At 39.8% G+C, this 530267-nt stretch overlaps 5 protein-coding genes across 7 annotated transcripts; 3 read left to right on the top strand and 2 right to left on the bottom strand.

The window, feature by feature from the left end:
* Window positions 1–18694: 18694 nt before the first annotated feature.
* On the bottom strand, window positions 18695–19687 carry LOC107326077 (olfactory receptor 6M1-like). The gene has a single exon (XM_015887688.2). The coding sequence runs from the start codon at window positions 19685–19687 to the stop codon at window positions 18695–18697; it is 993 nt and encodes a 330-aa protein (XP_015743174.2).
* Window positions 19688–56356: 36669 nt separating this feature from the next.
* On the top strand, window positions 56357–91004 carry KEL (Kell metallo-endopeptidase (Kell blood group)). Of its 3 annotated transcripts, none has more exons than XM_025175488.2 (18): window positions 56357–56669; window positions 61883–62015; window positions 63665–63868; window positions 67253–67377; window positions 72145–72291; window positions 73072–73137; window positions 75609–75797; window positions 77715–77860; window positions 80040–80169; window positions 81220–81330; window positions 81761–81859; window positions 82449–82526; window positions 83518–83621; window positions 84460–84570; window positions 85215–85282; window positions 86991–87157; window positions 89093–89125; window positions 89955–91004. In XM_025175488.2, exons 1-18 carry the CDS (start codon window positions 56652–56654, stop codon window positions 90129–90131), a joined length of 2106 nt encoding a protein of 701 aa, XP_025031256.1. In that variant the 5' UTR covers window positions 56357–56651; the 3' UTR covers window positions 90132–91004. The 3 variants fall into 3 exon arrangements, with proteins under 3 accessions (XP_025031256.1, XP_087994687.1, XP_007441989.1); XM_088138561.1 differs by having other exon boundaries at window positions 56359–56669; window positions 75723–75797; window positions 89093–89188; XM_007441927.4 differs by having other exon boundaries at window positions 56360–56669; window positions 89093–89188.
* Window positions 91005–161811: 70807 nt separating this feature from the next.
* LOC103049736 (transient receptor potential cation channel subfamily V member 6-like) lies at window positions 161812–198005 on the top strand. The gene is made up of 15 exons (XM_088138613.1): window positions 161812–161948; window positions 178079–178176; window positions 179641–179763; window positions 180704–180844; window positions 181915–182013; window positions 182584–182759; window positions 183665–183811; window positions 189164–189376; window positions 190057–190143; window positions 191100–191176; window positions 191776–191941; window positions 192120–192186; window positions 193301–193569; window positions 196823–196929; window positions 197738–198005. Exons 1-15 carry the CDS (start codon window positions 161812–161814, stop codon window positions 198003–198005), a joined length of 2175 nt encoding a protein of 724 aa, XP_087994739.1.
* A 57729-nt stretch (window positions 198006–255734) lies between these two features.
* Window positions 255735–337383, top strand: LOC103049250 (transient receptor potential cation channel subfamily V member 6-like). Its single transcript, XM_007432870.4, has 15 exons — window positions 255735–256346; window positions 308280–308377; window positions 308805–308927; window positions 311164–311304; window positions 313780–313878; window positions 314805–314980; window positions 316792–316938; window positions 317885–318097; window positions 320222–320308; window positions 320836–320912; window positions 321002–321167; window positions 323006–323072; window positions 325414–325682; window positions 327238–327344; window positions 336859–337383. Exons 1-15 carry the CDS (start codon window positions 256219–256221, stop codon window positions 337142–337144), a joined length of 2184 nt encoding a protein of 727 aa, XP_007432932.1. The 5' UTR covers window positions 255735–256218; the 3' UTR covers window positions 337145–337383.
* Window positions 337384–342474: 5091 nt separating this feature from the next.
* Window positions 342475–515203, bottom strand: LOC103049495 (ephrin type-B receptor 5). The gene is made up of 17 exons (XM_088138560.1): window positions 514385–515203; window positions 487667–487896; window positions 475093–475157; window positions 471090–471786; window positions 411478–411633; window positions 409762–410100; window positions 375557–375681; window positions 374502–374664; window positions 373472–373586; window positions 369626–369681; window positions 369420–369539; window positions 365975–366222; window positions 353994–354209; window positions 353435–353584; window positions 352791–352984; window positions 348194–348349; window positions 342475–345501 (listed from the first exon to the last, which is right to left on the bottom strand). Exons 2-17 carry the CDS (start codon window positions 487761–487763, stop codon window positions 345393–345395), a joined length of 3006 nt encoding a protein of 1001 aa, XP_087994686.1. The 5' UTR covers window positions 487764–487896; window positions 514385–515203; the 3' UTR covers window positions 342475–345392.
* Window positions 515204–530267: the final 15064 nt, after the last annotated feature.

Here is a 530267-nt window from a genome sequence, read left to right as displayed (position 1 = left end):
CCCTCAATTTGTTGCAAGTTGAGCAGAAAGGTAGGTTAGCATGGACAGCAGCATTTAATGCCCACACTCAACAACATAACAATGGAGGGCTTTCCCCCAAATTTTCTCTTTGTCAGGCAACTATAAAACCAGAAAACCCTGTTCCATTTTACTTTTTAAATCTGAAGGTATTAGAATAATATGCTCCCCAACTCTACCAGATAGCAAATGCTTAGTCGCCACCAATAATTCGGAATAGTGCCAAGCATAAAAATGCTATTGCATCTTTTACTACCTACCTGTCTCTTCTTGAGGGAAGAGAATTCGCTTTCCCATTGATGGGGTATGTTCTTGCACTGGGTGATCATGGGTGTGTGTGTTTGTGTATGTGAATGTACTGTCACTGAACAATCATCTCTGCAGCCAGTTGCAACCTCCCTGGCTCTATACGCTTCAGTCATTAAATCCCAGGAGACGGTATTCCTCTCATTCATCTGTGAAACATAAAACAATCTCACCCCCATGGCACCTTTGTTCACTACCTCCAGCAACAGAATGAACTTAAACACTACCAAGAGAAATCCAGAAGAAATTCTCAATCTCCCTGAGACCAAATTAGAAAAATGGAAAACTCTTTTGTAGTGGAATTCAACTATTGAGAAATTTCAAGGCTGATTTTGGCATAGCATTAATTTAAAAAAAAGTCAGAAAATAAACATGTTCACCATTTTGGTCTCTTATTTTGGGAATCTTATATTCAGTTTGACCTGTTCTGTACTAGGTTGAGAATTTTAAAAATGTATTTAAAAAGCCTTTTCATTTCATTTGTAACTATACAGATGTTTGCATGCTTTTTTGGGGGGGGGGCAATTATACATTTTTTCAAGCAATTCACACTAATATACTTTGGTTTGTTTTTCACTAATTTTGTGGGCCTTTCTCCTTACATGCAATGCTTGTATGCATTTGTACAATAGAAAGGAATTGCAAAATTTAGAGATATGAAGGATAGATGATTTTTTGTTTACCTATTCAACATACAAAATTAGATAAATTCACATGATAATGAGAATCCAAGAAAGTTGTTCAAGTATCTCAAAACATGGCATACAAGTTTACCCATTCCCTGCCCCCCCCCCTTGCAGGGGCAAGAGTTAAAAGGAGCCAGTATTTACTCAGTAAAGTAAAAGGTCTGAGAGTAGAGTAGAGTAGAGTAGAGTAGAGTAGAGTATCAGAGCTAAAAATTCCTGACTAAAAAGGGCTAAAAAAATCCTTTCTTTGCAGATGTTTGAAATCAGAGCAGTGTTAGTTGCATGGTAGAAGAAGCTCAAATGAGTTGAACTTCCTGTCTGTATAAACAATATTAAAAAGAAAAAGTCCCCAGATGGAGATGGTCCTTCCATATTTTGGTATAGATATCTCTTCTGTTCAGATTTATGTTCTGAATGTTACATCTGCCATGCAAAAACCAGAAATGCAACTTCATTCATATGCATCATTTTCAGCAACCAACCATCTTCACTTATCTGCTGTCCAGGTTACACACAAAACTGTTCAAAACCCATTGGGGGTTTGGTACATTCATAAAGTGAGAGTCTGGGGAAGAGTCAGTGCATGGTTTCTTCTAGCCATGGATCATGGTAGGATTCAAAAGGTGCTGGAGGAATAAGAGCAACTCTGTTTAGAATCCAGGAGGTGACATGTGTCAAAATCCTGTTTTTTCTTCATTCTGAAGCTACTGCTGATCCTTTTCATTGGATGACCTTGAGCTCCAATACCATGAAGGAAAGTAAAATCAAATAACTGTGTACTTTTCCACACCACACACATTTTTATTACCTTCTCATCTGACCCAACATGAGACTCAACATGAACCAGCACTCTTTTGGAGCCTTCAGAAAGCACCTGAAGGTCCAGGCAAAGCTTCTGCCCCCCTCATCTCCTTTATCATCACTCACAATTCTAAGGTTCCAAAGTTTATCTTTTGTGACGAGGAAGGAGGGAAAGAAAAGTTGCTCACAGGACCTGAGTAATGGCTTTCTTCCTGGAGATGAGAGTGAGACAACCACTCCCAGAACCTATGATGAGAAAATGATGTTGGTTGGATTATTTCTATCTTGGAAGGTCTTTTTATGAGCTGTAATGATCTCATGAGTGTAGTTTTTCTTCTGGAAATTCTGGACCTGGTAATCTCAATTTTGATCTAGAAATATGATTTACTGGAGCCCTGGGAAAAGTCTCCCTCCCAAGTCTCAAGTTAAGGGCTTGGAAAAAGGAGGGAGGGAACAGTATATATAGAACCGAGGCAAGTAGAATCTTGTTGAACTTGAATTTTGCTTGGGAGCACTCTTGTTTGCTGTGTCTAAACTTAAAAAAAAAAAAAATTCTCAGCAATTAAGTGATTATATTTGTTAGGCAGCTACTTAACAAACATCCATTGGCTGAAAAGGAAATCATCCAAACTTGGAAGTCATGAGTTGTGGTAGATAGGACTGACTATTTCCAATTTGCTTCAGTATAGTTTTGCATGTTTATAAGTCCATTCTGTCCAGCTTCTGCATTAAATGTGCAAGAAACCAAAAGTACAAATTTTAATCTAAACAAAATATTCCTATTTTTTGGTATACAGTACTATAATTTTGTGGGAATTTCATCATAAAATAAGCATTTTTATTAACTGCAATATAGAAGAAGTATTATTATTTTCAGCTTGATTTTTTGGGGGGAGGCATGAATGTTTCCCAACATTTGAAGATGATGAACAGATGTCCACATAGTTTTGTGAAGTGTGAATCAGGTTTGTCTGGTTAAATATAGGGACTGACAAAAGCCCTATTCATAAAATCATGTAAATAATATTCTACAACTAACTCACATGATTTCAGTTCTGTTTCCCATCTCAAAGGATGATTGTTGGTCATCTGTCAACATTTCATGTAGCCAGTTAATCAGCTTTTTGGCTAAACTTAATCTGTACTTAATAAATCATTGTGTAAATTCCTTCATAGACATTCATCTTCTGATTCTTTTTCACAGTAATTATATTATTGGTTACAACTGTTGTAAATTTGGGAATGAAAGATATTAAGATTTTAAAGTATTCTTTATGCCTTTGTGAAGACTTGAAAAGTAGCTGTTGTTTTTGAGACCATAATAATAAAATAACTTATTTTTATTGTGTAGGGATACCGTATATCAACTGCTTGGCTATATAGTGTTTAGGATCCTCTTCATGCCACTGAGGCAAGGAAATGGAAGGCCAGTTCAGGAAATCGGATAGGATGAGGTCTGATCCCATCACAGCTAGAGATGTGAGTTCATTTTCTTGATAATAGGATGCAACCCTGTGCCACCTTCTATCCTGAAAAAAAGGCTAAGGGCTGGTTCAGTTAAAATCTCCTCTGATTTGCTGGTGCTGCTGTTCAATTGCCTCAGTGGGCATCTCTTTGCTAATATATAAGACTCTAGGAAGGTTGTCGCTTCCTTGCTAGGAATTTAGGACAATAAAATATTTAATATTTAATATCCTGACAATTGTCCTGCTGCCTAATTCTCCTTCTACTTAACGTTCTGATGCCCACTGGCCAGCAGAATTACAGCTGCCAATTAAATATGTTACTTATAAAAGATAAAACCAACCCCAATGGGGGTTTTGTTTGTTCTTGTATGTTTGCTTGTTTTGTTCCTTGATCCGTTCCTTTCTGTTTTTGCTTCTTTGGGGGACTTCTACCTTATTCAGTATCTATGGGGTTTGGGTAGTTCATGTCTCAAACAAAAGAGCTTTAAACCTATGTTTAGGCACCAAGGCTGCTGTGTGAAGCAGAAGGGAGTGACTGATAATTGATTTCTGTCCTTGACTAGTGCTGGAAGGGAATGGCAGTGCTGACAGCAAGTGCTGACAGCAAGTGACCAAGGAATCTAGTTTTCACCTTATGGCTGGCAACTCCCAGATGTAGCTAGTAGATGGTCTCTGACACACAATTGTGACTGGCCTGCATGTACTTTAGGAGTCATCACTATGGCACCTAGTGCTACCAAATCTAGAATGGAGTAGGCAAAATGGCACTGACCACTACTAAGGGCAACATAAGTAACTGTGGTGCATTTGCAGAAACAGCCACAGGAACTGTAGCTGTATGATACTTGTTACATGAGCGTCGACTAGGACCAAGGAAATTGTGAGAGTTAGTTTTCACACAGTGAAAAAAAAATGTGATAGCAAATCTAAAAATTGAGTTGGGCAGTCTTTTTTGTTGGGAACAAAAAAGAGGTGCCAAAAGGTGAATGTTGTTTCTCTATATAGGCTTGAAGACAATGTCTTAAATGTCTATATAGGCTTGTTGTTTCTCTATATAGGCTTGTTCCTGAAACATAAAGTCATTAGAACGTTTTGATTATGTCATTCTAAACTTTCCTTCATAAGGAATTAGTTTTCAAGATTTCTTGGATTTGTGAACTTACCTAACTGGTTACAGTTCTGCCTATTAGGTGAAGCCCAATAGCCATGAACCTGCAAGCCCTCATAAGTAATAGAAGTCAAACCTATAAAATATGGCCAGAGGAAGCCTCTTTTTGCAGAAGCTGTGGAAAATCTATAATGCACCTTCTGTACAGCACAGGACCAGCATCATTTCAAGAGAGTGTTAAACTTCTATATTAAAATAATAGGTCTGCTAGTCTTTCAAATGAACACTAGATCCATGTTTAGAAGGAGTCTGCATGAGATCTAACAAATGCTATCAAAAATATCGGTCAGAGACTAGGCAAGCAGATGCCTCAGAAGAAAGCAGGTGTTTGGTCTTTCCTGCAGTCTAGGCTAAACTGATTCTGGAGGGCTGTGTCCATAGTTGCTGGGCAGATCCCAATTCCTGACTGTACCAGCAACCAAATGATGCGTGAAGCATGCCATGGAAGCAGTGGTGTTGGGAGAACAAGGAACTGGAATAGGTAAGGATGACTTCAAGCTCCTTCAGCTGTTGGCTGGGGATGAGATGAAGAAAGTGTCATGAGTAGCTATTGGGCCATTTTTAATGGTGGTTAGGGTCCAGTGAGTCGGTGTCCTAGGGCTACCAATCCATGTCTGTTTGCTGCCATTAGCGTTATCTGGATTTCTGCAAACCAGATCTGGTAACTAGTGAATCAGTCACATTCAATGCATTTGCTATCTTAATGTACCTTCAACAAGGAAATTCTCAAAAAAAGAAGTTTTTAATATCTTCTTGCTGCAGATACTATGCAGTGTTTGAAAACATTGTTCATAATTTTACTGATAAACTCTAATCTCCCTTTATGTTTACCCTTTTCTTTAGAATCTCTTTAGCATTCCAAGTTGGTTAGACATCTTACAAAACTTCAGGGAAGACACTGGATCCTTTGCCTCTTGTAAAGCCACACTACTCAAAATGATAGGAGTTTGCCTAGAAAAGAGATACAGCTACAGTTATTTTTAACTTTCTTTTCCCCTTAATTCTGAAGTCAGAGTTGTTGGACTACCAGCACTTTCTTCCATCTATAGTTTATTCTTATGATCTCTGTCAACTTGATTGATTAGCACTAGAGTGAAAGGAAAAATGTCTTAAATATCTCAAACTGTTGGATAATATATAATTATTTGAACACAAATGTTAGCTCATCAATAGTGAACCAAACTAATTGAGCGTTGATATTTACTTAGTCAAAATAGTATGCACCACACTGTACTCACATAAATGCTTGTTGGGTGTGCTTTGACGTTTGTGGAAACATCCCTCCAACCTGTAGGAAAACACTTAAGTACCCAAGGATGGGTACTCAAATACTCCATGAGGATAGAGTATGATCAATAGCTCCTGAATTCTAGATGAATGTTGATGGGGTATAAATACAGGGAGAGGGCAAATGGAATAGGCAGTGTTGGAAGAAGGGATGCAACTCTTAGTAGGAGGACCACCCACTGCAATATTTTTGTTACTATTGATTGTGTTGAGTTGTTCAATCAGTTCCAACTCATTATGACCCAATGGACATCATTTCACTAGGACAGTCTATCTCTAACTGCATCTATGAGTTCTTGTAACTGCATGCTTGTGTCATCTGTGATCTACCCAACTTGTCAGCATTTTTTAATATTACATTACATTGAGAATAGTTATATATTACTGTAACTAACAGTCATTACATAGATCTACAGGTAAAGGGGAAAAAAAAATATAAGCAACAGTTTCAATGTTCCGTGATAGAATCAACAGAGAAATATTTTGTACAAGACATTAACTCTAATGTTAACTGCAAAACATACGTGTTTAATCTAATGCTGGTTCTTTAACACAATGCACCTTTACTAGTCATACTAGTGAACTACTGGCTGGTTGATAATCAATCATGGGCATTCTAATCGATGTTTTCATATTTTGACAGTTAAATAGCCTGCTTCCTGTCCATGCCAGCTTATGTTTGAACTTGTATGGAGGTTCTAGCAGAGGAACAGAGCTGCTGTATAATTGCAGCTGGAGAACTGTGCATGCCTTCTACCAGGGATGGCTGTTTTCTTCCACCAAGCATGCAGATTCAGGATAGATACACATGGAGTAATGAGGGAAGGACTGGGGCATCTGATTGGCCAGCTAGATGAGCTGCTTCACTGTGAGCTGATGCTCACTGGAGTGACAAATGTTGCAGCCAGATTGCCCTAACATCCAATTTAAATGAATCCAGATTATTTTATACTCAACTGTGATATAGCTACCTTATGACATTAAACTGAAAATAGATGGTATGGTAACAACCTGCAACATTTTACTACCTAAGGAAAGCAACTGACGGCAGTTTCCAAGTTAGGAGGCAAAGTGTCCAAACGAAGACTAGATATTTTGACATCTGAAACAGAAATCCTACAGATATTTTCCCTGGCGGCAACAGTACAATAATGTGCTGTTAAACTTGGTAACAATCTGCTCCCTTTCACGACATCCCAAAGCATACCTTTTACAAAGGGGGACCTGTCACAGAATCAATTCTGTTGTGATCTTTGCATTCCAGAAGTCCAAAAATGAAGCTATAATCAATAACCAACCAATTTATTAACTAATGCTTGAAAGTAATGATATAAAGGTAAGTAATAACAATTGACAATTGGAAGGGACTATAACACAAATAATACTTAAAGCTAATATACAAATAAATCAAATAAGAAGCAGTAGTAACCCATGAGAATTTAGCACATCTTTCAGTTCAGTGAGAGAAAGGCAAGTTGTTCAGAGAATTCAATTCAATTCAACACTGAATACAAAAAGAGATAGAGGCGTGGAGTTCCAAGAATATCAGGGGAAATGAGAGAAGTTTAAAGAAATGCTTAACTTTATACAGTGCTCAGCTATAAGAGTAGGTAAAAAGAGAAACACCAAGACGCTTGCTGCAACAAAAGCCGAAATTTTGAAAGCTTGTTATTATAGTAAAGAAGGAGAAATTTACAAGATATGACATTCACACATATATGCTAAGGGGAGGCACCTTTTGCACAGGTACCATTTCACTTGGGAATAGAGAAATAGAGAAAATGTTTCAGGATTGAAGTGGGGCAGAGGAGGGGATGAGGAATTTCCTCTCCTTTGCAACCTGTGGCAGAGTTCTGATCTCCGAAGTTCATGGTTCAATCCTATAATAGTTGGAAGGGAAGGAAGATAAAGAGTCCCTTTCAATAACTGCTTTGCCAATGCTCTTTAGTTGCCTTGTTCAGTGTAGTTTTGAAACCATGAAACTGGGGACCCCAGCCAGTTAAAAAAGTGGGTTTTGATATACTCCTCCTTTATCTGATTCTGGATCCAACTGAGCAAGTGAAGCTGTCTCACTCTTCCAGGCTCTGAAACCAAGCTAGCCCAGCTGCTTCAGGGACACCAGAAGATAGTACTTCTAAAGTCTAGAGAAAGCAATGTATTGGAGGTTTGGTCCAGCTCCTGTAAGGCCCAGCATCCTTCTTGGGACTGCACTGCAAGTCCAACTCAGTGGAGGACTCTGATCTCTTGAAGGTCATGCTGGCTGTGTTCAAGTCCAGTTTGGGGTGGTGAAAGTGTCAGCTTCAGAAGGGTCAAAAAGGGTTCTACCTGGCATGAACCAAAAGCCTGGCAAGTGGAAGGGAGGGGAATGCTCAGGGCAGGCTGTCCCTTTCTGCATTTCTTCTGAGTGACTTCAGCCATGAGTAGAGATGAAAACGAGAGCAGAGCAAGAGCAAGCTCAAGCTCAAACAAGCCCAAGGTAGCCCCAAAGGGTGGAGTTTTCCTTCTCATTCTATAAGAGGTTTCTGCCCTGAAGCAAAAGTATTACTAGTCCAGATAATCCCATCTTGGAAAAACTGGGGGACAAACAATCAAGCCAGAAAGTGATCAAAACTACTTCCAGTACCTTTTAGTTAAGAAAAAGGTTTCAAGGAACATCAGATGAGTCATCGAGTCACTAATGCCCATTCCTCTGATTAACAGAGTACATGATCCTGATGCTACCAGAGACGGATACCAACTTGCTACATCTGCCATCGTTTTACCAAACAACTATGCAAATGGAAAGAATTGAGGGGGATGTCTGGGTAATCTTAGCTTGGAAAGATCATCCTTGAGTCATTTTACTTATAATGTTTATTCCCTGTATTGTAGCATTGTTGTACCCCGGGAATAATTGAAGGGAGTATTGAAGGCACCCTGCTTTTCTTCAAACTGGGGTTCTTTTTGCAACAAGACTCCTTGTAATGCATAAGGGTATCAGTTTTGGCTGAAAAAGGCAACTGTTCCCCGTAAACAGTATTTGTGACCTCTTGATTTGACCACAGTGTCAAATTTGCACACACCTTAAGCCAAATCATGTAACATATCACTCTGTCTAATAGTAGGACCAACCTAATTAAAGGCTAGATTTGTGACATCTAAATTATGCATCAGAATGATGACAACAGTCTCTACCGGCCAATATTTCAAAAGTTAATCCTTTCAGTTGTGTCTTTTAAAAGTTATTTTAAACGGGCCATCAGAGATCAATTAAGAAAATATCATAAAATCCTTTGGGGCCTAATTAAAAAGTTTTTCTATTAAAGTAAAACTGTAATTGCAAATTAAGTGCTTGATCTGGCCAAGTGTTGAGCCTTGTAGTCCTCCCTGAATTTCCAGCAACTGAACTAAACTTCTTCCAGAATGAGGCCCAGAAAACTCTAGGGTCTTGTTTAAAGTAATTGATGTTGAACTATACAAGAGTTATATTTAACCTATATTTCCATCTGTGCTCTCCAATGAATTATAGCAATGAAGCTTTCAGGCTAAACCTTGCTTCTAGGAACTGATTGTGAATATTGCTTTGAAAACTCCGTATCAGTATAGGCAATATGTAAGAGTGTACAGATACGATTATGCTATAGGCTAAGGCAGTACTATTCTGCTGCTTGTAAGGAATGCCCCATTCGTCAAGAGAAACTCCCGTGACACGTATGTTTCACAAAGAGGTTTACTCAAGCATAACGCAACAGTTACAAACAAAGCCAGAACTGGCTTGGCACATTTCGAGGTACAATTTATAGCTCTCCCCTCCCCGCGTCTTGCCCTGTAGTCAAGTTACATGTTGCGGCTTGTCGGTACCCCAATAATCCCCCTTAATGGTCCAAATGGGAGGTTCAACCAATTTCCCATTGTCCCTGATTGCTCTGCCCCTCTGGCGTGGTCTTGTTTCCTCGGGGTCCTTTCAGCTGCGCGCAAAGCTGGGGTTTTCTCGATTGTGCGGTGATTGTCCTTCCATGGCTCGCGGCTTTGCCCTTTGTCTCGGCGCGCGCCGCTCATCAGAGTGGATACAAAACATCCACTCTGCGGTTTCTTGTTAAGGGGGCGAAGGTGGCCCATTAATCAGCCGCGGCTCTCACTTCCTCTTTTTCCCCGGCTTGCAGGCGAGCGGTACAATTGGCTCAGCGTGGCTGGCCGGGTTTCCTAGCAGTGCCGCACCGGCTGAACCTGACACTGCTATTTAATAGTAAATAGTACAAGTTCAAGAGCCCGTGTCCAGAATCCAAATCCTGGAGAAGGTCCAGATTCAAAGCCAAATGAGACATTATGGAAAAGATATATTTAATATGGCCTTGGTATAATGTGGGTATATTTGAGTGAAACAAAACAAGGGAGGCTATTAGACTGAATGGAAGAATGAAAAGGGACAATAAAGAAGACCATTAGTCTTATCCCTCTGGCTGATTTTCCACTTAAGGCTCTCCTGCTCTCCAATATAATTCATATGAATAGAATTGATGGGTAACAATTCTCTTGTTTGTCTGTATTTGATTCATACTTGCACGTGTGCACACAGATCCCTTAGTTCAGTTAGGTGGACTGAAACTATCCTTGGAAAGTGACATGGTAAAGATTAATCACTACAAAATTTTTGTCTGCATTTGGATATCGAACATTCATCATCAAAACACCAATTGCAAGACGGGAATATGTATGTTCACTTCATTTGGAATCATTCCAGTTGCTAAAAAACAGCAAATTCATAAAGCTCAGAAACAGATGACTAGCTTTTCCATATGGTTCTCTTTCATCTACTAAGGTGAAAAAAATTCAGGCTATATATTTTCCCAGGAGACTGACTGGCAAAATACCATACAACAGATTATTCCTCAAAATGAAGATGAAGGAATTGAGAATGATTGTAGACATCAGCAGGGCATTTTGTTTATGTCTATGGAGCACGTTTTTGCCAAGCCTCAAGTAGATGAAGATGGTGGCGGCATAGTCAATGTCCAACGAGGTGAAGGTGAACTTTTCACAACAGTAGCAGTTGGGATCCTGAGAAAATCCTCAGAGAGGAAGGCAACATACTATTATCACAATAGAAGAGTTTAAGACAAACATAATCCCAAGAAAGAGATCCCAGAGTTTAATTATGTGGATGACTGAGCAAAGATGCATTATGACAGAAAAAGAGGTTAATCTTAGAGCTGCAGAACAAAAGAAGAGCCCTGAGAAATTTTGGTGGAAACAAGGGGAAAAACGAAGTTGAATATAGTCTCAGGATGGTGGAATAGTGCAGGGAGTGACAGATGGCCATAGCAATTAATAGGAAAAAAAAAACATTCTGCTGTCCAGGGAAACGTAGAAGTAAAATTGAACCAGGCAACCTGCAAAGAGAATTGTTTCTATTTTAGCCATAAGGTCTGCACTAACATTCTGGGAATTGCAGTTAACTGAGTAATAATTCTGCTACAGGGAAATTAAACAGGATGGATGGGTGGGTGGATGGATGAATGGAGATAGAGAAAGAGAGAGAGAGAGAGGGAGGGAGGGAGGGAGAGATCTGGGTGTGAAACCAGGGATACAGAGAACATGGCTTGTCAGCTGACATTAAGAATCTACACACTCTCAGGGGGCATTTGTGCTCAAAGCAGCTCATTGTTATGCCTCTTGATCAGAGGTTCTGGGGATTATATTTTTTTTAATTAAAAAGTTCTGTGATCTGAAAAAGTTTGAAAACCCCTAAATTATACAAAACAGAAATTACTAGAAATTAGACTAGAAGTCATGAGGAAAAGGTCTCTAGAAAGCATGGAGCTAATTAAAAAAGTAAATCAATATGTAGCGGTTAAGGTATTGGACTAAGAGTGGGGAGATTCAGTCTCAAATCCATCCTCAACCACTGAAGCTCATTGGGTGATTTTTGACTACCCCAAAGCCTCAGGTACTACTAGGCAACTGTAAGCCAAGAGTTGCAGGCATGGAGGTCTGCAAGGCAGGTCAAGGAGGATGAGACAAAATCCCCAGGATCCAAACTTGAAGACTCATCATCATCATCATCATCATCATCATCATCATCATCATCATGATGGTAATAGTAATAAGGAGAAGGAGAAAGAAAAGGAAGAGGGGTGGGGGAAACTATTCTCTAGTGTTTCCATGAGTGAAAAATCAAAATGAGTATCCAGCGCTTGAACCTTGCAGTGTTCTAGCCAATGAATGAAGAGGCCTTACAATGATATATGGACTGTTTGGAGAAGGTTTTAAAAAAAACTTGCCTGGTAATCGTTACTTCCTGAGAAACAACCCCCTGCCTGCCTGCCTGCCTTTCCTTCCTTCCTTCCTTCCTTCCTTCCTTCCTTCCTTCCTTCCTTCCTTCCTTCCTTCCTTCCTTCCTTCCTTCCTTCCTTCCCTCCCTCCCTCCCTCCCTCCCTCCCTCCCTCCCTCGCTCCCTCCCTCCCTTCCTTCCTTCCTTCCTTCCTTCCTTCCTTCCTTCCTTCCTTCCTTCCTTCCTTCCTTCCTTCCATCTGAAATCAAGGCTTTGGTGCAGCTGTGATTGGGTTGCAATATGGCAGCTCAGAAACCAAAGATAGGAGCAAAGACCCAAATTTGTCAGATTTCTGATCGACATCTTTTTTTATCTTTAAGGGTGATCATTGTTATATACATCTTGCAAAAAGCAAGACAGGGATTGAGGCAGTGGGTTATGCCAGCCCTGCAAGGAAACCCAGTACTGCTATGCCAATTTGCAGTGGACAGAAGTGGGTGCAAAATACTCTGGTGTTTCTTGTTTCTTTCCTGGAATGAATACAATTGGTGTGGGAGGCCAAAAAGTATTTGTTTGTTTATTACATAAATATCTGCCTTTCCTCCAGAACCTAAGATGGCTCACTTAGGGATCATTTTTACCCCCTACAATAGCAACCCTGTGGGAAAGATTGAACTGAGAGGGAGTTTCCATGAATGGGAGCAGGGGCAATATAATTTATTAATCACTGGAGGGGTTTCTGATGCATTTATGCTCAGAATCAAGCTAGGATGCCTATGTTCCTCTCTATTCCTTCCCACCTTTCTCCTTCCAAAGGAGTTCGGCATGTGGCTACTCAGAAATTAATGTCTCCTTGCATATTAGAAAAAAAAGTTTCTAGCATTCTACCTAAGAATAGTGTCTAGGACAGAGTTTGCAAGCTAGAACAAATATATGTACAGTATCTATGTATGTGGCTTTAGCATATCTTTCCAACTGAAAATAACATTGAAGAAATTAGACTCATGGAGGAAAAGATGATCAATGGCTACTAATCTTGATGGCTGATTCTTATCTCCAAAATCACAGGCAACATTATTTGAACGTTAGCTGCCATGGAGCAATAGTAAAAGGGGGCTATCTTCTCTTATCTATGTTTTTTGTAAATAATGTAATTAAAAGTTTTAAAAAAGAACATTAAAAACTAATACAAACTCACATTAAGTAAAAAAGAAAAAAGAAAAAGAAAAAAATCAAAGAGAAAGCTAAAAGTGCAAGAAAGGAAAAAAAGTAAAAGAAAAACAGAAAATTAAAAAAAAAGATACAAAGAAGTGACCTCTAATCTTCTTTATAGCAGTTATTAGTACAATTATAAATTTACCTTTTACTCTAAAGTTACAACATGGCTCTCTTCTTTCTATAATCTATCCTGTCTAAACATCAAAACCATAAATCACAAATTGGCTTTTTTCTGTTTTATATGAAAAGTTCATAATGGGTTTCCAGTCAGCAATAAATGTAGATAGTGTCTTTTCTCTGATCAAAGAAGTAAATTTGGCCATCTCAGCAAGTTCCATGATCTTCACCAACCATTCCTCCATTGTAGGTATTGCCAAATCTTTCCATCTCTGTGCATCATGCTGCAATTATCATATACAAAAAAAAAGTTCTGTAACTTTTTTCCAACTGTTTGTCCATCAATCCCAAAAGAAAGACTTCTGGTCTCAGTTGTATACTAATTTTTAAAATCCTCTGAATCAGTGTATGTATTTGAATCCAAAATTTTTACATGTCCACTAAGCACAATAAAATGTGCCTTCTTGTTGTTCATGTTTCCAACATGAATTTGCAGTGCCTTTATCCATTGTAGACAATTTATCTGGTGTCACATACCAACAGTACATCATTTGAAAAAAATTATCTTTAAGTTTATAACATAGTGTAAATTTCAATATTTTCAACCACGTATTTTCTCATTGTTCCATCTGTATATTATAATCAAAATTTTAGCTACTTTATCATACATTCTTTCACTTGTTCTTCTTCAATTTCAAATTTCAACAAAAGTTTATACATTTTAGCAATTACATGTTCATCATTTGTACACAATTCTATTTCAAACTTAGTCTTCCGCTGTTCAAAACCATAAACTCTTTTAAATCTTTCTAATAACTTCTTTCTGTAGATACGAAAACCAGTGGCAACTATGTCCCTCTGCCACCGGTTGTTCTCTTGATTTTATTTTGTATTCCCCTTGACAAAATTCCAGTATCTCATGATAAGTTAGCCATTTGTGTTTGCCTATTAGTTCTCGTCTATAAAATGCTGAGAGCCACAGAAGGCACAACCTGGGTTTGTATCTATTCCATACTCTCAGTATGGCACGTCTAACATAATGATTTTTAAAATCCACGTTAACCTTGAGTTTATCGTACCACAATTATCCATGCCACCCAAATCTCAGGTCCCGTCCTTCTAACTCCAAAAGCCTTCTATTTCTCAGAAACACCCTCTTTCATCCAAAACAAACAGCAAGCCACAAAAGGCAATTTCAAATCAGGCAAACCCCATCCTCCTCTTTCCTTTCCATCTTGTAACACCTTATATTTAACTCATGGTTTTTTTACCCTGCCACACAAATTTAGATATATCCTTCTAGGACATTCATTTTTATCACAGAAATTCTCCCCAGCAATGACAGTTGTAGCTAACATATCTTTTTAAACTTCATTTCATGTCTTAACATAGTTATTTTGAAATAACATATAATTCATATTTGTCATAGTGATGCCCAGGTGCTTTACTCTCTTCTCAACCTTAAAGCCTGTTTTATTCATCAATTCTATTTGATCTTATATTTTCATATTTTTTGTTAACATCTTTGCCTTCTTTTATTGATCTTAAAACCTGCTAATGCACCAAATTCTTTCAGTTTTCCCATTAATGTTTCAATTCCCTTTAAAGGACCTTCCAAAACCAACACCAAGTCACCTGCAAAAGCCCTTAACTTATATGTTTCTTTTTTAACCTTTACTCTCACAATCCTCTCATCTTGTCTTATATCTCTATTCAGTATTTCGAGAACCAAAATAAACAAGAGAGGAGATAGTGGGCATCCCTGTCTTGTTCCTTTTTGTATCTCACAAGGCTTTGTTAGATCTCCATTAACAATTATTTGTGCTTTCTGTGAAGTATAAATTGATGTTACCCATTTTATAAAGTTCTCTCCAAAGTTCATATCTTCCAAAACTTGGAACAAGAAAGCCCAGTTCAAATTGTCAAAGACCTCTGCATCTAAGATCTTATTTATGTTTGTGAACTTTCTACATTCATAAAATGCTGGAGCAGATGTTCAGTTTGATTCTTATGCTAGTCTATGACTGTAATAAAAATTTGATTTGATTCAGTTTGATTCTTTGTATATTCTTACATTCATTTTTTTAAAAAGCTGTCTGTTTTGTTGTTTAATCTATAATAAGCCTAATGTTTCCCCCCTTCCCCCATCCACTTCATGACTATTATCAAATACTGTGTTTGGGCTTGAACAGCTTGGCTCAATTTCAGCAGATTTTAGCCCCAGATAGCAATAAATTGTCTGAATTCCAGCTTTATCAGTTGAAAAAAGGAGTAAACTCAGAATACCAGTATCTCAAGGTCAGGACTATCTGGCTAGATTTTTCTGCCTGGGCTGAGTTGCATCACCAGAATTATTCAAAATTGTAGTCCTGTTCTCTGATGGAATCCAACCAAGATGATGATGATGATGTTGATGATGATGATGAGAATGATAATGAAATATGCACCTACACACAAAATTTTGCAGCCCCATAAAAGATACTTGGAGATCCAAGAGCATTGGTGCAGTATAATATTATGTAATGCATTGTACGGTGTTAGCTGATAGAAAGAAATGCCTGATGAATAATGTTAAAGTAAAGCAAGAACCAAACTTACTTTCTCCTCTTCTTAACATGGAGAATATCCCATACAGTATATAATTCCTGGCTTCTCCAGTTAGGGCCGGGAAAGACTCCAGTTTGTAACTCAAGAGCAGCTGCCAGCCAGTATAAAAAGGCTGAGTTTGATAAGCCTGTGGTCTGGCTCAATATAACCCAGCTTCCCATGTTCCTATTCAAGAACATGGGACCTTTTCCTGACAAATCATGTCAAATTGTCAAATTTAAGGAAAAAGTTAGTGTTATAAAAAAATATCCAATTGTACCCATACTGGAAAAATAAGCAGGTACAATGTTACAGTGTGTGTTGTTTGTGTGTGTGTGTTGCATCCACATCCTCCATTGCAGTTCTTCTCGCACCTTCCAGAAAAATTCCCATAGATGCCCATAGTTGCCAGTTGCCCATCTCTGCTCCAAAAAATATTTTTCTTGAGCTGTAGGAGACTGTGGTACTTTCATAAATAGAAGCTCATCCCAAAAGCGCATTGGATGTTAGTATGTTCAGCATGATTGTCTTACAGTTGTACATACAAAGCCTCCACTGTGCAGGTAGCCATGCAGGCATCTTTCTTTGTACACCATGAGAACTTGAAGGAATGGGATGATGACCACTGTTGAGTGAGAAGTGGAACCCTTTTCTGTAAAGCCTCAGTGGGGCTTTGGTGATGAAAGGGCTGGAGAAAGAATTCTGGTGGGCATACCGTGGAAGGGAAGATGGCTTTTAGAAGTGAACAACTTTTTCCTACTGCTGACTAGTCCACCAACATTGTTGGTATTTGTGGAGAAAAAATATGACCCATGAGGACCTTCTCTATCAGTGGTTATTACATGGTTTGACCCAATTACCCCTTTCCCCAATTTTGAATAATGTCATTACATCCTCCTCCCCTGAAAAATCCCAGACTCTGTTCTTTTACACAAGCATCTTGGCAGAGGATCCAAACTGGATCCTTGACTCACAAACAAGTAATCATAAATTGCTTCATTACCCTCTGGATATGCCGAAATTACCTCCTTGGGGATACTCACAGTTTAAGAACAGTTTAAGAACTGTTCTTCTATGCAATGATTCTGAATTTTCTGAGCATCACATCTTCTTTCTTTCCTTTCCATCAGCCTTCCTATTCCCCAATTTCCTCAAGGTGTACGTGTAAACCTTCACAATGCCTTCTCTCCTCTTTCCCACCAGTCCATCCACCTGGTAATCTTCCTGCTACATACTTGCCAGTTTTCACAGTGCCTACTCTCCACCTTCAATCTTCCTATCACACAGACCCAATCTTGATTGTGCTTTATTCCCTCCCACTGGCCTGGCCACCTTTACTGTTCTTCACCTCTTAAATCTTTGCCAGTAATTTTTTAAAAGATTTTTTAAATCCCACCTTTATTATTTTTATAAATAACTCAAGGTGGCGACCCTAATACTACTTCCTCCTCCTCTTTTCTGCACAACAACAACCCTGTGAGGTGAGTTGGGCTGAGAGAGAGGGACTGGCCCAAAGTCCCCCACCTGGCTTTCATGCCTAAAGTGGGACTAGAACTCACCATCTCCTGGTTTCTAGCCTGGTGCCTTCACCACTTCACCAAACCGGCTCTTTTTACTGCTTTTTTCCCCTGACATTTTTTCTTACAGCCCAACATCTTCATGCCCCCTGGGATTTCTTTATGCCCCTCCAGAAAAGCACACTCCTGATGCAGGGATTTGTGGCTCTTCCACCATTTGAATGTGACATATGTGCCTTAATGACTGTCCAACCTCATATGACTCATAGCAGGGCTGCTGATAATGGATGTAGGACCCATTTATGTTCAGAAATGTAGACACATCAAAATTCAGAGAGATATAATTTTTGAATGGCAAGCTTTTCAGAGAAAATGATGGTCCTTTTGTCCAATCTACAATCCATCCATCTCGCCAGGTAGAATGACAGACAGAACCCAAGCAGTGAACAAATGTAGGACCATATCTATCCCATGTAGATTCTACCTTTCTCTGAGGAAGTTAAGAAAGCTTCCTTGGGGCCCTTCTCTGACTTCACTAGAGCCATGACAGGGTGAGAGACAATACTTGCACTAGTGTTGACAATGAAAAAGGAGCCAGGGTTCTGAATTACCCTGAAGAGAATTTGTTCTGAACCCAATTTAATTGATCTGTCAGTGTCTGAAACTGTGCAGCTTTATTGTATACTACGCAGAATGACAAGTGTTCTTTCAGAAGCTTTGCTCCAGAGGAATGAGTCAGATGCTGTTCAAATGTGTGAGTCCCTTTTAAAAACAATTTAAATGTTATTTAAAAAGGTATTAACAATGCAAACGTAAAAAGCAAATCTATAAGAAAGAAAACGACACACAAAGAATGTCTTCCACAAAAGAGCCTATAACAGAAGGGGAAAAAACCCTCCTAAGTTCTCTTTTTCTTTATTTTCTTTTAAATTCTCCATTCCTTTTTTAAATCAAAAGATCACCTTGTTTTCCATCAACTGAGCTCATTTTATTCTTTAATACAGGTTTCTTGTTATGATTCAACAAGAGCAGTTCTCTTGGACTATCAGCATAGGCTTCAAGTATTACAGTAATCTGGCTTTGAAGTTCATTGGCTTCATCAGCATATCATCAGAAAAAAGGAGATTAAAACAATGCCCGAGCATTAGCACAGTCTCTGGTTCATTATGGAGGTCATGTCTCTTCCACACGGGGCAGCTAATTCAGGTAACCCATGACAGAACTCTTTATCGATCAGGGCGGATTTGCAAAGTGTTTGCAAGGAAGACAGGGAATTATATCAAAGATTCTATTCTTCTCTGGGAAGCATGTTTTCTCTTTACCATTTCTTTCAGGGCTTCCCGCACCTTTTCATTTCTCAGGCTGTAAATAAGGGGATTCAGAAGTGGTGTCACTACAGCTGTCAGAACGGCCACCACTTTGTTGAACTCTAGAGAGGAGCTCTGGGCTGGCTGGGCATACATAAAAATGGAGCTGCCATAATAGATTGTCACCACAGTGATGTGTGAAGCACAGGTAGAAAAGGCCTTCTGCCTCCCAGTGGCTGATGGGATCCTAAGCACAGTGGAGATAATGTAAATGTAAGAAATTGTGATGAGCAGCAGAGTGCCCACGAGCATAAAGGAAGCGAGAAGCACATCAACCAGTTCAATGAGCTGTGTATCAGAGCAAGAAAGCTTCAAGAGTGGGGTGCTGTCACAAAAGAAGTGATTGATTACATTTGGGCCACAGAAAGGGAGCTGAGATATCACTACTGTTGGCCACAGGATGTGCAAAAAGCCACCCACCCAACAGCCAAGCACCAGAGAGATGCAAACACGACTGTTCATTATGATGGGATAGCGCAATGGGTTACAGATAGCAACATAGCGATCAATGGACATCACACTCAGAAGGAGCAACTCAGTGGAGCCCAGGAAAAAGTAGAAATGGCACTGAGCAATGCAAGCTGAAAATGAGATCGTCTTCTTCCTAGACAGCAAGTTAGTCAACATCTTGGGCACGATGGCTGAGGTGAAGAATATTTCCAGAAGGGAAAGATTCCCCAGAAAAAAGTACATGGGTGTGTGAAGATGAGCATCAATTACTACCACACTGATGATAGTCAGATTCCCTAAGAGGGTGAGAGTGAAAATAACAGAGATGACTGCAAAAAGGAAGACTTCTAACACCTGGACCCGAGGAAATCCTAACAGAATGAATTCTGTCACAACTTGTCCAAGGCTCTGATTATCATTGATTGTCATTGGATCCAGCCTGGGGTTCATCTGGGGAAATGAAAGACAGTGAATGTGCAGGAGGAAGGGAATTCAATCACAATCACAATCAACTAGAAGAAAAGAACATTGCTCTCACTACCGTTTTGCAGAAGTTACATGCTAAAAAGAAACAGTTGGAGTAAACCACATTTTCTCAAGTGAAAAGGCTGGGAGATGGAATATAGTATAGAACATCGAACATGGAACGTATTGATAGAACATAGATGGAACAAAGTCAGCCAAAGACTTCTGTAGCTACAATATCCCACATTTATTGTATGTTAGACATGTCAAAGAGTTAAGTGAATTTTCATATCTTCTGGAGGTTTAGTAAGGCAAAAATAAGGACGAGCTGTTTCTTTGAATATCAGGTATATGGTTTGCTATGCTGTGCTGTTACTTTATTGGGGTGCGTACCACCTTTTCTTCAAACTGTAATAGATAACTTGGAATAAGTTTGTTGATAAGAAGATGTCTGTGTGTGACTTAGAGAAATCTTTGAAGAAAAAGGACTTAAAGTTATGGAAATGTAGAACTTAGAATTTAATTTGCATCATAAATAAATAAATAGATTTCAAATGGGCTTGGCAAGAGAAGAGAAATTATGCCATAAAATTGTCCCCCCTCACCTCCTATATCTCCATTACTGCAATTACCTTTAAATATGGAATAAAATGCTACAAGAAGTTATTGCATTTGTTTACAGTCGATGAGGCTATGGAGTTTATTGTTTCCTCCCCTCTGCTAATATGATGAATTTATGTTCTCCTATCTATTTGACTTTGTTTTTAGAAACATTAGTTTATTTTAATAATACAGTTAATTATATTATTATTAATAATATGAGAATTAATAGTATTAAAATTACGATGTTTTAATAATGTTAATGAAGTTATTGTTGCATAAGCTATCATGGGCAAAATTGTTTAATAAAAGAAATGAATACCATACCATATCATATCATTTATTACAACAGGCTTACATAGAAGGATCCCCTCTAGCTATCTATTTGTTTATTTTACAATATTTATATCCTACCCCAATTCATAGCATCTAAGCAGTGCACAACAGAAAGTAGAATAACTTCTTGTGTGATTGGTGTGGATTAAACCTAATGGGATCTATTAGGCAGGCTGGTGTTGGTCTTTGTGGTCACTTGCCTCTGATCTCAAGCACAAGATCTTTGGCAAATTCTTTTTTGTCCCAAGCATTCTACAGAATCATTGTGATGATAGAATGACCTAAGGATTGTAAAAGCATTTTGTAAAATGAAACGTCATCAATGGGGGAGCTGTTTGCAGCTTTCTCCAAGCTGGCATATTCCCTATGTGTTAGATTAGAACTCCTATAAACCGTTTGTAGTAATGCAATACATTGAGAGGATGGGGAATGCTGAGATTATACAAGGTGATTTTGCTATGTTCACATCCTAATATCAAATGCAGTTTGTGGGAATTTGGCTTCTGTACATGTCTTACTCTTCTGGATCCAATCCAGCCTAAGTGAGAAAAGGTTGTACTGTAAGTTTCTCTCTCTCTCTCTCTCTCTCTGAGACAATCAACATTCTCCACTCAGAAGTACAAAAACATTGTTCTGACCAGGTTGGGCTGCAAAGTCCCTCACCGAAATGGACAAGGGATGTCTTTACTGTTAATCACTTATAAAGAAATTCTACTCCATTCACCTTTGTTCCTGTCCTTCTGTCCCAGATGAATCTGCTGTGAAAAACTATTGTAGGGAACTATGTGAGCACAGTCCATTGTTGCAAATCTGGGCCTTAGTCACTTCCTCACTCACAAATGCCACGGTTACAGGATCAAGGTCCCTGAACTCTTCCTATGCAAGGAAGATCTTCTAACACCATCTATTTCACCTGAAGGATTATGCACACCAGATTTGTATGTTTTCCTCTTCTCTACCCACACTTGTTTCCTTTTGTCTTTTAGACTAAAATTGGAGAAAGTTGCATAATTTTTTTAACCATAATAAATATTAGGTATTTTATGAATTCCTCCTCTTCTGCCTCCAGATCATCTTTTTTTAATTCAAATGTTCAGTATAAATGATCTGATTAGAGCTGATCTAGAAAATCAGGGGATACCTTTTAAGTTCTAAACAATTAGCAACATTTGCTTTTGGCCATAACCACTGAACAATCTTATAAAACACACGATTGCCAGATATAATGAGCATACACATTATATCTTCTTACACTCACCATATCCCATCATCATCATAATTCAGAATACTGGTTTTTAGGAACTCAATGAACATATTGCTCTTTTTCCTCCCACAAATTCTTCATTCTGCATCATGATCTTTCAGGCAAGCAGGATGAGTTATGCAGCTTCTGATGTATCAGCACTGACTCAGAAGAAGAATTCATGTAATTCAAAGGACTTACATGTAAAATGCTTAAAATCAGAGAACCAATAAGTTTAATTGTTCCCTGAATAATAATGCTGAAGGAGTACAAACAGAGTAGTTTAACCTAAGATACTTTACTTTTATTAAGCTCTGCACTCTTAATGAACAACAGATCCATGATAAGCTGAGCAATGGAATTTTCCCCCAAAACAAAGCAAACAATCTCTTGGAAAGTTTTTTTTCCCCACATAATGGAATCCAGAGAGATCTTAATAAACTTATGAAATGTAGTAATTTTACCTCCCAAAATGTACTAATTTGTAGTGCAATCCTGGGCACGTTCAGATTAAATTCATTGAGATGGAATCCCTGCATCAGAGCCTTACAAATATTACTCCTATGCATAATTCTCATCTTCATTTCCTTTAATAGGATTTGATTAATGAACCCTATTAAAATAAACTTCTATCACCTGTAATAACATTTCAGCTGCTTCTTTCTTCTTTAGAATGGAGCTTCTAAGCTCAGAAATTACACTGTGCATTTAATACAAACACTGACCTCTGGAGGAAACATATCCCTGTGGATCGTTCCCTCTATATAATAATTAGTCATTGTATCCAATAATATAGAAAATACTGAAATAATAATGTGGTCTCTGAATAAAGATCAGAGGTCAGTATTCTCATTTTATGTCTTTACTTGTGGTCCTTTTTCTCAAACTTGGATCCATAGTATTGTAGAACCACAGAGTTAGAAGGGGCCATTTAAATGATGGAGCCCAACTGCTGTTTTGAACAGAAATCCAAATTAAACATCCTAACAGATGTCTGCCTAGCCACTCCTTGAACCCATCCAGTGAAGGGGAATCGACCAGTTCTCAGAATAATTGGTTCCACTGTTGAACTACTCTTATTGTTTGGAAGTTTTTCCTAATGTTAAGTTGGAATCTGCCTTCCTGTAATTTAAATCCTTTTCTGCAATCAAGAACAGATCTTGACCTTTTTCTGTGTGATATTCTTTCAGGTATTTGGAAAGTACAATCATATCTCCCCTTAGGCTTCATATGTCAAGAATGAATTTACCCAGCTCTGTCTTAGTTTCTAGGATCATCCATATGGCTCTTCCTTGAACTCTCCAGTTTTTCTGATTTTTTTCTTAAAGTGTGGGACACCATTTCTGAGGAGGAGGAGATCTGATCAAAGCAGAATAAAATAGAATGATTACTTCATGGGATTTGGAAACTCTACTTCTGTTGATGCTGTCAAAACTGTGTGTTTCCTTTTTTGCAGCCACATCACGCTGCTGAGTCATATTCAGTTTGGAATCTTTTTATGATCTGCTCTAGACTTTTCTCAGGTAGTGATGTCCAACTGGCTGATTTGTAGCTAGTTTTTGAGATCCTCCTCCCCCCCCCCACTTTTTTCCCCTCTTTCAGCAATTCCTGAATTGCTCTCTGTCATTTAAAAATAAAGTCTGAAAAACATGTTGGCTTACATTGCAATTTTCATGTATTTCTGCTTCAGTATAGTCAGAAACTGCATCATTAATGATCACCAATTGGAAACAATTTTGGAGATCCAAACTCTTTTGGGTGATAAAGAGAACACTGAACTTTGGGTGTCTCCAATAGCATCAGCTATTATACATGAGTAATTTCATTTGTTGCACCAAGCCTCAAATTTTCAAGCCTGAGAAACATTGGCATAGGTAGTTTAACACAGTGGGATAAATGTATACAGCAAGACACAATAAAGTTAGAAGAATAATGTTTGTAATAAGAATCCTGGAGGTTGGGGCTTGCATGAAAGAAAACAAAACTAATCTCTATTGAGGAAGTAACAATGTGATAGGAAAGTCTACTTACCTGTTCTGTTACCTATCTTAATGTTGGCATGGTCCAGCCTCAGTTATCAAGAAGAACCAGAAATGAAGTAGAAGTGATGACAGTCCTGAGAATATCAGATTAATCAGTAGGAGGTACAGTACATTATGAAGACACTTAGAGGTAGAAAGGCAGAGTCCTGCTATCTATCTCTGTATCTGTTGCCCTAGTGGACAATAGGTTTATAGATTCAGAAAAGCAGTCCATGCAATTTAATTCCAACAGACAGAACTTTACGTCAACTTTGATTAGCTGCCTTCCAGTCTCAAGGCTGTGAAGAGAAGTGTTGAATATCTGTAGACTCGGAGTGGCAGGAAAAAAATGCCTAGACTATAAACACTGGAGCACAGATCTATACAGAGGATCTGAATGTTGTATGCTTCAGTAAGCAGGTCTTCTGGGTGCCTATGCCTTCATTCTTGCTTGAACTCAAGAAATTAATCTAGTTGTGGTATGTCTGTTAAATGTCTGCTGAAAAACCAGTTCCTGAATATAGGATTAGGTGTCTGGAGAGTCAAGATCTAATGCTGTGTCTAGCATGAAGCCTGACAGCTACATTCTTTCAAGTAGTTCAAGAGTGCTATCATACACTCCTTCAATAACCATTTCTTTGATTTAAACATATCCAATTCCTTTAATTTCCTTTTACAGGACTTAGTTTCTAGTCCCTTAATTATCTTATTTCCTTTTCCCTTGAACCAATTCCAGTATCTGTGAACCCTTCTTAAAATGTGGTACTCAGAACTAGACACAATGTTCAAGATGGGGTCTGACCAAAGCAGAATAATGTGGAGCAATTACTTCCAATGATCTGGAAAGTATACTTTTGTTGAACCAGCCTATCAGGATTGTTTTGAATTTTATTTCTGTCTTTGAGAACATTAGCTATCCCACCCAACTTTATGTCATCTGTAAATTCAATAAGCATTCAATATTTTGATTAAAGACTTAGATGAAAAGGTAGAGGAAATTGAATTTGTTCATGCAAAGATTAAACAATCATATGCCTGGGATGCTATTATTTAGATCCCTGCATAGAGCAGGAATTGGACCTATTGGCTTAAATTGTCTCTTCCAATTCTATGATTCAATTTTGAATGTAGTGATAATTAAGATTGCCTAGAAACTGAAAACTATGCCTGTACCATTGACCTGCAAATAATTGATGAAATCCTTTATACTCATACACTGATTCATATATTGCCTTTTGTTCTTTCAAGTTATCTTCTAACACTTTTTCATATAGGACATGTATTTTATTTTACTGCAATATTTCTTCTTTCATTCTAATTTCTTTCATTTCTATCCCTTTCCCCCCACATCCCATTTCCCCTCAAGATCCAAATGTCTGTCTCAGATTCATAACTGTTCATTACCCTTATACCTTCTCTCAATCTTTCATGATAAACAAATTAATCAATCATGCTTTTTGATTCATTTCTTTGTCGTGTGTATGCATGAATGCATTTCTGCTTAAACCACGTGTTCAAACAGTCCTTTTTCTAAGTAGATACTTACCAAACAATCATCATTTTTGTTCATTCTTGGATCTCCAAATAAGCTGATCACTTATGTCATTCCTACCCATCTACTCTTCTCATTTAGCAGAAAAAAACTTTCCCTGGTGATATTCATTCATAATGTTGTATGATTTCCCCTAAAACTCATCCTTGTTTCTTCCATTATCGCCATTCACTGGAGGATACAATACCATTATCTCCAACCTACATATGAATTCTCAGTTTCATACACATGCACAACAATCTAGATGATACCAACCCACACTTTCTGACACACTTTCTTTCACTCATCATTAAACCTACATCTTCACTTCCCTATAAGTGTTCACTAACTCTACACCATAATATCAAACCACCTTTATTCAGAACTATTGACATCCTTTCTCTTTTTCTTAGTTTCACAGACACACAACACATTTATTTTTCCTTCTTTCACTTCATTTGTTAATTCATAATCTTTACCATTTGTTCCTCATATATTCCAAGTTTCAGACTCCCACATGTTGTGGTCATCACCAGATGGGCCCATACTGACTTCTGATACTAATCATGGTTTTGGTCAATGAAGGCTTTCTTATTAAAGATAGAGAAGAAGTAAACTAAGTTACCAGCCATAGTTGTTCCATGCCACAAGTAGTATTCCATGCTAACAGTAGGGAAAATATTCATCAGTTTGTACATTTTGGCCAGTATGCCACAAATACAACCATTGTCTAGTTTTCCAGAAACATTTCATGTTCCTCTGTGCAGGTCAGGATTTCTAATGTACATATTATTTCATTGCACCAGGTAGGAGGTACATACACCCCCAAAACTAACAAAAGACAAGGGAGAAAACTGTCAAAACAGCAGTAGAACATAAATATGTTGCCTGTAAGTTACAAAAGTATGGTCCAGACTAGCAAGTATGACTTGCTATGAAGAAAAATAATCTTTAGACAGAAGATTACACCCATCATAAACCTTGTTAACTGCTTCTCAAAGAGGAGTCCTAGTTCCTGGGCATACCCACCCCCTTTCCTCCTGGCTCTTTTCTTGATCAGGAATTTATCTCCTGGCATCATCTCCAACTTGCCTGAATTGAGTATTAATCTTTTCTCCCCTGCTTACTTTATCACAGTGTTCAAATCTTGACTCAGGCGAGAAATAAATATTTCTAAAGAATTATCTGAAGATATATAGGACTGCGGTATTGTTTCCATACTGAGGCATTCCAGCCTTTAAGCAATAGGTGTCAGTATCTTAATTAAAAGTCACTAGGGCTATAATACTCATGTGTAGAGTGACATAAAGTCCATGAAACAAGCTATCATAATCCTCCCAGTGATGACCTTTAGAGTGGTATTGGATCAAAGAGGTAGTTGCCAGTTGTTCAAAGCGGCCCAAAAGAGTAAAATAAAGACAGACATGGCTGAATTGATCCATTGTGTGTATGTGTGGGAGGGAGCCGTTTAAGATTTATTTTGGGTGATCCTAATAAAAGTACTGCCCTACTGTAAGTTTTTCTCATGAGCCTTCATGGCTGTCTTGGCATTTTCAGTGCTTCATGAATAGACATGCAAGCAGAATTTACAGTCAGAGAAAAATGTATTTTATCACCCAACACCATCTGCTACACAATTTATCTTGATAGTTCTGCAGAGCACACCTAAAATTAATCTCCAGCATCTCAATTATTTGTACTTCTGTTTTCTGCTTGCCCAGGAATCCATGTGTTGTGTTCAAGGCTGGAGATAGGTAATGCCTGGTGTTGTGCAAAGTATTTCAGATTTGACAAAAACTTCATTTCAAGTTTTTGAACTGTACCAGTTTTACCAAAAGTATTCTAATGCTTTCTATTCTGCCAACGATTAGAGCTTGAAACAGGCCTAACTCATGTTCAAACCGCTTATTTTGAACTGAAAACAAAATCAAAACATTTTGAATTTAATCATTGTGCATACCTCTAGTAATGACTATATTTCATGCTTTCTAAAAACTAGTCATTGTTTCTTTGTTTCATAACTCTACGTGTAATACAATGCACCTGTATGAGACTAATTCTTTCATTTTACAGTAAGTTTGAGACTGAGTTTAAAATGCAAATTTTGTTGTCAAAATGTTTGGTCAAGTATTTGTTTGTTCTACTTTCCTCAGCCTTCCCTTCCAGACCATGTTTCCATTATCTAGTTCAGTGTTTCTCAACCTTAGCAACTTTAAAAAGCATGGACTTCAACCCCCAGAATTCCCTAGCCAGCATGCTGGCTGGGGAATTCTGGGAGTTGAAGTCCATACATCTTAAAGTTGCTGAAGTTAAGAAACACTGATCTAGTCTAATGAAAACTTCTGGATAATCCCAAAGCGTGTGCCTCAGATCAAATCTGGACCTAGCTTATGTATTGATGGCAGTTTCAAAATGGATGAATTACGATAGAATAATATCTAGATTTTTTTCTTTTCTGACTAGGGCCTAAGACATGCTATGGCATGTCTATGGCACCTTGGAGATCTAATATAAGCAATACTTAGATTCAGTCTGGGAACAGAACTGGATCCAAGAACCCAATTTTTCCCACTAAAAATCCAATGGCCAACTTAAAGAAAAGACCAAAGTGGTGAACTATTCTGTGATAATTTGATTGCTTCTTCCACAAACCAAGATTGGGAGCAAATGGTTAGAAATTCAGGGAGGCAGAGTTTACTCAATATCTGGATGGACACCAGTTTCTAAGCCCATAGGGGAAGAAATAAAGATGTTACAGGAAAAATCCACTGGGTGACAGCAGAGACTAAACAAAAAAAGAATATGTTTTCCCCTCAGATTTTTCTACTCAGACTTATGAAATTCCACCTTTGCAAAAAGGCTTTCCTTCACACTTAGGCAATTTGTTAGAACATTTTTTTCCAATATAAAAATATTATTGATTAGTATAGCACCCACGACAAAACAATAACTAAATATTCTAGTATTCAGAGAGATACTACGCTCTTGTAATAAAAACAGTATTGTGGCATTTTAAAGAAAATACATTATCACATCAGCTTTTGTGGATCAGAGTCCTCTTCATCAGATGCATAAAGGGTAGTCCTGAGGAAGGAAATTACAGCTGTTATTGGGAGAAGGAGATGAAAGGGAATAGCATAAAGAGAAATGACACATAGAATTATCTATAATTAGCAATAATTATCAATAATAATCAGCAGTTAGATGTGACTCAGGTATTCCATCAGCAATCAGGTTATTAATCCAGTATAGTAACTTTGATAAGCAACTTTGATCTTTGCATAATTTGTGAGAAGTGTTAAATTTCCATTTCAAGATGAAATTGGACTTTGTAATTCCTTTTCTTAAGGATGCCTACCTTGAAGTCAGTGACTGGATTTTTTTCAATATTGCCCATTCTGATGTCACCTTTGATGTCATTTGTACTGGCCAGTTTGTCCAATGTAAAATTGGACATTACTGACATACTGTCAGATGATGGCATACTCTGTATTCAGTTGTTTATATATTTTACTTTTACCTGGGAACATTAAATAACATGCTGATATACTGATTCCTAGGAATAATCTAGGACAGAGCCAGAGGAGAAAACAGACAAAAAACCATTCCTGCATATAGTATATGTCCATGTATGATTTGAAAAATCACTCAGTGTAGAAAGAAAATCATACAAAAACAAACTGACATATCGATGATCAAACTGAAGCAACCAGAACTACTACATAAGCAGAATCCATTTCCAGATTTAGAACAAAAAAATGAAAATCATCCATAACAACTGGATGTAATGGAAGTAAATAACACCTACAAGAAGATGAACTTTGCCAAATAGAAATATTTTGAAAAAGGCAATAAACCAGATAAGATGTTGGCTTCAGTACAAAAGGAACAAGAGAAAAGAATTGTTATTTCTACTTAGGTTGGCAACAGACATGTTTCAACAATGGAAGAGACAACAAATCAATTTGCTAAATATTATTCCAGATAACATAGCAGACAGATAGTAAATTCAGAACAGCTTGAAGAGTATCTAGATACAATATAGAATAAGAAAAGGAAGCTCTTAACAGACCAGTTACTGAAGGGGAAACAAAAGAATAATGCAATAATTGAAAGTAAGTGCATCTCTAGGTCCTGACAGATTTTCTGCAATATTCTGTAAGACCTTCCAGGAGATCCTGAGTAATCCATTAACTCAAGTAATGAATGAGATTCAGCAATGTCAAGTATTTTCTTTTTCCTAGAAAGAAGCTTCCATTTTTCTGATCAATAAAGAGAGGACTTGATCCAAATTGTCCAGAATCATGTAGACCTATTTCATTACTTAATATAAGACTGTTATGGCAATACTTGCAAAAAGACCAAATGACCTTCCAACATAATTGATACAACCTGATCAGACTGGATTGTTTCAAAGAGATATATGAGGGATAATTTTACATAAATCTTGAATGCTATTGATAATATAAAAAAGAAAAGCTAGAAAGAGGCCATGATTTTTCTTGATGCAGAGAAAGCTTTTGATAATTTGGAATGGCCCTTCATAGTTATGAGTCTGAAAAAGATGTAGTATGAATATTCTTACACAGCTACAGCATATTTACAAAGAACAAACAATCAAGATAATTGTAATAGTAATTAACATTGTAACTGGACTCCTATCTCTCCTTCTTTGTATCTACTGGCAGTAAAATGATTGACTAAGAAGATAGGACTCTTTAGAACTAAGAATAGGATATATATAGTAGTATAGTTCATTGTCAGGATGTCAGATGATATGAAACTTATCTGAAGAAAAAAAGTAGTATTTACAGCAAACAACGGGCTTCAACATTATTGCTAAAAAGTTTAGGTATTGGGGAATTTATTCCACCCTCCCAAAAGAGATTAATTTAAGAACAATTATTCCTAGACTTAGAAAAGTATAATGGCAGACATTTCAAGGTGGAGAAAGTTGAAACTGTCCTGGTTAGGAAGAATTTCAGTAATAAAAATGAGTCAAGTCTCAATTATTTGTTGCAAATGAGTCCTATAAGAATTGAAGATAAGACAGTACATGATGGGCAGAAACAACTACTTTTATATGGCCTAGTAGAAGACCCATGGTAAAACTTAAGAACTTACAAGTCTCGAATGAAGTGGACTGGCAGTACCAAATTTTAAATTATACTACCAAGCTAGCTGCTTAACTTGGATAACAGACTTTATGATTGGATTTCTTTTATGAAAGAAGCAGGTCTTCTGGATGGTTTGTACAAAATTCTTTGGTCTGATACAAATGGAAAAATATAATCTAAAAGAACTTGTTCTAAAACTATGGGATGAATACAAGAAAAGAATTAGTCAAGATTTATAGTCTCTTGCTTGGACATGACATGTTTCTTTTTATGAAGGAGAATGTACAAAGAAATTTGGGGTGATAATACTTTGTACAGTTTGCAAGATTTAAATATTAATACAGTAAGACAAAGATGAATTCCATTGTGATTCTCTCTCCAGATTGGCCCGAATTTTATTTTATATTTATTTTATTTTTTCATAATATCTACAAATAGGCAGTATAGTTCTAAAGGAATTACAAAAGCAAGGTGGAACCCTTAGAGATTTAATTGAACTTGAAAAATGTATATACAAAATTCAGATAATCTATTGCATCTTAATATCTACTTAATATATTTAATACTTAAATATATATAATATATAATATATATATATATATATATATATATATATATATATATATATATATATAAAATATATATAAAAATATAAATTAATACTTAATATTTGCTTCTGCTTCATTGACTATGCAAAAGCCTTTGATTGTGTGGATCACAACGAACTGTGGCAAATTCTTAAGGAGATGGGAGTACCAGACCACCTTACCTGTCTCCTGAGAAATCTGTATGCGGGCCAAGAAGCAACAGTTAGAACCGGTCATGGAACAACCGATTGGTTCAAAATAGGGAAAGGTGTATGACAAGGCTGTATACCAGGGGGGTCAAACTCAATTGCACAGGGGGCCAAAATCAAAACACACTTTAGGTCACGGGCCGAACAGGATAAACATTTATTGAACACACTAAAACTAAACTTTTAAAACTTTACAACTTTTAAAACTTAACTTTTTTGAACATAAATATGAATAAAAACAGACAGGAATATTATTCCGGAATAAATCAACTCAAACCTTAAATAACTTATGATATTTTGCTCTCCAAAATATATCCTGTCTAAATTATACAAGTTAGAAATAAAGTAAATGTTAAAAGAACAAACATTCAAATTTCTTTACTCTTATGTCATTTTATATAAAAAATAAATTTTAAATATCCCAAAAGATTTTGCTCTCCATAAAAATATATCCTGTTAAAATTATACAAATTCAAAATATGAACATGCTGCATAACAAAACCTGGAAATATAAATAAAATTTGTGCTTTTCAGCAATAACAAATCAAATCATTCAGTTGTCTTTGCTCTTATGTCATTTTATCAGAGCTGGACGCCTGGCATCTTTTTTTGGCAACAAGTTCATTTATATTTGGTGTGAGGTTCTGTGTCGTGGAGATTCTCAGGATGGACTGCAGGTGCTCATCAGTGAGACGACTCCTGTGTGCTGTTTTGTTAGTCTTCATCACTGAGAAGAGCTTCTCACACAGATATGTGCTACCAAACATGCACAAGGTTCGAGCCGCATGTAGACGGAGCTGGGGCATTTCTGCGGGAATGGAGTGAATAAACTGTGCGGGCCATGCAGTGTCGTACTTTGCCTTCAGTGTACCATTACACTGCAGCTCAGTCAGCTCCATCTGAATCTGCACAGGTGCGGTTTCCACATCGACGGCAAATGGGTTGCGAAGCAACTCAAAATTCTTTTTTTTTTCTTCAAAGTCACCAAAGCGCCGTGCGAACTCAGTGCACAGTGCGCTCAGTTTATCAGCAAAGTGCGTATTTGGGAACACCGTTGTGCCGACTTGGTTCAACATTACTTGGCAACAGGGAAAGTGGGGCAAGTTGCACTGGTGCATTTGTGTCTCCCATAAAAGCAGCTTCACTTGAAATGCTTTCACTGCGTCATGCATGTCAGTGATCATGCGGTCATGTCCCTGGAGCTGGAGGTTTAAGGCGTTGAGATGAGCTGTTATGTCAACCAGAAATGCCAACTCGCATTTCCACTTTTCATCCCTAAAATTAGTGGAGTCTTTTCCTTTACTGTCCATGAACTGACAGATTTCGTTGCTGAGCTCAAAAACTCTGTTGAGAACTTTTCCCCGACTTAGCCAACGCACCTCTGTATGATAAGGAATGTCAGCAAACTCTGAATCTATCTCCCGCATAAAGGACTGAAATTGCCGGTGATTTAAACCTTTAGCTCGGATAAAGTTTACGGGTTGTGTTACAGTGCTCATTACATTGTCCATCTTCAGGACTTTGCCACATAGTGCTTCCTGGTGTATGATGCAGTGATATGCCGTTAACTCACCAGTACAGTTCTCCTCCTGCATCTTTACTCGCATCCTTCCCACTAGTCCACTTTTTTCACCACACATAGATGGTGCTCCATCAGTTGTAAGTGCAATAAGTTTGTCCCAGGGCAGTTTCATGTCGGTTATACTTTGACATATATTTTCAAAAATGTCTTTTCCAGTCGTTGTCCCGTGCATTGATTTAATGTCCATTATTTCCTCTGTAACGCGCAAATTGGAGTCCACTCCATGGATGAAGATGGCCAGCTGTGCAGTATCAGTCATGTCAGTACTTTCATCCACAGCAAGAGAGTATGCAATAAAGTCTTTGCTTCTTTCACTCAACTGTGTTCTTAAATCAGTGGCCATCTCACAAACTCGATCAGCAATCGTATTTCTACTCAGGCTTACATTTCCCAGCATCTGCTTTTTGTCTGGACATAAGACGTCAAACACCTTGATCATGCAGCTCTTCAGAAATTCTCCCTCAGTAAATAGCCTGGCTGATTTGGCGATCTCCTCTGCCACGATAAAACTTGCTTTCACAGCAGCTTCACTTTGTGATTTTGCACGGGTAAAAAACGTCTGCTGAAGTGTCAGATTCTTCTTTAACTCTTCTGCTTTCTGTATCTTCTGCTCTGCATTCAGGTCTTTCAGGTTATCCTGATGTTTTGTCTCATAGTGCCGTCTTAGATTAAATTCTTTAATTACAGCCACATTAGCTCCGCAAATGAGACACACGGGTTTACCGGCAATGTCAGTAAACATATACTCAGCCTCCCATCGGTTTTTAAAGGCTCTGTTTTCAGAATCAACTTTTCTCTTCGGCATCGTGAGGGCTAGCTTCGCAATAACTTGCAGCATCATAAGTTAGACTTGATTAACGCGGGAAGCATTCAGCAAGGCAGCTGAAGTGCTGCATTATGGGATCTGTAGTTTATTGTGTTATCAGCGCTTCATATCGCCGGGCCATTAATAACAATAATATATAAAATGATCTCATGGGCCAGATATAATTACACGCTGGGCCGGATGTGGCCCGCGGGCCTTGAGTTTGACACATATGCTGTATACTGTCACCCTGCTTATTTAGCCTATATGCAGAGTACATCATGAGAAATGCCAGGCTGGAAGAATCACAAGCCGGAATTAAGATTGCAGGGAGAATCATCAACAACCTCAGATATGCGGACAATACCACCCTAATGGCAGAAAGTGAAGAAGAACTAAAGAGCCTCTTGATGAGGGTGAAAGAGGAGAGTGCAAAAGCTGGCTTGAAACTCAACATTAAAAAAACTAAGATCATGGCATCTGGACCCATCAATTCCTGGCAAATAGAAGGGGTAGAAATGGAAGCAGTAACAGACTTCATTTATTTGGGCTCCAAGATCACCGCAGACGGAGACTGCAGCCATGAAATTAAAAGACGCTTGCTCCTTGGGAGGAAAGCTATGGCAAGCCTAGATAGCATATTAAAAAGCAGAGATGTCACCTTGCCAACAAAGATCCGCATAGTCAAAGCTATGGTTTTTCCAGTAGTAATGTATGGCTGTGAGAGCTGGACCATAAAGAAGGCTGAGCGCCGAAGAATTGATGCCTTTGAACTGTGGTGCTGGAGAAGACTCTTGAGAGTCCCCTGGACTGCTAGGAGGTCAAACCAGTCAATCTTAAAGGAAATCAACCCTGATTGCTCATTGGAAGGATCGATAATGAAGCTCAAGCTCAGATACTTTGGTCACCTAATGCGAAGAGATATCTCTTTGGAGAAGACCCTGATGCTGGGAAAGATTGAAGGCAAAAGGAGAAGAGGACAGCAGAGGATGAGATGGTTAGATAGCATCACTGAAGCAATGAGCATGAAACTGAGCAAACTCAGGGAGGCAGTGAAGGACAGGAAGGCCTGGTGCAATGTGGTTCATGGGGTCACGAAGAGTCGGACACGACAATGACTAAACAACAACAACAATCAACTTTCTCTAAGAAAAGATGTTCTATTGATAGTATATAACTCCAGTACTGATTGCCAAACTAGGTAATTCATAATTGTTTGAAATGCAATAATCAGGTGGGATATTATTTTTCATATTTAGCAGCAATATTGTGAAGTCCAACAATTCTGGAAAATGACCAATAATAGAATGAAACAAATGGAATGAAATAAAATAATTTGAGTCACACTAACTGACATTTGAGTCACATTTTATGGTTTATAACATAATTTGAGTCACACTGGTTATAGTTGTTAAGTATGCAATTAGAACCCAATTTTAATATTGTTTAATTTTAATAATTACTTAAAACTTTAAATTGATGTGATATAGTCTAATATGCAGTATTTATATCAGTGGCATTCTGAAAATGTTTAAAGTTAATTTTACAATGCTTTTACATTTCCTTTCTATCTCCTTTTTGCTCTTTTTGTTTTCTTTTGTGCTTGCCTTAATTGAATATGTAAATCTAATAGCAGCAAAATTCCCTCCCCCCCCAAAAAAGAAAAAAAAAAACCCCACTCATTGTGTTAGGCCTTTCTTCTGACTCAAGGCCTTTCCCAAAGCGCCACTCTATTTATATCTGACTACCAGAAATAGACCCGACCTACACAATACTTACATAGAAAGCTACCATACGAATTTCTAATATCTCCAGTGGAAATACACAGTGGACCAATTTGGACCAGAAGAAGCCGCTCACTGAAAGGATGTCTTAACCTTCCTCCTGAACCCTATTGCTTATAAAAATTACGTCTTACCCCTCTTGTATGGATATGGAGGACAGGGGTGCAATTTTTAATGAGCCACAGCTAAAAGGATTGAAGGTGCCACAGTGCACATATATAAGAGAATAAAAAACTGGAAGGGCAACTGCATGACATGCATTTCCTGCATTGTGTAGTTTAGTTCTAAGAGGAAAGCAGCACCCAAGAATGGTACATGTGTGAACTATACCACTGACAAATCTATAGCATGTGAAATGGCAGGCTGTCCTCTATACAGACATGGCCAATTTTGATGGTATAGATATATACAGTATATATATCCTTTGAGTCACTGTTGACTCCTTGTGACTGCCTGGACAAGTCCCTGCAGTTTTCTTGCAAGTTTTTTGGGAAGTGGTTTGCCCTTGGCTGCTTCCTAGGGCTGAGAGGGAGGGACTGGTCCAAGGTCACCCAGCTGGATTTGTGCCTAAGGTGGGTCTAGGACTCACAGTCTCCTGGTTTCTAGCCTGGTGCCTTAACCACTACACCAAACTGGGTCTCAGATGGTATATTTAGGTGGTATATTTTTAAAAGGTTGTGGTTTGCCCTGCCTTTTTTGGGCCCTATCTGGGTTGGGTTGCTTTTTCAACTTTGCAGGGCCATATGACTGTTCCATGAAATGCTTGGAAAGTGCCCAGCATTCCTTTAGTTTTTCTTTTTTAAGGAATAATAGAAGAGGCATCTTTGCCAGGTCATAAAATTTATGAAATACAATCTCCATCCACACTCTGCTTTGATTTGATAAATTTTCCTACAGACTTTAAATTCTGCTATGAACCAGCCCAGTTACTTAGATCAGCAGGAGAGGCCCACTGCCAGAAGCTCATCTTTCTGACACATGTGAGAAGGTCTTCTTCTGCATGGCCTCTCAACAATGGAATCCACTTCCTAAAGAGGTAAGTTTGGCTCTCACTTTCCCAGTCATCAGGAAAATGACAAAACAAAAACAAGAATAAAAGAAAACAACCCTCTTCCTTTTAATTGTTAATTCACTTGTTTTAATTAATATTAATTTTACTTCTGATTTTAATTATATTATTTTTATTTTGAAGTTTTGTAATCTATATTTTAAATGTTGTAAGCCACCTTGAGTGTGTATGGATAGGAAGGCAGGATATAAATTTACTAGAGAAATAGATTAAAAATAAGAACCAGCATATAAGAGCTCTCACCCAGAGGCCAACAGTCAAATAGAAGAAGCCTAGCTTGACCAACTAAGCCCAATCTTCTCCTTGTCCATCGGAAACCTGAAAAGAAGATGTTACTCTAATCTGCTTGACAGGAGACCTTGGGGGGACTCAGATAGAGGTCTTCCTCTTAGACTCTAAAGCTATGTAAAATGAAACCCAAACCAACCATTTATCTACCTGAGCAAGTTTACTTACTAGCTTACCAGTTTATTTGCTATCCTGAATCTAATTTTCCTGATAACAATTCCTGTAATATTACACTCCTTCTTTCTCCTGTCTCTGTCTCTGTACCCATCTTTGTACCTTGAGTAAGTCATGTTTGGAAATCTGATTCTTGGTTTGTAACTGGGTGTATGAGAACTCACACATTTAAGAAGTGGGCATATGTATATCAAATTGCATTCAATGTTTTGAGCCACCCCAGAAGTAAATCTATGCTGTGTTTTCCTTGGGTAGGTTTCAGAAGTTAATGTCTAGTGATCAAAAGCTAAGCTTTGCATTCTTTACTAATGTTTGGTACAACTGCTTATTTTTATTGAATTTTTAATCTTTGTTATACTGTACATTTGGAAAGTTATTGGAAAATGTGAGCTAAGTTATATCCTGCGCACTGTATACATAATATATTTGTTTAGAGACTTCATAGTTGCATGTGTTTTATTACCCTTGAAGTGATTCAATTTTCATATTTTATTCTTGTATTGAATTATTTTGGAATAATTATTTTAGAATACATATTCCACCCTTATGCAAATGCTTCAGTGCATTTTTTGAAAATATATCTCTGTATTAGATTAAAAAAATAAAAACAACATTTAAAAATAAAGCTATAGAGCTAACATAATAAAGGAATGTAAAATACAAACAACGGGAATAGCAAAGGCATTCACTCCCTTTGTTTGTATTTTACATTCCTTTATTGTGACTTTAAAGAAATCAGTGAGACAAAAACGTCAGTTTCCTCTAATTGTAAAACCAGCTAGTGAATGCCAATAGGATAGGAGTCAAAATTAGGCCACTGAGGAAGAAAAGGAAGTTATCAACATGCTCTGGGGAGCTATGAAGGTTTCTCCCCCCCCCCCCCCAACAAAGATTCAGGTTAACCTGGGGTCAGAAGTGAGGAGAAGAAGGCCAAATGACCCAACTGAACATACTTGGATAATACAGACTGTAGATGATAGCTGGAAAAGAAACTGAAGGGTGGGAAGGAAATTAAACATGGAGGGAATGGTGGGTTGATATCCAGAACAAGGGTACCCTGTAAAGTAGAGATTGAAGATAGTCAGAAACATTTTTTGAAGATCCTAGTTGTTCCTTCTAAAATCTGTTGTCTGGCTGAAAGTGTGATGGCTCCAAGAATAAATTAAGTTTGAAAGTGAAGTGGCCTAAGAAAAATTACACTACTGGTATCTACATACCTGATGCCTACAACTTTGAGAACTAAGGGAGAAGACTGTATAAAAACAGGACAAAGAAACACTTTCTGATTTGCTAAAATGATTTGTTTGGCATTTGGGGAGTGTGTGGTAAATATAAGAAGATGTATTCTTCTCTCAAATCAGGGCTTCCTTTATTGTATGGGTAATATGTGAAAGAAGGATAGAAGATGTAGTGATTACAACCAGCAGAGCCTAAATTTTGCTCAGAACCTTTCCATGGAGAGTTAGGTCTCCTCTTGCATATCCTTTCCCCCAACATATGGACGAGTTTTGTGTGATTTTTCCTTTTCCTTCTCCTGACCTCCATTTGCCTCCATGTCGGCTGTCAGAAGGGAGGTTAGGCTGCAATCCAGTCAGCCAACTAGAAGAGAAGGAAGCGTGCTTCCTCCACTGTATCAAATTCCTACTACTGAAGATGCTGCAGAAAGAAGTGTGGATGTGAGAGAAGTAGAAAGTATTGGCCAGTAAATTTCTCTAGCAGGAATGCAGGAAACTAAGTCCCTCTCTGGTCATCAAGTGCAAAAGGCCATCTTTCCAGATTTATCTCTAAGTGAATGGAATCTGCTTTCACCACTGTTCTTCTTAGTGTAGAAAATAAAATTTGGTCAGCAAACAGCAATCAATCAAACAAAAATATCCATCTGAGGTGTTTCTCTCTCATACTTTCTCTCAGATGTCTATAATATGTCAGCATTTGAGAATAATTTTCAGAACAAAGGATCTATTGTTCACTAGATTAATTCCATTTGTGTATAGCTAATCCAAGTCTAGATGCCACTGTCATAAAAAACAATTACAGCCTTAAAGAATAAGTCTTCATTAAATCCAACAAATAGATTAACCAACAGGTGCTTAAATCCCACATTCATAATTTGGCCACTACTGTTGAAATCCTACAGTGGGATTTGTTCCAAAAAAGAAATAGCTTAGTTGAGGAAAGCTTATGCAAGCAACAATTGTAAAAGTCTTGGTATTTTAATTATGAGATTTCTCAACTGATAATTGAAGAAAAAAATATCAGTTAAAAAAGATCACTTTTTAAAACTTACTCCTGCATTAGGAGATCAACATTTATCATTAAAGAGTTATAAAAATGGATTCCACAGGATAATTACACAATTGTTTTCCACATTTGTATGTAATATCAGTGGGTCATATAATAAATGGAAGGGATTAAATTAAACTCTGCGTCTTTTTCTAGATCATATCATTCCACTCAAATATTTTGCAAAGTCACAAGTATGAATTTAAGTTAGTGATCATTTGATTCTTTTAATTGTTTCTAGTACTAATACCTCTTTCTTTCTTCCACATGCTGACCTCAGTGTACTTACATGCTGAGTACTTGTATCTAGTGGAATGCACGCAGCAGTATGTTGGCTTGAAAGGTGGTTTCTAGTTTAAAAATCCTAGCCTGGATAGAATTTGCCTGGGGTAAAACTAGGCTTTTATAGTTCTGGTGGCATACTGGCCAAAATATATCAAAACAGACTGGTACTATCCTTATCCTTCATAGGGGATTCTGCATATGGCATGGATACAACTAATCCCTTAATCTAGTCTTCATTTTCTCTATTTTTCTAAAAACAATTTTGTGAAAGCCTCAACTGAACAAAATAGGTGTTGGATGTCAGTATCTGTGGGCCCATCTGGTGATGACCATGACATGTGGAATATTGAAACTTGGAATGCAAGAGGATTAAATTTGCAAATAAAATGAATGTAAGAGAAACAAATATGTTGTGAGTCCGTGAAACTAACTGGAAGGGAAAGGATGTAACAAATACGAATAAAGGTGGTCTGATCTTATGTATAGGAGTATTGGAATATATGCAGAGAAGTAGGTTTAATCATGAATGCAAAAGCTAAAATATATGTCAGAAAATGTAAATTGGTCTCATCTAGATTGCTGTGGGTACATACAAAAGTAAAAATCTATTGGTTGGTTATAGTCATGTATCATCCTTCAGTGAATGATAATAATGGGAGAACCTGAATCAGTTTTGGGGAAAGCTGCATCCACAACTATTCATAAATAAATGTGATCTGGGGAAAAACATTATTTTGTTACATAACAGGAGTGGATGGGTGGAAATGAGATATGAATGTACAGAAAAGCAATTAGGCCTTTTGGAGATCCAAGAATAAATGAGAATGGAGACTTTTTTAAAGAGTATCTGCTTCTAAAAAGTTATGTTTGTTTTGAATACATGGGTTAAACTTGAATCCATTCATATATGGCAAAGGAATGAACATAAATCTAAAATCACTGTTGATTTTATTGTTTACAATTAAAAGATTAGAGAATTAGTGAAGGATAAAAAAGGGATAAGAGGTTTTGTGGGATAGAACATTATTTAATAGTATCAAGAGTAGATTTTGAGAAAAATGGACATGGAAAAGAAAGGAAAAAGAATAAGAGAAACTAGAGTGAAAATGGAACAACTATTGGAAGAGAAAGTATAAATCCTCTAGGGAAAAGTTTTAGAAGATAAATAATTGCTCAAAGAATGAATGAAAAGTGGAGGAAAGGGAGGAAAAGGATGTCTTGGAAAACTGTACTAAGAGATGGGGTCAACGATGAATGGGTGCTGAAGAAACATGGACTGCATACAGAAGAAGGAACCAGTACCAAAAAGTACATTGAGTTGGTTCAGTCATAAATGAGGCTCAAATTGCAAAACAAATATATGAATGAAGAATTAATAGGTTGACAGGAAAGGGAAGTGAGAAAAAGTCATGGTTAGATGAAGTTGATGAGATACTCAGAAAGGGAGAGGTGAGAAGTTTAAAGAACAGTTGAATTGGTGTATGGTTGTGGGGGAAGCAAGGATGGTTTGGATAGAAAGGAATGAAGTGTTATAGCGATTGGCATTAGTGTAAGCTAGATTTAGCTCTATTTCCTTTTCTTTTTCTTAGTTCATGTCTTTAATTTCCTCAGCCTACTATTTCTTACTCCTTTTTGGTGCTTCACATACTGTAATCATGCTTTTTAAAACTGTTTTTAACCGTCATAAGCCACCCAGTTTCACTGGTGAGTGGGCAGCCTTAGAGGTCGATTAAATAAATAAATAAGCAGTGTTTCCCCTGTTTAAGTGGAATTACACAATTATATGTGCATATGAGAAGTTATTTGTGCCTAGACTATCTTCTGATATTTCATTTCTTGGCCTTTCATTCCTTGATATTTCAAATGAAAGCATATCACATAGATGCCATAACCATTTCAAACCATGCTCCATGAAACTTGAAAATTGTTTAATCCACTGAACGTATCTTTCAACTGGTGTCCTAGTGTATACTAGTTGAAGAATCAAGAATTGTTTAAGCAGATAATGGATCAAGAGAATGCTTTTGTTCAACAGATACAGTGCAATATTGTCAGCATACATTGGATTACTATGATGTTGTGGGGAGAGTTGAGTGGTGAAATTGGTTGTTTTTTTCTAAAAATCTCTTATTCATCCTCTCTTGTTTGCATGTGAGGTGAAGTTCTTGCTAAAATCACAGGAGCAAAATAAAAACTCCATAAGTGTAAGAAGGAATAATGCTAATGTCCTCAACCCAATATAAGTGCACTGTCCATATTTATATCTACAGATGTTTTTCCTGCTCTGTAAAAGGGTCCAGGTTAAGCTCACTAATGTGAAGGATGGTTTGAGTCTTATAGTTCAAGTTATGGTACAGTGTATTGGGGTTATGTCTAGAATCAAAATAAAGTTTAACACCTGATTAAATAATCCCTTTGAGGTGTGGGCAGAACTGGAAAAAAAATGTTGCCTAAAGGTGATCTTATTTCTTCTGTGTCAGAAACTGCCTCTGGGACAGTAATTTTTCCTATCATTGCCCTGGCATGAAAAGATTCAGCAGGATGGCACATGATTAAACTGGAAACAAATGCCAAGCATTTGAAACTGTTGCCTGCAGGATAATAGTTCAATTAACTTTCCATTTTGTAGAAAGTTAGCAACTGCATGCGATACATAGGATGCACATTTTAATTAGTTGAAATGGTTACTTGCCCTTTGGATATTTCTCAGAAAGTTTTCCTTGACAAATTCTGGATTGCACTATCATTGTTCAGGGGTAGTTTTACAAGTTACACAGAAAAAAATGGATGTTGATGTTCATTCAAAAGCAAGTGCATTGCACTTCATGGACTACAGTATTCCAATCTATGTGCACATACTGTAGATAGCAACCTTAAGCTTCCAGCCGAGCACGTTGGGAAGTAAGTCCCACTGAATTCGATGAGACTTATTTCTGAGGAAAAAAAAAACACCGAATTGGGTTATGCTAAACATATTTTGTTTTTATATATTAAAGAATATATTTTGTTATTTATATATTACATTAAGGTGTTTAATATGGAAACAATTCTGAAGTAAATATGTTGCAGGCAGCGTAAGATGCAGATTTAAATTAAGCAATGGGCTGAACAAAAAATGATCCAACATTCACTTGAGAAAATATTCAAAAATGAAATTGACAAAAAAGAAAGGAGGAAACATGCCATAGCTTCAGAGACAGAAAAAGACCACAATCATGCACTTTTCAAATTTCACAAAACCAGAGCTAAGGGTTCACAGATGCTAAACTTGCTGGTCTAGCCATTGGTCAAAACTCACCTCATACCTATCCAAAATTAACAGGAATGACTGGCGTATCTTCTCCCCCCACCAGCTGGTCACATTTGGTGGGGGAGGAAACAAAGGCATGGAGAATCCACCTATTGCTTCCCTTAATCTGTGCAGTATTAAACACCACTCACAAGCCTGATTCCTAGACAGATTAGAGCTGGGCTGACTCAAGGACTGGAGAAATGTGTGTTAACCTGGCTGTGAGGAAGAGCCCATTACTGTTATTCTGGCACACTTATGTTGGGTGATTCTAGAAGGCACTATCAATTGCTCATGGGGAAATGACTTGGGTAGTGACATGGTATGAACTGATCTGATCTCTGGAGTTTCCAAGGGAGCAAAGAACAAGGATGGCATACACTGACAGAAAAGTGTCACTGCAGAGTACTAAACCACCTAGAGCTCAGAGGTGAGATCTGGGGATGATCTGTCACAGCTCTGAAAACCTATGAAGTCATAGTATCACAGAATCAAGGGATTTTGAAGGTCTTCTAGTCCAACCCCCGCTGACCGCAGGAATCCTCAGACCATCCCAAACAAACAGCGGTCCAACCTTTCTTTGAAAAGGGCCAGGGATGGAGCACCCATGACTCTAGATATTTTGTACTTTGCTTCAGAAAAATCTAGGACATGAGAAGAAAACTTGTAAAAGTTTTGTTGGGCTATTGATGAAGAAAACTTCCATCCTTGACTCCTATTACATATAAACAGCTCTAATGCTTCAATAATTAAAGAAAAACATCTCCACAGTCATGCAAGTTCCTTTGCTTAACCGATTCCTCTCACAGATCACAGGAGCAGAGGAGAGACTGGGAAGACACTCGGTCTTCTTTCCTCTTTGTTGCAGACATTCAGTTATTTTAAAACTATACTTTACATTTTGGTAATTTTATTTATAACTCCCTCCTCCAATTTTTCTCCACAATAATAACCCTGTGAAGTAGAAAGATGTCCAGCCCAGAGTTACCTAATGATCTTCCAGGGCTAAAGGTGAATTTGATCTTGGGTTTTCCACATTCCTAGTCAATGTCTTAATTGCTATGCCAGATAAAAAACACCATTATTATAAAAGATAGGATATCAAAAATGGTTCGTGTATCTTGCCTGTTCAACACTGGCTTCCCTTCTGCCTTTGAAGAAACACTTCAGGAAATAGTTAATTTGAAAAAAATGCCTTGGAAATTAAAGCAAGAGGGGGATAGGCAGGGGATAAAACTGTCCTCATGGTAATGCCAAATCTACTGTATTGTACTTATCAAAACTAGATGCAGCCATAATGAGAGACACCTGCCCAAATGCAGTTCACCATCTCCATAAGGATGGAGAATCAAGTGCAATTCCCTCTACAGCTGGAGACCAATGATTGGTTAGTGTTGGGAGTTGCAGGGACAAAATGGTGGTCCCTATTCAGGCCAATCCTTTCACAGGTTCTCCTGCACCCCTGTACTACCCAGAGTGACTTGCTTCGTCTTGTGGGATGAAGTCCAGTCTTGGCTCTTCTGGGATCCTGAAAAACTGTCAGCCTCCTCAGTATACAGCTGTCATCTGCAGTTGAGTGATAAGGTGGAAGTCAGCTGATAGCTCTTGTGCCTTCCTTATCACTACCCTAACTCGAACCTACTCAGTGACTAATAACAATTCCCAGGGAAAAAGAAGCTTCTATCAATTATTTATTTGGAGTTGCAGGCTGGGCTTATCCCATCAGCCATTGTTATCACACATAAAACTGGAGAATCTCACTCATCAGCACTACATAATGATTTAGGTATGCAAGAACGTAGTAGTTCAACATCCTGTTTTGGTAAAGGCAACAGAAATGCTTACTGTCTCTCTTCCTGTTTAAAAGATATGGCTGTTACAAGAAATAACAAGTTTGGGTGATTCGCACAGTTCCTTATCAGGCAGCACGTTAAAGAAACCAGAAGCAGGGGGAGTAGAAACCCTAGGAGCGGTGTCATTTCTTGTGCAGGCACCATAATCTGGAAATGGAAAATAAATGCTGGGTTCTAGGACGTAAGCACTGTGGGATTTGATTGCATGGATGACACGTTCCTCCAACATGCTGTGAATTAGAACTTTGAGCAATTGCTCTGTTGAATGACCTCAGTGTTGAAGCTTAGCGTGACTCCTTTTGAATGGCCTTTGGGAAACATGTGAATGGTTTTCTGAAAGGCTTTGGGCTACTATCCACTAATGAAGGAAAGCTTCCCCTTTGGTGTCTTGCTGGCTTCCACTATTGTTTAAGGTTTTAACTAATAAAGTGTTAATATCTCAAGTCAGAGAATTGTGCTTCCTCAGCAAGAAAATTGTAGGAAAACAAAATAACTAGATGTTTGGCAGAAGACTGATTTCAAATGTAAAATCCAGAATTCTGACATTTTTTTGGATTACAACAGCTTTGCAGGGGTATTCTCCTTCTGCTACTCTTTTAAAAAATGTCTCCTCCTCACTTCCTTTTTGGCCATAATCAGCTCCTTTGTTTCCAGGAATTTTGAGGAACATTATAGGGACCAAATCCAGATTCACAAAGAAGTAACTTTCTTATTACAATATATCCAAGCTGCTGCTAGATGCAGTTTTTATTGTGAAATCCTGCTGCTTCAGTTCAGATGAAGTTGTTTTCATTTGTAATTCTCTTATATTTCTATATTTTTTTCTATTTTTCCTTACCATGAAATATCAGTACTAGATATCACTGCACAATGTCTTTGGTAGCACTTGAGGTCTTTCCATGTAAGTTACCCTGAGAAATGGAGCAGTCCTTGCTGAGCTGACTAACATTTGGTGTACATCTTGTGAAATAAACTAGTGTGATCCATCCATCCATCCTTCCTTCCTTCCTTCCTTCCTTCCTTCCTTCCTTCCTTCCTTCCTTCCTTCCTTCCTTCCTTCCTTCCTTCCTTCCTTCCTCCTTCCTTCCTTCCTTCCTTCCTTCCTTCCTTCCTTCCTTCCTTCCTTCCTTCCTTCCTTCCTTCCTTCCTTCCTTCCTTCCTTCCTCCTTCCTTTCTTCCTTCCTTCTTCCTTCCTTCCTTCCTTCCTTCCTTCCTTCCTTCCTTCCTTCCTTCCTCCTTCCTTCCTTCCTTCCTCCTTCCTCCCTCCCTCCCTTCCTTCCTTCCTTCCTCCCTTCCTCCTTCCTTCCTCCTTCCTTCCTTCCTTCCTTCCTCCTTCCTTCCTTCCGTCCTCCTTCCTTCCTCCTTCCTTCCTTCCTCCTTCCTTCCTCCTTCCTTCCTTCCTTCCTTCCTTCCTCCTTCCTTCCTCCTTCCTCCCTCCCTTCCTCCCTCCCTCCCTCCCTTCCTCCCTTCCTCCCTTCCTCCCTTCCTCCCTCCCTCCCTCCTTTCCTTCCTTCCTTCCTTCCGTCCTTCCTTCCTTCCTTCCTTCCTTCCTTCCTTCCTCCCTCTCTCCCTCCCTCCCTCCCTCCCTCCCTTCCTCCCTTCCTCCCTCCCTCCCTTCCTCCCTCCCTTCCTTCCTTCCTTCCTCCCTCCCTCCCTCCCTCCCTCCCTCCCTCCCTTCCTTCCTTCCTTCCTTCCTTCCTTCCTTCCTTCCTTCCTTCCTTCCTTCCTCCCTCCCTCCCTCCCTCCCTCCCTCCCTCCCTCCTTTCCTTCCTTCCTTCCTTCCTTCCTTCCTTCCTTCCTTCCTTCCTTCCTTCCTTCCTTCCTTCCTTCCTTCCTTCCTTCCTTCCTTCCTCCCTCCCTCCCTCCCTCCCTCCCTCCCTGCTTCCTTCCTTCCTTCCTTCCTTCCTTCCTTCCTTCCTTCCTTCCTTCCTTCCTTCCTTCCTTCCTTCCTTCCTTCCTTCCTTTTTTATAGCTGCCCACTGCAGTAGACTCTGGGCAGCTTACCTAATCCAAGGGTGATCAAAAACAGTTAAAAATTTACAGCAACACAAGCAGCCTGGGCTAAAACAATTGTAACAATAACAAACAACCACAACAGGTGCTCCACAAACACATTAGCCCCAGCCTGAGACCAAAGCCAAGTCTTAAAAGCTTTCTGGAACCCCTTTTCAGAATTTATTTATTTATTTACTTACTCCCTCACTTATTTTCTTACTTACTTTCTTATTATTGTTTGACATATATCAATTTACATAGCCACCCACCTTGCAACTGCAACTCTGGGTGGTGAACATAGGAAGGAGTGGGCTTGTGTGGGATATTTTGTGTTAGCTCCAATTAAAGTACAAGGAAAGTGATACAAGGAAAGGGGGCTTAGTGAAATGTCTGAGTGAGTTCCCTGCTTGAGGACGATAGGGATTAGCAACAGAATTGGGAAATACACTCTTATAAAACCATCTAGACAGAAAGAAAGCCCAAATCTTTGGGTGAAGAAGAGAAAGGGCTCTCAGTGTGTATGAACAATACACATTATACACCAAATTCTCTCCCCAAAACAGAAGGCTGCTATGTGAAATAACAGAAACTGCCTATTTGTATAATGAAGACATAGTAGTAAAATGTTTGGTTGCATTGAACACAGCTGGTACAAACAGGCCTTACACCTTTAGTTAGTTTGGCAAGACTACAAAAGGAGATAACATTCATAAGAACATGAAAATTCCCACTAAGGGGATGTGGGCTCATGCCAAAAAGTTATATATGGCTGTTTTTCTCTTTTGATGTATATTACCCAGGAGCTGTCATAGCCATCCTAAAACAAAAAACAGAGTAAAGTCTATACATTCAGCTAACATTAGTCATAATTAATGGAATGGAAGAAGCAATGGAACTTTTTAGTTGCAGAATGTTTCCATTGATTTTAATGGGGCCAGTTCAGGACTAAGAGACCCAGTTTGGTGTAGTGGTGAAGGCACCAGGTTAGAAACCAGGAGACCATGAGTCCTAGTCCCACCTTAGGCACAAAGCCAGCTGGGTGACCTTGGGCAGTCCCTCTGTCAGAAGCCTTGCAATCAATTAAATAGTTAATCAGCTTGCTTGCTTCATTTCTGCCATTATGGAAAAGGGGAAGAGGGAGAGGACCGTTAAGCGCAGGTGGACTGTTATCGGGTTTCCAGAGACAACCAAGGTTGTACCAGCCTGAGACCCAGGAAGAGCTGAGATCACCAACAAGAAAGGGATGGACTGGGAAAAGGGGGGGCAGAAGGAAGGGGAAAGAAAAGAGGTTTTGGTACACGTGGGCTTTTAGTCTTGGCAATACAGTAACTTAGAACTGTAGACTGCTGCTTAATAAAGAATTCTTCTGTTTTGAAACCAGCCCACGGTTCAATGAGGATTTCTTTTATTTGGGTTCTGAGTCTGGCAGATTCTTACACCCTCTCTCTCAGCCCTGGGAAGGAGGCAAGGGCAAACCACTTCTGAAAAATCTTGTCAAGGAAACTCCAGGGACTAGTCCAGGCAGTCGCCAGGACTCAAAAACTGACTTGAAGGTGCACACACACCAAAGAAAGAAAAAGTTCAGGACTAGCTATAGTTGCATCGCATATTTGGAAGCAATATATTCACAACTGAAAGTGTGAGAGGTGCGAATTTCTGAAAAAATGCTGTGAGTTGTTTTCTTCTGCAGTGGCTTGCATGTTGATAACACCTCTGTTTTCCCCAGATAATTAGATAAGAAAACAAATCTGCTGTACTGGGTGCTTTGACAACTGGCCGCGGCAATCAGGAGCCCCTTGTCACCTTGTTTCCCTAATAGCCTTCAATATTGTGATGGCCTCCATATATTTAAGGATGTATAAGAAAAGCATCTGTCTGAAAACTCCATATGTAATAGGGCTGATCTATATCGAACTAACCGTAATGCTTGGTGGACATTTCAGCATGGGACTTCAGAACTCTAACTTTCAAAAAAGTGCTATAAATAGGGGGAAAGAGCAGTAGCTGGAAGAGTTTTGTCCTTCTGCCCTTCCAACTGTTTTTTCCCCAGATACTTCTATTGCAAATCTCTATGGGGAAAAGTGGTTTTAGTGGAGAAGGGTACAGCGAGAAAAGATAGATGGAAGGTTATCTTCATCTGTCACTTTTCTCTTCCTAACACTTATCCAAGATAAAGTCCTGTTGAATTTGGGGACTGAGGAAATGGCGATGTTAGCTTTGCCAGTTGTGCCCTGTCTCCAAAGTGCTATGGGTGCACTTTGCTGCTGGCTGGCGAATTCTGGAAGCTGAAGTCCACACATCTTAAAGTTGTCAAGGTTGAGAAACACTGCTCTAGTGAATCCCACACCGAGCAAGTGATTTAGGTGATTTTTAGGTTCCTTTCCAACTCTATGATTCTTCCAAGAACAGCAGAGGAGTGGAATTTGAACTTTGATGTCAACTGTAAGGTTTCCCAGCATATTATTGTCAAGGATTATGGGGAGGCAGAGGTGATGTGCCGCTACAACTTTCCTCCCACCATCATAATAATCCTAAAGTCCTAATCATAGCTCCAAGAGCTGCTACCCTGAGATGCAAATATTAAAGAATGAGCTGGCTGCAATGATGGGCATTTTAATCTTTGCTTTATTTTATCTGCAGATCATGGGTGGCTTTGAGTGAATGGGCTTCCTGCACTGAGTTAGAGCCATAAGCATCATCTTTCCTTTTGTGTACCCACAGGATGGGGTTATAAAGAGCTGCAAGGAGTTTTTTCCCTTTCCTCATGCAAGGGACTATTGACCAGCTCAACCACTTTGGAAACATAAAAGTGGGCTGAAGTGGGAAAAAAGCATGACCCTTTTGATTTTAGTTTGTCCTTTCTTTTTAAGGCTATGGATGGTGTTGCCTTTGTGCCCAGGAATACCACCATTCCTCTCTTGCGCATGAAATCCTCCAATAGTCATCTGGATCAGAGGAAGCTAAACTACCACTGAAGTTGTAGTTACTGTAGGAATATGATGGAGTAGACTTTCAGGCAGCTAAAGATCAATAGCTGCAGAAGAAAATGTTGCTCCAGAGAGAAGCTCAAGTGGTGTTTTCAACAATGTTTGGGGAAAGAGAAGGCACGTTTTAATTTGATTTTAATCTCATGGTTGCATCTCCCAAACAGTCTTCAGCTGATGACTGGAATAGCCTTTTTCTGGGAGGGATACATCTACTGAAGGTGTGGAGGAGCCTCACAGTAGAATGGAAAATGTTCTTTGATGATAGGCCAAGACATGAGCTGGAAAGGGACAGCTGCAGCACCTGGAGCAGGAGGTTGGCACTTCCCCTGTCCACAAACAGCCCTCTCCAGGCCCCTGCTCTTCGGCTACTTCGACAGGCCATTAACACTGTGTTTGATTTGCTCTCATTACCTCCAAGAGCAGAGAACAAGACAGAACAGCACAGAGATGGCCCCTTCACCTGTACAGCTCAAAACCTTGGCTACAGAGCTGGAGGCTCTGCACACAGCTATAGACCACAAAAGGGGATGGAAATGAATATACAATAATCACTGAATATTCAGCCTGAATATGTGTGGCTTATGCCTAGTTTCCTTCTCCCTCTTGTGATCAGCCTAGTAGACAGACTTACTGTAAAGGCCTAACACAGGGATGAATGGCATCTTCACACAGCCCGCTGGATTTGTGGTTCATTTTATACATTCCATACATTTACACGCTGGAGTTAATCTAGTTGCTAGAGTGGACTTTAGATAGATCAATTATATAGTCCTGAAAAAATGAAGGTGCTTCCTCCCCTTTCCTGTTTTCAGCTGCAACAAAAACAACTACTCAGAAGCACAAGATATTCCTTTCAAACCCATGTTTTGTGCCATTGCTAGAACAGTGACAGCAGGACTGACAGCTGCCTTGCCATGTTACCCTGCAGGAATGAAGGGCATCATTGGATGGACCATGCTCAAAATGTGCCATATTGCAAGTTTGGGGCTTCTGCCTGTGCTGCATTTTTCCCAATGGTAAGATCCAGCTCCAAACTGTAACAGACTACATTCCTTGGCCTTTGCTAGCAGAAGCTGACTCAAAGTGATATCCCCCTTCTGCCCTCTCCCACCTTTGCCTCCTTTGGGGGAAATTATAATTCCTTCAGAGCAATTTGGAAACATTCACAAAAACTTTTCCTCTGGTTTTAAGGGTGACGACTCAGAATCAGAAATAAACAGTCTCTATCCCTTAATCCATCTGTTGAGATTTGAAGTTAATTCTGAGTTAGTGGAGGTTCAGCCATGGATGTATCCTGTACATAAGGGTACATGTGCTACTACAGTAACACAAAATCCCATTTTTCCTGGACCGTATCTCTACTGATGTCAAATGGAAGTCTGTATAATTGAAAGATATGAAGAAACTTCACAGAAAAATACCATGCTGAGGCAAAAATAAAAACCTAACTTTTTCCTCCACACATTCAGGGGACTTTTTCTCTTCTTTTTTTACTATGTACTCAGAACTGGCTTAGCTAAGGAGTATTAGCCTTTTTTCTGAAGGCTATACTCAGTCCACTGGAAAACCAGCTGTACTTCATAGTAATCCTTATCTCACCATCGTAAGAACACAGCTCTCAATGTGCAGTTCAGGATAAAACATCAGGAGGTGTGTCCTAGTCTGGGGTACCATTTGGTAGAGCAAAAAGGAATGCTGTGCTCATTTCTTCCACAGACTGTGCAATAAGAGATGGTACATTCATCTGACCAGCCAAGTTCAGTAGAAGGAGTGAATGCAACTGGATTTCTAGATATCTTCATTCTACTGCAAGAGTCATCATCATCATATTTATTTCAGTCATTGACCAATAAAAATACATACAATAAAACAGACAACAATATTACCCCTTTCATCAATAACTATTAGCAACCATTTGCGGGCGAAGCTTACACATTATGTAGCAAACTTTTGCAACTTTTAAAGAAATGGATTTATCTTGATTATTTAACAAATAATACAAATAAAAATTATCGGAATGCCCGGGGAATTTAAATAAAAGAGGGGTAATCAGGTGAAAGTGAATGTCCCTATAAAACTGACAATACAAGAGAACATGGGCTGTGGTTTCAATGGCACCCGTGCCACAGGGGCAGTATCGAATATCATAAGGGATTTTCCTGTATCTTCCTCCTAGAACAGCTGTAGGGAGAGCGTTAAATCGGGCTAAGGATAAAGCTCTCCTGAATTTTGGAACTGTAATGTGATACAAGTATGAGACTGGTTTGTTCACTAGAATTTGGTTGTTTGCAATTATATTATGGGTAAAAACAACAGTTTCTGCTTGGCCTTCTATATCTAAGATCCTTTGTCTTAATAGTGACCTGGCTTGATCAAACTCTAAAGTCAAAATGGCATCGCTGGAAAAACCATAAAGATTCAGTTTCTTTTGGATAGCTGTTTTCCAGGTCGTCTCAAAGTTATCTGCCAGTATTAGATGGGTCAGTCCACTGGGGTTATGGTGTAATTTTAGCCAGCAGGTAAAGATGTTAACCCAAAGATTGGTTTCAAGTGTACTGACTCCTGCTTCCCGTCGGAGTACTGCGTTTGGAACACAGCTGGGTACCTGGAAGATATTTCTTAGAAATTTTGTTTGAACTCTTTCCAAGGTAATCATGTTATTGTATGGTCCTAATTGGGCCCCATATAACAGTTGTGCTCGGGCTTTAGCTGCAAACAACTTAATTGCAGTGGGAATAAACTGCGCTCCTCTGGAAAAGTAATAGGTTTGAATGGCTGAGGCAGACCTCTGTGCGTTACGGGTTACTGCAAGAGTCACCTATTGGTTAATAGGGCCTGGCTTTACTTTATTCTTTCCCTTGCTCCTGTCAGATATAATTCATTTCTGCCCCCCCCCCCCCAGCCTGCTTTTAAAGCATCTTCAGAGAAGGAAAAAGATAAAAACAGGATCCTTGAATGCTGGACTAAGTCATCCTTACCTGTTCTAGTTTTGGTGTTTTTCCTCTTATCTCAACATATTGTTTTGTTGTGGATAGAGTATGGCCATCTTCACCAACCATTCTGTGTTGATGTAGTCAGGTAACTCCTAGGGGTTGGGATCAACCCAACTATTATTGGCCAGATCAGTTGCAGGCACTTCTTCTCCCTTGGGTCCCTGGGCACTGTCTGGACAGCAGAGAGTCTGATTCTGTCAGACTGGATTCTCCCTCTGTATCTGATCCCTGGCTCAGAAACCTGGATAGTGGCTGATCACCAGTGGAGGTGGGAGATATGGGAAGGAGAGAGCCACTTCATAGTGTAGCACTCAACCTGTGTACAAAAGGTACCCATCTATCATCTGATTACAGCTTCTTTTGAACACAGATTTACACTGTTCTGGAATGTCCAAAGGTGCTTGAGTATCAGCTGATGTTAGCTGATGGTCAGTCAGCTTCTGTAAACAGGTTTAGTGATTTTCTGAAAGTCGGGGTCCCTTTGAATGTACTTGCTGTAGTACAAATCCATGTACTTGCTGTGTATACAAACACTTGTGCCAAACCATAACAATTTTGACAGATGGCTAAGCCAGCTAGTCTAGCCATTTGTAAAATCCCACCTCTGTCTCCATCCCCATCCCATGTTACAGAAAGTGACCAGTGAGATGATTTTCCACTGGCTGGTGGGAGGGAGGGAAACAAAGATGGGGGAATTTACACATTGCAGTCCTTAATGTGCTGTAAATTAGGAGAGCAGTGCTTGCTAGCATCCTGCCTGGGGCAGGGCAGGGGTCTCCATGGGGGCAGCAAATTTTAGGCCAATATAGTTTTCTGCTGGGTCAGGGACTGGTGCTGATGCAGTTTAACCCAACAGTGAGGAAGAGCCCTCATTCACCCAGTTCTCACTGTGTGCTTTATCCTCTACTTACCAGATCCCAAGCTTAGTAGTGAGTGAATCCATCCCTTTCCCCAACTGCCCTGTGAAATGACAGAGGGGTAAGGAGAGAGGCTGGTGTGTTTTCATCTAACATTCGTTGTTTCCCTCGATGGATGAAAAAAACATCGTCATGGCAGTTCCGGTCTTTAAAAAGGATGGCAGAGTCTGTAGGTAGGTTCTACACAAATCACTGGGCCTTGGTGTTTTCCTAATGTGGCTGTACATCTGCTAGCTATGCTGTGCAGCACTTCAGACTTAAAAAGCAAAAAGGTGCTTTGGAGCACACTGAGGTACCCACAGAGCTCCTGTCCGTAACTCCTCATGCAGCTGAATCTTTTCTCAGGGTTGCATGGCTGCTGTCTGGAGGTGTAGCACCATCTCTGAGAAAGACTTGTCTGGGTTAAGAGTTGCAGGCAAGTGCTACGTCTGAGCCCCCATGCGCTCCAGGGCACTTTCTTGCCTCTGCATCTGGAGTGCTGCATAGCCCTAATATATCATGTCTGTGGTAGGTTAAGGGTGGAAATAAGTGTATTCTGCCTTACAGAGTTTCAGTATACCCATATCCACTCTTATACGTGTGTTACAAACCACATGACCAAAATCTGGTCACTCATTTTTTGCAGCCTGGAGGCATTTCACAGGCATTCTTGTGTCTCTAGAGTGCAGATTGCCCATCCCTACCTTATAGTTATAAGATATGTAACAAGCCCCTAAAGCAAACAGGGAAGTGAACTCAGCAACCTCTGGATGAAGACCATGGTTCAGATACATCAATATGGCTTCAGAAGCCTGATTGCTCACTTCCAAGCTACATAAAACTAACCACTTTCTCCTCTATCATGCAATAGGTAGGCTTTGTGCTGAGTGAGTGATTGGAGTTCCAGTTAGGGATTGGTTACATTTTGCTATGTATTTTTAGCAGCAAAGATGTTGGCTATGTCATTTATAGCACAATGTCTCAGATTAATAAATAAATTATCAAGCTATAAATAAATGCCCTCTAGCATTTCCCAGGTAAACCCAGAAGCTTTTGGGGTGTAAGCTAAACATTGGTCCTTTGTAATCCATTGATTACATTTTCACGCCATGTGAATTACACTGCATTTATTTTCTCTACTCTGGTTTAAAACTCAAGATAGCATTTCTCCTTTTGGCTAGGGAATTACAACACAAACTATCCCATTTTGTAACATTAATAGTTGGAAAGATATCCCATTGGCTGTAGCGTGTAAAATAGTAGATGGTGTATTACATAAAGCCTCTGTGTTCATGAGAATGCATATCTAAAGGCATATTAGCTATAAAATTCACACTATGATTTGATTCCTTGAAGTCTGGAGAGAGAATTCAAATCTGGAGAACCAGCAGTACTAACTCAAAGAATGCCATCTTTGAGACCCAGAAAGCATGCCCTCTCTGTTGTGGCAGCTGTCCTCTGGAATGATATTCACTCTATGATCCATTTTTCTCCCACCTTGATGATGTCCTACAAGTCTTAAAAAATTTATGTGTTCTCCCAGGCTCAGGGTGCTTGTGGAGCCCCTCTCAGTTGTGTTTGAGGTTATAAGGAGCATGTAGGAAGTGTTGTTTGCCCAGACTCATAGAATTTTCTTTTATAAAAAGTTGCCCAGAGTTGTTCTGGAATCAGGTGGCCTCTAAATCTCACAAACAAACAAAACTTTTTTTTTTTTTAAAGGAAACCACTAACATTTCCTCCTAGCCAAATTAAATGCAGGATTATTGGGTACAGTTATTGGGATATCCAGAGCAGAAAATTTGGCCAAACCAGACTGAAGTTGCAAGTTACATTAAAGCCATATGTAAAAGTAGTCTGATGATATGTTCTCCATTGCCAAGTCCTCCAGAGAGAGACATTTAGGAGCAGAGAATAATATCTTCCCCTCTAAAATTTTTTTGTGTATGTAATCATGGATCAAGAAATGAGAGGACAACAATTAAAGAATAGAGCTTTGGAGTCCTTGGTGCTCTCTGAGCCTGGTTGTTTGCTTGCAGATGTTTCATTACCCAACTAGGTATCATCATCAGTGCTCCATCAGAATGGAGCTTGCAGGAGAGAAAACTGGCAGAAGAAAAATTAAGCATCTACTTTCTCTAGCACAAAACCTCTACCCCAAGGGTGCTTTCCAGCTGAGAAGGAGCTTGCCAGACTAACACTACAATGAAGCATAAGGTTCGGTTGACTGTAGATTTGAAAAGAAGTTTGTGAACTTTCTGTCCACATAAAGAAAATATTGTGCTAATGTCAGTCACTGAAATACATTTCTCACTTTTTTTAGGAACTGGGGAGAAAAAGGAGGGGGATCAGTGAAAGCCAAAATTTGCATTATTTGTATCTTAATCTTAACAGATGCCCGAGGGCCCAGCACAGCAGGCTGAAACAGGCGGTGTGCAGAAAAGGTCTCAGATCAAAGCAGACAAGCAAAGTTGTGGCAAGATGGGTAGAAGGCAGCAGCAGGACAATTGTGAAGGAAGGGAGGGTAAGCTATGGATTGAATGTTAAGTGTGGATGAGCAATCGGACATCCTAGCATTGGGTGGGTCTCCATGTGCATGTGGGGAAGAGATAATATCCCTGGGGGTGGGGGGAAGAAAGAATCAGAGGGACAGGCAGAGGCTGCAGTCTCAAAACCTTCACTGTAGGCAATGAAGTTACTCTGCAGTCACTGGGTGAAAAAGATACGTGTTCCATCCCAAGGAGTAGAAAGTGTGTTTGAACTGCACGTTCCAGGAGGAAACCATGACACAAAGAAGGAGTGGGCGGGAACGTTATCAGCTTCTATTTCCTTCAGAGATGTTATTTTGACCAGCTTCCCTGCCACTCCTCCTCCATCTCCTCCTCTGTCATGCCTCCAGCCAGAATAGGAAGAGAAAGCTTGGTCTCTGCTCTGAAATGATATTCCTTGCTAACCCCTGAGGAGAAGGTGGATTGAAGGCCACGGACAAGGAGAGAAGTTTCAGAAAGAATTCAAAAGTGAAATCATGAGGACATCTCCGCAGGTAAGATGGAGCCCAGTTTTCTCTCTCTTTGCTCTTCTCATTTTAGGCACTTATCTTCTCAGGCATTAGATGTTTGTTTCCTCCAAAAGAATGTGTAGTTTGTGGACTAAAAAGTACATTGCTAGCTAGCTCCTGATATTCAGAATGAAAAGATATGCACACACGCACACACACACACACACACAAACTTTTGTCTGTATGCGTGTTTTCAATGCCAGACTTAACTCTAGGATAGAGGAATTATCAGTTTAGAAGACAGCACTTTTTTGGCTTGGACCCTGGATCATTTACAGCCAGACTCAGAATTACGGAGACAAAGTTACACATCAAAGGCTTTTAGTTTATAGCAGCAACATACCTATTTTTAGAAATTTAGCATTGGATATTCATACAAAGGCTTCCTCTCTGCCACAATAATTGTACATATATTCATGAAAACAAATGCAGGATACTATGTCCGTTTCCCTACACTCCACTGAGCAATAATAATGTCTTTTTTAGGGAATTAAATGTTAATATTCCTTAGTTAGTCCACTGCAGATTGTGTAGTCATTTCCTAAATATTGAACAAGAACATTTCAACAAGTTTAAAATGTGCTATCTCCACATTTTTGTTTTTGAAATGTAATGATAACCCAGTCATTTTTGAGGCTTGGCTGCACTGATCTTGGGCCTGTCAGATATTTTCATTTAAAGTATTTGACCCCCTCCCCCTTGAATATGTTGTGCTGGATTCGTTTATGTCAAACATACTTTAAAGTAAGATTAATTCCAAGTGATAGATATTACCCTTAAGAAATATAAGAACAAATACCGAGTTATTATAGAAGCTGATGAGGTTTCCCTGTTTTGGTTACTTAGATAGCTCTCACATGATGTTAATTGCTCATTTTACTTTAATGGCATACTGTGTTTTGCAATGAGAACTTTTTTGATGATAGAATACATATCATGTGCTTCTCACCTACTTTACAGCAAGATCCTTGGCTCTGTGTCAGTCCAGGAGGCAGCCCATACTACCTGGTTCCTAGTTCTGAAAATGAACTGGGAAAAATAGCTGTCTTCCTACTGTGGGAAAAACATAAACAACTTTTAAATATTCAAAATCAGAACAGATTGACATTGGCAGGAATGAGAGCATAAGAAAATACTAAATGACATAGAAATTGCTGTAGGGACTTATCACTGACACGCTTTAGAATCTGTTTTCTTTTTAACTAGAACAGAAGAAAAATTGAATTTAGGCCAGATCACCATTAAGAAGCATGTTTGCCAAATTTCACACAGGGTGGTGCCACTGAGCCAGGCTTAGTTCCTGATGACTATATGGACAAGTGCTTACCAACTTGACTTGTCTTTATATGTTTTCTAAAGATATCCCTGGAGGTTCTTTATATGCCTCAGTATTGTTTTAAGTGAGATGGTAGTAAAATTTGGAATGAAACTGGATCACATGATGAGAAATATCTATGGCAAATCTCAGATCAACGTTGATGGGTTTTTGGGCAAAGAAAAGGAGACATGACAAGGGATTAGAACTAATGGTTGGGAGTAAGAAACAGTGAAGAGTACAAGAGATTAACTTATTCATCTTTTCCTTAGACAAAATTCATTTCTAAGACTACCATATAAAAAGTTTGGCACAAAATATATTCTTCCCATCCCCCAACTTCTAATGATGGGAGATGGAAGATAGTGAGGTAAGCAAATGGGTAAAATAAGATTTCTCTTTCAAACTCTTTCCTAACATCATTTCTAAGATGCTATCCTTGATATAACCAATGGTAGTCTGATTATAAAGGACATTCCAGTTGGAGAGTGGATCTGCCATCATCGAATCCAGCATCCCCCCTACTCTGTTCCTGCCAAGTTGATTTATATAAGCAAGCACAATTTTTGGCATGGGGCGGATCCTAACCTTCAGATCAAAAGTGGACTTTTATGGGGAATTTTGAATCAGGGACAAATTAACCCTGTCATTTTATTGAGTGCCAAAAACAACATGAAATTGCCTGCTGCTTGCAAAGTTCAGATTTCACTTAATGATACAGACTTCACATAATGAGAGAAACTAGCTGATATATACATGTATGACATTCTTTTCTTTAACATTAAAGGTTGGTAACATTGTACATTATTCAATAAAGTTGAATATTTCTGTACTGCAGATTTGCTTTGATGAACTGGTAACACCTAAGGCTACATATATAATAAAGTTATTTTGACTTGGAAATTAGATTTGATCATTATTATAGATTGTTTAGACCTACAAGATTAATATAAAATATGTTAATTCTGCCATGGGTTTTTTAATGAGGTTAACCAAGTTTTTTTTTTTTTTGGCCCAGCCAAAAAAGATAAGAAAATGTAAGACTGCTCCTTTCTCCCTTTGTCAGTGTTTTAGAACTGAGTATGATAAAACAGTTTTTTCTTAGAATAATGTTCCCTAAACTTCTCAGTCCATGAATCCCAACAGTTGGGAATACTAGATGTTTCAGCTTCAACTCTTATGGAGATCACTAGATTGGAGAAGACTATCATACGTATATGAGCTAAGAACTACTGTATGCTGCCTTCATCTGCTGATTTAACCTAGGTTACACAAAGAACACTAGAAAGAAAGCTCTTCTTCCAAACCCTTGCCCCAAATATTTTATTTCAGGGGTCTGGCAACCCTTGCTTTATAGGCCTGGATGCAGGAATGGCAAGAGTCAAGAATGGCATGATAGTGGTTGTGTGGCTGAAGGTGCTAGGTGGGCCTTGGGCCTCCTTTCTGCATAATCATTATCACCCTTCCTCAGCTGTCACTCTCTCTACAATTCTCTCACACAGACTGACATTTGCGGAAACAATATGTAGCACCATGTAATATTCTGGATTCAGATTCCAGTGCTAGAAAATTGTAGGTTTATATAAAAATAATTGTGATGGCTGGTTCACAAGCTGACAAATGTTCAGGAGATGGTTTGGTAAACAGACAATTATCTATGAAAAGGTTCAGCTCCTTGCCACTTCATAGGAAAATTGTCAGGAAGAAAGAGAGTAAGACTTTGCAATCTCTGCCCTAAGATATTATTAATATCTGAATTATATTGGCAGTGATACACAGAGATGACTGTGAAATATCTTTGCTGTTGGCAAATTTGGGCAAGCACAGCCTTTGTTACACTTTCATCATTCTGTTCATGTTGCTTTTCCTTTCCCTATGTCAGTGTTTCTCAACCTCAGCAACTTCAAGATGTATGGACTTCCACTCCCAGAATGCATGCTGACTGGGGAATTCTGGGAGTGGAAGTCCATATATCTTGAAGTTGCTGAGGTTGAGAAACACTGCCCTATGTGGTTGTAATAGCTTTAGAAAACTTGGGGTCATTTGCAAATGCATGTCTGTTGTTTAATTTCTTTTCATGGTTAATCAAGACATGGACAAATAAAATCTCCCTCAAATTAAGTTCAGCTCCCAGTGACTTAATGGACACATCCATATTGTTTTCTTGGTAGAACTATGGAAGTAATGTGTGCATATGTGTGTATAGAAATATATAGTTGTAAAGCGATTAGATACATCAAAGATAATACTGCCTTCAAGGAGAACCTGATATTTGCTGACTTCATGGACCTGTCTATGTGATATTTGTTTGGGTTGACACTGCCTTCTTCCATGATGATGATGATGATGATGATGATTTGGGAGTTCCCAGCCTTGGTATTCCCTGGAGGTCAGCTACTTAAAAACCAACCAAGTCTGACTCTGCTTAAGTTCTGAGCCTGGACATGGTGGTCCAGGTGTTAATACTTGCTGTGTGTTGCATCTTAGAGATCAACTAATTATGACATACATTTTTGTAATTTCCACTTTGATAGATGTAGGTTGTCTCTTTTGTGGCAACAGATCTGACAGGGCTGTTTCTCTAGAAATGATCAATGAATGAAGTCTCTCAGTTGAATGTGCACATTGATTTAAGGTGATCTTATGACAGTTTAATTATGAAAGTTGTTATGCAAGTTCTATCTAGAGTATTTGACATGCCAGACATGAATACCCTATCTGAAGCTGCTGACTATATCACGTGCACAAGTAAGAGCTTGCAGGATACACTGTCATCCAGCGTTTTAGAGAGCAGGGGGGTATGTGAAAGTGTTAGAAAAGAATGGAGAAGGAATTTAAAAATCCTCAGATGCATCTCCCATTATCTATATCCATGTTCTGACACTTTAGTCCTAATGACTTAATATTTTAAATCCTACCTGGACTGTTTCATTCTGTGATTTGTTCACTTCCATCTCCATTCCCACCCATGCTCTTATTTATGACAAAACATTTCATTTCGCGGTAAATATCCCCAGCTTTGAATACCTTGGAATAAATCCCTTTTGTTCATAAATGTTCTAAGTTTATTAGGAACTGTGCAGAGTCTATTACATATTCTCCATTTGCTTTAAAACCTGACTGTATCATCACACCTCTAATTCAATTTTCCAGGGTAAAACAAGAAAAGAGGAATTTTGTGAACTAAATGGACTCACAGAGACCTCTCTCCTCTTTAAAAGGAATATGAATGTGACAGTTTAGTCAAACTGTCCTGAAAGTAAATTAGTCCTGCTTCACTTAGAAGCTCCCCTCTCTATGGATACTGCTCTGGTTATTATTTTAATGGTATCGCTACAAGCAGTGACTTCCCAAGCACTGAAAAAATGATGAAAAGAAAGGCCTCATTTGCTTAAAAAGCGACATTCTAAGTTCTGAGTATTGTTCATCATTTAAGATTCGCACAAATAAAAAAGAAGGGACTCTGCTTAGAAAATGTGAAGCATTCAAAGAGAATACTAGCTGTATCCTTCAGTGAAATATGAGTCATCTTTGTTTAGCATTGTATTACAAATTAGTCATATTCAAATGTCAACAGCAACATGTATGGCTTTAAACAGTTCATTGATTTTTTTAGAATAGAAAATAGTATTCAGTGAGGAATTGTTGTGTAACTGCACTTCCTATATTTTAGATCAAGTGTCGAGAATTCATGACCATCAAAATATTGTTGAACTACCACTCTTAGCATCCTCCATTAATTCACTAGTTCACCATCTGTATTTTGAGACTTGTTACCTGATTTTCACCTGATTTTCAAACTTCTTCTGATTTTGCTTCCTGGATAAGGACTAGTCCTGTCTACACAAGGAATTAACTTATTGCTGTTTTTCTCTGATTCCAGACTGATGAAGGCCCAGGAGGGACTGTGCAAAGATGTCATCAGGGAAAATCCCTCTTCCTTTGTGCTCTGCTCTTCACTGCTGTCATTGGTCTTGTGCTAGCCATTGTCTTCTCCATCATTACATGCAATCTAGGTATTAGAGCTTTCCTTTTTTCTGACTTCCTACCTGTTTGCTGATTGGATTGGTCTGCCCTTAGCACTGGTTCTGCCCACATTAAGCATAGAAAATGAGTGAAAGAGACACTTTCTCAGACTGAGGGAACCCCAAAAATGTCTAATTAAATCTGAAGTGCTTCAGAAAGCTTTAGGGTAGTTATGATGACTGAAGATTATGGAAGTTGCAGTCCTATGCAGGATTTGGTCATAGGCTTGTTGGGATTCTAGGAGTGATCTGCTTTTGATAGGGGATCAGTTGCTCCTAGTAGTGTGTGTATCTGACAGAGCGTATTTGGCTGAGATGCTAGCAAAAAACTGAAAGAAGCTCTCCTTCAGGTTAGTATTCAGAGCAGCCGGACAGTATGAGAAGGAAAAGGAGGGAATCAAAGTTTTAGACATGCTATAATGGAGTTTTAATATTTACTTACCAGAATGAAAGAATAGTGCTTTGTATGGATAAAGATCTTTACCAACTAAACTGTGGATCATCACAGAATTGTGAGAGAAGTTGCACCTATTTTTGCAAATGTTGCATAGTATGAATATTGTGATACGGAGATCACATCCATTTCTTCCCCTCTCTCTTTAGAAAACTGCTAGAAGACTCTTGCATCTTAATTTTTAAACTGCATCTTGAGAATCCCAAGATTCCCTCATTTATCATAGTGAAGTAAAGATAGCAGAAATATCCAAACACGTTCCTAGAAAGCACTTAGTCCACTATTAATAACTTTTCCATGTAATACTGTAAGCATCTGCAAGAGAGCATTGGTGATGTATCCTTAATTCACACAGATTGACGGTGAGGTTCAGTAGGTTTAGTCACAAGAACTTCACCCTGCAAGGGCCCACTTCCTACTCCCAGATTCCCTGCAATGGGCATGAAAAGATGTTAAGGTTTAAAAATATAGCTGGCTATTGTACAATGCATTGTCATACTAAAACATGGTATCATCATACCTTAAAATATTCATGAAATCTTTCCCTATATTTTCAGTGTAAATATTCCTCCTTGTTGTAATTCTAGACATTCAATTATCACTTTTTAGAAGTTACCATTTCTCTGATATGCCCCAAAAAATGGAAGAAAGAACTTGAGGAGGGAGTGGATGGATGATAATAAATTACTTCTATTGTAGATTGTGCTTAGTCATGTATATTACCATTAATGATACTGTGTATCTATTATGTATGGGATCTAGCCCAATTTATGTCACGTCACTTGCAAGGAATTATGGGAAGTGCATTCCAAGGAAATCTGTTACATAGGTTTTTCTGAGCAATGTGAAACTTACTTTAAAAGAACAAAAAAATTCAAAGGAAGAACTATATAGAAAACACCCATTAACCAAGTGCCCCCTCTCTCATCCCCCCCCCGACACTTATCTATGATTCTAGACCCAAAGGAATCTCCTCTGTTCTGCCTTCAAGGCATAAATTCTAAACATGGTTCATTATACACTCTTGTTTGCTCTAAGGAATCTTATTATTCCTGATGTAGAAAGTTGTAGAAACAGCTGCGTATATGCCATGGGCTTTCCTGTGCTTATATTATAAGACAACCTATGCTTTTCAATAAAGGCAAGATAATACAATTCCTCCTCCCCTGTTCCTATGTTTTTCCAGAAAGCTGCAATACTTCGTCGTGCCTTGTGCTCCTGGCCAGATTGCAGAAGGCCCAGAATGGCACCATTGATCCTTGTGAAGACTTCTTCAGTTACGTGTGTGGCAACTGGGAACCTAATAGCACATGGGGCATGGACAGACCCTCAGTAAATGTGTTTGATGTGGTTTTGGAAGAAAACCTTCTCATCATGAAGAAGCTTTTAGGTAGAGGGAAGTGACAGATGGTTACTTCTATGGCCAGAATCCTCTGCAAATCATTATGATATCTTTAGGGGGCAGGGAGCAGGAACATATTCTAAATAAGACTGCTAGTAATCATACCATTAATGAAGATATAACCTGTAATAGACATGGATCCAGTAGCCCTAAGATTATTCACACCAACTCCCCATTATCAGAAAATCTACATATATCCAGAATCACAAGTATAACAACCTGCAACAGAACAATTTTAAAACCAATTCAGATAGTAGCTTTTTTATTTGGCAAGAGTATCACTAGATAACATTTTCCTATTCTTTTGATATAGAGAACACTTTTTCTAAATGTATCGAATTGGAGGGGTGAGGACTTTTAGCTATCTTTTTCTATATACATTCCTTTTAAATCTATTTATTCTTTTAAATCTATTCGTTATTCTTTAAATCTTGGTTTATTCTTACTCATATCCTATTGTAAAGCCATAATTCTTCTTTTCAATTATGTTATTTCATCAAGTGTTGTTCACTTTGATGCACAAAGTATGATGCATTTATTCATCCTACTTATAATACAGTTACTAAAACCTCTGATGTTTGCAGTGTTATATTCTTTCTACGGTACCAGAGTTTTTCAAACCGATTGGGGTTTTTCAAATTGAGGGGGTTCTGTTAGAGATTCTTGGCAAAAAACAAACAATCAGAAAAGTTCACTCAAATGCAGCCAATTTTTTATCACTAGAGTTTTGCCTCTTGAACAGGGATTCTGGGATGATGATGATGATGATGATGATGATGATGATGATGACGACGACAGTGATTTTAATGAACGGGTTCTGTGGTCTGAAAAAGTTTGAAACCCCTTGCACTATACTATGCCCATCATCCTCAGCTTTAGTAATTTGTGGTGACCCTAGTGACCCATAGATTCTATGTATCATTTTCGCCAGTTATCTACTTTCTTCCTGGCTCTTCCCTTCCTAGTTCCACGTACCTTCCATCTCTGCTGCTTCTGCTCCTCTTGCTCCTTTCTGTTAAAGAAAAATGATACCCCAGTTGCCCAACATAAAAAAAACAACAACATTTAAATGCAATTAAAAACAGAATTTTCAAATGGGAAAAAACCTCTAATAAAATATAAAGAATTCCAAAGGCCAAATTGAAAACAGTTCATTTGATGTGCTTTTTGAACGCAGAGAGAACAGAGACATTCACAGCTCAAAACCAAGTGAGTGTGTTCCACTGTGCTTTACCTTCTGTATTTTTTTAAATTGTTATATAGTAAGCTACTTTGAGTGTTTGTGTAAACAGAAAGGTTAAGTATAAATTCAATAATAAATAAAATAAAATAAAATGACCCAAGGAAAGATTATTTCTCAAGTGCCAGGCAAGTAGTTCTCCTCAATAAGAGTATACAAAGAAAGGTCTCTCCTATGGATCCCAATGTTGAGAATAAAGAAAGAGGTCTCTGCACACAACAAGATCACACCCATTAAGTGTTTGAAATTGAAGACACTACTTTCAATTGAATCCTGGAGGCTATTTTCAGTATTGGTGTTGGATGCTCTCAATGTAGCAATGCATCAAAGCACATTAATAGGAGTATTTTACACCCAAAAAGTTTCCAGATATTCTTCAGGCATATTGCATTAGTCTAGTTGTGATGTTAGCAAGGTAAAGAATATCCAGTGCAATATCCAATCGATTCAGGAATGATCATCTCTGGTGCCCAAAACATAAATCTATGTTTACCTCATCGCTTTTGGCATGTTAGCTCAGAGTGTTCATTAATGTGCCTGCTTTTCAAAATCTCGCTGACTTTTTCCATCTTTCTTTACCTTTCTCTTATTGATAAGCCTCCTAACCACTCTTTGGTTTCCTTCTATCAATCAATATCCTTCCTTTAGAATTCTCTCACCATTCATTGTCTTTTTGCCTCAGTTCCTTTTCCCCTGAAGACTTCTTCTCCGGCCCAATTCACTGCCTTCCTTTGGTTCTTTTGCTCAGAATGATGCTTCTTTCACCACCATCCGCTTTGTTCCTTGTCCTGCATCCTGGGAACTGTTTCCCAGTTCCTAGCGATCCCTCATGTGAGTTTTTAAATCCAGCCAAATAACTCCTCTCCCAGAAGTAGGCCACTGGTAATTCCCTGAGGAACTGCATTTCTCTAGGCCATCATATCAGCTTACCCAATTAATATAAAAGCTTTATCTCTAGAAGCATAATATAATTGAATAACATGTTTGTTTGTTCATTTGTTTTTTGCGGAGCTCTCCAATATGACTTATATTGGAGGTGTCAGGCCTAGCCCAAGGAACTCCAAGAGACCATGTAAATTCAGTCCAGCTATGTTTATTAGCTACAACCTCTAGCAAGAATCTTCCCAGACTGAAACCCCAGTTCCCAAGTAACACCAGCCCCAACATTTTGAATTCCTCAGGGAGGTGCCAGTCTCATCCTCTGGTATCTCCCACGCTCTTCAGGAGATGTAAGAAAATGTTTTTTGCCCTGAGCCTGGCTGTCATAATTCCATTCCATCACAGGAGGTCTGTCATCTTTAGCCATATTCAAAATAAAGGCTCATTATGTAAATGCAGTGGGAAGGTGAAAAAAATTAATGCGATGATCAGACTTTGGTTTCTGCCGCCATAATGCCTTCCTGCTGTTCCCTCACACATGCACTCTTCCTTCTTGCTGCATCCTTCTTTGGCATGATTTTTTTCTAAATGCATTTATTTATTTATTCATTCATTCCATTGATGTTAGTAGCTCCAGGAACAGGAAACCTGAAATACCTCATGGCCTTAAGTTTTAATTGACTCATTTTGCTGCCTTGAATATCAAGCCATCTGATATTTCTGAATATGGAAATATACTACAGATGGAACTTCTTCCATGGGTGGCCGAATGGCCATCACCTCCAATCCTTGCCCATAAAAGGCAATGGGAATCTAACATAACTGGAGGAAGCTGGTTGGGTAAAGGTATTGTACATGATATCCTAATGCAGCAAAGGGGACATATGAATGCCAATGCATAGGGAGATGCTCATCCGTACCATATTGAACTACATGGATATAACCTTAATATGGTTTGATTGAGCCTTAATTAAGGGCTATTTGTATTAGTCAGTCAAAGTGATATATTCTATCTGTTCTGATTTTTCTTTTCAAATGGCTACTCTTAAAGTAGATTACAAATAATATAATACGTTGTGGAAGCACAGATATAGAAATACCAAGCAGCATTATCATGAATGAAGGAACTCTAGCCTTGCTGCTTCACTGTACATTTTATAGTTTGTCATCTTGATGTGAATTTGGGCTGTGGCACATTGCTTTACAAATAATCTCCCAACTATTTTGTAATTTACCTGCCTTCTCTTCTTCAGAGGAATCACCACTTGGGGATAATGGCTCAGCTCAGGAGAAAGCCATGCGGTTTTATGCCTCCTGCATGAATACGGATCAGATTGAAGCTCAAGGTGCTGAGCCTTTGAAGGAGCTCATAAATAAGGTGATTACTGTACACTAATGTGGATGTCTGCTTTCGCCTAGGCATAGATGTGTCCTACTATATGTTCCATCTTCTTCATATTAGCATTCAATATAACAAGTGTGATCATTTACTTTCTGGCCCTGAAACTCAAATAATTGATGGTGGGTTGTGATATCCTTATTTCTTGTTGACACGGTTCTTTAAAATATAAAGATTCTATATTCCCTATCCTGTATTTCTGCCCTTATTTCCAGTCACACCTAAAATTCTGTATCTGCTTAGATCCCATCTCTCACTGTCATTATTTTTCCCTTATTCGCTATTCTTGTGTTGATAGTTTCCTCTCTATTGAAATGTCAACTCTCAGAACTTTAGTGGCTGAAATCAGCCATTTTTTAAAATGTATTTAATCTGAAAGATTTAAATTTAAAGATGTAATGGTTATATGGGAATGACCCGGGGAGAAGAACCGCTGCCAGGGAAAGAGTTGGATAAGAGGCAGCTTAGCCTGCAGCAGGAATGTGGGTATGGCAAACATCTCAGAAGGGACCATCCTTAGTTTCTTGGACTGTAAAGGTGACGGGGGAGAAATGTACTTTCAGACTGGCAAGATTCTGTTAATCTTACAATAAAGTTGAATTAGTTCATCTGGGCATGCTTTTTGTCGAACTACCTCACAAAGAGGACAGGTGGTCAGCCTGTACCTCAGCTCCCCTATCCCTGGGCTCAGAACACCAGACACATGTTGAAGCTTAAAGAAAGTTGTTGTAGGAAGAAGAGCTGAATGAAAGCAGCTGAACACCGCTTTCTATCTTGCCACTTTTCTGCTCAGAGTGGCTTCTTTGTGCAGCTAAAAGAGAATAAAAAGGCAGAACTGAAGCTCTGTTGCTCATGTTTACATATCTTACGCAGTGGGCTTCAAGTGATGGGCCTACTTTAACTCCTTCACGCATGAAAATTGAGTATTAATAAAAACTAATACCCTTGGATGTGCAAAAAATATCCCTCCTGAGCACAGTAATTCAGTGGTACCCTTTTCTTGTGTGATGTGGGGTTTTCTGCTCATTATGTGGCCTTTATTATTTGTTCTCTTTTGTGGCTGGTTGTTGCACAGATTATTGTGATGGTGAAGCCTTGGATGTTAAGTTCTTTTTGGATTTCTTTTTCTTTTTTAAAGGCTGGTTTATAAGACTTGTCTTTAGCAGGCCAATCATAGATCTAATATTATAGAGTTTTCCTAGTTCCTTAAAATGCAATATTTTTTTCCAGAAACATCATCTTAACTTCCATATTCAGCTTCCATTCTTCAAACCTGGCAATCTCATGTAGAGAAAAAAAATGTACACATGAATCATCCCATAGGAACAAGGTTTTCATATTACTTTCTAGGGGCCAAAACAGCTACAGTCATTGAGCAAGTGAACAGGGAGAACCAAGAAGAGTTTCCAGTGGAATTCATACAGATTAATGATTAATCTGACAGCCTGAGAAGGTAACAAATAGAAGTAAATTATTTTTCTATTAGTGGTGCTTTAGGAAACAGAAGCGAAGGTGAATGGACCTGACTTTGCTGCTGCGACTTGTAACAATTGTGAGATATGTTTGCAACTAGTGCAAGCATATGGAACTGGCGGAAGAAATATTGCAGTTAGAAGACTGGATCAGCAAGTGACTACAACTGTTCGAAAGAGAAGACAAAATCATTAGACTAAATAAAGGTACACTACAACAGGAGCCAGAACTAGAAACAACTCTCCATATGGAAGAGAATCAAACAAAGAAGCAAATTGAAAGGGAGTGATAACTGGGAAAAAGAAAGGCAGGAGGAATAGTGCAGTACAGGCATCCAGAAATGTTTTTCTGATAACAACAAAAAAAATGGGCTCAACCTCTCTAGGGAAGAGAAAACAGGTTGAACTAAGCAGGAGATGAGTGGCTAGAGCTCTAAAGAGACTACATGCAAGAGAACTTAGAGGAGAAAATATAGTTCGACTGTATGGTTTTGAAAACAGAAATGAAGCAGGAGAATTACTTACCAGTTTCTTCCAATCTATTGATTTCTTCATTGCTAACACATTATTCAAACAACATGTACATGACACCTGTGCACATTGACAATACCTGACGGAGTACACAGAAATCAAATCAATGATATTATCGGTACAAGTAGATAAAAAAATCCCTCAGCTATAACAGGAAAAACATGGCCAGGGGCTGATTGTGGAACAAATTGCAAACTGTTGATGTGCAAGTTCCAAGTCAAGTTAAAGCAGAAGAACAAAGCCAACCAGTTTCCACTATATGACTTTGAGCATATACCCTCCATTTTCAAGGAGAACATCAAGAATCACTTTGAAGTCCTCAACTTCATTGATAGAGAACCAGAGAAACCACGTAATGAAATCAAATAAGTTGTTAAATACAGCTGTGAAAAGAACTGCCAAAGACCAAGAAACAAGAAAGCAAACTGGATATCAGAACCGCAATGGAACTTGCCAAGAAAAGAAGAGAAGCCAAAGCCAAGAAAAACAAATATCTCAGGAAGGAACATAACAAAGAATTTTAGAGAGCTGCTAGAAGAGACAGGAAGCAGTATTACAGCAACATCTGTAAGCACACTGGAGATGGAAACAGACACAGAAGAACAGGAACAGTTTTCCAAAAGATCTCTGAACTCAGAAGGAGTTTCCAAGTTTGAAATAGTACGCTAGAGGATGCCAATGGACAGAGAGTAACTGATTCAAAGAAGATCAAATAGAGATACAGGGAGCATACTGAAATTATCTGGATATCACCATTCAAGATACCTTAGAAGATATTTCTTGCTTACAAGTATCCCTAGTACTAGAAGATGAAGTTAGATCAGCACTCCTGTGATCACCAAGTTGGAAGACAAGAACTGATGGAATAACTACAGAAATATATCACAGAACAGAAGAAGAATCAGTAGAAGTTCTTTCTTTAATAAAACTTTATTTTAAAAATTTATAAGTTTTTATAATAATAAAATTATAATAAAAGTTTTATTATAATATAATAAAAACTTTATTCTAAAGTTTTAAAATAAATAGTATTTTATAGTATTTTAAATAGTATTTTAAAATTTTAAAAACAGAAAGATAAAAACTAACAGGAACTAACAATCAAGAAAAAGAATAGAAGAAAATAAAGAATAAAGAGAAAGAAGGAAAGCAGAAGCAGAAGTGTAGAAAAAGAAAGAAAAAGAAATACAAGAAAGAATGACTTCTGACTTTTTTTACAGCAGATATAAGTAAAACATACATTAAACTCTTATTCTAAGATTACAACTTGACATCCATTTTTTTCTATAACCTATTAATTTTACTATTTCTGGAACACTTGATAAATCTTTCATAAGACAACTGGTATTTGATGGGAGACTAGAATGGTGTGGTCTCTCCATAGTTAGACAGTACATCTAAGAAGAAAATTAAAAATACTCAAGGTAAATTACCAAAGTCTTTTTTTTTTTTTTGATTTGATGGATAACTTAACTTCAGTGGACATATGGAGACAAAAAATGGCAATATACTTCTCAGAAAGGCATAGATGGTTTTCAAGAATAAACAAGATACAGATTTCAAAAACCTGGCTATTAAGACATCCAAAGTTGAGATTTTACTAAAAAAAAATTCTGATCATAATTGGTGAGTTTCACTTTTAAAAGGAAATCTACTACCTTTAGATGGAGATTATATAAAAATGTTATTACAAAAATAATGTATAGTGAAAGATTGTAAAAAGAAATTAACGGAATTTTTTGAGAATAATTTAAACGAAGGGACAGATTTAAGAAGAGTTTGGGATACAAGCAAAGCTTTTATTAGAGGCTATTGTATTCAACATAATATTAAACTGAAAAAAAGAAAGCACAAGAGAAAATACAGGCTATTTTGCAGGAGATTAAGAGAAAAGAGAAAGAATTATAGAAATTGCCGGCAAAGACATGTATTTCATATCAAATTAAACTTCCACAGCAACAGCTATCTATGTTGACAGTAAGAGAAATGGAAACTAAAATGAACTATGCTAAACAAAAGAACTTTGAATTTGCAAAGTAAAAGTTCTCATGAAATTATGTCAGCAAATCTGGAGAACAGTATATTGTGCAACAGATTTGAAGAAGTCAGTCTACATACCAGTACCCAAAAAAGGAAACTTAACAGAGCATGCAAAATACTGCATGATATCCTTAATTTCACATGCTAGCAAAATAATGTTAGGATCAGTCAACACAGTTTAGAGCCTTATATGGAAAGGGAGATACCAGAAGTTCAAACCAATTTTTAAAAAGGCCTAGGAACAAGAAACATTATTGCTGGGACATGATGGATAGATCAGAAAGCCAAAGAGTCACCCCCCACCCCAAAAGTCAGTATGTGCTTCATTGACTATAGAAAAGCTTTCTCTTTGCCAGCTACGTCAAGCTATGGAATGTCCTTAAGAAAGTGGGACTCCCAGAAAATAGTTTCAATGAGGTTTTTTTTTTTTTTTTTGCAGCTAAGGACAGCCTGGGAGGATATTTATGAGGATTGTGAATGGAAAAAGAAAGAATGAAACCTTTCCTTATGCGTGGGGGTTGTTGCTGTTATTATTATGGTTTCCTCCTCATTTATTTCAACTGGAGTTTTGCCTTGAGTGAGTTCATTTCTGAAGTGAGATTTGAACTACGCATATTCCAACTCAGAATGTATACTTAGCTGTTTCATAACCCTTGTTCTCAGTGAAAATGATCCAATTATCTGCCTTTTTTTCCCTCTTCAGATTGGTGGTTGGAATATCACTGGCTCCTGGAAAGAAACAGATTTTAACCAAACTCTTCAGATACTCATGGAAAAATACAACACATTTCCATTCTTCAGAGCATATGTGGGACCCAGTTCATCTGATCCAAGCACCAATATTATCCAGGTAGGACTACTATGAGGCACAGTTTAGGCAACACAGTCAAAAAGTTTGTTTTTAATATACACATTTTTCTATATGAGGTCACCTTATACAGAGTCAGAACAAGGGAATGCCCTGTCAAAGAACTTCTCAGCACACGGAGTGTGATCCTGTACAGCTGTGAATATGCTGTGCTGAAAGTACAAGTTATAATAAAATTGTCCTCTCTTTCCATGTTAGATCAGGATTCAGGTCTGATGTTTTTTCTCATATTGCTTTAAAAGAAAATCCACAGAAATTTGAACAATTTTAGTTTTCGTTCATATTTTTCAATGTATTATTACATGGATATGTGAATAACTCCATGCATCTTTAGTGCAATGGGGAGGGGGGGGCAGGGGGAGAGGGAAAGACAAAGACAGAGACAGAGAGAGATGGAAGCTCTTCTGAAGAATGTATCTACCCCTGTTGACAACTTTCAGTATAATTTCATGCTGAAGTTTAGAGTGGGGAGGGTTGCAGATTTTTTTTTATTAAGGAAAGATGCTAACTGAATTTCATCCGATATTTGCATTTGTAGCATTGCTCAATCTAGTGGAATGAGAAATGCATATTTGCTCCAAACTGAATCCATGGTGGAATCATATTTTTTGAAATGTGAAAAAAGATGATTTATTATCAACAACGACAACTCAGAATGTGTTTTTTCCCTCTTTGAAAATTGCTTATATCTGCTTATATCTGATTCTTAACCTAGTTATAATGTTGCTGGTATTACTATATATCCATGTTTTCCTTTTTCAGATTGACCATCCACAATTTGAGTTGCCACTAAAATATGATCTTGAAAGAAATGTGAATTATCCCTGGGTAAGCTGTGTTACATTATTAATTTACTATTTCTGAATTAGTCATTTCTCAAGCCAGTCTCTACACCTTGTGTGAGACTGAGAAACCAATGGTCATATATTGTGAGATGGTTCACAAGATCTCATTCATCTATGATCTGTGTTACTGAGAGATTTCAATGGATGATATTGCTCATCTGTATTTTTAAAGTGGCATCAAATCATGGTGGGGATTGGAAGTCACCAAAGTCACCACCTTAATCACCAGACAACTTCTCCAAATTGGAATATGCTACAGTGGTTTTTATGTGGCATTGCGTCAATGGGACAGCTTGAAGAAACTTGGTTTATCTCTTCCGACAGCCTGCCTGAATGAACTAGCTAAAGTGATCTCAAATGTGCTATTAAAGAATTCTGGGATAATGGTCCTATAAGAGTTCAACATTCATGCCGAAGCTGAAAGTTTGTCTTCCATGTCAACTGTGAATCATTCTATAACTATCATTGGACAAGATAGGACATTAAATTGTCATTATATAAGGTAGGGCATGCCCTCAAATTAATTTTTGGCCTGGGATATGGGTAGGGTGAATTTGATACTGTAACAAAAGATAATAGTTATTCCAAAATCATGCTCAGAGCATCACTGCCCTTCAGAAGAAGTAAAGGAGGGGAATCCACCCTGGCAATTTGCCAGGTACCCCTGGCAACTAAGGGGATTCACCCCTGGCAACTGATGGAATCTGATGGATTCTTGAGTGCTCTGGGGGAATTCGCAGAAGCCAGAGTCAATAATCCTGTTTTGATCTACTGTATAATGATAAAGGTGTATTGATCTATCCTGTTCTGCGTCTTTTTTGACCTATAGAATGGGAAAACAAAACAGGATATTGAGACAATTGCCCTAAATTGTTTTATTCAGCACTGTGGAGGAAGGGCTTCTCTCTAGGTCTACTGAAATCTCTGACCGTGGAACAAGCCAGGAGAAAGCTAAAGCACAAGTGATATGATATTTGCAATGGAATCCACAGGACATGTGCTAGTGTGCATAGTTCTGCGTGCTGAATGGCACAGAAGGTTGCAAAGAAGGCTTCTTTGCATCTTCAAATAGCTGTCTGCCTAATTCTTTAAGGTGGGTAAGAGTTTATTGTCATTGCCTCAGATAACTTGAATTTGCAGCGCTCAAATACTTAACAGATGTAGAAGGCACATTTGATCGAAACCGCTCATCTTCATGCTGATGTGAACATAGTTTTTGATATCAAGTGTACTGAACTGTCCAGTGTATCTCTTGATGCCTGTAGATATGACAAGACATCTTGCTCTCTTGGCCATATTAGCATATTCAGTGATAGCCTCAGAAAATAGCATGGTACATAATCTGGCAGCCAAGTTGTCAAGAGAGGCACTTGCATACCCACAGATTACATCTCTGGCAAAGCAATTGCACTGGCTGCCAGTTAGCCACCAAGCCAGGTTCAGATTTTCGTTTTTGACTTGTAAGGTACTAAACAACCTGGGACCAGAATACCTGAAAAAATGCCTTCATCATTACAGATCTTGTCAGTTGCTAAGATCTGGGGAGGTCCTGCTGCATGATACAGGATTAACAGAGTATCATCTTGTCGTTATTCCCAGATGGACCTTCTCTGTGGTGGCATCACCTCTCTCTTTGCAATTCATGAGGTGCCTACTATTATAACTTTTAGGGTCTATGGAAGACCTGTATCTTCATCCAGGCCTTCATAAATGAATGCTGGACAAATAGTTCTGTTCTGTTTTTGTTTTCCAACCCCCCCCCTTTTTAAATATCATTTTATATTATTTTACTTATTTGTTTTTATTGTTGTATTTTATAATGGTGTTGTAAACTGCTTTGAGATGGCAAAGATTTGGCAAGACAGAAAGAATAAGATGCAGAGATCCCAAAGAGATTTCATAATGCAGGCATGCAATACATATATTACCTCTGTATTTCTGCATGGATTCAAATTTACAGACCAATCTTTGCTGCTGCAGACGTATTTATAAGTAGCAGAAGGCTGAGGTATTAGATAATTTTTTATTTTAGATACAGGTAGTCCTCAACTTACGACTACAATTGGGACCGGAACTTCCGTTGCTAAGCGAAGTGGTCATTAAGTGAGTCACACCTGATTTTATGAACTCTTTTGCTGTGGTCATTAAGCAAATCACATGGTTGTTAAGCAAATCCGGCTTCCCCAATCACTTTGCTTGTCAGAAGCTGGCTGGGAAAGTCGCAAATGGAGATCACGTGACCCCAGAACATTTCAACCATTGTAATTACATGCCAGTTGCCAAGTGCGCAAAATTTGATCATGTGACTGTAGGGATGCTGTGATAGTCATAAGTGTGAGGACTGGTCATATGTCACTTTTTTCAGCACCATACTACCTGTAGTTCATAACTGAACAGATGGCTCAGAACAAGTTCAGTCAGTGACTCTGCTTGATAGAAAGGTTTGTTTTGCAGGTCGTACATTCATATTACTTGTATCTAAAGAAGCTAGGAGAGCTGATGGGAGGCCACACAAATGCTACTTCTACCTACTTTTCCTTGGTATTGTCCTTTCTCTCAAACCTCCAGAAGGTTGTTACTCCCCTGAAGAAGCGACAGGAGAAAAGGATGCTATTTTACCACACCACCATCAGGAAGCTGCAGGTCTGTATACAGTTTTCCAGAAATGTGTTTTTTGCATATTACATTTATATGCTGCTGAGTCAACAAAGAACTCCCAGTGGCTAATAGTAATGCTACAACATTACTGTAAAATTAAAATATCTATCCATACATCAAAATGTCCATGGTACATATACAAAATAGTCACAAATCCTGTAATAGTAATAATAAGGGCAATAAAGCAAAGGATTCTTCAAGTTCTGCTAAAACCAGAAAGCATGACCACTATCTACCAAACATTTTCTAGAAGATCTTAGTCTTAACTAACTTCCAGAAGCTTAAAACAATGGACAAACTGAGCAAACTCAGGGAGGCAGTGAAGGACAGGAAGGCCTGGCGCAATATGGTTCATGGGGTCACGAAGAGTTGGACACGACTTAACGACTAAACAACAAAACAACTTCCAAATGCAGTTTTGGGAAATTAAAAAATAATCAGTATAGTCTGGAGATACAATGAAAATGAAATGGCCTTTTAGTGCCAAGGTGACTTGACATTCTTCTTGATTGAAAGAGATCCATTATATGTTTTAAAGGTGATCTAAAATTAATGCATGAAGGGAATTTGAAACATCAGACAATGATTGACTGAGCTTTCCTATTGTCATAGAGGCAAGTTAAGCAGGAGAGTCTTCTGAATCTAAAGCCATGCATAAACTGAATTTCTAGGCTCTGAAAGAGAAGGAGAAGCAAGGAAATCAGGACCTAGGAAAGGAGGATTTGGGGTTCCAAAGAAGCCAACAGACTAAGAAAAGTAGAGGAATGTAAAAGAAGGAAACTGGAAGATGAAACAGCAGTTCCAAGAAGAAATGGAACAGGAGACCAGAAAACTAGAAGACAGAACAGGCAAGCAGTCTAAATCCAGTGAAATCTGCAGTAATGATCAAATCTTGAGTTGCAAGGCTCTCATTACAATTCAAAGAATACTTTAGATTTTTTTTTTAGAAAGCAGAAGCAGGTTGATTGCAAGGATGGTTACCTTTTTATTGGTCCTACTATAAAGTTCAATACTGAATATTTTTTATATATATTTGACACATATTATAACAGATATTAAAGATGGGGAACTCCATAGCAATGGCCCTTCAGCTGAGAAACCCTGAGCTATTGTAATTGGTTCCTCCCTTGACAAAAGTCTTAACCACAGATCTTAAATATGAGGCTGGTACATATCTGTAAAGAAGTTTTCAACATATCTTCAATATTGTCTTCGGCCTCATAAATCGATAAAAAGAATGTGAAATGGGGTTGAAAGTAAACAAACCGCTGGAGCAGATCTTAGAAAATTGGAGTAACATAAGTCCAGGTTTGCACATTGCTTAGTAATTGAGTAGCGGCGTTCTGCACCCATTGAAGCCCCCAAGATCATCTTTAACATCAGCCCCCTGCAGAGTACACTGCAAATGAAGTAGTTGAAAGAATGGAAGGGCTGATTTGTGGCAAATATAAGGAGCACAAAATAAGCAGCTGATCCAGTGCAGCCACCTGGACTGATAGAGAGGAAGCTGAAATTTGAAGTCCACCCAGAATAGGCCATCTTCTCATTTACTTACCAACAGTGTATCTATCTTGTCAGAATCTTGCTCTACTTTGTTCAGGGCACAGTGCTATATGCACCGATATGGGAACAGTGAGATTTATTATCATGCAAGTGCATGCATAAAATCAGGCTGTTAATGATGTTTCCTATTCCCGCTTGTAGTATATTCTTGCTTCCTCCACTAAATCATAGCATTGTCCCTTTACTGATTTCTAAGCATCATTTCTTGTGATTCTTGCTTTCCTCCTTCCTGCTCTGCCTTCACACTAATGGCAGCATCTTCAGATTCCAAACAAGCATTTTGTCCTGTCTCTTCTCGGTGAAATTTCATCATTTCATTCTGTCGGATTCTATCTTTAGGAAAAGGCTCCTGCTATCGACTGGCTGTCATGCCTTCAGGCAGCTTTCCATCCCATGCAGCTAAACATGTCTCAAACAATTGCTGTGCATGACATGGATTATTTGAAAGGAATGTCACAACTTATTGGAAAGTGGCAAAACCGGAGGTAAGATGTTGCTAGATTGTGCGGGGCTGTAACTTGACTTCTAAATCCTAGGAAGGCAGATGTCAGGTTTAGCCCAAAGAACTCCAAGAGACAATGCAAAATCAGTTCAGCTATGTTTATTAGCTACAACCTCTAGCAAGAATCTTCCCAGACTGAAACCCCAGCTCCCAAGCCAGCCAGCCACAACACCGTGAATTCCTCAGGGAGGTGCCAGCCTCATCCTCTTGTAGTTCCCACACTCTTGCGGTGAGCTAAGAAAATGCTTATCTCCCTGAGCCTGGCCTTCATAATTCCATTCCATCACAGCAGGACCTGGAGAAACTGTTTTGCACAGACTGCATATATGGAAAAGGAGGAAGGAGGACACACAGGTTACTTCATGTTCACAGTGATATTCTGCATCAGATACATAGAGGAAATTTTCCTAGTTGGTACTCATAAAACTTTAGTTAATTCATATGTGGGCCTTCTTGCATGTGTACTCCAAAGTCTGAAAGACTTTATTGTGGTCATTAACCAGCACATACTTAAAAATCACCTCACTTTCCCCCCCAACATTTTCTTGTCTTATGTTTTCTTTTTCCATGAAGAATTAGCAATAATATAACCAGACATATATGCCTTAAATGTGCCCCAAACATTTTCTGTCACATTTTCTATTAAGGTATAGAATGTCTGTTTAGGTTTATTTTAAAAATCTTCAAATTCTTGTGCATCTGTTTTATACAAAAATAGAATAACTCCTGATTATAATAATTGATAGTGTTACTCTGGCAAAATCAGATGTAGTGATACATCCCACATTACATTAATTGCTCCATTCAACTAAGGGGACAGATACTAAATAATAATCTAAACAAGAACAAGTTGGATGTACAGTTGAAAAAAATCATTCTTGTTCTGAGGGATTTAAAAGTTTGTTTGTTTGTTTATTTATTTATTTATTTATTTATTTATTATGTTTGTATGCTGCTTCGATCATATGTCTCTAAGCAGCTTACAACATAAAATAGTATAATACATTTATATAACAACAATCATAACCACAATGACGACATTAACACCATCATCAGAAAACCATGACATAACACCAAGCAGCCAGATTCATTTCAACTCAGGTAGATCTCCCATCTTTTACAGATGCACATTTAAAGAGCCATTTTTAAAAGCTTCCTGTATATTATTTAATAGTATGATCTGATCATAGAACAAGTCGACTCAGAGTTCTCACTCAAGGCACAAATGACCAGGCTCAAAATATTATATTTTGGGTACATTATGAGAAGACCTAGCTTTCTTTATAAGTCCATGATACTGAGAAAGGTGGAAGGAAAGAGAAGAAGGAGACAACCAACACCAAGGTTGATGGACTGGATTACAGTGGTGATGGATACATCACTGGAAAATCTGATGTTGCGGGCAGATCATGCTAGAGAGATCTATGTGGTTGCATAGAGTTAAAACCAACTTGATGACCCCCCCCCCCATCATCACCATCACCATCACCATCCTCCTCCTCCTCTTGAATACTGGAAGTGAGGGTGTGGTTCTTATATTTGGTGGGATAGGAGCGCCTGCAAATAATGCTCACTTGTGAGTCCATTCTGGTTGCACTTCACCCATGGCAGCGGTTCTCAGGAAGCATTATCCACCGAATTAAGCTCCAGCATATAAGCCTGCAGTACTTTCCTTGTTGAAGAATTAAAGTTAGGGTGGGGAAATACAGCAATCTAATAAGGGATCTAAAACTGGATTAAAATTCCCAGCATAATTATCTGAATCACAGCCAAAGTAACAAGATATTTAAAACATTTGTGTAATGAATGTGAATTTCCCCTAGCAGATGCTTTGAAAATGATTAGAAAGGAATGCTTCAGACTTTGCATCAGGGCACCATCTTTCTGTTCTTCATTCAAAAAGCTGGAGTTATTTTCCAGGCTTCCGAGTGACCCTGAAAATAAGCTGCTGCTGCTGCTGCTTTAAGAGTCACATTAACTTGAATTAGTAGATTCCTTAAAGGTCAAAGCACTGCTTCTGGATCATTTGCAAGGCATGCGTGGCCTTATTATATACCATGAATGCTGGAACATGGCTATGCATGAAAGGGTGGTGTCACTGCCGTTATCTGTATAAAAATGTGCATAATCTACCTTTTGTCCCTCTCTTTTTCTTTTTCTAGAGATGTATTACAGATCTACATGATACTTTGCCTAATTGGAAATCTCTCCCCAACCCTGGACAGCCAATTCCAGAAAGCTCATCAAGAATTTGTACATGTGCTTGATAGTAGGATGAGGAATACAGACACGGTGAGCGTACTTTTCTTATATCCTCATTTTCTATTGTGTTAACAATTGGCACTGAGCTCAGTTTTTCACTGTAATTTTGGGAGTGCTAGAGTGCATGAAAGAAAGGAAATGTATAACTCATAAGTGAGCCCCCCGGGATTCTTCCCCTCCAAATATTAAATAGGGGACAGAGGATAGTGACAATATCTTTTCTCTTTTTAAAAATAATACGGTCTGGATGGTGGACTTTCCAACCAAGTGGAACAAATACTAGTAACAACAACTACATTCTGGGCACTTTCCACAATTAGCCAGAAGTCTTTTGTTGATGGCCCAAGGAGCCACTATGTTCCTTGATAATATTTCAGATATGCAAATGCTTTTTCCTGAGATAGCCTCATGACTGACCAGTAGTGGTCATTGCTACAGATGCAATATTATTGCTTATTCAGCAATACTGCCTCAATCCACAGAAGCTGTGGAAGGGGACATGCTCTTCTTCTGAGCTGCTATGAGTGGGCTTTTGCCTGTTGTTGCTGCTACCAACAGCCACATTTTATTTTTACAAAGAGGAGGAAAACACTACTCCCACCGCTTGTCCTAGTAAGGCTTCTACTCCCTGTCTCCAAACTGAAGTGCTGCTCCACATTCATGCACTGCAGAAGGATGTGGGATGTTTTTATGTCATGTTGGAAGGGGCAGAAGAAGCACGTTCTTGGGTGTAGCTCTTGTATATTTTTGATTGAAAGACATACCCTCTCTTGGGGCAAGCAGGACTCCTGGGGACTACATGGATATGCCTATGTAGTTTTCTTAATGGCAGTACAAAAGTAGTTTGCATGGGCTTCTTCCAGGATTTTTTTTTCAACCCTAACCCTAACCCTAACCCTAACCCTAACCCTAACCTAAACTCTGGAATTTTCTGGGTGGACTTTTTTTTTTAATCCTGCCTTTATTATTGTGGACTTTCATCCACAACCAGATTCAGCTACCTGCTCCCACTTGCTATAGACTCATTTTTTATACTTGTTCAAAATTTCCAATTTTTTATTTCATTTTAATTATTTTCAGATGACCACTGAGCGATGGAGGAAATGCCTGAGTGACACTAGCACATTCTTTGGACCTGTTCTTGGGAAGATGGTTGTGCAGGAGATTTTTCCCCAGAAGGCCAAGGATCTCGTAGGTATTCAATAATACCAGATACTGACTTATTATTCCATATTCTCTTCTGCTTTTCCACCAATATGCTTATGTGGTATGTTCTATGCCTATCCATAGCTAATCTTAGCTAACAGATTTCATTAGAAATGGCAGGAGATACTCTTGCACTATAAGGGGGTTCTGTCAGTAAGGAAACAAAGTGGTATCAGATAAAAGATGCTCTTCAGCATCCTGTCACCCTATTTGATATTATCCACCACTCCACACAAAAGAACAGGTGGCTAGACTTAGTTTCTCCTTAACCATTCCTTTCAAGGATGTTTCCATATCTGTAAGTTCTTATTTTTAAAGGTTAGTAAGTTCAGTCCAGTTTAGTCTTAGGGTTTATGTGCAAATACAGGCAATATGCTTCCCTACTTCTGGGGATCTCTTTCCTCTCTCTGGCCAGGCAGAAGAGATTTTTTCTGAGATCCGAGATGCCCTTCACAGCCATCTAGATCAAGTTAATTGGATGGACTCCCAATCCCGCCAAGAAGCCAAGGAGAAAGTATGTCAGTCTATTGTGATGCTTGTTTGGGCAAGGTTGTTGGAATGGATGACTGTAATAGAATTTCAATCTAGGGAATGTATTCTCCAGCTCAGAGGCTTCAGAATTAGTGTCCATGGCTGGAATGGAGTCCAAGTGTAGGAGCCAGAAGCTGTACATTTCTGAGAAGTCAGAAACCAGTCAGTATTTATTCCAGCACTTACCAATTCAGAAATTTTATACTGTGTTCCTGTAACATAGGATAAAACCATGGCAATGATGTCAGTGCACCCTTTACCTTTAGAGGACTCCAAGATTAAGGTTCTATAGGCATGTAATTCATCAGTCTAATTCCAGCCATGGACCAGAAACTTTCCCATTCAATCTTTAATGGCCTTTGAGTGTGGTCTGCATTGTAGAAAGCCTGGATTACTCACTGCAGCGAATGAATGCAAGGGTTGCAAGCAGGGGCAGATCATAATCTCGAGTAATAGCAAGTCGCTTATGAAGAATGCCCTTGCTTACATACCTAAGCCAATAGTCCTTTTTTCCCCCCATCTAATTTCATAGGTTCAGGGTAAATAACTAATCTCTATTTTCATATTTTCAGATTTATAGACTCCAAGTGGAGATTGGCTATCCAGAAAGCATCCACCAAACAAACAAAGCTGACGATGAGTATCAAGAGGTAGAGGTTAAGCACCACTTGCGATTTGGCTTCCGATATCTTTGTTTCAATATCCACTGAAGGATGGGTCTTAAGGCACAGAGAAATATAATTGCTGCTCTCCTACAGTTTCAGCTACTAGAAATTGAATCAAAGACATAGCTACTATGTCATGGGCTCTCCCTAGGCCAGGGGAGTCTGCCAAGAGGGTCAATAACATCAAAATGGCAAGGACAAGCAGGTGATTGAAGCCCCACCCCCTTTTAACATGTGTTAAACACATTGTAATCTAAAAAAGGGTGGGGTTTTGATGATCCTGCTCTATGCCTGTCATTTTGACAGTTGATCTCTGCCCATTAACACTCCTACCTCAGGTAGTCTCTTGGGTTTATAAAACAGAACTGCCCAGTTTTCAGTCTTACAAACAAAGTGAGTGTATTATTAGAAACTTTTAAAGTATCAGCCTTATATAGGATGGCAGTGGCTAAAGAGCCACTGTCAGTTCTGTGTCTAACTGCATGTTAAATGTGTTACCTATAGGTTTTCATTTGTTTGTTTGTTTTGAATTAATGGTAACCATGGTCACTCTTGCTCTGTTGGACGTCCTGCATATGGGAAAGGGGGACGTAGTAAAAAAAATTGCTCAGCTTGCAGCTGGAGAGGAAAGGATTAAACCAACTTATTTCTTGCAGCAATTCCATGAAAGGTGATGGGGGAGGGATATTCTTAAAAAGGCAGATAATATATAGTGAAACTCGCACCTGCCAAATGATTGTGCCTTTGTAGAGCTACAGATTTATAACCTGTTGATAGAAGCCTAGAGGAGAGATGGAAGAATTAGATGCCAAAGATGATTTGTGCATAGTTATTTGACAGAGTCAAAACCTAAAGTCATTGCAGGGAGAACCAAGAGATGAAGAAGAATAAAAATAACATTTATTGCCTTTGCTGAACATTAACTAATAGTCATTGACCCCCCATTTCTAACGTTATTGTTTGCTACTTTGTTCAGCTGAAGATTGAGGAGAATAACTTTTTCCACAATGTGGTTGCCTGCCTGAAGTCTCTGCAGAAAAGGCTCTTGCTCAGACTTGTCAGTCCCCATCTGCACGATAAGTATGTTTTTCTTACCAGATGAATAAACTAATATCTTGGTTTTCCACATCCTCCTCTGCTATTGTTCTATGGTTTGTTCCCCCTGGCTTCCAGTGTAATCTATAGGATTAGACATTTTAGAAAAGTTCAGAACTAATTGTCTGCTATTACTTTAACTCAACATATATTTTTCTTTATAGACTATTGATGCACCCTTGTACACATGTACAATTGAGTGAAGACTTTTTTTTTGCAATTTGCACTGATGTGTGTATGTATTCTCTCTCTCTCTCTCTCTTTCTCTCTCGTGCTGGACTAGGAATGGGGAGACCCAGGTTCTAGTCTTTCCTTGGGTACAGAAGCCAGCTGGGTGACTTTGGGCCAGTCACTCTATCTCAGTCAATCTTCCTTATATTGGGAATTTGAAAATATAGATTTGCCAATTTGCACTGGACTATTGTGGTAGATTATAGTCCATAACTTCAGTGAACAGACCTTCACTCTACAGTGGATTGATTTAGCTAGATGATGATGATATGTACTACACACACAACATAATATACATGAGTAATCTAATAAGGTGAAAAATAGATGGAGATTAAAAACTTAAAGTGATTCTGTCTGAACACAAGCCAAATTCAAACAACAAAATCAAATTCAAAACTTCAGATTGCTAATGCATTGGTGCCTGCTGAAAAGATCAAGGAATTTGGAAACCTAAAAGCTGTGAAGAACTTGGCATGTGAAAAACTCACATAGTGACATGTAAGAACCCGCTATGTCAGTGAAAAGGAGAGAGAGCTCCAATGAAAACAATTACTTCCTCCCTTTACTGTGATTTCTTTTTTTTTCATTTCAGTTGGGAAGTGGCTCCTTGGTCTGTCCATTCCTACTATTCACTGAGGCGCCATGCTGTAGTTTTTCCTGCTGGGATGTTTCGCAATCCTTTCTTCCATACTGAATTTCCCAGGTAAGAAAAATGGCAAAACTGCTATAAAAATCAATGGTCCAAGCTGGCTGGAGAATACAATCCTGAAATATTTGGGTGCCAAGACATGAAGGGAATTATAGGTCAAAACCAGCATCTTAATTTGGATCAGAAACCAACCGGCAACCAACACAGGCTCCATAAAACCAGTGTTATATGTTCCCAATGTCAGGAACCCCAAATCATGTGGGCTGCTGCATTTTAAACCAACTGCAGTTTCTGAATGTTCTTTAAGGGCAGCCACAAGGAGATCACATTACAATAGACTATATGGGTGGTGATAGGGGAATGAATGACTGTTGCCAATCCTTCTGACCCAGGTTGGTACATCAGTTGGACTTGGGTGTAAGCCCCTCTTGCTATGGCTTCCAACTGTTAATGCAGCATGAGCTGTGAGTCCAGTAGGGCTCCCAAGTCTCAATCCTGCTCCCTGATGGGTAGTGCTGGCCCATCAAGGAGTAGTTCTTGGAGCTACAGAGGACCCTGCTTGCCAGGGTTCAACTTAAGTCTGTTCTCCCCCATCCAGACCCTGACAGCCTCCAGACTATTTGGTACATTTTACACCTAGACAGCTAATAAAACACAGTCTACGGAAACTTCTAAGATCTACCATATCTGTTTTCCAGTGCTGTCAACTTTGGAGTCATGGGTTTTTTCATGGCACATGAACTACTGCACTCCTTATATGATTATGGTATGTATTGTGAGAAATTGTGGATAACATATTGACCATTCCATTATTTGCATTTGGAGGACCTTTTTTGGTAAGGCCAGAACTGAAAAATCAGGTGCTATAACTCATTTACAAAGCACCACTGAATGGGTGAGAGATGTGATTTTCAGTGGTAAATGTTATGTAGGCAACTAATGCTTAACTCTGTCCCCTTTTCATCTGATACTCTCCCATCCCATCCCTTTTTTCCCAACAGAATTACAGACCCGCCTTCTTTTTTAAAATCACAAATGTATGGTTTTGGGACCTGGGGGGTGGGGTGGGAAGAGGGGCTTCCTTGTGTATACCACCTGGCCCTTGCAAGTTAGCACTTTCAAAGCTGTCTTGCCAAGAAGAAACAGTGCCTGAATACATCAGACAGGTATGACGTAAGTAATTTCAGAATAAAAGAGTAACATACCAATTGTTAAGCATACAGCATGGTTAGAACAATATTGAAATCCCCACTGAAAAGGAATAGCTCCTTTTGGGCTCCTGTGTTTTTCTTTAACAATATGGTAGATCCATTCTTCAAGGAGAAAAACATCTTAGGCTCAGTTTGTGTTTCATCCTTTCCCCATATGTATTCTCCATTCAGGCAGAAAGTACCTTTATTCATAACATTCAGAACTATTTTAATGAAATGGAGAAAACTGCCCCAAACTTTTATTAGATTTAGCTATTACTCTAGAGATATTCTGCTACAATTTTAATTCTGCTACAATTTTGTTATAAATGCTTTGGGCATTTTGCTCTCTCTCTCTCTTTCTCTCTCTCTCTCTCTATTTCAGTTGAATTCTAACATGTAATGAAGTCCTATAGAGTTCTGCTTTTCTCCATTCAAAAATCTACTAAAGCCCCCTCTTTTAAAAAATCATTAAAATGGCCTGAAAATAAATTACATTTTTAAAAAGTACTTACATCATGGAAAGATTGTGTGAAGCCTGTATCATAAAATGTATTGGAGCTAAAGATATTTTTTCCTTATGTTAAGAGAAGATTTGTGGGCAATTTATATTAACACTGATAGAATTTAGGGGGAAATGTGTCAGGGCTCAGCATATGGCATGGCGCTGAGAGTAAATGGCTATGAAATATTCTACAATTGTTTCGGTCTGTTGAAAAACAACAACGGTAGATTAGAAGATCATCTTATTAACCCCATAGCCTTGAGAGAAATTCTAGAAATCTGCACAGATTTTCACAACAATCAAACCACCTGCTGAAGTAATATCTAGTCATTATAGATTCAAGGACATAGGAAGGACTTTGAGGAGGGAAAGAAAAGTTTTTTTTTTAAATCTGTTTGTTTAATGGGACTACATAAACATACACAGTTATAGTGGCTGGAGAGACCCATGATCACAAATGACTTTCTTTCTGGATTTTTTTTTTAATTAGATTTTTTTTTTAGATTTTTTAAAAATCCCATCTTTATTTCTATAAATAACTCAAGGTGATGAACATACCTGATACTCCTTCTTCCTCCTATTTTCCTTACAACCACCACCCTGTGAGGTGAGTTGGGCTGAGAGAGAGAGAATGACTGGCCCAAGGTCCCCCAGCCGGCTTTCATGCCTAAGGCGGGACTAGAACTCACCGTCTCCTGCTTTCTAGCCTGGTGCCTTCACCACTAGACCAAACTGGCTCTCCTTTTTCCTAGAAAACAAAATGTTCCTTTTGTTTACAGTGTTGCCCAAGAACTGTTCTACTTGTGGCATGGATATACCAGCAGAAGGTAAAGATTGTCTGGTGAAACAATATGAGAACTACTCCCTGAAGGGCCATGGTGTCAATGGCTCCTTCACACTCCTGGAGAATTTAGCTGATACTGGAGGACTTGCCATTGCTTACCAGGTATCCGAATCAGACCACGTGGGAGAAATTGGCTGGGGTTTCACTTTAAAACAAAGTGACTTCATTTGCACTTGATAGATTAGAATAGCCCATAGTATAGTGATGTGAACTGTATACTGTTCAGAACTTCACAGAGTGGTTTTCGGCTCCTACGAAAGTCTCGCAAGACTGTGTTTGAAAATATCCATAGGAACTCAGTACAAAATCCATGTGAAAGCATGTGAAGGTATAATGCCAGGATTTTCCTTTCTTTTTTCTTTTTTAATTAAAAAAGAGGCAATAGCTAGGGAGACTAATTGTGGAAAGGCAAACCACAAAAACTATACGAAAGTACATTGAGCAAAGCAATATGTAGTAATTATATTTTAAAACGTCAATATGACCCGCAGGTTGATAGGTTTATATACATTTAAATAAGCAATAGAAGCGATTTCACACATAATGCACAGAAAACCCATATGATTTTGCTATAGATGTTCATTTGACAAAGATCTGCAGCTGACCCTGTAACCTTGATGGCTGCATATTTTTGCAAAGACCCCAGCAAAGTTTTCCTTTCTTGCTCAGAGATGTTGCTTCCCTTAAGACACAGTGAGAAACAAAGTGTCAAGACAAGAAAGACGTCTTGAAGCCTCTGGGCTAAAGTGAGAACTACTTGATGCCCCAGACATTACTTCTGTACAAGCGATTCTCTCCACCAGATCGGGAGGAGCCATGGTGCTAATTTTGAAATGCCATAAAAGGCTTTGCTCACTCAGCCAGTGGATTATTTAAGAAGGATGAGAAATCAGAATGGAGATTTTGTAATATGCAAAGATCTCTGGAGTGATTATTCATTTCTTATCAAAGGGCCAGCTAAGAGCTAGACCATGACACAAAGTAATGTGCGTGGGTCGTATCAGCAGAAGCACCAAGGAAAGAATAAACATTGTTTATTCTCTAGGTACCTAATTAACCTAACCATTGGGGATGCAGTATAATAGTAATGTTTCATTAAAGCCCCCAGATTTTATTTCGTAGCCCTAGATGTCAGCCAAGATCGTGCTGCTGAAACTCGATAATAAAACATTAAATAACAGGAGCATTTCTGCCATTCGGGGCAAGAAATCCAAAAGAATAGAAGCATTAAGACACCAGGATTATCATGCATTTATTAAAGTGTTTTGTATTTGTTTGTTTCTCAGGCTTATATGCCACTTTAGTCATAAACCACCTCTGAGCAGCATACACCCCAATCCAGTAACAAAATGTGGTTATGAAATATAACAATATAATACATAATATATGAATCAATCACATCACACCAAGGAAAAATCATGCCAAAATGAAATCATCCTTACTGTGGAGTAAGAACCCAACTCTCAGTACTGGGGTATCATCCTATCTAGAACCAAGGAAGGGATGTTCCCAGACTCAGTTGGTTTCCGAACTCAAAGGAAGCCATTTCAACTTGCTAGGTTTAAGCCTGAGTTTTTTCCTTCCCATCTAGATCCTTAGAGCCTCCAAAACTGAAATAACATCTTCACCACATCTCCTGTTTATTCCAGGCTCAAGATATACACCTCAGTACCATCAGGATATTGGCAATACTTGATAGCATGTGGGATGAATGACCTTCCCCAGCAGTTTTGTATAGATAGTAAATAGGAGGGGAGAGAGGATTGAGCCTTGGGACACCCCGCAACAGGGACTCTGACATCTGATTGAAAAAGGTTCTGGAAGAAGGAGGAGAACCACTGCAAAATAGTGTCCCCCACTTCCAACTTCTGGAGATGGTCCAGAGGGATTCTTCCCCTCCCGTCCAGCCATGGTTCTGCTTTTTTAAGCGGGGTCCCACCCTCCAAAAGCTGCCATGCCTGCATGATTGCTTACTCATTTAACATCATACCCAGAAGTATAACATGCATTTATTTATTTTCTTTCTTTTCCTCACAGGCTTATGAAAACTGGTTGGCAAAGCACAAAGGGGTAACAAATTTACCTAGGTTTGGGCTGTCACACCATCAACTCTTCTTTGTCAGCTTTGCCCATGTAATTCATCCTCCTTTTTTCCCTGGTGCCTTTAGTTTGCTTTGTTTTTTGTTAGTTTTTAGCAGACTCAATCCTTTAAATATTCACAACCTTACCTACTGCTTTTACATTTCTTGGAATATTGTGTAGCTATTTTCCCTTAAGTCATATTGGGAGCATCTAAAGCTCAATAACTGTACAAACATCCCACAAAAATATGTTGCTTGTGGCAGGAGGAGAATACCAGTGTGCTTCCTTTCCACTTTCAAAGGGGCCTCCTCTCTCTGAACAACACAAGTCCACAAGTTGCAAATTTGGCTTAAGAAAGACCTAACAGTGTGTCATATGATGTACACAACTTGGGCCAAATTGTGGGCTCCCTGTTACTGAATCAAATAGGAGTTGAGTACCTATACACAAAAAACTGCATTACTGAGCTCCTGTTTGATGATGATGATGATGATGATGATGATGATGATGATGATGATGATGATGATAAATAATATCATCCACTTTGTGGGCATACATATGATAAGAGAGTATACTGTATGTAATCTTTTCTCTGCACACCTTTCCTTTGCTCTCAGTAGTTCTCCAGCATGAGTGGCTTTTTCTCTCAATATTTGCACTAGGAAATGGGTGTGGTTATTTTGTTTGGTGTTTCTCTGTGCTGCCTTTCTCCTCCAACCTGGAGCTGAATGTTTGGAAACAGGGGTGTAAGAGACTATATGGAAAAATGACTCTTTGATATTGCTGTTCAATATTTATAATCATATGTTTTCCACAGGCAATGTGTGGGTACCAGAGCCTTGAGAGTCTGCAAGCCTTCTTACACAGGGATCCCCACAGCCCCTCTCCCCTCCGTGTGATTGGGTCTTTAAGCAACAGCCAGGATTTCTCTAGACATTTCCAATGTCCAAGTGAGTCACCGATGAATCCAACTCTTAAGTGCCACATCTGGTGAGATGATCTCAAGAGCAGATGGGACAGTTAATGCAGAAGACAGAGATTGGGGCTATAAAGTCATGATTCAGTATGTCAATCATGCTTGTTGCAAGGGTCTATTCCATTCCTTCATGGTGCAGTGCTGCTTCCCCCACTCCTGTTCTCCAACTGTCTATGTGAAAGAAGGTTCCATCCATTTATGAAAATGGAAAAGAAGAGAACATACTGCACTGTGGACATTCTCTACTACTTTTAAAAAGCATTTTGTAAAAATCATTTTGTAATCAGACAAAAGAAAAGACTCCATCTGAGAACCAAAGAAGTGAAACTCGAAACATTGAGATGAGAGACACTAAGATTCAGTGTGTGCCAAAGCATGTTAAAATTCAATCCATGGTTGACGTTGGAAATTTGTGTTTGGGTTGAATCAATTCAGAAAGAAGATAATGGCTGACTCAACATGCAAAACTGTTTCACATGAATAAGGACAAGAAAAATTTGCTCTTACCTCCTATTTTACATGTTAATTTCCTTTAAATTCAAGACCCTTTTGTACAGAGAAAATGGCCATCACAGTGACAGCTTGATCTTCTAAATAGTCCCCAGATAACCCTAATTAAAAATCATAACCTGTTTTCTATCTTCATGATGTAGCCCCTGGAGACAAAGCAATGAGTACAGCTATGTTTTTGTTCAGAAATCATATCAAAACATAGTTTGCACTTCCTAGTTTGCAAAAATCACTTCCAATTATGATTTTAGATTACAATTTCTAATTCTGATTCCCAATTAGAAAACCATAGTTTATCAATCAGTTGAGGCATCATACCATGTTGTAAGTTATGCTTTTATGTAATACTTGAATTAATCTTAAATAAATCTATATATTGTTTACTGGCTATTTTATTTTACTATTCATATTACACCCTGCAACCACAGACAGAGGAATCAAGATTGTTTTCCTCATCATTCCTTCACTTGGAGGCCAAACACTGAGGTGACCAAGTAATGGCTTGACCATTTAGGCTAAACTCTGATGCAAATATACTTGGTCCATTGAAAGTCTACTAACTTTTCATCAAAGATGCACTGTCACTTAAAACATAAAACATCATATATATTTCATACAAATGCTGTTGCATTGCTGCCTCGGGCTCTTTCTGAAAAAAAGAATATGGCAACTGTTAATGTATTTCTAATGGCCATCTTTCCATTCTTATGACCATATTTCAAGAATATTTTGCCCATTCTTCCAGTTCAAAAAGTCCAATTCAAGAAGTTAAGTACACTCATAGACATGTACTTAACCACTGTGAAGACCATCCTTTTGGGCTAGAGATGACATATTCAATGTAGATGGCATAAGGGAATAGCCAAGGACAGTGGAAAGTAGTAGAGGGATCTGTTATGTCTGCTGCAACAAAGCTAGAGCCTGAAATTGGAATAAATAGCCAAAAATGAACTAGCTTGTGTCTTTGATTTGGCTTTTCACACTAAGACAGTACTAAGATGGGGCTACACTTGAAGAGTATCTGGAAGCTACAGCTGGTTCAAAATGCCGCCACGCAGGAAATCTTAGGTGCCCCAAGGATGGCACATGTAACACCTTTGCTGCGGGAGCTGCATTGTTTTCCAGTTTGTTTCTGGGTCCAATTCAAGGTGTTGGTTATCACCTTTAAAGCCCTACATGGCATGGGGCCAGGTTACCTGAGGGACTGTCTCATCCCCTTGCATCGAGCCGTCCCACCCAGTCTGGCAGAGGAGGCATGTTGTGGATCCTGTCGGTGAAAGAATGTCGACTGGTGGGGCCTAGTAGGAGAGCCTTCTCTGCCATTGCCCCACCTTATGGAATACTCTCCCCGCAGAGGGGAGGCGGGCCTCTATCCTCCCAATTTTTTGGAGGGAATTGAAGACTTGGCTCTGCCAACTTCCGTGGGGTGAGGAGAGAGACGAACGATCCTGGGGGTGGCTGGCGCCTTGACGACGCTCCCTGAGTTTATTAATACTTAATTCACCTAATTAACATCAGCCTCTTGGAAATATCATATAGGAAGTTTGCTTTTAGCACAATTAATTAATTAATTAATTAACATTTATCTATTTCAATTAATGTTTATTCTGTTTTTTACTGTAAACCGCCCAGAGTCACTCTGTAGTGAGATGGGCGGTGACAAATTTGAAATATAAATAAATAAAATAAATAAAATTTCCCAGAACAGGCTGTATAAATTGGCCACCAATGTGCCATTCCTCAGATGAGTGTAGCCCCTAAAAGCACCAATATTTGACCATCTCTGACCTAAATGGATATCCAGTAGAACATGTGGAATAGGTTGCTTTATTATAACAGAATGAATTAGGACACATCCTTTGTTCTAGCCTAACTCCTTAAATGTTGCAGCGGATCCTGTTGTTACCTGATGCCTTTTTCTGATCTCCTATCAACAACACTTGTTGACAGTTTGACACAAGAAATCAGAAATCATATTTTTAACACAGACGTTCTTAACAATAAAACTTGTGCCCCGATTCAATCTATATAGTCAGGAGGTGCTGATCAAGAGAACAAAGACTCAATCCTTTTCTGAATGGAAACCAAATCAGATGATCTTCACCTTCTGCTGTGATGTAGGGGTTGTGCTAGGGATGAGAGGTGGGCATTTACAGTTTATTATTTGTGTCTTCTCATTGGCAACGGTCGCTACATTCAGCTGCCTTTCCTTCAAAAAGAATGCGTCAGCGATGAGCACTCTTTTGAAAAAAATACTCTCAACCTCATAATCTGGTTCGGCCTCCTTCTCACATTCTCAGCTCCGCGCAATTCTACCCATACAATGAGGAGAAACTAACAAGATGAATCTAGTAATACTTTTTATTAGACCAAAGGTTTTTAGCTGGGAAACACAAAAGCATTTTTTTAAAAATCAAATTTATATCAGGATGGTTCTTGAAACCTAATTAATTAGCCAGAAGTGTAATGCACTTCTCTTTACAACTCAGGGGCATTACTGTCCAGAGAGAAGCATAATCTATATTGATTCATGAGAGAGAAAGCCCATTATGATGCACATGACTTCCATCATACAGTTATTAAAATTCTAGGGGATTGGAGCACTCTCCACACAATCACAGACAATGAAAATGTTTCTCCTAGGTATCGAAGGCACATTACAATCCACTGGGAAGTTTTATATATATATAAATATATATATATATTTATTGGATTTCTCCCCCGCCCATCTCCCCTACAATAGGGGACTCTGGGCGGGTTACAAAGAGATTAAAACTATAAATATATATAAAATACATCCCATATATACAATTAAAACAATACTAGAAACAAAATATCCAAGAAGATGGAAAATCAGGGCGGGGACAGCTGGCCACTATGGGGCTAGCCATCTCCCTGCTTGAGATGTTCCCCCCCCACCCCAGGCCAAGTGGCAGAACCAGGTCTTCAAGGTCCTTTGGAAGGCCAGGAGTGAGGGGGCCAATCGCATCTCCGGGGGCAGGATGTTCCAAAGAGCGGGGGCTACCGCAGAGAAGGCCCGCCTTCTGGACCCCGCCAGTCAAAGTACTTTCACTGAGAGAGTCCGAAGCATGCCCTCTCTGTGTGATCGGGTGGGACGGGTTGAAGTCATAGGGGAGAGGCGGTCCCTTAGATAACCTGGTCCCATGCCACGGAGGGCTTTAAAGGTGATAACCAACACCTTGAATTGGACCCGGAAGCAAACTGGCACCCAATGCAGCTCGTGGAGCAGAGGCGTTATATGGGCCCTCCTTGGGGCACCAACAATAGCCCCCGCGGCTGCATTCTGGACCAGCTGTAGCTTCCAGGTACTCTTCAGGGGTAGCCCCACGTAGAGCGCATTGCAGTAGTCTATCTGGGAGATAACAAGGGCATGAGTGACTGTTCGAAGGGCATCCCGATCCAGGAAAGGGCGTAACTGATGCACAACCCAAAGGTGTGCAAAGGCCCTCCTTGCCACGACTGCCACCTGCTCTTCAAGCAGGAGCCGTGAGTCTAGGAGGACCCCCAGATTACGCACTGGGTCTGTCTGGGGCAGTGCCACCCCATCCAGCACCAAAGATGACAAAATCCCAGATACAGGGGAGCCATTAGCCACTCCGTCTTACCAGGGTTCAGTCGAAGCCTGTTGCTCCCCATCCAGACCCTTACAGCCTCCGGGCACCGCAAAAGGGTGGCCACAGCATCACTTAACTTCACCAGGGATGGAGATGTATAGCTGCGTATCATCAGCATACTGATGACACCTCACCCCATGACGACGGATGATCTCGCCCAGCGGTTTCATGTAGATGTTGAAAAGGAGCGGAGAGAGAACCGAACCCTGTGGCACCCCACAAAGGAGGGGCCGAGGATGGGAACTCTCGCTCCCTATCACCATCGATTGGGATCGGCCCCGGAGAAAGGAGGCGAACCAGCACAAGACCATGCCGGCCACCCCCGATTCCCTGAGCTGCCCCAACAGGATACCGTGGTCGGCGGTATCGAAAGCCGCTGAGAGATCAAGAAGAACAAGGATGGCCGCACTTCCACCATCCCGCTCCCGCCAGAGGTCATCCATAAGTGCGACCAATGCCGTTTCCGTTCCATATCCGGGCCTGAAGCCTGACTGGAAGGGATCCAGATAATCTGTTTCCTCTAGAACCCTTTGGAGCTGTGATGCCACCACTTTCTCAACAACCTTCCCCAAAAAGGGGAGGTGGGAGACTGGACGAAAATTGTCCAGCACAGTAGGATCCAGGGATGGTTTCTTGAGGAGGGGGTGCACCAATGCCTCCTTAAAAGCAGCTGGAAACACTCCCTCCTGCAAGGATGTAGTAACCATCGCCTGGATCCAACCATGTGTCACCTCCCGAGCTGCTTTCACCAGCCAGAGGGCCATGGGTCAAGATGGCAAGTGGTGGCCTTCACAGTCCCCAGGATCCTGTCCACTTCCTCAGGAGCAACAGGGTCAAACCGTTCCCAGATAACTGGGTAAGAAGAGTCCCTCGGTGTCTCCCCAGACCCTGCCCAATGCTCAGAGTCTAACTTGGAACAAATCCGAGCGACTTTGTCCTACAGATGCTCTGAAAATTCCTCTGCATGGCCCTGCAAATGAACCCCCCCATCCCCCTTATCAAGGAGGGACCTAGTGATCCTAAACAGGGCCGCCGGGCGGCATTCTGCAGACGCGATGAGGGCGGAGAAGTAGAGGTATTTTGCCGCTCTTATTGCCACAAGGTAGGCCTTGATAGCGGCTCTAACCCGAGTGTACTTTTGTAAGTATGAAATGGGAATGTTGAATAATATCTTAAGTAAGAAATCCATCTTGTAATAATCAGTCTAAATACGGAGCATCAACACTTCATGTATGCTAAATGTTCCAGTGCCTAGAGGCTGTGAAGATCTAGATGGTGAGAAAGAGACTTAAACTCAACCCTGACAAAACAGAGTGCCAGTGAATTTTTGGCTCTCCTGGTATCAGGATACTGCCTGAGGTACACTACCTAACGATGAGCTTCGGGATGTAATTCAAAGTGCTGGTGTTCAGCCACTAAGCCCTTTATGCCACAGGGCCCAGTTACTTGAGGGACTGTCTTTCTCCCATTCTGTCTGCCCACCCTGTAAGATCTGGCAGAGTTGAAATGCTTTGGATCCCATCCTTGAAACAATGTAATCTAACAGGTCCCAGGAAGCATGGCTTCTCTGTTGTGGCATCTGCCCTCTGGGCTGGTATCCCACCACCACCACCACCCCCCCGGAAATTTGCATTGCCCCAACCTGTCATTCTTGGGGACCTGTCTCTTCCCCCAGGCCTTGGGATGAGGTGTTGTATGGTTGAATCTTGTCTTTTTGGTTCAGGTTATTTTTATTCTGGTCTGGCCATCTTATTGGGTTTTCTTTATTCGTTGTTTTTATTGTAAGCTGCCTAGAATGGTCAACGGGTGGCTCTATACATTGGATTAAAAAACAAACAAGCACTTACACAAAAACCATTTTCTACCTCTCCAGTAACAATAAAATGGTGTCCTATCATTTCTGGGATTAGTCTGAGGACTTCAAGTGAATCAGACTGTTTGGTCAACTATAGCACTTTTTGCCCTTGTTTTTGCCTCACTTTTATCTAAAGAGATGTGCATCTCCTTCATCATTTTAAGGGATGTTGTAAGAAATATCCTGGGCATCTGATTGATGAAATCACTTGGATGTGCTCTAAGTTATCTGAGTTTTTACCATTTGTTTTTAAATCTGTTTTGTATGTCATCTTGACTTGCTCACAGTCAGGTGGCTCAATAAATTGAATAAAATAAAATAAAATAAAAATATCTATATTTAAATCAAATAACCTGGAAGGCAGAAGGCTTTTGAGCAGCCTTCTTAGGATTATCCAATTAGAAGGGGATATTACATTTTTGTTTCCTTTCTCCTTTTTATTATACTTTTTTTCTCTAGACTGCTTTTGTCTCTTTTGTAGGTCTGGCCGTGCTTTTTCCCCATGGACAGTCAGTCAGTCAGTCAGTCAGTCAGTCAGTCAGTCAGTCAGTCAGTCAGTCAGTCTCTCCTTCCTTCCTTCCTTCCTTCCTTCCTTCCTTCCTTCCTTCCTTCCTTCCTTCCTTCCTTCCTTCCTTCCTTCCTTCCTTGTTCTCTAACAGACATTGATGGGTTGTTCAAATGACAATTACATTAGTAATTGATACTGTTTCAAACTGGTTTTCTCATTCATCCTTTTTAGATGTGTATATATGAATACTGTATTTTTAATATTTCCTATGGAAATATATAAATCTTTGAATCTGTATGACTTAAAGTTGTGAAATAATAAGTGAGGTTTCTAGGTACTTCTAACAGGAGAAAACATATTCTTACTGAATTTAAGACGATTGAGGCCGACACTGCATTTTTACAAGGAATACAATGATTTGGAAGAGGATAGAATAAGAATTAGGGTTAGAATAAGAATTAACTAATAGTTAAGAAGGTTTAAGTTGGTGATTTTACAAAAAGGAAGACGGGGATTGCCATGCTAATATATCATGGTACTTTATCTTCTCTTCTCTAAGTGATAACAGAATGTTGTCCAAATATAGTGATTCTATCATTTGAAAAAATAAATTGCTTTAATACTGATATCGCGTCATAAATTCCTGGCGTATTTAAGCCATTTCGCAACAGTGACCAAAGGCTACTGAGCATCAAAAATGTTGTTCAGTCAAGACGAAAGAAAATTGTTGCGATATTTGCCACTACAGTTCTTTTGCCTAGAGGAGGGAAGCTGCTTGCCATTGTCCACAGACCAGAATCCCGCCCTCTATTAGAATGTCCTAGTAGTCTCCCATTGAAATACTAGCCAGGACTGGCTCTCCTTGACTTCCAAGCCCAACCAAGCTGAACATACGCAGAAGAAGCAGTATTTCTTCCTCGTGGAGAGCAAGACTATTTGAATTTATTAGTAAATCTTGTAGTTTTAAATAACACTAAAGTGTACCCTCCTGCAATTATTTCATTTGATATTGAAAAGGTTTTTGATAAACCCTCCTGGCAATACCGTTTTCTAGTCTCTGAAAATGTTCTTTTCCTCAGAAACTTCGAAAATGGATCATCGTTTTTAATCCTTTCCAAAAGTGGAAGTGAGGAACAGTGGAATGTTATTTGAAGCCTTTTCTCATGGAGAACTATGTAAGACTGTCGTGCTATATTCGCTCATAAATATTGTTTCCTTGCTTGGATTTGTGCTTGAAATCAAACACAACACGTCTCCTTACAGTATTGAGATCCACGGTCTGCCACGTGCAGGTAAACGGTAAAAAAGTCAGGTTGACAGAGGATAATGACATTCACTGATAAACATGGGTCTTCCCAATGTGAATAAAACGAATTGATGGTTCTTCAGTATTCTTTGGGCCCAACCGTGAACTAAGACAACATTTAGGAAGGTGCAAGATTTTAAAACAGATTCAGTTCAAGCATGCCTAATAGCTAACGTTCAGTTACAAAAAGTCTCATCACGCAACTGATTAACTCTTACTGCCTACAGTCAAGACTTAAGGCTGGGTTTAAAACTGAGCCGCGTACAATACATGCAGTACCTTCTGGCCTCTCTTGCAATGTAGAAGCCGGTCCTGAGTTCAAGAGTTCATTCCCCAAATGAGCTCCTAAGCAGGATGCTTTTCAGCCTTTACCGGGATAATTCGTTTCAAACGTATACTGTAAACCTCCCATCTCAAACGGGGAAACCTCCGGGTCTTTTATTTTTATTTCTTGTTATGCTTCTTTTGAAAGGAGAGGCAGACAGGCCAGAGCAGGCAAAGGACCAGATGCCGCAGGCTTCGAGTCACGGAGAAGAGAAGACGAGAGCTTTTGTCATGGCAGCCCCACTCCTGCCGTTGCTCTGCATCTCTGCTGAGCGACTGGTGGCCCTCTTGGGCTTCCTGCACGACCACCAACATCCAGGCTGGCCGGCAGAGGGGAGGTGGCTTTCCATGACGGCGGAGAGGCCGCCCCACCCAAACTCTGTTGCCGCTCTTGTACCCCGGGCAAAAAGAAGGGAGAATCTCCGCTGAGCAGACAGGACTTGGACCCGCTCAAAGGTGGGCAGGAGATCCCAGGCTGTGCTGGCCTGAAGGGGAAAGGAAGATCAAACGGCCCAAGAGGCCCAGGAGAGAAGCAAGGCGGCCCCTCTGGCCCCTCTCTGTGTTCTGTGCCACGTGTGATTGTGCTTTTGCGTTCCTCACAAACAGACAGCTTCCCACATCAAAGGCAGCGGCCAAAGGCCACCAAGCATTGGCCACTCCTGGCCTTGTGAGAGGCACCATCCTTGTGTGGGTTCAAAAAGTGGCTGTTGGGGATGTTTCTCCAGTTGCCAAGGGAACGTCCTGAGCCTGCCTGTACAGCTGCCACCGAGGGGTAGGTTCAAAAAACGGCCATTGTGAACGTTTCCCCAGTTGCTAAGGGACCACGATTGTCTGCCCACCTATACAGGCAGTGTGCCCAGGCTGCTCACTGTCTTTCTGGACTTGCCAGGACTTGCCTGCTGGCTGGCAGACGCTACTCTGGGTGTCTCCTGCTGGTGGGCTGTCTTTGCGCCGTCTGGCATTTTCTGCGGGGCAATCCAGCCTCTGCCAGGATGCTACCAACCATGTTCAGAGTAAGTGTGGCCCTCTCGGCCACCAAGGAACCGGTGAGGGAGGAGGAGAAAGTCGGCGACCCCGATTCCCTCTCCCTGACTCTGGTCTCTTTTTCTGCTCCCCTCTCCCGGCAGAACATCTTGAAAAGGTGCCCATGTTCCTGCCTTGTGGGCACCACGGTGGAAGACCTTCCAGTGACACCTGCCAGGTACCAGGCATGGCGGAACACCCCCCCCCCCGCTTCCTGTACAGAAGGGGCTTGCAAGGGAAAAAAGGCCGCCAGGCGGAGTGGCTGACAGGCTCTTATAGCATCTGTGTGGCCACGCTTGAAAGAGGGCCCGTGGCTAATCTTGATCTTTGGGCCCTTCAATCTCTCCCCAGTGATGAGGAACCGGAGCTGACGAGCCAGGGGCTCTTCATATTACAGGAGATCTCCTTTGCACCGGTAAGGCATGACCAGCTGTTCGCCCTTGCGATGGCAGAAGCCCCATCTCTGTGGGTTTGAAGATACGCAGCAGGAGGAGGGCGCGGTGGTGGAGGCTGGAGTGACATTTACGGACACGCTCTGGAAAGGACAGGCTATCTGTCGGAGGTGCGCTCCTGCTCTGTCTCTTTCTCCTTCATCCTCCCTCCGCTGCTTTCCATCGCCCAGTGCTGCCAGATGCCCAGTGGTTTCAGCTAGCTGAGATAGACGGGGGCCTCTGCAAGTCTGGCATTTAGCTCCCGGGTGGATTTGGGAAAGGGGTCAGCAAAGAAAGAGCAAAGTGTCCTCGCAGCTTCTTTTCCCACTGAAAGCTCCACGTGGGTTAACCGAGGATGGTTGCATCTGCAGTGGGTGCAATCCTCTTTGCAATCCGGTTACCAGATGCCACTGACCTTGTTTGGGTTGTACTTTTAGGATTCCTCAGAAGTAACGCTGGTGTCAGACAAGGCCAGATATCTGAGGGGCCTTGAGTGGGAAATGAGTCCCGATCCGTCAAGGTAGGAGGCACCTCGGAGAGTGAAGATGTTGTGGCAGCTGCCCAAGAGGAAGGGTTCAAAGGCTTTGGGGCCTGCACAGGCAGATGAATCGGGAATGAAGGGTGACTCACCAAGTGGCTTTTTTTCCTCCTGCGTGTCCAAAGATCTCTCTTTAAAATTACCATATCCAAATGTGCTGTGAAAGAGGTTTTGGTCAAACCCAGTGTCCTTAAAGGCTCTGCTCCATTGCTTGGTCTCTCCTTCTCCAGAGAGGCCCCTCTGGCCCAGACTCGGTGCCAGGCAACCAGTCTGCCCTGTAGCCCCATCTCTGCTCCCTCGGAGATGCCCCAGTTTGCCCCAGTCCTCACATGGAGGCCAGAGGGGAGATGGCTTTGAAAGACACTGGAGAGGCTGCCCCACCGCTCTCGTACGTCCCCCCCCCGTGTTGTCACTTTTGGACCCATGGCCCCCAGGCTGGCAGAAAGAAGGGACATTCTCCTCTGAGGGGACAGGACTTGGGCCTGCTAATTGGTGGGCAGGAGATACCAGGTGGAGGTGGCCCGAAGGGGAAAGGAGGGTCAAAGTGCCCAAGAGGCCCAGCAGAGAAGCAAGTCGGCCCCTCTGGCCCCGCTCTGTGCTTTATGCTCTTGTGTTGCTTTGTGCTCTTGCGTTGCTCACAATCAGACAGTTTCCCACATGAAAGACAGAGGCCAAAGGCTACCAAGGGTTGGCCACTGCTGGCCCTGGGAGAGCCACCATCCTCGTTTAGGTTCCGGAGGAGGTCCTTTGGGCCCTTTGCCCGGTTGCTGAGGGAAAGAGGTCGCAAGTCCGCCTACGGAGCGCCTCCCTCTGTCAGCCCCAGGCTGGGAGATCTTCCTGTGCCGCCTGCCAGGCACCAAGGCCTCTCCCAAACCCTGGGCATGGCGGGGCACCATTGACAGGCTGCAAGGGTCTGCAGGAGCCTCTGCCCCCCCGACCGCTTCCTGTCCACAAGGGGCTTGCAGGGGAAAAAAGGCTGACAGGAAGACTGGCTGCTCTTGGAAAGGGGAGGCTGAGCTAGCTGGATGTTCTTCCACATCTCACCTTCTTCCTCCGATCAGGGCCGAGGCGGCACAGGGACGACCTGAGGAGCAGGGCAGTTCTTACGATGCGGACGTCTCTTCTACCTCATGGGTAAGGAAGGTCTGGCAATGTGGCCAGTGGGAGTTCACGCTTCAGGTCCAGGGTGGAAGGGAGGAATTCTCCCCTGGGAGGCCCGGCCAGGCTGGCAAACTCTAGAACAGGAGCCCCTGGGATTCCTGGAAAGGCCTTTACGGCTTGGAGGGCAAGAAACAACAGTTCATAGCAATCCTCCAGCTTCACTTGTGTAATTCTCCCTGGCACATTTAAGAGGCAGCTACTCTGAACCTCCTCCTGACACTTCCGCCTCTCCTGGATTGAGGAGCCTCTTCCTCAATGGTCCTGCTTCTTCCTCCTCCATTTTCCCTGGCTCCTTCAGATATCCCATCCCTGTGGCCCGCCCTCTGGAAAGGGCATCCGAGGGCAGGGACTGGCAGTGGACTCGTCTCCTTCTCCCCTGGCCTCCATGCCTGGCTTCTCCCCTGTCCCCAGTGCAAGATTCCAGATAGACGGCTTGTTAACTAGCTGCCAGATGTCAGGTCACGGCTGGTGGAGGGACATCCAGTGACGAAAGGGTGATTGAGGAAGGGCTGAGTGCCTCACCATCCCTCTTTTCCTGTCCCCCTCTGAGGGAAAAGGAGAGAGGGATCCGTCTTCCAAATGGTGGAAGAGTCATTGCGAAAAGATTGCCAAGCACCTGACTTTGAGCATAGTTTGTTTCGAGAACAGCCGCTCCTTATTCTGGAAGCAATATCCTCTTAACGTTACAGCTTCTGAAGGGGCTCTTCCTAGGGGGCTGAAGCTTGTGCCCTAGGCTTTAGCCATCCTACTGGGGTGCAGAGAGCTTTGCATTTATCTCTTAATACGAATGAATGTCATTTGCAGGACTCGATGCAAGCCCGGCGCACTTCCAGGACCCACAGCCTGGAAGATGTGGAGACGGTTCCCGGTCGGGCAAGGTACTGCTCTCAGCTGAGGGATTCTCACGTCCCCAAGAAGACGGCTGTAGTACTGCCTTGAATAAAAAAGGCTACGAGTAATGTCTGCAGAGGGGAGGGATAGATTTCTATGGGATGCACGCATGAAGGTCGAGGCCCGGGACCCGAGTCTCATTTCGGAGAGGTGCCCTATTTTTGGCTGTAGAATCATTGAGGAACTGCTTCCCTTCCCCTAGAGCTCACCGCGGAAAGACATTGGGGCTTTTCCACTCATTTCTTTAAAACAGCGTTTGGTGGAAGCCTTGCGAGGTGGTGGCTATTGTGGATAGAAACGCTTCTCTTGTCTCTTCTCACAGTAGAGTGAAGGACCTCCAGGGAAGCTGGTGTGCTGTGGGTGTGAGACAAAATGTCACCTGACCAGTTGATGGCAAAGAGACCTGTCCAGGGAACAGAGGGGCCCTTGGCTGGATCCTGCACTGTTCTATCTGAGCTTTGCTTCTCTCTCCTCCTCCAGAACGTTAGAGATCACTCCCTTTCCACAAACTGACCCTTTATCTAGGTCTAATCATCCTGTATCTCTCTGCTCAACAGCAGGTCCCCAGAAAAAAGGTCTCCTAAAACCTGGGACCGGACCTGGGAGTGGACCGAGACAGCCTCCTTGCAGATATGTTGGGTAAGGTGTGACACCCAGGGTTAAACTGAAGGCTTCCCCAGAGACGGACCTATTCCTGGAACCTCCACTTCAGCCGTCACGTGGAGGAATTGGCCTCTCACCATCCCCTTCCACTTCCTCTTTCTTTCTCCCTTGCACATGCAGGAAGAGCTGAATAAAATCGTCCACCTGGCCTCTACCCCCTCCCTTGGAGAGAGCCAGGTACTGCCCTCCCTAGATGCCGTGGCTGAGAAGAACCTGCAACTGGCCACGTACCGCCTCTTAGAGCTCCCGTGGAGGTAGGCAGGGGTGTAGGTTCTTCCTCCCTTGAGTTCCAGGCCGACCCTTCCAATCCTTCCGTATTTCTCCCTGTGGACCTGGGATGGACAGAAGGGTCCAACGTGGTCTCCTCCTGATTTTCTTTCCAGCACCTGCAGCGAGCTTCTATGGGCCGTAGTCACCTCGCTGTACTGCAGCGGAGATGTGGTCCTGTCCCTGCTCCTGGCCAAGGTGAAGGAGATCCCTTGGCCACATCAAGGAGGAGAGGAACAGTCCAGCCATCCTCTTCCTGCAGCTACGGTAGGGGCTACAGCTCGGAAGGAGGTGGTCCTCTTGTACCTCTTGTGCAGACTTCAACCTCTCCCTCATGGTGTCAGCTGTGTCTGTGGGCTCCCCGCAGGCCAATGTGAAGGCACTTCTTGAATCCAGTTGAGAAGGAGCTTGGGAAGGAAAGTTTGGGTGGTGAGGTTGGCAGAGAGAGCGATTCTACCGAGAGGCAGGGTTGGCTCCATTAGCCAACTTGCCTTAGGAGCTCTGTTGGTGAGTCAGACTCTCCTTCTCTCCTCAGGCCAGAGCAATAAGCCTCATAGGGAGGATCATCCGGTCCGGGGAGCGTCCTGTGGGGCTGGAGGCTTGGTTCCCCGACGTTCTGCTCTGCCTGGTGGATGTCATCATCAAAAGCGCCAGGCAGCAGAATACATCGGCCCATGAGGGGGACCTTTGGCCTCTAGAGTAAGCAATGGGACTGGGAAGGAGAAACCTCCTTCTCCTTCTTGGGCTTCTGAGTTCCTCCTCCCTTTTCCTTCGCACGCCCAAGCAGCATTTCTGGTGCGGGAGTGACTCTGTGGCCCCGCAAGACCTCCCCTCAGATAGGCCATGGTATTGCATAGCCCCCCACTCCAGGAATCAAAGCTCTCACGCATAACAGTGCTCCTAGCTTAGGCGCCTGGCTTTTCTCATGAGGTCTGTCCCTAAGCTTTAAGGAAACGGAAGAAAATTCCACATGCTGCTGGGGTGGGGTGGAGGGAGTGGTGGACGGCTGCAAGGAAGAAGAAAGGTTCCCCTAGAGCTACCTCCCCTATCTGCTGTTTTTGTGGCCTTCCAGGGAAAGGAGGGAGAGAACCTGGGGAGGGAAGCTTCCCCGTGGGCATAGCACAAAGCATTTCTTTTGCCCTTAGACTGTGGGATCGTGCCTTGGTGACTCTGGCCTTCTCTCCTCTCCAGGGAGACGGTTGACATCATCCAGGTGCTGCTGGCCAAGGTGGCACACCTGTTCCTGGATGAGACCAGCAGGGAGATGTTGTGCCACCCCAGCCGCTGCCTCCATGGCGTGGCCATCTTGATGACGTAAGTCAGAGGGCAAAGGGCCGCTTTTCTCCCCAAAGAGAACCTTCCTTCTGCTCTTCGAGCCCAGCCTGGCCTGTCCATCTGATGGTTTTTTCTCAGAAGAGCCTTGGTGTGTTGCAGGACCCTCATCGAGACCTCCTCGTCTGCCACGTGCAGCCTCCAGACACATCTGGCTTCTGTCTTGGAGAAGGAAGAGGCAAAGGAGCATTCAGCTGCAGCGGTGGCCTTCTTTGTTGAGGTAGGAAAAGGACTTTTAGGTCCCACTTAGAAGGATGAAGCCCCAAAAGCGGTCTCTCTTGCTTTCCTTGCAGCTAAAGGAGAGCCTAGAGGCATGTTCCTGCTTCTCCAAAGAGCAAGGGGGAAACATTTTTCCTGGCGTACTTTTGGGCACCTTCTCCCCAGTGAAGCTGACTCCTTCTCTTTCCTCGTCCAGCCACTGACAGGCCTTCTACTTCTCTGCTCTCTTTCAGCTGCTGACTAACAACAAGAGCCAAGCCCCCGTGGAGAAGACCTGGAAGCTCCTGATGTCTTGGCTGGAACATCCCAGCCTGACCGTTCGCAAGGTGAGCAGGAAGGGTCTTCTCCATCTGTGTGAGAACTACAAGGTGGTAAGTGGCCCGTGCCCACAGGGCATAGACAAATGCAGAGATCTAACCCCTCTAGTCTAGGCAAGATCCAGTCCGAGACTTTTTTTCCTCCGTGTCATGCACTTCTCAGGGAAATGAGTTGGTGAGATAGATGGAAAGACAGATCATAAGGAAAATAGCCCTCAGTTCTGACATTTCTGGGACAGGGTGGGGACCGCCACGAGCAACTGTTGTGCTCCTCCTTCTTACACCACTCTCAGTTTGAGGAGGAGACACGTCCCCTGAGGTCCTGGTGCTGAAAGTGTCATCTTTCCCCCAATCTTCTTCAGTTCATTGGATGCTGCCCGAGCAGGTGGGGAGGTGGCATATCTTCCTTTATGCAGTCTTGGGATGATGATGGCTTGCTGCTGTCACATTCCATCTTCACTTTGGTCTTGCTCGGTTAAGAGGAGATTGCTAGCTGAGATAGCCAGTGGTGATCAGAAAATGGCAGGTTGGTCATCTCTCTTTCAGTGGAGGAAAGTTTTTGAGATCTCCCACTTTCTCTGCAGATTATGAGCCCCGAGGAGCTGTGCCAGGCAGTCCTCAGTGGGCTCGGCAGTTCCAGCCCTGTCATCACCTTGGAGTTCCTGGGCTTGGCGGAGCAGCTCGGCCTCCAGACAGTGGAGGGTGTCTGGACACCCCTGAATGCCTCCTTGGCTGCCCAGTACCACTCGCTCTTCCACCACGTGAGTCCTCAGCTTCTCCTTCCTTGGGAGGGGAGGAGAAAGTCAATGGAAACCTTAACTGCCAGGTTACAGGAGACCCTTTTCCTTTGTAGGAGGCGGCAATTATCCAATGGGCAGCCCTGAAACAGATCTGGCCTCTTCAGCAGCACTGGAAAGATCTCGAGGGGACAACCACCATCCACACCCTCGTGGCAGTGCTGATGCACGTGGAAGATGTTGAGGAGAAGGTGGCGGAGGTGAGGGCCCGGCTCGCTTGGGCAAAGAGGGTTACAGCTTGGCTACCTGACTGACTCAAGGAAAACAGGAGAAGAACAGAATCAGCTTTTTTCTCTTCTCTTCTTTTGAAGGCAGCAAAGGAGACCCTGGGGCACCTGGCCGAAGCTCTCCGGTGGCACCTCGGGGGCACCCTCCTGGCGAGGGGGACGTACAGCCTGCAGGAGCTGCTCCATCAGATCGCCAAGCGCCTGGTAGGAGCCCTTCTCTGGCTTCCATTCCCCTCTAGGGGTGAGAGGCAGGGGTGGCGTATGGAGCACTTGGTGATCTCCCACCTCTGTCTTTCTGCCTCTTCTCCTAGATCCGGTTCCCTATGTCAGAGGGGCAGCTGGAGCTGGAAGTGTTCACCTGCCTTTCGTACTTGAAGAGCAAGCAGGCTTCAGTGAGGAGAACGGCTGCTATGTTCATTGGTAACGGAGCTTCTTGTTTCCCTTGGGATCAAAGGGGGAGGGAATGCTGGGGTTACGGCTGCGTTCAGTTGGGAAGTCGGCTTGGAAAGGGTCAGTGGTGTGTTTTTCTCCCTCCTTTCCTCTACAGGTCACCTGCTTCATCAGCACGGCAGCCTCCTCACTGGAGGGACGGTTCCCATCTACCTTGCTCGTAAGCAATGCCTGCACAAAGGGAAAAGAGGAACAGCTTTGGGTTAGCAGTGTAGAGAAGGAAGGAAGGAAGGAAGGAAGGAAGGAAGGAAGGAAGGAAGGAAGGAAGGAAGGAAGGAAGGAAGGAAGGAAGGAAGGAAGGAAGGAAGGAAGGAAGGAAGGGGTTATGCAGGATGCGTTTTGAAGCTCTGGTCTAATGTTTATCTTTGCAGATATGGACAGGTTGCTTGGGGACCAGGACCCTGCAGTCAGGTGAGTCGCCTGTGTTACGAAAGGTTTGGTGGACAAAGCCTTCTCCCTCCATGCTCCAGATGGGCTGGTGGCTGCCCTCCGGCGCTTGGTGGCAGGCTGTAGGCGGCCATGGTACCCCCCTGAGTATGAAGGCCTTTCCGCCTGATGGACCGGTGAGGGAAGCTGGGCAACAAGTGCCTCAAGTGTAGGATGGAGGCTAATGGAGGGGAAGCAGGGGAAGAGGGCCAGGAGTTTCCTCTGATGGGAGGGCACTCGCCATGGCCTGAGTCACTTTGTTCAGGTGGGGGCCAAAAGCAGAGGACCGTCCCAGGAAGGGAGGAATGTCCACTTGTGGGCTTTCTACCAGTTAAGGTCAAAGCCAGGCTTGTGAGCAGAGAAACCGATTGCGTGATCTCTCTTTTTCAGGAATTCCAGCTCTTCCTCCCGCGGCAAAGAACATCTTGCAGCACCGCAGAGAAAGACCGCTAGGGTGCCATACCATCCCCTTGCTACGGACAAAAGTCAAAGTCAGTCGCCGGTTGACGGGGCTGGGAAAGAATTTTACCCACAATGTGCCATTACGCTCAGCCCGTGGGGTTTTGCCTTCCCTGTAGCAACGTTCACCCGAAGTTGGCTGTTGATGTGTTAAAGTTGTTCAATAAACAGTGAAATGCTACTTTTGACCATGTTGCTTAGGTTATTTCATGGGTTCACTCCATTCTGTTTCTTCATCGGTCTGCCCTGATCAAAGGGTAAAAATGTTGGAAAAATCAGCAAGAATATTGGGGTTGAACTACTAGTAAGAGTGGAGTGTTACAGGCGCTCCCTCCAGGTTCGGCTTATGGTCACTCTGTAACCCATCGCAGCCTGTTGAGGCGTGCGGATCTTGTAAGCCGCCCCTTGCTTTCTACCTGGGTTTTCCAGATAAGAGCAGCCAGAGTAGATAAGACGCACAGCCCTGGTCAACAGCCAGGAAATAATTAGAGACACGTACAAATCACTTCATTTGCTCATTCTCACACATGCGCAGACACTCACCGACACTTACCCACATCCTTCTCAACCAGGCTGCGAGGCAGTAGCTAGAGGGAAGGAAGCCGCCAAGTCTGAATCCAAAGATGACTTAAAAAGTGGGCGGGATTCAGGACCCCTTTTATCCCCCAAAGTCCTTGCTGTGTGGATTCACAAGACTGGCAGCTACTTTTGCCTTGTAAATTTACAAGTGTGGTAGCTGTTGGTGGGATGGGGGGGGGGGAGCGGTTCCATGCCCTCAGGCCCAACTTCCTTTGTCTGGTTCCAGTGACATTTTTCCCTTTGTTTCCTTAACGACCTGTTTCCTTATCTCCCTCCCCAAAAGGATCTTTTAGACAAGATTCCTGGCTTTTTGTCCTCTCTGCTCAGGTCCCTGTTTCATCTTTAGCTATGGCAGCTTCAGCCAAGTCTCTCAGGAGAAGGAAGAGAGGTCAGGGCTGCTCTCTCTGCCAGTCCCTTGGGAGGCAGGTCTGGGGCTGGCACTTGGTCCTTGGCAGTTGGTTGCTGTGATAATTTACCTCACTCTTTGGCGGTTCGTGGGCCACCTGTGCTTATACAAGGTGACCTCCAGGATCCAGCCCAAAAGTACCAATGCCTGGAGGGCAACTTTTCTGCTTTCAACATCTTCATGTTTGTAAGGTTATAACCCAACGTTTAGCTAAGTATGGACAACTGAGAAAAAAGACCAAATTTCAAACATGGATTTCAATTCCTATGTTTAAAACTATACCCAGTAAAGTTTGTGCCTCATTAATGGATTAAAGTCAAATAGAAGAAACTTAGCTTTTCTGGAAGAATAAGAATTAAATGTACAAAAACCTAAACAAGATTAGTTGTGAATCTTTAACAATCATTTAAGTGTAAGGATTTTAAAAAATACTTTAATACAGCTAGTAAGCTGTTTTAAAGTTGTTTTTAATCCTTAACTTAAATGATTGTTAACACCATATAGATTATTGTGATCAAAATTATTATTAGAGATATTAAGCATGTGAAGCAGACTCCTTCATATTGTCTAGACTTATGTCTAAATTAAATAATTCTGGAATCACGTGTTACGGAATGTTATGAATTGTTTCCATGTGAAACTTAAAGAAACTGTGGAAGCTTCAGTTTTTCAATGCTGTTATGTATATTAACAACAGCTACAATTTGTGCTGCACGCTCTTTGAAAGCAATCGAAACCCAGCCATTTATAGAATAGAATAGGAAAAACGTGGGGATTAGTATTGCTAGTTGGGACTGAAAAGAGCGTCGTCCTATCATTTCTTCGTTATATTTGGTAACAGCAACTACTGTGGCAGTAATAACAACAGGACAGCAGAGCAGTATTTAGACCACCAAAAATCTCTGCTTACAAGTAGCCTAATGTTTAGAACCTGGGAAAGTTGAGCTTCTTGAATTCTCCTTGTCCTTTGGTGGCAGAGCTCACAGAGAAAGGTCGGATGGGGACCTCCTGACCAGCACTGCAGAGCCTGTCTGGCCCGCCACCCCCCTCCGCCCCTGTAGGAAAGAGTACTGTGCTCTGACTGATCTGCGGTGCCTTCCACTTGGTCTCTTTCCCTGCTCCCCTCCTAGGTCCTTCCTCTTCCTGTTTGGTGCAGTGTCTCCTGGGACATACAAGCACCACAGATCACTCTGAGTTAGTCAGAAGTAAAGTTTATTGGAAGCGTTTGCAAAGGCCGGTGGGCTTCATTGCAAATAAGAAGCCACGCCCACATACCCACTCCGGCCTAAGTATATACATTCCCTTTCCCCCATTGGCTAATGTACTCAGGATGTACAGTCTTTCCGGCCGCTCTATGATTTCTTCCCGGTCCCTCCCACCTCATCCATTGCAAGTCTATGGTAATTTGCTCAAGGTTTCAGCTAATTGCATTATACTGATAAAGACTGCCCCAGGTTAAATTAGTTTTTATTTACATTGTCCCACACAAGGAGACAACTTCCTCTCCATCTGCCACTATTTGATAACCATAACACTTAACACTACTTCCTTATCTCTCACACAGCTGCACTTTTAGCATGCTCAAGCTACTATTTCTTTGTCAATAATAACATATTTTATCCATCTCTCACAACATGTAGCACTACGCTACATGTCTGGCTGGGCAAATGTCCGTATGCTTACCGGAGAGAACGGAAGGGGGCTTTATGACCACCAAAAACCCGGCGCTCCTAAAAGAGGAGGACTGGGTCCCTGCCATCTGTCTCAAACCTCTAGAAAAAATTGCTCCAGAAGATTGTTCTCAGCTGCTTGGGAAAGCAGGTAGCAGCCAGGAATGCATGCCATGAAGACACCCTACTTCTTCTATACTCTCAGCAGTCTCCGGGTACAGAAGCAGCCTTCCGACTGGTGTTTCGATATTTTGGTTCCCCATCAAAAGAGCAGTACTCAAGAAGAGTTGTCTGTGAGACCGGATCGGATCAGTGCTGCAGACGGTGCCTGCTGGGTTCTTCACGTTTCTCTTTAGTACAATTGAGAAATGCAGATCAGATCCTTCTGCTAGTCTTCTCTACAGAAGCAACTGGCAGATGGGTTTACAATACAGAGGTGCCTCATCATACAAGGTGTGCTTTCAATGAAGCTGAGGGTGAAGGTCATCCTCCCCAAAGTCGGTGCTCCAACTATAGTTCCCACGAGAGCAGAGACAACCGGAGCAGTTTCAGAACCTGCTGCCTTGAAGTCCTTTCCAGGCTACGTGTGCAAAGAAGTTGAGGTGTCTTGTGGGTACGTTCCCAAGGTATGGGGGGGGCTGCTTCCTTGCGGGGACCAAGGTCTTCAAATTCAGCAAGGAGCTATGGTTGTAGGCTTCATTTCTTTGATTTAGAGTACCTAGCTTTCTGAGTACCATTTGATTTCTGAAGAGAAGTCATCCTTCCGAGGAGAAGGAGAACTTTTAGGTATGGCTTATTTAATATGATTATATTCCAAGGCTCAGAGCCATCTTAGAAAGAAACAGCCATACTAGCTATGTTTATGGACGCTCCAATAAATGAGAGCAGCCATTCAAAATTTTATGATCAATATGGAATAACTCACATTGCTGAAAAAAGGAGATACTTTCGGTGAGGCAGAAATGTTTGTAAAAAACCAGATCCCACATAGATACCTTTGTGGATAACAATTAATAGGTATAATGTAAAGCTTCTCAATATTTCTGCCTAATGTCCCCTCTAAAATGTCAAATTATGCTAAGTGCTGAATTTGAGGGAAAAACATCTGTGGCTGTTTCTTAAATGAAATCTTCAGTATCCAAATTGATGGTGTCCTTTTCACTATCTTAATCTTTATTCTGAAATCACCTTGTGTAATACAAAAATGTACATGGTGTTCTTCTGTTGCTATCTTCCAGTTGTCGTTTTCCCACTGCATCTTTACCTGCCCTTACCCCAAAATCCATGGGGAGGGAAGAATGGAATAATTGCACAATGCATTTGTCAGGAAATATTGCTATTTTTGTATACTTGCATCCAGACATCTGACCCCGGTATGCCATTGTGCCTTATTTGCCCACTCTCCCCTCCCCTCCCCTCCCCTCCCCTCCCCTCCCTCCCCTCCCCTCCCTGGTGTCCAGAGACTCTGGTTGCTATAATCAAAATGATGAAAGCGGCATCATGCCACAAGCTCTGTCCCTTTGGGCTGTGGGGCTGGGTCACAATGCAAGTACAAAAGATATTGACTCAAATTACAACAGCACAACACTGCTTTGATCATCCTACTCCCCCTTCCCCCTCTCCCTTTGCAGATGCCACTGCTCCCCTGCCCCACCTAATCTTAAGGAAAGTGACGGATGAAGGTTTTCTCGCTCGCAGGTTAAAGGGAAAAGAAGCAAACTAGGGGAATCCATCCATCCTTTTCCAGAACAGCCCCTATTCGCTATGATTAAAGGCATCACCGCTGGGTGGAATCATGCCTGTAGTAGGAGAGGGATCAGCAAGGGGGGGAGAGCAAATTTTGCTCCAGTATAGATTTTTGCCAGCTGAAGTATGGCAAAGTAGCGCTTTGAAGAGGCTTTGAGGAAACACAGATCGCTAAAGGCTTTCCTTTCCTCCAAAGCTAGCTAGCTAGCTAGCTAACTAGCTAGCTATTTATTTATTTATTTATTAAATTTTTCAGCCGCCCATCTCCCCCCAATGGGGGAACTCTGGGCGATTCACAATAAACATTAGAACATAAAATATATAAACACATAAAACCTGAAATTAAAACATAACTAAAAAGAAGAAGGAGAGACCAAGGGGATGAAAACCTGAGGCTGAAGGACGAGGCCTCTACGGGGCTAGCCATCCCCATGCTTGAGGAATTCTCACCCCACCCCAGGCCAGGTGGCAGAACCAGGTCTTCAAAGCCTTCCGGAAGGCCAGGAGTGTGGGGGCTAATTGCACCTCCGGGGGCAGGATGTTCCAGAGAGCGGGGGCTACCGCAGAGAAGGCCTGCCTTCTGGACCCCGCCAGTCGAAGTACTTTCACTGAGGGGGTCCGAAGCATGCCCTCTCTGTGCGATCGGGTGGGACGGGTTGAAGTCATAGGGGAGAGGCGGTCCCTTAGGTAATCTTGCACAATTGCCATGCAAAGAAACAGGAGCTGTCCACAAGAACTGGGTTTTTTTAACACGATTCCTGCTTGTTTCAATAGATGAACGCAGAACTTCACAATCAAGTGCTTCTTGCTCCAGTTTAATCAAACTGACCAATGTGTTATTTTTAAAGGCACAAAACTGAGTCACAATTGAATTATTGACAGATTCTGTACATTGTTTGGAATTGCAGAATATCTCTTTCTCTTTATTGGGGTCCAAGAGCAGTACAGTGCAATATCAAAAATAGTGTTTCCAATCTGTACAACAGGCACTACATCTTTCACTGAAACAGAGGAATAGCTATAGCAGCAGAACAGCAAACAATAATGTTGACAAAGATGGGGGAACATTTGCATTTAAAGCTAAGGAAGGTCAGCATCTTACGTGCATTCACCAGATAACAAGGGAGAATAACAGCTCTTGTTCCCGTCCCCTAGTGGTACAATGAAGCCTAGCAGGACAGATGATAAGAGCCCTATGCAGAGGAGATCCCAGTTCCTCTAAGGCAGTGTTGTCCAAACTTGGCCACTTGAAGATGAGTGGACTTCAACTCCCAGAATTCCCCAGCCAGCCATGGGCTGGGGAATTCTGGGAGTTGAAGTCCATTCATCTTAAAGTGGCCAAGTTTGGACAACACTGCTCTAATGTTCTTTTGGTGCTCTTGTAGATTAAGATGAGAGCAAGCATAGGAGGCAGCAACAAACCTTCGGAAAATGTTGCTTCTGTGATATGTTAAGAATGCATACATGATATGACATTAAATATGCAATTGCAGTTAATATGTCTCTCCCTCCTGACACACACTTGGCACCTAGAGGTCTGACTGCAGTGCAGGCAGAGACAATTAATTTTTCCTCCACATTAGAGAGCCAATGAAAACTATCTGTCTAATGCTGCTCATCTTCTCCATACAGCCTGACCTTAAATGGTCAGAATTCAGACAGGGCTCTGCTGGCTGTTTGCTTTGAAACCTTACAGAGAGAGGAGTCATGTTAGTGCTGATAGGCATTTATCTATCAGCTAGGAGGTGAAGCCTAAGAGAAGATTAAGCATCCTGTGACCTCTCTGTGTCATTTAAAGGCAAACTTCTCCAGTTTTCCTCAATGATTAGGAAGAAATCCCCAGAATTCTAAAAACAAAACTAGGAATGATTGAGATACTCTCATGAAAAGGAAATTACACATAGAAAATTAAGATATTGAGGAAATGTCCAAACTGATCTTTTTACTCTCTGATACAGAGTTTTCTATTTACAGGTAAGTTGATTAGAAGATCCCTTACTTGGAGACCAGAAAAAAAAATTATAGAGGGATGATCTGTTTACCTAAATGCTTCTAAAGCCTAAGAACATCTAAACACAGCTTCTGAGAATGGGCAAAACAACAAGGATCAGAATACGTTTCTGGCTTAGAACACATTCTACAAGCTTTGGTTAGAAGGTTTATTGCTCCTCTTAGGGGCCATGGTGTGGAGACATGTCTAGTTGGTGTTGAAGTCCCTGGGTCTGAGTGATGAAGTCACAGCTACCTTTTAGTAGGCAATCATGAAGCTGCCTCTTAGTAGGCAATCATGAAGCACAAGTAGATGTTCAGGTTATCTTCATCCATTACCATTGCTAAGACTTCTGGCTCTATGTCACGCATAAAAAAAAGAGCATGACACTGGCGGTGTTCAGGGAGATGGCTAAGTCCAGCAAGATGTCCTTCACTGCTGCATTCCCCAGCTGTTGGGAGTCATCACTCTCAGCCATGTTGATCACCTCCATGCCTTCCCCTGTTGATGAAGCCACAAATGTTTCTTCCATCTTTCCCTTACCTTAAATACAAATCAGGAATCAACAATCTCTTTTCTGTGACTTTCATTCTTTCACTCACTCACGCACTCTATTTGCCCATTTTACCCTGTTGTTTCTCCTGAGTCACTTAAACATTCTGTTTTAGTTTAGCCTGACTGCCTTCTCAAAGAGCTATATTGAATTTTCATGAGCTGCTTGAATAAGTGGAAACGTTTGAAGAAAATCAAAAGTATAGGACTTATTGATTTCAGGAGAACTTTTATTGTAGCTGATTATCTTGCTAATCTTACTATAGTAAACCAGAAAATAGGATTTATGCCAGCATGTTTCACTGTTTTCCTACCAGCCTTTGGGAAGAAAGATTCTGATGTGAGCCTTTCCCCAATATTGAATTAATTTGCTATCCAAACCTTCCTTGAGCTGGCATAAAACAATGCCAGAGTAAGATCTGGTGTTCCCATTGCCAATCTTTACCTTGCCTTTGTTGCGTCTGTTTAAAGTCACTGCCAATTGATGTTATCCTAACTGGCAGGTATCCTACTTGCTCTAAGTAAGCAATTGGCTTTCTCCTCTGGCTTTATTGCCATTTCCCTTCAGCACATCACCAGCCAACATGGAAAGCTTCCACTAATCAGGGCAGTGCCACAGGAATAGGGTGGGTCTTCAGAACTTTGCCTGTCTTTGTCCGTTCCTCCTCATTTGGGCAGTTAAAGTAAGGTGAAATAATGAAGCAGGTGGGAAGTCCCAGCCCTGGAGAAGATAAAGTCAGATTCTGCCATGATTGTATACCCAGCTAGAGCAACAACTCTCCCATTTTACTGCATTGTGGGGAGGACAGGTGACTGATAGAAACTGATCACATTTACCAAAACTGGCAAATAATCCACAAAAGCCTGATTTTGTGCAATGCAGTGAGGAAAAGCATCTAAAGATCCCCAGTGATGCCATTTCAGAGTATGATGGAAACAATTGTGCAAATAACCCCCTCTCCTTCCTCATATAAAATAACAGAGATCTGCTAATAGTGCTAATTTGTAGCAAAAATGTCCCCTCTTCTTTTAGGTGAGGACAATGTTGTACAATCAAGGAAGATGATTAGGGTTGTTGAGGCATGACGGTGATACAAAAAACTGCAAGCTGTTTGCTGCGCAGACTTTCCACACAATCTACTTGTAGTCATGCACAGTTATGTGTATCTAACTGGGGCAAGATTAGCTGTATATGAGAATATGCAATTGAATGGATATCCAATTAATAGCAAAGCAGTGTATACAAGTGACCCCCTAGATGGAGAGGCATAGTAAGAATATGCTTCTTTTCTTCCTATCTAATTTCCTTGCAAATAATTTGAATTAGGGGGGGGGAGATGGAGGGCTTATTTTTCCTCCTTAGCTGTATAGAAATGGATTGCAGACTTTCTATTATCACGGAACTCTTCCCTCGCTGTAGCTTCTGAAGAGTCCAAAGAAGTCTCCCAGAGACTCTCTGTGATGAGAAGAAATACCAGCCTGCCTTCTAGTACTCCAACTTCAAAAAGAAAATGTGCCTGAGCTCTGATAGGCCTCCTAGTTGTCCTGGGTGAAATGAGGATATAATGTAGAATCCACCCAACACTTTCCTGCCCTTATTGTACATTGTTGAGAATATGATGGGTTTGTTTTACTGTACTTCGTTTTTAGATGATTTTTGATGAAATAGAGGGTAAAAGTGCCTATACATAGGTAAACAAGAAGCAGTACTACTGCCCCAAGAATGCTCCACCTAAGCATGAAGAAAGCAACTCCATCTGAAGCAGGAGAATCTGCTTCTCCCCCTTGCATTGTGTTGCCAAATATGCATGCTTCCCAGGCAGTCTCATCCTGTCCACTCCTCTTCTAGCAGCCCAGTTGGCCAGCTACCCTTTAGACGTCATTCTTTAGACTTCCCATGACACATTGTAAGATAGCCACAGCTATTGAGCTATTGAGCCACAGGCAGAGATCATGACCAATTCACAACACATCCCTTAGAAGACCTATCTGGGTGATGTATATAAGGTGCATATAAGATGCCTATAAGGTGGGAAATCAGCTATGCTCTTTAGCTGCAAGAGGGCACCCCCGGCAATGGGTTGGAAAGGTAGCAAATGCAGGCTTGATCTCAATTTGCATCCATTCTGATCCATTGCCTGAAGTGGCTGTTTGTTAACAGCAGCAGGGACAACCATGGGATATGCTATCATTTGGCAGTCAGCAGGCAACTCATCATTCATGAGAATATATCACCAACTGAATTTCATTCATCTTTCAACTAAGGGGAAGGAGGGGTATTTTTGCTGAATTCAGGAAAGATAATACATCCATATATATTAGAAGTGTATTGCAACCATCTTCTGGATTAAGAAATAATGTTGATCCGTTTGGAAATCCTGATTATTAGATCTAGTTGTTTTTAAGTCTTTCATATTCTTATTGTCAGTGTATTCTCTGAAGCCAGTTTCTGTGCCTGAATCTCTCCCTAGCCATCATGGTGAGCTTGTCTGCTTGGGGCACTTCTTTCCTCCTACAATTCTTCAGCCACATCATTTGTTGCAACTGATAACATGTATCAAGGCTAGCACACTGTGGCTTTCCTCCTCAGCAGTTTCCATTGATATACTGTAAGTTGCATCTACAGTTGCAAACTCAGCCTCAGATGGTCAGTTGTATTAAATAATACGATGAGAATATGTAAGTAATAGGAAATTTACAGCAGGGTTGTCTATTCCAGTATGAATGAAGGGGGGCGGGGAGGTTCTTGCCTTGCCTATAAATCATCCTTAATCACCTTCCACTACTTTCTGATACTTTCTGTCCCTGGAAGTTCTCCAGCTTTATTTTATCTCTAGGCTTGGAGATGAAATGTCTCACTTGCAATTCATGTGGGCATGTCTTTAAAGAAAAAAAAAAACTATAATTAAGCATTATCCAGGCTGGCCCAACGCATTTGGCTTCTGCAGGGGAAGCATTGGATTCTCTCCCCCCTGTGCTCCTGATACCATTCCATGTTCAGAAACTAACTAGCATGGCAGCTGAATCTTACTGGTGAAGAGATAGAGTCTGTAATGCTATGTGGGAATGACCTTGGGAGACAGGAAGAAGAGCCACAGACTAGGCAACAGTCAGATAAGAGGCAGCTGAACCCACAGAAGGAATGGGGGCATGGCAAACATCTCAGAAGGGACCCTCCCTAGGTTCTTGGACTGTAAAGGAAAGGGGAGAGAGATGTATTTTCAGACTTGCAAGATTCTGTTAAGGTAACCTTACAATAAAGATAGAGCTAGTACTCTTTAGTGTGCTTCTTATCTGGGCTACCTCACAAGGCTGACAGAGTCCTTGGCCAAAACTAAGTGTAGCAGCCTAGTTTAAGGGGGAAAATCCTGTGGGAAACAGCAGAAAACAGCTGAGCAACTTGAGAGGAACTATGATGGAATGTGTCTATGAAGGGGGAGGTGATGGGATGGACTACAGGAACACAGCAGGTTCTCAGAAGGAGGGAGCACATTCCAGGAAGGGGCGGGGGGTGAGACAAGAGACAACACAGTCCAGAGCTGGATCATGGGAAGAGGAAGAGATTAGCCTAGCCACTCCCTAGAATCTCCCAGGGTATATCCACTAGGTTAGAGTAATACAGATTTAGTCTGGCAAGTTTCTGTCTATGTGGTATAAAAAATAAAAGAACTGAACTTGGCTGGACTGTTTCTCTGTCATTCTTGGGCTAGGCCTGACAGGAACAGCTGAAGAAGAGGTGCTCTCCATATACTAATAGGAAGAAGAGTTTTTCATCCAATAATTACCCATGAGTTGAAGCTCATCACACATTCCTTGATTACCATAGAAAACAATATTGAAAACAAAGGAATGGGCAGGAGGTACTATAGTTCTCCCTGGTCAATGGCCTGGATGCCTTTGAAGATTATTAACTGTTGCTTGGGAGGGCACTATTGCTGTTTGCCCGGTGAATTTAACCCTTTCTGTAATACCAAGCTCTGCTGGAATTATACTTTCATGTCTTCCTATGCTAGATTGATTTGGTGTGAGACAGAAATGGTTGGTATATAGATGGGGTTATCTCATTTTATAGGCAATTGATTTTAATCAGTGGATGGTTGTTAGTTTGTTTACTTTCTTGGCTCTACCTTTTTAGATTCTGGCAGATATACACATATTGTATATGATCACATATTCTGGTAGGTAGGCACGTATATGGCAGGTGAAAGTGAAACATTTAGTGAAAGAAAAACATTTTGGATCCATTTCAGCTGGAGTGGTAAATCCTGGATTGGTGAGGTGTGGAAGATGGGACTGCACAGTTTATTTGTTTATAATTTGTTCCTGTCTAATCTTTCTTTTGGGGAAGAGTCACCCTGAATTCAAGGTTGAGTCTCTTCTGAGTAAAAATTAGGACAGCATGTGCTTTAAAAATTATTCCAAAGATGAACTTCAGCCCTTGTCTGAGCACTGCACCCCACTGCTGTTTCTTAAAGTTAGCTCAATCTTTTTTTCAGACTGTTTTGCAATCTTGAAAAAAAAAGTGCTACTGCTGTAACTGTTTATGTTTACTACATAAAGAAACTTTATGCAGATTTCTTAAAGCAGGGGCACCTTTTTTTCAGGGTCATGCAGAAGTTGCACTATTTCTGAATACTTTTTGAAGCACTCATATCACTAGTAAATAGAAAACTTAGCATCTGCCACCAGAAATAGCTGTCTCTGCTTAACAATAGGGACAACCTGCTTAATCATCCTTTGGATGTCTAATGCTTTCCTTCTTTCTGCATGCTACACCCAAATCTCTTACCACATCACTTACCTCCTTGCTGCCATTTGTTGGTAGTTGCCTGAAGGACAGCTTTGAAGCCATCAGAGAAAACAAGGACATGTGTTGTGAAGAGCACAGCCAACAGGCAGATGGCACACCCCAGGGACACCATTGGGATCAGATCACCCCTTCTCCACCTTGATCATTTGATAGGAGGCTCTGCTCCTCATGACCCCCTTGAGTGAATGAAGGACTGGATCAGCTCTCTCACTTCTGCAATGGGTCCATGACATCACCAGGCCTTTGTGACCTGATATTGGTTCATACTCTGTTCTGCATCTCATCAGTGAGTAGGATCCTGAGGAAAAAGAGGGAAGAATAAGAATAAGGAAATTGTCTTTGAATGGAAAAATTGAGATGGACTAGAGCATGAGTCAAAAAGACATCTGGATGGTTTTACACTGTAAGTGAATTAGGGCTGTGAAAGCCTTCTACCACAAATTCATCTGGAAGATGATTTCAGGGAGGGAGAGACCTACAGCCGCCAAAGAGATCTACAGCAGGATATATGCTAGCCGAAAGCAAAATTCAGCTAATTGGCTAGGCGAAATTTTGTATCAGTAAGGTGGCCAAGTGATTTTTGAGATGTGTGGTTTTTAAAATCTTTAATATTAGAAAATCAGATGATCTTACAAAAGTGCTGTTTGTTCTGTTTTCTTCTTGTTTTGCAGAGAGGCTATTTTCCTTCATCACCACTTCTTGGGTTGACTCTGTAAAATTGTATGATCGTACGGTTAGTAAGTTCACAGAAGATCTGGAAATGTAACTAAATAACAGTACAGATTCTCTTAACTTAGAATGTGCTCCTTCCAATCATAAAGAATTTGAGCACAATCACTCTGTTTTTCATGTTAGCTGAACTACCATTGCTTTACATATCCCCATCATTCCAGTTTATCCTTGTAGAACTGCCAGCTTGAAAAATCTGCAATGTGGACTAGGTAGCAGTAAATATCTGTTTCATTTCACCAGGGCTTGTAAAGGGAATTTCTCAGTGCTCAGTGGGTCTTTTAAAATGAGCATTTATTCTCCCACATTGCCACCAGATGGTTATATGGCACAGTAATCACAGCTTTGTAAGTACACTGGATCTGGAGAATGAGCAAAGGCCAATAGATTTTAAATTATAAATTATCATTCTGCTCTATATGCCTGTTGTAGAGATTTTAGAGGGGTACCCTTGACAAAAAATTCCATCTTCCAATAGTTCTAAGTTTAAAGGTGCAAAGCCTGATCAGAATTCACAACAATGGTTCTATGCAGATGTATAACATTTATATTCTTGTAACATGCATTTTAATATTCAGAATCATAAAGTGTTTGTGTTGGGAGAATCAATAGCCCCATACAACATATTCAGAACTTACTGAAAGATATTAGGAAAGTACTGGGAGAGTACTTCTGAATACCAATTGCTGGTGGATCATATTGAAGAAAGGAAGGCTCTCTTGAGAAAAATGATTCTGAAGTTTCACGCAGGGCTCCCATATTTCAGCTGCAAAAAAGATTTTGGTAATGTTATGCTGCCATCTAGTGTTCACCTGGAGTTTTACAACCCAAATCTGGTAATCCTACTTCACTGACAAATAGCAGCTTCAAGAAACAATTTTTGGTAGGAAAATAATGCAGGGAGGAAGGGATCAATATATCATTGTGCATCCTGGCCGTCAGTCAAACTAGATGCAATGTTGATGCTGTTAATACCCCCAAAGTGCACAGGTTTTGTTATATAAATAGCAACTTCTTGAGAGGCCTATACAATCTTGGAACCATGAGGATTAAGTTGAAGAAGTTTTCTCTCTTTGCCATTATCCTCACAAAAATTATCTCCCCAGAATGATTACTTGCATTTCAAGGAAGCCTTCATTGGTTCTTGTGGGGAAAGGAAGAGGCATATATTCTGTCCCCAGATTCTTGGAGGAAAATGTATGAGAGAAACTGTATACAATGTTTAGAACAGGAAGTATCAGCACAAGCTGGTAAGTTTCTTGACAGGATTAAGCAAGATACAATAAATATAGTAAACTGAAAGCATTTCACATTTTTTATTTGTTGAAAATGGCCATCACTACCCTGAACTGATTATTTCCTTAGCAGTGAAAAGGCAGCTGGTGGGGAAGAAGGGGCGGGGGCAGTGGTTGGAAGGGAAAGTTTGACTGGAGATGGGTGGGAAAGGATGATATCAGTTTCTCCTCTTTCTGCAGGTTTCTGAAAATGCTTTTGGGTTTAAAAAAGGCTGTGAGAGACAATTTTATGTCTTAAAAAATCTGATAGACACTTTTAAAAGAGAGGAGAGTTTGGTAGCACCTTTTCTGATGAACCAATTCTATTCAAAGGCATGAGCTTTCATCAGATGCATCTGAAGATGAGCCGCAGTTCATGAAAGCTTATGCCTTTGAATAAAATTGGTTCATCAGAAAAGGTGCCACCAGACTCCTTCTGATTTTTTTGCCACTGTAGACTAACACTCCTCTCTCCTCTTACGATGTCTACACTTTCAAATGGTCTCAACATTTATTGCAGATGCTCCTGCGTCTGTGCTAATGTTATGATTGCTGTTTTATCCACTTGATTTTAATTCTCAGCTGCTTTGGAAATCTTTTTAGGAAGGAGCACAGTATAATTACTAGTAAAGCACTAAAATCGTGTCTGATTGTGACTTGGGTAATACTAAAAACCACAGATAATCTAAGAGATTTTGTTACATGTTTCTGAAACTGCAGAGAGTACCCTTCTGTGATGGATAAATAGTCTGCTTTTATTTCAGTCATAGATCAGCATTATCCCCCTGGCCCCAAGTCCTGCAGTGCTGCCTCACCATGGTTGTGTGTGTGTGTTCCTCAGAGGGATGAGTGAAGAATGTTGGGGGTGTATGTATTCCCAGCAGGGTCACCCAAGGCATGATGGCCATCCCAGCTGCCCAGCTAAAGCAAGCAGGCTGTTAGATTCAGCCGGTGCGGCACAGCTAGAGACTGGCTTAGCCGCGCTTAGTCAATTTCACCTACATTGATATAAACTATAAATAATATAAACATAAATATAAATTATATTTATAAATAATTTATAAATTTATATAAATTTATTATACTTAAATATATAAATTTAATTTATAAATATAAATTATATTTATAAATATAAACTATATTGGGTGATATAGAAAGATGCTGGAGGTAGATGATCATTTTAGTGACAATGGCAAAAACGTCAATTAATATAGCCCAGGAGAAGGCAATGATAAACCACTCCTGTATTTTTAGCAAAAAAACCCCACATGGATAGAAAATATGAAACGATTGACGATAGAGTGCCAGATGATGGGCCCCTCAGGTCAGATGGCACTCAACGTGCTACTGAGGAAGAGCTGAGGATCTTTAAGAGTACTAAGGGTGTTTATGACGTAGCTAGATTAAAGCCTTTGGGACGTCTGGTTGCTGATGTTGCCATACTGGAAAAGAAAATCAGAAGCTGCAAAGACAGAATTACCGTGGGAACATGGAACATAAGAAGTGTGAACATGGGAAAAAAGCTCAACACCGTGAAAGATGAAATGAAACTACAGATTGACACTTTAGGCATCAGCGAATTGAGATGGACTGAGATTGCACACTTTCTGTCAGAAGATCACATTGTTTATTACTTAGAATATGAAAAACAAAGATGGAATGTCTTTGCTTTTATAGTTAGGAAGGGTATAGCAAGAACAGTACTTGGCTAAAATGCAATCAATGACCAGATAAAATCAATTATACTTTGTGGAAAACCCTTTAATATGACAATCATCCAAGAGGAGCATAATCAGATTTGCAAGATTATGTTACTATAGCCAATCTAGATAAAAATAGTCTTTCATCTTCTGTGGAGTTGTTTCCTAGTCTGGTCTGCCTTGTAGGGCTGACAACATAAGCATCACCAAACTGACTATATTACTGCTAAAAGTAGTTGACTGTGGGACACATCACAAACTGCTCATGTACAAATTCCAAGTTAAGCTAAAGCAAAAGAAGAAAACCAATCAGCTTCTACAATATCTTGAGCATTTTCAAGGACAACATCAGGAATCACTTTGAAGTCCTGAACTTCATTGACAGAGAACCAGAGGAGCTATGGAATGAACTTGATAAAGTGCATGTGAAAAGACACTGCCAAAGATGAAGAAACTAAGAAAGACTCTGACAAAAAAAAATCTCTGAACTCAAAAGGAGATTCCAACCTCGAATTGGTATGCTAAAAGACATCAATGGACATAGAGTAATTGACTCAGATTCAAGAAAGATGGAAATGGTACACTGAAATACTGTACAGTGGAGAGAACACAGTAGAACCTCTAGTACTGTAAGATGAAGTTAGATCAGAACTCTGGTCCTTACTAAGTCAGAAGGCTACAGGAACAGATGGAATGCCCACAGAAATATGGCAATCAGCTGCAGAAGAATCAGTAAAGGTTCTAACCAAGATGTGCCAGCAAGTCTGGAGAATGACACAATAACCAACAATATCCTTAATTTCACATGCTAGCAAAATAATATCTAGGATCATCTAACACAGATTAGAGCCCTACATGGAAAAAGAGATGCCGGATACTCAAGCTGGCTTTCAAAAAGATGGGGCGCGTGAGACGTTATTGCTGTTGCATGCTGTATAATTGAGAAAGCCAAAGAATATCTAAAAGAAGTGAGTACAGAATGTGCTTCATTGATTACAGAAAGGCCTTTGATTGTGTTGATCCTGTCAAGCTGTGGAACGTGCTTAGAAAAATGGGAATCCCAGAACATCTCATTGTCCTCATGAGAAACTTATATACAGGTCAGGAGGCCACAGTACAGACAGAACATGGTGAAACTGGCTGGCTTCAGGTTGGCAAAGGGGTGAGACAAGGCTATATACTCTTTCCTTATTTATTATATGTTTATTTCCTATATGCTGAATATATATTAAGGGAAGTTAGGTTGGAAAAAGATGGCTGTGGCTTTAAAATTTGAAGAAACATAACCTGCACTATGCTGATGATACTACTCTAATAGCTGAAAATGCAAAGGATTTTGGAATTTGTCTGGAATATGCCTTGAAAAGTCAAAAAAGCCAGACACCTTGGATTAAAGATTAGTTTGAGCTAAGACATAACATAGGCTATCTGAGCATGAGTTTTAATTTGAAAATATTTCAGTCCATCCTGAAGGGCTGAGTTAGAGATGTGCCAAAGAACCAAAGATAAGTTCTTTAAGAAGTTTGATTGAACAGTTTCTAATGGCTCTAAATTCTTATGTGCACATATTTGGAAGCTGTAAGACAGCTTCACTATTACTTTGGCCTCAAACACTTTTAGTCCATTGGGCATGTCAGTGTTGTCCAAACATGGCCACTTTAAGATGAGTGGACTTCAACTCCCAGAATTCCCCAGGCAGCCATGCTGGCTGGGGAATTCTGGGAGTTGAAGTCCACTCATCTTAAAGTGGTCAAATTTGGACAACACTGGGGTATGTAATCACCTATTATGCAAAAAAAAACAAAAAAAAAAAAAACAAAAAAACCCAACCAGCAACAACCAGCCAGCCACCACCTTAGGATGGCAGTGACACTTCTGCTCTTTTAGAAATTGAATTTGGGGCCTCCAGAAGCCAGTGGCACAGAAAACAATTCCCAGGTATTTGAAGACCTGAACTTGTTTGATATTATTCCCATTTATTTGCCACCTATAGTTGCATCTAAAGACCCTCTTTGAAAAGACCATGATTTTTATCTTTTTTATAATAAATAACTAAATCATTATCAATGCAGTGGAGGCAATTGATTTTAGGGTAGGGCCAAGTAGTTTCTGCCAAGAAGTCTGGAATTTGTCTTAAAGAGTCACAAAAGCCAGACGGCTTGGGTTAAAGATTAGTTTGAACCAGTAGCTAACTTGACTATTTGGGCATGAGTTCTAACTGGAACCATAATAGGTCTACCTGCCAGGACTGGAGGATGATGTTCTAATTTTATAAGTCTTGCCTCCCTATGGAAAGAGAGACAGAGAGAGATGCGCAGAAAGCTCTCTGGAAAAAAATGATTCAGGCCTTCAAATTCAACAATAGTGCCACATTTTGTTATATCATCTCTGATCATATGAGAAAACTTAGCCCTAAATTAGCGGTTCCAGTCTTGGCTTTCATGTGGGAAGTTTGTTACTGATCTCTTTATGCTGCTGAAAGTTGTATCTCTATAAGCACCTACCAGACTGGCCTCCTGTCACCCCAAATGAAATTTCTAAATTAATTGCACAATTGAAAATGGTAATGCCCCAGGGGGAGATATCATCCCTCCAGGGCTGATTCAATCAAGCAGTGATTTGTGGGCATACGTTTTAGCACTTCTGTTTAAGATCATAAAATGCACATTAAAATTGTCCTCTGAATAGAACACCTCTATTATTGTCCCTATATTTTGAAAAGAGGGTAGGTCACTATCACCCAATCAGCCTATTAAACATTATTTGTAAGCTCTGTTCCAGGCATTTATGCTGGAAATTATATTCTTGCTGAAGAGCAGCTTGGGTTCAGGATGGGAGATCAACTACATATGGACCAGTACTTGGTCTTACAATATCTAATTTATATATACATATGTATGTGTGTGTGTGTGTATGTATGTATATGTGTATATATATATATACACACACACACACACACACACACATATACACACACACACTACCAAGTGAGGGGGGCTTGTATGTGGCACTGATTAATTTTTAAAAAGCCTTTGACTCAGTCTCCAAAGAAAAACTATGGTCCAAGCTGAAATATCACCATCACTCTGCAAAATCAACCATCCAAACTGGTGCCTACCTAAAAGGGGGTAAAGTGAGGTTGTATTCTAGCCTCTTTGTTATTTAACTTTTACATCAGTGATATGGTGGTATTTACTTATATCTATCCATCATCTATCTATCATCTACTGTATATCATCTACTGTATATAATCAAATCGATGGGACCTCCATCTCCCAGCAGCTTCTGCTCATCCAATAAGAATGAGTAGGACAGCCTTCTCTTAGGTACTGTCATGTACTGGACTCAAGGAATAATTGAGCCTTCTCAGTTGCAGCCCCTCATTTTCGGAATAGGGAACCTCCCAAGATCAGACTAGCCTCCAACCTGTTGAGTTCTAGGAGAACCTTCAAACCTGGCTTTTAAACAGTGCTCTGTGAGTGAGGGGATCTGGTAAAAGTTGTTGTGTTTGGATATTTATTGTTTCTCTGGGGCTAAAATAGTCTTTGATTGTGGTTTGTGGTTTTTTTTTAATTTTTACTATTGTTAGTTTGTTCTTTTAGTATATTATTTTACTATTTTAATCTTTTACTGAAAGAACGGAATGCATATAAGTCCTAGCAAGTCAGTAAGTAAATAAATAAATAAAATTGTTTTTATTGTTTTCTCAACATCTTTTGCTTGGGCCTTTGAAGAAATTGCTGGGTAATATGGTAAAAAGTTCTGGCAGTGTGTTCAGAACTGGCTGACCTCTGACTTCCCAAATCATTTTCACCTTTTTTGTTCTGTCATCTTTGGAATGAAGGAGCAGCAAAACAATTTTTTTTGTTTCCTGGAGCAAGATTTTCAGGAAAGTGAACTCCACAGAGGACCTTATTGAGACACTATTGTGAGGTATTCGTATTACATTTCTCAGAAGGTTCAGTCAGGCTAGTTAGAGGGCAATGGTTGCAAAGGGGACAATGGTCAGCGGGCTGACTACACAATAGACTTTGCCCCTTGTGTAACTAATATATACTGCACCTCATAAATAGAGCAATACGACTTCTATTCCGATCTAAGCCTTTTACAGGAAGCAGTTTATTTTAAAGAAATATTACGTTGGAAGCAATTAGCATTTCTTTTGATATTTTGGGCTGCTTTAGTCAACAGAAGAGAATGGAATCAACTATGGTTATGGTTGGACTCATGTGTTGGCAGTTCCCCCCTGAAGTCAAGTGGGTTCTGTGCCTGCTAAATGAGGGCCCCAACATCCAGTCCTATAATGTATAAGTATTTGGCTTGTGGGGGCCCTGAGAAAGAAAGGTTCTACCCTGAAAGGCCTTCTGAGATGCTGGAGTGGCTGTGTTTCACACCTTTCCATAAGCAGGCCATACTGGGGTCACAGGAAAGTTTTCTGATATAATGGTCATCTGGATTTTTGCTGCCTGAATATAGCATGCCTACTTACCCAGAATGAATGAGAGCACAGTACTATCACATTTATGCAAATACAGATATAGAAACTCATCAATGCTTTACCCAGTGGAAGGGGTACTACTTCCCCTTCATGCCCTGGCATGGTTTTCTTGCCTATCACAAGGGGTGCCATAGAAACATTGCCTCAGTAGTCCTTCTCACAGCATAAAAGAGACAACTATGTTAGCATTATCAGAGATGTGGAAATTGAGAGAGCAACCTGATTAAAATATAGAGAAGCTCATGGTAGAAGTAAGATTCTTCTGTAAGAGTCTGATTTCTGGGAGATGCTGCTTGCTTTGACACTTTCATTCTTCATAATCACTAAATCACCCTAGACCCCAACATTTTTAAGTACATATTTCTTTTATCTTTCCTAACTTTTAACTCATTTCTTAAAAATTGAAAGTTAAAGAAATGAACTCCCAACTTTTATCTTATTAAGTGGTGTGTGTCCAGCTTTGTTTAGTTTTCTTTTATCTGAGTACTTTTTCTTAATCTTATTGGGGAGGAAGAAGAAGAGGACTTGCTCAAGCTCTGGGCATATAAACCCAAGAAAATCCTTGAAGCAGCTAAGAATTGACGATCTGGTCCCTGAACCCAACTGCATGCCAGTAAGTGTCACTGATTTATTTACTGTAAGTAATCAGTTCAACTCTTTGACCCATGAGCAGAGACAATTCTAGAGGCAGAGGCAGATGGTGTGAGGAACTGAGACATGTCAGCATTCTACTTACTACAGGAATCTCCCTTGTCAGAACAGCAAACAAAATATAACAATTCAACATCTCCTGTGCCAACTGGGTCCTCTCAGACTGTTTTAATGTCAAATCAATGTTTAATTATTGCAGATACTGTTTCTCTGATATGTGCAAAGTTAACAACATCAATGAAAAATGGGACTCCCTACTATGTATATTAAGATATTATTAAGAATTATGATATTCCTCAAAAGGTTCTCTACCAGACCAAAGAACTTGTCTTGACGCTCATATTGAAACAACCTCAAAAACTTCACAATATATTATACAATCAACTCAAATTATGCTTGCTGTTTGCAATAACATCATGAATACCCATAAAGGGGATTCTTTTAAGAAAATAGCACTTTCTTTGAGTTTTCTGCTACATATCCCAATTTCCCAGGTGGACATGGAATCAGTGGAACACCTTCCAAGTGATAGGGATGCCAGTAGGATCTTGTGTATATTTAATACTTGCCTAATTCTATCAGTACTGATTAAGATAAGGAACTATTTGGCCACCTTTCAGATCTCTCTTAACCAAGTTTTCAAAGATATGACAATTAAGCCTCTGCTGCTGCCTTCTGAATATGGGCCCTGTGCCAAGCATACTTTGGTGGTAAAGATACCGATAAGAAGCTGGCTTCTGTCCCAGAGAGGCTGACCTTGGGAAAGCCAAACCACGCTTCAAGCTTGGATGAGTTAACTTCTCCATGCTCTCCTACCCAGGGAGTAGAAAGAGAAGTTGGAAACTCTTTTGCCCTGCTGATGGGACTTGACTTCCGGTGAGCCTAGCGAAATGACACCCTGTGCTCCATGGGAGATATTGCAACCGAAAGGCAGCTGGATGTGGATTCAGACTGCTGATAATTCTCTCTGGATAAAAGAGAGATCTTGTGATTACCCTCATGCATTCCAGACAGCTGATTTTTTATTTTTATTTTTTTGGTAAATCAGCAGCAGAAACCATTGTTTTTGCAGCTGCTTGCGATCATCTGGGAGTTGTGGGTTTCACCATGCTTTGAGCTGTTAATGTAGGCTTATAACGACTCAAAGGTTGTCTAAACCTCATCTTTTTAATCACTTTGGAGGTTAATTTTTTTCTTATTGCTTCTTTAAGATTGAAAAACCTTTGGAACCGTAAGTTGGGTATTCACTGGATGAGTGACTCTTCAGTCCATTTAAAAAGAAAGAAAATTATATGTTTCCAGCTTTCTAAGATCTTTATTTTTTGCAATATAAACACAAAAGGGACTATAGTGTTGTTTTTTAGAAATGTTTTGAATGCTAAGTATTTGGAAGAAATTGATTTAAAGAAAGACTTTGAATTTAATTAAAAAGATCCTCTCATGTGGGGAAAAAATTCATGTTTATATATTTCGCCCTGATAACAAAGCTTTCAAGGTTAATCACTAGAGCGCACCAGATGGCTACTTTAAAGGAAACGTTTTATAAGCTGGCTCAAGAAATGTTTGGACTATTTAACCCTATATTGGAACCAAATGTTGCTACTGAAGAAAACCAAGTTCCTTGGAAGATAACTGGATTTTAAGGTGGACTTAAAAGTATAACCTGTAAGAAAGAGATGGAAATATTGGATTTACAAATGGAATTGGATGATCATTTGAAAATTTAAAAAGGTATACAAATAATCTTTCAAAAGAGAGATGTGGATTACCTGTTTAAATTGGATTTACAGGCGTGGCTACACTGAAATTACATATGGATTTTGATAAAGATGACAATAATTTTGAGAGAAGAGATAAGGATAATAGAAGAAAACAGATGTCAGAATTTTATCTATGGGATTCAAGGACTGATGAGAGGAAGAAGAAAAAATATAAAACTGGTTTATCTGATTATGACTAAGTAATGGGTTGTTACTTTTGGTGATTTTTTAATGGTTACTTTGACTGGATAACTCTTTTTTGGAAATGTCCAATTGGGTGTAATGGATTGGTTTGTAATGCCTATGTTACTATTTTTGGTATACAAATAAGGGATTATTAATTTTGGTAATGTATTTATTTATTAATAGTTTTTATTTTTCTGTAATGTATAATAGTTAATTGGGATTAATAATGGGTTGCTATCTCTGGTGATGATTGATGGGTTTTTAAAAAATCTTTTTGTAACGTTTAATTGTTTAGTTGCAGGTTTGATGCTATATGGTATTCAGTTGTGTATTTATACGGAGTCTCCTAGTTTAGAAGCCATTCAATCAAAATTCTTGAAAATCTTACTACAAGTTGCCAATTCAACTTCCAATGCCCTAACACGACTAGAATTAGGCTGCATTTCCCTCGGGGCCCGATTTAGACTTTGTCATCTTAGATTCTGGTTGAAGCAAGTCTACTGGGGAACTTCCTTAGTTCATCTCACCTTGCTGGATAGGTTCTCTTCTAACCTAAGAAGGCAAATTAACAACAATTTGTCATATTGCAGTCTTACCTGGTCAGCCTTACCTGCTTTGGGACTTGATAAAACCCTGGCTGAATTAAAGCAGAGGATTTGGGATCTAGATATCCAAAATGACAGGGTCAAAGTCTCCCATCCTTTTTATAGCACAATCACTCCTCCTCCCTGGTGTGTCCCTAGATATTTCTATAACATCTTATATGCTGTATGTTGGAGACTATTTACTTTGGCTTGAATTGGGGCATTACCTATTAGGGCAATAATTGCTAGATATATAAGCGTCCCATATGAAAGCCAAAATTGTTTCTGTTCAGACTCAGAGGTAGAATCTATCTCACATGTGCCATGAAAATGTCCATTGTACATCCAATGGAGATCAGGTTTTAATACCTCCAATTGTTAATTAATTGCCATTGTGACTGGGAGGCTGTTACTCTTCTCCTGTGTGACCACTTTTCAGAAACCTCTAAGAAGGCTGCAAAAGACTTATCAAGGGCTACAGCTATTAGGAGCCATCTGGTTCCTCCCTTATGCTAGTAATTGTTAGCTGCTAATTGCTTTAGGATTTTCTTGCCATTTTAACATTTCTTTTGATAGTTATTGTATGTTGGTCTTTTAAATAAGTTTTGATTTGATGATAACTCTATTTTGTGATTCACAGGAGCAAATTCAAAAGCATATCAGCCCCTTACACTGTACTGTATCTAACTTCTTTTTTCTCCCATGCAGTTAAAACTTTGCTTTTTTTTTTTTTTTTGCTGTTGATCAGCCAAGTACTTATTATTGCCTGAAAGCTATTCCATTAGTGCTGCTTATGCTTTATCAAACAAATCATTGAATGCTACACTCAGATCTGGAACAGGCCCAACTAAAATGAAAACAAGTGTCAACAGAGTTCACAATTTTGCAAAGACTGTATCTGAGTAGGAAAAAGCTGCCTGCATGGAAGAAATAAAGCACAGCTAGATTTTTAACTCTGCAAAGTGTTGGCTTGAGATCTGGAATAAAAGGAGATCTGGCACTAATGGATCCAAATCCTTTGGGGAGATGACAGTTTGTGGATGGTACCAAAGGCTCTTTTTCTCCACCTCAATATTTGATATGATAATACACCATACTTTCCCAATAAGAAAATGAGTTTTTCTGCTAAATAATCCCCTGTGAAATGTGGGGTGTGGGTGGGTGAATTCTTTTACATTTGCAATTGAAAACAAAGGAAAGATTTGGAAGTGCAGATGACTTTAGTCACTGCTGCAGAAAAGCATAGATAATCTTTGAAGATTAGCCTTTCCTTGGGAGGAGCTGCTTGTCTACAGAATGTACAGTTACTGCTTACTCTGATTCATCTATATGCAGTGTTGTCTAGTGGCACCACTAATATGCCATGATGACACCACCATGATGACATGTATCTCATGACATCATCATGCAAGTGGTGCATTTAGGTAATGACATCATGTAAGAACTAAGTTACATCACTTGCATGATGTCATCACATACATGCCATTATCTGCCTCTTCTTCCATCTCTGAGGACAGCCATGGTGTTGTTCTCCCCCTTTCTCTTTCCCTCCCTTCCCAGTGCAGCTACAACTTCTACTTACTCCATCTCCGTCCTGGTTTTTTTTCCCCTTCCTTTTTGCCGAAAAGAAGAGAGTGTACTTATATGGTTCTATGAGAAAGAGTGACTGCTTATGAGACAGAGGAAGTTAATATATGCAGATGGGCGATCAGTGTTATAAATGGGGTACTTTACTTTACAGTAGCAACTAATTTTAATTAGTAGCTATTCATTCTTTTTGTTATGGATGGGGCGAAAGAGCGGTTGTCAGGATACCATTTCCAGAGCAAAGAAACTAAGAGGTAGAAGAGGAAATCCACACCACTACTGCTTTAAAGCATATAGTGATGCTTCCTTTGGGTCAGGCTTAACTTGCTTAGATATTTCATAAATTCACAGTTGAGGCAACATTGAAAACCTTTCTGGCTCAGAGTGATTTTCTTTCTTCTTTTGGGGGGTGGGGGGCTTCAAGTCAGTGTCAACTCCTGGTGACTGCCTGGAAAAGTTCCTGCAGTTTTCTTGGCAAGATTCATTCACTCACTCACTCACTCACTCACTCACTCACTCACTCACTCACTCACTCATCAAATTTGTATAGCCGCCCATCTCACATACATGATTCTGGGCAGCATACAATTAAAAACAAAAGATTTTAGAAGTGGTTTGCCATTGCTTGCTTCATAGGACTGAAAGAGAGTGACTGGCCCAAGGTCACACAGCTGGCTTTATGCCCAAGGCAGGACTAGAACTCACCGTCTTCTGGTTTTCAGCCTTGTGCCTGAAATACTACACCAAACTATAGACCAAACAAAGTGATACACAGATACAAAAAGAGGGCTTGGCATGATCCAAGACTCAGGAAAGAAGTATTATTTAAGTGAAATAGGGCAGGCCAAGCTTCTGTCGGTGTCTATAGACCACAGATATGAAAATCTTCAAGAAGAGGAAGCAGCTGGAGGTGGCCCAGATGTGGCAGGGGGTGAGAGATGTGTTAAAGCTTGTATTGACATTGACAGATCTCTGTTAATTAGCCACTTGAATCATGAAGGTATGACAATGTTTGATATAGAATAAATAATAGTATAGTTGCCAAAATCATGCAGATGCAATTCAACCTAAACAAGTTCAGGTTCAACCCAGACCAGAAATTCTTTGTTGTAAAAATATTTATATTGGAACCTTATTATCAGACATGTAGCTTAATTTCTATTAATTATTCTTTAAATGCCCTCCAAGAGAGACATTTCTTGCTTCTAATTCTTCTCACTCATACATAATCATCCATCTTTTATCCAAGGTAAATAAAGTTTTTGAACTTCTTATACTAGCCAGTGGACCTAGAGTTCTCACAAAATGAAGTTAGAACCATTAACCTTCAGATTTGGTCCTGCAGATCTAATGCTTTTCATCAAGGTATTGTAAATATATTAATTCATACATCTGAAAGAATTATAAAATTTCATTCATAAGAAAAACAGAAATGTAATCTCAAGATTCTAAGAAATAGAAATATCCCATCTTTTAAAATAACTGTTAATTGGATTTTATATGTAATCTTATGTCTGCAAGTGCTATATTTTAAATCTAGATAGTTCCAACTTATGGAATTCAACCATTCCTATCCCTCAAACTATTATCTGGATGAGTGGTCACTAAGGACGTGGAGACTGGCCATCCTCAACATAAAATAAATGAAGCATGGGTACCAAACAGCTACTCAACCTTCTTTAAGGAATCCATTAATGCTGAAATGGCCTGGAGAAAGCCAAGTTCTCTCTTCAAGACAAGGAGAAGGCAACATGTTTGGTGAGGCATAGAAGGCTCAAGGCGGGCATTAAAAATAGTACACTGTATGTAACTCTTCAATAATATGCAACACAGAGAAATGTGAGGGACTGCCTGCCTCAGGACGAATGGCCGCAGAGACCTCACTGTGCACCTGATGACATGGGAACAGCTGTATTGCTTCAGGGCTGCTGCATCCATCAGAGTTTGTAACTATTTTTGCTATTCTTCCTCTATACTTTGGTGGTATGTCTGGTGGCAATTGCAAATAATGTCCTAGTAAGCTGTGCCCCTTTTCACCTTCCAGACACATCCCACCTCTGACAAGGACATTTTTTGAATAGATGCCACAGGTGAAGAGTCAGAATAGGCCTTGAAGACCTTGGTTCAAATCCCTCATTAATCATGAAGCTCACTGAGTGAGTCAGCCACTTTAGCCTACCTTCTTGAGTTACTGTAAGAAAAGATGAGGAAGCACAGAACTACATGTACAGCCCCAAGTTCCTTTTCAGCTCCATTATACCTATCTCCATAATTTCCATTTGCAGGCTTTAAAACATATATGCCATTGCAGGCTGAATGGATAGGGACTGTTACTGAAGATACACATTTTTTTCATGGCTGAATCATTATTGCAAATCTCTTACATCAAAAATAAGAAGACATGGTACAGAAGTATGCCTTCTTCCAATAAGCTGTTCTATGGCAATAAGCTGATTTAATTCAGTAGGGCACCAAGAGGAGAGAATTCGAAGATAACATTAGGGTGCAAACAGATACATATGCAAGAAGAAACTCCTTGGAAGTGGGTTTGTAAATAGAGTGGATGTTACTGTAGATGATGCCACGTAGACATTAAGAGACATTGGGCTAGCCCCAATAATTAACTTGGCAGTTATAATTTAGAATAATAAGATTCCGTACCTTTGTCAGAGTTAGCCCCAGGAACAAAATAATATAGTGCTCAAACTGGGGATTACTGGAGAATGTGTAAATGATGGCTTATCTCTGTCTAGATAAGGTTGTTGAATTGAGATGAGGAGGGTAATTCTACTTCCAATGACTACAAGGAACAGTACTAAACAACATGCACTAAAAGGCTCTGTAGAGTTCTGGATTCAAAGAGAAAGATTATTTGAAATAAGCGAGGGTTCAGACATGAAGCCCACTCCCACTTTCAGATCATTTAGCTGCTTTTTCAGCTAAGAAAACTAAGAAAACCAAACCCAGAAAACATGCTGCGTCATGTCCTAGGTTAATGACTTCATTGATTAATGACTGATAATTCCCCAATTATCACTGCATCCATGGAATCTTGACCCCATACTTGGTTGGATGGCCATAGCATGAGATTCCCCAGGACTAACATTCTGAGAGTCTTCAGTTCCAGATGTGAGACTATGCAACAGCTTCAGTTAGGAAAATGGCCAAGAAACAGGATAAAACATATGGGACCAGAATCCTTAACTAGTCTTGGACATCTAATACTCAATACAAATATTTAACTTTGACACACTGACAGTCTAGAGTGGGAGATGAAATTCCTAGAGAGCAAAGCAGTGCCCCATTATCACCAGTAATGGCCAAGAGTATGCTTATGGAAAGCTGAGTACTTCAGGAATCATAGCTGTTCACCCTCCCAAGCCTCAGTATGTGTACCTGATCAGCTATATTTTCCATAATTAAGTTATACAGGTGTGAGCTTCAATTTGGGCCAATCTCATACATAACAGCAATAGAAAAGGCCTGGATAACAAATTGATAATCAGAGATTGTCCAATGTGGAGAAAAATTGAAGAAGGAGCAAACATAAGATGTCTTATGGACCTTCTCCACAAATGGTATATGATACCTCCACAATAATAGCAATTTTACACCAGTGCTTTTCATACATTCCACGAGAGCTGCAACTGACCCATTGTAGTAATAGTATAGAACAGGTAGAGAAGTATATGGGTTCTGCATGATACAAGCATCTGATTAGAAGAGCTCTACTTCAAGTTGCCCTTCTCATTCAAACAGCAAAGGAAGATCATGCAAATGGTGCTTGAGTGTGACTCATTTGTAGCAGTGTTGCCCTTCCTTTGCCCTTCTTCTCTGGACACTGGAAAAGACCCTTTCTTGGCCCAACTCCCACCTGCTCAATGAGGAGCCCATTCTGAGCACTGCAACCTAGCTGATTATGATCTTTCATTCCAATTCCCTTCTTTCCTCCACTTGTTCCTTCTTGCCTAAGGGCCTGCAGGCCCCATCTAGGGAATGAGCTTCTACCTGCCCGTCTCCTTGCACTTTCTGCTAATGAGCTTGATACGGGCAATGATCTGATGAACAAGGTGATAACATTTCACTCCTTGATGGCTCTGTGCTTCAGTGCACCAGACAGCTATATTAAGGGATATGCTCAGGCATTTGCTCATTCACCTGGAAGGAAAGCATTAACTTGTCTCCTTTATCCAGCCCTGATTTGATCAAAGTATTAACACACACACACACACCGCCAAATAAAAGGTCCTGAAATCTGGAGTGGAAGTTCTGAAAGTAAGCTCTCACTGTGGTTCCATGGGGCAAGATGTTACCATGGGCTTCAAAAAGGACTCAGGTATAAAGCAAGAAAAACCCACTAAAGACGCTAATAAGTACATTAGCACTTCCTGAAAATCAAACTTTTCTTTTTAAATATATAATGAACCTATCAGTGAAGCAGTTCCAAACCCAGCCTCCTCCCACCCACCCACCTCAGGTCTACAGTACATAAAATCGTCTATCAAATGTTGGCAGGCAAACAGCACATTCTTTCTCCAAAGTGCTGGGTCATTGCCCCCTAAGCTTTCTACATATAAGAAAAATAGGGGAAACATTCCAAATACTGCTACCCGATGAACATTGGATGCTGGCAAAGCACAGATATAAATGTACAACAGTTGTGGTCTACCTGATGGCCACAGTAATCAAACACCAGCAGAAGGAGTAAAATATAACAAGGAAGGCATAAACGACCTGAGCACAAGCCTATCCCCTACCAGAATACATTGTGACCATGCTTAGAGGCACAATCACATATCACAACTGCACCTGTTCCATCTTTTCTCTTTTTGGGATGTGAGCATTGTTTTACACTCATGTTTTACAAGTGTTACATGTTCACACTCAAATACTTCATAAAAATACAATCGTTAGCCTACCTCTGAATTAGGATTACATCTGTTTTTTCCTGGACACGTTCTACTTTTCATTCTGTAGCTGGATTTTTTAAAATAGAAGGCTGTGATGGGGGGCAGTATCTTTTCCTGTGACATAGAGGATGAGACTCTCTGCACAGTCAAAAAGATGGGACCTAAACTGTCTTGTTAGCAGGGGACATGCAACAGAAAGGAGGGGAATTCTGCTTCTCTGTTACATGACTTAGAACTTGCAGGTTTTCCAAGTTGCTGTACTTCCAGATTACAGAGCTACACTGAGAGATCAGTGCGACAAAAAGAAGGGCTTGAGAGGCAGTGATTTCCATGATGATGGGAAAGGTGAGTGAGAAGAATTAGCTGATAGCAGCCATGGAAGTCTTGGAAGGCTCAAGCTTGGCAGAAAAGGGAGCAAAAGTATTTACAGTGAGTTGCTAAAACTAGTCTTTTGGCCTCCAAACTTCCCTACATGAACAATTTATGCACTCTTCCACAAGGCCAAACATTGTTTAGGTGCCACTTTAGTTCACCCTCACTATTTTGCTTTTGTTTTGGTTTAGGGTTAAAAAGGCTGCTTCCAGAGTGGTGAACGCTATTTCAGCCTCTGTTCCAGGAAGCCAGCAATTCTTTGTTCTTTTGGGGTTTGAGAGACAAAATGTGTGCTGTGTAAGATGGAAAAAGGAGCCCACTATTCTAAGAAACAACTACCTTTCCTGAATGTCTTCCTTTCAGAAAGTTCAAGTAGAGCAACACTGTCCGAGTTTCAAAAAATAGTTGAGTGAAAAAAATAAGGGTATGCCTGATACTATTGTTAGATAATAGTTTCAAATTTGAATGTAAGTTCCCTAGTGAAATTACTACAATGCCAAAGACTTTCACACAGACTCTACCCTTGATAACAACTGCATTTCAATTTGATATATTAACAGCCAAGTTCCTCTTTTCAGGGCCAAACAAGTATGAACAACTTTGACAGAACTATAGGGTTTGCATCTGCAGAAAAGTCTTTTAAAAGGAGGGGGAGGACCCCAAAATTGGCATGGAATGCTGATCCCTGTTACTCACTGGTGGCAAAAGTCTGGGGAAAGGCAGTGGGATGGAGAAGTGACATAGGGATATTCCACCCTGCAACCTATTGAGATGTCACTATGAATTCTTTATCTTCCCTCTAGCCCCATAAATTTGAAAACTTGCTTCACTGTTGTTCACCTAATGATAACATGGGTAGATATAGGGTATTAATGTTTCATTAACATTTTAGAAATTATCATCCTTCAAAGTGAGCCTTTTACAGACTGCTTTAATGTTTTTTTACCATGATGATTCAGTTCAGAACAGCAGCATACAATTGTCTGTCAGTGTTTCTCAATCTTGGGAACCTGAAGATGTGTGGACTTCAACTCCCAGAATTCCCCAGCCAGCTAGTTGAGAAAAACTGGTCTAAGTAGTCCAGCTGTCCTAGAACCTGTCAGCTAATTAGCTACATTGGGCTTCTTCTTAGTCCTCAGCTTTCAAAGTCTTTTTTTCAGTGCTGAAGAAAATGCAGTGGGAGGTGGCTAAATTCTCCCTGGATGGACAGTAAATACTCTTATGGGCAGTAACTCCCGAAGCTTTGATCCATGCCAGACCCATGCCAGCTGGGCCTTACAGAAATTATAGTTCAAATGAAATGGACATTAGTTGCCTACCTTAGTGTGCAACTGCTGCTAGCTATTGGTCATGTCTAGAATCAGGTTCTGCTGTTTGGCTGGTTGCTCATGAGATGCCATCATATTAGCACAGATGTGTAAAGCCATGCTGATAAATGTTGCTGATCTTATTCAAATGGACTTCCTTTGGGAAAAAAAAGTTGCCTCAAATATTGCTTCATGGGGATAACTTTCAATGGCATGTTAAAGATATGCTAAGTCTCTCTGGGAAATGCTGCTGGACTTGTTTTTTTCTTGCTTGCTTGAAACATCTCACATGTTTTGCTCTCTGCATAGGAACCCATTAAATTTGAGGCAACTGATTGGAAGTAATATGAAATTTCAAGAAGGAATGGGGTCCCTTCATTCTTACTCATGTCTCCGCATATGTGAAGATCTGTGTGGCTTGGACAATTCCTTGTCAGAAGAAACTTACTGAGTCCCAATGATGGTATCTGCACCATGAATGTCCCATCATTCCATCCAAAATGGGTGTTCAGAAGAAACTGATTTCCTATGATGTCTTAAGTTATGTTCTCATGTGAAGAGGTTCTGTTCTAATTCTTCTGTTGGTCAATTGCTCTAGTTCATCCATTCTGCATGTGTATGTATGTGAGAGAGACAGAGACAGAGACAGAGAGAGAGAGAGAAGCAGAGACAGAGAGATGGCAAAGTTCTACAAATTTGAGGAATACTGCTTTTAGCAAAATTGGGTGGTAACAGGGTAAGTTTGTAATTGGTCATATGGGAGGTGGAGCAAGTGGACTGAGTGAAGTAGCTAGTGGGGTGCCTCCAGATAAACCAGTGACATTAAAGGGTTTAGCATGGAAAATGCCTTTGGGTCAACCAAGGATGCTCAGGTGGAAAAAAAAAAAACTATTATTACTGAGGTAAACACTGTTCCAGGCATAGACTGTGTTTTGGCCTGACCTTATCTACCTTTTTGTTTATAATGCTATTGGGAGAATATTGTTTTCTGATTTAGACACTATGGAACATAGCCAAAAGTATGCAAAGTGAGGTGATCTGCTGATATGGTACATATTGCTGGTTCCTATTCTGAACTAGCTGAACTTTAAAAAAAACAAACCCCAAACTATCCATCCATCCACTTTAAAATAACAAGCATTTTGAAGATTTTTCCCACTATTAGCCACATGGTAGAAAACTAAACCATAGCTGTGGTACTAGTTTAATACATGTAGCTTAATTAGATATCGCAAACTGTTAATGTCCACCTTTTTCCGGCTATATCTGTGCTTGTAGCAGACACCTGATACATAGAAATTTGGCAGGTAAAGCTTTTTTTTCCCACCTCTTACTGCCAAGGAAAAACATAGATCCAGTGCCAGAAAAAGAAAATGATAAACAGGAATGATGGAGAGACAAGGTCTCTCTTCCCTTCCCACTTTTGGTACCTAGTCTACAGCTATTCAGGATACTGAATGCAAGTGGATATAGATAATGTAGATTTAATAAAACCTCTTGATATTTGCAGCAACACTTAGGAAAATGACATATCCCAGATGTTCTTTCTCCACCAAACTACTCAAGGCCAGCTAATTATTTGGAAGATGATTAAAAACAAAACAAAACAAAAACAAAACAAAAAGCAAAACTCCTTTGTTGATTCCACTTTGGCAAACAAGAACAAAAAGCCCAGCTTATGTATTTGATCCAGGAGAAATGCAGACATAAATCAAATCTTCTTGCGGGCTCATTCTTTAACAATCATCCCCCCCATCCCCTTAAAGGCTTCATATATTCTCCCCAGTCCTTGACGCTTCTTTCAGTGAAAAAAAGCACATAACGGTATGATGAATATTACATACACTAGAGGGCAGTAGAACTTAGCGAGATGCGTGGAATTAGATGGCCAGGCACACAGCACTAGAACAGTGGCTCATTACGTGACATTACTGTATTTTCCACAGCTCTCCCTAGGGCTGTGATCTGTTCCCATAACTAAGCAGGGTCAAGTAGGGACACTTCTCTTAGAGGCAACCAGCAAAACTTTACAGGCGGGGAGAAAACTGTAACCACAAAACAGCCATAAAATACCAGCATCCCCTAGACAGTCTTGATGACCTCAAAAAGCTAAACAGAATCAGAATTAGTTAATAGTTGGAGAGGAAATCAGCAAAATATTCCAGGACTATAGATTAGGCAGGAAAGCTGAAAAAGTAGCTCACAAGAAAGGCTGTCCATATTGCCAAGAAAGCAACTCGACATGTCCCTGTATTTAGTAGCGGAATCAAACTTGATACCAGCAGCCTGTAGAGAAGATGGAGAGGAACGTCTACAATGTTTCCCAGACTTTTGATACATGGAGCTGATAGCTGATATCTAGATTAAAACTAGAGGCACTAATTAGGATTAGCAGATATGGTAGGTAGGTAGGTAGGTAGGTAGGTAGGTAGGTAGATAGATAGATAGATAGATAGATAGATAGATAGATAGATAGATAGATAGATAGATAAAAAACAGAAATGGAAAAACAAAGGTTTCCAAAAAAATCTGTGAAGAAGATGCAAATCTTGAATTGATATGCTATTTAATCAGCACTCTGATTAAGAGCTAGTGAAACAATGGGATTAAGAGCAAGTGGAAGAGCAAGAGCAAGTGGAACAATTAAATATAAAGAAGACCAAACTAATGACAGAAGATCCAGCAACCAGCCTTAGAATTGACAATGAAGTAGTGGATAACCTTTGCCTTTAGTATCAATACTAAAGGAACCAGCAGTTAAGAAATATACTGCAGATTAGCATATGGTAGGGTAGTAATAAAAACCTTGGAAAAGATATTCAGATGCCATGATATGTCTATACCTACAAAAATCAGAATTATACAGGTAATTATTTCCACTCTATGGAAGCAAAAGCTGGACTTTGAAGAAGCAGGATAGGATGAGTATTGATGCCTTTGAACTATAGTGTTGGAGAAGATTCTTGCATATACTGTAGCTAACTATGAAAACAAATAAATGGATCATAAAACAAATTAATCCAGAATTCTTACTTGAGGCATACATGACTGGGCCCAAAGTATCATAATCTGGACACATATTGTGTGAAGACCCAGCTCTCTTGAGGTCCATAATGCCAGGAAAGTTGGAAGGAAAGAGAAGAAGAGAACCCACAGTAAGATGGATGGACTCGATTACAGTGGGCACTAAAAACCTAAAGCACCAGGTTGATGTCAGATCATCTTAGAGAAGGTCTATCTATGCGATCACTTGGAATCAACATGGACTTGATGGCACAACATCCATCCATCCATCCATCCATCCATCCATCCATCCATCCATCCATCCATCCATCCTACTGCTGTATAATCAAGGCATAACTCAACATTCCCCAATCAGTTCCTCTGCACATGTTTCAACTACTGTTTCCTTCATCCCCTACCAGCATGGAATGATTATGCCAGTGTTGGTTGAAGGTAATTAAACTTGTAGTGTGTAGGAGGTTATTGTATAATGCATACATTGAAACTGGGGGCACTCTGATTGTATAGATATTTCAATATTATTTCAATTTTATTTCAATAAAATAATCATTTTTATCGTGATACAGTAAAAAAAATCTTTGATCCTATGAAAAATAATCATGATTAATAAACCCAGAGAATACATTAAGACTTTGAATTTTAGTGGAAAAATTATACAATGGTAGTTGTAGGGGTTTTTTAAAAGCATGAAGAAGTTCATTTATAAACCAGCCTCCCTTAAGCTGGTGTCCTTCAAATATAGGGTGTTGCCCTCCAGATGTCCCAATTTACTAGCCATCTGGTGAGGAACATAGTTCTAACATTTTTGGAAGGCAGAAAAAAGCCGCTTCCATTGCAATCTCATTTTAAATTTACAACAGCTGACCCAATGTGCTTCTTTCTCTTTCTCCTCTTTCAGAGGTAGTTGAGTTTTTGCTGGTGGACAAATAACCCTGTTGCACCCATCTAGTGCACCAATTGGTCTTCTCAAGATAACACATTTTTGAAGGGAAGGCAGATAATAGCACGTTGTATGACATTCCTGGGATCTCAGTTCAGTGTATTTAGATGCCCCAGGCTCTTGCTTCAATTTTGCTGTGCTTCATTTGGACTTCTAATATGGTCTTTGCAGGAAATGACTTCTTTGGTGCTTTATAACCTAAACCTCAGGCTGCTGTCTCTGCACTTTGAAACTGAAAAATTACTGATTTCAAATTATTTACTGCTGGAATCATTTTGTCAAGTCTGTAGGAATATTGGGAAAATGTAAGATGGGTTTGATACATTGCTAAAAAATAAATAGTTCACCAAAAAGGGGACAAAAGAGGATATGGATTGACATAAAATGGACATCATTAAATGTGTACAAATATAATTAGCAGAAACATGAACTGGAAATAGAGTATCTCAACTTTGTGACTATGTCAGACTGTCTTTTAGAAGTGATTCTAAAGCATGCCTGACATTTGCTCAAATAAATTTTTGGACCATGGAAAATGGAGAAGGTTATTTCTTTGCCTGGAAATATCTGGGAATAGTTTTCATTTGCTATCAAGAACCAGACCATGAGCTACTTGAGAAAGTGATTATGCCATAAGAATGCTCATATATTTCACTAATCTCTCTTATATCTATGCTAATTCCATACTAGAACAAGAAATTTATGCATCCATGTATCCATTCCATTCCTTAGAATTCGAGGTAATAACATAAAAACCTTGGGCTTTACATTTCTCATTAACATTTCACTTTGCTCTTTGGAAAGTAATTTTGCATTCTCTCTGGATGCATTTCTTTCTGTATAAGCTCAATTAAATTATTAGACTTGGGAGAACAAAGGACTGGAAAGAGTGAATGCTAAGCTTTGGTGTCACATCTGAGCATGATATCGACACAGTTAAAAGGAAAGGAGCCCCTTTGGCTGGCCTACACTTAGCATTCCTGATTTTCTCAGTATAAGTTGTCGGATTCTACTCATGTTTCCTTAATAGATGAGGAATCCTGTATACTACCAGGCACACTGATGAACTGAATTCAATAACACGTTGTTCTCAAGCTGTATGTAGCATGCCTTGTCAACATACAATCTTGCTGTGCTGTCTTAATGGATGGTTCTTTGTGTCAACGTTATCCAAGACTTTCTTTGATAGCCATTTAACTGGAGATTTCTTAATAAATGCATAATGGGTGGCAGGGTCTACTCGCCTTGGCAAAAAGGTCATAACTGAGTGTTAGAGGGCAAGTTTTGCCTCTAGGAAGCCCCGTGTTTAACGTCTAGCATCTCTAATAGCACTAAATGCTCTGCCTGAATTGTAGGAGATCTGCTGCCAGTGACCATATACTGAGTTCAGTGGCCTGACTTGGCATACTATTGCTAGATGGACAGATCCAAGTATTTTCTAGCTGGGGGAAGAACTGAATATAAAGCTTGTTTAAAGCACAAACCCAAGAGACATGTGCTATATTAGCTTATGTGTTTTTTTTTTAATGAGCATTCATAAATTGGCTATTTTTATTGGAAAGGAAAACAGGGTGCAAGACCTGGTATCCAACATATTACCAATCTAGACTGATGCTCTAGTATTGTTTTAATGCTTAAAATCAACTTGTAGTTGTGATCTGCCTTCAAAGTTATACTACACAAATGCCACCTTTAGAATGCATAGCATCTGTCAGAGATTTTTGATGGGAAAATGTAGTGACCCGGCGTTCATAATGGGAGCAAATTTCAGAATCAGAGGCAGCTGCTTTTGCTTTGGAATAATACTGAGATTATTTAACACATGTTCATATAACTTAAACCTCAGGTCTTGAGGGTCATTTTTCTCCACTATTTTTCATTAATGAGCTGTTTATAAATAGTGTAAAAAATAACAGATAGATGCAGTCACTTCAATTTCAAGGTTAGACATTTAAATCATTTTTTAAAAGCATATTTTTGGTGCAAGCACATCATCGAAGGAGACAGAGGAAAGAGACAGAAAATGTACCACTGTCCCTTGACAGCCTTTTCAATAGAGGACTGTCCTTTGTATGTATGTATGTATCTGGCCACTCTAAAACAACATAAAAATTAATCTTGTCTGTCTTCATTCTTCTGCAGTGATGGAGTAGTCGTATATTTTTAAAGAGGCACACTCTTAGTTATAGAATATGTCTTTTACTGTTTAAAATTTTAAATCCTAACCCTGAAAAGTGCTGGAAAAGATGGAAGGAAGGAGAGGAGGATGACCCACAGCAAAGTGGATAGACTCAATTATAGCAGTGATGGGTGCGCCATTGCATGGACCATTGAAGGACCAGGTTGGGGTCAGATCCTCCTGGAGAAAATATATCTATGTGGTCACTAAGAATGAACACCATCTTGATGGCACATACTCAATCAACCCTGAAAAGAGGTTTTCACCTAAAATCAAACACAGGTCACCTCTTCCATGAAGGATAAAAATATTCAGCTGCACTGATTCTCCTCTGTAGTTTCTTGCCATGAAATGCTTACGAAATGTTTCTCTTCATTTTAAAGAAATATGAAATTGTCCCTAAGGCAAATCTCAGACAAAAAGTGTGATCTAATAACTCTTTCCTTCCTGTCTGCCCTTCTCAAACAAATGACTTAATAGAATTGCAGATTACTAAAGATCAGATAAACAGGAGAAATGTCAGAACAAATAGTAACTATAAAGAATACGGCAGATGGATTTCCGACTTCTACCAATTGCACACTGAAACTGCTAATGCAGTTTCTCATACTATTTCCCCAGAATCAAACAAAACCAAAAAATATTTCTGACATATAGCAAGAAACATAGCAAAAACATCATTAAATTATATTCTTCATATGCTGCAGAGGGCAGATGATCCATAAAACCATCCAAAGAAGGAAATATGAATGCCTTTTGTGAAACATGTACCTATGGCTCTTAGTATCCATAAGAGGAATTCATGAGGTCTAAGGATAAAATTTGAAATGACAAAAGAGTATTAAAATCTACCTTAGTGCTGACAAGCACAAGGTTCAATCCACACAACCCAGGGTCAGGCTGAGCAGTGGGTACAGTATTATACCTTCTGTTTTGTTTTTCTCTTGCAGCATAATTGGCAGTTTGTAGTGAATGATCATATTGGAAAAGTGGTGGGCAGTGAAGTATTTGGATGTGTCTTTGGGCAGAGCTTAAGGGAAGACTGATCTCAAGAGCCAGACACTGCTTCTGGCCCCATTACAAATGTCTTGTTTCATTGCAACTATCCATTTATGGCTTGACAGAATGTGTGCTATGGATGAGGACAGGAAGGGACAACATAAGCAAAGTTTACCAGCAGCCTCATAATAATGCAGACAAGGTGGCATGATGTGTGGCACGCTGGCAATGCTACAATTGCACATAACATATCACGAATATGTGTTAATAGCTGCACATTAGAAGGACTACACCATCTCTGCTGTACTGTTATAGCAAGGAAGTGTGACAGAGCAGGGCTTACCCACAATCTATGCATCCTCCGGCAAAGAATTTTCAGCATAATATTGCACTTTAAATGTACATGACATATCATTATACAGGAATTTCCCTTCAGTCTCCCAGAAATGGAACACGTGCAGATTAAGCATACACCTATTGTTCAATTTTTGCAGAGTGGGTTTTTGCTATCATGTTATTTTATAATTATTCAATAATTAGATCCTTCAATATTATTACTCAACTATTTTTATTGTGCCTTTGTGATGATGATTATGTAGCATCAAGGCGCTGTTGACTCTTAGTGACCACAGAGACAGATTTTCTCCATTACAATCTGCCCCTAACTGGTCCTTCAGCTCTTTCAACAGTGTACTCATTGCCACCATCACTGAGTCCATCCACCTTACTGCTGGTCGTCCTCTCCTTCTCTTTCCTTCCACCTTTCCCAGCATTAGAGCCTTTTCCAGAGAGCTGGGTCTTCACATAATGTGCCCAAAGTAGGATAATTTGAGCCCAGTCATTTGTACCTTGAGTGAGAACCCTGGGTTGATTTTACTCCTTTCAGTGTATGCATTATTATTGCAGACTTAAATTCTCCTATAAAAATACACAAGCACATTAATGCCACAACATCTCTGTTGATGACAATAGATTCTCTTTTTCCCTTTTTTAAAAAATTCTCCAGCACAAGAAGTATGGAAAATTATCATGTTTGATGAAGCCTGATTCTAACCGGCTAATCATTCCCTTACAATTTAGAACAATGAAAAGAAGTTAAGTAAAGCATCTTACATTCTGTCTTATGTATCTCAAAAGAAGTACAATCCTAAATTTAAGCAATCAATAATAATAATAATAATAATAATAATAATAATAATAATAATAATTTTTATAAACACAGACAAAAATCCTATGCAAGGTCCAGGTTCTGTATTTGTCAACCCAGAATTTCCAGTTTTAGGTGAAACCAATCCTTTTTTTAAAAAAATCTGCGCTCAGTTGTTACCGACTCTGCAGTGACTGCTTGGACGAGTCCTTGCAGTTTTCAAGGCAAGATGTTTTGGAAGTGGTTTGCCAGAGCCTCCTTCCTAGGGCAGAGCCCAGCTGGCGAGCGCAGGAGGCGGGGTTTCCGTTGCTTCGCGCCCTTTTCGGGCGCGCGCGGTTTTTCGCGCTTACCGGCAACTGCTCCCGACTCCTGAAACCAATCCTAACTGGCTGTAAAATAAGGTTTCCATTTCAATAATTACTTGATCCTCCATCTGCATATACCAACCATTCTTACTCTTATGCAGAAGTATAGTAGTACACACTCATACATTTTTGTCCTTTCTTCCAACAGAAACAGCAGAAAAGAAGAGGCACAGGATGAAGATGTGGTGAGGGCAAAGGGAGTGTTGCACTGGGAAAGAAAAAGAGGGGGGGACTAGATAGAAATGAGGCAAGAGAAAGACATAAGTAGACAGGGAAAAAAAAGACATGAGAGAGAAATTTTATTTACACCCTAATTCATCAGGCCATCTGACCTTCATTAGCAGCAACTTATCTTCTCTCTAATCTTCAAAGGCACCCAAACTTTGCAGCAGCAATATCTAGAGCTACAGTATTTCTACTTCTTGCTGATTCTTTAGTTGTCAACAGCATCTTCTGTTGTTATCAGGGAATATACAATGATCCTCTTAACTCATAGGCAATTATTTCAGGAAAAACAAAACCTATTCTCCATACCCAGGTAAATACAATAAATATCGCTCAAGTTGCTTAACTGGGTCCATGAGGGGAGGGCCTTAAAGTACTGTGTGTACATCAAACAGGGACAATTGATCCAGTGAACTAATCTCCAGAGGGTTCAGTAGAATCCCAAAGTGTTCCAGTCATGCACTCGGTTAAACTAACTCCACCAATGGCAAGAATATTGCATGCAAAATGTTGGAAAAGCCATGAAATATCTACAGTGGAAGACTGGATTATAAAATTAGCTGAACTTGCAGAAATGGCGAAGCTGACCAGGCTGATCGGAGAAAAAAAGGACAGACTTTTTTTTGGAAGACTGGAAAAATATGCACTTTTTTCTGAAAGAAGAAATGATCAAACTGAGGATTTGAGGATTCAAAAGGGCCAAAGAGGATGGGGAAAATAATAAGATGATAATTATTCAATAGAAAGAAGGGTGGAAGGCATAGCTGTATTTTTCCTTTCCTTTTCATTCCTTTTCTCTTTCTCTTTTTCTTACTTTCTATCTCTTATTTTGTTTTGTTTTGTATGCTTTGCATGCTTGTACTGAAAAATTGAACATTGAAATTGAAAACTTGAATTGAAAAATTGAAAAATTCTAATAAAAAAACCCTCACGCCACTGAGTTGGTTATATAGTGGGAAGAGCTGAATTCAGTCAACTGGCCCATTTTGCATATATATATATATATATATATATATATATATATATATATATATATATATATATATATATGTGATGTAATGAAAAGCTTGCTTTTCAGCTACTCCTTCTCTCCAGTTCTTTTTCTTTATATATATATATATATATATATATATATATATATATATATAAAGAAAAAGAACTGTATATATATATATATATATATAAAGAAAAAGAACTGTATATATATATATATATATAAAGAAAAAGAACTGGAGAGAAGGAGTAGCTGAAAAAGCAAGCTTTTCATTACATCACATACTGCCAAGGTTCTGGCAGCACAGAACACGTATCCTAAACTCCAAAACACATTTCTTACTGCCTAACTGATTAATGGGGAAGGGGCTAGCAATGTCAAGAATCTTTGTCAGTGGCCTCCTGGTATAAGACGTTATGAGATATTAGGCATTTCCTAGAGAAAGTGGATGGGAACTCTGTGTTCATCAGGTGCTGACTTGGGTTCAAACTGAAGCAACCAGCTTCCATTTCAAACAAATAAGACTGTTTTCCAAAATGCCTGGATCTTCTAGTTAGTACACAACCTTAGTGGAAATTCCCTTTCTACATGGGATCTTTCTTCCATATTCCTGAACATATCTTGACCAGCATTCATTGTTTTAAATCAATTAATGGTCAACAAAGGTCTATCACCCCATAGTCTCACTATTTAAACTGCAGGTGTAGCATTTGCACATTGGATAACTTGTGATTGTTCAGATCAGAGATCTGACAATGACCCCCAAAGACACCAAGAATATAAGGCTTACGCTCTTGGAGCCAGAAAGCCCAACAGGGAGGGCGAGGACTGCAGACTTACAGTGCAGGAATTTATCTATTCACCTATCTGCCTCAGGTATTTATAAGGCAGATTTAACAATGAATGTTTCACAAGCTTATCTAGCTTTAAACCAGTGTTGTCTTAAGGCTCTTCCTCTCCTCTATGATAAAAAGGTGCAGGGCATTTTTTTTCAACATCAGCACCCACATCCTTCTCTGCTGGCCCTGCAACAATCAATGATGTTTAATGTTGTGCTCGGAATTAGAAAGTTAAAAGGACCACTTAGACTTATGCAATTCACTTTCATTTTATCACTTTGTCAGAGTGTTCAACTGGATAATGTTGATATCCAAAGTGATAACTTTAACTGATATTTATATTTCATTCGGTATTTGGCTATGGTGTTTCTGTTGGGCCCAAGATCTTTTCATAGTCTATCTCTCCATCTTGTAGGAGGGCCACCACCATGTCACTCTTTGTGTCCACTTATGGTCAGATAAACATATAATGTGCCCTGCCAATTTATATTTCTGTTTTAATGCTATTTTTATGACATTTTTGAAGTTAGACTGTTGTTGAATTTCCTCATTTCTGATTAGATATCTGTGAGATCTTTAGCATTCACTTTTCCATTGCATGGTGTGTGATTCAAAGTTTTTCTGCATCTGATTTCTGTATGTTCCGTACTTCACATCCATAGACCATTGCTGGAATGACCATGGCATTGCCTGCAGGAATTCAAATTAAAACATCCCTATACATAATTGTCCAATGTTTGCTTCTACACATCCAGTAAATAGAATCTTACTAGGTCTTGTGGTAATCACACTTTCTCTTACTCTGAGGATGTTTGCTTATAATATTCAGTCAGAATTTGCCTTCCTAGACTTTAGTCTATTATTTTGTGTTCTGCCATGTGAGAAGAGAGAGAACAGGTCTTCTCTGTCTGTGTGACTTGCTTTTAAGTATGTCACATCCAGTCTTCTCATCTCAGGACTAAATATATCCAGATGCTTCAACAGACTTAGTCTTCATGAAGTCCCCTTCATTGCTCTCTCAGAACCTACTGTACATTTTATGGTATGATAAAGCTAAAGTTAATGTTGAGTTTAAAAATCTTTTTGTTAGATGGGCCATATCGAGAACATGGAATAGATATAAATCCAGATTGTTTCTGAGAATACCTTTGTGGGTCTTACCACAAGAAGTACATTATAGAAGAGAAATAACTAAGCATACAGTAAATGGTTAACTTATGGTGACACATTAGAATTTTCCAAGGGAGAATTCAAAATGAAATCAAGAGATGATTTAACATCAGAAAAATACACATGTCAATGGTTTCCCTATGTACAATTATTAGAAAGATTTAAAGTAGATAAAAGGACTTTTGATTTTGAATATTGTAAGTCTGAATTTGAACAGAATTATGCACAAATGATTAACATGTTATTGCTAAAATATATAAACTTTTATTGAGATTTGAAACAAAAGAAGAACAAGTGAAAGAATGTATGATAAAATGGGGTAAAAATTTGGTTATAACATACAAATGGAACAACGGGAGAATATGTGGATGAAAGGACTGAAATTTACATTATATTATAATCATAAAGAAAATTTTTATAAAATGATGTATCACTGATATTTGTCACTGTAAAAATTGTCTAAAATGTATAAAGGTACTTCGAATCTATGTTGGGAATGTGAACAACGAGAGGGGACTTTTTATCATTCTTGGTGGACATGTAAAAAAGCTAAAAAATTGTGGATCCAAATACATACACTAATTCAGAAGATTTTAAAGATTAATATATGACTGAAGCCAGAGATGTTTATTTTGGGAATGATTGACAAAGAGCTGGAAAAAACTCATGGAACTTTGTTTTTATATATGATAACAGCAGCGAGACTTTTATATGCACAAAAGTGGAAAGATTTGACATTATCTACAATGGAAGAGTGGATTGTGAAGTTGATGGAGTTTGCTGAGATGGCTAAATTGACAACTCTGATTAGAGAAAAGATGCTGATTAAGTCCAGTGCCAATTGGAAACCCCTTTAGGACTTTTTGCATGAAACAGAAAAAAACGAAATTATGATATGTGTTTGATGATTAGAAAAAATATTATATGATAGAAAAAATTAAAGTTATGTTATAACCCTAGAGTAAGAATTCAATTTAAATTTATACCTATAACTGTTGTAAAAGAAAACTGGAAGTAATTTCTTTATATTTCTTTTTTCTTTCTTTTCTTTCTGTACTTTTGGCTTTATTACTTTTTTTCTCTCTCTCCCTCTTTCTTTCTTTTCTTTCTTTTTTTTATCTTAAATATTAGTTCTTGTTAGCTTCTATATTTCTTGTTTAAAAATTTAATAAAGTCATTACAAAAAAAAGAACCTATTATATATTGGCTGAATACAACTTAAATGGGGTGCCTAAAACTGGAGGTGATATTTGGTGAAAAATGTGTTGATGCAGCCTAAAATTGAATTTGCCTTTTTTTGTAATCATCTCACACAGAAGATTTACATTTAGTTTACAATAAACTACAATTCCAAGGTTGTTTTCACAAGTACTGTTGTTAAGCCAGATATTCCCCAGTTTACAGCAGCATATTGGCATTTCATTTCCTATGTGAAGAATTCAGCCTTTTTATGCATTCATTGTTTTATTTTCAGCCCTGTCCATGGTATCAAAATCTATTTCCAACCTGCCCCTTTGATGGATTCAAATGAATCAATTTGGGGATGACTAAAGATACCTTTCAAAGCAATCTTTCCCAGAGTGATATCCTACAATTCCTAGTATTGCCAGCTTTTCACTAAAATGATTAGATGAAGGGAATGGTAGCCTAACTTTCTGGAGGATACCAGGCAAGTGAAGGGTCCTTTAAGTTTGGCTTTAGAACTATTTTTCCATATGTCCATAGGCTTATCTTACAGCACACGAATAATGTTCAAAAGTTATCACTTGTGTAGGCAGTGTAGGTAAGAATGAATGAATGAGGAAATCAATCAATCAATCAATCAATCAATCAATCAATCAATCCCCGCTCCTGTGATCTGGGATATTTTGTGTTCTGCCAGCAGCTTAATCCCAGCACCTTATAGTAGCCTACTTCTGAATAGGCATATATCAAAACTGAGCTGTAAGATAATGAATGTGTTTAGACAGCATCACCTGCTGATTTACAAAAGAAGACAGGATAGGTCCCAACCGTGAGGATATTTCACTCTAAATTTCAGTGGCCAAACTGAGTTATTGGAGGAAAGCAGTCAAGACCTGGCTCTGCCAACTGGTATGGGGCGAGAAAAGGGGCAACCAACCCTGGGGGTGGCTAGCATCTTGAAGATGCTCCCATATGTTAACATCTTATTGATCACCACCATCTTGGAAGATATTATTATTTGTGTATGTGTTTGGTTTTACTGTATTTTTATACTGTTTTTATTGTTTTTTAATTAATATTTATTTGTTGTTTTATTGTGAACCGCCCAGAGTCACTTCCTCATGAGATGGGCAATATCTAAATTCGAAATATAAATCAAAGGAATAAATAAAGACAGATTTTTTTTTCTAACCCAGGAAAAATCTGTGCTGCAAAAGCTGTTCTGGAGTGGATGAGATGAGAGAAATCAGGCCAATTCATAGCATATCTTAGGCATATTTGTTCAGAAGCAAGTCCCATGTAGTCAATGGGCCCAGTGCCCTTCTAGTGTTTAGTGTTCCAGCCATGGCTGAAGTATCCATACAATAAACCTGCCTGCTATATTGTTCTATCAGGCTGGAAGGAGATGACAGGTGTTAGAAGTCATAGACTAGACTAGACTAGACTAGACTAGACTAGACTAGACTAGACTAGACTAGACTATATAACTTCAAACTGCAGTTAGGAAATAGTATCTTGAATGCTCTTCCACATGTTAAATAAAACAAAAACAAACTATCTCTATAAGCAAAAACCCTAACAAATCAGGGAAATAATCTTGCAGCCTAGTCCACTAATTTCTGTGTTGCTTTTCTGTTTATAAGAGATTTTCGATATAGAGAATTCTCTCTATATAGTGCTGTATGATACCAAAAGTATCATACCTCTCTGACCAATGATACCTCTCTGACCAATTGTATCTCTACCAGGGACTCCAACATACAACTTAGCGAAAGAACTGACAAAAAAGCTTGGACATCTCACAGAGAAGAGTGAATATTCTATCAACTCCTCACTACAGTGCCTCCAGAAAATCAAAGATGTGCACATAGATGAAGATGAAATTATGGTCTCATTTGATGTCACAGCACTCTTTACATCCATAAACCCAGAACTAGCGAAAGAATCCATATCAGCAGTACTGATACAGCAGTACAACACACCCGACCTAACCAAATACATCCAAATCAAAATACCCAGAATCATGGACCTCTTCAACCTCTGCCTCACTACCTATTTTCAGTTTGATGGACAAATATACCAACAAATCAGAGGCACACCCATGGGATCCCCACTCTCAGGACTCATAGCAGAGATTGTAATGCAACGCCTAGAAACTATGGCACTTCCACGCATACAACCAAAGTATGGATCCGGTATGCAGATGACACCTTTGTTATAATAAAAAAGGAACAGCTAGAGAAGACTCATGAAACCATCAACATCTTCAAAGGAGTAAAATTCACCAGAGAGGAAGAAAACAACAGCATGCTACCCTTCCTGGATATCCTCTTCAGCAGAGGAAACAACAGCAAATTAGAAACCCTAGTATATTGGAAGACAACCCACACTAGTCAAGTACTCCATTACCAAAGTAACAACCCAACCTCCCACAAGAGGAGCTGTGTAAGAACATTATTCAAATGAGCACACATGCACTGCAGCAACCCAGAACAGCAGAAAAAGGAAACAGACCACCTATACAACATCTTCCAACAAAATGGATACCCACACAACTTTATCAAAAAGTGCCTAACCGCTCAACCTACTACAACACAACCAACACAAGCTATGAATAGGATCACACTGCCATACATCAGAAACGTCTCAGAAACCACCAACAGCCTATTACAACCACAAGGCATCTCCATAGTACACAAACCATCTCCAAACTTCCAAAAGATCTCAAGTAAACCAAAAGACCCAGTAGCACAAGAAGAAAAATCAGGAGTCATCTACAACATACAGTGTAAGGACTGTAACAACCACTATGTAGGACAGACAGGCAGAAGGCTAGCAGAGTGCATCCATGAACACCAACTAGCAGTCAGAAGACATGATGAAAACTCCTTAAATCTCACAACAAATGGACAGACTCAACCATAGTTTCAATTGGGAAACTCAGCATCTTACATCAAGCAAAATCCAAAAATGTGAGGGAATTCTTGGAAGCTTGGTATTCAGACAAGGCAGCCATCAACAGGCACATAGAGATAAACAACATCTACACACTATTCAGAAGAGACAATAGAAAGGAAAACAAAGACTAGAACATCTCCTCACCAGCAATCATCACCCAGATAAGCAGAGATTAACACCAAGATTAACACCAGACATACAATCAAGCAGTAAACAATACCCCAATCAAGGAACAAAAAAAAAAAAAAAAAAAAGAAGGAAAAAATATAACAAAACAAAACCCACACCCCCACCAACACTGGCAGGACATGCCACTGTATATAAACAGAGAGCAAACTCCATTCCATTCTAGCACTGAAGATGTTACCAAGCTGGGTAATGAAACGTTTGCAAGAAAACCACCAAGCTCAGAGAATCCCAAGGACTCCACAGTTCAACCCTGAGCTACACATATTCGCTTCTATTGATACCAAAATCTCTGTGCCAAGAATTTTTGTAGGCAAAGATTCACTTCACCAGAAAAAAAATTAGATTTCCTAATATTCAGGTGTTCCTTAATATGATTTTAGACTGAAGGAGAAGAATAAAATACACCAAAGGAAATGATTCAGCCTTGGAGCAAAGTAAAATAGTAATAAAAATTTATGCCAAACACATGTGTGTGTGTATCCAGCATGCTATTCCCCTTTTGGGGTATGCAACATTATGCAAAACAGAGGAAAGGAATAAGAAAGAGTGAACTATAGGCATGCATGCGTGTGTGTGCGTTTGTGTATAGTGTATGAATGAATAGGAAATACAGTTAAATCTAGTTTATACCAATCTCATTCACCACATTTCTCATACCATTCCATCCTTGCAAAACGTCCTTGTTTTCACTGTATACATGCACCATTTCATACATTGCTTTTTGTTCTTTAAATTTTTCGCCTCTCTCTTTTGAGGAACTCATCATGTCCACCCAATCACAACTTTCTTGCTCTACCCCTTCTGCAAATATGATCCTCAGTCATTCTCTCTATATGATCTTAATATAACTCTTTCATAACCCTAACCCTAGCCCTAGCCCAAATCCATACCTATTCTCTGTGTTACCTATTTCTTCTTGTTTTATTGCAATAACTTTTTAAGTAGTCCATTCCCATTGCATTCAACTTAATTCTTTATTTCTCCTGAGATACCCAACTCTCATTTCCATGTAACAAAGTAGGCAGAAGCACATTCTTATACAAACCCATTTTATTTTTGTTTTGTTTTTTACAAATGTATTCCATTCAGCAGATCACATACTACCCAGGACCTTTCTATCGGCATTTGCACATCTTGAAATGTCTCCATTTCCCCATCTTTAGTTAACATTCTACCAAGGTACATAAATTTATTTGGTTGTTCTAGGTTCTTATCATTTATGTACAACTTGGAATTATTCTGTCCTTTTTCCTTATGAGACACAACCATCTTACTCTTTGATAATTCAATTTTCAAATCCATGCATCTGAAATAGACCATTTTTGAGCAAATATTCACCAATCAGCCACCACTCTCATTCATTCAGGCTGTGACAATTTTGCAAAATATTTCAGTGGTCAAAATTATCATATTCATTCAGATCTGGACTCCACATTGACAGAATCACAGAGTTCTGTAGGCAACCTGTGATACTTTTAAGTTTGTAGCATCTGATGAAGTAGACAGCTTCCACTGCACCATGAGCTTGGTCATCTGTGGGCTGCGTCTTGCCCCATGTGATCCTTTGGTTAGCCAGATGTGGGCTGAGCTGCTGGGTTAGGAAGGTGACTAATGCCTTTTGGAGAGAAGAAATGGTTCTTGCCCCTTTGAAAAGAGTGGTGTGTACCCCCACGTGAAATAGCCATCTCTTGATCCAGCCATGCTAACCAACTACTGTACTGCCAAATTCCAATCTTCCCTTTGGGGTGAAAGTCATGAAGAAGATGGTTGGGCTACAGTTGCATAAGCCCCTGGAAAAAATAGACATCTGGACCATTTATAGTCATGGTTCAGACTTGGATTTGAAATGGAAATGGCATTGATTACTTTTGTGAATTAACTCCAACAGGATATGGTTGGGGAGAGTACACTGTTCTTGGTCCTTTCACACTTTTCAACCATGGTAACCTTCTGGACTCCTACAAAGTTTAAGAGTTTAGGGCACTATTTTATAATAGTTCCAGTCAAGTGTATAATTCTTATCAATAATAGGAGAGGAGTGCTTGAGCCCATGGTCATTCTGGTATGACATACCACAGGGCTTGGTGCTATCTCTGCTGTTATCTAGCATCTATAGGAAAACACTGTCATCTTTTGGTTTGGGGTGAGGCATCATCAAATGTGGATGATACCAAGCTCTACATCACCCCGACTCAAGCAGGAGTTGCTGTGGAAACTCTGAGGTTGAAATTGAATTCCAGCAAGACTGGCTGTTTGTCCAGGTGCCTATGGGCTCTCTGGTGGCTTCTACTCTATCTCTGGATGGGATTGTACTCCCGCATATGAAGCAAGCCCATGACTCAGGATTCCTCTTGGACTCCTGACTTCTGCTAGGAAGCAGGTGGAGCCCATGGCCAGTCAGCCTTTGTCCAGCCTTTAGTTAGTGCACCAATTGCAGAGGTGGGTGGCCTTAGCAACAGTCACACACGTCCTTGTTACTTCAGAACTGAACTATTCAATGCACTGTATTTGGAGCTGTTCTTGAAGACTATTCAGGAAGTTCAGATGGTATAAAATGTAGTGGCTCATATGTTTGCAGGTGAGAGTCATTTTATCAGTGTTACAATAATACTGCAGGTACTGTGTGGGCTATCAGTTTGTTTTCAAGTAAAATTCAAGGTGCTGGTTATTATCTATTGAGCTTTACATGGCTTAGATCCTTAGTTCTAAGGAGGGAACTGCCAATTCCAGAAAGACTCTACCTGCTTCATTCAATCATCCTGTGAAAAGGCGCTCTAAGCTTCCCCTTCTTGGCAGATAAAGGGGGGATGGAGACCAAGTCTTTTCTACAGCTGCCCCCTCCCTATGGAATATGCTGCCCCCCAAATTCATAAGGCACAAAAGCTCCACCAAGAGCAAATAAAAGCTGGCTCATTAAGATGGTATTTGGAGATTAAAAGTGAGGCATGGGAACAGTTTTTAAATATACTATTTTTGAGTTTTATCTTTATTGTTTTCTTCATCATATTTATTGTTACTTATTAATGCATATCCTGTCCAAAATAGGCTGGTCTTCATGTTGGTGGGGCATAAGGTGAATCAGAGGGGTCCCTTGCAATTCACCCCCATTTTCTTCCCCCACTCCCTTTACCTGTTAGCTGGGCTATTTTTGGACACAGATATAGCACTGTTCTAAAAGAGTGCAAGACCTGTATCCAGAAATAACCCGAGTCACACAGGTTAAAACAGGAAACAGTCAAAACTCTTACCAGTTTCAATCCCCACATCCATATATCTCTGCAAGGGAAAGACAATGCTGGAGGCAACTGGCCCCAGCCAGCAATACTTGGAAGTAGCCCATGGAATACCCTAAATTCCACTGGAGTAGGCAAAATTGCAGCACTCTGTGTCCCTCTTCCCCAACTAATAAAACTAGTAAAAATGCAACCATGCAAAACCCCTTGTCAGCAGATGCAGTGGAAAATTTGTACTTACTGGTGACAGAACTAGCGACAACCAGCTGACAGAACCTGGCTCTCTAATGTGAACTGGTGCACCTAGACCGTTTTTCTCTTTTTCTTTCTTTCTTTTTCTTTCTTTTTCTTTCTTTCTTTCTTTCTTTCTTTCTTTCTTTCTTTCTTTCTTTCTTTCTTTTCTTTTCTTTTCTTTTCTTTTCTTTTCTTTCTTTTTAGCATCCTTTCAAAAGACAGCTGCACTTGTGTTTACAATTAGGTTTAGGTGCTTCAATTAAAGGATTACGCCCATGCACCTATGAAGCCTGCATAATGCCTGAACAGCATTTTGCAAAATATCAGTCAAGCATTAAGTAGACAGATCCCTTTGGATAAACCAGATGTCTGGTTTTTCCTGGAGTCCAAGTCAAAATAGTCATGGAGGCCAGAGCCCAATGACCACAGGGGAGGGAGCATGCCCACTGCAATCTTAAGTGGCCAATAGGAACCATGCAGATCCTGGTCATTGACAGGATCATTCCCAACATTACCAATGAGATGTTGTAGGTAGGGCAAAGCTTGTACTGGGAGAAGCAGCAAAACACTTCTTTAATGCTAGAACAGCTGAAGATGAATTTAGGCTGCTGGTGGACTGGGAAGGGAGAAAGGTGATGCCATGAGGACAAGTCCTCTAAAAACAGTTGGTGAAACATCTTTATGCCGTGATTAGTAGAATATGAGGATTAACCATTTATGGGATCATAGAAAGCAACTATTACCAACCTATAAAAGCCTACTGGAATGCACAACATTCTAAAAGACAGCAGTTCATACTTTCTTACATGCACCTTAGTCCTTTAATTCATAATTACATTTATACCTTTACTTCCATTCATATAGGTGAAGTGGCTTGTAATCCCCCATTACAAGCCAGGAGGAGATTTTCTCTGTAATGGCCCTTCCATGATGGAATATCTCCCCTGGGAAATTAGATTTACCCCAACCTTGTTAGCATTCCCAAATTAAGTTAAAATCTGGAGGGCTTAACAAGTTGAAAAATGCCATTGCTGTTTTATATATGGCTTTGTTTTACTTTATTTTTTTGTTGAATTGTTTTATTAAATATATTGATTACTGATTGTTCTTTTATTATACTACCAACAGTCACATAATTGTAATGGTATAAAAATCTAATTAAAAATCTCCAGTCTATGCATTCAGACCACCTTCCTTCAGTTCTATTACATTCTTTCCTTTTCTCTTCCATTCACAAATGTTCAACGTATCTATTTTTCCTTCTTTCCTTCAATTTAATTTAATTTGTTCTTGTTACCATTTATTCTTCTTCTTTTATTTCTTCAATATCATCATCAGATAGGTCATCATCAGATAGGGCCACATACCAACTTTTGCTACTCATCATGGCTTTGGCCAGTCAAAGCTTTCACCTGTTTTCTAATGTGACAGGGAAAGTATAGACTATATTACCACCCTTGGTTGTAACCACGCAGTCACTTTTGTCAGATGTCAACCAGTATGCCACAAACTCAGTTAAAGTTCAGGTTTATCTCACACAGTATTCCACGCAAGCTAAGATTTCTAATCTATAGACCACCTTTTAAGCCAATGTAAATTGCACCCATCCCACCAACTAAGAGGTTCACACAGTGTACAGGCATACCCTCAGGACATAAGCATGTGCAATGTGCTTACTTCCCTAGCAAGTTTCTAAACTTCTAACCACAGACCCATTATTAGAAATTAAAGTTTCCAAGGCAGCCCAGAGCCAGGCTCAAGAAGTAACTGCAAGAAAGCAAACATTTTATTACCATTCATAGATTACAGAGATCGTAAACTATTATGACAGTGGCTCATAGCTGCCTGTGTCTGTTCCCTTTGCTACTTCAGCCATCTGGAGAAAATAAGATTGTACAGTGCAAACTTGAAAAGGAGGAATAGAAATGAAGAAACAATAACTAGGCAAAAACAGGAAGATTGCAAGGAGCAGCCAGTGCTGCCTCTGACCCCTTCACCGGTCCTCTCTTTGAGAAGTGGACTGAAGGGTGTTATGTCATTTGGGAAGGCAGAAAGAGTATTAACTATGTTTGTAATTGCTGCAAAGATTGGAAGTTGCTTCTCTAAATATTTCTTTTTTCCTTTCTTTTTTCTTGATCTTCACTTTTTCTTCTATCTCTTTTCTATCTCTTTTCTGTCTTTTTTCACTTTTCTATACTCTTTTTCTAATTTTTCTATAGCTTTTAATTTTGTAAAAAAAATCCTTCAATAAAAATTAGAAGCGGACAGAAGGGGTCAACCATCCAGCCCTTACATCCTTACAGGGAGAAGGCAGGAGAATAACTAAAAAGAGGAAACAGAAGTTGTCCCTAACTGGTCAACTGGTTTACCATCATTGTAATATTCTTTGGAGGATTATATTTGCTCTGCCTAATAGTTTGGGGAAGGGAAAAGGTGTAGGCATCTTACTGGGCAGAAGTAGCGGTTGCTCTTGGAAGGAGCCACCAATTTTGCTGTTGCATATGGAATTTGGCTCCCATTTTTCAAGGTGGGTTCTTCCTGCAAGAAGTTGTCTTTCCCTCTTCCTTTGCTAGCCCCATCCCTTTTTGGGTGGGGTCTTCCAGAAAGATTGATGAGGAGGATTGAGCCCCCAGAGGAGCGAGGTGCCAGAGCTGAAGGTCACCTAAGTCGGGACCTATAGGTAGTCCTGTATCTGGGCTACTAAAATTCCTAGCCCCAAAAGATGCAGGGACCTATAGTAGTCCTTGGGATTTTTGCAGCTCATTCCAGCCTAGCCCTCCACTCTGGAACCAGTTGGATGAAGGTCTCAGGCCAATTCTGCAATTTGTCCCCATCTTCTGATCGAGCAGTTGAGAAAGTTCTTCATGGCCGTGGGTACAGGTTCTCCTCCAGGGGCTGGGAGGAGGCAGCCAGGCAACCTCTCCGACACTCGCGGGCCCCAGCAGGCACAGCCGACCGACCGGAGGAACTCTCCGACCCAGGGCCACTCTGGGGAAGGAGGGGGGAAACTGCACGTCACGCTTTGCCCCGCCTTCTCCAGCGCCTGTCCCTATATTTGCCTCGGCCGGGATCCCGGCGACAAGCGTGACTCTGGCGGACAATCTTGACGCCCAGAGGGGACAGGCGCGAAGGGCTGGCGAGGGGAGCGGGCGCGCGGGATAAGCCCGCTCTTTTGCGCACACGCCGCTCTTTCCTCCTTTTCCCGGGAAAGTCGGCGTCGCGGCTCAGGGCAGCGCCATTAGCCTGAGCGAGTGGGCAACGCAAGACACTCTGGCGCCAGGTTGCTGTGCGGGGGGCGGCTGCTGCTGCTGCTGCTTCAGTCGCGCTGCCAACCAGGAGGGCGGAAGAAGCGAGAGAAAGGAGCGCCATGGGGGTGCCCCTGCCTGATGCGAAGGGCCGCTTGGGCGCTCTGTGGAAGAGGCTGAGTTGCAGCCTACGAACCCTTATCCAGACCAAGGGCGGGCAGCAGAGCTGGGACGAGATACACCTGCTGCAGCTGAAAAGGTAAAAGCGGGCTGGGGGTGGGCGGCTGCTGCTGCGTCCTCGCCGGCAAATGAACAGCTGGACAGGATAGCGTGCTCCAGGTTGCAGGACCCTCTGTCTGCACGCGCCTGTTCTGCCACTGCTGAAGATTCCGCCAAGGTATCTTCCTGCAGCTAGAAAGCTAGCTAGCAGTGGAGGGAAATGATAGGGGCGTTCAACTCTCTCTCTCTCTCTCTCTTTGACGATTTACAGGTAAAAAAGAACAACTTTTTTCCTTGTAGGCTACAGAAAAAAGGCTTTTTTCCCTTTGTTGTTACCTGGGGGAGTGCTCAGAAACGGCATCCCCTCTCTTTGCAACCTGCTCAGGTCAGGATTCTGATTCTGCTCTTCCTCCTTGGATCCGGAAGAGTCCTTCTCAGGTCCCAGCTGCTGTAGCACAAGGGCCATAGTTGCATCCCTGAAGCCAGGTCATTCTTGCAGGGGGGAAAGTGAAGAAGAGTCTTGTAACACTGACAGAATGAAACTTTTACAACAGCAAAGATTTCTACCAATCTGGATGCTGGGGCTGCATCAAAAATCTTTGCATGCAGGCAAATACTTCAGGAGCAATCTGATACACATCTGTCTGGGAATAAGCCCCACTGACCTTAATAATGCTTACTTCCAGATTGATCGCTTTAGATTACAGTCACAGTATCAAAGGATCTGAACTGACTAACTGCATAATGCTGCCCCAAATCAATTGCCTTAGATGACTCTCTTACTCTTGCTTATAAAAGAATGAGCTCTGGACTGGTTTATCAACATTTTTATAAAACAAGTTTGTAATCGCCAGAGTGACCCTTGCTTCGTGGTCAAAGCTTTACAGTGATGCCAGGGTTGTCCATACAGAATTGGTAGACAGTTTCATCCTGGGTTTCAAAGTATTAATTGCATGTAATGTTTTTAAGGGAATCTCAGGCATTTCATGATCATTATTTGGATTTGGAAAAGCAGCCATAACCCTGGTACAGATCTCTTATAGGGCTGTGTCTTTGCATAGTTCCCAAATCCCAGAAAATTGGTTTTTGCAGAACACTCTGAGTGATCATGCCTTTTCTCTTCCTTCTCAACTGATTGGTGTGAATGTAATGCAAGACCAGAGGATGGAGGAAAACTTATTTTGAACTGAATATAAACTAAATTTTTGGACCTGATGGAATCACCTCAGATAGTGGATGAAACACATTTAAATTTCTTGTGAAAGCACCTTTAGAGTCATGTTAGAAACTTTGGTATGAATAAAACCAATTAAAAATCTACATCAGCCTTCCCAAACTTGGTGGGCCTTCATGGTCAATATTAGTTGAGAATTAGAAAAAAAATCTATCTTACATAATTGGAAAACACCAGTTTGGGTTGCTGCTTCAGGCTCTTACAAAGGCAAACATATGACACCATATATCTGTTATCTAAAGTGGCCTCTGCACCTGAGTGGCCATCTCTGAGTATATAGGGCAGTATTGTCCAAACTTGGCCACTTTAAGATGAGTGGACTTCAACTCCCAGAATTCCCCAGCCAGCCATTTTGGCTGAGGAATTCTGGGAGTTGAAGTCCACTCATCTTAAAGTGGCCAAGTTTGGACAACACTGACATAGGCAGTAATTGCTGGGGTCTTTCAGACTTGGAGCATTATTGAAGGGTTAGTGTTTTCCAGAAAGCATCCAAAGCATTTATTTCATTGAAAGCTTCCACTCATCCAGTAGCTGGGATAGAATAATGTTGATCAGATTTTAAATATTTCTATGTTGAAAAATTGCCATAAATACAATATACAGGCAAGGGAATAACTGGCAGAAAAGCCAGGGAAGCTTACAACTAATATTAGAGTTAGGCCATTCAGTCTGATGTTTTTTGGTACAATTTGGCTTTTGAAATAATTCCCATTATTTTGAAGTGGCCCATTTTGTAATTGACTGCAAGTTAAATTTGCATTTCTGCTCAGGTGTAAAAATGTCTAGGCTTAATAATCAGTTAAATGATGAATAAGGAATCCATTACTTAATAGGAAACACAAAGCTTATATTCCTGACTTCAGTGCATTTAGGATTACTGGCTGCCTGAGGCAGATCCTGAATTTAGTTACTAAATTACGGAAGAGCTAGCAAGGAGATTCCCAGTCACCTGATTCATGAGTTGCAGTATTAAAGGCTATGAATCCATTGATGAAAGTCCTCTTTGCTTACAGGCTAATGATCTCTTCTGAAGTTCTGTACCATACGTACCAAGACATATATATTATTTGTGAGTCTGTGTGTTTCAGCCTAATCCTGTTCATATTATTTCAAAATTAAATCCCACTGAGTTGAATTAACCTTATTCCTGGTCATTATTTTTGGCTGCTATTCTTCACAGCTATACTTCAAAGCAATTTCATATTTAGAGTCCAGATGCCATTGTATAATAGAATTCCTGAGTTCTTTAAAACTGGTCTACTACACACAAAGTAGAATGCATTTGCAAAATGCTAGACTTTAGACAACTATTAATTTGGCACCTTCACACCCTCATTCCAAATTGTATTTCTCCATCTATAGGATGAACGAATGCGCTTCACCATTGCTAAAGGTATGCAACCTGAATCAGTGTTGAATATATACAGTACAGCACTATAGTGTGCTGTGTGAATTGTATTGTTGTGAGTTTGGGATTAGCTGCCTAATACAAAGCCAAATCCAAGAGTTATGCAGTTAACTCCACACTTGGGGCAATAAAATCATTACTTTCCTACAGACGTAGACTCTGTTGCATACCTGGCCATACCATGTATTTGAATTAGTTTACAAGGATTTTGATACGGGTGTGCCCTCTCCTTTAGATTTGACTATGCCTTTTGTTTCCATTTGAATTGTTTACAAGGTTATTAAAATGAAGAGCCCAGGGCTAGTTGCAAGCACAGAGTCAACTGCTTTACTCTTTAGAGCTAGATCAGCCTGGAATTTGCCTAGAGAAAGGGAGATGCTTTTATCTGCAATTTCAGTAAATTCAGTTTGCCCTCTAGTGATAATTATTACAAGTGGATAAAAACTGATGGCTCCTGGGGGAATGAGATTTAAACTTGTGAGCCTTAGTATATATTTACATTGTGCTTATCTCTACGTGGTAAAGCTGTTGAAAGTAATGATATTGCCCAATGGAAAACATTGTGGACTTGGAAATGATAGTGGTCCCATGTCTCTTTGAATATCTAATTCCGCTCTCAGCTTTCCTTCTGAAAGATGTGAGATCTGTAGAAAATATATGACTGCTAAAGTTGCTACTTATGTTGTTGTAATTATTATCGTGAACATTTAACCTAGTTGATGAGATATGAAGGCACAGGTTGGGGTATTCCAGACAGGTGTCAGATGTAAATGGAAGATTATGAGATAGCGGTACTCTTGGGGCATCCCAGTTCAAGAATATAATTTGTGGAGTCCTTGGTGCTCTCTGAGCTTAGTTGTTTGCTTGCAGATGTTTCATTCCCCATCTTGGTAACATCATCAGTGCTGGCGTCGCATCAACATCAATGATGATGTTACCTAGTCAGGTAATGAAACATCTGCGAGCAAACAACCAAGCTCAGAGAGCATCAAGAACTCCACACAGTTCAACCCTGAGCTACAGATACTCTCTTCTAATATAATATGGGTTTGTCCTAAGTAAGATTTTGCAAACCTTCCAAACAAGGATACCTGGTGGGGTTTTTAACCTAGGTTTTCTCAATCCATCACACATTAGCTCCTTTATTAGGGATAATTTCAGTCATAAATATTAAGCACATTCTTTTTATTTGTGGTGAGATTTTAAAATTAGATAAACTAGAAATCTTGTTTAAAGTACAAATTCAAGACCAGCTAATACCAATTAGCCATGCCCTGATAATTAAGTGATCTGAATACACCCTATGCCTTGCAGGATCAGATCAAGGTCCATTTAAGCTAGGGTTACTTGCAAGCAATATATCAAAATAGCAAAAGCTATATGGCCCATACACTCCATTGAGGTACTGTGCTTCTACTGTTCTGAACCAGGTCACATATTTATCCTCCCTCTATTTACTTCTCATTCTGTGTATGCCTTTTTATGGTTTTGTGTCTTTTGATTTGAAGAGTGCAAACAATCATACTACAGGTAGACCTCACTTAGCGATTGCCTCATTTAGTGACCGCTTGCAATCCTTGCATTTATGACCTACTCAGGTCTGTGGAGCAAAGGAAAGCTGAAGAAAGATCATAAGCACAGTTGCAGTTTCACTTAGTGACCACTTCACTTAACTACCAAGTTGCCGATCCCAATTGTGGTGGCTAAATGAGGACTACCTGTACAGAACAACCCTCTCAAATGTGGTACTTCCAAATGTGTAGGGATGATAAAAGTTGGGAAATGCAGTCCCAACTCATGGAGGGTGCCAGGTCAGAGAATCTAGATATATAGTTCTGAAAAGGGTTTCTAAAAATTCTTCTCATGAATGGGACCTGAATATTACTGTGTCTCCAGAATGGGAGCAACTGAAATACCTGTAAGTAACTCAACTTCATATGCTGACATCCAAATTCAGTTGTTTATTTCCTTTTCCCATCAACTACGGTTGTAAAAATGGACATGTATGATATAATGATGTCATGTTACTTGGGAGGTGCTGCTACTGCAAAATTCATAAAAGTAACACTCAGTGTTCTGTATAGGCATTTGAGTACAATTCCATATCACCACAAATGCATAGTTGCAAATACTTGCATTGTATGAGATGAAGTTGGGTTCCAGTTATCCCATTTTTTAAAACACATTTGTTACTTTAGTATACAAAAATGGGAAAAAAGAAAATGATATAAAAAAGAAAAAAGGAAAAAAAAACAAGCAGAAAACTAAACAAATTCATGTTATAATACATATAAAACAGCTCAAATTGTAAACATAGCCATAAATCTTAACCACATGGAATAATGTTGACCAGTCTTTCCATTATGTCAATAGAGAGACAGTTTATAATTAAAGAGCAAACACATATCAGTCCAAGACAATAAATCTGGAACTGCGCTACCTTTCCATCATAGCAAACTAAACTCCCATTTTTCAGTATATAATTTAATAACACACTGATCTCTTTTCAAAATAACAAGCAGGGATATTAGACCAAAATGAGACAACAATAACAAAAGTCTGTGTCGTATGTGTAATTGTCTCTTCTATAATTTTATACTTCCAGCATAAAGAAGTTGATAGCTGGCCTTTCTAAGCATTCTCATTTTTTAAATAATAATTTTATTAAAGATTACAATTTACAACAATAAAAACTAATGCAAACTAAAAACTAAAGAGAGAGAGATAAAAAGAAAAAATTGGTGCCGAAAAGAAAAGAAAGAAAAAATCGAAAGAAAAATAGAAAAGAAAAAGTAAGAATAGTAAAGAAAAAGAAAGGAATATATAAAGAAGTGACTTCCCCCTTCACTGCAACAAGTATAAACAATTTTAGTAACTTATCACCTTCTCTTAAAATACAAGAAATGATTTCTTCTTCTCATATCCCATCTCTTGTCTATAAACAAATCCATAAAGTGCATTGTCATTTCAGTCCTGATGTCAGCAAAGGTCCATTAAGGGTTACCAGAGATAACAACATATCTATTTTAATCTTGATCAAATAAACCAACTTTATATTCCTTCCTTTTATTTCTAATGATCTTGATCTTTAGTCCCTTCAAATACTGTCCTCGAACTTGATGTTTTTTTTAAAATGTTTTCTTTGTCCCTTCTCACAAAATTCTTCAAAGCTTTAAGAAGCCTCTTTTGTAAATCCAGTATAGGAAAATTATCCAGGTCAAGTTTTAATCACTCTTGCTGTTTATTCCAGATTTTTTTTTTAATCCTTAGCTTGTATTTAAAACTTCTTTCGCTAAGGATTGAAGGAAACTCTCCCAGTATTTTGGGACTTGTCAATCCAAAGGTTCCTAATAGCTGAAAACAGTTAACAAGCAATTTCTGAAAGTTTCTGATTAGAAAAGGAAGTACGTGACCCCAGTGTCCTTAAAGGTGTTGACTGCAGTTTGAGCAAAATGGCTGTTTCCTCATCTCCCAGAGCTCTAAACCCACCGGAGACCACTGTCTTGTGGTCTTCTCGTGAGAAGCAGCTGTCTGGAGCACTTGTGGGTGATCTCAAGTCCTCTCCTTGTCCAGAGAGGAATTACGAAGAGACAGTCTACTCACCAGCTCTTTATTCCACCACAGTTGTTGGTTCTGCTTCTTGTGGAGCCGTCTTCAGATCACCATTTCTTCCTTGGAAGTCCACCTTTTTAAGTATTCTCTGTGGTATTCTGTAAACATGAGGGGAGGGGGGGAGGGGTGGGATCTTCAGCTGAATTAATTCTATTTTAAGAGCTTAAGAAACATGCTTAATATTCTTTAGACTCTTAGCCTTTTGATTTTAGTATGCAATATTCCAATTCTTTATTCAAAAGATCTTGCAAATGACCAATCTTATTTTTTTATAGACAAGATAATTAAAGCAGTAGATGAGCTTCAGATACAATCATTCTTCTTAAGTCTGGTTACGGATTGCCACTGGGGAAGGGAAGAAGAATTCCAGCATCAAACAGGAACTGTCCATAGTTTCTGTAATTAGTGACTCATCAGTACAATTACTTTTATTTATTTGAGGTTTTATGGCTATTCTAACTAGTAACCTATTCATTTTCACAGAAGCTCTTGAAATACCTACAAGATAAGAATCTGTGGGGCCACCTTAGATATTGAGGGTTATTTCTAAATGGCAAATCATGGCTAATTAGGATCTTGGTAGAGTTTACTTTTAGAGCACAGAAGTCCTGTGGCCTACCGAATTACTAGCAGGGAGTGGACAATGTGATACAGGGAGCTAGATGTAGTTCATTCCTGGCTTACAAATTACACTGATTGATGAGTCCTCTGCAAAGACAAAATTGTTGATGAGTCTCTTAATTTTAGAACTATATAGCATAGTTTGGGTTAGTATAAAACTTTAAAATATTATATATTACAACCTGGTCCTCTTTGTATATGCTGGAAAGACAATTCTCAGAACTCCCAGCTAGCATAATGACCATACCAACTAGGGAATTTTGGTTGTTGTAGCCACAGCATGTCTAGAAGGTACCTGGTTGGTGATGAAATATTCAAATATTTTCTTAAATCGCATAGTCTAGGAATAGCTGGTCCAAGAATATAATTTTCCCAATTGTGTACTTCTGCTCTTAATAAATTCTTGGGGGAAGACTTGTGCTGTGCTGTGATTTGAGATACTCTTCTTTAAGAACATGGCCTTCTATAACTAAACTGATGCCTATGTGCCAGTATTATGGACTAAGGTTGAGCAATAGGGGAGCCCTAGAAAATAGTTGCTTGCTCTCACTTTGAATCATTTCTATTGGGAGTTTTTGTTTGTTCGTTTGTTTACACATTCATCTATTCCTTCATGTCTTTCCTATTTCCTTCACTCTCATCTTTTCCTACCTTTCAAAATATTTTTCTCTGGAGTCTCAGTTCCTATTTTCATATTTTAACTTGCTTTCTGAAGAGAAACGTGTTGAATGCATAATGTGCAACTGCCTTATGATTTTTTTAATGCTAAAATAAGTGTATTGCGACCTCATTCAGAGAGAGACCATTCCATGCAGTGGAGGACATGAATCTTCTCCCCCATACCAATCATGAATTTTATAAAATTCACAAGAGGATTTATAACAAGAAGTAAAACCTCTATCAAGGCCAAGTAAATTGTCTTTTTCTTTTTTTGAACTGAGTATGTGGGGCCAACATTATTCAAAAAAAGTGTAAGTAAATACATTTTATTATTGTAACCATAGGTCATCACAATGTAGCATAGTATAAAATACAATAAAACAAAATAACAATAAAATTAAAGTAATAAAAAGAGTGTTAGATACAAAGAGGTCAAAACAAAATAAAGGTAATACTATGATGAAGACCTTTAAAATGTATTTCTGTGTCTAAATGACTGCAAAGCAAAAGTAGGAACCTGACAAATAACTGTTGGAAACACGTCTGCAAGAAGATAATTCAACCATCTGAGGTCCTTTGAATTCATCTACCATCAGTAATTTGGCCCTGTTCTCATTGTAAATGGGACAGTGGGGGCCATAGTAAATAATGTCCTCCACTTGACCAGCATCACTGGGACAGAGATGCTGTTCAACAGGGCACTTACAAAATCTCCCTTCAAGTTACTGCTGAAGGCATGGTCTGCAAGTGAAGGAATGTAGAAACCATTCTCAGTGGGGTGCTGGTAATATTAACCAGATACTGGAAGAGACTTTTATTATTTTTTTATAATGATGAAACCAAAATGCACATTTGGACGGCTGTGCTTCAGTAGCATCTTTATTGGCATCCCTTTCAAAAAGCTTGTCTCTAATATGTTCTCTGTTCCAAGAGCTAAGTTCCCTCAAAGGGGTAGGAGTTATATTTGTAGGACAGGCAACAAAAGTTTGGTCCATTGATTGGTCCATCTCTAAGTATTAGAACAGAATAGAGACTCTCCTTACTTCTATCTTCTGATATAGAATTTTAACTCCTTCTTTAGGACTTAAAGAGATTTAAAATATTAGACCCTGATAATCCTTGGTGGCAGATGTGGCTACCATCAAAGATCAACTACCTTTCCCCAACATATTCTCCATCTCTCATTTTTGGGAGACTTTACAGAGGAAGAAGTTGGTGGAGCCATGTGTACAGTATTCCTCTGAATTCATCCTTAGCAGACCGAAGGCTGTCAGTTTTCTGAGTACATTTGATGTTTGGTTTGGTTTCCTGAACTTGTTCACCTGATTCCTGACATCTGGAAATGTGACTTTAATTGCTCCAGGAAGAATGTTACATTATATACTAAAATCCTGGTTTATGGATATTTATATTTATATGTGATGCCATAGAGTTTATCTGGCCATATGCCAGAAAGTTAAACAGGAGAAGGCTCATACTTGTGATAGGAAGAACAAGGTGATTTTTTTTTTTATATGTAAGAACATATGAAAACTAAGATAGAACATTCCAGCAATTGATGCCAAGTGTATTGTACACACTCTTTACTCTTCTTTTAATTTGCCCAGCTCTAGATAGCAATCCTAGCTCATTGTGGGTGATCTCAAAAAGCTAAACAAGGTTGGATTTTGACAGATGGGAGAACAACAGGAAATGCCCCTTCTGTAGGCTAGTTTGTGCTGGTTGGCTAGTGTTTAAGGTGCTGGACTAGAACAATCCAGATTCAGTTCTATCCTGAAAAGTCACTAAAGTTGGGATCAGTCGCTCTTTTGCATTCTAACCTACCTCAAAAATTGCAGCTATAGGAATAACATGAAAGGAGATCCCTTTGTAAAAGGCGGGATATAAATCTAGCAAATAAATACATAAATAGACTGGTAGTGGGGGAAAAAAATCATTCCAGAAGACAGTGGCAAACCACTTCTGCACTGTTACTGAATAAACAGCCTGGCTGTATTCAGGAAGTCACCAGGAGACAAGATCAGTTTGAAGGAGAAGTTACATATTGTCTTGATTCAGAGCCTCAATTTTAAAAACGCTACCTTTCCCAAGCAGTCCTTTATGCTTTCAGACGCAGGTATAAATTGCTTTTCAAATAAAAGAATCCATTATTTTAAAAAATTTCCTCCCCCTACCATTAAAATATGGTAGCAAAAATGTTTCCTTATGCCTCTGCAGTGTTCATTCCTTTCAGAGTCTTAGCACAATGTCCGGGATGCAAATGATCCTTGGCCACTGCCAAGGTCATGTAGGAGGTTTGTTTGTTTGTTGGTTTGTTTACTATCCTTCTTTGCCAGCCATTCCTGGAGGCTGGAGGCAGCTAACCACAAACAATTTAAAACAAATAAGCCATGAATGATGGATATTATAAAGCACCCTTCTCCTGCGCCAGCTGAAAGAGAAAAGTTTTTACAAGTTTCTGGAAGCACAGGAGGGATGAAATGGGCCAAAGTCCAGCAATGGAGAAAGCTTGCCTCCAGGGCCCCATCAGATGATAGTCCTGCAGGGATGGGACCTGCATATACTGTACTTGACTATGTGAGATCTAGTTGGATGGGTAGATGAACCTCAGAGGAAGCAATTTCTCAAATAACTAGGACTAGGGCCATGACAACCAGCACCTGGAATCGCAGTGGGAAGCCCACTGGCAAGCAGTGGAGCCCTCAAAGCATCAGAATCACCTAAGTATATTGGGGCATACCCATCACTGCCTGGGCCGCCACATTCTCTACCAGCTGCAGCTTCTGGATGACATACAGGAGAGAAGAAATAATTGAAGAAGCATGCAAGAAGGAAAAGAAGGAGACTGCTGAGCAAGCAATGAGAGGGAGAAGAGAGACGGTCTACATGAATTGGGTGTCAAGGCTGTGGGAGGTCAGATAACAGGTCCAGCCAAAGCCCTGGCCAGAGAACACTAGATGCAAAGCCTGGAGAAGGTTGAGATCATTTACTATTGCCTCCTCTAGTTACTCATGGCTAACTTTTAGGAGTTAGCTGTAGGGATATATTTGAATGAAATAGTAACATTGTTCTGCCCTAGTGCCATTTCCCTTATGAGATCAGTGCCTCCTCACTGATTTTCTTAGCAGTTTTTTCCCCATTTAACCTGGTTCTAAATAAAACATTTCCTATCATGTGTTTTACTTACTTAATACACAGGCATCACCCATAACCTTTTGCACAGAGGAAGGGACTTCAGGAATGGGAAGCAGAGGGATTCCCCAGAGAGGGGAACCATTACTGATAACGACTGCCAGTAGTGAAGTTGGCCTCTATAAACATCACCAAGCTGGTTTCAAGGAGAGAATTGCATTTTGTCTTATTCTTACCCAATTCGCAGGAAAAGTGTGAATGTTTTTACTAGGCTTGGGTGAAGCAGCTTAAGTTCATCTTGACAAAGAACCTCATGCTGTGAATGTCACACAACACTCTTCATCGAGGTGAAGAGTTGTAAGGCCTCACTTTGATTTTCCCCAAAGCTATTCCTGAGGTGGTGTCTGCTCATTTAAGAAGCCCTGACAGATGTGTTTGGTATCAGTATTTCATTTCATTTTTTTTTTTTTTGTATCCAAAAAGCAAAGTTCACTATGAACTCTTAGGGTTTCTCATATCCTTTGGAAATCACATCCAAGGAGTGGAAATCTATTTTATCTGTCAGTTTTTTAATTTCCAGTCATACCTGTGTAAAAACTGAATGCATAAATCAATATATTTTTTCTTTATTTTACTTCAAGGAAGCTATATCTTGTTCTCTTGTAAAGAAAAGTAACTCGGATTTATCTCTTTAAAAGCCAAGTGGCCTTCTGCTCCCCTCCTCTCCACAGCTTTTCCAGATGTTAAAAGTCCAAGTGTACAGTATGTTGATTCTCAGCAATCCCTTTCTGCTAGATTCCCAAAGTTAATTAGACCAGTAATTTGTTATCCTTGCTCTCCACACTGGTATAACTTGGGGCTTCAGAGGCAGATTTCTCTAAGTTCCATGGTCTTATATTGCCTTTTTTTGGTCATTTCATGATAATTCAGAATTTTAAAAGCTGCTGTCTGACATTTCTGAAACTAACAAGTTTCACAAAGCTGGTCAGCATAATAATCCTTGAGGACTTGCCATTGTTGGCACTGGCTTTGTTAAATTGGTAATTATTTGTATTGTAATTGTGTTCATGGATTGATCTGTACAAATAAAATAAACTATCAGAGGAAGCATGTAAAAAGCAGGACAGTTTAATTTCAAATTAATATTTGAGCAGCTGTTGTTGTTGTTGTTTAGTCATTAAGTCGTGTCCGACTCTTCATGACCCCATGAACCATATTGCGCCAGGCCTTCCTGTCCTTCACTGCCTCCCTGAGTTTGCTCAGTTTCATGCTCATTGCTTCAGTGATGCTATCTAACCATCTCATCCTCTGCCGTCCTCTTCTCCTTTTGCCTTCAATCTTTCCCAGCATCAGGGTCTTCTCCAAAGAGATCTCTCTTCGCATTAGGTGACCAAAATATCTGAGCTTGAGCTTCATTATCGATCCTTCCAATGAGCAATCAGGGTTGATTTCCTTTAAGATTGACTGGTTTGACCTCCTAGCAGTCCAGGGGACTCTCAAGAGTCTTCTCCAGCACCACAGTTCAAAGGCATCAATTCTTCGGCGCTCGGCCTTTTTTATGGTCCAGCTCTCACAGCCATACATTACTACTGGAAAAACCATAGCTTTGACTATGCGGATCTTTGTCGGCAAGGTGACGTCTCTGCTTTTTAATATGCTATCTAGGCTTGCCACAGCTTTCCTCCCAAGGAGCAAGCGTCTTTTAATTTCATGGCTGCAGTCTCCGTCTGCGGTGATCTTGGAGCCCAAATAAATGAAGTCTGTTACTGCTTCCATTTCTACCCCTTCTATTTGCCAGGAATTGATGGGTCCAGATGCCATGATCTTAGTTTTTTTAATGTTGAGTTTCAAGCCAGCTTTTGCACTCTCCTCTTTCACCCTCATCAAGAGGCTCTTTAGTTCTTCTTCACTTTCTGCCATTAGGGTGGTATCGTCCGCATATCTGAGGTTGTTGATGATTCTCCCTGCAATCTTAATTCCGGCTTGTAATTCTTCCAGCCTGGCATTTCTCATGATGTACTCTGCATATAGGTTAAATAAGCAGGGTGACAGTATACAGCCTTGTCGTACACCTTTCCCTATTTTGAACCAATCGGTTGTTCCATGACCGGTTCTAACTGTTGCTTCTTGGCCCGCATACAGATTTCTCAGGAGACAGGTAAGGTGGTCTGGAATTCCCATCTCTTTAAGAATTTGCCACAGTTTGTTGTGATCCACACAATCAAAGGCTTTTGCATAGTCAATGAAGCAGAAGTAGATATTTTTCTGGAACTCTCGTGCTTTCTCCATGATCCAGCGAATGTTGGCGATTTGATCTCTAGTTCCTCTGCCTCTTCGAAACCCAGCTTGTACATCCGGTAGTTCTCGGTTCATGTATTGCTGAAGCCTAGCTTGTAGGATTTTGAGCATAACCTTGCTAGCATGTGAAATGAGTGCAATTGTGCGATAGTTTGAGCATTCTTTGGCGTTACCCTTCTTTGGAATTGGAACGTAAACTGACCTTTTCCAATCCCGTGGCCACTGTTGCGTTTTCCAAACTTGCTGGCATATTGAGTGCAGCACTTTAACACCATCATCTTTTAGTATTTTAAATAACTCAGCTGGAATACTGTCATCTCCACTAGCTTTGTTGTTAGCAATGCTTCCTAAGGCCCACTTGACTTCACTCTCTAGGATGTCTGGCTCAAGGTCAGTGATCACACCAGCGTGGACATCAGGGACATTAAGATCTTTCTTGTATAGTTCTTCTGTGTATTCTTGCCACCTCTTCTTAATCTCTTCTGCTTCTGTTAGGTCCCTGCCTTTTTTGTCCTTTATCATGCCCATCTTTGCACTAAACGTTCCTTTCATATCTCCAATTTTCTTGAAGAGATCTCTAGTCTTCCCCATTCTATTGTTTTCCTCAATTTCTTTGCATTGTTCATTTAAGAAGGCCTTCTTATCTCTCCTTGCTATTCTCTGGAAATCTGCATTCAGTTGCTTATATCTTTCCCTTTCACCCTTGCTTTTTGCATTCCTTCTTTCCACAGCTATTTGTAAAGCCTCATCAGACAGCCATTTTGCTTTCTTGCATTTCTTTTTCTTTGGGATGGTTTTAGTTGCTGCCTCCTGTACAATGTTACGGACCTCCGTCCATAGTTCTTCAGGCACTCTGTCTACCAAATCTAATCCTCTAAATCTATTCATCACCTTCACTGTGTACTCACAAGGAATATGATCTAAGTCATACCTGAGTGGTCTAGTGGTTTTCCCTACATTCTTCAATTTAAGCCTAAATTTTGCAGTAAGAAGCTCATGATCTGAGCCACAGTCAGCTCCTGGTCTTGTTTTTGCTGTCTGTATAGAGCTTCTCCATCTTTGGCTGCAAAGTATATAATCAATCTGGTTTCGGTATTGACCATCTGGTGATGTCCATGTGTAGAGTCGTCTCTTGTGTTGTTGGAAAAGAGTGTTTGCTATGACTAGCTTGTTCTCTTGACAGAACTCTATTAGCCTTTGCCCTGCTTCATTTTGTACTCCAAGGCCAAATTTGCCTGTTATTCCGATTACTCCTTGACTTCCTACTTTAGCATTCCAATCCCCTATGATGAAAAGGACATCTTTTTGGTGCTAGTTCTAGAAGGTGTTGTAGGTCTTCATAGAAGCGGTCAACTTCAGCTTCTTCAGCATCAGTGGTTGGGGCATAGACTTGGATGACTGTGATATTGAATGGTTTGCCTTGGATACGCACTGAGATCATTCTGTCGTTTTTGAGGTTGTACCCCATTACTGCCTTTCCCACTCTCTTATTCACTATGAGTGCAACTCCATTTCTTCTAAGGGTTTCTTGCCCACAGTAGTAGATATAATGGTCACCCAAATTAAATTCACCCATTCCCGTCCATTTCAGTTCACTGATTCCCAAGATGTCGACGTTCAATCTTGTCATCTCATGTTTGACCACATCCAGCTTGCCTTGGTTCATAGATCTTACATTCCAGGTACCTATACAATATTGTTCTTTACAGCATCGGACCTTCTTTTCGCTTCCAGATACATCCACAGCTGAACGTCCTTTCGGCTTTGGCCCAGCCGCTTCACTCTTTCTGGAGCTACTTGGAATTGCCCTCCGCTCTTCCCCAGTAGCATATTGGACACCTTCTGACCTGAGGGGCTCATCTTCCGGCGTCATATCTTTTAGCCTTTTAACATTGTCCATGGGGTTTTCTTGGCAAGGATACTGGAGTGGGTTGCCATTTCCTTCTCCAGTGGACCACATTTTGTCAGAACTCTCTGTCATGACCTGTCCGTCTTGGGTGGCCCTGCACGGTATAGCTCATGGCTTCACTGAGTTACGCAAGCCCCTTCGCCACGACAAGGCAGTGATCCATGAAGAGATCCATTTGAGCAGCTACTAAAGTATAATACTGTAGAGGATAGAGAGGATGGCCTTGACAGAAAGAGGGAAGATCTGTTACCAAGGGAACAAACAGATAAATGTGGCTTAAGTCCATACAAAGATAGAGTTTATGAAAATACCTAAATCAGGTACCCCCCCCCCAATTCACATGAAGATAAAAGAGGGAACAAGGAAATCACATTCAGACATGCAAGATTCTGGTACTGTAACCATTCTAATAAAAGTAGTTTTACTCCACATTTTCATAGTTAGTCATAATTCTATGTTTTCTTTTTTTTACCTTTTCCTTCTTTTTCCTTCTTTTTCCTTCTTCTTTTTCTTCTTTTTCTGTAAGTTCTTCTCATTTCTGATGAATTTCTTCTGACAAATTTCTTTGACTGTTATGATAACTGACTTAGAAAGCCACTTGGATTTTTTTCTCCTTGAAATTTTGAGAATATTTTTTTCCATTTCAGTTTTCACTTATGTTTCTTGCCACTTCCCATTACTTCTCAGGTTCTCTTTCATGTAGGTTTGTGTGTGTGTGTGTGTGTACCTTTGAGCCAGTTTCCAACTCCTGGCAACTGCTTGGACAAGTCCCTGCAATTTTCTTGGCAAGATTTCAGAAGTGGTTTGCAATTGCCTCCTTCCTAGGGCTGAGAGAGAGTGACTGGCCCAGGGTCACCCAGCTGGCTTTGTGCCCAAGGCAGGACTAGAACTCACAATCTCCCAGTTTCTAGCTTGATGCCTTAACCACTACACCAAACTGGCTCTCTTTTTATAGCTAACTCTTTTAAATTATAGCTATTATAAGTATATTATATATGATATTAGAATTATAGCGAACTCTTTTAAATTAACATCTTTCTTATCTGCCCCTGTGCTGCCCCCTTGTGATTCTGGGTAAGCACTGTGAAATCTGATAAAATCTTGATAGTCTCAATTTGATTACTGTTTTTGCTTCTTTTTTTTCTTCTTTTGCTAGATTCCTCAAATAGCCTACAAGCATAGTTCCTGGTCATGCCTTTCCTATCTTTTCATTAAGATTGTGTTTGCTGTTGTCACTAATACTTTCTGATCGTCAAGAGTAATTTTCTTACTGGTGGATTTTTTTTCTTCCTGCAGGATCTGGGAATCTCCTCTTCTCTTGGCTGCCAAGGAGAACAACATCCAGGCTCTCAGAAAATTAATCCAAGATGGTTCTTGTGACATTTATCAAAGAGGTAGTTAAACCTATTCTGAAGAGAGAATTTTCTTGGACTAGCAAGTGCTGCAACAGCCATTGATCTATCCATTTTTGAATCCTCTGTAGTGCACCTGTGCAGATGCATGCAGGTGTCGTTCTTCTTTCACATTATGTTGTTGATATATAGTTCATTCTGTTAAGAATTTTACTGCGAATTCACCATATTCTGTCTATGTCACTTGGTGTGTTATGCAAATATACACATTTCTCTGTCTGTCCTTAGCCTGACACCACTCTTCCAACCATACCAGCTATTGTCAGCAAGAATGTCCCTATTTTGCATATCTGCATATGCATCTTAAATACCAGATAGCATTCTAGAGTTTCAAAGTAATCCATGCACGATTCAGCATTACTTACTTTCCACCATGATATCGTTATTTCTCTGTATTCCAACAATTAGTGCATTATTTTGCAATAGAACTTCTAATAAGAGGATTTATTAGACAATGACATTAGATTAATAGATAAAAGAGTTATTTGCTAGAATGTTAGTGCTCACTTTCCCCCTTTCTGGAGTCAGTATTACCACAAAGAGGTATAGAAATGCATTTTATAAAGCAAGTTTCTTTATAAATAGATCACCTACCTGTTTTCATATTTAATGTTCCCTCTATGAGAATATGAAATATGAAAATACCCTAAGATGCAAATTATAAAATGCTTCTGTTCTGAAATTCTGGAACCCTGGTATAAAAAGTGTGCACGTGGTGACTGGGGAACTCTGGGAGTTGGTCCACACATCTTAAAGTTGCTGAGGTTGAGAAACACTGCATTACAGATGTACAAAATAGTCCCTCAAGAAACATTCTGGTACAAAATTAATAGTTTGAAACAGGACATTTCTAGATTACTCGGAACAGTAATTCCAGGGTTGGAACATGCTGTGACTGAACATTTTGCAATCCTTTAGTACACACCCAGGTCAGGTAAACACCCATGGGCATACTTATTGCATTTGGATGAGAAGAGAAGGTGGCAAGCAGGATGAATGGTGTTACTGTTCATAGTTGAACTACAGTACTCTGACTTACGGCGGCATAGCAAGATGGAATACCCTTACCTTCACAGAGCTCTACTTCAGTTTTGGGCCTTTTTGCCAAACTCTAAATTTTATATTAAAAGATATTCATGAGTGAGACAAGCCAAACTTTCCTTCCCTTTCATTTTAGACAGGCAGACAGATAGATAGATGTTTTTCAACTTCTCTATCTGCCCAGCTGCACTGGGTCAACATGGTAGATTACAATCGATAACCCTCAATAAAGAGATGTTCATCCTGCAGTTGATTGATTCAGGCTGCTGTTGCTGATAACAGCAGCAACAACATGCTTGTGTATAGGTATCATGTGTATGGAGCAGATGTCTGAATCAACAAGCATGGCTTGTTTGCTAACCGCTCATTCTTAGGTGGCCTTTGTGTTTTTATTATTCTGCACAGGAGCAACTGGGGAGACAGCGCTCCATGTAGCTACTCTCTATGATTGCACAGAAGCTGCTGACTTTCTTCTGGAAGTGGCTCCAGAACTCATCAATGAGAAGATAACATCAGCACTTTATGAAGGTGATCACTATTAAATTAAGGAGCTGAGCTAGGGTTTTTTTTAAAATATTATTTATAATATATAAATTTTAATGTGTATATTGAAGACAAATGCTTATGGTATTGAGAACTCACACTGAAGTGTCCATACCTAACCATGATGCCAAAATGACATGTGATGCAATGTCATGATGCAAGCTCTGCCCTTTTATCCTTGTGTCACATCACCCAAAAATATATTAGGGATGGAGCTTATGATGCAACATTGTAACATGATTTTTTAAACTCCTTCCCTTGCTCTTACTGCAGATACTCATGATCTCAAATCATAATACAGGATAAATGATAATGGGAGCAACATGTTTGAACAGTAATATGCAGTATTATAATGTGTATATTAGGAATTTGGGGACCTAACCTCATAATTCAAGATAGATCACAGAAAAAAACCTGTGTGTATAGTAAGAATAGGAATGTTTTTATCCTTTTTCCTGAATTATTTGCTGCCTGAAAATCTGTATCAAAGCTAAAATTTGCCCCTAAATCTTACATTTTGTAGGAAAGAGCAACTGAATTAGGAAGTGGATTTTCAGTGGGGAGATGATAAAGAAGGAAATGCTTAAAAAACCCTTAGTTCTATTTGAATATCTTTGCCCTTTAGCTATGAATTTAAAAGAGGGGAATCCCAATCATAGGATTCACAGATATGGTTAATGACTTATCTAGTTTAACCAGAGCTTTGACTTTCATTTCAAACTTGAGTGCTCATTTGAACTCTTGTATTTGTTCTTGTCAATTAGGAAAGTTTTGCAGAATATGAAATATGTTCTTTCTAAACTCCCTGTTGAAAAACAGATAAAAAATTGTTGGTGGGTTTGTTAGCATTCCCTAACTGAAAACAAGCCAACAATGGGTACAAAGAATGTCCTAATTTGGATTTTTTTTTTAATATGAATTGCAGGAGAAACAGCACTCCACATTGCAGCAGTGAATCAAAATGTACATTTAGTGAAATGCCTGCTGAAGAAGGGGGCTCACATCTCTATTCCTCGAGCTACAGGACACTTCTTCAGGCATAACTCCTCAAATCCCTTCTATTTTGGTATGATTCCTGACTCCAGAGGGCAGAGATTCTTTGATTAGCAGAAGAAAGTCAGTGCTCCTTAACAGTTCTTTCCCATCTCTCCTGTTGCTGATGGATCTGTCACTGTGGTAAAGAAACCTTAGTAGACCTGTATTATCTGCATATGAGTAAACACAATGGGATGATTCCATACTTAATCATGAATCATGAATCCTGAAGGACCATCTCATCCCTGTCACATCAACCCGTCCCACCCGGTCATGCAGAGAGGTCATGCTACGGACCCCATCTGCAAGAGAATTTCATCTGACGGGTCCAGGAGGCGAGCCTTCTCTGCAGCAGCCCCTGCCCTTTGGAACACCCTTCCCTCAGAAGTGAGGTTGGCCCCCTCCCTCTCAGACTTCAGAAAGAAACTGAAGACCTGGTTTTGTCATCACGCATGGGGTGGGGATGGGAATGGTCAGTTTTGGGGTTGGCTCGTTCCCTAGTCTTCCCTTTGACCGATATGATCTGGTCACAGGCTGAAATCATATCACCATCTCTTGGATTTGATTGTATTTAATAATTGTATTTTATATTTGTATTATTTATGTTTTTACTGATTTTAAATTGTTGTGTTGTGAACCACCCAGAGTCCTTCCTTGTGGGGGAGTTGGGCGGTGATATAAATTTGATATATAAATATGAATAAATAAATAGTTAAAGAAGAGTCCTTGAGATAATGTCTTAAACCCCACTATAGTAAACCCTGAAGTTAACCTGGATCCAACCCATTATTTTATTTTATTTTATTTTATTTTATTTTATTTTATTTTATTTTATTTTATTTTATTTTATTTATGTTGGTTTTAGATTATGTGTGCAGAGGAATGGCTTTCCTAAGAAGGCAGCTGCTGTCATAATAATAGTACAAGACAAGAGAAAACTATTTAATGAAAACTGATTAATCAAGGGCAACTTGTTCATAGATCCCCAAACATAAATGGAATCAGCTAAATAGTGAACCCTAATTATGAGTTTGAGGGGGTTTTTTCCCCACTGCTTGAGCCTTGTTTTAATTTTGTTTTCTCTCTCAAATTCTTCCATAGGGGAGCATGTTTTATCTTTTGCAGCCTGTATGGGCAATGAGGAAATTGTTCGTCTGTTAATTGAAAATGGAGCTGATATCAGGGCACAAGATTCTTTAGGTAAGATGTGCACAGTCAACTTATTCCAGGACACCTTCCTGTGAAAACATGGATTGTTTTTGGTAGAAACAATAAGGAACTATACCTGGTTTGAATTTGGTGGTGGAAGAGGTCTAATTAAAGATTACATTTCTACAAATCTAATCATCATCAAGACTAATTACATTCTTTGTCTTATAATACATATTTTTGGGTGACATTTTTAAAATCATAAGTTCATTGGTTAATCAAGCACTTGCACTTATATACAATTATAAAATAGCATTTATTACAATTTTTTAATAATTACCTTTAATTCTTAGGAAATGTTTAGTATTTTATTTTTCATTCTCTGTAACACACCTCAGTCAAAATACTATATAACAAAGTATGTCTCAGTTCTCAGCCTCACCAAATAAATTTATCCCACTGATTTAAAATGGATATATAAAAATGAAACTTGTGTTCATGAAAAGCTAATAACTAAATCTGAATAATGCTTGTGAGACACTACTAAGCTGGATTAGTTCAGTAAGTATTAACCAATTCTGCAGTTGACTGAGTGTAGTTCTTATGTTGTTTCATCCCCAGGAAACACGGTTCTTCACATTCTAGTTCTTCAACCGAACAGAACATTTGCGTGCCAAATGTACAATCTCATTCTCTCCTACGACAAGCAAGAAGGAAACTTGGAACCTCTGGATTTGATTCCCAACAATGAAGGCCTCACTCCATTCAAATTGGCTGGAGTTGAGGGTAACATTGTGGTGAGCACACAGCCCAATTGATCTCTATGGGGAGACTTTGGGGAAAAAAAGGTTCAGGGATATAATTTATTTTATTACCTTGTTTTGTCCTCAGAAAGGTCCTAGTCATTTATATTGGGCTCCCTGGCAGTTTCCCATCTAAATACTAATTAGATCAAAAGCCAGATTCAGAAGTTAGGTCCGGTCATGGTTCATTTGTGCTGTAGCGGGCTTAGGTCTTAGATTCACAGTTCCCCTTTTCCTTCATATATGAAGCAACAAAATTTAGAGTTTCCATTCATATACTTCATGTTTCATCCAGGAATGGAAGGAGAATATACAAACCCAAGTCTCATATATATAAAAAGTTATAATTGATACTTGTTTAGTTGGAATAGTGTAAGCAAATCTTTCAGATCATTTTCTGGTGTAATTGTAATTCAAATTTGTTTTCAATATGAATACCTCTTTCTCTTAATTGGAAGTGAGATTTTTTGTTTTCTTTTGGGTATTTTGTTTCAAGTAAGTCTTGACTTCTGGCAGCAACATGAACTAGTCCCTGCAGTTTTCTTGGCAAGGTTTTTTGGAAGTGGTTTGCTATTGCCTCCTTCCTAGGGCTGTGAGAGAGGGACTGGCCCAAGGTCACACAGCTGGCTTTGTACCTAAGGCAGGACTGGAACTCACAGTCTCCCAATTTCTATTTCAGTGCCTTTAACCACTGTTCCTGGTGGCAAAATCAGTGTGTTCTGGATCCTAAAAGCCTTTGAACTCTTCTGGCTGTATTTTTAAATCTCTGCATTTTCATCCCAATTCCAACATCCAGACTTGAATTTTTTTTGAAACTCCGTGCCCTTTTAAATAAATTCTAGTACTGAATTTTATCACCAATCTGATGCAGGCAATCATGCGTTGTTTTTCTTCTTCAGATGTTCCAGCATCTCCTGCAAAAGCGTAAGCAAATAATGTGGTCTTTGGGGCCTATTACCACCATTCTCTATGACCTTACAGAAATTGACTCCTGGGGTGAAGACCAATCTTTTCTAGAACTTGTTGTATCAACAAAGAAAAAAGAGGTACTGTGGAGCTCAGATACTTTTATCTGGGTAGAATGATGATTGCTGCTATTATTGAACAAGGAATTTGAATGTTCTTCCTAGATGTTCATATAAATTGCATTGTCTAGGAACTTCTTGTCCAGCTGATGAAGAAGCAAACATTTGCTGAGATTCACATCACACACCCAGTTCCCTAGCTGAAGGTGGACTTGAACTTGGGTCTCCCCCAACACTAGGTTCCAGAGTTCCATGGAACATTTATGGCTAGTATTCAGTTAGATTGATTTATCTAAACAATTAACAGTATTAGTGATATGATAAAGGATTAATGCAGACATCTGGCACTCATTGCACTATTTGGCCTTATTGATTTTTTTCCAGTTTATTCCCCTCATGTGTTTAGCTTCTCACTGCAAAGTTGCAATTCACTTTTTGACCTCTAAACATCCTGTGTCCCCCCACCCCCACCCCGGTCATTCTCTAAATTTGCATTGTACTTAGGGAAGGAAAAGAAGAAATTGCACAGTAAAGAGTGGCTTTCAGGATGTCTCTTCCAATCTGATCTGACAGTCCTTCAGTAAGTAACAATTGATAGCAGAAACCCATAGCAGGTCAGAGGAAATGCTTTATATATCTGGCCTCTTTCTAAATTTGAAAACAGAATGCTGTAGTTAATGCTTCTCAAGGCTTGAGATACGTAAAACTCCCAGCTGAAAACAAATGCATTTTGAGAAAGCTGTTTTCAAGGTCTCTGAAATGTACATCCCAAAAATAGAATGGTCTTCACAAGTTTTATGGAGACCAAATTATGAATATGATTTAGGACAGGTATAGAAAACCACTCTCTAGGATGAACTACAGCTCCCAGCCACCTTCACCATTAGCTGTGGTGGCTGGAACTGCTTGGAACTGTAGATGGTGATAATGCAGTGTTTATGCCCTGCGTTTATTGTATAGTTCAGTTTAGCAACAGCTAAAGCATTGTAGGCCACCTGCTTCTTTTTTATGGCAAGGGCTGTAGCTCAGAGATAGATCATTTACTTTGAGTTCAAAAGTTCCCAGCTTTAATCCCTGGCATGATAGAAGTATTGATGAGAATCACTTCTCTCTCAAATCCTAGTAAGCCATTGTTAGTCAGCTTTGCCACCTTGTCATTTCTCGTTCCACCTTTGGTTGTAACTGACAAAACAGGTCCATTGTCCTGGAAAGACAAATTGTTTGCCTACAAAGACCTTGTTAACCTTACTGGATTTTGCATATGCTATCTGGCAGTCATCATATTAAATTTAATAACCTGTGTGTTATATGGGAAGTTTTTTTTACACAAAATAGGGTCATTCATTGACTTTATAACAATTATAAAGACTTTATAACAAAGCTGGGAAGCAATTCCCAGCTTCACCTTTGTGATGATTACAGATGACATTTGACATTGCTTGACTTCTTTGAACCATAAACATAATCAGAAAAAAAATGGCTGCATTTGGTTAAAATCTCATTCACAGATGGCAGCACTCTTTGAATAATGAGACAATGCACTCCAAATTTCCTTCCTTCTTATATACTTTTTTATGCACTTGGAATCATTCCAGATCTTAAAAGAAACTTTAATCTTTCCACCATTCTATGTGATTTCAAGTTTAGGACAGATCACTGAGTGTCATTACAGGCCCCAGATGCTATCCATAGATGATTATAGCTCTGTACTGGTTGGACTCATAGATTGCTGTAAGCCTTGGTTTGTTTTAGCTATGACTTACTAAAAAAAAAGCAAACCACATTATCCCGTAGCATATGTGGGAACTTGGCAACATATATTTCTTTTATATTTTAATAGGAAGCAAGCAAATTTGTTTGAAATTTGTTTGTTTGAAATAGAATCAATTCACCCCCTCTTCTCCTATCAGGCAAATTATGTACATTTAAAAGTATGACTTAGTTCAGTGAATAATATTTATTTTATTGATCCATAGTTTAGAATGCAGTAAGTTAATCCTAAAATTATAATTATATATATATATATATATATATATATGTAAATGTTTTTATTAAATAAGTTTTTCCACAGAGTAAAAACAATACAAATTTTAAGTTAGATAAGAGAAATAGAGAAAAGTAATGGAAAAGTGAAAAAAATAAAAAGAGATAGAAAAGAAGGGAAAAAAAAGAATAATAAAGAACTGGCTTCCGATCTTCTTAATAGCAGTTATAAGTACATTTATATTTTACTTTCTCTCTAAGGTTACATCAGAGTTAATCCTAAAATTCTAATGCAGAATAAAAGTGAACGATCCAATTAGTTTAATAGTAGCATCATACCAAATCATGGTCTACAGGGTTGATTCATATATAATTCACAGTATGGCTTTCATCATCCATCCACTTAACATTCTGGTTATAATGGTGCTTGGACTTCCAACAGCAGAGCAACAATCACACCTATAATTTGCCATTTCAAACTGTGATTAAAAAGTATGCCTCCAATTAGGCTTTCTGATTCTGTTTATTGGTCAGTGGCAAAACATGGCTTTGCAATTCAGATTTCATTTCAGACTTTAATTAAGTTTCATAGCCATGGCTTGGCATGATTCTTAAAGTAAGCAATTCCATATAAACCCATGATTTACCAGTTTTTCTTCCCTTAATTCAGGAACCTAGGATGATAAAATAATGGATCACGCTAACTAATCAGTGATTTCAATATACAAATGACAGACTGTAGGCCCTACGATATCTTGAGTGTTATATGTATTGAAATATAATACAAATAAATAGACATTTGAATGCAATAAAATAATAAGAACAAATTCTGATTGGGAGGCATTGACAGAGTGGGACTCAGGAAATAAATAATCTCCAATCTCTTAAAGTAAATGTTAGAGCTTGAAGGCACTAGCCATCTGGCCCAGGACTGCCAAGATCACAATGTGGCTCACAGAAATCAATTACTAGTTTAAAATTTCAGCAACCTAAAAATGATTTTATGTTTTTCTTCATTTTTTAAAAAAGCATTTTTAAAGATGCATGGAAAGAAAAGGATATTTTACATAATTTATGAAATGGAAATCAAACTATCAAAATACAGTTTTCTCACTGGTATCATAAATTTCATGATTTCAAAAGAAACAACTACAGTGGTACCTCGGGATACGAACTTAATCCATTCCGTGACTCTGGACGTATCCCGAGTTGGTCGTAACCCGAAGCAAATTTTCCCATAGGGTTCAATGTAAATCGGGTTAATCCGTTCCGCCCTCCGAATTTGGTCGCAACCCGAGGCGAATTTCCCCATAGGGTTCAATGTAAATCTGGTTAATCCGTTCCGCCCTCCACCCGAATTTGGTCGCAACCCGAGGCAATTTTCTCTTCAGAGCCTTACTCCCGCCAAGCCTGCTCTGCATTTTCTTTGAAGCCATGCTAACACGCACACCAAAAACCTTAGCAAAACACCGCAAAACACACCACAAGCCTCACTGAACGTCTCCTTGCTACCGCGACCTCGCCCACAGGAAGCTGCGACTGCATGGCAGCAGGGAAAATGGCTGCGGATCTGGTTCGTAAGTCGAGGCGAGTTCATAACCCAAGGTAATTTTTTCCTGCCGAAGCTGGTCGTAACCCGAAATGTTCGTTAGTAGAGGCGTTTGTATCCCGAGGTACCACTGTAATCATTACTACAAAATTCCTAAGGACACAGAAAGAGATCGTAGAATAATTTGAAAATCTAGGTTGCTCAATCTAATATTACCAAAGACCAAATTTCCCTTATCTATCATTGGCTAATCAATGCAACATATAGACAAGCAGTTGATTTAAAGATACATGGGGGAGAAACCTTAATACATATTAACTTGCTACAATAAATAAAATATTGAGAGAAATAGATGAATGAGGAACTTATTACAAACTGAGCCACAGTGGGGACATCCCTGTTGACTAAGTGTGGTATCTTTACAAATCAAGCCAACTATGCTAAAATGCTTCAAAGGTTACACCAATCTGCTAGATGGGATATGTGACAAAGGGCTATTTAATTCAGAAATAGATGAATTATCTAATAGTTGCTGAATTCTTACCATAAGATGTGCAATTGAAATGGTAGATCAATACAATACAATGTTATTGATGGGTACAAACCGTAAAGTAGCTGTACACTATGAAGATTGTCAGTATGCAAATATTTGGATAAACTATAGGAGAGTTTGCTTTTAGAAAGACTCAAGCAGAAAACTGGCTAAAAGGACTGAACAATTTGACCCTTTAATCAATTTCATATTCATTTACAGAATGGTATTATAAGAATATGGGCTAGAGGTTACTCAGTTTAAATTCTGGAGACATGATTAACATGATTTTTCATGTTATGGATCAGTTTCTAGCATATACTGACATTGGGTACATTGACTGCATATACATTGCTACTGATGTACTGGTTTTTGCAAAAGATATTATTGAATATAGCTCTTTTTGTTGATATGGACTGAATATGTGTGTGTGTAAAGTGCTTACAATCTAGATGTTAGGCAGAAATGTACCAAAATCAGAGTAACAAAAGGGATGTATATAAGCAAACATAAGTGTGTGTACTTGGGTTACATTCAGATAGGATTAAAGTGATTATATTAACTATTGAGAAGCATTATGTAAGGAAAAGGATAGTCACCACCAGTAAGTGTGGTGGCAAAAAATCCGTGGTTGAAGGACAGCAGACAGAAAGTCTGAGTACTGTAGAACCTCCCCACTCCACAACCCCATTAATCAATATAAGCTGTCCCATTTCAATCAATAGTTTAATGTAACTCTTGTGTTCACTCTTTTGGAAGCTATCAGCCAATTATTTACAAATAACTTATTTTCCTTAAAGACTTTAGTTCAGCATGAAAGTAAGTTTCATCAGAATGCTAATTTGTGCATTTGTCCAATGATTACATCCTTCTGATTTTAAAAGACATCCATTGATTGCCAGGGGTTTGGGGACTTAATTCAAAATATCTTTAAAGCTTCTTGTCTTGCTATGAACCTGTTGAGCTCTTAAGATCTTCAGGAGAGGCCTTTTGAAAGAAGATGCAGAGTTTTCTCTGGAGTACATGAAGAGCTATTTTCCCCAACTGCTCTCCAATTATGGAATATGCTTTCTTTTGAACTAAAGTTCAGACATGTTTCTCCTGTTTTTAATGTTTCCCCCTATTTTTTCTTGAAATACCGCCTTGGATTTCTTTGTGAAAGGTGGTATATAAATGCCTCCAATACATAAAATTAAGATAATTTTGTAAGAATGTATTTCTTAGGACATCACTTTACCAGTGGCAGATTTTTGAAACATGGGAGTTTAAGAGTTAAGTCCCAGTTTTTCTTTCTGCCTCTTCTTTGCAGGCTCGTCGTATTCTAGACATTACTCCTGTGAAGGAACTTGTGAACCTGAAGTGGAACACATATGGGCGTCCTTATTTCTATTTCCTGGCTCTGTTTTATGTCCTCTATATGATCTGCTTCACGATGTGCTGTGTTTATAGACCACTGAAAAGTCGTCCAGACAATCAGACGGGCGAGCGGGATAACACCATCCTTGTGCAGAAAACACTGCAGGTACATTGGTATATAAATACAGGTTTCTCCGTGAATCTAGGGAAATTGTAAAACAACTCTCTTCAAAATGCAGTACAGAAGAATCGACAAAGTTAAATAAAATTTTTAACTTTGCAAAAACTCTTTTTGAAAATGCTCCAAGAGGCCATGAATAAAAAGGCCGCCACACTCCTAAGAACCCCTTCAAGATGAGAAGACTTTCACTCAATTTACCAGTGAGGCTCTGGCTTTGACTAGTCTTTCTGGAATGAATGATCCCCAACTGCAGTGTCATTGTCTGATCTTGGCAATAAAGACAATGGTCTAATTTCTTGAAAGATGAAAACATGAAAGAAGGTCTTTCCTTGTGATCTGATGGGCAAGAGAAGTTATTGGACTGCACTTTTTCAGTCTGTAAATGGAAATTAGCTTTTTTTTTTTTACAACACTCCCTGCTAAAAGCAAGGTAGCAAAGGAAAGATTCTGCTCTAGTTCTCTCACTGGTATACAGTATTTAGTGTATATTCAGGAAGGATTTTAGGAGGGACACATGTTACTTGCGGTTCGCCTTTCCAGTAACAGTTTTACTATCAAGTCAAAGTTTAATGCTGCCAAAAGGTAAATAATTAAATAAAATTAAACCAGTTTCAGGTTTTTTGGGACTTTCTCATCTCTTTAACCAGGGTTTTTCCTATTTTTAGGAATCATATCTGACATATGAGGATCAACTCAGGCTGGTGGGGGAGTTAATTACAGTGATAGGAGCCATGGCAATTTTACTCCTAGAGGTAAGGACGAAAGAATAAAGCTCTATTAAGCTGATCTTAAGTATACCAATACCAGTTTGGCAGTTCCATTTACCATTTGAGAGACACTGTGTTTTGAGAAGGTATACCAAAGCAATCGTATGTTATCTGAAATCAGTATAATTGTCTTGAAAAACATGATGCTACAGATACTATCAGTATTTCTGGCTTCCCTGTTGGGAAATATCCAGAGCTAAAGTTAGTTTTGGAAATGGTTAAAATAAATAATTACAGTTGAGCTGATTGTAGCGGAATATAGCCAGTAACTGTTGCAGGATCTGCACACAATAAAATAATTGATCAATATTATGGTTTGTCTTAAAATTTCTTAAAATTACTGCCCTGCTAAATTTTACTGGCTTAGGCCATTTTAGATTTTAAAATTATACCCTTTATGGAGCATATTCCCTCCAATACCTTTTCATCTCATGCCCCAGTTCTTCCTAGCCTTCCTTGAACCCTTCAACTTAAATTATATTTTGCTTCCTTCCCAACACATGGTCTTTCTACTACACCTCTCCAGTTTTAGCATCTTTTTGCCTTTTGCTTGTTTAATCACCAGTATTTGAATACCTCTCTTTTGAATGCCCTCATTCTGCAACATCATTGATCTAACCCAAATGAAAAACTTAGCAAGTAGTTTAGATCACTGACTTATCAGGGTGTTGCTGACTAGTGAAAAGCAGGCAACATTTTTGCTTGCTACTAGTTGTAATGTATAGGTTTCCTTTTATAGATCATATCAGGTATTAAAGGCATTGTCCTTGTAACGGCTTGTTTTTCTCTATTTTTTCTTTGACTTGGGCACAAAATATGTTCTGAACTCCCTGTAGTGTTGAATCAATTTCTAGGAGTGGACTGAGCATGTTGGTCATTTCAGCCTTCAGTTGAAGTGGTTGATGGTTATAAGTTTTTGATATGTAATTCATTTTTTATAGATTCCTGATATTCTAAGAGTTGGAGCCACAAAGTATTTTGGACAAACTGTCCTGGGAGGACCTTTCCACATAATAATGTGAGACTCTACATTTCCAAAACTTACAAATATTCTTTTTTCTTATACATACTCGGCCATTGTTACTTTCCTCTCACCGTTTTTCTCTTCCATTTCTATCTACTTCAACTCTGGATTTCTTTCCTAACATCTGTTTAAATTCTCTCTGCAGGATTTGTCTTCTGCTACCCTTCATTTTTCATTAGCTCCTTAAGGTTTTTTAAAGTCTTTTGGTTTACTTTGACATTCCTCAAATACTTGGAGGAATCCACACATCCAAATTTTATTTCAGGCAAAATCAAATGCCCAACCCAAGAAGCTATGCTAATCTCCTGAGAAATTTGGAATTCCTCAGATGTTTCAACCTGGGAAATAAATATTGAATGCATTAAAATTGGCAGCAAGCAATTTCTCAGAAGAAATGGCTTGCTCCATCTCAAGTGAAAGTACACTCTTCATCCTATGAATACACATCAGCATATATTTATGTGCATCATTGGCTCATATATGTTTTCATATATATGGCTCATTCTGCTTTAATTAATTTTAGGTTGTATTAATTAATTAATTACTGACTATCATTCATTCTTCATTCACTTAATTATACTTTTCATTTACAGCATTACATATGCCTGTGTGATCTTGATAACCATGGTAATGCGACTGACAAGCACAGAAGGAGAAGTGGTCCCTATGTCCTTTGCCCTGGTGCTGGGCTGGTGCAACATCATGTATTTTGCACGAGGCTTCCAGATGCTTGGGCCCTTCACCATCATGATACAGAAGGTAAGGAAAATATAACTAAATTCTGAAGGCAAATGGAGAGAGAATTCTATTTCTCTCAGAAGTACATCTTTTCCAGTAATTGGAACTGGGGGTTTAAAGGTCAGACAATAGTGGGTGGGAAAAAGAAGAGCTGGGGAAAAGTTCGATATTATAACATATTGTTCTACCTTTTCTACAGATGATATTTGGTGACCTTATACGTTTCTGTGGGCTAATGGCTGTTGTGATATTTGGCTTTGCCTCAGGTAAGACTTAAAGAAAGGTGTGAACTTCCAAGATCATTCCAGTATTCTTTGAACGTGCAGTCTGAGAATCTGTTTATAATGTCCTTATTATGCTATTATTGAAGAGATTTTTCTTCTCCAGTGAAAAATCTTATTTTCTCTATATTTCCAGGGTTCTTTGTTTTTAATTGTACCCACATTTTTGTAATAGCAATGGCTTTCATGAGAACCCTGGAACTTTATGGAAGCTTAAAGGAGTACCACAGCGAGAAATCAATATTAGAAGAAAATGATATCTAAAAAATATTTGCTATTCATTGCTGAGTTTTCTCTGCCATGCACATGGAAGTGCTGGGCATATGTTCAGTGAATTTGGACAATACGCCAGCTTAACAATATTGACTGGTGTCTTCTTTGAACACGAAATTCATCCCAAAATGCATTATAATTTTGGGGCAGTACACTCTTAAATATTAGTGGAAGAAATGGAGGGATAAACAGTAGAAGAAATTGTTGTCAGTCTCTTGGTGGCCATTGTTAAAACTGGGAGAGACAGATCCTTTGCTCTAATCCAGCATGGTTCTTATTTTTGCAGATTCTATAAGCCATGTATTGAGGTTTCTTGTATAACCTTTTATAAACGGAGTGTCCTGAAGATGCAAAATTTAAAAGCCACTGCTTTAGATGATGCTTTACTCTGAGCCTTCCTGTTGTTCTGGCTGCTCCATAACTTTTTAGAAAATACATTATTACATACTATTGCCTACTGAACACACTTCATGGTAGACTTAGCTCCTTTTCATCCATATCTCTATTTATATATCACATGCTTAAATTTCCACAGCATTGACTATGGTGTCATGATGTGCTTACACAAATATTCAAGCTATGGAAGAGAAGAAAATAATTTATATGTCTGTCTTAGAATTTTCATGAGAATTAAATAAGAGAATTATTAACTTTCAGGATAAGTAACTTACAGAGAAGACATCAGTAGAAAGAGAGTTAAAGAATTAAGATTCTAGAGTGGTTGAAAGAACAGGAATAAAGTAAGATGGGGATGACATTATCTGGTTTCATGTATGTGAGTGTGTATGTGTATGTAGCTGACTGCTCATTTTTGTTTCATCACCAGCTTTCTACATCATCTTCCAGACAGAAAATCCGAGCAATTTGGGACAATTCTACAATTATCCCATGTCTCTCTTCAGTACCTTTGAGCTCTTCCTTACCATCATAGATGGACCTGCCAACTATGATGTAGATCTGCCATTCATGTTCAGTGTGGTGTATGCTGCCTTTGCCATCATTGCTGCTTTGCTCATGCTCAATCTGCTCATTGCCATGATGGGTGACACTCACTGGCGAGTAGCTAATGAACGGGATGAGCTTTGGCGAGCACAGGTGAGATTATAGTCATGCGGCACAGCAGTGTCTATTGAGAAGTCACCTATTCTTGCTTTGGACATGTCTGCACTGGAAATTTAGACCACTTTGCAGTGGGTTTAGTTGCCATGGCTCCTCAAGCATTTCTGAGGTTTGTGACTCTAAAAGGGACTTGGGTGTTGTAATCCAGAATTCTTAGCCCTTCATAATTCTCCAATATGTGTAATATATTCTTCCAATATATGGAAGAGATCGTAATCATTAAATAAACTAGTCTAGGTTAAGATAGAATTGTAATACTGATGTACCCTTATACTGTAAAGATTTGTTATGGACACCACTCCTATTAGCTGAGAGCTAATTTAATGCTATCTCTTCTTAAAGTAATTATGTTCTGCATTATTGACAATAGGTTATACCATCATCTCTCTCTCGGCTAGAGGCAGACATTAAATTGGTCTGTTATTCTAACTCATTCCAACTCATTTAATGAATGCCTACATATTTTTGAACGTACAGCCTTGCAGATGTAAATGAAAAATTTCAGGATCCAGATCTGCTAGTAAATGTATGGTTACTCAAGAGGGAAGAAGTGACACTATGCTCATGTTTAAAGAACTGAATCCAGGGACAATCTAAAGACCTCACAAATTGGTTCTGGAATCCATGTGGAACATGGAGTAAGCTCACAACAAACATGGTGAAACTCACTTCCACGTAAACGTATTATATCACATTCAAATCCATTTCCTTTTTGCTTATTAGGCATTGTGCAGTTTTAATAGCCAAAAAAGCTTTTCAGCTTGATCATAACAGCACAAAATAATGTTATTTGTTGAATAATTATAGCTAAAACCAAGGTACAGCAATTTGAAGCCACTTAAAATAACTGTAATATGGAAACAGATAGCCAGGACTACTCGCCCACCTCCTTTTTCTCATTCTGACTGAATGATTGCAGATGCCAGGTCACGTGGTAACATGCTCTGTCATTCAAATTCTTTTCTGTTACAGATTAATTAACTATCCAGAAAATAAGGTCTAATCTACTCATTCCCCCCAAACATTAGTTTTTTTAAGTACAGACAATTATTTTATAAGTTAGAAAATCATTTGATTTCTTGGTCTGTGCATGAAAGGGGAAAAATTGTTCATAGCTTGAGAAAATGAAACATTTTTAATAAGAATCTTCTATCAGAACATTTGAGAGGACTGTGTTCAGAAACCAGTAAAACATGAATCAGTTTGAGTGTTCTGCCACAGGGAACAAAGAAATTCAAAACAAGCCCTTCAATCCCTTCTTTTTCATCTTAGGAGCACACATTTAGATAGAGTAGTAATTCATGCTGAGTACCTATCAGGCCTACAGAAAAATCAGTCACTTGATGTTTTGAAAGGCTCCCATCGCACATAACAGAAGCATCTACTAAGCATGTTTTTGCAGGCTGACCTCCTGCACAGCCGCAGAACTAAATCAAGAAAGGAAGCCACAGCAATAGATTCATCTCAGCACAGCCCATGGACAACATTAACAAAAACAAAGACATACACCACTGGGTAAAATATATATATCTACCTAATGCACATGAGCAGTGTATACTTTTTGCCCTTGGCAACCCACTGCAAATCTCAAGAAACAATCAAGGGAACCCAATGTTTGCATTTGGCAACCTGAAAGCTCAATAGGATAGCAGCACAGTAGTTGCCTGATGTCTATCTAAGACACCCCAGGGCAACAATATTCTATTAACACCCATCAACTCTGATTGCCTTACAGGATAACATGCACTGTAACTTAATCTCAGCACCTATGCTTAACTAATTCTCCCTCACCCCTTCTCCCTTTCCATCCTCAGCCAACTCTAGCTAAAGGCAGCGGGGACAGAGTTTTGTCTGCTGTATTAGCTAACCAGACCTCTTGGTTTGGAGAAATTTTAAAAAGAAACTAACCAATCGTAGAACACTTTTTCACTCAGAACAACACTTCAGAATATGGAGTATCTTCTTGTGAGTTTGGAACACACAAAAGGATTGTTTTGAGTTCGGGACGTTCTTGCCTAGGGCTGTTGAGGTGACATTTTCAGTTTGAAATAACGGGCCTACAATTTGATAATCTCAATGAGAATTCTTATACGCGAAACTTTATTTTGTTTCACTTGCTAGTTTGCGGTTTTAACAGAACTCAATATTTATTCAGTGCATTCAAAATCAAACAAACCTGAAGAACTGTTTAACTTCATTTATATGAAATATATAAAGATAGAGCTACTACACAGAGATAATTCAGTTCAATTCAAACATAACTGCATTTGCCACTGAAAATGATTTTGAAGTGGAAGGAGCCCCATTAGCCAAGTGCACCTGAATCTAGCTGCTGAGAGGGTTTGGCAAATTGTGTTGTGAGGCAGTGTGCAGATTTTATTATGGGTGTTTCCTCCATAATTCAGCTTTCTTTTAGAAAAGCTGAATCAGGGCTATATCCACATGAAGCCTTCACCACTGATTTATTTAACAATTTTAGTACCTACCCAAATCAAAAGACTCTGGACATCAGTAACATTTAACTATTGTACAGCTGAAGGGTTAGTAAAATGGACCATCTCCAGTGATCTTCAAAACCCCATAAGGGAGAGAGCTTTACAAACTTCTGGGGATACAGAGCTGCCATCTTGTCCATGTCTCCTAACTTCAGCTTGAGGGGGGACTCTTAACAGGCCTCCCTGAGATATTCTCACCAGATGGGTGGACACAGTTCTGGCAAGCGGTGCCTGATACAACTCAGAGCTACATAGATAAGGCTCTGTAGATCATCATCAGCATTTTTAATTGGGCCCAGAGGCAACTTCAGGAGAGATGTTACTGTGCAAGGATGGGGCTGACTCACCAATAATCTTGTTGCCACATTCTGGACTATTTGTTGCTTCAGGTTGATCCAGAGGCTGGCCCTACATGTAGAGCATGGTAAAATCACCTAGCCAAGTGATGATCAAGACTCCTAAATAATGCTTGAACCATCTTGAGTACTTGTCTGTTTCTAACTGTAGCTCACAGAAAATTGCACTGTAGCATAGAACGTGGCTTTTGATTTTGTGGCTGGTCCCATTTGTATGATTTTCTTTATTTTGCCTTCAGTTATCTACATCTAATAAATTAAACTTAATGATGAATTTGAACTGTTTTTCTATTTTATTTTTGAATACAAATTTGTCAAGTTTATCAGTGCTGGTTTTATTTTGTGGCAGGATTGAACTAATCCATTGCTTTCATGCAGGTTGTTGCTACTACAGTCATGCTGGAACGGAAACTCCCGCGATGTCTTTGGCCTCGGTCTGGTATTTGTGGGCAAGAGTATGGGCTAGGAGACAAGTGGTTTCTCAGGTGAACTCCTTTTACCTAGTTGTATCACTGCCTGTAGGAATAAACTCCAGTGTAGTTAATAAAGTTAGTTAAAACATGTCTGGGCACCTGGGTGATAGGAACATAGGAAGCTGTTTATACCGATCAGATTCAGATCACCAGCCTACTTAATTCAGGCTAAACTGATAGCCAGCTTTTCAAGCACAGGCTTTTTGTGATTCTATTTGGAAATATCAGTGACTGAATCTCAATCCGGAAATTCTGTTTTCCAGCTAAGGGCAGAAACTGAGGCTAGAATGTGAAGTGCAGAAGATAGTAATACAAGCCAGGTCGAGTAATTCTATTACTAGGTTAGTTGCCTAACTATCACAAAGTCCAGCTTTACAAGCCTTTCAGGCAGGTGCATACACATTCCCAACTTGTTTTGTAAAAACTGGATCTCAGCTTCAAACCATCACTTTTGTGACTGAAGATTTGGAGATCTGGATGATAAGAGAGCTTTGTTGATGGCAGCAGAACCTGGAATCTGGTTCCAGAGTTCTAATGCTTGTTGGAGAGAGAAGTTGATCAACTTATTCCAGTTCTGGCCCTTGAACCTGTTTTCTTCATAATGAAGGAACTTGCCTAAAACTGGCATGTCAGTTTTGTGATTTTGGGGGGGGGGGGGGAGTGTGGTGTTTCTCCTTTCAGGATTTTTTTCATGATTTTCCTTTCTGTTTTTATGGTCGTTTATTTTAGAACGTAAGCCACCCAGAGTCATCTGGAGTTGGGCACCCTCTAAAATAAACAAATAAGAAAAGTCATTACCTTTATTCTCTCATTTTCACAGGGTGGAAGAGCGTCTGGATGCCAGCAAACAGAAGATGTTACGCTATGCAGAAGCATTTAAAAACCAGGACAAGGAGGATTTTGATAGGTTTTCTGGGAAACTACACCTTGAACCGTTCCAATTCAAGACAGAAGCATCTCCATCAGTCTCACGAAGCACTACTCTGAGTAGTTGCCACCGTGGTTGGCAAATCCTGCGGCACAACACCTTCAGCCACCTTCGCGGGGAAGTGAATCATGCTTTGGAAGAAGAGGTCTACCATGTCTGATGTACCTCTTGAGTGACTGGTCGCATTACTGGTGCTTTGTGCTGCTTCACAAATTCTTCCAGTAGCTGGCAGGATTTGAGGGCAGCGATATCAGGGTTCAGGATGACTTCAGTCTTTCTAAGTTCATCTCTTCCCTTGTTCTCTGAAGGACCAACTCTGGGGAGAATTTAGATTAAAACAAGAAAAAAGGTAAAATCCACAAACCAGCTAAAACCTAGCATTCCAAAATCCAAAATCCAAAAACCAAGCTTCTTTAAGAGCTTGAGTGTCAGTTTATCACTTTTCCCATACTGTTCCACTGAAAGGGGTAGAATAGGTTATTGTTTTTTGATATAGGATTTCAATGCACTTTAAACTAAATAGGTGACATGGGATTTTATCCCAAATAGAATTTTTGTAGCCAATATGATAGGATTTTTTTTTTTTTTTGGCTGAATTGAATTCCGTTAATGTTTCCCTTGGGGAGTGGAGTGGGGAAAAGGTTTACAAACATTTATGTTAATATACAGCTGTCTGTTTATTCTTGCTGGCTTGGTATCAAGCCTGTTAGTGCTCTTTGTCTTGTCTAACAACTACTGTACAGTCCCAGAATTTTGCTTAAAGAAATCTGAAAAAAAAAACCCTAATTGAATAAAACCCTAACTTTAAGTCTAACTTAGCAGGTGAAAGCCTTACAAAATTCTTCCAAGGAATACTGTGTATCCCTAAGAAAGCATCAAGATTTGCTTAAAGTAGAATCCAAAGTGATATTAAAAGTTTCTGCTCAGCCAAAAATAACTGCAATTAAATTGAGTGAAAAGTTTCAGAGGGCTTTTCACAGTCTCTGCTTCCAAGGTTCAGATATGGCCTTCCAACTTGAAAAGAAGATCTTTCCAAATATAAAGTGAAGCAAAGCAGGTGCTTCTTTAATTTGTCTCCAGCTTTCTTATCACTTCAAACTTAACTCCAGAAGGGGGAAAAAAACCCAATATTTCATCACTTAAAGAAAAGCAATGACTTACTGCCTTTCCAGCAGCTGAGTGAAAAGTTACTCCCATTCCTCTGCCGCAGGAGCAATGAGAGGAGGTCTCAGCTGATCAGAGGATACATATTTGCATTTCCATTGCCAACATACATTGACCTGAGCTATGCAGCATCAAAGAATGATACAGACGATTATCAGGCCTTGACAATGTGATTCCTGCTTGATATACTATTGCACGAATTTAGCTCTGGCCTTCAAGGATGATTTGGCTTGATTCTCATTCCGTAATAAAAATGCATTTTCTATGGACAGATGTCTTCCAACTTTCCAGTTGTATGTGAGGGTCCATTGCAGTGGTCAAATGTTCCCGAAGGACCCTCTGCCTGCTACTAGTGATCTTGCTTTTTGTTGAACTTTGACAAAAGAAAGCTATGAGTGCATTTTCAGACGTACCTTCACTTCCAGGAGGGCAATTCAGAGACTAGTTAGGGTGGGAAGGGTGCCACTTGAACTGATTGCACACCCTGAAGATGGCTCTCTGCCCCTCTGAACTCCAGTGACTGACAGGGTAAGGGGAGGATTTCTAGAGAAAAAATGGGGAGGACCTTTTTATCTGAGGATGAAGTTTGGAAGTTACCTCTTCAGGCTGAAGTTGAATGGAGATTTGTTAAATCACTGTGATGAACTGAAGTAGTCTTTGTTATTCATGGTTACATGTATTTCCTTTATAGACGTGTGGCTTTTGCACTATATGCCTCTGAAAATACAATTTGCACATGTATAAAACTGTGATCTGTGATGCTTTAAGGAAGTTGGAAGGTAATTTTATTTCATGTCTTAATATTCTGACTTCATATTTTCCCCAAATAAAGTCTTATTATAGGAATTCCTTAGGGGCTAGTAAAAGTATAGTCATTTCTCCAGCTGGCATAGGTCTTATTAGTTTCCCCAAATGATCGGACAAGGACCTGCACCATCTATGATGTAATTAATGGGGTACCAGATTATTTGAGGCAGGAGGATTTTTTTCCCCCCTGGACTCTGCTAGGAAATGGTGTTTTAGAATATCCATTGATTAAAATATAACCTTGCTTGCTGCATAACAGGAATATGAGTTTCAGCTCAGTTTTCTCTCTAACATGCAGTCTTTGGAGGTACAGGAGTTTATCGGTGGTGTTTTTTTTTAGTAAGGCAGCAGTCAGGTATTTGACATCTGAACTGCAGTCTAAAGTAACATAATCCAGAAAAAGCTGTACATTAAGTTGAGATCCTAAACCAATGCAGAATCCTGTTGGTCCATTGTAATGCAAATTTGGGGGAGCTTTGAGCTAAATCTCAGACTTCCATTTTTAATATGGAAATATGATTTATTGATAAAGTATGCAGAAAGATATAGATATACATCACATTGTGAATCTATTTGGAAACTTACCATGATTTGCCTTAGAGGTGAAGTGCTGAGAATTGTTTTAACTATCCCTAGCCTTCCAGGGAGATTAATCGTTAAAACTCTGTAACATAGATCACATTGTTAACCTCTTTTGCTCACAACTGTTTAACCATACATCTAGAGTGAATTAAGCTAACATAAGTAAAAAACTATTGTTTTAATCTGTAGATTGATTTTTGTTATTCATTTTGCTTAAAGTTGCACTTCCTTATTTTTTTGCATCATGTTAACGTAGTTTTTTTTACACTTTGCTAATAGCATTTAATAAGATTCTGAGATTCAATAAAAATAAATTTCCAGTTTTATACTACAAGAAAACATGTTACTGTCTAAATTAGAAAGTTAGAACAATCATGTTAAGACTTCACACACGATGTAGACTCAAGGATATGACTCCTAATGACTTAGCAATTTTTCAAAGTCTTTGCTACATTGTCAAAAACCATTTCAAAACCTTCAGTTAATTGAGCTTTACAACTAAGCCAGGGCATGCTCTGAATGCCACTAATAACAAATGGAAAATCCCAGTTGATTTGAGCTGTCTAGAAACAACCTATAGCAGCTATCTATTTATATGTATGTTACATGATAATTTTGGCCAATATGTGTATTTTTTAATACAAACTACATTAAAATTAAGCTCATCCAATGTTTTCTTTATGGTGTAATTGTTTTTCTGGAGACTATATAAACTTTAAGGGTATGACTTGAAGAACAAGCTTTCTCACAGTCTCACACCTCATTTGGAGAATATTAACACCCATTTCCTTTTTTCTTTAATAATCATTATTCCACAAACAAGACTGTCCTGATTTGCTGGAAACTGATGAGCAGTCAGTCCATTACACAAAAGTTATTCTATCCATCGCCTGATGTGTAAGAGAAATTATCAGTATGCTTTTATATATCATATTTATTTCGGTCATTGACCAATAAAAATACATACAATAAAACAACAACAATATTACCCCTTTCATCAATAACTATTAGCAACCATTTGCGGGCGAAGCTTACACATTATGTACCAAAATTTTGCAACTTTTAAAGAAATAGATTTGTCTTGATTATTTAACAAATAATGCAAGTAAAAATTATCAGTATGCTTTGTTTAGGAAAATCGGCACCTATGTGTAACCTGCATAGAGGACACACATTGTTTTAAAAAGTTTTAAAAACACACACATTTGGTCCAATATAATTTGATTCAGTAGTACTCAGGAGTCTTAACCAAAAAGTTTTTGTACATTATTTCAAACCGATCTCAGCAGGGTAACTCTAATTTATGTGCATAAACAAAATCCAGGAATCAACAATCTGGATTTTGTTCACTCTTCTGTATGAATAATTCTTGCCTTATTAATTAGTGACTCCATGTTTAAAGCACTTTCCAAGAATTTGGAAAATTCCAAGTTATCTCTGATGTTTGTTGTCCATGTTGCACAAAATTCAAAATATTTTGAAAATATTTTATTCAGAATAAATCTATTGATCCTTCTTGAACATATCTACCTGTTTTCTCTACTATTATATTTGCTGTCTTTGCTAAATGCATGCTATTCTTTAAAAAAAAAAACTTTTAAGAAAAAAGGGTGTACTTCAGATAGATAAAACAGAAACAGGCTCTTAGAATGATGCAATCTATTTTGACAGTGAGAAAGGAGGAGAGAGTATTTATGCAATTCAGTTAATCCAAAGTGAGACAAACTGTTGAACCTAATGTTCTATAGGTATAGTGACCATATTTTCATGGAAAAAAATAAAGGACAAACCTGAAAAAGGGGCAAATCTGAAAGAGGTTCATAAGGATAAAAAATGGTAATTGTTTATAACTTTGCTTTACAAAGGAAAATTCAAGAGCAAAACCAAGAAAAACTTTTTAAAATGTGTATTATAATAAAAATATCTAAAATCAAATAAATTTATTTTAAAAAGACAATTCAATTTCCATATTTTTCACATGGATATGAAAGACTGCATTAAGTGGTACTATTTGTATAGTAAAAGTTAAATGACCAAAATAAAGGACAAAAGTGAGTTATTGAAAAATAAAATATAAAGGATAGCTTTCTGAAATAAAGGACTGACCTTTATAATAAAGGATGTATAGTCCCTGTATTTACAAGGATCATACCAGAAGAAATGAAGGGAGGGAGGAGCGTCTTATCCAGAATCACACACTTATTGAAAACTAGACAACCTAGACAAAACTAGACAATCATTTCAGAGTTATTTCCTTACCTAAACAGAGAAACAGAATGACCAAGGGCAAAAAAGCAGTGGGAGTGTGAGCGACTTACGACTTGCTGCTGGCTCCTCCATTGACTTTGCTAGTGGGAAGCTGGCAGGGAGCATCAGAAAGCTTGCTTCCTTCCTTCCTTCCTTCCTTCCTTCCTTCCTTCCTTCCTTCCTTCCTTCCTTCCTTCCTTCCTTCCTTCCTTCCTTCCTTCCTTCCTTCCTTGCCACATATAATATGGTCATGCACCATTTGCCCTATCTTCACAACCCTCAAGGGAGCCCCAGAGAACCTCCTCCACCTTCTTGGCTGACCCACAGAACTGCCTGCCACTTTGCTGGGGGGAAGTGGAACAAAGAGAGCTGCAGACCATGAGAAAAACTGCACCCCTGCTCCTCATTCTGGCATATCCACAAAGGACCCCTTCCTCAAGGGAGGAAGAGGGCTCGCCTCTGACTCCCAGGCCCCCAGCACCCCCAGCCACTCACCAGCAGGCATCCGACTTACTCCCTTGTCCTTCCCTCACTGCCAACTGCCATTAAGAGATTTCAAATTTTGGCCTTGGTTCCAAAGCAGCCAATCGCCTGTTGGCCTTGCTTCTAGCCAGTTGGGCCCAGGGGACAGAGGGAAGCAGGGAAAAGGTCGGGGATATGCCCATGATGACCTGGGCTGGCTGTGGAAGTGCAGCAGCACAGCAGTGCTGAAGCAGCTACAACTTTCACAAATTTCAATCCAAGGGGAATCATGGGACCCAGATTTTGGACGCGTTCTGTAAGTTAGCCCATTTGAGGTACCTTCGTTCAAAAATTGTTGCCCTATGACACACTGTTTCACCCAGTTGAAGGTTACAGACACAAGAGTTTTAGTAGTAATAGATGTGGGTGGGGCTACGAGAAATCCAACCAATCTGGGTCCTGGTCCCCAAGGCCATAGAACTTCAGCAAAATGCTTTCTCTTCACTGTGCTGTATTTGCTGCTTTGCATGAACATTAAGGAAGGCTTTAACTGTGACAGTTTCCAGAGTGGTAGCCAAAGCAATTCTTTTATTTGGCCCAAGCACTCCAATCCCACAGCATTCTAACCATCCTTACATCACTAAATGTTTTCCTTTTGGCTGAAAAAAATACTTTCCTCTCATTGCATACAGTGGGAGACAAATAATTTTAGATAAGCTCTAAATAGGCCACATTGCATTGGAACTGGAGGTGTGGTGGTCAGTCCCGGAGGTATAGGCTCCAGCACTCCCTCAGTCCTACCCAGCTTGCTTGCAGTCACATGCTGCTATGTGTTTCTGTGTGTTTTTCAGAGACTGGTGAAAAGATGGGAATGAAAATCCAGTGATGTATTTCGCCTTCCAATATTGGCCTCTTGAACACAGAGGGGAGAAGATTTGTTAGGGCATAAGCCTTGTGTAAGGTTTACCCCATTCGTCTCAGAGAATCTCTTGTGACATGTGTGTTCAGCAAAGAAGTTTACTCAAGCGTAACGTAAGTAAGTACAGACAAAGCCAGGACTGGCTTGGCACATTTTACAGTACAATTTATAGTTCCCCATTCCCGCGCTTAGCCCCTGTTGCTTGGTCACAGATTACCCGCAGTAATCCCCCCTTCACTCAAATGGCAGATTCAGTCCAGTTCTTTTGTGTTCTTGATTGCTTTCTATCGATGGCGTTGTTGCTGTATTCATTGGGTCTTTCTGTTGCGCGCAAAGCCGGGAGTTCCCAATCATGCGCTGATTGCTTTACCTCTAATCCGCTGCTCTCCCCTTTGCAGCACCCAAGGCAAATTGGCGTTGACACAAAGTATCTGCTTGTGGTTTAGTTAAGCGGCGCCAGCTGACCCATTAATCAGTTCGCGGTTTCCCACTTCCCCTTTTCCTTTGCTGGCGCTCGGGCGGTGAAACTGACTAAGCACGGCTGGGCAAGTCCCTAGCCATGCCGCACCAGCTGCATCTGACACCTTGCACAGCTCATGAAGCCATAATAAATTGATTGTTTGTTAAGATGCCAGAAGATTCTCTCATTCTGTCTTGTAATACAGTTTCTCAACATTTGCATGAGGTGAAGAAGAAAATGATATGAGAGGACTTCCTGGGGAAGATGGCAGATTGAAGACAGCTCTGTGTAAAGTGGAGCCAATGTCTGCGGACTTTAATAAGGAGCTGATTAACATATCAGTTCCAACGATCCTCTCTGGATAAAAGAAAGATGGCAAGATTGCCAAGCCTTTTCTCCTTACAATTGTTCCTTTTCCTCATGGAGAGACCAGAAGACAGTGGTCCTAGGTGTGTGTGTTGGGGACGGGGGGGGGGGGGAATTGGGAGACAGGGGAATTCTCCATAATTGCTCAAGCCGCAAATGGAGCCTTTTTTTAAAGGACACTAACTTTGCACACTTCCCTTGCTAACCACATTCGGAAATTGACTATTAACTACTTCAAAGAAGTTAGACACCTGCAAAGTGACAAGGGTGGAAATAGCCAGTGAGTGCCTTCAATCCTTTATATAAGAGTATGAAGATTTATATTTATATATTTTAAGAACTTGAAACAAACAGCAAAAAGCAAGTCAAGGTTTTTGCTATAGAGAGCTTTTAAATGGATTAAGGGCTCAGAACGAGTTGGAAATTGGACTTTGAATACTGAGACTCTGAAATTATTCTTAAAGAATAATGCATATTTGTGGGAAAGAGAAATTGTTTTTGATACTGAAGACATAATAAGACAAGTTATTTAAAATGGTGTTTGGAGATATCTTTAAGGAACTGCCTCAGGATATTGAATCAATTATGTCAGCTATGTTGTGTTTTTCAGTTCTCAGTAGATATCACAGAAGCAGATATGCAGCAAAACCTACCCAAGGAAAATATGGATGAGAATCTGAATAAGAACTTTTTACCAGATATAAAGGAAAAAACGGGATGAGAATTTGAAAATTAAGAAATAAATAAAAATGACAACCCTAGAGGGCAATTGGAATAATCTCTTTTTGTTGGAGTCACAAGACAGATTTTTAAAGTACTGAAGAAAGGTCCAACAAAGGTCAACTACCATCTGAATGGATTACAGAGAAAGATTGTTCTGTATAGAAGAAAAAAAGGAATATAAAATCAGTTTATTCGACCAGGGATAAAATGGGACATGTAGTTATTCTGGCTGGTTCTTTTTAGATTTGCAGATATCTTAATTGAAAAAAAAAGTGTGGTACACTGGATTTGTTTATATTTAATAAGGTGCTCAAGTTCTTTCCTTTATTATTTTATGTGTCTTAATTTCATAGTACTCAAAGTGGTTTTGTATTTAATTGCCTTTTTACTTAAAGTAAGGAAGTTTGATCTTCTTTTCTTTAAAGGAGAAATTATTTCTCTCTGTTGTGCTAAATTTCAGTCTTTTGTGGATTTGCTTATAGTGTAGAGTTGAGATATGGAATGTTTATAAGAATGGGGTAAGTAGTTATTTAAAGTAAAAATGTTGTTTATTGGAGCTTGTCTTTTGTAAAGAAGAAATGATCTCTTTTTGTTATGTTAAACCTTTCTTTTACTTTGTTTATATTTGGATACTGGGACCATTTTATGCCTTTTAAATGGGATTTTGTTTTAGCTAAGTGTGGAGATATAGAATTATGAATTTTATATATGTTAACTAATATTAATATTTTAGAGTTCCGTTTGGACTTTTTGCTGAGAATTGGATGGGAGAAGAGGTTATTTATTTGATTTGCCTATTGTTAAGAGATGGGTTATGGGATGAAGAGTTATATATTGGCTAAATAAGTGGCTAAATAAGAAGAGGTGAAGAGATTATGGAATTGTTTATACTTGTCATGATGAAGGTGGGAAGTTGCTTTTTTGGGGGGAGTTTTGTTGTTGTTTTGTTTTCTTACAACTTTTTTTCTTCTTTTTGCTTACATTCTTTTATTGTTCTGTCTAAAACTCTTTAATAAAATTATGAGAAAAAGAAAGAAAAAGGAAATCATATGAGAGAGGAGAAGGAAGTCATTCCACTAGAAAGCCTGGGCTTGCATGTTTATTGCTGCAGCAAAACCACAGCAGAATCGTGTTAAATCACACCTAACTGAGGCTGCAGCAACCGAACCTTCATCTAGGATTCCCTCAGCTGACATCTTTTTTGATCCTCCACCTTCCTTGTATGAGACGGATTGGTTGTTTACTTTTTATGTTAAAACACATTATCATCTCGTGAATGAAAGCAATTACCGAGTTAGCTGACTTTTGTGGGTAATCTAGAGCAATTTATTTTGTACGTAATTTAGCACCACCAACGTCATCAACTTTTTTCTTCTGCTACTGACATACCATTAGCTATATGGCTAGGTTGATTCTACATGTAATCAAGATTTAGACTTGATGACTTTGGGACTTATTTCAGCTTTATAGAACCAGTTAGAATAATGCTCAGATTCTAATGGGTCAAGTCAAAAGACATGTGCATTCTGCAAATTCTTACCTCTCTATCGATTGGGACCTGTTCACAGATTAATGTTCATTATTTGATTACTGCATGGACTGTTACTCACATATTTGATTATGAATTGAATGATGAGAATTTTATTTACAGTAGTTAGTTACATTTTTCCCTGCCCTTCCTCATAAGAGCTCAGTGCAGCATAATGCCTTCCCCTGTTGTATCTTTACTATATCCCCTCAAGGTAGATTAGTGTGCAAAATACTAGCTTGTCCAAGGTAAACTTCATGGCTGAGAAAGAATTTGAATCTTGGTCTTCCAGGAGTGGCAACAGGACCCAGGTAACAAAAGGAAGTTATTCTCTGTAGATTTATTTATGTAAAGTAGTTGTATAACTCCTTGGAAACCGGGGGGGGGGGGGGGGAATGGAATCAAAACAGCTTGCAAAACAGTGATACAGTTCTGTATAGTAATAAATACTATAGTGAATGTCATGGATAAGTATGAATCAAATATGAAGTCTGTTGCCCCACCACAAGCCTAAGGACAGAGTTTCTAGCTCTCCTTCACCTCCCCTCTCCCATTGCTGCTGTGCCCCTGTTTGCCACCAGTTTTGACAATACAGCCCGGCTTCTGGCATTCTCCTTCAGTCAGCTGAGATGGTATCCATCACCATATTATTGCTGATTATTTTTTATTGCTGCCTCTCCCTAAAGCCACTATAAGTTTGTTGAGCCATAACACTAACTGGTGTGGCTTCCCCCCCTCCCCCTTTCTAATCTCTCCCAAGCCAGTCTGAAAGTAATAGAGGCTTATTTCTGTCCATCTTGCTGTGGAAGTTCAGTTTTAATTAAATTCTTCCTTTATCAGTTTGTATCTTCACCAGGGTCACACCATCCTACCCCTGCCACAATGTGTCACAGGTTCTGTTAGGGATGTGTAATGGGCTGTGAGAATAACCTTGGGAGACAGGAGGAAGAGCTGCAGCCTAGACAATGGTCTGATAAGAGAAATCTGAGTCCAAAGGAGGAGTGGGGGTGGAGAATGTATCTCAGAAGGGACCCTCCCTAGTTCTCTGGAAAGTAAAGGCAGGGGAAGGGGGAAATGCTTTCAGACTTGCAAGATTCTGTTACTTGTTACTATTTCCTCCCTTCCCTCAAGAGTCCCTGCTCTGGCTGTTTCTTCTTCTACATCTCTTGCATGCTGGATCAGTTAATAATGTACTCATTGCCATATATACTTTGCTCACTTCCCTCATCTTCTCTTTCTCCTGGACATCTCGTGAGCATTTGGAACATTGGAAACAACTTTGGGAGGATGTTTTTATTCCTCTCCTCTCCTCTCCTCTCCTCTCCTCTCCTCTCCTCTCCTCTCCTCTCCTCTCCTCTCCTCTCCTCTCCTCTCCTCTCCTCTCCTCTCCTCTCCAAAAAACCCCTAGAAGTCCAATGTCCCTATTTGAAACTCACTGACTTCACTTCTTAACTTCTAGAAAAGTAGATGTACATGTGACAGATATGCTGGACATGATATTATGACAGAGATGGTCACAGGTGCGCTAAACAACCTTAACCATCCTTTCACACCAACATTCTCATTTCTGTACTCAGTTTCAAACACTGCCCAAGAGTTAAATCAGGAATCTCTTTGCTTGGAGCTGAAATGCAGATAACGCAGCATATGTCTGAAGTGTAAGCTCAAACTTCAGAAGAAAATAAGGATGTGAAGCCTTAAATCTTGGAGTATAAAGCCCTGAGTTCTACTAAGCCCTGCATAAATATTGGGAGGGTATCACTGCTTGGTTAACAGAGCAACCTCTCCTCTGTGCTGCATTTCAGTCTCCCTAACCCTCAATTTTCCTTCAACAACAACAACAACAAAAAGCAGCAGCAGCAATGTTAGCACTTCTTTTTATCCAGCTGAGACTCAAAGGAAGGCCACCATCAGTAAAAAGGAAAAAGAGATGCCCTGTGCTCCGTTCAGAGTCTACAGCTGGAAATTCCCCACAGAGGTATGTGGGTCACTCAGAGGTCCCTGGAACAGTCTCCTGTTTTCTGGGGAAATCATTGTTTCCCAATAGCGGAAGGAGTGCCATTTTGTTGTGACAGTGTTTATTCTATGACTCTCCCCATGGTATATGGGGAAACCAGTCTTGTTCTTATTGTTTATATTAAGGTCTAAAATGTCTAAAATACAGTAAGGATTAAACAGCTTTTTAACGAAGGGAGTTCCTTGTTTAGTGGCTTATAATTTACAAAGGAAACAGTGCAAAGAGAGAACAGAAAGGCAAGGTAATTTGGGCACTAAGACTCAAACTTTTGTAGTTGCTCTTATGATCTACCAATATTTAGGGTTCTTTGCATGATGGAGGAAGAGACCTAGTGTGGGGTAAACAATAGAAGAGCCGGATTAGGACTGAGAAGATCCAAGTTCCCATTTAGCCATGAAACTAACTGGATGACTTTGAGCCAGTCCCTTTCTCTCAGGCTAACCTTCCCCAAAGGGTTAGCATGATGATACAATTGGAGGGGACTATTTATGTGTGCTGTCTTGAGCATATGAGGATAAAAATGCAACCAGTCATCCAAAACCTTAAGTTCATTTGAGCTCAGGCACTATCAAGTGTTGAATCCTTTGCTCTGGGAGAGACACTCTATCTTATGTCTCGTTTGGATCACATCACTAGCAGATTTGGAAGATTCCCCCCCCCCCAAAATTACCCATTATAAAATAGCTGTAGATACCATATTATACTTTGTATACAATCCACCCTGTCCTGAGGACCTGCTAAACAGAGTGCAGAAAATACAGACTATGTGCAGAATTGGTACACCTAAATGATAAGACTGACCTGACTATAGTATAATGGATGGAAGATTAAAGCCAGATTGCATTTTAAGGCAACAGAATGATTTATGATCTTTACCAAAGAACTGAGAACCAAACTGCATTTTTCTCCTCTTCTTTCCTAACCTAAATGGTCTCGTTTTCCTCGACTTCTGAATCCATTACAAGAGACTTGGCAAACATTGTAAATGCAATAAATTAAAAAAAAAAACAAAACACCCCAGCCAGCTGAGTCTGTCATTAAAGACTCCTTTCTGTCTAAGGTAATGGAGTGCAAACCTACCTTCTTAGCATCCTGGATCCTTAAGGGCAATAGGGGTAAGGTGTAACTCACTCGCCCTCTCCCCTACTGCAGGGGATCCACCCCCAATAAACCCTGGAAAGTTCCCATCTCTGCACCCAATGCCCTCTGGGCTTTCGATGCAGTTCTGGCCTCAGGCACTGGGAAGAACAGGTGTCCCAAGACTCATGTTTTTAAGACTGGAACAGTTTCCACGTGTAACGGTTCACTAAAATATTAACGCAGTCTGAAAGGAAAATTATCATTTTATGTTACTGTATCCAACAAGAAGCTGCGAAATTGCAGCCCCATATTCACCACCCAGGCACTCCTGATTGCCAGTTAGCCAATATTCTGTTGATCTGAGCAGTAAACATTGTTTTGCCAGCGGTTATTGGTTTTGAAATCACTAATTATTAACCAAATTCTTGGTTCTGAAATAACCATTTATTAACCAAATAACCAATAAAACAAGTTCCATGTTATGCTAGGCTTCTCCTATAATCTACTAGGCCTATCTGGCTCTGCTCCCAGGCTCAACCTAGCAAACTAGTATTTCTGAATTTCCACCTGGGTAGGAATTATTGCAATGGTCAAACTACAGGTATGCTGGAGCAAAATTGCTATAGAAGGAGAGAAATTGCTATCCCATTAAAGTAGACAACTTCTTGAGATCTGTTCTTGCCAGTACCCTTTTAAAGCTGAACCAGTAGATCTTGGAATATAACAATTAAAGGTATAGTTTACTGAATAATCTCCAAAGAAAGTTAACTGATTGACCTCAATCATGCCTGTCTTCATAACAGATGAACTCTTACCATTTCAAACAACTTGTTTGTCATTAATCACTCTAGGACTCTAAGAAGAACTATGTATGTAGTATTGTTTTAAAATCATGGAATAAGAAAATGGAAACCAAGTGTCAACCATGTAAAAGGTGATCTATCTAGTTAGCTAGCTAGCTATCTGCCTATCTGTCACATAGAAATGGCTATGAAAACCTAGACCTTCAAAAATAATACTGAAAATGGTATTGGAGATTGGGAAGAACTAAGATAATTAATATTGTTCCAAGTGATATTCTTGGAACATTTCTGATTGAGTTTGAGATTAGAATCCAAGAATATTCCAATATGCCTTGGGCAAAGAAATCAGGTATGAAACTCCCCTTCCAGCAGCTTTTGGGATGGTGGGGGTGGTGGATGGTGGGAGAGAGACAGAGGATTTAATCCAAGCATACATTTTCTGCCAAAACCTGATGTGAAGAGCTCATAGAAAACATCTAGACCCTCCCCCCCTTTTTTATAATATTCTTCTTTTCCATGGAAGATTTCTAAGTTCCATAATTTTCTGTGAAATAGATTGATGATGAACATGAGCTGTCATGACAATTCTGTTAATCACTTTGGATGAACTTGTCCCAACTCAGGCCAAATCTATACAAAGCAAGAAGGAGATACATTATACATCAATGGGCTGAACTCTTCTTCAGTTTATGGCACCCATTGCTGTTCTAGTTGGAGTTACTTCTGGTCATGAAGCCAGAGAGGAACATGTTTTCAAAAGTAGTAATTTGGGGATGGGGGAAGAACTGTCAGGAAAAGGCTTAAACATGCCAAATCATGACAATGACAATGATGATGATGATGGAGATTTAAAGCACAAAATTTGGGGTGTAGCATGGGGGATTCAGTACCAAATCAATCCACTCAGCAACTATTGTTTTTTCATGAAGTTTAGTTCCTTGGTAAACAAACTATACTGAAGAGGAAGAAGCAACTGGTTTGTCTGTGACATTAATTAAAAGAACTTAAGTGCCATAATGTCATCTTGCATTTGTTTGCTTTTCAACTACTTGTTGCAGGCTGCAAAGAGTTTATTGTAATCCCTGCAATGACAGCCAGTTTGTTCAGTGTGCACCATGACCCAGCCTTCATAACTAGTACAGTATTTACAGTCAATTATTTCTGCCTCAGTGTGGCATGAATCCAAATCTGGTCATTGTAGTTAGCTTGGATGGGAAAAGACTAGGAACCATTCTTCTGAAAGCATGCTCACGATGGTCAGATCTGATAGCAGTAGATATTGAGCTCCTTTTTAAAATTTTTTTTATCTGCACCCAGTCGTTACCGACTCTGCAGTGACTGCTTGGACGAGTCCTTGCAGTTTTCAAGGCAAGGTGTTTCGGAAGTGGTTTGCCAGAGCCTCCTTCCTAGAGCAGAGCCCAGCTGGCGAGTGCAGGAGGTGGAGTTTCCGTTGCTTTGCGCCCTTTTTTGGCCGAGCGTGGTTTCGCGCTTACTGGTAACTGCTCCTGACTCCTTTTGCAAGGGGCCGCCAGCATTTTTCCTCCCACCGCAGTGAGAGTCCGCATTTATCTACTCACATGAGTTTTCGAACTGTTGGGTTGACAGGAACTGGGGAGGAAACAGGAGCTCACCCTGTTAACGCGAAGGCTGGACTCGAACCGCTGAAGCGTCGACCATTTCTGGCCGGCAACTTTCAGCGTCATTAAGCCGCTGCGCCATTGCGTCCCTTATTGAGCTCCTAGATATGTGCAAATATACCTGCTCATACTAATAGCTAAAATAGCCAGTGATGTACATGTGAATGACTGGATAAAAGTGTATAATCTGATTCCATGGGGCTTACTTATACATGCTGTTGCCCAGTCAAGCTGGGTAAAGTCCCAGGGGGTTGTGATGCTCTTGGACATTTACATAATATTAGAGTTGAGCCTTTGAGCTACTAAAAATCCAGATAAATCAAGGGAGGCTTCAAGGATGCAGCTTTTGCCTCCAATTAAAATCTGGAATGGTGCTTACATCTCAAGTAAAGTGTGTATCTGTAAAAAGTGTTCGTGGCACATTCCTTTGGTAAGTTTGTATGTGACACAGAATGCCCTTGGAATGGTCTGATAATGCCTAGGCACACCTTGATGAAGGTTGTTATGTTATAAAGTGGTTGTTTCAGGCCTATGTGGACAGAGTTTCCAGATACCAACTTGAATGCCTGTCCTCAGCTGAGCGAGCATTCTTGAACTGTCCCTGTTTCCTTCACAGTGTACCTAGAAGGAATCACATTTCTAGTGAGAAACAAGACCATTCTGTCAATCTCCATGGATATGTCAAGACTGGGAAAGAGAGCAGCAGATTCAAAAACACATTCCAAAAAAGATAAATGAGGTTGCCATTGAAATGATCAGTACAGGATACTGTAACTAGAATTTTAACAGGAATGGTCTGTTCCAATCCTACCAACACAAATCAATCTACGAAAATGTCAGTCAGTGCCTTTTTGTTGCTGGACTCAATTCAAGGTCCTCTTTTGATTTTTAGATCTCTAATTCTGGGACACATATCATTCAAAAGCCTCTTCTTCTGCCATATTATCTTAGATTGTCTAACTTCTTGGTCTCAAGTAAAACTCCTCTGAGCCCATTTCTTAAAATGTATTTTCATGTGTACCTTAAGGCATTTTTAATTGCTGACTTACTGACTTGCTGCTTGTTTGCATTTTCTTACACATGGTGTTTGTTTTGGGGTCTGTTTTGCCTCTGCATGAGGATACGGGTAGAAAGAAATTGTGCAGCTTACAATGTTTAAAATAAAAATTAAAACTGGAGTAGTGCTTCAGTATCAAGGGTGAATTGAATGCTGTTGCCAGCAGGCAAACATTTCTTCTCTCACAAAGAATTACTTCATTCATTCATTTGATTTACATAGCCACCAATTTCATGTGACTCTAGGCGGGTAGAGTACTTGCTGGTGGCAAAATGGTTAGTTATGGAGCATGGACCTTAAGAGATAAGCTCCTCGTAGAACTCTTTTGAGTGCTCTGATGCAGAGAATCACAGATGACATTCCCTTTCTAAAAAGTTTGGGTGAAAATGTGAGCACATGTGAAAAAGCCACAATGATCTCTTTTGGATTTGGATTAATTTCTCAGTTGAAAGTGACCAAGTCCCTGATAAAGGTTGGATTTTGCCAGAAATAGTGAAAATAAATCCTGATTGGTGGGCCTCAATGTTAACCTCCCTGTTTACTGCCATTAATAACCCGCTATCACTCTCAAACAGCTGCTTAATTCTACCACTTTTACAATATACAAAAAAGTGATAGGCAAAATCCAGCTATCACCCGATTAGTTGATTGTCAATAATTAGCAAACTTTATGCCCAATTTTTATACCATCAACATTTAGATGTTTTCAGAGAATATCTTGCCTCCTGAACAAGCAGGTTTTAGATCAAGATATTCCACCATGGATCAATATATAATTTTCCACCATTTAGCTGAAGAATGTTCTAGGCATACCGAAGGGACTCTTTATGTTGCTTTTATTGATTTAAGGGCAGCCTTCAATGCAATTCTTTGGGAGAAGCTATGGAGGAAATTAGCCACAATATCCATTGATCATCACTTTCCACTCCCATCTCTATCCTTAGAGGAGTTAAACAGTTAAACATTCTTGCCCCCTTGTTGCTACTTCTGTATAAATGACATCATTATGGCCATTTTAAAACAAGAATTCTACTCCCAATACTTGCCCACCATCCTATTTCAATCCTCTTCTGCACAGACAAAGTGGCCATGTTATCTGTAACCCAAGTGGGCCTTGGTAGATGCCTAGCTGCTTTAGTATCCTACTGTTATAGGGAATTTCTTGAAATTAATTACTCAAAAACTAAAGTTCTAATTTTCTCTAGAATGCACTTTAAGTCCCCCATTAAATGGGAAATTAACAAAAGACCAGTTGATCAGCTTAAGAACTTCAAGTACCTAGATATCCACTTCCAACCTGCCACCAGCTGGAATAACCAACTGAGTGAGCTTCTATTACAGCTCAAAAAATTTGTAATGCAATTTTAAAATATGCTACTTAAGGCAATAATTATGCTCCTGCAGAAATAACATTTTATAAAACAAAGGTTTTGGGCTTGTTGTTGTACAGAGTGCAACTTTGGGTTTATAAGGATGCCCCTACTTTGGAAGCTATTGAATCTAAGTTTCCGAAAGCCATATTTCACATCCTGCTGTCGACTTCAGATCCCCTTGTTTGGCTAGAGTTTGGTTGTGTTTCTCTTGGGGCCCACCTGAGACTCTGCTGTCTCAAATCTTCACTGAAACAAATCCACTGGGGTGAGTCTTTGGTTCATCTGACCCTCCTGGTAGGTTTTCCTCATCCTGGAGGAGGCAGGTTGATTCTGATCTGGCATATTGTGGTCTCCTACTCATGTCAATATCATCACTTGGCCTAGATTAAACCTTAATTGAAATTAAACAAAGGATTTGGAATTTAGAGCTACAAAATGACAGGGCTAAAATCATCCATCCCTGTTGTGGCGCAATTGCCAGCTCTACATGGATGGTCCTAGCTACCTCTATAACATCCTAATTCACATAGGAGATTTTTTATCTTGGCTCAAATCAGAGCACTACCTGTTATAGAGACTACTGACTGATCACGTGCCATCAAGTTGGTGTCGACTCTTAGCAACTACATAGATAGATTTTCTCCATAATGATCTGTCCCTAACCTGGTCCTTCAGGTCTTCCGATGGTGCACTCATCACCACTGTAAATGATTCCATCCACCATGCTGCTAGCCAACCTCTTCTTTTTTTTCCCTTCCACTTTTCCCAGCATCACAGCCTTCTCTAGAGAGCTAGGTCTTTACCTAATCTGTCCAAAGTATGATAATTTAAGCCTGATCATTTGTGCCTTGAGTGAGAACTCTGGATTGATTTGTTCAATGATCCATTTGTTTGTTTTCTTGACTGTCCACAGTATTCTCAGGAGTGTTCTCCAACACCTAAAGTCAAAACCATCAATAGTCTTCTTAGCCTGCTTCTTCAAAGTCCAACTTTTGCTTCTATAGGAAAAGATACAAGCCTCCCTTATGGCAATTGTATGTGTGTCTGCTCAGATGCAGAGATTAAGTCAATAATCCATCTATTGTTACACTGCCCAGTGTACCACCCATGGCGTCTGATGCTCATAAACCTGATTATCAAAAATTTTAGTTGTCCCTCTGATGAAGAAATTACAATCTTCCTTCTGCAAGACCTAACCTGGACAACTACTATAAAGATTGTCAAATTTCTAGCAACAGCTGTGACATACAGAAGCTGGTTGATGACCTTCTTCTCATCATTAATTGATTGGGGGGAGGGCATCCCATATTTTAAATTCTGTACTTGTGTTTTATTGTTTGGGACCATAAATAAACAATTAGATACAGTTGTACCTATTTTGGAAGAAGCCAATATTTACTCCAACATTTGTTTGAATGGGTTAAAGGTATCTAGTGGGCAGGGTAGTCCCTTGCTGTCCTGCCCTGGATGCACCAGAGTACATCAACTCCTCTTCACATATTCACACCTTCAGGCTTTGAAACAAGGTCAGCCCAATGCACTTTGATCTCCTTTTCACACTTTTGCAACACCTATGAAAAAATCTGGAGAAAAGCCTAGGTCTCCCTGGCAATATTGGCTTATATTCAGTTTTAGTCCCAAGTCTAAAGAGGAGAAGAGGAGCAGAAATTTCAAGATTAGCAGCATCTTCTTGCCAGAAGACCTGCCAATGTACTTTATAGGAATGCTTCTTTGCCTCCACTTGACTTTGCTTGCATCTTTGTAAATAGCCAAATGTTACAAGGAAACAAAGAAGAAGATGGTGGTGATGATGATGATGATGATGACGACTGGCAAAGGTGATGATCCTACATATTGCAAATGTGTACTAATGAAGACAAAGCATTGCATCTTGGATCCTGAGGTCAGGTGGGATAAGAATCTTGGGCTTGATATTAAAAGCTGGAGGCAGGTTAAAGAGAGCAATGCTCAATTGTATGTTTCACCCATAAAATCTCTTTAATGGTGTTATTCTCTAGAATGAACCTGGAAAGAGTTGCTGGCCATTTAACAAGGTGATTCATTTTATAATTTGATTCCATGAACATTAAAGATTAAAGAGAGAAGTTAAATCTTCAGAAGTATTCTATTTGTGCTAGAGATCAAAGCTACATTTTGCCTAACAACATTCTTCCCTTTATTCTATGGGAAGAAAGAGCTTTTTCAAAAGTGAAGAAAGTGAACAAGAATTCAGTACAAAAATATATTGAAGCGTAATCATATGTGATTATCTTTAAAAAATAGAATGGAGCAAGTAGCAAAAGTAGTGATACATTTATAATTTAGGTTATAAAAATATAATACAGGATTGATATTTCATATATTATTTCAGAGCAAAAATAAATGCACACAAATTAAAAAAAAACAACTATTTGCTTTAAAGAGGAAAAAGTTTATTCCTGCCAGAGTTTTCCCAGCTCATTTTCAGGGAGTTTACTATCTTTTAATTCTGCATCTGTGGGTGCCACAACCTTGCACTGATTTCATGGTAGTTTGAGAAAGAGCTTCTGCAAAACCGGAAGGCAGTCTTGCCAGGGATATAACTATGACCTACATATTAGAAACAAAGGCCACTGTTCAAGGAACATGAAAATATATGCTTGCTCTGTGTATCATTAATCTCTTTTGTAGGTCCCTGAAAATGGGGAGAAAGAACACGCTGGAGAGGTGGAGTTGATTGTTTCAAAAACGTTTTCTCATGATTTGAAGACAAATTCTTAGCCAGTTCTAAGCACACTTAATGGGCACTTCCAGGCAACCAGCTTTCCTGTTCATAAATCCTTCTGATTTTAATTTAAAATCTACACAGAACTGTTCCCTTCTGTTCTGCCTATTTCAGATTCTTTCAGATACTGAGGTGCCCCGAGGCTTGAGCATATGCTGGGATCCATCACAAATCAGTGCTTGTCCTTTGTGGTGAATAGCCAAGCACATACAATTCTGATTTGTTTTGATCCACCTAATCTCTTCCTCTGCCTGTAAAACTTTAAAAAGGGAACCTGTCTCCTGCTTCTAGACTCACCATGGTGGCAGACCTCCATTCCATACTTTGAGGAGGTCCCTCAGATAACTCGGCCCCATGCCAGGAAGGGCTTTAAAGGTCATAACCAGCACCTTGAATTGGACCCGGAAGCAAACTGGCAACCAATGCAGCTTGCAGAGCAGAGGTGTAACTTGTGCTGCTCTAGGGGCATGTATAACTGCCTGCACCACTGCATTCTGCACCAGCTAAAGCTTCCAAATACTCTTCAAGGGCATTCAAAGTCCGCCCAGGAGGTGACCAGGGCATGAGTGACCACGAGCAGAGCCTCCTGATCCAGGAATGGTGCAATTGGCACACAACACGGACCTGTGCAAAGGCCCTCCTAGCCATGATGGCCCCCTGCTCTTTGAGCAGGAGTCGTGAGTCTAGAAGGACCCCTGTTGCGCACGGGGTCTGTTTGGGGCAGTGCCACCCCACCCAGCATCAAAGATGGCATAGTCCCAGAACCAGTAGGCCCCCAAACCCAGAGCCACTCAGTCTTGCCAGGGTTCAGTTGAAGCTTATTGTTCCCCATCCAACTCCCCCCCACCATTATAGTTATAGCTATAATTATTTCACACTTGAAGATAAATATGCCTTTTCACAGGAGCAGCCTTTCAAAAATGTAGACCTCCATCTGCAACATTCAGTTTTTCTTTTTGCATCACAAGGATAATATAAGACATCAAATCATACCACACACCTCATTGGGTGAGAATCTTCCCGTTTGGCTTGGAGATTCTCTAACTATATGTGGGGCTTTTTAGCTTAAAAAAAGGATGAGCAAGGAAAGATATTCCAAAGGTGTATAAAACTCTATTCTAAAATTGGGTCTGTTTGGGGTAGTGCCACCCACCCAGCATCAAAGATGGCATAGTCCCAGAACCATCTTACGACAACGGTTTAAAATTTCCTGGCTTCCAGTTGTATTATTGGCCATATATTTTTATTTCAATTTCTCTATGAAATGCAAATGATCAAAGAAAAAAAACCAGTACAGGCACAATTATAAAGTCATTACATGATCTCTTTAATATCCTGGCAAGGGCTTGGCTCCATTGTTAGCCATATTTATTTCTGTACTATATTTCCTGCATTAAAGTCTGCAAGGCTTATTTGAAAGATGTTGGGATGAAAGTATAATTTTGACCCGCATTCACATAAGAAAATTATGCTCTAAAACTGCAAACTAGCTGTATATTCAATTAAAGCTTCTCTTGATTTCACAGTGTGATCTAGATGCATTAGCAGTCTCTAAAATTTCCAAATTACTATCAGTATTGGTACATATTGAATAATTTACAATCAACACTATTTTTATAAAAAGTGTCATTAAAGTGAATATTAGTTGTCAATAACTCTGAAATAAAGAGTTGGAATATCCCATATGAATGAATCAATGCTAAGGGTCTTATATAATATTTCTTATGATCTTAAGACAAGATTAATCCAAACAAAGATTGTTTTTCACATTCATTGGACACCCAGATAACATTTTAAAAGGGTTGGCTATCAACTTCCTCATGCTGAATATCTAAAATAAGATGATAAAGTATTAATTTGGTTAAATGTACTTTTGCATGTACTTTTGAATTATATATCAAAAACTTGAAACTTATCAATATATGAAGATTTATAGATTTATTGAGTCAGGGTGGGCAGAAAGAAAAAACACTCTTTAAGGTTGGAAATAGTGAAACCCCAGTTTTACAATCTTGGATTATCAAGATGTACTTGCTTTATGTTTATAAACTGGCTTTCTATCAATGCAACAGATCAGGTGAATAATATATTTATAAAGTAAGTTAAATGATTTCTTATATGTAACATAGTACGTTTTTGTTCTTTCCCCTTTCCTTTTTTCTTGTTTTTTTTGGGGGGGGGGGGGGGCTTCTTTTCCTTCTCTTTTTTACCTCCCTTTCTCCTCTTTTTTGTTTATCAGTGCAATACAATTTTTTAAAAATAAATCCATACATGGTATAAAGGAATAGGGCCGTATGCATAACTTTTAATGATGTTACCATATTCAGTCAGCTTCTGAATACTGCATGCTGGGAAATTTAAGCAAGAATATACTACAACCCAGGTTTTCTGCTTGTGGCCTCCAAGGGAAGACCAGCCTTCTGATGCAACAAGATTTTTCTTATGTAACACTTTGGTCTCATCCAGCAGAATTTTTTAATGGTATATTTGACATGTGACAACCTAATTGTGGTGGCACCCAAAAAAACACCAATATAGTTGGGGTGGAGTGGGGGGTGGGGGAAGGGTCTTAGAACTGAGAAGAGATAGCCCATACAATATATCACATCAAAACTCATTTTACTGTGCTCCTTTTTTTTCCAGAGATGGCATAAACTCAATTACCTGTGCCATAAAGCTAGTAAAAAGAAAACACTTGGATATATAGATATCCAAAGGGGGGTGTGTGTGTGTGTGTGTATACCTTTTATAGTCTAATCCTAAATACACTGGCATTCAGAACTTATGCGTCAATTTACGTAATCAGTAGAACTGAACGATAAACTTTTTTTTTTGGTAGAAGTCACTTGAGGCCATGTGGGGTGGTTGCAACTGACATGTTGCCATAAATTCACTCTAAATTGAAGATTACCGTATTCTGAAGAAAGTTTCTTTCCCAGTGCTCTATGGACAAGAGGCCTTGTGTGATGCAGCCATGCCTACTTGCAGCTGGAAATCTAGTCTTTCCCACTTGATTTGTCTGAGCATTTGAACTGGCTTTCAATGTATTGAAGCATTCTAAAGTTTCAAACGTTTTATGACTGGTGTAATATAGATTATTGATATAGCAATATTTCTACTACCCTCTTACACGATGCCTTTCCTGAAATGATTGAGTTCAGCTGGAGAGTTTATTATGCAATGGTTCTTGCATAATAAATCATTCTTTCTCCCTTCCTTGTATCACAGTTTTCCTCAAAGTGCATGATGTTTGATTTCTTATACAGTATATGAGCAGCCATCAACTGCTAGAAGGGAAATCTTAATTTGTCATGCACCTTTATATAGATGTATATGAGTTCATTCTTCCCCAAACCTTGGCCATACTGACTGGGAATACTGGGAATGGAGGCCTACTCATTTAAAGGGTAGCAGATTGGAGAAAGCTGTCCTAGATCATTTGAGTAGTAATTCACTAACCTTCTAGATATGACCAGATTTCCCTTAATACTTAGATGTCACCTATTTACCATATTCCTGAGTCCTTGGTCTGGATTAATAGCTTAGCAATACCCCACTGGTTGTCATGGAAGTCTAACTTCCTGCTTCAGGTTCTTGTCCTGGAGTAGATGTTGGTATGCCCAGTTGGTATGTCTATACCCTGACAACCCCCCTGCCAGCCAATTATGCTGTCTTATTATGGTACAGGGGTATTCTTGGGAGGAGTGGGCGAAGCACACCAGGAGGATAACCATAAAGGCCATCCTCACTGCCCAGTTAAAAGAAGCAGGCACATATATCAGGCAACAGTGATATAGGAAGATGCTGGATGTGAATGATTACTTTACGACAACAGCAAAGGTATCATTTCATACCATGTGGGAGAAGGCAATGGTAAACTACTCCAGTATTTTTACCAAGAAAACCACATGGATTGGCAAGATAATGTGATTGTTGCTATGGCATCAGATGATGGGCCCTTCAAGTTGGATGGCACTCAACATGCTGCTGAGGAAGAACTGAGGGCTTTTCAGAATACTAATAATGTTTATGACATGGCTAGATCCACCAAGGAGTGAGACACATATACTGTATATTCTCCCCTTATTTATTCAACCTAGATGAAGAATTGTATATAGAGAAAATCTGGACTGGAAGAAGAAAAGTGTGACTTTAAAACTGGAGGAAGAAACATCAATATCTGCACTGTGCTTATCATGTTACTCTGATAGCTGAAAATGCAAATGACCTGCAACCTCTAGAAAGTGAAAGGACACAGTAAAAAACTGTCAATCACACTTTGCCCTGACTGGGAAGCGAAGTGCTGATTCTGCCACATGCAATATTATTATTATTCCTGTTCTTTTCCATCCTGCTTGCCGATAACCATGCAGTATGAGAGAAAAAGAATATGAGACCGAGGAGAACAACTTTTTCTGCCAAACTCTTTCACCTGAATGTGAGAGGAGGAACAATGCAATGATCCAGTTCCCTCTCTGTGTAGAGGAAAGAAACTTTGAGGGAAGTCCAAATGGACCTTTGGCTGAGTTTATCTCCATGCAGTAAAAAGACAGTAGTATAAACAGTAGTAAAAATAAAATACAGTAACTCACCTATAATTATTAAACCAGCAGAGGGAGTTTGAACACAGAGACAGGGGGGGAAAAAATAGAGCACAGGAAAAAAAGCCATCTGCCTGTCATTTCATTTCTTTTACTAGAGAACATGATGTGAAGTGCTAGAACAATTGGATGAGGTTCTAAGGACAAGAGAGGCATGGAGAGAATTAATCAAAGAGTCAGATGAGTCTCTCTCTCACCTATTAAAAGCTCCGGCATGCCATATTTTTGAGTATTAGAAGAGTCCTGTGTTTAGATGCTACCGTAGACAACTGCACAGGCTGGAGAGGCTTTCTGATCTTGCCCCGCTTATGTTGAATTATTGATTTTCATTTTTTTACAAAAATCAGTTTTTACTTTGTGATGGAGTCTTATTTACAGTCATAGAGTTTTCCATAAGATTTCTGTGCTTAGCGCTCTAAATATGGATTGGTCTTAGCAGGATACATATGGATAGGAGCTAAGATGAAGGGATGAACAGAAGCATCTGGATCCACTCCCTCTCTCCCAGAGAAGGGAAAATGGAAGCTGTCTGTGGGCACTGCCCTCATTTTCACTTTTCAGAGACAGAGCCAGTCTCGTAATGGCCCATGATTTTCCTGATGAGAGGTGCTTCAAGAAGTTCAGATAAGCCGAGCACAGCTAACCAGCATCTGCTCCAGCTGCCCAATAAGGGTCTGCCAAAATCTTCCCCCAGTCCCAGGGGCTGTGGTGGCTTAGCACTGTGGGGATAGCAGGGGGCCAAGGACTCTGAGTGTGGGATTGGCAGAAGTTCCCACAGTGGGAAACAGGCCCACCACCAAGCCTAGCAAACCTCCAGAATCATGGTTGGAGCTGTGCACAGGGGAGCCAGAAGAAAATTACAACAGCTGTCCAGTAGTGGAGAGGTCATAGGATGGCATGGGTGCAGTGCAATATGTGAACAGAGCCAAAGGCTCTCTGCAGAAGTGCTCTTGGAGGTGGTTTGAAGTTGATCTTTGATTGTCTTTATTCTGCAAACTTAAAATGCTAAGAACAAGGAGCAAAGCCCATGCCTGCACCCAAATCCCCTCACCCCGCCTCAGGAGAAAAGAAGGGAAGGGAAGGGAAGGGAAGGGAAGGGAAGGGAAGGGAAGGGAAGGGAAGGGAAGGGAAGGGAAGGGAAGGGAAGGGAAGTCAGCAGCCTGAAGGGAGTAACTGGCAAAATCCTTCAATTTTATGCCATTCTTTCCTCTGGTCTAATGAAGAGGAGTTACAAATCCATCACGTTAATGGTTCTTTTACACTGCAAGAGGAGAGCCATGTTAGCCTATGGTAGGCAAAAAGCAGGAGTCTGGTAGCACCTCTTCCAACTAAATATTTTATTAAAAGGTACATGCTTTCTTTCAAAATTATGCATCTGCAGCTCACTTTATGCCTTTTAATAAAATTTTGTACACAGAAAAGGTGCTTCCAGACTCCTTCTGATATTTCTCGTATAGTATTTGCAGTTTAGGAACCAGAAGGAAGGATGAGACCAGAGTTCCCTCCAAGGAGAGCAGAAGAAAGAATCTAAAACAAAAAGACCCCAAACCTAATTCTATCAGGTTTTAACTACATGATGGCTGAGCTAGAAATAAATCAAGCAACTCCACTCTCCAACACTGATGGTACAGTGGGAACACAGAGGCCCAGAGCTGCTTTCAGATAGCCACAGAATCCTTATGTGGAAGTGCTTCATGTGTGAAAAGAACCACAGACTGGGAAGTTTGAAATAGTCTCAAAAAGTCTCTGAGCCAGCATTTCCCAAACTGAAGTCCTCCAGCTGGACTTCAGTTCCCATAATTCCCACCCAGTCATCAATGGCCATACTAGTTGGCATTACATGGGTTGAAGTCCAATATATCTGAAGGTTGCCATGTTGAAGAAAGCAGGAGGTATCTGTCTTTTGGAAGTAATGGTTGGGGACAGTGGACTTCAGCTACTAGCTGCTGTTGTTAAGCCTGGTACTTCTAGATAGTGTTACTTCACTACGGAGGAAAGAAATTTAAAATGATCTTCAATGTTGCAGTTCTTAGGTCAATCTTTGATTAATTTGCCCTTGTTTTTTGAGAGGACTAAAGCCAAAGCAATCCACCAGATGTTAGATATAGACCACCAGAAAGACTTGAATATAACCTTTTTATGGGAAGGGACTAGCAGGAGAATACTTATACTTGCTAACTATTAATTTACAGTGGCCCATGTACCACATCAGGGAGCTTTCTTCTTAGCTTGGCAAATGTCTTTTGAAGGAAGCACAGCATCTTAACTATATCAGAACTGATTTGTCCATGTGAAGTCCAGGAAAAGGCAGTTGTGCCATGTATGATGGGGAATGATCACAGATCAGTCCTCAATTATTATCATGCAGGTTGCTAAATTCTCTTCGATTACCATCTCTCTCTGTGTTCTTAAATTGTAACTATGTTTTAGTAATTACAAGTAGTCCTCAGCTTTTGTCCATTCATTCAGCAACCGTTCAAAGTTAAGGTGGTGCTGAAAAAAAATGGACTTATGACCAGTCCTCAAAGTTCTGGCCATTGCAGTGTCCCCAGAGTCACATGATCGTGATTGGGGCACTTGGGTGCCCAGCTCGCAATTACAACATCGCAGTGAGCTATGTCACATGATCAGCATTTACAACCTTCCCTGCTCGCTTCCCACAAACAAAGTCAATAAGGAAGCCAGCAGGGAAGGTCATAAGTTGCCCCAGTAAGTCATTCCCACTGCTTTTTGTCCTGAGGAGCCTGCTAAGGAGTATGAGATCCCAGGGATCTCGTACTCTGTAGCATCCTCCACCTGCCTGCACTCCATATGAACCTGCCCACAGCACCCCCTCTGTCCCGCAGGCCCTCCCACAGCCTCAGCCGGCCCTCCCGCAGCCCCTGATGAATTGCCTGCACTCCCTACCATCTGCCCGTGTCACCCCCCCATCCCCCACAGCAACCCCCTGCACTTCTTACTTGGGACTCCCGCCTCTTCCCTCTTAATGACCCACACATCAGGGTTACAACAGTAAACAGGACTGCCGTGATTGCTATTGCTAACAGATGCAGTCACATGACGTTGCACTTTATGACTGCATTACTTAGCAATCCTGGTCCCAATTGCTGTCATAACCTGAGGACTACCTTATGATTTGGATTCCTTGTTAATGTTAGGATAGTAATGGCTAATGTTCTTTTAATTTTTTTAATAATAATTTTATTAAAAGTTTTAGTTACGACAGTAAAAGATAACACAAACTAAAAAAGAAAAAAGAAAAAAAGATGCAAACAAGCAAAAAACAAAAACAAAGAAACTTCCCACCCTCAATCATGACAAGTATAAACAATTTCATAATCTCTTCACCTTCTCTCAATTAACAGATATAAAACTCTTCATCCCATAATTCATCTCTAACTATAGGCAAATCCAATAAGTAATGTCTTCTCTAATCCAGATGTAAGCAAAAAGTCCAAACAGAGCTCTAAAATAATTAATTAATTATTTTAACTAATTTAATTAATTAAATCAACTAATTAAATTAATTAACACATATAAAATTCAACATTCCACATCTCAACTCTTAACTGTAAGGAAAACCACATTTAAAAGGCATAAAGTGGTCCCAGTATAAACAAAAAACTAAAGTTTTACATGAATATAAACATTCCACATTTCAGCTCTTAACTATAAACAAATCCAGATTTAGCAAATATCAAGAAATCCCAGTATCCTAATATAAACAAAATACTAACATTTAACCCAACAAAGAGGGATAATTTCTTCTTTAAAAAGAACAAGTTCACAAAACTTCCTCAGTCTGAGTAAAAAGACAGTTAATACAGAACCAGTTTAAATGCTGTCAAATTAGGATACATAAGGTTTCTTCTCCCTCCTCCTCCTCCTCCTCCTCCTCCTGGTTCAGGGTCTGCTTTTCAGATCAACAAACACCATTTCACATGATCAAATGTAGCAACCAGGTCCAGCTAGATGATTTTCATGTCCACATTAATTGTGTTCTGCCATCTTTGCTTTGGTCTTCCATGTGGGCATTGGTCATCAGTATTAAAGTGGTAGGCAGTGCAGGAGATGATGTGGAGTGCTGTTCGTAGAATGTGGCCATACCATTGTAGGTGTTTTTCCCTCATTTCTTCTGTTATTGGTCAAATGCCCATCTGCTGCCAGATGGTATCATTGCTGATGTAGTCAAGAAGGGAGATGCCTAGTGACCAATGGAGCATGCACATCTCCATGGCATGTAAAGGGTGCTCAGCACTTTTGGTGGTTGGCCAGCACTCAGCACCATACAATGCTACTGGGTGGACCTTTTGATTTTAGGTGAATTGGCATGTGCCTATTGCAGAGCACTCCAATGATCTCCTTCCACCACAATCATATTGCATTCACCTTCGTGCGCACTTCCTCATTAATACCACCATCACTTTGCAGATGGGATCCTAAATAATAGAAGGAGTTTGTCTTCACTAGGTCTTTGCTGCTGATCTCGATGGTGGAGGTGCTCAGGCTAGTATCTAGATACTAAATCTTCTTGATATTGAGGTGCAAACTGAATTGGCTAAGACAGTTGTTCCATGTCTGAACACAGCGCTGCAGTTCTTCCCTGGTGGTAGCTGTGAGCAGGACATTGTCAGTGTAGAGCAAGGCCCAGAGGGCACCGTGATCCAGGTCTCACATGATGGTATCCATGATGAGAATGAACAGCAATGACAATAATGCCAAGCCTTGGTGCATGCCAACTTTCATGGGAAACCTGTTGGAAAGGCCGGCAGTGCATCTCACTCGGCTACTGGTATTAATGTAAAGTATCTGGACCCTGCTGCCAGGATATATAAGGTAACTATAGGGGAAACTTTTTCCCCTACAGGACATATAAGGGGAAAAAGCTTAAATGCCGTGTTAAATGTAAGCAAATCCAATACACATCATTTTTCCAGTCCAGATATCACAAATCCAAAAAGAACCACTCAAAACATGTCCCATTTTAGCTCTGGTCAAATAAACCGACTTTGTGTTCCTTCTTTTTAGACAGCACAATTTTGCTCTTTAATCCATTCAGATGCTTGTTGATCCTTGTTTTGAATTTCTTTATACAGCCTTTTTTGTAAGTCCAGCAAAAAGAAATTGTTCCAATTGCGCTCTGGTATTGTCATTTTTATTTCCTTCTTAATTTTTAAAGCCTCATCCATTTTTTTCTTTATATCTAATGACAAATTCTTATTTAAATGCTCATTCATGTTGTTCTCAGATAGATTTTGTTGCATTTCTTTTTCTGTTACATCTTCTTCTAGGAACAGACTGTTCCCAGAAAACACAAAATATCTGACATAATTGATTCTAAGTCCCTGCACAGTTCCTGGTGCAGTTCCTCAAAGATACCTCTGAGTGCCATTATGAGTTACTTGTCTTGTTATGTCTCCAATATCAAAAAGGGTGGAGGGAGGGAAGATGGTGGACTGAAGATGGCTCCACAAAATGTGGGAGCCAATGTTTGCGGCCACAAACAGGGAGCCAACAAGTAGATTGGCTCGTTCAACCCTCTCTGGACAAAGAGAGGATGTGAGATCACCCAAGCTGTTCTCATTACAGTTGCTCCTCACGAGGAGATCAGAAGGCAGCAGTCTCGGAAGAGTGGGAGAATCGGGAGATGAGAGAATTCAGCATAATGGCTCCAGCCACAAATGAAGCCTTTTTAAAGGACACTAAGTTCATGCTTCCTTTACTAACCAAATTTGGAAATTGTAATGGAAGGCATGTGCGAGGAGGATACTGGAATGGAGGATCAAGGTTATTAGGAGGGAGGGGGAACATTCCTGAGCAAATGCTTCCTCAGCCCGCAGCAGGACCATGAGAAGGTGAAGAAGCTTAGACTGGCCCCTCCCTAGAGTCTCACAGGGTATAGCCACTAATTGCTTTAGCATAGATTTAGTCTGGCGAGATTCTGTCTATTAGGTGCAAGCTAATAAAGGAATTATACTGGACTGGACTGCCTCGTTGTCATTCTTGGGCTGGGCCTGACAGAAACTGACTATTAATTGCTTGAAAGAAGATGGACACCTTCAGAGTGACAAGGCTGCAAACACTGGGTAAGTGCCTTCAATCCTTAATATAAGAAAATGAAGATACATATTTATAACCTGTAAGAAGTTAAAATAAATAGCAAAAAGCAGGACAAAGTTTTGGCTTTAGAAAGTTTTAAATGGATTAAGGGCTCAGAAAATGTTAGACTATTGGATTTTGAATATTACGACTTGGAAATTAATCTTAAAGAATAAATGCATTTTGTGGGAAAGAAAAGCTGTTTTTCTTTTATTCCGTCCTACACTGAGCCTCAGGTTTATTTACACATGGACACACATTATATAACATGTATAAGTTTTGAGCCATTTTCTTTCAAAAGATACTAGATAAAATTACCACATAAAGTATAAATTCATGTTTGCAACATCAATCCAATTGCTCAGTAGAAGCCAGTTCTCTTCTACACCTTGCAGTACTCTGACCACAAGAGCTTTGAGATGATTAAAATATTGCTTGAAACTATGAGTAACACTGAAATGAAATGACATTTATATAGACCTACTTGACAACTTTCATGTAGGTTTTGGCTGTTTCTCATGAGCCACCATGCCATGTACCCCTAGAGTGTCTTTCTACTGCCACTATAAAATGTCTGACTCATCCCTCTGTTTTCTGTGTACACCTATCAAACAGACCAGGATTAACCCTGCCTCAGGCGAATGATGAGATTCTGTTCCTTTTCCCTAGGTTACTCTGGCATTTTGTGACAGAATGAATTCCTTCTTATGATGCCTCCATTATTATACCACTTCTATTCCTCCTTTCAAATTTCTGCTCAAAACCCAGATTTCTAGTCCCTTTGTGCTATTAACTAAAAAAATTGCACAGTCTGCCATTGTTTTCCTCTCTTGGGTCTACTTTCTGATCTATAAATCCCCTGAGACAGGGATTCGTATTATTCTTTTATTGATCACCAAGAATTTAAACCCAGTGGGACAGAAAGATTAAAATTTAGTTTAATAGCAGTATGGCCAATTGTCAGTCAATACACAATAAATGCAATATATCTAATATGTAAATATATATTAGAATTAAAAGGCAACTGATCAAGAGAGAAAGAAAGACACAGGGAGAGTGAGCGTTCTTTCAATTTAACCAGCTGTTGGTATGCAAAGGTAGCAACTGTATTGATAAAATATTGAAAAATACATAAAACCCATCCAGCCTGCCTGGTATTTTTATTAAAATAGGTGTAATGTAAGTGAGATATAATATGGTGAAAGTACAGGAGTATGTGACCTACCATCCCTTCTTCATTTATTTTGTGAAGACAGAAGTGCTCTTAGAGAACCAAAGGTAAGGCATTCCAGTTCTCCTCTGTAAAGGTCTTCACTTGTTCATAGATATGACATTGAAAAAATAATGAGCAGGGGTGAGGCTTGTCTGGTCATCCTTAAATCTAAGCTCCGTGCTCCAGTCTTGGTGCCAATCAAGACCAATCTCTCTCTTTCAAAATCCCAGATTACTAAGAGAAGGGCGGAGGGCACATCCATAAATCATCACGTTTCTTCCAGACTTCCTCTCCAAAGGGACTGGAAACAGCCAGGTAGTATTGAAGGTGCCATATTCTCAGGGAAGAATATTAACTTACACTTCAAATGAAGTAGTTAGAGCTACACTCCTGCTCCAACTGAAAGCAACGCTGTCTTGAAATCCAAGAACTGCATTCAGTACAGAGCAAGTGACCGCAAAAGGGACCATGAGAAAACTGACTGAACCATTTCTAAAGGATCATTTAATCCAGGGTTCCTCAACCTTGGTGACTTGAAGATGTGTGGACTTCAATTCCCAGAATTCCCCATGGCTGGCTGGGGAATTCTGGGAGTTGAAGTCCACACATCTTCAAGTCACCAAGGTTGAGGAACCCTGATTTAATGGATCATCACTACACAGGCTTAGGCTCCATACATGAACTGCACCACTGCTCCAGCTTCATACCCGTTCATTATGGATATTCTATGATGCCCTCCAGTAAAATTGGCAGCCATGCTTCTCTGGGCACTTTCAGTAGCACATGTTGTGTAGACCATCTGGGATTCAGATGAATGGAAAAGAATCCTCAAATATTTCAAGTATGGTCAGCTCTGTGTTGGAGCCATTTTTGTGCCATCTATGTTTTCTTTCTCTCTTTGTGAAAACAGTAACTTTTATCTTCTGTAGTTAATGCACTTCCTCTTGGCAAGGGCTTGAAGCATCTCCTCAAACAAATCTGGATCATAGGGAGTATTATTGTGATAATGTACATATCAATGCACTGTCAGTTAATATGTATGCATGTGTGTTGGTTAAGCCGTTTACCGCAAAGTGGATATGCATACTTGCCTATGTCTTATCTGTGTTGGGTTAGAAACAGATTATGAGCTATGATGATTACATCTAATTCACAATGAAGTATTACGGAACAACTACTTGAGACTATTTATTTGTTTTACAGTGTTTGTTGAGAAAGAATGGGGAACCTGTAGTCTTCCCAAAGTTGTTCAGCTACAACTTCCAGCAGTCCCAGCCAGTACAGACAAGGTTGAAAGATGATGGTAGCTGTAGATGAGCAATACCCAACACTCCTCGCCTCTGCTGAAATATAATTATCCTTTTTGTAATAACATAGCTAGACATTTTTTTCAACAATAATACTTTTATTTCGACAGAATGCTATTTTATTATAGAGCTCATCATTTGACCTGGCAGAGAAATGAAATAAGAGGAGGGTAATCCCCTTCTGACTTACCATAGGAAGAGTAAATCTGAAGCCAGCGTTAAATGAGGAAGCATCTGGAAATTGGCTATCTTTGTTGGGACACCCAGAACAAGGGAGGAATTTCTCAACCAGTGAGGTAATTTTCTTCCGGCATCATGAGAATGCAAATATGCAAAGGTGGAAGCAAAGATGTGGAATGGCAGGTAGGAAGATAATGATTAAAGAAAGTGTACAGTAAGGGGTGTTATACCATCTTGACTGTACAGATTTCATACCACAGTCCTGTCATTCTGGGAAGCATCCTAACCTTATTACTTAAGTATGCAAACAAGATAGGCTAATTTAATTTCACCATCCAGGAGATTAGAGGCAGGTGCCTGATCTTTGCTGCATAAACAAAAGAGGAGGAAGGCAAATATATTGGAAGCCTGCCAGGTTACCTTGTTTGCTCCCATTTTCCCCCCTCTATTTGATCCATTTGCATCCTGGCCTTCAATGAGGAACAAGCAACCTCCACAATCTGTGAGGGTCAGAATGGTTATCGGATCAAAAGAAGGGGAATGCTTGACTGATTGATTACGTGCCATCAAGACAGTGTCGACTCTTAGCGACCACAAAGATAGTTTTCCCCAGGAGGATCTGTCCCCAACGTGGTCCTTCAGGTCTTCCAGTGGTGCACCCACTGCCACTGTAATTGAGTCCATCCACTTTGCTGCTGGTCATCCTCTTCTTCTCTTTCCTTCCACTTTTCTCAGCATTGTAGACTCCAGAGAGCTGTCTTTGCACAATGTTTCTGAAGTAGAATCATTTGAGTTCTCTTGAGTGAGAACTTTGGGTTGATCCATTTGCTTGTTTTCTTGGCTCTCCATGGTATGGTATGATGCCAACCAAACAGCAACTTAAGGATAGTGCATGCTAGGGCTAAGATTTGTGCAAGCCTGCCAGATAATCTTCCATACGGTGGTTATTATGTATCTTTGGTAACCTGGGTAGAGCAAAGTAACCTGGGTAGGGAAGGTGTCCCTACATCCTAATGTTCATTCTATGTCTATAAGTTTTTGTTATGTTAAAAATCATAAAAAGTCACAATAAGATCTATTTGATAAACTTGGACTGAACCCACTTTTGCCTTACTGAGGTGGAAAAAATACAATCAAGGGCATCTGCGAGCATGTGAAGTCAGAGGTAGCTTTCTCTATGTTCAGCTGGATTATCATCTAGGTGAATGATTACAGGATTGGAGTCTAAGCCCCTCACTTATGGAAAAATATTAAAGAGGTTCTCCCATAAGTTGAAGTGGGGGGCTTACTGCTGTTCCTTGTGCTTAGGGCAGGGAACGTACAAAAGAACTCACTATCCCAAACACTTTGGACTGTACCCAAAAGCACCATGAAAACTAGGGCAGCTGTTTTGACAACAGAATCATGTGATTCCTGTACTTACCTATCTACCTATTAATGTATTCTGATTAACAGAGTAAAAGGCAAGATTCACGTTGTTCAGAGAGAGTTGGCCTAAGGGTGATAGGAGTTGTTTTTCCATTCATCTTTTCAGTACTGTACATCTGGATTGGGGAATACTTTTTCATAGACATAAAATACTTATATGAAGGATGTCTATGTGTGTGTATTCTGTGAATATATATAGAAATAATAGTAAGGTATGAGTTCCCTTGGTTTTTCCACTAATTAATAGTAAGGTCAATGTAAAATAAAAGTATGATAAGATACGATGGCTGATGTGGGTCTTCCGGGCTGTGTGGCCGTGTTCTGGAAGTTTTGGTTCCTGTCCGTGCTCCTGTCCTCTGAAGATGCTGGTCACAGATGCTGGCGAAACGTTAGGAACCAAAACTTCCAGAACACGGCCACACAGCCTGGAAGACCCACATCAGCCATCGTATTCCGGCTGTGAAAGCCTTCAACAATACATGATAAGGTATATTTGAGTTAAGCTTGCCTCCTTGTGAATATCCATACAGTTTTCTTAGCAGTGTTAGAGAACCAGGTTGCCATTGCCTCCTTCTGTGCATGTGTGTCTCTGTGTGTTAATTCTCCAGTCTAGCCCCCAGCTCTGGAATTCCCTGGTGTTCCCCTACCTGGTTCTGAGTTCAGGCAGGTCAGCTAGCTGCCATTACCTGTCAAGGCATGAAATTAGTTAAAGAAGAGTCTCTCTAGTTGTGATCTTTCACTGCACATAATCCTTCTCTCCCTTCAGTACAGGATGATAGTTTCCTGGGGTTTGGGGGGGGGTAGGGAGCAGTGCTATTTCTCATGGTGTATAAAGGATAGTACCGGTCATCCAGGGAGGCCTTAATGGAGGCTCCAGTCCTCCCGGTGGATCACTGTGTTGCTTATTCCTTGTTTTCACAGGTAATACTTCATTTCTCTGTTTTCGATACAGAGAGAGCTGCCAGATCATCTATGGATTCTGTTCCAGGTTTGTGCAAAAGGAATCCTGGATGCTTTGTTGGTGGCACACTGTGATTTGGCGCTGCAATCTCTCTTCAGGCTGTAATTAGGGAGGGGTGGGACAAGGGCTGCTGTGGCGCTTCTCTTGGTGGTAGAAGAATGGCATGCAGCCTCCATTACCTGTGGAACCACATTCACGTACCATACAGTCCCAGTTGTGTTACAACATCCCTTCCAATAATATGTTCCAGTTAGTAATTCTGCAAGCTCACACGAGTACTTTCTGCTGCCTCTCTGGAACGTCAGGAATAAGGACTTATTTATTCATTTGTTTATTTTTGCTACCTAAAACTGAATTTGAAGTCGGAGGAGCAGCATAAACCATGACTCTTTGCCCTCTTGCTTCTTCAGCTTCAGACTATGGGAAACTCTGTACTTTGGATTTAAATTCAGAGATATGGCAGTCTGTAATGGGCTGTGAGAATAATCTTGGAAGATAGGAAGAAGTGCCACAGCCAGGGCAACAGTCAGACAAGAGATATCTCAGCCCACAGAAGGAACGAGGGTGGGGAAAGCATCGCAGAAGGGACCCTCCCTAGTTTTCTGGAAAGTAAAGGCAGAAGGAATAACCTTGAAGAACAGGAGGAAGTGCCGAAACCAAGACAACAGTCAGATAAAAGAAATCTGAATCTGGGGCAGAAATGTAATTTGAGAAAGCATCTCAGACACAGCCCTCCCTAGTTCTCAGGAAGATAAAGGGAAGGAAGGGGGAAGTACAATTCATAAGTGCAAGATTCTGTTGTTACAACCTTATAATAAGAGTAATATTAGCTTACATGTGTTTGGTTTCCAAGTTTGGTCTACTCTGAAGGGCTGTCAGGTCTTGAGCAGCTCCCCCAAGATTCTGGCATCAGAAAACTGTTAGTTACTACTCATTACATGGTTTCTGTTTAATAACCTTAAGACAGGGTTTCGTAGACCCAAGAGAGAACGTTCTTGACCCCAAAGCCAAGCTTTCTGCATCAACATTTGTCCTTTTAGACTACTCACCTCGGCTGCTCTGTGTTGTTCTCTCTCTTTTTTTTTCATTTTGTTATCTATGGCCTCTACTATTATGTTTGCAGTTGTTTAATCAATAGCTTTAAATATATGGGGTTTATAAATATTTTATTGAATTTTGTTGATGTCGTCATCATCATCATTACTTTTTAAGTTGATTTGACTTGCTGTAACTTGTTTTTTTAAGGGAAGCCCACTCTGAGATTGTTTTTAATAAAGAAAATGCAGGTTAGAAATTGTACAAATAAATAGAAAGGTAGCAAAACAGTTCTATGGCATAGGTGTTGTTCGTTCTCAGCCAGAACCCTGAGAAAGTATGACTGTCTAAACAGTCTGATCATAACTGAGAATGGACAGCTGTATTCACTTATGCTTTGGACTTACATTTGCAGCAGGCTAATATCTGTTACTCTTAGGTGAGTTCATTCACACAAAGTTTCTGGGCTTTCAGTACTCTGTGTTGGACCATTCAGATTTCCATATAAATTTCATGCAATTTTAAAATTCCCTCAGCTAATTAGGGATCAGTGAGGGTCCTGTTAATCAAGGAATAATTCCACAATTTACAGAGCAATTTGGTTGGTCTAGCTCTATTTTCCAAGCACAGTTGACATAATATAAGAAAAGAAAGTGATATCTGTAACAAATGGGTGTGGACAGTGAAACATCATTTGTTGCCTAATCATAGATGCAGCCTTGGGAGTTGGCTGCAGAATTTGTCACAAATTAAGTCAGGACATAGTTTATTTTGTTCACAATAAAAGAAAATGTCCATCTCCAGCATTTGCTTTCATCACCATTTTTCAAAATGTTAAACATGTTTTAAGACTGAAGAAGCTAGGATGGTCAATATGTTTGTACTTATTTTGCTTCAGAAAATGCATGGCTATATGTTGTACAACTGGAAGATGCTTTGAGGTTGAGGAGGAGATGAGATCTCTCTCCTTCAAAGACCCAGTCCCTTTACTGGGCAACTCCTTTCAAAGCCCACTACAATTTTAGCATTGTGGGTGAGGGATGGAGAGGTTGGTAGGGAAGCTCCTGCAGGAGAGTCCAGGAGCAAAGGATGAGAGCTGGGATTTAAATGCGGGGAGGTGAGAAGCTGTTGTGTTGAGTGCATGTTGGGAAAAATTGTTTTAGAGTTGGCCAGCAAGGGTTGCCAAGAGATTTGATTGTCAACTGCCTTAAATTATTCTCATCTCAGTGGAAACGTTGGCTCTCAGTTTCTTGCTTGGTTGAAAGTTTGTGAATGATAAATTCTGCAGAGAATGGCGAGAACTGATCTTTCTAGGGTTCTCTGTTAAATGTATTGGAAACTACTGATACTCTGTGAAGATGTTACCTAGCCGGGCAATGAAACATTTGCAAGAAAAGAACCAAGCTCAGAGAACCCCAAGGACTTCACAATGTACTTTTAGCCCAAAACACTATCTAGCAAGTTATCTAAAGAAAAGTTGTCACTATAATAATCTTGCCTTGAATTCCAACAATGCCAAAACCATAATTGTTTTTTCCCATATGGTACACACATAAAACATCCTTTCAAAAATAAATAATTTTGGGTGCTTTTACGGAATCAGATATGCTACTGGGATTAGGAATTATCTGGTAAAAAAGAAAAAAGAAATCATTTAGCTATTATAATGAGCTAGTTTGGTACAATAATTACGGACCAGGGAGACCCCGGTTCATCAATCACAACCAACAAACACATGATTGTTCTGGAGGAGAGAATTCTATGTACAGTGCCCTGAGATCCTGGAGGAAAGATGAAATAAATAACGTACGTGTGTGTTTACATACATGGGCCAATCAATCCTTCTTCACTAAAGAGAGAGACAGAGAAAGATCTGAGCTTCTTTTCCAAGTGTGTTAGATTGGTTTCATAAAAGGTCTGCTTATATCTGTAGAAGTCACTAGAAGTGTTTTATATGATACTATCAATCATCACCAAACAAAAGTCCCTAAGTGTATCTGAATTAAGCTATGACAATTAAAGTAGTATGAAACCAATAAAAATCCATCCAACCAAAATCAAGCATTGTTTAAAAAGGTGTATTGTTGGTTGACAGCCAGTTTAGTGTAGTGGTTATGGTGCTGGATTAGAAACTGGGAAACCGTGAATTCCAGTCTTCCCTTAGGGAAGGGAAGAAAGGGGGTTGAGCGGCTTTGGGCCAGTCCTTCTCTCTCAGCCCAACCCACCTCATGGGGCTGTTGTTGTGGGAGATAGAAGGCAGAAGCATTAAGTATACCTCGAGTTGTACAAATAAAGCAGGATATCTCTATCTATATATTTGTATATATATTTGTATTATTTATGTTTTTATTGATTTTAAATTGTTTTGTTGTGAACTGCTCAGAGTCCCTCCTTGTGGGGGAGTTGGGTGGTGATATAATTTTGATAAATAAATAAATCAATAAAATAAATATCAGTTTAAAAATAAACATTATATCCTGCTCTGCATCCAGCAAGGTTAATGGCTGTTGTTGGACTTCGAGGCTCTTGCTTCAGCATATTTCCCATCTGAATATGTATTTGACTGAATTTTTTAAAAGGAACTTGCTTTGAAGGAAGTATGTGGAATTAAATCTAGGGATTTTTCCCCCCTGTGTTAAACAATAGGTCTCCAGCATTCCTTAAGTTTAAAGATTAATAAGAATCAATTCTGTGGGTCACACAAATTTGCCCTTTCAGCCACTAGAGTTATAATAGAAACCTGTACTTTTTTGGCCATTGCTAATCAAAGGCATCTTTCTTGTCGTGCTTTGTACACAGCCATGTTTTTCACCTCAATTGTTCTTGTAGTTGTATTAGCTTAGAAAGACCCCTCGGCTTCCTGGACAGAGAATTATGGATTGGTGACACTGTGTTATCATCATTCCAGGAAGTACTGAAACAGCCTCCATGTTGCACCTGTGGCATTTTTGTTATGAAAAGAAAAAGCCCAGAGCCCTGACTGCTTCATGGACTTTCATTTACAAAATCTGACTAAAAGATCAGGTGAATGACAGCTGAGAAAGAATTAGAAAGAGGAACATGGAGGGATGTCCAACACTGGGACCCTTCCTTTGCCCGTAATCCTCTGCCTCACTTTCTTGCATATATAGATGGAGGTAGAAGAGAGTCTAAGGAAAGGTGCTTGAAATTTTGTAAGTCTCTGTTGTATAGTCACACCTTAGGTGATTATTTTATATTCAGAAAGTCAGCATTGGGAATGGAATAAGGCAATGTTTTGTAAACTCAGCAACTTTAAGATGTATGGACTTCAATTCCCAGAATTCTGGAAGTTGAAGTCCACACATCTTAAAGTTGCCAAGTTTGAAAAACACTGGAATAAGGCATCAGTCTTCTTCGAAAAGAACCCAGAAGAGTTCCTACATACCAGCAGAAATTTCAGAAGGTGAAACTTCACAGACGGGAATGAGAAAACCTCTTTTCTGGCTGAAATGTATTTATTCCTTTTTATTACTGCATTTATATCTGGCTTTTTATAACGCAAGTACACGGCGGTTCCCTTCATTTGTTCTCAACAGTGACCCTGCGACATGGGTTAAGCTGCGTGAGAGTGACTGGCCATATGTCCCCCTATGAGCTCCATGGTTAAGAGTGGTCTCCTTGGGTCCAAGAACTTAGCTACTATTTTCACTGGCTCTCTAATTCTCTTTTACACACAAATTGTGGCATATACACAGCTAGACTGTGCACACCTGATGAACACTGGTATTATGCCCCAACCAAATACAAATCCAATTTGGGTGATTCAGCATAGAAAAGTTACTTCACAGTTGTCTAGCAAAGTGGATATCAGCAAGTACTCAAAAATATTCAAATGAACTGCCTAAATTATCTTTGACTGTGTCAAAACAGAGAATAAATTCAAACATATTACTTGAAAAAGCTTCCTAAGAATCTTTATACCTGTAAAAAACAAAGGGATTAAAGTACAGCCAGCACAGTGTAACATCCATCCCTAAACCTGTCAAAATTATTATTGGGACCCAGTGACAGTTTCAATTTACTTCAGTTTATTGAAAAATGAGACAGGGTATCAGATGCACGTACAGTGGTACCTCGGGATATGAACTTAATCCGTTCCGTGACTCTAGGCGTATCCCGAGTTGGTCGTAACCCGACACAAATTTCCCCATAGGGTTCAATGTAAATCCGGTTAATCCATTCCGCCCTCCGAATTTGGTCGCACCCCGAAGCAAATTTTCCCATAAGGTTCAATGTAATTACTGTTAATCCGTTCTGGCGTCCGTGGACCACGCGTCAGGGGTGGGAAAATGGCCAGGCGCCACGCAGCGTGGCGGGAAAATGGCCGGGCGCCACGCGGCATGGTGGGAAAACGGCCGGGCGCCACGCAGCGGGGCGGGAAAACGGCCACGGATCATGTGTCAGGGTGGAAAAATGACCGTACCCCGAGGTGGAGTTCGCACATCGAGGTAAATTTTTGCAGCCGGAGCTGGTCGTAACCCGAAAAGTTCGTTAGTAGAGGCGTTTGTATCCCAAGGTACCACTGTATTAGTAAAATGAGATTAGGAATAGGCATCTCTTGCTTTTATATAACTTATCTGTATATAGTAGAAACTTAAATTCTGCTTCTCCTCCTGCTCTTTCCTATATGAATATATATGAAATATATATTCATTAGGAATATTAGGAACATTAGGAATATCATCATTCCTAATGGTTCAACTAAGAGGTTCTAAAGGAAATCAGACAAAAGATAAAATGCATAATTAGTAATTGCTTGTATTTAAGGATTGTATAAAATACCTCAATCCAAAATATGCAACAATTTGGAAATCCAAAGTGAGTCAAGACCCACCTTCAGAAAACATGTTAACTGTCTTCTCTACATCCAAGGAAATAATATCTGCTAAATTCTGTCTCTTTTGGGTTAAGTCAATTATATCAGGTAACAATTTAATATTAAAACAAATATTAAAACACCAATTATAAACCCACTTAGGTGCACAACAGTTGAAAGAACAAATGATAATCCTTTAAACAAAATAGTTGTTAAACTGGTAGCATCCATGTTAATCAAATGGCAAGGTCTATAACTGGAACACAAAGTATCTTGGCTGGGTTGGGAGGAGCTACAATATTGGGTGCATTGAAACTAGATTGAAGGACTCTCTTTGAAACAGTTTAAGAGCTCACATTTATCAAGGAGACAGGTTTATAATTAAAAAAAAGTAGTAGGATCCTTACCCTGGTTGCAAAGGACATAAGCATAATTTGAAAAAGGGTATAAATATCTGGTAGAAAAAACTTAATCATATACTTCTAATAAAATAGGAGACAAGAAACTAATATACTTTTTCTACCAATCAACTGGAAAACTTTCAGAGTCAAAGCCACCCATAATTTCATAAATTTAATTTCTTGAAGAGAAAGAGATGTGGGGTTAGGTAACTGGTCCTGTATTAATTATGGTAGATTCCTATTCTTTTAAAAAATCAAATTTGTTAGTTGTTGACAAGAAAATTGGTACAACAGACTTTGAAATATAATTTTAAAAATGCCTTTGTCCAACTCCAGATTACCACTGAGAATATCCACCAGGGGTAATGGTGAATAAGTTTGTACACTGCACCTGAATAAGTTTGTACATTGTCCCCTTTGCCTATAAATCATGAGTACAATAAAAATAATTTGATTTGGTCATATCTCCTTTTATAATTTCATTTCAAATATTTGTGTTTACATTTAATTTTGCTTGTGAAGATTTATATTTAGGAGCAGAATCAATCAGAAATGCTGGCACTTTATTTATGACCAATTAGTCTTGATACTGAAGCATTATAACATATGGGACAGGCCATCTGTTAGTGGACTTATATGTGCAACCACTGCTAAATCGGGTCACTATTTATATGATGTGTTTATTAGAAACAACAACATTGTTAAATAAGATGTTCAAAATGTTGCATAAATATGCCATCTCTAACGTATAAATGACAAACATATCTGCCTAAGGCATTGTACTCATTGAAGGTCCCATTTCATATTCTTAAATTTGAATTTTGTTTTTATGTTTTTCATAATGTTCTCTATTTCAAAGTGTAATTACTTATATACTCAAAGCAGTATCACATCACAAGACAGAGGTATCCGATAGAACGCTGATAGATAGAACCCCAACTTTTGTAGAAGTATAAAAACCTTTAGGAAGAAAAGTTGACCCAAAGAAAATAACCATCCCAATGGCACGTGTTAAGATAACTTTTTTGAGTGTGGAGAAGCTCTTGAATTTTACATTGTGGAACCAGGGGTAGAAAGTCAGAGCAACTCCAAGTATTGCTGAACTGCTACTCCCAGCATCCACAGGAAGTATAGTCAACGGTGAAGAATGCTGGGAGTTGTAGTTTAGCAATAGTCCCAATAGAAGAGACTATATACAGCTCAAGGACTGCTGGGTTCTTGGTGCTCTCTAAGCTTGGTTGTTTTCTTGTCGCTGTTTCATCACCCAGCAGGCTAGATGATGCTACCGAGCCTGCTAATGAAACATCTGCAAGTACTGAGAACCCAGCAATATCTGGAGTGCCTCTGTCAGCCTACCAACAAAGTGCAACTGATCATGTCAGAGCAGACTAGGCTAAGTCTGAAAACCACATACCAGTGTTTCTGAATGTGATGTCAACTATGCATGCTAGGAGTTGTAATCCAAATTATTTAGAAGACCCAGCTTGGGAAGAGCTGGTGTAGACTATATGTTTTGTATTATAACTTAGTCATGCCTTTTTCTCATTTCTGTTCATTGCATCACCTTGGGAGTGCCTGATGAATACCTGCCAACATGTCAGGATCAAAAATAGAGCTTTGGTTGTGCAATGCAAGCACATAATGCAGCATGGAAAGGGCTTTTAAACTCCTCCATCTAACATATATTTTATTTCTCAAACTCTAAGCCAATAAATGCAGGGCTGAAGCAATGTCTGGCACCATGTGGGCAATCTTCCCAGACCCAAAGTAAGAAATATGTCTAAATAATGAATGGAATTGTCTCATATTTTGCCACTGGATGTGCTGTATATTAAGCATAGCCAAGACCATAAATTTTCCTACCGCTTGTGTAGCAGCTTCAGAGTTGTTTGAACTTCATTGTTCTTTCTACTCATAAATACAATCCCCGAGACAAAAGCCATATGATTTTTCAGACTGAGAGATGAATCAGAGAAAGGGGTTTGTTTTGCAATGGATTTTGGATGTTTTTCATTATTTCACTATCTAAAAATGTTTATTTTTACTGAAACCATCACTCATAGCAAATTCCAAATTGTAATTTCATAATCTGTAATTTAATGTACAATTAAAATATTTAATATATAATTTGTAATTTAATTATAAAGTGATCTGCACCATCTTCTTTGTTCCTGAGTTGTGAACTGTTTCTTAGTTTTTAGAGCCACCTCTGATTTTTTTTATATATATATCTAGGGATAAATTCTTGTTCACGTTCTCCATAATCATGTCAGATGAATTTTTTTCCAAATCTTTTTCTGTAACATCTTCTGATGTAGCAGCTTCTTTTGGGAATAGGGTGTTTATAAAAACACACAACATAGCTGACATTGTTGATTCAAAGTCCCCTTGCCATTCCTCAACAATATCTCTGAACACCAGTATAAATTGCTTATCTTGTTATGTCTCCAATATCAAAAATATTTTTTCTTTCCCATGAAAATGCATTTATTCTTTAAAATTAATTTCAGTCTTAATATTCAAAATCAAATATTTCAACTTTTTCTGAGCCCTTAATCCATTTAAAACTTTCTATAGCTAAAACCTTGTCTTGCTTTTTGCTGTTTATTTTGAATTCATAAAGCTTATAAAGATACAGTTCATTTTCTTATATTAAGGATTGAAGGCACTCACCCGGTGTTTCCAGCCTTGTCATTTTGAAAGTGTCTACCTTCTTCAAAGTAGTGAATAGACAATTTCCAAAGATGGTTACCAAAGGAAGTGCGAACTTTGAAGTGTGTCCTTTGAAAGCTCCAACTGCGGCTGGAACAAGAATGGCAAATTCCCTCATCTCCTGGTTCTCCCACCTTCCGGAGACTGCTGTCTTGCAGTCTCCTCATGAGGAGCAACCATGTGGAGTGCAACTTAGGCAATCTCACATCCTCTCTTTCTCCACAGAGGGTCGAAGGAGCTGATCTACTGTCGGCTCCCTGTTCTCTGCCGCAATTATTGGCTCTGCAAAATGCAGAGCTGTCTTCAGTCTGTCATTTCTTCCCTGGAAGTCATTCCTGGGTTGTGAACTGGACCAAGAGCTCATCAGCCATTGGGAGGATTTTAAACTCTTTTGACTTTCCACATTTCTCTGAAGGTTGTCAATATCTGCATACCTCTTTATGTTATTAATCCAACCATGGTATACTCTGAATTCAAGGGCAAACGTTTCATTAAAAGGTTATTTTGTTTTCCAGACAACTGTATAAATTGCTTCCCCTCTGTAGTATATGAGGAACCAAATCTCATTTCACAATGTTTTGCTTGAATTTCTCTTTTCACTGATTATTGATTATGTGCTATCATAATCAGGAGCCAGTCTGGTGTGGTGGTTAAGGCACCAGGTTAGAAACTGGGAGACAGGGAGTTCTAGTCCTTCCTTAGCCACGAATCCAGCTGGGTGACCTTGGGCCAGTCCCTCTCTCTCAGCCCTAGGAAGGAAGCAAGGGCAAACCACTTCTGAAATCTTGCCAAGAAAATTGCTTACACTTGTCCAGGCAGTCACCAGGAGTCAACACTGACTTGAAGGCACACACAAATGTGCCATCACAATGTTACAGTATTGACTCTTACCAACCACATAGATTTTCTCCATGTCAATCTGTTCCTAACCTGGTCTTTCAGGTCTTCCAATGGCACACCCAGTAAGAGTTTGAAAATAATATTCCTTGCTTCCCAGAACCATCTGACTGGATGATGACTGCATAGATCTTTTTAGGTTTTTATGATACTTATCTTCAAAATTAGATTCAATTAAATGCTGTGTAAAATATTTCTGCACTTGCTTTAATTGCAGACCATTATCATATTTCAAAAGCACTGCGAGCAATATAATCGAGATCTCAAAAGCTATCTGCGGTATATGCAAAATCACCTTAATTGTGGAAGAGCCTGGCATTTAGTTAAAGTTAGTTATAGTTTTCCTCCAAGTAGATGGATGAGTGAAATTGTAAATCTACTTTAATATTGAGATCATAAGTCTATTCAGGACATTCATCTGGAAGAGCAAAAGTTTGGATATGTGTGGCTTCTTTAATGCTGGCCACCGATGTCAAATAAGATCCCAAGGGAATCGCAATGACTTGGGGGTTTTCTTGGCCTGGTTAGTACTTGAATGAAAGACCAACAGGAAATGCTGAAGGCTGTAGATGAATCTGGATGTCAGACAAGACAAAACCAAGCCAAGCCATAATGGAAGAAAGTAATGGCAAACTGTTTTTATTTTTTGCCAGAAATTCCCAGCATGAGCATTTCTTTATTGCCATCAGGGACTGAGCTTGAATCTAGGCAGTCTTTATCTTTTTTTTTAATTGCTTACTTGAAAAACTGAACCTATAAACATTTAATACATAGCAACGCACATGTGCCTTCAGCTATTTGTTATGCACTGTAAGTTCAGAGAGTTGGCCTGTAAATCATTGGAATAAACGGAGGTTGCGTAGGTTTATTTGACATGCAATTTTAAAAAAAATACTGGGTGTACTGCATATCAGTTGAAGTTATTCTATTTATTTCCTACCAGCAAAATGGATCTGGTGCACAGCAGGACTCTTCCTGACCTAAGGTTAGGTTAGGAGGCTGAGGGGAGCCCCCAAATTTGTTCTTTGCTCACTGGATGACTGTCAGCAAGAAATGGGCAGGGAAACAAATCAATGTCTCTTAGACATGACCTTCAAAATGTCAGACCATTTTCAGAAATTTGGAGACTTCTGCTCACCTACCATCACAACTTAATGGTAGACCACCTCCTCTGAGGACAGAAAGTCCCACAATCAATCTTTGGCATGTCCAAGAGTACAGGGAAACCTGCCTAGAAAATCTGAGTTCCCGAGTAAACAATACTGGAATGGATGAATGGCCTGTAAGGCAGTGTAGGGCAGCTTCTGTGTTCCTGTGTTTAAATCAAAGATGGGCAAACTTGTGACTGCCACACTCTGGGGGAAAAATTTTGCAGATAGTTTGGTAGCAACAGGTGAGTAGTTAGAACGCCATATGTCAGACAATTGGACAAGACTACATTTTCTGATGATGATGATGATGTTAATGCTAGTGGCTAATGTATGCACATCTTTCCAATTGTTTAGATTTTTTTCTTATTTTCCTGCCTTTAATTGTTTGGGAATCTGATGCTAAAACAATGGTGGCATAATTTAGTAAGATGTTTGGGAAAAAAAGTTTATGTGACTCTGATTGCCATGAATACAAGTGAACCTCAAAACTCTACCTCCAGAGCTGGGAAGATATGTCCTGGAACATTGGGGGAACATCTGGAATCCATAGTTCCATCCCTACCTTCATCTTCATAGGAGAATGTAGGAGAAAATCTGACATTAATTTTGCAGTTGATAGATATATACTGTTTGCTAAAGCTTCATTTCCTTTGGCCCTACCCTAGGATTTAAAGCTGCTTCTAAATCACTTTAGAAACTGGTTTTTGTATTTGTTAAAGAACAGCATCAGAACTTTCCACATATGATATATCTGTGCCTAAGGTGTCATTAATCTCTGAAATAATAAAAATAACATTCTTTTGATTCTGGTTAAGCACAGTTAAATGTTGTCAACTATGAATTGTACTGGAAACATGGGTGTTCTTATTCTAACATACTTGACTGAAATGGGAAGTGAATTGATGATTTGGACATGGTGGTGTTATGCAGAAGCTACTGAAATATTGTTAGGCTATTTGGGATCACTTTCAATTGAATACACTCTTTCTAACCCTCAAAAGTTGATGGATTTGGCATTGCAAGGTTGTGAGAGGACCTTTCAGATTGCTGGCAGAGAGATGGTGATAGCACCAACTTTCTGTAACTTTTGAGTCTTCTAGAATATGCTGGTAATCTCTTGAGAACTTAAAAGGAACAGCACTGATAAAAAACTTCCTAGTCCAGCATTCAGCATCCCAATGGTTGCTATCATGCCTCTGGGAAATTCACACATGAAAAAGCAGGCTGAAGATAGCAATCTCCTGTTGCTCATCAGAATACCAAATAAGTAGAGATACAGTGCTTCCAACAACGGAAGTTCTTAATTAATAAAGCCATTTCTCATAATTTATCAAATTGTATGTTAGATGCATCGCCTATTTTGGTTGTTAATTTAATATGTAAATTCTGAAAGGAGGGGATCCAATCTAAGCCTCCTGACAAACAATTTCAGCTATAGTACACTGCAGTTTACCCTCACAAAATGTTTCTCCTGAAAGGGTTTGAGCTTCATACCACAATCCTATTTATGGTTATTCTGAAGACATTTTCTTCTGATTTCAGCCTTCAGCATATTGTGAAAAAACCTGAGCTGGGATTATGAGATTTACTGGGATTTTAAAAAAATCTTTTTATTTGAATTATGTAAAGACAGAAATGTTGAGAGGGAGGCAATGAGAGGGAGAGAGAGGATTGTAATTTGCTTGAAAGACCTCTGACAATCAAGGCATGGTATTATATTTCAATCAGGCTACATTTCAAGGCCAAGAAAGATTTCCTTTATATTCCAAAATATGAAATATGATACAATTTTATTCTAAAGTGCTTCTTCACTAGTTTTTAACCTTGATGCAACTATGCCAGATGTATTTTTGAGATGCCCCATGGTGATACGCAGAGGTTGGATATACTGAGCAAAGTGAAACCTTTGATTTAAATTGAATTGACGTTCTCTGACTGGAGAGAGATCACAACGGTTTGATCGTTTTTCTGCCAAGACTGAAGATTGTTTGGAAGAGCCTGTCTCCAACTTTGGCATCTTTGTTCCCTGAACTCAAAGATCTCAAAATAATATTTGATAGGTAAGTTTAGGATATAATTCTGGGTTCTGTAGTTAACCAATAACTTAATCTGCAAACCCATTGCTAAGAGGGCAGAGACCACAAATCCATTCTCATAAATTTTAAAGAGATACTGAAAGGGTGGGTCATTCAGGTCAAATTTCTATGTTTCATTTTGTATGTCAGTTTCTCTCTTTCTCTCTCTCTGTTCCAGAGAGCAGGATCCACACACACACTATCTACCTAGAATATTATCCAATCATGTTGCGTTTACCAGTGAGATGAAACATGGTTACCTTGATCCATTAATGTCATTTGGTTTTACGTTCGATTAAAATTTCACCCTGAGTTATCAAAATGAAAATTAGTTCCTTTGAAGTATCCGCTCAAGCCCTGAATCTTTTTTAGAAAGTGGAGATGAAGGATAGAGTAAAAAAAAAAAAAAAGATCTGAGTTAGCAGCATTTAGCTGAACTTAAGTTACAGCTGAGTTCTCCCACTGGTTTTAATGGGACCTAAATTCAGCCACCTAGACTTACTTTGTGATTAAGGTGGCATATAAACTGACAGATAAACAAACCAATTTATTCTGGATTCAATGTCTTGGAAATATCTGTTGAAATGTGATCTCTAAGGGAGGAATGTCCCCATCCAATGTAGAGACTGACTACAGGTAGTCCTCGTTTAGCGATCACAATTGGGATCAGCAACTTGTTAAGCAAAGCAATCACTATGTGAAACTGTGACTGTGCTTATGATCTTACTTCATCTTTCCTTTGCTTTACAAACCTGAGAAGGTCATAAATGCAAAGATTGGTCACAAAGTTACTTTTTTATACTGTCATAACTGTGAATGTTCATTAAATGAGACAGTCACTAAACAAGGACCTGTACTTACTTTTGTGATCTTTTTTAATGATGAAGGGGTTCATGAATGGAAACACTGTTTTATACATCCATTGAGAAAAGGTTTCAATCAAGAAAATCCTTAGTTTGGCAACCACAGCTTTATCTTCCCCTTTGTAAGCTATCTCCTTTCTCTGATGGAAAAAAAATTAGACCCTGGGCTAAATCTCATATATCAGTGTGGGTGCCTCCCTATTCAACCTGCACTCATTCACCCTATCATATCCAGAGATATAGGTGGCATTAATATCCTCCATATACGTAAAGGGAGGTTGTGTTCCAATCATAACCCAACTTACATGTTTGCGTAAGTCAATTCTTAGGCTTTATTGTTCTGGGAGGAGAAAGAATGAAAAAAAACAAAAAACACCCACACCCACAATTGTCCCCTTTAGATCTCGTGCCTGTTTTGGTTAACAACCAGATCCCAAACTTCTTCTACGTAAAGAAGGCAAGAGGTTGCTTCTGTCTATTAAATTATATCATTTATTATGTTTGTAAATTGTCCACAACAGTTCACAGGGTTTACTGTGAGGACTGAAGAGCTGGGGAGTGGCCAGGGTGGTGATGAGAATGTCTTTGCCTATGGCTTTCTATGGCACTTCTGCTGCAGCCCAGCACTGAGCAGATGACCCAGTGCAGAGAGAAGCAAACATTTGCCATAAGTTGCTCCCTCACTACAGGGACTCAGTGACCTTTATATTTTAGGCTTTATTGGGTCAGATGTTTTTCTGGTCATTTCTAAATTCCTTCCACACAAAAGGCATGAAGAACACAAGGGTGGACGCCCTTTCCCTGACCCAGCAAAACAACCTGTTGGGGAGGCAGAGTGAGCGATGGAAACAGAGGAATTAACTTCCCAAATTAATTTGTTCCTTTTGCATCAGCTGAACAAAAGGCAAAGGGGTAGGTTGGAGGTGTATTTCGTTGACCTTTTTTATTCCTTTATTTCTTCCTCCAAATGATTCCTAGATAGCCACTTTGGTGTTGTGGTTAAAGCACTAGGCTAGAAACTGGGAGACCATGAGTTCTAGTTCTGCTTTGGACAGAAAGCCAGGTTGGGTGACTTTGGCCCAGTCATTCTCTCTCAGCTCTAGGAAGGAGGCCATCGCAAACCACTTCTGAAATCTTGCCAAGACGACTGCCTGGACTAGTCCAGGCACTCGCCAGGAGTCAACACTGACTTGAAGGCACCAAAATAAAAAATAAAAAATTCCTAGGGTTGGTGTGTTTTCCTCAAATTCTAGGGGGATATGAGAGACAATGGAGACCTTGGAAAACCATAGATTCAAGATTCCCCCAGCATGTCAACAGGGCACCTATTTTCTATGTGCTTCAGTATCAGTAAAGCACTGGTGACAGTGAACCCTTCTGCAATCTTATGGAAAAGACTTAAAGGTCCTGTTCTACTTTACAATCCTAGATGACAGTACCTAACCCATTGTGGTCCCACCTGGTTAGCACCTGGTTGGGAAACCACCAGGAAGTACCAAGGCTACAGGCTAGATTGAGAAGTTGAAAATAACAACACTTGAAAAGTAGACACTGGCAAATCACTTTCATACAGTTGCCAAGAACACTACATGGACATATCCATCAGGCCCCAGGAACTGAACTCTACCATTTATCACACTTACAAAGGCAAGTCCTTTGCTCAATCTGAAAATTCTATGGCCCCAATATAGACAGTTACAGCTGTAGCTTTTTATGGGGAGGGGATTTTTGTCTTCAGCAATGTGAGCCTCTACCTGCATGTTGAAGAAGGGTAATCCTCACAGTATGGATCCTAGGGTATTGGCAGTATATATTATGTGGCACATTTGTTTGCCAGAAACAAAACTTCAGGTTGGAGCATTCTATCAGTAGCCGTATGAAATTGATGAAAGCTTTAAAAGAAATTGAAATGATGTTTATGGTGGTTTCTCAACATCTCTTTCATTACCAGTGAATGGCTTGAGGAAGATTTAGACAGTCCTGTTGACTTGATATTCAGGAATAAGAAATAATAAATTATGTCAGTTCTTTGGCATACTTCTAGGGTGATCTTGAAGGGTGCTAGGGTCTGAAAGTTTTCAAAAATGTTGACAGGCGCCTGGAAGGGTGTTTTGTAAGATCCAACATTTTTATCAAATGCCTTGCCTAGCAAAATTCCTTCATTTCACAGCCATCAGTTCCTGCTTCATCCTCCGTTCATGTTAGTATGATATGATAGCATGGGCCAGATAATTATGAATGCTGCTCTATTTCTGGACCTATATCTTAAAAATGTAACACTGAGGCAAGAAGGAATGTCAACAATCTTTCAAACACTGACAACCATGAAAATGGTGAAGATTACTATGGAGAGCTGGAAGAACTTTTGGAAATCCTTAAAAAAAATTAACTCCACCATCCTCTCAGCCTGGGCTTTTACTAAAATGTATGAGGTTGAAGAGGTGCTTTGCAAATCAAATCGGTATAAACAAAGCACACCCCCCCTCCAAAGAAGCAGTGAGGCAACTGCATTGTCTGGGAAACTCATGGAAAATGCTTTGAATGCTCTCCCATATTGTCTTCCTATGTCTGTCAGTCTCAGCAGAGGTTTTGTTAGTACAGGCATATGCCGAGAATGACCTGGAAAAGCGTTGAGGAAGGGCCCTTCATTTTGACAGTATGCTCGGAGCAGAATCCCTTTAAATGCTTTGTACTGTCCTAAGATAATGCTCATCTATCAATTGGGGAGCCCATACGTTTTGGGTTACAGCAACCTTTGCCATTCCTCAAATTTTTATCCATTTTAAGGACTCCATGATGCTGAGGGCTTTCTCTCAGCTCCTTGTAGCAATGAATTATGCATTGGAAAAATGCATGGTTCTTTTCTTCTGTCTGAACCAACTGTCGATCACTTTTGTCAGGTTTTGAAGAAAGCAATAAAAATAGCCTAAGCAATCTAAATTGCCCCTTGGAGAAACCAGGGGCATGAACTTAACTAGAATAACTTAACCTTATTGCTTTGAGTTTCCCGGGCAATAAAGAAATTACAGCGTTGTCTTCAGATATGGAGAGTAACGTAAGAATTATAGATCCTTGCTATAAAAAGATTCTGCATTGAAGTTTCTTATTCAGTGAAGATGGCAAGAGGATCCTAAGCACCTAAGAACAAATCAGAATACAGATACTCAGGATTAGGAATCTTGTTGCCCTCCTGAGTTAGGATTTAAAACTCTTTTTGCCATGGTGATTAATTGCAAGCTATGATTTTGATGATCAGACTGGTGATGTTCTAAATGGTGAAGTCTATCAGAGATGGCTGATATAATGCTACTCATTATTATATTTCTAAATACTCAATAGTTCCACTATCTTTAGATGTCTGATCACCAATGTTTATTTGAACTAATTCAGAGAGATTTACAATTCAAGAAATAGTACTAATGCAACTCACAAACCTAGTCTTTTTCTCTTTTTATCTAACCCATAGCTAACATTTTTTTAAAAACTTGAACCTTAAAAAAACTTGAAATTCTGGCATGTTGGCCAACAGACTATAGAAAGTCAAAGATGTTATGTCTAAACATGACCCACCGATCTAACAAAAGATGTACTTTAACTTCCCATGTTTTGCAATGTTTTTCTTTTGGTTCAGAACCCAACTCATCCTCTTAAAGTTTTTAAGGATTTTCAAGAGAACATATTGTGCTAAATATAAAATATTGTTGGAAGTCCTGACTGCCAATTACATAACATTGGTATGTGTCATAAAATTATTTTTGATTTTATATTTGACGACAGACTATTTGAAATACATCTGACAGCATTTGGTATAGCACTGTGCATTTTGACAACTGTATTTGATGCCTGCTAAAATCACAGTCATGAACATGTGTCAAAATAAGCATTTGAGTTTGGGAACAATTTTAACATTTTGCAATACAAATTTAATTTCACTGGCATCAGTTTATCATCAACATTCAAACCATGGCATTAAGATTTGGGGTGAATAATCAATATTTTCAAGGCTAGAATTTAAAGAGTTGATTTGTTGCTGCTGCTGTTGTTGTCATCCTCAAAAAGTACCTGCCACTTTGATGTTGTTTTGCCTGTTCAGGAAGTATTCTCTTCAATCTGGATTGCACTTATTTGGTCACATGATGTCAATTGTACCCAAATCCAGTTCCAGGAAGCATTGCCCCCATTAACACATGACTTTATTTATCTGTTTCTTTGCTTAGAATTTATATCCTGCCTTTCCACCAAAAATGGTGTCATTTAAACTCACCTCTGTTATGTTGCTATTTGATATCTTGTTCCTTATGTGATCTCTGGCTGCCTGAGATCAACCATTTGGCTGATCCACATGAAAGAAGGAAACAAGCACAGGAATTAGAAGCAAAACAAGCACTGACACAGTTCCTAGGGGAGACAACAGAAATTAATGGAATATATTAAAGGGATTTTTGAGAAAGATATATTTTAATGTTCCATCCCAGTACTGTTTTTACCTTGAAATCTGAAACAAACAAACTGGGTGCATAATTAATTCATTAATTACAGATCAACTGATTTCTAATCAAAACTCAAGGTACATATTCCCAAATGTACTCACACATCACCACAGTCTGCAGCTGCAGTCTTCTGTATAGAGTCTAGCATTAGTTTCCATTGAGCTGAATGGAACTTCTATCTCAGTTAAGCAACCATAGGAATATATTCTCAATAAATCTCAGCTCATGGTGTCAACTGCTTTTTTTTTTTTAGATTAATGGAGCAATGATTTAAACAGGAGGTTACCTGGATAGGGTGAGGCTTGGCCACCTGCTGGGGTAAGAACCATGCATTTTGCATACTTTTCAGGATGAAACATTTTTAAAATATTTGGTTTCATAGGAAGCCGACTCATTTTGAGTGAGACATTTGGTCCACCTAGCTTAGCAGAGTGATCCTCTCTCCGGAGTTTCTACAGGAGGATTTTTCCTGAGCCCTTCTGCAAAGACTAAGGATGGAGTACTTTTTGCCTGCAAAATATTCCCTCTACCATTGAGCGATGCTCTTAACTTCCTTCCTTCCCAAGCATTATATGTGAAGATTCAAGATTTTTGTAGGTTTTATTGCTTCTCTACAACACTGGAAAAAGTCCCCCCCCCCGAAACAGCCTTGCCCAGTATCAAGCATATTTTATTATCTTTTTTAATTCAGTTGTGAGGTCTGTATTAGATCATTAATTTAAAGCCTAGCATAGTTAAATGCATACCTTTTAATTTAAAGATGTATTGCATTGTGAAGGCCATAATCCTAACATCTTTAATGTTGTTCATCTTCCATTCATTCTTGCATAACTGCTTTTCTTCTCTTCCACTACCATTTTTCTTTGTTTTTCTTTTTTTCTTTAAAATATATTACCTGGTAAGACTGCAGCAGAAACTGTATTTTTTTTGATTATGCAAAAGTTATTCATTTAGAGATGGAATGTATGATTAAGGCTATTAAGTATTTACAACGCATACTGTATTTCTATACTGCCCAGCTCCTACAGAAAATTCCAGGGTGCCCAACTGCTTCAGATTAATAAAAGAGAGAAAAAGAGACAGAGAGTAAAAAAATGGTAGCCCAACTTCATCATAAAAACCCAGTGGGACAAAATATAAAACCAAAAAGGACAAAATAATCCAATCAAGCCACTTTCCAAAAGTTTATTCCAACAAAATCATATTGAAAACCTTTCAGAAAGCCAAGAGAGAAGTTGCAATGTATACCTCCAGAGGCAGTGTAATCCACAAAGTTGGAGCTGTCACTACTAAGTATTACTTTTGTACATGTATTCAAGACACCATGGAAGTGAATTAAACAGATAGTACCCTCTGAATTGTGAACTCTAAAGAAAGGCTGGTAAGGGATGGGGTTTGCTCCCTTGGAGAGTAGAAAAAGCAGTCTGAGAGATCCTTCAGTCTCCCTGCTGTAAAATAGTGGAAGGAAAGAAATATGTATGAATATATTCTATGAGCAGCAAAGCGTTTTTCAAACAAATACTGATTGTCTTCAGCCTCCCCAGACTCCTAGTTCAGGGTCATATATGTATTATCCAGAAATCAAAGGATGCATGCATGTTACACATTACAAGTGAATCATAGCCATGTTCCCCTTTTAAGTGGGAAATCTTGCTTCTGGTGGGATCATTTCAAGGGTGGATTTTTTTTTTAGAAGCAGGGTGTTTGCACATGAGACAGCCAGTGTGGTGTAGTGGTTAAAGCGCTGGACTAGAAACCAGGATGTCATGAGTTCTAATCCTCCCTTAAGCATGAAAGCCAGCTGGATGACTTTGGGCCAGTCTATCTCTCTCAGCTCAACCCACCTCACAGCAACACCTTGAGTTGTAGAAAATAAAGGTGGGGTATAAATATAATAATAAATAAGTACAATAAATGTGCACATTGAACTCTCAAGAATTATTGATTGATTGACTTTATATAGGCACCACCTAACTCGAGACTGACTCAGGGTGGCTCACAATGTAACAAACAGGCTTACAAAAAATACAAAATAGATAAAAAAACCAAGATGATGAATCCAGCCAACAACAGAAAGAGATATACAAACACATCCAACAAGAAACTCCAGCTACCCTAGTGCAAGGCCTGGGAGAACAGCCAGGTGTTTAAGATCAACAAAAATACATATTTGTAAGGCTTAACACAGACTTACAATGGAGGGGAAGGGTAACTGTATCCTTGCTGAAGTACTTTTTTCTATTTCACAAGGGTTTTGAGGGTCAAGCAGTAGCCATTCTCGTATGTAATGTACCATTTGGCTTTGGGCAGGAAGTAGATTGCCTAGTTTTGTTAGGGCTGAGGACAGCAGAAAGTGGTTCAAGAAGACTTACATCATGAAGGGTCACAACAAAAAAGCTTCTTGGGTTGTATTTCAACTTATCATGGAACAACCAAATGCTCACGAGTCTGTGAGGAAAGAAGTGGCCATGCCATGGAGGGTAGTTATACTCACAGGTACAAATATTTCAAGGAGAAGGCAACATCTCTTTCCTTTATGCCCTGTGTGAGGCGTATGAATTGCCACCATCGAAAATCACATTGCCTAAAAATATGCCCCACAGAAATCATGGCTCTCTCAAGAAAACAAGCTGTTTTGTTTTTTTCCTGCCAAGCAAACACAACTGTGTGCCAGCTAGAAATTCAGCAGGTTTAGTGTTTCTCATAAATGCTTTGAGCTAAGCAGGTGACCTGTGAACCAGAATGTCCTTGCTGTTCTTCGTTCCTAGCCTTTTCTCTACAGTGCAAATATTGTTATGAGTTCTACAACAGTTTTCACACACATCTTGGTATGACTATAAACCAAAACTTAGGATGGGCCTTCACTGATCAAAGCAGTTCTGAAAGTCCCATCAACCGAGGTCAACTGGTGCGAAGAGCAGATAAAGTCCCACCTTAGTTTATGTTGGCTTTTCCTATAAAAGTATGTGCCATTCACTCCTGCAGTATCAAAAGTAGAAGGATTCAGTTTCTAAGGGCAACAGTTACTTGGCTGGCCTTGGTCTCTCAATCCAAATTGGGAAGGGAGGCATAACTCCTCTTTCTGCAGTGGCAGGAACTAGTAGAATTTCTCTGGGCTTGACAATACGAAGGGTTGGACAGAGCTTGGATGAGACCACCAGGGCTGTAAATCAGATGTATCATACTGTCACCAAGAATAGAGTTTGAGGCTTGAAAGAGACTGCACTTTGACCCCAACTCTTAACAATCCTTTTTTTGGGGGGGGGGTGCCTCCGAGTCATTGTTGACTCCTGGAGACTGCCTGGACTAGTCCCTGCAGTTTTCTTGGCAAGATTTTTCAGAAGTGGTTTGCCCTTGGCTGCTTCCTAGGGCTGAGGGAGAATGACTGGCCCAAGGTCACCCAGCTGGTTTTGTGCCCAAGGCAGGACTAGAACTCAGTCTCCCAGATTCTAGCCTGGTGCCTTAATCACTGCACCAAACTGGCTCTCTTAACAATCCTTACAATATACAAAACATAGTTTCATGGAGATACCTCACTCGTTTGCATACAAATAATTTAAAAAGTGATATTCTGGCCTACCTGGGAAGGCTACTCAGTAAATAATGAAAAATAATTCTGCTGGTCACATGGTTTCTGACAGGACCGGACACCTTCTAGAGCACTAAGGGATGGGCTTATTCACTTGAATGGGTCTACTTGTGATATAAGAGTCCATTTAACAGAACACAATTTAAAGGAAAAACCCAGGAGGCCTGGAGAAAAGCCACTCAAAAAACACTTTTGTCCCAAACCTCTTTCCTGGTCTCTTTAAACGCCCAAAAAACACGTCTGTCACGCCGGGGCGGGTCTGCCTGTCTTTCTCCTCCTCCTCTCGGTTCCTCCCCGGCAGGTTGTCCCTCCGATCCTGTTCCTGGGACTCCGCCAGGTACCGGCCTCGCTCAGCGGCCAGATGTTGCAACCGGCACCCCCCGCTTCGGACTGTCGGCGGACTCATCCGTCTCCAGCCCAGACTGGACCTGGCCTCCAGCAGCCGGGTCGGGGGGCGGAGGACGAGGACGAGGACGAAGTAGAGAGAAAGGAGGAGGAGAACCGTCCCTTCAGGGATGCGCTGCTGAGACTGAGCCAGACCAGCGATGGGGATGCTGCCGCCCGGGGACCGCGGCTTTTTCCCGGGGCTCTGGGCTACGCTCCTTCGCAGATTGCGCGGCGAGAAATCCTGGGCCAGAAAACTTGACGAAACCAACCTGTTGCAGCAGAAGAGGTAGGTCCAAGCTAGGACATTTCGGATCCCGAAGGTAGCCGGGGAGGGAGACGGGCCGCGAGTTACTGAGTTTAATGCGAAAGAGAGTTCCTCTGAGCGCATGCAGAGAAAGCGTTCGCGAAGCGCGTCGTACTGGCTGCGGTTGGAGTCGAGGTCCAGCAAGAGTGCGCGCGCGCGCGCGCGCGCATAGTTTTTACTAGCTTCCTCCTCCTCAGTTCAGGAGAACGGACGGGCCCTTAGGAGAAGAAAAGTTTAAAACCCTTTTTTCATTGGTAGCAGGATAAATACCTGGGCACAGGAGAAGCTGTAACCAGATCCCAGCAAGTCCATCGAGTGCACCTGCTGCCTGAAAGGCAAACAAGTCTGTAGTCTGTGCCACCTGCAGCCAACCACACACTTGGACCCCTTTTCTGTAGTCTGGGGTGGGACAGGGAGAGAAAAGGGCATTCAGAGGCTAAGACCCTGGGGCCTGGTGGCTTTTTTTACTTCCCTGATCTTTAAATGCAAGCTAGAAATCCCAACTGGTTAGAAAAAAAAATGTCTTTCCTTCTAGATTTTGTGTGCTGTAGGAGGTCTCAGCTTGTCATGAAAGAACATGTTGGTGACCTAGTTTGATCGCAGCTTTGCAAGGGTTTAATCCTCAGGACTGACACACGTGAATTAACTATGACAATGTCTCTAAGCCTGTGTGGAGTACATTTTTCATGCTTCTAAGCTCCAGGAAGAGCAGCATTTATACATCTGACATTTGGGCATGGCTTAAGCAGGGCTGAAGACAGGCCCTTTGGAGAAATTGAGTAGTGCTGATTCTCTAATAACAGGACCATCTTTTCTGGTTATTTTGGTGGCCCCTGTGGGAGGAGCAGGTGGCAACCGTGGCTGGGAGGGCTTTTGCCACCTTCGTCTTGTACGTCAATTGTGCCCTTTCCTGGCCTGGGAGGTACTGCTTGTGTGCACTCATGCCTTAGTCAGCTCCCAAGTGGATTACTTCAATGTGCTCTACATGGGGCTGCTCTTGAAGAACATCCAGAAGGTCCAGAACATGGTGGCGGGGGAACGTTCAGGTGCATCTTGGGACACCTGTCTTATTCCACTGCTCCACAAGCTGGTCTGGCTCCCAGTGTGGTTCTGGGTGGAATTCAAGGTGCTGGTTGTCACCTATAAAGTCCTTCATAGCATGGGGCTGGGTTATTTGTGGGACAGCCTCTGCCCAACAGTTTCTACCCATCCCTCCAGGTCTAGCAGGACAAGCATGCTTCAGGTCTGGTTGATTAAAGAATATCATCTAGCAGGACCCCCAAAGCAGGCTTTTTCTATTACAGCATTTGCCCTTTGGAACACCGTTCCCCCCCCCCCCGCCCCGAGGTTCGACTGGCTGTTTGGGAAAGCTATAAGACTTGCATGGGTTCTTGGGCATGGGGGTCAGGTGGTCAGCTGTAGCCTGTGAGATCCTGTTATTTTATTGATTTGCCCCAGCGGCCATTATAGGCTTTTCATATCGTTGTTCAGTTTTGTACTGCTGGAGACAAATGAGGACTGAACCATTTTAAGTCTAAACATCTGCACATTCAAAGACAGGAATGTCTGCAGGATGACCCATTTGAAAATATACATCCACCAATAAACTGAGTTCAGCAGGTAGCAGCCCCTGGATGACCTTGTTAAGCAGGGTTGAACCTGGTGAATACTTGGATTGGAATCCACTAGGGCAGGGTTCCTCAACCTTGGCAACTTTAAGGCGGGTGGACTTCAACTCCCAGAATTCCCCAGCCAGCAAGCAAGCAAGCAAGCAAGGGAATTCCATGGCTGTAGGTCAGACTGGGAAATAAGGATGTCCCAGAAGAGGACAATGGTAAACCACCTCCATAGAGTTGGCATGAAAGCTGCATGAGTGGGCTTGTCTCTGTCTTTACCTTTCCTTAAAAAGTACCCTCAAGGGGATGCCTGACAAGGAAGTGGACTGAACATCTTTGTTGCTTGGCTTGATAGTGGCTGATGAAGGTGCAGAATGTGACTTTGGGATGGGATATCACAGTACACTGCTGCACTTTATTTGGGATATGGTAGCAAATGAGGAAGAAGAGTGGATTTAGGGGCAATTTTGTGCAGAACCTGTTGGCGTAAATCATAAGACAGCGTGTGGGCTTTTTAAAAGGATTGCCGCTTAGATATGTCTGGCTTTGAAGAGCAGTACCAGAATCTGCAACTGGCCTAAAATAGAACCAGATTGTTTATCCTATCTGCACTACTACTTAATTGGTCCAGACTAGGGACTGGCAAAGTGATGTAGGTTGATGAGATCAGCTACTTGGGTCAACATGCAAGGCTTTAGGCCTCTCAGAATGAATTCAGACTCAAGTGAGTTCTTGGAAGTTTCATAGGCAATGATTGCTGAACATTTACTTTGGTTGCCTTGTCAAAGAATGGGACAGTTACATTTATAAATAATTCATAATCTATTTTGGGGCAGCACTTCTTCTTGTACAATGCTTGGAATCTGTCCTCTTAAATGCAAGGAATCTTGAGAATTGACAGTAGGCTATTTTTGATCACTTGGCACTGGGAGCTTCATCCTTTTTTTATTATTTTTAGTGGCATCACATTATGGTGTAAGCTTGCCACTCTTTAACCTCCTTCCATCCCTCTGCTGCTCACAGTGGATGACAGAATCCTTATTTTTATTTATTTATTTATTTATTTATTTATTTATTTATTTATTTATTTTTGAATTTGTATGCCGCCCATCTCCCCCCAATGGGTGACTCTTAATACTGCCGTGGATTGTGTACAACAGGGAAAGATGGGGAAAGCAGCTTGGTTACCTTATTGCAATTTACGATTTTGCACTTTGTACCATGATCAATAAGATCAAAACAAGAGCATTCTGTTGCTTATTTTTTGCATAAGCCACCGGAAGAAAGGTGGAGTATTGGTGCTTTACCCGTGAAACCAAGTTAGCCGTTTCTAATCGACTCTTTCCATGTCTTGTCTTGTAGTCTGTCAAGGAACTGCATATTCCCTGCCACGCAACCAAACTACTGAATGAAATCTTTCCTTCCCCACTAAGCTACATGCTCTTGCCTCTGGTAACAAAACACCTTTCATTAAATAATCATGGGGATATCCCTCAATAATTTATCATTGATCTATGATAGGCTGTGGTGCACCCATTCATTCTGAACATGGTTTCAGGTATGCTGAGAAGCGGTTGCACATTCAGTGAGATGCAGCAGGGTGGAAAGATGGGGCAGAAGAAAGAATGAAGCAGAATCTCTGTATGGAGAGTTGTGCTTCTGATATCTTGTGGGGCATTGCAAGAGATCTGAAGGAGGGAATAATGGGATGCACAGGGCAGTGACTTAGCATGATTGCAGCAACTGTTTCGATCTGCCAGATGATCCATCAAGTGAGGGGTGGGTGTAGTGCTCACTCTTGGGGTACTTTTCCTCCACTTAAGAACATGAAGTACCCTAAGGTCTCCTTCAACTTTTCGTATTCAGTCTGCACTTTCTACTCATGACTTTTGTGCTCCTTCCTTCCTGAGATGAAGTTAGGTTTGCTTGGGGATTCTTCCATTCATTGGCTCATAGAACTGTTTAAGCTGAAAAGACACAGATGCTCCAAGGTCACTCTATGAATTTTACTTTGGGAATTTGAACCCAGCTGATTCTTGTCCTGTTCCCACTGCCATGTAGGCTGGCATGTAGACACAGGAAGCATATCATCATCATCATCATCATCATCATCATCATCATCATCATCATCATCATCATCATCATCATCATATTTGATTGAGAGCCCTATTGTGCTCTGCTCTGATGGTACTTTATACTTCAGCAAGATTTTAAGGTCAAGATTTGGATACAGTTGCTCTGCTTCATTCCCAAATTCCTCTAGGACAACCTGATGCCTTCAAACTGTGTGGGATTTAGCTCCAATAATTCCAATCCAGTTTGGCTGGATTATCATTTTTACTAGTCATGCTGGCTGGAAACTATGGAAGTTATGGTGCTGTGCTTCTGAAGATTTGGGCAAAGATACAGATATACATTTACAATGGAAGGTGTTACCTTTTATTTTTGGTCATTAATTGCCTCATAAATGAGAAGGTGGCTTGGAGAGAGAATATCTTTGATGTACTGTATTGCAACATTACAATAATAATACTCCTACTCAAGGTTATGGAAGAGTTTAGTTTCACTAACACCCAGGAATGTTAAGTATCTGTTATTATCAACCCATGATGGATTAAATTATCTGAAAGAAAATATGGTAAGGCAAGATCAAGTCTTGCTAAATAAATTTCAATTGTTGCCAATAAATATGATTCCTCATTGGTAATTTTTGTCTCTACAGGGAATATAAATAAAAAATTGGCCAAGTAACCAATAGGTGACATGTGCTTTAGCCTGAATGCATAGTATATAAGCTTCTACAAGTTGTCCTCGTTTAGTGACTGCCTCATACTGCGACCATTCACAGTTACAATAGTGATGAAAAAATAACTTTGCAGCCAAGGCGTGCATTTACAACCTTTGCAGGTCTGTAAAGCAAAGGAAAGCTGAAGTAAGATTGTAAGCACAGTTGCGGTTTCACTTAGTGACTGTTTCGCTTAACAACTGAGTTTTCAGTTCCAATTTTGGTTGCTAAACAAGGACTACCTGTAGTTCCAAGTCTTATGTGGCAATTGTTTATTATTGCTGTTATTATAATTGTTATAATATTTATAGTCTGACCCTGTCTTTGTGACTCTAGATAGGATACAAGAAAGTCAGACTCGAAATATAAATAACACAATAAAACCATTAAATTTATGGCATCAGTAGGATGTGATTTATAGTTCCAGCATAAGCCAGTTTTCTTTAACCTGTTTTTGTAATAGTTGTGAGGGGTGTTGATGACAATAAAGTGGAGCATCAGTAAACAATATATAACCATTATCAGAAGCACCCATAAATAAAGTCAAGTAAGAGCCAAATGCTTGCTGGCATGAAAGTGCTTTTGCCTGTTTGAAAAATGCTGGCAGGAGCCATGCATATCTTTGGGGGGAGGATATTCCATCAAGGGGGAACCACTATAGAGAAGGTCCACATCTTGTATATTTTACAGGGATGTGGGACCAGCAACAAGTCCTCTCTCATTGACTAGATTGGATGGGCCAAGTCAGCTCTGGCAAGGGATTGTCTGATGTAACCCAGTCCTGTATCACAAAAAGTTGGTGATAGCCAACCCTTTGAATTGGCCCTGGAAGCCCTCTGCCACCAAAGCAGTGACTTATATTGGTATTATTCTTGCCTATGGCCTACCCCATCAGGCATCTTGCCATTGCATTTTGTACCAGCTGTAGCTTCTGGGTTGTTACAAAAGGTAGCTCAGCTCAGAGCACATTATGGCAGTCCAACTAAATTATGCTAGCATCTGTTATCAGGCTTTCTGTTTCCAGTTTCAAATGTGAAATCCAAGCTCATCAGTCGAAGAATGGGTGTGTGTCACATGCAGCAACTGCTTTGTTAATGACCTCTTTGCTTAATTTCACTGCCTACACTCCTACATTTCATTCCCTTGGATCTCTCCTTTTACTATTCCCTCCACCCCATCAACAGTAGCTACACAGATAAAACTCAAAAATTTCTCAGGGTGGTATTGAAGAGTGAAGTAGACTGGAGTCCACATGGCTTGTCCAGTCATTTTGTTTGAGGTGCCACCAGATTAGTTTATTGTTTTTGCTGATGGCTTCCTTGTCAGCAAGTTTGTTTTTAGCACTCATTGTTCCTTGGAGGGTGGCCTTTAAGCATTTGTAAACCTTTAGAGGTATTCCAGTAGTGGTTCCTTGTATGGAGGACTTGGTGTGCAATGCAGGATTCTGCTTAAGTGTGAGTAGAACTTTCCATGCAATCAGGAACCCTTTTGGGCATAAGGTAGTGTGCACGTCACTTTACCTTTCCAGCACTCTTATATCCAGGAGAGTTTGGGAATCAGGTTTTTGAGGCACTTGCTTTGAAAGAGAAATGTCCCATTTTCCTAACAGGTGATCCTTTCCTACATAGAACAACAGTACAAATGGGACAAATTTTAAGTGGCTCCACTTTTGAAGCCCCACAAAATTCTGAGAAAAAGGCAGGCAGATTACCTAATCAAAACTTCCCAGACTCAAAATGATGACAAGGGAATGTTACATAAGTGGATCTCTGGTTTGTACCTATGTGCATCCGTCTAGAGAGCCAAAGCTTGCAATCAGTTATGAACTTTCACTGTGGTTCCCCCCCCCCCCCCAAAAGGAGACATTGTGTGAAACCTACTGTCATGGGCTTTACCAGATTGTGCCTTTGGCTCTATTCAGGAAGTGAATCAAGCCTGTTTTCTGCATTATGCCAGGTTTTGGCTTCTTCCTGCTGTGATGGTTTTCTGCAAAGTGAAATATTGCTACATGTCAAACCCCTATCATTTGTTCAGGCATCACAGCCAAACCAGTGTTTCCCTCCTCTTGCTTTCTTTCAGATGCTAGTTTGCTGTGATAGGTAAGTTAGTTATTCCAAACTGTTATTTGCTTTCTTGCCAAATTGGAAACCGTTGGTCATCTGAATCAGGTCCTTAACAGGGACTCATTCTGCAAATGGGCTTATAACCACATAAATGAGACAAAAGGCAGGCATGAGGAGGCTTGGAGAGACCCCAAAGTTTGCAGAAGTATTATTTAAAAGCATTACAGACATCCCTCTCTTCCTTCAAGCAACCAAGTGAGAACTACCATCTGCAATGGGCAGAGAATACTGGGCTGGCTGTTGGGAGGAGTGTAACTCTAAGGGCAGGGTGGAACTTAATGGCGTCTCCTAGAAAAGGATATAGCTGAATCCTGACAGGAAAACTCTACTCCTGCAACATTTTGTTGAGTTATCTTATAACTATTAGGTGGAAAGTTGTGCTATGGTTACTTAAAAACCTCTCAGTGGATCTATAAAGCTCACAAGGAGTGCTTCCCCGTACTCTTTGATTTAAGAGGAGGCCCTGTTAATGGTCTCCTCATTTTGTGGAAGAAATAATGAGAGCCGTCAAATGTCGAGACTTTTCTCTTTGAAGCTTTCTGCTTATACCTTGACTGCCTTGTAAATGAATCATTCGGAAAACAGAATCCTGCTGGCTGCTTTTTTATGTCTGTGCACTTGCATTTAGAATGGTTTAACTCTTTGAAATTATTCTTTCGATGCTCAGTTATTTAATTGGGGAGATGCTGCACACCACTTTTGGGGCTGATCACAGTAGTCTAGCTCTATTAAAATTAAATAAAAGTGCTTGCTGCACAGCTGGTGAGTCCATCTGATTCTCCACCCTTAGGAATTGTAATACAAGGCCTATAAGGGTCTGTATTAGGTCACTGTATGGACAGTGGTCAGATTTTCATATTATACAGCATTCAAAATGGAAGTACAGGTAGTCCTTGGGTTAAGAATGCCCAGTTTAAGGATGACTCATAGTTAAGAGCGGAGCCTATTGTAGCAAAATTCAAGTTAAATACACAATGGTTCGAGTTAATTACATAATACTACTTATATAGTATTATACAATCATACTGTCCTGGCTTCTATACAAATTCGACAGAACTCGTTCTTAAGCGGGGGACTACCTGTAGTGAGTTATCTGCATTGCCTATAACATCAAATCCTCTTTGCTAATTGGTTAATAGTACACACGGATGGATTTGTTTAAAATTGTAGAATGTTTTTTTAATCTTGTTTATTTTATGGTTTGTTTGTTTTTTTATTGTACGCCACCCAGAGCCACGTTTTGTGAGATGGGCAGCTGTATAAATATGGTGACTAAATAAATATATAAGATTGCAAGGTGAGGTAATGTAGACTTGAACAGTTAATACTTCCCTAATAGAATTAGCTTAATTGTACATCGTGTTCTCAATTCAAAAATCAGATCTTAGCATTATAATTCTGATAGGTAGTACTGGGGTGCGTCACATGTGAAATTGATCTAAGTAATAACAGTTTTTGTTGTTGCTTTCCTTTAGTGTTATTTTCAACATATTTCTGGCTTGGTTCTTAAATACTTTCCCAACTCTTACACCAGTCTCCTTAATCATATAGTAACACTTAAGCTAACGTTGGAAATCAGTCGTGATATTAACTAGGATTCCAGTTTCTCTTCCTTCACTCTAGACACTTGGACCATCAAACTGGTCCATCTGACTGGTGGGTAGTAGCAAAGATGGGCTAATGATAAAGCAGCACGTTTACTTGATTTGTTCCTTTCTTTTATTATATATTACATCTTTTGTAGTGCATGTGGGATTGTGTGGAACAGTGCCAAAATAGATGGGCTAATGTGAAATGTGCAGAGGCTGTTAAGACTCTATATTGAGGCAAGGTAGACAGCCTGTAGCTGTAGGATGATGGGTGGCCCTTGCCTTAATTTCAAAGATTATCTGCAAACCTTAGGCAAAAGTTATTTGTACCTTCCCTGTCAGCCTACTGTACGGGGAGCAGAGGAGAAGCTCTTATAAAGAGAAAATGGGTGGGGGTGGGGGTGTATTGGAAAGAGAATCGGTGGTCCCACCACTTTACCATCATTAATTTTAATTGTGGCCACCACTGTCATGAGGGACCCAACACATTACCCTTAAGAGAAAAAAAGATTGTCCTTTTCTGACCTCATGTTTTGTATTTTACATCTGACTCTAAGCCAGAATTGTAAACAATTCTGATTAATTTATGGTCAACAGCTCCTGCCACATTCTTGCTTAACACTGCTAACAACAGAAATGACTGAATCGTCTTCTCCATCTTGCACCCTCCAGGACATCTACAGATCCACAGAGTGAAAAAAAGCTAGGCTAAATGAACCAGAAATGAACCAGAAAACAAAAGCTGTGTACCGAAAGTGAGATTCCAGATTTGTCATTCCCAAACAAGCCAGGAGTGGAAGGCAATAACGAAACCTGGCCTCAGACTTCAAATCTTTAACGGAATGGGAAGTTAGGAGAACCACTGGCAGGAGGAAATATATGTCTGCACCTGACCTGAGAAAATATAGCATGCCCTTTTTTTGGGGGGGGGGGCAAGTGGTTCAACTAGAACATGTACGCTGAGATCCTTCCAAGTAATGTGGAGTGAAGCACTTTGATTCAAATCTGCACAACATTTCCTATGTTCAGAATAATTCTACACTCAAGAACATTCCACACAAGGTCTGCCATGTTCAAGAGTTCCTAAGTATGTATTTTAGATTTGTAAGCTGAACACACCCTGAAAGTTACCCAATAAACCCCACTCCACTGTTCTATGTTCTTCTAAAACTACCAAGAAAAATGTTTGGGCATTGCTGCCTGTAAAATTATCAGATATTTATAACAGAGCAATAAAAGAAGCTGAATTTTGACAATGGCCTTAATTCTAATTCTTCGCAGGAGCCAAAATCCCAAAGTTTGCATACGTGACTTGGTTTAATTTTAACTGAATCACATACATGTGTGTTGTTTTTATGAGATCTAACTTTTCTTTCTGAAATTTTCATTTGACAAATGTAGACATGGAATTTAATTCATTATTTGCATATGTCAGGATGATAGATTTTAACTTATTTTATTTTACTGTATTTGGTTTCTGGAGAAAATACTTAAAAGCAGAGACCTATCAGTTGATAAAAGCTGTACAGGAGTGGCCTAAAAAGAAATTTTAAATGTAAAAAGAAAAATTACAAAAATCTGTTTGTTTAACTTTTGCTGTATGATGCAAAGATTCTTTGGCATCTTCCATTTGAACTAGTGAAACCAACTGGAAAGAAGGATTTGCAAAATGTAACAACTGGTGTTGAGAACTTTTCACCTGTTGAACATCTCAGATATTCCTGGGTGAAATGCTCAACTTTCCAGCTCTACTTCATCATTTGTTCCTGGGCATTGTAAAATTCTCTTCCTTACAGTATTTCTTCAGTACACAGTTTGCGCATTTCTGATGTAAAACAAAGCAAAACAAACAGCAACAATAAATACAACTGCAACAATGAATGTAGTTTATCTTAGAACATTAAGGCAGGAATCCGTCTTACAGGTTCTTTCAAACCAGAATAATTTGATTATGATTTCTCTATCTTACCTTTTTTGCATTTAGGATTGGATTGCTTCCTTGCGTGTTATCTGTATCTCAACAGGTGGTAGCATCTGGCTGACATCTGGGCTTGGAAGCAAAGCTGGGTTAGTTTATACTTTGATGGGAGACCTCCAGGGACTGTGGGCCAGGCTGGCAGTCAGAAAACATCACAGAAGAAGGAAGTAGCAAACCACTTCTGTAGTGGTGCCCAGAGAACCATATGGATACATCCATGAAGTCATCAGGAGACAAGCTCAGCTTGGAGACTTGACTTCTTTTTATTATTCATCCAAGTAGAATTCTGTACAGTTTGTGACAATTATGAAAATCAGTTGGCTACACTTATCCCTGTATGATAAGATCTCAGTTGGATTGTTGCAGGGAATTGCAGAGGAAACCTCTTTGGAAGGATGTTTAGAAACTGCAGAATACACTACCCAGATAACTAATTGGGACCACCTATAGATAGAAATGGATAAATATGGCACTTTTTCCCATGTACATTCCTTACTACAGTACTATATTTGCATCACTCTGCATTCTTGTCAACCTCTTCAGTAGCCTGTATAAAAATAAAGTGTGCTAAATAAATTGGAAATCAAACTCAGAAAGATTATAAAAGAATGGAGCTGGAATTTCAGAGGGAAGAAAAAGGGAAAGATTAAAAAGAAGAAAGGAGAATTTTCTAATGAGATTGAAGAATAAAATGTCCACTCTACTTCAACACCACCCCAGCACTCTCAGCAGTTCCTGTAGAATGGTGGTGGTTTCCAAAATACAGTGAGGGGGAGGATCCTGACAACTTCTTGGACATCAGTTTTGACAGGACATCAGCTGTTAGAAAGAACAAATCCCTAGAGCAGAAAGGGTCTGATTGTTAGACCTCTGCCCACCTTTACCCACAAAGTGAAAAGAGCATATGAACTTAGTGAAAAAGTGTGGGACCAACACAATCAAGGAAGTCAAAGAACTGGTACAACTGGAAAGGTTTACGGGCCAATTAACACAAGATCAACAGCTTATGGCCTAATGTGCATTCAGATTATCCCAATGGGATCCAAGATTGAGGGCTAGAGGCAGCAGGAGAAATTACCCAGAAATGGTGAGTTCCAGACCTCTGGGGGCCATGGAAAGGTGCCTAAGACATCTGTCCAACACTGTCAAATATCAGCCAAAGCATATCAAGCACCACCCAACCTAGGGCACACTTTGTAGTAGACCAGCCTCCAAATACTTAAAATGCATAGAAGTGAAGCATCTCAAGGACTAGCCCAAAATGAATGCCCAAGTTGACAGGTTAAGTCTAAAACTCATGGGCCAGAAAAACCTCCCAATAAACACTTCTCTAAATTCAGGGTGGATGCTATTCCACCCATGAGGCAAGCAGATGTGATAGTGGGCGGTCACCCAGTAGTGGCCTGGAGGGCTTCTGGAGGAACAACCTCCACCATGCGCGCTTCACTTGTCAAGGACAAATGCTCGGTCCAGGCACCATTGCCGAAAGTGTTTGCTGGAGGCCAAGCAGAACCTGCCTTTCTTTTCAGTCAATAGGCTGAAAAAAGGAGTGGAAATTTGTATATACACTGCTATTCTGGGAAGATTTATAGAAAAGCGGGGGGGGGGGTTGGAGGCATCTTGTAACAAATTTTGTTTTGGAGGAGGCATCAAACAGGAAAAATAATATTCCAGCATAAAGTTTTGGGGAGGGAATTAAATCAACCCTAATTTCTTAGTGCTGTACAGTTCCTGAGCACCACTTAAAACAAGTGGCATTTATTATTCCCATGGCAGACATAGGAGACTGCAGTTTATCTAAAACTCTCCAGCATGTTCATGACAGGACGGTAATTTGAACTGTGGTCATGGCCATTATGCTGCAAGAGAATGCTGCAAGTCAAACTCTCGGTCCATCTAGTTTAGTGTTGTCCAAACTTGGCCACTTTAAGATGAGTGGACTTCAACTCCCAGAATTCCCCAGCCAGCCATTCTGGCTGGGGAATTCTGGGAGTTGAAGGCCACTCATCTTAAAGTGGCCAAGTTTGGACAACACTGATCTAGTCAGTAATCGTCTACATGAAATGGCACTGGCAGGAAGACAATGAAAATCAAACCTAGAGCTTTCTTATGGAAAACAGTGACTTCTGGTGCTTTACCATAAAGGGCTGGTTGGGGAGGTGATGTAAAGCAAGCACATCAAGATCTCCAAATGCCTTAGGGTAGAGCAGTGTTTCTCAACCTTGGCAACTTTAAGATGTGTGGACTGCTTAAAGCTTGCTGGCTGGGGAATTCTAGGAGTTGAAGTCTACACATCTTAAAGTTGCCAAGGTTGAGAAATACCGGGGCAGAGAGTTATGTGTTTGATCCTGAGTTATGTATGGCTTTTAATGGCTGTTGTAAGCCTGATGGGCCATTCAAGTTACTGAGCCTCAATCTTTTAGGTGGGATTTTAAACCCAAATTGTACCACTGGGTACGCTTGCCAAATCCATACTGCCCCCCCCCCTTTGATTGCTCTTGCTAGCTTTGGTTTGTGTACCTAAACTTCAGGCCTCCCTAAATGTGAATTCTACAAACTTGAAAAGCAGTGAAGCCAATCGTGTTTTTAAAACTGAATTTCATGCACAACTAGCTGATACATTTGCTTCCCCCTGCCTCCCCCCCACCAAAAAGAAAGCAAGACAGAAGGGCTGGCTGAGGAATGTGGTGCTCTCCATGTCATTTCTCAATAGCGTTTACAGAGTGTTGACACAACAGTCATCCAACTATGAATTGTTCAGAAGGAGTTGATGTTTTTATCTACTGCTGTCATCTTTCAGCTTTGATAAAAATCTGAGGTTTAATTATAGAGCTCAAGCAGTCCACAGCCAAAGTATTTTACAGATCAAACATTGCCGCTGGGGAAAGTGCTCAAACTTAAATGACCTGACACAGTTTGAGTATCAAATGCAGAATTGGAATAAAGGTGTGTGGGGGGGGGGGGGGGAGGAAGCCATGTTTACATATCCCACTATGGGTAACATTGCTGTTCGTGGGGTGGGTGGGTGACAGTGCAATCCGGTTCCTGGATCAGATCTTGGTCTCTTGCAAATGTTTTCTGTGTTCAAGATTACCTCTACCCCAGACATGTGGATATTCATGCTTGTATAAAACAGACTGGACCTTTGCAGGTCTGCTCCTGGAAATGTAACTGGTGCTTACTGAGATGTAAAGAAATGAGTAAGATTAATCTCTTGCACCTTCAAGACTAACAAACGTATTATCACCTAAGCGTTTCAGAATCAAGGTGTAGGTGGTGAGGTGAACCATAATGAAGCATCAACAGGCATCTTAACATCTGCAGCACCCCTAGGTGGCGCCTGTTTATCTTCCAAAATATAAAAAGGGGGGGGGGAGCCCACATCTTACAAGATTGCTCAATATCTCTGAGCTCGCTGGAGCGTTCATGAAGTTTGCCCATTTTAAATATTTTACATCTATGTAAGTGCACAGTGCATATTTCTGAAAACTTTTAAACCATAGAAGCAAAATGTTGCTTTAATTTTTCGTTGGAGCGGAAGGTTCTGGAAAGGATTAGAAAATGGAAAGATCTGCAGGGCTTACTCTTTTATCATATTAAGCTGAATAAAATTTTACTAAATGTCACGTACACCTTGGCAGAGCTTTTTCAAAATTGCGGGCTATCTGAATACCGATCACCTGTGACCTGCCCTGAGTCTAACAGAGCACAATGCTTAGAGGGAAGAGGAAATGACCTTGAAGGACAGGAGGATGAGCTGCTACCAAGGCAATGGTCAGATAAGAGGGGCTTGAGGCTGGGCCAAGAAAATAGCTTGGGAAATCTCAGACAAACCCCTCCCTAGTTCACACAAAGATAAAGCGAGGGAGGGGGAAGCACGTTCAGACTGGCAAGATCCCGTTACAGCTGTTACAATAAAAGTAGTCCTGGTTTATATGGCATTGATTTCTTAGCTTGGGCTACCTTATAGGGCTGACACAGTACTAGTAACTATCAATAGGATGGGCATCTCCAAGAGGAGCAAGGGAGGGACAAATGACATCACCATGATGCTGTTGTGCAAATAATGTGAATTATGTAATTTGCATCAGTTGCGTAGTGTGACTGGCACAAATGACATAATTCACATCATCTGTATGATGATATTGGGACTTGTGATATCATTGTGGCTTGTAATGGATGCCTGAGATCAGTAGATCACTCTCAGTAATGGGCTTTGATATGCACTGGGGCCAACAGCTGCTCAGCTATATACCTCACCCACCTGAACCGTCATATACCGTTGTAGAATCTTACCATCTTTACATTAAACACCTATTGTATCTTCTACTTAGAAGGTTTAGTAGAGCAATATGGGGAACAAACTATATGTGATATGGAATCACCCCATGGCTTTTTCTTTTGCCACAAGCAGCCAGAACAGACCTGATGTAAATTAGTACCTCAACTTGAGGGAGATACCATGTTTATTCCATGCACCAAGTTCAGATGTCTATTCCATTGGTGCACTAACTTCTAAATATCTAAGGAATGAGATCTGGAAAAACATTCATTCCAATGCAAAATATTACTAAGGCATGCAAAGGAAGTTGGTACCAAGCAAGTACCAAACACAATTCCTGCTGAATTAATTCTATACAGTAGAAGAAAGTCAGAATACAGGAACGTTTATAATACTATATTTTTTGAAGGACAGAAGGATGCTTTGATGAGTATTCCATAGTTTTCAAACTGCTGTTCATACTTTTTATGCACCCTTTATGACTGGAATGGATAAACTAGGATAAGAAAAGTTGTATATTTATGGGAACATTGCCTCAGCCTCACATTTATGACTGAAGTTATTTTTATTCTTTTTTCCTTTATAACTTCCCTTGGAATTACTATCAGATCAGAAAAGTAATTAAAGAAGTGGCAGAACATCCCAGAGAAGAAAATTATTTCTTTGGAGGTACAACTGTTACAAATCAAACCAGAGAGGAGGAAGAACAGAGTAGGTCCAGATCAAAACTCATTTTTTAAGTGCCTGAAAAATGGTCAACTTCATCACCTTTAGTTGTGTAACCATCAGGGTGGTTTATGTATGGCAGCTACCGTACATCAAACAGTTGCATTGTGCAACAAATGAAAAAATGGTCCCCATAAAGAAAATCAATTCCCCCATAGAAGGTAGATAATGAATTAAAGTGGTTTTCTGCAGAAGCCCCATTTAAATTCCTTGTAGAGTATGCCCATGGCTTAGGGGGTGCTCAAAGAAAGAAATCAGAACAATGCCCCCCTAAAACCCGCTACATGAAATAGCTGCCCCACCTTGCATTACAGGAAAGAAAACTTGAAGTTCAGAAGTTGTGAATTTTCTCCTTTCAGTGGCATCCAACCCTTCCAGAACCCAAAGGATGCCACTTATTTATGTGAAGGAACCACGCAGAAACTTGGACGTCCATTCTTCTCTGAACAGAAGTATGACCATGCTCCATTCGTCTTTGGGTATAATGACAGGGGTCAGCCCCTGGATTAAATTCACTTTCCCTATGAGAAACTACTTATTCCCTTAACAAAGAAGGGAGCAAGATAATAAGCAAAGAAGGTAATAAGCAAGATAAGAAGGAAACAAATGGCACCAAGCTGTGTTTTGTATGATTACTTACTACATTATGGTTGTTTCAGAGGTATAAAGAAGGCTGTTTTTTCGTCTTGTAAGATCTGGCATTTCTAAAGCAGTTTTAAATGATCAAATCATAGCACAGTGTTAATTTCAGTATTACAACTAGCTGGTAAAGTAGGCCATTTGGGTTGTTGCCGCAGTGGAAAGAAGGTAAAGAAAGCTGAAGCTGATGGCTACTGCCTGGCCTTAGGACTGTCTATTTAGTTCAAAGCTGAGGTGAGAGTTGTTGAATCCAGAATCTTCTCTTAGGTCATTTAACTTGCTCTAAGTATATTGCATTCTTCAGAGATGTTAATGAAATCATTTGGATACATATGGGAATTTTGACCATTCCGGCTGAGAATTCTGTAATCCCAAGATATCTGGGGGCACCAGGTTGGGACATGTTGCAGTACTAAAATCATTGCCCTGTACATGAAGGATTTTAAACATTCAGGTGTTTTAGTTGGGCTGCAGCTCACGTGGATGCTCAAAGGTGTTATATTGTGCTCTCACTCACTTCCAGTTAATATCATGTGCATTGTGATGCTGGTTTGCTTCTTGATGAACATTATTTCAAGCCATTCTTGCATAATCTTGATCGCAGCGCATAATGTAATAGGAAGAGAAGTGTACATTCAAAACACATTGTGGGAATGCAGAGAGAGAGCAGGAAGGCAACAGGGGAATTAGGTGCAAGGTAATGTCATGATACATTGATCTTGGATTATTGCTTGGTGTTGAATGATAAAACCTAAACATGGATGCTGACATTTTTCAAGACTGTTCTCTTCCTCCTCAGTAATCTTTTGAATGTCTTGCCTCAGAACCTAGATTTTGAGAAGCGACTTCACAAGCCTTAAACACCAGCACAACAAACAAACAAACAGCTCCAAGGATTATTTTTATTTTATTTATTTATTAAATTTTTCAGCCGCCCATCTCCCCCCAATGGGGGAACTCTGGGCGATTCACAATAAACATTAGAACATAAAATATATAAACACATAAAACCTGAAATTAAAACATAACTAAAAAGAAGAAGGAGAGACCAAGGGGATGAAAACCTGAGGCTGAAGGGCGCGGCCTCTATGGGGCTAGCCATCCCCATGTTTGAGGAATTCTCACCCCACCCCAGGCCAGGTGCAGAACCAGGTCTTCAAAGCCTTCCGGAAGGCCAGGAGTGTGGGGGCTAATCGCACTTCCGGGGGCAGGATGTTCCAAAGAGCGGGGGCTACCTCAGAGAAGGCCCGCCTTCTGGACCCCGCCAGTCGAAGTACTTTCACTGAGGGGGTCCGAAGCATGCCCTCTCTGTGTGATCGGGTGGGACGGGTTGAAGTCATAGGGGAGAGGCGGTCCCTTAGATAACTTGGTCCCATGCCATGTAGGGCTTTAAAGGTGATAACGAACACCTTGAATTGGACCCGGAAGCAAACTGGCACCCAATGCATTATAATGGGAGGGAAGCACTGAAGTCTCCAGATTCCTCTACCACACAGTTAATCTTCAGTCTGTGCTTAGGAACAGGCTGACTGACATTAAGTCCTTCATTTTTGTTAGAGAACAATATTGATAAGGGGCCAAATGATCAAACTGTCACGATAATAGGCATTAAGTTTAGCTCCTATAATATAGGGTTTCAAATAAATCTTTAAAGCATATGTCTTTGAGGCATTTCCCCAGCTGGCCTTATGTGGCTCTGCTTTATTTATCATTTATTAGAATACTTAATTATCTAGATATTTATCGGAAAACATAATTACTGGTTTTACTACTAAATTGTTGTCTCTTAGCAAAATATACCAGTAGGTGGCAGCATAAAACTGACCCCCCCCCCCGGCTTGATCTCGTAAAAGCTAAGTAGAGTCAGGTCTGGTTAATACTTGTATGGGAGACCTGTAGTGGGTATCAGGGCTGGCGGCTAGACTGAAAATTCAAAAAACAGCCTGGAAGAACTCAGTGGGAAACTGCTTCTGTACTGCTGACACCCCCCCCCCCACACACACACACCCAGCGTGTGTCCATGAAGACACCAGGAGTCAAGTTCGATATGAAAAGGATGTTATCGTAAGAGCTTTACAAGAGAATGGTCTGAAGTAACTAAATAATTAATGTAACAATATAAAAAAGTCTATGGGGAGGGGGTTGCACAGTTTAATAAAGGGCTAGTTTTGTTGTTTAATTGTGGTGCTTTTGCAGATGATGATATAGCTGCAATCCGTGCGCTGCCATGTCCTCCTGTACCTCCTCTGTTTAAATGGTGCTGTCGGTGGGAGGCAACTGACAGCCCCAACTTTCCTGTCTGCAAATCTTCCCTGCCTGAGGTTAAAAGAGAAGGTGGGGAAAATGTTGAAAAACAAGTTCTTCAGCTTTAAAACCAACACCACTGGGGAAGAGCTATAATATCTCTAAACTGGCATAAACAAAACTCAGGGCACAGAAACTAAAGTCAGATAGGTGCACATGTACACACACACACACATGCACGTGCGCACACAAACCCCATCAGAAACATGTTAAGAGAGGAAATGGAGGAAGGATTAGAATCATGTAAATAAGCTGCATGTCCTAATGGGGTAAAATGCTAGAACTCTCAATAGAATGTTAAATAACTGAAACGGGTGTAACACAATGACAGCAACATCTTACATTCTGTGTCACGGTTTTGTTTGCTAGTAATAATAAGAGCCCCTTAAGAAAACAAAGAAGTTGCACTTTTAGAAGGCTGCTGTGATTTGAGATTCTGCATATTTTAAGTTGATCATCTGTTCAGTCCTAGCTTGCCCTTTCCATCTTTTAGTTTGCTTTTTACTGTTTTCTAAAATCACCTTTAATTAAATTTGTCAAAAAAAAAAAAAAAAGGTTCTGTCAATAAGAGAAACTTGTACCTTTTTTGTCATAATGCCATGTATCAATAGCTTTGAAGAGATTCATAGCCAGATGAGTAACAGGAATAGCATCTACATGAATAATGTGTTAATTAAAGTACAGAAGGTTCAGGAAACGGAGCCCTCCGTCTGGCCAAATGCCTTGGCAGAGTAATTTTCTAATATCAGCACAACTTAGCCATATAGAGGTATGTGTATACAATTTGCTCTTGCTCATGCACAGACATCCTGTTGCATCTAAAGCATTTAGAAGAGTAAGATCCTAGTATGCTTCCTACGCTACACAATCCTCTGGCATTATAGCAATGGCAAAGTTGAAATCCGGCTGCCTTGATTAAAAACAAATATTTTCTTTCCCACTTTTTTTTTTAAATATGTTTAACTCAGCTGGTATAGTTGCGTTTTTTTTTCTTTTTTGATGATTTCATGTATTGCTATCGTTTCATATTTTGTATAGAATAATCCCATGCATACATTGCAGAGAAACAAATGAACGTTCTCTGAGGGCAGCAGATAACATTGAAGTCATTGAGGTCAAAAATACTGCGCATTGCATCACCTTGTTTGCAAGAGACATAGTTCTGATTTAAAGACCATTAGGACAAACAGTGCTTTTATACCTCTGGACAGGCAAAAACAGCAACAAAAACGATGCTGCAACTATCTTAGATTTTTGGCTTTACAGCCATGATTGATATCTGCAGCTCCTGCCAACTTTTGACAATTCAGTAGACTGTCTTGCGGTAGTTCACGCATCCACCCTTGAAACTTATATCCTTCTTATATTTGTTCTACTGTTGTTTTTTATATATATATTTACTTGTATACTTGTATTGGTTTTATACTTTTGATATGGTCAGATGACTAAATCAATAAAGTTTCTGTTCCATATCCCGTGGCTTATATCCTTGTTTACTCATGATTCAAGTAAAAGCACTCCATACAAATGCCCTTAACACTGATGTAAATAAGAGAGGCTTGAAAGTAGCAATGGTAAAAATGACTGGCGGAGCTACCTTCACATCGTAGAAGTTTAGAGCAGACCAAAAATCTTAGGCAAAACGATGCAGGTAGGAGCGCTGGTTGAGAATAAGAGGGACTGAGGAAAAAACCTGGAGACACAGAGCAGATAAGGTTTCTAAGAGGAATTCAGAGAAGAAGTGTTGACAAGAAATAAATAAATAAACATTGAAGAAGGGATGCATAGGGTAATATTAAAAAAAAAAAAAATGAAGTTCACAAATCAGTTTGATAAAACTAGCCAAAACTTTTGGTTAGCTTCAGGCACCTTACATCATTGAATAGATCCAAATGAATAGAAGTGGAAGGAAATTTGGAATTATGACATCTAACATCTTTGCTGGAAGCAGGACTTGTACTCTGAGCTATATCTGTGGAAAGAATATGTCACCTGATCAATTTGCACCAATGGGCATTTTTAGATATAGGTAGTCTCCACCTAACGACCACAGTTGGGACTGGAATCTCAGTCGTTAAGCGAAGCAGTCATTAAGCGAGACACTCATGCGACTGCTTCAATCAACAACCACAATCTGGGCGCTCCCAGTTGTGGTTGTTAAGCGATCTCTGGTTTGTTAAGCAGACGGAGCAAAAGAGCTCCCAGCAGGCCGGTCTTTGAGAGTGAAAGGGCTGCCTGCCAGGTGGTTTCAGCTCTGTGTTGAGCTGAAATCCTGCTGGCAGGCAGCCCTTTCGCTCTCAAATGTTTCTAAAGCCTGCTGAAGGGTTTGCCCTCCCCTCCGTCGATGGAGGGGAAATCCTTTGTGGGGCTGGAGGAATGGAGCTCCAATCTTCCATTCCTACTCACTGCTGATTGGGGAGGGGAAAACCCTCAGCGGTGGGAAGGAATGGAGCTCCAATCCTGAAGATTTGATCTTCAGGATTTCAAATCTTCAGGATTTGAGCTCCATTCCAATGGGGAAGCTGGCAGAGAAAATTGCAAATGGAAATCACATGATCGTGGGGTGCTTGGTAACCAGTCGTAAATGCGAGCTGATTGCCAACTGCTTGAAATGCGGCCATGTGACTGCAGGTGGGGGGCGGGCAGCACAACATTTTATGACAGCCAGAAGTGCTTTACAGGCCATAAAGCACCCTTTCTGAGGCTGTCATAACTTTGAGTGGTCATTAAACGAAAGGTCATTAAGCGAGGACTACCTGTATTCAAATAGAAGTGAGCATAAGAGATCAGTCAGTGATCTTGCCTACAGTCTGATTAAATAGATTTCTAATCAACTCTTAAGTGTTGGGGATTTGATTACCAATTAAATCTGTATTGTTCTATATCTAGAAATTGCTTCCAGTGTCCAGGCTATATAATTCCAATGGTCAGTTTTGGAGTTGTAAATAGGTACTGTAAATTGTGAGGTCCCTTTAGAAAAGTTTTGCAACAAATACCTAAAAGTAGAGGTAAATGGCAACAATAGTGAAGTGGAAGGCAGAGACCAGGAAGACAAGGAGATTTTACCCCTTGTTATTTTCTTTATAAAATTTCCTCCAAAGCTCATATACCATGGCGTGGGGAGGGTGGGGGGATAAGAAAACATCAGTATGTGTTTTCCTCCATCAGGCAACCAGCATGTTCAAATACAGCAATGTTCCTGGGAACACCCCCTTCCTCCTCCAGTGGTTTAGGACCACAGGGGACCAGAGACTGGCCTTCATTGTCACAGATCGTCACTTAGGAATTGCTTGCTCTCCAAGGTCAGGATGGCCCCTTTTCCATTAGGGTTTAGGAAAGCAGTCAAAACTGGGCTCTGAAATATGACAAATTAGTTCTCTTTTGTTGAAATGAGAATTTGGAATATGTAGCATCTGAAATCACTCAGAGTGACTGGAAGGCTACAAATGGGATTACCAGGGAGAAAAGTCACTTCTATCCAAGCATTCTCTTTCTACAATTTACACAAAATTCACTATTTCCATTTGGGGTACTTGGGAAAGGTATGAAAAAGAATAAATAATTCAGGTACAAAGTAGGATCAGTCAGTGAGTGCCTGTTGAGGGAGGATACAGCTATACTGAGAAGGCTGAATCTGGCAATTGGTCTATGGTCAAACATTTACCAAGTCCTGCTTTACATGCTAACATAACCAGTTGTCTAGGTTGTTTTAGGTGGGACAAATGTCAACCCCAACCATGAAAGGTAGAAGGACACAAGTCAGCCAATCTTACAAAAAGCTCTCCCAGACACTCTAAATACTCCAGGGACTCCAGAGTATGTACAACCAAAGGTGTCTCTTCAACTTTCTTTGTACGCTTTCTCAATGAATTTACAATGATGTCATTTATTTATTTATTTATGTATTTATGTATTTATTTATTTATTTATTTATTTATATTTCAAATTTGTCACCACTCATCTCACCACAGAGTGACTCTGGGCAGTTTACAGTTAAAAATAAATATTAATTAAAATAGAATAAATAGTAATTAAAAAGATATTTATATCCCAAAACTCTCTGGAACTACTTCCTGTACGTAATTTGCTTCTGATGGGAACATTTGTATTGTTCGGCAGATGCTGGCTTTGGCAAGGTTCATGTAGCGCTATAGGATTACCCTGGAGCATGGCTGTCAAGGACGTCCACAAGATGGCGGACACAGCCATATGATTAAAGCCCTGACTCTTTTACATAAAAGGGGCAGAACTTTAATCACATGGTTGCAACCACCATCTTGACCTTTTTGACTTGCTGCTACAGGCACCCCTGGTGGCTCAGTTGTTTGAGACATGATTGAAATATTACTGAATTGCTTCCTGTATTTCAAAGAGTCAGAAGGTCCTCAAAGGAAGAAACTAAATGTCTGTAACTTGAAGTTTTCAAGAAGTATTAGATAGATGGTGGATAGATTAATATTGCTGGGATTTGCTTTTCTTTGTAAGAGAAGGATTGATGTAAAGTTAGGCATAGGTGCTCTTGCCTTCTTCATTATGCTACAAGCTACTACTGTTTTTGGAAACAAGCTAACCTGAATTTGCTTCTCAGAAGTTTTGCTTTGCAAATATTGATGCCAAATACTTAATGGAACAGAACGTAAGTCTATTTTAAATGTTTGTCCAGAGCACTTAATGTTCATTGATGATACTTGTTACATGCCTTTGTAACTTGATTGCAGCATTTGATAGTTGGTGTGCAATGATACTGAGTATTGGGTATTTGAAAGAAGACACGGGATAACATTTAGTGTTTGACAACTGACAGTTTAAGGATTTTTATATTTAGTGCCTGCCAGAGCAAAAATGGCAACCGATCTAGTATTCAATATTTATAGTTTTCAGAGAAAACTTGGCAAGTGTTGGAAGTGTGAATATTCAGAAATGTATGTTCAATTCAGCCCACCTGTTTTCTTCAATATAAACTTCCTCGTTTGGGTGTTCTGAAATAATTATACTTCCCTGAGCTGTTTTGAAAAGAAAGGTGGTGAAATACACCAAAGTAAAAGAAAAGAAAATGAAGGAAACTGATATAGGTTCCACAGAGAAAGATCACTAAATCCTTCATTTTTCCCCAAACAGGCTTTCATATTTCTTTCAATATTTTAGAAATTTATTGTCGGGTTCTTTCCCATTATGATAATTTAAAGAAGCTTAACAGCACAGAGACATATATTAAGGGCAATATTAGATTTCTGGAGGCTCAGGCCGTAGATGGGAGACTGGAGGAGCACAGTTCATGGGGGTTGTTTTTTTTCCCAAAAAGAAGCAGACACCTGATTTCTTTGCTGTGGCAATGTGTTTGTTGAGCCAAACCTCTACGGTCAGAAATAAGTAATAAGCAAGATAGTTGGAACTTACTCTTGAAGAACTGTGACTTAAGTTTGCAGTCTAAGCTGAATTTGAGGATTTAGTAGTAGTTGGTTTGTTCTGGATGTCATGTTTTATAAGGGAATTTTAAACAGAGTGTTAGTTCCACTGAGTACAAGAAACAGGACAGGATACAACTGCAGGCATAACTTGAGGGGTTAGTTATGAATTATTTGGGGGGGGGGATTGACTACGGGGATGTTGTGATGTACCCCTGAACTTCAACATTGATCATTTCACCACTGAAAGCACCAGTCAGAGCTGATTACTGGTTCAGTTTTTAGTCTTTTTAAAAAGTCATCAGAACCCCCGCAAGAAGATATCTCACGTGGGCATTTCCAACCTTGGTTGATTTTCGATGGCTATCTTTAATATTATTATTGAGAATAGAGTGTGGTGGTGAGATCCCAAAATGAACTTTCAGGCTATGACTGTTGGAGCTGCATGTCTATGTTGTAATATATTTATTGGTTTCATGATGATTGCGATCTATCAACTTTATATGCTGTTGGATGGCTCCACTTATTTTAAAAAATGCAGCAAAGAACTAATAAATAAAGTGTGGGATGCTTAGAATCAGGACACAGAGGTGTTTCTACAGATGAACAGGGCCCGAGCTAGTAGGAGAGGTTGGTATGAAAGAAAGAAAAAAGCTGCTGCAAGAATTGAGTCATACTTGCAGGGTAATTATTTGACTATTCATCACTTAATGACACTTGGGGAGAATGCATGAACACACTGGGAAGGAACAGTTGGGCTCAGAGCTGTCATGAAACTGCTCTGCAGTGTTTGAGAACTGACCCAGAGACTTGTTTATTATTTAGAGCACTTAACAACCCACTTTCAAATATTTATACCCTGCTTCTCGGCCTGAAAGGATCTTTGAACACTTACAGGCTTGTGAACTTCAAGCTAACAAGAGAACAGAAAAGGAATAGGGAATGGAGAGAGAGAAAGAAGGCAGAGAAATGTAGGCATCTGGACACGCCATTGTCAACCTGCATCATGGTGGATAGTGGCTTTTCGAAGGGTGCAACAGAGAATTCCAGCCCATTGGTGACATTGCACTGGACGGAGGTTCTTCTAAAGCAGTCTAAACTAATTCTTTCCCAGTCCTCCTCCAAAAACACCATTTAATCACCTTTTGTACACAAGCACTTATTTGAAATCTCTGTCCCCTCTCCAGAGTTATTTTTCTCTCTTTCTCTCTCTCAGCCATCAACGACTAATAAAAGTCTACATTGCTACGATGCAAGCCCATTGTATTATTTTCAGTGCCAGGTTAAAATGTTGTTTTCTTTAGATTTCCAACTTGGCTGGTTATATTTTTTGTTCTTAACTGCGGGCTCATTTTATTTTTTTTCTTTTGCATTTTTTTCAGCTCTATGTGACCTGTCTCTTGCCACTGGGTGAAGAATAGTATATGATGTTTTAAATAGCTAAGTAAACTTCACAAACGTTATTTGACAGGTATACATAATTTTAAAGGTCTGGGTAATAAAATGCCAAGTTCTTCAACCTGAACAATTAGGGGGAAAATTGATTATTTTATTTATATATTTATTGCTTGCTTGCTTGCTTGACGTAATAGTAATAGGAGTAAACCTAGCCAAAGCAGGGGAAAGAACGGAGCTCTGTACTATTAAAGAAAGACTAGAAAGGGCCTAGAAAATGTCTTCTTTTATGAATTAATACCAGCTTGTTGTCAGTTGAATTATATGTTAGGAAGAAGATGATTAATTATCTCAATATTCTTTACTGGTCTGATTGAATTTAAATTTGCATGTTCCCCAAAATATCTACATCCCCTATGTAGATAGGGCAACATGTAATTCAGAGATGAAACCACATTATACTCAGCATTATTTGTAAATTAAGCCACCTTGGAGTTTATTGTTCTAGCGAAGAGTAAGAAAATTGGAGCTCCACTCTAATGCACATTGACTTTTGAGAAGTATCACTGAACTCATTGGATTGTACTTCTAGATAGAGCTGGACTGTGGTTAAAATTAGTTCTAATACTCTCCTAGATTTTAAGAAAGCTTTTCAAGTGATGTTTGTGAGGTCACTGATTTCTCTCTCTCTCTCTCATTTGCTTCCTATTGCATACTTTTCAAATTATGAGTGGCATTTCTAGGGATATCTGGAATGTCCTTGACAAAGATAAAAAGCTCCACATTTGGTGTAGGCTCTTTGTATGAGAGTTTTATCAAAAGGGACAATGTGTTCACGTAAAGTGCTGCGTACGCCTCAAAGCACTTGACAAGTTCTTATAAGTGGCCTTATTCCTGCCTGCCTGTGAGAAATCAAGCAGAAGAACTTTCTCCATTATTTAATCTTCAGGCATAAATTCTAATCTTGAAGTGCATGTTGAATGTACAGGAACCTTCTCAGAAACAAAAGGGGTGATGCTAGTTGCAGCTGATCCCCAGCAACGTGAAACATCCTAGGACTTGTATTACACAACAAAGGAGTGACTTGGTGGACACTGCAGCCCAAAGATGGCCTTTCTTTGTTATTTTTGGCCAGTGTAGGTGATGCTAGGCTGATGTGATGCTGTGGAGGGAAATAATAAAAACCAGGTGATACAGTGCGGTCATCTTTGAGTGACCATGGTTGATTATGCTGGATTCTGATCACCACGAAGAAACTATTGCCACGTCTGGTGATTTAAAATGCTAGGACACATTTTCAAAGCATGCAGCTTCACTGGTGTACCCCAACCCGTCTTCATCTGATTGCTTCTGAATGTTGCTTAGAAAGTCTGGGAGCTACAGTCCTGATATATCTGGGGGAGTCCAGATTGAGAAAAACCGTTTCCCTGTTCTGAGACCAAATCAAAGAAATGCTTTGGGTTTTTTAAAGGCTAAACCAGTGTTCTCCAACCTCTCCTTTGTTTATGGCTTATTACAATGTGCAGACATTTCTCCACTTCACCCTCCACCTTCTGTTATGGCTAGCTCTGTGAATACTGTAAACTACCTAAAATACAAATAGAAAGAAAATAAAAACAAAAAAGAATTAGAAAAAACAAGAACATATAGAAAGGATGAAAAAGAACAGATTAAAAACATTATAAAAATAACACGCAAGTAACCAACAGAACTAAAAATAAAAAGTATTACTCACATACACACGTGCACAGACACATACGAAAGATAAAGGAAATTATTTGAATTTCATTATTATGATTCAATTTTTAGACAATGAATTAAACCTAGACCATACGGAATTTTCTTTTCTTTTTGCATAGTATATTGTGTAAACTTTGCCAGTTGAGACTTAATCAAGAAACCATAGTTAACACTCACGCTTAGCAAGTTGTCTAAACCCAATCATAGTGTAGTAAATGTGAGATGTTAAGATTCTCATCCAGTTGGATCAGAACCTATTTGGAAGTAGTGAATCTTGCTATATTTCATCAGTTTACAAAGTGCATTTCACATACTGTATGTTGGCATCTTCTGTAGAACTGAGCAGATGATACAATATGAGGGCTTACTTGGTAGTGAACATAAATAGCATTTCACTGTGATCTGGTTCATTGTGAAGTTCCAGGTTAAGTGATTTCCTTGAGACCAGTTTGATGACTTAAGTATTTGAATGTTTGTTGAAGGATTGTCTACGAAATGCAAGAACGTCTTTAGGGAACCTGTAGTAGAGAGTGGCAAGGGACATGGAAAAGCTATTCTCCCTGAGGCTGCTTCCCTGTATATACAGTAGGTAAGACATGAGAAAATCCTGGTCTCCCAGCTGGACCCACCTATCTACTCTTGAGCTGGCACTTGTCCTGAAACAAGCAGCTGGCACATGTCGATGGCAGAGTGCCACCTGAGCTTAAAAGCCAGTCAATAACAACACAACAACAAGAACTGGTGGCATCCCACAACAACTGAGGAAGGAAAAGGACTTCTCTTGAAATCTGAAGTCTTATATATGTACGCATGGTCAACAACTAAGCCTGATGAAAGTAGTTATGGTCCCTATGGATTTTATTTCTTTGCTATGTAATTCCTGGCATGTGGATGACTTTGAAGGCTCGGTCACGTTTTTGGGAAAAATAAGTCCTCTGAACATAAGCTTTCCTGCTTTGGGACTGTCCCAAATAGCAGAGCAGACAGCTAAGTCCTCCAAAGGATGGCTTACAACACGAGGAAGTCACATTCTGAAAATCTTAATCATTTTATCTTGGTGAACCTGATGCTGCTTATGCTTCCTTACATTGAATCCTATGTTTCAGGAAGCAGTTTAAATGGTCTTCTGCATTTCCTAGCCTTGTATTCATCCAACACATGTTGACTATGTAGTGCTTGACCCCTCCTAAATGACCAACATTTTCTTTTAAGCTCTTGCCATAAGTGGATTTCATTTGGCATGGCTGAGGGACAAAAGTTGTTCAGATCCAACCAGTGCCTTGAGGAATGTGATTTTCTTTCTCCAACAGGGTTGAGCTTTTGGAATGTGAACACCAAGGAAACGTCAGAATTTATGTCAGTATAATGATGTAGAAGCATCTTGCAAAAGCAGTCAGTGAGGCTTACTAGTCACTGTCAATATGTAAAGAGTAAGTTTAACATGGGCCATTGGATACTCAAGCTTGGAAACTGCAGGCTTGTGCAGTGGATGTGTTTGGAACCAAGTGGGAGGTGCAGCTTCTGTTGCCTTCTGTTGATCTGCCAAATTAATTCCAGTCAAATATTCTAGGGAACCGGTACAGAGGGGTAAAGCAGATGATCCCTACCGGCTAGCCTGGCTAGAGGAATACCTGATTATTCAGGTGGAATTCAGCCAGGCTAGTCAGCTGTGGAAAGTGGAGCGTGTGTGGGAACTGTCTGAATTACCAGATACCATTATTTTTGAAGGAGACATTGAAAAGAAAGCTCCATAACTTCATTTGGAGGAGGGGTCCCCAAAGTCTTCAGCTCATCGACCCCTTCAGGTTGCTAATCGACCCCCAAACATTTATTCTATGAAAATAATTTAATAACTACTACTTTAATAGTACTACAAATAATAATAATAATAATATAATTATTATTTCTAATAATAGGGATTAATCATGATCTCTAATAATAGAGAGCCAGTTTGGTCTAGTAGTTAAGGCAGCAGGCTAGAAAGCAGGAGATGATGAGTTTTAGTCCTGCCTTAGGCATGAAAGCCAGCTGGGGGACTTTGGGCCAGTCGCTGTCTCTCAGCCCAACTCACCTCACAGGGTTATTGTTGTGGGGAAAATAGGAGGAGGAAGGATATTAGGTATGTTTGCCACCTTGAGTTATTTATAAAAATAATAAAGGTGGGATAAAAAAAATCTAATAACAACAACAACAACTCAAGGCTGCTCTCGCTGGTGGCTGATCATCCAACCCTGAGTAACAGGGTCTCACTGCTAGCCACTTCACCTTCATGACTATGGACTGGCATGAAGCTCTACAGAGACCCCCAAAGATTAATTGACCCCAATCAACCTTCCATCATTTATTGACTATCTATTGCCCCCCCCAGACATTTACTTACCCCCCTTTAACTCCCAGCCATTTATCAACCCCTTGGATAGGCCCATCGACCCTTGGGGGTCAATACTGTCCACTTTGGGGAACCCTGATTTAGTAGCTGCTGAGTCAGCAGTACTCAGCCTAATTTCCAATACCATTTATTCCTTTAGTCAACATAACTACGAGAATATGGATATAATGATCCCTTGCTAAGGGGAACCTCTGCAAAATGAACCAAAAGAAAGCTGGAGAAGTCCCCTTCCCTAGTAATTGTGCTCAGTAGGTCTGTGCATGATGTGAAAATTATTCAGAAGTAGCCACATCTTTAATGCAACTCATTGAAACAGCTATATCCATTTTTAGGTCTACATGGAAGCCTGAAAGAAGTATGGCTGATTAAAGTATGGCTGTTTTTGCTTCCACACATTTTGAAGCACCTCTTACAAATCATTTCTAAAGCATGTTCAGTTTTCAAATTGTGCTCTAAGAAGTATAGACACAGGGCAAACTTCCCTGAGACACAGGTTGCCCAGAGTATTGGAGAAATTTGTGTTGAAATACATTGTTAAGACATTTCCTTGCTGTGAATACAGTACAGAAGGATCTTCTTGTCCAGCAAATGGCTGTTGAAGCAGAGTTCTAGTTTGGTCATTTGAGTGGCACATTGCGGTCTGAGAAATATATGAAATGTTTGCTGCCTTCCATTGTAAGATGTGTATACTATGATTGAAAGCATATTCCAGCGGTATTCCAGTTCTCAAGAGGCTTTTGCCAGCATACAGTGATGTCACTGGAAGAAGAAAAACATTAGCCTGAAAATGAATATTTGAGTGCCCAATGCAGCCAGCATGCCAGTCTTGCTCTAAGTAGCAAAAACATGGACATTGCTTACTGAGGACTTATAGAAATTGGAGATATTTCAGATGAAATGAGATCCTAGGTATGTCCTTGCATGATTGATGGTGGAACATGCAATCAACAGCCCGCTGTTGAGAAGAAGTTACAGCAATCACTCCTTTGCTGGTTTGGGCATGTCTGAAGAATGGATGTAGCACACCTGCCTAAGCATCTGCTGGAAAGACAATGTCTATCTGGCTGGAAATAACAAAAAATGCCTTCTAAAGACCCAAATCATTCAAATAGAGGCTGATGCTTGGGGATTATGCTCTAATATCACAAACTGCAGCATCTGCTGAGAACCAAGAACACTGGAACGCTATCTGCAGGGACTTATTAACCATGGCCACCACAACTCAGCAGTGATATCCTACAATCTCTGGAGCCATCCTGCTGGTGCTAGAGTATATGAATGAATGAATGAATGAATGAATGAATGAATGAATGAATGAATGAATGAATGAACAAACAAAGCTTGCTTTAGGAAACAGAAATGAAAATTAACTATTTGAAATGTTCTGAATAAAGCAATAGGATTCTGAATAGTTTTCACAGGTCTGCAAAAACATAAAAATGTTAATTTGTTGGACAATTGAGCTAATTACAGAGAAAGGGAAGGACGTGCATTCATCAGTCCTTCTAAGCAGCAGCTCTTAGCCAGTGGAATAGCAGCTGGGCAGCATTTTGAATGAATCCTGTGTGGTAGGATGCAAACTAACCATTATAAAAAATTAACATGTGTAAGAATATGTACATAATTGTCTCCAATGTGCAAACTCTTATTCTGGTCAACTAAAATCTCTGTGGAAATATGAGTACAGTTTGCCAAATCTCTCCCTGAAAGATTTGACAAAAACTTTTTAATGTAGAATGCAGCTAAGGGAACTCCAGATTTTGTTTTAAAGGACAGTTTGTGGAATTCTGAATCTTAGCACATGTCAGAAAGAAATGCAAGGCCAAAACTGAAAGAGGCATTTTCTCTCACAAGAGTGCTGATGGGAGTGCTCCCAGTAAGTTGTAGTTATTTGTGTGGAAGCATGGGCTGGCCTCTTCAGCTTCTGCACATTGACAAAGGGATCTTTTATTATCATATGTTTGCACAATGGTAGGATTTAGAGTCAATTGACAAGCAATAGTGAGAAATAGATTATGGTCATTTAAAAGTAAATAACCATTGATTCTGATGAAACATTTTATACCATGTGGCATGGTTCCAGTGGTATACAATGTGCCACTCAAATGACCAAACTAAATGTTTAAAAAGCAGCCCTGCTGACACCATTGCTATGCCTTGCTGCTAGTTGCACAACAGCTGATTGGCACACTAGGCATTGAGGGTCATTTTCGCGGTCAGCAGGCTTGCACAATTCTAGAAAATCTAACAATCAGCTCTTGTGAGCCAGTACAAGCTGACTCCAGCACACTAGTGTATGATTCTCCTATTGGAAGTGTGTTGGCAGGAAAAAAGTAGTGGGGCACAAGAGGTGACATGTCAGGTGTGTTGGGCTCCCCACATCCATCCCTTTAATAGAAAAAGTTAATTCACCCTTCACCCCTGCCATACATCAGCCTGACAAATGCTTATGTTCTTTCTTATCTAGCCCTTAGATATTAGGATTGCCATGTTCAGACACTGTTTTTAAACTAATCATCCCAATCTTCAGAGGTTGGAGGTACATTGTATATGTTTAAGACCCAGCCAGAAACAGTTCTTAAACTGAATGGAGGGTCACTGTTGTAGTGAATAAAAAGTTCCATGGAACTGGATGTCCAGTTTCAGTTATGGACAATAAATATAGCTCAGGATTGAATTGTTGACTTCTTGGTGCTCTCTAAGCTTGATTTTCATCCTGAAGATGTTTCATTATCTTCCTTGGTAACATCATCAGTATCAGTGTGCCGATGATGTTACTGAGGAGGGTAATGAAGTATAGGTAGTCCCCGGGTTAAGAACGCCCAGTTTATGGATGACCCATAGTTAAGAACTTATTGTAGCAAAATCTGAGTTAAATGCACAATGATTTGAGTTAAATGCACAATGGTTCATGTTAATGACATAATATTATTTATACAGTATTATATAACAATGTTCCGGCTTACATACAAATTCAACTTAAGGACAGACCTTGGGAACGGAACTTGTTCTTAAACTGGGGACTACCTGTATCTACAAGGTGAAAACCAAGCTCAGAGACCACCAGAACCCCAGCTATCCAGTTCCAGTTTAGCATTACTGTGCCAGGCTTAGGTACTTTGGGAGAGAAAGATTTGTGTTCAGCATTTGCATTTCATATGATTCCTGTGAGAAAAATGGACCACATCCCCACAATCGTTGCATTAAGTGCACAGATCCTTTCACTCTGGAGAATACTTTGGTGATTTGTGCAGATCTCTGCTGCCACCCTTTGGCCTTAAAATGTGACTGTGTCAAAAAGGGAATTCATGTGGTTGCCATCAAAGTTACTCTGATCAGCCTGCTTATGTGCTCATTTCTGTTTCTGTAAGTGGAATTCAAACAGAACAGCTTTTAAAAAGAGTGTACGAGCTCAGCTCTGTTAGGTACATTAGCTAAATATCGACGTATGGTGAGAATTGCCCATTAATGAAACAAAAACTTAAAATAAAAATCACATTTAAATCTCAGAGAAGATTTTAAAATGTGGAGCTCATTTCACTGTATTTGTGGCCAGTCATACTAACCTTAGTAAGCCTCGATTTTAGATACTGAAACCTTAATTCAATACTAAAACAGTAATATTAGAATGTACACAGTGCATGTAACTGGTGGATGTGCCATTTGTAATTCACCAGGACAAAAGCCGTCTACTTTATATGCCTCTCTGCTTATTATATTATACAATTCTGAAAAAGCTTTGTGATCCATAGTAAGTTGGAGTCTGAAGCTTAAAACCCTTCGAACGTAACTTCCTTTTCTGAGAGTTTTTCAGGCATATGCCTCAATAAGGAAAAGTCAGTTTTATTTGATTTGAGGATATGTTCCTAAAATGTGCAGATTCCGTGCTTCACAGAGAATTTTGTACACACAAGGTCTACTTGAGGGTTTTGACTTAAGTCTTACATAACTTAAGTCTGAAATGCTTTGAAATCAGATTTGCCCGTATGTATATTCATTCTTTCAGGACATGATAGCAAGATTATTTCTACTTTCCTCCTCTATAACAAAAATAGAAATAAAGGACAAGCTTTAAAAAAATATTTTTTTTTTCATGTTTAAAATATTGTGTATGGGGCATCAAAGAGCACGTCAGGCAGTTCTGCTCTAGATTCCAGACTATTCAGTTTGTTCTTTAAAGAACATATTTATTAAAGTAATTCACAATGCAGAAATGTTAAAAGGCGAGGGAAGATTTCTGTTTCCACTATCAGCTGCTCTGACAGGAGAAAAAGACAAAAGATTATACTTGCCATGTTGGGGACAGCACCCTTTTTTTGGTATGAGAGCAGCAAGAAGGCAATAGCCAAAATAGTAATAGTTTCTAATAGTTATTTTATGTCATTTTTATTTCATATATGTGAACAGAATTTAAGCAAGGAGGATCCATTGCCTCTTAAAGAAGCTTCTTAACGAGAGAGAGAGAGAAAGAGAGAGAGAGAGAGAGAGACCCCCTTTTTTGGGGGGTCAACTCAAGGCAGCTAACATACCTAATACTCCTGCCTCCTCCTATTTTTCCCACAACAACAACCCTATGAGTTGGGCTCGGCTGAGAAAGCAACAGGCCCAAAGTCCCCCAGCTGGCTTTCATGCCTAAGGGAGGCCTAGAACTTACCGTCTCCTGGTTTCTAGGCCAGCACCTTCACCACTACACCCAATTGGTCTCTATTGTTATGTTATATTATGTTATGTTATGTTATGTTATGTTATGTTATGTTATGTTATGTTATGTTATATTATATTATATCATAGCATAGCATATCATTTTCATCATCATCATCATCATCATCATCATCATCATCATTATCATTATCATTATCATTATCATTATCATTATCATTATTGATCATCTGTTTAGGAAATGCATATTCTCTCCACTGCTGGAATAGCTTTGGGTGGCCTACAATGCACAATAAAACATCCATTAAAAAAAGAAGAAGAAGAAACAAAAGCTAAAATAAAAAAGCCTGGGAAAATGCATTTGCTTTGAGCTGGTTTTAAAAGGTATTAAGGAAGGGGATTGCTTCAACAAACAGCTTCCAGGAGAAAGCTGAACTGATGAGTGGTGCTACCAGTGGTGGGCACTATAAAAAGCAGCCTATTCAACAATGGACTGCGTGGGAATAGCGCCAGAGCTGTGTAAACCTTAACGCAGGGGTTTGAGCACTGGCTGCTGATGGGGCTATTTCAGTGTAGTTCTCACATGGGACCACAAGGAGGCCTGAATCGCCACTCGTGTGCTTCCATACTGTAGAGCAACGGCAACTTAGGGCTTCCTCATGAAGTCTTTCTTCTAGATAGGGGCTACATTTCTTGTATGGCCAAAGCTCATAAAAGATCCTCCTTGCTATCAATGTGAGGTGGCTATCCAGCATCAGTGCTGGATTGAGAAGGATTCCCCAGACCGCAATGCAACTTAATTGGAACAGGTATACCTCCTGAGTCTAAGCCCCCAAATCAGTAACAAATCCATCTTATTTAAATTCAGTTTCACTTTCTCTCAGACCATTACAGTCCGAGACATACCAAAGCTCTGGAAACGCTCAACCCTGAGTGTGCAGGAAAGGCGAAGTGTTGTTGGGTATCATTAGCATATAAATATCAACTACTACCATCCTTTCTAATAGCTTTATATAGGTATTAAATAACACAAAACCTTGCAAGACCCCCAGGACAGTTCTGAAGAGATCAAACTCAGTCTCCCAATACTACTCTCTGGAAGTGCCCAGAGAGGAATTGAAATACCACAAAGTGGTGCCCGACACCCAGCTACCCCAAGCATTCCAGTAAGATAGCATAGTCAGTGATATTGAAAACCCCTGAAAGATCCAGAAGTACCAAAGATACCCACACCCCCTTTGTTGCTTACCTGGCCAAGATTGACCAAATCCAAGTCTAAATCCAAGTTGGGAGGATTCAACATAATCCATTTAATCTGTGAACTTGGGAACTGTAACAGCACTATGTTTTTTATCAGCTTGAGTAAATGCAGAATATTAGATTGTTGGATCCAATAATAGTTTCTTGAGCAAAGATCTCACTACTGCCTCCTTTAAGGTGGGAAGAAATTCTACCTGCCAGTGAAATGTATTAATGGTCTGAGTGACTTTTGGCAGAATGGACTCTAACGGAGAAGTTTTAATGGGCCAGTAACGGCACGATCAGATCCAAGTATCTTATCCACTTCTCCAGGGAAGAAGCAACAGAAAGGGATTCCGACAGATGGTATGATAGACACTCTAGGTAAAATATTATCCAAACTGAAAGCAAGCCTGCCACAAATTTGGCAGTCTTATCCCTAAAGAATGACCCAAACTACGGCCAGTGGAGCTCAGATGATATCACGGCAATGGCTGGAACTACTGGAAAATTGTGTTATGTACACAGCAGACCTGAAATCTTCAAACTTTCCTAAGAGTGACACCAATGGAAACTCCCTCTGGGTCACTCCTACAGGAACTGACAACACCAAGAGCCCGCTCTGTTTTATTTCTGAATCTGGTGGAAGTAATTGTTTTACAGAATTGCTTGAAACACCAAGCTGAGAGTGTGGGGAAGCTGATGGGATTGCTTCAATCCATTTTCCAAGTGTGAATTGGTGGGACGAAGAAGACAGCTGAGGCGAGAGAGAGCCACAGCTATAGACAGTGAATTTGTCTGAGAATGTGTGGGTGACAGATAATCCTTTGGAATAACTTGAGAAATTTGGTTTTAGTCTCTTAATGCTTTGCATTAAGAGAGCCTGAACAGAGCCCTTTTTCTCACCCTTCTTTTGTTTGGTTATAGTTTTACATATTCTTTTTATCATTTTGGTATTTTTTTTAGTGTGTTTTATTAAACATTATGATACTCTTTTTATGGGGTATAGGCATTTTCCATCTGAATATGTGTCTGACACCTTCCTTCAGTGTCACTGATGCTCCTGTTCAAGAACTGTGGAGAAGAGGGAGATATGTTGAAAGGAGAAATGACAGATGACAGATTTATTGCCTCCATTTCTTCTAAAAATCAAGGGCATCATAAAATTACCTCTGTTGAAGTCCAAGTTGGTGACTCTCACATTTTGTGTTGTTATAATGGGTCAAGTGCTGATTTGGTTTGCATTATGGAAACCTAGAAGGATGTGGTGGGCGTCCCATCTGAACCATCATCATCCAAAGACCTATGCTGTGACATTTCAGGGAGGTGTCACCCTTTGGATGGTTTGTTGCCAACAGGGTTCCATCTCTCTGGCAGGCTCCTTATATTGTCACCCAACCCTGGAAACAACCATAGGTAAAATTAGGGCTACCCTGCAGGAGATCCAAAGATACAGTGCTCAGAAAAAGAAAAGACAAACAAAGTATGTAGGATCCCATCTTTTGACAAACCCTGAACTAATTATTGCTGTATTCAGTTGAGATCCTAATCCTGAGGCAGCTGTGATGCCAGTGAGATTCCTTTTCTGCCTTTTTACATACAAAATTAAACACATGAAGCTGGCATGCAGCAAAGCAAGGTGCTTGTCTCCCATATAATCATCTATATTTGCAATAATTCTTCTAAGCCTCAAATGGGTTCTTTAAGTTTCCTAAGAAAATAAATGATGGATGGGCGGGTAATGCTCAATGGGTTGCTTTTGGAGTGTGCCACATGACCAGAAAAAAGACCTAGATAAGTCAGGGTAGCAGGGAGTATTTAGTAGATTGATGATTATTCTGTCCTGTATGGCAGACATGTTATAAATCATTAATCACCACCTCCACCCCTTCAGACATTTTGGCAAGCACGTCTCACATTTCCAAACGTCCCCAACATACCCCAAAGGCTGGGAAACAATGTTTTCTTCATTTAAAGCATAAATTCAAGGAGATATAGCAATTTCCATCAGCAAATGGTAGATTTGGATTATGTGACTATCATAGATTCTCTAGAGCCATTTGATGAAATACAGTAAACAAACAAACAAACAAAACCCTGAACCCTGACTGTTTTCTTTTGATAAAACAAAAGGAATTTCTAAATAAAATCCAAAGCAGCATGGCCTTGTCTGTTCTAAGCCTTCAAGGATATATAGTAATAGTTTGGCCACATGGTTTTGCTACAAAATCTGGAGATGTGCTCTCAGGACATACTTCTTGCAATGACTGGGTGCTGTGATGCATTTCAGATTGTACTCGCCATCATCCATAAAACTAGAAGAGGCTGTGGAATTGCCTCCCCCTTTCTCCCCCTCCTGCGAAGCTCTGCTTATCTTATCTCTCCTTGAGCAGCAAATTGTTCTCCCTGTGAAGGGGAGTGAGAATAATCAGCCTCTGAAGGAGTGATACCTGGAGCGTTGAAAAGAGAAAGGGGAAAGGCAGCCAGCATAACGTGAGGAAGATCCTGTGGCCAATTACAGGAAGTGGCTGAATGAAAGCCGGAGCTGAGTCACCAATTTTCATTTGTTCTTTGGTTTATCTTCTTGGAAGACTGAGATATTGGGAAACAGTTTTGGCACACGTGCTCTGGACAGGAATCTACATTTCAAGGTGGAACTTCATTCGACCTTAACGTCCATCTTCAAGATGTTGAAAAAAATGTGGAGCACTGTGTAATGAGTTTTCATCCTTGAGCAATGAGAAGGTAGTGATGATAAATCTTACTTTGTATGTTTATGACAAAATTGTCTGCTTCACATACGAAAATTAGCTTGACCTCTGCACCCATTTATAAGCTGCCAAGAATATTGTGATATGTGAAGTGGCACAATTTCAAATTTGATAAAATTCTTATTAAATACAATTGAAAGTCTGATATGAAAATTAGTACTTTTTCCTTCATGGTTCAATGTACTACTATATTTTACCATCACAGAAGGTTGGCCATAGAAAATATGCTATTCTAAGGAACTGCTGTTAACAGTATGGCAGCATATGAAGTCCTGAGACCTGTAAACCTATTTTATGATATCTGTTGGACCAACCTAACTCTCCTTAATTGACTCAGCTCTGCTAACTAGTTCAACCTTTTACTCTTCTTTTGCTCACTCATCTGCCAATGGGAAGAACCCATCTTGGAGCTGAGTAGGAAGAATTGGTATGTCAGTGATGCACCCAAGTATCAAAGAGAAACAAACATGGCCTACAGGGCAGGGCCAAAGATATGCATCACTAGGTCTACATCATGCTGGATATGCATAAAGAAGATGGGGGATAGCTGGACTAAGAGGGCTGTGTTAAATCTTGTTCCGGGGACAGACTGGACAAAGAAGGTTTCCTTTCTAGGATGCTTCTGTTGAGACAGAGACTTATTGCTTTCCTATTTGTCTAATATACTGAATACCTAATGTATATGGTGACTCGATTACAAACAATGATTTGGCACACTTTCTGGGAGAATCTGTCCTGTACAACCTCTGAGTACACACTTATCTTGAGATGCTCCCTGTGGAGAAAGTACTTTTGCTTTCTGGGAAGCAAAGTATTCCTCTTTCGCTAAACTAGGTGTTCTGGCCCTATTGCTGCAAAGTTGATTCTGAAAGACTATTGAGAAAGGAAAGAGTTTGCAAACAGAGTTTATCATTCTGAAGTTAAATCAGTCTATTTTTTGTACAACTGGCATTCATCATAAACTGTCTGCCAGAAACCATCTTCAAACGTATATACAGAGATACTTTATAGATACATCTAGATCTGGAATGTAGGTTTTTTAAAAAAAAAAAATTTCACATATGCTAATTATTTCTTGAAAGGCAGTTTGGCATAGTGGTTCAGGCATCAGGCTAGAAACCAGGAGACCATGAATTCTAGTCCTGCCTTGGGCACAAAGCCAGCTGGGTGACCTTGGGCCAGTCCCTCTCTCTCAGCCCTAGGAAGGAGGCAATTGCAAACCACTTCTGAAATCTTGCCAAGAAAACTGCAGCAACTAGTCCAGGCAGCCACCAGGAGTCAACAGTGACTCGAAGGGACTGTGTGTGTGTGTGTGTGTGTGTGTGCGTGTAGTGTAATGCATACCTTTTGTAATACATAAATGGATACATACAAGTATTTATCTTCTGTATAAACATATCTTTAATCATTGTGAAAAGCTGCTTAACTTTCACTTTCCTCATTTGTGGAGTTTGAGCCAATATAAGATAGCCTAAACTAGTTTTAAATCAGCAGATATTTTGAACATTGGATATCGCTTTGTGGCATGAAGCCATTATAGTTGTTATGGTTTATAAGATAGAAAAGTAGAGTTGAACAAAAGGGAGATTCTATTCTCAGAAAAAGCACTTTGGTTGACTGTTTCAAAATGGCTGCTGCAGAGTATTCATCGTTGCCATCTTGGTGATCCCATCTTCTCTCCAGTGTACTCCAGTATATTTGAATTTAGTGCAAGATAGAATTTATCTCCAAATCTGCATGTATGGCAGCATTTTAGCTTCAGAATGAGGCTGAACATGTGTGAAAGCAGTTGCCTCAGGAGGTTTTAATGGAGGAAGAAAGTCTTAATAGCTTAGGAAGCAAAGCTCCTAATGTCAGCAAACTAGTGGTTCTGCCAAAAGAACTGTCAGAAATACATGATCCAAAAATTAGGGTGAGAAAAGTAAATGTGTCAGTTTTCAGTATATTTATACTTGCTGTACTGACACATTTATATCAGTTTGGTTTGAAAGTTGGAAGAAATGATAGAATTCATCAAGTAGATAATGGAAAACAAGTTTCAATTTATTAGCTCAGGATCTGCTCTTTTTTCTTACGTACAATGAAATTTTAAGAACTATTAATGTCAAAGCCTTTGGTGGAGGCAACTTTATCACTAGCAGGCCATTATAAATGATAGATAACTAGGTAAGGAAAGCAGTCAAGAAGCCGATCTCATTAATAAAGCAACTAGTAATAAAGGTCTGTGTTAGCAGGGGAGCTGGGAAAAACAGCAAGTTAGGTAGTTCTGTGGCCTTGCAAAGGATTTCAGCTGCACAACTCTTGTCTTTCTCTCCGTGCAAATGTCAAGACCTAGCCAAACTTGGCTAACTGCCAAAAGCTAAGCATTTGGGGGCTTGGTTAGTATTTGGATGAGGCTGGGAAGTTGAAAAAAGCGTTCCAGAAGAAAGCAATGACGACCCGCTATTGATTTGCTGCCAAGAAAATTACATAGAAGGATCCATGTAGTCATCCCAGGTTGAGCTTGTTCAAGCAAGTCTTTACCTTTCTTAATCTTGGCTTTGGTTGGACAGAATCAATTCCCAGAACACAGTTGGAGACATGAAATTCTGCCAAAAGCTTTGACAATCTTTTCTTTGGTGCTTTTTGCTACTCAGGACAGCAATAAAGGTTGGCATTTTCACATTTATTTTAATCTTTCCTAATCTGATTTTGCAAGAAGGCAATGGCAAACTATTTCAGTATTGTTACCTACAAAACTACATAGATATGCCCATGAAGTCACCCGGAGTCCAGCTCAGTGAAGAAAACTTTTAAAAATCTTTTTAAATTTGATACGCGGCATTTCTATATAACAGAATCCATTAATTAGGAAGAAAGGAAAAATCAGACATTACCAGCTAAAACTAATCGAAGGACAAAATATTAAATCCAATCTAATATGAAAGACAAATTATTGATAGTATAGTAAGACAGACTATATCACTCTGTGCTTCTGATGAAGTGAGCTGGAGCTCATGAAAGTTGATGCCTTTTAATAAAAATTGCTAATCCAGAAAGGTACCACTGGACTCCTGATTTTAAGTTATGTAGGAGTAAACCTACTGAACATCATGAGACTTGCTTTCAAGTAAACTTGCATGACTGAATATCCAACTGCAAATCTATACAGACTTCCTTTGGACTGATTAAATAAGGATAGATTTGAGCTACAGAGGAACACACTTGTTTTTGATTGGCATTCTACATATATGTTTATAAGTAAAACATTATAATAAAAATGCATCATTGTACATTTTCCAACCTGGCATTATCTGTCCAAAAATTGAGGGGGGGGGAGAATCTCTAGCAGAAGGTAAAAGAATACTATTCAATATAGCAACAATTATTATTATTACTCTTATAGTTTACATCACCACATCATCTCTGAGCATTGTTAAGTTATTCATTTTTATGATATCTGAAACAAAATATTGTCATTCCTATGGCAAGTTCTCCAATAAAACCCCACAATTAAAAGCAGACAGGGAACATTTCCTCTTCTTTACATTAAATGTTAATTAAAATGGTATGATATATAGTTTAAATGAACTTGCTTTATTGCTGTTGTTGTCTTTTTAAATCCTCAGACATTCAGCAGATTCTCAAAGATCAGGTGGGTGATAATTTCTTTCAAAAACAAAACGGCTTGTGGGAAATGCTTCCAGAGTTCCTCAGTGGAGCCAGAGATAACATTAAAGAGTTAGAAGTAAAGTCTGGTAGAGTCACTCGTTGGGGGGAGATGGGCGGCATACAAATTTAATAATAAATAAATAAATAAATAAATAAATAAATAAATAAATAAGAGGTCAGGAAGAGGATAAAGTCTATAAGGAATTTTGGATGGATCGGAGATTGAACTAAGGTGGATTGTGATGGAGGATGAACTTGATAGAATGGAGTTTATTCTTATACTGGTAATTTAGTTAAAAAAAGTTCTAGACCTACAAGATCTGAAGCTGCTCTTTTTTTTTTTTTGATCTGCACTCGGTCGTGACCGATTCTGCGGTGACTGCCTGGACGAGTCCCTGCAGTTTTCATGGCAAGGTGTTTCGGAAGTGGTTTGCCATGGCCTCCTTCCTAGAGCGGAGCCCAGGATCTAATCTAGCCTAAGCTTGAAGCTCGTATACATCATTCTGTCCTGTTCCTTTAAATGGGGATGCAGAGCCTTGAACTGAAGGGAACCGCTGGGCTGAAAAGAGGAATCCTGCGTGCACCTCCCTTCCCTACACACATTCTGCCCTGTTCCGTGTGAGGTGGAGTTGGTTATGGTGCCAGATCAGTCGTATTGCTCCCCTCTCTCAACCCAATCTCAAACGGACCTATATTCTGGTCCTTTGCCATTTGCATATAGGAAAATGGTAGCTCTAAAAACACCCCAAAGAGGAAGGATCCTTGTATGTACGCTAGCAAGTGTTTCTCAACCTCAGCAGTGTTAAGATGTGTGGACCCCAACCCCCAGAATTTTGGGAGTTGGAGTCTACACATCTTAAAGTTGCTCGGGTTGAGAAACACTGTGCTGTGCTGTGTGTTTATAACAGCATTTGGTCCACTCCAGCTCAGGAAGCTTGAGAAGCTGTGGTTCTTGGGTAGTGAGTTTTTAACATTTGTTCATATAGACTGGTTGTGTCTGGGCCTCTGTAATCTACTTCCATTCTTTCATCCACAACGCAGCAGTGCCTTTGACATAGTTACTACTACATTGTTATAGTATCTGAGGGACTAACTACAGTAGCTCCTATTGTTTCTGCCCATCTTGTAAGATCAGACAGAATGGGTGTGCCCCAGGTCCTGTCGATCACACAGTGTTACCTGATGGGACCCAGGAAGCATACCTTCTTTGTCACTGCTTGGCCCTCTGGAATAGTGTCCCACCCCAGACTGGTATGGCCCTCACCCTGACTGTCTTTCAGAGATCTCTGTAAACTTCGTTTTTCCCCCAGGCCTTAGGTTAGGCTGGTTGGCCCCCTTTTAGGATTTTATGAGTTTATATGTTGCTGAATGGTTTCTTCTCAGATGCTGATTGTTCTTGTATCTTTTTTTTTTCTTATTGCTTTTAATGTTGTACGCCACCCAGAGTCGCCAGGAGCTGGGCAGCCTTCTAAATTTAATCATTATATTTTTATATGTCATTATAATATATGATGATAGATACAAATACATTCTCTTTTTTTATCTGCCCAATAATGGCATTCAATACGCAGTGGTGCCTGAGAAAAGGAGGTGGGCGTGTAATACAAAGAACTACTCTTTGGGAAAAAAAAAGATTTAAGCTAAGTTGCTTTTGTCCATTTATCAGGCTCCCATGAAAACTGACACTGCCGTGCAAACTTAGTAATGAGACTGAATGATTTTTAGGCGTTAGTGACCATGGGAAACCCTGACCATAAAAAGCACCAGACCCCAGCCCGACCCTCTAATTCTGAGGGTCCAGTATATGAGGAAGGGCAGCTCCGTGCTACTGCTAAATTGCAGTGCAGTGGAGAGATAAACGCAAGGGAAAAGATGCCCCTTGAAATTCATCCTCTGCTTTTATAACATAAACTGGAATCTCTAGCTGTGGGGGGACCAGAGAAAAAGATTACGAAAAAAAGGCTTGTTAGGAGAGAGTCGGGCACAGCCTTGCTTGCTGCCTGTTTTGCAAAACAGCTACCGTTCTTTTGCACTGAGACACGGGGGTTTGAAATCCCATGGTTGGTACTTAGTGTTTGGATATACTTCCAGGCTATTTTCCCTGTTATTGTTAGGATGTTCTTGGAATGCTGATTCATTTGCCCAGAACACACACACACACACACACACACACACACAGACATACACATTTTTCCATATTTTTTTCCTCCTTCTGTTTCTTTGCTGCTTTCTAACAATCTAGGAAGGGCAGATAAAGGGAGATTCTAAGTTTGGGGAGGGGGACAAGGAAGAGAAAAGGGTGGGTGTGTCCATGCCTGAAACCATTTATAATGTAGCTTCTATTTATAGAGGCCAACCTGAAAAAAATGGGGTTTTTTTTACATGTAAAGTGGTGGTGGTGGGGTTAGTATGCAGGAAGGGATCTTATTTCCCACTTCCCAGCTGGGTTTTACCCCTCTCCCTGCTTTAAAGGGATTTGATAGTTAACTAAATCCTGCTGACAGCCACAGCCAAGTTTATGTTAAAATGAAGAACTTAAAAAAAAAAAAATCAGTCAAGCAAAACCAGGATTCCCATTATCCCTGCTTCCCTTCTTTGCCTTCCTTTCAGGGGATTCACGAGGCTAGCCCTCATGAGGCTCTATCAGTAAAGGAAATCTAATGCCAGCCTTTCTCACAGATACAAGGAGGGTTAAAGAAACCTCATTAGCCTGCTCTGATCTAAAACAGGAGGGAGAAGGATGCCAGAAATTGGTGCCAGGCTGCCTTCAGTTCAGCCCAAGCTCATGCCTGGAGTCTGTGCCAACTGCATTTCCTCATTTCAGGGCATTTGCTGGCACAGAGCCCAGGGAGCTCAATGAATCAGGGCTGAGGTGTGGCACTTGGGCAGATCCACTGCCTTTCTGACAGGTTCTGTTTTCCTTAACTGAAGTCATCCTTGGCCTTGCATGTGCGGACGAGCTGCTCCCTCCTGGCGTTTGGACTTGACATTCTTCAGCTATTCCCGCACACCAAGAGATTGTAGGCTGGCATTCTGTCACTAGACAATTCAGATGGGAAACAGCCAAGAGCAGGGCTGTTTTGTGCGTTAGACAAGAATGAAATTAAGTAAGCTCCCCTGTATAATTCTTTCTGAAAGGATATTTGCCTGATGGCCCTTGGTGTGCAGGCTGCTTTCTAGCGTGCCCTTACGCCTAAGCCCCACAGATCCATAAACCACAGGGAATCTTTCAGTTGTAGGGCTTTAGCAGAAAATATGTAGAACTAAATACGCTTCCCATGTATTCACTTAATTATCTATTTAGACCAGTGTTTTTTCAAACTTGGCAACTTTAAGATGTGTGGACTACAACTCCCAGAATTCCTCAGCCAGCACTGATTTAGACTGAGATGCTGGCCAGAGGCTGGAGAAAATTATTCTGTATTCTTTCCTTTGAATAAAATACAACATTTACATTTTTCATAGATTTTGAATCAACTAGAGTGAATGATACTGTGGGTGACCAAGTTACGGAACTCAGCTTATTTCTGCATCTTGCTTTTATTTATGGCAGTTGGGGGATAATTTTTTGGTCATTCAGCGCTTCAGAGCCTAACTTCTCAATTACCATTGGCTCAATGTCTTATTATGCACAGGTTATTATCTGCAGTTGAACACTGGAACATAATGTCTCCCCCCCCCCCCCCCCCGCAAATAGATCCTCTGACAGTTTTGTAAGGAAACTGGGCAAGTCACCAAGCACATCCAAAATAAATCAACATCTCTAATACTCTGTATCTTACTGCATTAAGAAGTCTGGGTATATTGTATTTTCCTGAATCTTGGAAAAATTATACTCAACAATCTTGGAATGGATTTAAGCTGGTTCTTGCCTTCTCACAAATATTCAAAGTCCAAAAACATTGAGCAAACTCTTTCCTAGTTATTTAACCTTAAGGGGGTAGTTGTACTGGTTCAGGAATATTGTGACCTAGTCCTTCTAGGCTGTCATAGAGGTGGAAGGAAATAGCTCACAAATAAATAGGTCTACACATTCTGATTCAATTGGGTCTTTGGAGCTTGCCTTGACAGAGGGGCCCGTTATGCCAAGAATGGTCTGAGAGTGAACTTACATGATGATCTCACCTCCTACTTTTCCGTGGAGTTGATAATGATCGGTGATAGGAAGACGAAAATGGTAGTGATGCCTATTGTCATTTCCAAGAGGCTGGCTACATAAATTGGCTAAATAAGTAATATAGAAATAATAGTGTCTTAGCTGGTATGGTACCTCCATATCTGTTTTCTGAGTGGGGTTCCTCATTTTACTAATGGCAATGCTGATTCTACAGACTTTAATTTTAAGAAAGTGAAAATTGTTCTGGGGGATACTAACAAAGTCCTGTAAAGAGAGCTTGAAGGAGCTGGACTTCTCCTCTTGAGAAGATGTGGGGGGATGTGATCGCACTCTTCAAATACCTGAAAGGATGTCATGTGGAAACTCAAGATCTGTTCTTTCTCATTCCAAGGTGCAGGACATGGAATAATCCTTTTAAGCTACAAGAAAGTAGATTCTAATTGAATATTAAAATAAAACAAAACAAAAAAACCCTTCTTAATTGTAAGAGGAATTTACAGCAGAACCAATTACCAGAGAGATGTGTTCACGTTTAGGCTAGGCAACCATCTCCCATGAATGCTGTACTTTGGATTTCCTCACTGAGCAGGGGTTGGAATCAATGGCCTAAGCAGCCCATTATAGTCTTTGGTTTATAATTTTCTCTTCATTTAAAATTGATCCCCCCCCCCCCGGGCTAACTGCTAGTGCTGGAATATCGTTTTAAAGATAGGTGGGAGAGGGCCCTGTTATGAGTTTTCTTCAGAATTTATGGGCTCTTTACAACTAAAGAATGTTATCAGCACAATTAAAGAATGAATTTGGATCTTAATCTGAATGCTGCCCCAAAAATATTCCCCATTATTAGGTGCTAAGAGTAGTTTCTGACCAGCTGCCTATTTGTTCTGTATCATCATGTTGAAATAGTGAAAAGTTTCAGCTCTGACCAGATTTAATGTTATGCTATCAGCAATTTTAGTTGGTAGATACTTGAAAATTGCATATAAGCAGCACCTTTGCTCTTGTAAAAGGAGGAGCACTGACTCAGTGGAATATGTATTGCTTCTTTTATAGAAAAATATGATCTATTTATGCTGCATCTGTTATTAGGAATATGCTAAATTGATCTCCTGGTGGTCAGCTAGCTGAAACTTTTATAGATTCCATAAGTCAACTCCTTGGAGGTACATTCCTCTGCTAAGAAATATGTTTAACTTTTAGCAGTGTAAGATCTGTTATAGTTGGTAGGGACAGAATTAACACAAGCTTAGTAGGACAGAGAGATTTCAGGTTTTAAATATTTACTGCTGGTTTAGAATGGAGGACTTAAGCGCACTTCTGCTTGCAATATGTTCTATATTTATGATATGCTATTTCTATAGTTGTTAACCTCAAATTTCCTAAAGTAAAAAGTGAATAACAGCAGTAATATAAATAATATTTCTGTAAGATAAGACTGGCAAAATTTCTCATGGAATTCAACACTTAGATTTCACTAGATTTTACCTCAAATTAAGCTTAAGAAGTGGAGAGGGGTTTTTTCATCCCACACAGACAGAAATTAGCAGTTAGAGAATGCCTCGGCCACCTACACTTATTATTATTTTCTTAGTGGCTTAAATAGGCCCCATGTAATTTTTTTTTTAAAAGTTTAAATTTAAAATGTGCATAAAAATATATATTCAGGAATGAATTCTCTAAGGTTTGTACTGAATCTGAACTTTAGTACTTAATGCAATATTCACTTTCTTTAATTCAGTACCTACTGGAGATATGAACCAAAATGTAGAAGCTGGCATCTCTTTTTCCTAGGACATGCATCTTACTAAAGTAACTATTGTATATTTAATATTTTCTCTATGACTGAGCCATACAAAATCTACTGACGTGCAACCCTGTATCATTACTTTAACTGGGGACTAACTAATCCCAAGACTTTTGAGTAAACTCTCAGACAAAACAAAAGAAAGCAAAACATAATTGTGGCTGTGGCATAAAGTGAAGCATCAGAGAAGATCTAGAGAATTCATCTAGTGGTATGGGTTTGGGATGTATATGTTGTATTTATTTATTTGTATTGCCCCAACATTCATTAAGTCTGCATTGACTTACATTGACATTTTGCATTTGCTATTTTGCTGCTGATTTGTTGCTTTTGAAAGAATCCCTGTGGAGCTGTTTGTAATAATAATAATAAAAAGACTAAATAATCATGTTAAAAAAACAAAAACTATTGCATGGTATTATTGCCCAATTAGCAAATAAGCTTTCATACTTCAATATCCTGTAAAAAGAGAAAGGGAAAGAACAATGCAAAAATGGAGAACGAATGAATCGTGGACATGACAGTTCTAAAATTAGGTTTAGAAAATCTAAATTAGAAAGCAGGCAGTATGGCAGGTCTAAGCTAACCTAGGGGCTATCACAGAGTGGAATGGAACTTCTGTGCCACCTGATGCTCTCCTCTTTAATCTTCCAACGTGGTAGCCTAGATGGACAAACCTCCACCATTTGTGGGCCTTGGTGTTTACTTTGTCATGTTGTGAAGAAGTTAGATCTTTTACAAAGGCGTCATGCTGGCATTATGATAAAATAACTCCTGTTAATATGGGATAAGTGACCTCTGATAGGCTTCAGTCTCTCAAATTTTGTTTTGGAGTCAGAGGCAACCAAGTGTACAAGCTCCTTTTCATTCCTGGGTGATTCTTGCATGTTTCACAGGAACATTGAATAAAGTGTTGAGGGCTGAGATACAACAGCCTCCTCATGGAAATCCAGATGGTCCAACCCTGTTGGCTTTCCAGAAGGCGGTAAAAACCTGATTTTTCCCATAGGCACGAGGGCTGAATTGTTAGCCGAGCTTGATATTGGTGAATCTGTGATTGAGGCTTAGGTGTGAGATGCATCGGCTTTTGGACTTTGCCTTTCATTTTATTATGTTTGTTGCTTTTGTGTTTATCTTGTTTTTATTGTTTTGCATTATGAGTGGCACAGAGTTATTTGCTTAAGATGGGTGGCCATATAAATTTCCTAAATTTCTATGGCCACTCATCTTAAACAATGGGGAAAAGGCAGTAATATAACCTCCCATCAACTTGATATCTTTATGACGCATGGAGGCAGCTATTGAAAGTGAATTTTGTCTGGACAGTATCTGTAATGGAAAGAAGGTATAACCTTGAGGAACAGGAGGAAGAACCACAATCAAGACAATGGTCAGATAAAAGAAATCTGAGTCCCAATCAGAACTGTAACCTGAGAAAACGTCTCAGACAAGCCCCTCCCTAGTTCTCACGAAGATAAGGTAACAGAGGGGGGAAGCACATTCAAACTTGCAAGATTCTGTTACAATAGCTCTATAATAAAAGTTGTATTAGCCTGTACGATTTGGTTTCCTAGCTTGATCTACCTCAAAAGATTGACAGTATCGTTTCCAAGTGAGATTAAGTAGCCCTTTCCTTCCAGATGTCAAAGAGAAAGTTACTATCCCAGCATTTCCTCTGATGTCTTGTTTTCTGTATGAAGGGAAGGAACCTAATTCCCACAATCGTTCTTTGAATATGTGAAGCTGAAAGAAAGTCATGCCTCTATAAATGGTTGTAAAAAAATTAAATAAACTGTTTTTGATGACTGCAATATTTTAGATGGAGCCAGTAACTTGACAGAGAAATGTACACGTATTGATTGTAAATGCAACACTTTTTAAAACTGTTACTTGCTTTAGGTACACATTGGTTCAGATTCTCAGCAACAAAAGCAAGCTTGGATTCTTCACATGGTGAATGTAATGGGTAACCAGGCTCTGAAAGACCAGATTTATTTACTTAATTTAATTTGTTTGGGTTTAGTCGTAGTCTGAAAAAGAAGATGGGCTGAATCAAGACTAAGAGGTCCTCCTCACATCTCCCTAACTTGGCACAAGAGTGCCCCTGTGATTGCTTTTTTCTGCCATGTCCTCATGGTGTTGCCTTTGTTTCATCCCTAGCCCACAGCTGAGCCAGCTTAAAGTCATCCTTAACTGTTCTAGTTTTAGAGCAGCTTGTCTTGATACATGTTCTGCCATGGAATTGATCTGCCAGGCCTTACCCATGATGCATTGCTGATGCACCTGCAGATTGGGATCTGCCCATTTCTACTGGCCACTTGAGGCTGCTGTGAGCAGCCCCCCGCCCCCGCCCCTCCCCGGCCATTTGGGCTTGGTCTGAAGAGAGTCTCGATACCTGGCTTTCACAGAGGCACCTGCCCAGATAATGTCAGAAGAGGACTTTCCAAAATGCTTGTCAGGCCTTATGTGAGCTCCTTAGAAACACATGGTTAACACTCCTTTAAAAAAATGCTAGGCTTGTATTTTTAAATAAGTCCAGGGCTCTTGAGAGAGAGTCCTGTGCCACACAGAAATGTGATTTGAATCAGGAAAAAAAAAATTGGCTTCTGCCAGTTGTGTGTGTCAGGGAAAAAACCTCATTAAACACGGGAGACAGATACACCATAACATAAGTCACTTCAAAGTTCTAAAAGCTTTATTAAAAGTTAGTTCAATAGGCAAGTAAAGTTCAACCAATAGCATACAAGGTACTTACTTAGATTCACATTGCAATGCGGACCATCACGATCAAGCGGTCAGGTAAGACAGCTTAGCCGTGTGGCACCGACCCCCTCTTTGCAATCCTTTTTATCCACAAACCACAGACATGACTCCCAGGATTTGCAAGTGAATCATAACTTCCTTGGTGCTGATTTTACCATACTTTACCATACTTCCCTTGTCACATCTTTTCCTATCAGCAGTTTGCTTAGTCTTGCAAGTTTACATATTTCCTGTTATTGCCCTACAGGTCACATTTTAGCTAACTTGGCTTTATTAAATGCAATCAAAATTAACATTAAAACATACAAAAGGCTACTAAAATTTTCCTCTCACATGTGTTACTAGTTCTGGGTGCATTACAGGCTTCTTATTGCTTCTGCCATGAAGGGGTTTCATGTGGCTATAATTTTTATGTTTGGTGGCCATGGTTAGGGCTGTTGGTGGCCATGATGAGGTTATTTCAAGTGGGCCAATCACAAATGTATCTTTTTCATGACCATCCACTGGCTATTCCGAGTGTTGTCAGCCAGTGTTGTCAGTTGGAACTGGACTTGGTGGTCACCATAATTCCCTTGTAGAACTACTCAGGGATAGAAGATAGTTTTTCCCCATATCCCTCCTTTATGCCTATCAGCTGTCATATACAGTGGTACCTCGAGTTACGAACGCCCCTCCTTACGAATTTTTCAAGATACTACCAGCTCCAGCCCCAAAAATTTACCTCTACTTGCGAACTCCGCCTCGAGTTACGAACTGGATCCGCGGCCATTTTCCCTGCTGCCACGCTGTCACGGCTTCCTGTGAGCGAGATCGCGGTAGCAAGGAAACGTTCGGTGAGGCTTGTGGTGTGTTTTGTGGCGTTTGGATGGTCTTTGTGGCGTTTGGAAGGTTTTTGAGGTTTAAAAATAAAATGCATATGTTTCAGAACTGTTTAGCCATATTTACATTGAACCTTATGGGGGAAATTTGCCTCATGGTGCGACCAAATTCAGAGGGCGGAACGGATTAACCGTATTTACATTGAACCTTATGGGAAACTTTACCTCGAGTTGCAACCAACTCGAGTTGCAACCAGAGTCACGGAACGGATTAAGTTCGTAACTAGAGGTACCATTGTAGTCTATTTTTAAAGATGGGTTTAGTTGTTGTTCAGAACTAGACCCCTGTTCAGAAATAGCCCAAAGGTCACAAGTGCAGAGCAGCCATTGTGCTGAGCACGAGCACTGGAAGTGCTTCATCCTGAGCACCCCACTGTACCCGTGACCTGTTAGTTGGGCCATGCACTTTTCTAAGCACCCGCTTATTGCTCAGTTCCATTCTACTCCACATTAGCAAGTGTGATTGGGGAGTCATTTCCTCACCAGCAGAAATGAAGCTGGGAGCATCCATCAACTCTTTTCTTTAACTTGATCCGCAACAGATGTGTAAGGACAATACTCTTCACCGGCTCGATTTTAAAGAGTGGCAGTGGGGAAGCACAATTTATGCTGGCATACCTTCCCACCCGCTCAAGGATCAGTGAATAGCACTTTAATGTGACTTTTTGGAAGAGTTCTAAGATAGTTGAAGTTAATTTCTTCTGAAACCATGGGGAATTTCAGAACCATTGTGCCACCACTGGTTCTGTTTGTAGATATTGAGAGGAAGAGTCTAGCTGAGTTATCATGTTAAGTCCTCTATATAATGTTTAGGCAAAATAACACTCCCACCTTTTAAAATTAAAAAATGGCAGGCCTTTGATTGAAGATGACCTGTTAAAGATGGTAGCATACCATCTTTAATATATATCTGTATTTCTTGGCTTTTTTTCATTGCTTTATGATTAAAAATAATTTTCCTAGTTTAGAAAGACAACAGCTGATATGATGAGAAGATATTCCTATGTGAATTGTAACCTACAGTATTCTGAATTTGTTACCTTTTGTTCCTCCTTGGTTCAGGATCTGTGAATCTCCCCTCCTCCTAGCTGCAAAAGAAAATGATGCCTCAGCCATCCGGAAGCTGGTAGCTAGCCATACCTGTGATCTTCATGAACGAGGTAGTGGTCCAACCTACTCATTATGGCCCCGTTGCCTATTAAGAGAAAGCACAGTTTGGAGTGAAGAAGTGATGGTGGTAGACATGTGCGGTTGGTTGGTGTGTGCCAAGGAGCAGGATGGCTAAATGCCTCGAACTTCCTGGCCTTCCTTGTGGGAAACAGAATTTTTGCCCCTCATGAATCCAGAAGGCACGTGTGTGGTTAAGTCCTGCTTCAGGAGCATTCACATCGCCTGTCAGGAGAGAGGCCACATACTGCTTTTTGGATGACAGGAGATCTGAGGAATAGAAGTGGTCAGCACTATACCTGTTGTGATCTGTAAACACAACTGCCATGTGTAAACTAGTTGTGGCTATCTCTAGGGGGACCCTCACCAGATCACTGCAATGTCACATGACATCTTCTCTTTCTCTGACCCTGTCTGTAGGTGCTGTTGGGGAGACAGCTCTTCATGTAGCTGCATTATACAATAACTTAGAAGCTGCTCAGCTCCTGATCAGTGCAGCTCCAGAACTTGTGAATGAACCTGTGACCTCTGAGCTGTATGCTGGTAATTGTTACGATTTTTGGATTTATGTCTCACGCTATGAATAAAATCTCAGTGAAGAAAAAATCAGTGATCATAAACATAATTAATCATGTTTCTGCTCACAAAAGGGAAAAAATAAATAATCCCAGAATATATTTTTCTGAAACTCTATTGAAATAGAACTAGGTCTTTTCATGATACCTAACTATAGAAAAAAAAACTAATGGAACTACTCATGGCAGGATGTTCCATAACTTTTCCCCAATTACTATGCAGGCCCACTTCCAAGTCTTCAGATGACAGTAAGGCATGGTGGAACACCATCTCAGTGGGTTAATGTACAGAGGCTGACTTTCCCATGTGAAGGCTGCACTTCAATGCATATTTTATTGAGCATGAGAGCTAAATAGCAGTTGAGAAGAGTGACTTTAGATGCATACAGGCAACCTATTCTACAATAAATTGTGATAATTTAGCCATATGGGTCCAATTTTCCTCTACAATGCCCAGCAACAGTGAAATATTGGGTATGTTATAGGATATGTGTTTGAGACGTATGGGACATGTTTATAGCTCACTTGGCTAATAACTTGCCATATAAACTGAGTGTGCATCTGAAAATGTAATTTGCTTTGTTTAAAGTGGCAGTATGTCTGAGCACCTGATCTGTGTTGTAAACCAATGTTTTACTTGTTCCATAAACAATTTGAAATTTGAGATGAACAGTGAAGTATTTGAATTTTCAAATGACACCAAATGATAAGAACAAAAAGAAATGGAAAGAACTAAATTATATACATGGACAACAAAATGACTCATTGTAAGTGAAAGCAATCCAGGCTTGCAGTTCTGATGGAAATGTTTGTGATTCTGATGGAAAGACATTTTTCTGATTCTGGTGGAATCCCTAGAATCCTCAGTGTTAAGACAATAGCAAAAGAAGACTAATTCCATGTTAGAGATTATTACAAAAGGAATAAAAAATACAACTGATGATATCATAATGTAAGTGGATATAATAGTGTAACTTAAAGTACTACATATTCAAAGTAGGAAAGTATTGTTAGCTCCATATTGTCAATGTAGGTGCTGATGCTAAGAACAGATGCCCTAGACCATTTAGGGAGTTCATGGAGGGATCTGAATCAAGGACCTCACAGTTCAGCCTTTTTGCCACTGCCTCATACCAGGCCCCTGAGAAGTATCTTCTAAGAAATTCAAGATGGAATATTAAGCAGTGCATTAAACATTAAAACTCTTGAATGAGAACCTGAGTATTCATTTTTAACGGCAATTAACTTTGCAATTGCATTAATAATTAAATCCAGCCTCCGTACTAACACTGAATCAAATTCAATTCCCTTCTGCATTTAACCCAGATGAACTTCTTTGAAAATGCATGAGGCTGATATAAACTATAAGTGATTTAAAATATGTATTTATGTTGTTCATGAGTTACTAACTTATAAACTAGATTCATCATACAAAAGCTGCCCAGGAGGCTGATCATAGTTTCCAGAGGAATAACCAGTTTCTGTTGCAGAGGAAAGAACAGAGAATTTTACAATACCTTAAAGTCTAACAACATTCTTGTAACTTTGTATTTTGTGGAGTACAGTTGTCCTCATTTCTCTTCTGGTCCCATCAGGGAGAGAAGGTGCTGCCTAGAGGAAGACAATTAGAGCAATCTGGATTGAAGCAGAATACAAAGTCTCAATAGATATGATGGACCAGATTAGATTCTCTATGGTCCAAAACCCAATCTTTTAGCTAGAATGCAGGCAATTATTTTAGCCCTAGTCCTTCCTTTGAATAGACTGCCAAAATTTGCCTTGTTATAAGCCTACTACTTCTTGTTGCAGGCTTTTTCTGTAATGCCAACTTCTTTTAGATGTGTGAGGGCTATAGATTTCATGAAACAGACAGGAAAAGTCTCTTTGGGGGCTCCCTCTTCATAAGAAAAATCTGAGATCTATTAGTTAAGATCAGTGGCTAGTAGCACTTCTTGGTCCAACATGGGATTCAATTCAAAGGATCGCAATTGAAAAAGACTAATGATTAGTTTTGATGACTTTCTGGAGTCAGTGTCACTAGAGGCCATGATAATCTGATGAAATAGATTATAGTCCATGAAAATGCATGCCTAAGCATATACTTTAATATGTATGTGTGTGTACACACACACACACACACACATATATATATATATGGAATTTCAAGGGTCTACAAGGGTCTTTGCTAATGTTGTATATTTCAGGGGAGACAGCTCTTCACATAGCTGTGATAAACAAAAACCTGGACTTGGTGAAAGCTTTGCTTGAGAAGGGAGCAGATATAAATGGACCACGTGCCACTGGATACGTTTTCAGGCGAAGAAGTGACAGTCTTTTCTATTTTGGTACGTCTGCAGTCAACCACCTTCTTTTTCGATAATCTGCAATTTGCATTATACCTTACATATGTGGAGGAAACAGTATGGTAAAGAGGAGCATTTTGTCATTTGAGCCCACCTCCTGCAGTTGGCAGTTGTGTTCTGAGACACAAGGTGCTCTCCTCCAAGAGACTGTGGTCCTCTCAATTATTATGCCTCTGTCACTGAAGGTCCCTGTGGTTATCTTGCAAGTGGTGGGTCAGGAGGATCGCTTTGAGGAGCAAGGCTAGTTGGAAAATCACTTTTCTTGCAGTGGTCTGATAAAAACAGGAATTCCGTCTATGGCGCCTGATTTAGATGGCAGCTTTTACTTGCTCATTGTCACAATCAGTCCTCCATTGAGGAGCATGAAGTCATCAACCAACCCAACGTCTCCAGATGTAAAGGAGGACAAGACTGTTGTGTAGTCTTTTCAAAATAGTTTTGTAAGAAAGAGAATCTAAGGGTATAGCTTTTCTCATTCCCACTCAGCAGTTTGCATCCAACTGCCCAAACCAGCACTAAGCCTTAGGACTGTGTAAGCCAGGGTTTCTCAACCTTGGCAACTTTAAGATGGGTAAACTTCAACTCCCAGAATTCCCCAGCCGGCATCCCCAGCCAGTTTTAAAAGCTTTTAAAACAAGAGTAATAGTGAGATTCAGTATGTTTTTGTGTTCCTAGGGATATATGTGTGACTAAAAAGTTTATTCTTGTTTTAATTTTTGATCTTGTTTTTGTTTCTACATGGGGGCTAATGTTTATTGCTATCATTCTTAGGCTGTTTTGGTTGGTTTTTAACCTCAGCATGGATATTTTAATTTTTATTTATATAGCCTACATGCTGCCAATAATTATTTGATTGTGGCGGGGTAGAAGTAAATTAAAAAAAAAACAAGTTAATAAATAGAGTAATGATCATTTTGCCCTATGAGGCAAACTGAATTTAGCTTGTGTTATGCATCTTTAGCAAACAGCTTTCTCATTTAAGTGAAAACTAGCCCATACATAGGAGGGAAACACCGATGCCAGATATAAGAGAAGTATGTTTTCTTCTCATAGTAGTCTATAATTTTATTATCACTGCCTATTTTTTCCTTAAAGTTGCAAATAAACTATTTTGATATAGCTGGCAAGTTGCATTATTTCAATAGCATTTGCAATCCTTGTATAAGGTAGGCTGATATTGTTCTGTTCCCACTGAAGAGGCTAAGGGAAAGATATTAAGGACACCTCATAATGAATTCATGGTTGAGGTGAGAGTTGAGTCAACGGCTAGGGAAGCATCTGCACCCCTTTCTGAAATGGCTATCGTCTGATTGCTCCCAAGGAACTATTGTTAAAAGGAGTGAAGTATGCTGAAAATCTCTTAACAGAGAATTCCCAGTCCTGGTACCAACTCCTAACCTATTTAGAGAAGGCCACATTGGTTAAAATCTGGTACATCCATGGGAGGAATTGGCAAATTCTCATCAAGAACTAATTCGATCTGATGTGTGGACTAAAACAGCAGCTTTCATGCTTCCTGCATGTTCTCTTTTCAAAAAAAAATGCATCAACGTGTTTTGAAAACTGCTTATTTTGAGAGAAAATATGGTTCTGAAAGCCGATTGGAATAATAATTTTGTGCATTTTTAAAAAGAAAGAAATTAGCAGTTAGGCCCATGGGACAAGAACGTGTAGCAGGGATACAAATCAATGTAGACTGATTTGTCCATCCCTAGCATAAGTTGTGTGTTCCTATGCCATTACTTTGACTTTCCCTAGGGATGTCATGTTCTTCAGTCGAATTCCACTACAATTCAGATAAATGGATCTACTTTAGCTATTAGCAAGCTGTTCCACCTCTGGTTTTCTCTGGTATTTTGATTCAGAGACTCATTCCCCCCCAACAACAGCTAAATACCCAGCCAACAGCAATCCAGATATCCCAGTTGGCTGCAGTGGAGCTGAAGATTGGCCACGCTATGCTTAGAGAGCTCCCCCATTACCTGTTTCAGGCCGTAATTAAGCCATGCTTAATAGATCAATTTTCGAGCATTTTGGTAATGACTCTTCATTAATCTTCACTGTGAGTAAATTGTAACACTCCAGAGAGAGGGTGTGAATGAAAGGCGGGTATCTCCAGATTCTGCCATCCTCCTCCTCCTTTGGCTGCTTATATTCCAACTAATTTCCAATTCTTTTGGGAAATGTACATTCTCAGAGATTATCTGGATTAGTTTAACGACAGTGGAGATGACATTTTTCTTAATGCAGTAGTATAATATTAAAAGATCTGTATTAGTAACACTGGTGTAATGGTAATGAAATATAAATATGTAATCACAATAGATGCCATGTATATGTAGGGTGTACGTGTGCATGTACTTACTATTTTTGTCTTGGATATGTTGCTCAAGAATATTTTCAAGCTTAAATGTTGAAAAAAATAATCTCCCTTTTCTTTTTTTCTTTCTTTCTCAGGGGAACACATTTTGTCTTTTGCAGCATGTGCTGGGAATGAAGCAATCGTGCAGTTGCTAATTGAACATGGTGCTAACATTCAAGTGCAGGATTCCCTCGGTATGCTTTCCTCAAAGGGCCTACACATATATTAAGGGCATGTGTGTGGGAAGAGAAGGTGCTTCTATGCAACTCCTCCCTTGAGTAAGGGAAACTCCCTCCCATGCTTCCTGCCATTAATAGTATGCTGCAGATGTAGGCAGCTACTCCTGGGTCAGTTGTGTAGCTCAATATTATCTAGTACAGTGCTCCTTCTTGCAGAAGTCACCAAGGCCCCTTTCTGACCTATAGAGTAATCATGTTTGTGGGGGGTTGGGGGAGAGAGGTTGGCTTCAGGCTGCATTCCTTTGTCCCCAAAAAACACCCAAGTAACCTTGCTGGTCATGGAAAACTATAACCTCAAGTTGCAGGGGATGGAAGCATGAGACTGTCACATGTATATGTGAAGCCTAAAGCAAATGCTGAAAAAAATGCAGATGATCTAAACTAGCTTTAAGAGCCAAGCTACATGATCAGAAGAATCACATTGTTCAGTTTTAAGCAATTATCACTTCAGAATGCAGACAAGGATTATGTATTTGAATACATAATGTGTTAGAAGATTCTTTTCTGTATTGTATTTGCTTTTTATGAAGAGAGATGCTATACGCATTTCATACACTGAATCTTGAAAAGATGCATCCTCCTCTGGTTGCCCAAAATGATACAAACTGACTACAGCTGGTTTGGGTGACCCTGTTGTTTAAACAACTTGGCCTGGAATCTCTTAATTTAAAAATTAAAAAGTGTGTTCCAAATCATACAGCAGCCAAAACTTTCTTGCACAAATATTCAATGCATGAAACTCCATTCTTCAGATTTTAATGTTGGGCTCCTTTTCCTGCAAAGCCAAAACAGAAGGTTGAAGAGTCTGAACAAGGATCAATGATTTACCAATTTCTCCTTAGGATACAGGGATGAATTTTCTTTCTGTTTATCCCTGACAGGTAATTCAGTCTTCCACATCTTAGCCCTCCAGCCTAACAAGGTATCTGCATGTCAAATATACGATCTCCTCCTTTGTTATGGCAAGAAAGAGAAGGGTTTGGGTGACCTGGATGCAGTCCTCAACTATGAGGGACTCACCCCATTTAAACTGGCTGGGGTGGAGGGCAACACCTTGGTGAGTAACGTAGTTTCTTGACTACTTGTTTTTGTTCTTTCTGATTTGAGGTATATGCCACTTTTTCAGAATGATTTAAAGGTGTTCAAACTAGGTCTACAATAAAACCGTAAGACCCTAAAACAAAATAAAGCTACAAGTGATGTATATTCAGTAAGCATCCTGATGGCTCAGATAGTTGTCTCTAAGTCCAGTGAGGCAGTAGGATTGTTCTTATCTCGTCCCTTTTCTGGGCTCACTTTCCAATGAACTGCAGACTTCAAAGCCTCCCTGAATGAAGGTGGGGAAGATCCATGACCTCTTTGAGAGGAATCTTGCCAGATTTCCTTTGAAAGCTCTTAGCCCAACTTGTACAGTGGGGATGGCAAGTCTTATTACTTGCCACTGCCAAGCACTTCTCCTTCTTGAATGTGTGTCTTTAAAATCTTGTAGGGAAAACTATCAATCATCTCCTTCCTTGTAAAACTGGAGGAGGATGTGTTGTGAGCTTGGCAAGGGGCTGCACAAAGGAGAAAAACAACATATTGCCAACTCTGGCAAAGCTTGATTAGCCCCTTCATGGCTCCCTTCTGGCAGGCAGTAAAATGATACTTTTCCCTCACTCTTCAGGGGTTGGATTTTAAAGGCTGATTGCTAGGTTCCCCTCCGTTTTGGAGCTATTTAATCTTTGATCTTAATTTTTAGTACATCACTGAGCAAATTGAAATGCAGCCTATACATATTTTTTAACTAACATTTTTTTCCTGACCATTTTATTTTATTTATTCATTTATTTGATTGATAACATTCCTTTTCACCAAGAGCTCACGTTGGTGAAACATAGAGCTTTCTGTTCCATATTTTCCCCACAATAAAAGCTCAGTGTAAAGTCAAACTGAGAGACAATGGTTGACCCATAGTCCTCTGGTGACCTGAGGGTGGACTCAAATCCAGGATCTCCTTGATCCTAGTCCAGCACAGTACATCAGCCTTTCTGAGCTGCTGTGGTATAAAAGACTAAATGATTTGATTTACCAGGGGAAACCCCAAATACCTGGGCAAAAAAAAAACATCAGAGCAAACATTTATTAGCATGAAAGAACTAAAGGCTAGTGACCCTAACCTTAAGTAATTGGCTTGTGACACTACATTAAAATAAAGCCGCATACAAATATACAGTTATAAATATTAGTATAGCATATTTGGCATGTGTGTTCTGGACAGGAAATTCCATTTCAAGGTGGAAGTTTATCAAATTTCCAGGCCACCCAACTATGGGTTGTTTCACAAAATTAAAAAAAGACAATGTTATATAAAAAGACAACACTCATTTGAGAGAAAAGCATAATTTTCTTCCACATCTCCCTCATTTTGAAGGGATCCATGTCAACACATAACCCAAGGCCTGGGAAAAAAGCCAAGTTTTTAACAATTGCTTGAAGGCTGTATGAATCTCTGGGGAATGCTGTTCCAATGGGCAAGTGCTGTGACATAGAAGGCCCGCTTCCTGGGTCCTGCTAGATGACACCATTTAATTGGTGGGCCCAAACAGAGCCAATTCTACTGGAATGCACAGAGCAGGCAAACCAAAGAAAATAGACAATCCCTCAAATAGAGAGGCTAGTTAAATGCAGGAAGACGTCTATGAATCCAGCTATGTAAGGCACGTTATTGATGGTTTCATTATATTCTCTACCTTTTTTATTGGCTTGCATTTTGGTAAATCTACCATTAAAAGAGAGAAGCATTATGACAGATATCAGGTGTGGGAGCAAATGCCCCTTCAACACAAGGGTCCAGGCTGACTGAAATTTTTCTTTTCTCCAAACCAGATGTTCCAGCACCTAATGCAAAGAAAAAAACACATCCTATGGACTTTGGGGCCTTTGACGTCAACCTTGTATGACCTTACAGAAATTGATTCATGGGGTGATGATCAATCTCTCCTGGAACTTATTGTCACCACAAAAAAGAGAGAGGTATTTTGTTGGAGGGAGAGGCTGCTGAATGATTTTTCTCAAAGTGCTTTCCTAGTGGAAAGTCAAGTTTATTCAGTAAGAGCAGATCATCTTTTCTGAATGCAGATTCTTTTCTACATTTTATTTTTCAAAGTGCATCCATAAGACAGTGTTGGATGCCTTCAATGTCTGCAACATGTTGGAGATTCTGTGGCAGACATTTGGAGATTTTCTGACTGATGAGCTCTCGTACAAAAAGATCTCCAAAGAGTAGAAGATTTCAACAATGAAAGTTTTCTGATCAACTAAAGTAAGAAAGCCATTGCTGTATTGAGTGTTCAAAGAATTTCAGGTGCATTCTCTCAATATTATTCAAAGCAAACCTTTAAAGTAGACACCGTGACTATCCCTGCATTACCAACAGTGCAAGCTGAAAGAGAGAACAGCTTTCCTAAGGTCACCCTGTGATCAAAAAAAATATATTTGCCTAATCTTTACTGAGAGCTAAGGACCACTTGTACCCTATGCCACTCTCATGGTCATGTTGGTTGCTGATTAGAACATGCCGTGTTTAAAACAATTGAAGGAAATAATGCTACCAACTAGCATGGGAACTGGGTCTTGAATGTGGCATTTTTAGTATATATGAGCCGTGAATGGTTATCCCTGCTCAAAAATCTCCCACAACTTCAAGCTATATTCTGCTTTTGCTATCATCTTCATCCTTACCATCTTTACAATCAGTGTTATCCATTTTCCATTTTTACATAGTGAAGGCTGCTAACCAGAAATGCAGCACTCCATCTCCAAGTAATGAGAAACATTGAATCTTTCAATTCATTCTCCAGGTGGAATGCATTCTTTTAAAAATGATCCAACTACCCCCCTTCAGGGCTGCTTTTCCGATCTTTGAGAATTATTTGTTTCTAAGAAAAAGGCTGAACACAGGCTACTTTATATCCCTCAGGCCCGAAGGATCCTCGACCTTACTCCTGTGAATGAGCTGGTAAGCCTGAAGTGGAATAAATATGGACGGCCATATTTCTGCATTCTGGCCTTATTCTACGTCCTGTACATGATTTGCTTCACAATGTGTTGTGTCTACCGGCCACTGAAAGAGCGGAGCTGCAACAGAACAAATGAAAGGGATAACACAATCTATGTTCAGAAACTTTTGCAGGTAGGTTCTTTAACATGAGTCTATTAAAAATGTAAAAATCACCTATAACTTTCAGTTCCAGGAGACCAACTCCTCCACGCACACAAAGAGAGTACAGAACCAGATATAACCAAGGACAATTGAAGAACAGTTGGCCTGTGAGGCAAAAAGTAGTGACATTGTCCATTTAATGTAATTGTGTGTGTGGGGGGGGGGGACTGTACAGTAACAAGATGGCACCAGAACATAATGACAGGCAAATTAGTAGTTAAGGGGAAAAGTGTGTGGACACTATTAATTTAGATCATGGATTTTCCAGACAAATGACTTGTCACATTACCATTTTGAAGAATGTTGTGGGACTATTTTGTCTTCTTACCAGAATTTTTTTTGTGGAAAGGAAGTAGTGGTGAGATAATGCAGGATGGTAGTAAGCGGAAGATCTATTGTCTAGATGTCTTGTAAAATTCTGTGATCAAGGCAGAACAATGGCACCATAAAACTTCATCCTAAATCACTTCAGAAGATGCACAATAGGTAGTCAAGTCTTCTTGTTTGAATGCAGAATGCAACAACCCCAGTTAGGCTAGAAGACTATTTAGCAACTTGAAGGGCTTGCAGTTTGAAAGAGGAATTATGCTGGGTATACAGTAGATGGGCACACACAGCTAAGTGGCTTTTATACGAGAACCAGAATAATGTACAGTTAATGTACTGCAGTCAAGCTAATTGTAATATAAAGATAACAATTCAGAAAACTCCCTGAAAATTGCTCTTTAGCTTTTGTAGGAGTTAATGACCCAACTATGAGAGAACGCATTTTTGGCAAAATGGAAATATATGTAGAAAGATGGTGGAGGGTTTTTCATTACCGGTGTGGCTGCTGTTGTGCTCCTGTGAGGAAGGAGAACAGCACAGTTACTTGAGAGCTTCCTGACTGTAAACTGTGGTTGTACTAATATGTGTGCAGCATTTATTTTCTGTGCCTAACAGATTATAGAGGATTGTCTATATGAGCCACATTGTGGATATACAATAACTGTATGCAGGGCTTCATTTCATTTAGCACTAAAGTGTGGCAGTAAATGTGGTGGGAGATGTGGGTGTTCATTCATGCTGCTTTCCCAGGATTTCTCCCATAGCAGTCTTCCTAGTCTTAAATAGGACTATAAGCAAATTCAGTCAAATGTGTGAACAGTTCCCTTGCAGATCTTCACATTAACTCTATGGTAATCTTTTCAAATAGCCAGATAAACACAGGATCCCTAAAGTTGAACAGTTCAATATTCTTAATAAACAACTGACTCCCCATAACATAATTCTGTCCTGAATTAATTTCTCATTGCTATATCAAGGGTTTCTTTCCCTTGAATTTGGCCTCTCTCTTTCTCTAAAATATCACTGTCACCTAATACAGTGATTCCTGTTGTTATCTGTCACAATTTTACTTCTGGAAGGTTTAGTTTCCATTGTCATAACAGGAAACACTAACATTTACTTTCCTGGGTATGAGGAAGTTGAAGCCTTTTCATCTTTTAAAGAGAAGCAGATCCACACAGCAAAGATGAAGTCAAACTTTCTTAAATTATCTGAATGTCAGGCAATTGGTTCACTTTGCTTGGAACTGTGTTAGTTCTGAAAGCTGACTAGCACTGGGATTCCATTTTCAAACCCAGCTGAAAAGCAGAGGAGCCCAAGATATTATTAAGTAATCCCTATCAGTTGAATTCAGGTTTCTAAGTTTCCTGCTCTTTTTTCTCTTCGTCAAGATTTTACAGACTGATATGGACAGTCCATTAAAGAAATTGTGTAGTTTTCATGAACTGCATCTAGGACCATAAGGTGGATTCCACTGTGCCAGTCTTGTGCTTATCCACTGTCCTTCTGGGAGATGTACAGATTGTGACAGGTCTTCAAGGAAAAGGCAAATTGATGATCAGTCGCTAATATTGTGTCTCTGATTTGATGCATAGATGTTTTATATTGGAGTATAGTGCTGAATATTCCTGAATTCACCATTTTTATTGGTCATCACTATCATCTTGATCTAAGTCTGGAAAACAAGAAACTTGGTTCATTGAAATATTACTTTTTGACAATGTGATGTTCCTACCAATATGGGCTTGCTTTTTTCCCCCCCCCCAGGAGTCTTATATTACTCCTGAAGACAACCACAGACTTGTCGGTGAGTTGATCACTGTTGTTGGAGCCATAGTGATATTGATACTGGAGGTAAGAGGAATGATTTTCCTTCTCCAACTTTTGTGTGAAAAAATGAGTAGAAAGTAACTGAGCACCAGAAGAAAAACTCCATAATAGGATTAGCAATATTGTTTTATATAAGTTCTTTCTAAATCCTCTGACCTCGGTATGAAGGCTACTACAATATATATGCTAGATCCTAACTGAATGGTGCAATGCTAATCTGTAGTGTAATAGTGCTTAACTGAGAAATCCCAGGGCTCCAGCCTATGCAGAAGTCATAGACATTTTGAACCAGGTGTTTTTGCACCAGCGAGTGATTTCTCCAAAATGAAAGAAAAGGTATCAGCATGTGGTTGCAGTCCAGATAATTCATTTAGATGCTAGTGTTTAAAAAAGGTCCTGGAGGATTCAGCTGGCTGGGAACCAGGCCCAGTTTAAATCTGGTATCTCTGAGTTCCTTTGGATTTTTTGTTTCTTTTCTTTTTTTTATTGATGAGAAAATGAAGCAATTGTTTTTAAGCAGAGCACACCTTTGATCAGTGGATTTATTCCAGATTCCAGATATCTTCAGATTTGGAGTTACCAAGTACTTTGGGCAAACTATCCTGGGAGGACCTTTCCATGCCATCATGTAAGATTCCTTTCTAGTTGCTTTGCCACTGAATGTTATTGGAAAAACTATACAAATTCTGTTCTTCATTGCTGTTTCTACCTCTGCAGCATTCTGTATGCCTGTATGATCCTGCTGACCATGGTGATGCGACTCACTAGCACCAATGGAGAAGTTGTACCCATGTCTCTTGCTCTGGTGCTTGGCTGGTGCAACATTATGTACTTTGCGCGAGGATTTCAGATGCTCGGGCCCTTTACCATCATGATACAAAAAGTAAGGCATTCCCCACAAAGAGAGGTGATGGTAGGTAGGTAGGTAGGTAGGTAGGTAGGTAGGTAGATAGATAGATAGATAGATAGATAGATAGATAGATAGATAGATAGATAGATAGATAGATAGATAGATCTTTTCTATCTATAACCTTCTGATCTTTGATGAAAAAAATGCTGCCAGGATCACTGCATCAGCATTATCTTCATCTAGCAAGAGAGAAAGATGTGGATATCACTTATCTTGGACTTCTCTATAAGGCCCTCATCTGTAGATTGCTTTTAGGTTTATCCCAGCTCCATCTATTGAATAATAAAGAAATCATAAAGAAAAATAGGACTCTTCTCTCCATATCCTTGCAGCTGTCCTTCAGATCTAGCATGTGGGGAGAGATGTACTGATGTTTTCATATATTCAAATATTTCTGAATTCCTAACTAGAACCGTTATGTGAAATAGCAATAACAACTGTTATCTAATATCATCAATTGTACAGCCTCTCTTTGAAAAGACTTCTCACTCATAACTTATTTTGCCCTTTAAAGTAAGTTTTCCCTCACTCTGTATTCAGTGGAACATCTGCTGTCAACCCTTCAGTCCTTTTTGTTACAAAGGAGGATGCCCCCCTTGGGCATTTCCATCTTCAAGGAAATCCTCCACTTCTGGATACTTTGACTCTTTTGCAGAATATTTTTTCCTCCTTTCTTGTGGGATGGGAGTAGAAAGCAGATGGCAGAGGTAAAGGGACTTTTTACACATTCCTTCTGAATATCTTAGCACCCTTTTGGAAGCTTGTATGTGTCTGTGTTGAATACTTAAAGGGTCTGGTTCATTTTCATGGTGATTTTAGATGGCTTGGCTGTTTTCTTTTCTACCCTGATTGGGAACAAATTCAAGACAGACAGAAACAATTACTGAGCAGCCCAAGTTCAGCAGTAAACTTCAGTAGAAATCTGTTATAGTAATGGCCACCAGCTTAAATAGCACTGAAAAAGAATTTGATAAATACATTGACAAGGTAAGGGAGAGAAGGGCTGTTAAAATCTGCTAACCATGATGGCTTTATGAAATCCTAATACAGATAAAAAAGGCAAATGTGTGAGCTGTGTCCATCTTTATATGCTTTCCTGTAGCTACTTGAAACAGGAGCAATCAATAAAAATGAGAATAAACCAGAATAGTCCTGCAAACAAAAAAGGTAGAACTGAGGTAGTCAAAACTCAGCAGAGATACTGATTGATTAGTCCATCTCAAAACTACTGTTGAAGAGCTAGGATTTGATTGACATCAAGCATCAAAATTGTCTAGAACAAAGATCCCATAATTTAAGTGCCAGTCAAGAAAATCCTGTTTTGTCACTCCACGACTGAACCTTCATATCTCAGGGGGATATTCTACAGGGTTTCAGTTTCTGAATGGAATACCTAAACAAGTTCATGCTGAAGTGGCTGTTTCCAAAATCCTGATTTCTGACCTAAGGCTTAGGGCTAGGGTGACCTTTTCCTGGGACCCTCCAGATAGGTTGGACTTCAGTAGCCACAGTTCTTAGCCATCATGGCCTTCATAGATACCGCTATAAGGTATCTTCTGTTGTAGCCATATCTTGATTTTTCCTTTTCCTTTTATTTTGTTTTTATTTTACCAACTAATTAACAGAAGGAAAAGTACACACGTGAAAAGGATACATGGAAACATGCAGGCAAGGAGCCCTTGAAGTTGGAATGGGACTGGAATGATACAATCTAATCCAGAACATCTTTGACTTGTTCTAGAATATTGTTTCTTGAGTTTAGGTTTGTGTGAGAGAAGAGCTGCTTGGTCACTGTATGTTTTTCTATGTAGATGATATTTGGAGACCTCCTCCGTTTCTGCTGGCTCATGGTGGTGGTCATCCTCGGCTTTGCATCTGGTAGGTGACATATTCTAGACCTTTGTAAAACAAGCTATCAATAGCTGGTGTTTGCCTGAATACCGATCATGTAAATAAATGATACCCGGAGCCTGGAATCATCTGGATCAAAGCTAGAAAAGCACAAGAAGGATTGCTGCCGTGGTTTTTAACTTTTTTTTTTTTTTACTGCTGCTTTGATTTTCTGTTATTGTTTTAATGCTCAGCATGCTGATTTGATATTCTCATTTCATATTGTATTTGATAAAATGTTTTAATGTACGTTTTTATCCATTTTTTTAATCTACCACCTTTCTAATCAGTATAATGTTTAATTGTGAACTGCTTCAAGATTTCTTTCAATTGGAAGCAGTATAGATATATTTTAAATAAATAAACAGAACCAGCAGAATCCATAGAACTTAAGGGGGGTGGGATTGGTTGAACTTTCCTCTGCTACCTTTAAAATGTTTTTAAAAGCATAACACACATAATCCTTAACGTAACTGTAATGACGTTTCTACCCTGACTACAGGATTGGCAATAATTTTCAGTCCAGCATTGTCTTATCTGCCTGAAAAGAGCTTTCTGAGCCCTTCTTCTGGGGGTCACAAATGAGAAAATTGAGGGATTTGAAATTGATTGCATGCTAACCTGCGCTACGTTTTCCTCCTCCTTTGTTCTTCTTCCTTGTTGCTGGTTCTAAATCCCATTTCCCCCCCAGAACACACCTGCAACTAAACATTGGGTCTGCAATAGATTAATTTGTCTTTGGAATGGGGTTGTATTTTGGAGCCTGAACACAGAATGAAGCATGAGGGGGAAGATGCTAGAATATGAATCTAATTCTGGATGTACGGAATGACACTGAGCTTCACTTGCAAGGAGGAGAAGCCCAGCAATTCTTTAAAGCAGTGAGAGAGGGAATATTAGTGAATTCCTTCCACTAGGTTATAAGGTATCTTCTGTTGTAGTCATGTCTTGATTTTTCCTTTTCCTTATATTTTGTTTTTGTTTTACCAACTAATTAACTGAAGGAAAAGTATACATATGAATAGCAGAATGTAACCTCGAAATTAACAATCATGATAATAATGAAAAAAGGAGGGAGCCCCCCCCATCTTTTATTAGGTTGCAATCTGATTGGATTCTAAATTCTATAGAATTCTATATTCCTGTGGCTGGAACCAGTTCCTTGATACCCTGTGTAAATATTTGCTTCTTGCATTCTCTATTTTTTTCTCTATGTTGTCAGATAATATATGTATACATTACTTAGGTGATAACTTAATGAATCTGATAAAGTAAATTCTGATTGATGGAAGTGAATGCCACAGTAATTGATTAGACCTCAAGCTGCCACAAGAGTCACAGTTTTTGCTCCAACTGACTACCATTGCCTATCATAATCTAGCTGTGATGTTTAACCTGTCTTGTGTATCTCATCCTAATGTATCAAATCACAAAATGGAATTTGAAGTGTTTTTGAGGTTTTGCCAAGATCCTCTACTATTATTACTACTTCAGTGCCATTCTATGAACCAAATGGCACTTCATAGAACTGCATCTATAATACTACAAATCCCTAAATGTCAGATCATTGCTTCAAGGAGCTTAGAATCTAAATTTTTGCCATGTAGGAGATATGACAATAAAAGACCAGTATAAGCAAATGCAAACACACATCATTAGAAGTTTGGAGGTAGAACTTCAACTTCGATTTTTCATACAGTTCTTTTAGGCAAGATTCTAGCTACACCTTATACTTACCACACATTACAGCCTAACCATATAAGCACTCTGCATGTTCAAAGTTCTAAAAGCTTCCTCTCCATCAGATTGAGAAAGCCAGAGCATATAAAATGATTTGCAGAGTGAACAAATGGCATCTCTCTTCTTAGCAGCATTTCCTTCTGTTACTCCTTGCTCCTGTTATTCCCAAGACATTAGTTGCTGTGAAAAGAAATAATTGAGAATTGTAATAGGTTCAGTCTGGGAAAGATTGTCTGTCTATCTTCTATCTATCTATATCTATATCACACTTACATCATGCAGTCTTGCCAACCCAATCCAATCCAGACAATCCAATCAGCAAACATAAGCAAGATTAGGCCAAAAGCTTTACAGAAAAGGTATATTTTATGGAGAAATCTGATTGGAAAGGATGTCATGTTGTAAGTGGCCTGGGACGAGTTTCTTTTACAAAAGGGATGCACAAGGAGAATAACAACGAAGGCTGATGGAACAATGCAGCTACACAATGATACTGAGAGCAGACAAAAGTTCATATATGGCAAATGTTCAACAAAGGCACATCTTCTGATTAGAAACTGAACTCATGTTCTTTTGTTTTCTTGGCCAGCATTTTACATCATCTTCCAAACAGAAGACCCAGATAAATTGGGCCATTTTTATAGCTATCCCATGGCACTCTACAGCACATTTCAGCTGTTCCTCACCATCATTGACGGACCTGCCAACTATGAGGTGGACTTGCCTTTTATGTATGGCATCACCTATTCTGCTTTTGCGGTCATTGCCGCCCTTCTTATGCTCAACCTCCTTATTGCCATGATGGGGGATACCCACTGGCGTGTGGCCCATGAGCGGGATGAACTGTGGAGAGCCCAGGTGAGGGATGAAGCTTCTGCCTATTAACTGATTGTACATGATGGAGGGGATCTGAGAAGGGGAGCTGAGCAGATTGTTCTCTTTAGGTTCATTCCTTTCTAATGAAAACTAGTAGAAAAGAAGTTCAGGAAACAGTGCTTGTGGCGATTTAACAAAGTTCTGCACCAGAGATGAGTCTTCTCATGATAAAATTGAAACCAAAATGTGTTTAGTATCCTTTCTGAATTAGACTTGGAATTACATTGTGATTCCAGGGTCTCCAGTGGTTCTTTGGATCAGTCACTCTTTTCAACCGTATAGTTATTATTGGGGAAACAAGATTTCAGTAATCATACCTATTTTAAGTATATGTAATTGAATTTTGGGAGGCCAAAGTAAAACCTGATTTTTTAAAAGATAAATATATAGTTTTCAAATTTATTCACTCATGCACATATATCCATACTATTACGCATGATGTATGACTGAGGATAAGAATCTTATCTACATAAATCCAGAGACTGAGAAGGTTCTAAGGATGCTAGAGTGGTTTTAAAAATTAGTACAGTAATTATTTGATTGGAGAAAAAATGAGTAGAAAAAAAACAGTGCTGCCAACTTTTAAGCGAAGAGAAAAAACAAAACCAAACAAAAATCCTAAAAAAAGATTTGAGGAAGGGATGAAGAAACATTATGCTGATCCTGCTTGCCCCCATCAGAGTGAGCCATACTTCGACCATTTCCTAAACTTGTAGTTGAGGGGGCAGAGTAAAGAATATGCTGCACTTCATCAAGATAGGTTGCATATTGGCATTAAGAGAAACTCCAAAACCTGTTTTGGGGTATTACCCAAGGTTACATGGGCACACCAGTGTTTATGTAGAAGTTAAGGACAAAAATGTAACCCATAAACTTCTGTTGGAGAATGTGAATTAAACAATGAAAAAAGAATGTGGAATCCTTTCCATGTAGAGTTCATGAAGCATCACGACTGGATTAACAATGGTTCCAAATATTGTTCAATATGGTCATCAAATGTTCGTATTCCTGCAGAGGATTTACAAAATAGAAATCACACGCATCTTCAGTCTGTGTTGCCTTCATCAACTATCACAAAAGAGGAAGTTAATAGGTTGCAGTCAGGACAGTAGAGGAGCCATTTGATTTAGTAATACATTGGAAGCCTTTTTTGGACTTTTTGCATGAAACAGAAAAAAATGAAATTATGATGTATGGATTTGATGATTAGAAATAATAGTGGACAATAGAAAAAGTGAAAGTTATGTTGTAAACTGAAAGCTAGAGTTTAGTGTAAATTTATTCTTATATCTATTGTGGGGAAAGTCGGAAGTCATTCTTTTCTGTATTTCTCTTTTTTTCTTTCTTTTTGCACTTTTGACTTTCCATTCTTTCCTTCTGTCTAGACTCTCTATTTTAAATATTTGTTTTTGTTAGCTTTTATCTTTCTTATTTTTAAATCTAATAAAATTATTTGAAAAAGAGAAAAAAAACCCCTAGAAAATAAGATTTAATAAAACATTTTCACTACCCAATTTTTCCAAACTCTGTGTTTCAGGTTGTTTCCACTACCATAATGCTAGAGCGCAAACTCCCACAGTGCCTCTGGCCTCGTTTAGGGATCTGTGGAAAGGAATATGGGCTAGGTGACCAGAGATATCTGAGGTAGGTTTCATATATCAGTAGAGTAATTTCTGTACATCTTCTATGATAAAGAGAGAATCATGTTTGTAGAATAGTTACTATCTGAACCAGATTGCATCAGTTCCTGTTTACTTAATAAATTCATAACATTAATAAACTTGGCGCTTAGGATATTCTTGTGGCTATAGGGAATGCAAGAACAGAGGCCAAATGGATGAGAAGTAGCAGAATTAAGGAGCAAGACAGATGGTGGAATATTAATCTAAGGCTGGCCCTAGGAAGGAACAGTCTCAGTACCAACATTCGCTCCCAGATAAATGCTTAATATGTGGATTTGCTTATGTGTGTGTGTTTCTCTCTCTCTGTGTAGATGGATGGATGGATGGATGGATGGATGGATGGATGGATGGATGGATGGGTGGTAGATATAGATTATCATGGTCATGACATTGAAATACTATTCCCCTTCCTTCCTCAATGTAATCATCACAAAGATAGATTTGTGGGAAAAGGTTTCTTTCTCCAGGACAGGATGTAAACTGGAGCTCATTTTTTCCTGAGGCACTATTATGCTGCTGTATATTTTTTTCAAATGCAAATGTTGCTTAACGGGCATACAGCCATAAACATGGCATAAAGGTTGCCAGGTTTATAAAGCAATCAGCACAACAGCATCTGAGCACATGTCACAATGAGACACTTGATAGGACATGTGGTGATTGCATCTCTGCCATTCCATATCGGTTTAGCTCAAATCGATCAAAAATAATTAGACTGCAAATCCCAGAGCCAAACAGCAGTTGGAGTGTATATAGAACATAGAATATTAAGAACTATTTTAAATACATTCCAGATTTATATTTATGACAACAAAGAGGTTCCTTCTCCTCACAGAAGGAACTTAACACTTTTCAGCATTTTTACAACATTTAATACTTCCTTTTCCTCCATTTTTACTTGGACCCCAACATTTATAGCATTCGTTTCAATTCCATTCTTCAATGTATCACTATTACTCCCATGAAATCTTTACACTATTCCTTCCAACATACTCTCACTTTAGGTTGAACCCAAATCATTTCATCACACTTATTCTTAATTCCATTCATTCTTCTAGGGGTGTCTTGCTCAACTCTTTTCTCTCATTTCCAAAACAATTTTCTATTCCCATTAACTTTCTCCTTTTTTGATGCCTTTTGAAATTTTAACCATTCCCTGATCCCTTTGACTGAATTCTTTGCAACTCTCTTTTTCTCTTATACCATATACACAGTATCATCCACTTCTTCGGCAGCAATCATTCTCTTACATGCATTTTTTTCATCCATAGCCTCTTTCATTTCATCATTACACCAAGCATCCTTTTTTTCTACTTCCTGTTAGTCTAATTCCACATACTTCTGTAGTATTTTGTAGCATTATTCTTTTCATTCTGTTCCAAGCAAATTCCACGTCATCTTTCCATTTTATGGAGGTGGGGAGGGTGCTTTGAGTCAATGTTGATTCCTGGTGACTGCCTGGACTAGTCCCTGCAGTTTTCTTGGCAACATTTTTGGGAGTGGTTTGCCCTTGCTTCCTTCTCAGGGCTGAGAGAGAGGGATTAGCCCAATGTCACCCAGCTGCCTTCATGCCTAAGGCAGGACTAGAACTCCTGGTCTCCTGGTCTCAAGCCTGGCACCTTAACCACTACACCAAACTGGGTCTCCTTATGGGAATTACAAATATATATATATCAGGTTTAGCAGCATAATTGTGCACTGCTAAAATATGGAACTATAAAATGTTTAACTACCTGTTTATTTTTATAAATGACATGGTGCCTTGAGCTTAATCATAACATTGACTGAATTCCCAAATTCAGAACAGCCCTAACCTGGCAAGATTTAATGCCCTTTCAACAGCTGTCTTGGAAGGGAAATTATGGGGTGTCCTGCTTAAACAAAGACTTTGCCCCTGGAATGGAGTTCCTGAAACATTAACCCACATTTTGCTATAATGCAATTATAAAGGTGTCCAGTTGTAGCTAATAACTCCCCATCTAGTCAGATTCCCAGGTCAACCTGATATATTTTATTTACAGTTGTTACCATCTGATCATTATGATTTTTATTTCTCTGAATTTGACTATGTTTTTTTTCCTATTTGTAAAATACACCATATTTTGACCACATCACTTTTATAATTATTAAGTTTTAATATGGTTTTTACTTGTTGTTTCACAATTGGTTTTCTTTTTTGTTTTTGAATTGGTCAATGGCGATAATAAATTCTACTTCTATTACCATTATTAGTAAACTGAATATCCAGTTTGTCGGTAAAGTTGTGGTCTCTGATAAAAAGGAATTAAGTTTATCTGAAAAGATAAAATATGTATGTCTATAAACTACATACAGAACATTTCTCTCTTCGAATCCACATTTTCACTGGCCTTGGCAGCTTTAATTTCTAATAAAAATAATTATGGTCTTGGTCAAGACATTCTCTAATACCAGTTAAGTGCTTAGTAATTTTTGGTCACATTGAATATAGATTGATTTTTTGTCAAAAAAGTGTTGGCTAAAGTTTTCACTCCACTTTTGTTCATGTCTGTTCTCTTTCGCTGTTTTCCACTATTGCTGCTTATTCTCTAGCCATTTCTCCCTCCACTTCATTCCTCCTGTCATCCTTGCATGGGATTATTATGTATTAAATGTGAGTGTAATGTTTTCAGCAGTGATTTCTGTACTGTTCATATAGATCAGCCTTCCAAGCTGGGCACCCTTAGATGTATAGATCTCAACTCACAGAATTCCCCAGAAAGAATTACTGTTTCTGAGAATTCTGGAAGTTGGTATACCCACCTAGGTTTTTGTGCATCTGATACACTCTTAACCTTGTGTGTGTGTGCGTCTGTGTGCGTGTGATTAAAATTAGTAACTTTTCCAACCACACATTCCCAGCTACCCATGCTTCTGTTAAATTTTAGGCCACATTGATCCCTGCAGCTTTTTCCAAAGAAAAATCATGATCATGTTTTTCTACCATGAGGGGGAAAATATAGGGCTTTTTATCCTTTACTTTCATCTTACACAATGGTTTCACTTATTTTGCTTAAATTTTCCAAAATGTTAAAATTCCCCTTTACAGGTTTAGAAAATTCCATGAGCATTGGAGGTTAATAATTTAGGAGAATTAAGATTTCAAGCAACCATTAAGTTATAATGGCTGTGGTTTTGCAATCCTGAATTATAGCATTAGTTACTGAAAACCCATTACGATTCAAGCAATATTAACATATTTTTCTTAAAACTTAGCTCAGGAGAAATGGAGATTCCCATAAACTAATTATTTTCATTTTTTTAAAAGCTTGTTTTATAAACTCTTGGGCTTGGTAATTATCTGCTACTTTTTTACCATAATCCATTTCATACATTGCAGAAGAAGAAATCTGACACTTCAGAAGAGCAAGCACTCAATAACCAATCCCAGCTTCCTGCTATGTGTGAAATTTGAAAACTTGTACATTGCCTTCACACTTTACATTTTTAGGAATGTCCAAAACACATAGTGCTTTTCATACTAGCAATCCTCCTCTATCGTAATAGATGAATAATGCTGATGTGGGAAGTTCCTAAGTAATTTGAGAAATTTAGATATGAAGCTGTAGGTATGGATGATGTGGCCTCACTGATCTGATCTAGCAACTACTTTAAGGCATTTAAGTGAGCATGTGCTTTGCCTGAAAACATTTGTAGTTTAAAAAAATGACAGTAAATAGCAGAAAACCTGAAAATCTCAAGCCCACTATATTTTGTTTCCCTGAATGTCTGGGAACAATGTCTAGCATCTTCAGAAGAAAAGATCTCAAGTAGCAAGGCTTTGCCAATCAAGTATTGAGCTAGATCAAGAGTAGCCAGCTGCTTTGGGCTAGTAAGGTTTCCAGATTTCTGAGAAAATATGTTAATGGAAGTGCTGTAGAGCTGAGCGCTGGTCTCCATTCTGGGGGATAAAAATGGTCAGCAGCTGCAGGTCAGCTTTTTACACACAACCCTCCAAATCCTGTAAGTTAAGAAAACAAGCATAATAATGCCAAGAACCTCCCAGATTCCAAAGAAAGTTTGGATAAGAACATTGTTGAGTCCCAGATTAGAGGAATCAGTGTGATCTTACTTGATGATCAAGTTTTTGTTGTTGCTGTTCTAACTATTCTTTTTAATAGTAAGCCACCCAGAGTCATCCTCTGGGGGAGATGGGCAACATATAAATTTAATAATCATAATCATAATCATAATACATACATTCACACACATACATACTCTGCCAAGACCTTCCATATCTATACTGGACCATTCCTGAGTCAGATCTTGTATGGAGCACAGGTGGGAACCAGGTATTAGATAAAAGAAGGACTTTGTGTGATCTTTTCCTACCAGGAAAAGAGATAGAGATTGAAATTTCTCTGAAAGTAGCAGCTGGGCTTCTTCTGTTATGCTGGAATCCATCATTCCCTCTATCTCTTCTCCAAGGTCAGTTCATCCACCCTTTGGGGGAATGTTTCTCAACCTTGGCGACTTTAAGATATGTGGACATTGTTCTGCTCGCTACTAATTCAGGAGAGCCCGGGCGGGGGTGGGGGTGGCGGGGAGAGACTGTCATAGTTGGCTGCTTCTGCAACATGAGACTTTTTTCTGCCTGCAGTGATTTGGGATGCTGCTATGAATATTGATTAAATATGAGATATTGGCAGAGGGAAGGCCTATTTTTTTCATATAGAAACAGAAGAAGGAAGTGCTGCTCCAAAGCTCCACACTGCTTACCATTTTTAGGTTGCTTCCATTTAAAAATATGCTGCAAAGTGGGAAATACATCTGCAGTGATTGGTTTATGTTGTCAATCCTCTTCAGTGTTTCATCTCTTCTGCCCATATATACACAATATCTTCCAGCACAACATCAACATCTGCTGTTAACCTGAGTTGGGAAAGGATTCCTCCACACTAACCATCTGCTGTTGTTCAGAGCATAAGCATGCCAACATCTGGTGAAAGCAAGAAGCCACTGCTGTAGTAGAACCAACTAATTCAGTTTGCCTCTTTGCATCCATTGCTATCACCATAGATGTGAAATAGCCAGGATGAATTTTTCCTGATTTCCTTGCGCTGGAAATACCTCAACTATTTTTTTCCTCCTACACTTGCCCAAAGCTAGCGAAGATGCTGCATTAGGACTGCAGAACGAGGTTGAACTCCAGCTTCAACCATCCACCCTCATCCATTGGGTGGCAACATGCCTCCCCTCAACACATCCTCCTTTACAGAGTGGTTGTGGACTTAAAACAAAGAGAGATCCCTATATAAACCACCTTCAACTCCTGGAAAGAAACACAAGATATAAATCTAATTAACTGATGGCAGAATATAAAGGAGGGTATATGAAGGTGCAATATGAAAGAGACACTTTGACAGTTACATCTGCATTGAAACAAACCACCTTTGCTATGAAAGGATTATATGTGTCTCTTCTGCAGGTTGAATTATGCTGTAAAGTGGGGAGAGGGGAGGTTAGGAAACAATGAAGAAGCCTGTATTCATCTCACCAGGCAGGAATGCCGTAGCTATCTCTGATGCAGTGTGTTTTGCAGAGTTTGCTATAAAAGATACCTGCAGTATTAAAATTAGAGGGGGATTTCTTTTCTTCTACAGCCAGCTCAGAGTCTTCTAAATATCTGCAAAAGGGGAATAGAGATTAAAACAGGCACCAACATAGCAAACCCCATAACCAGAACCTGAAAGTGGACTTTGGAAACAACAAAAGCAAAACGACATGCTATATGAATTTTGTAGAAGCATGGCTACAGGATCCTGATTGCTAAATGAGTTTTCTTCCTGCTGCTACCCCAAGTCTGTGGATTCCCATAGACCCCGAGCCCCGTCTATGTCAAATATCTTATATTTTGAGGAGCTTCTTCCTCACTTCAGATTCCTGGACAACTCACATATATCTATCTATGAAACTGTTTTGTCACTACTATCAATATATTTTAACTATTTTGGGATACTGGATGAGACCCTTATTTTATGGGACAAATGTAGAAATAATGTGTGTTCAGTCTGACATTTGTTGCTTTGAACTAGATAGGCACCGAGTCTTCTATTCCCATGGATGTAGCTGAATAATAGCCTGTGAGACCCAGGTAGTTTTATATATAAAAACTGGGATAACTACCAAAACTACCAAGAGAGAGCCAGTTTGGTGTAGTGGTTAAGGCACCAGGCCAGAAACTGGGAGATCTGAGTCCTAGTCCTGTGTTAGGCACAAAGCCAGCTGGGTGACCTTGGGCCAGTCATTCTTGCTCAGCCCTAGGAAGGAGGCAAGGGCAAACCACTTCTGAAATCTTGACAAGAAACTGCAGGGACTTGTCCAGGCATTCGCCAGGAGTCAGGAGGAGGAGGAGGAGGAGGAGAGGAAGAGGAAGAGGAAGAGGAAGAGGAAGAGGAAGAAGAAGAAGAAGAAGAAGAAGAAGAAGAAGAAGAAGAAGAAGAAGAAGAAGAAGAAGAAGAAGAAGAAGAAGAAGAAGAAGAAGAAGAAGGAGGAGGAGGAGGAGGAGGAGGAGGAGGAGGAGGAGGTTTAGAGAGCCAGTTTGCTGTAGTGGTTCAAGCATCAGGCTAGAAACCAGATCATGAGTTCTAATCCTACCTTAGGCACAAAGCCAGCTGGGTGACCTTGGGCCAGTCACTTTCTCTCAGCCCTAGGAAGCAAGCAATTGCAAATCCCTTCTGAAATCTTGCTAAGAAACTGCAGGGACTAGTCCAGGCAGTCGCCAGGAGTCAACCCTGACTCGAAGGCACAAAAACAAGCAACCTACCAAAAAGTAAATTATGTTGCAGAATCCTGCAGCGTTGTGTTATATAGTGGCTATAGGTTTCAAACACCAAGTACATTTCAAATACACTGGAAGGAGAAAACGTTGGATTGTATCAAATGTTGTTTGTTTATTTCAGTACAGTATTTGCTCAGAAAATAGAACAAGCAGTACCAAACATTCACTTGCAAATTCACTTTGCCAAAACATTTACTGGGCATCTTCTGAGTTCAGTGCTGTGTCTCTTCTCTTGCCTTGTTCTGATTGGATCTCCATGCTTCGGCTTACATATGCAACCGCCTGTTTGTAAGCCCGTGGGATTTGGTTGTCAAGGGCCCGAGATCCCCTCACATGAAAGTAACATTGGGAACTCATTGACACATCTGTGAGTTGCCACAGCTAACAGGATTAAGCAGCCCTGTGGGCAAAGGACGATAAAAAATGTAAACTCACAGAAGGATAATGGAGCCATAGGCAGAAGCACTGAAATAATATGAGTGTGAAAAAGGTCCAAAAATGTCAGGCACTTCTTGACATTTATGAAAAGGAACTCTTTTTTTAATTGAAGGTAGTTTGGGGGCATCCGAAAATGCCAAGTATATCACGACGTGTTTCATTGTGTGGCAGGATTCGGGGAATGTGTCTATAGGATCTTGGTGGTGTGATGCACATCACACTTGTACCAGAGCTACCGTTCATAGGGGCGGCCAGTTTCTTACAATCTTCCGCTTATTGAGAAAACCCTGCCTGCCAATGGGGTTAGTAGAGGCTTGTGGGAAAATAGGCTTTACCAAATAGTATGATCATACCGGTATTGTGTTCTTGCTAATCTGCAACGAAGCTTAGTGGTCATGATCACATGCATAATTAATGCCTGCCTGCTTAGCTTGCATGAAACGGTATAAATGAATCCTACAGGTTCATTTTATGGGGTTAGTCAAAGTTCCAAGTGATAGAAAGACAAACCAGACATTGCAGATGGGCTGTTCTGTACTAGGGCGTTTAGGATAGGGAGAGTTGCTATCTTCTCACTCATGGCTTACATTCAGCCCATATCAGGAATAGACACAACTGTTAGACTAATGCCTTAATTAGGATGGGAAAGGGAGCATGTCTTTCATAAATTCATGTGTTCTGTTCTCTGATTCAGTCCAGTTTGGGCCCAAATCACATCCTATATATAATTTTATCAAAAATTAAGGAATGGGAGTAATGGAAAAGATAGAGCACTGCAGTTCTTCTGTGCCCTGCAAACTGAATGCTTTGTTTGGGTTTTAGTGCATGTTCAGCTCTCATTCAAAAAATAAGTGTTACCTTCCTAATCTTTTTCCTTATGGAAATAGAAAGAAAACGGTGAAGGCAGGGTTTGTTTTTTTTTAATTGCTTAACAAGAAATAAGATTGTTTCTCTAATGTCTATTGTTATTCTGGCCTATTAATGCACAACAATATAGAGATGACTGATGTGTACTTGTCATTAAGCTTAAAGATGCTAGAATTACCATTTTTGAATGATGCAAACAAAACTAAATTTAGACAAAAATAAGAAAAATAAAGAAGTAGGAGAGGCAAGTTGGGATAAGATATTTTGATGATAAATGCAGATACAGAAACAGTGGACAGCCAGTTAGTTATAAGCTATACATCTCAAGAAAAGCTAATCATGTATTCTTACTTCACTTTCTCTCTGTAAGCTGATCACTTAAAGAATTCAAATGAGGGTCTGATGTTGTTGACTTGGAAGGCAGCACCTTCTTCAGTACTGGAGGACCTCATGTTTGTCTCTGATGCATACCTGGACCATAGTAAATTCCACATAGTGGGAATGTAATTGAACAGAATACAATATCCATATTGTTGAAAAATATTGAGGTTTCCAGAGCTAAATTAATGAGTACCAAGGTGGAACTACAAATGGTCCCCCAAAACTAGACCGTTTCTCCTTGTGAGAAGAAGAGACAAATATAGACAATCTGCTGGTCTTGGCAGGCCTGGAGACTCAGTCACATCTTCCAGAAGTTCTTGAATAAGTGGCAAGTCCAGAAAAGGATGTGGGGAGCTTTTTAAGCTAGAGAAACTTCTAATTAACTATGCCTGATAAATTGGATTCTTCTTTCAATTTACCCTGCTGATACACAAGCTGGTACCCAAGTTGTAACAAAAGCTATGGTTCTCAAGTGAATTGGATGAGGGGAAAGACCAACTGATAAAGAGATGGGGGAATAGTTCTCATTGATTTTGCCTTGGCAGGTGTCTTTATCAAGAAGGTAAATTAAATATAGGAGAAATGTATTGCATTTTCCTTAAGGCAAAGACCATGGAATTCTGTAGGAGGCAGCCAGAGCTTCCTAAAAGCTCTTCATTCCTTCTTCATTTTTAAAATGTATAAAGATATTACCTAGTTTTAATAAAGGGAATAATTTTAAGCATATTGAAGGATTTGCATTTAGGATCTTCCCATTTTATACTAATAAATCATTGTCTCCTTTCCCACTGTATTTTTAGCAGCCTCTAATCTTCAATCATTTCTGGCTACTGGCCTGGTAGGAATTATGCTAATATAAATGCAGTATTGTTCCAAGCACTCTTCCAAATACCTCGATTCAAGTTTTAGAGAAGTTTGAATGATATAGATTGGTATGCATGAACCAATTGTACTGTGTTCTTCATCACTTTTGTTAACATCTTCCATGCAGGATTGAAGATCGTTGTGAAATAAGGCAGACATGTATTAAAACAAATGGCCCTTACCGAAGAGATGCCTTTGAGAAGTACCTGCAGAGGAAACAGACACAGGATGTAGCGGCTGATGGAAAAGTTGGTCGACCAATTTTATCAAAAGAGGAGAAGGATATCAGTCCTCCTTCAAACACAGTGAACGCTAATGGTCATTGGGACATCTTACGGCAGAGTATGCTGATCCAGAAGAAGGGATACACCAATCATGCCATGGAAGAGGAGGAGGAGGTCTATCATGTGTGAACACATAGGCACAAGTATCTCTGTAGAAAGTAAGATAAACTGGGATAAATAAACCAACATCTAACAAGGCAGCATCTCCATTCAAAAGTGTACATAACAGACATCAAAGACAGCTTCAGCAATCTCGTAACACTGCACACAGTGCTTCTCAGATGTGTAGAGTATATCTTCATGCTTCTCGGACATCTGGTCAAAAAAGAATGATGATATACAGTTGTTCGCACCAGCTGAAACTCACTCATACTTAGAAGCAGGACAGCCAGTACAGTATAGTGGTTAGAGAGCTAGTTTAGGACTAGGGAGTCCCAGGTTCAAGCTCAGTCTCAACCAGAAACTCATGGGATGACTTTAGGCCAGTCCCTCTGCTCTCAGCCAGTCTACCTCATAGGGTTGCCGCTGTGGGGATAAAATAAGGGGAGATCCTCATGTAGGCTAACTTGAGCTCCTGGAAGAAAGGTGAGCTAAATCTAACACATAATAATATATAATGATGGTCAGATACTAGTAAAGATGAATGTCAATGTGGATGCATATTCAGTGTTAAATATTTGCATTCCAAGGAACAAGTAGGACTCCACTAAAGGCTCCAAATGTCTGGCTGCCCAACTTTGTTGAATTTAAAGCTGGAAATTGGTCTGAGAGGCATAAGGTACAGGCACATTTTAACATATATTCACATGGGAAATTATGAATAGAATTTGAATAGACAATTCAAGAAGATTGCTGGATCAAGACATATTTGGTGTGTATTTTGTATTACTATTTCTGTATTATGTACAGCACAACCTTGTTTTAATGGACTCAATGGGGTATCTGTTATTCACAACAATACATGAAGTATGAAAGTATATCATCATGGCAATTTGCTTAATTTGCATTATGAAATCATGATGCATATGATATATAAATTGATGCAAATGATGTCATTTGTGTGATGATGTTGTTACACAAATGTTGTAAATCACCACAGGAATTTGGTCTGTTGCCTGCAAGTTTAATATATTGAGAACTGCTAAATCAAAGTTCCGCTCTATTGGATTTTAGTGCTTGTTACATTACTTTGCATTTTCTTTATCCCAGTTTTCTTTCTTTTTTATTATCATTGCTATCAAATCATATTTCCATAATTGCCTTTGTGCCCATGAGCCTTTCTGACTTAAATTCTCTGGCACTAATATTTGTCAGTTGATTGTGGATTGCTTGGAGCCCTCCACTTTTGAGTGGAAGACTCTAAAAATTCTTCAGGCATGGTCATGAATCTGGATCAGCATTGGAACGTTGTCATAGCTCTGCAGGATACAGGAGATAAAAAGGACGGTTGATATCCTTCAAGGACAAAGACCCTTTTTTCAGAGCTTCCCAGAAGTCTCTGCAAATCTTAAAGACTGGATGGTTGCTTAAGGCAGATTGGTCAATGCATGTGGCTGGACATGAGGAATATAGGTTCTCCTTTACCATTTAAAGTCCTGTGTATTTTACAAAACTGGTGGGCCTAGTAAAGCACAATGTTTCGTATCTGCTAAATTAGAACAAGAAAAGATTTGGAGAAATAATTGAGTTGCATTATACAACTAGAATACATTTCATCTTACTGATGCCAGTAGTGATAGACGTTAATCAAAGGAGGAATGGCAGCTAGCAAAATCAAGACGGGAGATATTACTGCCCTATATTTCTCTCTTTGGGACTTTGTGCAGAACAACACAGTCTATAATGTCTGGTCATTCTGTGCTTTCTTACATTCCCATCGGAACATAACCATTCCTTGTAATGTTTAGCTCCACCTATGAAGGGCAGCCTCCTTGAAAACAGCAGCCAATCAAGTGGAGCAAAGGCAGAGAAATTGTGACTCAGTGATGTTATATCACAAGTGAGTTTTCTTCATGTTATTAGAGACAAGAAGACATGCTGTGGGACTGCCCCCTTCTGAAAAGCATTTTCACCATGCTGAGAGAAGAAAATGGACCATTGCTGATTTGCACAAGCTAATTTGGCAAGTACTGCTGCCTGCCATTGAGGCTGATGTTCATGAGAAGGTTGGGGAATAAGATGGATGTGAAGCAACCAAGCCCTATTATCATCTACCAAGCCTCATTACTACCAAACCTCATTTTTCTGTTTGATTGTATACAAGGCTGTGAATTTTGGCTTTGTCTTCCTAAGTATTGGTTGAATCCAACTTCATTTTTCACCCAGTCCCTCCATTGTTCTTTTGATATTGCAGGCTAACTTTAGAAGACTCTGCAACCTATTCCTACTACATTTGCAAATCATTCACATGTGCTGGTCAAAGATCTTACTAAAAGTTTACCTACCTACTCAAACATTTAATAAAGTATGTTTCTTTGTCCCAGAAACAATGATTGTTTTATTTTAATTCTTTTACCCTTGGATAAAGTACAAAGCCTAAAGCAGTGGGTCTCAAACTTGCAGGCTGTGGGCTGCACACGGTCCTCCCAATTCCTTATGGCCCAAAATGGTGCTTTGTAGGTATTGAGGATGCTGCTGAGTGCTATGTGGATACATAGGCTGGTCACTTAAGGAAGAGGAGTACCTTGCCAATAGCAGCCTAACAACTCACCTTGGGGCAATTTGGGAGCAGTGGGACCTGAATAGGTGGACTACACAGTCCACTCAAAGTGGCCAAGTTTGGACAACACTGTTCTAGAGGAAATGGAGCTTGTGCAGGCACAGAATCCCATGTCTATGAATCACAGACTATAGTGAAAAAGCATTTATGTGTATATGCATTTACTAATCCTAGACACCTAAGCTTGTAGTCCACCTTTCTCACACTTAGGTCCTTAGGTCTTCAAGAAAGTTTTTAAACTTGCTGTAAAACTTTATTCTCTGTTGATGCTGCTGCTGATAAATACAGATGGTCCTCTGTCCGGAGGTACCATGCCAGTTTGAATACAGTCATTGGATAAGGTGATTGTTTTTATTGTTCTGCCACCTGTCCCATAAACACAATCAGAGGAAGAGGAAGGGAATAGCAGATTGTGTGTAGTCTATGGTGAGTCACTGCTTGATTGAGTTTTCACTCAATGGGTCATTATTATCAGGTCAAAGACAGGCCACGTAAAAGACACTGTTGTGTGTGACTATCTCTGAATCAGGAATTATGTCCTTTGAGAAGAAAAGAAAATGAACGTCTTCCAGATAACTCTCAGTAAACAGTAAAAGAGTCACGACACACGTTTGAAAAAGGTTGCTGCCTACAGTACAATAAGCCACAGATGTCAAATTCCCACATGCAGATCCCAGCTCTGTATTTAGAACCACAAAGCCATGCTCCAGAGTTGAATAATAATGTATCAAAGCAGTGTTCCCAGGAGTGTCCCGATTCCCACTGCTACAGCTCTTCTAGGGCTCATGTGGGAAATGATCAGCATGAATTGAATGAATGCCATCTCACTAGTATTATATATACATTCCCACTGCGATCTGGCTTCTCTAGCCAGCACAACTACTCTGCAGTTGGGAATAAATGTAACCTGGCTTTGAATAGCCAAGAGTACAGTTTTTCTGAGGGCTACCGCTGTCCATTTCATGGAAGTTGCTTACAGGCTGGCCTTGTTTCCATGAGAAGAGTGAAAGTTTAATGGAATTCTTGGCAGAATGCACCAACATAATGTTGTGTTCCTTTTCTTGTTGCCCCACATGCCCTTTCTGCTGGGCCTCTCTTTTCTGTTTCAAGATTTAAGGTTCCCCTGTTTTGTGCTCAACTAATCTGTGTAAGCAAGCATTTACTCCTTTCTTCCCCACCCCTATGAGACCAAGACATTTAATATATTGTTACTGTTGGAGGAAGTTGAAGATTCTGAGCTGATCCAGTTATTTTTTAAAAAAGAGTATCTCTTTGCCTGTCATTCTTTTTTTCAGGGTTTATCCTAAGCTTTAGCATTTACCTTATTTTCCATGTAAGACTCCCTCCCCTCCCACAATAAAGCAAAGTCTGAGCATTGTGACAAAACTGTTGCTGCTGTCTCTATCATGTTGCAATTCCTGAGTTTTACTGTTATGCAATATTAAGAGATTAATGGAGGGGGTGGACAAAGATGCCCCCCCAAAAAAAACGGCTACTCAGTGGTATCTGTGGGAGTAGAGGGCTGTGACAAAATCAGCAAGCCGTGCTTCTTTTGAACAAGGGCTTTTTGAATGAGGGGCTTACATCGAAATGCTTTGTCCACCATAGAATCACTTTTGACCATCACCCTTTTAGATGCTGATGCTTACTATCTATTGTAAATCACTGAAGTCTTGTTCATGAAAATATCTATCACAGCGATCATGTCCAGTTTTTCCCACTGTATTGCAGCCCTGCTCCCCATTGCAACCCCTCCCAAGCCAATGGTTTGGTTGCCATGTTTTTATATTTGCCGGTATGGGAATTTCTTCCAAGAAAACCTGCTTGGGCCACTTAATCCCAGAGAATGGAAACCATCTTGAGAAGAAAAGTATTGTTGACAGTGGAAGATACAGTGAGACATTATAGCACAAATGACTCAGGACAAATGATTAGTAAAACAGAAACATAATGCTGAGGATTCAGTAGTCATTTGCTTTGCACTGCTGTGTAATGTATATACTCATAAATAAATCCCTTGTGAATCAATCGATGTTCTGCTAACTTCTTCTTCATGCTGAGCTACTACATTAGCAGTGTAATATTACAACCGCCTCCAAACAGCACATATTTAAAATAGCAGGAGTCTTTGCTGAATATACTCCCTTTCTGTGCCTCAGGCTACTAAGGGATGATCCTGGCAACATTCACTTTTTTTTTTTCCAGGCTAATATAGACCGTGTAGCACTGAGGGTGGACAATTGCTATCTGGTGGCAGGTTGTGAACAGAGGAGGTCAGTGGATCTTGGCTTGGGGAAGGTAATCTTAATCAAATCTTCTAAATACATACTAATCTCTTCATTCCCAGTATCTTTTTGGGGTGATTATTGAAAAGAAAAGGGCAATAGCCATGCGTTGTGTCTGTATCATTGCTTATATATATACAAGTATATATACTTACATGCACACATATGACTGTATGTTTGCATGTATTATCTGGTGTGTGTATGTGTATGTAAGTATTTGTGATATCTATATCACAAATCAGAGAATAAATATATTGCAGCATGAGGCAAGTTTCATTCATATGTATTTGTGTGTGTGTGTGTGTGACATATAACTATACTGTATATAGTACAGTGCTAAATAGTGCACAAATCAGAGAAGAATAAACATGTTCCAACATGAGGCATATATATATATATATATATATATATATATATATATATATATATATGCCTCATGTTGGAACATGTTTATTCTTCTCTGATTTGTGCACTATTTAGCACTGGAAGTTCAAAAGTTACAGCGATCTTAAGCACACCTAGCACTGGCTGAATTGTGGCCTCCATGTTTACAAACTGGCAAAGCTCACAAAAAATTGCTGTAGTGTCTCCATGAATAATAGCAAATATTGCCTTAACTAACATTTGTGAACACTGTTGTCTCCTGGATAACTCTATCTATCTTCATTAAAGTTTTAGCACATATTTGTAAATATATGTGAGCAAAGCTGATGATGTCTGTTTGCATAGCCAAGTGCTTTTCCACATCCCCCCCTCCCCCTCCCCCTCCCTGCCCTTTCATTTTTGTGGAGAGGAGAGGTTAAGTACGAATCTGATGCAGTTCAAAAATAACCTCAAGGCCATTCCAGGAACAATTCAGCTAATCCACCCACATCACATGCAGCAATGCACTAACAAGCTGCTAAGTTGTCAGATGTGTCAGTGAATATGTACAATTGATTCAAGAGAAACAGATGAATGTTTATAGATGACAGTTGGCATTCACTAGGGTATAGCTAAAAGTGGGAAATTTGAACATTCACTTGAGGGAGTCATATCTGCATGTTGATTTCACCATGTTTGAGGCATCAATCCTGTGTGTGTGTGTGTGTGTGTGTGTGAGAGAGAGAGAGAGAGAGAGAGAGAGAGAGAGAGAGAGAGATTGATTCCCCTTCTCAGATATAGTCCACATCTACCTTCCAACATCTTTCTGCAGGAATGAGATTTAGTCCCAGAGAAATGCTTCATGGTGAAGAGAGATTTAGTGTCCTGATGAATTAATGACCATTGCTGCTCCCATCCCAAATAAAACTGGGTTACCTTTATAGTCTGAGAAGGTATTGCTTCACATCCATACCACCTGTGGTCTCTATGGATCCTGTCTTAATGTGGACAAGATGCTCAATTGTTTTCTTGTTCAAACAATCTGCTCTCTTTCACCCTCCCAAAAGCCAATGTAATCCCACATCCAAAGAAAGTCTTGTCAACATATTTTTGGTAAAATGTTTTATTTCAGTTTCTGTGGTCTCCACATCCAGTTGGACATTGGAAAGAAGGACTTTTCATCTTTCTAGAGACAGACATACTGTACTGCTACCTACTCTCATTTGAACTAGGCTGTTGACATCCTATTGGGGGACCAACACAAACCATGGCTGGCCCAGAACGCTTTGGGGCCTAAGACTAAAAATCTGAATGCCCTCCCCAAGCTCTTACCAATTACTATGGGGCTCAATACACAACAAAATTATCCAGTGCCAATCCCATTCAAGTGAACTGCGGTACATCTAGACCAGGGACTCAAACTCAATTCATGATGAGTGCCGCACAGGACTGGTTCATTAGCTTGAGGGCTTCAACCTTCAAGTCTTGTCATACCGTGATACAAAAGTATCTAGAAAGTAAAAAATGAAGAGTATCGCGCTATGCCATTAAACATAAATTTATTAAATATAAAAGGTACCGTGAAACAGAGCTACTTGCGAAACAGTGCTGCGAAACAGCTATTTCACTTTGGCTACTTAGCTGGCAGCATTTTTCATTAACTAGAACACCAATATTTGGTTTTATTACTGCGTTGATATGCAATATTTCTTCATGATCATACCTAGGATGATATAAAGTAGGAAAGCCATCCCATTAAGAGCTGTCCAATCCCTGCTTTTTTTTTTTTCCCCCTCTCCCCTTGCTGAACAGGGAATCTTTCCTTTGGTCTTTTTCTCACTTCTCTTTCCTTGCCTCTGTCCTTTCCAATCTTGCTTGCTTGCTCTCTGTCTTTCCCATGCTTTGCCCATCAGAGAGAGCCTTGCAGGAGGGCAGCCAGATCCAACCCTTCTCCTCCTTTCCTCCCTCACCCAGCCCCAGCCCCCTGACCTCTCTTCCCTGGCTACATCTTGCCTCCTTTCTGCTCCTGTCAGCAGAGTCTGGCACCATCTCAGAAACAGCACCCCCTATTGAATGCAAGAGCCACTGGGAGTCCCAGAAGGACTGCACGGCTTGCAAGAGAGACTCTGGGCGTGTCCTAGGAAGCCTGGCCCACCAGGCTCTGCTGTTGCCAACAGACCTTGTGAGGTTGTCCAGCTGAAGCGAGTTGCTAGGCTGCTCCTCTTCTTGGGGCTCAGTGGCCTGGCCTTGCTGGGCCAAATGTTCAGCAATGCCTACAAAGCATTGTTGCAGGACACAGAAAATGACTTGGAGAGGTGTAGGTGGCCCATAGGCCACAAGTTTGAGAGTGTTGGTCTAGATTCTGTCCCACGATTTGGATTTGTCCATCTCTGCCAACTTGAACAGCATCCGAAATGCACTGCCTGAGACAGCATTCACACTGCCTTGCTTTCTGTCTGTTTGCCCAAACTGCCGGAAAGAAAGTGGTGGTGCCTGTTGTTCTTCTCAGCACTGAATTCCACTAGCTGGACAAAAGCTTTCAAGGGATCTCTTTTGGCAACTCAACACTACGTTAAACGTGACTTTGCTTGATCCAGCTCAACATTTGCCATTTACAGACCACTAGTCCAAAGTACAATCTTCTGAGACATCTGTTTCTGTTATGGGTTCAATCCCATACGTTGGCACTGAAGTGGCAGTGAGTGCATTTCCAATATCAAAGCTACCTTTTCAGCTCTACCCTGTGTACTATCAGCCCGCCCCACCCCAATGTACAATTCCACCCATCTCTAAATGACACAGGATTTGTAGTGTTTCAAGTTATAATAAAAAAATAAAGAAAAACAAGCGAAGAATCTCTACAAATTTTCTCTGGTCTGTGAAGTGGAGTACAATGTTTTCTGTGCCCCCCCCAACCATGCCTGAAATGGACTGCTCTGTCTCTCTTTGACAACAAAATGTTCATTTGACTCTCGAGGTGTTTTAAGGGGAATGGACTGTGCTCAATGTGTCAGACCTCCACAGGTTCAAGCTGATTGAGGTGAACCCGCATGAGTTGGATGCTGTTGAGGATCTTCTTCTGATGACCAACCAGGCTGATGCCAATGCGCTGGATATCTCTGCAAATGAAAAGAGAGGAAGATCTCAGCCAAGGCTTTGGAATTGTCTGAACTTGCAAACTTATTCAACCCACTGTAGCCTGGTGGGGCACTGGGAAAGATTTGCCATCTTGGCTTCTTCCATGGGTCAGTAGTCACTGCAAGAATGAGAAGGTTAAAAGGTAGTCACTGTTGCCTTTTAAGAGAATTTTGGTGAGGTACGCTCTTTTTCTTTTAACAATGAGTTAGGCTGTTGTGTAAAAAGGACTTGTATGGTATACCAAGCGTGGTTACTAGAAAGTGTAGACCACAAGCTTTTTTGGTGTTGTTTTGGAGGATGCCATGGTTTTGCTGCAAATCACAAAACAATCATGGCATGTTTTTTTTAAAACATGATTTTATTATGAAAGTAAAAAAAAAAATACACCAAGATTCTAATGAGCTAAATGTACCTAAAATGAAATATTTCATTCCCTAAAATAACATAATAATAATAATAATAATAATAATAATAATAATAATAATAAAAAAAAACCTATTTCTGTCCCTCTGTGACATTATTGAGTTATCCAGATGCCCACTGTGGCTCCTGGCTGCTGAGGAAGAAAGGCTGGAGGCAGGAAGGCCCTGGCCCCAGAGAAAATGGCTAATCATCCTGGGTTCAAAGGCTCTCCTATTTAGATTACTGCAACTTGTGCTACGTGGGGCTGCCCTTGAAGGTGGCTGGAAGGTACAATGGGTGTACCATTTGGCTGCCCACTTGCTGATGAGTGAAAATTGGTACAGCAAAAGGTCAACTATACTGTAGGGGCTGTTTTGGCTGCCAGTCAGCTTCTGGGCCCAATTCAAGATGCTGTTAATTACCTATAAGGCTTTTTGTGGCTTGGGTCCTCATCACTTCCAGGTTCATCTGCTATAGGTGAAGTCTGCCTGTCTAATACATAGTGGCCAAGAGGCCATCTGGCAGGTTTCCTCGCTCTGGGATGTCAAAGGGTAGAGTCTTGGAGACTAGCATTCTCAGTCAAGCACCTTACTCTGAAATTGGGACAGCAGTAAAAACTGTCTTTTCACAGAACCTTCCAAGCAGAGGGTGTCCTATAACAGATGGCAATCGTTTAGGGGAGATTGGGAATTTGTTTAGCAAATTTGTTTACAGGTGTTTGTATGGCATGGTTTTATTGTTTAATAGATGTAAACTGCCTAGAATCTTTGAAGGGAGTGGCACACAGATGTACTGTATGTACAATATAATCACTGTTGAGCTAAAAGGATGAATCTGGATCAGAATCCTAGATCCGGATAAATCAACTTCCTATGTCATTGTCTTCAATACTTCTTTTTTTTTTTTTTTACTGACGTTTCCACCATATGCACATGAATGTAAAATTAACCAGTTAACTGGATGAATAGCAGATGAACACTTGCATATAATTCTTTAAAGAGAATACAACTGTTTTCACAGATTTATTTGGTATATATATTCATGCATTTAAATGATGTAAAAGGGCGTGAGGGTTTAAAGTCACCTAGGGCCACCTACAGAAAAAAAAAAAAAAAAAAAGCTTGCATCTATACTCGTTTATGTCAAGGGGTCCATGGGCTTTATCACTCAGAATTCCTCCCCAATAAAGCCCCGTGTGTAGACCTTCTCCCTAGGGTTGCTGATCATCAATATATGGACATCAAGGATGGGTCCAGAAAGCTTGTGAACCTGAATCTGGGCCAGCAACATAACTACACATTCTCATTAACCAAAGGAACTCTGCCATGCAATCTACGTGTCAAGGGAAGTTAGGTTATACTTAGTAGTAGTCAGTACTGGAAGCTCTTCAGCTAATGCTGGTCAAGAGAATGCAAAGACATATTCTAGATCAGGGATGGGCCATATGTGGTCTGCTATGTGTTGTTGTACTGCAGTTCCCCAGAATCCTGGTTCTGTCTGAATTTCCAAAATCACACATTCTAGCTAAACAGTGCCTTAGCGTTTACAATACAGTACATCAGTGTGTGGCCTCACTAAATAACCGTACCTGGTCAACCTTACCTGGGCTTGAGAAGTAAGTGAGGTTATCTGGGTAATACGTGGATAGGAATGCAGGGTTATAGGCTAGACTTGAAAATGAAAAAGATAACCTGGGAAAGAGAATGGCAAACGACTTCCTTATTTGCACCAAGGACACCATACAAATGTGCCTGTGTAGTCAACAGTAATAGACTTGTCTTGTAGGCAAATTTACCTTATCTTGGCATCAGACTTTAGATAAGGGAAACATATGATTGATTGTGCTCACATTTGAGAAGTGAAAAAGAAAACTATCTGGCCTATCTTGGCATACTTTCTTGCCAAGTATGCTCCCCATTCCCTACACTTAGGGAGAAACAATATCTAATTCTGCACAGGCAGTCCACACTGAAACAAATTTTAATGCATAACATTTGTTCAGAAAGATATGGGCCTTTTTTTTGACAGAGGTGACTCATATATCTCTCTTTTCTCCTGAAGAAGAAATACTTCTATATTTTTCAAATCACATCTGAACCAGAGAGGGTTTTTTGACCCATGTTCTGTTCTCTCTTAAGTGTACAAATACAAATAACATACTGTAATTGTGCAAACACAAGATAGCATGTAGATATATCCATCTGAAAGCCAAACTGGCACTTATCTGCAGACTCAATTGTACTGCCACACAACAGGAGATATAGTTCTTACTCTAAAGTCATGCGTGAGATGACATCAAATGTAGTCAGGCCAGCCTGGTCGAAGTTCTCCTTGTAACGGCCCATTTTAATGGCATCCAGCCATTCATGGGTATTCGAGAGTGAAGGGAAGTCTGGGGGTGAGTTGCTCAGTAGATGCTGGGAGGGTCTATAAAGAAGGAGAGAAGATGGACACTTCAAAGAGCACAAGAACATACTGAGATATGCTGTCAGGCCTAGCCCAAGGAACTCCAGGAGACCATGTAAATTCAGTCCAGCAATGTTTATTAGCTACAACCTCTAGCAAGAATCTTCCCAGACTGAAACTCCAGCTCCCAAGAAATGCCAGTCACAACACTATGAATTCCTCAGGGAGCTGCCAGGCTCATCCTCTTATCTCTCCCTCGCTCCTCAGGAGATGAAAGAACATGTTTTCCTCCCTGAGTCTGGCCTTCATAATTCCATTCCATCACATATGCTCAGCATCAGCCATTCAAAATGTTGCAGAAGTGGTGAAGGATACGACTTTTGAAACATGCAAAAGACACTACCAGGGAAGTGCTGCCAACCCCAGTCTTGCAAGACATATCTGCCAAGTAGCCCTCAGGGTTTAGATGGGTCGTATTTGTGCTTTCTACTGGTGCACCTGATACCTGAAATGATCTTAAATGGAATTTAAACCATGTTGCTAAAGAAGGCTCCTGTTCTTCCTCTTCTAAAGTACCACATTTTCTGCTTTTCTGCCTCTTAAAGTTTGGATGGAAATAAAAGCACCTTTATGCATTCAAAGTTTTTTTTTTTTTTAATCTATATACAACTAAGGACTCCTCTCTTCTTTCCTGGCTCTGGATGAAAGTTTGTGATACCCATGGGAAAATCTCTCCATGCCAACAGGATGCACTTCCTTCCTCACTTCTGAATTCATCTAATCCTGGCTGCATCTTTCCCCGGGGAGCTCCTCTTTGTTGACCTCAAGCTTCTGGTTTTATAAAGCTGGGAAAGACACATGGGAACATAGGAATTTCCAATGCATTATTACCAGCTTTTGTTGAGAAGGTTCCACTGTCACCTCGTCACTGCCAGAGACAGACCTCTCTTTACCAATTTCATGGCTTCCCCTTTGCTCACTGGATACTGCACTCAGATCCAACATCCACACCTTGCTCAATCCACAAGCCATTGCCTTCAAGAACTTTCCTCATTGAGAGGGCGGAGCTGGCGTCGCGGCGATACGGCGGGCGATCCTGGGCTCCCAGGATGGCAGCCGATATCTCCTCCCCCGGACGGTCCCGATGGACCTAAGCCGTCCCGTAGAGATGGCGATCGTAAAGGGCACGTCCCGCGGATCTCAGGGACGCCGCAAGTCCCAGATTGATCCGGGGAGAAGCTCTTGAAGCCGGCGGAGGAGAGCCAGCCAAAATGGCTGCGAAAGCCGGGGCAGCTCCAAAGGAAGAAGGAAGAGAAGGGTGTCAACTGGGTGAGATGGACTTTTACTATTTAACTATTCTTAGAGAACACCTTAAGTAACTTAAAGAGATTTTTAAAAGTGAAGAAAAGTGGATTAAGCGGCGAGATCGAGCCTTATAAAAAAAGGGGGGGAAATTTTTTTTCTTTTCAACTTTCCCTTTTTAGTGGAATTGGCAAGATGTTTTTTTCTTAAAAAAATATATATTTTTAACTGGATTGGCTTTTTCTTTTTAATACTCAATAACTCTTTATCTTAAGCCTTTTTTTTGACTAAGATTTCTTTATTGTTGTAAGAAATTTATACCTTTTGATTTTGAAATGGGGAAAGTGGAGTTAAGAGAAAGTAAATGAAAGAAAGTTACACTACCATCTAGAGGCTCAACATAGTGCTTTTTTTCTTCTATTGTGACGCATGCTCAAGGACCCTGTGCTTTCTAAAAAGATAGTGGGATGTGCATGTTTATACAGGTGCCATCCGTAACTATAAACAAGAAAGTGGAGTTGAAAGCGATTTTGAAAATATCAAGATGGAAAGTTTGAGCTAGTCACAAGAGCCCTGATTAGTGGCAGTAGCTCTTCTTTCTGCTAGAAGCTCTGCTTTGCTCTCCATTCCCCCCTCAGTTGGATTTTTTTTAAAGAGACTTAGTCTTTTCCCTCCTCTTCTTTTTTTTTTTCTTTTTTTTTTCTCTTGTTTTTTTTCTTTTTTTTTTATTTTTGGCAAGAACAAAGATAAAGAATCCTTTGACTCAATGAAGGTTTATCAAGATAATAAACTATACGAGAAACACAATGCAGAAAAAGATCTTTAAACTATTGAGGATGACTATAAAAAACTGGAAGAAGAGCTGCAGAAATTCCCGCAAAAAAAAGAAAGAAAAAAAGATACTAAAGCTAAAATGGACTTAATTAAACATAAAACGGGATCAATGGAAAAGGAAGAAATAGTACAAGAAATCAGAAACATTAACCAGAATTATTGTGAGGCTTATAAACTGAGAATTAAAAGGGTTAATCAACTGATAAATGAAGAGGGACAGACTTGTTCTTGGCACTGAGGGTGAGAAAAAGATTATACAAGATTATAATGGAAAATCGTACTAAAAGAATGCACAAAAAGAAGAAGTAAAACAATATTGAAAGAAACTACTTCAGATGTTTAAAGAAAAAACGAGGGGAATACAACAATGATGGAACTGACAGAAGCTTCAAAAAGCAGAATGTCTGAAAGGATATTTATTATTGCTTTCTCTTATCCAATAATATAGAAAAAGGAATAAACAGCTAGATATTTTGGGATATTGAATGAAAAGGGTGAACTCAAAATTATGCAAGCGCTGGAATAAAGTATAAATCTGAGATATATAGTTAAAAATTGTATTTGATTCTAAATGTTTTAAGAGATTAGACATTTACATATGGTTGAATATAGTAACATATAGATTTTAAACTAGAGATTTTTTTGTTGAAATATGTAGTGAAGAATCTGGTTAGAACTGTAACCCGGTTAGAACTGTAACTGATATTGTAACTGATAGTGGTTAGAACTGTAACTTTTAAGAATTGGAAAAATTAAAAATTATTTATGCAGGAGGAAGTTATTGAAAATTATGAAATGTGCAGAGATGAGTTAAACTGAGATTTGAAATTAGAGTAAGAAGATAAGTAACTTGTTTTTATTAATGATTGGATGAGAAAATATAGTAATGTAATGGATTAGGAAACTTTATAATAGAAATTTGATATTAATTATTATATATATACACATATAATCGATAGATGAAAATGTATTACTAATCCTATTGAAAGTTAAAATTTCTTGTAATAAATGATTTTATAGATTAGCTATGAATGATTAATAATTGTTAATTGATAAGTATACAAGTATATTTTGAATAGATGATATGAGAATTTAAGATTATGAAAGGGGCACCAACGAGTTGGTAACTGGTTGACACACGCTATAAAATGGAAGATGCTTTTTTTTAATGCCTTTTTATGGTTTTGTTTGTCCATGTATGTTTTGTGTTTGTTGTAAAAATAAAAAAATATTAAAAAAAAAAAAAAAAAGAACTTTCCTCATTTAACTCCTCAGTATACTGCTGTTTACTTAACAGGCACAGAAATCTGAAATCAAGCACCCTATTAATAGAGCAAAATAATAATCACCATTGTGCTGCATAATTGGCTGAGAGTGGACTATGAGCCACAATACTCCTGTTTCCACCTTATCTCACCTCTTATGAACGCTCTTCCATTTCAGCTTCACTCCTTCCCTCAGCAATTAAGAAAAAATAAGACTAACTTTCACTATGTATTGTAGGATAATGTTACATCCATGCAAAATGTAGCTGTGGCTGTTACTATTATATTTGCTTTTTCAAGCTATCATGGATATAAACTTGGGAAAGAATATGGTGTTACTGATGTAGGCTCAGAAACCCAAGATAGGCTTTGGCTTCCATGGATGAAAGGAAGAAGTTAGGACCCCAGACCATTAAATGGTTGTCTGCCCCTTATATATATACTGCCCCTACGAAAATCAGAGGTGGGAAACCTAAGGCCCTAGGGCCGGTTACAGCCCTCAAAAACTTTTTTTGTGGCCTCCAGGACACCTCATATCACAGTGCTCAAAACCGGTGACAGCATTTCCTGACATTTTGTGGTGGGAAACACAAACTGTAGTGTAAGCATTATCTGAAATAGTTTAAGTTCCCAAACTCTTCCTAAAATCCAAGGACCCCACCCTCACTTTCCCAAGGAAATCCTGGTCATGCCCACTTTGCATTATTAACCCACTCACCGCCACTATCACAAAAGATTCCCTGTCCTGGCAGATGCATTTATTCCTGCCTCTACTCTACTTTTGGCATCAGTGTCCATGCATTTGATTCCCTTCACTCATTTTACCTCTTGCAAAGTATTTAAATACAGGATTCTATGTAATAAAACTTTGCATACTTCATGTTGACCCTACATGTATAACAGGTATTAGGAACTTGTCGATTATTGTTTTCTTTGTCCAGAAGAAGCATCAGATTCCAAGTTAATACCTAGAAGGTATGCTACATTTCTAAATTTCAAAACACAGCTATCATTTCCCTCCAATCTGTGGCTTATACACTTCCCTGATGCTCCCTTCCTACCTGCTATTTCCTGTACCAGTCGCTTTGAGAGCAGATGGCTTGCGAATCATCTTGTCCAGAGCATTGACTATCTGCTCAAATTTGGGCCTCTGGACCCGTTCTTTCTGCCAACAGTCCAGCATCAGCAGGTGCAAAACAGTAGGGCAGTCTGGAGGAGGTGGAAGACGATAATCCTGGTCGATAGCATTGATTACCTACAATGAAGGAAGAAAAGCATTAGAACGTGCTCCCACTGGCGTATACAGGCATACCTCATTTTATTGTGCTTCACTTTATTACACTTCGCAGATATTGTGTTTTTTTACAAGACCCTCCACCAGCAAAAAGACTGCAACTCACAAAAGGCTCAGATGATGATTAGCATTTTTAGCAATAAAGTATTTTTTAATTAAGGTATGTACATTGTTTTTTTAGACATAAGGCACACTTAATAGACTACAGTACATTGTAAACATAACTTTTATATGCACTGGGAAACCAAAAGAATTGTGTGACTCGCTTTATTGTGATATTCGCTTTACTGAGGTGGTCTGGAACCGAACCAGCAATATCTCCGAGGTATGCCTATACATGAATGCTATCCAAAAAGCAAACATCTGATTCAGAGCAGGTACTTTTAATGTTCAGGACACGTTAAAACTTACATCCTGATTGGACATGTCCCAGTAGGGCCTCTCTCCATAGGACATGACCTCCCACATCACAATGCCATAGCTCCAGACATCACTTGAGGATGTAAATTTGCGGTACTGGATAGCCTCTGGAGCTGTCCAACGAATGGGGATCTTGCCACCCTATAATTTTAAAGGAAAAGAAAAGCAGTATGCATAAAACAGCTCTCAGCTCAAAACAAGTGCACTGAAATGTTGTCAGTTCTCAGATAAAAAAAGCAAGTAATCGTCTTAGAGAAATAGAAAGAGATAACTACTGATTTTAGTAGTAGTTATAAAACACATACAGAGGGCATTCCAAAAAGATGGCATTTTCATTACATAAAACTTGGGACAATCAAAAGAAAGTGTACCATCCATTTTTACCTACTTCCTCAGTATAAAGAGAAATACATCATATTTTTCTCTTTAGATAGAAGACCAACGACAACTTTAGCACAAGATAACATTGAAACAGGATACAGTGCAAACGGAGAATGCTGCCTGAATACTGCAGATTCATGAAGAAGTATTGTCTTGCATAAGAACTCACCAAGGCTCCAGTATAAGTTGGGTTTGAAGCATCATCTTCTAAGAATCTTGACAAGCCAAAATCCGACACCTTGCAAACCAAGTTGCTGTTGACCAGAATATTGCGGGCAGCCAAATCCCGGTGAACATAATTCATATCTGAGAGGTAACGCATGCCAGCTGCTATGCCCCGCAGCATGCCAACTAGCTGCAACATACTGAACTGACCTTCCTTTTGCTGTGAGTTACAAACAAGAGAGAAGAGCTTCTGTGAGACATTACCATAAATGTTTTCTAATTCCTCACCTGCATCAGTAATGTAATAATCATAGCAGAAACTGAATAAGATGATACTAAATAATGACAGCACAGTGCAAGATTCAAGAATCTGGTTTTCATGCCAGCAAAAAGAAAGTTAGCTGGGCAGTGACGTGTGTGATAGGAAAAGACTCGCTAAACTATTTTCTGAATTTACTATTTATTTATTCAATTTCTATGGCTACCCATCTCAAACCAGTGACTCTGGGTGGCGAACAATCATCAAATCAATTAAAACCAAATACAAACACAATACAAAAAATAAATATATATAGCAGCTAAGAAGAGTCATAACCGTAGATGTTCATATAACCAGGAAACAGGGCCCTTAACACACTTGGGGTCCCAGGCCTGGGCACACCAGTTGAAGCTTCCGAATGCTCTTCAAGGGCAGCCCCATGTAGAGTGCATTGCAGTAATCCAAACAGGTCATGAGGGCATGAGTGACTATGAGCAGAGCCTCCCAGGCCAGGAATGCGCACAGCCGGTGCACAACCTGAATGTGCGTAAAGGCTCTCCTAGCCACAGATGCCACCTGCTCTTCCAGCAGGAGCTGTGAGTCCAGGAGGGCCCCCAGATTGTGTACCACATCTATCTGGGGCAGTGCCACCCCATTCCCTTCTAAAAGTGGAAAAACCTTGACAATGGAAGGCCCAAGTACCCAAAGCCACTCTGTCTTGCTTGGGTTGAGCCGGAGCCCACTGTGCCCCATTCAGGCCCCTTCAGCCTCCAGACACTGGGACAGAACATCCATGGAATCACTCAGGTGGCCTGGGGTGGAGATATAAAGCTGATGATGCCTCACCCCAAACAGTTGGATCACCTCACCCAGCAGCCTCATGCAGATGTTAAAGAAGAGGGGAGAGAGGACCGTGCCCTCTGACACACCACAAAGTAGGGGCTGTGGGCTGGACCTGTCCCCCCCATCAACACCAACTGGAACCAACTCCAGAGGAAGGAGGAGAACCAGCACAACACAGTGCTGCCCACACCCAATTCCTGAAGCTGGTCCAGAAGGACACCATGATCAACGGTATTGAAGGCCACTGAGAGGTCAAGAAGAGCAAGGATGGATGCACTACCCCCATCCTGCTCCTGCCAGAGGTCATCCAAAAGTGCAACCAATGCCATCTCAGTCCCGTAACCTGGCCTGAATCCTGACTGAAAGGGGTCCAGATAATCTGCTTTATCCAGAGTCCTTGGAAGCTGCTGTGCAACCACTTCCTCCACAACCTTCCCTAAAATGAGGAGGTTGGAGACTGGATGATAATTGTCCAGACTAGTTGGGTTGAGCGATGGCCCCTTGAGGAGACGGCACACCAACTCCTCCTTAATAGCCGGCAGGACCACCCCATCCCTCAAGGAAGAATTAACCACTGCCCAGACCCAAGACCCAATCACGCGTCGTCTCCCGGGCAGCCTTGATCAGCCAGGAGGGGCATGGATCTAACACAGAAATTGATTTCCAATCTAGTTCTTCCTAAAGTACAATATTTATGCTTGGCTTTTGCAGAGAGCTCATGAGCCTTCAAGTTTTTCTGTATGAAAAAAATCACTTGATGTACCAAACCATCACAGAGAAGCATTAATTCAATCCTGGTCTCTGACTGATGGGCTTTCTGTTTGGAGAGAGTATTTTGGATCAATCTCTAGAGTGTAACAGCTCACACCCAGGCACAGCAACTCAGTGAGAACTTGGATAAAGATGCTAGAAGTGAAAAAAGATCAGCAAATAAATAAAACTATATGGAAGCCTCAGGAATGTTAAAGAGCTGGAGATACTAAGAGATTAAATTATACATATTGAAAGCAGTGAAAAGATAAGCAGTTTAGAGATTTTTCAGGGATGTCGTCTGAACGAATCAAAATGTGCTGCTTCTAGCAACCTTGTCAAATTAAACATACCGGAAGTAATTCATATCTTCAGTGAAAAGGGGACCACTCAAAAGGAAATCACTTTTGAATCTAAGAATTTCGATCCACAAGTAAGTACTAGGGCTTTGAATGTTTTGCAAATATTTCAGAAGTAATTGAAACCTTGAAGGAGGACTGCATTTCAATAACAAGAACAACACATTGGATTTATAAGGCCACCAAAACAAATGACTCTAGGCAGCATGCAGTATTAAAACATCATTAAAAAATCGAAATACAAATCTATACTATTCAACAAAACCTCCGCTGCTGTAAGGCATACATTCACTTTAATGAGTCGATTTGTTGAAGCAGTTGCGTCTTTTTTCAGCTTGCATGGAAGCCTGAAAAAAGAGCATGGCTGCTTCAATTAGTAGCAGAGAGGGGATGCGCTTGGGTGAGGACTCACCAACTCCATATGGTGTTACTTTTGAAACCAACCTCCATATGTGAAATATCTGATCTCTAAATATTTTAGAAAAGAATCATTGAAGAAAAACAATCAGACGCCACCCACACCTCACTGACTACCATGGGTGGCATGAATCAAGAGGACTTTGGAAATCGCAGCATTTGCCATTTTACTCCGGTGAGAAAAATGAATCTTTGGGTGAAAAAGACAAGTTTCTAGAGGCCTCGGATGAATGGGATTGCCTTAATAAGATTGAAGCATAAAGGCATGTGGAAGCATCCCTGAAGCTGATGTGAACCAGGCCGGTTGTAAACTCCTTATCACAAACATCCCCATAGCAACCTAGGCATCTGCCCTGAGGGAGGATGCCTTCTTCCTGGCATTTGGCACCTTGAACTAATTTGTGTCTTCTTCTCTGTGACACTATTGTTTTACTAGCAGTTAACAGATACTGTAACAGAGGGGCAGAGAGTAACTTGAGAACTATTGCTTATTTAGGTACGCCTGCATCATCATATGAATATGTACGCATATACATTTTTTTTCCCTTCCCCTTCTTGTAGAACTGTATAAATATCAGAGCATCCATTTTGCCTGTAGGGGAGTGCCTCCCACTAACTTCTGGTGGGGTCCCCCTCCAGTACATACTGCTCAATAAACACTGCAGTGAAGCCTTGATTATTCTGCATTTGTGTCCTGCGTTTTGATCCCACACTCCCTCCTACCTCCAGCCTGATCTCCCCATTCCCTCTGGTATGAGTTTTCATCACGCTATTGTATTTCCTGCATTAAAAGCTGCAAAGCACATTTGGAAGATGTTGGGGTGGTTGTATAATTGTTGACCCTTATGTGCTGGGACAATCCTAGTTTGAAAATAGCAAATAACTCTTTTTCTGTTTGAAATTACAGGCAAATAGGAATATTAATACTCTGGATCCTTTTATTGTCAATTAGGTTTTTAAATCATGAGTAATTGCAAAAGTAATTTAGATTGCCTGAAGTTGCAAAATAGAAGTATATTCAATTAAAGCATCTCTTCATTTGAGAGTCTGATCCAGGTGCATTAGCAGCTTCTAAAACACCTGAATTAATATGGAATTTTGAAACACATTTTAGATTATTGTAAGCCTACAGTATTATATTTACAAATAATAACTAAGTATCACTAACATAAATATTAGCAAAACCCTTGAATATAAGATTAAAATATCCCATATTAACAAATCAACGACTAAGAATATTAGTACTGTGTGTTTCTTATTATCTCACGTGGAAACAAATTCAACAAAACATTTTCATTTATTGGACTCCCCAGAGAATGTTTAAAAAGGGGCTGGCTATCAACCTGGGTAAGTGTAAAATGAGTGAGGGAACACTTATTCATACGATATTGCCCCATTTTGGTTTGATGATCCATACACTGATAATGTGGTGTTACAAAGATCAATACAGTTTATGGAGGTGAATGTCCATCTGAATTATATATCCCAAACTTGGAATACAACATTATTTGAAGAATTGTGGGTTGATTGAGCATGGGGGGCAACAATGGTGTACATACTTTACGTTATCTGCAGGAGGTCAAGTAAAAAAACATGTCGCAATATCCTGATGCAAACACCGCAACTTCGATATCTGTGTCAGGTGTTGGGACACAAGTATGTAGAGTGGGATTTGTGTTATGACATCAGCGTCGGCATGGGTCACCATTTTGATATAATGTTAGGTTGCTGGAGATGCCTATGCAGTTCAGTGTTGGAAAGACAGATTTATAATCCTGGATCTCCAACATGTGTTTGCTTTATGTTTATGAGCTGGCTCTATCAACATCATAGAAAGAGTGATCAATATTACTTCGTGCGGTCACACTTTAAAACTATGTTCAAAAATAGGCTGATTTCTTTCTTTCTTTTCATTCATGCATTCAGAAATGAAGGAATACACTATCATGGACGGGAGATAATGATAGAACAGAAAAACTTTGTCACAGATATTTAGGAGTTTTATCTTTACAAATGTCAATACAAATAACTTGGCTTAAAATGTAGCTCAGAAGTTACCAAGTTTTGCACTTCTTAAACAAGCAAATATATTAATGTTTTTAAATGTAAATTTCCAGACCATTAAAACAAAAAAATTTACATTCCTGTTTTCACAACTCACCGATGAACACAATCTATACTTTGGCCTTCATAGGGGAGAGATCAAAACAGTCACCAGTAGAACTAGATCTCTAATCTTACAAGAACAGAAGATATTCAGGCTATAAAATTTATTTTGGGAACTTGGAATATATACATTTTACCTGAGATCTGAGTTAATCATGCTTACAGTAGGCCCAGTGAAATCAATAAAACATCTGAATAAAACATAAAACATCTAAATTTCAAATTTAAATTTTACATTTTAAATAAAATATCTGAATTTCAGTGATTCTAACTCTAACCAGAACTAAATCTGGACCCAGTACATCAGGCTTAAATCAGTCATTTAATTTGAATTAATATTAATTTAAGTTAAAAAAAATAGATGAGGTAAATGAAGCATTTTCCATTACCTACAGCTATCTAAAAAGATACTGCTAACTCTGAAGTTTCCATTTTTAAAGTTCATCTTCCTATATATGAAACCTACTGCACCAAAAAAATTTATGGAGACATAAAATGTGGTTTAATCTTCTATAGCAGCTTGCAAAATTCAATAATAAAATCAAAAAGCTCTACTCCAAGATATGAATTCTGGTCATGTGCAGTAAGTTAGAGTTAATTATTGGGAAATTTTGAATTGATATTAGTATGAAAATTATATGAATGCCTATTATGCATATAAAGGACCAATTATAGGGGATTAAAAATAATTTAACTTCAATCCTTATACTTTAAAACTGAGGCCTGGATCTTCTGTATTAGGTATTAGATATGAATGTTCTTTTAAAATATTATTTCCCTGAGTTTATTGTAAGGATATTTGGCTACTAACTGGAAATAATTGGGTCAAGTGTTAATCAGGATATATAATCTTTGAATAAAATTTAATGTTTTTCTGGTTCTTTCAGTTAAGAAAGAATCATCATCTAGAAAGAAACTGTATATAGGTGATTTGAGTAGGTGAGGGTCATCAAGAATATGCTGAAAAAGTCTGATACTGAATGTTAATATAAAGCAACTTGTATTTCTAAAACACATTCGGATTTGGAAATATTAAAATAAGAAAATACGTATATCGTAGTACTCAAACGTATTTATATTGTAAAAACTGTCGTAAGGGCACAGACACATACAGTGATTAGGAACCTGTGCAGATTTTTTAGTGAGGTTCTCAGAGGATAACAACAAAGTTAATAGATGCTGATAGGCTTTTGGTTGGACCCCACACATGCTGTAGTGCCCTTTAAGTTGACGGAACAAATTTAGCCCTGACTTAACTTGGTGTCTGTGAGTGTGTGTGCGTGTATATCTTTAGATGCTTGATCCCAAGAGGAAAAACAAAATTTATTTTGAGTTTGTTGTGGCAACTATATCAAGGAGAACAAAACATTTAAGTAATAATAAGCATCCACTGCTGGATGAATGTCTAAGAAACATTTGGGATAACTTAATATTATAAAAAACCAATTTGTAAGATTAGAGTATGATTAGGGATGTGTAGTAATCATCTCAATTTATTCTTTTTTGAAGTTGCAGATAAAGAACTAATTATTATGTTATTCATTGCCTATGGCTTTGATCAGTTTGTTTCATATAATTCTTAATTAATTTAATAAGGTAACTCATTATGAGCATCCGATAGGTATTGCTGAATATTTCATATTGTAAGACATTGGCTCCCCTTTTCCCTATATCTGGAAATCTTATTCAACAATTCCTCTGACTTCTGAGTTTTTATTAGACATGCTACAAACATTCAAGGATATTTTAAAACTATAAAGTACATTGCCACAACAGATGCAAGCATGGAAAATTGAATTCAGCTTTTTTAGAATCACACATTCATCTTCTAAAATGAACATATTCACCAAGATATACAGTATACAGTAGAAGATTATATATTCTCTGGTTGCATATGAACTCTAGAGTACATATATCCATACGCATCACACCATCCCTTTTCAAAGTAACCAATATTATGCAGAAAAGGAGTAAGAAGAATAAGTCAAAGAAATTAAGCCCATGGAACAAGAGAAAAAAAAGAAAAAGAAAAAATAGCAAAATCTAGCTTATAACAAAATCATTCACACACTGTACTTCTCCATACCACAACACTACCCTTGCCAACCATGGTTGCTTTCCCAGCAGCCAATCACTGCTTTGTATGTTGCCTTTTGTTTTTTACAATTCTCACCTCTTTCTTTGGGGTGATCTCAGTACTCCATCCAGGCATGACTTCTTGGTCTTCCTCTTCACCCATTCTCTCTTCCTTCCTTTTTTTCTTTTTCAGTTTGATCCTCATTCATTCTCTGTATATGATCCCTCCACCTCAACACACTTCCTTCATACCTGTCACTTGCTTTTATATTCAATCCACTTGCATTTCAGCTCCTGTTCATTCTAGACCCTAACTACTTTCCCACTGCATTCAAGTTACCTTTATTTTTTCCTGACATTACTACTTTCATATAACAAAGCACACTTATATACAGAGCCGTTTTTACTTTTGGGAAAGAACGTTCCTTCCAATATATACTACCCACCATCTTTCTACCATGTCTTCACCTTCCATTTTCCTCTTTTAGTAAGTATTATACTAAACAATATTTACCGTACAGAAATTCATCTGCTTGCTCTAATTTTTTGCTATGTTAAACCTAAAATATATTCTAAAAGAGTTCACTCTATTTTTCCTTGTCGAACACAATTACCTTGGTTTGCAATACGCGATATCACAAGGATAGACTCTTAACGTTTACAGCAAATAATGTTATCTTATCATACCATAGCATAAACATAACATAGCATGCATGTATTTACATCCCCAACCAACACATCTCTAATGCCACCATACACATTCATTGTACGTGTAGCCATAAATACATTATGCAAAGATGACACATGATACATCTTTTGTTTTATTCCCTGCTTAATGCTGAACCATTTGCTAAGCATCCCATTTATTCTCACCCATATTTTGTTTTCATTATTTACTGCCCTTATTATACTCAGCAACCAACCTTCAACTCCATCCTCACACAAATGCCCCAAAATTCTATTTCTTTTATCATTTCTCTAAATTATCAAATATACAATAAACATTTTCACATCCATACATTTTTCAGTGACCTGCTGAAGAGTGAGTATCTGGTCTGCGCTCTCTCTTCCAAACCTAAAGCTGCAAATTTCCCAAATTTTGCTCATTGTTACCTCTCTTAGCCCTTCATTAGAATTCTGCCCAACCCCTTCCCAGGCACACTTAACAAATCAATCCAGTCTAATTTGTACACTCACTCTTGCTTCCCTTCCCTTTGTATAGGGGATTAATACCAGCACTCTTCCAAACGTCAGGCACAGATACAGCCATCACATGTGCGTTAAACAAATCGCCCAGCCACTTCATAAGCAAATCACATCTCGATTTTAACCTTTCTCCAAGTAAACCATTTACAATCGTAGCCTTGCCATTTTTCAGCATTCCTGCAGTGTTCTTAAAACTTTCTTTTCATTATTCATTTTAAATTGGACACCCATATTTATAGTATTCATTTCAATTCCACTCTTGACACATAACTGTTATTTCCATAAATTCCCATTCCTATATGTGCACTTTTTTATTCCTCTCCCCTTTCACTTCTGCATTCCGAGCATCCTTCATGCTTCCCATGAGAATAATTTTGTGCACATCTGTAGCACTTTTTACTGTAATTCTTTTCTGTCTGTTCCAAACAACTTTCACATCCTTTTCCCTGATGTTCACTTTCTATTCATTCTGTTGGGAGATTAATCTTTTTTCATACTTTCGTATTTTCTCATCCTGCAGTCATTCTAGTTTCACTCTCATTTTTTATCTATTCTTCTAAGTCCGTTTCCCTCCCTAGATCCTCTCTTGATGCTACCAAAAAAATGACCTGTCCCACATTCAGAACTTCACCTTTCCCTTGTATCTTTCACCAATTCTCTCAACCTTTTATCATAAACCATCAAAGTGTTTTTAACAAGTGCAAACCACCCAGAGTTGCTGGGAGTTGGGTGGCATATAAATTTAATAAATAATAATAATAATAATAATAATAATTATTATTATTATTTCAGATTCGTATTAATTCTGTTGTCATATGCACGCATGAGTGGAGATATGCTTAAACACATATTCAAAATAAACAAAACTTTTATTATTATATATTTCTGCAGATTCTCACCCATCACCATTTTAATTTATTCTTGAATCTCTGAAGAGCCCAGCCACTTTTCTGTACTTTTTGTCTTGTTTTCACCATCCATTTATGTTCCCTACACTGTAATTTTCCCCTTTATCATATTCATTCAGCATATTGAACCTTTTTCTCCAAAATCAATCTCTGATTCTTCCATTATCACCATTCACTTGAGTATATCATGCAACTGTTATCAACCTATGAACTCCTATTTTCATACACACCCACAACAGCCTAGAAGACACTGTTGCTCTGCTCCTTTTGCATAAAAACAGGTCCCCTTTGTTCAATTATAGCTATTGATTGATTGATTGATTGAGAAATATCTCTTGGTTTGTGACTAAATCCCACTCCCTCAGCTGATATTTCCTGCTTCTTTTCTCAGCCCTTCCAGGGAAGAAAAACGGCAACTCTTGTTAAAATTAAAATAGTACAGGACCTAGTTTGATGGAAGACATGAGCAGGGAGGATTCTGGAATGGAGCTTCAAGGTTACAGGGAAGGGGGAGAGACATTCCAAGGAACACATCTCCTCAGACCCCAGATGGACTGTGTGAACGTCAAGAGGAGGAGACTGCCACCCCCAAGGGTATGATGGTTATACGTAGTTGCTATCGTTGGGGGATTAGAGTTAATCTGGCAAGATTCTGTCTATTAGGTGCAAGCTAATAAAGAAGCTGAGCTGAATTCTGGACTGTCTCGTGGTGATTCTTGGGCTGAACCTGACACCTACTTTGTATGTTTTATGTTTTATGCTTTTCATTGCAATTTCTTTGTTTAATTGTTGTAAGCCGCCCATAGTCGTTGAGAGTTGGGTGGCATACAGATTTACTATATCATCATCATCATCATCATCATCATCATCATCATCATCATCATCGAGTCCCACATTCAACCTTCCGTTGAATGATACTGGGTGGTGGGGGTAGCTGCCGATCAGAAAGAAGGATAATGATTTAAAAACAATCCCACACTCTTCCCTCTAGTTTGCTGAACTCCTTTCTATGCCTCTGACTCCCCCAACCCCTCCCCCAGCATATCCATAACTCTTTTTCCCCCAACTGTAATGCCCACAACAGCAAACGTGTCCCATCGGCACCCCTAACTCCCACCTGGGATGCTTAAGCAGCCTTGTCTGTCAATAAGCCTGGCACAGAAACCAAGTCTTAGGTGATCCATAAGGAAGCCCTCCAAGGGTTTTCTCCTGATTGCTTGGATGAGGCCCACTCACTGCCATAAAACACTTCAAAGAAAAAAATCCCAGTCAATAAAAAGTCTATTGAAAACAAAGCCAATCGCCCTATTTCATGCTCCCCTTGAGAAATGCCTGGCCACAAGGACTGATCTGATGAAAATGCAGGCCATATGACATCTTTCAGGAATGAACTACTTCAGATTAGGAAGGGGAGTGCATGAAACCAGGACTGAATGCTCCTTTGTGGAAGAGCTCTGCCAGAAGAAGGCTACATTAGAATCTTTCAAGAGCCCTGATAGGCTAGCTTTCTGTAGGTAGGGTGTGTGGATGTGTACATGAGTATGTGTGGGTGTACATATATACACTCACACAGAGAGTATGTGTTTAGAGAGAGTGTGTGTATGTGTATACACAGAGAACATTTATTTTCACTCCATTAACAAAATATATTTTTTCTCTTGTACAGCTTCATGAAAACCAACCCCTTCTATTCAACACCCCAGAGAAAAATGTTTCCTATTCTGATCAACTCTTGCCTTAAGCATTGTAGCTTTTTCCTGACCTTCCTTTCCTCAATTTTACTTTTCTGGTTTCCAAACAAAACTCCACAATGCAAGTCATTCACTTCTTCTACCCCATGTGACAGCTTTGCTCAAGTTCCTAGGTATTCCATGTCTGTGACCTTTGTTTCTTCCATTCCACAACTCTGATTCACCCCAAATTCTCATACCTTTGTAAATTTTCCATTATCTCTAACTTTCTGTTCTACCTGTGGTCTCAGCTCCCACTATTTTCAAAATCCACCTTTTCCATCATCGGACCCCTTCATTCTCATCCACTGGCTATGTATAAAAGCATTTGTTTATATTCTTTCCCCATAACCCTAGCCTTTTTCTTCCTACCCTTTGTTATTCTTACTACTATTCAGGCTTAAGTTTTTTTGGCCAGATGTTTCTGTTCTAGAATGTACCTTATTCCATATGGTGAAAAGTACATTTAGCACAGCATTATTAGTACCCATAACCCCCATCTGCCATTTTTAGTGTTGGAAGCTGCCCAAAGTCATTATGGAGCCAGGTGGCCTTCTAAATCTAAGAAAGGGAAAGGGAAAGTAAAGGAGGCAGAAAATAAAGGAGGTTCTCTGACCATTGTCCAAAAACTGTAGAATAGTGCATGCTGTGCTATAAGGGAGCCATCTCTAGTCTTGATCTCTTTGTCAAACCACCAGAGACCTTATCTTGAGGGAAGTTAAATGATCATCTTCAAATTTTATGGCAGATAAAACTTGGGTCTAAGTTACTGAAAGACTATTTTTCCCTTTTATTGGTCTGCTTGATTTTCTCTTCTTTCCCCCACCAGCAATTATCTCTTGTTAGCGTCACTGACTTCCAATTGTAAAATTCTTACTGGTGGCACCATATTCTGTAGCTTGCTACATGATAGTAACTGAGAAATGTTCTAGCCCCTGACTTCTGAAAGGTCCCCCTGTGCTTTGTTTGCAATGTCTGTTAAAGGCAGACTTCTTTGCTCAGGCCTCCCTCTTCCCCCATATAGGAAGTGTTATTGTTTTATCAAAATTTATTATAGAGATGCATGCTGGCATATTACTGTATTGAAATCATTTCCCTACGTCTTCTATTTTATGTTATTCTGTTTTGTATACTGCATGGGCATAATTTTAATGATACATTCCTTACAAATGCTGAAAAGTAACTAAATAAATAATATTAAATACAGTAAATGTAAAATGAAAGGGAGGAAGTGAAGCGGGCAAGGAAAGGGGGAACTGAGATGGTCATACCCGGAGGAAGGAATCCAGAGAACCATTCTCCATGAACTCGGTGACAATCATGACGGGGCGGCTCTTGGTGACCACACCTTCAAGGCGGATGACATTTGGATGCTCAAATTGTCCCATAATGCTGGCCTCGCTTAGGAACTCCCGCCGCTGCTCATCAGTGTAGCCTGCCTTCAAGGTCTTAATAGCCACTGTATATTCACGCTTCCCTGGAGGTTTCAGGCGGCCAAAGCACACCTCTCCAAATTCTCCTGCCAGGAGTAAGGGATGGAAAAGACACCACATCAGGCAGAGGAGGAACTGATGCATGCATAATTTAAAGGCAGAGGGAGATAAGATTGTGGGCCCTACTGCCTTGGGAATCAAACACTTCATGACTTTCTGGAGTTCATTTCATTGGTAAGGTTACTTACCATTTTGCCAAAGTTCAAATCAGGCTACACAATTTCCTCCTTTATCTTTGAAATAAATTTTGATGAACTCAAGTTTTGAACTTCAGCATGGATGGAGGTTTGGTCTTCCCAGGCTCAGCTGAACAATCTAAATGCTATCACACTTGGTCCAGTCATTGGTCTTGTCCGGTGTTTCTCAACCTCATCCATTTTTAGATAGGTGGACTTCAACTCCCAGAATTGCTGGATGGGGGAATTCTGGGAATTGAAGTCCAACCATCTTGAAGTTGATGAGGTTGAGAAACACTGGTCTGATCTATTTAAGACAGTGTTTTCTAAACTTGGTAACTTCAAGATGGGTGGACTTCAACTACCAGAATTCCCCAGCCAGCATGGCTGGGGAATTCTGGGAGTTAAGTCCATCCATCTGAAAGTTGCCAAGCTTGAAAAACACTGTTCTAAGAACTCAAGCAGCAACTTGCCTGGAAAACAAAAAACAAAAAAACAACCCCCCCCCCCCCCAAAAAAAGCTGACCTTTGGGAACCTAAAGCCCTCTCTTGCAGAACATGAAGAAAAGCTGCAATGCACTAGGAGCCTCCTGCCAGTCAGGAGTGAAGAATATCAGAGAATATCAGAGGTCAGTCTTGAGCTTCAGTCGCAATAATAAGTACCAGACCCTTACACAGAGACCCTTGTACACCTTTCTTATATAATGCTGCTGCTTCTTCTTCTTCTGCAACTGGCTCTGCCCTTTGTAATTCTGGTAACTGTGTATATTCTGCATTAGTGTGGGATTACATCCTAAGGAAATGATTCCCATCATATTTCAGCAGCATGTGTGAATTGAGTAGAATTCTGCCCCTTCTCAAATAACTGAGGGTGATAGGCAAGGAATGCATAGAGAGAGTAGCTGCATCCCCACATTGTCACCAAGCTCTAGGAAACGTGCAAGGCTTCAGACTGAAAGGAGAAAAATTGCTTCAAAGGGGGTGGGCGATCCCAGGATTATATGCATTTAAATTAACAAGCTATCAACAGGGTGCAACAAGGGGCTTTGAAGCAGGCATGAAAGAGCTGTCAGTGCCTCCTTACCTCAAACATGTATTTTCCTGGGATCTATGTGAGCTTAGGAAAAGACGCATCTTTTTTTTTTAATAGTAGTTTTATTAAAGATTATAATTACAACAGTAAAAACTAATACAAATTGGAAAAATAGAAGAATAAAAAGTAAAAGGTGTAGAAAAGAAAAAAGAACATAGTAAAGAAATATATAAAGAAGTGATTTCCCACCTTCATCACAACAATTATAAACAATTTTAGTAACATCGCTTTCTCTTAAAATACAGCAAATGATCTCTTCTCCACATATCCTATCTCTTATCTATAAACAAATCCATAAAGTGCATCACCATTCCAGTCCTGTTGTCAGCAAAAGTCCATTAAGGGTTACCGGAAATAACAACATATCTATTTTAACCTTGATCAAATAAACCAACTTTATATTCCTACTCTTTACTTCTAACAATCTTTAGTCCCTCCAAATAATGTCATAGAACTTCATTTCTTCTCATTTTTTCTTTGTCCCTTCTCACAAAATTCTTCAAAACTTTAACAAGTCTCTTTTGTAAATCCAGTATAAGAAAATTACCAAGGTCACTCCCTTGGTTTGTTGTTTGTATATCCCTTTTAATTATTAAGACATCAGCCGGTTTCTTTTGTATGTCCAGTATAACATCTTTTTTCATGTCATTCTTGTAGCCTGTCATTTGTAGATCCACTTTCAACTCAGTCTTGATCCTGTCAGGTACAACTTGTTCCTCTTTCATAACATCTTTTAGACACAGTCTATCCATAGAGGCAGATGCTCTTAAAATTAATTTCTGGGTCCATTGTTCAAAAATATCCTTCAATACGTCCAATGTTAAAATATTTTGCTTCATTCTGCAATTGTAAGCTGAGGTTAAGTGTTCTTCTCTTTTAATTATAATCTTTAGTTCCCTCTAGTGTCCAATGTTTAAAATCTTATCTTATTACTTTTTTTTTTTTAACTCAAGACAAGAGTATTTTCCCATGAGAAGGATTCTTTATAATTAACTCCAAAATTTATTTCAAATTTATCAGGACCCTTAGTCCATTTGTAACTTTCTAAAATCAAAGTTTTAATCACCCTTTTGCTGTTTATTCAAAAAAAAAATTTAAAGTTCTTAAACTTGTAGTTAAAGCTTCTTTAAGGATTGAAGGAAACTCACCCAGTGCATAAAACTTGTCAAACCAAAGGTTCCTAATAGCTAGGAAATAGCTAGGAAAAGCAGTTAACAAGTAATTTCCAAAAGTGATTGGAAAAGGAAGTATGTGAACTTAGTGTCCTTTCAAAGGCGCTGACTATGGTTTGAGCAAGATGGTTATTCCCTTGTCTCTTGTGGTCTCCTTGCAAGGAGCAGCTGTCTGGAGCAGTTGTGGGTGATCTCAAGTCTTCTCCTTGTCCGGAGAGGAATTATCGAAGAGCCGGTCTATTTGCTGGCTCTTCATTCTGCCATGGTCGTCAGCTCTGCTTTTTGGAGCCGTCTTCAGTCTGCCATTTCTTCCCCAGGAGTCCAAAAAGGGGCATCTTTTTAAAGGAGGTACTGGCACATGTGCTATGCATACCCCATCAACTCTGAAGCATCTTTTCTGCTTTGGATCTGTAGCGCTGCACATTGAAACAAAGTACTTTTCCCAGAATGCATCCATCTTTAACTCCTCCAACCCCTAAGATGAAGCCTGCACTGTGACAGTGTTGTAATAACACTCGAGTAAAGTTCCATTAGAAAGGAAGAATTGGGGCAAAAAACAGGTAAACAGGAGGAACACCTGACAATTGGATGGACTCTTGTCAAGATCAATAAATTGTACCCAACAAAAAAGAGTAGGCTTACACTGGGATATTTAATTATGCAGGGTCACACTGGGATATTTAATTATGTTTGAGGCTCCAAATGAGAACAAGTGTACTGAAAAATAGGCTAAAGAGCAAATACGATAGCAGAGATTAAATGAGAAAATATTCCTTCATTACCTGATCCAATGACTTCCTCTATCTTGACAAAAGATACATCAATTTCCTTGGCAAATTCCCGAATAGCTTCATTGGGGTCTTCATAGGTAGAAGGGTCAATGTAATATTTGACCCCAAGGCCTGTGAGGGAGACCACAGATCCCAGAATCAGTTACGAGCCTGATAGAAGAGGTAATTAAAAAGAGAGGAGACCCTCAATTGCTTACCCCGAGTGCTTATGTACTGTTGCAGGCGATCTGTGTATGGAGTTTCTCGTCTCTTACTGTGGAAGAAGAAAACATAAAAGGAAAACTAAAATAGGATGACCTTCCTAGTGTCAGATGCATCAGCTCCAAAGGACTATTTTAGAGCTAAGAAAAAGGTACAGGCAAGAGCAGTCAAAATTGTCAGGATGTTGGAGAAATAATCATGGGGTTTCTTGAAGGGGGAGGAAGTTAATTAATATTCAATCATTCTACGTCTGTTCATAAGTTATGTGTAGGTCACATTAAGTATAACTTCCTTTCAATGTAAGAGAGGTCAGAAGGAATGTAGAAAATTATTTACGGTGAGGATGGAGTAGAAAGAGAAAAGATTGTTCTCTTTTTCTTATGATACTAAATCTGAACCTCAACTGACTGGTTGTAGGAGGTTTGGGTAGACAAAAGAGAATACTTCACATAAAGTCCAATGAAATATTAGCATAATAGATTTTCAGCATTAGCAAAGAGTTGGACTAAATGACCTTTGATCATCTGTGACTGTAAAATATGCCATTGGTTTAGATGGGCATTGTTGGAAATTGTAATATTCGAAATAAGTATTTCTTTATTCAAAATATTTGCATGCTGCCTGAAGCAGTTTTCAATAAAATCCTGAAGCAGTTTTGAATAAAAATGGAGGAAGCATAGCAGTAAATTAAAGCATGTAGTAAAAACATTATGTTGGCTAGTTTCATCTGGCAGAACTCTTATGATATTCTTAAATACTGAATGGACACTTACCATACAGCAAAATGACACTGGCAGTTCTCTTGGGAATTCATCTGATAATCAGATGTTGCGTAGGCTCATTTTGCGCACTTTTTACATTTGTTTTGATGCTCAGCAACACATATCCAGTTACAAAGACAATTTATGCCAGCATTCGCAGTAAGGTGCTATACAGGGGAGCCCATGACTATTCATTCAGTGACAGAGTTTATGATATAGCTCTAAAAGTAGCATTCTGAACATGAATTTCAATGCATTAGGCAGAGTACCAAGTAATGATGTGAAATGCATTTGATTGGAACTCCTGTGTGCTTTAATAGCCTTTAGATTAGATGAATAATTATATCTAGTTTTGGGATTTGGTGATTAGACAAAAAATAGTAACGAATTTCAATTGAAGTCAGAATGAAAACTGGAGCTATTTGACTCTACTTTCAAACAGCTTGCTTATTTGCTGTTTTACAGGAGTTTTAAACTGATCTATAATGGAGATGGGGATGTTTATCTATTTATTTGGCCAAGGCTTGCATTCCTTGGGAGAATCTCTTGGGGTCATTTGCTAACAGTGGGCAGGCCTGAAGCAAGTAGTGAGTGGGGTACCCATTATTTTTCTGACACCCTCTTTATTCTCTTTTTGATAACTTCTCTCTTCACCAGATTGCCAGGTGAAGATGAGACAGCTCTTACCAGAGGTCTAAACTGATCACTTGCAGAGGCTGTTTGAAATTAGACTGGGGACTAAAGCTATACGTTGCCTGTCTTTCAATTATAGCTGAGATGAGCCACCTTTTTCAGGCTTGGAGTCACATGACTAGTGATATTACGATGTCACAAAGTGAGTGGGGCTGGTAACTTCCAGGGAAGAAATGGTGAACTGAAGAACGACCATGGTGGAATGAAGAGCCAGTGAATAGACCAGTTCTTTGGGATTCCTCTCCTGACAAGGAGAGGACTTGGGATTGCCGAGAGGTGCTCCAGACAGTTGCTCCTCACAAGAAGACTGAAAGACAGCAGTCTCTGGTGGGTTTAGAGCTCTGGGAGACATAGGAATAATCATCTTGCTCACACCATGGTCAGTGCCTTTATGGACACAGGGTTCTCATACTTCCTTTCTTAATCACTTTTGGAAATGGCTTGTTAGCTGCTTTTCAGATATTAGGAACCTTCAGAATGGTAAGTTTTACTACACCGGGTGAGTTTCCTTCAAATCTTAGTGAAACAAGTTTTAAATACAAATTTAAGGACTTAAAAAATCTTTTTGGGAGGGGGAAATAAGCAGCAAAAGAGTGATTAGAGCAATGATTTTGGAAAGTTACAAACAGACTAAGGGTCCACATGGATTTGAAATAAGATTTTGAAAGTAATTATAAGAATCCTTCCCATGGGAAAATGCTGTTGTTTTGAATACATACATACATACATACATACATACATATATGATAAGATGGGATTTTGAAGGTTAGACGCTAGAGGGAACAAAAAGGAACTAAAGATTACAATTAAAGGAGGAAAACACTTAGATTTGATTTACTAATACAGAATGGAGCAAAATACTTTAACGTTAGATGTACTGAAGGATATTTGTGAACAAGGGATCCAGAAGTTAATTCTAAGAATTTCTGCTATTACAGGTAGACTGTGTTTGGAAGATAATATGGAAGAAGAGCAAGTTTTACTGGACAGGACTGAGAGTGACTTGAAAGTGGATTTAAAAACGACAGGCTACAGGAATGGTGTGGAAGGAGATGCTATACTGGATATACAAATGAAGCTGGCTGATGTCTTCACAAACAAAAGAGTGACCTAGATAACTTTCTTATATTGGATCTACAAAAGAGAGCTGTTAAAGCTTTGAAGAATTTTGTGAGAAGGGACAAAGAAAAAATGAGAAGAAATCAAGTTCTAGGACATTATTTGAGGGGATTAAGGATCAAGATTGTTAAAAGTAAAGGGAAGGAATATAAAAAGATCAAGATTGTTAAGAATAAAAGGAAGGAATATAAAGTTCATTTATTTGATCAAGGTTAAAATAGATATGTTGTTATCTCTGGTAACCCTTAATGGTCTTTTGCTGACCAGGACTGAATGATGAAGCTTTAAAGGTTTGTTTATAGATAAGAGATGAGATACAGGAAGAGATTATTTGTTATATTTTAAGAGAAGGTGATAAGTTACTAAGCTTATTTTTACTTGTTGTGATGAAGGGTGAAGTCGTTTCTTTATATATTTTTCTTTTTCTTTATTATTTTTTTCTTTCTTTTTTCTTTTTCTTTTTCCCTCCTTTTTGCACTTTCTATTTTTCCTTTTTTTAAAATTTGTATTAGTTTTTCTCTTTTTAATTGTAATGTTCCATAAAATTACTATTAAAAAAACCCAAAGTGAGTGGGGCTGGCCAAACATACATTTTCATTGTGCAGGCATGAGGGTCAAAGTGGCAACAAGTCCTGCAGAGGCTTATCCATTTACTCTTTCACACCCCCCCCCCCTCAAATAGAAAAATATAGCTCAGTTGGAGGGGGTTGTGGTTTTTAAGAGTGTTCAGGATGCTTTAAACCTCTGCAAAGCTGCATAGATCATTTCCACCATTTAACATTCCCCTTCCCCCCAAAACACTAAAAAAAGAGGTTCAAAAGTTTGGGCCTTGGACACTCTGGAATGCAAACAGGTTGCCAAGAATTCCAAGCAGCCTACAGGTTGTCTACCCCTGATTAACAGTCTTCCTTTAAACATATTAGTAGAAAGAGTATCTCCATCATTGAGGATATATTGACCAAAGATACTCTCCTATTAACCTGTCACGTTTCTCCAGCTACCTCGAGGTTTGAGTATGAGGTCAAAGAAGCATGGTATGCCCTCCTTCCCCACACATACTGGCTTCCAACTACGAATCTCTCTTGTGTAATATGTGAGATTCCAGATGTAATACGGAAAAAATGGCAGACTCTCTCTCCCAGTGGAGTTCTAGGACATAATAATCCTGTTTGAAAGCAGCTTTCCAAAATCATGTTGTACTCCCTTACCTGGGAGTAGTTTTGTGTTGAATCAGAAATATCTTTACGGGGGTAAAAGCAGAACACCCACCTTTTAAAGACAATGGCCAGGATGGCAATGGCAGCGATAACCATGAAGGCCAGTCCACCCAGCGCTGAGCCTACAATAAGTGGCAGTCGGTCCTGAACCATCTCAGAGCGCTCACCTGTCAAAAAAGGAAGGCAGCCTGTTATTTTCTCATATATAGTCTTTATCAATAGAGGTGAATATGTGTAGCTCTGAACACACTCTCCCAAAGTGTTGTTAGGAGCTCTGCAACTACAGCCACAAATGTTCTGAAGTGCCCTGTTTCCTCTGTCTGAAGTACCCAGGTCTGTAGAGCAGAAAGGGTCATACTTATGCTGACCCCATCAGCTCTCCTCTCCCCATAAGGTTTTGTCTGGGCAACACATAGATGTGGATCTGTTGACCTAACCCCAAACCTCTGTGCCATTTGGCTTTATCATCTACCAAAATATAAGAGACCTTTCAAATCCCTCAGCCCTTCTTTCTCTCTCTCTCTCTGACACACTTACACACACCAGTTGCATTGTGCCATTTTATTTAATTCGTTTTTTGAATGAAAAAACCAGGTCTTTTTTATTGTCAATTTTGCCAAAGCTCTTCCTTTCCCTCCTTTCTTCAATGGCACTTCTACACAGCTCGTGCAATTGAAAGTATCTTCAGCCACTTTCCAGAATTAGCTGAAGATACTTTGATGCCTGTGATTACCCCTCTGGTCAAACACATATGCAATTTGCACGGTCACAGTTCATCAAACGGTTCTTCCACAAAAGCCAAATTGAAATGATGAGACTTGTTCAGGATAACTCCTAGTTAGATTGCACCTTAAATGCATAAGTGTCGCCACATCCTGGAATGAAGCAACACTTGATAATACATAGGCATATGGGGAGTCAAGGCATGTGTTAGCCTGTTAGGTATGTGAGGGCTATAAAAATTTATGAGGCAGAAGCAAGAGAGCGATAAAAAGAGAAAACAGATTGTTCAGGTAAGTATGAGCGTGAGAGAAAGGTATTAATAAATCTAGGTTTGGAAACTCAGAAGGTGTGTCACTTACCTCCTACAAGGGTCTGGAAATACATCTTTCCACTATATGGCCCATAACCCACTGATGTCCGGGCTCGTACTTGGAAAGCATATATCTTCCCTGGGCTTAGACTGGAGATAGTGGCCATATTAGTCTCACTGGTTAAGGTGAATGAAGTGTCTTCATCTTCTGACTAGGAATCAATAGAGGCTGATCAATAGACTCCCACTTCTTCAACCTCAGCAATGCCCTTTTCTCAGATGTATCCACATTTTTGTTATTTAGTCAAATTTCCTTTCTGCCCAAACTCCTGAACTACTCGCTCAAATTATCAACTACTGCTGCTTCTGTTCTTGTATCCTTATGAGGATGGGAGGCTAAAGAAACAATAAGAATGATTTTCATAGGGAAGAGGGAAAATGCCATAACAAAATGCTCCAAGGATGGATGACCTGACTCACCCTTTCGGCAATGTTAAACTGTTTCACAACACATAGCTTACAATAACCTCTAAGACTCTTTCTTGTAATAACTATTTTCCACCCCATCCTGGTAACATGAAAACCCTGAAATCAAAATGCTGTGGGCAATAAAAACAACACAACTACTTTCCACAACACTACTGGCCCATTCAGGAAATGAGACTTTTCTGGTCTAGAAGCTATGGAATTTTATCCTTCCCATATGGGTCCTTTCTGCTTTGTTTCATTTCTGGAATGATGTGAGATGAGATCCTGTGGCAGGGGCAACTTCCCACAGGTTTTAGTAATATAAAAGGTTGGCACGCTCACCTTCTGGGTCTAAATAGGAGAAGAAAAATTAGGGCAGATCTATTCCAGAATCCTAAACTGGTTTTAAAGCCCCATGTCTACTCCAAAAGAGCCTGGAAGCTGTCGATTTCTATGGGTGCTGAGAACTTAGTAAGAGGTAACTTTTCTGGACCAATGCTAGGTTTCTTGATGGGGAGCCACAACAGTTGTTTTTGTTCAAATTTATAGAGGAGACTTACTATAGAAGTCAACACTGGAAGTGAAACCAAAACTCAAATGCTAATTTTTAACTCCGGTCTTTTTTCACCAGTTTACCTTGTCAAAATAGCGCAGCTGATAGTCCAAGATGATTCCGTTTGGCTGATCAGGCTGCGGCCAGGACAAAGTGATACTGCTCGGGGTGCGACTCACCTGATGCATCATGGGGACCGCAGAAGGGACTGCAATGAAAAGAAGGGAACAGTGTTAGAGACGCTGCTTGCTTCCATTTTGAACTGCTTGTTGTTATTAGTTGGACCATGAAGAATTCCAGTTTGCCAGGCTATTGTCACCCTGCCTGCTTGCAATACAATTGTTTAACTGCGTGCACTGCTAGAATAATCTGCTTTTCTAAGGTTTGGATCCTGACTCTAAAACTTGAGAGGAACTCAGGATTGTACTTGGCATGTCAGAGGGCAAGGCTGGCTATGCCTGCTGCTCTATTGTGAAAAAGGACAGGCATGGCAGAGAAGCAAAGATCGGAATTATTTCACTAAGGACAAAATACCCCTCCCCTCTGTGATTCTGAATCCTCATTCTGAGAATTTGCTCCTTCTGTCCGAGACTAAACATTGGCAGTCCTAATCTAAACTTCACAGTACCCAAGGCAGGGTATTTGCTTGGGGACAAACCCGTATATAATGTTAACATTAGCAAACACTGCAAAGACTGTGCAGCTAACCCATGGTATGTATCCATGCTGGAAGATCTCTGATACATCCTTTAATGTATTCTAGTCCGTGGGTTCTAATTAGTAGACCAAATCAATTCAAACTGAAGGTGGCCTTGCCAATGATGGTCTATTGTTACTTGTGGGGCAACTAAACTTTGAGAAATGGGCCCCTCCAAGGAAGATATATAGACTCTACTGTGGCTGTCATATTGCAGTTTTGATATGTACAGGCTTAAGTCAGTAGTTTAACTGCTTCTGGGTACCCCTTCAAATATTCTGGATTGCTTTAAGAGGCTCTGCTGACCCTTTACAGAATTGCCACTCATACTTGCAGGATGCCTGAAAATATTGCGGGACTGTGGGAACTTCCACACATGAGGCTTAGTTTGCTTTTCATCTGCTATTTATGTGAATGTCAGATCCTTCTCAAAGTGGAATATTTAAACCAGAAAGAGAGCCATTTGTAATTCAAATGCACACTTTGGCCAATGGAGGTTTTACATTCGCATTAGAAACCAATTCATGGGAGGAAAAAAACAGCTCTAAGCCTCATGCATGAATATATCCATTGTTAATTTGAAGCGGCTTTGAAGGATTAAGCTGTCTTATATCTGTTCTTTCTTGTTCTTCCTTTACTGTATATTTTTAATATTTGGTTTTATTTTTATTTATTTTACAATATTCTATGCCACCCAATTATAAAAACACTAGGTGATGAGAGGTGGTGGAGTACATCTGCCAAGCAAAAGTACTGAGCTTAAAACTCCCAGGTGCAAAGCGTGTCTCAGTTTGTAATTTATTGTTTCATTAGAATGTAACCTCTTAATATGGCATTTATTGCAAGCCATATGAAATCTATCTATCAACTTTATATCCTACCCTTTCTCCAAGGAGCTCAGCTTGACTTAAGTCTGTCTCCTCCATCCTCCCCACCACTTATCGAAAGACTGTTCAAACCCCTTCAAGAGACTTCCTAGGAAACCTTCCGTTGCTAATGCTTTATTCTTCTTATTCATTGAGAAATATAAACTATACAATATAAAATGGCTATCTTCCAATCATTCCATATGTTATTTCTTCCTGAGAAATTTCCCTTTTCCCTAGTTTATATTTCTGTCCAACTGGCTCTTGCTCTTTTTCAGATATTCACGGCCATTTTCCTCGGGGAGTCAACTAACGTTCAATGTTCCTGGCAGTTGGGCCAGGAAAAAAATCATGTCGAGTTGTGATGGTTTCAGAGAAACTAGTAGTTAGTTTGAAGGGCCTGGTGTGAGGCAACAGTTTAATCTCCAGATCAGGTGAATGTAAAAGGTGGCATCATGCATTATTCTCTGTGGATACCATCCTACGCTGGAATAATGAACTGAATAGTACCGAAATTGCCAGACATTCTTCCTCTCACTACCTGACAGTCATAATCCCTGTCTGATCCAGCCATATTCTTTGTGCAATCAAAATACATTTTGTTCACTGACTGAAAAGTAAGAACTTGGGTTTGCTCATTTGTAATTATGCACTTCTTGTAATATACTGCAAAAAGAAAAGAAGATTTGTTTTCAGCAGAAGACAGCACTGTTCCTCAGCTTCTTTCTAAATATAAATATAAATATTTCAATGATCACACAGCCCTAGAACATGGGAAAGGGCGGGAAGGCATACACCATTGCACTATTGTTATCCTACAGAAAGCATAGTTTTGACACTCAGAATATAGATTTTTTTTTTAAAAAAAAAGTTCCTTCTGTGCTTGAAAATTTTTCATTTTTCAAGAAACTGTTTCCATAATGAATTATCTGAATGGATATTTCTGCACATCTAACCTCAATCCCCACCAAAGAGCCTACATTTCATAGTCAGAAATTTCCCAAAGAAGTTGCCAGCCAAGCTTACTGGAGATTTTGCTCTAAAGTTCATCTAACACTCCTGAGCCACAAACCCTTTTTTTTCTCCAAGGAACTGGAGAATTCCATGGAGCATAGTTTACAACCACTGTACTAACATTTACTTGGAAGAAGTAACATGAGAGGGCCAAATATAGAATCGTTGCAGAAAAAGAAATTACTACCCTCCTGTGAAATCTTGCACAAAATTCTGCAGCCTGAAACCAATAAAGTTGCCTGCATGATTAAGATTAAAGTTAGTTTAACTAACAAACTTGGAACAATATGAAACCTGTGAACACCTGGGCCAGTTAGTAAATCTGACGAAGCAGTAAAATCAACAAAGGTGCCTGTTTTTTCCCTCAGTGCTGACAAACATAAAAGGACTCAGTTCAAGTTTTTTTGTTTGTTCTTTTTCAGATGAACAAGATGAATTTATTCAGAGGGAAGGAAATCAAAGAGGCTTTAACCAGCTTATGCAAGCATGAACTAGTTTCAAATAATATAAATCAAGTTAAAAAAAACCCAGAAGAATACTGAAATATTTCATCTACTTCTTGATTTTTATTCTTCTTCTTGACAAGAATACTTTTATCTACTACTATTGTTTTATAAAATGTGTGCCATTTTTCAAAGGAATGAAGATATATAAACATGTTCCTGACCCAAGGAGTTTATTGTTTGTGGTATACTGGATTAATACATTTCAATATACTTGGACTTTGGCTTCATTCATGCATGGCATGAAAATGACCAAGCTACTGCCTGTTTCTTTTCTTCCCTTTCCTCACATTTTTTTTGAATTTCTTCTTGTGTATCTCAAATGAGCAAATTATACTTTGCCTTAAAACTGGAAATCACAAATTAGTTTGCAGTTCTGGTCTGTAAACAAGTAGTTTATACAGTTTATACCATACAACATAAGGTATAAGGTTAAGGTTTACCGTGAACCAGAAAATGAATTAAAGTAAATGTAAACTTTACTTTAAATTTTAAAATGTAAAAGTAACATCAAGTAGAGTGAAGTGAAGTAAGTCTACCCAAAGCTTCCATTGATTACACCAAACCAGAATTTGGTGTCGCATCTGTATGAAGGCTTTGTTATAGTTGGATACGTACAAGTAAAGGAAGTTAAAAGGCTTTATAGTGCACATGTGAAATCTATATAAATTTTAATGCTAGTGCAGATTATAAATGCAGATATACTAGAAAATGTCATTTTTAATACTCCCCAATATACAGAGCTTGCTCCAGTAAAAAAATCACCACATCCAGATTCTTTCTTTACTGTAGCAGATCCCAGAGAGTGTGATGAAGTTCAGATTTCTATAGAAAGGATATTCTTATTTCTTTTATATATGGTTTCTTACAGGAAAGGCATAGATCTTTAAAATAAAAAAGACTCCTGATTCCATATAAAAATGCAACAAATACCCCCATACTTGCTATGAGTGTACAGCAGATCGAATATCTCTTCCTCTTCCTCTTTGCTAGGTTATTTTTATGGGTCTCATTATGTAGCAGTTGTGTATAACTGTATACATGCATGTACAGAAAGAGTCTTGTGTAAAAACGGCCACAGATGTTATGTGGCTATAGCTGGAGAGGAAATAGCAGAGGAGCGATGAGGGAGGCCAAATAAATCCAGAGGGACAGAAGTAGGAAAAAGTGGTCCCTACAAAGAGCACATTTTAAAGCTGAATTTCCTGATCTTTCGTTGAAGGACCATTGCTTAATAGCAGAGCGCATGCTTTGAGCCTAGAATGTTCCACATAGGATTCCTGGCATCTTCTGGCACAGCTCAGACAAGCCCTTCTCTGAGACCCTGGACAGCCAAAGTCCATCCAAGCAAACAATACTGATTCGGGTGGATGAGGCAACTGATCTCTAAGGAAAGCTTTCTACCTAACTTTGAGATGTTTAATTCATTACAAGCAGAACACACCAAAGGGTACGTCTTCTTCTTCCATTACTTGCTCAGCAGACACACTCTACCGATGTAGCCTTTGCTTTATAATCATTCAAGATTTAAAACAACAGGAGCACCAGTTTCAACAAACTGTGCAAGTATCAATTCCACAATTAAGTTTGGAATTTCTTCATACTTTACTGAATGGAAGCTTGAATGGAATACACAGTAGAAGGGCCTCAGGGAAAGAACAATGGAGTGGAATACTCACGCCTAAAACTCCACTCATCGCAGTTCTAAGAAAAAAATTAAAAAAGAGACTTTGTATACAACTGATGATCGATGAGTTTAATGATAGATGCCATGACACAATTCTTTCTGGCAAGACTCATTTTGGGACTATTCTATTTTTGTAAATAAAATGGAGATAAGGTTTTTGCTTTATGTCTCTCAGACTCGATAACCAAAGAGCAACTTTTACTAGACCAATATTTGCTAGAAGACTTTATTTATAAAGCTGGATATAAATGATCTCCCTACTCAGTAAGGTGTTTCTCTGTCAGAGGATGGGTTATGAGTTGTCTCCATCTGTTATTGCTGAGCTGTCCCCTCACAAACTGGGAACTGGCAGCTGAAACATCAGGAAGTAGTGGGGGGTGTTTAACATACAACCAGGAAAACCAATATGTCAATCGGTTGATTAGAAAACTTGCCCCTGAGGACAATAGCTCCTTCTGAATGGGAAGCTTTTTAAAAATACAAAAAAACAATTCAACAAACTTGTTATTTGTGGCACAATGTTCCAACAGGATAGGTGCAGTCCCTTTAATAGGGTCTGTGGTAATATGTCACCTAGTTTTGTGTTGAAGGTATTAGATGATTAAATTCTAGGGCCCTACAGATGTGGGGACAAGAGCTTACCTCTTAAATGTTCCCAATCACTTATTCTACATGTGCAGAACTCATGAATGTAAATTCACAGATGCTACAGCTTTTACTTAAAGAAAATATCTATAGTGCAAATATGGTAAAATAGAAGGGAAAAATAGCATACAGAGTTCTCAGCAAGTCCTACATCATAGATCCCCAATGGGGGCTTGTGTCCAGCTTTTAACACTCACGGGATCCCTGCCACAACTAACCTTAGTTTTTTATAGACTATTTTTTTGGAAAGAGGGAAGTGGAAATGCTGCAAAGTAACCAGCACCATCTGTATTTGCCAGAATGTTTCTGGAACCTATAGGCATTTCTGGAAAAATCAAAGTACTGGGTGACTATAATCCAGTACATTGTTTAGAATGCCTAGCTAAAAGCCACAGGTGAAATGGGAGTGATAGGAAGCACCCTGTGGGACTGGAGGAATGTAGCCAGGATCAGCCTCCCAGGACTTTTGGTTAATGAGGTGTTCTGTAAGTGGCCATGTTGCAATGCTAGTTATTTGGGGAACAGTCAAGGTCTCCCAGTGGTACCCATTTCATATTAATGCCATTGTTCTCCAAAATACAAATGTGCCTATTGGCCCAAACAATTTGCTTCTCTCCTAAGCCATCCTTCAGCCAGATGTATTGGATGACCATTCCCAGCAATTCTGCTAGCCAAAAATTCAGAGAATTACAGACCAATATGTTTGGGGGCCACCAGGCTGGCAAACACTATTCTAAGTTCAACACAATTGTCTCATCAAACCAATACATCCTCTTTTCTCTCTGGCCTGTTCTCTTGGTTGGTGGCATGCACTGAATGTGTGCCCAGACCCATCAATATTCCCTCTATATATCTTTCTTATACTTAAGCAGAGGAAGCAGACAGAAAACCCAGAAATGGAAGAAGCTGCAAGGAACACACCTATTGTTTTGAGTTTAAGTTATTTATTCATTGAATTTATATTCCACTTTCCCTGCTAGAGCTCATGGTGGCATACACAAGACTCCCTCTTCCAACTTTTCCCCAAAAAACAACCCTCTGTGGAAGGTTGGACAGAAAGAGAAGGAGTGGTTCAATGTCACCCAGTGAGCTTCTCAGGTTAAAGGTGGACTTCAACCTGGGTCTCTCCAATTCTAGCCCAACACTTGAACCACTGCACCACACTAGCTTTCTTTTAACACCAAATTTTAGAATAAGCTAAGTCATTGGGAAACAGAACAGCCCCATCAGTTTCCAATTTCCATATGGACTTGGTATTATCACAAAATGAACATTTAATTTTTATGCACATAATCATGTTTCTATTTTTTATTTTTAAGTATAGATTCTATATATACATAAAGGAATGGTATTTGAAGTTTAAACTGAGTCTTCATGTAGGTTCTACATCTTTGAGCAATACTGCAAAATGTGTTAAATATTTAAATATAGAAAAGTTTATTATTAGATATTTGTTAAATGGTAGAGGTCGGAAAATGAATTGGTATTGAGAGAATATTGATAAGTGGGCCGAAATAAAATTTATGGATGAAGTTAGTTTAAATGTAAAAGGGTTACAAGAATACAAGAAACAAAATATAATCTTAGCATATTTAAAATCATTAAGGGTAGATATTGCTTATGTGCAAGAGACTCATTTAATGGAACAGAATAAATCTCTATTAATGAAAGATTGGGTGGGGCAGGTTTACCTGACAGATACTTCGATGAAAGCTAAAGGTGTGGCCATCCTGGTTAGAAAAGAATTCCCAATTGATGTACAAGTTATTACTTATGTAAATGGGTGTTATTTAATTTTGTGTGCCAAAATAGCTGAGACTGCAATAGCTATGGTTAATGTTTATGGACCAAATTTAGAATCTCCTATTATGTTTTATGAATGTTTTCAACACTTGAATGAGTATATTTATGATAAACTGATAATAAGAGAAGATTTTAATGAAATACTGAATCCTGAGCTGATAGAAATACACCAGCGTGAAAAAAAAAATAATTAGTGAGGGAAGCAATTAAGACTTATATGGAAGAGCTGAATTTAGTAGGCCTCTGGCATTTGATGTATCCAACTAAAAGAGAATATACATTTTATTCAAATGTACATCAGAATTTTTTTAGGCGTGATTATTTTTTAATATCATCGACCTTGTATCATCAAATTCAAGAATGTAACATTGATGTTTGTTATGTACCTGATCGTAGTGCAGTTACTTTGAAATGTGTGTTTCAGAAACTGGTTACGGTATCAAGAAATTGGTATCTTAATATTTCCCTATTGAATGATACAGAATTTGTACAACAAATACAGGTAGAGACTTGACAGTATTTTGATCTGAATTCAGAAACATCAAATACCTGAATTTTGAATGGGTAGCACATTTGAGGTAGGATTACTGCTTATGCATCACATAAAAATAAGATTAAAAATAAAAGGGAAAATAATTTGAAAGAGTAATTGAAACATCTATGGGCACTGATGGTTAGATGTCTATCTACAGTTTTGTACAGAGAAATACAGAAAAAGAAATATGAATTAATTACTATAATATCACAGCAGACACAATTTATGCTACAGGTTTACAATGGAGATACTGGGAGAATGGACTAATTGTTTAAAGCAAAAAAAAAAAAAAAAAGGCAACGATTCCAATGATTAGAGGTGAAAGAGATGATATGTATAAAACTGCAATGGATATTAATTGTCAATTTTTAAAATTTTATTCAGAATTATATAGTAAACCAGAGAATGTATCAAATGAAAGTACAGAGGCTTTTTAAAATAAAATTAACTTACCACAGATGACACGCATAACCAACTTTTATTTGCTCCAGTATCTGAGCTAGAGATTAAACAAGTAATTATAAAAATGGCAAATGGTAAAACACCAGGATTAGATGGATTTCCTATCAAGTGGTACAAAACATGTATAGATCTATTGACGCCAAAACATCAAGTACAGTATATGAAGATATATTTGATAAGAGAATTTTATCACCGACATTTAATCAGACTTATATTAGAGTTACACCAAAGGCAGATAAAGATCATAATGTGCTGACTATCATCCAATCTCATTGATGAATGTCGATACAAAGATTCTAACAGCAGCATTAGCAAACAGATTACAGCAAGTGAAATCGTTTGTTATTAAGAATGATCAAGCAGGGTTTATAAAAACTAGGCAAGCAGCAGACAATATTAGGTTAACTGTAGATTTAATAGATTTGAATAAAAACAAAGATCAATTTGTAATTTTATCATTAGATGCTGAAAAAGACTTTGACAAAATACACAAGCAGTATATGTTTGCCATATTGAATAGATTTGGATTTCCTTTAGAATTTATAAAATGGATTAAGATATTATAGGAGTCGCCCACATCTAAAGTAAAGGTTAATGGTATGTTTTCTCCTACTTTTCCACTATTTAGAGGAACCAGACAAGGATATCCACTTTCAGCCTTGCTCTTTAACATTTGCGTGGAACCCTTGGCTTGTGCTATTAGACAACACAGAGAGATCTACCGAGTAATACATAATTCAGTCGAACATAAATTGGTTTTATTTGCAGATGACATTCTTTTGTTTATTTCTAAACCTCATACTACTGTTCCAGTGTTGGTGCAAATGATAGATACCTTTAGTAAAACAGCAGGATACTCTATTAATTGGTCCAAATTGGAACTGATGCCGATAGTATTGTATTTGTATTCGTATTGAATCTATTAAATATTTAGGTATGTCTATACCAAAGGATATAACTCAGTTAGCAGCATGTAATATATTCTGAGAGGAATTGCAGTATTTATATCTGGAAAATATTTTCAGAAAATAAATTCTTTGTTTAGAAAATTTCTATGGGGTTCTTCAATTCTGAGAATATCTTTACAGAAAATGCAATTATCAATTAATAAGGGGGGATTTGGTCTTCCAAATCTGGAGCTATATAATCAAGCTTACCTATTGTCAAGTATTAAATACTGGAAGCCAACAATTGGTGTTAATTTTCCGACTTGGAATATACATATAAAACACGTTTCGTCAGATGGACAGTATTAGGATCAAAATACACCAAAACTCTAAGATCTCTGGAAACAATTTTGTCAGAAAGCTATTATTATTATTATTATTATTATTATTATTATTATTATTATTTATTTATTTATTTATTTATTTGACTTGTCCCCGCCCATCTCCCCACAACGGGGGACTCTGGGCGGCTTACAACAAACTAAAATCGGCAATACATAATTAAAAGATTATAAAACCAAAGTACAAAGAGAAAGAGAAAGAACTATGGAACATAATGTCTAATAAAAAAAGATTTGACCCTTTTTCTCATGCCAAACTGACTTTATGGGGAAACCCAACTTTAAAAATTGGGAAAAAGATGGTGATATGGAAAAATTGGATGGAAGCAGGGATATTGACTTTGGACCAACTGATAGATGATGGAGATGAATTTTTAACATATGCTGTGTTAAGAGATAAATATCATCTACCAGGTGTAACCCAATGGCAATATGTACAATTACAACCTTTGTTAACAACATTGTTTGGACCAGCAGCATTTTCAGCTTCTGAGACACCTGAGATATTAGAACAACTTATGAAATCCTTTAAAACCAAAAAAAACTACTATTAGTTTGTATAGATATTCGTTATCAATAAATCAATTTGATATGCAGATGCTAAGAGATGAGTGGAATAAAGAATTAGAAGTTCCTATATTGCCTAGGCAATGGGAGAGCGTCTTAACTTCTATAGCAAGAGTGTCAATGGACTTTAAATTACAACTTACACAGCAAAAAATAATATTTAGAATTTATTGGACTCCACTATGAATGTACAGAAAAAGACTGTCAAAAACCGCATTTTGTTGGAGATGTAATAAGGACAATGCTTCTTTAAAACATATGTTTTTTACAGTGTCCTATACTTATCAGGTTTTGGGAGAAAGTACTGAACTATATAAATATGATTGTGCGACAAAAGCTAAAAATTTCAGATGATAATATTCTTTTGAACTATATACCTAGTATATGGAACTTGACAACTGAACAACGTAAATGGATTCTCTGTGCCCTTATTATGGCTGAAAGACTGATATTGCAACATTGGAAAGATAAATGTATGGCCCCATTTAGTGAATGGACTGAAGACCTGATTACACTTGTTACTTATGAGCGGATTGCCTATAGACGTAGACTTTGTATGGATGAGTATAATGAAACATGGGACTCATTTCTACAAAATGCACTGGGTTAAAAAAAAACGGGATAGTCCTATAACTCTATTAGAAATATATATGTACATGAACAACATTTGTATTAGATAAGCATATATAGAACTGGAACTGTATGCTATTATAATAATATGTTACCTTTTTGTTGTTGTACTTTTTCACTTTTATGTTAAAGCACTTTTATATATTTTTTCCTTTTTTTGTAATAAAAAAATTTAATAAAAAAACCCCAAACAAACATTTTTAGAGCACAATACAACTGTTTGGAGAGGTTATGCTTTTGCACATAATACCATCCCAGCATTAATACCCCTCCTGGTAATGCAAATATGCAGACAAACTGCATGCATGCACCCACATTTGAGAGAAACTAGCTTGTGGATCTGTAGCCAAGCAGACATGGCCTTAAGCTTCCACATCAACTTCATTCTTAACTTTAGAATCTGAGGATCAGTGGTGTGTTCACTGCAGCACGACTCTAGAATTCATTTTATGCATGCCATCTCTCTTGAATACCAAGCGTGATCACTTGTCCCTGTTCTCACTTTTGTACTTTCCTAGCAAGTTCTATATGTTATTGGCATACCAGCTCTGCACCTAAAAACACTTTGATAATTTGCTGCCATAAGCCATCTCTGAAGATCTGAAGGTCCTCAATGTGGGATATTTTTTTTTTTAAATAAAAAGATGAGTGACTGCCTTCAGTTTGCTGTTTATCACATTAGGGATCATAAACTTTAATAAGTGAAACTTGTACGGCAGTCAAGAAAGCCAGATGGTGGTAACAACTCAAAATGAAGAATGGCATGGCTACTACTATTACTAATGATTAGCTTTACTTACTTCCTCCATTGTTTGACTACCCTTGTGTTACAGCAGGAGGTGTGTTCTCTTTCTCAAAAAAAACAAAAAGCCTCTCATGAGTTTATTTTTGCCTGATTTTTTTCATTGTGGACCTGCACATCATGTGATGGCTGTTGTTGCTCTCTCCTGTAATATGTAACAGCTATCAGAAGGTCATCAGCTTTCACATTTAATGCTCCATGTCCCTGGCTGTCAATAGCAGAGGATTTTTCAATGTTGCATCAAAAGTAAAATTCCTTTTGTTCATGGAGGAGAATTGGATGGTGCCATTTTCAGAGAAATCTCTTGGTCTTCTTTTTGTTTTTATTGTCTTTTATTGTATTTTGTAAGCTACCCAGAGCGGTCTTGAGTCAAGTGACCTCTAAGTTCCATAAGATGATAGATGATAGATAGATAGATAGATAGATAGATAGATAGATAGATAGATAGATAGATAGATAGATATAGTGCTGCTCTGAAAACACTGAGGAATATGACTCAGCATAGTTTTATTCCAGCATTTAAAAGTATTCAAAATGCCTCTCCTGATGCAAATGTCCTATATATATATATATATATATATATATATATATATATATAAACTGTATTATCAGTAAGGCTGCATTATTATCACTGAGATTAAAGAACCATTTAAGAGACGAATTACAATGACTTGCCTAAATCCAGGCCAATTAGTCTGCCCGTGGCAGAAATGAAGTTGTGATTATGTAGCTAAGCAGTATACAGGATGCCTATTTCCAAAAGCCACATCCAGCAAGATTATACCAAAACCTAGAGCAAACTGGAAGAGTAAGTTACAAATGTAATCATTCCATACTAACTGTCATATTCCCCATTCCCTACAGAAGGGTGTAATTCATGATAGATGTTACACATAGCCCTTTAATCACCAGCAAGGAATGACTCTTAACCCAGTTTCAATCTGTAGTTTATACAGTAGTATAAAGAAACATTTACATTATACCAAGCATGAAAAGCCAATGTAACAAGGAATAAATCATGATTTTCAGCATAACTCTGAATGGAATTTGTAGGCGTGAGGAAAATAATGCACGTAAACAGCACCACAGTGCCTCTTACGCAGCTCCCATGGTTGCACATTCAGACATTAAGCTTTATCTGTTCTAAGCATTCACTTAGATTCTGCTTACACTTCAGCAGCGCTATCGCTGTCAAAAGAGAAGTTGTCTATTGCCTAACCAGCTTTAGGGCCTTCAGAGGAATTCCAGAGGAGCTTGAATGAAGACAAATGATACACCATCTGCTAGAGGTATATGTTTAAGCAGATGGACCAGCATAAGTTGCAAACTCCTGAACACAAGGAACAAGAGCACCTCTGACCTAGCCATCTCTGCCCTACAAAAAGACAACCAACCAAATGATTCTGGGACTTTAATTTCAGAGAAGGGTGCGCATTCAGAACAGAAGAGGGTGGATAATCCTATTTGTGATGTGTGTAAATATCATCCATTGGGAAATCAGTCTCTTTATTTCAGGGCTTGGCAACCTATAGCCCCAGGGATACTATAAAGCTCTTGGAAGCCCTTCTGACCATACCTGCTGGAATCTAGTGAGTCAATGCTCTGACATTTCAAGGCAGGAAACTCATGGAAACCATAGGGGTAAACCCTAAAATATGTACACCCCGCATGGTGGTGGTGGTGGGGACAAAGAACCAGCTCCCCAAATACAGTGTTGCTCACACATGTGGATCCACTCACTTTGCAGCCCTCAGCTCTCTAAAAACAGTCTATGTGGCCCTTGACCATCTCCATGGCTTTCTACTGGAGAGTTTTAAAAATAATTTAAAAACACACTGCATGAAAAAAGTATTAGGAAGTTCCTGGTAGGACAGCACATATGGCCAGTGAGTCACATTTGCCTTGGTGGGTTACAATTCAGTCTACACTATTAAGCAATATACCATATTCCCTCCCCCCCCCCATAACATATGTGTACATCCTATGGCTTGGGCCACCATGTGATTCGATGTAGCCCCTCTATAGCCCATTATTCTGTTCCCCACCAGCAGTAAAACTCTATGCTGCTCTTATTCTCTGTCTTTCTCTGTGTGTGAGAGAATGGAGTTTTCATTTATTTTAAGCCTGGATGTGAGATTTGCCCCGTTCGACAGAGAAACTCTCGTGACACGTGTGGTTCACAAAGAAGGTTTACTCATGCGTAACGTAGTAGTCACAAGCAAAGCCAGGACTGGCTTGGTACAATTGCATCACTTGTTATATTCCCCCCTTCCCGCGCTTTTTCCCGCCTCGTGATCACGTTGCTGCTGCGGATTATTGGCCCCCCCAATAATCCCCCTTGATTGTCCATGATGGCAGGTTCGGTCAGGGTCCATTGTCCTTGATGGGCAGTCCCCCCCGGCTTGGGTTGGTCCCTCCCCGTTACGTGCAAGCCCGCGGGTTCTGTGCTGCGCGCGATCTTGTTTCGCTGCCTGCGGCCCCGTTCATTGTTGGCTCGCGCCGTTATCAGTTTATAGTTAAAAGCTTCCGCTGCGGTTTTCCTGTTTGGCTGGGCGCAGGTGGCCCGTTAATTAGCGGCGCTTTCAGTTCCTCTTTTCCTCGCTAGCTGCCGCCGGTGGAGTTCGCTGGCTACGAGCTTCCCCGAAGCCCCGTGCTGACCGAACCTGACATACCGCCCCCTGAAGACAAGTCCCCCTCTTAATTGGGCTACTAGGGTGTTGCCCCCCCATCTGCCATAACGGTGTGCCTTTCCTTGGCTAAGTCACTTATAGGATGGGTCCCCGAAGGTTCTCCTTCCCCTCCTTCCCTTCCTTCGCCGCTGCGCACGTCGAGCAGCTGGCCACGTACTCCCTCGTATCCCTCCGGAGAGACGGCCACCAGAACTGTTCACGCAGGAGGTGGAAAGTCCTAACAAACCCACAGTGTCCCGTAGTGTCCTCGGCGTGCCCTCTCCGGAGCACATCCACCCGGCAAGCTTCTGGAACGTAGAGCCTCCCCTTGTGCCCCCAGCAGGTCCCTTGTTTCTTCAGGGAGTCCTTGTTGTTTACTAACCAGGGGTCTCCCTCGCTCGCCTCTGCACAGCGCCGCCTCAGCTCCGGCTCGGCTCCCTTCCCCTGCTTCTCCCTTGGGGGTTGGGCTCCGCCTTTCGCCTCCAGCTGGGTCGTCCTTGTTGGGTCCCTGGATTCGAGCGGCGGCTCCTTCAGTGTCCTACAACCTTCCAGGTTCCCCTGGCCGCGGCCAGGTCCCGGTCTATCGCCGGTTGCTTCACTCACGCTTGGCGCGGACCAGTCGGCTCCCGGCGCCGCTCCTGCCCCCGCTCTTGATGCCAGTGTGATCGCCGCCTGCTTTGCCACGGGGCCCTCGGGTCCCGCTGCCACCGTCTCTGCTGTAGCCGACCCCTGCGTTGCTGCGGGGCCCTTCGTCGTCGATGCCACCGCCACCTCGGCGGTCTCTGACCCCTCTCGTTTGTTGGTCGCCCTCGGCGCCGTCCTCGTATTCGCCTGACGGGCGGTTGGTCGCCCGGGCCCCGCTGCTGTCGCTGCTGCGGCTTGCCGGCCCTCGGCTCTCTGTCGCGCAGTCGCCACCTCACCTAGCTCCGTGGGGTCCTCAGCTCCCGCGCCGCCTCCGCGGCTCAACCTGGCTTCCCCGGTGGTGCCGTCGAATCGCACCGTCTCTGCTGCCACGCTCTCTCGTGCGCTTGCCGCCTCGGCTCCTCTGCCGGTCTCCCTCGGCGCCGCCCTCGCCGCGTGTGCAGTTGGTTTCCCGGGCTCTATTGCCGCCGCTGCCGCAGCTCGCTGGCCCTCGGCTCGCCGTCGCCCAGCCGCCACCTCGCCGGGTTCTGTGGGGCCCCCTGTTCTCGTGCCACCTCCGCAGCTCGACCCCGTCTGCTCGGTGGTGCCGCCGAACCGCACTGTCTTGGCCACCCAATCGATGTGCGGGTTCTGGCGCGTAAGCCATGCCAGCCCCAGCACTAGTGCATGGCCGGCCCCCGGGGCAACTACTAAGCCTAGCTCCTCCCGGCTTGTCCCCACTGTCAAACCGACCGGCTCAGTGCGATACTGCGCCAGTTCCCCCCCTGCCGTCGATCCATCCAACTGGCTGAGTGCGAGGGGCTTCCTGAGTCTCCTCACGCTGAGCCCCAGCGCGGATGCCAGTACCGGGTGGATCAGGCAGTGGGTGCATCCCGAATCCAGCAAGGCATCGACTTTCGCCTCTGCTTCTGATCTCACCCCTTGAGGTGGACCCTGATCCTCATGGGCGAGTAGCTTCTTCTGTCCCGCCCTTCCTCATGCTGCCACTCCGTTGGCTGCTCTGGGGTGCGCCTCAGCGTCGCCGGCCATCGCCTCCCGCTGGCTCGCTCTCCCCTCCTCGCAGAGCCGGGCTTCCTCGTGAGCCAGCCGGCTCCGCTGCACACCGCTCCACTAGCTGCTGTCTCCTCCCAGGATCGGTCGGGGTCCCTTATAGCCGGGAATCGCCGGCCCCCGTCCTTTGTGCAGCTCGCCAAGACCCCCTGCCTCGAGGGGCACTGCACCATCCGATGCCCCTTGCCTCCACACCGGTAGCAGGTCCCTGCAGTCTGCCGGGCGTTTCCAACCTCGATCCTCTGCCGTCGGCTCCTGCGTCTCGCCTCCGGTGCCGCCTCACTTTGGTCCGCTGTGGCTGGTATCGGGGCTCGCGCCTCTCGCTTCCCCGGGTCTCCGGCATCCCCCGCCGTCTCCACCAGCCAGCTCCACTTCACTAGAGCCTCCAGGTCGTCCCTAGTGGGTGCTCCCCCCTGGATCTCTGAGTGGAGCCTGTCCTGCACAGGGAGATAGGTTAGTGGCTTGGGGCGCCCCAAGAGCTCGCTCCTTGAGCTCCTGAATCGGGGCGCTTCTGCTGGCCGCCGACCTCCCTTCGCGCTCCCCGTCAGGCTGACCACTTCTGCTAGCCTGGTCTCCACGCCGCCCTCTGCGGCTGCCCCAGCCGGGGCCCTGGGTCCGCCACTCCATGCCTCCCGCATGCCCGGTACAGCTGTTGTCTGCTGCTGGAGGTCGCCCTCCAGCCCGTCCAGCCTCTCCTCCGGCTCCTGGCTCCCGGACCCCGCGCCGCTGCTCCCGGGAACCGCATGTCCCGTCAAGCCCTCTGGCTCCGTCCCGCTGCTGAGTGCCCGCTTGGCGCCCCGCGAACTGGCCGTGGTTGTGGGTCCCCTCTTCCTCACGCTAGGGACTGGAGTCATCTGCGCAACCTCTGGTCTAGGCTCCGTGCAGTTTCTTGAGGTCATATCCTCACTGCTGCCGTTATCGCCCGATTCCTTCTTCGCCTGCGACTCTGCCCCTGGGGCCTTGCCCCGCCGAAAGATGGTCTGCAACATCACTTGGACAGCATCCATCCGCTGCTCGATCTTGGCCTCCAGTCGGGTGAATCGTTCCTCAAGCTCTCGGGCCTCGGGTTCCAAGTCACTACTCGTCGCGACCCCCCATGCTGGCGACCCGTTGGGGCTCCTGCCCCCGCCGAACGACCACCTGTCCTCTGGCGCCCTCTTGGCTGTGTCCGTGCGCCGTTCGCCCCGGACTGGTCCCGCCATCACGCCTTCGGATCTGGGCTCCTGGTAGCCCAGCTGGCACGCGGTTTCCCCATCGCTTGCCATCTCCTGGTGCCGTTAATCAATTCCTCTCCGGTCTTGGCTGCAGGGAAAGAAAGGTGAGCGCTCCTCGGTGTGTACCGGGTAGCACTCAATGTGAGTCCTGGCTTTATGTGAGATTTGCCCCGTTCGACAGAGAAACTCTCGTGACACGTGTGGTTCACAAAGAAGGTTTACTCATGCGTAACGTAGTAGTCACAAGCAAAGCCAGGACTGGCTTGGTACAATTGCATCACTTGTTATATTCCCCCCTTCCCGCGCTTTTTCCCGCCTCGTGATCACGTTGCTGCTGCGGATTATTGGCCCCCCCAATAATCCCCCTTGATTGTCCATGATGGCAGGTTCGGTCAGGGTCCATTGTCCTTGATGGGCAGTCCCCCCCGGCTTGGGTTGGTCCCTCCCCGTTACGTGCAAGCCCGCGGGTTCTGTGCTGCGCGCGATCTTGTTTCGCTGCCTGCGGCCCCGTTCATTGTTGGCTCGCGCCGTTATCAGTTTATAGTTAAAAGCTTCCGCTGCGGTTTTCCTGTTTGGCTGGGCGCAGGTGGCCCGTTAATTAGCGGCGCTTTCAGTTCCTCTTTTCCTCGCTAGCTGCCGCCGGTGGAGTTCGCTGGCTACGAGCTTCCCCGAAGCCCCGTGCTGACCGAACCTGACACTGGAAACAACTGGGAAGTAAGGAGATAGCAGCCACTGGGGATATGTATGTATTGATTGATTGATTATGTGCTATCAAGTTGTTTTCAACTCCTAGTGACCACATAGGCAGATTTTCTTCATGAGGGCCTATGTATGCATGTCTTAAAATATAACTGTAAAATAATTACATAAATACAGAGAACCATATTTTGTGTGTACGTGTGTGCACGTGCTCGTCTTTGACTTAGTGTTGACTCCTGGTGACTGCCTGGTCAAGTTCCTGCGATTTTCTTGGCAAGATTTTCAGAAGTGGTTTGCCATTGCCTGCTTCCTCGGGCTGAGAGAGAGGGACTGGCCCAATGTTGCCCAGATGGGTTTGTGCCTAAAGCAGGACTAGAACTCATGGTCTACTGGTCTCTAGCGTGGTGCCTTAACCGCTACACCAAACTGGATCTCATAGAGAACAATATTAGCATTTAATAAATTTAATTTCTGTTCCCCTGCCTGCTTTTAGAAATCTTTTTTATGCGGCCCTGGTTTCTTTTTCATGCTGTTCGACATGCTGTTCTAAATCTGGTGTGGCCTGTTGCCTAAAGAAAGTTGTACCCTTATCTTTGCTGTCCTACCAGTAGTTTTATAGCTGAATGTGTCAATATGCAAATTATAGATGTAGACACTGATACACAGACGTGGATACAATACACATATATATCTGCCTGAGACAGTAGAGGGTGGTGGGGGAAGCATTCATAATATGGAAGCTCCTTTTGGCTTAGCAATCACAAATTGTGCAGGTTACATATTAATCAGTTTGACTATGCATTAACTGATGAAAACCTTATGCCCTTCCCTAGCACATACTTGCTTGCTTTTTTCCAGCTATAATTGATGTACTTCCTACAGCAAGAGAAATTACTTCGCTGTTTTCCAGCTGAAACAAAGCTTCCATTTGCTGCATAGTCAATACACCCAGGGTCGTGCTTATCCCTAAAGTTTCCCTACTGGTTATTTTCTCAGCCTGGCTTGCTTTATGACCCTTATGCACCAGTGCCTCTGAATGTTACTGCCTCGATCTGAAATCCCCATCCCATGTTGGCAGTTCCTGTAGCTAGTTCTCCAAATCCCACAACCCTGACTCAGATGTGTACAAGGGACTCTTCCGGCAGATACAAGGCAGGCCCCTGTGTTTGCAAAGAGCTGTGGCAGCTATCGCTCATTTGGAAGGCTCCATTTCTTTTGCAAATCTTTTGGCATCCTCGAGCAGCTGTATCTGATGGACTCGGCACGTCACTCTGGGGCTCAAAGTTAAGTAAGCATTAAGGGAACATTCATATACTAGCTTATATCATGCACATGGGGCCACTTCACATGCTGCCTAACAAGGTCGGGAAAACATGCACACCATGGCTTCTGGAATTCTTTCCAACCCATAATAACAATTCTGTTCTAGGTCACATGATTAGAAAGGAAGAGAGGCTTAGAACTGAAAATATTCCAAGCTGCTCCCCCACAGACTCTGCCACAGCTATGCATGGGGAATTTTTTTCTCTGCATTTTTTTCTTCTGCAACTCCCAGCTGGACTGAGTCCATTTTTTAACTCAGTCTTTCTTTTGTCAGCTTCTTCCTCCACCCCAACTTTGGCCTTGTATTGTTCTGTTTTCAAAGAGTTGTCCTTATGACAGGTAGACATGACTCTATACCAGCTTCCATACTGCCTAGCTGCTTCCCTGTCTGAGCTGCTCAATGCTATGGCAGAATTGTCAGTGGAATTTCCCAAACTTATATTTCTGGGGGACTTCAGTTTGCCTTCTTTAGGTCCAGAATCAGAAGCAGGTCAGGAGTTCACAGCCACCATAACCACAATGGATCTGATTCAGGTTATAGATGGCCTGATGAAGACCTTCACTTTTAATTGTGGATATGGTAGCAATTTAGGGGTCCTTCTGGACTCACTTCTCTTGCTTGAGAAGCAGGTGGGAGTTGTGACCAGGAGGGCCTTTGCACAATCTTTCTTGTGTGTCAGTTGCTCCCATTTCTGAATCAGATAGCTCTGTTCATGGTCACTCATGCTATAATTGCTTCCTGGTTGAACTACTACAATGTACTCTAAATCTGACTCCCCTTGAATAGTATTTGGAAGCTACTGTGGTGGGGTACACCACAGTATGACCACATAACATCACTGCTGTTTTGGCTGCACTGGATCCCATTAGGCTTCCAGGTGCAATTCAAGGTGCTGGTTGTCACCTTTAAAGCCCTACATGGCATGAGGCCAGGTTACTTATGGCACAGCCTGTCTCCAATGGTTTCTGCCTGTCCCCCTGGATCTGGCAGGGTAGGAATACTCCAGGTCCCTTCTGTAAAATAATGCCATCTAGTGGGACCTAGGAGATGTGCCTTCTCTGTTGTGGTGCCTATCTTTTGGAAGGGCCACCCTCCTGAGATCCAGATGGCCCCAACCCTGTAGGCCTTCTGGAAAGCTTTTAAGACTTGGCTTTTCCCTCAGGCATTGTGGCCACAATGAAGCCCAGTATGTGTGTTACAAGGCAGTTGCATGACTATTAGTTGGCTTATGGCTTTTATACTGTGTTATTTTATGTATGTTTTGTTAACCACCCATATTTATTTGGTTAAGATGAGTGGCCATATACATTATTTTAATAAAATAAATAAATGATTACACATCCAATTAACTTCATGGCAAATAAGTGGTTCTAACAATGCCTTAGAAAAGTCCCATTTCTTTTGATTCCCTGCCTAAAGGCAAACAGTAAGTAAAATAAACTAGCAATGCAACATGTTTAGTAGGCAGCTGGATTCCCCGGTGGAATTATTTTTGCAGCCTGGGAGTTTTACCTCATATTTAACCTAACTTTACTTTTTAGTGATTTAGACACACAATTTCTCTTTGAGGGAGGAGCAGTCAATACTGTATCCACAGGGTTGCCACAAAAAAAAATTCCCACCTTTAAGGATGTAAAAGAAATCTACGTTGGAAATCTCTGGAAACAAGCAGTGAGATCTGCCCGAAAGTGCCACAGACAGCTGCATTGTCAGAGGGCTACCATCCTTCCACTGTTTTCCAATAAAAAAATTACATACAAAACCCCCAAATGTCTAAGAGAAATGTACTTGGAAGATCACATATCTCCCCCGCCCCCGAAAAAGAACTTAGAGTGGGAAAATGTATCCTTAACAAGCATGCCATACAGAAATTCATGTAACAAGGAGCAACTTCAGATATCTTCCTGGGGGGCAGGGAGTGGGGGAGGCTTCTTGGGAAATTTCCATTAACAACTAAACATAGTGAAAAAGCTGTAAACAACAGCAAAACAACCCTTAAAATATGTAAAAATACCTGACAAGTTGGACTAATGCCCTACACATCCCTGCCTCTGTCTTGCTCTACCTCAATATTGTCTTGTTCAATTTAAGTTAATTTTTGAGATACTTACGCTATATATTTTCTTAACCTGTACTATATCATCAGCTGTCTCTTGAGGAAGCAAAAAAACAAAACAAAACCCAATGCTGTTAATGAAGTGTAGGACATGAATTTCAGTGTCCTGAGGTGAGAAGAAATTAAAAACATGGTTTTGTTGGTCTAGATGACAAGGGTGTGAACATCCTGTAATATCTATTTCCACCTTTAGAGGCAAAAAAGAAAAAAAAAAAGGGGGGGGGAAATCATCCTAGTCATGCGGGTGATAGAACCCTTGGTGACTACTGGGTGAAACTGAGATTTTTTCTATCCTGGCTAGTTAAGACCACTAAGTATGACCGACATTATGAAAAGGTAAAGACTCCATGTATTCCTAGCAACAGTACAGAAAAGCTAGGCTGTGTCTTTTTCCAGAATGTTGTGGTTGGTTTGTTGGTTTGTATTTTCCAGATTATCTTACAGCTCTGAAAATTTCTTTCTGGTCTCCCATCAAAGTACTAACAAGCTCTGAGCCGACTTCTTCAGAATTTTCACATGATATACTTCAAGAAGAGGCACTGTATTACAATCAAGATTGTTTCAAATGAAATGTGGACTGGTTGCTAGTACCTGCCTCTATCTAGTTTTTATCTTCTACTGGACAGACCCAGTCTTGTTACGCTGAGCCACAGTACGTTAATTGCTGGGACTGACTACTTCAATATACTCGGTGTGAGCTTCCCTTGAAGAAAACACACAGGCTTTAACTACCTGCTTCCTAATAGAGATAGTAATTCTGTTCTGTGGAGTCCTTGGTGCTCTCTGAGGTTGGTTGTTTGATTGCAGATGTTTCGTTACCTGACTAGGTAACACCATCAGTGCTAGTGAGATGGGGTTTGCTCCCTGTTTATATACAGTAGCTTGCCCTGCCAGTGTCGGTAGGGTGTGGTTTTCTCCTTGGTAGTTCCTGTGCTGTATAGCAACAGGGAGCAAACCCCACACTCACTTGCACGGATGATGTTACCTAGTTGGGTAATGAAATGTCTGCAATCAAACAAACAACCTCAGAGAGCACCAAGGACTCCACAGTTCAACTCTGAGCTATAGATATTCTCTTCTATTGGTAAATCTGCTCTGGTTACCACTTTGATTCTTAAGCCAACTAAAAGATGCTGGATTTAGTTTTTAAAGCCTTACATATAAGAACTGAACAGAAAGTAAGATACCTTTAAGCTTTCATTGCCAAGTAGGTACATATGGGAAGAGGTAGTCTTTAACAGTAAAAAATATTTTATTGCCTATGTTAGTAGTAGATTATAACTTCAGTCAAAGCTTTCAGATATGACTCAAAAACACCTCTTTAATGAGTGCTCAGAACACTTGTAAAATCACCTTCTTTTATTAAAGTTTTGGCTGAACAATCCTATCCTTCTCGTATGCCAGTTGCTGTCTAACCCATAATTTTTCTACTGTTGTTGCTGGCTTAGATTTTTTTTAGAATTCTGTTTTAATGCCATTTTATTGTTGTAAATATTCTGAGTTATCAAGAAACTGATGTAATTATGTTAAATAAATGGGTGAATTCAGTGTTTGAATCATATTAAACCCACACCATCACCTGGCTATTCATCAACAATGGAAATATATAACAGAATATGAAAAAAGAATAAAAATAAGAATAGGATTTATAAATTTGAGCTTGATTGTAAATATAAGGTTTATTTAAAGGATAATTAAATTAATAGTAAATTATTTGACAGTAAACCCTATACCTTATCTCTTAACTGCTTGTTGAATTCACTGAGTACAGTTCATTTCTGTATAGGACAGACTCAATTTAATTATTTCTTTAGTATAAAATTTTTCCACCAACTACAGGCTTTTATTTTTGTCTGGTGGAAATAAAAGTAAAATCTCCTTTGAGTAGGTCTTGACTTGACCTGATTTCATGGAAATCTACATCTAGTTTTTTAGGGAACTGTATGGAAGTGGTTTGCCATTGTCTTTTTCCAAAATGGGTATAAACTCCTGTGTTATTATTTTATTTGTACACTTTTTTCTGAAGAAAGGGTAGTAATGCTATAATCCTCAATTTATGTCTCATGGACATTCTAATTACATTTGTTACTTTGTATTGTGTGAGTGGGACTTAGACAAAATAGAGTATATATTTTCTGTGCATACATGGATATGTGTCTTTTTATATGGATTTATGTATGTGCACATACATGATTACAGCCTCAATATCATAAATATTCATGTGTGCTGACCGTAAAAAAGAATCCATATATTGGAATATTTAGGAAGGAAAGAAGGAATATTATGACCACCAATGGAACCCTGCCTTGAATTCCAATAATCTTAGCTTTAAGGGATATTATAGAGGGAACCCAAAATAATAAAGAGATCAGAGCAGCCTATCTAAAAGGAAAGGTTAAAACATTGTGACCATATTTGTTTAAAAGAGAAACCAAGAATGTTAGCAGGACAGAGGCTTATACAACTATTCATGAAACATAGATACTAGAAAAGGCAGGCACGGTTTTCTCTTCAACCTGAAACAAATTGGCTACTTAAGATGGACACACAAAGAATTTCTCACATAACAAATTAAATCATGGAATTCACAACCACAACAGCATCATGAATACAGATGGTTTTACATCTAGGCAAACGTAGAGAGGCTAGGTTATCAGTGGCAATTATGATTAGGCAGCTACCAGGTCTGGGCAACCCAACTAATGGTGGTGAAGAGATACAGTGTCTGTCTAGATCAGAGTTCCTCAACCTCAGCAACTTTAAGATGAGTGGAGTTCAACTCCCAGAATTCCCCAGCCAGCTTGGCTGGCTGGGGAATTCTGGGAGTTGAAGTCCACCCATCTTAAAGTTGCTGAGGTTGAGGAACCCTGGTCTAGATGTTGGCAATTTAGATCTGGTAGCCTATACCTTGATCAAATTTTCCCATTCAGGGGCTTGCTTGTTTGCTTATTTGTTTGTTTGTTTATATATTTATATCATATATATATATATATATATATATATATATATATGTGTGTGTGTGTGTGTGTGTTTGTGTGTGTGTGTGTGTGTGTATGTATGTATGTATGTATAGATGTATATATATATGTGTATATCTATCTATCTATCTCCACCCATCTCACACAGTGACTCTGGGCAGCGTACATAATACAACAAAATACATAAAAGTAAAATACATAAAAACCAATAAAACCACAAATTAAATTAAAAATAAAGTAAAAGAACAAAACAAAACAAAATGGCGGCCAACATACAGAGAGTGCATCAGTTAACCAACACAGAACCATCCAGCAGGCTCCACTCTACCATGGGATCCCCAAGCTTGTTGACAAAACCATGTTTTGAGGGCCTTCTGGAAGGCCAACAGGGTTGGGGCCAGCCTTATGCCTCCAATTACTAGATACTGGGGACAAACAAGAGAAGGATTGTCCCCTCCTGCCTTGCCTATATGCTTTTCAGAAATCTCTGGCCAGCTCCTGCTCCTGCTCTAACTAATGCAGAAAGCTTTTCCTTTTTCTCTCTTCCTAGATCTCTTCCCCTCCCCTGCCTTTCTCTGTGTCCAGGCAAATCCTCCCAAATGTATGTGTAATTGAGGGAATAAAGCTAACTAAAATGAAAAGCTGCCAAAGGGGACAAATAAATGGAGGCGGGGTTGAGCTAGGACTATGTGATGGTGGAAGAGAGGCCTTGTTAGCATGAGCTGTCAATATAAATCAAGGGCAGCTCGTGTCACCCTCGCTCCTAATGATCCCAGAGAAGTGAATAGGGGAGGGGGAGAAAACAGCACACAAAGAAGAACCTGATCAGAATAACCATCCAAGGGGACCGTTGCTCTAGAGGGGAGACTTTCAGCACTCTCACGTCTCCTGAGTCTCCTCTGGGGGATGAACAGCTGAAGGAGCCCCAGGAAGCTCCCTGGAGGAATTGAGTTATTCTCCACATTTAGAAACAGACACAAGACATCCTGCTGGCCGCACACAGGATTAGCTGCTCCTTTTCGCCAGAACTAAGGGTGCTTCTGGGATGAAGGTTTATAGTACTATCAGACAAGACATAGTGCATCTATTCTGTCATTCTCTCCTTTGTGAATCTCTGCGTGTGTGTGGGTGGGTGTGTAGAAAAGATCCAAGACATAGTGGGAAAGCTGGAAGAAATAGAAATGGAAGACTGCAATGCCTGGACTGCTTTATAGAACTCTATGAATGTTAGGTTTATTGCAGAAAGAAAGCCCAATTTGGAAGCACCACTAAGAAAACAAAGATGAGAAAAAACTACCAATTGCACCGCGCATGTCAGGGAACAAAGGGCTTCAACCAGGAACATCTTGAAACGCTAACACTTTTGGGTAAATGCAGCAACATTTGTCCTTTCCTAATTTGGCCATTTTAGTAATACTGTTCTATCGATATTGATACATTTACAAATTAACATAATAAATGTCCTAAAACATTTTTCCATAATATTTCAAGGCATGGGGCAAATACGCTTATTTTGGGCCTATGTCACATTTACATATTTTTTGCTTATAATTCCAGGACATTTCTGTAATTCCTTGCCAAAATGCATACCTGAATGCATCTTTTCTCTCATATTAGGCACTGAAGTTCAAAAGTGTATATTTTTAAACTGTCAAAGTATGTCACAACATTATTTAAATTTGGTCAACAAAGTATAGGTAAAATAATTTAATATAAGTACCTGTAAAGTCTGGATCCTACAAGTATATGACACTAAGAGGTAATTAAAACTATTTCAAATATTTACTGGACTGTAATTGTTACAGTGAATTAAGAGGAGGAGAAAAGGAGTATCTAAGATAAGCTCCACATATCAAGTTATGAATTTCCTCATCTAATTAACCCTATAACCATTTATTTTCTTTGTTTTTTACATTATTGATAGTTTCTGAAATGTAATTCTGATTCCTGCTAACCTTAAGGAAGGCAGAAGAGCTTTCTACACTCAACGTTGGGTTGGCCAACTCTAGAGTCTGAAGTGAAGAAATGCAGGAAGACCTGTAATTCACATCACGTTATCTTCTCTCTATCCCTCATTTGCCTTCCCTTTCAAGACAGACAGGCAGGCACATTATTGTAACATTTGTTATAAAATGTTGTGAAATACAGGTTGCCAGGAACAGAATTTGATGGGAACTGGAAACATGCAAGGATGAGAAGAGACATGACAAAAGGTAGCCAGAAGAAAAAGGGAAACAATGTGTCATGTAAAAGGTAAAAAAGAGAGCTAACTGGGAATAAGAACTGACAGATAGCAGACAGTCAAATGAAGTCATAGTGATTGAGGCCACCTAATGAAAGAACTTCTTCAGAATAATATTATTTCTTTCTTGAGGTGGGAATGTACAAAAGTTACCTTGATTTTTCACCAACATTTATACCTTTTTGCATGTAAGCATGACATGTTATGCAGCACCATTATTTTCCCACACCCAGGATATGGCGGTTTTATTTTTTCCCAGTGTGGGTCCAGATTACTGGGTGGGAAACCAGTGTGGCAGAAGTCAAAGTCTGCGGAGTTACATAGGGGACCTTCCCTCTCAGATCATCCCTTTGCAGCTTTCCTTCCCCCTCCATCTCCCCAAGAACAGAGAGAATTGTTTGGACCTCTGGACCAGACTTTAAAGATAGTATACATGGAACAAGAAACTAGCCCTTCTTAGTTCACCTATGGAAGATGTTCCACCAATGAAAGGCACATCAAACCCCACCCATTCTGAATTGCTTGCATAACCCTGTTTGACAAAGCCTAATTGAATGCTGCAATTGTCATTCAAAAGAGCAGACAGAATTACAACGCTACACTATGTGCTTCACATTTTACTGAAAGAAGTGGAAGGAAAGCAGCATATTTTTAAGATAATTTGCTGTCATTTCTTGTCTTTACATCACAACTATAACAGTGTTATTAGCTCCACCCAGAAACATCTGCTTCTGGATGGAGGCTTTGTTATCAATATACTTTTGGTCTAAATGAGAGAACTAACCCAAGTGCTAGGGTGATGGGTGTGAATGCCTGTGTGTTGAATGGGGGAGCAGAAATTGGCAGTGATGGAATTGTCCAAGGTGATATCTGGCCCTGCACACATAGGTAGACATATACTTCACATCATCTTTATCTTAAAGCAGTTAGTGGGTGATCTGGACATGGAGGACATTAGACCGAATAGCATCCTTCAGCCGTTTGCTACCCTGAGTAAACTGGCTCATAATAAAACTGGTTTTAAAAATCCCTTTCCAGATTTCAACTCCTTTCTCCACTTTGGCCACACTGATAGCCAGGCATTCTGATTGAACATGGCTCCTGTTTGCTGCGGCAACCACATTGACAGACATTACCCAGGATGATCTGTTCTTTCAGGACTCCCAAGAGTGACCCACTGCCACTGTAATTAAGTCCATCCACCTTTTGCTGGTTGTCCTCTTCTTCTTTTTTCTTCTACCTTCCCCAACTTTATGGATTTCTCAAGGAAGCTGGGTCTTCACATAAAGTGATAATTTGAACCTGGCCATTTGTGCCTCCACTGAGAACTCTGGATTGATTTGTTCTGGAGTCCATTTGTTTTCTTTTTCCAGAAATGCTGAAACAGAGTCTCAGTAGGTGGGTTGTCCTAGCCCCCTTATTCACCTGCATCAACATCTCCCTACAGATCCCCAAAGAATGGAACAACCATGTTACAACGCCAATATATTGAAAAGGCAAGAAAACCAACCTGGCTAACTACTATCCAATCAGCCTATAATTAGTAAATTATACACTAAACATTTTTACCATAAGCTTGCTGATTGGATGGTTCAAGAAAGGATTCTAGCAGTGGAAGAAGCTAGCTTCAGATCAGATTTTTCCATTACTGACTAATGTTGCACCAACTTGCTGCAAAGTATACTAACCCTCCTGGAGATGCTCTTTATGCAGCTTTTATAGATCTGAAAGTGGCATTTGATTCAATCCCTTGAGAAAGTCTGTGGCAAACTGGCAGCTTCCTTTATTGATTGCCAATTCCTATAATTAATTATGAAAGTACTACACCAAGCTTCAAGGTACTACAATGTAGCTCCAATGTTCAAATAATGGAGAACTGACTGATCCTTTTCTAACTTCTAAGGCAGTCAAACAGAAATATATTCTGCCTCCCCCCCATTTAAATGTATATAAACAATATTAATATCCAAGTAGTTTAATATAAGCAATATTAATATCCAAGTAGTTTTGGGATGTCGTTTTCACATGTTAGTTTCCTACTGCCATCCTTAAATGCTAGAAATTAATCATGTGAAAACCAAGGTGATAGCATTCAGCAAGTGCCATGCTCATCACTCCCACATTACTAAGATAACAATGATCAAATTGAGCAGGGAAAGGCTTTTCAATAATTTTATATTTATTTCCAGATCATCTTCTTCCTGGAAGCTTTCACTCCTCAAACCTTTACTTGTGTGACCAAACAGCCTTCAACATAGTAATTAGACACTCAGCTGTAGGGGCCACAATTATGCACCCAAAGTAATTAAACTTTTTAAAGCTGAACTGCTAAGGCGCTTGCTATATGGTGCGCAACGTTCAGTCTAAATTCTAGAGATCTCTACTTTGAATTCTCCATTGTAGCTAATGCACACCTCTGACCTGAGCTTGGCTGCATTTCAATTGAAGCTCCATTATGACTCTGCCAGTTGAAGTATTGTCTTTAAAAAATCTCTAGCTCAACAGATACCAGCATCCTTGGAAGAAACAAATGATGGATGATCTGGTTCATTGTGGGCTGACCCCCCAATCTCTATCTATGCTAGGCTTGGATGAAGCCTGGAGAGAGCTCAAGCAATGAATTTTAAATCTTGATTTACAAAATGATAAAACCATCATTTCTCAGCTCCACTAAAATGAGCTAATGCATCCTCCCTTCACTACTCCCAAATATCTGTACTGTTCATTACTCCCATCCATAGGAGGTCCTTCCTATTGGCAAACCTGGATGCTTTCCCCTCAATTGTTCAGATAGATTCAATGGTATGCCTTATCAAGAGTGTTTATTCAGTTTATTTAGTTCAGACTCTGACATTGAAACAGTAGCACATGTACTTCTGAATTGCCCCATCTACCATCTTGTTAATCTCCCCTCATATTACAAACTATTTAGATCATTCTCACAAGGCAGTTGTGAATTACCTACTAAACAACCAGGACTGGGAAATCTCTGGAATCATAGTCAAATTTTGTACTCTAGCAATGACAGTTAGAAGGTTTTGGACTTGATCAGTCTTCCAGATATGTTTAGCTCAGACATGAATAGGCTTTTAACAAACATCTGAGATATTTTTTAAAAAATGTGTGTTTTTTATATATATGAATATTATTTATATTCTTATAATATAAATATTATATTATTTATATATATATAAATATATATGAGCATATATTTTAATAAACTTTTAACTTTGTTTTCTTGGCTGTCCATTGCCTGTACAATTCTGATCTTTGTAGGCACTGACACATCATGGGGTATGAATAAGTTTTCCAAGACCTTCATTACCATCTGTGATGGTATGTGGGAATGACTTTGGGAGACAGGAGGAAGATCCCCAGCTGAGGCAACGGTCTGATAAGAGGCAGCTCAGTCTCCAAGTGGGGGAAAAGCATGGGAAGCATTTTAGAAGAGACCCTCCCTAGTTTTCTGGAGACTAAAAAGAGAGGAGGGGAAAAATACTTCCAGCCCTGCAAGATTCTGTTTAATGTAATCTTACAATAACGATAGTGTTAATGCTTTTGGTTGTGCTTCTTGTCTGGACTACCTCAAAAGGCTAACATCACCCTACTATTCACTAGCTTGCAATATAATTCTTGATTGCTGGCTCCTTTACTGTTGATAGTCTGTCTTAAAGGCAAAAGCTATCCACCACTTAAATAACTTCACTGTGAATTCTAAGTCTGGTTGCTATACTTGTTGTCATCAGTTTGGTTTTCTATTTAATCTTAATCCCATTTTTAACATGCTCCTTGACTTTCATTATTAGAGCTTCCAGATCATTTCCATTTTCAACTATCAGAGTAGGGTCACCAACATAGCATATGTTTTTTTTTTTCCTCCAATTTTAAAACCATGTTTCCCCAATCCAGTCTTTATACACAGCTTTACATCTCCCCACAGACCAGGCTGGAGATAATGTGAAAATGTGGAGCCAGTCTTGGAGGCTGATATGCCTGGATAGGACAAAACAGGCTGAAGCTGAACCCAAGCAAGACAGGGTTACTTTTTGTTCAGAAGAATTCTCTACCAGTTCCAATTATAACTCTAGATGGGCTGGCACTTCCCTCAAGGAGCAGGTTTATGACTTGGGGTCATCCTGGACTCATGGTTACTACAGGATAAGCAGGTGGAGGCCTTGGATTTTTCCAAGTTAAGTTCACACCAGTTGCAGCACTAGCTGGAGTAGAAAGCTCTGACAATGGTAACTTATGCATTTAGTACAACACTATGGGACTAATGCAATGCATTTTATTCAGTGCTGCCTTTGAAGACATCTGAAAGCTGCTATTGGTGTAAAATGTAGCGTCCTCCTTGTTGGTTAAGGACATTGTGGGAGTTGCCACAGCCATGTAACACCGGCACTGCATTCCTTGTTTATAGGTTTCCAAGTACAATTCAAAGTGACGGTTTAATCCTATGAAGCCCTACATAGTTTGTCTTCTAGACATCTTCAGCACTGTCTTCTTCCAGAACCATAGAATTGACTTGCCTATGTGTGTGCTCCCCAACAAAATCTGTTAACATTCCCCCATTATTGGGAGGTTAAGGGGACAGGGGCTTGCAGACATTGTGACAGTACAATCTTCCTCATGGAGTGCACAAACAGAGCTTTTCCTGGGGACATTTGGGCAATGATGAGTTGGTACCCATTTGTATGGCTATAATGTATTATTATTGTATTGTGATCTTGGCTTTACCATTGTTTTACTGCTGTAAGCACTGGGAGTCCATACAGATTATAGCAGTATATACAGCAGTCAGTAAAGGACTGACATATATGCATATATACAAACATACATACATATATTTTGAGGATAAGCCCAACACAATAAGGACCTAATCACTGAGGAATAAATGCTTCCTGGGAGGTGGAACTTGCCACTAAAGTTGTTGCTGGTGTTTGGTTACCACTGAGGGAGCCACACCAGAGATTCCCCCTTTGCTTTTTTTTTGGGGGGGGGGCAACAAGGACAAATGTTGAACTTTTCAAGTGAGAGCCTTATCTCCTTTCCAGATCATCTTATCGCAGCAGTAAAAGGCATAGGTGGCTTGCAAGTGCTGTTGACAAATGCCAGCTCAACTAACAGGAAAGAAGGGAAATGAAGCCTTGGCCAATAGGAATTCAATCTCTTTGTTCAACATTCAACTAGATTTTCAAGTCATTAACTGGGGATGGGGACTCCAGAACGGCTTGAGATTCTCTTACTTTCAATTCCACTAGTTACAGTGAAGGAAGTGATATAGATGACCTTGAGTAAATGTATGGGACCCTATGGCTAATGGTTCAGGGAGTGTAATATCCATGCTGAGGTCACCTTGACCAAAGCAGCTCAGTGTCAAAGTAGCCACATCATCTGGCTTCAGATAACATTTCACCCAACAGAAGTAGCAACACACATTTTGACCTTGCCTTTCTCTTCTGAACTGTGGGGAAAGATGTAGAAGGGATTTGTGCTTTTGATATACAGAGTTGGAAGCTAGAAGCAATTTACACCATTGTTCAGCCTGTAAACCTGTTGGAGATAAAGATGCTTTTTATTTGATTGTTTTGCTTATTTTCTATTTTCTGCCCATTTACTATTATTCCCTAAATTTTCATTCATCTTCATGGATATCATGGGGTTCATGGGGTTAAAAGTGTAAAGGGCCAGCAGTTCAAGGCATAAATGTGCATCTTCTTCCCTATTCAAAAGTACAGAAAACAGTAAAAGATGGACCAGAATAACTTCTGATTAATGGAAAGAAGAGAACTTCCTTTTTAGGAAGGCAGTCAAATCACTCGCAATGTATGTTTCGCCTGAATATGCCATCTTCTGTTTTGTCCTGGTTTTATAAAAGTTTCCTTTTTCTCAAACTTGTTTATGCTTTATACTTAAATTATTTTAATTTTGCTTTGGTGGGTTTGATTATTGTTAGCTGTCCTGAGTTACTTGTACTTATTGGAAGAATGGAATATAAATTTATAAACAAATAAATACAGACATACATGACTCCAAATATCACACATTGTTATAGCTATGCTGTTTGTGGCCTTTATCCACAAAATAAGGACACACACAAGAAGTTCACAGGTATTTATGGCATTCATAATCATGAATCCCCAACTTCCCAATTCATTCTACTACCCTGTTACAAGAGTTAGGAGAAAACTACTGCCTAGATAAAGCCAAAGGACAAAATTGCTATTTATTCTTACATCAGACACCCCCAGCCCCCTGCCAAAATCAGACAAAAGGTTCCATTTCTCATAGCAACTGCTCCTCTACCCGATATGGTTGGCTACTCTGTCAAGCAACTAAGGGGGAAAAAAAAAACCCCAGACATACAATCATCTGACTGTGCTAGAATGGGAGGAGAGGGAGAGAGAGGAGAACAGTGACTCTGATTTTCAACAGATTAAGCTATGAAACCAAATTCTGTAGTTCTGATCTCACTTTAGCTATAAATTCATTCAGTGGCCTTAAGCAATCCACTGTCTCCCAACCTCAATCTTCCCATCTATAATATGGATCGTTGAACAACTATATAAAGCATACTGAGTGTGTAAAAATACTGTAAAATTTCCAAGTAGGAATAGCAGTTAGCATCTTAGTACCTGCAGTAATAATAAGAGAAAGGACATTATCCTGAGAATCTAATAGGATTGGCTGGTCTAAGAGACACTGATGCCTCAGATGGTAAATCCAAATAGCATGACTTTAATAATATTCAATATTTACATAGGTTTTAGAACGTTCCAAGTATTTCATACAATATACTGAGCCAAAGATTTCACTTCAAAGATCTTTTTCTGAACTGCAAAGGCAAGCCCTTTCTCTTCTGCCAAGTTTTTGGGGAGTGGATACAAACAAAATAAAAAGTTGTATCAAGGGCCATGAGAATATGTGCCTTGCCTTGGCAATGCATGATAGCTTTATCTTCCAAGGTTGTAGCAACTCCCTTTAAATATGAGAAGTTAATAAAACGTATTGCTGAATTGTACTGAAAAATTTGATGACATGACTTACCTACCCATGAAGTATTACAACCTGTGCACGGTGCTGCAAGCTGTAAAAAGTGCTCAGATGTATTGGCAATGGGGGTCTGTAGACACCACTGACACTTCTAGATGGTCCCATGAAACCTAAATGTAGAGCTGAAATCTCATAGGATTTCAAAATCGTGCAAGATTTATTTTTTCATATCCTTTCAAAATCTTGCAAGGTAATAAATATTTGGTGATCTTGCTGGAGTTGGACCATTAAAAAAAAGTATTTTGGGGTACAGTGCCCCACCCTAATGCTCCCTTTCCTCCAGTGCTAGGTGACAAGAGTGTCCCAACATTAGGCTCAACATCACAAGAATGCACCCTGAAATACATCTGTGCACACCTTCCACAACATAGTGGGCAAATAGGGAGAGGTGGAGGCTATATGGAAAATAAGGAAATGGACATTTGCTTCTGCTGCTTGCACTTTCTGTGACTTCATACAGCCACAAGATGAAGATCCAGGGTAAGTTTTTCAGGAGACTAGGAGGACAGAAACATGAGCATTTTCTACCCACTCACCAATTTCACCCAGCTCTGTTTCACATAAATTGCCCTCACATCTGAAAGGTTGATGTTTGGTCATAAATGGTATCAGGCTGAGGTTCTACCTAAAGTTTGCCTCCCACACTGCCACTATTAGTGGAAACCCACTGTTTCCTTTGGTTTCATTTCATGGTCATCCACCTCTGAATGACAGCAAGAAGAAGGATAAGAGTCGCAATTGAAAATAGAGGAACAAGAGGGGTTAAAAGAAGCGATGGTGGTCAACAAAAAATGCTCCTCACCTGACTGGCTGGTGCTGACATTGATGGCAGCATAATGTGGAGAATCTGGGCTCAGCTCAGTCACGAGATTGACTGCCTGGATCTCAAAGGTGTACTGAACACGGGCCAGGAGGTTGGACACTTGCACCCGGCTCTCGGTTAGCCCCACCTGCCGGGGCTCAAACTGAACACTGTCCCCACAACGGACACAAGGTCCTGGAGAGCCAGTTGGGCACACTTTACAGATGACATTGAAGAAAACATCCTTTCGACCACCCAGATCCTTTGGGAGACGCCAGGTCAGAAGGACATTAGATCCAATAATTTCATAGCTGAGGTCCCGAGGGGCTGATGGGATGCCTACAAAATAGTGGAAAACAAAATCCTGAAAAACTGTAATAGAAAAAAGTCAAACACAGGGGAGCAAAGGTAGGCGGTGTCATTACTGTATTTCATTATCTCTGGAGCAAACCAAGCAAAACGTAACTAGAGAGAAACCTTTCTCAAGGAACAATTTTAACCCAAACTTCAAGGATGAAAACTACACAGTGTGGTACCCCAAAGCAGCCTACAGCCATAAGAAATTATTTCCAGATTTCAAGAATTGCTGCTACTACCACCAATAGGGAACCCCACTTCCATTTCCCCCCTTACCTCTTAAAATCCCCACCACATTTTGCTAACGGAATGGTAAAAATGGGGAAGGATTTCAATTTAGACCAGCTGTCACTGCCCAACCCAGCCAGGCAATTTATTATTATTTAGGTATTCATGAATGTGAACTTAATTTCAGCATTCACTATATTTCTGCTTCGCTGGGCTTTTCAAGATTTTTTTAAGTACAACTTGAGTTTCAGCAAAGAATCTTGTGGCACCTTAAACACAAACAAATTTAATATGAGCATCACCGAAACAATGAATGTCACTGAATCATGGCTGGGCACATAATGCTTGCCATGGGGATACACCTTAAAAATTAATTGATTTCCATCCTATTGCTCCTTTAAAAAAATAGACAATTCCCCGATTGATGGACATTCTATTTAACTTTTAAAGATATGTCCAGAAAGCAAATAGCACTGATGGTGAACGTGAGGTGGGTTGGTAGGTAACAAAGGAGAAAGCAGATGTGATCAAGAACGCCAGAAGAGAAGAATCAAGATGGGGACCGAAGTCTCTGTGGTTATATTGATCACTTTGGATGCTACCAATGGAAGCCCAGTATTATAAAAAGTTACATTAGTCTTTAAGAAGCCACAAGATACTTTGCTGTTTTTGAGGTCACGAACCAATGGAATCTGCAGTACCACACACCACTTTCCACCATCACCTTCATTTTCAAACATGTCTTGAGGTCATATTTAAACAGCCACTTTGTGAATGAGTAACCTCCTCCTTCCCCACCCATCAATCATCTGTTCCTCATAGCTTTAAATAGGCAACTAGCCTAGGAAGACTGGGGATTCCTGTTCTTTCCATGGTCCTGTGCATGAGGAAGTTCCAAGAGGACAGTTTTGGAAACACACCTCTCTAAGGATGAAATGTAACAGAACTGGACTAGAGGCCCTGAGAGAAGAAGAGAACGAGGGGCTTGAGGAAGAAACCAAAACACAGGGAAGGAAGAATGGAAGAAGCTGGAGGAAAAGAAGCAAACAGACTGGGACAGAAGAAGAAGCCAAGGTATAAAAGGAGACAGGGACAAAACTAAGCCAATCCTCCTCATTCTCAGATACTTACTAGTACAGGGGGCATCTGAGATGTCTGAAGAAGCACGGTAATAGTGAGTCTGGCAGGCACATTCACGGGAGCCCGGGATGGAAGCATAGCTGTGGGTAGGGCAAGGACTGCAGGGCGCATCTCCCGCCGATGCTTTGAAGGTGCCCCTGGGACAAGCTATAAATATAAAGGAGACAGAAATGGAGAACAATCTGTTCAATTTCAGCAGATCAGCAACTCTTTTGTGGGTAGGTTCTATTTTCCAGCTACAGCAGATGATAAAACTGTAAATGTTACTGAACACAGAAATACCTGCAGAGATTTCTAGTCCATCCTTTCCCAGCCTGGTACCTTATTTCCAAAATTCCCAACTGGCATGCTGGATGGGAATTCTGAGAAATCCAAGGAGGCATCTTCAACCGTGGCTGTGACTAATGCTAGTATTAGTCCCCCCTATTTTCCTATCAGATCTAATTCAGTGTGATGACAGAGAATGACTTTAGATATATATGAATTTCTTGCGTATGCTGTCAGAATAATCAGGGTGTCTGCAGAAATGGTCGCTGGCTTCAAAATGGGGCACATGACCAGGTGAACAAGGCCCCACCCCTTTTAAACATGTGACACATGCACTGCACACACATGAAAAGAGGCAGGGGTTTGAACACGGGTCACACTCATTGCTTTGAAGCCAGTGATCATTGCTGCGGACACCCCAAGGATAAAATAAAAAATATCTTATACCTAAAGGCACAACTTGGGTAAAAAAAAAAAAAAAACATTGAAGGCTACCCTCATAAATGCAATACTCTTTTGTGTGCATGTGAAATCTAAAAAAAGGAGTAATCCTCAGTGTTTGATCTACTACTATTAATAAGACTTTTTGAGAAATAAAATCAAACCCTCCAAGTATCCAAAATTCTCCACCCAAGACCATAGTTTCAAAACAACCCCCCTTATATATTTAATATTATTAATATATTTCAATATATTGTTAATATTTATAATGATATTAATTAGTGTTATTATCGATGCCTGCATGGTCACAAATTTATATTATATTTTATATTAAATGCTTACAGTATGTGATTTCCTTAACATGGCTGATTTAAGTCTGATTTGAAACCAGGCATTTCTAATTTTACCTGTCACAAAGGAATGCAAGATGCTGAAACTAGAGTTTCTGTCAAGCACACAGGATCCAACTGTCTTGTGTAATAGACATTTATTTTAGCTGAGGATACTGTTTCCTAACAGTGACCAATGTTGATGTCCTTAAAGAAACAGCTGAGATTAAGAAATGAAAATGTTTTCTTTCCTTTGGTTGGGTGCTGACGAAATGCATATTTGGAAACATTGTGAAAATAAACAACACCCCAAAAACAACAGTAGTCTTTCTACTAATTAGAAGGCAACTTCTCCTATACTTTTATAACAGGATCCTATAGTATTCTAACCATAGTATCCCAAATACATCTTATTTACTTCTAGATACAGAGTTTCTGGAAACAAACTCCACTGAAAGTGTTAAGTATCTCCTTGAATTCAGTACTCCCAAGCACTGGTAGAGAATCAAACTTTAGAGTTCAGACCACAGATTCTCTTTGGAAACCACTACTTTTTCTTATTAGTTTTTTTTTAAAAATAGAATTAGTTTTACTAAATTCAACATTATTGGATAAAAGAAGACACCCAAACGGCTTCTGAAAACGACTGACATTTTAAAAAATCACTGATAAGACCAAAGTTTTGAAGTTCATTGGCCATCTTAGAGTTGTCCAGGGGAAGGGGGGTGGTGAGGGGGCAAATGAAGAAAGCCGCACTGCGTGCAATTCCCAAAGGGGCGGAGCTTGCATTACAACAGGGTGATGCTGCTTTCGTCATGTGGGAGGAAAGCCTTCAACCCTGAGGATGTCTCTAAGGATGTCTTACAATTACATTAATTATGCAACCAGCAAACCTGGGTCTGTACCTGTACCGTGCTTCAAGAGAAGATTGTCTAAAAACTCAGGAAAAGCCATCCTGTGCTCCCTGATAGGAGAAATCCAAGGTATAAATATACTCAAAAATGTTACTCAGGAAACTTGACAATATGAACCAGTGTTGAGTAGGATATGATTTACAGTGTAGATATTCTTTTTTTTTTTTTTTTAAGTAGGAACTAAATCCAAAAACATGATGGTTCAAAACACTTCATTTTCAAGGAACCTTTATGTGGTTCCTCCCCTGCCCCATGAATGCCAGTTTAGCAACATTATTTTTAACAAAGGATCAACTTTTCATTCTGCTTTTATTAGCTGCAGCATATAATTTAACTGGAAGGGGGGCAAAAAGACTGGAAAAACAGGAGCTAGAAAATCTCTACGCATTCTGTGGAATAATTAGATATCCTATTACATTAGCAAATATAGGGTACTGCCATACAGCTACCTCCCGTGCTGTCTGATGGTGCATATCTGAGAATGAGAGGGAATCCTGGGAGAATCAAGATACACACACACACACAAATCAATCAATTAATTAATATTCAGAGGGCTCATTCTCCAGAGTTGCTTTTCATTTAGTTATCAAGAGAGTCACCAAAATATATGCCTAAAACAATTAAGAGACTGCAATGTCTACTGTGGTCACAGTCCCTGCTTGTGATAGGCTACTATATAAAAGCAGACTTTTTGCAAGCTGCTTTTTTCAGTAAGGTAGCAAAAAACTGAAAATCATTTCTGGAATGAAAAATGAGGATTTGGGGGTTGTACAGAGAAGCTATTTTTGTGAATTTCAAGATGAACTGACTTAATCAACACTTGACAGACTAAAATACCAATTAGAACTCAAGTATTTATCAGCTTCTGCAGTTGGTGAGTTTTCCAACTGCAGTTTGGAAACAGTGCATAGAAATAAGCTGGAGTGGTAACTAATTTGTCCATTTTCTGCAGATGAACCAAATCTAGTGCATATTTGTGATATGCCAAATAAAAACAGCTAACATGAAAATCCATCTCAACTGGGTCATTATTGGCCCAAAGAAACTTATTAAAATTAATCCATTAAAAAAAGCAGCATAATCAACATGCTAAGGATATATTACTGCTACTATGTCTTCATTAAGACCAGCTTGTGACCTGGAAGTTTGGATCTGAAGTTTCATAGAAGCTAACTTGGCACTTAGTAAGCCCTAATAAAAGCATAAAGTTGCTACTGCTGCTTAGGCTACTTATAATACCTCTCTACCTTTTTGAGGTCAGGAATGCAACACTTCTGCCTCCAGATTTCTACACAACAGGTGTTGTGAGTCCACAAAAGGCATAGAGGGACAGCTCTACTGAGAAAGGTGACCTTACAAAGGTGCCAGTTCTATCCACTTCAACTGATTCAAAATACATGTGTACATGTGTTTTAATGCCTAAAACAAACAAGAACCTGGAATTTGATCTTCTACTGGAGTCCTGAATTTCAAAAGAAGTTGCCACGTTAGTCTTCACTGGGCAACCAACTTATATTTATTATTGGATAAGCCACGATAACACTTGTGCCATTTTAGATACAAGCAAGTGAACTTACTAGTTTAAAATCATCTGTTATTTGACAGTCATTTTGCAACCTGAAGACTTCATTTGGATTTTTAATTTACCATGGCTTTCTTCCATTTAATTTTCTCATTCTGGTTTATAATTCACCTGCAGTAATTAGCAGAACTCTAAGCAAGTTGTGAAGTAAAAAAGGGGGGAAGGGAGATGGGCTTTAGCAAACTGAAAGCTATGGGGGATTTCTGGACTGCAATCCAGCAAACCTATTAAAGAGTGTTAAATTGCTATGCAATGCTGAAATTCTGAGGATAGTCAATGCTGGAGCCCACTTGGGTTTTTTCATATGCAACAGCCTCTCTAGAGGTCACATGCTAATGAATACAGCACAGTATCTGCTGCGACTGTAATATAATCAAATGTCACACACCAGCACATACTGTAGTGGTTTAATTGCAAGAGAACCAGGATGAGTTTGAAAGATCACATCTGGTTTAGCATGCTGTACATGCCACAAATATTTTGCTCCAGTGTTGCAATGTGAGAAGTCCAGTAAGATATTACATATTCTTCTTTGTTGGCTTGTTTTTAAAAAATGAGTCTACTTGTGCAATTCTGGGGCAGTAGGGGTTTAAAAAGAAAAAAAAATGGCTGTGTCAGCTGTATAAAGGCACACTGAAAATCCAACTCTTCCTTTAAGCATGGCTAACCAGCTATCCAGTTATAAAACAAACGCAAGGCAGAACAATCTTGCCTCAGGTCAAAGGTGAACGATGGGTGGAAATGTTGCCAGACTGGTTCTATAGCTTTGAAGATACCTCCACCAGTAAATGTTTATGGGATCTCCATACTCGAGTTTATACAATTCGGATATGGACAGAAATTTCAGACAGCAACATTAATGAAATTTATTGAACTCAGAAGGTGGAGGTGTGGAAATAGAATACTGATGGGAAAATAGTGCCAGAAAATGGCTTAGGGAATGTGCCAGGTGTCATACGAGGCAGCCAAATGTCACAGCACCAAGAAAAACCTCGTGTAGATTGGCCTCTGGTTACATCAAACTTTGCCAGAGGAACAGAAGGGTTAATTATGCTTACTACAAAGTGATCTCTGGCAATTCCAGTCTATCCTGCTCCTTCACAGTTTGTGGCACAGATCTGCCCAGGCTTAAGTACTTTTCTATTGCTAGTTACAGAATGCCCATCAGGGAAGTTTTGGTCTAAAGATGGTCTGGAATTAATTTAGAAAACCAGCATCCTCAATTAAACAAAAACTAAAACACTAGAGCAAAAAGGTTACCATCTGCTCAATCATCTTATGTAGAAAAAGGAAAATTAGGAGTTGTTTGATAATTACCTAATTGTCTGGTTCTAATGCAAGTCTTCTCTACCCAGTGAGCCCTGCCTTTTTTCAGACAAGATTGACCCACTCAGTCATGTAAAGAAAATTCAGTTAGATTCAATTCAGTTAAATTCAGTTAGTCAAGTACCTTTAATATGATGTAATCAACCAATAAGGGCAAGCTTCAGGCAAATATGGAATAAACCACCTCTGTATACAACTACATCCAAGAATAACTAAAAATCAATCTAAGTTATAATTCTAAGCAGCAACAATGTACACATCTTTATTAAGCTCTGCTTTATAGGTTCGACTGACCAAGTAATGTAGACCTTCTGTACAGCAGGAGGACAACACCTAGTATCTGCTATAGAAAGAAGCATTTCTTGTGCTATAGAAGCTTGTTAGATCTGAGCACCTCAATCCAAGCTGAATTCAAGAGTTGTTCAGGAAGTTAGTTGTTCAGTCTTTAGTTTAACATAAGATCTTCTTTTACCCCATCTAAAAGGACCCTCCAAAGTTCACAATGCATTGGATATCTTGGACTTAATACATTTATATATATGATGATAAATGTTTGCAGGCACTTTATCATGTCTTCCCATGCTACCCTTGGTCTTAAACTAAGTTCACCAAATTTATTTGTCAGAAATATTTTTTACTTCCTGCCAAAGAACAGAAATGTTTGGCACTTGCGATTTAAAGAAATTAATTTTTGCAAAGCGTCCTACTTGCCTACATGTACCTGCAATCTATCCTGGGTGCCTAGGCAAATAGCTGTTTACAAGTGTGGGCACACCCAAAGAGGTTTATGCTAGAATAAGAGGGAGCCACAATATTTAGCAGATTCATGTGGTTCCTTAGGAAGCATTAGACGAGTAGTATAAACCTGGACCTCATGGAATGCCTTCGATTTTGTAATTGTATAAATTATGTTTTGAGCTGGAGATCAGATTTTTAAAAAGATTTTTAAGATAACAAGATGCCTACCTTCCCTCCCTTTGGAGGACATGAGCCACATCTGGTCCCAATCCCATTTTGTCTTCCTCACCCCTAATCTTTTAAAGCTGTTTTCCTCCAACCCAGATTCAACACAGCCAATACAGAATGAGGTTGGGGAAAAAAAATTTCAAGCATTCATACATGGGAAGAACGGGTTAATTCATTTTTATATAAAGGCGGTTCCCCTCTCAATGCATACAAAAGCAAGCATATATGTGTCTAATATACAGCACTGTGTGATTTGGCTCCTTCTGGTTCATGAATTCTGCATGCTTTTGAGTTGTTTTAAAACTTATTTGAGCAGAGGTATAAATCATTGGGGGAAAGGAGAAAATTATGTAAAGCCGAGTGAAAAATGCTTCTATAATGCAGTTGGGAATCACACATCACTATTATTGAACAGTTTGAGTGCACACATCCTTTGAATGCCACTTATACAGTAATATTCTCCTAAGAAAAAGTTTCTCTTTTGACACACATTGGGGCCTAGTTTGCAATGAAATATAGGTACACTATTTCTTTTTCCATCTGCTTCGTTTGGCTTGTACCCTCATTTGCCCTGATCTCATCTCATCCGAGCTACAACATTGTTTGCTTCTCTGTGGTTCAGCATGAACTGTGAATTTAGACAATGACGGCTTATTTGAAAAACTAAACAAACTATGGTTTAGCTTTTGGCTTCCCTCTTCCTCATAAGACTGGTTCCAGAAATAATTTTCCAGCTTTTATTTGTCTCTTTCAATCAGTTCTTGCTGCAAGCCACATGCTCCACTGCCAGTGTTTCTATGATATGTTTAAGCTAGGTCTACCAGGTCTAGGCTGCTGAAATTCAGACAACCACCAGAGAGCAGCCAAGAGATACAGAAGACGATTTTATCTGTTGCCATCTAGTGGCCATCTAGGTGATTGCAGTCCAGATCTGGCAACTGTAGTTATTTAACTAACCTAACTGTAGTTATTTAAATAACCTAACAGGTTATTTAAAAACTCAGCGCGTCGTGCAACTCTACAACGTGGGGTCAAATGTGATTCTTAAAACAGGATGATTTAACCATATTTTGTTCCCATGTTTAAATAGCTGACTTGCTAACCTTGCTTGCTTCCCCTTCAGATATAGGGACAGGAGGCCAAGGTTGGGCTCAATGATCTTTATGGTAACTTCCAAGTCCACAATTTTATGATTCTGTGAGGCCAGAGCAGCCACAAAAGTAGGGCTGGTTGTAGAGCTACTTCAGGTGGTTTTGCTTTTGTTTTCACACCTTCTGTGTAAGCATCCTGGGGTTAAAGAGGGATTGAAGCCCCCCATCCCACCCCCATTTCTCATATTCATTCCAAGCTTACATCTACCTATCCATCTATCCATCCATCCATCCATCCATCCATCCATCCATCCATCCATCCAACCACCCATCGTGTGAGAATATAATATAATGCAACACAACACAATGTAATAATATACACACAGAGAGAGATACACCCACCCACAGTGGGATACCAAGTACCAGGAAGCCACAAATTACCTACAAGCGGCCTTTGGGTCATTTCTAGTTTAAATCATCTGTAAATCTGACTCTACACTGATTCAACAACAGGAAAAAGGTAGCCTTTCAGACGAATGCCTATGCAACTGAAAGCCCATGAATGACCCCAGCAATAGAAGCATCTTGTAGATGAAAACACAAAACCGAGGAATTAGGAAGCCTTGCCTTGGCATATCCTTCTTGATGCTGAGAAAACAAGCCACGCTGTCGTGCCATATAGGGGAAAGAGCAGTGACAGCATTATATGGAATCGAAAATGGCGGGGGGGGGGGGGGAGCAGCGGCTTTTGCCTCTAGGCTCTCACTAGCAGAAGGGGAATTACGCAGGAGATGAAAGAGAGGCTCTGTTGTCCACACACCACTCTGTGTGACAGTTCCAAGAGAGTGATCATCCTTGTGGACAAAAATATGCCTCCCCCCGTCAAAAAAACCCCAAATCACAGCTATCAGAACTTAATATGCATGCTGGGGCTTGGACCAGTTGTAACTCTGAGGGCTTACAAGTGAGCAGAGCATCCAGGCAGTTCACAACAGAGAATCCCCCCCACCCCCACCCACCCCGCTCCAAATGACACAGTCACAAAGAATTGCTATGTGGAATTCAACTTCTACCCTGAGGGATTTTTCTCCTGTAGTCTCACAGACAAATAAATGAACAGATGATCTTTCATTCTGGGGTACTCTGTGGTATTCCCTGCCTGCCTGCTCCAGCCTTTCTTCAACTCATGCAAAAAAAGGTGATTTCTTGTTTGGAGAAAGTATAACTACCCTTCCGGCCTCTGATATGCCCCAAACAGAAGATTCACAGGGTTCTCTTGCTTTAAATCTCCAAAGTGAATGAGAAGGAAATTCATCTTGTAAGAAAGGGCAGACCAACAGACCTGCCACCATCTAATCCTGATGGGAGCATAGCTTTTTCCAGCTTTTCTCTTCCCAGCCACGTGAGTGGGGCTGCCTCTTCTGAAGCAGGATCAGCACATTTCAACACATGCATCTGGGTCCAGTTGCATGCGCTTAGCACTGCCCTTAGGAAAAAAAAAAACATGTCTGGTGTTTGCACACTACGTGCTCCAATACTTGAAGATTTAGAAAAGTGTGGATTAAATGAGGGGCTGAAGGGACTTATATACTATCTAAGAGGGAGGAGGGACTATAAGATCGTAATTATCTGTTGAAAAGAAGGATGAAAGTCATTATATTTCTTAACTTTTCCTTCCTTCCTTCCTTCCTTCCTTCCTTCCTTCCTTCCTTCCTTCCTTCCTTCCTTCCTTCCTTCCTTCCTTCCTTCCTTTTTCTTTTCTTTTGATTAGTCTTTTATTCTATGAAAGATTCTGAATAAATATAAACAAATAATTTTTAAAAACCCAATTTGCTCCAATACTGATGGGAAACTGAGGCTCTTTCCACACACTCCAGCAATTTCTTTGGAGCAGTAGGCGAGTAGTTTTCTCACTGCTGGATCGTTCCCTTTATCCTCCCTTCCAATTCCTCAAATCTTCTGCTCTCCCCTGAAATGCTCCCAAATTCTGTTTGGCAGATTTAAGGGGCAGCTCTGCTATTCTAACACAGAATATCTTTTTTTTGCCCCCCCTCTTCTCTCTGCGAAAATAATTGTGGTGAGGCCAGTAACAAGAACAGAAGGAAGAGGCAATGGCTGCAGCACCAATATTTGGGCATTGCTCTTCATCAGCTAGCAGAAAGTCTAGTCAATTTCTAAGCAGCAGCAGCTGCCAGGATCCTTCCGTCTCAGCTACTGAGGGAAAAGTGCAAAATTTAGGAGCTTGGAAAGGGGGTGAATTCCCTTTCATGTGGCAACAGAGCCACCATCTTTAAAAATAAAAATAAAAAATTCAATTTTCAAAGCAGTGTCAAGTGACCTAAAATAAATCAGTTCAGCTTTCCAACACTGCTGATGGCTTGGGAACATGGACACCTGAAGCTGCTTTCAAAGTGGATCTGAATTCTTATGTGGAAATGTTCTTTCTCTCCCAGAATATCTGCCTTATTTAAGAAACATTGCAGAATGAGAATCAAGGTTCAAGGCTCACTCGGGTTCCTTCACTGAATCCATATAGCCCCTTCCCTCCCTACATGTACCAAAACCAAAAATACATTATATTAATATGAACATATGAACTTAATCTAATCCACAGGAGCTGTGTATTTCACCAAATCCCGCTTTTCCTGCTACATAATTTAATCTGTCTGAGATTCACCAGTCCCAGTTGCTGTTTTGTGTTATGCTGGGTAGTGAGTATCTCTCCATTTTATAACCCTTCCAGTCTAAGACTTCAAATAGTTCCCGCCTTTCAGAATCTGTTTACTACTGATTTGCCCTATTTTAGTATATCTACTAATGTTCTTACGCCCTTTTTTTTAATTGTGCCTCACTGCTAGCACACATGGGGAAGTCAGCTAACAAATGTTCAGAATCACAAGAAGTGGGAATTAAATTTTAATTTTTTTCTTCAGCCAGACTGCACAGAGCCGTGTCTTGAAATGATATTTTCTGCTCCGAATGGCAGCTATGCATGAGAAGACCTGCATCAATGTGGTCGAGGCTATGGCTAAAACTTGATATGCTTCGCTGATGGAAGTTCCTCCCCCTCCACCCTCCACTTCTATCTCTGTCGAATATTCAGAGGCAGCTCTTGAAATCTAATGAATTTTTGTGGAAATGAAAAGTAGGACAAATCCATATGCCTGGTAAGTCTTAAGAATGGTTTTTTTGGAAGGGAAGGGGAAACCTAGCAGAGAGAGGGAGGGAGGCAAGGAGGGATGAAATGTCTCTGGGCAACAATAAAAGGAGAAACACAGAGGTGGATCCAAAAATGATGACTCTACCCAAAATCCCATCTTCCCTTCATGTGTAACGTATAGTTCTGCTTAACCTCTGTCCTAATATAACCATGCTAAATATTTTCTCATCTCCACCAGTTGTAGCGTATGCGGGAATGGGGAAGAAAAGGCAGAGAAACATGGAGCACTGTTATGTCACGGCAGAAGTTCTAAACACCAAGAGAGATTCATGAAGCAGTCCCATATAAACATCTGTATATGTGCTCTGAGGGAAAGGCTGCACAGCCTGGCTGTAACTAGGGACTGAAGACTGCTTTAGTTGATAATGATTATTTGAAGCAGACTTTTTATTAATTTATTAAAAGTATGCCTCATAGTTCTTGGGTAATACATTTTTAAAAACTGTTCTTTTTTAATGACAACATTAAAAAAAAAATAGGATGGCTACTATCATCTCAAAAATGACCTCCCTGCATTTTCTGTCACAGATGGGAAAAAGTTTTAAGTATAATCCTTTTTTCTTTAGAATCACTCTTTTTATTATGGCAACTTTTGTTAGTCAATCATTTATGTGTAAGTTAATAAAACTTCTAGCTTAAACATACATACAAACGTACATAACCACTACACTATTCCTTTTCAGGGTTAGTTATGTTATGCCAAGTTCAGAAAAGGAGTAAAAAATTGTAGGACAAAGAAAGTAAAAGCATGGGATAAGAAACAGAAAAGGAAACATAGCTAAAATTGTTCATACCTACACCATCCATTATTTCACATCATACCTTTCTGTCCTTGCAAATTATCCTTCCACCATATCCATCCACAAATTCATATGCTTTTGTTCTTTTTGTGGATCTTATCAACACCATCCAACCACAATTTTCTGGGTCTTTTCCTTCTTTTTAACCCATTTCCATATATTTGTTTTATGATTTGATCTTCATTCTTTCTCTTTATGTGACCAAACTACCTCTGTATACTGCTGTACTAATTACTCACTTTTCTATTCAAGCCACATTCATTCAGCACCCATCATTGTCGAACTTATCTCTTCTTTAACCACACACACTTAATTAACTAATTTCCATTCCACTTAACTTTTTTTGTTTCTTCTGACACACCCAACTTTCAATTCTATACAACAACACAAACATTCTTATACACAGCCATTTTTGCTTCTTTCATCAAACGTTAATTCCTCACTACATTTCAATCAGCATCTTAAAATTTCTCCATCTGTTTTCCACCTTTAGTAAACATCTTAGCAAGTAAAAAAAATCACCTACTTGTTCGATTTCTTTACCATTTATGTTTAACTTGCAACCATTCACTTCATCTTCTGTGTCAAACAAAAGTATCTCAGTCTTTAATACATGGATTTTCAGATCCATGTCTCAGTGCATCATACTGTCTATGATACAATGGTTCCAGAAAGCTTTGAAAACCTAGCTTTGGTTCCTGGCCTGGGGTTGATGTTTATTATTTGTTTAAGGCCCCTGTTTTGTTTTGTTGATTTTGTTGTTTATTAGATCATTTTAGTCTGGGCTGTCTGTCTGATTTAACGTTTTTAGCTGTTTTTAATGTTTTTCTAGTTTTGTATGCCACCCAGAGTCCTCTGGAGTTGGGCAGCCAATAAATTTGTAAGTACGTAAGTAAGTAAGTAAGTAAGTAAGTAAGTAAGTAAGTAAGTAAGTGAATGAATGAATGAATGAATGAATGAATGAATGAATGAATGAATGAATGAATGACACTATCTAGGTAATGTTCATCGCAAGTCATTCTGGTTCTCAGCTAACTATAGTATAGTTATATAGAGTATAATCTGCATACAAAAGTGTGCACACATTCATATCCCTAACCAAGAAGTCTATATCATCACCAAAAACATGCCTTATAAATGTATCTATAAATACATTAAAGAGACATCTCACATATTTTTCTTACTCCCTGCTCAGGGATGAACTATTCACTAAGCATTCCATTTATCCTCATGCATCCTTTCCTGCTCTTATCACATTCATTCAGCTCAATATTCAAGCGAAATATCCCATAGTTCAAACTTTTCAACTTTATCATACACTTTCTGTAAATCAGTAAATGCACAGATTCTCACTTTCACACATTTCTCAATAAAGAGGAAAAATCTGGTCTGCACACTTCCTGCCCAGAAAAAAGCCACACTGTACTTCCCAATGTTTGCACTCTGTCAGTACTTACAGCCTTTCAATCAGAATTCTGCCAAATGTTTTTCCAGGCACACTTAACAAGCGAATGCCACTGAGCTTTTTCAGCTCACTCTTGCTAACTTTCCTTTGTACAGGGGAACAATGACTTGATTCTTCCATCATCAGGCACAGATGCAGTCTTCATATCTACATTAAACAAGCTGCATAACCACTCCATGAGCACATTACACCTATATTTTAACATTTCTCCAGTTATATCATCTACACTGGCAGCCTTACCATAGTTCAACATTCTCACAGCAGTTATTACTTCCTTTTCATCATTTTTTTCCTGAACATTAATGTGCATACAGCAGTATTCATTGAAATCTATGTTTTGACATATCAATATCTTTCCAATATGGATCATTACAATATTATTTCTCCAATATTCTTCCTTCCAGGGGGAACTCTTAATAGAAATGTTGAGTGCAAGTCTCTTTAGTTGTTTTTAGAAAATCTTTTCTTTCTTTCTTTCTTTCTTTCTTTCTTTCTTTCTTTCTTTCTTTCTTTCTTTCTTTCTTTCTTCCTTCCTTCCTTCCTTCCTTCCTTCCTTCCTTCCTTCCTTCCTTCCTTCCTATCCTTTCTCTCTCTCTCTCTCTCTCTCTTTCTTTCTTTCTTTCTTTCTTTCTTTCTTTCTTTCTTTCTTCTCTCTCTCCCCCCGCTCCCTCCCTCCCTCCCTTCCTTTCTATCCTTTCTCTCTCTCTCTCTCTCTCTTTCTTTCTTTCTTTCTTTCTTTCTTTCTTTCTTTCTTTCTTTCTTTCTCTCTCTCTCTCTCTCTCTCTCTCTCTCTCCCCCCGCTCCCTCCCTCCCTCCCTTCCTTCCTATTAGTGTTGACTCCTGGCAGCTGCTTGGACAAGTCCCTGCAGTTTTCTTGGTAAGATTTCAGAAGTGGTTTGCCATTGCCTGCTTCCAAGAGCTGAGAGAGAGTGACTGGCCCAGGGTCCCCCAGCTGGCTTTGTACCTAAAGCAGGACTAGAGCTCACGGTCTATCAGTTTCTAGCCTGGTGCCTTAACCACTACCCCAAACTGGCTCTCAGAAGTTGTTTAGTCTGTCTGTCACTTGCAACTGTTGCCCAAACATTGGCTGTAATGAAGTCAGGAATAGCTCTTATTTTATCCCACAAGGACAATGATTTGCTTAGACTTCTTTTTTCTTTGGTTTAATGTTATGTATTTTAAAATGGAGTGCTAGTACTAGAATGCTGAGTTGTAGCAACCATGCTCTGTACCCAAGGGCTTATACAAATGTATTTTAGAGATGATGATCTATTATTGTCAGAAATAGCCAGGAAGTTCCAAGCTACATTTTCAAAACAAAGGAACCAGTGGGTGGAAACTCATATTTCTCTTCTTCTAAGTTTCCAGCTCAACTCAGGCTTGCTAGACAAGAAAAATAACTAAATGAAATTACACTACCACTTGCAAAGTCAATTTTCAGAAATTAAATGTGTTTTGCTGATATCAAAGCCTCCATTTTTATAATAAAAATGTAAGTGGAGAAAAAAATAGTTGTAGCCTACATTTTTGAGCAATTAAACGTTTCCTTTTCTCATCTCATATACTGTCCTGTGACCAACTGAACTGCCATTGACCTTGATACATCAAGAGCACTACAGTACTCCAGCTGTCTAAAGAGAACTTAGAAAATGGCACTCAACCATTACCATGTTATTTTCCTATCCAGATTATTCTACCTATTTCTTTGCTGTTTTCTAAACTAGAATAATTGCTATGAGATGTCACCAAGCTGCCCCATTTAAGGGACAAGTGAAGGGTAGCGAGGCATCTCAGCACTTTATCCTTCACTAGAAGAAGACCCAGGAGCCAGGAGGTGGGACAAGGTGAGAGTTCCCACTAATGGGAAGCTGCCCATCCTAAAGAACCAGCATTAATGCATCAAACTGCCTCTGCAACAATTCTGATTGTGTTGTAGAAGAGTTAGGTGTTAATTAGTTCTGCTGGCCAACAAAATGATTACATGTTATCACTAAGTTGCAGGGCCAATTTAGCAGTGGCACAAATGCTGTATGTAGAGTGACCTGATGTGATGGAATGGACTTATGAAGGCCAGGCTCAGGGAGATAAGCGTGTTCTTAGCCCCCAACAGGAGCGTGGGAAGTTCAAGAAGATGAGGCTGGCACCTCCCTAAGGAATTCACAGTGTTGTGGCTGGCTGGCTTGGGAACTAGGGTTCAGTCTGGTGAGATTTCTGTCCTGAGGTTGAAGCTAATAAACGCAACAGAACTGTATTTGCATTGTCTCTTGGAGTTCTTTGGGCTGAACCTGACACCTAACTTCATTCTTCTCAGGTAATGTTACTCCCCCTTTCAACCTAAATCCTTAAGGACCAACACAAGAGGGCAGAAGGAGATTACACTATTGCCAATTATTTCCTCTTAGGGGGACATTTAAATCCTGATTTCTCTCTCTTGCTTTCTCTCTCTCTCATTCTCTCTCTCTGTGGCTGGATGGATAGAGATAGACAGATAGACAGATAGATAATTGCCATCCTCATTGCTAAACTTTATCCTTCCTTAACTGCATTTTCTCAGGGACTGCTAGTTACACGACTTCCCTCCAAGGTAATGCGTGTCACACAAATTTTATCCCCAATGAGACCATCTTTGGGCATTATCAGAATAAGGAGGGAAAAGACTACTTTAATAATAGTACATTTAGGATGACTTAAGCGCCTCTCACTCCTGGACTGGAATAAGATGAGGGTAATGTTATAGAATCACACCAGAAAAAAGCTGTTGCCATGTGCCTCCCTATGTTTATGCCATGGTTATGTGAAAGGAGGGAAAGGCCACAAGATATCGCAGACCTCTTTCTCTACTTTCTTCGGCTCTTTCTTTTTTGGTCTCTAAACTCACCTACTTTCTTAAGAAGCAGACTCTCAAGTGTACACCATTACTTGAAGCTGCTCATGAACAGGCCATTATTTATGAAGAGACTGCATTCCAGATCAAGTTAATAGTTTTAAATCATGGTAGTAATATGATTATTTGCATCTACATGATATGCTAAGGCATAGGAAAGGGTGACCATCTTAACCTCTGTGGTGCAGCTAATTAACCAGAACTGTGGGCTCATCTGAGCTTTATTGTGTTGGCCCCACCCAGAAAAAAGAAAGTAGTGGAACAGGAATTTGGTATAGACAATGTGTTAAGATTAAATAAGCCTCCAAAACTAGTTCATGAACTGCAGATGATTTGGGGCAGGGCTGGCAGTAAGGACAAAGTGAACATATCTTCTCTAAAACATATCTTCCTGAGGCTCAGCATGTCATACAAACATAGCCATTGCCTTGTTCTTTAACTTCTGGGACAACTCAAAGACCAGACCAGACTGCTACTAACTAAAGGTTGTGTTTTCAGAGTTGGGGAGCAACTATTTCCTTTGTTCCTTAATCTGATACCAACAACACCTACATTCATTCTCCATCAGTCCACTGCCCCAATCTTGATACTAATGTGGAATTACAGGTCTCAGGGTTTAAATGTCTAGCCTAAATTTGTACTTTCTTGTTTCTTCTCTAACCTTCACTTCTGCAACATTTTGCCTGATGAAGAATTCCAGAGAACTCAAAAAATGTTCTTAATAAAAGTATCATTCAACTGTGGATCTTGGATTTTTTCCCCCATGGACCAAAATGGTAAGATTGCTTTTTATATACTTCTTCCTATGACTATTCAATATGTCTTCTCCATTTGTAGCTTCTGCTTCTAAATTTGGGAGCTTTGACAAGATGTAAATGCCCTTTCAACTCCTATGGTCCAAAAGTTCTGGTAAGCAATGAAGTGAATGGATCTTTAATTAAATGGACTTCTGATGGGTTGTGAGCCCATGAGATTGTAGAAAAGTTGCTGGATACATTGCTATTGGACATTTCAGCTTACTTGGAATTTCAGGTTTTGTTAAAAAGAAAACCCAAAACTGATTAACTTGTATGATTATAGTATGCTACAAAATTTGTGAACAATGCCTAATGAAACAGCAGACGTCAGGGATATTTCTGACTTTTTAAGTTTCAAGAAATAAAAAGATGGAGATTTAGAGAAGGTTTGTCTTCTTACTCCTGAATGTTCAAAACTATCTGGCTGGTTGTTGCTGGAAACCCAAAAGTGCACTAGATGAACCTTGGTCAGAAGCATCAAGACATTCTTCTGTTGTTAAAGTTTAGATTTTTATCAGACCCAAACTGTAGCACTGAATATTGGAAAAAGAGAGTTTAACTGACAAGGTTAGATGAAAATACAAGCAAGTTGAGTCCTTACAGTTGGAGGCTGCTGCTACATTATGTTAGGGGGCAAAGAGAGCTGCTGATTTCCATTAAAGCAAGGATGGAAGCACCTCCCTTCTAGTCTGTCTGGGTCCTTTTTTCTCCTCTCCTCATCACTGTAATTCAAGTGGGTACAAATCATGCTCAGAAACTCTGACTCACTTTCTTCCAATTCTCTTCTTGTTTGCTCATGAGATATGAAAACTTCACCTGTTCCCAGCATGCGTTACGGAATTAAGGAAGAAGGAACAATCGGGGTGGGTGGAAATAAATAAAAAGAGACACCGTGGGAATGAAAGATGGGATTGCAGATGGGAGGAAGAACTAAGGTCAGATGGGGGTGGTGGGAAAGGGGGAATAAAAGATACCTGCAAATGATGTGTAAAGCTAGCTGGAATCACCCTGTAACTGAGAGTGAAAAAGTTACTCAAAACCACAGAAATATAGTTTGCAGTTTCCTTGGTCAGACAGAATAACAATCTTCTGTGGGGACAGTCCGTTAACTAAGGTTACTGAGAATATGATGGGCTGGAGTGAGATGGCGCTTATGGATGGTCAACCAATTTGGTTTTATAATTTGTTTTATGCATTTACTGTGGATATTTTACTCCATGGTTATTGCATTTATCTGTTGGAAACCATTGAGAGTCCTGTTGATTGCAGTGGGTAAAAATGGATGGATGGGTGGGTGGGTGGATAAGTAAATAAATAAGAAAAATAGGTTGGTTTTTCTTGTGATGGGATAGCTGATGATTTGGATTAATCCAATAAACACATATTGATGAGTTGGATTTTTTAATGTATTTCAATAAAAGTCTGAAACTGATCATTCCTAGCTGTACATTAGTTATTACTGAACTTTCAAAGCAAAAATCTGAGGGTAAACATAACAGGTTCTCCACAATGAAACCTGCAGGGAATTGAGAAAGAAATATTAAAAGGTTTCACACATCCATAGATTGTTCAGATTTTGCCTAAAAATGTGCACAGTTATTTTGGAGATTCTTCTCAGCCTACACCCAATACAATAATGTTACATTTCCTGAAGCGCAAAGGAAAGGAGTTTACATAACCTTGGTTATTTCCAGCATTATCTCAAAGTTAAATTTAAATGTGATTTGGAATTTTCTTCCACCATTTAAAGCTTTTGATGAATTTCAAAGAAATCCAAATAAATTTTGATAACATCATGTTGAATTTCTAAGATGAGTTCATTCCAAGTGATGCTGATTGGATTAAATTATTTGAGAAGAAAATAAGTTTAAATTGTCAATGTCACTGACTAATGTGGCCCATTAGACAGAGACTTGATATGAGAAAATTGCTGAAGCAGAATAAAAAAACATCTGGATGATCACTGAATCATATTTACATTCTTTACTATGTTCTTTAGTCTCATTCTGACTTTCCTTACTCCACATATGTGCTTGATCCTGTGTGCTTCTGGAAAGATTACCCTGCTATCTGCTCACATCAAAAACTGCACTCAATGCTTGAGTAAATGGGGGCAGCGGGGGAGGAGGAAGTAGCAGAGTTGTTGGGTGGAATTAGTTATCTCAGTTAGAAACTTTATCCCCATCCTCCAGTTCCTGCTGTCACACTATTATAGAACACAAAGAACAAGTTTGATTAGTACATATATGACTACGGAAAGAAAATTGAGAATAGAAGGCAAAGATCATTATATAAGGGTTGCAAACACAGATAAGTATTATTTATCAGAATTACATCCACACACTGCTGGCACAATCTGAATACTCACTCTCACTTCAGCAATGGGAATGTGGTAGGGAGCCAAGGAAATGAGATACAGCAAGCTTGGTTTGCTCCATTCATCTCAATTTCTTAACTGCAGACAGTCTCAATTCACATCTATGCCTACCTGACCATGTGTTCGGATGAACATTCATGAACAAACAAGTATTGCATGTCTTTACCCACACCTGTGAGGCAACAAAATTGATACTACAAGGGGAATATCTTCTGTAGAAGGCTGGGAGGGGAATAATGAAAAATGAAACTGAGAGCAAATAAGTTCAACCAGAAAAATATCCAAAACTGTGGTGATACTCTTCTGGTTGTCTATGGCAACCAGTTGAACTTCCGAACTCAGTTCTTCTCCCAAGCTGAGGGTTATCTCATCGTTTGATCACTTAATTAGTAAAAGGAAACCTTTACCAATTTTTTTCTTCTTCATCTCAATTACTCTTTTGTGGGGTTTCTCATTTCTCATTCTCATAGTCCAAAATAGAGAAGACAGAGAAAATATGAATCATCTCCCTCTTCTTCAGAAGAGAGAGAGAATAACTTTTCAGCAAGCCAAAAGCTTTAGCTGTGGCTGAATTTATTCCTGACCCACAAGGGAAAGAAACAGAGAAAGAAAGCTAGGTGTCATTGCTTACTAGTTTTAAAGTTTTTTCCCATGATTTACAATCTTTTAAAATGACTGAATTTATGCAGACAAAACCCTGAGTATGTCATGTGAACCAGAACTTTTTCAAGCTGAAGCCAAAATCTGATACTGAGGATCAGAAAATGCAGAGTTAAAATCCCTAGTGACTGAATCACATAAGACAAGAATAATTCAGCATGTCAGTTCTGATAAACAACATTCCATGGATATTGAAACAGTGTTGAAAGCAAATAAAGAAGTTCATGAGTCACTGGGAGTTGGGTGACATATAAATTTAAGAAATTATTATTATTATTATTATTATTATTATTATTATTATTATTATTACAGTGAAATGATCTATTTGCAAGATGTATTCCACAGAAATTATGTATTGTTTCTAAACATAACTTACAGTGCTGAGCAAGATCAGTCTATAGCAGTCTTCATGAAAACATTTATATGTGAGGTGGTGTTTTTTACTGCAGCCAGAGTACAAGCTTGATACTGAAGTTGCTTATCATGTGAATTTCTGTTTCCATGCCATACTAAACCCTAATCCTATTATGAGATTTTTGACTTTTGCAGTGCATAATCATAACTTGCATTTGTCTTGGCAAGCAGGATCTTTGGAATGGAGTGCAAAAAAGATAACAATTTTCTCAAATTTGTTTCTGCAAAGAATTCAGTACCCTGAGTTATACAGCACAGCTTGTTTAGCAGCTAAACAAAAAGGAATTAAACTTCTTTCCTTCTTCTAGCAACTTTTTAATCTATCTCTAATTTTATGATCCAGAGGCAGTAAAAATTTTTATTGTTTCAGAATCATCTGAAGCAAAGAAGAAGCTACATATTTTTCAGAGGAAGTTATGCCACTTTGGTTCAGAGGGAAGAGTTTCTGTACTATTTTTTCACATATTGCATCTGCAAGTAATACTAGTAGAAGCTCTTTTCCTAAGAGTTTGCTTTGTATTTTTATTTGGGGTCTTTTAATTTTTTTTTTTTTCATTTTCTTTTCCAATTAATTTTCATTTTTACTTTCCATGTTTTTTCTCTTGTTTTTTTTTCCAAAAAGATTGTCTTAGACCAAAACTTTTTATTTTTTTTTCACCTCGACCTACAAAATATATCAGATTTTTTCCCCATTTATGTTGATTTTAGTTGCTTCTTGGAATCTAAAATATCTTAGATGTTCCCTCAAGAAAAGAGAAGTGATACTAAATTAAGCAATTTAAAACCCATTTTTGTTTGTTTATTTATTTACTTCCACGTGAGATAGACTTTTGTCTGGAAGATAGGTTGGTGAAATATAAATGAGTAAAAATGTAAATTCTGCCACAATTTAACACATTTTCAAAGTTTGTTGTAGAACAAGAAATAAATGACCAGGAAGAGTATTTTTATATATATTGGTAACTAAATAATCTAGTAACTTTATGCTTTTATTAATTACTATGACTCTTGTAAGAACCATCCAGATGTTTATGTAGGTGTTTGAATATCCCTTTATTTTAGCTGTGGATATGATAACTCTGTAGCTAGAGCATTTAATCAAGTTTTAAATCTCATATTAGGCTATAGTTCTGCTCCAGCTAAATTTAAATGATGTACAGTATATGGAAAATCATAGAATTTTGCTATAATGAATAATTTGGTGAATATATGACAATTTTTAAATCATATATATATTATATATCTTAATTCCACATCAGGCTTGTTCCCAGCTGGATCATTAGTATCTTGGCAATTGAACAGATAGATATCTAGTACCTCCTACAATATGAGATCATGCCCCTGTAACATTATCAGATATAAGAAAAGGTCATCCCCTTTTTCTCAATATGGTATTTTAAAAAATCATTATTACAACATTCACCTTTTACAAAACCGAAGAAACAATTATTTTGAAGTATATTATTCTATAAATAGACATTTTATTAATATAATGTTTGTTTGGGATACTTTTAATGACATATTCTGGTCATTACTGCATGTGCTTCATGGGAAAAGAAGAATAAAAGTTCTAAATAAAAAAAATTGAAAAAAAGTTAGGAACTTTTGAATGCAGGACAACCTATACCAGAATTATATGAAGTTTTATGTTTGCTAAACTGGAATTTAATTCTTTCTATTCACTTGACACAGAATATTCTTTAAATTGTATTGGACAAAAAAACTGGCAGTAAGGAGAAAAATCTAGTCAACCATTGCTACACAGACCACAGGCAACTGAGCAGGGACTGACTGGGCTCCTATCTTTATAACTAGTTGTTCTGACTTCTGATTGGCCTTTAGCTGAGCTGGTTTCTGATTGGTGCAGGTTGGTGAGGGCTGGTCTCTGATAGGTTTTTGGTGGTGTAACAGACCACCTTGCCTCTGAAGATGCCAGCCACAGTTGCTGGTGAAACATCAGGAAATCTGTTCTCTTGACCACGGTCACTAAACCTTGAAACCCAACACTGCCCAACAGATACCAGCCGTGAAAGCCTACATCAGATTCTCTTTGTAGATATAAACTTATCCTTCATTTTATCTCAAATTAATACTGATATAAACAGATGGTTAAAAATCCCAATGAGATAATGGGGGATGATAAATGTGAAAAAAAGAATTACTTTATACATATTTAGAGGCATTCCTCTGTTAATATCTGTACATTTTTTCAAGCAAAGGGATAGTTATTAACCCTAACCAGGTTTTTAACAACCCCCCAGGTTTTTAAAACCTTAATTACGTCTATTATACAATGATAGATATTTTTCACTTCCCCGACTTTCAGCTTTATTACTGGGCAAATATTTTGAGTTCTATTTCTTTAAAGAATCTAAATAATCAAGTTTAAAAACTACTATGGGTCATTATTAAGTGGCCTCTCTGATAGCATGACAGAGTTGTGGTCTCCTTTATAGCTATAGTTTCACTTTATTGCTAGCATTAAAGGCTATAAAGTGTAATTGGAAGTTGGTGGGACAGAAATAAAATTCCAGTCCTCTTTCATATGATAAAATTAAACTTCAGGATAATCTCAGTTAACTTTACATATATATTTATTTTAAATTTTTGGATTAATAGGGTCATCAATGTTTTAGATCAGTTTACAGAATTTTTTTTTAACAATCTAGGTTTATTTATGCCTCCAAGAGGCATCTGGTTCCCCTAAAACAGTGAAAGGGCAGAATATTCAATTAAAATATATTTTCAATTTCACAGTTTGGACAGACAGATTAGCAGCATATAAAGTTCTGAACTATTATGAGCACTGAAACAGATAAAACAAAGAGAGAAATATAATGAAATCCATAGGTTAACACAAGGAAGCCAGTATAGAAGGATACCCAACTGATCTAGAAAGTAGCATAGATGTTTATAGGATTCCTTGTATTTTTACTAGCATCAACCACCTGCAATGTACAATTGTAAGGCTATAAAGAAATTTCTGCAAAGTTTTACTCTTGTATCGTGCACAAGAACTACGTTGAAACCACCATTTAGACCTAAACCAGAAAGCGTAATAGGCCAGCAAAGGAAAACTAGGCAATGATATCCAGATCAGATTCCAAGAAACCAACACAACAGTTTGGTGGACTGGCAAATTGGTTCTGCCCTGAACGCTATGCATCAACTTCATTCAGGCTATGAATCATTTTCAAAAGGGGACTAGGATACAGTATGGAAGACAACAGTTCAGAAAGAAACCCAAGCAGGCCATCTCACTTGGCCTGCCGAGAAAGGTTTTCTCACTTTCAGCTCTGAGGAGGAGTTCCACAGAAGGAAGCCGCCGGCACATCAATTCTCCCCAGTTTTCTGCTCTTGGAACTGAAGCCTGCTTATAGGCTTGAGGATGGCAGGAACAAAACAATTGCCTGGGAAACGTGGTTAATAGCTCCGAGGCCCAGCTCTCACAGAGGTGATTCATCTGCGTCTTGGCTCTGTTGCTTCTGGCAGAAAGATTGTTTGAATAATCCCCCATATCAAAGAAGATGACAAAACCCCAAGCTATGAAAAACTAGCATGTCAAGGTGAAAAGTTCTAGTTTAACTTTCTCCATGATATGATTCTTTTCTTTGGGCACAGTTCTGTGCTCCTTTTTCCTGCCAGAAAACGTTTCACAAGATAAGCCCCCTCCTCTGTATGAGTCGGTATAGACCAGATGGAGGATAGCAACTTCAGTAAAAACTTAGCCAACGAAAAGCAGGAAGGTGGAAATGCCATTTGCACACTGCTTAATCTTTGCAAGAGAGGAACGCAGCAAAGTAAAACCCTGCTGAACACAGCTAGCTGCTGATTATGGTTGCAACAATCTTCCCATGAAACATCCATTCAGAGAGTATTGGAAAAATAACCCCAGAAATATAAACAAGAACACTTTGTGATTGCATTTCTCATAACCTTATTTTGAAAGTAATGCTTACACTTTTGGGTAGCTATTGCCTTTGAAAGAAAAAATATATAGACAGAATACAAAATTCTAGTAGACAAATCTGAATTTTGAAAGGTATTTTTTGACTGTTAATGTAACACTTCAATCCGGGAGAGATTTTATTTACCTTATATGGTTAGAACTCCGGGGGGGGGGGGGGGTTCACCTATTACACTAAAAATATATTCATACTGTACTTATATTAATTGAGACTATTGTGAGAATTTCTTTATAGGCAATCATCTGTTCTCTATCCAGATACTAATCTCCAACTATGGTAGAGTTTAAAGCCCTCTTCTGGCTTTAAATCCCTTGTTAAATCCCATAAGAGCATTCTGGATAAGCCTCAGCCCCACTGTCACTCAGAGTGAAAGCCTTCATGCCTACAGCTGTAGGTGTGTTGGCTCCTATGTGAGCCAGCCCTGACAATGGAAGGGTCCTGTTTCACCTGCAACCTGACAAGTTTACAGCCTTACATATGGAGACTTTCCTTTAGAAGAAGTCATGCCAAATGTCTCCAGGAGTCCAGTTTCCTGGGAGCAACATCAGCAGTGGTGGAGCTTATCCAGAGCATCCACAGGATGAGCACTCCAGATTTAATGTTGTCCAAACTGGTCTTTATGCTGCTATCCCTGAGTTGAAACAATGCACCTATTATTATATGAATCAGTAAACCCATATCTGCTTCATTTATTGATGAGATTTATTCCCACCTCAATCCTTGATAGACGTGGAAGAGCAGCTTGAACTGTACTTGGAAACACATCTGTATCCAGTGCAGCTGCCCTAGCAACAGTACACTGACCATGACTGGCCACTGAGCACACTAGCCATTTCCAGATGATCTCCAAGGGTAGTCCTATCTACAACAAATTGCAGTAATCTAACATAAAGATAACAATGGCATGAGAGACCATCCTCAGTGCATCCTGTTCCAGATAAAGCTGCAGCTGGTTCACCAACCAAAGCTTTGCAAAAGTCTCCCTGGGGACAACTTCCACAGACTCTGTGGATCAGTGGGAGCTGTGAATCCAATCCAAGAGCACCCTCTGATTGCAGGCTTGTTCTCTCCATAGGAGTACTTCCCCATTATGAAATGATGTACAATGGATTTCTTCCTGGAGCATAATCCTTTTTAACATAAACAGCTACCCTAGGAGATTCTGAGGCGGTTTTTGTGCAGTGTTTCTGAAGGTGAGTGACAGAGCAGAGAGAAGAAAGAAGCTGGTATTCAGCAGCAAGAGCAACCGCAGCCTGACCTGAGATTAAAGGCCTCATTGCCAATACTCACTTGGATGCCCTCCTTTGCACCTGTTTCTTGAGATTTTTTAAGTGCTGCTGAACAATAATTCTGCCCAGGGTTTATTCAGCAGTGAGCTGTCCAGTGCCCAAAAGGATAACCTCAGCGTGGGGCAACTGTTTCCTTCCTACCTCACTGGCTAGGCTTTCACTGGCTGCCAATCTCTTCAATTGTCCTTATAACATTATCTTAACTTTCACAGTCAATTGGCTGAGCCTCATAAAGAAATGAAATAAAAAATTCTGTAAACGCTCCAAACCTTTGAATCTACTCCACCCGTAACCGAGATAGTGCTTGCTCAGAGACAATGGAGTTTTAGATATCACCCTCAGATACTTATATACAAGATTTTAATGTTCTCTGATTACTTTTATTCTCACGTCACCATGAGTGGCTCTGATACATTAATCTAGTCTTATTTTGATTGGGGATTTGGCTTAAACTATTGTGCATGGCCAGTTAATGTCTTTTTATAAACAGTTTCATACAGCAGATACCCATTGATCCAACGAGCAAAAGAGAGTCTTCTTGATCTGACCCTGTGCCAATACTCCTTTTGGTCTGCAAACTCATCCCTGTGTCCATGCTGCTTGTGTAAATGTACACAGCTTCAGCTTCCTGGAAAAGTATTGGTTGTACCTAAACAATGCTAAATATTGTATACAGCTCTTTTTAAGTTTCACTTACCCACTAAAATAATACTAGGATAATTGGCAAATTGAAAAAAGATGCGATGAATGTCAAAAGTATCTCCTAACAAGGAATTAATTAGGCAGATGAAAGAGGGAAGGAAACCAGAGGAACAGTTCACTTAACTCTACCATTGAAAGTATGTTATGGAACAAAGGAAAAAGTAGGAGAGGACAGAATCCAACAAAATCAGTTATCCGCTAGTGAGTGATTAGGGCCTCTTATCCCAAGCCCATCTGTTACTGCTGTTACCTCCCTAGGCTGGAATGTAGTTTAAGCCGTGCCTTTCATTCTCAAAGCTGCTGTAGGGTATTTGGCAGCGGTTCTCCTCCCCTGACATCTCTAGTTGGTTATACGAGTCTTCTTCAGCTTTGTTCCTATTTACGCTCTCTCCGCTCCACTCCTTCGCTCACCTTGAGAATTGCTGCACAATCTCCTAAGGCAAGTGCTCATGGTACAAGGATTGTACTCCAGGCACCCTCAAGGGGGACATGCTATACACTGTTCCATCACGGAAAGATGTGTCCACCAATTCACATCACTGTATGAGCATTCTTTCGACCCAAGTGGTTCCAAGCGGTATACTTAAGCCGCATTCAAGCATCATTGAACTAGGAAGGCTCATCACATGAGCTCTGGATAAGCCCCAATCCTGCTGAAGCTGACTAACTGATGTCTAGGAAAAAATAGACCACATAATAACATATATGGGCATCATAGAATGATTATAATCATCCTATTATCTTCAGTTCTACTTATAATGAATTCGGAGGTGAAGCAAGGCCTGTATTTTAACTTGGCCATTCAACATTCTACATAAATTCTTTAGTCCATGTATTATATTATCATACAAATGTGAATTCAAACCCACCATGCTATTCTCTTTCAGGGCAAGGAACACTATGCAAAGTGTAGAAAAAGTTTGACAATGAGTAAGCAAAAGAAATTAAAGGCAGGAGACAAGAGAAAAGGAAAGGAAATCTAGCTAAGTGTAGGTCCATTTGCTCTATCCTTCCATATCTTTCATTCCTTGCAAACCTTGCTTCCACTGGATATATCACAGCTTTATACACTGGCTTTTGTTCCTGAAACTTCTCATCTTTCTCTTTTTGAAAATCTCATCAACTCCAACCACAACATTCTTAGTCTCCCCCTTCCTCTCAACCCATTCATTCTTTCTTGATATATTCTCTCTCTATATTACCAACCACTTCAATGTACTTCTTTTGTAGTGTTAACTTCTGTATTTAATTCATCTTCATTCATTAGCCATTCATGCATGATCCATCCTATTGATTCTTCTTTTGCCCCACGTTTCTGAATGAAGCAATTCCTACTGCATTCAGCTGATGCTTATGGTTCTCCTGACATACCCAACTCTCACATTCATTTAACCAAGTGGGCAGAAACATGCTGTCATACATAACTGTTTTTACTGCTATCAGCAAACTTTTTTTTTCAACAGACAATATGTTACCCACCAACTTTCTACCAGCATTGGCTCATCTTAAAATGCGTCAATCTATTTTTCTATATTTAGTAAATTTCTATCAAAACTCATCTACTTGTCTAGTTTTTCATCATTTGTGAATAATTGTTGTTCACTCCATTTTCCCTCTCAAATACAACTACCTTACTCTTCAGAATAGTAATTTTCAATTCCATATTTCTCATTGCATCATTCCCTGCAAAATATTCAGGTTCTCAATCAACGTGGCATTGTCTGAATATTAAAGTACGCACCCACTCATGTCTCCAACTAACATAGTTCTCAATAAGCATTCTATAATGCCCATAAATACAAAAAACTACAAAGGAGAACATCACAGTACCTTGCCGTAATCCCTGCACAGTGTTGCACCATTCACTATAATGATCTTCACATACACTTTACTTCCATCATATATCTTTCTTATCATAATCAGCAACCAAGCTTCAACTCCGTATTGGTTCAAACCTCTCCATAGTTATCATTCTGTTGAATGTCAAGACATTAAGTTGGATTCATACACTCATGGTACAAGTTTAAATTTTAAATTGATAAGACAATAGGATGATTGCATTTTCTGTCTGCCCCGGCAGGAGGATGGGCCACCTGTCATTTTTGGAAGACGGGAACAAACAACATTGTCCTCAACCTTCCTTAGGCTGCTAGGAAGGCAATCTTCACATGGGTTTTCTAGCTTTGCGTCAATAGTAGTGTTTGCCCCCACTGGTTCAAGCAGGGCAGTCTGCTTTACCGTCCACATTCATTCCATCTTGCACAAATCTCCCCATCCCAATTGGTCGGTATGTGTGCCAATTGATATTCCTCCACCCAATCCCTGCCCTCTGCCTTCAATGGCCATTTCATACTGAGCTGCTAAGCTATCTGCCAGGAAAGGCGGAACTTTTACTTTCTTGCAAATTCCATAGTTCAGTGGTGGAATGCTGGTGGTTTCTTTGTTTTGTTTTTTAACATATTTGGTTTCCTTTTTTTCCTTTTCACTGTGTGAAATTAACAAGCATTCTGGCCAATTTTTTTTCTCCTAGCCCAAGTGACTAGAAGAATGTTAAAACTCTTGCTTTTTTCACCAGTCCAGACAATGGAAAGCAATTGGTGCCTATTTTCCTGGTGTGGGGGGAGGGGAAAAGAAGCAGGGAATCCACCATTAGGGGCCATTTTAACTGTGGTCTGGACACAACACCCAGGCATCGCTGTGGCCAAAGTGGAAGAAGGGATTTCTTATGCCAGTTTCATTTCCAACCAGTTTATGCATGGGAGACACAGTGAGGAACAGCCTTGCACTAGGTCAATGTTTCTCAACCTTGCAACTTTAAGATGTATGGACTTCAACTCCCAGAATTCCCTAGCCAGCCTTGCTGGCTGGGGAATTCTGGGAGTTGAGGTCCACACATCTTAAAGTTGTCAAGGTTGAGAAACACTGCATTAGGTTCTGCATTCCTTTTCAGCAAGAGAAGAAAAAGCATGTTTAAATGCAAGATGATAGCTTCCTTAAAAAATGATAGATACATGTGCAACACACCGATTTATGTTTCAACCTCAAAACCCCTAACTGACCTCCCTCCTCCAACTTCACCTGACTGTGAGTCTGTATTCATCGAAGTACAGGAATTATAAAGTAAGATACCCTGCAATGTAGAATTTCCCTCCCTTGAAAACTGAGACAAGATTGGAAGCCGATGGACAGGTTCAGGACGACATTCTGCGTGTCAGGTATGAATCTTAGCAGTGATGTACAACAGTTGCTGGAAAATCAAAACAGCCTGTTATGCAACAGTATGCTTCACCAGTAAAATATGGGTAAAAACAACAGGAATTGCAATGGAGAATTAAACCTCATGTCCATTTAGAAAAGCTTTTTGTTTCCAAACCAACCTGGGTGCCTCTAGAAGCTCATAAACAAGACAGAAACTGAAACCTACCGATCCATCCCCATGTTGCTTGTTCAAACTGTCCACTTATCAGAGATCAACTGCTTCTGAACACAGATTCATAGCCACTAATGGCTAAATTAGCTATGTTCTATAAATCATATTTTAAAGGTATCTGAACTAATGGCATTTCTCATGTCTCATGGTAGCAAATTATGCAAGTTACACCTTTACACAAGCCAGAATTAATATTAAGTGCTCAATATCACAAAATGTTGGGGTAATAAATGCTAGATAGCTAGTAACAAATCAAATTTTACATCCTTCAAAAAGAAATAAGTCAACAGATTATAAGCTTAGCCATCATAAATAGCCGTAATAGCTTTAAAATGGCACATCCTTATGCACAGACAATTCGCCCCTGACTACAAAATGCTGAATGCAATATTCAGCTATATGGTCTGCTGTGAGATTCCAGAAGATTTGGCTAATCAAGGTTAGAAATGGCAGAAATGCAGCCTGCAGGTAAAATGTTGCAGTGTGGTGTCCTGTTCAGAGCCCCAGCCTAACAACTGTAACTCTTCAATTCCTGACCCATTCTATTTTTTCAGTCTGGCGATCCACATTGTTTAATTGTTGAGATTGCAGTGCCTATATTGGTGGCTGTTGTTCCTCTCAGCTGTTTAAAAGCATTCTTGCACATTTGTAAAGGTTCCCCAAGCATGCTCAAACTTTTGTTTATCAGACATTCTGATTTGATCCATTTCTACTGGCACTTATCGCCTGAATTTGCTATCAGAAGGGAGTAATATTGGATTTGATGTATATTTAGTCAGATTCAATAAGATACTACAGATAGTCCTTGACTTATGAACATAATTGGGACCAGAACGTGCATCGCTAAGCGATGCGGTCGTTAAGTGAGTTGCACCCAATTTTATGACATTTTTTGCTGTGGTTATTAAGTGAATCACACAATTATGAAGCAAATCAGGCTTCCCCCATTGACTTTGCTTATCAGAGGCCCCCTAGGAAGGTCGCAAATGGCAATAACTCAACCCCGGGATGCTACAACTATTGTAAATACATGCCAGTTGCCAAGTCCCTGAATTATGATCACATGGCTGTGCTGTGATGGTTGTGTAAAGACCAGTCATAAGTCACTTTTTTCAGCACCATCGTAACTTTGAACAGTCATTAAACAAATGGTCATAAGTTGAGGACTGCCTTAGCCTTCCTGTAGCATATCACAAGCAATATTTACTATTCACATGATGGTAAGGGATACCATATGAATTCTGTGTATCAGTGAGGAACTGAGAAAGAAGAAATTTTACATTTATAGCGGCAATATTTTGGGTAAACGGGGGTTCTGGGGTAGGCCACCCAACCCAAAGTATGAATACTGACCGACTAAAGCAAAGTTTATCTTGATTTCTACAACTCAGATGTATCCAAGGAGCAGTTTCTGTATTACTTCTTGAAAATATAGCTTTCATGACTAAGCTGGATTCACACATTGTGGAAAGCCAGCATGTGCTTTGTGGCTTAATGTGTTGTGCAAATTCAGTCATTGTGATTTCTTAACCATGACCTATGGCATAATCTGAACCTAGACACTTGTTTATTCAATAAATCACATATAAGTAAACATGGGTCCCCAACTTCTGAGGACCAATAGGCAAAGTTGGAATCTTGAGAGCATGTCACAGCACCAACAAAATGACCACTACAGTAGGATCAGCCACTCAGAAAGCATTCATTCCCCAGAAGGCCAACCGTGAGAATCCTCCCCATCACCCCATCACTTTAGCCCTCTGGGATGCTCTCTTCTGCCTCCGTTTACCACTAACAGAGCATGACAAATTGAACTGCAATCACTTTGCAAAAGATATAAAGATGATACTTTATATACTTGGAAATCAAGATGACACTTAAGACTATTGTATTGCTTTACAACTTCCACTTAAAAACATATTAAAGTAACTTTTAAAAAATCAGGCGGAGCATAGGATACCAAAGGAGGTATCTGCAGGTATAAGGTACTTGCAGGTGCCATGTTGGGCTTCTGGGGCTTAGCATATGTAAATATAGCCTTGATCTCAAGGCACATTTAATAAAAGGAAGTCTGACAGTTATTTTTCAAAGTTTGGAAAACGTACTTAGAATAGACAACGGATAGTCAGTTCCAGTTAATTTTTTATTCAGTTCATAGCCTGCCTTTCCTAATCTGAAGATATGATACATAGGCAAATGACTTCTTATTGTTGCCAAGAGTTTGACTTGAGTTTTATCGACCGTTGATTTAAACAGGTGCTTGCTCTACAGAGACTTTGAAAAGAACCCTCTTTTTGTTGTTGACCTTTGGGTGGGAGAAGTGTGAATGCTTTTTATTAAAGGAGTTCAAATTTAAAGGGAATAAGAAGCATGGAGCAATCAGTGCTTTGGGTTTCTTCCACCAGGACTCCATTTCAAAAACTGGCTTGGTATCTTGAGAGGGGGACACAGAATATTGGGCAAGAATGAAAGGAATAGCAGCTGAAATAAATCGGCTGATTTGAAAAAATGTCCAGAGATTGTGAACACAAGCTTCGTGTCCTTAGGGACCCATGTTAGCAAACAAGCTGAGCCTACATGTGTTTTACCGCCCTTTCTGGGCAAGGAGGGGAACAGAAGGATACTGGAATGGATCTTGTAGTTGGGAGAATATAAAACATTCTGGCTGGCTAGGTCTGATATAAATACTAGAAACCGGGCCTTCTATTAATTTGATTAACAAACAGTACCTCCTGTTTACTCCAAGATCTGATATCTGCAATACTTGAAGATATTAGTGACTGGATTCATTTATCACACTGAAAGCTATTTTCACTATGGTTTGTTAAATAAACTACCATTTGCTGGGTTCAAATAATACATTATGGTTTATAAACCGAAACTCTGGGATCATCCCAAGCAAAGCCTGCCATGTATCTTCTTGAAGGTTTCCTCCATACTCCTCTACACCAGAACATGTCACCACTGCTGCAAGACAAAAACTAGATCTAATATGTGACCTCTGCTGTGTCAGACCCTCAGATATCTGAATCAGGTCCATGGTTGTCCATGATTAACAGTGATTATAACCCCTTCCAACCCTGAAGGATTCTGAATGGCAAACAACAAAAAAATAAAGAAAGCATACAAATAATACCATAAATTAGATACCCAAGATAAATGCCTCCACTCAAATCAGCTAGGGGCCAAAATCGATTCTTACTTATAAAGACCTATGTATTGTGGGGCTCGATATATTATGGATTGTCTTCTTAAGCATGATTATGTCTGTCTGGTCTACACATTTTCAAAGGGTCTTCTGAAGGCACCACCTCCAAAAGAAGAAAAAGGGGTGTAAGTTAGAAGGCAGGCTTTACCTGTCCCCAGAGATATGCATGACCCAGACCCTTCTGATATTTTGGAAAGTCTTTTAAAAAAGTCTTCTTCTGAGGGACTTTGATGCATAACGAAGAATTGGGGGTGACCATTTTAAGATTTGTGTTCTCTTAACGTGGGGTCAAGCAGGGGGGCTAGTTAGGATTAATCTGTTTTGTAGCCCACTCAAAGTCCATGAATTGTGATGGTTCATAAATATTGTTAAATAAATTATTATTCTGTTCCTCAAGTCAAAGGGATAGTTTTTGTACAGATCCAATCAACCAACCAAAATCATGATTTTTTAAAAAAATGTTTGCATCATTATGTTTACACCAGAGGGGAAGGACCTTTTACAGGGCAATTCTGCGAAAGATTCCAAAGGCCACATTCCAACTTCAGTGACACCAAAATTAAAATAGAGCCCCCCACCCCAACAAACAAAGACATCTGTTTCATACACCTATCCTCTACATGCCTTCCCAGAAATTAGCCTCAAAGTGGAAAAGCTGCTAGTTTGCCTACCTGTTCCAGAGTGAGTCTCCCTAGATTAAATGTGGTTTATTTAAGGATTGTGTAAGATTGTGGTCCTTTACCAAGTATGAAACAATAAACTCACTGCGCAAAGAACACAGCAACAGATTCTTTCAGACAGCCTTTTTTTCTCACCAAGACAAAACTTTCTATAGAAATACTTTCTTTTTCCACAGGATCTTTAAATTGCTGCTTGAATAATACAAACCCACATGAACCCATCCAGAAGAAAATCCAGTACACTTCAATGAATTCCTTATTCCCAGGCAAGAGTGTAATAGATTGCAGTCTTCTTAAATATAATTAAGAAATACATAAATGGAACCAGACGGAGCTGATTGCATTTACAGCTTTGCAGCAGCTTCTGAAAACAAAAACAAAAATTCTTTCTCTCACCCAATCATTATTGGGTTAGGATTATGAAGTTGTCTTTGCTCTTAATTGGCTGCTAAAATGTTTCAAGCAACAGGAGGAAGATAAGTCTTTCACTGATAAACTGGGCATCCTTAGAAGAAGCCTGAGAGAAAGAATACAACCCAAGTTGAAGTGGAATACTGTGAAGCTGAAGCTTAAGGTTTCAGCTCTTTGGGATTTGGGAGAGACAAGGTTTATAATTTTTTTTTTTTTAATCCGCACTCAATTGTTACCGATTCTGCGGCGACTGCCTGGATGAGTCCCTGCAGTTTTCAAGGCAAGGTGTTTCGGAAGTGGTTTGCCAATGTCTCCTTCCTAGAGCAGAGCCCAGCTGGTGAGCGCAGGTGGCGGGGTTTCTGTTGCTTCGCACCTTTTTCGGGCGTGCGCGGCTTCCGCGTTACCAGCAACTGGTCCCCATCTCCCGTGCAAGTGCCGCCAGCATTTTTCCTCCCACCGGGGTGAGAGTACCCATTTATCTACTCACGTAAGTTTTTGAGCTGCTGGGTTGACAGGAGCTGTGGAGGAAGCAGGAGCTCGCTCTGCTGCGCGGAGCTGGGCTCAAACCGCTGAAGTATCGACCATTTCTGGCCGGCAACTTTCAGCGTCATTAAGCCGCTGTGCCACCGCGTCCCCTAGGTTTATAATACTAATACTAATATAATAAATTATTATTTATAATAATTTGGCCTACAAGAAGACCAAATGAAGAAAAGAGACACGGCAAGGCAAGTATTACATGGCCAGTACCCACAAAAACTAGCAGGCAAAGCAGATAACAAGACCTGGCAATGGCTAAGAGCAAGAAAGTTGAAGAAAGAGACAGAGGGGATCATTCTGGCTGCACAAGACCAAGCCTTAAGAACAAATGCATACAAAGCCAGAATTGAGAAGACAGCAACAGACATCTCTGCAAAGAAGCTGAAGAACCCGTGGGCTGCCTAGTTAGCTGCTGCAAGAAGATCACAGAGACTGACTACAAACAGCGGCATGACAAAGCAGCGACAATGGTGCATGGGGATATCTGCAAGAAATACCATTTGTTTGCAAGCAAGAACTGGTGGGGCCACAAAACAGGCAAAGTAATAGAAAATGAAGAAGCTAAAGTGCTCTGAGACTTTAGAATTCAAACAGACAAGCACCTGCCACACAACACCCCAGACTTAACAATTGTTGATAAGAAAGACAAAAAAGTCGGGATAGTGGACACTGCAATGCCTGGAAAGAACTGGAGAAAATCACAAAATACAAAGACCTGCAAATAAAAATAGAATGACTATGGCAAAAGAAACCAAAGATAATACCTGTAGTAATAGGCGCCTTGAGTGCAATCCCAAAACATCTGGACCACCACCTGAAGACCACCAGCATTGCTATCACCATCACCATCAGTCAATTGCAAAAGGCAGCTTTACTTGGAACAGCTTCCATCCTGCGGTGATACCTTTAACACCAACCAACAACATCTGCCTATCCCAGGTCCTTGGGAAGCACTCGATAGGTGGATATAAATACCAAATCCAGTCTAAACATCTGATTGACTGTGTGACCAACAATAATTTATTAAATTTATATGCTGCCTGACTCCCAGTGACTTTGGGAGGTTTGTAATTGTTAAAACATTTAGAAAACAAAGAACAATACAGAAAACAAAAACAGCACAAGACAAAGGGACAAAGATGGTAGAGGGGAACAGAAAGGAAGAAAGGGGCATCAATTGTCCTATCCAAAGGCCTGAGTGAAGAGCCAGGTCTTTAAGGCCGTTCAAAATTGGGTGGGAGCCATTTGAATTTTGGAGGGAACCTCATTCCAGAGGGCAGGCGCTGCTACAGAGAAGGCGCACTTCTGGGATCCCGATAGGTGGCATTGTTTAATTGATGGAACCCAAAGTGTGCCAACACTGCCAGATCAAACCAGTTGGGCAGATACTAGGAGAGACAGGCAGTGCCTCAAGTAACTAAGACCTATGCTATGTAGGGCTTTATAGGTAGCAACCAGCACCTTGAACCACACCCAGAAGCAAACTGGCAACCAGTGCAGCTTGCGAAGTAGAGGTGTTATATGGGCATGTATTCCGCACTGGGTGGTCTTCAAGTTGAAAGATATAATTAGATATCATCAGCATGCTGATAATACTAAACTCCAAACCAGTGGATGGCCTCACCCAGCATACTAAATGATGGTATGGCCCTGTGAAAAATGTGGTGACTCCAGAAAATCTGTGAAAGTTTCACAAACCACATTAGAATGAGGCATGATCTCACTCTGTGGCTTTTCAACTACGGTTTCTTTAGCATGATGGATGATCCCAGCCAATACTGGGTTACTGAATAAATCATGGTTAAAACAAATTCTTTGCAAACTCAGCCCACAGCTGAATTTACATGTCATGCTAAGGTATGGTTTCTTTAATAATTATTTGTTGAATAAGTCACAGTGAGCTAGGTTTCCTCATCATCTTAAGACATAAACCATAGTTTATAAATTGCACAGACTGAGTTTACACATTATGGTAAGATACACAGAGGGGAAATACATTCTGTGGTTTAACACATGGGACAATAAACTCAACTGAAAGATCTAGATTCAAGATGGCTCATGGCCAAAGCCTGAACTGCCAGAAGATTAGCAGGATGCTGAAACTGGAAGGAGGGGGAGTTTCACAGATGATCGATATGCTATTCTAATGCTTTAAAGCCCATCCCTCAATAGCACCCCTCCAAATCATTGTCAACTCCCAGGATGCTGAACCAGCATGCTGCTAATGAGAATTCTTGGAGATGAAGTCCACAAAACTAGAGAACATCCAGTTTGGGCAAGATGGCTTTAAAGGATGAAGTAAGATGCACTCTATAGGTTAAGAGAGAATTTTAATGTGGGTTGTTATCATTTAATTTCCAGTAGTAATGTATGGCTGTGAGAGCTGGACCATAAAGAAGGCTGAGTGTCGAAGAATTGATGCCTTTGAACTGTGGTGCTGGAGAAGACTCTTAAGAGTCCCCCTGGACTGCTAGGAGGTCAAACCAGTCAATCTTAAAGGAAATCAACCCTGATTGCTCATTGGAAGGATTGATAATGAAGCTCAGGCTCAGATACTTTGGTCACCTAATGCAAAGAGAGGACTCTTTGGAAAAGACCCTGATGATGGGAAAGATTGAAGGCAAAAGGAGAAGGGGACGGCAGAGGATGAGATGGTTAGATAGCATCACTGAACAATGAGCATGAAACTGAGCAAACTCAGGGAGGCAGTGAAGGACAGGAAGGCCTGGCACGATATGGTTCATGGGGTCACGAAGAGTCGGACACGACTTAACGACTGAACAACAAAAAATCATTTAATTAATTTTTCTTACTATTCAAGCAAGTACAAAAGTACAAAAACATAATCTAATTAAAATTAAAAACCTGGCAAAAGAAAGAGGGAGGCTCAAAGGCAATTCCAGGAAACTTCATTACATAGCCTGGAAACAAGGCAAGAGAAAGCCCTCTCCCAAGATGCCAGACAGATGGGCTTCTAACAGCGCAGTCCCTCAGACAATAAGGTCTGAAGGCATTTAAAAGTTAATACATAACCATAAATTATGCCTGGTAAGCAATTGGTAACTAGAGTAGATCTTTCATTGTGTGATTCCTGTACCTAGCAATGGTTAACCTAGCAGCTTGGCTGATATATTTTGCATCAATTACAACTTCTGGACTCTTTTCAATAGAAGCTTCACATACACCACATTGCAACAGTCAAGTTTTCTGGCCGTTTTATTATTGCTGTGACTCATTACACCTATAAAAGATCAATATTTACTCAAAGTCATTCCACCAGCAAAGAGCTGCCAGGAAAACCTGCTCTCTATACTCGATGGGATTTAGAGGGGAAAAAATAATGTGAAACAGAATTTGGTGGAAATGGAGATGACGAAGGGAAAGGAAGATCTGGTCAGGAAATAGGTCATGGATTGATGAAGTTTGAAGAAATGAAAAGGGCTACTGGAAGCATGCTGAAACTATTTTGTGTGCATTTCATGCGCGCGAGAGAGATTCCAGTTAACTAGAAGCTTCTTTGATAATACTGCACTGCAGTTGCAAGCAATTTAACAGAAGAGCAATTGCCAGGGGCAAATTATTCCAGTAAAAAATTCCTTCTGTTACCAAGGGACTCATTTTGCCTTTTAAAACTATAGAATATATGTACAGAAGTTTATTTTAAAATGGGGGCTGAAACTGTTGACTCAACATTTTTGCTGCCTTGCAATTTTCCCAGAACTCCGTAATTCTAAGGCAAGGCTAAGCAAAGGGCAAAGATGATTTATTTTAAAGGCAGAGTTTTTAAATACAGATCTATGAGCGGGAAAACCAGACAGGAGCAATCTTAGAGCAGGCCAAGACTTGTGGTTATTTGGGTTCTGTTTCTGTACAGAATAAGCAGGCTGCATAAATGTATGGCTGAATGTACTACATGTTCTAAAAGAATACAGAACGAACTTAGAATAACATTTTAAAAATACCTTTCTCGTTCTTATGATGATAATGTTACAATGGCTACCCTAAAACTTTCTCCTGACTGTGTGTGTGCACTGTTTCATAAAATGTGCTCATCATAACAAAAGAAAAGACTAAATCAGGGCAGAGTGTTATAATGCTTAAGGTATTAGCTTTGGGCTGGAGAACCCTGAGTTTAATTTCTTAATAAATGTACTGGGCATCCTTAGGCTATTCAGCTTTCAACTTATCTTCTTGATGAGGTTGTGATGATAAAAGTGGCCGGGGGGGGGAGGGGGGAGGCAGGACTAGCTATGAACAGTGCCCTGTATCCTTTGTCAAAAGGATGAAGCAATTCTAAATGAGACCACAAGATGTTCAAAACAGGAGGGTTCAGTAACCTCCTAGGACTCTGGCGATCACATTATATGACACAATAAAATTTCAGAGTGAAGGGGGCAAACGAAGAAAAATATGTTCAACTAATGTAAGATATGCATGTCACAGCTTCAGTGCATGTAGAATTAGGTTTTGTTCTTGTTTTTGCAGCCCTAACCTTGTTAAGTCCTCTAGCCTTCTGCTGCTTCTGCATCACCATTGGGGTGAAGGGTTGACATCCTTGAATAATGTACGAAGCCAAACTAGAGCTGCTGTTTCCAGTTAACATCGAGCTTTCTGCACTGAGCTTTTAAAAAGTTTGGAGAACACCTGCTGCGCATGCTTTGATGGGTTAGTCCACCTTGGCTGTCTGGCAGTCTTACACACTTGATAGAAAGAGATTGGGCAGGTAATCAGTACCAGCTGTGCAGCTTGCAACTGCCTTACTCACTCCCATGAACACTGTGTTACACATGCTTGGGAATGTAATGAGTTATTATGTTTACAGCTGCATTTTGCAATAACGTTGTTAAAGAGCATACGATCACCCTGAGGGCATATTCTACATCTGCCCAGACAGATTTTTTGGAACATCAAGAAACAGGTGAAGGAGACAAAATCCCATTAAAATCTCAAAGGCTTTGGATAGCTTAGTTTTCCCAGCACAGAAGCAGAAAATCTATGACTGAAGACTCCCGTAATCATTCTCAATCAGATAAGTGGGAAGCCCCATAAGAAGCGCTTTGACAGCCCGTAAGACAATGGTGGAGGGAACAATTGACTCCCAAGACTGCAAGATAGCTCTGGTCCAAATGCTTGCAAGGCACCAGGAACAAGATGGACTAGCAATAGAGAGGGACAGGTTGCTATACTGTATATAGTAGGATTCTATGACCAGGGATTACTTTCCCAGGACCAGAAGAATTCTAATCACTAATGACGCCCCATCAGACTTCTTGCAGGTCCCTCTTCCAGTCAACGGTCTTATGGTATAGGACAGGGAATTTAACCCATTGCACTTCCAGCAATTTGCACTGGATGGCAAAAGGCTAAATTGCCCCAATTGCATTTTATGTCTGGTAAATTCTCTTCCAGTAATAGTATCCCACCCATGTAGATGGTAAGAGAATGCTATGGTTTAAAAGCAAAAACACAAATGCAAAACAGTCTATCTGGATCAAATTAATTGTTCCCATTGGATCATATTCATTGTTCCCATTAGTTCCATGACTCTGTTCAAGCAATGACTAACAGATAGAAAGTTGCTGGCATTGCAGACCAGAATCTGGTGCTAAACGTAATGCTGTGCCATGTGGAGGACCTATTTATCTAGCAGAGATAATAGCTGTGAATTGTCCACTTATGATGTGTGAAAAAGCAGCCAAACAGTTGAATTTACAAAATCCTCCAAAGTCTTCTAAAATCTTCTAAAATCCAAAGGCCTTCCATGAGTACACTGAAGAGGTTTCATGATAGGTAAACCAGCTACCTTGGGACCATTGAGTCATTCTGTAGTCTAGATAGTGGATTTTTTTTTAATGTTGGATAATTTTTAAATGAATGTATATTCACAGATATATGTGTCGTTAATTCAAAGGCTTTTTCAGCAATAGTATTACAGAATGGGGATAGTGAAAGAATGGTCAGACTCCTATACAAATCTGGAGCTATTTCCAATCTGTCACATTGTGCTAACTGACATAAAGTCTGTGTTGGTGGAAGTACCCACATCCAATCTGCCATTACAATGCCGGCATGATTGCAATAAGCTTGGAGATTCAACCCAATCATTCTGCATATCGCATCTGGTCTGTGTTCTACTTGGGGGAAAAACAAAGCAGCTGAACAAAAGACTTGCAGATATGACAGCTTTGTTTAGCTGCTAGCTATAGTACAGAGCCCTTGTTCTCCAAACTGCCGATAGCTGAGCCATCCTTTTTTCTGAATTAAAAGTGGCAGCACATTTCACTCATTCCACATAATAATAGTAACAATACATTTGAAGTAGGTAACTCATAATTAATAGAACTTGCACCTTGAATTTCTATATGAGTCATTGATTCAGATGTGTCTGCAGACTGGAAGGACAGGCGTGTAGAGGAGAAACTCATTTAGAGACAGGAAGAACAATGGAAGCCTTCCCTAAGAGATGGCTTTCTTTTTGCATTTCTGCACAGAGAAGTCATCAAATGGTCCAGCAAAGCAGCATCTCCCTTGCTGAAAATAGTTGAGCATCTCCTTGGCCAGTCCAGCCAATTTTGTTGACCTTTGATATTTTACTAACACAAATACAAATTAGCATTAACATAGTATATTTCTATTATGAAGTTGCTATAGTCAATATTTTAGAAGGAAACGCTGGTTCCATCTTGGTTCGAGTCAAAGATGTTACAGTATTTCCCTATAGGCACGCTGCCCAAAATTGTGTAATGAAGAGTTTAAATATGGCTGCTTATGTCAGTCATAAAGATATTAGAAATACTGTATTAAAGAAATAAAAAAGCAATGATTAGGTATAGGAGCTTGGTCTTGCTATAGACTTCTACATTTTTGGAGTCAGTTTAAGCCATTGGAAAAGGACAGAATGGAGGGTATAGTCCATTCCAGAAATCCTACACCATCACATGGGCTGCTGGGACATACTTTACATGGGAAACAGCAAAGGGAGACCGAGAACATCTGCCTTTGGCCAGGCAGTGGAGGCTCTTACCACCACCACTGCTCTGTAATTTGTCTGACCTTTGGGACACACACGCAAGAGCGATACTGAGTAAAGATTGCAGAACTACTCACCAGCAGTGGTAGCAACAATGCAGGAAACCCTTAGAAGCAACTTACATTTACAGAATTTACACAGCAATTTTTCCTAGGAGATATCCTTTAGGTTTGCAATGTCAAATCCATGGGTATGGATATTCCTGCATTTAAAAAAACAAAAAATCCACACCTTCTGATGTGGAAATGGCTATGGAAAATTAGCACATCAGGTTGACAGTTTGGAATGAGAATTCTTCCTCTCATTTTCCACATGCAGATAGGTTTTATAGAGAAGAATTCACATGTGAACTTCCATTAAATGCCCTAATGATTTTAACGTAGAGTAAGGCGCACAGACCTTCGGTTGTCTTGATTTTTTTTAATAGCTCTGTTCTACCATAATGTCAGAACAGGAAATATCAACCTCTGTAGGAGACAAGTTTCCACACTAATCCCATTCCCAAAATCTCTGTGTGTGGCTATCTCACCACCCCAGATAACACAATCAGTGATTCTGATTCCACGGAGGTTTTTATTCACACCAAATTGAATTTAGACCTGCATCCACATATAGCATTTCCATATAATCTGAATTGCAAAGAGCAAACAAGAGTCCCTTTGTTGACACACAGCTCGAGTGGGGGGATTCTACACACCTCATAAATGTGAATTGGGGCCCGTTGCAAAGCTCGACTTCATTCTGTTGCTGGCATAACGGTTCTTCCCTGGTTCAGATTGTAATCTGGGAATAAGCTTTTCCTTTCCACTCCCAAATCATACACTCAACCATTCACGTATCCCTCTGTCTCTTCTGCTCTGGCTGTAGGATAACAAGCACATTTCTTCCTTAGTACTTGGCTCACTGCCATGGCAATAACCTGGGCAATATGAGAGGATGGGAGATGGAAAAGAAGTATCTTGCTATGATGAAGCATACAAACTGTACGTGGGTTTGTAGGAGGGGACCTCAGGGTGCAGTGACATAGAAGACTCCAAACCACTACCCCTCCCAATGGAAATAATGACTTCCTTTTCCATTCTTTACAAAAATAGCTTGATAATTTGAATTGGGTCACTCCTTAATTAATATATAACAAGGCAGGAGAAGGCAACATGATATTCTCCAGATATCTTAAGCAGGAACTCGCATCTCTCCTAGCCAGCAGTAAAGGCTTAAGAAAGTTATAATACAATGTATTTGGAAAGGACCGGGTTGCCTCCTTCCGCAGTAGGGGATAGATCCACACCCAAGGGAAGGAGTCATTATGTCATCATTTTGCTTCTGTCTGGTGTTTGTTTTCTTTAAGTTGCCTGACATTTATCAAAGCAAGATCTGGAAGCTTTGTAAGCTACAAATTAATTGTTCCTCTGCTGTAAACTACTTAAAGTCTAAACCAGCTAGCAGTGAGAGCAAGGGAATCTTTGGGATTCAAGAGAACCAACTGCCGCCATGATGCCAATGGAAGCCAAGCTCTTAGCAGGGGACTGACTTTAAAGGCAGCATATGGAAGCCCCCCAGATAAGTATTCCAAGTACTTCAGACCTTCCCACTCTTTCTCAGCCATCTCTCAGAATGGCTTGATTCACACAGCCCACTAAAGGGATTTTCTTGCTTTTGGCCTACTGAAGGGTGCAAGCCCAGCCACTGCCTTAGCAGGTTATGCCAATCAGGTCAATTGTTGCTTGTTCAACAAGCAATGGTTAAACAAATTACATTTGCTGATTGCTTCCTGAAACTGGCAACAGCCAATGCTGGCTTGTTTAGGATTTGTTTTATGGTTCTTCTACTGACTTCCATCCACCAGTAAAAGAGAAACAAACTTAAAACAAACCATAGATTAACATGAGTAGAAGTTAAACCATGAAATAGCTCCGAACAACCTGGTGGCAGTTGCAGCTGGTGAAACACAGGGAGAAGCCAGCAAGAAAAATGACAATTGTTAGCTTTTCTGGATCTAGTCAACCTTTCAAGACGCCTCTATCTCAACTGCAATGAGACAGCTGACATTAGCTATCCTATTAAGCCATAATGTAGTTTGCTTATTTGTGGCTCAGTGGGTTGTCTGAATCTATGGAATTGCAGCTTACTAATTTAAAAAAAGTATGAAGTCAATTGATTGCAAAAGGCTGCTACTTTGAAATCCCATCCTCTGGATACTATTTTCCTTTTCTTCTAGATATTTAGCACCTGGATTAGCATTTGGGCTCCTTGTGGATGGAGAGCGGATTTCTTCAGGATGAAGAACCACCTTTTCTATAATACAGTAAAGGGGGTTGAAGACATATTTATTGTATTCTGTTTGCAGGTTACCTTGATCACACCTGGAATTGCATCTGTCTCTCCCCCGCCTGCCCCCCATCACTCTCTGTGTTTACAGTTTAATTCCTTTCTTTCCTTCCCCTTCCAGGCTTATAAGGGGACTCGCACTGCCAAGACAGCTACTTACAGAGCTAATACTGTTGCAACTTTTAAGGCAAAACATCTGCTTTGTGAGGGGAGGGGGTGAAATATACAATAATGGAATAAGTGAAGTGCAATCTTTTATGGCTGAAAGGAAGACTGAAAAAAGATCTAAGAAAGAATGAGTCAATCCTGGCTTGGCAGGAGGGGGCCAGTGTTACATTTAACTGCATCTCTTTGGAACAACCGCAGTTCCTCTACCCGAACAGAACACCCAGTTGTCATCTGCTTTCAGTCTTCCCTGACACCAATGGAACATACCTGGAGACGGTGGGAATATTTTTAATTAAGTCAGTGGCCATCTTATATGATGAGGGAGTAAGCAGAAAGTTTCAGCTGCCACTCCGTGCTAAGGTTTGGCTTTCAATGCTCTACCTGGAAGAGAAAGGTGACATTTCATGCAGTGAGCATACAGTAATTTGAGCGTAGGCAGCCTTTCCCCTACATTCTGTTCTTCCTCCCACATCTGATTTGGAGCTGAGATGGAACTATAAGCCGCGCTGTCACTGCTGGGTCTAATGGCGTGCCCACTTATCATAAATACATATGGCAGAGCAATGGAGAAACACAGCCCTGGAGGAAAGTGCAAACATTCATACATATTGATTTCAGGTCCTGTCAAAGGAAAATGAGTGTCTATGCTCCTGTGTCCATGTCTCATGAAGGAGGATGTGGAGAGTGTGTACAGGAACTGGGCAGTGCGATGCATTTCTTTGTGGTCTGGGCATACACAAATATTGCACATCCCTCTGTGTCAGAGCTCATATGGGGTTAACATGTCAAGAGCCTGCAGAAACAAAATTTCAGAAATAAAGAAACAATCAACCAGGCAGAGACAAATGGAAAGATCTAAGAGAGAGGAAACCTCTCAGGTCTCTAGACCTACTGCTAAATAGACAAACAAATGAAGCAAAAGTAACCTGAAGATAGACAAAAAGTCTATGTTCCAAAAGGGCAGCTTATATGAAGAAGAATGAGAAGTAAGAGTTCAGTCTCGCAGGAACTCCTTCCTGGAAGATAAATTGTTCAGACTGCATAGAATTCCCTGAAAGCTTTGTAGACCAGTTGTAACTAGAGTTCCTCTTTGGTAACCAGTTATGCTTGGTGCTGTAGCCCACTTGGCATCCTGCAGTACAGGACTCCTATAAAGGAAAGTTGGAATACTTTCTCCATTGGAACAAATGATGTTCAGTTTTAGAAAACAGGATACCTGGTGTCTATCTTTGGTGATTCCTGCTCTGAAATGCAAGCTGACCCCCCGCTTCTGTTTCTTAGTTATGGAATGCTATGAATTGGTTTGTATATTCATCTAATCTTGTATTAGATACGCTTTAAGATGTAAAATAAATTAAAATAATTTCCTGAACCTATAATTCATTCCAAATACCATTCAGAATAACTGTATATACAGAAGCAAATAATTTTTGCAGTTTATAGAAGAGCGAGCATTTGCAAACTTGTATCTGAATGTGTAGAGTATATCTATGCAGCCTTATTTAAAACCGAATTACAATAACCAAGCTGTCTGGTTTGTCTTATACATGGTTCACTGAATCTGCTGGTTTTGCACAAAAGCCTAAGCCATAAACTGTGGTTGACAAATCCCAGGACAAGCTAAGCCAAAAGCAAACAGCCCACGTTATGACTTAGTGTAATATATGAACCCAGCCAATTATGACTTAATTCATACAACATGCTATCCAGACTGTGGTTATACTTAATGTATCATCTGAACCTAGATCAGGTTCTAGTTAAGGCAGAGATAAAGTGGCTGAAATGGGAAAGTGTTTTTCCCATAACTTTTTAAAAATATATATATATATTCAGGAGTACTCTTCAACTGAGATTATATTTTTATTATAAATATTTATACAAACAGTAGCTGTGAAAGAATTTTAGCCCTATTCAAAATACCAATTTGAAAACAATGAGCAAAAATGGTACCCTGCAAAGGATATAATGAATTGGTGCAGAGCAAGATAGTTTCATCTGCCCATTAAGTCACTAACTTCAAAATTATACTCAGTACAAAAAACAGAACATCAACAGCATTACCGGATTGATTATGTACCATCACATTGGTGTCAATTCTTAGTGACCACACGGAGCGCACCTTCTCCTGGTAATCAGTACCAAACCTGGCCCTTTGGGTCTTCCAACGGTATATCTATCATTGCTGTAATTGAGTATATCTACTTTGCTGCTGTTCATCCTCTTCTTTTTCTTTCCACCTTTTCCAGCATTACAGACTTCTCCATCAAGCTGGGTCTTCACGTAATATATCTAAAATATGATAATTTGAGCTTGGTTATTTGTGCTTCAGATGGGAACTCTGGATTGATTTGTTTTATGATCCAACTGCTTGTTTTCTTGGCTATCCATGAAATTCTCAGGAATCTTCTCCAACACCAAATTTCAAAAATGTCAGTACTCTTTCCATCCTGCTTCTTCAAATTCTTTTGCTTCCATAGAGTGCCACGGGGAAACTGTTGCTTGCACAGTTCTGATTTTTTTAGGTATAAGCATATCACGGCATCTGAATATCATTTCCAAGCCCTTCATGGCTGCCCTACCAAGTGCTAGTCTGTGCTACATTTCTTGACTGCTTGTTCCTTTACTGTTGATAGTTGATCCTAAAAGGCAGAAGCTATCCACCACTTTGATATCTTCATTGTCAATTCTAAGGCTGGTCGCTATATCTGTTGTTATTAATTTGGTCTTAATTATATTTAATTTTAATCCTATTTGTTCTTCTCGACTTTCATCACTAGAATTTCCAGATCATTTGCATTTTAGCTATCAAAGTAATGTCATCAGCATAGTGCAGGTTAGTGACATTTCTTCCTCCAATTTTAAAACCATACTCATCTTCTTCCAATCCAGCCTCTGTCAATATTTATTCATTGATTATGTGCCATCAAGTCAGTGTTGACCCTTAGCGACCATGTAGATAGAGTTATATTCAGCATATAAGTTGAATAAATAAGGAGAGAGTCTACAGACTTGTCTCACTTCTTTGTCAATCTGGAGCCAGATTGTTTTGCCATGTTCCATCTGGACTGTGGCTTCCTGTACAGATTTTCCTTCTGTTGCTTGTCATACTTCTGTAGATATTTCATCAATTCCAGTAGCCTTCTGACTTGGTAATAAACAGAGTGCTGATCTAACTTCATCTTCTAGTAGTAGAAGTTCTTCTAAGGTATCTTGGATGTTGACATCTCTACTGTACAGAATTTCATTATATACCTTCCATCTTTGTTTATATCTTATTTGAATCAGTTACCATCTGTTCATTGGCATCCTTTAGCACAACAATTTGAGGTTGAAAATTCCTTCTGAGTTTGGAGATCTTACGAATTTCCTTGTTTTTCTGTGTCAGTTTTCATTTTCAATGTCCTTAAAGATGTCATTGTAATAGTGCTTCTTGTCTCTTCTCTCTAAAATTCTTTGTTGAGTGTTTCCTAAGATCTTTGTCTTTCTTGGCTTTGTCTTCACGTCTCTTCTTGGCAATTTTCGACATTTCTTCTGTCAGCAGTTGCTTTCTTCTGTTTCTTGGTTTTTGGCAATCTCTTTTCACACTTATCCTTGACAACTTTATTCCAGAGTTTCTCTGGTTCTCTATCAATAAGGTTCAAGACTTCAAAACAATCCCTGGTATTCTCCTTGAAAATGGTGGGTATATGCTGAAGATCATATTGTGGAACCTGATCAGCTTTCTTTTCCTCTTTTAGCTTAACTTGCAACTGGGCAGTTTGTAATCTGTTCCACAGTCAGCCCCTGATCATGTCTTTGCTGTCTTAACTGAGCTCGTCCCCCTCCTTGTACCAATAATATATTAAATTTGATTTATATGTACTCCATCTGGTAATGCTCATGTATATAGGTGTCGTTTCAGTTTTTTGAAGACTGTGCTGGCAATGAAGAAATCATTGGATTGCCAGAAATTGATAAAATGTTTTCCTCCTTCATTTCTTTTTCCTAGGTCACACAGTCCAACTATGTTTTCTGCCCTACTTTGGCATTTCCAACTTTGGGATTCCACTCTCCAAACGCAAGCAGCAACAGCAGGAGATCTTGTTTGCATGTTCTGTCAATTTCTGATTTCTTCTTCTGCATCAGTGGTTGGAGCACAAACTTGAATAATTGTCATATTAGCCTGCAAAGTCCAATTGATACTATTTGGTCATTGAGTGTATTGTATCCAAGTACTGTCTTTGCTGTCTCCTTCCTGACTATGAGAACCATCATTCCTTCTTTGCTTTTTGCTTCCTGAGTAGTAAACAGTATGATTTTCTGAATGAAAGTATCTAAATCCAGCCTATTTCAATTTGCTGATGCCTAAGATGTCAATGTGTAGTTGATTTCTTTCATCTTTCATTGTGTTAAGCTTTTTTCACATGTTCATGCTTCTTATGTTCCATGTTTCCACTCTAATTCTGTCTTTGCAGCTTTGGATTTTCTTTTCCTGCCTGGCAACATCAACAAGTAGACATCCAGAAGGTTTTAATCTAGCTATGTCATAAACACTTTTATTACTCCGAAAGATCCTCAGCTCTTTCACAGTAGTATGTTGAGTATGTCCGCCTGATCTGAGGAGCTCAACCAATACCATATTGTCAATTATTTCATCTTGTCTATCCTCCATGTGAATTTTTCTCAGAAAAATTCAGTAAAATTCAGTAATAGTTTACCATTGCCTTCTCCTACACAGTATGAAATTATGTCTTTGCCATTGTCACTAAAGTGATCATCTGCTTCCAGCATCTTCCTATCTCACTACTCCTCAATGTAAGTGCCTGCTTGCCTTAGCTGGGCAGCTGGGACGAACTTCATACCTTGGGTGACCCTGCTGGGAGTATATACTCTTTGAATACACTCCCAGTGCTCATCCCTCCCAGGAAGCCCCTTCCCCATCACAATGAGGCAGCATAGCAGGACTTGAGGATGGACCATAGCACTATAGATGAAACACAGCATGAGCTTAAAAAAGCACAATATCCTTATTATTTGCTGCAGAGGACCTATGATTTATTAGCACTAAGGATTATTGGCCTAGAAACATTCCTGAAAAATGAGCACTCACAGGCTGGCTACCTATGGGGTCATACCCTCACACTGCTTCTTCCTACCAACGTTCTCCCTTTCTGATAGGAAGAAATGTAAAACCATGATTCTCCTACAGCCAGTATTGAGGAAGCTGGCATGTCCTATGCTTCCTCTTTTATGTCCAGATTATCCATGGTGAAGTTTCAATAATTCATTCCTAAGACTGAAGGATAAATTTGCAGCACAGGCAGAACCCTGCAGGTTTTCATGAACTTCCACGACAGCTCTGCCATTACAGGGACCTGAATGGTGTCATATGGTGCTTGCCCTTTGAGAACAGAAGCAGATGAACAGATTGATGTGGCCATAAGGTAAACTGAGTTTGTTCCCAGGAATTCCACTCATACATTTTTCTTGGCAGATTTATGGAACTGCTTAGCCATTGCACTCTTCCAGGGAGGTTTTTTTTCTTTTTCTTTTCACTTTCTTGTCAATATTGATGCCAACCCTTAAGGATATATTCTTGTGAGACAAAATGGGACTAGGCATCAGTTATACATAGAAGCACACAGCAGGATTTTTTTCAGCATCTCACCTCCCCCCGGTAAGTCCAATGATAAAGCAGTGATTTCAGACATCATGGTATATGACAAATCCCTGAAGGAAAGAAGTTCCCAGAGTTCCCCATTGGGGGGAGATGGGCGGACAATAAATCGAATGTAATAAATAATAATAATAATAAAGAAGAATTGGAACTTATTTTCTTGAATTTATTTAAACACTAAGCCATAAAAAACTGGCATATTAGAGCATATACTGTTGACAGGCAGACAACAGCCACACAGCCTTCCAAATATGAACCCATCTTTACTGGATAAGTGACCGTTCTATTATTCTACAATGTCCTTGTGTTGACATTACATTCTAGATATTTACCTTGTCAGCTGTAACTTTAACATAGCAGCTCACAACTGGAGCTATGCAGACTTCCAGTAAGGATTCATGGAGAACTAAACATTCCTGAAGGAGCGGGGATGACATTGCAGCAGAGATCAGCAGCCAGACAGCGAATTCTGGCTGGTGAAGTTTCTCCAGAAAAAGGAGATATTGTGAGATCACCCACTTGTACTCTGGACAGCTGCTCCTCATGAGTAGACTGCAGGAACTGAGGTTTTTGTGATTGACTTGAGTCGAGCAGCTGGGAGTTGAAGGATTTCGGTCAAGCTCACAGCCATAATGTAACCTGTATGGACATAAGGTTCGCCAAGCCTCATTTCTTAATAACTTTTGGAAATTGCTTTTTAACTGCTTTTCAACTATTAGGAACCTTTGGATTGATAGGTTTTGTAATACTGGGTGAGTTTCCTTCAATCTTTAGTGAAGGAAGTTTTAAATACAAGTTTAAGGACTTAAAAAAGGGGGGGCAGGAATAAACAGCAAAAAGGTTATTAGAATGTTGATTTTAGAAAGTTACAAATGAACTAATGGTCCAGATGGATTTGAAATAAGATTTTGAAATTAATTATAAGAATCCTTCCCATGAGAAAATTGTGTTGTTTTAAATTCTTTTAAAAAAAATAGGATGGAACTTTGAAAGTTGGACACTAGGGGAAACTAGAAGGAACTAAAGATTACAATTAAAGGAGGAGAACACTTAAATTTGATTTACTAATACAGAATAGAGCAAAATATTTTAACATTTGACATACTGAAGGATATTTGTGAACAGTGGACTCAGAAGTTAATTTTAAGAGTGTCTGCTTCTTTAGACAGAAGTGTAAAAGACGTTATGGAAGAGGAACAAGTTTTACCGGACAAGACTGAGTGACTTGAAAGTGGATTTAAGAATGACAGGCTACAAGAATGATATGGGAAAAGATGCTACACTGGATATATACACTGGCTGAGGTCTTAATCATTAAAAGGGATATACAAATAACAAACCAAAAGAGTGACTTGGATGATAATTAATTTACGAAAGAGACCTGTTAAAGCTTTGAAGGATTTTGTGAAAAGAGACAAAGAAAAAATGAAAAGAAATAAAGTTCTAGGACTTTATTTGAAAGGATTAAAGATCAAGACTGTTAAAAGTAAAGGGAAGGAATATAAAGTTGGTTTATTTGATCAAGGTTAAAATAGATATGTTGTTATCTCTGGTAAGCCTTCATTTTCAGAGGATAATATTCTCTTGAATTACATACCTACTACATGGAATTTGACAACCGGACAACGTAAATGGATTCTCCATGGCCAAAAGACTGATATTGCAGCATTGGAAAGATAAATGTATGGCTCCATTAATTCAGTGGATTGAAGATCTGATTACACTTGCCATAGATATGAGCAGATTACCTATAGATGTTGATTTTGCATGGACAAGTATAATGAAGTATGGAACTCATTTATCCAAAATACAGTAGATTAAAAAAGAATGATAGTTATATAAGAAATAAATATACATGTACTTGAATAATATTTACATTAGATAAGTATATATAGAATTGTAACTGTTAACTGTTATAACAATATGTTATACTTCGTTTCTTTTTTCTTTGTTCTGTTTTTTTCCCTCACTTTTTAAATAAATAAAATAAAATAAAATAAAATCTCTGGCAAACCTTAATGGACTTTTGTTGATCAGGACTGAAAAATGAGGCTTTAAGGATTTGTTTATAAATAAGAGATGAGATGTGGGAAGAAGAGATCAGTTGCTCTGGTTGCTTTGCAGTCTTCAGTAGACAGGACAAGATATCTCACAAATCCTACCATTTGAGGTCTTGCGTACCTCCCATACCAGTACTAAACATTTCTGCCAAGTTAGTGAGCCCCACTGCCAATCTACCTTCAAGGATGGAAAACGCTTTAGATGTAAGGGGAAAAAAACCCTGTTTTCATGTTCATTTTTTTATTAACAACACAGATCACCTAGCAGCCAATTTAAAAGAAATCAGTTCAGTGGCAACTAAGATTTTCAGTCAATTGGATTTCTTAATTTCCAATTTAAGAACTAAATAACTGTAATAAGGAAACATAGGGTCCACCAAATCAATCTGACCTTGAATTCCTTCCATCAACCCACAGCTTCTAGTAAAATATGCTCTACATTATAAATTACAAGAAGACTATTTTCCTATGTTGTATATACATATTAAATCGGATGTTAGGTCACAGGCCTTTAATTTTGGTTTGACCTAAAGCCAGAAGTTTCTAGACTTGTTTTCTGAAAGGTTTACAAGGCCTTGGAAGTTAATCAAACACACAGGTCTACTGTTGGTATAATCAAAAGTTTTCTTTAAGGTAAAGGCATAGCTTAAGTAAGATTATTCCAAGGCTTAAAGGTACATAATTATTCTGCCAATAATGGACAAATGACTGCTGACAAACTGATGTTTTTTAAAGATCACTTAATTTAATATTAATTAGGTCTGTCTGAAAAGACAGCTCCAAATTCTTGAACTTTGGTTGCATTTCAAAATGATTTGTTCAACACAGGAGATATATACTTCTTGCTCAAAGGTATGCTAACTAATCTCAAATATTTTCCAGTCATTGTTCTCAAAGTTGCCATTTCCTGTAAGTGGTCATATATAATTTCAATGTATATAATCTAACTGTGATACTGGGTGCCAGAAATATGGAAAAGCAGCATTGACTTTTGCTGTTAAGGTAAGCTTCTGAATGAACACAGGTTTTTATACTAGCAAAAAAAAAAATCCAACTGACCACAACAAAACTTTTGAGAAACTATACATTGGGTTGTGCTGTAATATATCCAATGTGATACATATTTACCTGGGAGGAACCACCATCGAGCCCAACAGGTAGAAATACAAAGTAATGCATTATATCCAAGAATTAAGGCCCCTTAACAAAATGAGACACAAATAATTTTTGCCCTAATTTTTTCTAAATTATCTGTTTGTCTGCTTGGGTGATGTGTCATAGAGGAGAAAAGAAAGCCTGGGGCTGAGTTGAATGAGTAGATAGACCCCAGCTTATAAGAACATCTCCCTAACCTTTCCCAAGACTGACATTGTTACGTCTTCTGTTTTCTGCTTCAGGGCCATCGTAACCAATGTTGTTACCCAGAAAAGAAAGGCACAGTGTAATGTTAGAGAACAAGGTTAATCATAGGAAATGTAATGGTAGGGAACAAGCTAGCATGTAAGACCGGGTTGTTGGTTTTGGCAGCAATGTCTGATTGTGCCCACATGCAAGTTGGCAGCCGTTTCAGAATGCATCCTTTCTGACTCTGCCCCTTTGAACATGTATTTTCTTTCCGATCTCGAGTTAAATCATGTTCAGAATACAACTGTGGCATGAGTCCAACTATCTAATTATGCAGGTGCTAACTAGTTAATCTTTAACCACAAAATCAAGCTAGACAAAAGTAGAGTGGGTTATTTGAGGGATGTGGGGAGAAGAATGAGTTTGCAGAAGATGATGAGGAAAAGCAAGAGACTTTAGCTTCTTTCAGCAAATCCTGAACTGTGAAACGGTGAAGTTCTCATTTCCATGAATAAACTGGGAGAGGGGATCAGAAAATGATGCAGCTCAAGGTTCCACATTTTCATCCTTGAAAAATCTGCTAACTTGAAACTGAATATTTTTTAATAAAAGGAAAAAAAAAAGGAAGCTTTTTGGGAGCAGCTGCCAAGAAGACAGAGACTATTCTTTTATTTATATGAAAGAAAGGAAATGTGGATTCACTTTCAAGCGAAGATTGCCATATATCACATGAATAGGAAACACTGCTTGAAAATAATACACCATAGCGAGGGGGAAAAGTCTGCAAATTCAACCCAGATTTTAAGAAGAGTGGGGAGGGAGAGAGAGAAGAAGCAAAGCAAGAAGCATTTGATAGTGGACTTAGCAAGGTCAAACGATGTCCCAAGGGGACTGGAAGGGCTATGAACACACCGTGATTTGAGATGGAAAAGCAAAGGGGGGGGGGGGGAGGAATAAATGGAGTTTAAAAGTATTTGCCAATTGGCTTCCCAACATCTCAATGCTAAACATCTGTACTACAAGTTGCATGTAGGGTTGGGTTGCTTAAGCTCCCCTCTATTAATGCACCTTAGATTCAGAAATGTAAACAGAGGAAAGTCAAAAGTGGCTTTCAAATCACATCTGACATTTTATCTTTATAGTTTTGACAAGACTGGCATAACCAAAAGACATGCTGGCTGGAGGGCAGGCAGTCTTCTCTCTTGCCCTCTCCACTTCTACCAGGAGGTACACAAGTCACCATGTTCAGCATTTTAGAGATGAATTTTACGTAAAGTTGCTGTTGCTCATCTTAAAATCAGAATTTTCCCCAAGAATTAAAAACTGTGAAAAGTACAACTTGAAAATCTTTTATCTGAGTTTTATTTTTCACATTATGCACTATTTTAAATAAAGCTTTTTTTTTTTTTTACAAAGGCAGATTAAGCCTTTTAAAACAAATAAAAATGAGAACAAAACCTCATAATTTAAACAATGAAGGCCAGATCATGTTCAAGTCCCATGGGGAGATTAAGGACTTGCTGAAACAAACATGTTTTGGGTCCTATCCAAAAGATATTGAACTTTGCTGGGAACGAGTTCCAGAGAATGGGAGGAACCACAAAGAATGTGCAAACCCTCTCTCATAATTTCTGCAAATTCCTGCATGTAGAAATGCGTTTGGGACACTAATCCACAGAGCAATTTTGGCAACGCAGCTCCAAAGCACTGTCACAAACTCCCATATATGTTGCTTATCCCCTAGTTGCCTAACATATTTCTCATTCAGAAGCATGGATTCTACTCTTAAGTAATGCCATTAAGATCTTAGTTATTGTGCATCATACTGAAGATCATTATCCACACGTACACAAAATAGTCTTGCACTCAATTGGTAATTGTTTGTTTTAAATCTGATAGTAAGATGTTTTAGCCCACTGTCTGTCTGGAACATTTACCTGCAATAGTAAATATGTCATTTTCACAGTGGAAAATTACTGCTTATTCAGAGCATTCACCATGGACACACTGTTCTTCAACCCACAGTTTTTACATCATAGGACTTGGCACTCGGACCCGAACATCCACTAATGATCATATTGGTCAGGAAGAGATGAGCAGAGAAAAGACACTCCCAGTTTAAAAAAGACCAAAGCAAACAGTAATTAATAGCTAGGGTAGAAACAGGTCTAGAGTAGCTACCAATAATTTTCAATGAATTTTGGCACTGGGCTTAAGTGCTACTACTAGAGAAGCACGGTCACATTTGGCCATATGAGCACGTTCCCATTTTGTCCATACATAACTAGAAACAGATTCCAGTACATTGAAAGGAATTTACTTTGGGAGAATTGTGCACATAACTGCTGTATGCCCATTGTTTTTATATTATCATTTCAATAAAACTCAGGTCATAAGAGTCACTACATTTGGGGGAGGGGGGAAATGAGTACTGATCACTGGGTCTTCAACACAAGGTTTCTTGAAAGGAGGCAAGCAAAGTTCTGCAAAACAGAAATGATTTTGCTTCTGTCCACTAAGCAAACACTGGTCAAATACTTACCGTACTAATGCAGTCAATCAAGAAAGTAAGACATCTACTTTTAAATAGTCATAAAGTAAGATCATTAAATGATATGTTATCATAATTATGGCTAAACTGAAACATCAATTGTCTTGGAACATTTCCATTACCAACAAAACCCACCTCTTTTCTGAGAATGTTTTAACAGAGGATGCAAAAACGGTTCAGGCAGCCCATTAAGTATGGTAAATATGCAAAATGATCACCCTTTCTCTCATAGGGCTACCAGATGTGCACTGCAAAAATCCAGGTGATGACCAGATGGCTGGAAAAAGTCATTTTGTCACAGATCTGTTGTGCAAGCATGATGGATCTGGCAGCTCTACCTTTGCCTTCTTTCTCTGGCCATTGATTTTACTTGCCCTTAGTAATTGCATCACATTGCCAAGTTTGACTGCAGTGTATTAAACTTATGCAGCTCCTTGTGCAATTCTTCAATATCAAAGATAATCCCTGTGACTAATCTGGAAATCACTGCTCTCATTCTCAATTTTCAGGTCTAAAAATAGGAAGAGGGGAAGGAAGATTTTCCTGAAAACTGCACAAATCCTGTATGGTGTCATAGCTGCTGCTCCTTTCTATTCCCCGGATTTGCTTCACAGGCAGCCCAGTTAACCAGGCGTCACATGCTGCACAGCCAATCTGATTTTTCAGTGGGATGAAGCCCACTGGGGGTACAGGAAAATTGAAAAGGAAAATGAGAGACTAAAACATAGGTGGCTATAAGGAGATCAGGAAAGACTATTAAAAAGCCGATTCTTTCTCATTAATGCCTTCATTTGTAGTGACACTGATATCACTTGGAAAAATACCACTGCTGTGTCTTTCATGACGGCCTTCTTGGATTTGCACAGTTTGGGTCTGCCACGGCTGTAATGTGATACCATACATAGACTATTTCAACATTGTCTAATTATAGTAAGCAATCATTAAAGCAATCTGATCAGTCATTGAACTGATGTTCCGTTTTTATGCAAAAGTGGTGGCCGTGGGGCTCTGCAGACTCAATTCCAGCATTTGATTCTGACTCCTTTGAGTAGCCATGCCTTTTCTTGGGAAAAGACATAGCTGAAAGAGTTGCAGAGCATTGCTACACTCCTGTTTTCAAGGGACTTTTTGGAATCAAATGCAAGTTACTGCCCCATTGTAAAGGAAAAGGTGTTATAACAGCCACACTATCAGTTGTACTGAGATGTGCTCATCAGAAACAAAGAGGTCTATGTAACACAGAAGGCTACACATATATTTATAATTTCTTCAAATCAGCTCACAAGGAGTGTATTTTTTAACAATCAGAATGTTTTATATTCTTTATCTAGAACCTATTTAACTCAGAGGGTTGGCACGTCTTTAAGGAATATTCTTAATGTCTCCACAAAGACTGAAAAATACTGCAAGTGATTCATACCTCAAACAAGAAATGTCTAGATAAAAGACAAACTAACAATGAGCTATGGCATTCTTGACATAATTAAAATTCAGAATAAGTTGGCAACTAATATCTGTATTTTTCTGAATTTCTCTTCACTGAGCGTTTTTAAAAAAAGAAAATTAAGTATGCTATCCATGAATGTTTCTAAAATACTAACTTTGCCTTTTTCAATTCATTAAAGAAATGCTATACAATCTCCTCCCCAGTAATTTTGTAAAAGTTTTCACCCCAGCCCCCACGCTGAATGTTCATTTGTAAAGCAGACTATGAAAAGTGTCTCTGCTGCTTCATCAGGCCTGTATATTATATTACTTTTCATTACATAACAGATTGTGTATACATGATACTCTTGACTGGGAATGGAATGGACGATTGTATGCTTTTTCCAGTTTCTCTCTTCTGGAGAAAGAACTTTCCTCACTGGTTTTAACTACAAATTTAGATTTTTGCACAAATGTCAACTATATTTAAGATTAATGTCAAACATGAGCATGAAACTGAGCCACCTCAGGGAGGCAGTGAAGGACAGGAAGGCCTGGCGCAATAGGGTTCATGGGGTCACGAAGAGTCGGACACGACTTAACGACTGAACAACAACAAAATGTCAAACAACACTAAAGGAAGAGCTGGTGTTGGGTTGAAACTCCACTTAAGAAAGAACCCAGATCCATATTCCACTACAGCTCTGTTCAGGGGAGCAGAAATACTTGCAACTGGTGGTCTGTATGGAGCTCTGTTGGTTCCTAGCTTTTTTATTTATTAAACTTTAAGGCGCAATTTTATCTAATATCGCTCGCCGTCGCAGCACAAACTCTCTGCAAATTACTTGGGGGAACCTGGAATACCACTTCCTGCTATTAAGTTAGGGTAAGGCAGTTTGGAAGCCACGTATAGATGAGCAGTCCAGTTTAATTCTTGAAGGAAAAGCACAGAGTAATACGTACACCAAATTTCACAATATGGGATGTTGTTTTGGAATTTAAGATTACTTTCGAACCGTTATGGAATACTTGGAATGAGCATGATAGCTTGAGGTATCCTTCAAGGTTCACAGCTGAAAGCTGAAAATTAAAACTATGACAGAGAAGAGCAGGTGGCTGTTTCTACTGTAATGAAGGAAGGCAGTAGTAATGGGCTTCTCCTATCCTTTGGGCCCAGTTACTACAAATATGATTTTTAACCGCTGCTGCTTACTATTGGATCTGCACAGAAGAAACGGCTAAGCAAAGGCTCCTTTGCTGTTCGTTTGGAAAACAAGGCAGTTGCCTGTCCCAGCTACCTCCATTTTTATTAGGGAGAGAAAAGGGGAAACATTGGGTTAAAATCAGGATTACCACTCAGACTGGTACCTTTGCAAACTAGGATCAAATCTGACAAGTTTCTGGTGGCCTGGAACACCCAGAGCACACCCACAAAACTTGGATCAGGGCTTGTTATTATTTCTTTGCCACTAATCCTCTTTCCCTTTGAGTCCTATGGCATGCATAGGCTGCTGGACAGAGGGCGAGGTGGTCTTCTCTATTTGTGTAGAGTATGGAGATACTCTTGTTTTGTTTTTCAGAAGATACTGATGCTCTCCCTTGGAAATCTACAAGTGAGAGAACAAGATGATTGGTATGCTATTGGGAATGCTACTCATCAGACAATCAAGGAAGACTTCCTCCTGAGCAGTGGATTTTTGGAAACCCAAAAAGTATGTTATCAGTATTAAATGCTTAAGTATCATTGGGTTCTGAAGCTCTTCAATAATTTGAAAATACAGATTTCTATTGATGTGAAGCATGGAAAGGTAGTTCTAGAATGTCTCTGAACTATATATTCACACATCACCTTGTAATCATAGACTTCTGAACCAATCCTGTAGAAAGCTATCATCCATCTTCACTAGTAATATAAATTTATAAAGGAAAATAAATATTCCTTTAACTGAAGCCTTAAATATAGAATTTACTTTCAGTTCTCTCTTTTTAATTATCCTTTTTCTCTTTCTTCTTCTCCAGGCATTTCTACACTAGCAATTTATAGTGTCTTCTACAGTCATCTAACCATCGTTACACCGAAATAAAAGCTATCTTGACACTTTTATCACTTCAACAATGGTTTGGTGATGCTATGAAGACACTATAAATCACTAGTGAAGAAATGACATCCCTCTGTTCCATCACCAAAAGATAGGCATACAGGTAGTCCTTGCTTAGAGACCACAATTGGAAGTGACAACTCCGTTGCTAAGCGCTATAGTCGCTAAGCGGAAAATCACATGACCATGATGGGCTTGCTTCAGTCGTTAAGTGAAATATCACGTGACAGCAACTTGCAATTTTACTCCCATGTTCTCCATGAACTCTGCTTGCCACAAGCCATTTGGGAAGCATGCAAATGGAGCTCATGTGACTGCAGGATGCTGCAATGGTCGTAAATGCAAGGATTGTTCGTAAAGCTGGCTTTTTACACTGTCATAACTTTAAATGGTCACTAAATGAGGCAGTCAGTAAGCAAGGACTACTTGTAATAGCCATCAATTTATTTTATTTATTTAAAAGTCTGTATGCTGCTCACTGTCATTTTGTGACTCAAGGCAGTTTATAAACATTAATATACAACAGAACAAAAACAGCAGCATAAAGATTCACTAGTGTAAACTTCTCTAAGTACAGTAACGCAGTTTACTGGTTCTTCCTCACAAAATTATAAAGACCAATGAATAAGATAATTAAACTACATAAGAAAATATCACATCTATGTGATATTGCAAGAAGACTTTTCTAAAACGCAAGAAATAATGAATTACTTAATCCCTATTTCAGACTGTTAATGTTCATGCGACATAAATAACTAATATAGTTATACTTTTAGGAAGCAAGCTAATAAAAGTAAAACGTGGCTGGTAACTTTTAGAGGGTACCAGCCAACAAGGCTGAACCATATTCACAATCTCTTTTGAAGAAAGTCACAGGCTTATATCAAGTGTGACTAATTGCCCCAAATTGATTCAATATAGAGATGTGCATGTTCTGCCTAGCAAAAGTTGATTACAAGGAGAAAAGCTTATGGGAGCAAATCACGCAAAAGCTTAATAGGTAACCTCTTCTGGGGATTATATATCTTGTACTCACAGGAGCTTTAACTTTTGTTTTTTACAGGACTCAATGTCTCTTGCATACTGTTTGGAAACTACTATCAAAGATACTGCTGGTGTTTATTCCCAAGAGGCTGACCTGAGAAGTGCCAGGGACGCTGCCTGGAGCATCCATTTCTTACCTTTGCAGGTTCTCTCACTGTCCATAGGCTCATAGCCAGCACGGCAGGCGCATCTTCCAATCGCCACCATCCACTCGCCTTCCCCATTGCAGTGCAACTTCACTCCAGAGGAGCCAGTGCTGCTGGCTTCTTCAGCGTCAGCCACACAAGTTCCTGGAGCCTCCACCAAAGAAGTCCTTTCACCTCCAGCGAAGGTCTCTGGGAAAGAGGCGAAACCCTTCACCACTGCAGGGCATTTGTAGAAGAAAACCTGGACAGCCACCAGAGACATGCACGCCCCAGAGTCCTGAAAAGCCAGGTAGAAACCCTTCTTGGCCAGTGGCCCAAAACTTCGCACCTTGACGTTCATCTTCACCACCTTCCCAGAGCTGTCCACCTGAGAGAAGCTCTCATCAGCGGCGATTGTATCCACTTTGGTCCAGGGGCCCTCGTGCCATTCGGGATGCTCGGGAGTGGCTACGTCAGCCTCCGATTCATGATAGTAAAGGGTGAAGGTCTCTTTGCAGGAAGAGGCCACAGTCCTCATGCTGGCACAGTCACGAACAGAGAAGCGGAGGCGGATGTGAACCCTGTGGGCTCCACGGCGTTCTATGAAATGAGTACGCAGCCAATTATTCTGTCCCGGCTCAGCAACGTTGCACACCTCAAATGTTCGAATCAGATGCTTCCTGTCATCCAAGACACTCACCTCATCCCACTGTATGGAGTTGGGGAGGGGAAGGGAGGGGAGGAGAAAGGAGACAAGCTGGAAATGTAAATCCTATGGGATTGGGAATAGTTTTCTTCTATGTATGAGAACAACCACCTGGATCCTGCCACAGAATATGTTATTTATTTGTTTGTTTGTTTGTTTGTTGGATTTCTCCCCCCGCCCATCTTCCCCACAATGATATAATACTGATTTGGCCTAAATTTTAGCTCTACCAAGTTCAGAGGTTTCTCAGAGTTTAGTGGGCTAATATAAGATTAATATTACTTGGTTCCCGCACTCCCAACACCAAAGACTTTCCTTACTCTATGCCTTGTAGATTAAGGGACTGTTCAGTTTCTTGGAAATCATTTGCACATCTCTTCTGCCCAGAGTAATTTCTTTCTATACCTTGTTTCCTCCCAAAAAAAACAAAACAAAAGATTCTAGGATTGTTTAATGTCCTAGACTTAGATAAAAATAGAACAACTCTTCTGGATGAGGAATAAGTCCAACAACTTTTCCTTCCATGTCATCCATGAAAAATTTGATATTAAAAATCACTCCCCACACGTCAAATCACTCTAGATTGTATGCTTTTTTACTTAATGCATATGTGTTTCATTAATTACCATCCATCTTAGGAAAAAAATAATTGTACCCAAATATGCTGCTCTTTGAGCTTCCTTAGTGGGAGGGAAAAAAAGGAAGAAGTAAACTAAAAAGCAGTTGCTTTTCCCCAAAGATTCTGAAAGTTCCTCCAGGCTGAGGAGGCACTAGACCCTTTTTCTCAGCTCGTTTTTTTAAAATGTTGCTTAGATCATCTTTAAAGTAATAAACCAATTGAAGACTTCTAAAACTGTGAGTAGAGATGTGCAGAATATTCTACCAGCTGTTCCATGTGTTCCAAGCATGAAGCCCATACTCACATTCTATGAGTTTTAAGTCTGAGAATTTTTTTTTTCTGATTTTGCCTCAGACTGCAATCAAAATTTCAAGAGAGAGCATTTTGAGTGGTCCAGGTGCTATGCTGTTTTATGGCCTGTGACTGACTTGTCCTTTCTCCAGATGTTTCCAGCCTAGCTGGATGGATCAGATACTAGTCACATAACTGCTGCTATCAGCTTAGGCAAGAAGTGATATGGGACTAGAGTGCTGAGGGGAACCAGCCATTTATGAAGTATGTGAATCAGGACCTGAACGTTTTGGAAGCTTTGTTGTTTCAGAAGATCTGGACTGCTGTGACTGACCAAATGGAACCAGAGTGGATTAATACTGCTACTGGAGCTTTGCTGATAAGTGTCTGGTTGCCTGTGTTGACCAACTTCCCCAACCTCTCTTCCCCCTTCTAAAAAAGGAGTCTTTCAAAGTCCTGTAGTTTAGCTTTGAGTAGGGTAAGGACTGGTAGGTTAGAGAGGAGAGAAAGAAGAAAAAATCTTTCCCAAATAAGACCTGCTTACTTACTGGGGAAGTTAATTCTTCCACTAACATGTTCTATACTAGTACTGACAGACACTACTTTCTGTGTTGGTTTGGTTGACATGGTGAGTTTTGGCTCTTGTATCTTGCGGATATTTAGTTTTAGGGCATGCCTAAAATTGAAACATTATAACTTGGCTTGGTTCATTTGTTAAGCTTTGGGCATGTTCTTGTGTAGCGTTGATGTTGAGCTTTCAAAGTGTATTTAAATTCAGTTTTTGCTGGCGTGGACAGTCTGCTAATGCAGTAGTAATACTCTATTTAATTTTTTTGCCATGGTAATAAATTATTCAAGCAAGAGTTAAATGGCAGCACTTTTTTGTAGCCACACAAATCTAGCAACGAGAACAATAACACAGTTGCTTCTTTCTGAGTTTCTCCTTCTTAGGGAGGTAAGATTTCCACTCACAAACAAAGAGTGCAACATTTGCTAGATGTGTTAAAAAGGTGGTAGAATCTCCTAATTGCTATCTACCATGGAACCTATAAAATGGTCAAAGGGATCCATTATTTCTTAAGAGAATTTTTAAATATTTTTCAAAATAAAAATCACCCCATGGGAATTTTTTACGTAGGTAGGGTAGCAGGTAGCAATCAGTACATACTACCATCCCATCTATCATCGTGGCCATGGGATGAAAAACAAAGGTCCGTACAGCTTGTTCCAAATTCCTGTTGTTTTCTATAGCCAAGCGCTCGACAATTTTGAGGTTTCTCCCATCAGAATACAGACCATTGGATTATTTGAGATATGTCCTATTGGATTACAGTCAAATTGGAATATACAGTTGGATTTTTTAAAGAGTTATTACTGTATCCCAGACTCAAAGGAACACATGGATACTTTTTTAAGTCAGCCTTTGAGTTTCCAAGAACTTTTTGTCAGTCAACAGGATTAAAAATCCAGAAAAAAATGCAGAGGGGGGGCATAGTTTAAATACTTTTTATATTTTTAACTTTTTCTGCCCATTTTCTTCTGAATTTTTAAGCAAATTCTGAGACTTATATTTGTTGCCTAATAGAACATTGTCTTAATAAGACATTTGGATTCATTTTTCTCAGACAACACTCCTGATTTTGCTCTTCTTTAGTAGCTATCCATAAGTCTTTTCCTTGTTTTCTCTTCTCAACAAAGCCATCAGAAAAAATAGCATAAAGAGACATTAGGAAAGTTATGTGTTGTAAACTACACCACAGCCACTCTCTGGTACTATCACCCCAGCTGGAAAGACTACCAGGCTGAAAGTGCTATGGTGGTTCAACCGCAATATTGTCATATATTTTCCTTTCCCCTTCAAACTGGGGCTACCGAATGAGTTTGAAGACCAGGCTCTAAATATGGATCTCCATTCTCTTTTGCACCTATAATTCGCATGGAATTAAAGGAAGACTATATCAGCCTAGTCTAGGGCAAAAAGTGCAGATTATTCAGCACTGATCATTGTTGCTCTCTGGCAATGCTTTGTACAATGCTCCTTTAAAAAAGACAAAATTTTGCCCTTAAAGAAATAACAATTAAATCTATTCCCTTTTGTGGATCTAATATGAGAAGAATCCTGTCTTGTCTCCCCTTATGGTGATACTCCAAGAAGTTGCCCAGACAGAAGATCCAAAACCCTGGCAGAGATAAATAATGGTCAGACAGAGAAAAGCAGTCAAAAACTTTACAATCCTTTCTAGTTTTCTCTGCTTGTCTTTGGAGGGGGACACCATCAGAAATCTCAGCCAATACATCTTGGCTTCTCTGTGAGTATTGGTTATGTGCAGAGCGTAACATTACCAGGTCTTGAACTGGTGGGCAATTCCCAGCAAAAGAGAATGAAGGGAAGCACCTACCCCATCAGGAGGATGGGCAGTCCATCCAATCTCCGAGGTCTCTCCTGTTGTATCCAAAAGGATTTCTGTTAGAGGAAGAAACAAATAAAAATTATGATTTTAGGAGACAGTTCCAAATGACAGCTAATTCCTTCCCATGTCATCTCCTGAGGGCCAGCACAACTGCTAGTCTCAAACAAGATTTGCTATCAAACATGGGATCAGGGCTGGGGGAACTGTGAGTGAATTTGTCAGCTTTGCAAGTGACTTCTTGCAAGTCTTCAGGCATGATTTTTAGTTAAGTGGTTTCATCCATTACATGCAACTACCTCATATTTTGGGAATGAGTCATATGTACTGCATTTATCACCTGTTTAATTCCAATTTCTATTGAAGGGCTTGTTTGCAAGAAGCAACTATTGCAGATTTTGCTTTTACAAACACTGAATTCTTCTCATATTACCCATTCTCAAAGTCATTACCTTAAAGACAGAGTTAGTACCTATTTTCTTCCTTTGGTGAAGACACTAGCAATGGGGGAAGGCAGCTTTAGTTCACTGAAACAAGTGTGGTTTCTGAAGGGATAACAGTGGAGATCAAAGCCCCCCTCTCCCTTTCCTACCCTAATATCTCAATTAACACTTAAGAGTAACTTTTGAATAAAAACATAACTTTTAAAGATACATGTAGTTTGATTTTCAAAAGGCAGACCAATGAATTAATAATAAGTCTTTCAAGTGATTATGTAATGGTATGGGAAAGACCTTGGGAGACCCAGCAAAGAGATGCTGCCTAGGGAATGGTCAGATAAGAAATAGTGTAGCCCTCAGCTACACAGTGGACAGAGCAAGAGCTTTCAGACTTGCAAGGTTATGTTAATGTAGCCTTACAATAAAGTAGAACTAGCTCATCTAGTCATGTTTCCTGTCTGGTCTACCTGGTAAGGTTGACATCAACCTTGCAAGTCTGAAAGTACAAATCCCCTACCATCTCCTTTACAGCCTGAGAAGCTAGGGAGGGTCCGTTCTGAGCTTCTTGCTCTAGCCACTATGCAGCTGCAGGCTATGCCCTCTTTTATCTGACTGTTCCCTAGCAGCATCTCTTTGCCCCATCTCCCAAGGTCTTTCCCACATACCATTACAAATTGTGTAACTTCATCCAGAGCAAAGGATGACCCTGGAAACACAAGTTATACCTGCAGAGAAGCAGTATAGCAATGAAAGCTCTTTAGCAAAATGGCAAAGAATTACAAAACACAGAATGTTTTTTAAAATTGTCATACTTACAGTAGAAACAAGAGAAGCTACTTATTTCCCAGCACTTCCAGGAATGGCCATGTAAACACATGTTATGTGGACACATGGGTATTCTTCAGTACTTTTCAAAGAGCCCTAACTTCTCATATTATATATAATATAATAACTCCTATTTGCATCCTGCACTGATCTGGTAAATTCCCACAGATCTTTAATTAAAAAACAGGCCAGAAATTTGCTGGATCAAAAATCAATTCCTAAAACCAATTGGACCACTAATCTCTAAGTCAGCACCCAAATCTTCTTGTGTCTAAAGTGGCCCAGAGGGGGAGCCAGTCTAAAGGGGGCTCTCACAATGGTCAAAGGACAGAATTGGTCTTCTCCTGCTTATCCAGGACCATAGTGAGCAAAGGGCAAGAAATGCTCTTACACAGACTGCGCCAACTTCTAGAATATAACCAAAGATTAGGCCTATATGTAGACCACTGCCCATTTCCAAACCAATGCTTCTCTTTTACAACTAACTAGCAAGAGCTGGCTTAAACAAGACACTGTGCTGTTTTAGCAGAAAGGTATTTTGGATGAAATTTTAAGCCAACAAAATAAGTTTTGATTTCCATCAAAATGGAAACTTTATTTTGGACAACCAACTTAACATAATCTTGGAGATTTTATTTAAGGAAATTCTTAGCGTGGGAAGTGAGTAAGAGAAGGACAAACATTTCCCTGCATTCTGCAGCTGGCCAGCATGATGCTCCCCAGATGGTTTGTCTCCGGTGACCCAGGTATTGTTTTTTTTAAGAAATGGAGAGACAGAAAGCACACATTAATTTTTCATGGGCTAGCAATACATATAACCTGAAGCTGACAGGGCTCTCCTCCAATAGGGAATATTTAAACAGCCAGGATGCATAGAGACAGAGGAAAGGAAGGACACATATAGCAACCAGAATACTAGATCCCAGTTGATAAGGGCTAGAAAAATGGTTCACAGATGGGGGTTTAAACACATCAATTCCCCTTCTCCCCATCTTTCACATTTTTGTACTGCGCAGAGAAATAAAAACTGTCTATGGAACTTGGACATCTCAGGACTCTGGAATCTTGTATAGGAAAATGAAGGATTTTAGTACAGTGGCAAAGAAAAGAAAATCTATCACAAATTGAGATAGAATGGTGTGATTTAGCAAACTGAGATCAGTTGTAGGCAGTACTGAACAGGTTACTCTAGCCTCCAAAATTAATTTAAAAGGTACATTTAAAAAATGTGTATTCAAAAAAAGGGCTTGCAATATATACAAAAAATGTGTATTAGGCACAGCTGAATTTGTCAAAAGTTTCCATTAGGAGCTTTGCTGTTTAAAATTACATCATGGAAAGTTGTATAGAAACATGCATGTATTTGTGGAAATTGCACATAACAATTATTTTCCACTTTTTTTTTTAAATCAGAAAATCTAATGAAACAGAATAATACATAAATCCTTCTGACATGAATTTAGATTGATTTGCTATCTCAGGCTCAGCTGACAACATTACTCTCTGTAAAGTCTTATATTTAAAGGCATTTGATTTTTAGTTTTTCTTTTAAGATATATGTATTTATATATTGCTGACTATCTAGAAAATTCCCAAGTAAGTAAAACTGCTTTATTATTTTTTGGTGGCCCTGTTTTGTTTCTGAATTAATCAGCACCCAGGTACCCATGTTTGCTATTAAAAGATTAGGATATTGATTTTCTTCTTCTGCTGCTCCTTAACATTAGCCTCAGCATCCTTTATCACCGTCCTTACCATGCACTGCTCCACTGATCTGTCAAATATGGTAACCCTCCTTAAATCAGAGCATGTGTATTCTTCTTAGTCACTCAGATATGACACAGATTTAGGTTAATGGCTCACTTCAGTATCAGACTACTTAGGACAGAGAAGGTCATCTTCATATCCACGTTTGCCTGCACAGTAACCCCTTGAGAGAACGGAAAGTATATTTGGGACCAATAGTTGCATTTTTTCCCCAGAAAACAGATATGGGTCTAGCTCCTCTGCATAAAATCATTTCAAACTAAACTGAAAGGTCAGATCACACTCCTCCAATTTGCAGAAGAATATATACAGGTAGTCCTCATTTAGCAATCACAACTGGGACCGGCAACTTGATCGTTAAGCGAAGCGACCACTAAGTGAAACCACAACTGTGCTTCAGCTTTCCTTTGCTTTATAGACCTGAGAAGGTCATAAATGCAAGGAGTGGTCATAAAGTTATTTTTTCATCACCACTGTAACTGTGACTGGTCACTAAATGAGGCAGTCGCTAAATGAGGACTGCCTTATCTCATCTTATTAACTTTGACAGACAAAACACAATGGAGTACTTTGAGATTTGATAGTCAATAGTTATAGTAAATAAAAAAATGGATCCAATAGCACTTTTAAAGGGAAGTAATGGAGCATAAATGTGTGTAGATTATAAAACTTTTTACAGCTATGGATCTAGAAGTAGAGAAAGGACCATATTCAGTTGTGAAGACTGATGGCCTTTTATAAGGTTCCTTAAGTATAGCTCTGCCTGGACAATTTGGCTGGTGGATATTTCTTCATATACCTCACACAGGAAAAGAGAAATCTGGCCCCTTCAAAATTATACAGGCCTGTTTTTCTGATAAAATTACAGTGATCGTACATTTTTTATTATAAAGGACAATCCTTTATTTCAGAAAACTGTCCTTTAGATTTACTGTATTTATTTTTCAAAAACTCGCTTTTGTCCTTTATTTCGGTCAGTTAACTTTTACCGTACAAACGGTACAATTTAATATACAGTCTTTCACATTCATGTGAAAAATATGGAAATTACATGGTCTTTTTAAAATAAATGTACATATTCTGTTTGATTTTAGATATGTTTATTAGAATATGCATTTTTGTAAAGTTTTTCTTGGTTTTGCTCTTGAATTTTCCTTGGTAAAGCAAAGTTATAAACATACACAATAATTTTTTTATACTTATGAACCTCTTTCAGATCTGCCCCTTTTTCAGGTTTGACCTTTAATTTTTCCCAAGAAAATATCATCACTGTTGATATAGTGCGACTCCCAGGCACAGCATTCAAAACAATCATAGGCTCTGTGACCTGCCAGTCCAAATGGGGCATGTCAGCCAAGTCTGTTTGCCTGACTACCAGAAGCTCTATAAATGTACTTTTGTTTCATGCTTAAAACTGCTATGTTGTTTTGGGGGGGGGGGGCAGGGAGCTATCGAGCACTGAGCAGATCATACCACACAGCTGATGATTGATGTTTGATTTCAGGATGACAACTTTCCCTCAGCTGTGAGCCACATTTTCAAAGACAATGTTTCAGAAGGCAAAAACACAAGAGACAGGCCCATGACGATGTCACAAGTGGATGGGGCTTAAGGATATTTCTGAATCCGACACTATCTCTGGATCTTCAGCTGGTGGTAGTGCCAGTGGTAATAAAAAGGAACGCATTTTCATGCATCAGCTTCATCATTCCTTAGTCATTTTGATTTGGCAATAGTAATCCATGCCTTGTCTGGATTATGTTTAGAATCCTGCAGTAGGCTCTACTGGTCTGCAATAGTTTTACTTATTTTATATTTATTAGCCACATTTCTTCATTAAAGCAGAATCTTGCAGATTCAATAATAAACGACTGGACCTGTACACATAAGAGACAAAGAATGAATGAACAGAAACCAGCTGTTTTCTGGAATCAATTGAAGGTGACAGGCTTAATTTTTAAGCTTTAAACGTCTTCAGTTTGGTTATCTCAGAGAACATCACTATGAAGCTATTCGGGCATTAAGATTGGCAGAAAAGGCCCTTTTGAGAGCAACATCTGTCATACAGGCCTGCTTTTCAGGCACGTGAGAAACATCTCCAGCATTGTTCGGAAATGGCAAAATGTTCTTTTTTCTGAACTAGCTCCCCTTTCTCTTATTTTGTCAAAAAATTAAGACACATCTTTTTAATTTAACAATTTTAAAATGTTTGCAGATTTTAAACACTGGAGTTGTTTTCACTTTAATTATTTCTGCTATGTCAGTTTTTTTTCAAAAGTATACAAAGAATAAATCATTACAAATAAATAAAATGACAGTTTACTGTATAGGTGAGATTTTAGCTAATGAGGAAACAACAAGCCATAGCTAATATTTCCCTCTTTATTTCCTGTGGAATTTTTCATCATTCTACCTCATGGTGTCATATATCTGCAGAAATTCCACTGGGTGTTTGTTAAATCAGCAGACTTTCTGAACCACATCTGCACAGATGTGCATTTCCTCCATCATTACCCCCAAAAGCTGGTTTTGGTTCTCCCTATTTACTTAACAGTTTTGCATTTACCACCTTCTTCCACAAAGCCTATGGCTGGTTGCACATTATATTTGATCCCCAAGCAAAGACTGGAACTACTTGTCAATTTTTCTCCCACAATGTCTTGCTAGAATTGCTGCAACGGTAGTTGAGCAAGCCTTTCAATTTCTTAATTGAGCTTTGTATGCAACTCTATGCAAGCTCATGAAACATACTCTATACACCCAAGCACATTTACTTTTTTTTTTGTCTTCAGCTACACGCACAATAATTTGTGCATCCAGTTGATAATTGTCCAGCTTAAAATCAGATATAATATGGCATTATAAGGAGAGGGTGTCTGAAATTCTTGTATACGTTAGCTCTGTATCAGAAATTGAACCTGGCAATTTCCTTGGAATCCTTATTTAGCGCTTAACCAAGGCCATATCTCTTGTACTTTGTTGTATGTCAACTGCTCACATGGCTCTCATAAATTCTCTTTAAAGTATCTTTAAAGTTAAAAAAAATGACAAGAGTCTTGCCTAGTGCTGCTCAATATAGCTGCATGGTTTTCTGTATTGCAAACTGCAACACTGTGGGCTTCGGTTTTTATCAACCAGGAAACCACGTTTTCGGGTGTTCACTGTTGCTACTCAAAGCCATTCTGGGACCCCTAAAATGCAAGCAGATCATCCACAGGAGATAAAGCCTCGCTTTTGCCTGATTCACCCCTTCCCAGCATTAGGAAGTCTCATCCTCTTCCACACTGTAGCACTTGACAGCATGTCTGCAATTCGAAAAATTGATTTCTTAACATCCAAGTGTATTTGGATCTTATGAGGGCTGTCACAGATGATAAAATGTGGATTCAAGCCCTAATCCTGCCATTTACCTTCTCTCAACCCCACAGTGATAGTTGGAAGAGAAAGCGATAATTCTACCACATGCTGTCTGGCATTCCTGGAAGAAAGGCTGAGACATAAAATATAGTAAGTAGGTGGCCTTCCCATGAATCTCCAGGTCTTTGTTGCTGTGCCAAGATGTAAAGTAGAGCAAACAAGATGCAATTACCTAGGCAAATGAACATCTTGTGCCCTGTAAGAACTGACATGGTAGATGAGCTAGGTAAGGCTTAGAATGTCATTCCTGTTGATTCAGCTCAAAGACTCCAAAGCGAAGTCATGAAGTCAGGGAGGAATAGGAGGGCCTTTGTAAGAGAACTCTCATAGTCTGAGAAAGTAAATGGAAATATTTCAGAACGTGGCAAATTAAGAGCAGAGGGATGTTTTTCTCTCTTAAGAGAGGCTTTAGTCCTTCAGTTCAGGAAACTGGGAGAAAAAAGTTTGAACAACTCATAGAGGCCCCACTTTAATGTATTTGCTAATATATGAGAGAGTTTTACTTAAATAAGTATATTTTATTTAAAATTCTGTATTATTATTATTATTATTATTATTTGCATTAGACCTGATTAATGAGACTCTCTCTGAATCTTACTTCCTTGCTCACATGTTCCTGGGGACTTGACAGATCTACTCTTAAAAGTTGGGTGGGTTTTCCAGGTAAACATTTTAGGGAGAATTCTGCTGGGTTTTATTTAAAAAGACATCTCAATGATATTCTATCACATATTTACCTTCTAGAATGGAACATATTATACCATCATTAATGGAACCACACTTCTGCAAATGCAGGATTCTGTGAAAATTCAAGTGAAAATGTACATAAGATATAGAGCACAGGGTGGGGAGAAGGGAGGTTTCCTTGCCACATTCAACTATAAAGAGGTTAAAGGTTGTCATCCCATTACAATTCAAGAAATGGTAAGTCACCTTCCATAATGAATTCTTTAGCCCCTTCTATACTTTGCTGGGAATAACAAAGAAATATCAAAACTATCCTCTGATGAAAAGATCATCAATCTTTTGGTGGTTGAAGACATCAATTCACTTTGAATTAGGCACATTACCTTTTTCACTCCATGGGGCACTCTGTGTTACTATGCCCCACCCAGAAGATTAGGAGATACGTTTGGAGATGCAGTGATATCGCTGGAGTTGGCAAGGCCAAACGTTTTACCTATTTTGTCCCTTAACCCTTATAGAACATAGAAGGGATGTTATTGGATATTTAAAGGATGCAATGAGTATTAAGCAGCCCAGCTAGGGCCCTTCCCTGTGCAAAAAGTACAGAGTGGACATGAATTGTATATAGGTACAAAATTGTTTCTACATATGTCAACCACTCTGAATATTTATTTATTTATTTGTATGTCACATTTATATAGCCACCCATCTCACACAAAGCAACTCTGGGCAACGTACAACAATCAATGTTATAGGTCAAATCTTTCTAGTCTTGGGACTTCAAGAAGGATATTATTATTTACATTTATTTACACAATTTATTCGCCACCCATCTCACTTTTCCAAGCGACTCTGGGCAACGTACATATGTTGGAAAAGATGAAACAAAGGCCCTACAGCTACTCCCCTTTGAAGAAAGATTGTAACACTTGGAGCTCTTAACTTGGAAAAAAGAGAAATAAGGGAAAAGTAGATAGGATAATGTTTTCCTCCCTCTCTTATATAATATCAATATCTGGGATTACCCAGCTGAATAACTGGAGATTGGTGACAGATAAGATGAATAACTGGAGATTGGTGACAGATAAAATGAAGTCCCTTTTCACACAGTGCAGTTACGCTATGAATTTTGTTAGCAGAGAGGTAGTTATGGCCATCAACTGGTAAGGATTTAAAATGGAATCAGTGAGAGAAAATAAAATTTCCAGTGGTTACTAGTTGTAAGAATCCACATATTCACTCTAATATTGGAAGAATGTCAGTTCTAGAGAACATGAGCAGGAGGCTGCTATTGGGCTCCAATCAAGTTTATGATTTCTCAGAAGCATGTGGCTGGCTACTGTTTGGCTACTGGGGAAAACAAGATGGCAGAGTAGAGTTCTACATGGCTCATCTTATACTCTTGTCTTCTGTCTTCTCTTAAGGCATGATTATTCTGAAGCTGTCCTAGGGTGGCAGCTGGGACTGAAAGGGGCAATCTCCAATGGAACTACTAGGAGGTGTGTCCATAGAAATTAGTACAGGATGCAACATATGAAAGGTCTAGGCTGTAGAGGAAATGGAGTACATAAATGGACCAAAATAAGGAAGCTGATGGAGAAAGAGAATTAGCTACCGGTGTTAGCTTTTAAGAATTTAATTCTTCAGGGAGTCCAAAGAAATAGCTAAAACCTCAGAACCAAGGTCAGGCTATTTTTGTTGGGTTCAAACAGAGCTTTTACTTCACCCACAAATGTACCAAGTCCCATTTCCCATACCTGCAAGGAGCCATTATGACAATGAGTCCACTTGGAGGATTGGACTTGAAATGGTATAAAGAGAAAATACTGAGAGCCACCTAGGAGGAGGCAACAGATCAATTCTTGTATAAATAAATTATTGTATAAATAAATAAATATGTGCAGATGGGAACATGAGAGAAACCTGATAAATATATGAAGCAATCATCACAGATTAAAAAGAAAAAAAACAAAAGCTAGAACTTTATAGATGGAGGACATTATTATAATTGTGAAACATTAGGGCTGCTTGCCAATGAAGACAATACAGCTTCACCAAATAACAAGGTTAAAAAATGAATTCCCCCAAGGGACTTTAATCAACATTTCCATTATATGGAGTGTAATGTTGGATCAAATGAAAGGCCTGTGAAGTGCAATGTCTTGTTTCCTACATTTGCCAACTGGATATCTGTGGGAAGCCCACAGGCATAGCAGGAAATCAAGTACCTTATCCTGCAAACTGTATTCAGTAGCATCAGCAGTAGATCCTTCCATTTCTGGCTATGAAGCTTCCATTTAAGCATCACAGCTACTTGGGGAAAGAGGAGCAAGACCAGTCAGGAATAAATGCCAGCCAAACACAAAATCTATGTACTAGGTCTTGTTTCAGCTGAAGAGAAGAACTAGTAATTAAGTTGGTGGCTTTGTAGAAGAACTGGGCACTACAAAAATACTTTTTAGGCTGGAATTCTAGGTAACAGGAGGCACCAAGGGGAGAGAAGGGAAGGAATCTTTTTTAGATGCCAAGAGACCATTGCAGAGGGTTTTAAAAGGGGGGCATCAGATCCTGTTGTGTCAGAGAAAAATGTTTAAAAATGGGGGTACAGAGATTTTATTTTAAGGAACTTTCTATTAGGGTTTATATTCTACTCACATTTTGCCATGATTGACAACAACATGGAGGAAAAGAATGTTATACTATAAGGAAACTGGTGATGTTGTATCAATAGGAAGAAGAATGTCAGAAAACAGACAAAGAAAACTGGAGAGGGAAAACATGGGAAACAGGGAAAGAAAGTTAACCAGCAAGAGAGAGAAAGGAGTATCATGAGTACTCCTGCAGCCGGGCCAAAGACAATCCCTGCAGCCACATGTGTTCATTGACCTGAGCCATTTCATGATAAATGCACATCTTCCTCTCCCGCATGAAGGCCTCTGGAAGAGACAGGTCAGAAAGCAGTGGAAAAGCCAACAGAGACAAAGGAGGAGGCTGCAATGAGTGAAAACAAGAACTGTTGGGGTGTGCGGGACTTGGAAAAGAAGGGGAAGAGAACCAGAAAACAAAAAGGAAAGTGTGGGCATCTTCCAAACAAAGGAGTTAGCTTAAAAAATTCTCTCCCTGTTTGTTCACTGTTTATAAATCATCCAGGCAGCATGGTCATCAAATCATCATTATTCTTTCATCCCTCCCTATTCCCAATTCACAACTCTTCTTCCGTTTCTTTTAGTATTCCTTCTAAGAAAAAGAAACCTGGGGTAAATCATCTTAAAGCTGTCATACAGTCTTTTTGTTCTGGGTTCCTGTCCTTTGTTTAATTCGCATCCAAGCTGTGCAATCAATTTTCTTCCTTCCCTTTGGGTCAGCAGAGAATGTATGTGGAGGCTGTAAGAAAGCAAATTTCCTTGCTGTTTTGCAAGGCTCCATAAGGCTTGGTTCAGAAGGAGGGGTGCCATTGTGGGACAGAAATACGGGTAGCAGGTCTGAGTGGGAGAAGACTGACAGCTGATGGTGCTTCTTCTGCTATAAGCATAGAAGCAGCCACTGAGGAAGGATCCCTTCCCCCTCCCCATGTTTATAGTATAGAAATCCAATTATTTAAATGAGCAGTGGGTTAATTCACAACTGAGAGCACACTGCATGCGTGGTCACAACTGAGGGTGTGGCATACATCTTCTTCCCTTGATATGTTTAGCCATCTTCCTTTTGGCAATTAACAAGCAGAGTGTAGTCCTCAGAGCAGGGAGGGGAAAGCCAGGCCCACAACTCCTGTTGCACCCCATTAAAACGTTTCCACACTGTCTGATATTTAATTCCCAAGATTTGGTTCTCAGTACCTATACATAGGAGGCTGTTACTGGATGGGTTAACAGTAGTAAAGAGTCAGTTGATAGGTATTGTGGTACCATGACATTTTCTCTTCTGTTTTTGAAATATTTGCACGTGCAGAAGTCACAGCAGTTGTATACCATCAAGTGTATATTTATATATTTTGCATCCCCGTTATGCTTTCCTCAAGACGATCGGTAATTGAGTTAAAAAAAAAAACCTCAGAAAAGAGTAAGCATCTACCTATGAATAAGACCTACATTTCCCTCCATTTGCATACCTGCAGTTTTCTCCCTTAAATTTTAATGAAACTGCCACTTTGCTGAGATGAACATGCTTCTTCCAAACATCTGCATCATTATATTCTCCAAATAAAACAAAAGTACAGTATCTCCCTGAAACTAGATTGAGCTCAATACTTTCTTACCTCAGTGGTTGAATCAGCCTGGAAATCAGTACAATTTTTTTTACTACTTTGTAAATTACTGGAGGTCCACAGAAGTTCAGAAGACAAGAGGGAGATGATTCCCCAAGAATACCATCCAAAGATTGCTATCAAGATTGCCAGATTCTCAATGACTCCTTAGGTGCTCCTATGTTGTTGCCTTAAACCAGTGTTGTCCAAACTTGGCCACTTTAAGATGAGTGGACTTCAACTCCCAGAATTCCCCAGCCAGCCATGCTGGCTGGGGAATTCTGGGAGTTGAAGTCCACTCATCTTAAAGTGGCCAAGTTTGGACAACACTGCCTTAAACCCACATCGTTTTTATATTAAATTTCAATCACTTTGCACTTTCTTTAGCGTCATTTTGAGGTATTTTTTTTTCTTCTATAAACCTCAGGGACTAGAAGTTTTAATTTAAAAAAAAGCCATCAGAGGTAGTATCTTTTGTTACTTTTTGCTGTGTGGAAATTTGTAATAACCCAAATAATTCCAATGTCTTTCTGGATTCACAGAAGCTTAGTAGTGTTTCTCTGAATGGCAAGAAATGTGAGGGTTTATAATAAACCAGCCCTTTAGCATAATCAACCAGCCCTTTAGCATAATATTTATTTACTAAACATATAAATTAAATAGTGGACAGAGACAAGATGCACCATAAAAGCCAAAGAATCTGTAGCCTCTGGATGTTCATTTTTTTAGAGAACTAGAAAACTCAAGACTTGAGAACTTTGATCTGCTTTTCTTCAGCCACAAAATATATATGGCATAAAATACCTAGAAGCTTCATTCAACAATCAGTGCTCACAACAGCAAAACTGCCTAGCAGAAGCATTCAACAAGGATCTTCAGCGAGCTCTGAAAACATTAGTCAACAGCAAATGTCACTAGTCAGTAAATAAGTTGTAGACAAGTATTAGAAACAATGGGAAAGGTGGAAGGAAAGAGAGGAAGAGGACAACCAGCAGCAAGGTAGATGGATTCAGTTACAGTAGCAATGAGTGCACCCTTGGGAGACTTGAAAGAACAGGTTAGGGATAGATCGTTATGGAAAAAAAAATCTATCTATGTGGTCACTAGGAGTCGAAAATGACTGGATGGCACATAATCAACCAATCAATAATATTTCCATTCTGGAGTGAATCAGCTTTGCATTTACCTTCTAGAGAAGATGCTAGGCCAAGGAGGCACATTATCCATAGCCAAACCATTATCATTGATTGTTCCTTCATTCTCCTGATGGCGTTAGGATCCATTTAGCTTCTCCAGCACTTCCAGCATCTTCCATAAACCAGAGTTATCACCACAAATATTCCAGGGGACAAGAAAGGCCGCAGGTCTCAGTGTATGAAAGGGCAGGCAGCTCCACATGAAAAGGGGTGAGGGAGTCTGCAATAAAAAAAGAAAGTGATCGTTACACCAAGCCTTCTGAACAGACTATCCCTGAAAAACTTCCCAATTTAGTATCTTACTACAAGGAGAAAGGCATAAATCATTATTTTATAAACTGTAAACTTATTTATCCTAAAAAGTGACATACACTTTGCCCTCAGAGAAGTCCTTTCTGCACAAAACCCACTGAATTAGACCTCCCTTTGGAGCATTTCTCATTCACTGTAAGCTCAACCTTTGTATTACATTGCATGTAACAGTCTATTCTAAACATGTTTTAAAGCACATTCCACTACAAATGATGGAAATTGAAACATTAGCTTATAACATTATCCTCATGTGTATAGCTCCTTCCCTACTATTTAACTTTTTGTTGTGTTTGTTCTGGTTTAATAGTTACAGGTAGATTTTAAGAGAGTGGTGCAGAATACTTAAAGGTAGTGAAACAGTTAAGAAGTTGGACTGGGATCAGTGATAATTCCCACCCAGCCATGGAAATCTGTGAGTGACTTTGATCTAAACACTTTCTCTCTGTTCAGCCTACCCCACAAGGTGACTGCTGTCAGAATACAATTTGGGGGAGACCACAGGTATGCCATTTAGAACTGCTAGAGGAAATGTCAGTTATACGTATAAAAATAAGTAAACATCCCCGGCCCTATCCCAATATCAGCTTTCCTTCTGCAATTTTCCAGTTTCATTACCCCTGTAATGTCAAACATAATAGTCTTTACATACACAGCAGCTAGAAACATTCTTTTCTAATTCTGCATTCAGTATATTTTGCATAAGTGGAGCCAGTTTGGGGTAGTGGTTCAGGCATCAGGGTAGAAACTGGGAGACTGTGAGTTCTAGTCTCGCCTTAGGCACGAAGCCAGCTGGGTGACCTTGGGCCAGTCCCTCTCTCTCAGCCCTAGGACGGAGGCAACAGCAAACCACTTCTGAAAAACCTTGTCAAGGAAACTGCAGGGACTAGTCCAGGCAGTCGCCAGGAGTCAATGTTGACTTGAAGGCACACACACATATACTTTGCATAGCATCTTTTTTTGCAGTCCCCAAAAATCATTAATGTACATGCCCATATACATGCCCTTCTCGATTCTGCCAATGTCTCACTATTTCTCCTAGGTTTTCTTCAATTATTACATTTTCTATGTATCCTCTAATTAGGGTGGGTGAAGAAACAGTGCTTTGATATCAGCTTATCAAATTCACATTTCTGAAATCAGGATGTGAGCTGGGATATAATTAACATTCAGTATTTATATTTTTCAGAATGTTACAGAACAGTTATCCAAACAAATATACAGGTAGTCCTCAACTTACGACCACAATAGGAACCGGAAAATTCATTGTAAAGTGGTGTGGTTGTTAAGGGACATCATGTGACCGCACCTGATTTTATGACATTTTTTTGCGACGGTCATTAAGCAAACCCCCATGGTTGTTGAGTGAATCATGCAGTTCCCCATTGATTTTGCTTGTTGGAAGCCAGCTGGCAAGGTCGCAAATGGTGATCACGTGACTCCAGGATGCTGCAACCATCGTAAATACATGCCAGTCACCAAACTCCTGAATTTTGATCACATGACCGTTGGGACACTCCAACGGTTGTATGAGGACTGATGATAAGTCACTTATTTCAGCACTGTCATAACTTTGAACTGTTGCTAAACAAATGGTTGTAAGTTGAGGGCTACCTCTATGTATGCTGGTGACATAAGTACAAAAACAATGCAAATATTCATTTTAGAAAAAAGTACAAAGAAGCTTATTATATAAGGAAAATTGCCTGCAAAAAAATTCTGGGCTACAAAAAGACCTGCATTAGGAGTCATGTACACACAAACACAAATGCAGCAATTGGATAGAATAAGTTAATGATCAGAAAAACCCATAATGGAAAGGAATGAAAAATGTCAGATTCATCCACCTTACATGTAATTCCATCTATCCCAGTGAATGGCAGTGCCCAAATGCACCTGTTTTATAAACCAAGGGTTCCTAAACCTAAAGTAATTTATGGGCAGCAAGAGTTCCAAAGTAGGCAAAATTAAGTTCTTCTGCACAAAATGTATGCTTTCTATGAAACTGGATGCCCAAGATGTAGTAATGGAGGAAGGCTTAAATTAAATGAATTAATGGAAGACACTCATATTAAGTGAACAACTTTCCATGTTCAGCAACTACGTACCACTGCATACCAGCTGATGGAAGCAGCAGAAGAATGTTGCTACCTCTATGCCCTGTCTGTATGCTTCCTAGATATCTGGCTGGAGATAGTGAGCATTTCTCTTCCTTTTTATCAGCAGACTACCATGTGCAAAGATAAGGTCTTCTAAAGAATGTTACTGCTCTTAGTGCTATCAACCAGAGGATATGAGAGGCCAAGTTTGTATTTTCCTTTTGAACTGATATTTTTCTGGTAGGAAAACATGGGGAAAAATGGAATGGAATGGAATGGGAATAGGAATACAGTGACCCCTGAACCTTCTGGAAAGTTCTATGACTGAAGCAGGACCATAGCATTATAAAACTGATTTGAAATTATCCACGCTATACACAGTACAACAGTGTTTCTCAACCTTGGCAACTCCAAGATGTGTGGACTTCAACTTCCAGAATTCTCCAGCCAGCATGCTGGCTGGAGAATTCTGGGAATTGAAGTCCACACAACTTAAAATTGCCAAGGTTGAGAAACACTGCAACAGAGACATGCTACAGTTGCTTGCAACTGAAATATATTTCCTAGCAATTCCCATTGTTGGCTGGTATGTCTGTATTTGCATTCCCTAGAACTCTGTAAGAGTCTCAGTTTTGATTTTGGATGTTGACACCAGGTAAAACGTTTTCTACACAAATAATCTGACTTTATATATCCTACCTTTCTCTATCACCTGCCATTCTTTGTTCTCAGAGGAACTACATGAGTCAAGCTATGCTTGGAAGAGAACAAATTTAAGAAGGGGAGACTGAGAGACTCAGCAACTCCATCATTCCTGGATATTTCTTTGTCTGTATAGCGTAAGTAGCATGGACTTGTAACCAGTCAGAAACAACAGCATGGAAACCAAAATATAAACATTTCCCTTCAGAAACTCAAAAGCCACATAATTTGTACTTTGCATCTAGAATGTAGTGTATGATTCTGTTATGCAGGCAGGATTTAAGTAGAAGAAGAAAAACAAAATACAACCGCATTTTTACTTGGCCAACTTGGAAATCTCAATCTCATTTTCTCTGGCTGCTATTTAATTTATTCATAAAGCCCACAAATCCAAAATGATGAATTTGAATAGGCTCATCCAGCCATCTGTCACCTATGACCCAGGAAATTCAATGAAAGAATTCTTAAAAATCTCAAGTAAACAAGCATTTCTGAAAGTCAAAAAGAGTGTCAGAACTGTGTGCACAGCTTTTTTCTGGCCCATATCCAAAGCAAGCACCAAGCAACCCAGGTCTGAAGGGAAGTATCCTTCAAGCTTTTAACAAGTTCCACTCTTTTTAACTTTGGGCAGAAGATAATCTTGTCAGCCTGTCCTTCTGACTACTGAAGTCCTTAATACTCTGATTCCCTAAAATGGCTGGCTTGGGTCTGAAAGTTGTCTGGTCTCAAAGTTTGACCAGAAATTTCTAGGATTTGTTCTTCTCTGGGCTGTTTAGTGGAAGGAGTAGCATTTCTGAAAGGTGGGCAAGGGGCAAAGGATAAGTTATTTTCCCCTTGTCTCAAGAGGTTTTCTTTTAATGCTTGCTACTCATCAGTTTCTACTAGGCACAAGGTTCAATTAAATTTTTTCTGTGGCTCATAGACACTATTTCTCCCTTCTATCAGGCTCCTCCCCTTCTATGAGCTCCACCCTCTTTGCAACATCATTGCTTATCTTCCAAGTTCCTCCTGAGCATCTGCACCTCAGAAAGCCTGACAATCTTTGGGAGTAGTTCAAGATCACTGGAGTCAAGGGAGAAAGATTTGAAAGAGTTGGTCAAATCAGAAGAATTTATAAAGACTGAATTTGCAAGCTATCTTCAGAAAGCTACAAAAACTCATAGGCATCAATTCACTCAAAGTATATAACAGTGTAACCCTACACATGTCAGTAATAAGGTTGTCAAGAATTGTTTATGAAAAACAGCCCTGTGCTTCCTGAATTAAGAAACAATTGGATTGAGTAGCACTTGTTTTATATATAAATTTTTAAACACAACATAAAAACTAACACAAACTAATACAGAATAAAGGAAAAGAAAAAGAAAAAGAAAAAGAAAAAGAAAAAAAAGGAGGAAGACCAAAGTGGAGAAAGAAAAGATAAAAAGAAACAGAAGGAAAAATCTTCCGATTTCCTTTGCAGCAAATATAAGTAAATATCTACATTTATGGCTGACTGGAAACCCCTTATAGACTTTTTGCATGAAACAGAAAAAAATGCACCTATGACTTGTGGTCTTGATGATTAGACAAAAAATGGGACAATAGGAAAAAAATGAGCTTTTTTGTAATCATAGAGTAAGAGAGAACTTTGTAATTTACTTATATTTGCTGCAAGCGATTGACTAGCACTTGATAATTAAGAACTCTTTAGCAATTAACACACAAAAATAGGTCCAGATGTTTACATCAAACCAAACAACTGCAAAACTATTTTGTGGGGATGGAGTGGCAAAACTACAACAGTATTGGTATGGATGCAGCTACTTTTAAGCTGCCTTGCCTTTGAATGTTTACTCACATTTTTGGTGATAAGTATCTAAACTCTAGACCCTTAAAATGTGTGTTGGGGAGTGTTAAGCTTTTCAACTGCTAGATACAACCTAGTTTTAAAGTTATAGCCATTGTCTGCAATATTGTTTCCTATATAATAATCCCAATGTCCCTTATTTCAAGAGATTTCCACTCCTGGTCAGGGCTGGGCTGGGCTTTTGCTTCATGCTGCGAAAAAAAAAAGCGAAAAGCCCAGCCTGGTGTGGCCCAGGAGCACAGCACAAAAGGGCGTTTTGGCACACTGCTGCTCAGAGGCTGCTTTTGGCTTTTCTCTTCTTTCTTTTCGCAACCAAAGTCCAGCCCGGCCAGGCCCAGCAGCCAGGCCGGCATGTCTCAGCAGCAGCAGGAGCAAGAAGACGGTGAAGATCAGCTGGGGTGGGGTGGAGGAGTGCACGGCAGCAGAGGTCTCGGAGTGTAGGGTGGCAAGGGCAACTGTGACTGGGAGTGGGCTGGGGCGGCTGCAGCTTCCTGGGGCATGGTAAGCAGCCTCAGAACTGCGTGGTTCTGAGACTACTTGCCGTCCCGCGAGGCAGGGTGCAGGGCAGCCAGAAGGGCAGAGATGGGGGGGAGATAGGTGGGTGGAGGGAGTTGGAGACAGTCTCTTACCTTACTGAGGCTCAGGGCTGGGAGGGACCAAGCCTGGAATGGCTTGGATTGGGGGGGGGGTACTTGCTTACCGACCTGTGATTCTCAGTGAACGATGGCAACCAGGACTGCCGGGATTGCTGTCACTAAGCGATGAGGTCACAGGACATCTTGCTTTATGACCGCATCACTTAGCAATGGAAATTCTGGTCCCAACTGTGGTCATAAGTTGAGGACTCGCTGTATAAAGTATTTTGATACTCCAGATAAAATTTGGATGGCTTTATCTGAAACAATATTATATAGTATGGATGCACAGAGAAGCTGCGCTAAAGTTTCACTCCAGGTGATCAGACTGAATCACTCCTTCAGTTCAAATCTTCAGACTGAATTACTGAACCGTGTTTAATAAAATCAAGTATCTTTGAATTAGTTTAGGTATTTGATGGGCTTTGGCAAGCACATAGACCCACTTTTATCAAACTGAATTGATCGGATCCTGGCACTAGTATTTACTCTCAGCTAACTTAACTTTTGAGCAGAAAACAGACATTATTTAACATCCCTAGCAGACAACCTACAGCCTCTGAACTACATCTATCACTTTCAGGGCTGCCCCAGCTAAATCAGGCATAAATCAGTTTCAGTTTCCCTGCATTTTGCAATAGGAAACGGGCAAATTTTGTAGTTCAAGTCCTAAAATAACTCCCTACTAAAAACCCAAGAGAATAATGAAAAACCTGGTCCTTTCCACTTTTGAATCAACATTCCACACATTCTGGCCTCAGCCCTCCTCAAAATGTTAAACCCCAAAGGTCACAAACCCTGCTCTGGCCCACCTGATTTATCATAAAACAGGCAAAGAATGACATCCACATACTAGCCGGTTCCTAAATCACAGCTTTATGTATCATGAGAACAATCAGTTTTCTTACTATATCCTTCCCAAACCATTCTTTAAAATGAGAGACTGTCTCATGGTGTTTATAAAGAATGACCAGATCAGACCTTGGAGAGCTAATAAATAAAGAAGCTGATCAGTTTTAAAAGCCATCTAAACCCGGGCACCATCTTTATTATTTTTTTTTTCAAAAATCTTTTTTTTATCGTTAAAAATGACCTTAAATTTCAGTCCAGAATCATCTCTTAAGGTAAGATTAATATTCTCTACCAATTGTGATTTATTCTTTTTTTTTTTAACTACTTTTTCATCATTAAAAGAATCTTAAATTTCAACTAAAATTCTTCCATTAGATGAAGATCCAGATGAGGAGGTAGGGGAGGATTATCCTCCCATTTTCTTTCCAGGGACTCCTAATCAAAATCAACATCCCCAGAAATCTGTTTTTAACAAAGCCCACTGCTTGAGTCCACTGAGGGGTCAACAGCATGAAGCTAGACAAATGGGCTAAATTAGCATAAGGAAGCTTTGTATTTTCATAATCTGGTCTTGCATAATTTAATTGCTTTATTTATTTATTTTAAATAATTTATGTACAGTTCATGAACAAAAGCTTTTGAGCCAGCTAGATAAAATTTAAATGCAGCAACAACAACAAAAAAGCCATTTGGGATAAAGGAAATATAACAAAGTTTGCAGTAGCAGCAGCATATGGAAAACCATTGCAAAATGTACAGATCTTTAAAAGAAACCAAGGTGGAAAAAGCATTCAAATGAAAGGCCATGGAAAAGAATAAGCTCTTCATCTGGTGCCAAGATGGCCTTCAAGATGATGCAAATGAGTTTTCTGTGGGTATTCTACAACCAGGTGCCACCACTAAATAAGTCCTTTGCCGTTCCTTATGGAGTGAAGGAACTGGAAAAGGAGCCCTACAGACGATCTAAACTTGGCCTAAGGTCTTTAGGATTTTAACATCTTCTTGGCCAAAACCTTACCATCTAAGACAGACATGACAAATGAGAAAAACAAGAGAAGGCAAGGAGCTGAGCCGGGGAAGGCCGCCATCTGAGCTGGAAATAAAAGGTCAATTAGGAAAAGGCAGACAAAAAATAAAGAATGAGGAGACAGCCTTGGCTTAAGGCAGGAGAAAAGTCCACAAGGTACCATGATAGAAAGTTGACAGATGTGTGGGACATGGAGGCAGAAGTGGGAGAAAAAGACTCAAAGAACAAAAGAAAGATACCTAGAAAGGCTTTTTTGTTCCACACTTCCCACAGTAGCAACGTATATAAGAAAGAGATCCGTTATTTCTGTAGCATCTCAAAGCAATTGTGTCTTGATTTTCAAAGCACCTGCTACAGTCTACAAAGCCTCAGTGATACAGAGATAGAGAGCCATGATGTCAATCAACTGGCAGGTTGAAACAGGCAGTCTTTATAGTGGTATAATATCCAAGATGTCCAGAACAGTTCTATGCATGCAGACAATGTCTAACTAACAATATCTTTTAACCATCTGTGTCAGACAAGCAGGCCAGTTTTAAATGACTGCACTTGTCATAGTAATCAGGAACCGCTAGCAAGTTTTAATTTGCTGCTAAGCTGTATATTGCCACGCTCCTAATAAAAATATCTCTGACCAAGGCTTTAGCAAAAAAAATATGAACTGAGTATAATCGGCAAATTAGTTTCCATTCAAACCAAATAAACTTGGATTTTTCCTAGTTAGCATGATCATCATCATCATCATCATCCTTATTAACATAATTTAGCTAGCAAGATAGTACAATCACTTGTGAGCTACTGCTGTGAAATGTTACAATACTCTAATGTTATTAATAAAAGTCTCCTATATTAAGCTTGCTTCCTGGTTAAGCATGGAGATCTTAGTGTAGTTTTCTTGGCAGCAAGACAGAAACGGCTCAACACTGCCTTATTCCAAACTGGTCCCCCTCCCCCCCCCAGCCTATAATACTGGGATTTCTCAATGGTCTCCCATCCAAATACTAACCAGGTTTAACCATGCTTGGCTTTTACGAGATCAGCCAAGGTCAGTTACATGCTGCCATCTTCTGTGACCTGTTCCTATTAATTTGTATACATTTACTTATTCATTCATTCATTAGATTTATATTCTCCTTTCCTTCAGGAGCCCCACGTGGCATACATAGTGCTCCCTCCTCCAGTTTTCCCCACAACAATCCTGTGAGGTTGATTGGGCTGAGAGAATGACTGACGAGTGAGGTTCCATGGCTGAGGGTGGACCAGAACTCCTAGCCCAACACCTTAACCACTATGCCACACTAGTATTTAGGATCTGTACAGAAATTAAAAATGTAAAACATCCATGATTTTTACTGTAGTTTATGGTCTTTGGACCTATTCATGTAGTGTCCTCCCAAGGGCTGGACCTCATGCTGCTTGAGATATTACAGGAGCCAGCAGGCCCAGGATAAAGTAGGTTGAAACAGACAGACTTCCAGCTGAAGAGAGCACCTGGCTATGCAGCTGAGGAAGTAACCTAGAGTCCCTGAAAACACAAGAAATATTATCAGTTCTGCCACAAAATACACTCTTATTTTTTCACAGAGAGGAAGTCCATCTTTTTAATTGCATACCTAGACTAGCAGGTGCAAGGGTCTTCCACTCCAGGAATGAGAGCCACACACAGTGCATTTCCCATGTACATCTACAGTATGTTAGATCTACGTCCCATCTTTCTTCCAAAATAGAAGACAGAGTGGTATACAGGAGATGCCCTGATAATCTCCTTTACGGACTGATAAGTCTTAGACCTTCATAGGTAGTTGCGTCATGAATCTTCAGACTACTTCTCAGACATCCTTGGAGCATTCTCCTTTCTTCCCTCCTTCCCCTCAGGAGCTCCCACATTTCCATAGCTCTCTCCAGAGCCCATCCCCCTAACAAGAGAAAGCTCAGCCCACCACACTAGAAAAATCAGCATTACCATACAAGCTTGAGGAAGAGGTCCTTAATGTCAAATGACACACTCCACTATACAACTTTAAAGAGGTAGTGCATGGCGGGAGTGGGATGGGTTAAATGGACATATTCATTAAAACAGTAATAAAGAACAAAGATAAAAGCATTCCAAACCTAACTTGCCCCAAGCCATTCCTAACAAGGTTGTCTGTTTTACCAGACAAGGATTCATACTGAACCCCAACCTCTCCAAAACTCTCTGCTAAGCCACCCAGACTGCATGACCAAAACTGAGACTCCTTGTAGTCACCATATGTGCACGGCACCATAAGTGGGGACTGGCAGACATACTCCACACGTGGAGGCTGGTAAAGAGCTTTTAATTATTTTGAATAAATGGTTAAGAGAGACAATATCCCTTTATCTTCTCATCATTAATTACTACATCCTCATGATCACTGTGAATTATTTAAAATGACGGGGATCTCAGAAGTGTTGCACTAGTTTCTTTCCCTTGGCAAGATATAACTTGATGGGCGCTCTGGCGGTTTGAGTGCTCTTTTTTAATTACCCAATATGGGGAGATTATATCTTTGTAATATTTCTCAGGCGCCTCACTCAGAATATAATTGCATGCCTGAGCAATAGAGAGAGTTGCTCTTTGTATATTAGCTTATGGCTGATTCCCTACAATCTTTGCAGACATACTTGGAGGTGACTAGAAAGGTACAGAGTGGGCCTGAATTATACCTTTTAAGATTTCTGTCTTCTGCTGAGGATTGCCACGATTTTTCAGTTCCAACCAGAATTTTGTCCTCTTGGTCTGGTGCCAGAAGAGGAAGTGGGGAAAGAGACTCTCAAGCAGCCCGTGTGCTTGCTGTTGCCTTGCACCCATGCTCCTCTCCCTGTTAAGGGCTGCTGGCTATCACAACCCCAGGCTATTTCTCATAAAGCAGAGCATCTCTGACCTCACCGCCATACTTGACTGACAGGCCGAAAGCAAGTCATCAGATAAAGAGTTTCCCCTGCCATCCCACTTCGCACAAAAAAATGTAGGCGTCCTTGCAGACAATCTAAGGCACCATCCACTTACAATATTTTCACAAAGCAGACATGGCCCCATCTTCGTATGGTGCATCAAAAGAAGGTGAGGAAATTTTTGCAGGCTAAATGGTTATCCTTCGAGACAATGGTATATAGTCAATTCTGACTGGCTGCATAGCAAGGTGATACCATATGACATTCTTAACTAAAACCACATGAGAAGGAACAAAGAAAATGACGCAGAGCTTAATCTGTCAGTTGACTGCAATATACAGCTGTGAACTGCCACTCAAGGAGAAATGGGAACACTGCATGGTGAGATAGCCTCATATCCTACCATTTCATCCCTTAAGTCTTACACACAGCGTTGCCCGGATTCCTAAGACTTTTTCAGATGGCCCAAATTTGCTTCATTTTCATCCACAGAAATCGCTTCTTTTTTCAAAAGAAAGAAACCAAGGGAAGGATGTGAAGTAGATTTAAAGCAAAAGCTCCGAACCAATCAGCTTCAAAGAGGCTGAATTAATTTCTCATGCTAATTTAGCATCAGCCAATGTTAACAAGCCTCCTACAGTCAGTCAGTATTTCTTTTGAAGTGAAACAATATGGTGAAAAGATTCCCCAACTGAAGTTCTTATAAGATGAAAGAGTCTAGACTGCCAGAGTTTATCACTTCAAAGCAACAAATGGGCCATTAACTTAAGAGAAGAGTAAATGCTTTGGCAAGGGACAGTATTTGACAAGCATCTCAAATAAGCCTTTTCTAGACAACAGAAAAGGATGATAATTACTGAGGAAATCCACGTCTCCCATGTATACTCGAGCAGGCAAGTTTATACAATGGCAGGCATGATTCCATCTGCCAGCCCTGATGGAAGCAGGATTCCAGAAGGTTTAGTGGGAATGGTAATGTATATCCCATTATAAGCAAGTATTTTAAAAAAGAAAAAGGAAAAAAAATCTGAATCATCGATGTGCTTTTTAGTGACATATTGGGCCAAGTGGAAAATTGCAATTCAGAAATACCAATTGCAAAAACAGAAAACAGCATTCCCCCAAATAGAAATGATGGAGAGGAAGCGAAGAAGCAGCAGACTGGCAAGCACCTTATTTGTTCTTGAATAACCATGAACTTTCAAAGGCCCTACAGCGCTCACAATTCAAGTCACACTGTGGCTGAGATCCCTGGCCATAATACAGGCTGTGTTCCTCCTTCCCACCCCTCGTTTCCTCCACTGCCTAAATATTTACATCCAATCTTGCTATCTGTCAAATTCTAAAACACTGCTTCCTATTACACCCCAAAGCCTTCCAGTTCATGCCATAAGCTGATTTTGATCATTGGGATGGTTATCAGAAAAAAGGAAAAGCAATTTTAACCACAAAGATGGGTTTCGCTGAACGGGTACGTACAAGGCATACGAGAACAGACAAGAGCAATCCGTAGACTGCAAGGAATTGCCCAAGGAATGGTACAACCATGCCCTGCTACAAACAGCAATGTCTCCTTAATGTTTGGCAAAGTTACGCATTTTAACTAATCCTACCAAGTGTTGAATATTCATCAGTCAGGGTTAATTTGCTGTAATTAACACAGATGTGAGGTGAAGAAAAGAAGGAATTGGGATTATTCCTGTTACTACTTCAGCTTGTTGCCCTGGGGACTGCAACCAGATCAGCTGTCCCCAAGGCTGGCAACATCTCAGAAGTCCCAAGCCAAGATGGTCACTTCTGAACATTCTGGGAGGTGACGCCCATACCTTGGGAAGCTACCCAGCTTCTGAAAGGCTGGGTCAGACAGACCAAGAGTCAGGCCTAGTGTAAGTCAGCTTCCTCTGAACCTACTGGAAATTAACACTATTAATGGCAAACTTTGGGAAATGAATAGGTGAAGAAAGATTCAATGCGTTAATGTGTGTTCATCTTATCTAACACAATATCTGTGTTTTGTTTTGTTTTGTTTTTGTCCCAGGGCAAGATCTTTCCTTCCCCCTTTTCCTCTTTTTTAAAATTTTTTTCCAATGTTATTCTAGAAACTGAAAATAAATCTCTTTTTAAAAAGATAAATTATGATTAACCTTATTTATCTCTTCTAAAACGAATATATTAACATGTTTGGGGCTTGTTCTGAATGGAATTTTAGATACGTTAGATTTCAAAGTAATTTTATAATGCATACCTGGATGTATATTTTACCAAAGCTTGCCAGAAGTGGGAAGTTGCTTTTCAAGAACATGCAAATTGTTGGCATGTCTACACGAAGATCAGAATCAGAGTACAAGTGCAGAACCCATAATGAACATTGCAATATATTTAATAATAATATATTTACAATATATTTAAGCTGCAGCACACTTATTTGGAGATAGTCCTGGGCCTTTCTTTTATGTGGACATGGATAAATTTGTCCTCATCTCCCTATGTCCTATGTTATCTAACAGGTCACAATATAGGAGTTATAATGTAGGTGGCTGGCAAAAAACATATTGCCAGTTTGAGCCTGTTCCTCTAAGCATAAAATCAGGAGGCGTCAGGGGGCCCAGGATTGCATACTGTAGGTTTCACCATCACCAATCCCCAGTTTTGGGGTTCATATATGGAGGCAAACACCTCCAGAGACACTCAGAAGGCCTTGATCATTTTAAAAAATTCTGCTTTTCAGCCTGGTGCCTCCCTGCTCCAGCTCACTGGTAGGTGGAAATACAACCAACCCTTGGAGAAGAAACTTTGTAGCATCACATTCTAATGGATGTTTGTGTTTTGTAGTGCTGGAATTAGAAGAAACACTAATATATCAACCTCAGCCAGAGCCCATCTTGCCTCCTACATAATCACAAGTTCGTTTATATTTCATGGGGCTTGGGTGGACCTCTTTGCCTTGTCAACCTCCACCATCTGAATGGAAAACCGAGCAATCACCCTTAAAACATGAAAACGAGGGAGAGAGCTGATCCCCACCACCGCCACTCAGCCGCCCAGAGCAAATGTCTGTGTTGATTCACAGCACGATCTGGAACGAGCCCAGACAACTTTTCTGCAGGGACAGAAATCTTCCTCATTCAGGGTCTGAGTACTTCTTTTCAGTGGAACCATGCAAGCTCGAAAGGGGATAAGGATGCAGAGAAAGAATCTGTTTATTTAACATCTTTTTCAAATTTCCTCCTATGTCAAATGTAGACAAATATTTGTATGTGTGTGGCTCAGCTTGAAATAAACCGAGCAAGGAAGCTTTCAGCACCACCTCGACGGGTACAGCTGTTTGTCTCCGTAAGCCTTACAAAAAATCTTTTCTTATCCCTGGAACTCTCAAGCATTGTATTGTGAAGTGAGGAGAACTGCTCAGTACAGCTCTGTGTGAGTCATTGTTCTGGTCCGATCTCCTTCCAGTCCATCTATGGGGATGGGCAGTCCTGTGCCAGCAGAATTACTTGGTTGAGAATGATCCATACCTTTTCACAAGCCATTCCTCTAAATACACTTACATCTGCAACTCATAAAAAGCATATGGGTTGGGTCATTTATACTCTTAAACATTCTAAAAGAGCCTTTCCCAACCTGATATCCTCCAGATCTGTGGGATTACAACGTCCATCCTTCGCAGAATAACTTCTAGCTGTCCTGACTAGGGTCAAAACATGTACAATCTAGCACATGGCAGGAGCAGGGAAAGTTTGCTCAATAACTGAACTTTTTCAGATGAAAATAACTATTCTTCCTATCTTAATTCATTAAAAAATGTGTGTGCTTTGGCTACCAAAAGTTGAAATCCATGGGGGGGGGGGCATACCATCTCTATCATTTTACACTCTCCAGACACTTGTAAGCAATCTTTTTAGTCATCATTTAGCCTGTTTCTGCCATCCCTTTAGTAATGTACCTCATCAATCCTCTGCAGCCCGTTAATAGCTTCTGCTGCTCTTCTCTAAACTCCTAATTCATCAACAACATTTCTGGGGAATGAGAGACATGCACAATTTAACACAGATACAAGAGACTAGTAGTCAAGAAGGTTTTTTAACCTCCTTCTCAGCTGTCCATTTGCTGTAAATAATGTAGCCACTAATCTTCCCTAGGTTCTCTCAGAGGTTTTCTTCCTGACTTGCTCTTCAGTTGGCCCCTAACATCTCCCAAACCGGCCCCAGATCTTCCTTCTTTTTTTTCAGCTAAATCTGGCTTTTCCACCCACTTTCCCCAGGAATCCCTGAATTTCAGTTCAGTGCTTTTTCTATTTATTTTCTTCAGACACAGAAAGAGGTTCCAAACAGCTTCGGAGCCCTTGCCTCTTCTCCCTGCATTCTTACCTTTCCTCCCTTCCTAGAGAAAGCATAGAATATGTCCTTAATTCTCCATAAGCTCCTTTTTCCTCCCAACCTAATTACCTTCTTTCTTTTGCTGAGACTGTATATTTTTTAAAGAAAACAAAAACTATACCTCCCTCTACTAACAACAGTGGGTTCCAGAGCAACTCAGAAAATGGCCTCAGCAATTACAGTGTATGTGAACATAGTCTGCCACTGGTTTGTCATAATCAATGCAGATTTTTATTTATTTATTTATTTAACAAATAAATATGGTCACCTATCTTAATCAAATAATTCTGGGCAGCTAACAAGGCATAACAACAAGAACATACATATGAAAACAGTAAAAAGAACAAGAAAAGATGCCAGGGGCAACCAACACATTGTCAACAACAATGTATGACATATACTGTATATATTTAGGTGGCTTGTTTGGTTTTTTTGAATGAAGGACATTTTATAAGTGAGCTGGGCCTGGCAAAAAGATTATGTTCTACGAACGTCCACCATGAATAGAAAATGGAGCTAGCTGTTGTTACTTCTAACTATCAGGTTTGTAGAAAACAATCAGCTACTTGCCATTCAACTTTTCCTGGCAATCAGACATAATAAAGTCAAACCCTGCCCCCTTCACCCAACTGCTAACAAACCCACTGGCAATATTTTCATGGGTTTGGTGCAGTTACCTTGTCTACAGTAAAGTCCAAATGACTTCAAACCCATTGTTTAGGAACAATGCACATCAGATCAAACAGAATTTGCTAAGCTGCAGTAGAGCTAATTGCTAAAATAAAATGTGAAAATGGATCTTGCCCATTTTCTGCCCTGAAACCAATCAACTCCAGCAAATGTCTACTTTTTATAAGCCATGCTTCAAATCAGAGGTCATAGGATTTATTCTAAGACATCGGTTGGTGTACAAGAGCACAATCACACTCCTTTCTTCCCTGTTTCATAAGAAGATAAACTTTCTGGGTTACCGAAGTCTGACCAACTATAACAACAAATTGTCTCTAACTCTGTAACTGAAGCCATTCTTTCAAATGAGTTTCCAACTTGGAATTGGAGCAAATTATGGTTCAGAAGTAACAATGGCTTGGCAGATGCAGCAACAGGATGAACAAAGCTGGCAGAAGAAGCCAGAAGGGCAACAGCAGCTTTAATCACTAGACAGTGAGAACAAGGATGGAACAACCATATATGTCAGGTAGCCTTTGCCAGCCTGATGCATGAAATTTGTGGGACAATCATCAGATTGGATGATGATTGGATCATAAATCTGATTATCCCCAGGCAGTTACACCAGCACATTTATGGTTATCTAACATATCTGGATTTGTGAAAACTGAACTAAGGAATTAAAAAAGGAGTAAAAAGTAAAAGTGGAAAAAAGCAACAGAGATTTACTGAACTGCCTTCACTGTAGGGCTGATCCATTTCTAACATCCTTCTTTTATTTCCCTGCCTTTTTTTTTTTTCACAGAAAGAATATAGGTTTTCTGTCAGCACAGTTCAGAGTAAAATACGCAAGGCACAGATGGAGCCAAATTCACAAAAGAGGTGGGAAAAAAGCCCCCTACAGCAACCTCACTTGGTTGTGCTAATTTTATTCACGTAGAGACAGATTCTAGAAACACAAATAAGCACCCGGTACCCATTTCCTAAGTGTGCCCAACATTGTCCCCACTACCACAAAATGCAAGAGATTCCAAACAGGTTTTGAAACACACTGTTGTAAAATATGGATAAGCAGCATGTTCAGGTGTTGATGAGCAAGCCCATTACCATTGATTTTTCTGCTTTACTGTGAGCATCTACCTACCAACATATTGAATATCTGAATCAGTCAGCCTCTTGAGCACAGATCATTCACACAGGCCCTTCCCACCTCTCAGGAAGAGTGGCAAAGAGGCTGTTGAACTGACTGCACTTTGTTTCGGTCAACTGCTTGCTCCGTTGATATTTCCTAACAAAAGCTAAGAAATGTTCCTTATTTTTTAATAATTAATAGCACCATTATCCTTCACTCGGACCAAATGAAGTAACATAAAAGAGCATGCACACTTCTGAGTTCACTGGAGTTCTTCACTGGGCAATATATTATTGGAGGAGGAGGAGGAGAAGGTAGAGGAAGAAATTTCCCATATTAGTTTTTTAAGCCATGAGGTCCGCATTTTTAGGCCAGTCCCAAGACAAAGATGGTGAACCAAATACCAGCTCTGCATTAGGTGTTTGTGATATCAGACTATTATCTAGTCTTTGGGGGCAAAGGAAATGAATCTTCGCTCTACTTCTCAAAACAGCACAGCTACAATTATATTCTTGTGTATAGAAGTCAAGTTTTGAGTCAGGTGAAGCAATTGAGCTTAAGGTAGCATATTTAGCTACACAGGAAGAAACCAGAAATAAGGACTTGAGGGGGGCCCAAGCATCATTTTTGGAGATCTAGTATATACTTTCACATCGTCCCCTCCTCCAAGCATACATGACCCCATTACAAATATACAAGCTCAGAAGATATGAAAGGAAAAGAACATCTAAATAAATAAAAGTTTCAGTTTTTATAACAAGACTATACACCAGCATTTTCTAGCATAGTCCAACCCTTTCCCTTTTAATGCAGGCCTTATTTTAGAGAAGGAGCTACTCCATCAGTTCACAGTTCTGAAGGCTGTTTGTTCTCCTGTGTTTTTTAATCCATTCACAAGATTTCAGAATCCCACATGATCTAGGAATATGGATAAATACATCTTTTTAAAATTGTTTTTATAATAACTTTATTAAATTTTATAAAACAGAAAGACAAGAACTAACAAGAACTAATAATCAAGAAAAAGAATAGAAGAAAAGAAAGAATAAGGAGAAAGAAGGAAAGCAGTAGTATAGAAAAAGAAAAGAAAAAAAGCAGAAATAAAAACAAGAATGACTTTCGACTTCCTTTACAGCAGATATAAGTAAAACATACATTAAACTCTTACTCTAAGATTACAATTTAACATCCATTTTTTGGTCATCTGTTAATTTTACTAATCATCAGAGCCATGATAAACACACTTATCAGGCACGAACAATTTAGGCTCAATTTTTCCCTCAGATGGGTGTCCACAGGGAGGGGGTCAAAAGGGGGTTGGGCTTTGATCACATAGTTGTGGCCACCACCTTGACTTTTTTACTTCTCTGCAGAAACTCTACCCTCATATTAAGGGCATGACAGTCAGTGCCAGTTACTGGTGATTCTCCAACAGTCAACATTAAGGTGTTCATATTGTTGTTCTGCAAATCTGACATACCATATGGTTTCTATACCTGTTACAGGAATCTATTTGCTTTTAACTACTCTTTCCTTGCATATTTATAATTTAAAAATCATTTCATAAAAGAAAAAAAGTCATTTCATGACACCTATGATCAGATACCTCTTACATGGATACTGAATAAAGGACCAATTGGAGCTCCTTGGAAATTATTACTAGCTATCACAGAGTAGAAGGAAAAAGCACTGAGGAAATGTGAGATAATTTAGCTGTTAAATTTTAACAGCCACACACTCTTTTCCCGACTCCCCAAATAAACAAGAGCACTCTTAATTTTCTGATAAGGTAATTTAAAATTTGTCCCCACCAATCAATCAACGAAAAATGTAGCTGACTAAACCTACTGAATCAAGCTCCGGATGTAAGGATGGATAAAATGACCCACATTTTTAGATCCTGAGTACTTTGTAGTAATTCAGCCTTGAGGTCTTGGAGTTAACGAGGAAGCCAGAGCTGTGCATTAATAATTGCCACAGGATGGATTTCTGCTTGAAGAGTTGGGGAAGAGGTGAAGGTGGGGTGCATAAATGCTGCTCAGAAGAGAGAGCAGGAAGGATGGCAAGGAAGGTGTAATGAGCAGGTGCTGTTGAAAGAACGTGTTGGAGCAATCTTGCCCTGCATCAATTCTGTGTGACCTTCCCAGATGGGGAACACACAGAGAAGGAGGGAAGAAGGGAGAGGATGTGAAACGCCAGAGGAGGTTAACAAGCTACAGGCAGCCGAAATCCTCAGACAAAGACGTGATGGAAAGGGAACAGTACAGAGCAGCATTTTGTGTACAGGAGAGGGAAAAAACCTTTGCAGGGACATGTGTAAACGGATAAGCAGGTGTCCCTTTGGAATCACAAGCAGCTCTCCGACAAAGCCATTTACACCTCATCAATTAGCAAGACCTCCTTCAAGGCTTAATACAAGAGAAGAGCCCAGCTGCCAAAGGGCCACTTTATACAATCAGATGAATCAACTGGTAAAGCTTCTGCTAGGCTGCCCTCCTTTTCAGGCTGCAGGCAAGAAAAGCGTCTCCTCCACACTGTACAATTCTCTCCCGATGCGTGGAATTTATCCCAGCACAACAGCCAGCAACTGTGAGGCACCATGATCGATGACAACATTTTTAAAAAGTCGTCTGCAATCTAAGGATTCGTCCGCAAAAGATCAATCATCTAACACACACTGCAGGTTTTTAAAAAGTCATAATTAAGAGCTGTTGGGGGGGTGGGGGGGTTCCCAAATGAAAAAGAATTCCTACCCCCTGTTTTTCTTCTGGGAAATTCTCAGGGCTGTATGGTGGCTACAAACTGAGACATCTCCTCTTGAAACTCAGGGTTAGGGATGCAATGAATGTTTTTGTTTGCCAGGCTGAAAACTGCAAATTCATAGGAGGAGTATCTTGAGTACATATAACAATAGGTTTCTGGACAGTTATTGCAAGGTACTGTACTTCTCAATTCTCTCTCTTTGGCAGGCAAAAAACAACCATAGGCAAACTCACTTTTTGTCAGAGCAAAAGAACATTCCTTCTTGATCCAAGGTGACAACTTTTTTTGATCCAACAGCTACATTCAGGCTTGTGCAGAGTGCCAAGTAAGAATGGTAAGAACGATTCAGTGAAGCAAAGGCAAAAGTGGGCAGAGCCAGTGTAAAAAAAAAAAAAAGATACAAAGCTGTAGTTAATCAGACAAATGAATGAAAACCTAAAATAAATATTTTGCTTCCAGAAGTGCCAGCCAGATGCTTCCACCACATGCAGAAAGAACATATATAAGCTTTAGCAGACAGGACAGCACAGATGCATCACTATTTTTGCCATATTTTTTTTCTTAAACTACTTCCAAAAGATCTGCATATATTTCAACAACATCATCATCTTTGATTTGGTCTGTGACCAGCATATATTTTAACAAAAAACACATTCAGTGCCTTTTGTCATTAAGCAGGCTTTTGAAAAGACAAAAAATGTAGTTTTGAAGGTAAACAGATCAATTCCAAAATACTTCTGAGTTTTAACTGTATATAATCATATCATTCTGGATAATTTCAGAGATAATTAGACTGTAGGTCTACACTGCATGTAGACTGATGCAGTGGTTAAACAGTGGCACTCCTGAGAGACCCAAGTTCAAATTCCCCCTCAGCTACAGATGCTCCCTGGGTGACTGGGCCAGTCACCCTCTCTCAGGCCAACCTACCTCACTTTTTTGGGGGGGGGGGGAGGGCTTTAAGTCAGTTTTTGACTCTTGGTGTCTACCTGGACAAGTCCCTGCAGTTTTCAGGGTTTTTTTTTTTTTGGAAGTGGCTTGCCATTGCCTCTTTCCTAGGGCTAAGAGAGAGGGACTGGCCCAAGGTCACCCAGCTGGCTTTGTACCTAAGGTGGGACTAGGACTCTCCGTCTCCTGTGTTCTAGCCTGATGTCTTAACCACTACACCAGACTGGTTTTCTACCTCAACCTACCTCACAGGGTGGTTGATATGGGGGAAAATGGGAGAAGGGACTACCATATTCTGCCTTGAAGGGAAGACAGGATATACATCTAACAAACTCATCATCATCATCATCATCATCTCCATTTCCCTCTGGAAATTCAGTGATGCTGTTTGCTACCAGAATTCAGCAGTAAATGAAGAGTAGCTCCAGGAACTGCACCAACCCACCCCTCTTCTAATCCATAAGTTGCCCACCTTTTCCACCTTATTGTAGAAGTTGCCAGTGAGCTAGCCATGGTGCACATACCATTTTTACTTGGGTCTTGATAACTAGTCAGATCTCTTGTTTGGATTCAGCATAAAGGTATCTAAAATACATCTAGTTAGAAATAGCACTATGGTCCAGGTCAGCCAGTCCTCCAGACTACAGAAGATTACAAGCAACCCTTCATGCATTTAGGATTCACCTTATGAAATAGAGAGCAGGGCTTCCTTGCCTCTCCCCCATCCATCATACACTGAGGAGCATGTACATCTGAGAAAAAGACATTTACATACTGAGATTTCTATAGGAGCAGGATGTCCTGTAGAAGCTTAGGCACACGAGTTTTCCTTTCCTGCGCATGTCTATAAAACCACAAAGACAATGGAAGGCAGGGCTGGGGAGATGTAAAAACTTACCACTGGAACTTAAAGCCCAACCCTGCTGTCCCATTCAACAAGCACATGAGTCTAGAAAAGGAAGAAGTGCTGATTTGGATTTATCTGCAATGGCGCATAATGTATGCAACAGATCTGCTACTGATCACATGTTGAAAATTACAATTTGCAAGAAATTCACATATGTGCCTGAAACAGTCCTTAGAACACATCTGTTCACAGGAATTAAAAATATAAGAAGTTGGCTTTTTGTGAAAATCCCACAAAATAAAGAATGGTCATACTATTCTAAACATTTTAATTTGCTTCCTTTTCTGTGATAGACAGGTATCCCCACCAGGAGACCACATACAGAAGCTTTTCTCTGCTTCTTCTGCCTTATACCTGTTTTAAGTGTATGTGGATAGGAGATCTGGTGAAACAAAGCAAAATTGTCAATTTATAAATGACAGGTACTTACATGCAAGCCTGTCTCCCTAGGGAAAAAATCCATTATTATTGTTAAGTATTTGTTATATTTATAGGTTACCCTCTTACAGAATGTTTTCATGGCAGCTTCTAACAAAATATAAGTCAATTCAAAAAGCAACAAGGTAAAATATAAAGCATTAAAGATCTGATTATGTATATGTGGGAAAAAGTAATTCTACAAGTCCCACAACCCAAAGCTGTGAAGGTCAGCTTTTTAAAGTTGGGCCTGGAAATATACTAGAAGCTACTGAGGAACACCAAATTTGGTAGCTTAATTTTTGCAAGTGGCAAAACAAGTTTAAATAATTCTACATAACCGTTACTAATAGTCAACGTTGAATATATGAGCAATACGCCAGACTAAAACTATGTAAGTTCTCCCTTTGATACTTTATTGGAAAATAGCATCCAGAAATCAATATATAATCAAATCATCTTATAAGCCCTTGCTGAATCAAACAGCAACTATATGTGGCTATTATACTTGGGCCCACAAAAGTACAGCAATTTGGCAGTGTAAAATGTGTTTTTATTGCACAGAGTTTAGCTTTCCCTGAGAAGGGAGAAGTTCTTGCAGACATAAAGATTTTTAAAATCAAGAACTAAGATTTTCCATGCCCAAAGTAGAGACTTTCAGTATAGACTTCCCTTCCTACTCCAAAATCAGCAGAAGCAATCTAGTAAAATTAGCATAATGAATTATGGAACAGACAAACTATGTGAGTTTGTATAATTTATAAGGCTCCAAAACTCAACCATTTTTGGCAGAATTGGGATTACATCCACACAGAATTTCATGTGTAGCCCAGAATGCACAGAATATGGCAGCCAGTTTAATAGGGCGGGGTGGGGGGGCGGACATGGGAGGCTTCAGTTATGCAGGACAAAGAAACGGAGTGGTTGGGTCTCATCATGCACATGAATGGTTCCAGCTTTCTAGATGGAGGAGGGGTGTTTGCTTTATTCTAAACTATATGAAGCCTATTTTAGCTTTCCACTATAGTAACCATGTGTTTTGTAGGACATCATGTTGGCAATGAAGTCAAAGAGGATCCAGGTGGTACAAGAAAGGATTGGGGTAATAGGATGCCCACCCTGGCATCATCCTTGACCATCATCAACCAGAGCCATCCCTATCAAATAAACTTCATACCTTCTGTAAACACCTGTTAATGATAGAATAAATGTCCAAGGAATCCAGGTTGTGAGCAGCTCTGGCACATTAAGGCCACCACAAAAATCACCGTTGCCATATAGAAGCATTTCTGGTGAGGTCCTAACTTGATAATCAGGTAACCTACCAAACATCACTGCAAAGAATCTTGGATTTAATGCTGGTTCATTAATTCTGAGTAGGAAATATGCTTTGATTCCACAAGGCCCTGTAAAAATACTGAAGAGAGAAACTGGAGGCAGGATTGAAACTACAAGCAACCTTGGGAATCTGGACTACTGGGTTGGTCCCAGTAAAAAGGGATGTTGAACAGCAGTCAGTAGACCAGCCGTATCTCACAGGACAGTTTTATTTAATATGATTACTTTCTTCAGATGTTTAGCATTTCAAAACTGATAGAGAATTCACAGTTCCATTCATAACAAAACAATTTTTTTGGTTTTCACAATTGCTTGCATGAGACTTCATTCTCCAGTCCAGCACCCTGGCCAAAGGTGGTGCAAATCAGAGGCAACAGGATAAACTGTGTTACAAAATACAGTTCTGGTCTCTGGCTCAGGTGTCCAGAGAATAAATATTCATGCACACAAAATGAGAACTTTCTGAGTTTCCCAGAAGCACCAAACTACCATTTTGGAAAACAATGATGGAAGTGGACTAAATCAGACGTTTTTTTCTGATCCAGCAAGATTCCTGTTTTAGTCTGGCAATATCTCTATTACAGCCTCAGCAAGATGCACTATCTGGCCAACCTTAGCTGATCTAGAAGGCTAAATAGGATTGGCACCATGGGGAGCCCTCTGGGAAGTCCAAGGCTGTTTCCCAACCTTGGCAACCTCAAGATATGTGGACTTCAGCTCCCAGAATTCCCTAGCATGCTGGCTGGGGAATTCTGGGAGTTGAAGTCTCTACATCTTAAGATGGAGAAACACTGGGCTAGACTGAGAAGTGAATAAAACGTTCCAGAAGAAAGCAATGGCAATTCCGTATCATGACAAGAAAACATTGTGGATACAACTATGTAAGTCACCAGGAATCACGCTCAACGCAGAGAAGACTTCACTTTATTGTACATTTTATTTAGGGAAAAAAACAATACTACTGGCAGGAATAAATTCAGATTAAATAAAAATAAAATGAAGAATGGAAGCTCTACATAGAGGCATGCAAAACATGGTTTCTGGCAAGGTTATGTCATTATTAATGAAGGGGTTAGACCAGGGTATCTCAGCCTTGGCAACTTTAACATGTGTGTACTTCAACTCCCAGAATTCCTGAGTTAGACTATCTCATAAGAGTTAGGGTTAGGGTTAGAGTTTAGCCCCCAATGATGCATGATCACAGAAGTGCAGCATGTAAGACATAGGGTGCAACAATCTTGCTCCAACTTGGCAGCAAAAGTGGCCTCAGCTGGAGGTCTGGGGTTGACTGAGGAAGCTCTACCAGCCAACGTAGGCAGCAGACTTTGCCTGCCAATAGGAGCACCAAAGTATGATAAAGAAAGTTTGCATGCACACGGGACCATCTAACAAGGAAATTCTCTTACACAAGCACCATTAGGATGAACATGCTTTGATAGCTCTGCCCATGTGAAATGTGCATGGCAAAAGAGAGATTGTGCAATCTAAGACCAGAAGGAAAGGAAAAAAGCTATGAACACAGCAATATGTTTGGCAACGAACTGGAAAGGGATGAAAGAGATTAAGAAAGCATATACTGACACGTGTTTCAATGTCTAAAGTGTTGCTAAAAGGAGAAATATATTCTCTATGGCCCGCTAAAGGAAGAACGCAAGCAACTGGCTCAGGTGGAAAACCAATGAGATTGGAGCTAGGCAGTGAGAGGAAATGTGTCCAAGAACAACTGGGCAGCTGTGTTGCCCAGTACAAGTTGTCAGTTTTGTGTGCTTCAGTAGAGGAGCTTCGTAAGAGGCAGAGAGAATTTCTACCTTAGGGATTGTTTTAAGTTAGCAATTGTGGAGAGCTCAGATTGATTCCTCTGCACGCTCCAATTCTGGAACATTTTCCAATTCCATCCATTAACCCCAAAATATATAGGAGGGTCTTGCACATGGAACTATACAGCAGAAAGTCCCAAAGTTGAATGGCAGTTGGCTATTTTGCCCAGGAAGAGGTCACGAGTGAAGCCCAGCATGCCACTGTATGTTCTGCACTATTGCACATAAGGCTGCAATCTTATTCAGGGTTAAACTGTTCCTAGACTGTATAAATTATGTAAATTGAGAGAGCTGAAAAGGCATTCGAGAGAGGCAGCCCTTTTCAAGCGACACAGAAGATATATTTGTCCCACTATTACCTCTGGTTCAAACAGGTTTTGCAGATTTTTGAAAGTACAGAAATCTGCTTCACGGAGTTGAAAGGGGATTGAATAGATACAAAACTGCCAATGGTTCTTCTTTCAAACCTCCTTCTAGGCAGCGCTCTGAAAAATATTCTTACTTCTTCCATAAATGTGTACCCTACTCTTAGGTTACCACAGAATGTTCCTCTGAGGTTGTTGCTGCCAGGGCCAGTTCCTGCAAGCTTCAGCCTCTGCAGCTACAACACAGCAAACCTCACTCAGTCAGGAACAATTCCTCCCTGTCACAGTGCATGGAAAACTGGATATTGCAACCAGAGGAAGCACAGAAAAGCAGCTCACGAAACATCACCGGGTTGTGTAAAAAGGCCAATGGCCACCACAGCCCTACCTAGCAGTCTAAAAGCATGGTAGCAGATCATACTAGCTTTCTACTGGATTAACAAATCCATTTCTGTGTGGTTCCCACTGCCTTTGTAAATGCAATGCATAATCGGTGCAAAGACAGGAAAAATCATTCATTGTGTATCCCACATAATAGAGAGCGGGGAGCCAGTCTGGACCAGCCTAGCAGGGGGAGCGGATTAGCTGTGATTTAAGAAAGCTTTTGACAAGTTTCATGTTTTGACTCGTGTTTCTAATAAGAAGGGGTTCTCCCTCCCCCCTCCCCTTCAGGCTGGGCAGATCTGCCAGGGCAAATGGAGAGGGGGAATTCCAGGTGATGTAAGTAACACCGTCTCTATATATCCGTTTGCTTTTTCTGTCAGGCAAAGGGAGCTGCAAAGGAAACACTGGGATGGGGTTGAGAAGAATCTCTTTTTCACAGAAGAGGTAGAGATGCAAGCAAGCTGACCTATACAGTGAAGAAGAGACCACAGTTGTTTGCAAATCTCTCAAGGAATTCAAAATAAATTAACAGAGCGATGAAGAATCAAGGTGAGGCAGCTGGTATCACAAACCCTCTCATCAAAGGCATTCTTCTGCTCTCCTTAGAGATACCCTCAACCCCCACTGCACCCCAATTCTTTCCAGGCCCTTTTTGCCCTGCACACAAAGGAATATGCATTTAAACCATTTGTTCAAAAGGATGTAATTTCCCCCAAAACAGACAAATCTCATCTCGAGTGGGGGGCGGAGTGTGGGGGAGGACAAGTCAAGCACAGCTCAACAGATGCTCTTCATAAACCCTCCAGAATTTTTTTGGGGGGGGGAAGAAGAGAGAGAGGGAGAAGATTATAGCTACAGAACTGTATCCAACAACAATAAAACACGGGAAAAAGGGCTGCCTCTATGCTGAGTGTGGAACAGCCACGAGCCAGCTGTGCAGCAGTTTGAAATCATGACCTGATTTTTCAATTATGCCTCTTCTCCCCACTTCCCTCCCCCTTTAGCCAAGCCATCTGACACAAGGAAGAAGAGGGATCTGCCGCAAGGAAAAAAGGGGAAGCAGGACGAGACCGCCAATGGGGCCAGCCCCCTGGGGCCACACTTCCAGGTTCTCCAATGGGCCCCCAGCCCCCTTTCCCCAAGCAGGAGGGCAGGCAGCAAAATTGAACAGTTTGCAGTTCAACTCTGCTCCAAAGTACCCACCTGGCTGGTGCGGTCTGGATGCTCCGTCAGCGCGGCAGGATCTCTCTAGGAAGAAGAAAAGCGAGAAGGATCGCTTAAATCTGTGACGGTGATGAGATCCTGGAAAAGTCCTCCTCCGATCGCTCTTTTCTTGCTGCGCCCCTTTCTCCTTCTCGCTCAGACATATATGTTGTTATGGGATCCCTGAAAGGGATCCACGATCCACTCACTGGGATCTCGCTAGCAGCAGCAGCCTTTCTACAGCGCCTCCGCGAGACGGGAACCTGCCAGCCGGCCGCCCAGCCAGCCTGTTGTCTGGGCTCCTAACGCAATCCTCGGAGAGAGTTCTCATAGCCCAACGCAGGCATTCCGGGTCCCCCTTTTCTCGCCCGGCCTTACCCACCCCGCGATCCGGAGTCTCTCGGCCAGCCCAGACCTTTGGCTTGGGACGGGAGGTGCCTTGTGGCTACCCTCTCTTGTTCTGTCAAAGCTCCTTTCTGCCAGCCTGCTCGCCAGGTTTCTTTCCACCAACGCTCTTTTGGCGCTTCTTCTCGGGACTTCGCTGCCCTGGCAGAGGGCCCCGGCTCCGAGCGGATGGGGAGGAGGCTCCGATTCGAAGCGGCGGGGCTCCGCTCTGTTCCCCCCGCAAGCAGACCCCGCGGGGGCAGCCGTGGTCTTTCCCCCTCGCTTCGCACCGGCTTCGTCGGCCCCAAGCGGAGCAGCCCAGCGTCCTGAAGGCGGAGCTCCAAGCGGAGGCCCTGCCCTGCCTCCCGCGCTCCCGACCAGCAGCAGCGATCTTGCGAGGGATCCGCAAAGTTGCTGTCCTCCACCCTTCCCGGCGGCTCCCTCAGCCGAACTCCCCAGGCTGGAGTTCTGAGCCCAGGGGCGCCCGGGGTCAGCGGGGCTCGTGCGCCGCCACCTGCGCTCGTCGCGGGCTGCCGTCTCGCCCCGCTTCAGCCTGCAGCAGCACCGGGGACCCTAAAGAGTCTCGCTGCCTTCGGGGCGTAGCCAACGGTGGGGATACCTCTGGAACCGCTGAGACGGCTCGCAGCAGGAAGCCCTTCAAAGGGCTGGATAAAAGCTCAACGTGAAGTTTTCTTTCTCGTACGGTTAAGGCTGCCAGTTAATTACTGTACGGAATTGCCAGGCACTCCTGCCTGGGTCTTCAGCATAAGTAATTTGGCCCCTTGCCAAAACGCTAGCATAGATTCCAAGTTTGAGTATCGGACGAAGTGTAAAATTGCTTACCGTTGAACCATAAAGGCGATTGCTCTTTTTATTTTTGAATATTTTCATTCTCTCTTGCTGAGAGGTACCAGAAGCAGCAAAGGGACTTCAAAAATTAATTTTCAACTCCACCAATTACATTTGCGAAAGATTAAATTAGCTGCCTGTGATTAGCTGTCGTTGAATAATCCACCAATTAAAATTTGTATGTGCAGCTTTCTCAGTTATGACAGACCAGTATACTACTACATAATTTTCAAGGCTGCTGGTAGAATATCAGAACCTTAACTTCCTAAAAGGTACTTTTCCAAATCATTTAGAAAATGTATACATCAAATCTGGATATTTTCCATTGGGTCATGCAAACATAACTCCCCTATAGTTTAACATTTCCCAGACTTTAAAACTCAGAACGTATTGAACTACTCTTGCTTGATCGGTCCAAACAGTGGGTATTTTACCAGCCAAATAGTGCACAAAAGATAAACATACTTCAGGAATTGTATGGGGAAGGGAAGGAGTAGCAAGAGAAAAACCATAGATGGCAAGAGAATTAAACACATATACACTCCCCACATGTTTGGATCCAAATTGCCCCCTTCTGAAATAACTTTTCTCTAACAAAAGCAGCCATCTGGATTTTGTTACATTTGTTTAAAGGCCAAATTGCATGACAGCATGTTGCAGAATTAGGTACAAATTCACTGTACCACAGCTAGCAAATGTGGTAAAGAAAATGGGCTGATTAAACAGTCATGCAGGCAAATGTTCTATCAGGAAATCCAAGAAGCCAACAAGGAAGCCGGGCAGGTTCTCATGGCCAATCTGTGACACAAGTAGAGATGCCATTTTATCTCTTTTCCTACTCCTTCTCCTCACAGTACTCCCTCCACTTCTCCTAACCATAATCTTTGGTGCTAAGGTTACCCTGAAAGATTATGACTTGGACCATGGTTGTAATCTGGCGATTTGGATCTGGATTTCTCCAGCCCTCAAATCTGACACTATAACCATTACATTGCACTGGAGGTCAGATCACCCATTCTGGTTTGGTACCCAAGGAACATATGAGGCAGGAAAAGAAAGGTGAGCATGTTAGCTCTGCCATGTCCTGCCACACCTTTCTGCTTGTTTTCAGGGCACATTTCTATAATAGCCAGGCTTTTCTGTCCTCAGTAGGTCATGACAAGCTTCTACAGGAACAGGAGGGCCATGGACTTGTCAATGTCATTGATTTGAGGCCATAGTCCTCCTTGCTTCTCCACGTAACTCAGTAGGCTCACAGCCTCTGAAAGCAGCACCCTCCCGCCAAGGTGCCTGTTATAAATTACCCACTCCTCCTTTCAAGAAGCGGACATGGGTGGCATGATTTAAGCCCTTTAATACTGGACTAAATCAGTAGTTGTTAGATTCTGTTCCAGAGAACGCCAGGGCACCTTGGAAGTTAGGCAGAGCATCACGCATCTGAAAACTTACTGTTCCCACTATCAGCCTTTGTGTGGCCACAATTGGGTAGCATATTTAGTTAGTTAATATACACCACAAAGTACAAAGACTCCCAGCAGAATAACAAAAGCAGAATTACAACCAAAACAAGAACACAGAGCCACAATGCTTCAAACACCCTGCAGAACAACTCTGTTTTTACTAACTTCTGCAAGGCCATCAGGATGGGTGTTAGTCTGGCCTCCGAGGGCAGGCTATTTCAAAGGAAAGGGACTGCAACAGAGAAACTGCCCCCACCCCATCACCTCTCAGCAATGGGGGACCACTAATAGATTTTGTTGAGATGCCTTGATTCTACATGAAAGAGGCAGTCCTGCAGATATCTTAGACCTTTTTAGGTTTTCAACCAACAGCAGGGAACTCTGAAGACCAGATGACAGCTGTGGCCAGGGAGGGTTTGCACAGATTCATCTTGTGCACCAGTTGTACCCATTCCTGGTGCTCCAAAGTTCACCTGTATAATGCCACTGCTGCACACACTACGCTGGCTTCCAGTGTGCTTCTGGGTGCAATTCAAGGTCCTGGTTATTATATTTAAAGCCCTGCGTGGCATGGGACCAGGTTATTTGTGGGGCCATCTATCTCTGAGGGTTACTGCCCATTCCACTAGATGCAACAGTTAAATAAATAATGTCATCTTGTGGGACCGAGGGGATGTGCCTTCTCTGTCACAACACTTGCCATATGGAACAATCTCTTCTCTGAGATTTGTAAGGCTACAACCCTCTCAGCCTTCCAGGAAGCTCTTAAGACCTGACTTTTCCACCAGGCATAAGCACCAGGATGTTAGAGGAGCCCAATGTAAGCATGGTTTTTGCGTGTGTGTGTGAAATTGCTATATGAGACCTTTTAAAAAAAAATTGTTTTAAGTTAGATTATTTTTAATTTTGGGATTCTTTTATATTGTTCTTTTTAAAATTAGTTGTTCACCGCCCAGACTTATGTATTTAAGATGGGCAGCCATATGAATTTTCTAAATAAGTAGGTCCTAGATTGCAGTCTATGTTAATCTAAGGTAGCTGTAGGTAGCTCAGAAAGGCTGGCCATAATCCTGTGTAAATTATTATGTGCACAATTGACACTATAACCCCAAATGTTTTGCCACAACTTGAGCCATGCAGAGACTCTTCTAGAAATAAGATGATGTGAGAAGCTTGAAAACTATTGCATTGCATTGCATTTCTCTTCTAGAAATAAGATGATGTGAGAAGCTTGAAAACTATTGCATTTATAGATGCATTTTTCAAGTCCTATGAATCTATAAACAGAATGCAAAAGATAAGCCACAGAGGGTCATTTCATCCATTCTTCCTCAAAGAAAGAGAATATTCCAAATATAGCTACCTAGCAAATTAGCACCTCTAGCAATTAACACACAGGTTATGGTGCAACATGCAAAATGGAAAGAGAAAAATACCAGGCCACAAAGGCCTGCATAAACAATATCAACTGAATCGACAAACCATATTAACTCAAATACTTGGATTTAATGGATTTTACTCCATGGAGTACAGCTAGAAGTACAGCTTTTAACCCAATTGCTTTCCAGTTCTGGTAAAAGTTTATTGAAATTAGAGCTGTCAAATTCCAGTGCTGTAATTCTTCAATAAGCCTCAAACTAAAACTTGTTTGCTTCTGCTCTTCTGAGAGAGCCATGTCAAGTTTTACGTTGGATTAACTTGTGACTTTCACAAATGGTTATTTTGACATGTACATAACAGAGGTAAAAGGTAGCACAATATGGCTACCTTTATAGCTCTTTAAACAGGAAAAAGTGGAATAGGATGTCTAAGTGACATATGTTGACTGTTGTTCTTCATTGTGGATATGGGAAATTGCTCCTGAAATTCTGTGGGAATTCTTTGGCCAAATGTTACCTTATTTGCTTAGACTCAGAGCGTTCCTTTTCAAAAGAATGTTAAAAACCATAGCTCTTATGTGGAAAATACAAAAAAAAAAAAGTGTTTGCATACAAATTAATAAAGGGCATAATCCCATGTAAAAGAGCTTGATCTTACTCGTTGAGAACCGAACATACTTTCCATCTGCTCCGCTTTATGACAGTAGCTAATGATACATACTTCAGAATTGAAATACAGCTCAAGAAAGAAGTATGTAGTCCATCACTGAGTAACAACTGACAAACTGCCCTAAGTACCTTAAGGATATACTCAGAATTCAAATAATATATCCAGAAACATCATGTGGCTTTTGAGGTACCAGTTTTGGGAGAGAAGTAACGTTTCATGATCCCATCCATCCAACTCCATGACTATAGAAATCTACCATATCTCAAAAAACACTTATCAAGGTGTTTTTCTGATGACCAAATTGTCAATTAGGTCAGAAGAATGTTTTCTTTGCATTTGGATAAGTATTTGAACTTGGAATCCCTATATGAATTTTGAAAAGATAGTTAAAAGGGAGCTAAACTGCATTATATTTCAGAAGATATGATTCAGTCACTAGAGATGATGGGAAATCAGATCTCCTGGTGACTTTCACTATAAATGTCCCCCCCCCCCCCCGCTTTTAGTTATCTCAGCAGATAGTAGTGTGTGGCTGGCCTTGACTGGATTCAAAAGTTAAGTAAGGTCTGACTTGGTTGGGGCTTGGATGAGAGATCACTAGGGAACACCAAGGTTGTAGGTTAGACTATGAAGCGAAAACACACAGAGAGACAAATGAAAACCCTGAAAAAGCTGCAGTGTCAAACCACTTATGTGTTGTTGCCAGAAAAACTTTATGAATGTGATCACCAAGGGTCAAGCTTGATTTGAGGGCACCTGTGCTTTATTAGAAGCATTACATTTAGAAAGCTAATCATATATGAAGAGGCTCCTTGTGTTTTTAAATGGGTGGACAAACTCATGGGGACCTTTGCAGCATTTCCTGTATAAGAAAAAAAATAAGATGACCCGTGCTTGTCCATTGTGAGTCAAACATTTATTTTCCATAGTTCTAAAAGGAGTACTACATATCTGAAAACACATAAACACATTATTAGGATCTGTGACTGGCCAAAACCTCTGGATAGGCATTTATCAATTGAGAAAACTTTTCAAAGCTTACAGATAATAGTATGGGGGACCCATACTGGAATAGCCGTAAACTCTATCTACTCTAATATGTACATCAGCTGAAGATATTTTAAGACCTAAAGCAAAAGGGTAGATTGCTATCCTTACCCAGCACATTTTAGAAACAAGAGCAGTAATAAGATGAAGACAGAAAAATGGCACCCCCTCTGGTAAATACTGGATGAAGCAAAGGCCTCATGTCTTGATTTCACAGCCGGCACAGGATCAGCTAGATTCATACAATGCTACTGATTTGCTAGCTCCATATATGTAGTACTATACTTCTGAATTAACCACAGGCAATTCTGAAAAGATAGTCCTTTTATAACAATCCCCTTTAATGTCCTTGTGCTGTGTGATATAATTTTGTATGTAGATAAAAAGAAAGTGTCTAATCCTCCCCCCTTAAATGCTCTACATTTCATGCTTGGGCATAATAATGAAGGACATTTCCATTTGGTTCTTCCCCTTTCTTGGTACCCTTTTCCTTGCTCCCCACATACCCCTTTCCAGTTGGATTTGGGATTTTCAGCTCTTCTGGATTTCCAGTTTATGGCTTGGGCCACAGCAATAGATGACTGAAACTGTAAACTCCACATGAAGCTGCCCTTGAAGAGCATTTGGAAGCTGCAGCTGGTTCAGAATGCAGTCATGTATGCAGTTTTTGGCATCTCTCGCTATGCCCATATAACACCCTTGTTCCACAAGCTGCACTGGCTCCCAGTAGGCTTCCAGGTGAGATTCAAGGTGCTGGCTGTCACCTATAAAGCCCTCCATGGCACAGGGCCAGGCTACTTGTGGGACTGGTTCCTCCCATAGTTTCTGCTCCCCCACAAGTTCTAACCAAAAGGGCATGCTCTGCGTCCCTTCCATTAAACAACATCCTCTTGTTGAATCCAGGAGTTGTGTCTTCTCTGTGGTAGCACCTGCTTTGTGAAAGAGCATCCCCCAGGGATTCAGATGACCCCCACCCTCTCAACCTTTGGTAAGGCTCCAAAGGCCTAGCTGTTTCCCCAGGCATTTGGGCCAGATCAGGCAAGCTTTGTTGTGGGTGGGATTTTAGGATTGGAACTTATCATTTACCTCAGGCATCATGGGTTATTGTTTTGAATTGTTGGGGTCTTTAATCTTTGTATGCCAACCAGAGCTACTTCTGTGAGATGGGCGGTCACATGAATTGTCTAAATAAATAAATACGATCATGTGAATAAATGATGAGGTTTCACCCACTACATTGTCCATGTGGCAGGCATGTAACTTCTACAGTTTTGAATGGAAGCTGGGGTTCCCAACTCTGAGCTTAATTACTAACCTATTTGGTGTTATTTTCTCAGACTTGGTAAAAATGGCTGAATAAAACCTCTAATTGTGTTCCCTGACCTGTCCAGAGTGCTAGGTGGCATTCCCTGGCCTATCAAAACAACCCACACTGGCTCAGTTATTGCACATCCTGGGTTTTACCCACAGACCTGGCATTTTTCGGGCCACTAGTTGGCCACCTCAGTGGAATCAGCACTGTATGGGTTCCAGAGTCTTCCACAACACAGCCAGCGATCCTTAATCCCTCTCTGTGGGATTTGAGTCACAGCCATTTACTATGAAGCTGCCACTCCACCCCCACCCTCTCTATTCCATTCTCACGGCTGGATAACTTGACACATATTAAATAGGGTCTGATCCTGACAGCTGCTCAAACAAAGGAAATTGGATGAGCGTTTTGCAATTAAACTAGAGCTTTAGGCATTCAGCTTTTCTCAGGATCAGTGCTTTTGGTACAACATGCGTAGTAAATTTCTTCACGTCTCATTCCCCTTTTCTGCTCCATTTTTTACTACAAAGAGGAGCAGCTGACCCATACAGAAGAGCATGGGCTTCACCATTGCATCAGAGGTAGGGAAAGGAGATGTGGCTGATTCAGTCAACTGATTATCACAACATTTCTCCCCTTTGGTGCTAATGGAATGGTCAACAGTTCCCCTTATCACCCCCTCCCCCTCATAAAAGCAAAGGCTGAAAGACCTACTGCTTTGAATTAAGTTTGAGCAAAGTTCCTGTAGCCACAGATGTACATCTCCACGGCACCCACAGCCAGATCTGCTGCTTCAAATCCTTGTGTTGTCAGCCTTCTTCTTAGATTTTCTTCTAAGGCTCTTCTACTGGTCTCTGTTTACCCCATCATTAAACATAGCTGGGCATGCCTATTAATCCCAGATTTGCCTCTCTTGCTATAAACTTCCAGATTTGCCACCATTCAGTAGTGAATACCAACAACACTACAGCTAAGATACAGACGAGATATATTGTCCCACTATTCCAGTTGTCTACTTCCTAAATTAAGTATAAATTTTTATTTGCTTCTAGAAAGCAGCCCTCAGCATCTCACATTTCTGGTCTGTATAAATTACATGGGTTGTATGAAATATGTACCCATAGAAATACATACACATGAATCCAAAATGCCAGTGCGCTATTTTGTTTCTTGACTGACTATTAAAGAGGAAAACGTTATTGAATGGATTTGGGTTGCAGCTATTCGGTGCTAAATCCGGCCAGTTTCACTGGGGGATTACAGCATTCTCTTAAGCATAATATACACTCTGTGCTTCAGAAGCCAATGATGGACAACCCATTGCAGAGCAAGTGAGGGCACCATATAGATGGCTGGTTGAAAAAAGGATCCAGCAATATGGAACGGAATGGCGGGATCCGGCCACGGAGATCCGTCTGGTGAGAATGGAGGATAATTACACAAATGTGTGTTTCTCTGTGTCTCATTCTCTCTCCCTCTTCCCAAGCACAGAGAAAACACACACAGAGAGACACAAAAACTTACGGAACAGTAGAATATAAGGACCTAAACCTATGCATCTGTGGAGCAGTGGAAAAAAATCCCCAAGTTAGCCAAGGCAGGCTTGCGTGTGTGAAATTAGTAAAGAAATACAAACCAAAAACACTCATGGAATCGCATACATCAGAAATACCAGAAAAGCTCCCAAATATGTGTATTGTGAAGTTTGTATATCCAAGGAACAAGGAGCAAAAGGAAAAAAAGGGGGGGGGAGAGTTGAGATTTTTGAAAACAAAGCCAGAATGAAAAGCATAATCCATGTGATAAATCCCCTTTTCTGCGGGGAACATGTCAGGTCCTGAGGAGAAAAAGAACTGGAATGTACAGGGCAGACCACACAAACCAGTGAGACAAAACCACCCGTGAGGGAGAAGGGAAGGGAGGGGTGAGCCAGACGAGGGGAATGGAGCTGAAAGAGAAAGAACGCACAAGACAGGCACAAAGAGGCCAAGTGGCACAACGACGCACAGAGAGGGAACGAGAACTGCATACCGAAAAAGGACAGGGAGCGAAGATGAAAGCTGGCACTGAGGAAGAAGAAGAAGAAGAAGGAGGAGGAGGAGGAGGAGGAGGAGGAGGAGGAGGAGGAGGAGGAGGAGGAGGAGGAGGAGGAGGTGGAAGGCAGGCAGGCATACGCTTTGGTAGGATGGGAAATGAAGGAACTCAAAACATCTAGGAGCCAAACCTTTCTCACCATTCTGTCTTAAGGATGGATGGGGTTCACCTCTCACTCTTGGCCATGGTTGGTTGCCTAAGCCACAATGGGCTGCGCCCACTTATTTTTAGCTAAGCTAAAAATAATGGTTTATGTGACATAGGGGCTCAGTTTAGACATTGCATTAAGCTTCAATCAAATAAGCTAAAATGGCTTACAGCAACATCTGATTAGGTTGTGGAGTTTTGCAGCAATTTACACAAGTTCTAGGGGAAATTTGAATGCCCGGTTTCCCCTGCTTCATGTTGCTACAGGTTTTCAGTGTTGTGTTTTCTCTGCAACTCAGAAAATACACAGAATTTTGAATACTCACAAACCTAAGAATGTTATGACCTCTAAAAGGAAAAAAACTGAGTTTTACATCAACAAATGTAAATCTGACCATCTTTTGGGAAAAGTCTTCTTGACATGATTCAGAAGTTGCCTCTACCACCAAGCTAGTCAATATTGAAAATAATTATTATTTCCTCCAGAGCTCAATGTTCATTGCAAATCCCATTGCTGCTTTCAGACAAAGAAAATACATATATTTAGCACTCATTTGTTCAGTTTGAGGGGGGCAGGGAATAGGAAAGAAAAGTCCAAGAGTCCATAATACTCTCATCCATGTGCAAACCTCATGCATTTCCCAGTCTGCTTTCTCCCCCTGCATTGAAAAAAAAAAATCTTCTTGTTTAAAAAGCAGGGAACAATTATGCCAACTTCACAGCTTCTCTTATCTTTTCCGCAGTGATGTGGTTTTGACATGGACAGTCAGTCATATACTGAGTTTACAAAGTGGTCACGTCCAGCATATATCCACGGCAGTTCCACACTGTCTTTACCCACAGCTTTGCTATCCAAAAAGACAGCACCATTTATCTTGCTGACCTGTAAGTGTGAGTAAAAGCTATTGCCTGTCTTGAGTGGCCAATGCTCCCCCCTGGTAGCCAGTTGGAAAACCCCACCCCACTCTTCGTCTCACCAGGTAGGCTTTCTGCAGCCTAGGAAAGGGTAAAATGTTAGCCTCCACTCCTACTAGTGGGAAAGCAGCAAAGGTACTCCAGATTCAGCACCAAAGGATAGGGAAAGAAGTTAACATGCATTAGCGCTTGGCTTCTGGAGAGATCTGGGGAAATCCCAGAAAAAGGATAAACTGGAAGTTCCCTCCAATGAAGCTGTCCCACCCTTTAGCTCTAGAAGAAGTGTTGCAAAATGGCTGTTGCAGCATTTTCTCTGCACTGAGCACTGAGCTGAGGAACTTCCAGACTTAATCAGCACAGCTTCCATTGCACTCTTGAAGCCCCTGCAGAACCATTGGGACTTGCAAGAGTAGCACTGATCCAGGATTGGTGCCTCCCTTTGCGTGTGTGGAAAGGCCCTTAGGATAACTGCAGTACAGTAGTCATCAGTTCCTTCTTTAGCTGCAAAAGTATTCTGGTGCTATTTGAGCAATTTTAAAAATAAAGAAATAGATAATAATTACAATATCCTCTGCAAAAGATACTTTAAATATCTGCTGAAGTCAACATTTTAGTGATTAAAATGGGAGAACTATGTAATCACTGTCATTTCATTACCTCCAAACTCATCTGGTGAAAGCACAAAGAGATCATGTGGCACCGAGAGGTCTTCTGGATGGTCGATGTATTGTGCCAGCAGAATGCTCCATTTACCCAGAATTTACTGATTGTCCTGTTGATGCTGAATCATCCATTATATAGCTTAGTATCTGTATGACCTTCCCTCACCCCACTGAAAGTCTGGTTTACCTCAGAAAAAGCATCCTATTGTTAATATTGTTCAGATGTTTGAAAGTTTCACAATATTTCTAAAGTTTCATATCTTTGTCACATCACTCCCACCCAAAGGGCTTTTGCTCACAGTTGATTTTTTTTACCCTACAGAACTAAGTTTTCTAGAATGCCCAGGACTATGACATTGTCATGACAGCTTTCTAGGCCTTAGGGAGGGACACCTTGCACATATCTTTATCGAGAGAATTCTGCATGCTGCAACTATTGTATTAGTATGAAGGGAAAGATACAAGTGAACTGGCAGGCACTGATAATGAATTTTATGAGTTCTGTTTCTAAAACACTGTTGGATGTGTAAATGCTCAGAGGAAAGCAAGGGTAGATACTTACCATGATGAGAATTTAGTAGGGACACAAATTGAACAAGCCAGGGAATCCTGTCAAGGCCTTTGTTGACTGATGGAATGGGGAACTGGAATGGGCCACTGACAGGAATCCCCTAAGTGCCCTGGACAGTTCTGTGGAAACCCAGTTTCCCCATGATTCTTTAAAGATCTCTGCGCCCTGATACAGGCGAGGAGATAGTTGGATTGCAGGTGGTGTAAATCACATCAGGAGAACAACTGGACAAGTCTATACGCATATGATCATGCCTCCTGTATGGTGGTGAAGGCTGCAAAGAAGGTGCATTTTGAGGCCTCCATGGTTTCCTCATGTATTTGTCCAGAAGAGCTTTCTAGGGTAGTGAAGGTCTTATTGTCAGCTGCTCTAGAAAACCCAGGGCTGGGGCCCTGAAGACCTGTTATGATAGGTTTGCAAGGCACTTTGAAGATAAAATTGCTTGCATTTATTGTTTAAAGATTGTTTTTGATAAGGAATATACTGAAGTATCCAGTACACCGTCTGGTCCAATTATATGGGATATTTTTAAGTTTATAATGTCTACAGCATGGAGAAGATGCTTGTAGCTGTTTAGCCACTTCATGCTCTCTTGGCCTAACTGGTCTGCCCAATAAAATCTCAGAAAACAATGGGCTGATCTGAGTAAGATTTTGAAAGGTCACAAAGGGGTAGGAGGCTTCAATACCCTGCAGAACTTCATTCCTTCTTTTCTCTTCATCTCCCTGTCTCTGGGGGAAAAAAAATCAGAATTCAGCTTTTCTTACCACAAAAGGGAGTTATACTGAAAACACCCTGATGAACTTGACAGGATTTTCCTCTTCTTATTCGTTTATGAGAAAGGTCTCTAAAACAAAATCGGGTTGAAGAGAATGGTCCACTAACAGAGAAGAGTGGGTGAGAACCATTACCAGATTTCACCCTAGTCCTATTACAAGATGGTCTAGGCCATCATCTGACTGAGGTCAGCACAGAAAAACGCTTGGCTACTTGAGTCAGTGTGCAGTTCTTGAACATGATGTTGAAAGGAGGAAATGCGCATCTTGTGAATCGGGACAATGCACATTAATTTAAGATGCCTGAGTGATCATTAAAGTATCTGGGATTGCATCTGTAATTTTGTTATTTTTAGAGCATCTTGACAACTAGGTATAAGAACAATTTTAGACTGGAATTTGCTTGGGTGACTGCAGCTTCATGAACAAATATTTGCCAAACATTCAACCAATGTTTGAAAAGCAAACAAAAAACCTTTGCTCACTCATTTCAGTACATCCGGGTGAAGAGACTACGTTATAATTTTTTCCAAGTACAGTGGTACCTCGGTTCACGAACGCTTCTGTTCACGAACAATTCAGTTCACGAACAGCTCCGTTCGCAAAATTTTGCCTCCGTTCGCGAACGCCGGATCGGGTCACGAACAGGATCCGCGGCCATTTTCCTTCCCGTGACACGTGGTCACGGCTTCCTGTAGGGAGGGGGACTCTCCCTCTGAGCAATATCCGCCTCCCCACCCGCCTTCCTGTCCTCCATGCCAGAAGTCGCATCAAGCAAGGTTAGCGTTCTCTCTCTTTGTGCTGTACTTTGTGTCATATTTTTTGTGGTTTTTTTAAAAAAAACATATGGTTCAGAACGGATTAACCGTAATTACATTGAACCTTATGGGGAAATTTGATTCGGGACGCGATCAAAAATCGGTTGGCGACCAAATTCGGAGGGGTCAGAACGGATTAACCGTATTTACATTGAACCTTATGGGAAAATTTGATTCGGTTCACGACCAATTTGGTTCGCGACCAGAGTCGCGGAACGAATTAAGTTCGTGAACCGAGGTACCACTGTAAGTTGGTTAGTCTAATCACATGAGAACATAGCATGGGAAAGAAAGCGGAGTGAGTTAGGGTTGGGAGCTCAAGATGGCATACTTAATGCTGCCTCTTCCAATTTTTCTCTACAACAACAACCCTGTGATATAGGTTGGGCTGAAAGACAGTGCCCCAAGTCACCTGGGGACCTTCCGTGGTTGAGGATGGACTTGAACTTGGTTTTCCTGGTGCTAGTCAGGCACCACACTGTTGTACATAAAGTCCGATAATTCAATCTTTACATGTGAATGTACAGACAAAAGCCTTACTAAAACTCATATAAAGATCATTTGTAAAGGCATATTTAAACAGATTTGTTTTCTTCCTATTTCAAAGACCAACTTAATATAAGATGTACCAGCGTGCTGTGCTTGAACATGAACCTATTTACAAGCTTTTAATTTTCCATTAGAAACCAGCCTGATAGATTCAGAGAAGTAACTGTGGAGTGGGGATCTTCATGGCCAAACATTTTTGCATCCTGAAGACAGTTTGTATGAGCCCAAGGTAAGATGAAACAGCCTTGTTGCTGGAACAGAAAATAGGGAGATCATTTGAAGGCATAAAATGTTGCTTTTAGCACAAGGAAAGACTCCATTTGAGTCAGCGCTAGCGTAATGCTTTTTTTTTTTTAATGGAGACGGGTCAAGACCCAGGAATTAGGGCTCAGAGATCTAAAAGTCTTCAGTTTTTAAGGAGGCCCCAATGGCTTAGGAAAAAAAGATTACTGTCCAATTTCCCCTTAAGACTCTGGTTTAGACTTAATATTCCTGATGGATACACAATATATGTCTGTTAAATGTAGACCTAAACCATATTAATATTAAACAAAAATGTGGTCTCAAATCTAGTTTGATTGCTAAATTATTCCCTCACTTTCCAAAATATGAGTGGTATCCTGATCCAGGTTTTTAAATCTTTATTTCCAAATCTCTTTAAAGTACCTGAGATGTATAAGGAAACTCCAGAGACCTGGAGGCCCCAAAGGATGGATGGGTATATGTATGGGTCTATAAACATGTATACACAAAGTATATTTTACTTTATCTATTTTTAATCTACCTTTTGTCCCTGCAATTCCTCAAGGCAATTTATAGCAGAAATAAAAATGCCTAAGAATTAAATCAAGGACAGAGTTCCTATCATTTGCTTGAATTTAAAAGCTTCCCTGCTCTTCCTGCCTTCAAAACAAAACACCTCACCAATTTTATGACACTGCGGTGGCAGAGTCATGGACCTCAAATGACAAACAAGACATTTTAAAATCCCTTATGTCAGTTTAGTGGAGACAAAAGGCCCTTCAGTCGTTTCTCTATTGTATGACACGTATTTTAAAACAAGAAAGAAAAGTTTATGATCCCTCTTCAAACAACGTAGAACAAAAAATACAGCAATATGCCCCGTCAGCTCATCTCAGTAATTGCCAGATCTTGTTTATAACTTTTTAAAATACACTGCAAACAGGGGTGTCTGCAGGGTGTGGTCAAAAAAGTCAAGATGGAGGCCACCACAGTGCAATCGAAGCTCTGCAAAATCCAAAAATATTGGATTTATTTTTACCAGCATTTGGTTCTGAGCGCACATGATTCACTAGGTCTCTTGCTGAGCTTCTCCCTCCCTATCCTTTTTGCACTCCGAAGACCAGATACATTTGGCCTCTGGAGAAAGGAGCTTGGAGCTTGGACATGTATGTACCTGTATTTCTAGAACAAGATTGTGCTTCCCAAGGTCTGAATGTATACCTGTCTATTATACCACTAAAGCAAATACTCTAACCAGTTTGTATAACAGATTTCAAGCATTATTGAATATATCCTAAAGCCATCCCCTACAGCACATGCCAAGACAACGCCCATTGCTTTAACCTCTTCTGTGGTATGATAATCCTCTGCTAAAAAGCTGGGTATTAATATACTCTGACCTGTATTTTTAATAACAACATATCCTCTTCTCACATATTGATCAGAAGAAGCTTCTCCTAGCACGGAGAGGAAGCAAAGAAATGTGCTTGCATAATTTCACCGCAAGCAGAGGCTACAGCATATGGGATGGGGAGAACCATCCAAGAATCAGCATTAGAAGGTCTGTCAGAAAGAAGCCAGGTTTTCCTTCAGTACGGCTTGCTACTCTACTCACAGACAGTATGATCTCAGACAAAGGGCTAGCACCTGCCCCAGAGCATTGCAACTTCCCCATAAGTAGGGGGTGCTGGCTTTCTAACAGTCCCTCTGTAGCTGGGCCTTTAAGAGTGAGAACATTAAGCACTCTACCGTGAAGACAACGTGCTACCTGCCTTCCTTCGATCCAGCTGATGGGAAAAGACTTAAAACATGCCAGCTTGTTATTTTCCTGTTAGTCGGCAATTTTAATGAATATTTTCATATCAGAAAAAGTGTGACAAGCCTCCTCGCAAGCACAGCATGGTTCTTCCAAAAGCATTAAAATGCCTGCTGCGTCAGACTGAGCCTAGTCAAGATTAACTAAACGCTCTTAACATTTAGACCCAAGGAATTTCCAGACATCCAGTT

The sequence above is a fragment of the Python bivittatus genome, unplaced genomic scaffold (genome assembly GCF_059951505.1).
Source record: "Python bivittatus isolate LINGU-HERP-01145 unplaced genomic scaffold, Pbiv_v1 ctg000270_np1212, whole genome shotgun sequence".
Lineage (NCBI taxonomy): Eukaryota > Metazoa > Chordata > Lepidosauria > Squamata > Pythonidae > Python > Python bivittatus.
The sequence above is the reverse complement of the archived record's forward strand: the minus strand, read 5'-3'. Positions and strand labels throughout refer to the sequence as shown.

What these genes read in the sequence shown, in the direction of transcription:
- LOC107326077 (XM_015887688.2), bottom strand. Translation starts at nt 19,687, where the DNA reads ATGAACCCCAGGCTGGATCCAATGACAATCAATGATAATCAGAGCCTT.
- KEL (XM_007441927.4), top strand. An exon ending in CATCATGAAGAAGCTTTTAG is followed by an intron (nt 63,869 to 67,252) that starts GTAGAGGGAAGT and finishes TCTCTTCTTCAG; the next exon opens with AGGAATCACCACTTGGGGAT. An exon ending in GACTTGCCATTGCTTACCAG is followed by an intron (nt 87,158 to 89,092) that starts GTATCCGAATCA and finishes TTTTCCTCACAG; the next exon opens with GCTTATGAAAACTGGTTGGC.
- LOC103049736 (XM_088138613.1), top strand. Translation starts at nt 161,812, where the DNA reads ATGGGGGTGCCCCTGCCTGATGCGAAGGGCCGCTTGGGCGCTCTGTGG. An exon ending in CACCTGCTGCAGCTGAAAAG is followed by an intron (nt 161,949 to 178,078) that starts GTAAAAGCGGGC and finishes TTCTTCCTGCAG; the next exon opens with GATCTGGGAATCTCCTCTTC. An exon ending in GAGTTGAGGGTAACATTGTG is followed by an intron (nt 182,760 to 183,664) that starts GTGAGCACACAG and finishes TTTCTTCTTCAG; the next exon opens with ATGTTCCAGCATCTCCTGCA.
- LOC103049250 (XM_007432870.4), top strand. Translation starts at nt 256,219, where the DNA reads ATGGGGATGCTGCCGCCCGGGGACCGCGGCTTTTTCCCGGGGCTCTGG. An exon ending in CTGTGATCTTCATGAACGAG is followed by an intron (nt 308,378 to 308,804) that starts GTAGTGGTCCAA and finishes CCCTGTCTGTAG; the next exon opens with GTGCTGTTGGGGAGACAGCT. An exon ending in GGTGACCAGAGATATCTGAG is followed by an intron (nt 327,345 to 336,858) that starts GTAGGTTTCATA and finishes TCTTCCATGCAG; the next exon opens with GATTGAAGATCGTTGTGAAA.
- LOC103049495 (XM_088138560.1), bottom strand. Translation starts at nt 487,763, where the DNA reads ATGGATCCTAACGCCATCAGGAGAATGAAGGAACAATCAATGATAATG. An exon ending in AGCTGCGCTATTTTGACAAG is followed by an intron (nt 374,665 to 375,556) that starts GTAAACTGGTGA and finishes ATTGATTCCTAG; the next exon opens with TCAGAAGATGAAGACACTTC. An exon ending in AGAGGAAGTCATTGGATCAG is followed by an intron (nt 366,223 to 369,419) that starts GTAATGAAGGAA and finishes TACTCCTGGCAG; the next exon opens with GAGAATTTGGAGAGGTGTGC.